We start from the raw sequence: 430,705 nt of genomic DNA, 5'->3' as shown, positions 1-430,705 counted from the left end.
GGCAACCTGTTCCAGTGCCTCAGCACCCTCTGAGTGAAGAATTTCCTCCTAACATCTAACTTAAATCTCTCCTCTTCTAGTTTAAAACCATTTACCCTTGTCCAGTCATTATCTGCCTGAGCAAAAAGTTGCTCTTTATTTTTTTTATAAGCTCTCCTTAAGTATTGACAATTTGCAATGAGGTGTCCCTGGAACCTTCTTTTCTCCTGGCTGAACATCCCCAGCTCTCTCAGCCTTTCTTCATAGGAGAGGTGCTCCAGCCCTCTGATCACTTTCATGGCCACTCCTCTGGACCCAGTCTAACAGCCCCACATCCTTCTTGTGCTGGGGGCCCCAGACCAGGACGCAGCACTCCAGGTGGAGCCTCACAAGGGCAGAGCAGAGGGGGACAATCACCTCCCTCCACCTGCTGCCCACCCCTCTGCTGATGCACCCCAGGACTTCTGGGCTACAAACACGCACTGCTGGCTCATGTCGAGCTTTTTGTCCACCAGAACCCTCAGCTTCTTCTCTGCAGGGCTGCTCTCAGTGAGTTCTTCTCCCAGTCTGTGCTTATGTCTGGGATTGCCCTGCCCCAGGTGCAGCACCTTGCACTTGAACTTGTTGAACCTCATCAGGTTCACGTGGACCCACTTCTCAAGCTTCTATCAAAATCACCCACTTGGTCAGGAGGGAGGTATGTCTCACCCCTCCAGGACACTGCAGGGTAAAGGTGGTCTTGCTGGGAGCTCCACACAGCAACAGGGCTGAGACTCAGGACAGCATGTTCTATCCCTCTCATGTTTTGTATTTTGCATGACATCCTGTCAGTCGGTCATTATGTTCTGGGTGACTATTTCAGCCATAGCATTAATTTTAAACCTCCTGTAAGATGGGACGTGCTTTCAACATGTGCGCCAGTGGGAAAACATTTGTTGGCAGAAAGCAGTTTATGTAAGTATTATTGCTGCCAATGACTTTCTTCTTCATCTGATTTATATTGCAATATCCAAAAGACTCAAGGGCACAATGCTGTGAGAACGTACTCTGTCAGTACTGCCTACATTTCACAGGGGCATGAATAAATAGGTATTTCTTGTTAAGAAGCGGAAAACTATTTCCTCTATCTCAAGTAATTTAAAGTGCTCCTTTAATGCTATGTTCCCAGCCTTCCTTAGTATTTAATACTGTGTTATCAGCACTGTTGTAACACTGATAATTTGACTAGAACGGGGAAAAAAAATGTAGTTTTGCTTTTCTTCTCTCCAGTTATCTCTCAAAATATCGTACTGGCTCAAGCAACAAAGTTAGTGGGATTTACAGAGTAGCTTATTTTTACAAAAGAGAGAAACCGGTTTTGATTAGGTCAGACTAGATTAAGTCAGGTCAGGCTAGGCTAGGTTCGACCAGGCTAGGCTAGGCTGGGTGATGAGGAGCATGGAGACATTTGGGGTTAGAAACTCCTTTCTCAGGCATTGCAGCACTGTTCCTGCTTGGTGCTACACACAGTGACGTCGTGGGTGGGGGAAGAGGGAAGAGGAGGGCTGATCTCCCAGCAAACAGCTGCTGCAGCTGTGAAGAGAAAAAAGGAGAAAGAACAGGAGCAGCCGCGGCGATCTAACCCCTGCAACAGGTAATGTCCCCAGAGCGGAGGTGACTGAGGCACCTCAATGCGAAAAGCAAGGGGAAATAAAGCGGGGTGGGATGCGCCTGTGAGAGAAAAGCACATCTCTGGTGCGGGTTCTCTGCAGCTCTTCTCCTGCTGAGCTTGTAGTCTGTGGCAGGGTGGGACGGGGAAGGAGCAGAAGTTCAGACCAGCGTGAGTTAAAAGGAAACCGTGTCAGCGGAGGGGCTTTTCTGTCAGACCTGCCCTTCAGAAAAAAAAAAAAAAGGGGAAAAAAGGAACGTCGCTCTCTGGTTTCAGCGCGAGGGCTGCTTCCTCATGTGCGGCCAGCCAGCACAGGCTGACGGGCAACAGAGAGCGCGGTCACTGAGGCAGCCAGGGAGCGCGCAGCCTGCACCCCAACACCACCCGGGGACACTCAGTGATGGGGCCACAGCCCGTCGGGACATGCGGCTGCTGCTGAGTAAGGGGAGAAGGGGACATTTGGGAACATCCTCTGATGTGTACAAGACCCGAGTGGCCTGGTGATCCACATAGGCACCTAGGTTTTTCAGCTTGGGGAGGAGGTGGGTAAAGTGAAGCATTTCTGCTAGGCAAGGTTGACCACTGGCATTTTGGTGTGTTTGGTATAAAATCAGTCATAGCAAGCTGTGTGGAGCTGAGAACCAAAATGACAGAGATCATGTCCAGCCTTCTGGGTACCTTTGCTGCTAGTCCCATGCCTGCTTCTTTCATCTGTCAGCAATGCAAGGAGAGTACCAAAGTGTGCAGTGCTCTCGTGATGCCTTCAGTCTGAATGGCATTAAAATCAATTTGGAAGCATCGAAGCAGATCACACTACAAAGAATACAGTCATCAGCAATCCCATTTTGCAAACCAGGTGCTGGGAAGGCTGAGTGAGGTTTGCAAGGCCAGCCAGCCAGCCTGGGGCAGGGCTGTGAACTGAACTGCTGCCTGCAGGCAGCTGCTGGATTTGCTAGTCTGTGTTTTGCCTTCAAGGGTGTTGCAGAGGCAGACTCTGAGAGGTAAACATGCACCCATGCCTGCTGTGAGCCGAGGGAGCAGGAAATGTAATTAAATCCCATCTCTTGTGGCAGTGGCAGTGACCTTTCAAATAGAAGCAGATGGATGAACTTTCTGTTGTGACGCAAAACTGTTAGGACTGGGGAACAGGTTAACCTCAATTTGTTCCTGGCTACCTAGGAAAATGGACCAGCCATAACTCACTGGGGAAGAGAAAGAACATAGGGGACAATTACACTTCCATTTCCTGTGATTACACTGAAATCACCTCTTATTCTCTGCATATGTCTTCACTTCTGTCAAAGGCCTCTCTTTGGTTTTGGGTACATTTTGTGTGGGGATTAACACAGTAGGGTGAAACTCCATTTGGAGATCCGGCCACTCTTTCACACGGTGGTGAGCATCACTGTATGAAAGGTTGGTCCTCTGAGTAATGCTGGCACAACAACAATAAAGAAAAAGTTATTAATTTTTAGGTCACCTCAACCTTTTTGTTCCATCTCCGAACCTGAGAGACCTCCAATCTGATTTAGAGAACAAATTCAGTGATGGATTGCTTTTTCTGTATGAGGAAACAATGTCTGTAGTCAATATGCATTTGTATGCATGCAGCTGTAACCCTGGCCCTTTCAGAAACATGATATAGTACTTTATTCTGTCAAACAAGAAATTTGAAAGCATTTTAATATAATGACAAAGGTATTGAAATTTTGCCCAGAGAAGTTGTAGATGCCCCTTTCCTGGAAGTGTTGAAGGCCAGGTTGGCTGGGGTTTTCTGCAGGCTGGTCTAGGAGGAGATGTTTCACCTCATGGAAGGGGGACTTTGCACTAGATGAACTTTAAGGTCCCTTCCAACCCAAACCATCCTATGATTCTACACTGCCTGTCAGCACATCTCTATACTTCATGGAGAGTTTGGGGTACAACATCATGTGCCTATTTCAGAAGTCACCAGTATGTTTAAAAGATCATGAGTTTTAACATAAAACAGGCTAAACACTAGCATGAACTACAATTACAAGCATTCTCTTCATTACGCTCTGCTTAGCTAAGATTAAGCAGCTTAAGAATTGCAACGATGATAATTTTCTATCCAGCCAATGGAGGAAGGGTTCAGAAAATAAGCCTGAACTGCTGCAAGACAAGTTTTGAGGAAGAAAGACAGATATAACAAACTAGACTCCAGAAGAAGAGAGAAACTATGTACTCAGCTTGCATACAGTGCAAAGCCAACATGACAGCATCTGACCAAAGGGACTGGTGGAGAAGCTGACTGGAAAGACTGAAGAAGATTTTTACAGCTATTCCTATAACTTTCCTACCCATTACAAGCTCCAATAATAAGGCAATATATATCACAACATTTTTTTTTTTTCCTTTTTGCAATGTGTAGTGTCTCGTCTGGTGTTTCGTTGTTGTTTGTTTTTATTGTTACTTTACCACAAGAGAGGAAACATTCAGCAATAGAGTAGATGGAGTTTTGGGTCAATATTTATAGATCACGCTGTATTTTAGTCCAATTCAGCTGTATCATACTTTTTCCAAAAGGAATTTTTATGGATTGTCCCTTTTAGGGTCTTCATATGTCTTCCTGTCATAGTGTCAATGAATATTGACGTCTCTTAGGAGGTAAATTAGCCAACAAACCTTTCTGTGCTTATAGAAGTAATTATATGAATAGCAGTCATCCTGCATAACAGAAAGAGAGGAAGAAAGGCATTTTCTATGACATCCCTAGCATATATTTAAATTAAAAATTTAGATCAGTTTATCTAGGTCAATTTGCAAAAGCACATGATTGTGTTTTATATGGTCTTAGTACAATGCTCGGAATGAAGTATGTACATTTATCTTATTCACATATTTCTAAACACAGAAATTCAATGTGTTTGATAATGTGCAGATACAAATGAAAAATGGTTGGTGGCAGAGACATATCATGCTGACACGTACATGCTGTATGAAGAGACAACTTAAAGAGATCTTACTACTTATCGGGACAGGAAATAATTGGTGAAACACGGGAGATTAATTCTAGTACAAAATTAACAAATTTTTGACTACCATTTTTAAAAATGGTAGACAGTCCTTTTTATAACTGGCGGACATGCAAACCTCTCTCTCCAGAATAAGTGAAAGGAAAATATATGCTTGGGAAAGTGAAATTTTGAAGTTTCTGCAGAACCTACAGAGTTCTGCAGAGAGTCAGATTATCTATTAAAATTAAATCAGAATAGCCATAAAAATTAGTCTGCTTCAACAGAAGGAAATGCACTTTATTAAATACAATTTGAAACATGAATTGTGCAGAAAGACAAATATCTCATTTTAATGTGCATTGGGAAAACCCGTAGAGCAATTTGGTTAAAACGGAAGATCAGATATCCTTCAGGCTGCATTGAATAAAAACAGATCAAAACATGGCTTTCTGTTCCTTTTCCTCACCTGCATTTTTATGAACACTTGCACCTGTACTGTGTGCTGAGGACCTTGCAAATTATTTGTGTTGTACTCTAAGTTGCCTGAAGCAGAAGCTAGGGGCAAGTTTTTGGGGAAAAAAACAGGATTAACATCACCCAGATGCAGAAATCCAAATGCTGGTGCCTGCAAGAGTCCAGGTCCCACAGCAGAGCCATTGTGGCTGTGATCCTGCCCATCCCTCCGGTCCATCAAGGCAGAGCTAAGACCCGAGTGGGACTAGGCTCGAACCCACCACTCAGTGTTGTGTCTTTGCTTGGTTACTCTCTCCTTTGGAGACACAAATTTCACCGTATGGCCACAGATCTTCCCAGTCACTGGTGGAAGCTCAGTAAATTTTTCTGGGCATGCCTTAGGTATACTAATGAAGAGAGCTTTTGATCTGTGAGGGAGAATACTGTTCTGTGACTATTGACAGACACAGCCAGCTCCCATCGATCTGTTTACAATCTAGTTGTTTTGTTTGTTTTGTTTTGTTTTCTGATAAACTAACAAGTCCAACGAGGGTGCAATATCTAGAGATCACAATGTTTGAATGTTGTATTAAATAATACAGCTTGCTTTATCATATTCACCTCCACAGCATTACCATGAACACCTACCTCTTTGTGTATGACTTAATGCAGTTCTGTGGACATTCCTGGATATTTACAAATATGATCATCAGGTTCATGTCATTTGGAAAAGGTAGGATTCCTTCTATATTTTTCTTAAACATTTTAAGAGGCAGTAATACACAGAAACATTAAATCATAGACAAAGTTAGGATTAGGAATAGGGCATGCATAGCTCTGTGTGTCCAATACCAGTGGCTTTAATTTCAATGAGAAAAACACTGTTTCTTTTATTGAAAAGAATGAACAATTTGCTGGTACCTGCATTCTGCCTGTACTGCATCAGAAATGAAGCTCTTGTTTTACTAATGAGCTCTAATATTCAATAGTGTGCCAGCAACTTTAGATTTAGACACAGACCTAAATGTGAGTAGGTCGAGTCATTATGGTGAATATTAGTCTTACTGAAGCCACTAGGAGAGAATATCTTTGTGGTTACTGGATACAATTTTTTATCTCCCCAAACAGGACAACGTATTTCTATTTCTGTTGCTTGGAGTTAAGGCACAAAAGTAGAAAACTAACGACTGGAAATTCAAAATAATTTACAGATGGTGGGAAGTTGAAGGCACATGACATAGCTATCTTGTCATCTCCTTGTCTTAGGAAGTGTCATGGGTATAGATACAGGCAAGAACTGCCACATCTCATCATGTTTTATACCTTCCTCATTCATTTCCTCATATTTAGAAATATCCTAAAGGGATATCCCTAAACCAACTCATCCTGCACAATGGTTGCCAATGCATCAAATACAGGCACCCCCGTGCTTTTCTCAACTTCCTGCCTCTGTGTGAAAGCTGCAAACATACACAGAGTGGGATGCCTTTTCTCCTCCCTAAATCTTTGCTTCTGCTACCTTTCTGCTAAAGTTTGGTACTCTGTGAACTCTTTTTTATTGTCTTCAGGGGCAACAGAGCAAGAGCAAACTGAGCAGCTGGTCTGGACTTTTACTGTATAACTGCCCTCCAATTTTCCTCTTCACTTTTTCTGTAGATTCGTTGGCCGACACGTTTTACTCCATAGGACTTGTGATGCGCCTTTGTCAGTTGTTATCTGTCCTGGAGATCCTGCACATCCTCATTGGCATTGATAAAAGCCGTTTCTTCCCCAGGTTTTTGCAGGTATGTCCGTTTCTCAAGACCCTCCTTCCAAAATGTACACACTTCAGCCATAGTTGGCCCTGGGGACAAGCCCAGGTTGAACTACCCTGCATGGTCCACTTGCACCTTTCCTCAGGGAGCTTGGTCCTGCTAATGGTTTGCTAAGTGCAAGGGTTATATATGAGGGAGCTCTCGCCTCACAACAGAGCTGGCATGGGAAGGAGCTGCTCTTGTACCTCTTTCTGAATGAGACTGAGTAATGAGTGCCCCAACACTGCCATAGGTACAGGGTAAGCAGAGCGCCACAGGTGGCTGGGGCTACGGCCTCTCTGGCCAACATGTCTGCAGCCAGGAGGCAACATGTTCGGAGGCTAGGTTTTACTTGCTAGTTCTTTTCCATGTTGCTTGTTTTTTCCTCACTGACATGTGGATATTTATTTTTAGACAAGCACAAGACAATTTGTTGTGCGGAAGCAAAGACATGCCAGTGGGAAAACCACCAGCACCTCGAACCTCCTGAACTGCTAGAGAGGGAACTGGGTTTGCTGGAGTTCATGGAGAGTGAAAGGAAAAGAATTGGTTAAGAATAAGAAAGAGAAATCAAGGCACAGGAGAATTGATGAGAATTGTCATATTCTTACTGTAGGGTCACACAAACATACATATGCAAATCATGGCAACATGCTCATGCTGCCAGAGGTTTTCAGGGTGTATGTTCAACTGTAGGCAGAAAACCAGCCTCAGGAACAGATGCTACAGCAGAAAACAAGATGATTCTCTGACGTTTTCCTTACCACACTCTTGTTTTCTGTTGGAGTTAAACACAGGTTTGGGTATTTTTATTAATGCATTGGAAAAAGTAAAAATGTTTACTTGAATTTACCTTCAAGCCTTCCCAATCCTTAGTATTTGAATAGTGGTGAAACTGGTGTTGCTCTCAGCGGTCAGAAGGTAGAAGAATAAGAGTAATTAGTTGTGTTTTTAGTTTTCTGGGTAGCCCATTTTTGTCAAATGACATATTACAGGGGTGAAGATGTTCCTCTTTTTAAATCTCCATTAGAAATTGATTGACTAATAGAGATCTCTGTTCTTCACGCTGCTCACCAAGTACAGTATCACATTTGTCAAAATGCAATTAATGTTTTTTCCCTGCTTAAATCTACATACTCTTACACTAATCCGGATTTGAGAAGAAAAAAAAAAAAAGAAGAAAAAAAAAAAAAAGGATCAGATCTAATGTAACCTTTAACAAATGTCATGTCATTTTTTGGAGGGAAGACCAGCCCAATAGGGCTGACAGACCTCAAAGAAGGTTTGTCCTAGCAGAGTTTATACATTTCAAGCCCTGACATGGTCTGTACTTTTTTCTACCTAACCCTTTAGAAGCAGAGATAAGGGAGACCTGCACAAACGCTGCTCTGTACCACCACAAAAATGTTAGATGTGAACTGGATAATCTGAGCAAGAAAATAGTGACCTGTCTGGGCCACTGCAATTACTGCAGTGCTCTCAAGGGAAGCACAGAGAAGCTGGGTCAGGGAAGGATTCAGCACAGCGACTCCCAGCATTTACCTCACAACAAAAACAGCTTTGGATTCTTACTTGGTTATTTCCCTAAGTGTTCTCTCAACACAAAACCAACTGTCTTACCTTTATGTTAGCATCATTTTCATGCTGTCCAAGCAAAATGTACAGGCTTTTGGATATATATTCTGCCTTGTCACACCTTCCTTCGTGCCTCTTGGAAAGAGTATATATCTTTTCAACAACATACTTGGAAAGGATACAGCTTACCTTACCACAGCCTGGTAACTGGACTACTGCAGATAGGGCACTAGCAATAGTTTCGTAGTGGTTGCCCAGTTCTGTGTTCCCATCAGCTTTTCTGCCTTTGGGCTTTAAACCCTTTGATGCTATGTATTATCCCTTGGGCTATGTATATCCATGCACATTCACAGCTAAGTTAATCTCAGAGGTGATCACTAGGAAGAGAGAAGAGGTGACTGGCCATTCCAGGGAAGCACAGGGATGGAGGTAATGTCAGCTTGAATAAAACAAGCTGCAAGCGCTCCCCTCTAACAGTTGATTGTGTCGTAGACACAGTAGCAGAGAGAAGCTGTAAGCACTGTTTGGATGAAGAATTTACTTCATCAGCTTTGAGATACACATTACAGGTAGTGGAAAAGCAAGCTCAGAGGTGTTTTCAGGAAAACCTACTTGGGACAGCCTCATTGAGGAACAGCCTCAGGCCACCAGACTTTTAAGAAGGGTTAGGTAGGCCAAGGCCAAGTCACACCACAGAAGGAAGATAGGTCTCATGCGATGGGTGCTCTGGAGAAAGGGAAGCCAAAGGAGGGGCACAAAGTTGGTGCAAAGGTGTGACTTTCACAGCATTTGCAGCTTGAGTGATTGAGAGGAGGCCAAGGGAAGAGAGTAAGTGTTATGTCATCGCAGTTGCCTAAACAGAGAATAATGAAATTTAGTATTCTGGTCTGAAAGTAAAAGCTGATGGCACTAGTACTTCTGCAAAGGAGAGAGTATTAAAGATGCAAGACTGGTGTTTTTATGAACAAAATCCACAAGCTATATAAGGGTTTCTGATACTAGTTATGATACTGCACAGTCATGGTTATTAAAAAATGGAAGTGAATGTGCCTGCTTCTGCTCTGGCCTCAGCTAGTCTGATCTGTTCTGTTTCGCTTACTTGCTTCAAATGCTCAGGCTGCCTTATGGAAATTTACGCTGTTCGACAGCACTTGCTGTATCCCGTGAGAGACCAGTGCTGGGAGGGGAAGGAAACTCCAGTTTAACACAAAGATCAAGAAGGAATGAAAAATGAAACCATTGTATTTATGCTTGGTGAGGTGTTAGCACATACTTCCTTTTATGAACATGAAAACACTGGACTTCTGTTTTTTCTTTGTTTTTCTTTTTTTTTTTTTTTCTTTTTCCTTTTTTTTTTTTCTTTTTTAAGCAAGAGAGTAGTGGCAGAGAATACCATATTTTCATTTGTTAAAGTGACGGATGATTGATAAAAAAATAAGCTGCAGCTTAGTGGTTCATATACATGTGTATGTAAGCATAGGTATATACACATGCCTGCATGTGTGTGCCTCTAAGGGCATAACACAAAGGGACATTTTCTGGAATCTCCTCCTCTTCGGGTAGCAGCCTGCCACCCCTTGCTGCAAAGCTCCCCAGCCTCTCACTAACAGCTGCAGACGCAGCTCTGATTTCCCTGAGTTGGAGAAGGTGTGAGTGCTATGAAAGAAAAGGTCACAATGTCTTGAGGGGGAATAGGAGTAAGCAAGCAGGCAAGCTCCTAATTTAGATGGAAAGGGGGTGTGATGCCACGATCCATCCTCGTGAAGTCATCACATGTGCACTGGGCAGCCAGGCCTGCGTGCTGCCTAGCGAGTTTGCTTGGGAGCAAGGTCACAGGTGGTGTTCAGTCTCAGTCTCTGTGGCAGCTTAGTGCATCCCACATCTTGTTGGCTGAGACTGCAGTCTAGCAGGAGCAAAAGACCCACAGGGGACCTGCTTTGTGTTCCCTGCTATTGCAGGTGCTTAACCTGCTTTACACAGCCTGATCTCTGACTTAATTGTGTGCAACTAATGCAGCTGATTGCTTGCACCACTGCCCTGTCCATGCAAGAGTCCTGTGGCAGAGGAGATCTGCTGAGCCCCAGATAGGCAGTACTTGCCACCTCTCGTGCATCTGCTTGTGCCTGGGGAGAGAAGGAGCACTGCAGCCTCTCCCTCTCCCAGGCCATGAGCTGGGTCTCCACAGCTGCTCTGTCTCATCAGTCAGTGCTCATGCTTTTGAAACTGCTGAGGGTGGTTACTTGTCTACTGCTCACCCTTGTTTCTCATTGAAATAATGATCAGCTCCCAACCACTTGATCATACAATTTTCTAGCACTTTTGCACCCAGCACCACCTGTTGGGGAGTGAGTGACTGTTTGAAAAATCTGCCAGCTCTCACATCAAAAAAATACACTGGCCTTTTCATTATCATGATATAGCTTTTGTCTCCAAGTGAGACAATTCCCTGAAATATCTGTAACACTAACAGAATTGCAGAATTCTCTCTCCACGGCCCAATCTGAATGTAGAGTCCGTAACAAATTGCCTCCACTGCCAGCGCTGTACCATCTTCAACCAAAATCCTTTTAACTCGGATTCATTATTATTATTATTATTATTATTTCTCTCTAGCACACAATCCCATTCAATACTCACACTACTTTTTACCTTTGTTATGACTTCCCTCTTGTGATGGTTGTCCCACTATGCTTCTCCTATCTCTGTTATAACTGGTTTCTGATCCTGCAGCAAGACTTCCAGTTTCCCCACTTTCTTGCCAGGTTCCTCAGCGTACACAGGCCTTATTAACTTTCACTCTGTTTCCTGGCCTGTCAACACCCTGCCTTCTTAGAAATCACTTCCTGAGTTAGGGACCAAAGGGATCGACTGCACAAGATGACAGACTTGATAGAGAGGTTGCAAAACCATTTCAACTGTTGTGGTCTCTCAGTTCTTTCCAAGATGAGGAACTAGATCTGCAGGGGATGGATATGCTCTCTTTCTGTATGAAAAACTGCATTCACATAATTTTGCTGAATAGTGAAGTGACAGCTGTATGTTTTCGTGTCTGCTTTATCTGACAAATGCGGTTTGCAAAAAAATAAAAATAAAAAAAAATAGTCTGTAGCCAAAACATTCCACACAAAAACTGGTAAACATGATGCAGCAAAACTACTGCACAAACTTGCTAAGAGGCTGATTCCTGTTTTAGTTTAAGGAAGGAGTGACAGGAAGGGGAAAACCAGTGAAGAAGAATGACCACACTTAGAAAAATCACCATGTTAATTGGTTTCCATTTCATGACTTTTCAGAGGCTTGACGTCTTACTCATAACATCATTCCAATCTAAGATGGTTTACGAAAACGTGACTCCATGTGCCAGTTGATATAAAAATAAAAAAAATAAAAATGAAGCCATACTGATGCAAAACAGCTGAAAGTAGGCACATTTCCCCTTTAACACTTTCAAACAGACTGTAAATCAGACTGAACCAGTATGGTTCTGTGATAGTTTCACGGGAGACTCTCAGCAGTACTGAGTACTACAGCTATATTTGTTTTACAGGACAGGGCATGAATATGGATATGAAACTTATCCAAGAAAGCTGCAAAAAGATATACTTGTTTTTAAATTCTTGAGCTCTAGTATTGACTAAATATTTTTTTTTAAGCTAGAGATGCTGCCTTTTAATCTATGTTTCTAGCTTTTATTTGTAAAGGCATACCTTGTGGGTCAGCTAAGGTTCAACCACTAGGAAAATGTAGTTATAACACAAATATTATGGCAGCAACTGTCATAAATGATAAGCTGAAATCCATCAGTTCTGGCCAGGAATAAGGATGGAAGAAAAACAAGAAATTCTACTTTTCTTCCTACCTTCTGCAAATCTTCTGTGAGGGAGATCCCTCAGGATCCAAATCTCCAAGCTAAGGAAAGCAGGGCTGGGATTGTGAGACTACCACTTTCTTACATAATGCTTGCCCAAGAGTCTTCTGCATCCTGTGGCCTCCTAGGCAGCCCCCAGGCAAGGAGGTCAGTGCTGCAGCTTGCCCCACAGGCACTGGGGCACAGCAGGTGTTACCCTTGCTCACAAGAGCAAGACCATTTTAATCTTATTTTAAATTCAGCTGTCTCATCCACAGATTTATTGGGCTACAAACCCAAGTCATCCCCATTGGCAAGCAAACCTCCACCCTTACCATAGTAGATATATCACTACAGGCCTGTCAGTCTCTTCACTTCCTGGTAAAATTTTGGAGAAAATATTTCTGGGAGTTATTGAAAAACCCCTGAAAGACAATGCGGTCACTGGTCACAGCCAGCATGGGTTCACAAGTGGAAAGTCCTATTTAATGAACTTTATTTCCTTTATGACAAGGTTACTCAACTAGTTGACCAAGGGAAGCCAGATGATGTAATCTTTCTGGATTTCAGCAAAGCTTTCATACTGTTTTTCACAGTATCCTACCAGACCAAACATCCAGCATACAGCTACACAAATCCATAGTACGATGGGGTGAACAACTGGCTGTTGGGTGGGACTCAAAGGTTTATAGTAAATGGAGTTACATCAGGCTGGTGGACAGTCACTAGTTGTGATCTGCAGGGCTCCATTTTAGGGACAGTTTTCAATATTTTCATAAGTGACTCGGCTGCAGAACTTGAAGGTACACTATGTAAGGAAGTTTGTAGATGACACTAAATTGGGAGGAGCGGTTGACTCTTGTCAAGGGTAGACCCCTTGCAGAGTAATCTTGACAAATTAGATGGTTGGGCAATCACCACCAATCTGAAGTTTAACAAGAGCAAGTGCCAGATTCTGCATCTGGGAAGGGGCAGCCCTGGTTGTATCTATAGACAGGAGGATGAGAGGTCAGAGAGCAGCTCTGCAGATAAGAATCTGGGTGTTTTGGTCAATGGCAGGTTGAATGTGAGTCAACAGTGTGTCCTGGCAGCCAAAAGGGCCAACCGTAAGCTGAAGTGCATCAGGCATGGTGGCATTGCTAGCCGGTCAAGGGAAGGGATTATCCTGCTCTGCTCTGAGCTCGTGCAGCCCCACCTTGATCTGTCTGCAGTTTTGCGTGTCACAGTATGAGACGGGCATAAAACTATCAGAGAGCCTCCAAAGGAGGGCAAAAGATGGCTATGGGTCTAGAGGGCAAGATGTATGAGGTGCAACTGAGACCCCCTGGTTTGTTCAGCCCCGAGCAGAGCAGGCTGAGGGGAGGCCTCATGGCAGCCTGCAGCTCCCTCACGAGGGGTGTGTAGGGGCAGGTGCTGAGCTCTGCTCTCTGGGGACAGCGACAGGACCTGAGGGACGGCATGGAGCTTGGACAGGGGAGGGTCAGGCTGGGGGTTAGGGAAAGGGTCTGCACCCAGAGGGTGGTCAGGCACTTGGACAGGCTGCCCAGGGCAGTGGTCACAGCACTGAGCCTATGGGAGTTCCAGAAGTGTTTGGACGATGCTCTCAGACACATGGTTGGATTTTTGGGTGGTCTTGTGCACAGCCAGCAGTTGGATTTGATGATCCTTGTGGTTCCTTTCCAATTGAGGATATTCTGTGATTCTGTGATCACACTGCCAAGAGATGAGTGCCCATGGGGTCTTGAACAAAAGGTATGCCAAGAAATGAATGTTCATTGGAGTCTGTGTAAAACAAATCAGATTGACCTGTGTCCTCCTGTTTTGCCAAAATGACACTGAAATGAGAGCTACAGAAGATGGCATGTGAATTCACAATTCTTTTTCCCTTTCAGATCACTGAGAGAATAATTGTTTTATTTGTCGTGATCAACAGTCAGGAAGAAGTTCAAGGGAAATACATTGTGTGTGTTTTATTTTTCCTTTGGAATTTATTAGATGTGGTCAGGTAAGAAGTCAATGGTGAAATTGTGAAGGGAACACGGTTAATTCTTGCAAGCAGAGCCCTGCCCTCCCCCCAGCCCATTTTGCATGCTCATCATTTCATTATATCAAAATTGTCAGAAAAGCACATTATTGATTTTAAAGAAAAAGTTGGACCTCGTAAGCTACCTATTGATTTTTAGAATAATTGCCATATCAAAAAGACAGTGTGATTTTACACAGATCACTGCATTAATATTTCTAGTTCAAAGGATTTGACATTCTTAACAAAAATGTGTAAGGGAATCACAACTATCTCCTGAGGAGCGGTAATTTCCCAAACTGATTTACAATCATATTTTTTTTTAATATTTAAGAGCACATCAGTTTATTTTAACATAATGTGTTTACACAAGACTGACAGCACGGTAAGGCAGCACACGCAGAACTTCTTACTAAGACCAAAAGATTATTCTGGGTTAATTGCACTGTGCTTTTCAAACAGCCAAGGAGCACCTGCTGCAGAGAGTGAGAGTTTTAGTATAGTTGGACATAAATCACACCACAGAGAGAACTCACATGAGGCAAAATAGATAGGAACACAGTCCAGGATTTTTATCCCAAAAGTTTTGTACAATGAAAGGTGTCCAGTCCCTCTCCCTGGTAAAATGTGATGGTGAAAATTCTATCTTGATGATTTTTGCATTGGTACCTGCAGTCAATAACATTTTTCAAATGTTATTTAGGCCTCTGTGGATCTCAGTTTGTAGACTTACAAGGAAGGTGTATGGAGTTAAGAAGTGTTCAAACAAGACACAGCCCTCATGACAGCCGCCATACAGAAGCAAATATCTTTATGTATTACATACCACCTGTTAAAATAGCTCTCTGCTGTTTTGAATACATTATTTTCAGGACTGACTGGGGAATATGGATTTGGGCAGCAGAGGAAATGTGTGTTACAAAAGAGAGCTGAAAAAGGAAAACGACTGTTAGTATTGATAAGAAAGATTTTAAGTCAGCTTCAGATTATTTGTACTACATGTGTCAGTAAATTACTACATCTGAATTATTTCGCTTATCACTCCATTCCATTTCTTTTTGAATTTTATAAAGCTAAAAAAGTAGAACTTAATCTCAAATGAAAACATTCTGTGCAGATATGGAGAGGCCAAAAGTGTAAATAATATTAGCTGTTCAGTCCTGACAATACATAATTATTTTCCATCATTGCTAAAGAACATGGTCCAACATCACAGCAATAACAGTGACTCTTTAATAAGCAAAATACTGTGGTCTGAAGCAGCAAATAAACAATTCAAACAAGAATGCATAAAATAACTCATAGTGAATTAGAAATCATTTCTGGTTTATTTTACAGCATCTGTGCTGAGCCCCAGCAACCAAAGCAACACATGTCTAAAAGTATGCTGGAAATTGTCCCATCTGTCAGCATACTGGTCCTAAAGTATTATAAATTCTTCATTCTTCAGGGACATACATATCCTCTGCATTATGGCTGATGATATACTGAGGGCATATACTGTGAAGCTTCCCATATTTGAGCTTTCTTGCTTATACTATAAACAGTCCAATAAGGTATAGAGAGAGAAAGTACCTGTCTCCTTTTTGTGCTAGGTTGAGATTATTCCTTAAAAACACTAATGAAAAAAATTGAGACAATCTGGAGGTTGTGGAGGGCAAGCCTGAGAGATGGTACGTTTCCAGCCTATCAAACTCCTCTTCTATAATGTGGGAATAATATAATAGTAGTCAAATGAATGAATACATGTACAGAAAGTTTATTTAATTCTGGTTCTATCTGTCAGAAACAGTTCTGGCTAACAGTGGCTTACAAATCTTTTTTTAGATATGTCTAGCATGACCACAGGTCAAAGAGCCTTCCAAATAACCCCCCCCCCCAAAAAAAAAAAAGTGATCAGATAAATTTCTCCAGTATCTGGAAAACCACTAGTTTGTTTGTAGATCATACACGCTCATTAGATCACTTTTGGAGACTGAAATCCTGGTCTCCTAGTGCGCAACACCAACACCCACATTAAAAAAAACAAACAAACAAACAAAAAAAAACTGCATTACATTGGACTGTAGCTGCTTTTTAACCAGTGACTCCTCCTGATGCCTGGAGGAGGGGCAGCTGTTGTGCTATAGAAGAGTGAGTACCTTTTATTATCTCACTGTTTAGCCTCCTCCACCAGTGCTTTAGCCATTTCAGCAGCTGTAAATCAGCATTTTGTCAATCCCAAGCAACAGTCAGACACTATATGCCCCTCTCAGTTGTAACAACCCTATCTGAAATTTGTTTTCTGATGGACTGATGTGAAATCTTGTTCTTTTCTGAGAACACCTTTGGGTCGGAGGGCTGTATTGCTGTCTGACTGCTCTAGGTAGCACCGCAGACAAGGCTTCTGAAACAATGAACCATCAATTTTCAGACCTGAATACCAGCCGACCTGAACAAAATTTCTGCAGATCTGCTCTGAAAGATTCTCAGATGTTCACCTCCACACTCTTCTGCAACTGCCTCAGATTCTTCAATAGTATTTCTTTAAATAGAAAGAAGCTTATAAAGATGCTTATAAATAAACATTCTTTAAATGCTTGTTCCTTCTGAGTCATCTGCTCTTCTGTTGCTGCAGGTACACTTACAACATGTTAGCAAGGACAGGAATATACTACCTACCACTGACGTGGCTGAACTTCTCACTGTGCATCCTGCTCTACCCCCTTTCTGTTCTGGCTAAAGGTGAGGAGATGGCCAGGCTGGATGGGGCTTTGAGCTCCTGGTTTAAGGGTTGGTGTCCCTGGGGATGTTGGAATTGGTGGTGGATCTTTAAGGCCCCTTTCAACCCAAACTGTTCTATGATTCTATAGGAAGGGGACAAACCACTTGCTTCATTAATCTTCTCCAATAAAATGTGATCAGTTTGATTGTCATTTGTGTTTTTAAGATATTTTGTGTTGCCAAAGTACTTATAATTGTTTATGTACTGTCTTATTAACCTCTGTATCACCTATCTCCCTCTTTTCTGTACTTTTTTTTTTTCTCCTTATTTGGGGTTCTGTTTGCTTCTTAACAGTACAGGAAAACACTTATCTTTCTGGATAAACAAAATAGCTCCTTGAAAGACACACAAATTCCCCATTCCAGACTGACCACATTAGCCTACAAATAGCAAAGCTGCCTGTTCCCCCACTGAACCTGACACTAGCAGCTTAGGCCATGCTCAGTTGCTTATCACACACCAGCAAATGTCCCCACTGAGATCAAACTGCCAAGCGTGCAGCTATGGCAGTGGCAGAATTTGTTTTTGAACAGTAAACTTTACTAATTCTAGTGTTAAGAACAATTGGCATCTCAGACCTATGAAACTGAACTCAAGGAGAAAATAGCATGTATATATGCATACAAACAATACGCTAAATTCGGTATATAATAAGGCAATCTGTGCCTTCCAGGTAACTGACTTTTTTACATGAAGCTTTTTGATGATCTTCCACCTCCTTTTGGCTAAAGATTTCCTGTGTTATGTTACAGCATTTGCAATCTACGTATCGCTGCCTTATTTTGAAACTTTTGGGACATACTCCATCAAGCTACCATTACCATTCGCCTTCTCAATCTACTTCCCCTATGTTCTGAAAATGTACCTGCTAGTACTGTTTATAGGTAAGTATCTTATCTTCCAGAAAGCCAACTCGCAGCACAGCTGCAATACTTATAGCAACTAAAAATCAAAATCGAATCAGTCCAGCTCCTTTCAGAAACTCTAAATCTCTCTGTAACATCTACCGAATACTACAGCTTGGTTCATCACCAGCTGGTTTGAATTCTGATATCTTTCAAACACAAATAATTGGTTCTGAAACACGGTGTTTGCATTGGAGGGTTAAAAATAAAATATATATGTATATATATAAAAGTACTTTAATGATCTTGGCCTTACATATACTTACGGAGATGTTTTTAAAATCAATTTCCATTTGGTCACACGCTCATTCTATGCTACCCTTCCTTACTCATTCCTCCCAGCTGGCAATGAAGACTTACATTTATATTAAAACTTCTACAGCCAATTTAACAATCAAAGGGGTGGCAAAGAAAATCCCAAAATTGTGTATAAATAGACTTCTTCTTTTCAACCATATATTGTTGAAAAATTTGAACTATAGCTAACCTTACAGCCAAGCCTTTGTTCTGTCATTGGTTTTAATGCTAACTGGAATAATCTCATCGCTGTAATGATCTGTTATTCAGTTCACACAAGGGACTGTTCAGGGTTGCCAGCCAAAGACTCATACTGTTCCTCCTAAATGAATTAAAGCTGCTGTGGTCTCCCCTCTCTTGTTCTTACATCATTTTGTGTTTTAATTCAGGTATGTGCTTTATCACGCAGAACCTCTTCTCAGAAAGGAAGGCTCACCTAGGCACTGGCAACATCAAAAAGAAAAGAAGCTAAGTTGATATCTTGCTTTGAAATAAGAAATACACTCCCAGTGGGCTGCTGCGTATTATAAGCAAAGAAAAATAAGACAAAGATTTTCAATGCACAACTCCTGTTTGGATGCACATTATCCAGCTGTGTTGAATTTTCAGAAAACAAAGGTCTCTAATGCTCCTACAAAAAGAGCTGCTCTGAATAACTAGATAGTTTTTCAAGTTTTGCCTTCAAATGTCAGGAATTTTTAAAATGAATATATTTTTTCTAACATATATAAGAAAACTCAGGAAAAAAAATTGAAAAGGGTGCCTCGACCCACAATTACACTAACAATACTTGTTTTCCTGTTAATTCTTGCCTCATCAGCAACAGGTATTCTGCAACAACAACAAAATTATTTAATGTGTGATTAGTCTACATTAGGCAAACATATATGTTTATATATAAATAAATATTAAATTGGTTAGAACTGGAATCTCTCAAGGAGCCGAAGCTGGAAACCTGTGAGATTCACCAGCTGATTAGCCCCGAGCATTCACAACAGATCCTTTCACCTCACAAAAAAGACTCTAGAAAATGCAACTAAAGCAAGAAGGCAAGTGACCTTGGTCACTTGAGAAGTTACTCATCGACTGTATGCCCAAGGGGATATTTAAGGGGCATAAACAAAGCTTGTAATCATGTTTCTGACAGACATTAAGAATCTTTTTCCTTGCAAAGATTTTTCTTCCATGCTGAACAGCAAACAGGTGACCAAAAGAAATGTGATCAAGCCAGACTAAATATATGTTGTTCTTTGAAGTGAAGGTCATGACCATCAAAACCCATGTACAAAATTCTGCTTTTTGTAGAAGATGCAGTTTTACTCAAGTGCATTGCCCCTCATACTTCTGTAGGACGATCTGTGAGAACAGGGACAGAATACAGTCTCTTTGAAACTGGGTGTCAAGAACATGGATAACAGCCCAGGGAACTCTGTATAGTAGAAAATAGACCATACTTGCTGCACAAATTGCTCAGAGGTAGACAGGGGCTTTTCTTATGTTTCATTTGTATTGCTTATCATCTGCATTTGAGTTCATGCAGGTGGGGAAGAAAAGTGAAGCTATTTTTAAAAAAAACTTGGATGAAACCTTGGGGGAGAGAGTTAAAAGCAGAAAAAATGCATTCATGTTACGAAGAGGCTGTTGTTACAACTTTCTAAGCCATGCAGCTTAAGAGGGGGTTCAGACTGTTGTAACTGGGAACAACTGGGGCTAGTCCGTATGAGCTAAGCTGTTATGAAAAGTCACCTACTATCGTTTTTATTCAATGTATGTGGCAGACAATGCCTGCAGACTGCTGTGACTACTGGAGTATTTATGAAGCATAAGCAACAGGGTCACACATGCAATAGTTTAATGGGCAACCCCGGATATTTTGAAAGCGCTGCAGACAGAGTTAGTAACTCAGACCTTATTAGACACAGAGGTACTTTCACTTTGCACTTCTGTCAGACCCAAACTGATTCAAGTGTAGACAGTCTGGATAAAGAAGAGCATAAAGCAGCTGAAGAGGATGGCAGCTTTAAAGAAGAGAGCCCAAAGAAGAAAACTTCATAATCAAATGACTATAACACACAAAAGGTGAAACAGAGACACGTTCCCCTCTGGCAATTCAATATAATGCTTTTGGTGTAAAACTGTATAGAATCAACATCCTGTATGAGGAAGCATGACATATATTGTGTTGAGTTTACGTGGCAAGTATTTGGCAGTGGGGAAGCTGCAGGGATGGCTTCTGTGAGAAGAGGCCAGGAGCTGACCCCTTGCCAGACACAAGCAGTTCCAACTGGCTCCAAAACAGAGCCACTGTGGGACAACACCAAGCCTGTTAACAATGCTGGCTGCACCTCTGAAAACATATTTACAAAAGGGTAAAACAAAATGTGCAGCAGCTGTGAGGACGAGGAGTGAGAAAATGTGAGATAAACAACCCTTCAGACATCAAGGTGGGAAAAAGGAAGGGGGAGGAGGTGCTCTAATCATTACAGCAGAGCCTTGCAGTCTGTGAAGACCTTGGTGGAGCAATGCCCCTGCAGTTTGTGGTATACCACATCGGAACAGATCTTTGTGCTACAGCCTGTGGAGGACCCCACAGCAGAGCAGACGGTTACATCCTGAAGATGCAGCCATGGAAAGCCTGTGCTGGAGCAGACTCCCGGCAGGAACTGTAGCTTGAGGGACCCATGCTAGTGCAGACTTTTCTAGATGAACTGTGCCCACGGAAATGATGCGTGCTGGAGCAGTTCTCAACCGCAGCCCATGGGAAGGACCCATGCTGGAGTGGTTTCTGAAGGACTGCGTCACATGGGAGGGACTCCACACTGCAGCAGGGGAAACGTGTGATGTGGAAGACACAGAAGAAACGAAGTGTTGCGGACTGATCACAGCCTCCATTCCCCATCCCTCCTGCACCACTCAGAGGAGTCAGGAATGAAGAAGTAAAGTTGAGCCTGGGAAGAAGAGGGAGGTGGGAGGAAGGTATTTTAGAGCTGTGCCTGTGCTTCTCACTGCCCTGTTTTTATTTGGCAATAAACTGACCTTCTCCCAGTCAAGTTTGTTTGCCCGTGGTTGTAACTGCTAAGGAATCACCTTGTCTTCATCTCTACCCTACCCATGAGATTTCTCACAGTTTTCTCCCTGTCCTCTTGAGGAGGCAAGGTAGGCACCCAGCAGCCAACCAACATTGAGAACCACCACAGATACTCCTACTAAGCCATGGTTATTAGTTTATGATTTATATATACATACATGCATACGTATATCAGGATGCAACACTCCCCCTTTGCATTTATTCTTATAGCTGGCTAAAAGACTGGAAATGTAGAAGGATTTTTCAAGTCACTGTGAGAAGAAACCCCACAGTGACGTTATTTTCAGGAGACTCCCCCACCCTACTTCTTGTGCAGAGCTAACTTGGGGCAGGCCACAAACTCTGCTTTACTTAATTTCTGGAAAATAAAACTCAGGATTGGGCAGGCAAAAAGGTGCCTTAAAAGTTTCCTAACTTAATTTTTGGGAACTTACACCTTTGATCAAAATTTAACTCAGTCTTGATATCCCAGCTCACCTGTATCCCCATTCAAGTCATATATTGGAATTCTGATATTGGAATAAAAATAAGTGCTTTTCTCTCATATGTAAACAGACAAAAAGAACCAACTGCACAGACAAGGTGGAAGGAGCATCACTAAGAAGTGATATATAATTGAAAGTGACTAAACAGTATCCTTCTATTCCTAAAGAGCCTATCACGTATTTCTGCCATTAAAAAAAAAATCATATAAATAATGGTGTAGAAGTAGAATTGTAAGGATTATATGTACAATCATTTATTATTTTTATAAGCCATTATTTATTACTATTTTTGTTTGCCTACAGAATGTCTATACTGGAGTCACAAGAACATGTCCTACTGATCTCTTCATCACCAACTCCCTTTTTGCTGCCTTCTCACATACTGAAAATGCAGTAGCAAACAACTTGTCCACCTCAGTCCTTGAAAGTCAGTCTCCACAGGAACATACTATTTTGAAAGAGATCACTTATAATTATTAATGATAATCATTAATAGGATTTTTATTATCCAGCACCTGCACACAACAGGAAGAATAGTATTTCTGTCACAGCCTATGCACATTCTCGCGAGAAAAGCAGCCCAATGTAACTACAGTGTAGGAGGATTTTTACCTGCTTTGGCAAGGGGGTTGGACCTGATGACCTCTTGGGGTCCCTTCCAACCCCTACAATTCTGTGATTCTCCTTAAGGGCCCAACAGTGAACTTACCTGCCTTTTGGAGGGTTTTACTTCACACTATCTCTAGTTTAGTCCTGTTGGCTGAGCACACAGAGTTATAAGACTATGTTGGAGTAATTACAGTGTATATGCTTTAATTCAGAAGCTTACACACTGGTCCACTAAGCAAACTAAGGCCCAGCACATGGGCATTACCCAGAGATTCCCTTTAAAAAACACACTTTTAATCTGAGCTAAAATGCTAAGACACATGCAGACTCTGATGGGTAGCACTGTAAGTTACTCTGAAACAGCACACTAGAGATGGCACCATTAAAATGTGTTTGGCTTTGTTAGAGGTTACTTTGAAGTCAACAGTAATAAAAATGTCATGCACTGGGATACTGACAACTCCTTCCAGTGAGTCCTTCTATGTGTTCACCTCAAGATTGTCTTCTCTGAATATAGCTGGTTACAGAGCAGGAAATTACCCTCATTATACCGTAATTCAGAAATGGAAACAAGCACTCTGGTGATCCTGCCCACACCCAGTCACTGAAGGCATGGGTTAACAGCCAGCAGCTGTTCCTCACAGCTCACTGCCATGCAATGGTAACCTTGGTAGGTAAGAAATACCAATGAAGAAGTCAGAGGAGAGTTTCTGCTGCACGGGAAGTGTTATCGATCTTGATGTTAAGAAAATTCTTGCAGTGGGGTGTGGCTTCTAGATGTAGGGACATAATGTTAAAATCAGTGATGCTCTCAGTAGTACTGCTTTGGAAGACATTAATCATCAGTGCCCAAGCAATTATTTTCAATTAATTTTTGTTGAGTTTAGTGGGGATGATTATTGAATACAACCCCCCTTTAAGATCTGTCTTAGCAAGACTGCAAAGTGTTAAAGTTCTTTATTCCTTCAGAAAGAGAAGGCTATTAAATAATGAAAATGGCAGGGGCTTCATCTATGGTAAGACAACAAAGATGGAAAAGAGATGTTGTAGTACCTCTTTACCTCTTTTACCTAGAGGAAGAGAAAAGCTCTTCTTACATGCAAAGATGTGCAGACAAGAATGACTTTAAGTGCACAAAAAATTGCAACAACCTTAGAGCTCCCAGTGTCCTAGGAGACACTAGAATCATTGACAAATGGGCTTGACAAAGCAGTTGCAAAACTAACATGCATAGCACCCCTTTCAGAAAGTCTGTTCATGTTATATACCTTCAGTGCATTGTCACTACTGCACAAGGGCATCGTGTTATTACTAAGAAAGGGTTGTCAGTTAACAACTAATGCTCATTCAAGTATTTTGTACTAAAATACGCTTTAATAAATAGGCAACATCCAAACAAATTTTACATTATTTTATTTTTTTCACTTGCTCCTAACAAAGCTTCCATGGTTAAAGGCACAGTCCACTCAAGCTTTTGAGGCTCCCAGGTGTCACTGAAACACTTCAACTGAAACACAAATGAATGTGTGCTTCTCATCTAGATTCAGCACAGCTCAAACCATGCCAGACAGTTTGTAAGAGACCATAACCCCACCAGTGAAAAATAAATTGTTTTTCATCTTATGAGTCTTTGGGAGGAGGAGAAAAGATTAACAATAACAAATAAACAAAAATCAAAAACCTTCTGATAGGAAACATCATTAAAATTGGTCTTCTTGATGACTGAATAATAACAGCATGCTTTCAAGTATGAACAGGTTTCTTTGTTGGGTAGGATATGGCATGCAGCTACCACTGGTAAGCTTTAGTCCACACTGCTTTCTTCTTGAATTCTGCAAGAGATCTCAAGGCTAGAAGCGTAGCTGTGAAGACAAGGACAAACCACATTGATATATGCATCCAGAAAGGATGTGCGAGTACTCTCCCTTTCATTTTGCTAACAGGTACAGATTCACTTCTCCTTTTACGGACTGTTTTCATGACTTTCATTTCCTAGCTTGACAGCTTCTGATGTTACTTCCGCTGTTCACAAGATATACTAGTCTCTACATCCCTCTGAAATCCTCTGAAATGTGATGCTGTATTAGACCTTTCACCTGCTTTATGGCATGTCTTCCACTGAAATAATATCACACCACCATCTGCTAATTAGACTATCACTTTGAAGTGTCACATAGATCAACCAACACTGCAGGAAGCCTGAATTCAATGACAGGTGATCCAAGAGAAGAGATAGGAAGAACTAGGAGGGACAGAAGCAGAAGGTACAAGGTCTATTCTCTGTGCAATTCATTGATTCACAGTGCAATTCACTGATTCTTCAATTTGAAAGGGTCACGCTTTTAGGCAGAACCCAGTTACCAAACCAGTCACATTCTAGTCATCCAGGATGGATTTTCTAGTTTAAAAAAAAAAACAACAAAAAACACAACAGTGGAAGACTCATGGAAAATAAGGATCTGTCTCAAACAGGGCACAGTGACAGTCTACTGTATGTATCTGAATCTTGTGATTATAAAGAAGATTCCCCCAATATCTCTTAGTATTAGTTCTGCTGTTCTGAGTGTGGTGAAGATTAGCAGATACAATAGGGGAATTTTTATCAAAGAGTGACTAGAGACTCTAGATTCTCAAAAGACGGCTAATTGTCCTAGTAATGCAAATAACTTGAACTGGATTTCAAGAAAGCATGTTCAGGTACAACAAATCAGGTGATTCAAAGGAGGTGCCTTGTGCTAACAGAAAGAAGAAAAAGCACACTCCCTTTGCTTGAGAGTATTTGCATTGTCCTCTTAAAATCACTTGCACAGATTATATCACAACCCTATATTTTATGGTGGGCTATGTGGTGCAAGCTAGGATGTTTCTATAATTCAAAATATGCATTTTCCATCTATCTTTATTTCCCTTCTATTCTGTTACTCCTCACACTTGTTAGACCTCTATACTAAGCTGCCACTGTCTGTCTCGTGTCCCTTCCCACAGTTCAGTTGCACCTGAACGAATTTTGTTTTAAATTTTCTATTCTAGTATAGTAGGGTTTACATAAAGTAAAACACAAAAGTATTTTACTTTTAAGGGTAACTTCAAAAGCAATTGATAGATCTATCACTGAAATACACTCATAGGACCAGGTGCACAATTACATTCCTTGGATCTTCAGAAGTAAATCATAGGAGGCAGTAGATGAGACATGAAAGAATTAGAAAAGGTGTTATAGACAGGTGTTACCTGTGAAGGCTGCGTTCAAGACAAAATATGGCTCTCCTATATCTGCTAATATCACGGATTCATCTTAGTCCTTTAATAACTGTTTTTTTGTTTGTTTGTTTTCTCCTCTGGATTCATAGTTATGGAAAAATAAGGACTCAATTAAAAATACTCTACCTTTCAGCAGGTCTGTGGAAGATTTTGATAGTGCTTCCTTAGGACTTTCCACCATATTGATAAGCCAGTCAATAAACTAAAGATAGAAATAAGAAGGATAAAGTGAATTAAAGGAGCCTCTGTATCAAAACATCACACATTCTTTTCACGTTGATAAACGACATCTAATTGCTGCTAAACTTGAATAGTTATCTAATCAGAGGAAGTGGCCAATCAAGGTTCTGCTCAAACTACTCAAAGTGCATCACACCATCAGTGCAATTTCTCCCACTGTTGGATCTGATACACCCTTTGTTTCTTCCCTCTGCCTCAGCAATAATTCTTTGTAACAAAGGTGGCACAGTAGATTTCCTTTCGTCTTGCCAGTTCATGCCTCTAATCTTTCAATATGATCCTTTTGTATCAATCTTTTGTCCAAACGTTTTAAGGCAAATCCTTCAGTACTCTTATTGCCTTTCTCCCACTTTCATCCTCTCATTTTTCATTGTTTTTCTGGCAGTGCATGGTGCCTCCAGAAAAACATGGTATTTCAAATTTATCAGGACGATCTTTAGGGCATAGACTCAAATTCTTCCCTAAAGCTTAGTGAACTTACTCATGAACTTATATATTAACAGCCCAATCCTACATTCTTCCCAGATTCTGAACTCTGATTTCAGTGGGAACTCAGAGCACAGAAGTGTGCAGGAGCCAGTGATTAATGGCTCTGCTCTGCACAAATAGCTGTGAAACTATAGATTCATAGCAATGTTTCCACATATCTCAACCACAAGCAATCTACAGTAGGTTTGCCAAATTAGGCATAAATTTCTACACGTGTTTTTGTCAAATACTTGAAAATAAAATGAAACACTACAAATGGCAAAGACCTTTGCTTGTCTTAAATTGCCACTGTAGTGATGTCCAGATATGGAGAATCCACCTTTTTTGGCGCTTTCAAGGCTAACTTGCTCCCAGCAGCTACCAACTCTCCTCTCTGAGCTGTACCCTCAAAAGTCTGACTCTTGGAATCTTCCTTATTTCTTGCAACTCTCATTTTACTTGAGAAACTGTGTTCCATTTTTTGAGACAAGTCATATCTGATTGCAAGTAAAGAAAAACAAGATCACATATCAAATGCAGCAGATCTAGAGGAAATAACCACTTCACTTAAGACTTGAGCTGGCTGCTACAAACAGGGTATTTTCTGATTCTTGGAAAATGCTTACCACTACATGCAATTTTACCTTCTGCGTTTGTTCTTTCCAAGGCTCTTTTGCTAGCAAGAGGAAAATGCTACTTGGAAGGAGAGTGAGAGTCTCTTGCACAGCAATCTTGTCAGTGGAGTGCTTGCCAATACGATCCTTAGACAATTCTGGTAACACAGTTTGGTGATTCCATGATGACCAGCTGGCACTGAAGCCAAGCAGTAATGGTGCACCATGGTCAGCCCAGGCCACCACAGAAGCTGCAAACAGCCACAGGAGGAAATCTATGAACTAAAGAGGAAAAAGATAAAAAATACACTTTATTAAATGAATTATACAGAAGAAAAAAAAACAACACCAAACACATGTAATCATCAGAAGTAATCATCAGAAAATTTAGCTAAAATTCAAAATGCAAGAACTAAATATTTCTTAATATTTAAATATTAAATATTTCTTAATATTTAAAGAGTTCTTAATATTATCTTCTGCTCTGAAGCAGCATAAGTTTTTTTCCAAGCTCAAAATCAAACTGAAATATCTACAGAAAGACAAGCAAAACCACACTCTTCTAAAGTCATCACTTAGTTTAAGGCTGACCCACATTTCATTTAAAATGGGGAAACATCTTTACTACAACATGACTGTAGAGGGAAATTAGGGGTAGTCACCCATTTGGTGCTACAAATGGTTGGGAAATATTGCAGCAATGCAATGAACTTGGGTTACTTGATGTCCTAAACAGATGACTTAAACAGCTGAAGAGATGTTACAATGAACCATATACCATATACAGCCCTTTTAGAAACAGCAAGTGCAAAATTCTGATCACCTTAGACAGTTCTACTGGAGAATTCAAGCTTTCCTTTAATTGTTCTGAATAAAAAAAGCTTGTAGAGATGGTTTCTTTAGTTGCCTACGGCTTTTCTCACAATTTAGATGCCATGGTTATTTTAAAGTAAGAGTTTAAGTAATGCACATTCACAAAACAAACTGAAAAGAATTTCTCTATGGAAATTACAGTCTTCTAAGATAGTAAAACATGGGGAATCATATGGATTGCTGAGACAGAATGTGAATCACTCCAAAAAAAGCCTTTTTCCTGAAAACTGCTAGTTGTTTTCAAAGCACATACCTCTTTAAGGTCAACATTTTGTATAGGTGTTGACTTGAATGCTAAATTTCTGATGTAGCCCATCAAGTCTAGCAGCCAATCCATTCTTTTCAGCACTCCTAAAAAGAAAAAAAAACGTTGACTTACTTAAAACACTAGGATGTATCATTTTTCCTTAAAAATCAGGTGTAGGAAACCACTGTAGCAACAATGCACTGAGTATGGAGGAACAACAAACACCAATACTATTATCACAATTAATTCATGCTTGCCACTGACAGAAGGCATGGAGGCACTTAAAGAGTAAAAAACCTATGCTTGTAATGCTGGCAACACAATGAGTACACTGAGAAAGGAACATTTAGTGAGATTCATTTCACCTAATTGCAGCCTACACTGCAGACATGACTGCTGCTGAAACCTAAAACGTTGCTGATATTTTTGCCCCAGTACTTCATTCACTGATGTCACTACATCAAACAAGAATGTAGGGAGTGCTGGGAAAATTATTTTACAATGCAGAGAAGATCAGTAAAATACAGTTAAGGCATGAAAATAAAACCAGCCCTCACTCCAAGGATGTTTCATCAATTCAGATTATTCTGTCCAAAATTCATTCTGTCTCTTGCAAAGTAATAACCATCTTTATCTCATCTTTGGTTTTTAGACTACATCACTTCATACACTTCCATCTCCTGCTATTCTTTACATATGTCCTCTTCCATGTTGCCTCCTCTTTTACCCAAAGGAGGCTCGCTTCACTCATTCAAAACTCACAACTGCTTGAAGTTCTTCAACCACAGTTGGCATGTCAGGCACTAGCAATATAATGCTTTAAAGTTGGTCTATAAACAGTCAGCCTAAAGTCTTGCAGCCAACGAAACAGGGAAGCTTCATTCTTTACTCCTCCTGTTCTTGTTTCTTCCTCCTTTATCCTATTGAGTGATTCTGCTACTTCTCTTGTATCAGCTCCAGTGCTTATCAGACCTTCAGGCAAGCTAACCAACTCATTAACCTACCAGATAACTATCTGCTATGGTGGGGAGGAGGAGGAAGGGTAATTTGTTTCCTGTGTTAACTCAGCACAAGGAGCTCAGAAGAGCAAGTCGGTTTGCTTGGCTCAACCACTGTCATTGAAACACACCTCTATCTACTGTGTCTCACACTGATAAGTTAAGATACTAGATTTGAAGGGTAGCAGGGTTGCACTGCTACTTGTCTCTAATATGCTATACATGTTTCTTAAACTGAAAGACCAGAAAGACTAGGAGACATGGATCTAGTCAAAACTCTGGTCTGTGAATCATTTGGCTAAGTTAAATGACTTGTAGCTGATACACGGAACCATAAAGAATTAGAGAAAAATGTTAAAGCAATGTTTGATAGAAGTATTTCAAGAGCTGAAAAATCTGAAGATTAAACAGTTTCTAATCTGAAGAAGTTTGAAAAGAACTGGGTTAGACTACCTTACCATTATTTTAAAAAGATCAGTGCAGTCCCATTGATCTTTGTTTATATTGTTCTTTATTCTTCTTTAAGCATTGCCTTACCTGTGTTTTCATGGCTCACAATACGAGCGTGATAGAAACTGTGCAAGAACATCCATGCAATAGACTCTTTCTGGTAACAGCATGTCAAAGCATAAATCACGGCACTCAAGTTTACCAAAGGCAGTCTGCCTTGAGAAATTAAATACAATTTGGTGAAGATGGCCTTCTCTATATTGTTCTGCAAATGCAATAAAAATACGTTAAATTAAAACATACCTTTCTTGTGGGAACAGTAGGAAATGCCATATTACCCCTTATAAAGATGGGGAAGGAATTCTCTGATTATTCAGCAGGCTCATTCTTCTTTAAGATATTATGGAAGACTGTGCATTACAGAAGACTGCACATACTGTGTTAATTTTACATGCATCTACATAGTAAAGCAAAGTGCAACTCAGTACAGTTTGATTGTTTCCATACTGCTTTAAGTTTTACATTCCCTTCTGAACTGAAATAAGCCATCCTGACAGTTCTGGAGAAATCTTCTTGCAAGACAGATTTCCCACAGTGACAAAAAAAGGCTTTCTTAAACTGCGTTTTAAGTGTGGAAATACAAAATTAAAGAATTTGGGAAATGACAGTTCTGCTTCCCTGACCTCTTTAAATGCTTGATTTATGTCATGGCTATTTGTTTATAATGACCTGCTCTGAAGTCTTTCCACACGGGTCATTTCCTTAGCATCAAGTATTTTTCAGGTGTTAGGAATTCCACTGCTAGTCGATCTGGTGAGCTAGAAGCTGAAAGTTTCCATTGTTTTAATAAGCTATCTTGTCCACCAGGAAACATTTTGTGTGTGAATACAGAGACAGCGTATTAAATCAAGACTGAAAGGCTGTTCAGTTGAAGTATTTGAAATTTTTAATAAAAGCACACATCCAACAGTTCAAGTACAGCTAATCACCAGGATGTATTTACAGTCTGTTTCAAGTAGGCGGTTATGTTAATGCAGGAAGGCTACAGTCTGATGTTTGCACTACTGGACTAAGAATATCTAACATCATTGCTATTCTGGTAACACTCCAGGTCAAAGCTCCCAGGTGGAATCAGTAGTGCTTAAATTACCTTAAAGTTTTAGATATGGACTCTGATCATGTTTACTTCCCTCTGATGCTGCAAAGTAGTGCCCACACCCTCTTATGTGCATGACGCACAAAACTAACAATGCTTTTCAGGAACTAAAACACTCTGGTGAAAAGAAAAATGATAAGGCATGCTTATTTCATGTGATTTGGTGATAAAAGGTCAGGAGAAAAACATCATTACCTTAGAGATCTGGACAATGCGATCAATCTCTGAATCACCCATTTCTGAGATACATTTTGCTACACTGACATACATCTCCAGTTCACCCCTCTGGAAATGGAAAAGTAAATGAATGTTTGGATGCATACTACCAGGTTTCTCCTTCACTAAAACCAGTGAGTCTGGGAACTTTATTAATGATCATGATGACTAAAATGAGGCTACAGACTGGATTAAATATTTATTCTGTTTTACACATTCTGTATATGCTGGAGACTTCAATGCATTTAATAATTAGGGAAAAACGATAGTTTATTTATTTTGAATTGCCATTCCTGGGAGATATTTTCTCTAGCTAAATCATTCTACACATCACTATGAGAAGCTGAATCTTCTGGTGAAAGAGAAACACCTCTGATTGTTCTGTGCTTCTGTTTCAGTAACATTTATTTCAATACTATGTTTTTCCATTACCAAATCATTTAAGATGACAAAATGTACATTAACTTGGTTTCACAACTTGGTCATATTCTAAAGAATATGCAAAAGTAACTTAAATTGATATTATGTAGGAATCTTAACTGCTCTCACCAAATACTTTACATTCTACTTCACATTTCAAATCTGATGGGTCAGTGCAAAAAAATGGGATTTAACATCAGTAAAAATTACTAGTTACAAAGTTCATACACCTCACACTTACTACTTACCTGAATCTCATTTGGTAAGAGCTCATATATTTTCTCAGCAGCCTGGCAAAGGAAGCTCCAGCAATACTGGGCAGGGTTTGGAATTTTCATTGCCTGCATGAGTCCCTGTAAAACACACTGGCAAATTTCTGTTTCTTTTGTGTGGCTCTTCATTTCAAATTGTTGTGTTAGAAACACCTCTGTAAAAGACTGTAGTTTGTCTTCTGCAACATGTTTCATCCACAGGGGCAGAGACACGAGAAGGTATTTCTGGGTTTTCACCTGAAAAGCAAATACAAGCTATGAGGGTCATAAAGTTTGCCATAATTCCCAGATTAAGCATCTTTATTATGTTTAGGTCTTTCTGCTTAGCCTGCATAACTAGATTGATTTCCTCTTCGGTGGTGTTTTACAACATACAAGCAATTTACAAATGGTGAGGTATTACTCATCATTTAACAGACCAAAACAAAGTTTTAAATTGCTTTGAAGTAGCCAGTGTTTTTTTTTTTTTTTTTTTTTTTTTCTCCCATGTGATATAAATCAGTATGTTTCATGGGCTCCAATAATTGTCTCTTGTAAACTAAAATTTTTTCCTAGTTTCAGATTCTAACTGTATACTGGCCTGAATCAACTATTCTTATAAAGCATTAAATTGTAAAAACAAACAAAAAGTCAGCTCAAATACTACTTCAAAAAGTATTCTTAATCTAGTTAAATAATTTTTTTCCATAAATACTACTCATTTTGTCTTCCCTCTTTTCATGAACTGCTTGAATTAAAAAGAATTCAAACATATCAATGTTCTATTTTCCTTAAAAACGGAGGAACTCCCTTTCAATGAACCCTACCTCAGTAAATAACAGGTTTTGTACTGAAAAGAAAATTGTGATTTTGCTGTATGCTGCCTACATAAAGCATATAGACCATGAACCTGGGCCGCTAAGGACAGTATAGTACTCCTAACACCATTAATATTACTGTTTAGTGAGGAAAAAATGAGCAATTATCTTGAGGAAATCAAAAACTAATACACTCTGTGGCTAAGTCCATTTTGTGACCTCAAAACTTCATTGTACTGAGAAACTGGGGCTCAGAAATCAAGTATTTTATTTCTTGCCACCTCATCAAATGTCTATAGCCACCAGCTATTGTATCTGTGTATCTGTGAAGATTAATTAATAAAAAAAATTACAAGATAAAGATACCCCCTTGAAGAACTGGAAAAGATCACAAAAAACTAGAACAGATTTTCTGAGTATTGTCCTGGAGCTACTCCTCAACTAGTATGAAAAGAAAGAGCTGTAGAGCCAAGTGCACTGTGGGATTCAGGGAGTTTTTACAAACCGTATCACGGAACTCATGTTAAACTTCCATAAAAAGAACTGCATTGCAGGGAGTATAAGCTCCAACTTGATTCCACTATAAGTGTGTCTGTTGACTATCTACAAAATTAAGGTAAAGTTTTCTAGAAGTAACACCTTTTACTAGATTAAGAGATTCTGCTGAAGCTTAAAGAAGCAGGTAAGGTTTTTGACAAATAGGTAGCTCTTTTCTACAAGTCTATCAGCTGGTATAAATAAAATAAAAGACAATTGTGCTCCCTACATGCTGTGCTTTCTTATGTCTCTACAATTATCAGAGATGTAGTAGGAAACAAGAGAGGGAAAAAGTCTTAAGTAATCTGAGTACATCTAAATAAAAACAATGCAGAACCTCTTACGTCCATCTTGTATTTCAAGGTCCCACAAGAGCCTCTGAGAGAGACTCAAAGAGCTTCTTCAATAGACTGGAAGTCTATCACCATAAATATCCGCTAAATAATATTTCTGCATAATTCCAAACCCAGAAGTCATTTTCTAGTAAGACATTCTAAACTTCAGTACTATCTGAGCTGAGGTCCCACAGATTTTTCTGACATACATACACTGAGACTGTAGACGAGGGGAGGTGCCACCCACATCCCCAAAAGCATTGCAGCATTTTGAGATGACTGGGCTTGTGTCACAGCCAGTTCAAGGCAGAGATGTTTTACCTCATCACCTAAAATAGAAGAAACATACAAAAATTAGGAAATAGATTAAATTTATTCTCAATTCATAAAATAAAGGAAGATTATTGTTCTACCTGAGCACTATATTAAACTTTGAATATGTAGAGATGCTGCTTATAGTTTTCAACATATAGAGTGTAGAAGTCTCCTCTCCCCAGTCATCTATAAATCCTGAAATATCTTGCTGAGAGTTCACAGAAGTTCACTCAATAAGAAAGATATGGAAATATGAAGAAAATAAGAACTTTAATTATTTTTTTTTTAGCAACAAGTTTTTAATCTATAGATGGAGAAATGAATCAGTTTTCCTTCCTGTTAAATGTAGGAGTAATTAGCATTGGTTTGCGTGCTTATGGTCTTCCATACACTAAATGTTCATATAAAATGTCATAGAACAGTTAGTCACTGTTACTGCTGGTGTTGCTTGCTTGCAGTATTCTTCAAGTTAACGTGGGAAGACCTTACAGTGTATAAAGGCCAGGATGGTTATGAAATCCTTCTTAGCTGTTTCTCTTCAGAGTCCTTGTAATAACTAGTACAGACTGTTCTTAACAGAATAACTAGTCATCTTAAAAGAATAACAAGCCATAAACATGCTGAGGAGGTCTTTTGAACAACAGCATTGCTTTCATGTAGATCATGATTGTTACAGCAACAGAAGAACAAATAATTTAAGTATTATATTGGCATTTAACTCAGACATTATTGCTACTTGTCAGCATAAAACTTAAATAGGTGCTTTGCTAATCAAAACATTCTTTCAATAATGAAAGCAGTTGTCTATATAGCATGACTTTTACACAGTTCAATAACAGTGTATGAGCAAAGCAAATAATTCAAGAATCAAGCATCAGGCTCTTTAACAAGCCATAAACTAGATGTTAAGTCATTTGCAGAACCCTGGAAGGGTGAAATTGTTACAAGATACTTTGGTACCAATTCAAAACTCTCTCACTAGCTTGGACTAATAAATCACAGATCATGATTTAATTATGACTGTTCCCTTCAGAGCGCTATTAAATACCAAATGGATACCATTTAGGTCACATTATATAGTTAATGATCTACAGTTGCAATAAGGTTTATAAGATGGAAAAGCAATCTCTTGTCTTCAGTATGTTTACAGATGAATATATCTTCACAGATTTTTTTTTGAAATATATGTTCATGAATTCTCAAGCATGAATAACAGTGAGCTAAAGAATCTGAGAGAATTGAGTGTATTTTTCACATAAATATTCGTGACATATCTGTCCCAGAATAACTGTGTTAGTTTCATGTATCTAGGTTGACAGGTCATAATACAACTGTTCTGCATTATGCTTTCTAGAACAACATGAATATTGCTCATTAGCACATTGCACACAAAAACCTATTTCTGCATGCATATATAACATGCAGAAGTGCAACTTCCACAGCAATACAGCAGAGCAGTCAAGAAATTACATATAAAAACAGACTACGACGCTGTCTCAACTTAATAAAAACATAGTCACAAAAATGATGTAATGTTTCCTCTGGAATTCCCCCGATTTACAAATGTTAGACTTCCAAGTAAAAAAACAGGAATGAAAAAATTCCCCATGAATTTATGAAGTTTCAGCTATTCATAAGGTTGCACACAAATTTGCATCAGCATGGACTGCACAGGTTAGTATAGAAAATTCTTTCACATTTTTACAAAAGGTTCCACAATCAATTGCAAGGATACAAAATAAAGCAGAAGATCCACCCCAATTACCAGCAAAAGTCTTTAGCATGTTGCCAAGTCTTTCTAGATCTAGCAAGTATTTGTTCCTCATAAGACAGTTCAATACTTAGGGCTTTGAGAAGTGTTTTGAATATGTAAAAAAGTATCAAAAAGAAATAAGATCAACTTTCCATTTTCCAGGCTGTAGAGCACATCAATTCAAAATGCAACAGAGCTTGCCCAGTCCAATTGTAAACAATAAAATAATCTGCAAGGCTAGTAATGACAATTACATAAATCAAGAGAAATAAAATTCAGCAGAATCAAACAAGGGAATACAGAACTTTCCATAGTAGGTGTTCTTTAAAGTAAATGGGTTTGAAGTTCAAAGTCATTTATATCAACTAAAAGTGGCACTGACAGATATCCTCAGTAGAAAAATATCATACAAGCTGTCTAAACCCATACTTCAAAATCAAAGCTACTCTCCTACATGAAGAAAAAGTGTTCCTAGAAGCACAGAAATCAGGGATGTGACAGAAAAAAGGGATATGATTTCCTCTGTTACTCAGTGTAATTTAGTAGACACCCTATTTCAGACTAGTGATAACTCAATGAACTACATAGCAGTTTATACTTGTGATAAAGCTGCCTGCATCTTCCAACACAGACACTAGAGCTGTGCTTAATGGTGAAAATAAGATATAATTAATTTCCAGTTTTGTGATGCACTCTTCTCACTATAATAGTCCAATCCAGTACAGTTCTAGGGAATTGCTCCAAACCTCTTGGTTTTGATCTTCTCTAACCTTTTATTCTATTAAAACAACCTGTGTTTACACACTGATTGAAACTATATGCTTGTGAATATTAGAAATTTGGCCTTCAGTTTATGAAGTTTATGCCAGTAAAGTTATCTTGAGACAAGTACAAGACTTAATAAAAAATTATAAAGCTTACCAAAGTTTAGCCTCATCAATGGTGAAAGAACAGATGCCCAGTTCACAGGTGGATACTGATGACTTTCTCCAACTATTGCAATGGGCGCCAGTGCTACTTTCAACAGCTGAGCTGGAACAGATTCAGGGCCTGCAACAAAATATTCAGTCACAGTCTAAAATTTATACAAATGCAAGCCTCTCAGAAAAAAGTGAATAAAGTTTATCGATTCACACTGCAATGAAGACCAAACTGTAGGAATGAACTAGAGCATCATAAAATTACAGGGGGGAGAAAAAAACAAACACCCTTTTAAAAAGGTATCTGAGAATTAGCTGTCTCTTGTTCGTAATCATCAGCTGTATTTTTAACATTAATAACCTGCCAAAGAAGGCTTTTGTTACTGAGAATCAGAAGCTTTCTGGTTCCTTCCCCCATCCTTGACCAATTTATGAGTTAATAACAAGATATTCCTCATCTAGTAGGGAACTATATTCGCATTTTCTTAGTAAGAGAACGGCCAAATTTACTAATACCATTCTCATGTCCCCTCCTGGAGGTGTAGGCCACAAAAAAATGTCAAACACATGCTAACCTTTACTACATACTGTATTACTTAAAGATGGGCAATTAACTCAGTAAAAGTCCTCCATGAAAGCAAAGCAATCTCTACCTCCAGTAAAAGCAAAATGTGCTTAATAAAAAGCAGTGAGTTCACTTAACTCTGCACAACAGTAACCTTTACTGCTTTACCTCCTTTAAGATTATAATCCAAGACAGCTCTCTTTTGCTAGCACACCTCATATAAGAGGATACTTTCTTCAGGTTCCTTTGTATTATCACACACAGCACTAACCCACTTGAATACCAGACCATTATATAGAATCTTAACCCAGAATTGCTGAAATACAGGACAGAAGAAAGCTTCCCTGATGAAGTATTCCCAAAGAACCATGTTAACACTTAAAGTGATTTGACTTTCATTCTCACGAAGGCTGTAAGTCATCTCACAGACAGAGGAAAGGGGAAAGGGAAAACATCTAAGAAGCCAGAAAAAAAAAATCATCACAGAAAATGATATAATTCTCTTACTCTTTAAAGTGTAATTCAATGTTTTGTTTTAAAAGAGTTCGTGTAGAAAATTTTAGAGATATGACTGCATTAGTGAAGCTCAAATTAGTATCTAGAAAAATTCTCTTAGCAAATAAAAGCAGGATATTAGGCCCACCTTTTAAAGCCATAATACATTTCCTGGACATATAGTATAGTTCGATCCTTCTTACCTTTTTTTCCACTTTCAATGGCAAAGTCAATGGCTGCCCTGATAAAGCTGTTTTCAGGCAAGTAGCTAAAATCTGGAGGAACTGTGAAGACAAAAAGACTCCTTATATACTAAAATGTGCCAGCAGAAGTTTTAACTTCCAGCTCCCATGTAAATTCAAAGGCCAAATTGAGCTTTATTTGAGCCAAGTCTGCATGTGATTCAATGCAATTAGACCAAAAGATTATTGATAGATGCATTGGCCTTTCTGTTCTTAAGGTAAGTTAAATGCCAGCATTGCTGAGAGATGTCAGCGCTAAAAAACAAATTCAATGATCAACTGAAAAGCTGGGGTAAGATGTTCCTCAAAATGCATCAGACACTACAAGTCAGGCTTTAAAATAGCATTTGAAAAGCTTAGTAACCTTAATACAACAAAAAACATTCCGTATCTATCTAACCTCAGGCCCTTGTGTCATATTATACAGAAATAGAAAATCTAAGATTTATTTATTTTTCTGATGAGGACGTTTATTTATACTTCATGTTATTGTTTACCAACTTGATTCACACTGAAGCGAACAGCTTCCAATTCATTAGTTCCCTCCTTTGGTAGTTTATCACTGTTGTAATTCTACTTTTATTTCACCTATTGGATATTGAAACAGCACCAGAAGATAATTACATATTGACTGAATACAAATTTCTGTGTTAATCACAGTAGCTACATAAAAAGGGCACAGTTTTCAACATCAGCTAACTAGAGACCCCTACTAGTAAAATACTTATCTGAAAAATCAGCTTTTTCTTGTTGTTATGGACTAGTTTTTAAGTGTTAGCTTTTTATAAAGTAAGATGTACTTGATTATATCTTAATCTAATAAAACAAGGTACTTGATTACATCTTAACCTTGCACAAGGAGTAATTAATCAGCACTCACGGCATAGACTGCATAATGCAGACAACATACCTGTCAAACGCAATGAAAAACTTCTTTACAATTCATTCTAGGTGTTTTAAACATAATATAAACAGCACCAATAAATGAGGTTGGTCAGAACAACTGAGTAGCTTACTTTGACACTGCAAGTAAAAACAGATTGCCAGGGTGTTGAGGGCATCCTGTTCAGCACAGATTCCTGCTGTATGTTCCAGCCTTCAGGGGCACACAGGACCATGAGGTCTCTGATCCAAAGTCTGTTGTGTCATTTAATAGGGCTACAGTGTCTAGACTGCAAATGTCTGGTGTGTCCCCTGCTATCTTTTTAGTTGGATGTTATTGTTATATGTTCTTTAGGTAGCAATATTAAAGCATCTTACCAGATGCCCTGCTCTGGGTAGAAGACAAACAGGACATATGAAGGTGTCCCAGAAGTCCTGCTGCATTTGTCTGAAGGCCAATCTGCCCTGAAAAACTGATTATCTGTTGAGACAATGAATCAACACTTAGTCAGATTTCTCTATGTTGCCTCAATTAAGCTGGACACAAACATTACATTGTTTCTTTAAACAGTATTGGTCTGTTTGTGCAAGGTGTCAAAATACCCTACTGCATTATCCAAAGAAGAAAAGAAGAGACTACCTCCTTACCTGTGTAAGGGTTCTGATGACTTCATTGAGCATACTTTGAAACTGGGAGGACTGGATGCTCTCAGATTTCAGCTACCAGAAAAGTAAGGATAAAAAAGAGATGTGAATTTTGTAAGGGAAGAAAAACAAAACAGAATGGACACCGAGAAGACAGATCATATTTGCACACGTGCCTTTTTGTGGGGGAATAGAGAAGAGAAGAAAGCCCACACAGCAGTAAACTTATTCCCAGTGACACTGCATGTGAGCCATATGATGGGAAAACAGAACATACTCCATCCTACACTCTGTAATCCATCCCACTTGGTTCACACCCAACACAGCTCAGTATTGTGTAAATAGAATGCTCTGGTAGATGGCCACTCCTGTACGGATTCAGGAAAAATCATTGTATTGTTACCACAAAAGCTGGTTGAAGAAACTCTCAAAGGCTCATTTTTGGAGTTTCAGAAATCAGGCTTTTTTTTTTTTTTCTTCCCAGTGCTGGATGCACTGGGGATAGTTCCTCCTAGAGTGCATACCTGTCTCAGAAACTCCTGAACATACATTGCAGGTGTTACACATGCAAAAGTTTTCCTGCAAAGCATATACATATTCAATACTTTACCCCCAAATCATTTACATAGTATCTGCCCCTTTGGACATGTGCTGTTCAATGGGTCAGTGGTCTTTAGAGGACTTTGAGACCCTCTGCTGGTCATTTTCTTGGTGTCCTCTAGTTGAATTCTCCCTTAATGCATGTGCAGTGTGGGTCACCCCAGACAGTTCAACTCTTTTTTCCAGTTACATGGTCCTAAACCAGTCTTAGTTGGTTTTAACCACAAAGCTCAGCAAGGCCTAAGGCTTCTTATCTATTTGTGCATACACAACGCTCAAGGTTTTCTTATCATTTTTATACATACCAACATTTCAAAGTTGCTCAAGCAAGCATAATTTAAGCACTACAGAGATACAGCAGAGTCTTTGTTCAAGGCATCACTATCTTGCCTTCTTGTCAGATTTCTAGGAGAGCTATAAAAGTATCATCTGCTTGCACGTTCTCACCTGTATCATGCCGCCTTCAGAACCAACCAGTGCAACCAGCCCATTGACAGCTGCCAGACGCTGCATTGTTGGAGAGCCCTGGAAATGTAGTTCAGGATTAATGAATCACTGGGACCACACAGCACTACAGTTGCATCTGTAGCACAACAGATGTTTCACTTAAACAAAAGGGCTTCTCTTTCAACTTAAAAAATCACAATTGTTATCTCTTCTATACCCTCCATCCCAACAACCTTTTCAGGTCAGACTCCAGCATGATGGAAAACTACATTCTATTTCTCGCTGAATAAGAGAAACCTTGCTGAATATGGAGACCTTCTCCCTTCCTCCCCTCCCCCCCCATCTAAAATTATTACACATTTCTTACAAAGCACTTTCTTCTGTAACTGCCTGTATGCCACAAAATATGCCAATGCGATTCAACTCTAAAATACTTTTTGATATTTACCCATCTTACTGTTTAAGTTTAGAGTTTGTTTTCAAAAACACAAATGTTTTAATAATGAGATAAATTAAAATTATTGACACAGAACAGCAAGCAGAGTGAATGGATACATCTTACTCCGCCCATTACTCAGTAATAGCAGCAATGATGAGTGGTGCCTTCAGTCAACCTGGCACTGTTCAGCTACACCTAATACTGTTAATTCAGTCTAAAAACCACATTGCAGTCACTTCATTCCTTCAGTATAGACACAGCAATTACCATAACATAAAAACAGTAAAAATAGTACTGACTATGAAAAATAGTACTGACAATTTATTACTTCTAAAACAACAATTTAGGAGAGTAAATTTAAAACAACTGAGACACTATAGTCACCATTCTGATAGTCCATTTTCTGTTAAGTAGCACCTAGTTTCACAAAGTATCTTGATTTAATAACCTATATTTTACTCCTGGATGTTGTTCCAAGTTAGTAAAAATGTACCAATCTCCAATCACAGAATCACAGAGTGGCTTGGGTTGGAAGGGACTTTAAAGGCCATCTAGTTCTAAAACGTTACCATGGGCAGGGATGCTGCATCCACAACTTCTCTGGGCAACCTGTTCCAGTGCCTCACCACCCTCACAGTGAAGAATTTCCACTCTTTTAGTTTAAAACCATTCCCTCTTGTCCTGTCATTTATCTGACCACATAAAAAGTTGCCCTCTGTCTCTTTAATGAGACTCTTATAAGTATTGAAAGACTGCAGTAAGGTCTCTCCCTGGAGCCTCCTCTTCTTCTGGCTGAATATCCCCAAATCTCTCAGACTTTCTTAATAACAGAAAGATTTCAGAAATCTCCAAGATCTCATGGAAATAAGGACTTCCCATAAAGCAAACAGGTAGAAGCGAAACAGGGCTTTTCTTCTGTAGTGAACAGCCTAACAACATATTTTTGCTTCCAAATATCAATGAAATAGTGTATCCCTATTCGGTCCTAAATTTTCCTAGCACTGGTCCAGTAGAAGTGAGGCAAATTATGCCCCTACTGTTAAAATCCCCCCAAAACCCTAGGATGTAAACGCAAACTCCTTTACCTCTGCAATCAAAGTTTTTATCCAGGCTGGCATTAGTTTGTTACGCAGGTCTTCAGCTTTCCCGTGACCACAAACTGACAAACCGTGAACAATTGTACCTAGAGCTAAAGCAAAAGCGGATGTCTGTAAGGTGAGAAAGACACATATTAAAAAAACAGATCTTCCAAAGAATTCTGTATTCTGTTCAATATTTACTACTGAAATACTGCTTAAGTATTTATTATTCCTTATAGGAGTCACAGACTTACAGAAGTCACATATTTGTCTAGAACTCCAGAGGTTCCTTATTTCAAGTGCTTTCTCCTGTCAAGTGACACGGGATTTTCTGAGATTAGATACTGATCTTTGGCACATAGTTTGCTCTGGAACCTTTACTGTAGAGCACACTTTCAGATACAACAGTGAAAAGGAGCTACTAAAATAGTTTTTGACTTATTTTACAGATGAACGTACTAAACAGATGATTAGTGTAATAGCAGGCTTTAACTCTAAATGTTTTTTCTTTTTCCTTTTTTCCTTTTCTGGCAAACGTTTAAAACAAAAAGCAAACAAACCAACAATGAACAAGTACTGGAATAAAGAGATTATTCTGTGCATTTTTAGAGGGTAACTCTAGAACACTGAGGGATAAAGGAGACACCTGGAAGAAGTTGTGGCTGTGGTTATGATGCACTGTCAGGAAATCAGAAGAGCACAGAAGATATGTTAATCTATCAAGAAAAATTATTTAAAGATAAATGTTACGAAAGACTAGAACAGATGGGATATAGGGACTAAAGACATCGAGAACTCAGAAATACCAACCACCTTCCTTTTAAATGCAATCAAACATATAAAAACATATAAACTCTGAATCTTCACCTGCTGATTGTCTTCCACTAGGGTCCGCAGCTTGTTCATAGCGTCCTCAGCCTCCGCTGCTTCTATGATTCCAACACTGAACGCAGAGACACAGGAACAGGCAACAGAATAGGAAAGTACCTGAAAAAAAAACACATTAGTATATTCTGTTATGTGGTACTATTCAAATTCAGTGCAAAGATTAGACGCCAAAGAACATTTTTCATAGCTTGCAATTCTGCCATAACCTCACTGTGTCCAGCACCAACACATCTCATTTACAAGGTTCACTGAGTAATCCCACAAAATAAAGAAGAAACAAAACAAAGACAGAACAACCAAGCAAAAAACAACAAGGAGGCTTTCTATACTTACTTTCTCAGTGAGGATTTATACTACATGATTACTACCACAGTAAAACCTTATAATGAATTCTTGTACAGGAGCTCAAACAGTATATGCTGCTGCCGCTCCAACATTTGTTATTGTGTGCCTTGGTCACACCTGCTTTTATTTTATTTTTTTTATTTGTACATACTGTTTTTCTGGTGAAATGTTGCACTTTACTATTATTTTGATTTTTTTTTTAATTATTTTGAATATATTGAATTATTTTACAATACGGACTAAATTCTTTGTTGTAAGCAACAAGTTTTATAAATCTGTCTGCTGTTGTCTGTTATGGCTGTTGCCCAGAGGTAGTTTGAAAAGTATCTGGGATAACAGGGCCTGCGGAAGTTAAGACACAAGCCCTTAAACCCTTACAATCAATCAGTGCCAGAAACTCACAAATATCACTCTAGGCTTTGTACCATTTCCTCCTGTAAGCTACTATGAAGTCTACACTCTTCATTTGACAACTCCATAGGCACAAAAAAAGGAATGGTGGTTTTACTGTCTCATCAGAATCATGGGTAATTTGTGTAACAGAAATAAAATTTCAAAATGCCACATATAGCATAATTGAAAAGAAAACTAACTTCTAGGAAATGTAAGATATCACAAAAATATCTTGCATGAACAATGGAACAATACACGGGCATGACAAAAAAGTCATGTCATTTTCAATTTATACTTTCAGAGATTTAAGAAAGATTCTTAGTTCATGCCATTAAGTGAATATACCTAAAGTGTGGAAGTAATTCTGATGTTGTTTCTGTAGGGCAAACTTCTGACCTTCCATGCAAACGTAGTTATTTTTCTCCATGCAAATATCTGATCATTAACTATGTGAGCACTCACAGCACGCTGTGATCCCATCAGAGCTACATTCAGGAAGAGAAGCACATACACGGCGCATGGGCAACTGTTCTACTATGACAACAGCCTTGTGTAAGGAACACAGGTGACACTATTTTTCTGCTCTTTAGCCTTAGATGTGGAAAGAAAAGAAATGAAGTCTGAACTTTCAACAAGGCAGCTGTGTCAACCTCCTTTGTACCAAAGCAAAGCAACAGAACAACAGATGACTACAGAAATTAGAGAGCTCCTGCCTACTGGACAGGGCTGGCAACAATTTGACCTCAAAGCAGTAACGCCCAGGTTTGGCCTGCTCTTGCTGAAGTAGGCCAAATCTACCTCTCAGATAGAGGATTATATGCCAGCCTTTTATAGCTCTGAAAGAGCCTCTAGTGCATTTCGTAAATACAGTAGTATTCATCCTAGGGTGCTGGCCAACTTCTACTGATGTGATTATCTATGCAATGGCTTATATGATTTTAATTGATAAAGGTAAGTTTAGAATCTCATTGCAAACTAATTCATGTTAGTGAACAGCTGCTACATTTCATCCCAGAAGTTTCTTATTACCCAGTTTAAATTCAGTAAAACACTATGAGGTCTCTTGGGAGAGATAAACGATTTCACAGCTCTAAGTCACTTTAATGCACGATCCATAAACTGAACAGGGCTAATCCTTAATACGCATGTAATGCCAAAAGAAGTTAACTCCATAATCTTAGAACCATAGAATGGCTGGGGTTGGAAGGGACTTTAAGTATCATCTAGTTCCAATACCCCTGCCATGGACAGCGCAGGAACACCATGAAGAGCTTTAATAAAGAACAATCTTTCAGAGCAGTACTAAGAAGGATACGAGAAGAATACCACCGACCTCTAACTCTTGCATATGACAGGCGCAGTTTTTTGTTTTGGTTTGGTTGTAAAAAACCTGCTTATCCTGATTCTTGATTTCTGTTGTAAACGTATCCCATTTCATCAGCCTTCCTTCTCAAGTTCTACCTCAGCAACGTTACAGACTCATTCATGCTCAGACCACGCTGAAATAATGAATGTTGCTGTATTAGTCCATGGTCAGCACATGTAAGCTTGCGTCATGTCAAAATGGAAAAAATGAGCTTGTGTGTGATGCCTCATAACGGTGGAGAAGGTCCCTCTTTATTTCTATCCATCTTGTTTATAGCTCCTTATGACAACAGAAAAGAGAGGGAAGAAAACTACATTCCTACTGTTTTAACTGTTTTTTATGTCTGGCTAATGTAAAGTTGGGTACCTCCAACTCACAGTTAAATCGGAAAGCATGCTCAAATTTAGCACAGCTCTGTTTTTTTAAGTCTTCAAAACAGTTATAAAGAGATCAGCAAATGGAACCATAGCAGCTTTCACAAGCTCAAGACTCACATTAGTTTGTGACATCAGCTTTCAAAGTAGGAAGCAGAAAGCATACTGCTGTCTGCTTGCTTGTAGCTATCTTTTAACCTTTTTGGGAAATTTCTTAATGTTTGCACAGCATTACAAGTTATTGATGTTTTTTGGTTTTTATTTATTTATTTATATATTTTTTTAACAGATATAAAAACAGCCTGATAGAAACATAGAATCATCAACATTGGAATAGACCTCTAGAATAGTATGGTCCAACTATTACCCTACTACCAATGTCAGCCACTAAACCATGTCCCTAAGCATCGTGTCCAACCTTTCCTTGAACAACCCCAGGGACAGTGACTCCACCACTTCCCTGGGCAACCCATTCCAGTGCCTGACTGCTCTTTTTGAGAAGAAATGTCTCCTCACTTCCAGCCTGAACCTCCCGTGGTGCAACTTGAGGCCATTCCCTCTAGTCCTATCACTAGTTACCTGCGAGAAGAGGCTGATCCCCAGCTCCCCACACCTTCCTTTCAGGTAGCTGTACAGAGCAATGAGCCTCCTCTTCTCCAGACTAAACAACCCCAGCTCCCTCAGCTGCTCCTCACAGGACTTGTGCTCTTCACCAGGTTTGTAGCCCTTCTCTGGACATGCTCCAGGGCCTCGATGTCCTTCTTGTAGTGAGGGGCCCAAAACTGAACACCGTCCTTGAGGTGTAGGCTCACCAGAGCTGTGTACAGGGTAATGATTACTTCCCTGGTCCTACTGGCTATGCTATTCCTGATACAAGCCAGGATCCTTTTTCTCTGCACTCCTTTCCATAGCTTTGATATTGAGAAAGAAATATTATACATCAGTTATTCCGGTACTACAGGTATAAAACTTCGGTAAAAAGTTGAATTATTAAAGGCAGCCAACAAAGAAAAAGAAAGATTTAAAATCTGTGATAAAACAGATCATACCTCCTGGACCGATCTGCTCTGGTCCTCACTGTTTTCCAGGTATTTGCAGAGTTTTCGCAATGAAGCAGAAACATGCACTCGTGATTCTGTTTGGCTGCTGTAACTCATAAGGGAAAGAACAAGTCCTACTCCCAAAATACATCCGGTGCTTAAAGAGAAGGAAAAAACCCACATTATATATATACACACACACACGTATACGTAATATGTATATTAGCCATACCTTTGCTGCTTTGAACACTTTTTTTCACAACATTAAACTTGAGGGCCCTCTCCCCACCACTCTCTTTCACTTTGCCATCTTGTTTGTGATCTACATAAAATTAACATTTAAGCACGCTTCATCCGCATGTTATCTCAGATTTCCCAACATGTTCTAAGTGTTTCACTGCCAGTCTATCAGGCACTCAGTACTGCTGTCTTGTCATCACCCATCTTTGAATTCATTGTCACTTAGCTCAGTAAGGTAACCTGGCAATGTACAGCACACGACACTATCATGCCACAGAATGAAAGAATTCATGAATAAATCGTGAAATAAAATAAAAGGTTTATATTTTAGGATGAAGCAAAACTGACAATTTTTAAGGCCTAAATCCTATTACTAAGGTCTGTGGAGTTTAACAGTTTTCTGAAGGTACAGTTAAGAAAAGTTTTATGATGGTTTTGATTGAAAATACCTCATATCCAAATCAGTTACTGACCTTGTGAAAAGCTCCACAAAAAGTCAAATGCTCTGCCCAGCAATTTAAAGGAAGATTACTATGCATTTCAAGCTTCATAATAATCTGCTCTTTACTACATCTTTACTCAACATGTAAGCTTCAGCATCTATTAATTACTCCATACTTCTCCAATATTTATTCTTGCAGATACAAGCTAATTCTACCCGGTAACAAATTTATACAAGACGACACATCTGCAATGATCTTGTAGAATTCATCCTTAATATACGAAATAGCAAGACAAGCCAGAAAACGCGACTGCTCTCCATGATTCTCAAAAGCTTTGCACAAGCAAACACTTCAAACAACAGCATTAGGTCAATTTTCACTGCAACATGTTTTTCTTTGGAGAAGAGACAGCTGGCCAATACAGGGGCTGTATGTACTGTTAAGTTTGTTACCTATATGCTGTACTGCTACAATTGGAAACCTAGCTTGGATTTCCCTCCAACCCCCACAACATGAAGGCTGATGTGAGCAAATCCATTCAATATGATCTACATGAATAAAAGGAAAAGTTAACAGTCATGAATGTACTTGCTCGCCGAACTGCACTTGCTTCTATCTGCCTTTACATAAAATATGTTTGGAGAGAAAAATGAGCTGTTATATGGCTTCCGTAATAAATAACTCTGACAAAACCTAGTAGCATAAAGAATTAAGCGTGTAAAAGTAATTCATCATGCATATTTTCCATACATGCTTACATGGAAATATCAGTGTATTTTTTAAACATCCTTATTTCTGTTTCTGTGTAACATACGAGCAGATTAACAGTCCCCTCCCAGATTTCTCAATAATGTCTGAGTGCCTTCCATTTAGAATCAGGAGCAACTGCAGTCCCTAAGGTTCTGCAATCTCAGAAACTCAGTTTCACATAAAAATTGAAGATGCATCATATTAATATACACTTAACCACTTGAAATGATTTGAAATGTTTTTTCTGCTTTAAAAGATTATGACTACCATCATTATTTTCTCCCCTGTGTTGTTGAAGACAATTAGGAGTAGTGGTTTATAAGCAGTCTTCCCACAATGACCTTTTCCAGACAAGAAACTTTCTAGAGTATTTTATGTAACTTAACACAGACTTGACACAGATTCTTACAGATCATAAGTGGACTCCCACCATGCTAAATCACTGTCTCAGGGAAAAACATTCTTATTGCTTAGTATTTATTGAAAACAGGCCTGTTTACATTATTTCTGTCACCACATTAAAAAAAAAAAAGAGAGAGAGAGAGAGAGAGAGAGAGAGAGAATTCTCCTAAATAGAACAGAGAAAATAATATGTATAAACAACATTGCTATCAAGACTGACATGATCAGTGAAGCATGGTTGTATGAGATCCACTCTGCATAGTACACACATTGGTAAGCCTCTTTATTAGCCAAAAAGTCAAGGCAGGATAAAAAAAACAAAACAGAAAAAGCCTCTTTCTGAGTAATGCCCTCCAACATGTGAGATGTCTCACTTAACACCCTGGAGAAGCATATTATTGGGTAGACATGTATGTTTTCTGAAACAATCAGGAGGTATGCCAATTCTCAGAAAATTACTGTAGAGCCTGAGCATCGCCCTGACATTCACAGCCATGTGTGCAACCAGGGTGGGCGAGTGGAAGGCACACAGGGAAGGGCACAGGGTGGGTGGGGGGCTCGCTTTCTGCCAGATGTCAGCGTGACACAGTGTGACACTGCCTGCGACATTGCAGTGGCAGGGCAGGGATGCAGAAACCTTGTCTGCACTGTGGCAGGATGACAAATTGGCCCCAGGAGTCTGTCACCTCTCCCAGAGCCATACTGAACATGACGGAGCAGCCGCAGGAGAGGAAAAGATTAGTGCTGGCATTTAGAAAAAATGGAAATGGTGCCCTCCCTCATTTTTACAACATGAACTCTCAAAAAGCTTGAAATCTATTAAAAAAAAAAAAATCATCACCAATTGAGTACAGGTGAAACACTCACATAAGGTCAATGTACGGCATACGTCCTGCAGTCAGCTGTGCTTATCATCCTGCTGGAGAGGCTCTTGCTTTAGAACAGCAGTTTAAAAGTTGACAAATGCCAAGTTTGGCAAAAGTCTTCCATGTTTACAGCTCTGTCCAGTGGTGTGTGGCAGGAAGCCAGGCATGGGCTGAGGCACAGAGGCTCAGGCTAAAGGTGAGGAGAAGCATTTTCCCCACCAGGACAGCCCAGCCATGGGGTCAGGGCCCAGGCAGGTCGGGCCTCTGTGGCCTCGGGGTTTCATGTCCTCACAGTGTAAAGCCTTGGGTAATGTAGTACAACCCCAAAGCTGAGCCTGTTTCAGGAAGGGATGTGACCTCCCAAGGTCCTTGCCAGACTGCATGACTCCATGATTCTAGGGAAGTATTCAGAACAGGCTATTTCCTTAACATATTGTTATACTCTTCTCTGTAAAATTTAGGAAAAAAAGCTTGAATGAAAACAACGGAGCTGAAAAAAAAATGACAAAGCGTCATCAGTAATGAAAGAAACTCACTTGTACTCCAGACTGGAGTCAAAGCAACACTCCTCCAGCGCATTCAGCGACTTCATTAGAACTAAGTTCATCTGCTGACCAGGTACCTCACTACAAAAACAAAACAAAAAAAAAAGAAAGAAAAAAATCAAAACACAGCTGTGCTCTTCAAATCACATAGGACATTAAATATCCTGATAAGACTGAATAAGCCACTAAATACTGTTCTTTTCTTGCTGTAACAGGTTCTCACACTAGCCTGTAAGCAGTGACTATATGACTGGCCATTTGTGTCACTTTCATATGAACATACTAATGTAATTACGCAAATAATACAAAAACATACTCAGATCTTAATTGGCACCCATTTTTGGTACAATACCCAAAATAGAAATTAAGCACTCTGTCTCCATATAGGTAATTCACATGATGCAAGTGGACACTATCCAGTGTGCAGAACACCACTTAGAAATTGTGAGAATTGTGAGGTGAGAATTGTGAATTATTTTACAATTAAGTTTCCTAGGGCACCTAGTCCTCTTTAAAGACTTAATCAGTCAAATTCCAGGTTGCACATGCGCTGTAGGGTATCATGAAAATTAATCAAACACCCTGAAGAAATGGCAAAATATATAGAACATAACATAGAGGGGGAGAAAAGGCTACTGTAATAAAAGACACCTTGTAAAAAATTTGCGAAACACCTCAAGAATCATTTTTGCCTATGACTTCTGAACACTTTATTCCCTAAACCATAGAAGCTACTTGCAGGAATAAAGTGGTAAGTTATTTGCATGCCTACATTACATGCAGTAATTCTTACCTGACTTTTTCTTCACACAAACGTGAGATGAACATCCCCAAAGCAAGGCCGACATGGATTTGAACAGCTTGAGACTCATCAGCATTTGGCTTCCCAGGTAACCTGGCAGTCAGCATATTCAGGACTTCCTCAACCTTCTCCTTGCATGATACAATGATAACCGGCACCAGGAGAGACAAAGCAACGGCTGCACAGGAACGAGCTATAGCACTAGCAGTATTTTCACCAGAATAGGATTTCTAGAAAAAGATTTTTAAAAGATTTGTTTTTTCCTTTTCCTCTTTGTAAAGGATATAAAACTCATTTCCTGGTAGAAACATTCAGCAACTTGTGAATTTAAAATAAATACCCATACAGCAAATGTCAGCACAGAGGTATTGCAATCTGGCAATAAACATTATTTCATGGCATTGCCAAACATACCTTTTTTCTTTGCCTTACCCTGCAGACTGTTTATATTTATTGTAACTGAATAGGTAATTAAAAGAGTGTAACTGAATATAACTTCTAAGTATAAATGACATTGCAAAATATGAAGTTGTAAACAAAGGATAAAACAGACAAAAACTGGAATTTAATAACTATACTACACATGAGTAAGCTCATCTGCTAAAGTCTTCTGCTTCCATTCTAAAATATTCAGGTGCGTGATCAAAAGGGCAAACAGAAGCCAGCCACAATGTCAAGGTAATTCCATAATTGTAACACATTCAGTGAGCTGGAAAATACACTTCTTTAGAAGCATCATACCTAGAATGAATAAACACGAGATCTTGCAAGATTACCAGCAGAGATGCTTTCTAGAAGACAGATCCCTTACAAAGTTTTTTATTTTATTTCCATTGTAAAAGCTAAAATCTATAGATACGTCTATTTATGAAGCGAAAGACTGATTACAAGTAACAGCCTAATCTACATTTACCTTCTTGAATATGCAGCTCTGAAAAGATAAAAATTCCCATCAGGGTGCAACGTACTCTGTGGGGCCATGATTTCCGTTGTGTGCCTTAGAATTCTACAAGCACAGTATTTTTTGGATGTATTTACTTTTTAAACAGAATGGAGTTTAGAAATGAAATATGAACCACACAGTTCCATCTCACAAATACCTTTTTTAAACAACATTGTTTCCAAAGACAAAAGTCATAAAAAAAAATCAGCAAAAACTGCTAAAGCCAACCAAGTACTTCAATCTTTTTGCATCCAGCCAGTCTAGCATTTATTTAACACTCCATTTGATTTAGTGATTTGACTTTGGAGATACCAACATCTCACTGACTGGACTAAAGGCAGTTCATGAATGCATTTAATAATGTTCAGGTTAGAAAACATCAAGATACTTTAGCTGGCTCGTATTTGTTCTTGTAGGACACATACCCCCCCTCCTGTATCCGCAATACAAAAAATTTCCAATCTGGTCATCTTGACCACAGTCAAGAGTTAGCAATACCTATTCTTTAAAATCTATAACAGGCTTTTAGGAGTATCTCCACGTCCTATTTAAAAACTGCCTGATACTTCTATTGCTTGAGAATTTCAGGCCAGTTATCACACAGCAAGCACTCATGACAATTTGTACTAGTCCTCAGGGGTTCAAGTGGTATTGTAAGATGAGAATCGCTGGCTCTGTAACTATTAGATTTTGAGAAAGTCTAAACTTCAGAGCCCTAAGGCATACTCTCAGAATCACTCAAGAATTTGATATTGTTGTATGAGAAGAGTCTGTTCCTGTTAGAAGGTTGTTTGTAGAACATTCTGTTGTGTTTGTTTGTTTTTTTAAAATTCCTTCATTTATGTGGTATTATCTTCTCATATAATTTTTATTACCTTTGTAATTAGGACAAAAACCCAATGCAAAAGTAACGGAAGGAAAGAAAAAAAAATATTCTATATTACAGCTACTACTGGGCAAACAGAACCAGAGAACTCCAGACTAAGTATTTGAGGTATAAAATGCAGGTATATGCTCCCATCTTTAATACCATAGCACATACCTGGTAGAACCATGGGAAGACTTGTCCTTTAGCCTGATAGCGGCTATTCACAATACTAAAGAGGGTCTCTATAACCATATAAATCCACTGTTGTGTAGGAAGAAAATCAGGTTCGGTCTGCAAAAAAAAAAAACAAACCCAAATGTTCATTGTTATTTTTTCTTAAATCAGGCTTTACCCAAATAGAAGTTCAGCAGCTGATGTTCCACTTATGATCCATCCAGAATGAGATCTTACTATCCCTAGGCACAGAAATTAGCATGATTTGACAACTCTGACCCTCCAGACACTACTTTTGATCAGATTATTCAGTTAAAGAAAATGACAGCTGTCAGAGAGCCTCACAATAAAAGCAGGAAAAGAAAAAAAAACGCAAAACACGTTCCATTAACAACTCTGAATTCTTTAATCTTTTTAGTAAGTTACAGCTTTTATGAATCCTCTTGGCCCAAAATATAAATTTAATGTAGGCACAGAAACTGAGCACGGCTATCTGAGTAACTATAGTTTGGTTGCAAAGTGAAACACTTGCCAAGGATATCTAGACTAAGTATTTTAATCTATTGAAATCTGACAGGAAAACCTAAATTCTGCTAAGGTAGCTACCACACAGAAGCTGATAAAAGGCATTTAAAAACCAAGACTATTTCTCCCCACACAATCTTTTACAGGTTTGGCCAACAATAATAGGTGTTAGAAAACATGCCTTATGCTGCTTCTCACAAGCAAAAAATATCAGCAACCTCAACTCATCCTGTCACAAAAAAATGTGATAATGTAATGCATAGTTCCACTGCTGCTACCAAAAGATGGCACCTTACAGTTACTGTAAATTTATGAGACACTGTGCTGATGCAAAAACAGTGAGTATATTTACTATGCCACCCTAAAACACTCTGCGGTATAAGATTAAAAGGTAAGTAAAGAAACTGGCTGGGCTTCAGTGCTCACTACATTTCTATCTGATCTGTCAAAGCCAGTGTGTTTCTTGTGAGAAGGTGCCTACTTTCTCTGACTGAAATCAAGTTACTTTTGTATGGATCACACAGCAATTACTAGATGACATTCACCGAACAGGATGAAATTAGACCTTCAAAGTGTGAAGGACTTCATAACCACTTACGATCCCCTCAAACACACCTGGTGATATTGCTTCATCACATTCCACTAAGAATTTCTTTCCCAGATTGACTTACCTCAGGCATTCCTTCATTGTCTGAGGAAAGGCTGCTTTCATATTTGGCTACAGCAACTGCAAGACCAGTTAAGGCTAAAATAGAGTTTCCTTTCACCACTGGACTGTCTCTGGACAGAAAAAGACAAAGAACAATCAAGAGGCATGACAGACATGCCAGCAGCAAAATATGTGTCTCAATAAAGGCAAGTTATGCTACAAGTGCAAGCACTTGCTCCTAGCAACTTTACTGGACTGTCTTCTATGTATAACCTATCATACACAAATAAATACACAAGCAAAAGCCTTTTTAGCTGCCACTAAAAGAAGTTCTGCCATCTGGCAGAGCACATGCACTCACAGAAATGCATCAATTGATCTTATCTTGTACCATCTCTAGACAGGATAACACAAAAAGCTCTCCAAGTAGAGGCTGCTAGACAGGCAAGGTGTCACTTCACAGTACACAGTAGCAGAGTTTTAGCACAGAAACCATCACTGCAATCTCAGTTTAAACTTTTTTTTTTTTTTTTTAAACATTCCTATGTTATGAAACAATCATATCGTGGGAAATAACTGGTTTCAAAGAGTAATGACTTTGACTGCAGTGCAAGCCTTTACTTTTTCCTAAAAGGAACTCAAGAAAAATATAACTATATTCAGTTTCATGAAAAGAAAGATGCCCATTTCTCATAATTCCCAGAAAAACATGTCACAATATAATTCTGCTAGAGCCATCTTAGATGTTTTATAATAATAGCATCTGACCGATACAACTGTAGTAGACCACTGATGACAGCCTTACACTAGACTAATACATGGTGTGTTATACTTTCTGCATTAGTCCTGCATTTCTGAAAACTTTCTTGTCTGTTGCTGTAATTACACACTTGCAAATTTAGGCATTTGCTTCCAGATCTAAAGATTTCATTTTCACAATAAAAATATGTTGCAGGTTATTATTATTATTTTTTAAAGACACATATCTCATTGGAATATCATTGACCTTTCCTGCTTCAAACACTAAAAGTATATCATTTCAGATACAAGAACTACAGATAATTACAATCAGATGCTTAGTTAACTTCTTTGAAATCTCCCCCTACCTCTTGCCTTAAGTCATTTCCTAATTTATGCTACAGTCTTTTTTTTTTTGTTGTTGTTATTATCAGCTTCTAAGAGGCTACACTTTGTAACGCACCTCATACTGACAGGAATTTCTGAATCTATACATTCATGAAGGCTGGATGCTGTAAATTTAATGTGGTAAAAAACATCATACTAACAACAAATCCTAGAAATAAAAGGAGCAGTGCCTTGTTCTTTAATGAAAATATGGAACAAATAAAGTATTTTCTTAGAAGAAAGTCAGTAAACAAAAGAAGTTCTTTCTAGAGACATGGCCTATGTACATGAAATCCTTCTCCTGTTACCTAAAGAAAATGTACCACTTCCTCCCAAATCTGCAAAATGCTACCACCTGAATTAGTTTTGCTAATGAACTTTTACAACTAAAATCATAGCTTTCACTCTGAGACACAGAATATATATATTGATTTTTATATGTTTAATTTATTAATAATTGTAAACATATAAGTACTAAGTAATATGATTATTATTTTATTCCTCCTTTATCTCTTGCTGCTACGTTATCTTAACACAGGTATTTATTGAGTAGCTAAAATATCAAACAGATATCCCAGTTTCATCCCTTCTTAGCTGAATCCTTTCAAGATGGGCTGATATGCAAGAAAACTGAGCAGCTAGAAATACCTGAACAATAGTAAGTTAAAAAAGGCAGGAGAGATTAAACCCTTATAGAAAATCTTGATTAAAATATCCAGAGCCTTCAGCTCACAGAAGCATGACAAAGTAACCTTTTCCTCATTTACAAGAATACACTGAAATGAGTTTTCACTGTAACTCTTCCATGGATGACATTTTTATGATTTATAAGCACTTGATGTTCTGAGGAATCACTGCTTTTAATGCTTTTCCTTAACCTGGTGCAAGTGGTCAATTTCAGGCTAACCAAGGGCAAAGCATAAGAAGAAAGCTGCTAGCGGAGAGTGATAGGAGAAAGTCAAGCTACCATACGAAGGAAGGTTAAGGCACGCATTCCTGCCTGAAAGCCACGTGCCAATTCTAATATCAAATTAACAACCTTGTTACAATCTGAAAACATGTAATTACTTGACTTTGTGGGCTTCCAGACACAGGACCTTAACAGAAACTGGGATAGTTTTGAAAGGCTACTGGTACACTACAGACCAGCCAATTTCTATATACACAAAGCAATTTGAGGCAGACAGAGTTTGCTGTTTAAAAAAGAAGAGACTACAGTACCATACAGTCTTTACTCAAAATATTACCCAACAGCCTTTCTAATAGACAAAGGCAGCGGTAAGATGCTCAAATAACAAGGTGAGGATGAGTTCCTTTGTTGAGCAGCAGTCATGTGAAAACATGAAATTGGTAGACAATCTGTTGTGGGAAATATTTTGCATCATCTGCCACAAAACAGAACTCATTCTCATCTGTGACAAATAAGTAGCTCTTACTTTGAAGCACCTTTGATGACATCAGTCAACATATCTCTGACCCTGCAACAGAAACAGCACAAATTTAGACCACATTGTTTTATTACAGCAAGAGTTCAGCTGATTTCCTTTTGTGCCTTACATGTGCCCATTCTAGGTCAACAGTTATCTCAAATTGCTATTAGAAGGCTTCGCACAAATTAATCACAGGTATTAAAATCATAGAAGTGCTCAACTAACACTCAATGTTCCTTCATGCTAATTTGCACTACCAGTGCTTTGTAAATGGCCCTTATTTGGTTTCATACTACTTTTTGCAAAATGCAGATTTATTCAACAGTCATAAATCTATTCTTTGCACTGTTACACATAGGCATCCAAATCACCACACTATGTCTTGGCATAATAAAATGAGAATGTTTTACAATGGACAACTGTAACAATTTATACAACACTTGTCATTCTCCTGGAACCAACTATGGACAGTTATGCTATTAAGGACTGTAGAAAACTGAATCCATTTAAACGAAAGCAAAAGGAGTAGTTGGAATTTTGTACATATGACTGTACTCAATTTATAATAGGCTACTTTCTGTATTTGTTTAGTTTTACATTCACATTCAGACAGAAGCAGAGATGCAGTGAATCTTCTACTTAGTCAGGTTTTGGTGAGGAAAGAGATCTTGTACACCACAACATACAATACCTATCCATAAATCCTGGCCATGACTGTCACCCTACACAAAAGGATACATTCCAATCACAGTTCCATAACACATTATTAGAGGTCTAAAAATGCATGCCTCATAAAACAGATTCATATCCACCGAGATACATGTTACTCAGGCATTAAAAGAAATTCAGTCAGGGTTTCCATCTAAGTATGCTGTTTCAAACCCACTTAGCCTGGAAACACTGACATCAACTTGACAAATATCAACGTAGAATTACATAGTACTTACACAATAAAGCATTAACACTAAAGTCTACACCTTCTGCCCCCTCACTTGCCATTACAAATTGTAAAGAGCAGGCAGGCAATTCCTTACCAGAGCCATGCTGTAAACTGCTTGTACTGTACATCTTCAAGATCCTCTTTTCCCTGCTTTAAGTCCATCTCCAACTTTGCTTGTCTCCCCTGCAGAATCATAGCATAAGTCGTAAGTAGACCTTACATGGCCAATCGATGTTAAGATTTTTTCAGGGAACACTTGGGTAACAATTGTAACCTTTCCCTTGATTGCTACTTTGTAAGTGTCCCCCATTGTTCTTGACATGGGATCCCACTATAATATATAAGAAAATAAAATAAAAAATAAAAGAATTGAGCGAGAAAAGCACCTGCAGATGGCACAAATGGTCACAGATACTGAGAGATTTATGGAAAGAGAAAAGCTTCCTTTGGGAGTGGAGAGTGTACAAGCAGGGAATGAAATAGAGAAGCCTAGCACCTGAAATGGGTCCTGAGAGAAAAAAATTACTTTCTTGATTCACTACTTAAAAAATAATTCCTCATCCTTTTCCTTCTTATAATCTCAGCCTCCTTCTACTACAGTTTATTCTGTACCTCAAAGGAGGTTACGTGGATTCTGGCCACATGTGTTATCTAAACTTATTAAGCAGCTTTGCCTTATGCTCATTCTCAAACCTTGAGACAAATACAGCTCATTTTGTTAGGGTTATCAGTTGCTGCTCTTCAGTTGCTTATTAAGCCTTAAGTGAAAAATAGACACATAAGCTGTGTTTCATAAAAACCTGAGAATAAAAGATTGTCAATCCTCCAAATATAGATGTCACTCAGAAGGTGACTGTCCACTCCCAGAGACTAAAGCGACAGGTATGATACAATGACTATAGAGACAGCTGCAGAAAAATTATGCCCTGCTGTCAGAAGCATAACCTTCAATGAGAAATTCCTTGGCTTTGCAGTATGTTTAAATCTATTGCAATACTCCCAAACAAGTGAACACTGGCTTAATTTCAGGACTAAATCAAGAACTGCAGGATCATCATGAAGCTGAGTTCCCAATCATTCTGAACGTGCAAATTGGCACAAGTGCTTAATCATTTGAGTAGACGTACTAAAGACAGGAGAACTTCCAGATGTCCAAAAGAAAAAAATCCTCAAAAAAAGTACTTTGGTGAACTGTGAAGAGTATGCTTGGATAACCCAGCACAGACTCTACAAACCTCTGCATATGTTTTACTGCATAGCAAAGGAACAGTCAGAGCTTCTGTTTTGCTCAGCACCCTGAGCTGCTCATACTGAAAAACATTGATGTGACCTGGAAACATAAACAGTATGAAACAGTACAAAGGAAGACTTCTATAAGGGAGCAATTTGTCACTAGTTTTTACGTCATTTTTCTACTGAAAAAAAAAAAAAAACAAAAAACAACATTGCTCTATCTACCAGGTCAGATAACCTAATGAAAGAGCAGTTTTAAGGTATTTCCTATACTCCCTATCATTAGATCAGTTGGAAGAATCAAAGATGAGTCCTTACAATATGATAACATTACATGCTGAGTAAGAGAAGTTATATTCAACTAATGATTTCTCAGTAGCTTGTGATCATTTTGTGGTACCATTATTGGAAAATTCCTATCCAAAATAATAGAACAGAAGTCTAGACAAAATTTACCATTCTAAAAAGTCACCTGCAATTGGAACTGACCTTAGTGGTACTTCACATAGGAAAAAGGCTGCAAGAACCAGAACTGTGAGCAGAAATTATACTTGTACAAAGCACCTCAGACTGTGCTGCCTGAAAACTCAATTTTTATTTTCTTTTCATAATTTGCATTAAATACATAAAGCTTTACTTTTAAATTTTTATTACCTGCACTGATGATTGAAGCTCTTGCTGTTAGAAATGAAAATCCATACAGCTTGAATGAACATTAGGATGCACAGTATTTTGTACCTCAGAATTACCTGTAGGACTGCATTGTAGGTTCGACTCATGAATCCTAACCAGGACTGTGGCAGTAGTATAGAGCGATGCCATTCAGAAGGTTGAATGTTAACCTGTGCAACACACGAGAAAGGGTAGAATTGATTACTGCAAGTCTAATGTATACTGAACATATGTTTTCCGACCTGTGGTTTGCAGACAGTATTTTGGTAATGCCCAATGGACAGTATACATGGCTGTATAAAAGAAAAACAGGTAACATATTTTATTCTCCTTCCTGGTTTTACCCACATCAAGTTACTTTGCAACTTCATTACCCAGGTCAGCCAAAACTATTTGCTTCAGATAGATCACTAGATAATTGATCCCAGAGAGAGCACTGGAATTGCACATGACAATAAGCACAACAGTATGGTAGCACTGGTAGACAAAAATGCATACATAACAAGGATAACAGAGCAGTTTATGCTTGTGATCGCTCTTGTAAATCTTAGTTGCTTTAAAAGTTTTAAACAGATGTGAATAATAAATGCATTTAGATGACAACCTAAATACTGGGGAGACTACTGAAAAGGGATCACTATAAATAACTAGGGTTGGTATAATTATGTCCAAGTACATAATTCAAACTTCCTTTAAGGAAAATTATTTTTAAAAAAATAATAAACAAAGGAGTTGTAAAGTTTCTTTCTAGGAAACACCATTTTAGAATTAACTGGAAGAAAACAACACTACCTCAAGGACAGTTTAAATAAATACAGAACAGCTGTCCCTGCCTACCTCCAAATCTCACACAGACATGGCAGTTTCTGCTTCACAAAAAGAGAATGACTCAAACAGTGAGCTGTACAATCTGATGTATGTGCACAGTCCATGGGAACTCAAGGTTGTTCTCTCCAGTAAGTACTATAACAAACAGTGACTTAAAGACATTTTCAGAACATGTTGAAAAACAAAAATGAGTTGGGTGATCTCAATAAGAAACCATTTTCTAGCTACTGATAGCTTATTAACTACAGTAGTAGATTAAACACAATGGGCTACAAATTCAAAGCCACAAAAAACTTTTTCCAGACCTCAGGTATGTGCCATATGCACCTTCTCCACCAGTTTGCGCATCATGGAATTTATAAATCAAACTACATGAATCCACAAAAATGTGCATCAAAACAAATAAATTGGCATAGTCTTTTTTTTTTTTTTCTCACTCCATAACTGTTTTAATTGCAGCAACTTTTTATTAAAATAAAGAAGGAAGGAGTTAAGGTGTTCTCACCTTTTAAATAGCCATGTTTTCAAAGCCACAAAAAAAAAAAGAAAGAAAAAAGCTCTGTAACAGAAGCAATGGTGCTGCAATGTTGTCTCCTTGTATTCTTCATTGGAAATAAAAAATTGATTTTTGTTGATACCACTCAATTATTTCTACTGTCTGCCTCTACCAAGAAGATGAAAAAATGTCATCACAATCATCATCAATCCACTGGAAACGAGTTATTTAACCTCAGCAGTTTCCTGGGTAACAAGTTTTTAATAATGGAAATGCAAACATGTCAGGCTGAGGTGAGATGGGATGGATATATTACAGTAGTCACTGTCTAAGGCCTGCACTTTTCACTTCTAAATTAAAGGAACACACTAGGCTTTCTGAGTTACAGAAAAACTCATCCTGTAGCTATGATCAAACATAGTGCAAAGCCTAAAGCAAAGAACCTTCTGGGATTAAACCTGGCAAGATTACTATTTCTCCTTTTTTTTTTTTTTTTTTTATTCCTCCTGATTTATTATGAAGACTAGCAACTGTTCAACATGTGAAAACACTCCATGTCTCAAGGTATGCAAAAGTCCCCTTTCTCTGCTGTGCTCCAGTGACTTCCTCTGTACACAACAGTCAATCAAGATAAACAAATGAACTTGCCTCACCTGTTAATTATTTTCCTACATCTTTCTCTCTCACTTCCTCTGTTTTATGCCCCTCATGGTCTACATAAAGCAAATAACATTACTTTTTTACATGGATCTTATAACAAAACCCAAAGGACTATGTTAAAGCTCCATGGCTATTGTTACCATGTGAAGTTAAAATAGTTACAAGTAAGCACTAATATTCCTACACAAGTAAATACAATCCAAAATCAACCAAAAGAGAGGACATACTCTACCCCAAAGCCAACAGAAAAACACCCTGCAGAAAAACACATCTCATATTTAAATGCTTCGATAACACTAGTCCTTTTTATTCATGCACTATTTTATTAACACTAGCCAAAATTTTATTCACAGATCCTGTCTCACCTCTGCGTATCAACTTCTTCAGCAAGTTGCTGAGTAGCCCAGGCTCCAGTCAGAATTATTTGTGTTAAGTTCCCACAGAATCTGCAGAAGCATCAATCTCACACTTTGCCTCCAGTCTGAAACTAATTTAGACTTCAGCAAGAAACCAGACAAATCTGAACGTACATCTACGAAATTCATCACATAATCTACACTTGTCCAGCAGATAAAGAACAGGCCTTCAAAACACCTGAGCTGCTCCCATAGGAAAAAGACAGCTTAATGTCTGTTGTTGCATTTAACATGGTCCGATCAGGAATGCATTAGCAGTACATCTTACCTAAAATTTGTAGATGTACTCAATGACCAGTGGAACAGCTGAGCAGCTCTTGATGAATTAACTTTTTTCATTTTATGAACATGGGGAATGAGAGGAAGACAGAAGACACAGTAGCACCACAAAGCAAAGAACACTAAAGTAAAAATCATCTAATACTGAAAATGACTGGACATGATGCTAAAGATTATCACAAACTGTGTTGACACCCCCTTTTTCAGTACAGAATACCAGTTGTTTTTACTTTTCCTCTATCAGTGAACACACAATAATGGCTGCATTAAGCATTGGTTAACTTGGTTGACTAACACTAGGCAAGCATAGACAAAGCTGAACATTAGCAAAATTCAGATTCTTTTTAGAGTGTAATTTATGTGTAAGAAGACAGTGTTGGGGTGGGAAAGGGAAAAATGCTCAGGAGACTTTTGAACCACCTGTAAGTGGTTGTGAAACCCTGCCACACCTGGTCCATGGATGTTCTTAGGAGTCAGTATAGCCATATCAGACTGTCAAGCAGCTTTCAAGGAAGAGTTACAGCCTGATATTTGAAGCAATCAAAAACACTTTGAATTAGGTGATAGTAATCTATTCTTGTTGAACAATGCTTAAAACCTTCAGGACACATCTCCTTGAAAAGACAACACAAGCAGAGACTTTGGTGGCCAAATCCAGGAGAGGGAGCTCTGACAAACCATGGGAGATGCTGCTCCTGTACGTCAGCACTAGTGAACACACATGGCACAAGATGTGGACTCTTCTGCAAGAGTGGAAAGTCATTTCAGACTAAAAAAAGCACTCCCAATAAAAATCAAACATCATGACAAGATCTGGATGAGTTTTCTTTCACAAATCCTTTTGTATTGCCACAAATCTTTGTATATATTGTTCACTTGTTTGGTAATGAGTGTGCCAGCAGAGGGCACACAAAACAAGTTTAGGTAACAGTGAAATAAACCCTGTTTCTATTGTTTCCCTGGGTATCTAGTAAAGATAATACTGCTTAAAGAGCAAACTTCAGGACTTAGAAACTGTGATACCAATATTTATGACCCATTTTAAAATCGTTTATTGTGCAGAAAGAATGGGAATTACAATGCATTCTTTACAACACAATAGGTTCCTACCTAGAAAACCTTATCAATTCAGATAGTCCCTAGGTTCAGATCATCTCTTTAACAAATGTGTGGCTATGGAAATCGTCTTTGAGACATTAATCATGTTAATTAAGTGTCTTGGCATGTATTTAAATGCCCTTCTCACATAGGGGACATATAAAGTGTGGCACCAGTGATTTCATAAATAAGACTAGCATTACATTTCCATATCAATGAAGAAGTGAAGTAGCATCTCTTTGATTCTTAAATTTTGCTCAGAGGGTCTTCGTTAACATACTTCTATGCATACACTTCCAACCACTCTTCCCAGTATTCTTTTGTGTGAAAACACTTGCCTCTCTTCCTTGTCCTTCTCTACACCATGTTATACTGAGGAGAAGCTTCACAAAAACCTGTCAGCAAACTTATTTCCTGAACACTGTTTCATCGCTGTAGGAGACGCATTCAATATTAGCGGAATAATGGAATTATTAATAGTGGAATTCCAATTACTGGAAGCCAGCACAAAGTAGTCCATAATCTGAATTTACGTCCTGTATTGGGTTTACATGGCAAGGGTTTGGTAGCAGAGGAGCTGAAGGGATGTCCCTCAGTGAGAAGAGCCCAGCAGCTGCCCCATGTCAGGTCAGTCAGCTCCAGCTGGCTCTAAAAGGGACCCACTGCTGGCCAGAGCTGAGCCTGTGAGAGAGACTGGTTGGGCCCCTGGGAGAGCAGATTAAAGACGTGGATTAGAAACAAAACAAAACAAACACAAAAATTGCTGCAGAACAGCAGCTGGTAGAGAGGAGTGAGAAAATATGAGAGCTAAACATTACTGCAGACACCAGTCATTGAAGAAGCAGAGCGAAGTAGATCTCTGCGCTGCAGCCCGTGGGTGGAGGAGCCCCCGGTGGAGCAGGTGGATGTGACCTGGAGGAGGCTGCGGCCCATGGAGAGGAGCCCATGCAGGAGCAGAGGGTCTGGGGGCAGCTGTTGCCATAGGGGACCTGTGCTGGAGCAGTTTGCTCCTGGGGACCCTGTGGTACAGAGCCGTGTGGGAGCTGTGCTTGAAGAACTGTTGTCTGTGGGCAGCCCCAGCAGGATCAAATTGGGAAGGACGGCATCCATGGGAGGGACCCCACGTGGAGCAGAGTGACCATGAAGGAGCAGCAGAGATGAAGCGTCAGGGACTGACCACAGCCCCCATTTCCCTGTTCCCCTTCACAAACCAGGGGGAGGAGGTAGAAGAGGGTGGGTAGGGGAAAGGTGTTTTTAGTTTGCTTTTAGTTTCTCAGTGTGCTGCTCAGCTAGTGATAGGTATTAAATTATATTAATCTCCCTAGTCTCTCTCCTTGATTCTGTTTTGCCCATGACAATAATTGGTGAGCAATCTACCTGTCCTCATCTCAACCCTTGAGTCCTCTCTTCCATTACATTTTCTCCTCCTCTTCCTTTGAGGAGGGAGAATGAGAGAGAAGCTATGACAGAGTTCAGCTGCCAGCAGAGTAGAAAGACCACACATCCACTGAAGTACCTAGGCACAGATGAATACACTACAGAGAATTGTGTTCTAGAAAATCCAATTACCATCTTGAAGTGCTTCAGGGACAAGGTTTGAATAAGTCCTCGAATCTCCTGATTACATTAAAATCAAACCAGGAAAGATAGAGAAGGAGCTTTCCACTTCACTGCTTGAAGGTTCACATCATCACAGCACACCTAATGAATGCCCTTAAAATAAAAACTGAGGATGTTTCTTGGAATCATAGAATCCTTTACGTTGAAAAAGACCTCTGAGATCATCATGTCCAACTGTTAACTTAGCACTGCCAAGGCTACCACTAAACCATGGCTATAAGCACCACATCTAAATGTCTTTTAAATAGTCCTAGGGATGGTGACTCAGTTATTTTGCTGGGCAGCCTGCTCGCTCCAACACCTCACAACCATTTCAGTGAAGACATTTTTGTAAAATACTTCCGTTTTTCCCAAACCTCCCCTGGTGCAACTTGAGGCCATTCCCTTTTGTCCTATCACTTGTTGCTTGGGATGGAAGTCTCTTCCAACCTAGATGATTCTGTGTGAAGAAACTGACTGTTATCCCACCACAGCCTTCTTTGAGGTAGTTGTGACAGAGAGATAAGGTCTCCCCCAGCTTTCTTCTCTCTATGCTAGATAACCCCAGCTCCCTCAGCTGCTCCTCATAAGACTTGTTCTGTGAGTATGCACAGTACTTAACATGATCATTTGTTGAGCAGTATTTTAACATTATACAATTCACCAGTAATACTCAACTGTGCAATTGTGCCTACAAGTGTTAATTATTATATATATGTATATAAGTACTTGATTTCCAACACAGAGCAAGCACTTCAATATTGATAAACATACACAGGCAAGACTATCCTCCCCTCTTATGTTAAAAACACTTCACCACTTCAGACTGTCAAAGCCACTATTTACCACATTTGTGTGCCAAAAGCAGGCTGCCTCGTGATTTTTGTATGTAGCATAAACTGTTCTCTTCACCTCTATTAGAGAAATAAAAGCTTTGTAGCTAGCTGAAGGCCTAACAGCTTTATTTCCTTTAATGCAAAACATACATTCATAGAACCATCAAAACACATGGTGCATGGTGTGAACATGTGACTCTTCATCCTCATTCATTTTTGAAAGGTAAGTGAAGCTGTTAAGAGATTATTCCCCAAAATCCTTACAAAGAATTACTCCAAAGGCTGAAACACTTGCAAGTAATTACTGGCTAATCTAGCCCAGGTGACTGTGATAAACCTCAGATTTCTTGCACAGTATGGTCCAGATAGCCTTAAAGAAAACAAAGAAAACACATTACCTAGGTGACTTCTGACCAGTGTGATTACAGTAACTTTAAAAGTCCTTTCAACAAGAGTTTAATAAGCTGTGTTTAATAAGCAATCTAACATCTCCATTTCTGGGGGAATGATGGTCTTCCTCTCTCAGGTCACTAGTGACCGAGAAAGAGAAATACAGATTTCAAATGCACCACCGTCTACTGAACGTATGTTCTGCCTCCCATGAGATACCGGTTCAAAGAACATTAAAAACACCCTTCTGTGTCTCATCCCTCATCTGACCATTCTGACAGATGTTACTGCTGTCTCCAATCCTTCATCTAGGATAACACAGAAAATAGAAACCATCTAGCCCATTAAGGTTTAACCGTAAGTTGCCTCCTTACTGTTATTGCTGATAGATTTGAATGGGAGCTAAAAACAGGTCTGCATTAATTGTATGGTTTACAGACTTTAAAACACACATGAAGAAATTCTTTCCACTGCATACAAATCTTATTTTTTTTTTCCCCACAATCTCATGAATCATACTTTTACACATAACAAATCTCTGAAAATTAAAACAGGTTGCCTCAAGCAGCATCCAGTGTCACAGTATTCAAAAATCTAGGTGCAATAATGACAACTAAGCACACAGAGATCCAGACAGATATGCAACCTGCAGACTCATATTCTGTGAGTTCACATCCAATCAGTGAACAGACACAAACCTAATTATCCCACTATGGTGTTTATACTGATGACTGCTATTCCCTAACTAAGGAAATGACAACTGCTGAGAAATTCCACAGGTTAAATAAGGGGATGTTTGCTATCTCCCAAGCAATTCTCATTTCATAGCATTTACATGCATGTGACAATTTTCTTGGAACTTTATGCTGACTGCAATGCTTTAGAGGCAACTATAAGACCTCTTTTTAATAAAATGCTTTTTTTTTTTTTTAATTTTTTTATTTTGTAGCTTAAAATGCCTCTAACTGTAAGAGAAAAAAAAGTCAGAGCAGTAGCAATGAAATGACATTCCAGTAACTTAAACCTATAAAAAAACCCACAACTGTTTAATGTGCTGTGTTGAAATCTGAAGCAATGACTTCATAGAAACAGTTAATTCCTTTGGCCAGTGCACAAAGCAAAGATTAGGTACTACTGACATAGTCTTTGTAGACCAATGCCACTACTATTAAGCTTTATAATTTAAGCTCTTTGTTTTTACCATTAAAATCTGCTCCCCATAAGAACACTGACAAATAAATTAATACTAAAAAGCATGAAAATCAGTCAGATGAGCTTAGGAATTGACTTCTGTTCTAGTCAGTGATCCAAATACCTTTTACCTGAAAACATTAACTCCATCTGTTTATATGTACAAGGAAACGAAGGAAAGAAAATATTTTTTGTATTTAAAAGGCATGTGATCTGAAAGAACTAAAAATACATTTTAGTTTAAATTTTATATTTAAGAATTATCACCAAAAGGGTACAGTTAAGATTGCTTTAAGATGGTTAGTATTTATGTATTTTAAACAAACTTCAGTTTCTTTTTAGTTTTACTACACCTTGAATAAACTGACTTTCACATGAATATATGATGATGACTCAAGACAGAAATATTACATTAAGTATCTTAAAATCTTACAAACTGTAGTTCACCAAATTCACATAAAATATGCTTTGTCATAACAAATCATTTTAAGGCTGTGTTTCTATGATTCAAAAGATAATTTGCTAGCTCACGAAAGGTCAGTTCTTGCTGAGCTGCTGGAAGTTTTAAATCAGTGCTAGTATATAAACACATCATTTTAATTTTTACCAGAGATTTTAATCGATGTTTTAGTAGGGGAACAGCTGAGTGTTTACAAAACAGTAGTTTATTTGTTGGGGAAGGACATATGACTCACAAGGCTCAAAAAATCCAGTATTCAGAATCAAAAGAACAGCAGAACTGACCTTCACAACACTGTAATTCTGCTTATGTAATGCTTTAATACATGTCTTTTATTATCATATAATTAAATGTCTATTTTTCTCCAGAATATTTGTCACTGAACCCAGGTCCCACTACATGAAGCAACTATTCAGCTGGCAAAGCTTTTATTTTTGGATTCTATGCAAGCCTACACTTCATTCATTACTCATTAATTTGAATCTGCTCCAATGACACTTGTCAATATTCTTGTGGACCTTCCGGGCTGCCCTCCTCTACAGCATGCAAGCAGTTAGAAAACATTCATGAATTTATCTGCATGCTCCTCTCATGGTGAGGGATATCATCTCCAGTTTATGCTTTCATTCTTTAGTAGTAAAGAGGTTAATGCAAAATACATCTATTAAATTTGCATACTTGATTAGATGCCTTAAGATCTCTCATTACTTTTTTTGGGGGGTAGGAAGGGAGGTCTTGGCACCTAAGGTACTTTACAAGCCTGTTGACACTACCTTCATTAAGCAGCACAGGGAGGGATTTCTAAATCACAGTTCATCTGGTGCAGACTGGCTTTTGTCTGCGCACCGTCTAGTCTAAATTTCTACCACAACCCATGTGGTGTCACTGTGGTCCAAAGATACGATTATTAATTTCTGTGTTCTTTTCAGTATGAAGGACCCAAAATGATGAGATGTTGTATCACATCCCTCTGGCAGGGTATAAATTTTATGTATATGCCAGCATGTGCAAGTGTTCAGGTAAGACAGATCTGGAAAACTGACCTAGGCAGAAGAAGCCAAATTCAGCATGGTACACGTGATACTGTATGTCTGAAAACTTCGGGAAAGCTATGTTGCAGACGGTTTTGCTAGAGAAGGAACGGCCTGGTTAGCTCCTAAGAGACGAAGGGATTAAACCAATACAAATGCAATGTGAACAACTAGGAAGCAGCACATGACAGTAAAGCCAGGAGAGAGTCAAGGTAACACATCTCAGCATCAGAACACAGCTCCCGTGTGTTTTCCATCACAGACAAAAGTGCTCAGTCTTTCAGTTTGCAAATAGGTATTTCCCCAAGCCATGTGCACGCAAGCTTCCAACTCAAACCCTACATTATAATTATTATAACACAGTGATTTTTTGTCAGTGGTCCCATGAACATCTTTAAGGAACTCTGCAGCACGTTGGCTCCTGGTTTGTTGTGTGACAGTTGCAGACCAGGATATCAGGACCTAGTGGGGCAAACCTGTGTGGTGGCAGGAGCTGGACTCAATGATCCTTATGGGTCCCTTCCAACTCAGGACATTCTATGATTCTATGATATACAGTTGCCACCTGCAACTCATACCTCATTCATTCCCTCTCTTCCAACTTCTGCATCATATACAACATGAAACAGTTCTTTTTATTACACAGTGCTGGTTCAGTCTCGATACGGGATCCACCCTGTTCTCTTTCATACAAAATAGCCTACCATCAAATAATCTCTAGTTAACAGTATATAGAACAGAGGAAGGGTGAGTCATGGAACTGTTTAAGTTTTTCTATCCATGAAAAATACAACAAGAATTGATATTGCTGTGGGGAGTAGACAAAAGCCTTTAAAATGCCCAGCTATTCACACATTTTCATTTCTGGAGATTCTGCCTAAGATGGAATATAAATTTTATAGGTTTTATTATTATTATTATTATTATTCATCTGTGCTCTCTTGTTTATGTCAGACACATATTTTACACATTGTTATGTATGCCTTGTGAACAGAAAATTCATCCTCAAATGCACATAATTAATCTCTGCAGCAATACAAAATGATCCTATTAACCGAATTCTTTGATTAACTTTAAAAGAACATAATACATTTATACATGTTTTAATAACTCCTCTCACTGGCCTAAAAAGTAGGATTTTTTTTTTTCTAGGTCCTCTTTAATTGCATATTTTGTCTTACTGCTCTGAAATTTTCAAAGATGAACTTTCCATTGAATCCTAGAATGGATTGGATGGTAAGGGACCCCAAAGATCATCTAGTGCCAATGGCCCTGCCATGGATGGGGATGCCACCCACTAGATCAGGCTGCCCAGGACCTTGTCCAACCTGGTTTTGAACACCCCCAGGGAAGGGGCATCCACAACCTCTCAGGGCAACCTGTTCCAGTGACTCAACACCTTCTGAGTGAAGAATTTCCTCCTAACCTCTAATTAAATCTCACATCTTTCAGTTTAAAGCCATTCCCCCTTGTCTTATCACTATCTGCCTGTGCAAAAAGTTGCTCTCCATCTTTTTTAAACCCGTTTTAAGTATTGAAAAGCTGCAATAAGGTCATCCCAGAACCTTCTGTTCTGTAAGGCTGAAGTACTCAACTTTCAAATCAATCATTTAAATACCATAACTAATCTCTCTATAAAAACTGGTTTTAAGCACTTCATTTTCTGTAATGATTAAATGAGCAGATTGCTTCTTGCTCTTTCTCCAAAACCACACACATATTACAGTTTACCAAAGATGATTGCATGGTATCATAATAGGTCAGGGAGTAGCAACATTTAAGAGACAGAATAAAACAGAAAGTCTTAGGGGAAATGTAGATGTCATTTCCCCATGGAGCCCCATCATTGTTCAGACTTTCTGTTCAACTAGAACTGGTTAGACACAACAGGTGTAAGGAAGGTATAAACAGCAATGCAAGGCAGAAAAAGGCAAAGGCCAGCTTTTTGTTGTTCTGATTTTTACAGTAAACACTCAAAAATGCATTTACCTGTTCAATTCAACCATCCTTCACAGCAACTTTTGTTAATTATGATACATTCACAAATGGCATTGCTGTAGTTACTTCTTACTAATTAGCATAAACAAATGAGAGAAGGAGGCATAACACTTCCAAAAAATTGGGGGGGGAGGGGATGGAAATCTAGCACCTTACCTCGTGAATGAGCGCTACCAACATTTGCTGGAAATTGTGTCCCCTGCTAGCCAGAAAGCGATTAATAGGCTTGCCATCTTTGCCGATATGGACTGGAAGATCGTAACACAGCAGCATGCCAGCTTAAAGAGGGAGGGAAGGAAAAAGAAAGCTCAATAAAAAATACTCTTGATATAGTTCAGAAGTTTTACATGTGACAACTGGGAACCCAAAAAGATATAAAACTAAATCGAATCAACAAACTTAAAGCCTAAGTGACATATGTAAACGTATGCAAGCAGCATAAGATGTCACTGTTTCTTAAGGAGATTCACTCTCAGATTCTGATCCAATAAATCATTGGGTTAAAGTGCATATATGTACTTAAATCCAAGAAAGTGGCACCCTACCTGCAAGGCCTGGCGTCATTCCTGGTTGTTTGTTCCTCTCATACATTTTCAGCAAGAAATTTGGAACACCTGCCACAGTCTTCCCCTGGTCTGAGCGTGTGGCAGCTCCTCTCAGGGCAGAATGATACACACCACGGGGCATGTTGGTCATCTCCTGCTTCACAAGTGATGTTGCAAACTCTTCAAATGCTGGATAAAGCACAAAGATGGGATCACAGAGGAAAGGCAACATCAGAGACTGATAACTGGGAAAAAAAACAAACAATGGAAAACCCCAGCTGATGGACATCTATGCTTCAGGGCATGTATGCTTAGATAATCCAGTAATGAAGCTCAAGGTCAAGGAACTGCCACTGCAACTTCAAGAAGCTCTGAATGTCTTATCAGACACTTGGGCAGAGAAGAAAAATAGCCTGAACTACTCTCTGAGCTGATCATTGTTTTCTTTTACTGTTACACTAGTTACACTGGCACAGGTTTGCAGAAGAACAAATGAGAAATTTAAATCATATTTCCCAATCTAGTAATAATTTTTGTCTTTGAAAACAGATTGTTCTTACGGAGATTTAAGAGAAGTGCAATGAAGAGGGTGGATGGAAGTATAGTGTGTCTATGCAAATGGGATACAGAGAGACCATAGCAGTAGATGCTGTTTATTAAATTCTGTGCTCTTAAGCCATTCATTTTATAGTCTAGCTAGGATTGAAGTTTACAGAATTAATATAAAACTACTGCTCATTTGTGAAGTCAATCTGAAGTACTTCTTACAGGCACATGTTAGAGAAAAAGATCTTGTTTCTGTATCTACTGTATAAGCACATGCATACGACATACATGGTGTTAGTACGTAGCAGCTAAGAGCCAGCATTATTCAAGCACCTTGCCAAACTGATATGTTTAGGAGTCTGTTAGTGCTTTTACTATACAACCAAGTTTTAAGGGGATTTATAGTAACTAGGCTTGAAACTTTGGCACACAAGTTCTCAAATGAGATGTAGCCCTGTGTTGACTAGAAACTTGAGAACATAGGAGACAAAACATCATTCAAGTTGTCTTTCTTAGTTCCCAGAAATACCTCTCACAGCTTGAAATAAAGTAGGTTTATACTGGAGCTTCCTTAAATCTCCTACTTTCACCAAGTTACTATATTTTTTGGGAATATTCTTTCCCAAATCAACTTCATAATAGAGTAGTAGTCTAAATCTGACAGGTTTTTATATCATGGCAGGAATGGTACCTCTATCTGTGGATTTTTTTTCTACACATAATGCCAACGTATTTCATACAAAAACCTCACAATGCATTTAGCAAATTTCACTACAGTGATTGAAAAAAAAAAAATAAATCTATGTCCACATTTCTCAATGACATATATTCTTCCAAGAAAACTAAATTTGGTGACAGAAAAACACTATCCACCCACCTATAAATTTATAAGAGCTTTTCTGTTTAGGGCATTTACAGCAATAGAGAAAAACTCTGTAAGAGGCCAACTCATTTCTTTCTCTGTTGTTAAATATCCACATTCACAGAGTCACCCTAAGACAAGGAATACTCACTGTCGTTGTATTGGCATGTATTTGGCATGACTGCACTTGCTAGTCATGCCAAATGACTGAATTGCATTAAAATCAATTCTTTGTGCAAGAGATACAACCCAAGGATCTAGGCTGCCAGACAGAAAAGCACTGAAATATCTGGGTAGATTTCATGAACATCTACATGTGAAGCAAATGACAGGGTATCTTATTTTAAAGTTTGCAATCATTCTGAAGGAAAAAAGATACAACTTTACATAAACAAAATTCTTCACAACTTTCCTGCAGAGATACTCTCTGAATAACAATAATAAAACTAGTTGTTGTTTGAATTTTACATTTTTGTTATACGTTATTTTTTTTTTTTTTTAACTCTCTAACTAACAGGTTTCAATTTTACAAAATTCAAGATGAAAAACTACTGAAATCAAAAATAATCTGTAACAAAGATCATCATATCCATTCCCATCCTTGTGGACTCCAATGCTTTGACACAATACAAAAACTGAAATGACAAATAAGTTTTAAAGGAGTCTGAGGAAGATACTGCTCAAAACTTCATTTTTCAATGCTTCACATAAGCAGACAACTATGGTAAAGTGGAATTGCAGCATGTTCTCACCACTAGCCATAGAAAGTCTACCTTTACTTTGTTTTCTGATTTTTCTCAGCTCTGCTGCATAAACACATCCTGTAGATTTGTAAGCCTGGGCATTTTCCTCACACAGAGCTGGAGAAGTCTCTTAGGAAAAAAAAATCCTGTAATTCAATAATAATGCCAGCAGCAAGATGACCTTCTGCTTGGAGGTCAGTGTTTTAACTGCAGTTACCATATCAGTTAAGTGTTCATCTCTTCAGGAAGAAGTATGTGAAGGATGAAAAAGTTAAAGATTTTCCCTCCCCTTGCAAGGATTAAAGAGGGATGGAGGGAGGAAAAAGTAAAAAGAAGCAATTTAGAGTTTAAGGACTCAGCAAGGAAAAGCAAAAAGAGATCTCTAGAGAAAGCAAGTGCCTTTAGTTTATTTAGTGTACTCTAGGAAGGACTTCAGGGGAAAGTTTGAGAAATAGAGACCTGGAGATTTCCTAGAAAGCACCTAGATCTTTCTGCCTCCAAGCAACAAGATTTCAGTATCATGTCACAGCAAAATTCCACCAGGTATGACAGCATAGATTCAGCACCAATAGAATGAAGACCTAGTGATTCTTGGGATATGGTTTCATAACTTTTCAGAGAGTGAAAATTCACAACCTCTGCCAGTCACTAAAGCTTTTGTTCAGGAACATCAAGTATGTTATGCCAGTCTTCCCTGCAAGCTTCCAGAATTCAATAATTAGGGGATACAGATTATTTCTCTAGGTGAGGTTGCATGTATTCCAGACTTAAACACATAGAGTATTTCATCAACAGCTAGGAACCCTAACTAGAGGAAAACACAACAAAGATTAACTATCTCATTGCAGGATGCAATCACAAACTAATCTCAGGCATTCTAACAGTGAAACAACAATGCCTGTGTGCATGCACCAGTGTCACAATTTTCTAACTGGAAGTAGAAGATAGCATTAACTGTAGTAATTAAGTGAACTTAAATACAAAACCAAACAAAACCCCCACCAATGAACACTACAGGTGATTCAACTGCCTAGGTGTCAAAGTAAGCACATCACCGAAACAACACCCCTTGAAGCATACTTCAGTATAAATATACATAACTAAAATTAAGTTTAGCACAATTATCTTCATTAATTGATTAGTTTTTGTATACTGCACTGTTTTAGTATTATTTGTGCACAGTTAGAAAGCATGTGGTGCTCTTTATACTGGGAAAACTGTTTTATAAAACACTAGGTTTTGTGGGTTTAGTGGTGATTGCTATATTTGTTGTTCTTTTGTTTGTTTTATTTTTCTTCTTCTTCAACATAAAATATAGACTTGAATTTAAAAATGTCGGCATGGTCTTCCCTGCTGAAATTGCACTTGCATGAAGTAACAGCCACTTGGACACTAAAAGCAAATAACAAGCAACTGCCTTTTGCTATAGGACAAAACACTTAAAATAATGATTTTTAAATAACAATGTTTTCTTCCCAACATCAGGACCTCTGACCCACTCTTTTCCTAAGACTGGGTTGCAGGTTTTGATGTTCTTTCAAGTTTTACTTTATATTTTTTCCCTGTAATTTTTCAGATGACAGAAACAAATCAGGCTGCTCTTCAGCATGACATTCCATTATAAGAAAGCCAAAGGCCTGTATAGTCATTGTTGTTACAAATCTGCAAAACAAGCGTAAACACTGAAAATACTATACCTCCTAAAACAGAAGCTGGTGTTAGAAACAACAGTTTGATATATGAAGAACCTGGAACACAAAGGTCCAGCTCCTTCTCCTCTTCCTCTTCATTCATGTCTGTCTCTTCCAGTGGGTTAATTTCTCCTCGTGCCTGAAAGATTAAAAAAATGAAATGTCAGCACAAAACCTCTGAATCGTCATTAATTTTCATGATTCCAAATGTCAAAAATAGCAATTAAATACAAAAAGTTCCTTATTCCATTAATTCACTCAATTTCATTAATTTGAAGCTGAAAGAATTAAATCTTTCCATGTACCTAAATTAAATGCAGAATTGGCTGATAGAAATCACATGGATATGTAAATCCATAATATCTCTAGTAATGAAATTGATCTTGACATTCATGCACTGAAATAGTATTACTAAAATTTAATTTTAATTCTGATTCTTCTAGCAAAGAGAAAAATAATGTTTTATATTGGCACTTCAATATGCACAGAGCGTTTTCAATTTAAAAAGATATTTTTGTGTAAGTTTTGAGAATTTAAAGAACTACAACATATTCACAATGCTTTCAATGAAAATATATTTGTTTTCTAAGAAGTGTAAAGTAGCAGCGTCAATAACACTGAAATACGGACTTAGCATTGCAGCAGCATTAAGAGCTTTCCCTCTATCTTGTGCTCTTCTACACAAAAGCATTCTTCACTTGCAAGGTTTATGCTCAACTCTTCTCGTTGATTTATATAAAGAAAGTATGGCTTTTAATTTTAAAGCTGCTTGTTTTGGCCTTTTCATAATAGGCAGTTACAACTCCCAAACAGAGCCAATCATGTCATAAGGCAGGAAATAAAATCTTACAGAAACATTTACTACATCATAAAGTACCAATGTAGTACCAATCATTGCCCAGTCTATCTTACAAGGTTATTCTAAAAAGGCAGAAAATAATTCACATAGATGACCTTACATGTTCTTCTCCTTCTACTATTTCATTTTGTAAGGTTATTGAGTCAACTGATCAGACGGAAGTTTTGGATTTTAGCAGCTCTCTGCATACTTAAGAAATTGTCCAATAAATAACTTCAATTCCTTCCTGGCTGCCTTTATCAACAACAACAATAAAGTAAAATATCATGCTTTAAAAGTTCAAAACAAACACAGAAAAAGCCTTCATCTTAGTTCCAAAGAAACACATGCGTCTGAAACCGACTTCCCAATTCAGGAATAAGAGAGTACTAAGCACAAGTGAATACTGTTCTACCTATTGCAGTCATAAAAGAGCTCCTTAGTGTCAAGGCTCGATTGCATGTATTATTAGAAGACCATAAAATGGAAATCAGGGTCCAACAAATAACCCACTTAACTACTTAACTACTGAAAGAAGAAAAACTATCTTCTGACTGCCTATCCCTTGCTTAGCCTCCACTTGTGGCTTTCTTCTCTCATAAACCTTAGTTATGCTAATCATATGCAATACCATCCCATTTCACTAGCAGGAGCCCATTTTCTTTCTATGAAGTTCCTTAGGGTTGTCTCTTACAGATGACACATCCTTCTAAGAAAATACACCTCATGTAAGCTGGAAGTGACATGTCTTCACCGCTGAACATACAACATTGCTACCTGTTCAGGAAGATGAAGAATTGTATGTTCTTCAGAGCCAAACGACGAGAGTGCTTTGTAGGCTGAAACTGCTACAATAGCATCCTAGAAAATCAGCAGAAAGAAAATCACAAACATAACATACAGCATTGTTTTACACTGGAAACCACAAACTAAAAGCCTAACCACTGAACACTGAAAAAGAGTAACTGTCCTTTTTTTTTTTTTTTTTTTTTTAGACAGCAGTGCTTTCCTGAGGAACTCTCCAAATTTCTTGCTTACTTTTATATACAAATGCCAAATAGAAAGACCAATGATATAGGCCTCGATATTCCAATTGCTGTACTCCATTACTGTATTTTGCTATACTCCATTACTGTATTAAGTGTAAGTAAGTAGAAGAATGAACCACATTTAAAATACATTTATTTGGTTCTATTAGCCTTAGAGCTACAATGGCCCAGCACTCCCACTGTTATAAAATTGAGTTAGTTATCACAGCTTCAGCTTAACCAAGAGCTTTACCTTGTCATTGATGAAGTCTACCAGGAGAATCAAACTACTTTGGTGTTGTAACTTTTATTGGGAGTTGTGTATCTCAGAACCACCCTACCACTTTTCATGTTCATCAAACTGCTCCAAAAACAGTGTTGAACAGTGGATGACAAGAAGAAAATAAGATTGCTGACACTGATAACCTTTTCTTGACAGAAATGTATAAAACTTAATATTGTTATTAATATTTTCAGTTGTTACCTACCTTGTTTTGTGTGTTTTTCCAAAGGAAGCTGATAACTTGAGCTTTGAATTTCTATAAAAGCAAAAAACCAATGAACTCAGATTTTCTTTAAGCAAATAAGCAGTTGAAATAAAGGCACGTTACCTTACACAATCTGCTGCTTCAACATGTACTGAACTAGGAAAATGCAAGGGGCACAGGTCTGAACTATAAACACACTCACGTGTCCTTACATTCTGGGAAGGGGGAAACATCTGATCAGCCTTACAATGGAATTTCTTACCCAACTCTTCAGATTCTTTAATGCAAGCTAAAATCATGAAACTCTATGGAAATTAATTAGGCAGGGGGTGCAATTTTAAAGATAGTAAAAAAAATAAGCAGGCACTTACAAAACTCATACGCAAAGAGACATGAAAAGAAAAAGAATCACCTAAGACAATGGGTACATACCTCATATTCATTTGTATTCACTGTTAATGAGGGAACCAGGGCAAACAATTCATTCAGTGCTTTTAAAATAAGGGGTCTTGTATCACAACTCAGCTTCGGTGACAGAGCATTCCACGTAGAACGAATGCAAACAACCTGAAGGGAAAGTTGGAGGAATCATTAATAACAGCAACCCCAATCTGCATGGCATAACATTTGCTTCCGGCACTTGCTTTCTTTCTTCCTACTCAGGAATATGAATTAATATAGGTTGCATTAAAAACAAACAAACAAAAAAGAAGCAGCTACAAGCACATTAAAAATTCATTTGTATTAACCATCTCACAATGTATTCACTGATGTCATGCAATAATACTAGATGAAACCTCATCAGATAAAGCAGCTATCCAATAGGAATAAATAAGAGTATTGCAGCAGTACAAATAAGGCTGCAGATGCAGAATCCATATTCATAAACACAACCACTCTACTTGACTTTAGTTAGCTTAGGAGCAGGCTGTCTCTGGAGTTCAACTGGATGGAGGCAGAGGAAGCTATGTTCCTCGGGAGCCCTCCAAAACAAAATGTCCTTAATATTTAAACCCAACCAAATCCCAATAAATGTGTGGAATAGAAAGAAGGAATGTAAAACTGCAGGAATCCAGAAGGCATTGAAAATAAGTCAAACTAAAATAAACACTAATACCATAACTTCATGAGCCCTAAACTAAGCAGTTCATGTATTGAACAACTGACATTAAAGGAAAAATGAACCACAAACATAAGAAAAAATCATTCTGCAAAGAAGACAGAGACAGTAACATACTTTTAACTGTTAACTTAGAAATACTGTGGAACTGGTTGAAAATCATGGAATTTATTTTTATTTTATTATTCTATTAGTTTGGGGTCTTCTAATTTACATTCCAAGTCCTCATCAGACAGTAGCTACCCTTACCCTTTTAAATCTCCCCTTGCAGTCCTATCAGGGGCCAGAAAGTTACTTTGCATTAAATAGAAGGTGATGGATAGATGCCCCTTACATATGTTTCTCCAATCCCAAGGTATTAGTTCATTAAAATAAAAATCATCTACACCAAAATTTGGTCAATGCAGCTAAAACCAAGAGCATCTGCAAACATCCATTCTACAAAGAATCCAATATAAACTGGGAATTCATGCTCTTGCAGTTTTTTCAATTCAGAACACTAATATGGTTATAAGACAAATATACCCTGAAAAGCAAAGTTACTTGTCATTACAGATAATGAAATCCAATACTCAGAGCATCTTGAAGGGTATGGTTTTGAGGCTGATATTTTTCAGCTTAGAAAGCATGGATGAATAAATAAATAAATACATTCTTCTAACAAAAAGATAACACCACACTGAAAGAATTCTACCTTGCTCTTTAATACCTGTAGGGAAAGCTAAGTAATTAAGTTTCAAAACTTAACAGTCCTGGGGGTTAGGTGGCAAAAAAGACCATCAGAAAAGAATTCTAATTCCTATCCAAGATGAAGTGGAAAGTGTTACAGCTATGCTAAGCTAAAACTATGTGAAGTCTTATGGATCTGCTCAACAGATATATAAATATGTATATATCTTTATTACATACTCTTATGTATATATCTTTATTACATAATCTAATAGCTAAAATTTATATCAGATTGAAGAACTTCTTCCCCATCCACATTCTGCACTTGATATGCAACACCAAATTGCTCAACTTTTTTGCCCCAGCCAACTCTGACTTTCATGGCTCACAAGTGCATTGTAAATTACAGTTTCATCAACCCTCTTATTACAGTGTTGTTTCACAGAAAAAAAAAAAAAGGTTCTATTTATCAAGTCGATAAATACTTCATTCTTTTGCAAGGTACTTGGAAGAATATTCTGTAAAGATGCTTCATTTTCCAGGCCTCAATACAAAAAGGCATTCTATTTTCAGCCTAGCTTTAAATACATAAACAGTCTCACTAAATATGAGATCACTTTTTGTGCTTAAGTTTGTGATTTTTCTTACGTACTTTAACAAACTACCTGTAATTCAAAGTCATGAGTCTATATAATGGTTAGCAACTACTTATTAAAGCATTTAAGACACTATGCCTAGAAATTCAGAAATTCACACATTATTAGCATAAAATTTTACAGTAGAGAGAGAGAGATTAAGCTTTTGGATCATAAGAAAGGATTAGGAAACAGGCATTGGAATTTTATTTTCTTAGAGATCTTGGAAGAATGAAAAGGCTTTGATTTCTCCTAACTGTAAAAAGGAATACTGACAGAAAAGACGCAGTTGTACTACATTTCCGCACATAGTATAGGGGGGTCTTTAAGGTCTCTTCCAACCCAAGCCGTTCTGTGATTCTTTGATGATATTGTATGTGGGTGTCCCACATGCACTTCTTCTGATGTAAGTTTTATCAGAAGTTTTTGTTGTTGCCTTTTAAACCATTCATCTATAACTCTTTATTAGGTAAATTTATCTGTAAGACTAATATACACTTGATATGAAAAAAGCAGTCAACAAATCAATGAGCCTGTTTCTGAGAGCTGACAGAGGAGGATGCTGCAGTATCTGGTAACTGAGAACATTCAGGGTGAGGTGTCCAGAACATGTCTATGTGTTAGAATAATTGCTGCCATTAGTGATGTCTTCCATATTCATCCTATCTTACATCAAGCTGAAAGACTAAGTCTTTACTACTACTTAGTTATTCAACACAACTTATTCAATTTACTTAATATAGTGAAGAAAATAATAAGAACACATGCACACTGCTACTGTAATTACAACACAGCAGTAAGACATGATTGGCTCTACTTAGCTTTTCCTGGATATAAAAATAATCTTTACCTGGCTTATCTTTGTCTTTCAGGATCTGTATGATGGTTCAATGAGCAGTCAATACAATATAATGTTTGGCATTTCTAGGCACTAGGAAATGAGCATAAGATATTCAGCCAGTTGTATAGCTCTAGCTGAAGAATTATCCAAAAGATCACAAAGAGAAGTGCCTGTATTCCATAGGAAAACAGACACTATTATGGGTACAAAAAATTGACCATTTTTCCTTGCAATGCTTTTCCAGTTGCCAGTGTTTTCTCTTTGTAAGGAGTAATACATTCTAGTGAAAACTTCAATAATTTCCCTGAAGCATTTGATCAAATCCCACACTGCTCCCTGTGGAGAATTTCACTTTTCAGATGTTGTCATTATGTCTAAAATAATTCTGTCAGAGTTGTTATCTGTTGCTACTATTTATCTTTCAGATTTCAGACAACAACAGTGGAGCAAAAAGGGAAAAGCCACAAAACAAAAACGAAACAAAACCAAAATAAACAAACAAAAACACCCAAACCCGTAAGAACGCAGGGCATATAACCGAAGTCTAAAAGAAAAAAGAAGTATATACTGAGCTTTTTAAAGGGGAAACATTCCAGAACTGCAAATTAAAACTTTTATTTAAACAATCAGTGCAACTGTTATGAAAATTTTTTCCAGATCTATGAAATTAAAACAAAACAATGGAAGACTCAGAGACAAATACAAATCCACCTATATAATGAAATTAAATGACGAGATGTTTATTAACATATTCCATAAAAGCATTGAAAAAGACAGTTTTAGCATTACTCCATATTGAGAAAAACAACATGCTCAATATCACAGCTAATTGCTGAATTAAGCAGTCATTTCACTGTCTGCAAAGAACACTTTAGAGAACAGTTTCAAACACTGGAGATGCCTTTTGAGTTGAACCAATTTATGAATTGAAAACCCATGGGAATATTTCTATGGTAACAAACACTGAAGGCTAGAAACACTTAATCTGATTACATTGCGAGTGAAAACGATGCCTCCCCTTCCCATCTCTTGAAACACACTATTTGCAAGAATGAGAAATATCTCTTCAGTACCCAGAAGAACAGACATGTCTATTAACACAGTAAGTTCTTACTAAACTTATAAGCTATCTTAAACTTTTAACTTGGTAATGAACGCGTTGTCTGGAAACAGAAAATACACCTTGAATTACTATTTAGAAAAACAAATAAATTTGTGTATTAGTGGAGTCTGATTAAAGGATGACTACTAAATGATAAGCTAACAAAGACAGTTTCATTTCATTCTCTCCTAGACTATCACACACATTATCCGCTTTCAGGTAACAGGTAAGAAGACCATTAGAAAGGCAATCTTTCTAACCGAAGATATACATGTATGATAACCATATAACTTTGGAGCTCTCAGTACTTCTGGTAAAAATAGAAAACAGAATGCACTGTGTTTTCCTGTTATATTTAAGTTTTACTTTAAAATGGCAAGCTTACTTCTAGACAAACCACTAAACAGAAACGTATTTACTAGAAGGGTAAAAAATAAAAGCTAAGATTTCCTGATGTCAAAGAGATAAAACGCACTCCTATTTCATGTGACCTACTGCTCTAAAAGTAGCAGATATATAGCAGTAGAAATAATGAGAAGCGAGTTACACAGAGCAAGTTGCCTCTCCTGTTGGGTGGATTATGGACCACAACACTTGTGTAGGAGCAATTCTCAAGGCTGTGGTTGGCACAGCTGATCATTCCACGTGACCACTAGCATGTGACAATTATCTTGCAGCCTATATATTTTCTATCCTGAGGCAGCATCATGTAAGAAGAGGGCTTTTCTCCTTTATTTATTTATTTATTTTTTTGCAGTCAAGACATTTATTCTGCTCAAAACTTATGGCATTTTGAAAAACCAAAGCAGCATTGCTTTCTAACCTAGAAAACACAGTTGTGAATAGGCCTTGTTTAACAGCTTTCTGAACAACTCCATCACCTCTTAGCAACCTTGAGATCACTTACTAGAGTATGCACAAAAGAAAAATGGTACCCCAGTACAATTGTAGTTCTTATTAAAACCAATCTGGTAGGTTCAACAGAAAGACAAACCAGATTGCTCAGCCTGTCATTGTCCCCACATGATCCTCAGGTGGCTATTCCTCAATCATTTGTCTTCCTCTCTTGCTTTTCTGTAAAATCTTACCATTGAATCTGTTTATCCAAATAACAAATATGATGATACCCATGTCAACATATTCTATTCACCGTTTATTGCAGGGCAACCCCACATTTTTCACAATGATTGCCTGAAATTCTCTATCTCCTCCCAACTACAACTAGGACAAAACTTATCCAAATTTTTCCAGAACATGTAACTGCAGCAAAAGCCACCAGACATATCCTCTGTTATTAAGTATCTAAGAGCCAGCTAGAGAAATACCTGCAACTTGCAAAAGTAAAGGTCATACCATTGCTTTACATAACTACAACCCACTATGTTAACAAAAGATAAACCCCTGTTGCCTTCTGAAATTTAAAGACAAATACAATACAGGAATAAATCAAAGTAAATAAACCCATCTTTCTTTTAAACATATTTTGGCCAATATTCCAACATGCCTCCAAAATAAGAGGTTCAGGCTGGATGTTAGGAACAGGTTCTTCACTGTGAGAGTGGTCGGGCACTAGAACAGGCTCCCTGGGAAGTAGTCACAGCAGCAAGTCTGCTGGAGTTAAAGAAGCATTTGGACAGTGCTCTCAGACATAGCGTCTGATCTTTGTGGGTCCCATACAATTGAAGATATTCTATGATTCTATGAAATCAGCTGATATGATGGTGCTGCAGAGGCAGAAGCACTTCTATTAATCCTGAGCATTAACAGCAGAACCACACCTCAGTGTCATTTCCACAAAGAAAGGCTGACTGTGATCATCATATCCAGTCTGTCTACATTTAAATATGAAATGCTTACAATGAAGTTTCAGCTACAAAATGGGAATTCTTGTGGACTACACAGTTTTCCAGTTTCTGCTAAGCATTTAGATCACAGTTTTCCTTAATTTATTTTGTGCATGCAATGAATAGATGAAGTTGAAAACCAAACAGGAGATGTAAAATACAACTTAAAACCACTGATAGTGTTTTAAATTGCACAATTTAAGACAACATTTACTGCAGTTTAAGACAACAATTAGTTTTTATTTACTTATTGTGCATATATGTATTTATATATATTTATTGTCATATTATGTGTTCTGAAGAAAATCAAATTTTCATAAGCTTAGGAAGTTAGTAACTTCTTCACTTAAAACACACTAATGATTTCAGTCTTCCTGAAGATACTCAGTGTCCAGAAAGCTACTTCTATATTCCATTTCTTACAAAGACTGCAAGAGTACTCACTATCCTGTTGCTGAAACCAGAAGACAATGTTAGAATTTTGTTCTAGTCCTAAAACAATAAAAATAATAGTAATAAAAATCAAATGAATTAACAAAATATATACAATAGAAAAGCTCGGGACAGCAAAAATAGGTAGAAAGACGGAAGAAAATGTGCTAACACTGGCTACACTGCACCAGTATGACACAGAAAATGCCAGATCACTGTAGCAAATATTTCCAAGATTAAGATGTTGTGTTTTGGCAGGTGTAGACAGAGGAACTGTGTATAATCATGTAATATAATACAATCATAAGAAGAATCAAGTTTACACTGCCAATGTACTTTTGATACTTCCAGCTTTCAAAAACCAGAATTCACACCAGCAATGAACATACATTGAAACAAATTTTGGTGGCTGACTTGAAAGCAAAGCTGGTAACATGATTTTTATCTAGGAAGTTCAGATGGAAAAAAAAAGAAGCAGAGGCACTTTTAGCAGCAGCAACAGGCAATCAGAAAATCAAATGTATCCTTACAATTGCATATATTCTGACTCTAAGTGTTCAGCAGACCAGCTGGACTCAGCACAGGCCAATAAGGTTTCTAGGCAACTTATTTTATTTGTCCATTAATTGTTATGAAAAACTCCTGCCTATACAGAGAGCTTATTCGGGCACAAAGCAGAGACCCTGGCATCTGCCTTCAACATATATTCTGCACAGGTAAGCCACTGCTGGCTAAAGAGTTCAAATATAAATTAGGTTGTTAACTATGTACAAGGCCAGTGATACAAAGTAAGGAAGATGACAGTGAGACATGAATCAGACCTGGTAAAGACAAACTTTGAGTCCAAGAAGAATGTAATGATTTTCTGATAATATCTCAGTACAGATTCATGTTTTTAAGAATACATTTATGAAGTGTATGCTGTTTAAACAACATCCTGCTTTGTAATTCCTTCTAAATGTCAAACTCAGTCAACATAATTTGTTCTCACATAAGTTTTCAGTTCATTATATTGCTCTGCTGTTTACTTTCTGATCAATAAAACAAATAAATGTCGATTGAGGAAGTAAACAGCAAGAAACCACTTCCACAAAAAGGCTGGGAAGGGGCTTAAAATACTATGCCTAGCATTTTCATTCTTGAATGTTTCTTGGCTTTCATACAGTACTTGACACATGAAACCAATTAGAAGCCAGGATAGATGGCCTCATAGCAAATACACTGACTTCTGTTGAAATCACATTAGGAAAAAAAAATTACCCAGAAACAGGAAATGTGGTCTGGCAAGAACTATGTGTATTTTACATTTTTGATGCGCAAGTCACTGTGTGCTAGTCATTAAAGACCTTTAGTTAGACACACAAAGAAAATTTTAAAAGGGGCTTAGCCCTTCTTGTAAATCATGCAAAAGTAAAGCTAATACTCCCAATGCTATTCATGTAGTGTTATTTACTTTGCATAAAGCCTTTACATTTACACCAAATGATTACTGCAGTCAATGAACTGGAAGGCTATTCTTCCACAACATCTGACCAAAAAAAAATCAATGTTACAGCAAGTTTTACTACAGCATTACTTTTACAAAGAAGCCTTTCTGAGACTCTCAGTACCCTCCTTTGACAAGTCACCCAATGTATATAGTTCCCTCATCAACTATGTCAACACTAAACATAGGAAAATGTAGTTTGTTATACCAGTGCAGAAGTTGACTAAAAATTAGGTGCTCACTAAAACCCTGTGCCTAAGCAGCTGCACATTGAAAAGCTCAAAGAAATAAAATCCCTTTCACATGGCAGAAAGTGAGAAAGTACCAAAACAAAATCCTCTGACTACAACTTGTCGGGTTCCTGCTCTGCAGACTGGAATGTAAATACTCAAAAAAGGATAGACTGCCTTACTTACCCCCAGATGGTTACCCAGTTTACCAAAACACAAGGGAATATACTCTATTAAAGTTTCAGTATCCCAACATGACAGGCCTAGTCTCTCAAAGCATTATATTGTCATGAAGTTAGGGAAACAAAGCAGGCTCAGGATGGCCTGTAAGAATTAGGAAAGGAAAATGTTCAGTGTCCATAAAGTGATTATTCCCTTTCTTCTACTCTGAGTACCATGAGTCGTCTCAGCCTTCCCACTTCTCACCAGTAGTCCAGTACTTCTGTTCTCAAATGATGTTTTTTTAATAGGATGTGATAGTCTACTTGTTATAGAGTAAGCTCCTGGTTCTTTGCAAAAAACAAAGTCTAAATATAATCCAGCTTGGGAAAACACCACCAATACTCAGGCCAGCATTCAAAGAATGTCTATGAGCTTAAGAAAAGCCATACTCCATACCAAAAACAAACACATTAATTACCCTGAACAAGTTGTTTCTCTGTACCTATCGCCTGAAGCTATTTAACTATATTAAATACTAATGTCTATGGACTACTAACCATTTTATATGTTGTTCATGAACTGTTGACGTGATTGCACATGTATAATGTGCTAATGGCTAGCATCTTTTACTGGATCAGCTTCAATGCGGTAAACACTGCACTAAGAGTCAGGAAGCGGATAAACTTAAAATTGCTGTTTGGCAGTGAATGGGTAATCACATATTCCTGCAGGCTATCATTAGTCCCCTAACTCAGACAGCCTGCACAGTCTACAATGTATCCAGAGGGTGATTCTAAGCACGTCTGCATTGCCACGTCTGGGATGTCACTGAAAACAAGGGGTCTTAGATCCTAACTCTGGGGTTCACAGAACCACAGGACAATTTGGGTTGGAAAGGAGGTTTCTAGTCCAATCTCCTGCTTGAAGCAGGGTCAGTATGAGATCAGGCCCAGTTGCTCAAGGTTTTATCCAAATGCAACTCAAAAACCTCCAAGAACAGAGACAGCAGCATGTTCCAATGCTCATCTGTCCTTATCATCACTAATGAATGCATTACATGAAAACAGGAGCCTCCCCATTACAAGTGATTCCTTTCCCTACCAGGTAAGCTATGTGAATAAGAGTCAGAAGGGTAGTCCAGGAAGAAGATAAGAGAAACAAGATGATTTACATACTTTTCAGCCAATCAGAATTATGTGCCAGACAGCTGTTCCTTTTGTTTCTGAAGGAAAAAATGCATGAAAAGGTGTTTTTGACACAAACTGTGATGCTGACTTCAATTCTAACCCAAGCACAGAGGACTGACCTGCTGCAGTGAAAAGTCACAGTATGGTCTCTCAGGAACAGTTAATTAATGCTGGAGGAAAGAAATTCTATTCACCAGAAGAAAAAATCTGTTAGAATTGAATGCGCTCAAAAAATAAAGTCTACTAGGGGAAAAAAAAAATGTTTGCAAGCAAAACATGAAACACAGTGACAAGGCAATTTAATCTTACCTCAGCCTCACAAAGTGCCTGAAGACCCTGTAATACTATAGCAGCAGGTGAAGCTTGATCAGGCTTTGTGCACTCATTTAATACCTGGGAAATAGCAGCCAGCATGTCTGCTCCATGCTGGTATGGCCTAAAGGAAAAAACAAAAACAAAAACAAAAAAACAAACAAAACATGAAGATAATAGGACAGTATTCACGCATACACCCAAATTCTACTGGATATACAAAAAATCATTAAGTATTGGTTCTACAGAAGTAACTACTAAAACAGATTAAAACTGAGAGGAAGAAAAAATACAAGGGAGGAAGTGGTAGAGAGCTCTAAACGTCAGACAGAAGTATATCAGGAAATATCAAGTTTGAAATAAATAAATAAATCACCAAAATGTTAAGTTACAGAACTCTTTTTCCAAGGATGTATTTGAAAATATTATACCATCAAGAAGTTGTCAAGAAATAAAATCTACTGTGTGCTATTAAGGACACTACCCTCTGCTTCTTTCTTGTAGTCCCCTATAGGCACTCACTGCTGTGTATCGTTGCAGATTCTGGCAACAAAAGACTTTGTTTGGCCTGATAAATCATCCTTACATCAGCTAGGAACTTTCTTTTCAAATACATTTTTGCTTCAGCTATTTCTTTGGTCTCTCTCCTTCAGTGACTTCATGGGCTACTTGTTTGTTTCCAGTCTTTTAGTATCCATTCAGTCTCTCAGGGTAAAAAACAAACAAACAAACAAACAACCTTCACCTACTGATTTGGTAGATCCTCTCACCGATTCTGTAAGAACTTTGAGTAAATACCATCTGCTGAGGTGCTTTATATGCATAGAACATTCAGGCTTTCTCTAATTGCTCGCACTTTCTTCCAAGTAATTTCTAACTGCACTATGAACAGTGCTTTTTACCTGAATGTTAATTACAGCATTTACTTGTCAAAGAAAACACTCCAACTGCATTTAAATTCCTCTCTCGATCCCTCATTTTTTTTTTTTTTTTTTTTTTTTACTATTTTTTGGAAAACGTTTGATAAAATTAAACATTAAAACTCCATCTTTATTTTGACTCATTTCAGTTTTCTGTTAGAAGAAAGTGAAAAATAGAACCCAAAAGGTAAGTGACAAACCAAAAAGATGGTATAATGCACATGAAACCAGAAGTAATTGATAATGTGTTTAAAAATAATCTTTACAAAAACTGTAAATTATTACTAAAGACCAACATGCACGGATTGTGACAACTAGAAAGGATCAATATACCATCCAGACAGATTTGTTAAACTGTGTTCTGCAGCCAGTATTATTAGTTCTAAATAAAGACCACCAATTTGCATGTGACAAAAAATTACTTTTCAGAAAAGCACCCAGTCTTTCTTTGAATAGATCAAAAGTCTTAGCTGTTTCTTCCAATAGTTCATTAGTCTTTTTATAATTTGCAGTTGGCATGCTTCAATTTTCTGATCTGGATCAGTATGGGACACTTGTTTTGTTTCAGGATGACATTTGTTTACTGTTAATTTTAAAATTATTTATATGTTTTTTCAATTACTTATTATGAAATCCAAAACTTACTAGCTACCATGATTTTCAATGACTGAGTCAGTGTCTCACCCAACTAGAAAAATATTATCCATAATTAATATAACAAACTAGCTAGAATTAATTAGGCACCTTCTCCAAAAAAAAAACCTTGTTTTTCCTTAAAAAGACAGATAACAAAGATTAATAACTAATTCTTCTACTTACCTCTGCCTACAGATATCTCTTATGCAGGCAGCTTTAGCAATCAGCTTTTCCCACTGAGCATCTTTGTCAACAGCCAAAGAAGGCACATCAGACGTTGCCAAGAACTTCTGTAATTCTGGATAAATTCGATCCTAGAAAAAAATTAATTTTAAAATCATTATTGCACCTTCTAAACTTGATGGCAAGATTTTTGATTGGTAGCACTTTTGCATGACTTTTGATTCCTTTTAATTATTGCATATCATAATTTCCTTTTCTTCGCCATTGAAGTCTAATGCTGCCATGAGATCTGACTGGCCTTTACAGACCAAATCTCTATTGCTACTTCATACACAGGCAAGCGAGCTATTGCCTTTTTATTAAGGTCTTGTTCCAACTGCACGTGATGCAAAACAGAAAGCTATTTCTCAAGGAAAAAAAAACGTTTTCCACTCTGAGACCCACTGAAATGAAAAGCAGATTTCCTGAATGATATACTATTGAAATTTTTCACTGAAACATAATCAATAAAGGCACCACTTCCACCATTTACTTTATAGTGCTGATAATGACACATTAGCGTAAGCTATGCATTAAAATGAATTCCCTTCCCTGGTTAGAGGTATTAAATTTACAATTTACAGTTACATGTATCTTAGTAATGTTACAAGAATTTCCTAACCTGTCTTTCCCATAAAGCGGTCATCATCCGCAAAGTAACAGCTCGAAGCTTCGGTGTGCTACCCAGCGTGTGTATGGTACGTAGAATCTGAGCTACGCAAACCTGAAAGAGATTATTTTTAACCAGAGGTCACTTATTTTTTTTTATGTCCAAGAACAAGGACAAATTTACAAATTGTTAGAACCAAGTATAGGTATACTTAGGTAACTGTCCAACCACAATGTCAGAAAGAAGCTGGAAGTTGTTTTCCAGAGGAGAAAAAAACAAACAAAACCCTCAGTGTGCAATGAAACCAAGAGCACATTTTTAGGGTATTTAAAAATAATAATGATATACTACAGACAATAAAACACATGCATTTCACCGTTTAACACAAATATCATGCCCTATCCAAAATATTAGAAAGTTATGCTGAGGCTTACAAATCAATTATTTTAACCAAAATGAGGATTTCTCAGTCTAAATAACTCATTCCTTTGTAAATAAATGACTGGCTTATTGATACAATTCTTATTTTCCTAACAATTTTTCATTCTGACCTTGTGTACACCCAGTGCAGGCAACGTATACAATATATCCCTGTAAAGTGCAGGCTCCAAAGGTCTTCCCAATTTAAATATCAGAACTGGGATCAGATTTGGGACCTAAAATAAAACAAAAGCAGCAAACAACCTCAAAACTAGGTTTTTGATATTGTGTCTTACATACACAACATAGATTTTGTGAGTACATACTAGAAACTCCTCTATTTTCACATTACTTTTTCTGCCACCACAAAAACGAAAGGAAAATTTCAAAGTTGGTAATTTTATTGGTCTTTCAAGTTATTTCTTCTTAATATGTTATCATCTTGGAAGCACCTTGATATGCATGTTCAGCTGTAACGACTGCAGTAGGCAAGAATACTGACAACTGGCCCTCTCTGGCAAGAAAATCAGGTAAAAATGAATGCAATTATGAATTTGGTATGTTCATCAACAGATCCTAGAGGATATTTTTAAAGGCTCTCATAATCAGCAGGTATTAATTGGCCTCATTTTGGAGATTAGTAATATCCATAAGCTCTAACTTGTTAATCATTGACATAAATCCTCTTCACGTGTCATTTTTTAAAGAAATCCTTTAATGACTGGACAGTATTATTTAAACATACCACATCACAACCAAATGCAAATGCTGCAGGTTTTGTTACCATGTATATTGTGGTGACACCAATGGTCTCCTTCTGAAGTGTAATGATTCTTCAAACATACCAGTCTATTAAGAATTCCTTCCATGTGGGGAATTAAAATACAGAGTAAGATTCAGCTACTTAAAATTGCATATTTACAGCTATTCATACGTCCTCCACTCCTTGAACATAAGAGCATTAATAGCAAGAAGTTCAACATTTCCTCTTCAATTTCCATAATACAGTCATTTTTACTTGAGACTTCTTTAACAGGCATACTGAAAGGAACCTTAAGTGAAAATGGTATACTAACAAGCATAATAGATCACTGAAGAAATTATTTCAAGTGACTTCTGTCATTACAAAGGAATTCTGATGATGCTATCATAACCCTCAAACATATCATAATTCAATGTAATTTACTCCATTTTCCTAATATATGGTAGAAGATTGTCACAGAGCTTTCCCTGAAGTGAAAAGCGGCTTTTTTTAACCATCATTCCTCTTTTAATTTATACCTGTTTTCTGTACTTTCAGACCTGCACAAAAAATTCCACAAGCCTTGTGGTTATATTTGTTTACTTTGTTTTCCGTGTGAAGATTCTAATGTAAAATTAAATCTACTCATGATGGGCTTGTTTTTTTTTCCCCCACTTGATTCCATGGATGCTTAAAAGCAATTACACAGCACTTATTCACACTCTGCCTTATACAATAGTAACGATTTTCACTTAATCACATCAATTAAACTTCCACAGATAAAACTTGTATCAAAACATAATGTCATTCTCAAAAGCACAAAAGCCAAGTAGGAAATTTGATATTTAGCAATGACAAACACACACAGTTATTTTTAATTCTTTCAGCTTTCATAACTTTTCCTTAAATGATAAACGATGTATAGAGTTCTCCATTTCACTTTTGTTGTTTACCTTTGGAGTGGGGCTTACTAATTCCAAGCCTTTCCTCTAGAGTGGTGCTTATTTATTCCAAGCCTTATTTTCCCCTGTAAACTTTAAGTACTGTAACTTTAGAAAACTCAGGAAGTCCAAAGCAGGAGAATAAATGTGTATGAAATACCACACATACAGGGCTGAACTGAAAGACTGAGCAACTGCCAAATCCAGTCTTTAAGGGACCGGATCCCATTTTCAATCCAGTCTATAATTCAGTGATCTTAAATCTCATTTTTTTCCTGGCGAAACTGACCCTATATGTATATAAGTCGTTTATACATACTGTAGGTCAAAACAAACAAACAAACAAACAAACCACATTAATGGGAAATTCCACTACACCATTTTCTCAACATGCATTTTTACACAAGCAGATATTTTCGGAAGATAAAACTTTTCACTGTACAAAGGTCCATCTCAGTCCATGGAAGTCACTAAACTTCTGATAGAGCAAGAATAATAAATTGAAATCCAAGAGCTCAGGGACTTTGCATCCTTCCATCTGCAATTATTAATTCTGAGGTACAGACCAAAAAAATGCCATTTGTCCTTCAAGACAGAACTATTTTTATAGTTGAGCAATTCAAATCTGTACTTCCAGAAATGTAAAAGTTTTGTTCTGGAATCTATAGTTAATTCATAAGAAATTAACTACAATACATTATTTATTCAAGTTTTACAATTACCGCATGGCATTTCTAAATAAAATGAATTCCTTTATTTACCCCAAGATCTCCTGACATTTTTGACTAAGGGACTAGCCTGTCCCCCCCCATTTCCCAAGGTTGTTGTTTACCTTTTGTAGAAGCAGCCATCACCTGCCTAGACAGAAGAGTGGCTCTACTGTTAAGTTTTCAAAGCAAAAAGTCAATAGAGGTAGCTGAGAATTTACAGTAGTATTCATTTCTGCAAACTTCCATACCCAGGAGCATTTTCAGTAAAAGCTTAACAGTGCATTGCTTTTTCTCCCATTTATTCCAAACTGAAAACATCCTGTTAGGTAGTACCTGTCTCCCCTCACCCGACCCTGCTTTTCTTTCAGACCTCTTTTGGACTGAAGGCAAGTGGGGCAGTTTTACAGCTTTTTGAAGATATTAGATTTTTGAGGTTTGTATCTTTCACATAAAAACAATGTCTGAAAAAGAGCAAAAATAGAAATAAGGTAGCAGCAGAGATACAGATGAGGGCAGAATTTGTTGAGCTAAAACTGAGTTATTATTTGTGCTTTATATGCGAAGAGACAACATTCAGTTCTCCAATTATAGACATATAATGACTAGTTTTCTAAATAAAAGCTGTAGGAGCAAGTGTTCTTCCTTTAAAAGGATTAAAGATTCTTATACACAGGAAATGTAAATTACAAATGGGTTAATTAAACTTTCTTCTTAAACATGACAAGACCTGATAGATTTATGGAAACAGCAGACCAAAACCCAATGTATTTCAAAATACATCAATTAATTTTGGGAATTTCAGGTGTAATTAACTGGAAATTACTTGTTTACCTGCCCCTGCATATCTTCTAGTACATATCAATATACAATGTGGTGGTGATAGAGAATAGCATATCTGAATTCACAGAGCTATAAGTGACAAATTTAGCTTTTCATCTGAAGCATCTCTCTGGACTTGTCTTTAGTAAGTTTTTTTGGTTTTGCTTCCTCTGCCTGAAACCTAGATCTATAATAAACATTACCATTACTTTATAGTGAGAGGTCAAACAGATGGGCCACAAGAAACACTGTCACCCACAACAGGTGGTTTTATATCTTAATTCTTCAGTAGTCTGCCCCAACATGAACATTCCCAACCAGACTTCTTAACCAATATTCTCCTTTGATGACCTAATAACCTTGTCTCAGCAGCCTCAATAGCCTAAGACAGTTGTAGACAGAGATAAATTTACTTCTACACTTCCATTAACAGTATAAAAAGTAACACCATCTTCATGACAATTCAAGACAGGGGATGAGACAGGTATTATTCCTTCTGATAACGTGACTTTACATCTGATTTTCACCAGAACAGCTGCCAACTCCTCGCAAGTTGCTCTGAAATCTGTCTGCTTTTCTCAAAAAACTAACTCATTCAGAATAGAGTCATACACAAAAGGGTGAAGGTAAAACAAGAAGTGACATACTTCTAAGCATAACATACATCCCTGTGAAGCAACATAACTTACGGTTCTTTGATGTTATCTTATTTTCCCTGGTATGACAACAAATCTAAACCTCACACTGCTTTCAGACCTAACACATGGGTATACACCACAGAATTCAAAGGAGTGACTCCTTGCAAAATCCATCTCATAGCATCACCTTGGAATAAGGTTTTAATGTAACCTGTAGAAGAGAACTGAGGACTTAGTCTTTACCTCCTCCAAAATTCTCGGAACTACTTTTTTTTTTCTCTGTTTATAGCAAGTCTGTTTTCTTTTTCGTTCCATAGTGTTCTCAGCATAGCTCAGCTGCTGTTTCAGACACAGTTAGCAGCTGGGATCCTTCTCCCCCAGTCTCTGGTGGCTACCCTGAATTTATGCTCCTACCATGTGCCTTAATCAGAATATTCCTCCTAGCTTAAATGTCTTTGAAATGCCTTGTCATACTTTCAAGACTGTCATGTCATAATGTTTTATTAATCCTCCATCAAATTAAGTATTTTTTGTTATTACAATGTTCTTTGAAGTACAACAGCAAGTGGGAGAAGTAAGTAGCTCCAAGCCCATCTGCAAATGGCAGGATTTAATTAAATTTAATTAATTACTTCTAGGCCCACTCAAAATCCAATAAAAACATCCGCGTTGACATTGAAAAATAGAAAATAAAAACTTCTTTCAAAACATGAAATTTAATTCATTGATTTCCCTTCCCACTTCCAAACCAATGATTTGGTTAGCCTAACCTATGCACAACACTGTTGTGTTCTGCACTTGACCCATGCCAAAAGGATAAAAGCAATGCCTAAAAGACAAGGATGTTCACAGGAAGAGAATTAAAACTGATTAAATTAAATAGAACACAAAGTAAGACCTGAGAATCAAAGACTTAACATCTTCAAATCAAGAGCATGTTTTGGCTAAGTCAAATTTTAGGAAGCGGAAGTTTTGCAGAGAAACCAAATAATAAAAGAAGAAAAACAAAAACAAAAACTCGAGGGTAGGAACTTTGGTAGATGTACGTAGGTTTATTTCTGAGCACCTGTTGTAACTTAAGTGTTAAGAAAAAAATAAATCAACCACTGGTTTACTGTTACCTGTATCTTATAAGTAATCTGAGGTAAAATCTTGGTGATAAACATACAGTGGTCATTCCGTACCTCCGGGTGGAACACTAACATTAACTATTATAAGCCCAGAAGTCATCAGTTAGATCACTGTATGCTCTTTCACTGAGATAGACAGTCTTCCATACAACTGCACAATGTGTTAACAGGGAAGAAAAGTCTTCTTATTAACATTAATTTGGATTAACATTATCCAAAACATCTGGCATGCAGCAGAATGCCTGGAATACACTCAACTCTGAGGATAAGAGGGTTTTGTTACATCTTCAAACCATATCCATCCCTGATTAATGCTGTCATTGGTTTGTGGTGGTGCACAGAAAAGCTGTATCAGTAAGAGAGATGTGAGATGGGTCTTCATAATGCTCAACTTTCTTACCTAAGCTACTTCCTATGGATCTCTCCCACCTTCTGCTGACTGACAGTGTCTTACACTACTCCACTGGGTCTTACGCTAGCTTTCTAATCAATAGACCATTTCCTGCACTTTTTTTCAGTTGCAGCAGCAATGGACTATGCAAATGACAATCAGACTGAATGACACACAAAATAAATGACATTCAAAAGAAACATTATTATTAATTTTTAGTTATAAAAGCATTCAAATCCTTTAAAATCAGTATGACCAGGCCTAACTTTCCTCAGCCGTGAGGACAAATTCATTCCAAGTCCTGTGTTCACATTAACTTTCTAGTTACGAAGTTTATTCTACACTAAGTTTAACATGCCAAATTCTCAAGGAATTATTAAGCACTTGCAACTATAAGGACAGTTAATTATTTCTTTAAAGGGATTGTCCTTTAAATGTACCTGTTTGGAAATTTACATTCAAGCTACAAGATCAGGAGAAAAACAAAATATTCCTGGCCAGCAAATGGCTCCTCTCTCACTCAGGTAATGCAAATGCACAAATAATACTGGAACTAATTTCTGTATTACATCTATGCTAAATCAAAGGCTTAACACTCCAAAAAGCCAGCATCAGCTCAGCACATAGAAAGCGGCTCCAAAGCTGGAGAGGCACACTGCCCAGCAGAAGTGCCTCCTCCATCCCACACTCTCCTGGAAGATGTGGACATAAGTAAGGTCAAGCCTCTCATTATCAATCTGACAAAGGGTTTCAAAATTCTGGATTTTGTTATTAGCAATGATTTGTACCTCAAAAATTATGTGCAGGTATGCCAACAGCCCTTTACTTGACTCGTATCAAGTAAGATTAAACATGTCAGACAAAATGTTCCTGTTTATTAACAAGACTTTTTTTTTTTTTTTTTAAAGCTACAGGACAATTTTTCATCTTCAAAAACACAAGCTATGGGAGGCCAGTTGGGAGGGACGATGATTCTTCTCTTCTGTTCGCATTTCCTTACACCTTATGGAAGGGAAATTGTTTCTTATGCCAAAACAAAATAAAAACAATAAAATAAAGTAAAAGACTGAAAATAGTAAATGCTGTGACCAAAAGGAACAACTCATTTCAAACAATGTAATCCAAATACGTATTAGTAATGCTGTCTAACTAAATGTAGGATATCACTTTACTTGATTTAGGCCACACACTCTTTGCTTGAATACCTATTTCGGACGTTTCTTTTGGGTCAATTTTAACATTAAGAGATCGCTCCAGTCCCCTTCCCCACCTCAAAGAGCCAACCAAAAATACACAAAATGTCATAGAATCACAGAATGGCTGAGGCTGGAAGGGACCTCTGAAGATATTCTGGTCCAACCCCCCTGCTGAGCAGGATCACCTAGAGCACATTGTGCAGGATGGCATCCAGGCAGGTTTTGAATATCTCCAGAGGAGACTCCACAGCCTCTCTGGGCAACCTGTGCCAGTGCTCTGCCACCCTCACAGTAAAGAAGTGCCCCCTCATATTCAGCCAGAACCTCCTGTGCTTCAGTTTGTGTCTGTTGCCTCTTGTCACCAAGCACCACTGAAAAGGGTCCACCACTGCAATGTGTTCCTGGTTTTACTTCTAGGAAACACAGGGCTGAACTTTGGAGATGAGGTAGGAATAACCTTGTTTTTCCATTAGGCAAGAGATAGTGAACCAGTTTTTCAGTGGTTCCAGTGACCAGGTTTTCAACAGTGTTCAGCACTCTGGCACTTCTTGCTCCACTGAGCAAAACAAAAATATTGAACAGTACACACATCTGAGGACTGGTTCCTTCACTTCAGTGCACAACTGTAAATAAAATTCTGTTTATAAAGGCTGCAAAATAAACTGATCTCAAAAAACTCAAGCACTTTTTAAGAGAACATAAGCAAGGTTTTCAAAAATTACACATACTCCATTATGATCTTAACCAATGAACTTCAACCACAAAGAACCTGTCCAAAAGCTCAGACTACAACAAGATCATTCCCCAACAGCTACTCCCAAAGTTCACATAATGAGATGTGGAACAACACCATCAGGCATGACTTGAGCAAGCCAAATCTATTTCAACAGATTCTTAAACCAGGTCTCCTGAATAAAGAAGTATTTTGCCTTTTTCTTCCACTCTCACTCCTAAAGATCATGAAATAATGCATCTTTGGATATAGTTCTCTGAAGTATTCATTCCAGCAGTTGAAAGACTGTAAAAGAATGGATGTCCTCTAGAGCCTCATAATCCTCTAATAATGGTAATAGATCTCTTGCTACTATTCACCAATGACCTCTCAGTCAGACGATTTAATTTCTTCTCCTGCAGCATGGCTGGTTTCACACAGAGTGTAATAACAGTTTTTGCACAACAAGAAAATTCATCCGATTAGAAGGACTATATTAAGTCTTTAATGAACAGCATGTGTCAGTGCAGCCTCTGCAGTCATTTGATTTAAGGCAGCCTAAAAGCCCACACAGTACTCTTCATGCATCAGCCTTTTAAAAAGATTTCTGGACTTTCTTGGACAATGTTTCAGATCATTACTCCAAAATGCATCAGCTAAAAATGGATCTAATATAATTGCTCATCACAGAACACAACAAGGTTTTCAAGCTTTTATTAAGTGGTGAAGGACATAACACACTGTACATACACTGAAGTCCTCTGGAAAGGACTTCATGCAAAGGATAAGGAAAAAAATAATAAACAAATCTAGAAAAATGCCTGCCAAACCAGTTATACTAATTATTTTTAAACCTAGCACAGCTTTTGAAATGCTCCATTAATTTATCCCAGTGACTATGGGCTCTTCATAAGAACAATATTCTGTGTGGCAATGGAGATCTTGTTTGTGAACCTGACTTGTAGAGCTGTAGTAAATGTGAAAAGTATATAAAGGATAACATTCTACAAGTGCATTTCCTGTTTCTGACCCTGTCTTATCTGGAAACACAATTCTTCAACTCAGATTTTGCATTGTAGCCTTTCTATTCAGTATTCACAACTATCAGCACTAATTGTCCAAACCACAAAATAACAGAACTTCACTGGCAGCATGCCTTAGCAATTTCACATACTCTGCTGTAGTACAGGAGGTAGTCCATGGTTTGTCTGCAAAGCTCACGCTTTCTCATTTTGCCCTGTGGACATTTTATTTACCTTTCGCAATACTAAACTGTGAGGTCTGTTAGCCTAAGCTTACTTTCTTTACTTTTTCTTTTTACCGACTATCAAAGTAATCAGTTATTCCTCCCATATGTGAGCTCCACTGCTTTCTCCCCCAAATACTTTAACTCCAAAAGAAAGCCAAGCCCTAGATAATTGTTCCTGCCTTAGAGAGAGCACTGCATCTACAATAAACGTGATAACCTTTCATTGCACTGCTGTACTGCACTGTAATCTCTGTGGAGCCATTAAGTAGACTCAGAACTAAAATAACTTGTCAGAGGCATGACAAGCGCCAGGAGATCCCAAGTTCAACTAAGCTAGGCAATAAGTCCCAGTTTTAAAAGCATTAAGATCTTTCACAATAAAGAATATTATTTAGAAGGCAGTAACGCATTAGATAGTGCTAACAGTGGAATATGCAAGTCTCCTTGGCTGTAGTAAGGACTGAGAAGGGAAACATCAACCCAAACACACTATTCTTCTCACTCCGAATTTCTAAAACATTACCCATCCAAACAGCAGCTATAATACTAATTATACTGATTGCTTTATGTGATACTACTAAGAAGACATCTGAATACTTTGCATATTTTGCAGCAAAGTATTTTAAAGTCCAGAGTAATTTAAAAGACTAAAAATTCACCATTTGTAGTCCCTATTAGCAAGTTAAATATTCCCCAGTTAGAGGTGATCAACAGTTTCGGGCTTGTGTTTTGCATTTTAAACAACAATTTCTAATTCACATGGAGTTCTACTGATCATTAGGGAAACAAAAAAATATGATGCAATTGTAAGGGAAAGCTGAAACTGTATCTGGGCAGAAGCTGTTTTTCCCAATGAAGGACTTTCTTACCAGAATGAAAGGCTTCTTAGTTCTGATGTAGACAGACAGGCATCATTAGCTCAAGAGGTTGTATTCATCAATCAATCTTATTTATTGTATTGGTCCACAAAAACTTAGCCTTAAATCAGCACAACATGACAAAGTAAATAAATTCACTAACATCTTGCTATACAACAACTTTTAATCCTGTTCCCTGTATCTGTCAAAAGCTTCTGCAGCTCTGCTGACTTTCATTTGCGTTTGTCTCTAAAACTGTTAATTTACAGTCAGTTGTGCTATCCTGTATTGCTGCAGTGAAATTCAGAGCAGAATCATTCCCAACAGGCACAGCTCAGGCCATGCTGCCCAGGTGTCATATTACTTCTGTCATGTTTTTTCAGCAGGTTAGTGTTTCTTTTAATCACTGCCAAATTACACGCTGAACAACTACATCAAATTGTTAATAACCAAAGCATTATGCCTTTACTCTTTCAGTGTCTTCAATGTGTTACTGACTCATCACAGAACTTGAAGACCTACTGCAGCAAGCCAAGTTTGAGATGGCCTGAAGACAAGAACAGGAAAACCAAAGTAAAAAGCCTGAGCTACCTTGATGGTCTTCACATAGTCAGGCAGTCACAAGAAGAAAACTGGCTTATGAACAGCACTTAGGATCAGAAACAAAGAAAAGTTTCTCAGAATAGGCAGACATATGTCTACTGCAGGTGTTAGAACATGCAGCCAGACTTGCCCACTCTTCTGCTTGACAATAATCAACTCATTTACCAGGCCCAGAGCCTGTATTCCTGCTTATAAAGTATTTAGCAGGCATGGCAAAACAGCCACAGTTGGGGTGTGCTGCTCCCAGTTCTGAATGCATACAGAAAAGAGATTTGCAAGAAGAAACTACATTAAAGATGAGACACAGGTTGCTCTCCACAAGCACTGCTGTGCTTTTACAAGTGCAATTCACTTTGCCTGCTCCTGCCCCTTGAATAAAACTAGGTGCTTCCGAATGAAAGCATGGAAATGAAGTTCTAAAAACTACCTCGCTAAAAAAGTTATGCCAATAAAGCACCAATAAGCTACCTTAAGCTTTGCATTCTCTCCCCCCAAAAAGAGTCTCATGCAGTTACAAAAGAATATGCATCTGAAACAGTGATTTCTGACTGCTGCCTTAGGATCACACTGCCATGGTCATACCACAATTTTTCATTACCTGCAAGTTTTACAGTCTTGGCATTGATTAGCTTCACCTCTTTCCCATCAAACATGTTTTTAAGCAGCATGTAAGAAACAGAAGTGTCATCTTCCAGCAATACAATCTTATTCCTAACCTGCTTGCTCATTAAAAGATTCCTTTCATTTTTCCTAGAGGTGAGACATGAGAAATTGTATCCTTTTATTCTGCCACATTTCCAACTTGCACTTAAACAATATTGTCAATATTTCATGCACCACAAGCTTGTAACCAGCACAGTAAGCTACCTTTTAATAAGGGCTAAAATAGCATAAGATAAGGCAGGCCACAACTAATGTTGGTCAAATAAGTCTTAACTGGCAAAGTCCCTGAAGCCCATTATACCTCATGTAACCCAAAACCCCAGGCCCCTGAAGACTACAGTCATATGTGAAACACTCGTAACAGAAACCTGTTAGCAATGCCTGGAACGGATGAGGGAAGATCAGTGGATATGGTCTTCCTGGACTTCAGTATGGCACACCTCCTTGGACACTGCCTTCTGTAAGATCCCCACAGTCAGGTTGTTGGTGTATGGGCTGGATGAGCGGTGAGGTGGATCAAAAACCTCAGAGGCTGGTGGTCAGCAGAATCAAATCTAGCTGGGAGGCCAGTACTTAGCATTGTACCCCAGGGCTCAATACTGGGTCCAGTCCTATTTAACATCTAAACAGACTCGATGATGGGTCTGAGTGCACCTGCAGTAAGTCTGCAGATGACACAAAACAGAGAGGAGTGGCTGATACACCGGAGGGTTGTGCTGCCATCCAGAGGAACATGGGCAAGCTGGAGAAAGGGTCTGACAGAAACCTCATGGAGTTCAACAAGAAGAGTAAAGTCCTGCACCTGAGGAGAAACCCAAGGCACCAGGACATGCTGGGGGCCAGCCAGGTGCAAAGCAGCTCTGCAGGAAAGGACCCTGGAGTCCTGGTGGACTCCAAGTTCAGCATGAACCAGCACACCACCCCCACCGCAGAGATACCTAATGGTATTTTTGGCTACATCAGGCCAAAGTATGGCCAGCAGGTCAAGAGAGGTGATCCTTGCCCTCTACTGAGCACTGGTGAGACCACACCTGAAGGATTGTGTCCAGTACAGTACTGGAGCCCCCAGCACAAGAGAGACATAGACATACTGGAAAGAGTCCAAGGTGATTAAGGGAAGACCTCTCTTATGAGGAGTGGCTGAGAAGTGACAAAAACTGAAACACAGGAGGTTCTATCTAAATATCAAGAAGCATTTTTCACTGCGAAGTGGACTGAGCACCAGCAGATGTTACCCAGAGAGGTTGTGGAGTCTCTATCCTTTGACATATTCAAAAGACATCTGGACACAGCCCTGAGCTTACTCCTCAAAGTGGCTGTGCTTGAGCAGAGGAGTTGGACCAGACGACCTGCATTGGTCCCTTCCAACCTCAACCATTCTGCAATTCTGTAATGCAGAAAAGCAGAAAAAGTTTTTTTTAGGAACTCTTAGTGCTTATTTCTTCCTACCACAGACCGAGCACTTACGATCCAGTATGTTTTACTAACAACACGCAGCACTGGTATTTTTGTTTAAACAGAGTGGCAAAAAAAACTGTGACAAATGAAAAGGAAACCAAGCATTCCCTGGAGCAGCAAAACCATCTTCAGACGGCCTCTTGCCACAGCTGAGAAAATCTTTTGCTCTAAGAATAGTGCTGTGCAAGCATGCAGGCAAATCAGACTTTTTTTTCCAGACACTTTTTAGTTCTCCTCTGTTGTTTAGCCAAGCTCTGGAAAGAAGAGGTACAAAGCTACAACAGAATAGAAGGATTTAAAATCCATAGTTTTAGATAAAGAATTAATTTATGGGCAAGAAAATAGCAATCTTTATAAGAAAATAAGAAAAGATGGTGAAACGGACAAAGAAAGAATAGAAGAAATATCCACAAAAGAGATAATTACTTCATTTTGTGTATTTCTGCCAGGTGCTTAGCTATGAGGAGTCATTTCTAACTTGCAGTATCTCATCGTTTCCACTGAATCCAGATCTGTAACATCCCATAGCAGCTCCACACATGATTCAAGGAGTATACCAAGCACAATGAACAAATATTTCTGAAAAGAAGAAACAGTCTGGGAACTAGGTCCCGTTCTCATTTTGAATTGTAAATTCAAAATCATAAAATGTGTAACCTTGCAGGTGGTTCTTAAAAAGTTAAATAAATATCAACACTGAGATTCAAGATTTGTATAAACACTATTATTTTGACTCTGTAATCAACTATATGTACACAAAAATGAAATGCTACGTTACTAACGTTAGCTTAATAGCAGCAGCACACACAGGACAAAACAGGAACTACAAAATACAATAAAATGAACAAAGTTCAACACTTCTCTAATTAATTCACATACAACAGGCATTAATATACTCCAACAGTAAATTGACCAGAGACCTTCTTCAGTCTAATTGATGGCTTCTTGTTGTTCGAAGTATGCAACAGCTGTGTTACAGACACTTAAGTTGGTTGCACTTTTCAGTTCAGTTTGCAATTTTCTCTTCACTATTATAGCTGTTGCCAACATGCTACATCCATTGTTTTCTTCCAGACCAAAAAGAAAAGTCAGTGCTATTGAGAGAGGGAGTTAGGAGAATCTTATCAAGTAGAGACAGAGCACTGACAGCATTAAATGAGGATGCTACTTAGCGTCTTTGCTAACTATGGTGCATTGTGCAAATTAATTAAAGCAAGAAGCCTTGGGCCCCTTACCAAGGTCAATCTCCTAGTAAGAGTGTGAGCCTATCTTAAAAAACTGGCAGAAAGTGGTCCTGCAGATGGACAAGAGCGAAGGAGCAACTGAGTCTGCACAGAGACAAGAGGTCAACTAGCGGTGACGAGGAAGAGTCATCAATCTTCATCCCCACGACCCCCAGACGACCACCACCAGGATACACTGCGCAAGCGCGGATGGGAGGAGTTTATGGAAATGATTCCTTGGAACTAATTTTAATACGAAGTGGGGACAGGTTATGCATATGTATAGGTATATTGTGAATCTTCATGCATATGTAACTCTTCACTGCATATAACCAAGGCACGTTGCCACGTCAGGTGCGCACGACTTTGGTGGGACTACCTCCTGTGCTGCCCAGCACTGAATAAACACACCTACTGTACTATCTGACCGTGGAGTCCGCTTTCTGTGGGTCACTATCGCTACAGACACCACAATCAAACACCCTTTTAATGACACTTAAACATTCCTTTTTAAATTTCTCCCTCCAAATGATGAAGTCTACTTCATCAAGCTGTAGTGAGAAACGCCATGAGTTAAACATATTTGGAGGTCACCCATTTCTTGGAAACCCAACTACACTGTAGAACAATGCATCCAAAGGCTTTTTGTCACTTTAGTTAAGATGTAAATAATACAATTTCCTTTCCCCCTAATAATGATCTTACAGTTTGAGTAAACGAACACATTCTACACATTCTTCCATGCCTACATAATGCTCACAGTCCTGATGAGTAATTACACAGCAGAAGGCCACCACTTTTTCCAGACTAAGAAACAGAATTTTTAATCTGTTACTACGTGTCTAAACAGAAGTCAGAATCACTTCTGTCTTGGTTACAGATTGTGTAGAGTTAATTTTCCTCCTAGTAGCTGGTATGGTGCTGTGTTTTGGGTTTAGGATAAATAATAATAATGCTGATAAATAGGATAAATAATAATGCTGATAACACATAGATGTTTTAGTTGCTGCAGAGCAGTGCTCACACAGAGCCAAGGCCTTTCCAGCAACTCATGCTGCCCTGCCAGCGAGGAGGCTGGGAGTGCTCCAGGAGCTGGGGGGACACAGCCAGGACAGGTGGCCCAGGCTGGCCAGAGGGGTGTCCCACACTGTATAATGTCATGCTGAACAATAAACTGGGGTGGCTGGCCAGAGGGTGGGGGGTGGGTGAGGCTGCGTGGGGACAGGCTGGGCATCAGTCAGCAGGTGGTGAGCAATACCACTGGGCATCACTTGCTTGGTATATTCTTTTACTATTTTCATTATTATCTTTCCCTTCCTCTCTGTCCTATTAAACTGTCTTTATCTCAACCCAGAAGCTTTTACCTTTCCTCCCTTCCCCCCTGCAATTCTCTACCCAATCCCACTGGGCAGGGGGTGGGGGTAACACTGAGAGAATGCCTGTGTGGTGCTTACCTGCCTGTTGGGTTAAACCACAACATTCTCACATATAATCCAATAAATAAATAAATAAAACTGTGTTGAAAAGAATGAGGTTAGAGATCATTTAGGCAAACCTGACATCCAGTAAGTCCATGTGTCCTGAGGGGATGCACCCACAAGTAGTGAGGGAGCTGGCTAACATCACTGCTGGGACACTCAATTGTCTTTGAAAGGTCATGACAGTCCGGAGAGATGCCAGAGGACTGGAAGAATACAAATGTCACCCCAGTCTTCAAAAAGGGGCAAGAAGACGGACCCAAGGAACTAAAGGGCAGCCGGCCTCACTCAGTCCCTGAAACTTGGAGTCCATCTTTCGTGCGAGTATCGCCATGGGGGTCGACAATCCCCATAGTTGGTGATAACATCAGGCTAGTGAGGCCATAAAGAATGTAAGTGAGTTATATAAGTGGCTAAATGCTTGCTGTTGCCGGGCAAAGTTGTTAACAAATGAATAGCTACTGGGAAAGTACCACTTGTAGAGCTAATGGTATAAGAAGGGAGGCTGTCCTCAATACAGTTAGTTGAAGTTATTGATCCTTAAAGAAATCCCGGTGTCCGAGTGGTCATTACACCACAGTCTTTAAGCATGTGGAAGACAAGAAGGTGATCAGGAGTGGCCACCACAGATTCACCAAAGGGAAATCATACTTAACATGATTGTCTTCTATGATGGGACAACTGGTCTGGATAGCTGAGGGTAAAGTAGTGGATGTTGTCTACCCAGACTTAAGCAAGGCTTTTGACACTGTCTCCTATGATATCCCCATAGGCAAGCTCAGAAAGCGGCATGCTGGATGAGTGGACCATGAGGTGGCCTGAGAACTGCCTGAATGGCAGGTCTCAGAGGTTTCTGAGCAGTGGCACAGAGCCTAGTTTATGGCCTGTAGATAGCAGGGTGCCCTAAGGGTCAATACTAGGTCCAGAAATATAAGTAGAGAGACATGGAGCTACTGGAGCAAGTCCAGCAAAGGGCTATGTTGTGGTGTAACCCAGCAGGCAGCTCAGCAACACAGCCATTTGTTCACCACCCCACACACCAGTGGGGTGGGGGAGAGAATCACTAGGAGAAAAAAAAAAAAAAAGTAAAATCCCATGGGTTGAGATAAAAACAGTTTAATAGGACAGAAGAGGAAGAGAAATAAATAATAATAATAAATAATGATAATAATGATCAAAGTAAATGATGCACAATGCAGCTGCACACCACCTGCTGACTGATGCCCATCCCCAAGCAGTGGCTCCCTCCAACCACCGGGCCAGCCACCCTACGTTAATTGTTCAACATGATGCCATATGGTATGGGATGGCCCTTTGGGCCAGCTGCCCTGGTTCTGTCCCCTCTCAGCTCCATGTGCACCCCCAGCCTCCTCACTGGCAGAGTGGTATGACAAGCTGAAAAGTCCCTGACTTACTGTAAGCACTATTCTGCAACTAAAACATTGGTGTGTTATCAGCATTATTCTCATCCTAAATCCAAAACACAGCATTGCGCCAGCTACTAGGAGGAAAATCAACTCTACCCCACATGGAACCAGGACAGGCTACTACAACAATTGAAGGACTGGAACATCTCTCATGTGAGAATAGGCTAGGGCTTTTTCAGACGATTCTGCCTGAAGAAGAGAAGGTTTAGGTCGATCCAACCAATATGGGTAAGTATCTGAAGGGAGGGTGTCAAGAACATGGGGCCAGATTCTTCTCAGCGTTGCCCAGTGACAGGACAAGAAGCAATAAGCACAAGCTGAAATACAGGTAGTTCTGTCTGAACATAAGGAAAAAATTCTTTACTGCGAGGGTCACTGAGCACTTGAACAGCTTCCCAGAGACACTGTGGAGCTTCCTTCCCTGGAGATATTCCAAATCTGTCTGGACACAGTCTGGGCTAATGTGCTCTAGGGAACCCTGCTTGAACAGGGAAATTGGACTACATCTCCAGAGATGCCTTCCAACCTCAAGCATTCTGTGACTCTGAAATATAATTAAAATCCACAAAAATCAACTATGACACAGGAATATGATTGTATACAATGCTAGAAATACAATAAAGTTTACAAAATACAAGAAGTTCAATCAAGCTGAGAAAAAAATTCAAGAAATCACATGCTCCCAGATCTGTTTCAATCTACTGCACGTGGAAAACACCCACAAAAGAAAACAACAAAGCAAAGGAGCATTGGACAGAAAATTGAACAGACATATTTAAGAAAGTTAACTGTAGGCAACCCACGAAAGATGGAGATGGCACCGAGTTTAGAAACTTCTCCAGTTTGAGAACTACAGTTATCTCCCAGAGCAGTGTATAATGGTCCATAGTGTTTCAGTACATGTTTAATAGCAAGCACATCCTGGACTGCAATGTAGAATTCAGTACCCTAAGACATCAAGCACACACTCCATAAGCCTTATCTTTTCCCAACTTTTGTGCTACAGATTAGATAGCTATTTGAAACAGAAAGTAATTTTAAAAGTGAAGCAAACTTGTCTTTACAGCATATCTGAGACTTGAAGCAACACTTTTCCCTTCCCCACATTTTTCTATTTCACAAGTTAAGACTGTTGTTTATACACAATGACTCTTCTGCTACATATTACTGTATCTACATTAAAAAGCCAGGTATCTACATTCATCTTTCTAAAATAGGCAAGAAAGTATAAGCATACTGCATAAATCTGGCTTGAATTCACTACTGAAGGAAGGAAGGATGGTACAGACTATGGAGATATTTTTAAAAAGCATGACTGCATACATTATAATGGACATGGCAGTCCTCCAGTAACCACAAAAGGACACAGGGAACAGCAATATGCAATCAACAAAAGCCAGAAATGGTTTAGTAGCCTCTTTTCAACTTTTTTTTTGTGTGTTGTATTTTCATACTAATTAAGTAGTTTCACTAAATAAGCCAGTTGTTTTCCTATGCCTGAAGAACCGATAAACACTACAAAACAGAGAAATAATACATACGTATTTGTGTGTACATGACACACAAAATTTTTCATCTTGAAAAGCCCAAAAAGGACCAGGGGAGTTCTGGTGAGCTTTGGGTTTGTGTACATACACAAGTGTGTACATGTTCATGCGTGCATCTCTAAGGGTACTCCCTACAGGGGAGTCCAGCTGGCTGGGTGCACACACATGCACAGACTTGTGGATGTAGGAGTGGAGGGCAGTCTGTATCAACAACTGCAGCGTAGCTGTGGCCTCAGGGGCTCTTAGGTCCAGATGCCAGCAAATGGGGAGACCGGGATCCAGAGGCCAACCTGCATGTACACAGTGTCTGAGCCCTGCTGCTGCAGACATCCATACTGAACACATATACGCATTCCCACTAGCAGACCTTCAACCTGCACTGTTGAAAAGGGGAGCAGCACGAGGCCACTGGCGCTCTTTGTGTTCATGAGTGCTTTGCATCTCTGTATTATATAAATACAGCCACAGATATGTGATGCACACGTGCTCCATGTGTGCAACACAAACTCAGTCTCACTACTTGCTGGACCTGAGGGCAAGAAATGGTGGCAGCCTTGTCCCCCTCCTGCTGCAGAATCAAGCCCTATCCCTGCAGCAAAATTCAGTAACATTAAGTTTTTACCTGAGAACAATCAGCTTTGGCTACTTCTGTAGCAGTCTGGAGTACATCTCGAAGACTGTCTCCATTTTCTTGTATCAATAGATAAGCCAGCAGGAGGAAAACATGGGCAGGGACTTGAGTTGTAATAGGTAGCAGTGATTTCACTGAAGATAACCAGCCAGTAACTGCAGTCTTCTCTTTCATGAGCTCTACAATCTTCCAGGTGGTGTACAATGAACTGTAAGAGCTGGTTATTGGAAAAAGGAGTTTGCAGGACATCTGAAAACCAGTGAAACACAGAAACAAAACTTTCAATCCAACAGATAAGGTAAAGAAAGAACAAAAAAACAACCAAACAAACAATAACTTAATCAGTTCTGTCATCCAAAGCAAGTATTTTGTTTGAGAATCTCAACTCCATAAATGTAAAGAATAATTCACAATACATTTCTTTACAATCCTTTATGTGAATTCTCCTACTAAGGATGATTGAATGCATTGATAATTCTTTACTTGGGAGATTACCCTTTATTTGGCATCCATCTTTCCTGTAGGTAAATGCACTAAAATGTGTATAATAAAACTGGAGTGCATAAAAACCTTCCATTCCTGATCATGACATGTCCATCACAAAAGTATAAGCTTATAATAACAATATTTACATATTTTAAGGAAATCCTCTTACATTTCATAGCACTCAATAAAATGCCATAATCTCTGGCTGACAAGATAACTTGGAGCTAACAATCTCCTCTTGATAAATTTGCAATCAACAACATAAATTTGTGAAACTGCCATAGATATAGCTACTTAAACTTTATCCAAGGACACAGAGTCGACTAAGAGCATTACTGTCTGTAAGTTATGCTGTTTAGTTGTCTGACTTTATATCTTGGTATCTGAAAACAAGATCAGGCTGTTAAAGTCTTTTTTTCTTTTTATTTTTAAAGCCTGGAAAAACTGCTGAAGTTGTTAGAGCCTGAAATACTATATTGATATTTCCCACCCCTCCTTAGTTCTCATAAGGCTGTGTTACACAATTATACTCTCTCCTTTCTCCTGTTACTTTACCTGTATGGAAAGAAGCTATCACCATATTTTTACTTTAATGGTGCACTTCATTCAAGCAAGATAGGCAGAAAATCTCAAGCTGACAATACTGAAAAGCATACACAAATCCCTTAATGGCAAAAATGCAGTTAAGGTTAGCCATGTCCTAACAAGCTGAACAATTCCCCATTACCACCACTACCAAAAAAAAACTGTGAAGAAAATACACCATAACTGAATTAAGTTCTTAAATACTCTTATTCAGGACAATCCCCAGGTGGCTTCCAAAGTTCTCCTAGAAGGCAGAGACTCCACAACCTCTCTGTAGGCAACATGTGCCAGTGCACAGTCACCTGCACAGTAAAGAAGCACTTACTGATGTTTAGACAAAACCTTCTGTTTGTGCCTATTGCCTCTGAGCCTGTCACTGGGCACCACTGAAATGGGCCTGGCTCTGTCTTCATTGAATCCTCCCTTTAGGTATTGATATACATTAATGAGATCCCCTCTAAGACTCTTCTCCTCTAGGCTAAGAAGTCCCAGTGTCTCAGTCTTTCCCAGAGGAGAGACTCCAGGTGCAGCCTCACTAACTCTGAGTAGAGTAGGAAACGGAAGATGAAACTGGAGTGAGATTTTGGGACAAGGAAATCGGATTTGGTATGTTTTTCTGTCTCCAAGTCATCACATCAACACGCTCCCAACACCAAATAACAGAGGTGTAAATAAGAAAGGAAGCTTAGCTTCTACAGTGGTAAGTATATCTTGATCAAGAAACTTCCTATCACCTATTCTCAGAACAGAGGAAACAGATAGGTAGAGGGACCCACATGAACAAATTAAAAATGAAAACACCAAAATACAACAGCACAGATTAAAATGAGCCAAGATAACCAGCTGGTAAGAAAAAGCATATAAATCAGCAGAATAAGCAAGATTCTGAAAGAGATAAAATAAGTAAAGCTGATATAGTTCTCTACCAAGTCCTGTTAATTAATCAACGGTGCTGGTGAATTCTTTATTCTATATGGTCTCTTAAAAGGAAATAAATTCATGTAATAAATAAAATGATATCTAGCATACACACTTACATTTTACTAGCAGTCTAGTTTTATGTATTATACATAGCTTTGACTGTTTCCATGCAACATATTATATGGATAAGCTAATAGGTGTAGTCTTTACTAGTCAGATAAGCATGATGGAGCAAACTCTTACATGTATCTGCTATCTGTCCCAAAAACCAAACCAAAACAAAAAACAAAGCCCAAACCACAGAGCCTTACCATTTCCTTTCTATCCTTCACACCCTCCTCTTGTAACATTCCCAAAAGATTTATAGCCAGCTGCTGCCTGGTAGCTCCAGAATCATCCTCTTGTAAGCAGTCCCCAACTGATGAAGAAGATAAAATCTGTAGCACAGGCATCACCAAAACAAGGGCTGTGGCTGAGACATTCTGCGTTTCTGAAGAGGAAAGGATCTTGCAGGCTATTAAAAAAATGTGGGGACAAAGAGAAAAAAAGATCAATTAACGAAAAAAATAATAATTTTTACTTTTAAGTATGAAATAAACATTTCCAGGGAACACTCTGATCAAACACAGTAACAGTCTCAAGAATTGAGACTACGTACATAACAGAGTCAAAATGCAAAATATTGTTGGTAAAACGCTATTTAGACACCCATATACTTCTGTTCTTTACTGCAAAATACCTGATGGCAGCAAGAAATACAATAATGGAATGTAGCATAGTCTCTCATTTTTACTGAACTAACTCCATTAAACAAAACTGTTAAGTCAAAAGCTCAAACATCACTAAGACTGCCAAGATTGCTCTCTTCAGATCTGTCAGAAGAAACCAATCATAATGCATGAATCTCAGTTGAGAAGGTCCTGTTGTGGATTTAAAAATCAAACAAACCTCAGGACAGCAGGGAGCTTAGAATACAGTAACATTCATTGGGAAAGTCAGGGAAAAATTATCCTTATTGCCATCACATCAAACGTTACTTTTTAAATCAAGGAAACACGCTACTTAAATAAAAACATTTCACAACTCAATCTAACTTCAGGGGAACGCAGTGCCTATTTTCCAAATTCAAAAGTATATACATAGTCTTCAGAGTGTGGATTCCTCTTTCACTTTACCTAGACTCAGGACAGACTTCTGCTGACTTTCTGGTGTTTGCAGCAGTAGAAATGCTAGCCCAATTATACACTGTTCTGCTGGAAACACCTACAGAGAAAAAGAAAAAGAGGTTCAAGTTATCTTTGTTTTTAGAGGGGATAAATTATAGAAATAAACAGCAAACAAAACTCCTTAAGGAGTTTCTCCATACATTGTAGTGGATGCACAAACAGTGACACAGTGTATGCAATGAAGAATACAAATAGGGTGTTAGAAGTATTTTAATAGAATTACTACAACTTCATAATTTGTTACATCATTCACACCTTTTTAACTCAGTTTAAACCAGTTTTTTTGGTAAAAAGCTAACTTAACACATTACAGCACCAGTTAATTTCTTTCCTCCTGGACGTTTTTAAACAAGAAAAAAAAAAAGCTTTCAAAACAGCACTGGTCACTTGCAGATTAATGTCATGCATCAACATCATGTCTTTGACACAACATTCTTAAAATGTAAGGGTTTTGTTTGTTTATTTGTTTGTTTTTTTTCTTTTTAACCCTCCCTGCCCCCCCAAGCTCTTACCTCTTTTAAAAGCTCAAAGTTGTCCTCTATTAAGGATATCAAAGATGAACATTCTCCTGTTATATTTAAACACACTTCACAGAAGCATATCAGTTGCAGACAAAATTGGGATAACTGGTCTTTCCAAAATGTGGGGTAGCGCAACAGGCTGAGGAACAGCTCTTGCAGAAAAAACAAGGCTTCTGTAACTTGTGGCAAGTCTTTAAGCTGCAAACAGGTAATTAAAAAACACATTCTGGTTTAGTTGCCCTTCCCTATCCATGCAGGATTCCCCCAGCTTTAACATTACTTCTACTAGCTCTACAGTCTTCTCATTGCAAACATTAGTAAGACTTTGAAGATATATCTATGAACTAAATTCCGGAATCTTTGATATACATTACTACAGAATTGACTGATTTAAGGTCCTAAAATAGGATTAGAAACACATGAATGAATAAAAAGGCTTCTTGGTAGCTGATGAGAAAAATCCCATGCTCCTCAAATGCAGTAGCAAATACATCCAATTATTGGGGTTCTATCAGCCAAATAAAACAACCTGTATGGGGATTTCACACAATTATGTTCTTGTAACAGAAATATCCTAGAAATATCCTGCTTTAGGATATTTCCTTGTAATGCAACCAAGATTTAACATACACGTATGTCTCAAAAGAGAAGTGCAGTTGTATTATCTTCCTCCAGAGCACCACATAATTTAACAGTTACAAGAAACGAAAAGCCATACTCAAAGAAGTGGCATATCCCAAAGCACTTGGTGCTATACTTAAAAGCCAAGCAAATAGTTTTCCAGTAACAGGTTGCCTTAAAATGCTAATTCTTCAGATATGCCTATCGCACTTCTACATTTCTGCACTTGGAAGTTCCAGTTCCAAGCAAACCTTGCTATTCTGCTACAAACCCTGAAGCCAGCACTAGGATAACACAGCAGCCTTGCCTATTCTTGATTGTTAGTCCCTCTGAGTAAATTCTGTGAATCATCTGCTCTAACCAGAACCCTCATGCTCACTGAATTCTTCAGCAGAAAAGTCTGCAAGTGACCAAATGTACTTTTGACCAGTGGTTGATATTGTAAGGGAATACAATTAGGAAGCATTTCAGCATATCTACAGTTACAGAATGATAGAATCGTTTAGGTTGGAAAAGACCTTCAAGATCAAGTCCAACCATCAATCTGACCTACTAAGTCCCATCACTAAACTATGGCCCTTAGTGCCACTTCTACACATCTTTTAAGTACCTCCAGGGATGTGGACTCCACCACTTCCCTGGGCAGCCCACTACAGTGCTTGACCACCCTCTCCATCAAGAAACTCTTCCTAATATCTCAGTACAAAGGATTAAGTGAGGCTTGCCTTAAAGGAAGATTAAGAAGAACCTGGGGTTCAGAGAAGAAAGGAGAAGGAATGACAGTACATTAAACATGCTTCTTCAAGCAGTATTTCCCTTTCCATTGTGAAATGATCTCAGGCAAGGCAGAAACATACAATGGATAAAGCTAAAGTATTCACAGAAGTTTTAAAAAATGGAAATTAATGTTAAAAAAAAAAAGGTGGAAGTCCCAATGAGCACAGAGGAAATAAAGGTTCATAACTGAGTTTACAGGTTGTCTTCAGTGCCATTTTGTGGCTAATTTTTACCAAGTCAGAATCTTGGTCATACATTAAGGACACAATGTTTCCCTGAATATCTCGTGGAATAAAGACAAAAAATCAGAAGCATCCCTATGACTAAAAAGGACAGCAAGTACTTGCCATCACAAAGACTAGACCTGAACCATGACAGATGTGTATAATAAAAATTATTTGTCCATGACACGTGTGTATAATACAAGTTATTTATACAATATACATTATTTGTAATACAAATTACATTGTGAGAAGTAGCTACCAGTAAAAAATATACTTTACTAGTAAAATCCCTAGGAGAAAGAAGTTACTATATTTCCTTGTAGCCTATTTAGTTTGACATTATGACTATTTTCAAACCCCCTCTGTATGGCAATAATACCACAACACATCATGTTTACTTGAAACTAAAGATGGTGTTCTAACTGTATTACGGAGTAAAGAAAAAGGTACACTGAGAGAACAAAAAAGCTTGACCAATGTCACAGTAAGGCATGAGGCAAAGCAGAGCTATTAACTTGAATCAATACCCTAGGTCTAAAAGGGACAGAAAAACTGAATCCTAGCTCCAAGCAAATGTCATTGTCAACTAAAAAGTACATTCAAAAGCTTCAGCATATTACAGAGGGACTAAGTTTTGCCTTTAGATCCATTAATCCTTCTGTTACAAAGAGGAACACAGAAATACATAGAAGTACTTAAATCACGCTTCTCATATAGTTTGTTTCATTTTGACACAATTTTTAAGTTAACAGGACAATAAGGTTTTGACAAATAGACTACAATTTAACAATATTCATGGGTATCTCCTACAAGATTACCATATGTTTCCTGAGCAACTAATTGTAAATAGATGTTGTAAGCATCTTGCAAATTGCATCTTAATAGGCAGATTTAAACACCTAAAAAATAATCACTTTCTCCTAGGAACAGACAGTTTATTAGATTTCTCTGCTATCAACAAATGAGGTCTACAGGAAATGGAAGACAGTGCTATATTTGCACACTTGAAAGGCAGTAATAGTACTATCACTGCCCTGATAGTACTCATAAAAGGCAATGTTAGGCAACAACTCTACCTGAAGGTGTGGAATCAAATCATATAGAAGTTGAAGAATCTGGCGTTCCAGCACAGATGGTGCTTCAGTGTGCTTTGGACCACGTGGCTGAAGTAAAATCCTAAGTAATCCCATTCGCAGTTCAGCATTTTCCCGTAACTGAGATGGTTCACAATACAGGTATCTTAGAAATGGAGCCATTATACCAACACAAGAACTTTGTGCCCTGCAGTTCAAAAAATAAGTTTGCCAAGATTGTTTTCTACTATAAACTGAACAACCTACAAAGAAAACCCAAGCAATGTGACATTCCCTGGGTCTGCAGTAATTTACAGGATAGAATTAACAGAAAGGTTCTATGACAAGCATTAATAGTTCTCACCAAAAAAAGTTTGACTTTCTGGCACAAAGAACTTACACAAGGCCACAAACAGCAATTATACAATGAAGTGCATTCAGATAAGACAGTATTTAAGCATGAGTATGACTTGAAATATACTTGCAGATCATGACACACGGCTCTTTTTTTTTCTTTTTTTCTTTTTTTTTTTTTTTTTTAAGTCATCAATTCAAGAAAGTGACTTTCCTTGCTGAATGTCCAAGAGACTATTGTATCATACTGAAGCAGTACTTGGACAACACTATTCAGAAACACCTCAAAATACAAGAAATGATTTCATTTAAAAAGAGCCATCCATTCCTTCCTAGTTGTTTCCTATAGTTGTTAAAGACCATTGGCCAAAAACAGGTGGTTTAACTTACATAGCTTTCTGACAAATAATTTACCATAGAATAAGTCTTCCAGTTTGACCATGTTACAAATACCAGCTCATCTTGACATTATTAGAACAAGCAAATTAAGTTAATGGTCAATACATTAAAAATATACAGAAAATCAAAATTGTTTCAAACAAGACTCAACCCTGATGTAGAGCTTGAACATAACTCCCTAATAAACCCACATCAGTATATTCTCAGTATAGAAGTTTGTCCACAGAAACCTTTATACAAAAAGCAACAAGGGAGTTTAAGGTGTCTGCCAAGTAAGGTTAACTCCTATTTTAATGCCATATAATACACCAGTAACAAATTCACAGTTCATTCCACCAGTCAGACCTCTGACAAGACTCTTCATGAGTCCCAGATTTAGCAGCTGAGTAGAGAAACAAATCTGCAGATAATATTTTAAAGACTCTGATTATTTAAATTGAACAAAACGTTTGTTTTTTTTTAATTATTTATTTATTTTTTTATTTGAGAGTCTCACTGCTGATCACATAGCTAAGGTCTACCAGACATTTAAGAGATTAATGAACTTATTTTACTTGTTTAATCAGAGCAACAGAATACACAAGTTAGTTTCACTGTACCATTGCTGTGCTGGATTTGCACAAGTCTTTGAGAAAACAGGAGGAAAGAGATCCTTTTTATCTGAAATGCATACATATGGCTCTAAAAATCACTAAAAACATTTGCCTGCAAGGCTGCTACAACATTTGGTATCTTACACTGAAGATTTATTGGACAAGTTTCTTGGAGATGAGCATGAAAGAATGTTGAAATTGTTGGTAACTTAGATATTTGTTTCTTGTTAAGACTTTTTATAATATGACTGTGCCGTTGATTTTCAAGAATTATGGACCATTTGTAGAGATCTCATCCATAGGTATGAGATATAAACTCCCATGCTTTCTCTGCATTGTTTGCATGTTTTGCTTATATCTGCATCATCTTCATCTAAGGAATCAAAATCTTGGCAAACATCGATCATTTTTTATCCCTGTAAAACTCCACTTGCCAAAATATGCCGAAGAGCACAGTTTTCAATGGGATTAGTAAAGTGTTTTTCCATTAGTAGCTCAATTACAGTATCCATGGTATCTGGCATATAACAGGGATCCATTTTTTTTTTTTTTACTATTATTCTCTGTAGTATATTATATTCTAATATATTATTTACTATTATGAGACTTTATTTTTACCTCTGCTTACAAAAGCAAGTAATCAAAATTGATTGTTTTCAAGCAAATTTCTCAAAATATTATCAACTTTGCACAAATTTCTCCAAATCCATGAAAAAAAATATTAACACAGAAGAGTTAAGAAATCAAAATTAAAACCTGGATTCTTTATGGATCATCTTATTACTGTGTTGTTCTGATTTTAAACTTTAAATCGTGTCATTACATCTTATAATTATCTGTTTTGAAAGACATTCTTCTTACTGCTTACATACAAACCTTGACCACTGCAGCTACCTTCAAGAAAGAAATATTCTGACTCAATTCAGTTATCTACATTTTTTTTTTTCATTCATTTATTTACCTCTCTGGACACTGTTGGAAAAATACTGTTATCTGTTGCAGTAGAACCGGCCAGCATTCGGGTCTGTTTTCAAGGATGGTGATTAATGGATGAGGACTGTTCCTGAAATACAGAGAAATCATATTTGGGTCTACAATGCAAAACATGAGCGTACAAGGTAACTATGATCAGCATAAAAGTGGCTGCTGAAATAGACAGTTTAGTTCCCTCATATTACCAGCTCCGTTTACCAGCTTTGCTATGACTGTTACACTATCAAATGAGCACATTTTACTGGATGCTTGGGAAACATGAATAAAATGAAGAGTCTATTTGGAAAGCTTTGACCCACTTCTATTTTTGTTTAAAATCAACACCTAAGGATCACTGATTAGTTGTGTTGCCTGACTTGCACTGTTAGCACCACTACGCTCTAGCAGTAGTGTCCAAGCAATACTCACAGAATAATTTCAACCAAGGCGCAACTCATTCCAGTCTTTCAAGCACATGTACAAATATCCAGTGCGTGAAGCCAGAGACCATTTGTCCTGCCAAATACTTTAGACCTGCTCACAACTGACTATCCTTCCCCCCAGTCCTTTTTCAGGGGTAGGGAGAAGAGAACAGCTGGCCACACCAGCAGCCTAGAAATGTGCTCTTTTCTGCCAGCCCTGTGACAATTGTCACACTTGGAAAGGCCACTGAGACCTCAGAGTCACTTGCTCTTCTCAGATCAATCTCTTATCACCAACACTGTCCCCACCTCCAGAGTCCATGACTGAAGGCCACCCACACCCCAAACTGCTAAGCACCCATTGAACAGTGACTACCCTTAAACACCAATTGCTCCCATCAAACAGCGATAGGAGCAGGTGGGAAGAGAAGCTGAGCAGGAGGTGAGGGGAGCCTGAAGTACACTTTTTGTTCTCTAAGAAGCAAAACTAAAGTTATTGTACTACAGCATGTTTGCATGAGAAAGGAAAATGGAGTACTGGAGCCTGAATATTAAATTTCCTGGAGAGATGGCGCACTGGAAAGAAATGCTGACGTGAAACAAATTCATCACTGTCTCCAACACCTTTTTCTGGAGTCACCCACTGTCCTTGCCATGACTTACTCTCTCTCCTGCTTACTATAACCCTTACTCTCACGTGCTTGCTAAGTATCCTCTTTCTCCCCAGTTCCCTCTTCTGCTTCAGCCAACTACAAGCATGGTCCCGTAGACTCTTTTCCGGGATACCAACAGCTTAACAGCATGTATCCGGATACCTCCCTGCTCTCAGAGCTGAAACAACATTCCTAATAGCAAGACAGAAAAGTTGCAAGGGGAAAGTCTTGCTGATTCCCACAGATCTGCTAGACACAAGATTAGAGAGCACAGCTATGGGAATAAATGGAAAGGCAACAGATGCGCATGTACCACATAAGGTTGGCAGACAGAGAGGCACCATAAATCTAGAAACTACAGCTGATGAAGAACATCACCTTCAGCTTAGTTAACAGCACTCCTGTCTGCATGCTCGTCAAATCTGTGCTACTTACTAAGAGACTTGGTATGTATTGATTGAGTGTGTACTGACTGTCTGCAGCACTGAGTTATCTGAGACGCACCAATTTAAGCGGTACATCTCTTCTCAAGAGACTTGGCCTAGACACCAGGCCTTTTAAATAAAACAGTAAGAAGGAACCGAGAGGGAAAAAAATAAAAAGAAAGCACATTCGCACATCTAGCACATACACATCCAAAATATACTAAGGCTCCTTGAAGGTGTTTACAAGCAAACTGATTTTCATGTATGCAAGCTGAAACACTGCACTGGAGAAGCTGTTAGTTTTCTTAATACACTGTTAATTTCACTACCAAGTGATGGAGTCAAATGAGCCTCTTAGAAAAGATTTATAGCAGCATTTGGTTTCGTCATTGTTGTTTTTTAAAAAGTAGTGGAGGCAGGAAGTCCGAGATCTGAAGCAGTCTTTTTGTTACAGAAGACAACAAAAAATAAATTTACACACTCATATTCAACAGTGTTGTGCTACCAACACAAGCATTTGCAGCAGCACCAAACAAATTCAGCTGCAAGTGAAGTGAACTGAGATCTGCAGGAATCCCATTTAAAAAAAAAAAAATGCAGCAATTTTAATAAAATATTTTTAGATTTTGAAGAGAAAGTAAGTTTTGTTCAACTGTTTCTTTCTAGAGCTTCAAAGTACATAGGATCTTTGCGTGCAAATATATAGAAAATCTCGCTTTGATTTAAAAAGCATCTTTTGCTACAGAAGCATATTCACACGGCAAAAAAGTTTCGTAATATGCTTTTAGGCATCAAGAATAAGTATTTTTTTTACTGATAGAGACATGATTGATTAATATGATCTCTGAGACCACCTACAAGGTTGTCATTCCTAAAGACAAATGGAAAATGGAAATGCCTTCCATCACTTTAACTAATCTAAAGGGAGTGTAATTTAAATTACTGTACGTAAATCTCCAAAAAAGAATTCACATCACCAAAGAAAGGTTGAGGTAGGAAATTACCTCTGAAGGCCACCTGGTCCAACACCCCTGCTCAAGCAGGGACACCCAGAGCAGGTTGCCTGGGACCATGTCCAGATGGCTTTTGAAGATCTCCAAGGAGAGAGACACCACAGCCTCTCTGGGCAACCTGTGCCAGTGCTCAGTCACCCACAGACTGAAAAAATGCTTCCTAATGTTCAGAGAGAGCCTCCTGTGTTTCAGTTTGTGTCTGTTGTGTTTTGTTCTGTCACTGGGCACTGCTGAAAAGAGTTTAGATCTGTCTTCATTGCAATCTCCCTGGTAGCTTTCAGCTTACTCAGGCACCTAGCTTAAATCAGTCACTGGAACAATTCATGAAGCACAGAAGATAGTTTTTTTACAGTGAATTCTTCCCTCTGTTCCTCAAATAATTTTTCTTCAAAAAAGGTGTGATTCTCTTCAAGAAAATAAGTAATTTGAAATTACAGGGACTTTCACAAGACTGACCAATGTGATGGACTACATACAGCACGTTCAGAAAACATACTAAGTAAGATCATAAGGATGCATGCATTACAGCTCTGGTATTCATTTGGGAGCTAGAGGTGTCATACTTGCCATATTCATTACCCTAAAATTTGTTTACTTCTATCTGTGGTCTTCAAAGGCCCACCTTCCTTGATTCTGCAAACATTTTAATGAATAGTATTCTACAATCTGTGTACAAAGACTAGAAATACTAAGGTTATTGTCACTTTATAACTTTCCAAGACCACACACAGTATACCGGAAACAAAAAAAAGTAGTTGCCGGTCTACCACTAGAGTCCAGGAAATCATAGACAGGACCATTTTTGACACAGCTAGCTAGAAATAATACAATTCATATCATGCCAGAACCTTGAAAGAGTGCAGCCAAGTATGAGACATACAGAGCGACAACATCTGCTCATTTCACAGAATCACAAAATCGTGGAACAGCTTGGGTTGGAAGGGATCTTAAAGACCACAGAGTTCCAACCCCGCTGCCATGGGCAGAGATATCACCCACTAGACCAGGGCACCTCCCATAGACCGGCTTGCTCAAAGCCCCAGCCAACCTGGCCTTAAACACTTCCAGGAATGGGGTATCTACAGCTTCTCTGGACAAAATTTCAATACCTTTTTCACTACTTTAAGATTTAATTACCTTTCCTAGTGAGAGGAGTGTATCTTTAGATATTTAAGTGCTCCTGCTGAGATCAGTAAAGCCTTTAAAAAGTAGGCACATGACAGGTCAAGTCCAAAATTAAAATGGCTTAGTATCCAGAAAAAAAAAGTAAGCCTTTTGTAGCAAATTTTGTGTGCTCTGATACTAACATAACTGCACTGAACTGGACACTAAAAGAAATCTGTTAAGCTCCACAATGAACAGTGATTAATAATGAAACATCAAAACAAGCAAACCAAGAAAGTTACATTTGGTATTGCTTTTGGCAGTAGGAAAATTAGGTGTGTACCAGGAAATTTATCTTCAGCACAAACTTAAGGATCCCTCACACAACAGTATGAAATGCACATCATTATAATTCTTCTATCCTAACCTATTGCCAGTGGCTTCAGGATAAAGTAAAATGCAACCAGACATAGCTATCCAGCTGTAAATACGCGAGCATCTAGGGAAACAATGAGTTGTCTTATGAAGGGACAACAATAAAACAAAAGTTATTAACTTTTAGGTCACCTCAACCTTTTTGTTCCATCTCTGAACATGAGAGAGCTCCAATCTGATTTGGAGAACAAATTCAGTGACGGATTGCTTTTTCTGTATGAGGAAACAATGTCTGCAGTCAAAACACATTTCTATGCGTGCCGCTGTAACCCTGACCCTTTCAGAAACATGATGTAGTATTTTATTCCATCTAACATGAATTTTGAAAGCATTTTTCTACCTTCTCTATATTTTGATTTCAGAAAGTTTATTACAAGCTGAACATATAGGAAAAACAGCTCTCCAGAATTTTTAAGACAACAAAACCACGCAAAGTGAATTATTAATAATAAGAAAACACTAGTCCATTTAAAAAAAAAAAAAGTCAATGGCTTCCAGCAAAAATGTGTAGCCAAGGTGCTATAAATGTCTGCCATAACCCAACTGGACTGAGGATGCTGACAAACGTTTCTCATAAAAATTGCTCTTCCCTGCCCTTTCACTCCATTCAGCTTGAGGTTGGGTTACTGGACAGGCATATTAATATTCACAGGAAACCAGCGGACAACTTTATGCCAGACCAGAGAGAGAATTAGTCCACTGGGAATGCTCAGTTCTCACCCAAAGTGAGAATGACTTCCAGGCTACTTCTGTTTCTGCTACAGCTGGTCCCCACTTCATCAAAAAAATGCAGACCATCCCATATGTGAATTTAAAAGTCACATCAATTATTTCACACATCCTTACAAAATAGCATATTTGGTTTGGTATTTATCTGCCCTTGGAACACTAGTTATTCAGAAAGACAGCAATACTTATGCAGCTTATGGAAACAATTAGGAACTAAATGATAAATGAGGCTGTTCTCTACCAACTTAACCAGGGTAAAAGGAACATTTCCTGCTTTCTACAACAAGAGAGACAATCCCTTCCCTATTTTCCAAGGTTGATTTGCTTAAGAAAGTGGAGAATCTCAGCCCTAAAGGTACAAAAGCTTCCCGCCCCAAAAACCAGAAAACGTAACCAGACAAAATTCCCCAAGTTGCACAACATTATTTTCCCCCATTTCTTTTCAAGATCTGTTCACAACATTGTATCATCACAAGAAGACGTATTGTAAAAGTAGCTCTATTATCCACAACTAACATTGGCCTTAAAGCCAAATCTATTTTTAGCCCATAATATTGTCTCAACAAACATCCAAGGAAATGAGAACTGCAAACTCCTTCTGAATATACTTCTACTTTTGAATCTTCATTAATGATTTCTGTACAGAATATTTTTGCATAGCTGACAGCATAACACGAGAATAACGTAACAGGATGTTTCTACTGCTGAGTCATTGTACATATTCTCAAATTTCTAAGTTTTAATGACATCTGCACAATAACACTGGTGCAATATACTAGAAACACTATAGCGTATGATAGAATTCAATTGTAACACTTGTTACTTAACAAGTCATTGAATAAGGACATACCTCTTTGTACACAAAAAACCCCCACAAATGTCAGATGTCAAAAATCAGAGCATTTTGACCTACTAGGTATTCAAGACTAAGTCAAACAACTAATGTAATGTTTGTCTTCACTGGAATAAAGCAGAAGCAAAAGGAAAAACAAAACAAAAAAAATGTATTGGCTAAGTCTAAGACATGCAAGTCTGCTGTTGATTTCTAGTTCTCTATTAATTTAAATAACTGTAAACAATTTTGAATTATAAAACTTCACCTTTTCCATGTATACTACCAGCATTTTTGATTTTGCACAGGAAAAAATAAATAATCTTTCTTTGCCCAGCTGGAGAGAGGCTGTTCCTGTATTCCAACCACATCCTACTGCCTTCTTTTTCATACGGAGCCTGGATTAAGCCCCTTTAACTTAGCCTTTTCTGCCATGAGACATAAAAAAAAAAAAAAAGTTTATTTACTACAGAAGAAAAAGTTTTCAAAAGACTTTCATCTCACTAGCCTTCATTACCTGCTTTTTCAATGAAATTTGTTCTTTAGAAGTATGAACTTCGTATAAAGAACTGATGTAACCAGAAAAACAAAGACACACAGGAGTTCAGGAATGCCCATCCTGAATATCCAGCTCTCCAAAAGTGTCTTCCACTTTACCTAAGCAAAATGAAATAGTGAGGATAAGACATGATTCTCCTCTGCCTAACAGTGCGTTTTATACTCGTAAAGCATTACAGCTACAACATGCTATTGTATCTGTTCCCTGAATAAAATAAAATTTGAAAGGCATTCATGACCAAGAGCTTGGATCTTCTCCAGATGAAGAAGACACAAAAGTAGCTGTTAATATCTGCACTGACTCATGGTTTCTCTAGAGCTGGATGAAATCTCCAAGATGTCCCCTCAGGAAGACTGCTACTGCACGACAAGCTGCTTTTTATTAGTAGCTCTCAATGCATTTTGAAATCATTTATTTTTACATGGCAACCACTTTAACAGTAGAAGCAGTTAGTAACCTCACTTTGATAGCAGAAACAAAGCTGGAAAAATAGGTAGAGGAAAGTGGACCCCAGTCTACCTAACATAAAAGGACCATTGGCAACCACCAAGCTACGAAGTATGCAGAAGTCCCAATATTTATTTGTTCTTCTTCTCATACAGCCTTCCTGTTGCCATTGCCCCTCTTGAGCTTCTGGTGGTTGTCTTATCTCTCTACTATCGAACTCCTTAAAACTTTCAACCAAGTATCACAGAATCAGTGAACTGTTTAAGTTAGAAGGGACATCCTGAGATTATCTAGCCAACCCATCTGCAAAGGCACAGTCATCTAGAGAAGGCTTCCCAGAACCCAGAACTTTGATCATCTCTAAGAACAGAGGCTCCACATGCTCCTAAGCAACCTGCTCCAGTGCTTGATCACTTGCAGGGTCAAAAAAACCCAAAAACCAACAGTATTTTCCTGACTTCATAAGGAAACACCTCTGTTATGATTTGTGCAGATTGCCTCTTATCCTGGGCTGTCTAGGTAACTCTTCTTTGTTCCCTTCTATCAGGTATTTATACACATGGATAAAGTCCCCTTGAGCCTTCTCTTCTCCAGACTGAACAGTCCCAGTTCTCTCAGCCCCTCCTTATATGAAAGATGCACCTTCGTGGTCCTTTTTTGGACTATCTCCAATAAGTCTCTATCTTTTTGTCTGCTGACAAGTGAACAGTAGACCCAGCACTCAGATGTCCTTCACCATGGTTGAGCAGAGGGAAGGATCACTTCTGTCAGCCTGCTGGTAACCCTCTTCCTTATGTGTCCCAGGCTGCTATAAGCCTTCTTTGCCGCAAGGGTGCATTGCTTGTTCATGGAAATAAAGAATATGCTGTTCTAAGTTATTCATGAGTTCCTTGGAGGCGATGAGTTCACACAGAACTTTTAACTAAAGCATGTTTTGTTTCAATATTTTGTGAAAAAAAAAAAAGCTCAGATATACTCCATATTTATCCTAACAAGACACTCAGCTATGCCTAAGACCTTAAAGGAATTCCAGAGCCGGGTTAAAAAAAGCAGCAAAGAATCACCTCAGACAACTACACCATGACCATCAGATATTCTCATAAACTTACTTGTTTCATGGAAGCCTTCCCCCTTAATGGTAAAACCGTCTCATTTGTTGCTGCTCACCCAAAGGAATGAATAGACTACTGAAATAACTCTGGTTCTCTGTGTATTAAGGATTTTTACAATATGGGTTAAGGATGTGCACTGACGGCTGTGACAAATTATTCCATTAATAATAGAATTGTATTAATGATTTGTATCATGAGGACTGTTAATTATCAATAACTTTTTTTTGCAAGACATGACCGCTTTATGTCATTGAGTTTTTCTACAGGTGTGAACTTTGAATATTTTCCCCCACAGCTAAGCATTCATGAAGGTTATAAAGGCTGAGCTCAAAAACGAAGCCTTTTTGTCAGATAGGTTGAGTTCTACCCAGTCACCAGTTCTGCGACTCATCCAAGAAATATGTAATACTTTACTTCTTATATACCCACTACTCTATCAAATTTGTTCAGAACTGGTTAGCAGGATCAAAATTACCAAGATAAATACACAAGTAAAAGGACTGAATTCCAGTATTAACATTTGTGGGGTTTGCTTCTGGAAATCAAACAAAAAGTTGTTAGGCACCTAAATAAACCAATGTGAAACTAACCTGATTCCATACAGCTTCTGAACGGCCTCATCTCCTTCTCTTCCCCGTTGTACAGCTTGAATCTGTAGTAATTTCCAAACAGTTTTTACTAAACCATGCACGTTCCTGTTGACAAAAAAGAAATAAATTACTCTCAGGTATGGATCCAAGTTAGTTGATCCTTCTGTAAAAGGAAGAATACAACTGACAGTCAAGAAGCCCTGAATTGTCCTTATGGACCTCCTCACACCTGTCTACACAATTTGGGGCAAGTTGTGTATCCACACATCTTTATTATCTTTTTCACAAAGTGAACAAAATAGCAGAGAAAAGAATTAATGCACCAATTAACACCTTTGATGGTTTATTTCCAGCCAATCTGACAACCACATGTGCTGTCCCCAGCTTCATGGACATTGGTACTTTTAACATGTTAAAACTAAAAAAACAGCTATTCTCTGAATACAAGTACATAGGCAGATATTCAGCATGGAGCACAGAAATTTCCACCATGCCTCTGACCACAAGAGAAATCACCCAAATACCCTACACTGAAATTTACATTCTCATAAAAACCACTTGAGATATCTAGTTTATGCTGACTTTAGATCTCAAGAAAATATTATGTACAACAATTTTATCTCCCTCCGTCTATGTTAAGTACATTTCTGGTGAAAACACAGTAAGTATTTCTGCAAGTTTGATAAGATTTTCCCCATTTTCCAAGGAAAATGTTAATGAAGGTAATAAAGTCCACACAAGGGGGAATAAAAGCTCTCCTGAACGTGCAGTAAGGACCTTAACAATTCTAGAGGTTGGTATAGTTTGGCTGAGCTTGTGAGAACAATCTTCAGAATTTTGTTTTCTTTTTCATAATCAAGTGTTCCACACCTTTCAAGCCATACCACATCAATCCAAACCAATCCCTGTTTGAGAAAATAGAATGGATTCTATAACAAATCACTTATTATAAGATGAAAATGTAGACAGAGAGGAAAAAAGTCATAACTGATTCTTGGACTGTTCATCTAGAAAATGCTATGCAGTTAAAACACCATTCCTTAAAAATCTATTAGATAGATCACTACTCATATCACTAAAACATGTTTATTCCTCCTTTTAGTGGAAGCAAAACGAACAGGAAGAGCTAACACAATATACTACTATAAACGATCACCACCTGACAAAGATGAACAGTTGGTTCTATCATATACGGCAAAATACAGGAGGAAAGGAGAACTGAAAGCTGGAGGTTTTTTTTGGTTTGATTTACTATTTCCCCTCTTTACTTCCTAGCAGGAAAAAAACAGATTTATCTGTAACTCCATCAATGAGTATAACACTGAATGGCCAGCTGGAAACAAGAAGTTTTGCAGAATTCATGCAAGCCTCTGGCAGGACAGACAGAAACCATCACTCTCATGTAACAGATGAACAAACTGAGCTACAGTAACATTAACTGTTTGGCACGGGATGCAGTGCGCTCCATAAATCCTCCCTAAATTATGGATTGATCTGCATACATTCAGACTTTGGAGCGATATCAAAAAAATCTGAACAAATAAGGAATTTACATCAAAGACCACTGAGACTTCATATGACCACTGTTAAAAGACCGGAGTTTGCACACACTGGCTGGACCATCATCATCTCAAAAACATGGGTTAACAACATGTAATCACAAACAAATGCCAAGGTTTGATATTTACAAATACTTTACTGAAGATTCAAAAAACTGAAAATGCAAAGGATCGTATGATTATAAAATCAACACCAAAAATTCACATCAAAGGAAATGGGCAAATATCACTTCTAACTGCCAAATCTTTACTGAATTTAACACCACCTGCAGACAGACTCCTCCATAAGTTGGTAAGGTACAATAGGGAACATCTGGAGATTCCCACAGTAGATATCCCACCAATAAAAGTTTAGATTCATATTCCAGACACAAAGACGTATATGCACTCTTCTGTGCCTTTCATACCCTTGCCAATAGTGCTGGAAAACGCTGACCCCAATCAAAACAGACAGAACGTGCTCCTGTTTTCTTTCTTTCTTCCGAAAATGGATCAGTTACAAAATGTGCCAGTAAGCATTAAAATTACTGGCTGCCATGACACCTGCCTCTTGAAACACTGCAATCCAACCATAGACGAAAATATGAGGTTATGCAGAAATCTGTTGCCAAGCAACCAAGAGAAAGGAGCGGAGCTGGCCTCCAGGTCCCAGCGCACCCAGCCCAACACACGGAGGGGAGGAGGAAGAGGCATCTTTTGGACAGCAACAGGGAGAAAGAGAACGACAATCTCTGAGCCATTTAAAAGAAAATCTGCTGGCATGTCCCCCAGCTCCAACAGAGTAACTATTCAGCACGGAAAATGTAAGAGCAGTAAGAAAACAGGCTTGACTGTTCTGGTATTCCAGTACTGCTGGCTTGAATTCCCTGATGGAGGGTGGGGTGGGGAGACCACAAACGCCTGCTTTAGGCTTTGCATGCCACTCCTGAGCTCAAACAGCACAATGGCATGACATATTGCAAGAATTTTCCTAGGAGCATACATGCTCAGGTGACAAGAACATTCAAAAAACATATATACACAAAAATCCTTCTGACTATTTCTTAAAGATTGCAATAATCCATTATTTCACAGGTTTCTAGTAGAATGACTTGATTTTTTATAATCATCTGTAATTGAATACAGGCCACAGTTTTCCCCTCTGCTACAACAGAAAGGACTGTGATGATTCGTGCGAGCAGAGGACAGCCGTTTTGCTGAATCAAAGCACAGGAAGCCAGAGATCAGTGTGAAAAACAAAGTGAAATCATGCATGTATGTATAAACTCACTTATGCATACATATTTCTGTATTTGATGTATGTGTATATACACAGAAAAGTCTGCATGCATATACATATACACACACACAACATTCCATCAGGTTTAGATTTTAAAGGCATCAGAGGAAACTGCATATTGAGTCTAACCGACAGGTACAACAATGCACCATAGAATAGCTTCTCATTTGTATAATAGTTGATATCTATCATTTGTATGATAGTGTGCACCACATAAAAAGTTAACACAGACAAGCACTGGATGTGTGCCTCTGACAGCACAAATGCCTTTCCTAGCATTCAGAATTTGATACACCTGACCAAACAAAAACCACCATTTATACTAAGCCCCTGCTAAATTCTCCATAACATAAGGAAAGGAAGAAAGAACACGTCAACAGTCTTTGCCAATAAAACATTTACGTAACTCCATCCAGCACTGACAGGTGCTCGGCAGTTGCACGTGCCTTTCTGCTGGCTGCTAATCTCATATACATGTTCTTTTAAAGACACTGTGCACAGAGCAGTGCAAAGCCCCAGAGCAAACCTGGATGAAAGTTTGGCTGGGAATAAGAAGGAGGAAGAGCAGACTAAGACTCTAAAACAGTCAAGAGAATAAAATGCATCAGTACCAAAATGAACCAAGCACAAACCATCAGTTTAATAACTTACTGAGGTTGCAGACATTGCAAAGACTTTGTGATAAACCCTGCTTTGAAGTCCATGGTGGATGTGGTTTGAACTGTGGTAGCTTGAGGAAAGAAATACCAAAAATATACATATAAAGGGTTCATAGGTAATCTACCAGCACTTACCATAGCAACTAACCATTTAAGTTGGTTTATCACATGGAAAAAAATAAGAATGGTGTGGAGGTGGGGCAGAGCCAAGCTCTTTTAACATTTGAACTCTACTTTTATTTTTAAGGTTAGGTCAGACTAAAATATCCTAATTTACACTCATGTTTTTCCTTATGTAAAAATGGTATTAACATGTAACTTCCCCATGTACTGCTGATACTGCAACAACTGTTTGTGGATCAGGATTTTAACATTTTTAGTCCACAAGCCACAGCTAAATTGAAGGAAGAGTTTCATTATGTCACAGCGCTCAGATTCTCACAGTCTATAGCACAGGTGCTTTTGCTTCTTTGTTAACAGTGCAGATTACTCCCTTGACCCCAAACTGAAGGTCCGCTGGAGGACAGTGGTTTACAGAAATTACTCATATTATAAAAATGTACTTACAAAACCTTTCCTAGGAATCCCTAACCAATTACTGTAAACTCAGCACAGTCAGTATCACCACAGCAAGATCCTAGGAGTAATCCAACTTCAAACATTAAGTCACAAGGACAGAAAGAATCTTTTTTTTTTTCCCTAAACACGCGATTTCTTCAGAATTTCACTGCAATTTACTCATGTTTAAACTCACCTTTGGCTCAAACTAATCAAGAGAAATCTCAGCCTAGAGCTGATTCTCTGAGTCTAGAAGGAGTGAAAAACTTATCTTGAATAACATGGTTTCTGCAACCTCTGTGCATAATGCATCATAGGTGTAGCACCAGTTAGAAGCTTTGGCTAAAAATGACACTAGCATTTTCTAGGAAGAGGACAAGAAGGCTTAGGGCAGAAATCCAGTTATCTTCCAAAAGTCAGAAGAGACACTAAGATAGCCCAAAGTCAACTTTATAAAGTTGGGAAAGTTGAGTGAAAACACTTTCCCTAACATTACTTGACTTTCCATTTCTAAGTTTAACACACAGTTCCTTTTAACCCCTGCATTCGGGCTGCATTCTCCCGGTATGTTGGATAGGCCATCTACCTCAGAACTACATGTGAGATGTAGGCATTATATTTGCAGAGTTTTGTAAGAGGAAATAGCTGCAGAGTTAGGTAAAGTGATTTATTCTTTAGTGGACATGGAAACAAAAGCCATCATCCGTAATTCCTACCCAGAACCTAATTGCAGTTCCATGCGAATAATCAGTTATTTGAACAGGCTGATTAGGAAGTTATTCCCTCACCTCTTATCATTATGCAAGTTACTGCCATTTTTCTCCCCATGGTACACACGACAAACCAGCCAATGCCATGACTTCTGAGGTTCTCCAGTTTCAAGTTCAAAGCATTAGCCTAAAGTTCCACCAGTTTCCACTCACATGCACAGGATAGACTACAAATTCTTCCTTCAGAGTCAAACCCACACAGCCACTGCTAAGATGAGAGCAATACAGAAGGGCAGGGCACAGTCAGCCCTCAGTGCCACACCCTTTTTGAAAATACAGTCATTAACAGAGCCACTCCTCTTCCACGGGATTTTCAAGGAAAAAGCACAGACTGACAACAAGTTGACAAAAGGCACAAAATCAAGTAAACGAACACTACCTCGCTGAGGGAATTAGGTTGAGAGCTCCATGAAGAATATACTCAAGCTCAGCATGGTTCTCTGCAACAAGTGCCACCAAGCCCTCGGAGCAGGCTGTTCTCACAGCAACATTCTCACTGCAGCACTTCTCCCAGAGCAAGTTCAGAGCAGGAGTCTGAAATCAGAAGTATGAGATGAGCAATAAAAAGGCTGACACTGATTTCTCTTTTCATTTCAAACACACTTTTAAGTAAAAACCTGCTCAACAGCTTCCCCTGAAGTCTTCGAGATCACAAAGAGAAGCTGGGATACAGATTCTTCACCTGAAAAGGGCATCCCCTGGACAGTTCCGATGTTTCCTATCCAAAACTACCTGTATTCTCAGTATGGGCAGGACTGTCTCAAAAAAAAAAAAAAAAAAGAATAAGGTGGAAGAATTTTTCAGCTGTGCAGGTAAGCTAGCATCAATTTTACTTTCCTTGAAAAAATTAACTTCTAGTTAGAGACATCTCAGGAACTGCTACGCCAAGCAGTGTCTATAACAGGGTGTAGTGCAAACAACTAGAGGCAGGCATGCAAACAGCTATAGAGGTAAGTCGCCTTTATTCACCAAGTGAAACCTCCAGTTCTCTCCATTTGCTAGTAGGGACAAAGATTTGGCAATATCCACTAAACCCACTGTCTGTTTTAATGATAAATTTTCATTTATGAGTTGGTTTACTGACTTTTTGGTTTCCAAATGGAGAAGCAAGGAAAACAAACATTTTTAATCAACTGAATACTGCAAAATCTTTCTAAAAAAAAAAAAAAAAAGAGCATGTAATATTAAGAGGAACCATCTTCTATTTCTTACTGTTTTAGAATGTGTTGCTATGTTTCAGTTCAGTAACCTCAAGGGACAGCAGAGGGGAAGAGTCAGCTTTTAGCTCAAGCCATAATGTCACTTAGGAACATGACAATGCTCAGGAATTTGTAGGAGCTACTGCTGGAGAAACTATGCACCTCAAAAACTCCTTCACATCATAACGAAGCTCCTTTTAGGCTTGGTTTTGGGCCTAGGGGGTGTTGTTAATAGATCAGACTAGAAGGAAAACTCCACAGGCTTTTTTCCTGCTCATTTCTGTACAAATCAGCTTCTGGAGAGGACAAATGGAGGAAATCTTATCTAAGACTCCTAATACTCTCCTATACTGCTGTGTCACCAGCATTTCACATTTCTCTCACTTAACAAGACAGACTCACCATGTTCTCTCAAAGAAAGGTGAGCTTTACTTAGGTAATAGGAAAGAAAACACCGATACAGGCATGCAAAAGGATATGCTTTCTGAAATCCCTATTCTGATGCAAAAAAAAAATAAATAAAATAAATATATATATATATTTTTTATTTTGCATCAGAATAGGGATTTTATATATATATATATATTTTTATATAATATATATATATATATATTTTTTTTTTTTTTACTCAAAAGGCATTATCTCCCCATGTGACAATTCACTTCTGGTAAAGTAAATAAACTTAAACAAAACTCACTTCAGTTGAGCATACCTAAATGTTGCTAGTCAGCAAAATTAAGGCTTCTGCCTTCTGATCCAGAAGACTTCGCCACCACCTGTACGCCCAGACATGTACTGCCAACATACTTCAATTATGGTTTCTTGAAATTACAGAATAGAAATCCGCAGAAAAATGTAAGCACCCATGGACAGAAGATAAAGAAGTGGAAGAATGGCACATACCTGCTGAGATGCCTGCTTGATTTTCCCTGAAGAAACATTTTCTTTCAGTACTGCAGCAATCAGATGACCCACAGCCTAAAACAGGTAAGTAAAACACAAACACGGATGAAACATCATTTTTCACCCCACTAGTAGGAAGAATTTATACTTCTGTTGCCTATGATCATGATTTGAAATACCATACTTATACTAGTATGGAAGATGAAATACATCTTAGAGTTAAATAACCCCCTAATACTGGCATATTTTTTTACCATTACCCTGCAACAGAAGGGAAACAAACTTCCATAGGATCCCACACAGAGACAAGGGCCTCTTTATACAGAACCTTTTACAAGATTAGTATTAGGCACATACTCAGGAATTGCAGGTATTTTAACGCATCAACTGTAACAGACATGTACAGCTACACCACTGCACAGATCTCGGTGTACTCCACAGCACTGACCATTTGTATATCCTTTACTATACAGGGCATTGGAAACAAGAGAACACATGTAAAACACTCATGCAAAGTTCTGTGGCACAGGTTCAACAAAACACTGATGATGAACGTAGCCTTATAACTTAAGCCCTTTACATACCCAACAGCACAACTACCGCCAGAAATGTTTCATTTAGTTTAAACAAGACATTTGGATTTAACTGTATTCCTCATAAAGCTATTCTGTGGTAAAGAAATCATGAACAAGCCTCATTTAAATTTTCAAGTTTCTCCAGGAAAATGTTCTTGAGACCAGGGCTTCAATTCTAACAACAGTACGTTTGTTCATTTGAGCAGTAAGAAAATAAATTTCTCATTCTATTTCAACAGAAGAAATACCTGATTTATTCAAACTGCCTTTAAAATGTAAATATAGACTTAAACCTTAAATAAATTTCAAATGCTTCAGGGTGTTTGGACTTTTGTTTTCTCTCTAATGCTTTATTCTGTCTTGCTTCATAATGATTGATACAGCTACACAGACAAACTTTTCTGAGACAGGCAGAAAGATATATTTTCATAGTAAGCAAATAAAAATGTTGCAGATTATCAATGTACCCAGAATAACAGCTGCATCTGCTCTCCTGTAGCAAGCACTGGTATTTACTTTTGGAAAAAATGTAAACTAGGAAGCCAAGATGAAAAAACAAAAAAAACAAACCACCAGTAACATTTCTGTTTCACTAGTGTACAGAAAGACAAACAAATATTTTAAATGATTCCAGGTTTCTTCTCCTTTCAGGATATATTTACACCTCCTTTAGATGCTAGCTGCTAGCCTGACATGACAAACTCCAAGAGAGCAGATCACATTTCCAGGAACAATGTCACTACAAGCCTTCCTAGACTACAAAGACTGTGCCTTTCAAAGGTTTTGATATGTACTCTGATATATTTGAATATAAATTTTTTTTTTTCTTTTCATTATCCAAGACTCTTACTGTTGTGGAAACGAAATGAGTAAGGGGGACAAAGTCAGATCTTTGTTTTGCTACAGCTATCTGATTGCAAAAGCAACAACACGCTCCCCAGGTAGATTAGATCTTTTCTTAGAGAACTTAAAAAGCAAATCTATTATTTTTAATTCTCCTGCTCATAAGGAACTTCGAAAAATGAATTCACACCTGCATCCTTAAAAAGAATTTAATTACACTGGGGAAAAAAAAAAGTTATTAATAGAGTCTTCTGGAGTAAGCTATACAGAAAAGTCAGAACACAGATTAGCCATTACATCCAGGAACTTGATTTATCAGTAAAAGTTTGTGTCCCAGGAAACTGCTCAAGTCCATCCCTTTGCTGATCTTTTGTCTGTACAGGTTACATGCTTTGCAGAGCAAATGTCTGATGACAGCTGGAAGATTATGGTGTGCTTTTGAGCAGTCAGAGAATAGAAGTGGAAGCTAGAGAAAAGACCAAAGCACATCACAGACTCCTTCATGACAAACAGCTGTAGTAATAAACCAAGAGACATCAGAGAAGAGAGACAAGAGACAGCAATGAAAAAAACAAAAAACTACAAGAAATATCAGTAATACTTACACCAAAGGAAGTTCTGAAAACTGGTTAAAAGATACTGAGTCCTGCTCACCAAGGCTAGACAACATGAACTCATCTGCAGTACAAGACACTTTGCTAGACTAAAGATGAACTCTAGCTTTCAGGAACATACCTTCTTCACTTAATTGCCAATCTGTTTGCAAGTGGACTTCTTTGTCTCTCTTTCAAACTCAATCACTGTAAATCAATGCAACCTCAGCTAAACTGAAAGGGCAGAGGAACCATGTTGCCCAGACTGAATTCACAACTAAATCCATCAAATAATTGGCTGCAAATTTAACCCTGAATTCAAAATAGGAAGAAGCAGAAAATGGGGGAAGCTAGCTCTGATCCTATAGTTAAAGGGAAGCATTTTAAATACTGAAATGAGAAATGACTAAAACTGTAAAGGTCTATTAAAAAAATAGACGTAATAGATCTATTAAGTAATAGACCTAATAACAAAACTTACTACTTTCTTCCTTGCTGCCCACCAAAAATACTATGGTAAACACTTGATTTAAATTAGAAAGTTACAGGTGAATATGGTCAGAAGCCAACAGACAGACCTGAAAATAATGGCATTTTGGTCTGCTGATGACAGAGAAACTGCAGTTATTGAGGACAGACAAGACTGCAGTAATTCAACATCAGTTCTCATCAGAAAGGAGAAAAATATGTCATACAATTACAGAACAGTTTGGGTTGGAAGGGACCTTAAACACCATCTAGTTCCAACCTCCCTGCCATGGGCAGGGATGTCACCCTCTGGATAAGGTTGCCCAGGGCCTCAACCACCTTGGTCTTGAACACCTCCAGGGATGGGACATCCACATCTTCTATGGGGAACCAGTTCCTGTGTCTTATGCTGTGAGTGAAGAATTTCCTCATAAACTCTAATCTAAATCTCCCCTCTTTTAGTTTAAAACCATTCCCCTTGTCCTATCACTCCACTCCCTGACAAAGAGTCCCTCCCCAGCCTTCCTGTAAGCACCCTTTAGGTACTGGAAGGCCACTAGTAAAGTCTTCCCAGAGCCTTCTCTGCTCCAGGCTGAGACACCCAGGACACCTGAGAATAACCTACTTTTACGGTTTTCTGGCCTTGCAGCTAAAAACTCATTCTTACCACCTTTTTAGAGCCAGGCAGCAGGACATGAAACAAAGGTTTCTGCAGACAATTCCATTTATTTAATGTTTAAAAAAAATAAAAATTACCTGTGACTGAATAACTGTATTAGGAAATTCAAACCTCTTCTTGATGTCGTCTGACATTTTGGCTCTGTCATGTGACACTAAATCATACTCTGCAACAGAGATTAAAAAAAATATGTTTGGGACTACGTTTGCTATTTGCCAGAAAATTTGCTTAGGTTTTTGTTTACACGTAACAGCAGGTGTAAGCATTACATCTTTTTCTTCCCCCTAAGTATATCACATTACATTGCTTTAAGGCCTTAAACCCAAGAAATGCTGAATACTTAGTGCTCTCATGTGAAGAATGGGTGATCAATATTTCTTAAAGATGGAGCAAATACGCAGTTCCACATGGTTCCACAGTTTCACATGTGTACTCTGAGAGCATACACTTAAGAATGCCCTCAAGGGCATTAACTTCATTGACTTCATAACGGGACAGCTCAGGAGTGTTCTGTTTCTAATATGATTTAAAATGCAAAAAACTCCGTATATTTTTCAAGTATTTTATGTAAAAACAGAAGTAAACGAACAAAAAAAAACCACCTGTAAGACTTTAAATAGTAACTGTAGTTATGGGCTGGAAGACTTGACAAAAAAAAACTTTCCAAGTTGGAGTACGCAGATACCTGCAAGCACACACGTACCTAAATTGGAGAGAAATCAGAACTCAGTTTACCTTGTTGCACACCATTGACATTGATGAAAAATTGGAAACATTAAAATATTTCAGTTTGTTGTAAACACACCTTCAATAACTTTGAATGGCTTTCTTTAAAAAAAAAAATACAAAAACCTAGCACTTGCTATAAAACTAATTTTAATGCTTTGCAATAAGAACCAAGACAAAATACGCATGCACTATATTCCAATTTCAAGACATGCTATTGGTGCAATGCATTAAAAATGTGGCCACCAATTTTCCGAAAGACTGTATCAAACAATCTGCAAGCATGCAAACACATGATGTGCCACAACAAATTCCATTCACAGCAAAAAATACTGAAAAATAATATTTACCACCTCAACGAATATAAAATTCTTGGCGTTTAAGCAGCTAAAGAAAAAACATCCGAAGTTAAGCTGAAAGGGTTCAGCTGTTTTAGCCTCCCCTTGTATGCCTTGTGCTACAGCTCCCTGACCATCTTGATGACCTCTACTGGACGTAGCCCAGTGTCCTTCTTGTGCTGTGGCACATAAATCTGGATATAGCACTCACAACGCTGTCTCACCAGTACCTGACAGAGAGGAATAATCATGGTCACAGATGTTGCATTCTTACTAACACACTCCGAGATGAGGCCAGCCCTCCTTGCTGCCACGCTGCACTGCTGACTCATGTTCAAGCTGGCATCTGCTAGGACCGACTGCCCCAGGGCCTTTTCTGTAGACCTGCTTCCTCAACAGTCACCCACTGCCTGTGTCAGTGCGTGGGATTGCTCCAATCCAGATGCAAGCCCCTGTACTGCACCATGCTGAACTGATGAATGCTCCTGCCAGCCCACTTCTCCAAACCATCCAGGTCCTTCCCCAAAACAGCCTGCTCACCAGTGCTTTCAATACTCCCTGCAACTTGATGTCCGCCAAAGATCCATGGAGTGCACTCCACCCCCTCGCCCAGACTGTGAGTGGGGATGGTCAGCAGTACTGGGCCCCCCTGATCCTTCAGGGCAGCATCGCTGACAGCCTGCTGCGCTTTGCACCCCTGGGGCCCGGCTGCCTAGCCAGTTAACCACCTAACATTCCCAGGGACTGAAGTGATGCTGACTAGACTATGATTCCCTGGATCCTCCTCCACATCCCCAAAAATGTGTTTCAGGAGCACACTGGGTGATTTTCCCGTAGACTGAAGTGAGGCTGACACGGCCACAGTTCTCCAAGTTGCAGACCTCCCCTAACCTCCGCTCCTTTAATTTTAAAGATTAAGAAGAGAAACTTCACAAGGGCCTCGACCAGCTCTTTTAGGATCATCAAAATGTCCTACTTTCCCTTGGTCAGTTGCTGGCTCTAGCCATTTACAGCTACAGGTAGCACAAGGAAATGCAATCTCAATGTAAAAAGAGGAAAAAAGTCACATCCCCAGTTGAACAATTATTTGCACAGTTTCTGATCAGAATTTTGTAAATGGGAAACTGATGAATCAAAAATAAAGATGCCACCCTGCACACTATTGCAAAACTTAGACAGCAATGCAATTTAAAACCTTGTGTAAAATGCAGGAATCCAGCACATCCAACTCTTAATGGCATTTTTGAAGGGCATATTAGAGACACATAGTATTTAGAGACCTGACAAGCTAGAAATCTACTGCTATCACCATCAACTACAAAGAGAACTTCAAGCATCACAGTAACATCACCATACAACAAAGCACATCTGTCCACTCTGAAAGACACTGTTGAGCAGGCATGGAATTGCTTACAGGCTTAATACTAAGCGGAAGGCCTTTGTTTTTTTTAAGAAACCACCCAGAGAATTAGAAATCATAAAATATATGAAGTCTGTAACATTTAAGTAGTTCAAGTAGCGTGAACAAAAACCACATAATAAAGCTTATTTTTAACAAATTGCTTTATTTTATTCCCCAAGCGTTTTTTTTTATTATTATTTTCATTATTGTTATTATTAATTTTATTTTGCACAGGCACAAAATACAGAAAGTTTTTCATCTCCCATACATACTTAGAATTTCTCTTTGTAACCGGGCTGTTACTTGCATGCTATCACTTCACCCAAGTATAGCATATATACAAAGTGCTATTTTACAGTCCAACTAACCTATGCATATGATTTCACAGTGAATTCACCTCCACAAAAAGAAGCCTTTATTCTTGCTGTGCATTACCTGGAACACCTAATCTCCTTCTCCTGACTTTGCACCCCCATATACATAGATGATGGAAGATGATCACCTGCAGTGTTGTCTTAGTGTCACTGACATCTCACCCTTTTGACAAGAGGCAAGAAGTTGACAGGTTAACCTTTTTAGTAAATTTAGAAATGATCCAAAAAGGAAAATCATAAGGAAGTATGACCCAGTCAAAAAGTAGTGGCTACTACCCTTTGAAAGCTTTGGAAGAGAGGCATTTTTATTATATATATTTGTTAGCATTTGGTAGTTAACCAGACTTAGCAGTTCAAGACTTCAATCAGAAAATGGTTAGGAACTCCTAAGTATGCTCTTGAATCAGGCACACCTTCCCAGCATGACTTTTATTCTCCAAGTATTGTTTCCTGTTTTCCCGTTACAAGGAAACCTTCATAGTAATGTCACAAAATAATTTATGCATTCTGAGAGTGATGATATAACAAGATAAAAAGAAGAACACATTTAGGAGAAGTACAGCTGCTGTAGACAGTAACTGAAGAGCTAAAGGCAGCCAAAATCTTGCTGCAGACACTTCTATCCATGACAAAAAAAGCAACGTCAGCACTACCTAAACCTAGAGTTAATTAAAAATAAGCAGAAAATCACCTCCACTACTGCTGAAAAGCCTTTTTTTCTTAAGCTAATGCCTTGCTTTTTGGCACTGAAGATGTAAGGGCTATCAAGATTAGATCAAGACAGATGCTGTGAAAATAAAGGAGTAAAGCAAGAAGGTAAGGTTTCTTCCATTCTTCAGTTTCCATACTCTTAATTTGCTGAGCACTGGCTATTAATTTAAAAAATCTGAGCAACTGCTTCCTCACTTTTGGGGAAAAATGGTTACTGCCCAGTCTTGCCAGCAGGCCAAGCCACTTTTATAGACAGGACTAAGTATCAGTTCTTCTTGCAACTCTTTCCTCTCCCATGAATGGCATGACTGCCACACAAAAATCCCAACAAGGGGAAAAGCAAAGAAGTGTTTCCTATTTTTATCAGGCTTCTACCACAAAAATAAGGAGGGCCAGGCTCACGACAGTTGACAGGAGTCTCTACGGCCTATCAGAAACAGCCCTGAAAAGCACTTATAACTTTTACCCCAGCCTACAATGTTTGGGTCAATGCTGCTTCTCAAAAACAAACAAACAAACATACAAAAAACTAGCAGAATCTCTTTTAACATTAACAACTCCTGTAGCATTGTTTTTCCCACGTTACAGCTGACACAGATTGTTAGCATTATACAAAACACAACCCTTGCAAAGGAAGCATCGACACCATGAAACAAATCCGTCCATTTCTAGAACAGGTTAAAGGCAAGCAGATCTTTCTCATTTCCCTGTCTCCAGGGAAAAAAAAGAAAAGGAATAATAATAATACAGGAATGCTACGAAAGGGATTAACTACCTTGCAGATTGCTAGAGCAACCCTCTCCTAACATGCTGCACAGGACCATGCCAAAACAGCTGGTCTCAGCTGGGTGGGATACAGTGGCCATAAGTATCCCCCAAACTTTCCCTGGGCAGGTCGGCAGCCTACCTTGCTAAATCGTAACTAATTACATTTTGCTTGTCCTGAGGTGTTTTTTTTTTTTTTCTGTTTGTTTGGCCTAAGTTGTATTTTTCCTACCAGCATTGCTGAAGAGGCACTTTGCACCATCAGCCAGAGAAAACACTCAACACACAGACACACACACACAGAAATGAACTAATGGAAGAAAAAAAAAATACATGTATAGGCAAAGGGACTCCTGCTTTGTTTTCCTAACAGAGAATCACTGAATACCCGAGTTGGAGGGAACCCACAAGGATCACCAGGTCCGGCTCCAGGGTCCCCAGCATCATCAGTACGAAAACCCTAACGCAGCCGAGCCAGAGCAGGGTTACCTTGGCATCGCTCCTTCAGATCTGGCCCATACCGGTTTGGTAGAAGTCCTTACCGCAAGTTAAGCTAAAACTACACAACAAAACGCAGAACGCGGTCACTCACACCACATTTAGTGCGTTTCGCTTGTTTTTAAGGGCTCACACGTGCCACGTCCACAGCACGCGTACACCGCGGGGGAGCCTCTGCCACCGCAAAGCGCTGAGTAAGGGCGGCAGCCCACACGGCTCCGCGCATGGCCCGCGGCCGTGCCCGCAGCGCCCCGGCGCCCCCCCGCTCCGCTCCCCCACCCCGCCCCACCCCGCCTCACCTGGCCCCGGTGCCCGGTGCCCGGTGCCCGGTCCCGGCCAGCTCCCGGCGGCGGGGCCCGGCAGCGTGCGGCGGGGGCAGCCCCGGCGGCCGAGGGCGGCTGCGCGGAGGCCGGCGCCTGCGCCCCGGCTCGGGGTGGCGCCCGCCCCGCCTTAGGGGAGGGAGGTCGGGGCCCCGAGGGGCGGCTCGGGGCGGCTCGGGGCGGCTCGGGGCGTGGGGCTCCCCACGGGGAGGATCGGGGCTGTGGGTGCCTGGATGGGCGGCTGTCCTAGGGCAGCTCCGCGCCCTGTGCAGGCACGGCCCGGCACTGCTCGCGGTTGGGTAAAGCTGTCTTGTTTTCACACAGTGCTGTCACAGAATCGGTAGGGTTGGGAAGACCTCCAAGATCATCCTGTCCAACCATCCCCCTACCAGCAATGTCACCCACTAAACCGTGTCCCTAAGCACCAGGTCCAACCTTTCAATGAACACCCCCAGGGACGGTGACTCCACCACTTCCCTGGGCAACCCCTTCCAATGCCCGACGGCTCTTTCTGAGAAGAAATGTCGTAGTGGGACGGTGCCAAGCAGCCACGACTTCTCACCACCACAACACCTGACCGCCACAATGCCCCACAGCTACCCATGGTGGTGGCACCTCAGGGGCAAGATGGTTTCCCCAGGGAGCTTCCCCAGGGAGCTGTGTCCACAGAGCTCGGTCCCAGGCCCAGGCACTGGCCCACACGGGCACTGTGGGTCCAGGTTTTTGTGAGGGTTGTGGTGGTGTGAGTTCCTGAATTCTGCTGGTCTTGGATCTACCAGGGAGTGTGAATCCTACCAGTCTTCTGGTAGGTTGGTGCCCCATCTATCCAAAGTTAAACACAGGCTTAACTCCAAAGACTTACACAGAAACGATACCTCTCGGGTTGAAATGGATAAGGGAGTTTGTGATACATTCTCTGAACATGGAAATTAACATCTTTATCCGATCTGAAATTACTGCAGAGTGAGTCTCTTCAACCTTCTAAATGGTTTGAGAGGTACAGTGACCAGCATGCTATACAGAAATCAGGAAGATACTGGACAGGAAGAAAACATGATTTCCTGTTTGCTGCATGTTACACACCTCTCTCATTTACAGGCCCTTCCAGACCTCAGAGAGAAGGATGGCTTAGTTTAAGCTCTGCTGTGATGCATTTTGGAAACCCCAGTGTTACTAACAGGTTGAAAGCTCCTCACAGCTAAGACAGCTGAGGGGTTGTATTCTCAATTAAACTATTTAAACACACAAGAGCACTTTATTCCTCAACATGGGAGCAACAGGAAACTTCTGCAAGACATGTCATTAATAACATCAAAACTACTTTATCTGGAGTTATAAGAAAAAGCAAAAATCACAAATGCTTTGAGAAAAGTTATTTTGGAAAGGGCTAGATTATTCTGCAAAGTAACTCAAGGGTACGTACTGCAAATTGGTTTGAGTTGAAGGTAGTGAAATGCCAACAAATATGAAACAAAAGTAAATGTAAATAAGTCTGTTCTATTTTTAAGCAGTTGCTTTGATGGGCATTGCTTAGAATTTTAATTTATTGAGACCAGGTTCACCAATAAAAGCAATACACAGTTTTCCAGGATCCCAAAGATCCTGTCCTACAGAACTAGTGGGAATGCACATACTGATGCTTCAGAACCTAGAAAAAGCCCATATGTCACCCAGAGGACAAAACTATATTTTCCTGTGCTGCCTACATATGTACACACACAACAAAGATCAGTCAGATGCCTTAGATCGTGTAGACTTTTGTTTTGTCTACATGACTTCACAGTAATTTTTTTTTTTTTTTTTTGCAAAAGATGTGTGCAATTATTTGTAGTGTGGCTTTGGGCTTGGTGTACTGAGCCCACAATGGGCTCGCAACTCACCTTGCTACTGAAACTGTCGTACCCCAAGATCACCTGAAAGGTTGTGTAGGCCCTTTCGCAGGGGGTAAATTTCAGTCTGTCTCCAGGTAACCATTAACAATGGCATGAATCAAAAATTGTTCAGTCTCCTCTTCCCATTTTCCCCTTTCTGCCTTGTGCGGAGAGCATCTCACCATTGACCAGTTGGTTCATCATTGTTCTGTTTGCTTAGAATGTGTGATGCTTCAGTTCTCATTTTCTCTGTTTGTTCTCATATCGTGGTTGGACATTCATGGCCCTGATTTATGCCTTCTAGTACTCTGTTGTGCCAGTAGTATAAATGACAACCAGCCCCAAAGCCAGTTAAATTGGTCTATGAAATCACTGAATCTTAAATATGTTTAAAAATCACATTTAATGGTGTTTTGTAAGTAAGTATAAATGGATGTACAACATTCAAGGTGTTGTGTATTCAGGAAGTCTTTATTATTTAGTCAGGCTTGAGAAATAAAATCTGAACAGAGAGTGAAAAGCCTGTACAGTGGACCAAGTAATAATTTTGGACATGGCTAGTTTTCCTTAAAAACAGGAAAAAAGCATAATGGACTTGACTTTCTTGAAGGATTTTAGGCCTTCACTTGTTGACCAGATTAAGTTGTGGGAATTTTAGTGTAGGTTTGCTCCATCACAGTAAGTTTGTCTCGGTGAAAGGGTTGCATTGCCAAGCATTTTCCCTGTAGCAGAGACTGTGAGTAGGGCACTCACGTTTGCTGCCACTGCATGGGGAGCCAAATGGGAGGCAGAGACAGTGTGGGGCTCTTTTTGCCTGTCCGTATGGAACAGCAACAACAGCTTAATAAAATAGTTGTTATAATAACAGAATAAAAGGAGTAATACAGATAGGAAGTAAATCTCACATCCCTTCAGACGATAGAAATTCTGCATTCATGCAGATTCGGACTTAAGATGGATTTTCCTGCAGGGCACTGCACAGATCTCATCTGTGGAGAGGGGTTCCTCCTTTTTGGTTGTTGAAGCTATTATATAGTACTCTTTCAAGAAAACAGCTATGTTCAAAACAATTGTTTGCATGAGAACTTTCTGCTGTGTTTGAGGTAAGGGCAAGGCCATGCAGGAGACAATTGCTGGTACCAACTGGGAGCTGCCTGAAGACTTCTCTGGTACAATGGGCTGGCTGAGGTTGTCCTTTGGCCAGGGGACCTGTGCAGCACAAGGCGGGCCTAAAGGCCATGTTGAACGTGCAGCACAGCACAGGTCTGCACCTCCTGAAGCCAGATGTTATGTGGCTCACCAATGTACAGTGGTTTCTGGTCAGGATCACTGCATTCCACCCCTGAATTCATGAAGAATCGCAGAATGGTTAGGATTGGAAGGGATCTTAAAGATCATCTAAATCCAACCCCCCTGCCATGAGCAGGTAACACCTGTCACATACCCATCACCTTTCCCAACAACGTTGTAAGTAACAGAATGTATAGCAATATGCCACCTTCTTCAACCCAAAATATAAGGCCCAGTAGAGCAGACGTGGCCTCTTCAAGGTCACTAACTCTTCAGATTCAGTCTTCTGCAGTGCTCCCAATACATCTCATCAGGTCCTTGCCTTACATGCTGCTGGGGCAGACAGAGGGTGAGTCCCAACTGCAGTAGGATCCAGTCTTGCAATGGGATTGCAGATGTATTTGGTGTGATCTTCTGTTGCTTTGCTTCCTATTTATTTTACTTACAACTATAAAGATTATTTTTTGTTGGTGTTGCTATGTAGCCTTTTGAGTAACCAGCTTTTCTGTTTTTGAATCTGCCACCTTGCAGAGCTTGCCTAGACTGGTAAATTGTATCTCAGCAGCATATTAATGAAGGAAACTTCTCTGTCCATGTTTCAGCTGTTTTATTCCCAAGAGAGGAGACACTTGGTCTCAGTACAGTACTAAATAAACATCTGCTATTGCCCAAATGAGCACTGGCCAAAATGGTTTTCAATTAGATGAAAATTGCAAATATATCTCTGAAGAGAAAAGGAGTAAATATCTTTTTGATTTATTTTTTGGTGCTGAAAGGTCTAGTTCTGTTTATACTGAGAAGCACCTATCTTTGAGAAGCAGATCACCAGAGTGGCTTCATGCTTGGTTCATGATATCAATAATATCACATTCATTCTCTGGATTCATTAACTCAGTTGCCTAATTCCCAGCACTGTTTCAAAATCCTGAGTTTCCTGTAAGTTAACTGAGGACATTGATGAATCACGGTATTAAATGTAAGAACATACATAACCCAAACACTCTAGCAAAGGGCTTTTGGTATCTCCATCGAGTCATTTCTGGCTTGAGACAAAAGGGATCTATCTAATCCATACGGAGCCATTTACTGTCCTATAGTCTCTATCTATTTTAATACTTTTTTTTTTCTTTTTTTTTTTTTTTTCTATGCTTGGATCTCAGAAGAAGAAACAAAGCAGAAGATCCTTTAATGGACATGCTTAAATTCATGAATAGTGATTTTTATTTGATTTGATTTTTTTGATTGTCTTCCAACTTTCATGTCTTCTGGAGCCTGGCTTTAAACTGAGATATATTTTCTGTAGTTCCTTTCAGTGGCATCCTTAGCGTCCAAGGTCTTCTAATAAGATAAAAGAAATACTTGGGAGTCACTAGAGCAGCATCCGTGCCAGAGTTATAATTGGGTTTGATTCAAAGCTGCTTATACCCACTGCAGACTATGCTGCCAAATCTGCATTTGCTAGTCAGATTTGAAAGAAATTTGACGCCTCTGGGAGGTGTTGCCAACATTGTTTCCTGACAGTCTTAATGTGGCCTATCTGTTATACAAAAAACAGTTAAAATACAGCTCAGGTTGGATTTGGCTCCCAAACAGGATTGCCACCCTTCAGTTCCTGAGACAAGAGATGTCGTGAAAGTCAGTGAATCCATGAAAACTGCCCTGTTCACTGGCCTGGGAGTTCTGTTCCAGGGAGAGAAAGTGCACAGGAGTCCTTGGCTTCAGTTACACTTTTTCTATGATTTTCTGAGTCGTTTTATCAGGGGACAGTCATACCATGAGGGGTGATGTGCCAGCAGCACCCCTCAAGATCTGCCAGAAGGTTCTCTTGGCAGCTTTTTTAATGTGCTGTGAGATCTCCCAGTGAAGGATATTATCCAAATGAAAATCATACAGTCACAACACTGATAATGGCCCCTCATTTCTTGTATCACATTTCATATATGCAAGAAAATAATTCTGTCTTTCAAAAAAAAAAAAAAAAAAAAAAAAAGAGTAAGGAAAGTCCCAGTTTAGAAAGCTTAGAAATCAATACCAGCAAAGCTTGCTATTATTAAAATTTATTTATTTAAAATCTTTTAGGCCTGGTGATAAAATACAGTTTTAGCAAATGGGCCCAATCAGCTAATACTAAGAATAAGGCTGATTTAAAACACATTAAACTTTTAGATGCAGCTGTTTTTACTGCAAACTGTACTCAGTTACGAAGGGCCATCACAACACACACACACAGCTTCCATGGACTTAGATGAAAATTCAGCATGTAGAATGAGGGTAGAATTGAACTGGAAGTTCCTAATTTGTGTCCATCCTCCAGCCTGTTGAGATTAATGAGAGTTGAAAGTGCTTAACACCTGCCAGGGAGTGCTCTTTAGCTCACAAGATTAGGTTTGAAATGCCTTCCAGAACCTTAAAGTTACACCGATAAAAATTGTCTTTGTGGTAGTGCAATCAAGACCTGCAAAAGAGCTTGTATACATATAATCATCTGTCTCTTGTTTTGTTGAAGAGTGATGTAGAAAGTTTGACAATAATTCTGGGCAGAGGCTAATCTCTAACACTGAAGCATTTCAGTTTCCCATTGATTGTAGTGACTGGCTGAGAGTGCCAAGATTTGGGGTATTAAATCCTAAATATGTCAAGATTTTCTCTAAAAAAATAACAAACAAACAAACAAACAACAAAACAAAAAAACAACAACAAAAAAAAGAAAACAAATATAACCTAAATTGCCTTTTATCATCTGGTACTTCTACTGGATTTAGTTCTCATGCTTACATAATGTGAATTGTAATACATATATTTGTAGATTTTAGTTCAGATATGCCTATAAAATGAATGCTGAATTACATATTTCATCCCTTGCTTTTGGTTAGTTGCTCCAAAAACATCTAATAAACCTGCAAGGCAGTTATGCTTATGCGTAGGGGCATATTTCAAGGTCTTGTTGGCAAAGATGTGATACTTCTTAGTTTCACGTGCACTGGGAATTTTTCTTCATGAATCCTGTCATCATTTGATATTGTTCGGGAGTTGAGTGAATGAGCATCTACACCTGACCTACCACTACAGAGTATGTCTATAATTTAGTATATTAAAGATCCAGTTCTTATGTGTCTTCTTCCCCAAGGAAAGGGAGAGGCCCTGACACCTGCTACAAGGTTGCATGGTGAAATTTTCTATCTACTCCACCAGTATTACTTGCCCTTGCCCTTATATTTGAGTAGCATGCCTGAGCATTGCTAAGTCGTTTATCTGGCTGAGCAATCTCCTAGAATTTAAACATTTACTGATTTATTAATCTGGTTTTGGTTTTGAGCACATAAGAATGACAATTGCAGGTAGATTTAAGTGGGTGAGACATGACTGTGGCTAAAACAAAAGGAATCCAAGAAGCTTTTAATACTGTGTAGTTTTCACTTTACATATTTCCTTTCTGCATTTTGTGGTCTCTTATCCTTTAAAAACTCTAATTTGCCTCCAGTGTTACTGTTTGCAGTGTATGGTGGAATCTACAGAGAGTTTGGCCCCAAGGAAATGCACTTGCCATCTTGTAAACTACATTTAAAATATCCTAATTCTGAATTCCTTTTTCAATCAAACTTGCATGGGCTATCCCACTACTAACTTCAATAAATGTCTTCAGTAGAATCACAGAATCAGTAGGGTTGGAAAAGACCTCCAAGATCATCTGGTCCAACCATCCCCCTACCAGCAATGTCACCCACTAAACCATGTCCCTAAGCACCACGTCCAACCTTTCCTTGAACACCCCCAGGGATGGTGATACCACCACCTCCCTGTGCACCCCCTTCCAATGCCTGACTCTCATAACATTCTCACAAACTGGAGATTATGGACCAGATAAGTAGAGACTGAGGCGTACTGAAAGCTGGCTGAACTGCTAAGCTCAAAGGTTTGTGACCTTTTGAAAGACTAGTTGGAGGCCAGTTTGCAGTGGTGTAGACCAGGGGTTGACACTCGGGAGAATACTGCTTAACATTGGCAAGAGTGATTCAGGTAAGCTCAACTACATCCTTAACAATGATTTGTTGGAGCTGACTTTTAGAAAAAACATTTAGTGTCTTTCCAGAAAACTAGAATAGTACTTTGAAGTAAGAATTGGTGTTCCATGTGCATACTTACACAAACATGAAATTAAAACCTCAGTGTTGTTTTTGTAACACGGGTTGATCAAAGTGACAAGATAGCATGTCATCTGGATGCTCATTTGTTGACTATTAATAATTCTGAAGTATCTTCATTTGGACACAAGAATGCAAGTGGGAAATTGAAATCTGAGCAGTGACTTTCAAAAGCATGTAACATCTCTAAACAGCCAAGTGTTTTGAAGATATTTCTGCAAATTCTTGATATCCTCCCTGCCAACTTTTACATTCCCCTAAGTTTCTGAAGTCCCCTTAAGCTGTAATTTTGTAAACATATTTCATGTTATGGGAACACTTTGATCAGCAAGGTGTTCCCGTCTTCTGTGGAAATACAGTCTATATATTCTAATCCCCGTTCCGCAACCGCGATGAAAGATTGCCAGCTGTAGCATACCAAGACATAAGACTGGGGTACAAGTGATGTCAAAACAATAAACCGTTTTCTTCTTTCACATATACAATGCAGCAGAGGAAGACCTGAGAAGGAATGCTGTTAAGGATGTGATTTAGATTGATTTATGCCTTTTAAACATAAAAGTGCCTACTTGAAACAAACAAACAAACAAAACCTTTCTTTTGTTTGTTTGATTGGTTGTTGTTGTTGTTTTTGTTGTTTTTACTTTATCACATTTCAGGCTGCATGAGATTAAAATTACTGGCTTCATCATCCACTTGCCTAAGTCCTGGTAGTGTCCTGGTAACCTTAATTTCATGGACAGCTTACTTCAGAGCCATATGCCTATACAATTCTGCCAATTGCAAATGCACAGAAATTTCAGAAAAGAGGACTGTATTGTATCAGCCACCACAGCCATTTCAGTTATCAGAATAACACTCTGTGATTCTTACCCAACAGCAGCAGAGTCTAGTTATCTCTGCAACCAAGCGTGAAGGTGAAGCACTGAATTTTGAGAAAAAAAGGCTTATTTAACAAAATATGTAAATAATGACTTTTGTTTCTGTGCTCAAAAAGCTCTGCAACTGGATTAGTTTTATGGGTAGCTTCTGAGTTGGGATGAATGGCAATACTTAGAATTCCTGTGATGAGGACAAACCTCTGGGTCAGGTTTTATATGTAGGGCAGAACTGTGAGATAGATCTTGAGATACAGACTTCTTGGGTTCTGTGCAGAGTCACTGCTTCTCTGCTTCCCTGCAGCCAGAGTCAGGAAACAAGAAAGAAGAGGACAGACAATGCAGGTGGTGCCTATGGTGCACAAGGAAGCATGGATCAATTAGGGGATTAAGGTCTCCTTAGTCTTAAGCAAGAGTTTAATTTTAATGTTCCCATTAAAATCCACTGGATTTCACCTGAATTATCAATACAAAGATGAAAACTAAGAGATGGTGTGAGCCTTTCTTGGCAAATTCTGTGAATACTTCTATTTCTTTCTACACAAACAATGGTAATGATATGACAGGCACAAGCAGTGTAAGGGAAGACTAATGGCATGAGTGAATTTTTATACTTCTTTTACTTGGTTGTCAATATTTTTTTTTCTTTTTTTACTGTAAGTTACATTTTTCAGGGAGCTTTTAGAGCAATGTTTCTGACGGCTTACATTTTCTGGGCTTATTGGAGTTACCAGTTCCTCTGTCTCTGTTTGAGACAGCAATCTTGAACCTTCAAGATTTTCTTTAATTATTAACTCAATCACTCGTATTGAAACTATTTCCAGTGTTTCCACTGAGATCCATTATAGTAGTTTAAACACTGCTTGTACCCAAACTTTCCATCTTTTGTTGGCCCTACAAAGTGTCTCTGAAACTTATTCCCACCGAACAGAGACCTTTAGTGCAATAAAATTCTGGAATTTGTCTCCCCTTTCTAGACTCTAAAAGCAGATTATTTATAATCCAACTACTCCCCAAAAGACTTGTGTGCTTTGTGGCATCCATTTTCACAGTTAGTGATGTTCCTTTTTACCCTGTTTTCTCTCAAATATTTCTATTCACAGAGGGATGCAAGTAAATAGTGATCAGTGATGCCCTAGAAAACCATTGCTCTCTCTATTTGTAATGATAATAGTATACATGTGTCACACACACATTTGTATGTACTTGCACCTTGACATGGATAAAACTGACAGTTGTGATCAGTTTAAAATACATTGTAGGGAACGGATAAATGAGGAACAGGTTAAAAAGAGGCAATGGAGTACTGATAGGTGGAAATTGCAGTCGATCAGGACAGCATGCTTTTGCATTTGTATCTTGTGGAGAGCTGGCGAGTTATAACCGAAATTATAAATATATAGAAAAGTATCTGAAATTAAAGTCATATGGTGATGGAAAGTCTTCTGATAGGAAATTCATTGTGCATTGAGGGGTGCCTACGATTAGGAGGAGTGTAAACGGAGTGCAGCTGTTCTAGTGCTAAGGTCTGCTGAATTCAATGGACCACACAGAGCTTATGTGGAAGGCTTTCAGAAATCTGTGTGGCAAATAAGAATGTAGAGGCTGCAGCTCCTCTCTGTCCCCTTCTAGCAGCTGGCAAAGCATTTCCACCCTATCTTAATTCTGCCTTGCTCCCCTCTGTGCCTTCATAAAAATTACGTCCAGCTTTTGTGTAATGCTCTGATTACTAGCTGGTCCCCAACCTGGCTCCCAAACATCCATATGTTGAGCAGTCTTGCTTTAAAACCTCATCATGTGTAGAAATAGCTATTTCTTATCCATATGATTTCTATTTAGATTTCTGATATGTGTCTATCTAGCTTCTAAGACCAGAGCTCTGCAAACAGGCGGAATATATCTCTCAAACTTTGCAATGTTCTTTCAAATTCCACATTTCTCAAACATTCCACAGTTCTCAAACATTTCTTATTGTTCAGCTAGCTGTGAATTATGGTCTCTCTGATCTCCCATGCTACTTCTGTGCAACTTTTGATTATAATTTCTTTTAATCTTTTTTTTTTTTTTTTTTTTTTTTTTTTTTTAGGGCCAACATTTGTCCTCACTGGTTTTAATTGCTTGATCTACTAGAAAACTTTTTTTGTTTTGTTTTGTTTTGTTTTTGTTAGGCATGTCATTTAATCTCTTTTTGTTCCAATTACCCATCCATTAAGTGGGGCTAAAACTGCTTTCTGAGTCACAGTATTGATGTAATGATGAGTTCATTAAAGATGAGGACAACTGAGACCCTATGCTTATGTAAGTACATGTCACTGATACATAATTTTGCTTTTCCTCATTAGTTTGCCTTATGCTAGAGCTTAGTTACAAGAGTATCAGAGAGGTCTATCATTACCATTACTCCAAGGTAATGGTAAGCCATTCTAGTTTCTCACTCACTTTCTGGTGATACTGGCTGCTTCTTGGTTCTGGCCACAGAAGGTGTGAATACAATATACTTGACCTCTCTGATACCCTTGCAACTAAGCTCTAGCATAAGGCAAGTAGTCAGTGCCCAAGACACAATGATCACCTTATGTGTAAACTCCTGTCTTGGGCAATGTTAGCTTACATGCACAGTATAATGGCCAGGACAAGAACCTGATGCAGACTGAGGACAATCACATAAATCCTTTAAATATTTGGTTTATTTCCCGCAAGTAAATCTCCCTTCAGGCAAAGCACTGAGCAAACTGATTTTGCTAAAGCTACTCCTTAATAAGTTCTTTGCATGTATGATCAGACTCTGTCCTGGCTACACCTGTGGAAATCCAGAGGAGGTTCTCTGAACTCATTTGTTACCAAGGCTTAAACTGACTGCAGAATTTGATTGTGTTTCTTTGTATAACAGGAGTATTTCCTGAAGAGGCTACATCATAGTGAGGAAATCAAAAACTAAATACTTCCTTGTAGGTCTCTCAACATGGCTTTCCACTCCAAACACATTTCCTTATGTGTCCCTAGAGACCTTTATTTTATATATATATTTTATATATATAAATATTTATATATATATATATATATATATATATATATATATATATTTTTTTTTACCTTGCTTACTATAATATTGTGCATAGCCAATACTCTCTTTGTACATGTATCCTTTGTCATTACTACCTCCCCCTGAGGTGGCTGGTGGTGAGTTATAAACTATTTTATATTGTTTTCTAAAATACGCAGACATTGCTCTTAAAGGTCTTTCCCATTGACTGGTGGTTTAATATGTTACCAGCTAAAGCGCTTATTTTCTCTTTGATTTGTGAGTAGAAATGGACAAGCCAATAAAACCTCAAAACAGGCGCACGCTTGGCCCAGGCTGCTTGGCGTTTGTCCAGTCTATATAGCTAACTCAGAAAAGAGCCAGCCCAGTGAGAGTATCTTGCCATTAGTTCCTGGCAGCCAGAGTGGCATTACAAAGCAGCTTATACATATCCTTTGTCATATGTGTAAGATCAGCTGTAGGCTCGTTTTAAGTTTTGGCTCTGGTTCAGACTAACATCTTAACATTGCAATCAAAGTATCTGGCTTGGAACAGGACTGGGCTACGATTTTATATATTGTCTGCATAAGGAAATTAAAAGATCTCAAATAAAGAGAAATTCTGACTGACGATATATTTAAAAGGCATTGTGGTTTCCTTTATCGCCACTAATATTAGCTGTTTCAGCTAGTTTTGTTTTTAAAACAAGGCCCATGTAAAAGTCAGTCCATATATTTGAGTCACAGAAAGTGAACTTTGAAAAGTTAATTTTAAACACCTGCGTTTGAAACACTGAAGACAATTAAGTGTGTCCAAGTGGCTTGGGAAACAATTTCATTTTTAGTGACACAAGATATTTCTGGCTTGTTTAAGAAAATAACAGGGAAAGGCCGTGTTCTTTTCAGCCTTGTGTGGAATCAACAAGCGTATAGTTATGAAATGTGGCCCTTGTTAGGTCAATTGCAGTGTTGCATTCACATAGCTACGTGGCTTCCAGAGTTAGCTGTGCACTGAAATGTTTACTCCTTCCTTCTAAGACAGCGAGCTGGGATCACACTTTACAGTCTTCATATAGGGTCTGGTGCCTACTGGGAAGCTTGTAGCTACGTCAGGTGTCTCAGCAGACATAAAATGTACAAGGATTTTTAGCATTGCAGCGACTGATTGCATGAACCTCTAGGTAGTTAAATGCCTTTAAGAACATGACCCAAGTGTCTCCAATTTTCCAAAGGGAAACTGCAGCTGTACAATTATTCCATGGTAAGCCCTTCAATACTAGACAGTACTACTAGAAAATTGCTGTCACCTTTGTAACTCTGTAGTTCTTTGACCCAGAGTCTTTGCACTTTAATATGCACATAATTGCATCCATCTGCCATAATGAGATCAAAGAATGGTTGTTTTAACTGTTCATCCAAAATGAAAAAATGATTGCACCAGTTTGTTGGTTAACCAGCTCAGGATCATTCTTTGATTCTGCTTCTGTCAACTGAGGATTACATTAAAGTGTAAAATTGATACATTTTTAAAATGTCTGTAATGGCATCACAACCCTTTCAGCTTAAATACAAATGCTACTTTTTTTTTTTTTTTTTTTTTTTTTTGGGGGCGGGGGGGAGGGTCTAAAAACCAATATTGCTTCACAACTGACGTGCTAAATAATTCCCTTTATTTCTTCAAATTTGGATCTGAGTCTGCAGGCATTTCTGAGTACACATTAGTCAACTGACTGCCCTCAGATAAAAAGTCAAAAAGAATTAAAGGGTGAATAAAGTCAGGTTGAAGCATTTCCAGTATTACATTGATGTACAACACGGGAAAATGGCCTGTATTGGTTCAGTACTGCTTGTATTGGTTCAGTCCTCTCCTAAGTCAAGAGGAAAATACTTCTGCCCAAATACATAAGAAATAAAAATCAGCAGAGAGAACTCCAAAGGACCATCCAGCTCCATTCATTCCTGTAGAATCCCAAGTTATGGAGTACGGTGTGTGAGTCTCTGACAGAAAATGCACCAAGAGAATACAGAAAAGAGTATTGTCTCACAGGTATCTTAAGAAAGTTAAAAATCCAGCAATCCTGGTTATACAGTGTAGTGGATACTCTTCAGTGTTTGGACACCTTCTCTCTCATTAAACAGGTTCTGATTTCACCAGCTATATTGGAACTCCTGGTAAAAGCCTAATAGGCAGTCTGTTTGCCTACACTGTCATGAAAATTTCTCTCACTCTTTTTAAGTGACATGAAGTTTTTTTGAAATTTTAGTAATCTATACTCTAATTCTGTTAAAACAAAAAAGCCAAAGATGTCATAAAGTAACGAGAGAAGACTGCCATTGAAGTGGTTATATGTAGTTTTATAGTTTTCAAGAAAAATCTGCAGAGATCCAAAAGGCACTCTGGTTTCTTTACTTCAGCATAAAAGCTAGTAGGAGCACAGAGTCACAGACTTTGTGGAGACAGACAACAGTTCTTTCATGTGTCTTATTTGTTCTCTTTGCAGGATATGATGACCTGATGCTGCCAGGTCTAAGGGAATTGCTCCCGTCTTAGAATTGTTATAGTGTGAGGAAAGAAAGAAATCAAATCCTATCTTTTGAGCCTTCTGAGAAAACCAGAGCAAATAAATTTCTGTGTACAGGTATATCTTTTCTAAAAATGGGTTAACGTGGCTTTTAACGTGTGGGACAGTAATCAGCTTTGCAGACCTTTAGAATGGGAAACGATGCTTCCATTTCTACCGTGGATCCTGGCAAGTGAATATACATTCAGGATCAGGCCCACTGTGACTTTTCCTCAAATCTATAGCTGTGGATCATTTGCGCTGTTATACAAAGGGAATCGTCAATCTGAGCAAGCCCAACGCTTGTGTTGACTAATAAGGATTTCCAGAACAAACTTGGGGACAATGATTCAGATCTTAGTGGAAGAAAAAGAGCAAGAAGGAGGTGGACAAGAAGTAGAAAAATTCCAAATGATGTGATAGTTTTCTTTTTGTGTTTGATTTGTTTCATTGTCTGCCTTGGTCCTACTTGACAAAACTATGATGACTCATACACAGAGATTGTCCATATTATTTTTTTACCATAAAAACTAAGTTGAAAAAAAGGGTTTTATTTTTATACAGCACTGTCCCAGTTTTGGCTGGGATAGAGTTAATTTTCTGTTCTGGTTTTACATGGGACAGGGCTAATTTTATGTCCCCGTTTCAGCTGGCACAGAGTTAATTTTCTTCCTAGTAGTTGGTATGGTGCTGTGTTTTGGATTTCGGATGAGAATAACGTTGATAACACACCAATGTTTTGGTTGTTGCAGAGCAGTGCTCACACAGAGCCAAGGACTTTTCAGCTCCTCATGCTGCCCTGCCAGCAAAGAGGCTGGGGGTACACCAGGAGCTGAGGAGCTGGGAGGGGACACAGCCAGGACAGCTGGCCCATATGGACCAAAGGGATATTCCGTACCATATAATGTCATGCTGAACAATAAATGGGGGTGGCTGGCTGGGGAGGGGGGGGAGGACATGCTGCCCAGGGACAGGCTGGGCATTGCTTGGTGTGTGGTGAGCAGCTACACTGTGCATCGTGTGCATTGTAAAAAAAAAAAAAAAAGTAAAAATTCTTTTACTGCTATTATTTTCCTTTTCTCTTCTGTCATATTAAACTGTCTTTCAACTCACAAGCTGTTTTTTCTTTTTTTTGTGTTGTTATTGCTGTTTTTGTTTTTCTATTGTTCTCTCTTCCATCTCACTGGCAGATGAGGGGTGAGTGAATAGCTATGTGGTACTTAGCTGCCTGTAGGTACCCCACAGCAGAACATAATTTATTACACAAAGAAGCCCCGACTTCTGCCGCAGCATAAGAAGCAAATATATTCTTCATGATGTCAAACTATTATGTATATAAGGAAGTCAAAAACAAACAGGCCGTCAAGATCTTTGAAGAGTTGCCCAGGAATGTGGGGAGAGAATGTAAAGGGATTTATTTTGTAGCTAGCAAGATGTATTGAAGACAGAAGTTGATATATAGTGGGATTTTGAACTGCAGTGTCTCCAGCATACATTTCTGTAATAAAATGATGTCTGTACCTGAATATTTTAAGGCAACATTCTGTAGTCCTCAAGTGTTAAAGCTGAGGGTACACAGGGAAAAAAAAAAAAAAAGATTCTTAGGGACGATACTACAGTCACTGAGTATGGAAATCGTTCTGTAGATCTGTTTCCATAACGAATCTGTATCACTGAGCATTCTTCCACTTTCTACTTTACTACTGACAGTTCAACACATTCAACATGTTGAGCATGAACGTGAATATGTTCAATGTTGAGAGGGGAGATTTAGATTAAAGGTTAGGAGGAAATTCTTTACTCAGAGGGTGGTGGGGCATTGAAACAGGTTGCAAAGAGAGATTGTTAATTCCCCCACCCTGAAGTGTTCAAGGTCAGGCTGGATGGGGCTTTGAGCAACCTGGTCTGGTGGGAGGTGTCCCTGCCCATGGCAGGGGGGCTGGGACTGGGTGATCTTTAATGTCCCTTCCGAACCAAACCATTCTGTGATGCTTCTATGATGAAATACACATGGGAATGAAACTACTTTCATATGAAACACTTAATTTTTGATGACTACATTTAAAAACTGCATCGTCTTTATAAAATAAATTATGGTTTGCTTATTACTAATTCAACTGTATTTGTGTTATTTTTAAAGGCAGGAATAAGAAAGCAGAAATATGCATCATGATTGTCACAAAAGTTATTCTATCTGCCACACTGGCAAGGGAGTGGAAGCACCACTTTGACCGCAGAGAACTGCATCTTTCCTGTTTTCCCTGTGAATTCTCAGCTGAGAATGGCAGAGAGGTTAACGTGTTACACAAAGTGAGAATATAGGCATTGGAGTGGAAGAAAGAGGAATGGTGTAGTATTGTCATGACTTGAATATCATGCCCTGTTACTGCTCAAAAGTCATTGGTGCTCCATGTTTATTGTTGGAGTAAGTTCATGCTCTACTCAGCACTGGTGTGGCCTCACCTCAAGTACTGTGTTTAGTGTTGGCCACCACAGTACAAGAAGGACATAAAACTATTAAAGAGTGTTCAAAGGAGGGCAAAAGATGGTGAAAGGTCTGGAGGGCAAGACGTATGAGAAGCAGCTGAGGTCCCTTGGTTTGCTCAGCCCCGAGCAGAGCAGGCTGAGGGAAGGCCTCATGGCGGCCAGCAGCTCCCTCACGAGGGGAGCGGAGGGGCAGGCGCTGAGCTCTGCTCTCTGGGGACAGCGACAGGACCCGAGGGACGGCATGGAGCTGGGACAGGGGAGGGTCAGGCTGTGGGTTAGGGAAAGGGTCTGCACCCAGAGGTGGGTTGGGCACTGGGACAGGCTGCCCAGGGCAGTGGTCACAGCGCTGAGCCTGCTGGATTTCAAGACGTGTTTGGACAATGCTCAGACACAGGGTGTAATTTTTTGGGTAGTCTGGTGTGGAGCCAGGAGTTGGACTCAATAATCCTTGTGGGTCCACTGCAACTTGGGATATTCACTGATTCTATGATTCTAGTTCAGCAATTGCAAGTGCTGGGTGCGGGTTTTTAAATTAAGGATGACACCCTGGGAAGCCCTCATTGTAAATGATGTCATCAAAGTATCATTAAATGCAGGTAGAAATAATTCTGGCAAGCCCCAATTTGGGACATGGTCACAGTGCTGTTTAGCTGTGCTAACAGGACTCCGGGCAGTTCATAAAGCATCAGCATTACCACCAGTGTTCAAACTTTTGGATGGCAGCCTGTTTCGCAGTGTGTCTCAGGGTGTCCTCAGAGCTCTGTTGAGTCACACCTGGCTGCTGATGGCTGCAGGGGTGTGGTGACTGGGTAGGTGCTCTAGGAAGGTGATGCTGCCACTCCCCTGATTTCTCCAGAGGCAGCCGCTGCTCAGTGAACTGTTTGCAAGTAATAGGCTTTAATATCAGGCAGAAAAACAATTGTGTGCTCAACCCTTCTCCATACCGGCATCGAGCTCTACCTAGTTTCAGGCATGCAGCCTTGAAATAACCGGTTTATGCCTTCATGCTGCAGGGGCTGTAAAGGCTCGGTACCCCCTGACTGTACGCCACGGTTTTGGCTGGGAACTAATTTTCTTCAGAGAGGCTCACACGACGCTTTGTTGGGGTTTAGGATGAGCATAACGCTGATAACAGGTTGATGTTTTAGCTGCTGCAGAGCAGCGCTCACACAGCACCAAGGCCTGGGGGCGCACCAGGAGCTGGGAGGGGACACGGGCAGGACAGCTGCCCCAGGCTGGCCAGAGGGGTGCCCTGCACGGGCACGGTGAAGTGTTTTGGGTTCGGGACGAGAAGCGCTGCCACTGCCCAGCACCGGGCGCACGCAGCCCTCGGGCGCCACCTCCCCGCCCGCCCGTGCCTTTAAGGGCGGCGGGAGGCGGGGGGGGCGTGCCCGGGGGGGCGGCTGGCGGCCGGGCGGGCGCTCGCCATTGGCTGCCCGGCGCGGCGCGGCGCCCGCCCCGCTGGGCACGCCGTTATGTCGGTGTGGCGGCGGCGGCGGCCGCCGGCCGGGTGGCGCGGCGCGCATGCGTACTGCCAGCCGGCGGGGCCGGGGGCAGCGCTGCGAGCGGGAGCGGGGCGGGCGCGGAGCGGAGCGGGGCAGGCGGCGGCGGGGCAGGGGCAGGGGCAGGAGGAGCGGGGGCAGGAGCAGGGCGAGGAGGGGCAGCGGCAGCAGCAGGAGGGCGGGGAGGAGGTGGCCGGAGGCCGGCAGCGGGGCGGGGCGGGGCGGGGCGGCAGGCAGACGATGCCCACCGCCGGCCGCGGCCGCCCCCGCCGCTCCCCGTCCCCATGAGCTGACGCCGCGGGGCGGCGGCGGGGGCAGGGGCAGGGGCAGGGGCAGGGGCAGGGGCAGCAGCGAGCGCCCGGCGGGGCCGGCGCCCCGGCATGGCCGGCTCGGTGAGTACCGCGCCGCGCCCCGGCGTGTTCCCGTCCCGTGCTTTTATCCTGTGCTTATCGCCGTTTCTCCTTTATTTTTATTTATTTTTATTTTTTTCATTGTTTTTTTATTTATTTCCCTCTCTCCCCGCGGGGTGCTCGCCGCCCGCCCCGCAGTGCGCCGTCCAGGTGAAGCTGGAGCTGGGGCACCGAGCGCAGGTGAGGAAGAAGCCCACGGTGGAGGGCTTCACCCACGACTGGATGGTGTTCGTCCGGGGGCCCGAGCACAGCAACATCCAGCACTTCGTGGAGAAGGTCGTCTTCCACCTGCACGAGAGCTTCCCCCGCCCCAAGAGAGGTAGGGAACAAAAGCGGGGGGCTCCTCGCCCACCCGGCCGCCCCCCAAACCAGCCGCAGACCCCCCCCCCCCCCCCCCCCCCCCCCCCCCCCCCCCCCCCCCCCCCCCCCCCCCCCCCAAAAAAAAAAAGGGGTCTGCGCCCCCCGCAGGGGTGCCCCTGAGCCTTTTGTCTGGGGTCCCCCGGCGGTGCCCGGGGTGCCGCGGGGAGGTAGCGGTGCAGACAAAAGGAGGAGGACGGGTGCCTCCTTTGTGAGCAGGTTCCTCTCCCTGCTGGGCACCCTGCTGGCTCCCCACGGCTCTGCGGTCCCCACGGCACCTTCAGAGCCCGGGAGCGGGGTCCTCGCTGCCCAGAGCGGTGCAGGGCAGGAGCCGGGCGTGCGGGGGGCAGAGGCAGCACGTTTCCCAGCGCTGGGATGGGAAAGCCGCTCTGCGGCGAGGTAGAGCCGTGCTTTGACTTAATTTTTAACTTAAATTTTTGGCTGGGTTCAAGGGCAGCAAGAGCTGTGACTCTTGATGCGTTTTTACATCAGTTATTGTGGATCTCCAAGAGCGTTTTCCTTGCCTCAACCAGTGCCCTGTAAGAGCAGCAGCGCTTCAGCTGCCGAGATCTTCTGCTCGAGCGTGAGCTGCTATTTCCCTTTTGTCATCGTAAAGCCGAATATGTTTCAAAAAGTCTGTGTAAAAGCCGGATGGGGTTGCACAAATTGTTTTCAGTGGCTTGTAGTACTGTGATATTCCCGGTGAATTAAGTTGCCCAGATGCACAGTGGAGCCTTCCTTTCTTCCCTATTTCCCTGTTTCTTGTGCAGAAAAACGTGACTTCAGGTCAATCTAAATAGTTTGGAAGAAAAACTGAGCTCTGCATAGCCCAAATAGGCGCAGTGGCATTGTCTGTACGTAGTGAATGAACATAGTTATATTGAAGTCGGGGAGAGAAAGTACGTTTAATACTTTGAAGGCTGGTCTCTGTGTAGCGGGTGCTTACAGCACTCTGCTTTTATCACCGACTCTGTATTTATTTATTTATCTACTTGTTTCTGTCTGGCCATGGGGAACATGACTTTGCAGCCCAGAGCTAGGGGTGATTGCTAGGGGCGATGTGGATCTCGCTAGTAAGAATATATTAGGACTTCGGCAAGTGAAGGATGGCATGGTTTGCTCCAGCGAGTGCTTTGTGTCTACAGCTGCTGAAGCTAGTTATGCAGTCATTTAAGCCATTGTTTTAAAGTGTTTGTTTTGGAGTTTTATTTCTGTGCGTCTTTTTCATGATGTGGCAGCTGCTGGGAAAGATGCCAGCTTATATAGCCCGGGAGGGGACTTGTCATTTTGTGATTGCACATGACTGGGATCATAGGAGAATACGGGCTGTTCGGTGGGAGAGGCTGCCGTAGGACGAGATGGTGAGCGCTCTGTTCCCTTCCAGGCTTTGCTCCCCCTCCCTAAAACTGCAGCAAAGAGGAGCTGGGGGGCAGCGTGAGGGACTTCAGGCCCTCGAAATCACGGTGGAAAAGATGAGCATTGTGCTGCTGTGTTTGAGTTATCTAGCACGCTCTCTTGTGTTCAGATGTGTTCAGAGGAATGGCGGTGACGTGCGCCTTGTGAATGGGAACATCTTGTGTGTTTTTCTAACTTACAAATATGGTTAACGTCTTTGCCAGAAATATTCTGGGTTTTCTTAGCTCTCTAAGTCGGGGCTGCTGGTTTGATCTGACCTCAGATGGCCTTCGCTGTAGCGGTGGAAGTGTTGCCTGTTCCGTGGGAGTAGCAGGCTTGCTGGTAGCCGTACCCACTGGTTGGTGTTTGTGTACTGGTTCTCAGTCGCTGTCCCTGAAGTTGCGACATGCTTTATTGCTTTGTTACAAGATAACCCACCACTTGGAGTTACTTGATAAGTTCTCAAACTAATCCTGAGCCTCCCCTTTCATGAGCAGACGTAGGTGTACAATGTTAATGGAAGCTAAGTGTCAGGATAGGGACTGGCTGTAGGACTGAACTTCTCGGTGAGTGATCTGTGTATCTCTGGATTCGTGCTGTGAATGGCTGCTCTGACGTGTGTGCTTGTGAGGAAAAGTTCTAATTCATTAAGTCTGTTTGCAAAACCCTTGGATCAAATTGAGAATAATAAATGAATAGGCTATCATGGGCTCCTAGCATTTATGCTACCAGCTCACTTTATTGCTGGCATAGTCATCCAAACATCGAGGGAGGGGAGGTGAATTATTTTCTGAAGCAGCTTTTCCATGCGCTTGCTTTACTTGTTTATGAGAATAGCTGGGTGAATGTCAGTTTGGCTACAGCTCTGGTTTTGCCTATCTCTTCTGGCTGTACCAGGCAGGGATTTTGGAAATAGTGGATGTTGGTGGTAAGTTTGCAAACAAAGGTGTGTCCCTGTGTTTGTTCTACTAATAGCTGCTGCAGGGCAGGCAGGGTCCTATACACTGAAGTTGCATTATTTTTAAGGTGGGAATGTAGCTGGGAACAGCATTTGAGTTTCCACAGTGCAGAACAGGCTGATTTGTGTGCCCAGTCAAGATGGGAAGGTGATGGTGACTGGTGGGGAACAGAGTGTGTATTATCTACAGCCACTTAATGAACGAGCCTTCTTCACTATCTCACCTTAAAAATTTGAGCTTGGCAGCAGTTTTGTTTTCCGTTGTTTGCCTTGTGATGCTCCAGTTTGTCCTTGCACGAAGGAGCATACAGTCATTCTCCATGGTTCCCTGCACTTTGTCACATCTAATGGCTTGCTTCTGCCATCTGACTTCCATGAGTAGCTTCACTGGGGGGACTGCAGGACTACTTGTCAGAATAAAGAAAGTATATCGTACCCAAGCCCCATTGCGGAGCAGAGTTTTGCAAGGTAAAAGCTCTCTAAGATCATGCAGTCACCAAAAAAAACCCACAAAACCAAACAACAAACAATGAACCAAAAAACAGTTTTCAAGTTTTGCCTGTTTCATGATGCTTAAGTAAATTGGTTAACAGAAGGTATGGAAAATTACTAGGTTTCTAGCTTGATTTCAAATCATGTGTTGCGCTACCTTTTTCCAGTCGTGTGAAGGAAGCTGTGCTGTGTACAGGAGTATAGCACGAAAGCACACCCATGGAACAGGCTTTTGTCACTGAGTTACGGTTCGTTTTGGTCCGTTGCATAAGCGAGCTGCCTCCAAAAGAGGAGCTGTTGCTCTTTATGACAATATATCTTGTTATTTCTGAAGATGCTAAGTGGTTTAGAAAAACTTTATTCCTCTTATGATTGCTGATGCTCTGCAGCAACAGCCTAGCTTGCTATTTGCCTCGCAGCATTTCGGTTGAGTAAGGGAACACATCCCTTGATATCCTCCAGCGGCTCATTTTAAGTGATTATTGGAGACTGCATTGCAGCTGGTGTGGCCTCAGTGGTTAAGTTTCTGTTAATTAGTGGTGCATTTTGACAAATTCTTTTTTTTTTCCTTATTAAAAAGGGGTGGACTAATATTTCTGTGCAAATATCCTAATATAAAAGCGCAGGTTTGGAGAGGAGAAAGTTGTAACTTGAAAAGTGGAAGGGAAGGTGTTGCTTTTCCCCATGGACTTGAGGGGAACAATGGTTACTGCCTCACGTTGTCATATCATGTGTTGTACATCACTAAAACTTCTTGAACTAAGTGATGCAAGTGGAGCTGCTTGTTACACTGCTGGACCAAACTGTAATGTTATTTAGAAAATCCACATTTCCATTACCGTTCCTTTTTTCTAAGGGTTGTCTGCTAGTGCAAAATGAAACTTTGGTGGACCATAACACTTCATAATAGATTTAGCAACTGTAGGAAGTGCCAATGATTGCTTTCCAATAAAAACAGTCTTTCCCTTCTCCCATGATAGCTTTTCCAGTTTTGTTCCCGCAGTTCAACTAGGCAGTTTTTCTGAAAAATCTTCCTTATGAGAGTTAGGAGCTCTCCTCTCCTCAATCTGTCATTTTCTAGGATTTACAGCGAGGAGGAAGAAACTCTGAAAGACGCAGTCGTTCTGCATTTTATTGTTGTTTGTTAATTTTTTTAAGGTGATTTTGTTCTAAAGACCACGGTACTTTGTGGGGTGGGTGGCAAGACGTGAATCTTCTGGAAGGGGAAACATGGTATCGAAAGATGGCAGAATGCATGTGTTTTTCCTTGTGGAAGTGGCTGCCCTGCAAACCCGCAAGCAGACTTAATCTCTGGCATCTCGTGGTACAGGGTGGTACACGCTCGTGTCTCTGACATCCATGGTGTACAGGAATGCAGCTGTAGAGTGGAAACTTTGTAAAAAGCATCCTTCAGTGTGTTTGTAAGGACTTCTTTAGAAAACGTATCTGTAGATAAACCCTAATTTAGTATGCAGAATTATTTTTTTTATGAAGCGGAGACTTCTTTTCAATGTGGAATAAGGGGAAAAGACTCATGGCTTTCTTTTCTGTGTATACTGCCTGGAAAATCAAAAGTGAGAGTCAAATTCTGCTCCTACACACTTGGATTTGTTGTACAGTGTTAGCTGTATCAGTCACTGGACTTGTAATGGACAGGTTGTACGTTGTCAGGATGTAATGAAGCTACTCCACTGGGATGTTTTGTTTTGCTACTTAAAAAGAATGTTTAAAGTGAGACAATTTTAGTTTAGTGACAGCTTATTCCTTTTGTGAAAGTACATCCAATGGTGTATTTTAAACAGTCTCTAGTGTCCCATCTTACAGCTTTAAAAATGCTTCATGAAGCTCCCTGAAAGTATTTATTGAAAATATGCTGGCTAAGGAAATCAATAAAGTACCTTAGATTTAGCTTTAATTAGAAAATACTGATCCGTTTCCCCCGACTATATAGTGGTTTTGTTTTTAAATTTTCTTTTCAATATATTTCACTGTATTAGGATGTATGGAAGAAATGCAAAGAGGATCCTTGATCTTTCCCTCTGTTTGTAGACCTATTCTTAATTTGTTGACCATAATGCAAAAACTGGTTTTAGTAGTTCGTGTTTTATATTGTAAAAGTTGGGAGAAAATGGCCTGTCCATATTATCTTTCTCATGATTCTCACTTAATTTTTTATTCTTTTGGTGATCATCTTCTTTTTTAATATGAAGTATGAAAAGATAGTAGCCATGACCTGCCCCATGTAAAGTCAATGAGAGGCTTAGCTTTCTATCAGTTTTAGTAAATAGAGAGGTGTGAGGATAGAGACCAGCAGCCATCTTCTTATTTAGTGTACAACTTGAGTTTTCCTTTAAGTAGATGGTCAATCTACTGACTGTCAGTAGATTACTGACAGTCTACTTCTGATTGTCAGAAAACAGTTTTCTGTTGGATATTTTAGTAGGGTATTTAGCTACACTTCTAAGAACTTAGGAAGAAGAGAGCTACAATTAACTTATTTTTTTCTCCTCATTTTGTTTTTTACCTAATCTGTCACACCTGGAGGGGTAGGCTATGTAGGAATTTCTTTTTCTATCAGTCCTAGAGATAGTGTTCAAGAGTATCAGGTTCAATACTGTAACTTTAGGGCAGGCATTGCTGATTTAATTTGCGAAGACGTTGTTATGGGCTGTGGATTTGCTTGTCAGTGGATTCCAGTTGCAGCCAGATAGGACTTGGGATGTCTAGTGGGCAGTTTTGTTTGTTTAACAAGAACTCTAGAGATTTAACGTTGCTACTCCTTCAATAAGCAGCTGAAGAGCCGTGAGAATACATAGGTGTTTTCAAATGCAGTTTCTAATTCAGCCCAGTGTAAATCACAAGGGCATTTCTCACTGCTCTTTCTCAGGGGCTGAGAAGAGGTTGGATATAGTGAAGCTATCAAGTTTCATCATTATGTGAGTGCTGTCAGTAAAAGCTGGCAGCTCTGAAAATAAGATGCTACTGGTAGAGGAAAACCTTTTTCTAAAGAACCTTTTTCTAAACCTTTTTCTAAGAAATTTCACTTCTCTGGTATGTCTCTAAACATGATCAAGTTTGAAGATGATGCTTTATTTCGAAGTCAAAGTGTAATAAGGACTTGGGCAGCATACATCTGTTTTATGAGTATACAGCTCCATTCCATATATTTTTGCATCATTTAAGTAATACTAGTTTAAAACTTACTGCGTATATTTGTCAGTCCTTAACAGAATTGGTTTGCTGTCTGGGATGAAATGCATTGCATTCAATTTAAATGAAGTTTAAGATGGAAGTGTGACAATGGGTTCTTATCCCTGCTAAAGGTACTCAGTGATTGTACAGTCTGTAGTACCTCAGTGTAACGGGACACATGAATAACAAGGCTGCTACATCATCCAGCATCACTAAGTTACGCTTTAAAAGATTACTTGCATGTTTTTAATTGTAGATAACTGTGTGTTTTGCATTTATTATCGTTCTCCTCCATGGGATGTGTAGTTCCTGCTGGATTCTTTTTTTTTTTTTTTTGTTCCCATATAGCATGTTTCTACAAGGGAGAATGCTGATTTTTCAGTTCAGATTCTCATTGCACAGTTCTTAAAAATGAGCCTAGGTTACTAGTAAAGGCATACAGCATTTATCTCATGTCATGTTAACTTTATTAACAATGAAATGGTATTCATGGTATTTTTAGTTTTAAGAAGTTGTGGTTAGGGTTTCCTGAAGCTACAGTATTAATTCTGTAACTGAGTCTCCCAGATGTTAAAAAGGTAGGAGACGAAGTACAGTTTCAGGGTCGTCATACACAAGGAATTGGGTAGCTGTAGAGCAGTAGTCATTTGAAAGAAGTGTGGAGAACCAGGTTGTTGTGCATGAGATTAATTCTGTTGCTTCTTTTGTAAGATGGGGGGAAGATCTCAGCATTTTTAAATCAGTAGACAGTTATAAAATTTAGGTGAGAAAATGAAAACAGCTCAGTTTGTTATTTGTATAGCAGTAAAAAAAGTAGCAACTGTTTTTATCCTCAGAAAAAATAGGTGTCTTAAAGATTTTCCTATGTATCTGTTTACTATTATAGATTAGGTGATAGGAACTCCAGATATAATCTGTCAGATTTTGTTAATTTAGTTCATGTTACTTTTGGTGACATTTTTCAAGGTACGAAGGCTGTTCTTGTCACGTTGACATGCAGTGAGATTGGAGGGGTTTGGTTTTTTGTTGTTTTTGGTTTAGGCTTTGGAACGAAATGCTGGAGTGTTCTGTCCTTTGTGTTGGAACCTGTGGAGAAGACTTAAAACTTGATAGCTGCAACCTGGCAGAACTTATTGATAATGCTTGCGATAGCTAAACAGGCTAATTTACAAAGGCTTAATCTGGTCTGCAGGCTGCTGCAGTTTGACGGCATTCATTTTTGTGAGATTCCTATGCTGGTCACCAGTATGTTTGAAACAGTGGAGTTCAGCTCATGTGGGATCATTTTGCAGTGATTGATGGGCACATGAGAACAAAGTGACAATCAAATTCTAGCACTTCTGTACATTTGCCTGAAAATTATGCTTCCTCATCCTGTCGCAAGCCACTTGGCTTCTAATGGAAAATGTTTTTTTTTTTTTTTTTTGCATTTCTGTTGGCTTTTTGCTGTGCTTTCTCATATATAAAAGGGAGGAAGAACAGAGTGGTATTTAAAATATTTGTACTTAAGTCTTTGTGTGAAGAGTTTTTTGTTTTTTTTTTTTAAATGAAATGTCTTCTACTGCCTACCATTAAAGGATACAGCTAAAATATTAATTCTGCAGTTTAGAAAATAATTTAAAAATGTGTATTGCTAGGTAAAACCTGTTTCCTTGTACCTATTTTAAAAGAAAAATAGCAACCTTCTTTCCAGGTTGCTTTTTGTCTTTTTCTTTGTTTTGTTTTTTAAGTGTTAGTGGACAAGTCTCTGCTGCCAGGCAGCCAGTCATGGGAAGAGCTTCTTTCATCAGCCGCCTTGTGATGGTGCTCCCATGCACAGGCTACGGATGCTGACCTGCCTCTGATGCTTGCCAGCAGAGGGGACATCGTGCTCTGGGTCTTGCTGAGGGCTCCTGGGTGGGCAGGTGGTCCCCTCAGAGGAGCACAGGCCTGCCTCTTGGGCTGCTGGAGGAGCTCTGCTTCGACACCTCGCCTGCTGCAGTGTCACACCGGTGGTGGGTTGTGTGCTGCTGCCTTCAGGCTAGGACCTGGTCTGAGTGGTTGGTCCATGCGAATTGCCTGCTTATGGCTTCAGCATCCCACATGTAATTTTATATAAGCAAACGTGTCGGTACAGTAGGATGTGTGCATTTGTTGTGTGGAACTTTGCTCTTGAAGTTAAACACCAAGATAGGTGTTTTCTTGGTGTAAACACCAAGGTAGGTCTTCAGGTGGTTGTGATAACAGAGGTTACAGTGCAAGCTACACTATTACACGTTAAAAAGAAGCAGAACTGAACTGAGAAATATGGGGTGGATTAAACTTTGCTGATTGTTAGGATACTGAGCAGCTTGTTGCATGTCTAAACTTACTATTTGTGGCTGCTTTTCTGAAGCTTATAGAGGAAAAACTCCACCCAACTCAATTAGCTGCATATTATTTTGCCCACTCTGGACAGAAGTAATATGAACATCGCACACCACTTGAAACAAGGGTTGACAGACAAGGTGTTCTCTATTTCTAGGCTCGTAAGGAAAATCAAGGACTTCCTGTGTGTATTTACAGGGAGGTGTTGTTTTACTTCTCATGTGCTAACTTTAAAGGGCAAATAATCCAGAAAGGAATAATGTTGAGATTTAGTTGAGGCAGAACTACTTGATATCATGGGCTGGAAGCCAGCAGTCATTGAGCTCTTCATCCTGTGAGGGAAATAGGGCAGGTCTAAAAGCACTTGTGGTAACTCAGGAGGGCAAAAGTCTTCCTGAGGAATTTTGATTAGTAACTATTCTCCTATTCTCCTTTTAAGCAGGTAAATAGCATTCAAATTACTCTTGAAATTCAATACTGGGGCCAATAATTAACAATAACAAAGATAAAAAAAAAAAAAAAAATCTTTGCACAATTTATCTTACATAATATAAGCTACAGGTGGGTATTTTGCTGAAGTACGCTGTGAAACTGCAGAGTGGCTGTTTGTAAGTGATCACAGCACTGATACTGTGTTTTACTGCAAAGCTGGAGAAGTGGATTGAGTTTGAAATTCCATGTGCTTTCTAAATACAGAGATGCACATGTCCTGATGTTTTTTTGTATGGTTTTCTGTGGCGTGGTGTTGGTTTTTTTTTTTTTTTTTTTTTGCTTGCCTGACTTGGGACACAATACCTTTCTGGATATTCTTGGTGCCTCAAAATGATTTTATGTTAATACAAGAAAGGAAATAAAAAACGGCAAAATATATTGAAGTGTGTGGAGCCATATGAATGGGATAGAAACATAGATCTGAAACCAGTTTCTGTAAGGGGATCTTAATGAAAGTTACTTTGTTAGAACAATTCCAAAATATTTCTTTAGATATCCATAAATGTTTAAAGCTGAACAGCTTTCACTTCTAAAACAAACAGCATGCTCTTGTGATACTGTCAGGCCAACAAAGCAGTATCTTCTCTCTGAGAGGGAAAAATTGGGGAAATAAGCAGACAACAATAAGCACCACTTTATTTTTTGTAGTCAAATACAACACCTGACCCTTTTCAGCCTGCACCTAGCTGATGTCTTTTACGATCCAAAAGCCACACAGGCATTGGAGGCGCTGCTCATGTTTGGGATCTGCACGGCGTGTGCAGGCTCACCAGCATCCCAGCCTCCAGCGGTGGTGTTTTGCCTGTCCCTGCCCGAGTGCTTGCTCCAGTCCCATGGTGTGGGGCTGCAGGGAGTGAGGAGGAGGAAGAGGTGGGCATCCACTGCTGGCGGGTAACCCCACGGGAGACCTGCTCCTGGGTTTTGAGGAAGGGCTTTCGTATGCTTGAAACCTGAGTGCTGAAAGTGCTTAGGCGAGTTGTTGTCTCAGCTGAGCGGCTGACCAGAGGGCGGGTGTGCAGTTGTGCTAGTACCACTGACTGACCCTTCTCTGAGGTCATAAACGACAGCACAAAAACTCAAACCAGACACATTTCCGTCACCTCAGAAAATAACAAGTGATGGCAAGGAATAAAGACAGAATCCAATGATGCCAGTAATATATAATATATATTATAATAATATATCTGGAAAACATATACTTCAGACAAAAGATGTGTTTTGTAGACATACTGTTTTGCTTAGCCTTTCCTTTAAAAATCCAGTTCTGAGGGAAATTTCACTATGCTAGAGGCAGAAAATCTTATGAGATCTGTAGTATGTGAGGGCTCTTGATATGTTTTGATACTGTTCCTGTTAAAGTTGCACCTTTTTTAACTGCAGAATTCTGTTCACATCTGATACAATTCCTGTTTTAAAATTGCTTTTTGGTACTCAAGTTACTATTTCTTTGCCTGTAGATTACTCTTTCCTCTAAAGTGTCTTTTGAAGTGTGTGGTTTTCTGAGTCTGAACCTTGTAAGGTTGCCACTTGTATCTATCAGATGTTCCAAAACAGAAACTACAACTTCTGTATATTTGAGGAGGCTTTTCTTCTTCAGCCTTTCACTTTAGCTCGGGTATTATTCTGATTCTGCAGAGCACTTCTGTGATGTTTTGTCAGCAAAAGATTTTACCCATAATGTGTAATAGGCTCAGTAACTTGTTACAGCTGAGTTAAGAGAAGCAGCAATATAGCTGTACAATTGGATACCCTTGTTGTCTGAAGACTCAATCAAGATACTCTAGGGAGTTTGACTTCTCAGTCTATAAACAACTGTTTTGTTTTGCTTTTGAAGGCTGGTCTTAGTGTGTCCCTTGCTTAATAAAAAAGGCAACTAAAACATGTAAATGTATTCTGTTTCGTGGAATTAACCTCGTTTGTCTGCATTATGTGCGTACGGGGAGGTGGCACTATTACAAGCAGCATTTCTGTTTACTAAGCTAACATCCTTTCTTATCAAGTTACTGGCTTCTATTATTCTTTAGAGCAAGTCTTCCCCATAATGCATGTCCTTTTAATATGGGAAACTACCTACAGCCAACTGTTAGAAACGCCGCAAGATATTTGCGTGTATATTACTGTGAAGTGATTCCATCCGAGTTCTTTGGGTGCCTTTCGCAGCCTTGTGTAAATACGCAAAGACCAGCCCCTGAACATAAATCAAACAAGGTAGCTCGGCAACGCTATAGCTGATCACTCGGCTTCTGCAGGCACTGCTAAGCACTCTGCTGCTGGCTGGGTGGAAACAATGAGAGTTGCCCCATCTGTCATTAAGGCATCCGTCATTAAGCTGGACCCATGCGGGGCAGGTCCTTGTTGCAGAGATGTTCCGTGTGAATCTGGCTATATTGCAGTTCGGTAGCTCAAACTTGGCAGGAGCAGTGACCAAACCGTTTTAGTGGGATGATGAATTTCAGAAACCCATCACAAATGCACACACACGCACACGTCTGACTGAACAGCAGTGCTGGGTGGGTGCTGTACCTGTCTGACAGCCCAAGTTGAGAGGATGTGCTGCACCTACTGTGTTTAAATGCCCCTGTTCTGGGAAACCTGCAAGTATCTGTGGGATATTGCACTTAAACAGTGTTCTTAAAATGGTAGTTGTGAATCGTTTTGGAATTTACTTCAGGCTTTTCTGTTAAAGTTGAGTCATCCCGTGCTGGAAAGTGCAATTTTCACCTACAGAATTCTTTCCAAACAAACTAAATGTCTCCATTGAAGGTACATGAGAATAAAAGTTAATATGTGACAAAAATGAGGTTGTCAAATAAACTGTGGAATGATTTTTGTTTTCATTATCCTTTCCTTTGCCTGGAAACTAAATAGAAACAATCTGGTTTCCATGAAGCAGAACTGCATTAGATTACTTCCTTGAATTTTTAGTACTGTAAAAGCAAAGTTAAACAACTGCTACAGATATTGCAGGTTTTGTAACAAAAGAAGTTTAGTTATACTAGTCTACTAATACTGGCCTGTAGGGATGTTTCCTTAGGGTATTTCTGTGTTAATGGCTGAACTGCAACTTTACAGGAGTTGGAATACTAATAAAGTACTTGTTGACTGACATTTTAAATATATGGTCCAAATTCTCTATTCATTTCAGGTGGAATGTTTAAAAGGTTTTGTTTTCAGTTTTGTGTTTTTATGAATAGCTTAAATCTGGGAATTTGTTGGTTTGTATCTAGACAACTGAAAATTTCATGTTTTGGTTTTAGTTTCCTCCTCTGTGGTCTATCCTGAAGCATAGATAAGGTACTTCTTGATCAAAATCTAATCTCTGGGTTTCGTACATCATCTTAATTATGCTTTTAGTATGTAAATATTAAGATTTAGCTATATAGCTACCATGTACTCTATAAATATGTTCATATGTATTGTAGTGTTAGAAGCTTAACAGCCTATTTTTCTTCTGACTTGAACCATAAGTGTTTTGAAACCTAATGCAGTGATTAGATCAGTGTGTTCGCCTTCAGGCATCCGTAACTTAATCTAAACTCTGCTGAAAATTTCTGGCACATTACTCTTTTGTTTTATTGAATAGTATTATTTTCAAATCTGGCATCTGTATCTTTGTATGAAAAACACTGAAACAAATTAAGACTGCTGTGTGATGGGGCGCTGAAGATACGGCTTACTTTCTTCTCCTCCTCCTGCATTCCCAGTATGGTTATTTTCTTTCAAACAGTTTGTGCAGCCTGTTTTACTTTGTATTAATCTAAAATAACTGGTTTTGAACTGTTTTTCTAAGAAATTGTGTTCACAAAGCCATTGTGGGGCCCACCAGCTTAACTGCAAATTAGGAATACAGTAAGTACAAAATGCCTTCCAACCATGGCCAGGTATATGAGTAAAAGCTTTTGCAACTCTTTTTCTTGACTAAATTGAAAATAGTGGACTTGATAAAAATTAAGCAAAACTCCCGAGAAGTGATCCCGAGAAGTGTGTTTCTTCAGAAGTGTCACGAAAGTATTGGAGGCAAAAATCAGGAAAAGGCATGGGTTAAAGGTTACTCTTCTTGTTTTGACTTTCGCTAGAACTTTATGAAAGAACATTTTCCCTTGCTAGGGAACACCAGGGTTGTGCCTGCTTTTAGAAATTTGGATTAGAAACAAAATTATGGGTTTTGTTAGGATGATGTTAACTTTATGCAGCAACTTTTCTACCTATTCATTGTGTGTGGAGAAAAAATGTGATAAGTATGTTCACACCAGAATGGGTGAGAAGACTGCTTAAATATGAAAATGGGCTTCTGAACTTGCAGTAAGTTTTGTAGATTCAGAGGCAGGTGTAATATGTGTTCGTTCTTTGCCCTCTGCTTTTTCCAGCTGCTTGTGTCTCTGCTTTCAGTAACATAGTGTTAATGTAAACTGTTGAAGTATATTGTCTGTTCTCTGTTTGCTTTAAGTCAGCTTAATATATTGATATGAGCAAACTAGTAATGGCTTTCTTGGTTGGATTAAAGGAATAATCAACTCTGACTGGTATTTATATACTCAAGCAGATGGTTTACAGTTCAGGTCCTATTAAATAGCAACAAGGGATGCTACTTTAGTAAAGCAGAGAACTTTTCTCTATAAATCCAACCAGCAGTTTTAAACTGATCAAGGTGATGCAAAGCTTACAAAAAATATGTGGTATATGGATTTCCTTTGCTGGGGCACAAGAGAATTCAGGCAACTTTCCTTTCAAATATAATTATCCTATTGTTAAGATTTTGGTGTGTTCCTGTTAGAATGCCAAGGAGTTTAAATGTTTTATCTGCCCTCTGTCTTTTTGAAGTTAGATTCCAGTATTGCCCCAAGATGGCTTTGAAGCCCTGCAGGCAAGCTGGGATATCAAAGGGCTACAGGAATTCAGCCATAATTGTTTTATGGCTTGCCAGAAATCAGACCTATTTGTATAGGTAGCACAGAAAATAGCTGTGATTTGACAGTTTGGTGCCATTTATATCCACCATAAAAAAAAAAAAAAAGTTAAAGGGGGTATTTTGGAAACAGGAACTAAGCTGCAAATGGAAACTGTGTCTCTGTTTTCTCAAAGGAACAAAAAGGAAACAGTTTAGGAAACTTTTTATTGGAGCAGAGTCAACAAGGACCCTGTCTACTTCAAGAATATTTAATACTGTACTTGCACTGTGAAATTATGTTTGTTTGCTCCCTTAGTATGAGGTCACATCATCGAAGATGTACAGAATAAAAAGGACTTAATTGCTAAGAAGTCAAAAGGATAAGTTCACGGAGCATGAGTAGGTAGTCCAAGTGACGTCACGTCTGGAAAAATCGGATTAGTTGGGAGTACATGCGTGATGCCCTTGCTGTCTTCTGAAAGTCTCACTCCAAATTGCTATTCAGGTACCGTTCAAGCCTAAGCAGTTAGGCTTGCAGGCTTGAAACTATAGTAGGTTGCTTTTTCAGGTGCCTGGAGAAGACATCTTGGAGATGTGTTAGCAACCTTATTTTGAAAAAACGGGTTAAGAAGCGCTGGGTCTCGGTAAAGGAGATTTTGAGTGTTCTGCTGCTTTCCAATGTGTCAAGCATCCGGTGACAGCTTACTTGTATTTGCCTTGCTTCTCTGTTGACTACACTGAGTACCCTGGTGTTGTGGCAAGCCGCCCAGCAGGCAGCTAAACACTGCACAGCCATTCATTCGATTGGTCCCCTGCTGAGGGATGGGGGAGAGAATTGATAAGAAATGTGGAAGAATTTATGGGTTGAGATAAGAACAACTTAATAAGAAAAGGAGGGGAAGAATCTGCAGCTCATCTGTTTTTATCCTGAAATTTAGGAGTGCATGAGAAGCTTGAAATGGCAATAGATCATGACAAAGCCTCTTGTTTATAGCTCCTTTTTTAATCTGTTACTGCCATGTCATTGTTTTCTGTGCAAGGCTTATAGCAAAAAGGAACATGATTCCTTTTTAAACATCTATAAGACAAGATCTTTGGTAAAAAGTGGATCTGCAGCTTGTGAGCTTATCAACCATGCTGAATTCCTGTATGGCTAATCTTATCATGCTGCAGTTAATGCTCAAGGTAGGCTCTTCCAGAGTAGCTCAGCACCTCCTTATTTAAATATTTTGTCCTTCTGTTTCTCAAGGACGGCAGTTATTAGATAAATATTTTTGTTCTTAGAGCTCTGCTGAGTACAATTATGGGATTCATACAAAGAACAAACAACTTTTTAATAGTGTAGTTTTGTGGTATGCCTTAGATCTGCATGTAGCCTGCTGCCAAACTGGATGGCTGTGCTTGTCTCATGTCTGTGGGATGCCATGGTTTTCCATGTGACAGTGGTGTGAGCTGGGCCCAGACCCTTCATTCAACAGAAAACAACTTCCAGGCCTTTTCTACTGCTTCTGACTCCAAACTCTGTACGAGATGTTTTCTGTTGGGTCCATGAGCTGAAGTGGTTGTAGAGCTACAGAGCCATCCAGTGCAAACGGGAGAGACATGGCTGAGAGGTGGGAGGAAACATAGGATGACTTCTTTCAGTGGCAGCTCTCAGTCAGATGAGGTGAGATACCGCATTTAAAGGAAAACAAAATGCATCCTCAGATTCCTTAAATACTTAGGTATAGCGTTGACACCACAGTTGTATTGCGGTCTTGGCTTTGCAACTTGTGGCTCTGTATGAGGGTCTTTAACTCGCTGTAAAACTACTTACTCGTGGTGAATTCTGTCGGTTGTACATCTTGCAGATCTGGGACATACAGGACACTGCAGTATTAATGTTAAGGTCTGAAAGAAATTGCAGAGGTTGGGGAAAGTTTGCACTGTATCTGAAAGAAGGTTATCTATAAGATCTATGCAAAAGTATTATAGGTAAAGTTAATGGAATGCTTTGCTTTCCACTTGAAAAGGAAGATGTAATATTTTAGAATTTTTTTCATCGATTTCCTGTCTTTCCCATTATTTTCCTGTTGTTTCCCTGAAACTGGCCTATTGTGTTCACTCAGTAGATAAGGAAGGCTTGTAAGAGGAGATCTACCTTGTATTTCCAGGATTTATACAATTCCAAAGAACCATGATTTTTTTTTTTTTTGAATGACCATAAGGTTAGTAGTATACAAGGTGTGAGACACTATTCTGGTAAACTTTGCTGTCCAATGAATTGAGGGGTTTAAAGAGAAGTTGTCTGCAGTGGTCGCTCCAAAGCCAGGATTTGCTTTTCTATCTATCTGTAATATCCATGAGACTCTTTCTGCTGCTTATGTTCCAAGTAACTCCTTGATTTCTTTTTTTTTTTTTTCTTGCTTTGGTTTCTATTGGTTTGTTTTTGTATCGGAGCATTTGAACTGTCTCACTGTTTTCGTAATTGTTAATCTTATATCACCAAATAAATCAATCAGACTATTTCTCTGGTGTTTGGTATTTGCAGGGGTAAAGGATAAGTGGTGTGGTCATGTCTTTTCCTGTACAGCGTTTAATCAAAATGAGCACGCATTTCATTTTCTGTCTCCAGAGACAGAACTCTCCGATGCAAGAGATGAGGATTAGCAGTGACAAGTGATACTTGAAGATAAGCTTCTTACATTGGTGCGCTGTTTTTAAGAGACTGCACTTGGCACAGTGGCACTCTGATAGCAGTGTTCATCAGCTGAATCACTTAACAGTGACACAGATTATGCTGCAGTCAGTCAGTGATGTGGGAGCTGAACTCTGCCTGCCCAAGTCAGAGAATTGTCTCTGCTACAGGTTCAGAATTAGGTAGTCACATACCACATTTTGGCAGAAGATAGACTGTAATTAAAATCTGACTACACCTTTTGATTTGGACTGTGTGTGGTAAGTTTAACTGGATACAAAGTGTTGGACCCGAGGGAATGGCATGAAGCTGGGACAGGGGAAGGTCAGGCTGGGGGTTAGGGAAAGGTTCTGCACCCAGGGGTGGTCAGGCACTGGGACAGGCTGCCCAGGGCAGTGGTCATGGCACTGAGCCTGCTGGAGTTCAAGATGCGTTTGGACAATGCTCTCAGACACAAGGTCTGATTGTTGGGTGGTCCTGAGTGGAGCCAGGAGTTGGATTCAGTGATCCTTGTGGGTCCCTTTCAGCTTGGGATATTCTGATTCTATTCTATTCTGTGACTCTGAAGTTTTTTCTTTAAATATTGGTCTCTTAGGATAAAGAGGCGAGCAATGACTCAAGCTGCTTCTCATAGCTGTGGCAGCAATATACCAAAGTGACAACAGTCTGTGCGAGAGAATTGATCCATACTGAAGTTGAATGAGCTGATCACTTTTTCTGTAGAAATTCATAGCTTGGAAACAGTCCTGACTTCATAAAAGCAATATAACCTTGTTATTTCTAGTAGTGAATGTTTTTACTGCTAATTTATTGCTTCTTACTTCACACAAACAGCCTATGTTTGGTACCTATCTGAAGTTGAGAGGTTCTTTGTTGCTGTAAAGTCTTTGTTTAAAGAAGTAGGTTTCTCAGACTGCATTGCTTGCTTCTACTGCAGATTATCATTTTCCAGATCCAAGAAAGTAAAACAAATTTGTTGGTCCCGAATCTGCAGGACATTAGCGTACTGCTTCTAGTGCTGCTTCCAGCACTTGTTACACCACATCAGACACATCTAATGACTCTTCCATAATACGCGAGCCAAGGAGCAATGTTGTAAGGAATCATAGGGTGTTTTTTATGTTGCTGGCAGTGGTAGGACTTGGATGTGCTAGAGGACTGCAAACACTGTTGCTTCACGCAAAGCTAAGGACTCTTGCCAATTGCTTGGCAAAAGCTGAATCTTCCTGCCAAAATGCAGAGCAGTAGCTGATTACTATATATGCTTCTGTGTCTACTAGTCCAAAAGCCTTTCCTGCATTTCTGCCTGCCTCAGAATGCATGACTTTATGCTCACATAATCTTTTTTTTTTTTTTTTTTCCACAGAAAGATGTGGCCTCGTGGTTTTTGCTTGTTGTCTTATAGATGACACATTTGCAGTTTGGTTGCCTGACTAGCAACAGGAAAAAAAAATCTTGACTTTCTGTTGCAGAGAGCATGTACAAGTGTTGGAGCAGCTTTGTGTTCTGTAAGGCTAGCTGTTACCTTCTGTAAGCATTTTAACAGGTAAAATTATCTGCTGCCTTCTCTTTTGGCTTGCTCACAGGCTACAGGTGTCCGAAAGACAATAATGAGTGATATCATGACAGAGTTGAGCCATGGAGAGGTGTGGCAAAATCAGAATAGGGTCAATGTGCACGTATGAAATGCAGAGGAATACAGATTCAGGTGAGTTAGGGGCTTTTTAAATCATGTGTCTGAAAATCTTGCTCAGGCTTTGTCAGCTGGCTTGCATCTACAAGGATGTGAATAGCACCAGGAAAAAAAAAAATCTGACAATTTTTCAGGAAGCCTATGTTAAGTTATTCCTTTTCTTCATAGGGTACTGCTGGAAATAAATCAGTTGGACTGTTCCGAAAAGAGATGTGTGCAGCGTTTGATACAGCTGAACCCCCTCACCAGGGTCTCAGGCAGGTTAACAGGAGAATGCATGGATCTTGGCTGCCCAAACCATGGGCAGTATGAATAGGATAGCACATGTTAACCTGTCAGTTTTTGCATTTTAAATGTTTGCTGGCTTTTGGAATTGACCAAAATAAGATTATTAAGACCAATATAAATTATTATTAATATTAATTTTATTATATAAGATTATTTTCTTATTAAAATAAGAAAATTGAAGAGGGTTTTTATAGAAGTTCATGTAAGTAAATGCCTAGGGCTTTCTGTTATTTCCCTCTTCGTTCTCTGGAAAGAAGGTTTGCTCTGTCTAGTTGTCAACAGCCAAGTGTCCAGGGAAGGTGTGCGGAAAAGCAATGAGCAAACTCATCAGAGGAGGGAGACTGGAGTTTTAGGGCTCGTACATTTCCTTCTTCTAAGCTAAGTGAAGTTAGTAGAAGTAACTGTGCAAGGACAGGTGGATCTACAGGTGCAGCTCTGCATTAGGAGCATATGGAAAATGCAGAAGCTACTGTGTTTGCCTGCAAGTGTTGCCATTCCTGTGAACCTGGTTCTCCAGGGGTGTTCTGATTTGTCGGGGGAGAAAAGCTTATGCAAAACTTTACAGACTTGAAACCCTAAAGGGGAAAAGATTTAAAAACAAACAAACAAACAAACAAACAAAAAACATCACTCAAAACCCAATTAATGAAAAGCTAAAATGGAGGTTTCCCTGATTTGATCCAACCAGTGACTACTTAGGCCATATCTTTTACCTGCTGAAAAAACATGACCTAATTCTGACATAAACACTCTGTGCCTAGGACAAAGCAGGGAGGTTGGAACCATTCCATGGCAAAGTCGAGTGGTGTAAATTCGCTTATCTTAAGCAAATTTAAGATAAATATCATGAAGGCATGCTAATTATTTATTTATTTTTTTTAAAGAATTGTCGTTTTCATTGTATGTTGTGACTTTGTCAAGTAGATTCTTCTTTTACCCCCTTTTTTTGTTGTTCCGGATAGATGTTATTTCATCTTTTTTACAGTTTTTTTTTTTTTTTTCTCACTTTAAAAGCTTCATGTTTGGGGGGGAGGGAGTACCTGATTTAGTTTGGAAAAAGGTCAAGCCTGTAAACATCTGTGTGTGTTGTCACTGACACTAATTTTACGTAGAGGTCATTGTTAAGCAAGTTGCTCCTATGGTCTATGTAACTAATCCTGCTTTCTGATATATAAGCTTCTCTAAAATGGGAGCCTGACTTACCTTTACTGAGGTTGTGAACTGTAGTGCACAGCGGTTTGAGTACTTCAATATCTGGAGATTATTTTGGAAAAAACCCTCTTCCAACAGCAAATTTAAAAGACCAATGCAGTCGGATTACATTCTACAGATTTTTCACCAATTTCTCAGAATAAATAAAAATATTTGAGATGTATTACTTTTTTGGAAACTTGCATAGATGCACGTAGTTTGCTTTGAAACATAAGGTTTCTTTAATTAAAAAGCCAAAACACCTTACTTCTGGAAATTTCTAGTTTGTGAACATAGTAGTAAAATGCTTCAAGACCTGTGCATGAAATATTTTAAAAGATTTTTTTTTTTATCATTTTCTTTCCCCTTTGCCTTGCTTTAAAAACACTGTTAGGGAGTTTCCTGTATTACTGAATCTGTACAAAATATGTGTAGTAGTGTTGATTAGTGATATAAAGCAGTTTGTTTTTTAATGTAATACTTAAAAATAGTACAGCTTTTTTTTCTCAGCTCTTTTCTACCATTCAAAAACCCTTTAAACTCCTTCCAAAACTTTTTTTTTTTGGTTATCTTCCCCCAAATAGCCTGAATTTAACAGGAGAAGAATAATGTATTTTTGCCAGAATTAGTTAATAGGAAAACTCTGCAACATATTTAATTTTGTATTTGCATTCAACCTTGAACTGCCTGGAAGTTGTTTGGGGATTGTTATGATATAAATATACTTTTTATTACTGAAATATTTGGAGATTTTACTGTTGATTTAGTTAATAGCGTGATTCTTTTATTGGTAAAGGCTTTTCTCAAAACAGATGGCCATTTATTTACTTCAAAATATTTTTGATGTTGATTCAGGCTTTGCGATTTTAATAATGTAACTGAAAAGATATCTATGCTTATTATCTCATGGATATGCAAGTCTAACAAATAGCTGGATTTCCTGGAAGACAACTCTGCCAAGAAAGTCAGGTATCTATGTGTTAAGTGTTAATTTGTGGTATTGATGGCTGAAGGTGCTGGCAGTACGTTATGGATGTAAAGTGTAGTTGCTGACATACCAATACACATACACTAACTCAAAATATATTGAGTGCTGGGTGTTGTTAAGTTTCATTAGATAAAATGTAGTAAGGGTAAAGGAATGTAGCACAGTTTAACAGGGAGAAGCACACAGTAAGGTCAGCACTGAATTTTCAGTTTGCCAATTTTATTACCTCAGGTAACTGTTAACATTTGACCGAAGAAGAAAAATCAAGGAATTGAATGCAAAAATATGAGTGAGCCCTGATGGGATGTGCCAAGGAAGATGGCTCATGTTACTGCTAGGCTACTGTTGATCCTGAGAACTACATGCCAGTCAGCCTCACCTCAACTCTTGAGCACATGATATAGCAAATTGTCCTGTAAATCATTTGCAAAACATAGCAAGGTGATCAGAAGCAGTCAGCATGGATTTATGAAGGAAAGCAATGCTTGACCAGCCTCATACAGCTCTCTCTGATGAGGTGTCTGGTTTTGTGGATGAATGGAAAACCGTGGATGCTGTTTTTCTGGACTTTATCAAGATTTTCAGCTCATCTCATAATGTTTTTGTAGGCAATCTGACAAAGCATAGACGAAGTAAAAAGAGCGATGTGTAATGAAAGCAGGCTGACTACAAGGCTCAGTGCTTGACTGGCAGCACAAAGCCCAGTCAGAATCCAGTCTGAGTGGGGTGCCCCATGCTGTTTAACGTCTTCATGAATGATCTGCACCCACAGTAAGTTTGCAGATGATACAAAACTAGGAGTACAGACTGATATACTAGGGGCCCGTGCTGTCTTCCAGAGGGATGTGGACAGGGTGGTGAATGTCATCAGGAACTGCATGCCATTCAGGACTGGGAAGTGCCAAGACTGGCACTGGAGAGTAATAACCCCATCTACCAGTACGGGCTGAGGAGCTGCTTGTCAGAAAAACCTGCGGGGTGTGGCTGAATTATCAGGTTGACTAGAAGACAGCCAAGTGCCATTGCTGCAAAGCAGACCAACAGCCTCGTTGGCTGCATTAGACAAGTCTTGCTGCTGGATTGAAGTAGGTGATCTTTCCCATCTACTCTGCACTGGAGAGGCACATCTGGCTCCAATTCCAGCCTCTCCCCAGTGCAGGAGAGACATGGGCATGCTGGAGTGAGTCCAGCAAAGGCCATGAAGATGATTAAGGGAATGGAAGATTGGTCATATGAGCATAGGAGGAGAACCTGAGTAAGCTGGGACTGTTCAGCCAGAAGAGAATGCCTGGGGAGGAGATCTTATTCATCTGTACAGACCCAGACTTCTCTCAGTGCTGCACACTGACAGGACAAGACGCAGTTGGGAACACACTGAAATACAGGAAACACCAAACAACAAAATATTTAAATAAATAAATACATAAATCACACACAGATAAGGATCTGCCCTGCAGATAAGGATCTGGTGGTTTTGGTCAGGGCTGGGTGTTAGGAAAGGGTTCTTCACCAAGAGAGTGGTCAGGCACTGGGACAGGCTCCCCAGGGCAGTGGCCACAGCACTGAGCCTTCTGGAGTTCAAGAAGCATTTGGACAATGCTCTCAGACACACAGTCTTGTTTTGGGGTAGTCCTGTGTGGAGGCAGGGGTTGGACTCAGTGATCCTCGTGGGTCCCTTCCAACCTGGGATAATCTGTGATGATTGAAACTCTGGACTAGGTTGCTCAGAGGTTGTGGAGACACCATCCTTTTTGCTGCTTAAATCCTGGCTGGGCTGAGTTCTTGGCAAAACTATTTCGGTTGAGTGATGGAGTGATAGTACTTGAACTGACCAGAACTTAACAAGAGAAGCAGGGAACCTAAAGGTACATCCTAGCCTCACCTCTTCTGTGGTTCTGTGAAGTAGCAGAAGTGGGAATACAGGAGGGGGAAGTGTTTTAATGAATTTCAGTATTTCTGGAAGCTTTAGCTGTGCAGGTTAAAAACTGTGCACATGCACAGGTGTTGGAACATGACTTATCACTTGCCAACTGTCTTCTACTTTGTTCCTCTTTCGTAGGGGAACGTATCGTATACCCAGCTGGGATACTCTAAGGGACTGCATGGTTGAAAGGATAAGATATTTTTTTAATGGGATTTTGCAGTGCTGTACTGCATATATTTATTTTCTCTTGCACCTTGTGCCTTTATTTAGTTCTAGCATTCCTAAGTTTTATAATTCACCATTTCATAGACTTTATTCAGGGTCTTAAAAGCTCCTTTTGAGAAGAGTTATGTAGAAATATAGATCAAATGACCCTTCCACGGTCCTGCAGCAAGTCTGTGGCAAAAATAGGGATTCTTATATAAAAGTAAATTATTAAAGAACAGATAGCATATGCTGGATTCTTTGTGGTATTCTGAAATGTCTGTACCCAGAAAGAGGCTGAATGCAAATAGATGCAAGCTTACTTGCATCTGTCTGTCCTTACCTAAATTAAAATATTTGCTGGAAACCAAATACTGAATGGGAACACCAGATCTGTTGTCAGCTGAGTAGCGCTGGGCAGATTCTCTGTATTTTAGGCCTCAGAAAAGACGCAGATCGAGAAGTTGGATAATTGGTGCCTGAGATGGTAATATAAAGCATCATGCAGCTGCAGCTCAGACCTGCATTGGTAAATGGGCCATGCAGCTGTTTGGCATCCAAAGCAAAAGATTTGGCTCTATTCTGTTTCCATCCCCTTACCTCCCAATATTAGTGTGTTTGAAAAGAAGCCCATGGCAGGTAAAAAATCTTATTCTTAGCTCACTGGTTACCATTGCTGAAGCATGGAAGGGCTAACTATGTCACAAGACTCTTGGTGGTAAGAAAAATATAATTTTGCTAGTAGCTGTTTTTTTCATAACTCAAAGTTAAAGCAGCAGTTCCTTAGCCAGAGCTTTCCTGGAACAACAAACAAAGGACTGACAGTGGAAAGCCAAGTTTATTATAAGCATTTTGGTTTGGTTAAGGAAACTTGGTCAGAGGATTGTTTGACCATTGAAGTTAGCCAGGTCAAAGAAACATGATCATTTTCTACATTTTAGAGCTCCTTACAAGGACAGGTACAGGTAAGGATCCATGCCTGTGGTATAGATGGGATGTGCGACTGTAGAGGCATGCAGCCTTGCTGGATTCTAGTTTGCTTGAGTGCTAAATGCTGTGAAGGTAAGTGTTGTCTGCAAAGCTGATATGCTGTTTCTGTTGCATGTGAGATGTGGCTTGGAAAGAACGTATGGATTTTTCTTTTCGTTGTTCACTCTTCAAATTTTGATTGGAAACTTCAGTTTTTCACTGTGTGTACAAAAGGTTTAGTGTAGATTAGAATGTAAACTCATCTTCTAGAGTTGACAATAGTTTGGGCAAGGATCCACTAGCACTGTATTTTAGAAATTTCACACGCTGATCTTTGTTTATCTATAATATGTTTTCTGTACTATGGTGAATTATTACCTCAGGATGGTGTTTTGCAGGTATTGCTCCTGAGTAATAAATGTTTCTGCTGCTGGTGTTAGGTAGCAGCTGTTCATCAGTTATAATTATTCCAGAATTCCATTGTTCCTGCCTCTGTTGCTAACAGCCTTTATTAACTTTGATTACCGTTAGTTTCTGCTAGAAAGTATGAAGTGCAGGGGTTACTATTGACATTAATGTATCTTTCTTTGAGGAGGAACACTATGAACTTCATTGTGTCCTAAGTATTTTTGAAGTATCACTGTACCTTAGACTGAAGTTTAAACAGGCAAGCATCTATTACCTGTTTTAGCAGCTGGGCAGGATATACAGGATTATCACCACAACTCCAGAATGTTTGATTCTGTGGTTTCCTCTGAAGAAGTGGTATGGCTCTGCTTCCATGTCAACAACAGTGTGAAGAAACATCAGCAATGAATAGAGGGAAAATGTGGTACATGTGGAAGCTGACTAGATTCAGTCAGCATGACACCATTATTGTTTTTTGACAAGTTCACACCTATTTGTGGTTAAAGCACTGTAAAGTTTTCTTAATTTTCACTTGTTTGCTCTCAGATGTCAACATTTCTTACTTAGGAGGAGGAGTGTACCTCATGTAAATGCTTTCTTTTGGCACTTGTCCTGTTTCTTGTTTTGAGCTGTGTTCTGAGCCGCTTGATAAGAAGACAAGGTGTTGCTTGAGGATATTTTACTCAGCTTATGCCAGTTTTGTGTCCAGTAAAATTAAGTACCGTGCTCACAAAAAATACAGTTGATAATTTGCAAGTGATCATTTTCCTTGTTATCTGTTTCTTTGGAATCAGCTACATTACATACACTAAGATAAAGTAAACCAATCCACTGTTCAGTGAACAATGAATTAAAAAAATTTGGGTTTTCAGGCTGAAAACAGCCGAAGATGGGATGGCTCCAGGCACAAGAAACAATAAAGATATTCATCTCTAGTTCAGCTGTACAAGGCTGGTTCAGGTGAGTAGAATCATAGAATCACAGAACGGTTTGGGTTGGAAGCAACCTTAACGACCATCTCATTCCAGCCCCCTAGTGTTATTGGAGGAGTAGCGATTAGAAAACTTAGTAATGATTTAAGAATACTCCTTACACTATAGTCTTGGGTGGTGATTATACCTGGGGAACAGGAAGTTCACCACAGCAGTTGATATGTGATTTCAGCCCTGGATTGTTCCTAACCTGTGTTTGATGCTGCAGTGAACTTCCTCGGGAACAAAAGTATTTCCTTTCTGAAAAAGAGTTTTCCAACCAAAACCAATCTTGAGAAAACAAATCCAACCCCCTTTCACCCTCTTGCCTTGTATTCATAATCCTAGTTTCTGTTTTCTTTTCCTGCCTGTCATGTCTTGGTGATTAACTGTATATGAAAAGATCTCTGCTTTTGAGATTTGCAGAGATCTGAAAGATTAATCCCTGAAGAAGGCAGATGATACTGAATGTTATTAAAGTAAGATCAAAGGACTGAGGAAATGAGCATAGAATTGTATAGAAACCTAAATTTATGCTCGTTAAGTGCAAAATTCTCTGTGTTTGGAAGTAAAGATGAGTAAGCGCCCAACTTTTTACTTTGTTTTCCTGTCTTGGGCAACACCATCCCAGTTATGTGGCAGGGCTGCAGTAAATTAAGGCTTGTCTGAGAGCCTTTCATCTCCTCTTGCTTCTCAGAAATTTCTTCTGACTGCTCAGTCAGTTCCTTGCAGAAAATGATTTAATACAGGAGAATGGGAAGGTTCATTTTGACATTTCATTTCTTCTTCTCTGTCTCTGATTGTTTTAGGTAGATGAACAACATGCACATCAGGGTGTTAAGAGCTTTTGGCCCAAAAGGGGAGGTGAGGGAGGAGCGCAAGTGAATTCAAAGGGAGTACCTCAGTGTCATGTATATAAACACAGGAGCTTTGAACGGATATTTAAATCTGTCCTTGACTACCAAAAGGTAAAAATAATACCTTAGTCATTTGATGTGAGAAATGCTTTTATTAATCTGTACTAAAAACATTGTTTTATATGCTGAGAATCACACAGAATCACAGAATTTCTAGGTTGGAAGAGACCTCAAGATCATCGAGTCTAACCTCTGACCTAACGCTAACAGTCCCCACTAAACCATATCCCTAAGCTCTACATCTAAACGTCTTTTAAAGACTTCCAGGGATGATGACTCCACCACTTCCCTGGGCAGCCCGTTCCAGTGTCTAACAACCCTTTCAGTAAAGAAGTTCTTCCTAACATCCAACCTAAAACTCCCCTGGTGCAACTTAAGCCCATTCCCCCTCGTCCTGTCACCAGGCATGTGGGAGAACAGGCCATCCCCCACCTCACTACAGCCTCCTTTAAGGTACCTGTAGAGAGCAATAAGGTCGCCCCTGAGCCTCCTCTTCTCTAGGCTGAACAAGCCCAGCTCCCTCAGCCGCTCCTCGTAGGACTTGTTCTCCAGGCCCCTCACCAGCTTCGTTGCCCTTCTCTGGACCCGCTCAAGCACCTCGATGTCCTTCTTGTAGCGAGGGGCCCAAAACTGAACACAGTACTCGAGGTGCGGCCTCACCAGAGCCGAGTACAGGGGGATGATCACCTCCCTAGCCCTGCTGGTCACACTGTTTCTTATGCAAGCCAGGATGCCGTTGGCCTTCTTGGCCACCTGAGCACACTGCTGGCTCATATTCAGCCGACTGTCCACCATCACTCCCAGGTCCTTCTCTGCCTGGCAGCTTTCCAACCACTCCTCTCCCAGCCTGTAGCTTTGCTTGGGGTTATTGTGCCCCAGGTGCAGGACCCGGCACTTGGCCTTGTTGAACTTCATGCAGTTGACCTCAGCCCATCGGTGCAGCCTATCCAGATCCTCCTGCAGAGCCTTCCTACCCTCAAGCAGATCGACACACGCACCTAACTTGGTGTCATCTGCGAACTTACTGAGGGTGCACTCAATGCCCTCGTCCAGATCATTGATGAAGACATTAAAGAGGACCGGCCCCAGCACCGAGCCCTGGGGAACGTCACTAGTGACTGGCCTCCAACTGGACTTGGCTCCATTTACCACGACTCTTTGGGCCCGGCTATCCAGCCAGTTTCTAACCCAACGAAGCGTGCGCCAGTCCAAGTCCAGAGCAGGCAGTTTCTTGAGAAGAATGCTGTGGTAGATGGTGTCAAAAACCTTGCTGAAGTCAAGATAGACCACATCCACAGCCTTTCCCTCTCCCACCCAGCGCGTCACTTTGTCATAGAAGGAGATCAGGTTCGTCAAGCAGGATCTGCCTTCCATAAACCCATATGATTGAATTTACTCTGAGCAGACTTTGAAAACCCCAAAACAAATAATCTAACACGTAGCTGAATACAGTACTGGAAATTTTGAGTTAATGCATGGGGAAAAATTGTTGAAAAATTCTTCACATACAAAGAAAGTGAACATTTGTTCTCAAAGTTTTTCTTTAAAATGCTATGTATGTGGCAACATTTAGAGTAGAATACACCTGGTGAAAATTTTGGGACTGTTTTGTATCCCTGGATTGTTTTTTATGAACATTTGGTAGCTACAGCAGTATGGTAACAAAACTTCCAAATTGGCTGTTTTATGATGGTAATGCTGTGCAGTGATGTTGACTTCTTTCAGATTGATAGGATTTTCAGGCTTAATAGTAATTAGATTGTACCATTTTTTTTGAAAGAACTACAAATACTTTTCTTTTGTCTGTCGATGATCCTCATGTCTGTTTTGGATGTGTATTAAAGTCACAGAATCACAGAATTGTAGGGGTTGGAAAGGACCTCGAAAGATCATCGGGTCCAACCCCACTGCTAAAGCAGGTTCCTTAGAGCTGGCTGCCCAGATAGTTGTCCAGACAGGCCTTAAATATCTCCAGAGAAGGAGATTCCACAGCCTCCCTGGGCGGCCTGTCCCAGTGCTCCATCACCCTCACCATGAAGAAGTTCTTTCGCATGTTGGTGTGGAACTTCCTGTGCTCCATCTTGTGGCCATTGCCCCTTGTCCTGTCCCCACAAACCACTGAAAAGGGGTTGGCCAAAAGTCCCCTTTCTTCCTCTTAATGTGACTATCATTCACAACTTTTCCCATTATATTATTTATTTAAAAAAAGCTTATTTATTTATTTATTTTTTTTTTTCTGTTGTGAACTGGCAAGACATGCATACCTAGTGTGGTGGTTTTACTCTAGTGGGCAGCTGAGCTCCACCACCACTGCTCTCACACTCCCCCTCTCCTCAAAGAGGAAGGGGGAGAAAATACAACACAAAGAAGTCGAGGTTTGGGATGAGAAAGGCTTAATTAAAGGGAAAGGGAATGGGGAGAAAAAGGAAAAAAAAAAAACAATAAGGCCACGCGGAAGCACAGAGAGAAGGAAAAAAAATTCTCTACTTCCCATCAACAAGCGATGTTTGGCCATGTCCTGGGAAGCAGGGCCTCAAAATGCATAGTGGTTGTTCAGGAGGAACAGCCCCCTCCTCCACGAGAGCCCCCCTTTTTATTGCTGAGTGTGACATCAGGTGTTATGGAATATCCCTTTGATCAGTTTAGGTCAGCTGTCCTGGCGATGTCCCCTCCCCATCGGTTGCCCACCCCCAGCCTGCTGGCTCTTGGGGGCTTGGAAGGAGTCCTGGTCCTGTGCCAGCACCATGCAGCAGTGGACACAACACTGGAGTGATGCCAGTGCTGCTCCAGCTATGAGTGCAGAGCACAGCCCTGTGTGGGCTGCTGCAGGGAAAGGTGACTCCATCCCAGACAGACCTAACACACCTAGAAAGCATATAGACATGGTAAAACATCTTTGTTTCAGTCAGATGTGCTTAGGAGCTGATATCTGTGTTGTCTTTTTCTTCATAATGGCCTCAGAAGCATGAGTAGTCCTTATTACTTGGCTTTCCATGTTAACATGGATACTGAAACTACTCATCCTACTTTATTTAAAGCAGGATATTTTATTTTAAAATATGGGAGACTCATTCTTCTCTCCCCTTTTATGTTTCTTATCTTAATTCCTGGCAATAATCCATCTGGGGAAACAGTCTTCAAACTCAGTTGAAGAAGCTGAATCCCACTTCCATTAAAGTCAAATGTCAGTTCCACAGATGTGTGGAGCCAGAGCTTAGGTTTTTAAAATGGAAAATATGCTGGAGAGAAAACTGCCTAGAGGATAATGTATTGAAGAACATATAGGCATACTAATTGTAAAACTTCAAAATAATTTGTGCAAAAGGCACAAATGACAAGAATGGGAAGTGTATTTGTTGCTCAGATGTATGTAATACAAATAAAATGGCAGTGCTGTTTTGCACTTAGTGATAGGTAGTAAAGTCACCAATGTAAGCAAGGGTTGAAAAAGATTTGATAATCTTTGCCTTTCTGTTTTAATCTGTCTTGGAATTTATAAGGCAAATCTAGTCTTCCCTGTTTGATAGGGAGACCATATTTGTCAGGGCATTTGGAGGAATTATGGTTCTGGTGAGGTGGTACAAGGTTTTCATAACTGCTAACTTTTAGGTAATTTTACTTTTTTTTTTCTTCTGGTGGAAAGTGAGAGGAATTTGGAGTGTGCAAAGTTTAGTCTGGAAGGCTAGAAAAGTAGAACAGCAGAAGTTAGGGATAGAAATGGGAGTTTGAAAAGAACTGGCACTTACTGGAATCATGAGTGCTAAAAAATGGAGAAAACAGATTGTGGTGATAAATAATCTGTGGTTTCATGGTGCTACTTCTTTCTTGTCTTCACTGCTGTGTCGCAGTTTTGAAAGATAACATTTGGAGATGCGTGGTTTATACCTTTCCAAGTCGGTGCGGTGTTAGTGTTCAGTTTGACAGATGAAGCTGGTAGCGGTGTCTTACAGATGTGTCCTCTTGCAAGAAACAATTTCTGCAAACTTCAGTTGTTCAGGCTAGTGTTTCCATGCTTTGTGGGCTAATATCTTTCCCTGAAAGTAATTCTACTGGATTTTTTCTGAGCAGAGAGGGGGAAAAAGTGTTGAAAACGGACTGCCTGAGTTATGGTGTCTCTCCTGCTGTCTGGGAGGCATACGTTTTTCCATGCATTTGAAGCATGTGCATGAAATCTGGTGGTAGAAGCAATTTTCATCCTGGGGTTCTTTGTTTTTTCCATTCGAAATTCAGAGAATGTCCCACTCTTTCCTCTTGAGAGTCTTCCCCATTTAATCATAAAATAATTTTTTCATCCGTGCATCTGGTTGTAATGTTTCTTCCTTTTTTTGCTTTGCTGTCATGCTTTTATGGCTGGATGGATTTGCAATACAATTCTCTTCCATGCATGAGGAGTTATTCTAACTCATAATTATCTCATGGTTCTAGCAGTAGGCCATATCTGCCATGATGATAGGAACACATTTGTAATTTTATAACATTTTAAACTCTTTGGAGTAAAATACTTCACATGGGCATGAAGCGTATTCAATGGCTTGTACTTTACTGAGTTACATAAACCTAATTGTTTTCTTTTGTACTAGCATGTACTTGGTATAAAAAAGGTTGAACTACTCAAAAGATTTGAAGTTTTCTACTGCAAAGGAAAATGTGGGGAACTGCTATTTCTCTGTTTGAAATGGTGTTCCCTTTTCTGCTATTGTTTTGGGATAACTTGCTAACTTATGACTTGCTTTTAGGTTACTTTAGCAGTAGGATCTGCAAAATCCAACTTCATCTTGTCTTTTCTGTTTTGTGGAGCGTGTTCTGTAATGTCTTCATGATGGAATAACTGTCAAGTACAAGAATCTGTAATCAAGCTGGCAACTTCTTTACCTGTGTAAACAGGTTTCTAGTCGGAGTGGAGGTAAAGCCTCCAGCAGACTTCCTGCCCTAGCAGAAGCTCAGAGACAGTGGGCATTATTCAAGACCAAGAACTGCAGGCTTACGGCATCAGTCCAGAAGAAACCCGAGGTCAGGTGTAAGTTTATTAATAAGAGCGTTGCACTCAATCTTACCTTGTGCTCTGTATGGATCTTCCTGTGAGATTCTGGAGGTGTTAAAAACACAGTAGGTATATTTTAGTATGCTGCCCTCCTAGACTGTATTTATTAAATGATAGAATAATATATAATTTCACTGATAGAGAAAGAGAGGTGCAGGTCAAGCTGCTGTGTGGTTGGCAGTTAATTAGTGTGAAGGTTTCAAGAAGTGATTCTTGGCAGTGCCTGTTAGCACTTTGTCTCCAGAACACTTGAATGAATCTGAGTTCCTTGGAACAAAATTAGAGGTGAGGCATGTAAGTGCTCCAGAGTAGCTGAAATATGTCTGCTGCAAAGAGCCTTACAAGTTGATCATGGATTAAAGAAGGGAGGATATATGTCCCAAGGAAACACAATCATTAGCAAATGGGATTTGAACAGAGCCTGTTAATGAGACAATGGATTCGTACTCTGAAATCCCAGCCACGCTTACACTTACTGGTCTATGCAGGAACACAGAGTGAGCTTGTAAATGGTGGACAGCTGTTCAGAGGTGAGACCAAGGTATTACCACTCATTCCTGAGATGTGCCAACTTGCTGTCGGCAATTTTGAGTACTGACTTGTTACTGTTCTGCCTTCATTGCAGGGCTGTCAGTCTTGTTTTTATGTGGCTTTGTGATGTAAACAGATAGCTTTTTGCCTAGCTAAGAATTTGAATTAATTTTTTATTTGGTGATATGAAATGCAATTAATTGAAAGTTTCAGACAAGAAAGGATTGATGCATTATCTTAAGGCAATAAAAGGAGAGTTTTAAGTTTGTGCTACCTCCTAATAGAATGTGAAAGTCAGGTAGACCAGTACTCTTACGAATAACCTTTACAGAGTAACTTAAAAGGGAAAATCACATTCCCAAATGCTTTTTGTGTTGCCTTTAGAAATAAGCTATTGGTCTCAGAATAGCCAAAGAGAACAGAGTAGGCTTCTCTCCCTCTTCTCCTCCTAGAGAAGCAAAACAATAACAAACAAATGAAAAAGAAAAACAAACAAACAAAACAACAACAAACATACACACAAAAAAATCTGATCACTACCAACAGAAACTTAGCGGATTTGAAGTTCAAGTTTTTGGTGGTCCGTGTTACTACTATAAATTAAGGTAACTTTCTATTTTAATTCAGTTTGACAGGATGTGGAAGGGTGGTCACTTGCATATCTGTCTAATGGTATCCATTTACCTGTTTTCAGTTCTGAATTAACCTTCTCTGTTTTCTGTGTGGACTGCTGTTCATGCAAATTGCAAATCCATGTCTGAAACTTTGACTGATTTCATCCAGCAACTTTGGCTGCCCTATTGTGATCACAGCTTGTAACACTGTAAATTTATTTTAGGTTTGACTTGCCCACTAATAATAAAATGCACAAATCCATAGCCAGTAACACTAAAATTTTAGGTGTGTTCTTCCATGCACTACCACTGCATGTTGTTGTACATGCCTAAGTTTGTCTGAGCTGTCAGACTAAATATGGGGCATTTCAGAAAATGTCGGTTTCTACAAAGTCATCCACAAGACTTCTCCTATCATTGTCTGCCCAGTACCTAACCAAGCAGTTTCAGCCTTTGTTGTGTTTCCTTTCCCTATCTTTGTGCCTGGAGTCAATTGCACGTGGGCTGCCTTGTGTTCACGTCTGCTCTGCCTTCACAGCCTTTCTCCTCGTAGCAAGGCAGTTCTAGCTCTAACGCTTGTGCCATCGTCAATGCCACAACAGAATGCCGCTGTTCTGATGTGCGGGGAGCGCATGAATAGTGAATGCTCTTCTCTAAATAAATATGTGGAGGGCTCCTTTGGCACGCATACAGCTTTTCCAGCCTCTCATCAAGCCTTTTGTCATCAGTATGTTGAGCATGGTGAATACAGCTTTATCTGCTGCTAGATGGTTGCTGTTGGTGAGCTGTTGCTGGCTGTTGGGAGGACAGAAAAGCAGGGAGGCATAGCAGGATCTTGTGATCTACCTTTCCAACTCCATTCCTTGTCTTTGTGATTCTGAAAGTTACTGGCTGTGCTGCTCTGGAGAGAGCATCTCGGTGAGGTTCTCTAAGATCAGGAGTATTTTTTGACTTTTCTGCTTATTTGGGGTAGTTGCAGCAATGGCAGTGATTTCACTTTTCAGCTAAGGTTCTGTGGGGTTCAGCCATGGTAATGCATAACTCTTGAATTTTGCCCATGGAACTCAAGGCATTTCTCAGGCATCTGTATCATGATTTACAGATAGGGAAAGCCTGAGATGTGGTGGCAAACCTTCCCTTGAGACTGGTGGCTGAACCTTGAAGAGGGTGCAGCTCTGCCATGTGCTCAGACCAGGGTCTCTCCACCAGACATGTGATGGGAAGTCTATGATCAGTTCTCCGCTGTGCTTAAATGCTCCTGTAGGATAATAAATCCAGTGTTTGTATGTTTAAATTGCTCAAGGGGAGGGGTTGAACTGTTAAAAACAAGGAAGAAAACTTGTAATCGCAAGAGTTGCAGATCTTGTACTAGTCTTCTAGAGAGGATCACATGCTTCAGTTCTGTGGTTAAAAACAAGCCCAGAGCCCTTCCTGTAGCTCATCCCTTGTATTCCTTTTCCCCTCCTTTCAGCTGTGCCCTTTTGACCACCCAGTTTCCATGAGGCTGGTTGGCTCCCACCCGGAGGGCCCTGTGGGCTGCGTACCCCGGCATCAGCGGGGCTGCTCTGTGGCAAGGGTGCCTGTGGGCGCTTGCACATCGATGCGAAGGAGGAAATTCTTAGCCAGCACATGACCCGTGTCCCTCCTTATAATCTCCTGACTGAAAACTTCCTTCTACTGTTACCGTACTGTTTCTGTCCTTTGTGTTTCCTTTCCAGAAGAAAGCCATCACTTAGCTTTTTTCAATAGTTGAATAGCTGCTCACGATATGGTATGTTATTCTTGGTGCACCAGCAGAGCTCAGCACCGTGATGTGCTCACACAGCGGGGCTGTGCATGTCCCACCTCGCTTTCCCCGTGGGCGAAGAGGGTGCGTGCAGTCCCTGATTGTGCCTCAGCTGCACAACGTGGTACTGCAGTCGTGCTTCCAGCCCTTCAGGTGACATTCCTTTCTTTCCTTCCTCTTCATTTTTTTTTCACACTCCCAACAGTGCCTTTGACAGTCAGATGTCAGGAAAATGTACTGTTTTGTCAAGACATTAAAAGCTGTAGTGCTTCAGGATACATCAGGTTTAGTGACCACATGCAGTATTTCCCTCTGCGTTGCCAGTCCCATAAAAAACTGAGTGATACGTCTTTCAGTGTGCCTGACTGACTGATGTGAATTTACAGCACTGGCTTAGCTTGGTCTGTAGTAACTTTTTTAATCTGAAGTGGGCATGAGGCACTGAGGTCACTTGCCCAAATGAGATTTTGATTAAATGAAGTATTTGAGGTTGTTTCTCCGTTTCTCCTGTACTCCCATATTATCAGTACTGTGTTCATGAACTGCAGCTTACCATTTCAATCTGTCATGCTGTATGCTCAACATTTTGTTCTCGGTACTACTTCAAGTAATAGCATGTGAGGAGCTACTTCATGCTCATTACTTCAAATGTAAGTAGGGATGCTAGCAGTCTTACTCCCACATGCAAACAAATCTGTAAACAGCTTCAAGGAGTTGGCTGCCTTTTCTGACCACCTTTCACACAGTGCAAAGAGGAGTAGGCAGGGCATTTTCTGAAGGGCTTTGAATTGTTCTTTGAACAATGGATGCTTACCGACCTTGACTGTACTAGATCTGGCACTTAATAATAGTCGATTAATTCTAAGCTGCTACAGGAAGTAAATCCTCTAATGCACATTTCTTTCCTATTTTATAGGAGCATAGCAAGTTGCTAATGACCACGTTTCTATGTCTTCTCAGAATGCCTTCTTTTAGCATAACCCAATTGAAGTTGATGTTCTATAATTAATCTTAATCATGCAAAAAGTACTTGTAACGTGACTATTAAATACCTCAGTGTTAATTGTAGACTCCCTGTGCAAGGAATTGCTTAATTTCAGTGGAATATGTTACAGCTGCAGGACTAACATAGTAACTGCTGTCTATCAGATAGCCTTCTTTTTTGGGACCCCTAAAAGGCAAGGTCTAACTTGCATGTTCTTTGCATGCTGTGTATTTCCTTCCTGGACCCAAAATGGAAACCTAAGCTCCATTTCTTGTCTTCAGAAGAGATGATTGTTAACTTTGTGTGGTGTGAACAGTCTTTGCCATTTCAGCCACGTTAAACACAGCTGAGCCCCTCCTCTTCAGCAAGGTAAAAGCACAGCCACTGGTTTTACTACCCAACAGCAACATGTAACTCAAGCTCCACTGAAGTGGTGTAAATGATTGTGTTGGTTCCCAGAGATGAGATGGTATGCTTTCTTTTGTAGTACAGAAAGATGGGAGCTCAACTCGGACCACTGATATGAATGAAAATGTTCCTGTTTAAAGAATTTGTCATCGATAGTGTTTAAAGAAGCTTGTTAAATGAAGGAGCCTGTTTAAGAAGGCTGTTAAATGGATGAAGTAAGGTGTGCCAACATTTATTGCTCCCATTCTCTTGTTTCTTGCAACTGCCAAAATTTGTCTAGAATCATTGAAGATAAGAATCACTGAATCACTAAGAATCACTGAAGCTGAAAAACTTCTGGGAGTTGTGACAACTTCTGAAGATTGAGTGCCTTTGAGGACACTGGAGTTGAAGTAAAGTTGGCAAAGTAAAGCAGGGAAGGTTAAAAATAGAATCACTAGCAATTAATACAATCCAGATTTAAAAAAAAAATAATGTTATTTAATTCCTTTTGTATGTGACATGTATGCCAGGACTTCCCATCCTGTTCATGAGCTGTACCAAAATATAGTATGTTTTTCATGTCATGCTTCTGTGTCTTGTTTCAAGTTTACAGTTTGGTTGCTTTTTTTTTTTTTTTTTTTTGGTGTTTTAACCCTGGCAAAAGCTTAACTTTGCTAACTCTTTTGTTTTACCATGCTAGTTTTTCAGCTTTTTAATGGCAGTTTCTCCAGTGTACAGCTTTTGTTTTTGTTTTTTTCTTTTGCTGCGAGAGGTTCCCTTAACTCAGTGATGTGTTGGCCGATGTGGGGCTGGGCAGTAAACCCAATCAACCCTGAGCCTTTCTGCAGCTCTTGTTTTAACAGGGGTCTTCAGGAGAACAGTGAGTGACATGACTGATTACATCTTGCAGGCTGGCCATAGACCAGCCACCATACACCATAAGCTCTCTGGAATGACAGAACAGGGGTCTGCTGTGCAGTGCTGGCCAAGGAGGTATTCAAAGGCAAGCTGAAAGCCATACTGTAGAGGAAATTAAATCACTGGGCAGGGAGGTGGGACTGGGCTGATTATAGTCATTAATGCCCCTGTAGGGAGAGGCCTATGAGAAATACTACTCAGCAGCTGCAATGTCCCTCATGTGGTGCCAATTAAATAATGCAAATATGAAATTTCAAACAGCTAGTACTTGGACATAACGCAGAGGAGACTGAAGGTTTCTTATGATGCAAAGACTAAACGTAGTGTCCTGGAGAGTGCGGAATGCTTGAACTATTCCCCTCTGTGAAAATGGGTTGTTGAACAATGTTGCCTTTAACAGAAACCTGGAGAATTTGGCATTGATTAAGTAATTATCATTGAGAACTGGGTGCCAGTGACAGGCTTTGATGGGCAGGGTAACTGTGTATTGGTTCTGCTTTGCTTCCCCCTGGTGCTACTGGGTGTTGGTTTGGGAGCAGTATGTTGTTCATTACCAGTCTCTGTTTAATTCCAAACAGTATGATATAAATGCCAAATTTTGTATTGGTTTGTATGTGGATTTTGTTGATTGTTTTGCTACACTCCCTTTAGTGTTCACAGTCTCTGGTAATTCATAAATGATTATGGTAGAGAAAATATTTTTTTCCAGAAGACACATAACTCAGGTACCATGATTTGAGCAAGTAAGTGCTGATTCTGCCCTTGGAATGCCTCCCACCTGTAAGTTTTGAGATAAGTCATTTTAATCATGACCATGTTTCATGTTCAAGACAAAGGTCTATAAGCACTGAGCTGTTAGGCTAGCAAAGATAACTGGAGTAGTCCCCACTTGGCCTTAAACTGTTTAGCTAGCAATTGTGATTGGTTTGTAAACTCTTTATCTGTTTTGTTTTGAGATTAAAATAATGGCATGCGAGTAACATCTGTCTATATTCAGAACAAAAGCTTTGATTGTTTTACCTAACTCACATTTCTATGTGTACTTTGCTGATTTGGTGGGGCTCTGTGATTAGTGGGGCTTTTTAATATTTGAATCTAACAGGGATGTTGTGAAAGATGGAGGTAGTACTAGGCAGAAGAACTGCTAACAATGCCGTAAAATACCATCATCCCTAAGGTAGTGCAGTGTTGAAAGATGTCACGCTCAGCGAAGAAGATGGAGGAAGATGACAGCTGTGGAAATGTGCTGTGTGTTTAAGGAACCAGGTTCTATGCCAGAGAGCAGCTTGTGAGCCCTCTCGGCAGCAGGGTGTATGGGGAGGAATAGAGGTGTCTCACTGCTGCTCCAGGGGGATCCCTTTTCTTTCCCAAACCAGCCAGCTCTGCCCAAGCACCTGGCTGGGCTGGGGATTGCCAGCAGGCTTCTCTCCTGAGGGAAGGTGGAGCGGGTGGGTAGTAAGCATCTCTGTTCCTTGCAGACTTTCCTGTTACTAAGCAGAGTAGCTTCTTGGTGTATAGTCTACTTGTGAGGAGGTGTATTTGTATCTAACCTGATCACTTGCTTTTAAAATGAACTTACTAAAATCCGAACGTGTGGCTATCATATCATTATGAATTGAGTTGCAAGTGAGCTTGTACTGTAGGTTAAAGCACTTTGTCTGAGAAATATGGTGTGCTGGTGTGGGGATGGCAGGGCAGGGAGGGGACATACATTGTTTGTGTTTGTCGTCTTTTGGCCTGTGGAAGGCTAGCTGAGATCGCTGCTGTCCTGTTATGACAAAATTTTTGGTGTAGAGGTGAAGGTGTCTTAAAACTTATGTTAGAGATGGCTGAAACTTTGAGAAAGTCATATCTGCTTTAAAAAAAAAAAAAAAAAAGAACAAAAAATACTCTTTAAAAGTGGTGGCCTTTTTTTTTTTTTTGATTAGGAAACTTCTATTTTTAACCTTCAGGATTCTGAAAGAATGGGGTGTAATTAAATTTAAAGATGACGGTTGTTGCTTTTTAAAGCATTTTTAAACGCTTATTTTTTTTTCTCCCTAAGTTTGTTCTCAGTGCAATAGAATCGATGCATTTTGGAGGAAAAATAAATCCCTTGTTTTTCAATCCTCATTGTCCCAAAACCAGAAAGCTTTTTGAATGGAGGGGAGGAATGGACGGGCAGAGTTCTAGGGGGGAAAACAATGCCACATAAGGACATCAAAACTCACTCTAGAAATATTTCCTAAATGGATACTTCCAAACTAATGCTTCCTCTTGTTTGAGAAGTTCAACTACAAATATTGCCTCTCTGCAACAGGACTATAACAACGAGCGATGCTGTGTGAGGTGTTTGGGGTGCAGAGCTCAATTGAGATGCACGTGCCCAGCTCTGCCTGCTTGGAGCTGTGGAGTCCAGCACCAGCAAGGAGAAGGTCCCATGTTAGCAGCCCTCAGTGCATGTGTTTTGTGGTCACAGGCATCCCTTGGCCTACAGGTTGGTTGAGGGCACAGCAGCTGCTGTTGATAGCCAACGATAGGTGCTTTTTTTCTTCCTGAGCTTCATATGTAGGATCTCCACTTATTCTACATCCTGACAGGCAGGCTGTTCAGAGCTGCACTATACTGTTGAAAAACTTTCCTCCAATTACTGGTGCATGTGATTTAAAATGAGGGACTACGGCTGCATAATACAGACTATAATCTTTATTGTAGACAGGAGTAATTCTGTTCTTTTTTAGCATAGTCTAAGATCAGCCTTGAATAATCTTTTTGATAAGCTATCATGGGAGAGTGTGAAATTCTGTCTTTATTTTCCATTAGATTTCAGTCTTTGCCAGCATCAGAAGCTTACTGTTGTTCCTTGAATTTAAAAATTCTTCCAGTTAAAATTCTTCTATGAAGTAAAGGGCAAAGCTTTCAGAGGAAAGACACAGAGCTTTAAATCAAAGTATGCATTGTTTGGAAGAACAATATGCAGTTCATTTTTTCAGATGTGCAGTTGACCTCTAAAAACTTGGAAATGTGTTTTTTTTTTTTTTGTGTGTAGTTGCTTTGGGTGACTGTGACTTGCTTTGTCTTCAGTCAGATACTGTGCTAGGTGCAGAGTTTGTGAAGACGTTTTTCCAGAGGAGACATTATCAGCTTCAGAAAAGAAGTGAGATGCAGGAATAGATCTACTCTACTAACAATGTAGTAATGTACTGTGAGATATTTTAATATTAAATTCAACTTTGTTTAGCTGTGTACATTTAGAAGATGAGATCAAGCAAAAAAGATTTGAATTTATAATTGATTTTTTTTCAGGAGATAATACTGGTTGCCAATAGAAATTCTTTTTAGCCTCTCTGATGTTAAATGCTGAACAGTTACTAATGCCTCTAACAGCCTGTTTTATGCTTGTTCTATTTAAAATCTGTTGAAAGTGAAATGTCTGGTACTTCTCATATATACATGCTGTTCTTTTTTGCACTACAGTTCCTTAAAACTTATATAGTGTAAGAATACAGTGTATGGTAGTGTATACTGAACAATCAGTTTAGTCAGTTTAACTTAATTAAAACTGAGTAACATTATGAGGTTTCATCATGTTCTCAGAAGTTACTCTCTACGGCAAATATCAGGTATTTGTGTTATGCGACATCTCTATTGCCCATCTGTGTGACACAAGAATATATGCTTAAAAAAAATCACTTTCATTATAGGCAATTGTAATAACTTACATAGGAATTCTCAGCAATTGCTTAGAAATTCAAGTGGAATTCCATGAAGTTGGTATAAAGATTCCCCTCTAAAATTTTAACAGCCCTTTAAGAGAACATGTGAACTGAGCGTTTTTTCGATAACGTTTCTGATCTGATTGAAGGAAGAAAGATGTGTTCTTTGCTGGAGAAAGATAGGGGTATGTGATCTTCCCGCCCCCACCCCATGCATCACCACCAGAGCTCTGTGACCTCAGAGATAGGTCATCTGCCCATCACAGACCTCACATGAACACTTCCATACCACATGGTGCTCCTATGTTTTAACCAACATCTTGAGTGTGGGAAGATATGGCTGGACCTTTAAATCAAGTCCGTGATGATGGATTTCTTCTCATACTCTTAATGACATTTTTTGTGTACAGCCTGTTTAGTTGTGACAGTACTTTGTGGTGGGTGTTCTTTGTCTCCTTCATAGTCCTTCCTATAGGAAACCTGCTCACTTCTGGCAATTAACCTTCTAAAGCAAAACAAAGCAAAAAAAGTAATCGAACTCTTAAGAACATTAAGGAAGAAAACATCCTCTCCAGATTTTTGATCTTCAAACCTTCAGGGAATTTGAATTCAAGGAAACCATAGAACAGACGTTGTAAGTGAATCCCCCTGTAAAGAAGGTTGGTATTTTTGTTTAAAAGAATGAATCTTTTACAGTGTTTCAGCTCAAAATTTGTGGGGACAAAATGTGGGAAGGGCTGGTGTCATTGGGAAATACCAGCTTTGTTGAAGCCGTACCACACTACTGCTTTGGTGATCATTTTTTGATGTCTTTGGGTTGTGGAGTTCTGAGAGAATGAATGTATCAGATGCCAGAATGACATCAATTTCTGGAGACCAAGTTACTCCAAGTCATTTTGCTGTTCTTTCTCTCCTGCTCACCCTTCACCCTCTGTGAAAACATGCTGCTTGGAATTAATAAGCCAACTAACAGAGCTGGGGAAACAAATGAGTGAACTTCAGGAATGCTCTCTTCTTTTGATGTGAATTATGAGGAAAGGCATTATACTAAACTTATCAGATTTCTGATTTTTTTTTTTTGCTAATTTATGCTTACAGCAAGTCAGCATACTTTATGAGGTTCTTGAACCATCATGGCTACAACTGCATGTCTGCAGTACATCTGTTTAAATGAATGTTTACATCACGTGTGTTCCTTAAAAACAAAAACGTGCTGTGCAAAAATAGGAGAAATTATTCTGAGACATGGAAGTACAAATTGTCTTGTAACATATGGGGGTTTGTCATTAGAATTAATGCATATCTTCACATCTACCTTTGTAAATGATATTAGTTGCAATGTCAGGAAAGTGGTGTCCTTGTTAAACTTCTGAGGTAGTCTTAAACAGTTCCTTGGTTGTAATACGCAAAGATATTTTGCAGATGCTAAACAGTATGACCTAAATATGTAAAATATGATAGTACAACAGGTCTGCCTTAGCACAGAGTTCTAAAGGCTGAAGTGGTAACTTCTTCAAAATTAGATGATGTGTATATATAGGGTTTGGAAGGTTCTTCTTTCCCATTGTCTTTTGCTTGACTGACGAATCAGTTTGTCAGCTAGATCAGATAGGTAATAGTGCAATTAATAGATGGAGAACGTAAAATAAAAAGCTGTCTGTGTCTTTACTACTTAAATAATGGATAAAAAAAAAAAAAGGTGATTGACTTCATCTGCTTAACTCTCCAAAGGTCTGCTGGGAAAAATATCATGAGAAATAATGTTCATCAATCAGGAATAGCAGAATGGATAGGAAGTATAGAGCAGAATAATTATAAATGAATTCAGCTAAACCTTGCTAAACTGAAATGATACTAAAATCCTTAAAAATGAAGGTGAACATCAGGCAGAGCAGATTCCTTGAGACAATAAATCCCAGCACTTCTATGCTGGCTCACTCCAGGAAAGTAAATGAGAGTGGAGGGGAGTAAGGAAAAATCAGTAATACTGAATGGTAGCTTCAGCTTAAAAGAAGGGGATTTGCAACTTCACTTGGAGGTGAGGGGCTTGAAACAGCAGGTAGACATTCTAAATATCTTTTATGGGTATTTCTTTATAAGGGAAGTGTCTCTGCTAATTTGTGTAACAGCAGCAGAATAGTGGCTTTCTCTCCTTGGCAAAGTTGAGTGTTTATTGTAGTTTGTTTTACTCCCTCTCTAAATGTAGCTTCTATACTTTCTTCCAGTTTCAGTGTGGAAGAACAAATCACCTTTGAGACAGGTGCTATGAAATTACTGGGGAAGCACCTTGAGTAACAGAAAAGCAAAATCTTCATTTAACAGGAGAAGGCAGGAATAGGGGCAGTCGTAGAAATGAAGTTCGGGGAGAAATTAAAGTAATCTGAAGTCGAAGAAAAGAACTATCACTGTAAAGCATCTTTTTTCATCAGTATGACTTTTCCATACTTTCTGAGAGAGGCAGAGTTTCCTTTGCCTTTCTCCTTCACATTTATTGTGCTTATTTCTAGTTCTTGTGACTGAAAATGAACTGAAGTATCTCCAACACATAGCATAATTCTATATAAAAGCATAACCACCACAATTCTCTAAGTCATATGATTTTCCTAAAATAAATATATTGAGAACGCAGCTTTGAAAGCCCTTGTTATAGAGAATCTGTAGGTGAAAATAATGCCAGTGATGTGTGTAGTCCTCTTAAGAGATTACTGTGGGTGTGTAAATTTGTCCTTAATTTTAGTGATTGCCCTTTAACTGTAAATGATTCTTTTAATATGCAGTTTTGTGCGAAAAATCCTTTTAAAACACTTTTTATTCTGTCCGGCAAGTTTGTGACCACAGAACGTGTCCCCCCCTTGGGATTACTGTGCCCTGTGGACAGGTGGATGGTCTGGGTGGTGGTGAGCAGGGTGAGGGCCAAGTGAGTAGCCAACTCAAAGGCTGAAGGCTGCTTGCTGTATAAAAACCAGTGCATGGAAAGAGGAGCGAGGGCATAAGTTTCTGTAGTAATTTATATGCTGTGTTTTTTCTTCTTAGAGTCAGAAACATGACTTACTAGAGAATAACTAGCTGTCCATCTCTTGCACTGGTCTGGTTAGAAACATTCTCACGTGCTGGGACGTCCAAAATACAAGGCCAGCACATTTTCCCGGCCAGCTTTTCTAAGTGGCTGTGGACAAGCTTTTCAGAAAGCAGTTTTGGAAGGTAGCAATTACACTGCAATAACAAAGGCCCATAAAGCAGTAATAGAGGCCTTTGGGGGATTTAGAATAACAATTTGACATGGTGAAAAGCCTTATTGTTGCTTCAAGAAGACTGAAAATCCTCCAAAAATGTACCAAAACTGATTTACAGAGAGAGAGGAAGAGAGAGAAGTATGTGTTTGTAGTGACCTTGGGACTGAACGCTTGCTTTTGGGATTTGACAGGAATGGTTTGCAGACCAGAGAAATAAAAGTCATGTGTAGTAAGTATACAGTTACATTTGGCTGGAATGAAAGCTGAACTTGAGCTCTTATTTTAAGGTTCTGTGCACTTTTAGACTACAAAAATTGTTTTTGTCATTTGCTTGCCAAAGTTGTTCTCTTCAGTTGCAACAGTGTTCTTAAGCATCTGAAAATACCTTTGGAAGTGAGAGAACAGCCAGACATATACAGTGTTATAACTCTCTGTTGGTATCCTTGGAGTGGTTTTTTGTTAGTTTGTTTCAAGCCCAGTTCCTTTATATGTCTGTGCTAGTAAGCCTTTCCTTGACAGACTGTATACGCGAGAAAGGAAATAATGAGAGGCAGGGGAATGGGTATGTTGTATGTATTGAGGAAGGGTGTTTTTCAGTGTGCTTGTTTACTGGTTTGTGTGGACTGCAGCAAGGGAGAACCTGGAAGAAAGCAGCAGTGCAGTAGCCATGTGTTGGGACATTTCAACACCCAGTGTCTCGTATATGTGCTCAGTCAAACAGGGAATCAGGGTTCTTCAGGCTCTGTTGCTTATTCATTACACGACTCTGTATAAGTTAACTCATTTTCATTCCATTCTGTCTTTCCTAGAGCTGATGGTGCTAGTAGATTAAAACCTCCTTCCCTTCTTCCTTCTCCCCCTACCTCTCCACCATTTGTAGTTTCGACCGGTCACAACTGAAGATGTATCTTTCCTACTCTCCGAGACTTGGTTGTGAACATCTCTTCTTTCTCAGTTTGCTGGCGTATGAGTGCTCAAGTTATGTTCCTGACTTCTCCACCGAAGAGAGGTAGTGATTAAAGGTGATGGGAGCCCGTCTGCATGCTCCCCATACCAAAGAAGTATTGGTGGTTCCTGTTCACCTCATCTCTAAAAGCAGCCATGGATAGGTCTGGGTGGAAAGTTGCTAGGAAATGTCCTTACACAAGAAGTGAGCAAAGAGCTGTGTGTTAGCATGGACAGTGAGGAGACGGGTCATGGCCGAGTTGAGATGGAACTTGACAAATGAGGGAGAGGGTTTGGTTGTGTCCCGTGTTTCCCAGCAAACTCCAGACAATAGGTTAGATTGTTTGCCTGTTTTGTTTCCAATTCGAAGCTTTGCAGTGTCTCTGATGTAATCAGATCTCGGAGCTGGGAAAGACTATAGGAAAACCTGCCTTTTATTCAGAAGTGATGATCGTGTGGGATTGTGTGATCACCTTTTGTTAGATGCTGTAGATAGGACAATATTTATACTAAGATGTGAAAGCAGTTTCTGTTACGGCTATCAAAGACAAAAATTAAAGGTAGATTATAGAAGACAAAGTGTCCCTGGTTTACCTTTTGACTTTTATTTGGGGGCTGGTGCTGTCTTTTGGCAGAAAATCCCTACTGTTAGAACATTTTATTTACGAAAAGTGATACTGAGGTAGCTGCAGTGGTGAAAATATATACAAATATCAAACTGTAAGAAAAGATGAATTATGCCTTGTTCTTCAAGATTTCTGCCAGATACCTTTAGATTTCTGCCAAATATAATAACAGAATATCTCACAGGATGCTGTCAAGTAGAAAGTATTATGCAGTCATGTATAAATCTGATCGGTAGGAGAAACTTGTAAATGAGGACTCATGCCAGAAAGATGTAGAAACAATGAAGAGCTCTGAATGAATTCAAGTTACTAAAAAGAAGGAAGAGACCAATTAAATTACCTTTCCTGATTACTGTAGTACCGAGTGTGTACACTGGTGCAGCGTTCTGACTGACTGCCAGGTACCTGACCTTTTCCCTGGGGGTGTCCAGCTCTCCTAGAGATTGTCACTGATTGCTTGGGGCGTGGGGGAGAGACAGAGAGTGCGTGTGTGTGTTCTGTCTTGTCCTCAGCATAAACAATCACCAGGAGATCTGTGTTAAACTCTTGTAGTGCTGTCATTCAGTTCTGTTTTACAGTCACTGCAAGAAATTGCTAATGCAGTGCTAAGACTGCATAATTACATTTACTAGTGTCTTGTGGTTGTAACTGGGAGCCAAGAGAAGCATTAACTCTAGCTTGTACATCTTTTCTGACAGAAAATAGATTATAAAACAAATAGTAAAATGTTAACTAGAAAAATGAAGAATAGAAAACACCGCACAGATGCAAGACCAGCAGATTAACAACTCTTCCTCCTTCCTGCACACAGTCAGTTGTGCAAATGAGCAAATTGAAAGTGCTGTTAACATAGTTCTGCCTTTTGTTGTTGTTACAGAAGCTTATTTGAACTGAGCTTGTTATAGAGCTTTCAGGAGATAATTTCCTATTTTTTCTTCAATTTAATTGTGTGTTTCTCTTCTGTGTAATGAGATTTTCTTCCTTATTTGGAGACCTTGTGGATGGGAACTATAGTGCCTATCAAACTGGTTTGGACCAAATATGTTGTAAAGGAACAGTGCTTCACTGAGCACCAGTGATTTGCAGAGATGTGTGCTGAAGTTGTTCAAGGCCAGGTTGGATGGGGCTTGGAGCAACCTGATCTGCTGGGAGGCCCATGGCAGGGGGTAGGAACTAGGTGATCTTTAAAGTCCCTTCTAATCCAAACCATTATATGATTCTGTGATGTTGTGAAGGCGAATGAGCACAAAAATTCTGTGCTTACAAAAGCCATGTGATATGTGACTTTAAATTTGACCAGCAGTTACTGATCGTGGCAGTTTATAATTATAAAACAGCTTGGAGCAGAACTATAGCCATGCTGGCTTAAGTTTCACATCACTGGAGACTATGCATGAGAATTTCTTTGGAGCTTCTATTTGTATTAAAAGCTTGTTGAATTAAGACCTGTTTTTTGTTGATGGTTTTGTTTTTGTGTTGCTGTTTTCTTTTTGAAGAGGGTCTTGGATAACATGTTCCTTATGAGGTTTCCACAGGCTGTTGCTGCCCAAACAAAATGGTTTGACATCAGTCTGATTTAATTTCTTACCATCACTGTAGTCTTTGAAAAAAGAGTTTTGATTTAGTAGCCAGTTACCATCAATAGTACTGCGCGTGCATGGTGTTCTGTTACTGATTTGGTGGCACCACTCTGCCTTGGAAGAGCTTCAGAACTGTTAGAGCACCCAGCGGGCAGGATCTTTAAGTAATGGTTCCCTGAATCAACTCATACTGTGATGGAAGAATAGAATGGCTTAGATTTTGGTAAAATGTGTTGAGTGGCCAACCCTTGCATTAGTAACTGGTTCCTGTATTGTTGAGATACTTCTATGTTGTCACTAAATTCTTTTCACAATCTACAAGTTAGAATAGCAATGTCATGAAATAATATCTAAATTAGTATTCATTTGCTACTTCAGCATAAATGTGTTATTGATGTGCTGAGCATTTAAGATGCGTGGTGGAGAGAATGTGTACTTACATGGATGTGACGATGCACATTCCCGTGTGGGCAGATGTCCTCCCCTGTGCAGGCAGTAGCATGTACAAACATGTCTGTAAAAAGAAGTGTTGCAAGAGGTATTTCAACATCAGTTTTACTTTGAAGCTTAAGATGAGATAGTGGAAGTCTGGGGTATTTGTGAGAATGCGTGGGAGAAGCAGGGATAAGGGATGCTTTGATAGAATCATGTTTTTCAAGTGAGCTAGCAGAGAACTCACACCAGTGCTTGTGGCACATAAAAAATGCCCAATTTCCTATAGTAAAATTAAATAATGAGGTACATAGGTAAAGATGCAGAATGGAAAGCAATGAAAGATTGGGAAAGTTGAGAGGAAACTGCTTCCTTTTTTCTCTTTTACCAAGCTGTTGTTCCAGCCTAGAACTGAGGGGAAGAACGAGTCATATACCTTGTCCTTACTGTGTTCTGCATCAGCTGTTTGATCCTTCTAGCAATGTTGATGTCTTGATTGAAAACCGGGTATTTTTGAAAGCCTGTTATAATCACCCAAACGAAGAATGCAGAAGAAATCCTGGCTGTTAGGTAAGGCAGTGTGTGGTACTTTTTGAAGGAAGATGCTGTTTGGTTTGTGATTTTGCTTTGCTTCTCAGATCATTACTCAGTTGTGCTGTTTTTGACACTTAATATTACAGGCTGTAAAAGGCAGCTGCAGTGACCCTCTCACTATTGTTCATGTTGGGTGCAATATGTGGATATTGACGGCAAAATCTCACTTGTTGCAGCTACCCTTGTGACATGATTGCTTTGTCAATACACATTAACTCCCTCAAAGTATGAAACTGTGAAAATAATACCCCTGCAGGTTAGGAATTGTTTTGAATAGCAAGAGAGGTCAGTTGGTCTTGTGTACGAGTGAGTATTCCCTTTATAAAGTAAAGAAGACTAACAGAAAATAATTAGCTGATACTTTAACTTTAATTTGATCTTATTAGCTTTCTGCTTGCAGATTCTGCTTCCCAACACGTTTTTCCTTTCACATCTGTTTACCATATGTTGGTAAGAACCAGTGCTGAGGAAAGTTGTGTCAGGAGGATGTTATCCTGTACAAAGGCAGTTCACCCCGGTAAAGAGTAACCATGTAAAAACCTTGTTTCTCCCTTGAAACCCTTGAACTGCTGTCAGTGACTGCCATCCAGTACTGTAGCTTCTTTAATTTTAGTGGATTTGATTGCAGCAAGCTTTTGCTTGCTTGTCTTTTAATGAAGTGTTTAATAGTAAAGCATATAATTGAAACATCTAATAACATTGCTTAGGATTCTGGCTTCCTCTTTAGGACTCATATCAAAAGACTGAAAGTCTCTTTACTTTTAGAAAAACATGCTTTACCAATTAAGAATATTTGAGCAAATGGCTTTTTAGGAAAACAATTTACTAGTGTAAGACTTGAAAATAAGTTTTGCTTAGGAACGAAATTGTCAATATTTGATACACTGCTCAAATCAGGTAGTAAATCTGTTTAGGAATTCCTAGTGCTGTAACATTTTGAATAAATGGACATGTGACTCAATTATTTCACTCTGTGTAATGTAGTATGTATAAACATACTTTACCGCAATATCTATATTGAGTATGACCTCATTCAATTGCTTCTAATTATCTTGTGATAATTGCAGGTCTCGTGCTGTGACTTAAACACACATTGGATTTGTAGCGTTCTACAGCATAAAATTTCGTGATTCCTTGTCTTTCATTCATTGCTTTAGTAACAAAGCCAATTATATGTGCTGTTCAAAAAACTCCTACTTTAATCGCAAAATGTTTATAGTTTGTTTTTAAAACGATCCCACATTCGAAACCAACCAAACAAAAAAACAAAGCACAGGAAACAAAACAAAATTTATCTTAGTAGGAAAACAGGTATGTTATCTTTTAGTTGAGCTTGGTTCAGATTTGACTCCAAAGTCTAGCAAAATACAAGTCTTCTGTGTGCAGAGCTGTATCTTGAACAGTAGTCAGCAGCCATTACATCTGTTTTCAATTCCAATACTGATTTGATGGATGACTTTGAACAAGGTGTTGTTCCCCCCCTCCTCCCACCAAATCCTCTAAAATTTGATGCTAGTAGTACTAATGATGAATTCCTTGGTTAAATACTTCAAGGTAAACTGTTATTACTGTACTTGCCTTGAGCTTGTTTAGTATTTTCTCTCACTTCCTATTCAGTTGAACAAAATATGATGGGATTCCACACTAACATGATCCTTATAGTGAAACTCTGCTCCTCTGTTTGTTTTAATTGGAGGACCTTTAATCTTTATAAAACAAAAAACATCCATTTCCATCGATCAGTAAGACAATTATGTTTTTTTTTTTTTAGATGGGCTGAAGGACTGTGGGTGCCTCATGCAAAAAAAAACCCAAAAAACAACAACAACAAACAACCCCCCGCTCTCCCCCCCCCCCCCCCCAAAAAAAAAAAAATTTCAAAAATAGTGGACTAATTGTTAAACTTATTCAAGTTTGATAATCAATATAAAAGAAAATAGCAGGGAGTGGGCTATGCATACCAGAAGGAATTAGAAGATGTTGCAAGTTGGCTTAGAATCATAGAATGGTTTGGGTTGGAAGGGACCTTAAGGACCATCTAATTCCAACCCCCCTGCCACGGGCAGGGACACCTCCCACCAGACCAGGCTGCCCAAAGCCCCATCCAGCCTGGCCTTGAGCACCTCCAGGGATGGGGCATCCACAGCTGCTTTGGGCAGCCTGTGCCAGGGCCTCACCACCTTCTGAGTGAAGTTTCCTCCTAACATCTATTTTAAACATCTGTTCTCTTGATTTAAGGCTAAATTCATACTTGTCCTATCACTGCTGTCCAAGTAAAAAGTTGTTCTCTATTAATTAGTATTATTAATTAGTATTAATTACAGTTCATGGTCCTCCGTATGAGGTTATTAATAAATCTAATACTACTCAATTCTAGAGTACTATTTTTGCAAACATTTAACTTATTTTCTAGTTCTTCAATTATAGCTGAGATATTTACAATAGAGTTTTCTGATTCACTCATCCCTAACCAAAGCAAAAACCACCTCGCAAAACTGAAATGCTGGAGAATTTTACTAGAGGATTATCTGAAGTCTTAATTCTACATGGTCTCAAGGAGGCTTTGGCTTTGTGGGTCTTCAATAATAGTTACATTTGGAATTACTGCCTTCAGGGTGCAAGCTCCCTTCCATCCTAGGGGCAACACCTTCCTGGATTTATTGCCACATAGCCACTACCACCCCTTGCCATTCGGGACAGGCCATCTGGTTACAGGATTCTCTTGTTCTGTCTGGAGTGCACTAGGTATATTAGCATTCCCATGGCTACCATATTCAGTACAGCATGGATGATTCCCTACTTCGTGGATACATGTATTTCCATACCCAGGGTCAGAACTATTGCCCCTTGAGTTTTCTATCAATGTTGTTTAAAAGGCACCTTTGATAACACAGTATGTTGTAGCCAGGATTATGTGTAGGGAAACCAACTTCAAAATCTATTCCTTCCCAGGACTGTGTATGATCTGTCACTTTTAAAAATCTAAAGAGCCAGACACAGTTGCTGCTGGAAATAGCAATGAAGAGGACAAGGCCTCTTCAGTCCTTCTAGTCATCTGGGTGCAAATCCAACAATTATTTCAAGATAGAACTTAAGAGATGTTCTGGATTAATTGGAAATGCTGATTTTTCCCTCCATCCTATCACTAATCCATTGAGAATAGGTATTACTAAAATAAACATAAACTACATCATATCTGTGTATATATACACACCCCTCTAATAATTAAGAAATAATTAGGATAAACAATAAACTCTTTCTCTTAAAACATTTTTATTTTTTTTTTTATTTTTATTTTTTTTTTACTTTTGGGTAGGGGTTGCTCAACAATTCCCTGAATCCCCTCCCCTCTGGATTTATTCTTCATTCCCTCTCAGACAGTAGATGTCCTAAATATTTGACTTCTCTTTCTACAAATTTTAATTTACTTTCCAATACTTTCAAGCCGTTTTCTCAGAAAATCAAACAGCTTGTTAGTGGCTTCCTTCACAGCTGTTTTCTCCTGTCCTGACAAAAAAAGATCATCCACATATTGTAACAGTAACACCTTCTCTGGAGGTTGGAATTATTCCAAAATCTGTTCTAGAACTTGCCCAAATAAATCGGTGGCCCTGTAAACCCCTGAGGTAAAACTGTCCACCTGTATTGCTGCTTCCACCCTGTTTCAGAGTCTTTCCACTCAAAGGCAAATATATCTTTGCTCTCAGGGTCTGAGAGCACCCCATTAATAATATCATTATACTAGCCTAACTATTTATGATTTGAATGCCCGATTTCATTATCAAATCCTTTCCCAACAAGTTAGTCCCTGCCTTGGGTACATACAATAATTGCCCAGTGATCATCCTATCCCCTAGTCTCAACTTGGTGTCCCCAAAAAGTGGCACTGTTATCCCAGTCCCTTCTACCCCCATCACATTTAGGGTTTTATTAGTTCATTTAAGCCTTAATACTTTACAGGCCAGTAATGACCTAGCTGCCCCAGTGTATTGGGTTCACATGGCCAGGTTCTGGTAGTGGAGGGGGCTGCAGAGGTAGCCCCTGTGAGAAGAATCCAGCAGCTGCCCCATGTTAGATAAGGGCCAGTTTCAGCCAGCTCCAAAGGGGCCCACCGCTGCCCAGAGCCAAGCCATGAGCAATGCAGTTTAAAAAAGTTTAAATGAGAGCACACCCAAGAAAAGGAAAAAAAAAATCTGCACAACAGCAGCTGGGAGAGCGAGGAGTGAGAAACCTCCCTGCAGCCACCAAGGTCAGTGCAGAGGTGCTCCAGGTGCCAGAGCCGAAGACCCCTCGCAGCCCACAGAGAGGCCCCTGGTGGGGAAGGCAGACCCCCACAGCCTGTGGTGTAGCTGCGACTTCTTCAGGGACAGCGTCACTTGCAGTCCCTGCCTCCCCTCCTGGAGCAGCTGCCGCTGCCTCCGGTGCAATATTAGGGTGTTGCACTCATTGGCTGAGTACTACAGGTTCACAAGCTACTTGACGCTCCTCTATACCATATATGTACAATTTTTCTTTTTTTCTACCCTTTAATTTCTCCTTTCTTATGTTTTGAGAACTTGTGATCTTTTGTTTTCCTTAGAAAATAATTCAGTAAAGAAAGTTACTCACTTGCGTTTGTGTTATTTCAGAGATGCCTGCGTTAGGTATTATTTCACTCTCATTTCACCGAGAGGGTGGTCGCACACTGGAACAGGCTCTCCAGTCACTGCACCGAGCCTGTCTGAGTTTGAGAAGCGTTTGGACTGTGCTCTTCATTACATGGTCTAAACTTTTGGGTAGACCTGTGTGGTGCCAGGAGTTGGACTTGATGATCATCATGGGTCCCTTCCAACTTGGGATATTCTATGATACGCATGTATGGTATTTCACAAAGTGCTGGTCCTCAGTGCAAAGAACTTCGTTTTCATAAGCCACAGATACAAGTCTGATATATTATGAGATAATTAAGGAGAGAAAGAGAGGCTATAGTGTGCTTAGTATGAAATTGGACGGTGGTTACTCCAAACTCAATGGTATATCTGCAGATTAGGAGAAATGATGATGATGTATGTGGTATGTAGAAGATAACAGAGTGCAGCAAATACCAACATGGCAACTCCTGAAGGTGCTATTTGTAGTTTGTCTATGATCCAAACCCACAGAAGTATGCATTTGAGGTACTGTAATACTCTTAAGCGTTCAGCCTATTGTAGACTTCTAATACTGCGTTGAGGAAACCAAAACACATGGAGCACAGTAGAACAGCCTATTTTCACCAGGGGAGAAAATAAATTTCATCAAATTTCCCCAAAGGATTTTATTGATCCTTTCCAAGTAATATTTCTTAGGTAGGTTAAAAAAAAAAAAAAAAAAAGCTTAGTTATCTGATCCTAAAAAGCTTGAGATAGAAGTGTTCTTTCTATAGTTAGTCATGTTACTGATCAGGGGATGAAAAAAAAACAACAAAACTTTTAAGATCAGGGTGACTGTGGGGTCTGGACTCACATAAAAACAGCAGTATAAGACAGGCCAGTGATTTAAATTTTCTCTTGGAGGATATTTGAGTAGCAAAAATAACCAGTGCCCACATACCTTTCTACAGAGGCATATTTTTAGTTGTGGCTTAACTTCAAGGTCCAAGGGGCTAAATGTTTTCTGCAATTTCCTTAATTTACTGCAACAGCCAACTCAGCTAAGGAAAAACATGTGAGTGAAGGAAACTCCCACAGGTGGAATAAGATACTAGCCTCTGGGAATTTCATCGTGGTGCAGATGAGGGGCTCCTGTGGGAAAACTATTTTATATAATAACAGAATAGGATTTGCAAGGTGATCAGAATACAAAATATGAAAGTCAGTTTCAATGTTTCAATCAAACTTGACAAGAGAGATGGAAGCACTGAAGATGTTAAATTTTTCCATGTTTTGTGGAAATTGGTGCCTTGGGAAGGGGAGGATAGACCCCACCAGCAAGTGCTGCCAGCAATGGATAGGCAAGACAAGTTGATACTAGTATTTTCCACTAGGCTTTCCTCCTGACACATCAGCCTGGGTGCACAGTAGCACATGCTAACACCTGTGCACTAATGTGGGATGCAGGTATCTCTAAATGCCATGGAGTTCCTCATGTGTGGATAAACTCTAGATTGGAAGAATTAAAATAATAAAATACCACCTAGATCAATTTAAAATGGTATCAGATTCCCAGTCATAACACTAATCTGAACTATCTCTCTGTAGTTTGGTGGGTGTTGAACTGGCTGGCTCCATTGGTTTTTCTTTTGTAGAGTTCTCAGTGAAAATGTGCAGCAAAAATCTTTGTGCCTGCCTCGTTTGAGCAAATAACATGAAATGAATGGCCTGTCCTAGTTCAAAGCATTAAAGTTTAAAAAAATAAGTGTCTAAGAAATCAGAACTAAGCAACTTCTGTCTCTCTAAGTTATTAAATGAACTGTTTCCCAAGGATAGGAGTATTAGCAAAGCTTGTACAATACATTCCCAAAGATTAATGTTTTCAGTTACTACCTCCGCTTTAGGAGAGAACCGGAATCAAGTTTAGGCTGTGTCCCATGAACTACCAACCACAAGCTGGTGGAACAAGAATATGGAAAACAATCTATGTATAAAAATGATTATTTCAAGGATTTGGGGAGCCCTGGAAGAGGAGGAGAGAGTGAGAGAGGAAAAAAAACAACAACAACAACAAAGCCTAGCCTCATAAGGCCATCTTAATGAAGGTTTAAGTGATCTTGATGAATTGAACAGATTGTTTTGGCATCCTGACATCACATTTCCTACACAATTGTGTATGTTTTCAAAGCATAATATGGATTGGTGGCTGTGAAGTGTTCAGTGTGGTAAGGTAAAAGTTGTCTGAATGCCTAGAAGGGTAGTAGCTTTATTTCTTAAGGTGTTCCTGCAGTAAGGTATAGCTTGCTGGAGTAAAAGAATGAACTCTTGTGCAGCCTTCTGGGAGGGAAGTTGGAGAGGAGAGAGCAGAAAATGTTCAGTATAGCTTAATATGCAAGTGTAAGGCTCTTTTTTCCCTGTATCTTCATGGAAATGATCCATTTAATTAACTGTGGTGATACCATACCCCCAAAGTCTCTGCCAAATGCTTAAGCCACTTGCAGACAAAGATCGGAGGTTTGGTGGTAACCTTCTCTGTATACTGTAAGAGCAGTCGTTAAGGATAGAGAGGTGAAATCTGCATATTTCAGTGGTTATGATGTTTTCATTAGCATATCAAAGGAGTTCTATCACTTGAATTTATCAAGCACGTGTAATTTGCACAGACGAGGAATGGGCTTGACTATAAGGGTTTTTATAAACTGTGTTTTGTAGGTTTGCAGGGGAAGGGAAGTGAAGATGTTAAATACAGAAATATATTAGGCTTGGGGTGTTGTTCAACAGAAATATCAAGAGGTTTTGTGTTGAATAGCATCTTATAGATAAAAGAAAACCTCACAAGTATTACAGCAATTTCAGTTACCCAGAATAATTATGTTACACTGTAGAAAAGCAGGTGTATAATTAACTGTAAGAGCCAGTCATCCAATTTACCGGATTCACATGGAGATTGCTTTGACTTTTAATGTTCATAAGTAGGTTATGGTACTAACTGATAGGTACTTAAAATGGAATTACAGTTTCAAATTGTGCCCTTTTAGCATGTATATGATATGCTTCTCCCTACATTGATTTTCATTTGTTATTACCGTGCTCAGTATAAGAAGTTATGTGAAGTCACCTGGTTTTCTTCATAATGCTCAATTGGATCTTAACCTAATTTTCTTTTAACAAGATTTTTTTTTCCAGTAGGCCACCTGCCTTACATCCATTAATAAATGTAGTGAATAGCACTTATGTGTTGAAAGTAGCTAATTAAGAAGCACAAAAGTCAATATATCTGCCTTAGTAATAAAAAAAAAATAAAATTGTCCAGTTTGAGTGTTCTGTATTTGTCACTTCACAGAAGTTTTTTTCTGTAGTACATTATGTTTACCTATATGCTTCTTCTCCAACTCTTCTGATGTTTTTCTTGGTTCTGAAGCCTTCAGGTAGGAGTAGGTAGTGTCATCATGATTGTATGTTCAAGTTTTGGGCTCCTTTAACTGACTTTACCATGTACATTCTGTGTTACCGGGCAGTACATTTTCTGTGTGCACTTCATTTCTCTAACTGTACAGTGGACATCTTTGCTGGCCTTTATTGTTTCATCTCTTGTGTCTGAAATCTTTAAGCTTACGCTACCTGTGGGAAAGCTTAACAGTGTGTGGTACTCAAAATCATTCTTGGAAAAAAAAAAATGGATCAGATAGGGTCTATCTGTCTTTGTTCTTGGTCTTGACTAAAGCAAATATTTCCTTCAAGGAAAAGGTGCTGTTAATTCCTCTGTTCTCCAAAGTCTACCCTGGAGTAAAAGGAGGTTTCATCATTTGTGCCATCCTAGTAGGAATGTAAACAGCTGGGGGAGAATCAAGATGTTGTGGACCAAAGTACATTTTACCTTGATGCCATTTGCGTACACATGTAAATATTCTCCATAAAGTAACTACCATACATTTTGGAGGGTAGTAGTGACCTCTAAAAACAGAATTTTGGCATTGTATGTTTTCAACATTGTCCTTTCATTGCCCTTCTTAGTCTTTTTAATTACATTTAACCGGGTTTTGCTTGTAGGACCAATAGCAGAGAGATGAGTGCATGTCTTATAAGTTAAAATAGCAGAAAGACTATTTATTTGTTCCCACGGTTGAAAACCGTGTGACTGATCTGATCCATCTACTTCCTGTAGTCTTGGTGTGTCTAAATAGCACTGAATGTTGACGTGCATTACCCTGGTGAACAGCCAAGAAAGCATCTTTAGTTTCTGATGCACATGACTGAAGCTCTGCTATCAGCTGAAATCAGCTCCTGACGACTGGGATGGAAATTTGGTGTTGGAACAATTCCCGTCCCTCACTCACCCTCTCCAGTTCATTGTTCACCTCTGAACCTTGCAGCCCTTTCACAGCTCTCTGGGGCTCATCATGGCATGTGTTACTGGTTTCACGTCTGTTTTTCCTACTCCTGTGTACTAAGAGTCTCCGCGCCCACAACTTTATTATTGTTAGCATTTTCTTTGTAGTATATTTGGTTATGTATGTTGGGAGGTTTTCTTAATGCTCACCCAGCATGAGACCTTGGACAGGCACATTTTTGATACCGTGACCTTCTTACAGAAGAAAAAGGGTTTTTGTTGTTTTCATTTCTTTTTTTTTTTTTTTGAAGATGCTGTAGGAGGCAGTTTGCCCAATGTGTTGTCTAGCATGTGAGTTCTAGCTTAGGTTGAAGGGTAATTTTAAAGAAATGACCAGCAGATGATGAAAAAAATCAGGCAAACTTGCTTTTCTTGTTTGGCCCTCTTTCATGCTTATCTGTGATAAATTAAATAAAGACAACATCTTGAATTTAAAAAACAAATATCACCTGTCTTTAACATAGAAAGCTACTTTTAAAACACCTGTGGTGGAGAGAACTGTTGTCCTTCCAGAAACGTACAGAGAAACGAGTGAGGAAGCTTGATGAGCTTTACTTTGATTTGGGTACATTTCTGTAAGTGCTCCCCTCTCTTTTTATTTCTTAATCTAATAGTGGAATGCATGTATAGTGTGCTTAGGGTGGCCTTTTTTCCAACCAGGAAATCAAATTGGGAACATAACCTAAGGTGCATCTATTCAGACAACTTCCTGGAGCAATCATTCAATTTCTAGTTAAAAAAAACAAACAAACAAACAAAAAAAAGAAGGTAAGAAACCCCTAAAACTTTGAAAATCCTTCATGTACTGTTAGTTATCAATCAAATGTACTATGGGAAGTCATGTTTTGGATAATTGAAGTCTGAGGGAGTATGCTTTGATATAGAAAAGCTGTGAGCAGACTATGCAAGTGTCTGAAGGTGTCTGCAACATCAATTTCCACTTTGAGTAGTGCTTTGAGTAGTACTGTCGTCTAGTCAATGTGTACTCTAATGACAGAATGAATTATAAATGGGAGTTAGTTAAATGGGGAAAAATTTCTTAGGCTGAAGTAAATTACTTCCAGGAGAACATAATTTTGCAGATTTGAATTGCTCCATTTTCATGAAAAGTAAAACATGGCATTTTCTTCATCAAAACTGAAGAAAAGCATAGTCTTTTGTTCATCTGAAGCAATGTTGAGTCATGGCCATGACTGAAACAGTGGTGTGAGATTGTTTTCTGCGTGTATGGATGGTCTCATCACTTGAATTTTTGGTCAAGGTGTTTATGTTGAATTGCTTTTCTCTAAGCTGTTGTTTAGTCACACAAAATACATGGAGAAATAATGCTCTGAAGGAGTACCAAGAGAAGAAATATGTATAGCTATTAGCAAAGGAAAAGAATTGGAGCTGGAGCAGTAGAGTTCACATTCAGAAGGTTAAGGAATGAATTGTAAGAAGAGTTACAAAGTCTTTTTCCTAAGCTGTTATCTTCATTCACATTTTCATTTGTTTAGGCTTTGTTTGGTAGATGTATAGCTCAGTTGGTTTGACAGGAGTGAAAACACAGTTCAGTACAAACCAGTATCATTAATTATTTCCATGTGTTACATTCGGTTTAAGTCCGGAACAGAATAACCTGTGTTGAAATTGTGAATACTTTTTTATGTTTTTGTCAGCCCTGGATTATTTAAACTTCAGAATCATAGCTTAACTCATTTAGTGAAACCGTATAAAATAAGCAAAATAAGCAATGCCTGGTTTCTTTTGAGGGATGAAAATTTTACTTTTTTTTTTTTTTTTTTTTTTTACTGTGAAATGTCTGAGCAACCACATCTCATTTGGCCATTTTTCTATTTCAATCTGTACCGTGTAGTGTGGTCTGTTAGAATTGCTTGGCTTCAAGGTTACAATGAAATAGGGGCTTCTTATTTTTCGTCTCTTTCAGGTAGCCACTTGGACTCCGCAGGTGCTGTTGTGCTTTCAGATTCTCCCTCTCTGTACTGTACACACTCTCTTATGCCATTAGAGCCTGTTTCCCTCTTATGTGCAAGTCTACAACAAGAAATTTTTGTTGTTGAAGTGGAAAAGTATTTTTAATCTATAGTACATAAGCAAGTAAAACATTACTGATGTTTCAGTCGATAGTCTTACAGGTGCTTTTGTGTGTGTATTCTTTTAAAGAAAATGACCTATTTGCAAATGCAGTTTTGTCTATTTGTTTTCCCCTGACGTTTTTAAACCAGTTGAAAGAGTGCAGAACAAATGGCTTTCATGCCGAAGAAAGCTGTTTGCTTTCTTAAAGAAATCCCTAGACAAAATCTATCAAATGTATATTTGGACAGTATTGTCACTTTATTTTTGTTACTGTTTTATAGATTACCAGCATATTAGTAGAACAAATACAGTCTTAGGAATGTAGCATTTTGTAAGGCGATGATTTTCCAGATCTATTTGTTCTCTTCATGCTAGAATTGGCGTTGAACTGAATCAATTACTCAGGATTAGACCGTGTACCACTTTAAAGATTTCCTGCTTTTAAGGTCCGATCTATACTTCTTCCTCTTCCCTTTTCTATTATATGTATGCAGGAAAGTTTGTTAGCTACATGGTGTGTGGGATTGAAGTATTTCAGAAGCAATATAGCTGTGTCTGGTTTTCAGGCGTTAATACCGTGTATTTATTGTAAGCAGAAAAATAAAGGGGGGTGTGTGCTACAGTAGTTAGAAATGGTGTTAACACTTCAATTTTCTTTTTGAAGAAAATCTTTTCTATGATTCTTCTTTACAATGCACTCATCATTAGTCTCAGGTGGCAATCTGTTCTCTTGTTCTCTTCCCTCAAAATGTCAGATAAACAAATAGTATAATTGTTGGGATCATTACCCATGTGCCTACATATACAACATAGGCGTTACTTGCATTCATACACAACTCTTAAACTGTGTTTATGCCCTGGAGTGTACATTTGCATCATATTCATCATAGAATGGGTTTTCACACAGACTTGAAATCTGTGTACTTAGGGGTTATTTTTAGTTTTACAGCTTTGTGTTGGTCTCTTACACAAGTAATGATGAGTGAAAGCCAGAACAATTGGGCACATTCATTTAAACACAGCATAAGTAGTTGTTCCAGCCTTAGCTGTACCCTTCTATAATTCTAAGATCGTATCATATTAATATATCAGTGCTTTGTTTAAATTGGGGTAGTGTGCTTTATCATGTTTTCCCGTCTGCTCATGAATGCTCTTAGCAAAACATGCCCGAAACACTATTTTTATTTCTCTTCTTAGTCCCACTGTGCAATTGCTAAAATAGGTGTAAAATGTGGAGTAGCATTCATGATCTCATATGCAGCTGCTCTGAACAGCATCAGGAAGGCTATCAAGGAAGTGGCAGAAGCAACATTGATAATGTTTTCCAGTATCTTCTAATTCTTTTAATATGAATAAAGAATTATTGTAATTAATACTGAAATACTTTAGTAATAAGTGGCTTCCTGCTGACCTAAGTGAAAATACGTTGCTGTGTCTTCAGGCTTCAAAGGACAATAAAGGGGTATAATGGATATTGTTCCCGTAAGTGTAAAATGCTATTGCAACAGATAATCAGGATGTGCTAACTTCATTGAATGATCGTCTTTCTTAGATTCTAGTTAATGTTATTTCAAACACTTCCTTTGTTTCTCATGAACAGTAACTGGATTGTGCTGTTGCATCCAAATCACCACTGTTTCTCAGTTTTAAATACCTTATTTCATCTACTTTGAAGAGAACTCCTCTCCCACTTGGCTTTTGTTGGAGACTGCTCATTTAGCTTGGGAGATTTTCTAGCCATTCAAAAATCTTTTTGAAGGTTTTGTTACTGGAATTACTCACATCACTTTCTTTTTAATTGTCATGTAAATTGTCACCTAGATTTATGGTGACTATGGATTGTTGCTTGTATGTACATAGCAGAATCTAGCCAGGTAACTCTGTGTGCTATGAGTCAAGAGGAGGAGCTTCTGCACCATTTGGAAAGTTAGAAAGCCTGCAGGTGCCAAAGTATCTTTTGATGTCTGTGGATGCTGGGTCGGTTGGTTGAGAGAAGTGCTCCTCCTTGTGGAAGTCTTGGAAGGGGTGGGACATGACAGTGCAGGTACAATGGCATTTCACAAGGTCCTGTGGGTGATTTTGCTACCAGACAGTGTCGGTCCAGAATCTGATATGTGAGAGGAACATTTTAGTCCTCCCCAACTTGTCTCCCATTTCAGCAAAACTGGGAAATAAGGTTATACTGTTGAAATTAACATGAAAGGAAATTTCCAAGGTAAGGTAGCCCTTGCTTGTCCTCTGGCAGTACAGATTCCATTCTCCTTTATGGTTTGCAGCATCTGTGCAATGAATGGGCTTGCACAGCATTTTGAAATAGTGAAGATATTTTAGGTGTCCTGGTTCATCTCAGTTTGTCAAAAGTGATTGTATTTTTAAAAAGCACACAGTATATGCTGCAGAAAAAAGTCAAGTTAGGACTTCCTAGATCTGTTGAATTTACTGCTTTATCTTTTTTTTTTTTTTTCCTAGGACATGCAGACAGGTAGTATATATGTGATGAGAATCATTAAATTACATAAAAACACCTGTAAATTCTTCTGAATTACTGGGAGCATTGTAAATGCAAAACTGCAAGTTGCTGCACCTGAGCTGGGGGATGTAGGGAGCTCTCTGCTGTGTTTCAGAAACTGGCAGCTGAGTGTTCAAGGTTTATTGCTGCCTTCATGTGCGAAGGGGCAGAATTAAGGGGCGAGTACAGAGTTCTAACTTGGCATTAATTCAACTTTAATATTTAGCCATGTTTAAAAACTTTTTTCAGTCTGGTTTTGAAGGGATTAAGAAACCCTCTCTGCAGGTCTCTTCGCCATGTTTAAAGGCCAGTGCTGAGTTAAGAAGTCCAGTAAGACTTGGATTTGGAAAGCCTTTGGTCATGACAGAAGTTTTTCTGCTTTCCTTCCTCCTGTTTTCTGTATGTTTGATTTCAGTTGATGACAGTATCCAATGGTCAATATGTAGATATTATATACAGAAAATGTCGCTCCATGTCTTCGTTAGGGTTCACTTTGTTTATTGTGCCGTCTGATCCAACTGGTAGAGCAGTGGGGATGTAGGCAGGTTGGTATGTGGGGTAGGGAAGTTAATGAGACTGTAAACACAATGCTGACAGCTTAGTTTTAATTTTCTCTCACATCCCCCCGTACTTTCATTTCAGTGTTGTATATGTCTCATGAAAGACTTGTCAGCATAAGATATTAAGCAAATGGGAACACTTTATTCCTAGTGTGAGCTACTGTTTAGCCCGCATTGAACTCAGTAATTTTTGCTAGCTGCTGTTTGAACCTGCCTGGCAATTTGTTGGTATTAATGACTGAGGTATGCCTGAAGTAAGCTACTCTCCCTTGCCTCGTTTTGTATAGAGTCAAAGCACTGGAGCCCACTATCTGGGAAGATGTGGTAGTAGATACCAAGGTCAAAAAGCTTCTGTAGAAATCACAGCTGAATATTTAAAAACAACTTCTTAGGTCAGGAGAGATTTGGTCCTGCAGTCTGCCTTCATCTGAAAATAAATACCATTCCTTTAAATACCATACCTTTATAGTAAGATGTACCTTAACAAAGATGATAATTTGCAGGGAAGTTGGTTGAAGGGTGAGTGATGTGAGCAAATTATAGGCAAGAATCTATAAAGTACCAGTGCAAAAAACTTACAGTCAAGCCAGTTCTGTGTCAGAAGTCTTCAGTTCCTGCAAGGACCCACATCGGCTATTCTGCTGTGTGTACAAAATATCTGTGAGTTGTAACAGTCAGTTCTGCATGTCCCTGATGTTGTTCTGCCAGCATCCGCATGAAAAGAACTTCTGCTTTCTTTACTCACTCTGTCTGTATTTTTCATCAAGGAATAAACACAATAAAGTGTTTGGTGCTGGAGTAGCAAACAAATCTCTTGTTAAAGCTTTTAAAACTGATGGCTATTACCACAATTTTGTTGTTGTCATTTCCACAGGCCTCAGTGCAGTTACTACTAATAAAAAATGAATCCTTTTGGCTTGGTTTGTGTGTGTTCTTTAGGTGCCAGTTCATGTCTGATGCAACACACGGGAATGCATACATGGAAAACGTAGTGCTTCACTTGTGGAATAAAGAAGCAAAACATCTGAGAGAAGTGAATTAATCCATTTATGCGAGCTGTGGAGAAGGCATATTGCCCTGACAAGTAGGGGACATAGATAATCCAGATCTACAAATCCTGTCCTGGCACGCTGTAATCTTGGGTAATTCATTAAGTTGACATTACCAGAATTTAGTTGTAGAGTGCATTGAATGAGAACTGTGCGCTTGCATCTGTTCGTGCAGAGTGAGCGTAACAAACAATATTACCAGAACAGGTCCTGAGATCTTGTAACAAATCCTTGTTAATAAAATCATGCAGAAGTGATAATAATGTCATTGCAATTTTAATTTAAAGATGCACATTGATATTTGCAGTTGGTCTCTGTAAGGCATGTTCTGGTTGAGGAGCATTTCAAGTATTTTTATCAGCTGCAGATTACTGCAATGGTATGTGTGTGTGGAAAAGCTGGTCAGAGTGAACATAACAGCATAGCCAACGTGTTCCTGCCTGTTCCTATTATTTTAGAAGTGTATTTAATACAGCTAGTACTGTAGCTGAGTGTCTAAATAATCCTGTATCAAGGGAAATTGACAGTGCAGTGTAGGTGAGCACCTGAGGTTTCCGTGTTACTATAAGCCACTACCTGTGCAGTGGCACTCAAACAGATGTACACGTGTGTGCTTCCCTAGCATTGTGGAACAATGGCTTTTCACCTGTCTGAGAACTGCTTCTTGTCCTAGGACAAGTTTAACAGCTTGTGTAGTCTCTCAGTTTCACATAGGTTGGGGCTCCCATGCATTATTTTGCTATACTAATTTGGTGTAATTCTTGCTTTTTCTATAGTTAGAGCCCTGTTTAAGTTCCTCTTCAACCTGAAGGATACCAGCGTTGCTGCTTGTTGTAGTAACATTTGTCTAGAAGTAAAATGAAAGTATGATCAGATGGGATGGACTTAGGAATCTACGCAACACAATTATATAACTTTTATTTCAAAATTGCACCTAAAATTGCCTCAGGGGGCTGGAGTTTGATGTTTAGCAAATGCATTTTCAAATACGTAAGATTGAAGCTTTCCTTTATGGAGGATCTTGAATTCTGACCAAGGTACAACAACAGCATGGTGTTACAAATCTTGCCTTACGCAGGAAACAAAATGTGCTTTTTTTTTTTTTTTTTTCTTTCTTTTTCTGAGAGCATTGGGCCTTCATAAATCTACATATTCGTGCTTTTCCTTTACTTTGCCTGACCCTTATAGTTCTCATGAGAGGAGACACTGTTATAAGTGAACTATGGTTACTCTTATTGCTGGCTGCTTCTTGCTGCATCACAGCAATGATACTCTCTGGAACTATTTTCTCAGTGCAGGAACTACTTTTTTTTTTTACTGGATCTGTAGGAATCTATAGGGCCTTAAGTAACACAGAGACTACCTTGAAGTTGGAACACCTATCCAAAGTATGTAGGAGAGGGGAAGGAAATGCCTTTTCACCATGTAAACTGTTTCCACTGGGCAAGGAGGAGTGGCGGGTGGTGGTGTGTGTGTAGCAGAAACTGACCAGAATTATTAACTCTTACTGATAGCATTATTCAAGAGCCATTGTTTCTCTGGTACTTAGATTTGTGGGTGCCACTTCAGAAGGGTGGAGCAATCACTGGGGAAATGCCTCCCTCCTTCTGGTTGAGGAGGACATTGTCTAGCATGGCAGTGTTTTCTGCTTACCTGGTTGGTCCAGAGTGGCTGCTTTTCTAATGCGCTTTGAGAAGCCTGTTAGAGTTTCTGGGTTCTTCTGTCTTCAGAATCACTCCATCCTAATTTCTGTTGCTGATTGTACTCTGTTGGTCTGAACATGACAAAATTGCTCTTGTTTTTTGTTTTCTTTATCCTAGTGGCTTTTTTCTCTCCTACTATTTTTCTCTCTTCTGTGGGTTACCTGACTCCTGGTACCTATCGCTTTCTCACTCCCCAAACTTTGCTAGGATGGTTGCCTGTTGGTTAACCTACACATGCTGTTATAGGAACCCTGGTTGCTAGGTGTGACAGTTCAACAAAACAAAAAAGAGCTTACACCAGTGGGTATTTGTGCAGACTGTACCAAGGTGCTGCTTCTGCCAGTATGTATAATAGCAGCATCCACAAGAAAGGTGAGAAAATTGTCACAGCCTTCACTGTAGTTGTTGTCTATGCTCATGGAGCTTTGCTCAGTTAGTTAATTCTTTTTTTCCAGGAAGCTTTCAACCACAAGACTGTAGAATTCTATCTTTTCAGAAGCCCGCCTTTTGGTTTGGGAAGGCACACAGAGTAGTTTCCTTGTGCTAGAGGTTTTGTAGCCCATTGCCCAAGTTTCAACAAAGACTGCAAGTATAACAGACTTTATTTTTGGAACTGTAATGTGAAACTTTGACAGGGTACTATTCAGTATTGCTTACAGCTGTGTAAATCTGAAGGAAGAGAGATTTGAGAGAGGAAAAAGAAAAATATTTATGCTGACAGTGTTTTCTGCACCAATTAAGTGCTCAGGAAGAAGTTGATGTGACTTCAAAAAAAAAATTGAAATGTGATTTGTGGCATACTATGTAATGGAGCCTGAAATATCTGTAGCAGCTGATGTATTACAGTTTTTAAAGTTTTTATTTTTCCATCTGGATAAATATCTCATGTTTAATATCTTCTTGTTTTAAGTGGCTTTCAGTCTTCTGTCTTTACATCTATAATGGCATTCAAATAATACCAGGAAGGCTTTCCCCTTAGGGTATCTTCTGAGTGTGAAGGAGGAGCAGGAGGGCTACTCTATCTTTGAAAGCTGTCAGTATGTGTTACTGTAAACTCCTAGTAAACTATGTTTAACTAGGACTATTAAATTGATGTTTTCAGATGCTACAAAGCCTGCGTAAGGGAAGACATGTCAGCATAAGGTGATATACTGTTACTTTGAGGTTCTAAGTTGAAATGTTTAGTTTCTGCCTTAAAAGCTTTGTCTATCTGAAGCTACCTTTCAGTTTTGACCTATCATCTTAACTTTTTTTACAAGATATTTTCAAATCCCACTTTAACTATATGTCCTCTTGTTTCCTGCCAAGAGAAGCAAAATAAGTTCTGTTGCTGGAAGCGTATGGTGTTCAAGAACAACTCTGTAAAGGAGATTATTTTTCCTCCACTTTTATCATCCTTTTCCTTTTCCATTGACTGCGTAAAGTAAGTTGGGTAGTGATAGACAACCGCAGTAGGTGAGCAGGGACTTGGAGTCTTCCTTATTCTTGAAGTCACTGTGTGAGGTTAGTGCTAGCAAAGCAGGAGGAGAATGGTGAGGTAGTAGGAAAAACTTCTGTGTTCGTTGACTTGGAGATTAACCGACCTTGCATGTCCTCAGAAAGCTGACGTGCTGATCGTGCTGTGGAGAATATGGTAGCAGTTATTTTTCTGGATGTTTTGGATAGACCTGGTCATCTTTCTGGGATGACAGAAGGTGCTAAGTGCCCACCCATGACACTTTGCTAAAGAAGAGTAATATTGGTATTTCAGCCTTGTGCAGTTAATTGCAAGACACGCTTCAAATGATGTATATGAATAGTTTAAATTGCACCTGATACAGTGCAGTGAGCAGCTAGAAAGCAATTCTGAAAAGAGCACTCGTACTAGCCAACAATGACCCATGTGGCAGTGTGAAGTTTCCTTCAGGCAGCCAGTACTGAAAGAGCTCGAGCAACTTTCTGAAAAAGTCAGTCCTCGTGTATGAATTGCATCCTTCTATGAGTCTTCAGCAGAGACACTGTCAGTGTCCTGTGGTGTTGCTGAGATGTTATGGCACGTGACTGTAGTTGTGCATATCAGTGCAGCACTGGAAGTGTGTGAGTTTGTGCTGCAGGAGTTAGATGGTTTCTCAAGGTCAGCCTGTCTTTGTATTTGTTACCTGAACATCAGTTCTTTATAAAAGTTGTCATACAGCTGAAGAGGAAGAGAAGGCTTCTTGTTTCAAGCTCTCTAAAGACGTGCTTTTTGTCACCAGCTTGACTTGACAGGCTACTGCCATTTGTCAGAGAGCTCAAGCTGAGTACAATGGGGATTTCATGGAACTAAAAGCCTCTGCATTTAACTGAAACTTGAAGGTAAATGTTATACATTGGACCTGGTAAAACCTTCTGCTATGTAAGATTTCTGAATCCTATAGGGTAAACCTCGGTACTGTTTTAACATAATGAAACAGTTAACCACCCTCAGGGTTCTCAGTACATACTGTAAAGTGATCATGTTTTATTGCACGCTTTCCCACTGCCTGCCCTGACAATACAGATTTTTATTTTATTGCCATTACTTCTAATTTAAGTATTTATTTAAATTAAATTCATTAGAATTAGGCTTTTATTAGTATTAGGTTATGAATGCATGAAGGGCAATCTCTTGCCCTCTACATATGTAAATTTATCAGGATGGAATCCTCCAAATTTTCCATTCTCACAGCAATGGCTTAAAAGCTTGATGCCCAGGTAGAGACCAATAATAAGTCATATCCCTCAGGGGTCGGTACTGGGACTAGTACTGTTTAACATCTTTGTCATCAGTGATGTGGACAGTGGTATTCAGTGCATCCTCAGCAAGTTTGTGCATGACACCAAGCTGTGTGGTATGGTCAAAGTTCTGGAGAGAAGGGATGATGCCATCCAGGTGGAGCTGGATGGGCTTGAGAGGTGAGCCTATGTGAACCTCATAAAGTTTCCAGGACAAGTGCAAAGTGCTGCTGCTGGGTCAGGACAATCCCAAATGTGAATGCAGGTTGGATGGAGAAGGGATTGAGAGCAGCCCTTATGAGAATGACTTGGGCATGTTGGTGAATGAAAAACTAAGCATGAGCTGGCAGTGCAGGCTTACAGCCCAGAAGGCCAACCATTTTCTGGTCTGTGTCACAGGAAGTGTGGCCAGTAGGATATGTGAAAAAATATGTCCTACTATGCGTGTGCAGTTTTCTAATGATGTTTTCAAGGAAGTGTTGTTGCAGATTATTTACTCAAGTTTTGTTTGTTTTCAAATCTTTCTGTTAAATAGATGTTTTTCTCATTTTCAGTGTGTAAGGATCCTCCCTACAAAGTTGAAGAATCTGGGTATGCTGGTTTCATTTTGCCAATTGAGGTTTACTTCAAAAATAAGGTAAGGAATCACTTTTCATTTAAAAGAGAAAAAACAAACAAACAAAATAAAAACTATATGGAAGTCTTTTAAGATGTGTGTTTTAATTCATAAACACAGTTATAATTAATGTTTAAGGATGCATTTGTAACTGCTTTTAATTCAAAATCACTAATGTTTAGAAATATATAACTGTATTTAGTAGATAACTCTCTGAAGTTAGGATTACCTAATAAATTAAAGAAGATGAATTATTCAGTAGTTATTTAGAAAAACACATATTACTCAGAAGTAGACAGGCTTTAAATAATGCTTCAGAAAACTCAAAAGCCACTTTAAAATTTGAAGAAAGGAAGCTGATCTTGATCATGTTGATTTCATAATGAACCCATTGTTCTGTTGTAAGTATTGCTGATCTTTATAATTTGTTCACATTTTTGGTCTTTGATAGAGAATCTTTTAATCGTGTGTCCTAAGTCTTCATAAACATTCTTTTAGCTTATATGTGAACATTGATTCTACTCAACATTACCAGGGGGCATAGTTTAAAACGAAAATTAGTGTCATTCTACAATGCTTGCATTATTTTGATATCTCAAATTTAAGGTCTAAGTAAATACTGCACAGTAAATGCAGTCCTTTAGATAACAAATACAGAGATTTCATTGAATGTACATAATGGGTTCTGTGTTACTCTTAACTTGTTCAGATGAAAAGAATTGGACTTGGGTGGAATTAAAGAAGAGAAAGCTTGCCTGATATTAGACTTAATGAAAAAAATTAATAATTGCAATATTATAGGTTCATTTTGTATATCATGTGTTTTGGTGGACCTAGTATACTTCACATATGCTTCTAAGATACTTACCTAGTTATAACATCATTTTAATCAAGTCATTTTTTTACTACCTTTAATATGTCAAATGCTTGGTGAAAAGCTAAAAAAAAAAACAACAAGAAAACAGATGCATAATAAGACTTTTTGCTGGAACCTGGCTCACGTAATTTGGGTTAGAGTACAACTTTGTTAGCTCTGTGTGCTTTCAGATAGAAGTTCCAGTATTGTCTTTCACAGAAACTCTGTCGAGGTGTAAGGTGTAGATAATTCTGCTAAGGCACTTTCTAAGTTGTAGGTTTTGAAGTTAATTTTGAAATGTTCCCTGTATCAATCTGTGAGGAATAAAGCTCATTCTACCCACCCTATTTGCTGTTGGATAGGGAAATGGAACTGTCTCAAAGTTGACTGGCCTCTTCGGAATGCTTTTTAACTCTGTTTCAGATAGGAAAGCAGTTTGATTCATTACAAAAAATCAGATTTTATTAAAGAAAAGCAAACCCTTCTTTTTAGCTCATCTATTAAAAGCTCACCCCAGACGGACTAAGTCAGAAGACATTGATTCATTGAAGCATCTCTACAGAAAGCTTCCCACCCCACATTTCTTTCTCTGTTTTTCATTCAGACTTTTGATTGCCTTTGACTGTGGAGACCTGAGCGTCTCAGGAGTTCTCTTCAGGAGTTGTTGTTTAGACTGAAATCAAGAGGGCAGCAGTAATTACAACTCAGCTCACCCTCAAGCACCATGTAGAATTAGGAAGTTTGCAAACATCCCCGCCCCTATTTTGGTGTAATGGAATACAACAAGCAGCAGTTGAATTGTGAGTCAGCTAGCTAGTTGTAGCAGCTTACCGTTTCTGGGGCCAGTACAATCCAAAGGAAAAAAGTGGCATAAAATTTGAGCTGGCATTCCTGAGGCAAATTACTGCTTTCTGGTGGCTCAGCTACTCATCTTCCTTCAAGATACTTCCATACTTCCAAATATTCCAGAACTGAAGAATAGGATATAGAAGGAAGAAGAGGAGACAGAACATCATCACTTATTCAAGGTAGAAAACTTTCCTGGTTCATAAGGAACCCTAATGAATGGAGAGGGCAGGGGTACAAGATGCCACGTGGATCAGGGAGAAAATGCACCCCTTCCCAGGACTAAATAGAAACTGGTAGAAAATCTAATAGTCATTTCGCCCTGACAGAAAATGTTCCAAGGCCAAAAGGATTGTGGAAAGAACAAACGATCCTCTGCCAAAAATGTAATCATCATCATCATCATCAGGATATAGTTGTTAGCTGTTGAGATGAAGTCCTTGAAAAAAAGCTTTTAGGTTGAAAGACTTCTACTCTGGAAAACGCAGTCAGTTTAGAATAAGGTTCATAGACTGCACTATACTCTGCCTTCACTGTCAGGACTGTTTTGAAGTAATGGCAGTGCTAAAGGGAGTGCTTTGTTTAGTAAAAGTTTGACTTGAAATTATTGGTTTTGTCCATCTAACTTTCCACAGAGTTCTTTAAAGACTTCAGTTTGTAAATTCTTGTAACTCTGCTTTCATGATAAAGCTGCTGATACCAGCTGATTCCCTATAGCAACATGACCATTTTCTAAGCAGCCTGGGGAGTAAATCGCTTCCAATTTTTTTGCAAGAAATCATGTGTTCGTCTTTAATGATAAGAAATGTCTTCATCCATGGTAGCCTTTGAAAATGGTCGAAGAAGAAAAGAGCCCATATAAGGCAACTACTCTCTTCTGTTTTCAGAAATAAGCTACTGCAGGCCTTTTATCTCAGGTCTCTTTCTGTTGTCTCCACTCCAGGTTTAGAGATGGGATGCTGAGCCCTTGACTGCGCTTGAAAAATTTGACTTTTACAAGATTACTTTTAGAGATTTCTGTACTTCCTGTTCTTGGCATCCTTGGAATCCCGAATCAAAACAACATTTTTTAATGTGATTTTTTAAGCATTTGGTATTTCTGTCACTGAACAGAGCACATTTTGATCAGATACAGTGTGGGTTATATGCTGAGATTTTGCTGTTTCTTCCTCTTCTTGCCTTTTGGCTCCCTTTTTAGTAGCCTTTCCTGAATTTACCCTTTTACTTGTGTTCTGCCTAAAGACTGACATTGGTTTGGTGGCTTCTTTTGCACATCTGGATCCTTGGAGAAAGGGCTATTTAAAGTTGCTTTAAAAGAGCGCTTAAGTTATTATTTATTATTAAATAATAATTATTAATTTATTTCCAAACTTCTGGAACAGAACTTTGTAAATGTATAACACAAATTGTACTTAATATCTTTTCTCTGGTTTTAGCAGTCACTGTAGTGTAGTTTTATTTAGTCACTGTAGTGTCCTTTTTCAGCTGACAATTTCTCAGAACAGTGGAGCATTTTCTTCCAAGATAAATTTGCCTTTCCTGTTCTTTCTCTCTCCATATTGGTACAGGGAACATTCAGCTCCTTTTTTTTTTTTTTTTTTTAACTACCGTGGCAGAGATCTTTAAATGCTTGGAATCTGTGGTGGAATACTTGAATTCTATCTGACCACAATAGTTCAAAGCAAAGAAGTATCATTTATAAACAAACAGATACCATACATGGGAGTTCAAATACAGTTTGCTGCAACAGTCTCATTCTTAGCCTTTTTTCCAACTTTTTGGGATCTAAGGAAGAATTTGCATCTGAAAATTTACTGCAGTGTGGTCTTTACTACAGCTCAGAAATGATTGAGTGATGACTGAGTTAACTAGTGTAAATTGAATCATGTTATACATGTCTTTAGCCTATGCCAGACATGATGTAACACTTTCAACTAAGCCTTGTCAGGACAGCTTGAAGTCCATGCATTTTACCATGTGTTACTGTGGGCTGATAGGAGCTTCTCTGATTTACTGTAGCTCAGCTGATGGGCTGTGTAAGAAGGAATTCTCTCAGAACACAGAATGGTTTAAAACAACTTAATTTAATTTTAATTGACAGTCTTATGTAGCCCTTGTTTTCAATTTAGTTAGTTTTGGTGTTAGATCTTTCTGTCTGGTTATTTTCAACCCTCAGGAAGAACCTAAGAAAGTTCGATTTGACTATGACTTATTCCTGCACCTTGAAGGCCACCCACCTGTAAATCACCTCCGCTGTGAAAAGCTCACATTCAACAACCCGACAGAGGAATTCAGAAGAAAGCTGCTAAAGGCAGGAGGGGTGAGTCCTGCACCCGTGTCAAAAGCAATCACAATAAAGACGTTGCTGCTTATTGCTGGTGCATGATTAGTGTAATAGAGATTGACCTGGCAGTGAAACTAAATGAAGTGTCTTTGTTATTAACTTAGTAAAAGAGCTCAATGCTTGTTTTCAAGTTGAATGGGTGAACAAATGAGAATGTGCCTACCTCAAATACACAATTAGATAGTTGCATCTGATGCCTCTTAACACCCAAGTGATTCATATTTATTTCTGCAAAAGAGAGCTTAGGTTTTTATACATGAAGCATTGCTTGCTTGACACTCCATAGATGAAATACTGAAGGGCTATTTTGATGAGAGTAATAAGAGCATAAAGTTTTTCTCATATACTGAGAAATTATTTTATATAAAGCAGAATGAATTCAGTAGTTGTAGAACAAGTTAGAAACAGTAAGTATCAGTAAACATGCTGCATTTCATATAATATATATTACACAGTCTGAACCAGAAAATTAACCAATACTTGTTCACAATTTTTTAGAATTAGTGTGTACGTAAAAGCCCAAAGGAAGTTAGCCTCTTCAGAGGGAAGAAAGGGTCATACCTTTAGAAACATATTTATATGACATTTTGTCTGTTAGGGCTCTGCTGAATTTCACAAAATGGCAGGATCACTCATTCTGGCAGGAACCACAAGAGGTTCAGCCTGGGCTCAGGCTGGGCTGCTCAGGGCTTCACCCAGCCAGGACACGAAACCCCCAGGCCACAGAGGCCCAACCTGCCTGTGCCCCAGCTCCACAGCCGGGCTGTCCTGGTTAGGAAAAGGCTTCTCCTCGTTTCCAGCCTGAGCCCCTCGTGCCTCAGCCCGTGCCCTGCCTCCCACCCCCCCCACCAGGCACCGCTGGGCAGAGCCCGGCCGCGTCTCCTCTGTCCCTTCCAGCCGCCCCTTCTCCCAGCTGAACCAGCCCCACTCCGCAGCCTCACCTCATAGGGCAAGGCCTCCAGCACCACTGCCTTGGTGCCTCCCATCCTTTCTGCCTGTTTGTGTGTTTTTCCAGTACTCTGGAGCCCAGAAATGGGAGCAGCATCTAGAGCACCAAGCAGAGTGGACAGCTCCTGCTCTCACCTGCCTCTAGGGCCATGTCCTGGTCCCACCACCCCAGGCACTGCTTCTTAGGCACATGGCTGGCTCCAGCTCAGCTCACTGCCATCAGCACCCAGAGCTGTCCTCCAAAGCTTCTCTCCTTCCAAGGCTGTGTGGCTGCAGGACTTGGCATTTGTCCCATGTCTCATGAGAATTTTGTTAACTTGTTCTTCCAGCCTTGAGTGTCAGCTGCTTCCCTTCCCTAGTATGTTGATGAATAGGAGTATGTTCTGTCTCCTCCTGTGGGCCACAAGTAGAGACGTGCAAGCCTACATTTTGTGTACCTACATTAGACCAATGCTTATCTTTATAGTTTTGGGCAGTCAAAAGTATCAAAAATGGTTAGCCCTATTTAATGCTAATACACAACAGTAGGTTCTGGGCTCAAGATAAGAGGGAGCTAGTTTGTGAATATTCTGTCTGCTGAAGAGGATCTTTGAAACAAAGCAAAAGTAAGTAGTAGGTATAGTCTGAAAGACCGTGTTATCCTCTGGAGAAGAGAACTGTTACTACTATAGTGGTATTGAAATGGAAGCATGAGCTGTGCTTTGTGTTTGCATTTATTAGGTGTGAGAGGGTATCAGTGTCTGGATGGCATATTGTCTTTTTAGCATGTTTCCAAATAAAACATCAGGATTGTACTCTGGAAAACTTAATGAGCAACTGCTTTAATATTAATCATAATCAGGTCAGTTGTCAATGAACAAGTTTTACCCACAAGTGTAATAAATCTAAATGTATTCTGACAGGGACTTTGACAGAGTAGGATGAGTAAAAAGGAAAAAAAAAAAAAAGATAACACTAAACATCCCCTTTTATTGTTCATTTTATGTGCCTTCTAATTTTATGTTTCTTGAATTAACAAAGGCAAAAATGCTGCCTAATTGTAAACAATGAAATACAGGATGTTTTAATTGAAGTCTTTTCCTGAATGTATCAGCATTCTTAAAAGGTAATGATGTGAAGTTTTTTTTCTTCTGGAGGAGGCAAACTGTTTTTTTTTTTTATTATTATTATTATTTTTATTTCTCCAATCTGCTTCCAAGAAATGGTTCTCTTTCTTGAAGCTGTCATTCATTCACGCTTCTCTCTTTAGGTTTTCTGACCTAGGGGTATGTCCAACTGACTCAGGAGACATGAACTAATAACATTCTGTCAGTCTCAGTGTTATAGGTCTTCATGAAGGGCTTACATCTCCCAACATTGAAAGGTCCATTATACTTTTATGACATATTGTCCATGGGTTTTGGTTTAGTTGTTGAAAGCTAGCTCTCACTTCTAAGTGTAGGTAGAATAGACAGTTTAATGAATCCATGATACACTAACTTATCTGTAACTACAGTGCTTTAGGCTGAGAAAGGCAATTACAGGAAAATAAAATATAAGAATTTGCAGGTACTTAAGTATCAGTAATTAATACTGCTAGCTTACAACTGCCTCTAAGAAAAAGTAAGAGTAATGAGTCGCTGAATTTTCCTCAACCAGTGACAAGGCAGGCCAAATCAGGTTAATGTCCTTCAAAATGAATGAGGTACTATATTAATGCAAAATGTTGAATGGTAGCTTTAGGAAAAGCACTTGAAGGTGGAGGACTTCTGCTGACATGCTTATAAGTAATAGTGTAAACCACTTAATTTCTGTGCATCTCAAAACCCAGACCCCTCATTAGTTTTGTTCTCCAAGGAAAAGTTGGGAGATACAGTTCAACTGAAGTAGGCTACTAAACATGAATATTTATAGTTTTAAAGAACATTTTTATATAACAAAGACTACATCCTTCTGAAGGAAAAAGTGCAGGCTTTATATAAAATGTTATGTACCCAACACATCATTTAAATGTAAAACAAGGCATAAGTTTTAAGGAAGCAAGCTTAGAAGAACAGCTGTAGTTAGCGTTTACTCTTGGAAGTATTTGGCTTCACTCAGGAGCTGAACCTGGAATTTCTTTGCATGTTGCCTTTTTCAGAATAGTCTTGTCTAAGCATTTTAGTCCTGTCTAAACATTTATTTTTTACTGCAGAATTTTCTTGAGATGTCATTTGGATGTTCATGACTCTGCTCTTCACTCACACCACATACCTCATTGTATCCCAAATGCAAATTAGCAAGGAATATTTGCTACAGCCAATGTTCTTCTGTCTTTCAGAGTAATAGGCTATTTCTTAAAAGAAAAAAAAAAAAAGAGCACAGAGATTGCCAGTGCCTTCTTCTGGTTTCCTTTCACACCTTCTCCATATGTATCCTGTCCATTATGTGCCCAAAGGTCTGACTGGTTCTCTTGCAGCCCACTGAGAGAGTAAGAGTAACGTTTGGATATCCCAGGTAATTAAACTGCACAACTCTGCAGTGTTTCTATATCCACTACTGCTATACTACTACCCACTAAGCCAAGTATGATATTTAGAGTGGTGCCAGTCAGTAAGATAAACTCTGTGAAATATTTCTATCTTAGTGTTATATTTGGTATCACGAGAACTAAAGCATAAATGATCCCTCAGTCTTGATTAGTAGGAGGTTACCAAACTACAGGCTTTCAATGATAGAATTATTAGGGTTGAAAAAGATCTCCAACAAGATCTCCAAGATCATCTGGTCCAACCATCCCCCTATTACCACTGTCAGACACTAAACCATGTCCCTAAGCACCAGGTCCAACCTTTCCTAAAACACCCCCAGAGATGGTGACACCACCACTTACTTCCCTGAGCAACCCCTTCCAATGTCTGACTGCTCTTTCTCAGAAGAACCATCTCCTCATTTCCAACCTGAACCTCCCCTGGCACAACTTGAGGCCATTCCCTCTAGTCCTACCAGTAGTTATCTGCAAAGAGAGGCTGACCTGCAGCTCCCCACACCTTCCTTTCAGGTACCTGTAGAGAGCAATAAGGTCTCCCCTGAGCCTTCTCTTCTCCAGACTAAACAATCTCAGTTCCCTCAGTTGCTCTTCACAGGACTTGTGCTCCAGGCCCTTCACCAGCTTCGTAGCCCTTCTCTGGACATGCTCCAGGGCCTCGATGTCCTTCTTGTAGTGAAGGGCCCAAAGCTGAAAACAGTCCTTGAGGTGCAGCCTCACCAGAGCTGAGTACAAGAGGACGATCACCTCCCTGGCCCTGCTGGCTGCACTGTTCCTGATACAAGCCAGGATACCATTGGCCTTCTTGGCCGCCTGGGCACACTGCTGGCTCATGTTCAGGTGAGCATCAATTAGCATCCCCAGATCCTTTTCCTCTGCACAGCTTTCTAGCCATTCTGCCCCAAGCCTGTAGCATTGCATGGGGTTGTTGTGGCCAAAGTGCAGGACTCAGCACTTAGCCATGTAGAACCTCATCCCATTCCTATTGACCTGTCCTGTCCAGGTCCCTCTGCAGGGCCTTCCTATCCTCTGGCAGAGTGACGCTTCCCCCCAACTTGGTGAAATCTGCAAACTTGCTGAGGATGCACTTAGTTCCCTTGTCTAAATCATCAATGAAGACACAAAAGGGCATGGGCCCCAACACTGCCCCCTGGGCAGCACCACTCATGACCAGAATCTGAGAATTACTTTTTTAGCCTTATGGGAAGATTGGCTTCAGAAAATGTATTTCTGTACTCAGGGAGATAAATAGAAACCTTTGGCTCAATTTTACAGAGGCCATATCCAATTTGCAAAGTCCTTCATCAAGGTTTGCCATCTTCAGAAACATTTTTTACTTAATGAACTTTCCCCTATGCCCTGAGAAGTTTTTATTTATGCTTAGGTCTTTCTCTGCCTTTTACCTACATTCATTTGTTCTCATAAATGTTAACAAAAGTTTATGGAGAAAAAAAATATGGTTTCAAGAGTATACTGAGCAAATTCAGTCAAAATATTCAGTATAATTCTCTGTTCTCTTTCCATATCTACTGTAAATTACATTTCCCTTAGAAAATTTTATTTCCAGAGCAAACTTCAGAAATTCTTGCCTCTACTTTCAAAGCGTAGTACCCAATGATGAGAAACTAATACGTAATATGTTTCTATTTATGAGTCAAGAGGGAAGAAAGACATTAAACAGGGTGCATTTTTTTTAAAAAAAAGGTATCAGAGTAGAAATTCAGGTTTTCTGAAAAAAAAAAATCAAAACCACTGCTTTCTTTTTTTTCCTTTTTTTTTTTCCAAATCTTTTTGTTTTCACTCTGTTAAAGTTTAGAAATATCATTCCAATTACTCCAGAAACCTATGTAAAACATGTTTTAAAACGTGTTCTTTGTCCATATAATGAAGATGAAATCATGGGGATTTCCCTCTTCTTTCCCCTTCCTTTTTATTTGCAATTCTTCAGTGTCAGTTGGAAGAGTTGGCTTTTACCCAGAGCCAACTTCAGGTATAATGCTGCTCGAGGGAAGGGATTATCTTTAAGCTTGTGCTTTTCATAATTAGGTAATTGAGTTTTCTTAAACTATATATTGCTTTAGTTTCAAGCAAATAACTTAAAAGAATTCAAAAAGATTTTCTATTCCCTTTAGGCTGTAGGTTTTTGTTAATGGTATTATCATCATTTTTTGAATAGGAATAATAGTGGTTCAGGGAAATTATGTTTGTTGTTTCTCTTAGTGCTTTCAGTAGTGAATGAACTTGTTCTTCACCATGAAATGATGTGGGGTGGCAGCAGCCCAGGACCACACAAAGAAATTGGCTTATTCTGTATGCCAGACAAGTATAATTGCATTTTCAGTGCTGCAGAAATGTAATGGGCTATTTTGCCTGGAATTCTAACAGATACGTAATAGAACTGACTAAAAGTACGATTAAAATGTTTCAGCAGCGTGTTATGGAGAATTTTATCTACTTGTCTAAGACTGCTGTGTGGAGGTATTCCTGGATTACCAGCTAATTAAATGAAACATGAGGTAGCTTGGTGTGGACTCTTTTGAGGCAAGATTATTCCAGCTGTGATGGCCTTCTTGTATTGGAAAAGTAGGAGACAGATGAGCTTTTTGATAGTGCTTCATTCCCCTGCAGAAACTCTTATGTTCTTTGAGGAGATTGTCTTGATGTGGAACAACTGTGACAGCTCATGAATTTTTTTAACTGTGAGAATCTGTGTAGTATGGTAGGACTGATTAATGCATATCAGGAGTCACAGGATGCATGTTTGCAGAAATTATCAGTAAGAGAAGACCAGCTTCCATCGAACATTTTGAAGCCATTCTTCATGCTTTCTCTACTGGGATCTGAAAAGTGTTGTTTTGGAGTTTTGAAAAAAAAAATGTTTGTTGGATAGCTGGGTACTCCAAGTTGTTTAACATGTTGGTTGATAGCGCTTGTCTTGGTCAGGTCAATTTTTGTAGGGCAACTTGTGAATCAGAGGGCAACTTGTGAATCAGCTTGATGAAGCAGGTAGAATTGTTCCTTCCCAGCATGAATACCTGTTTTACCTACTGTGTTTTGGGAGAATTAACTTTTCCTTTGCCCTTGCCCTTTCAGTTAAAACAACTGGCAGACAAAGGTTTCAATTATTAGTCCAATAGCTGCAAGGTGGCAACGTGGATGTTTGGTGAACTAGAGGCCTGAAAGTACTGGGAGCAGATCTATTTGGATACTTGTCTGCATATAGTGGTTTATGACGTAGTGACGCACATGGCAGAAGGATATTATTTTTCTCTGGAATTTGATAGGAAGAGTGTTTAAAAAAGGAAAAATAACTATCTTGTATTTTTGCCTGTGATGGCAATGAGAATAAAAGATAGTTTATGTACACTCTTCCTTTTGCTCTGTGGTCAGAGATAATAACTCTAGTAGATAATATCAACAAGTTGTTAATATCATATTTGTATGCTCCACTAAGATTTAGCCTTGCATTGTTTTCATTTTTTATTGGACGTGTTATTAGGATGAGATCTTGTTAAACCTTATTTTTGATGTTAACTCTTTCCTATGTTAAGCTAAAACTTTTTTAAGGAATGGCTTACTAACAGTGGTATAGGAAATTTCCTAGTTACAGCATTAAAAAAAAAATAAAATTAAAGTAGTTTTCTCTTGCTCCAATTTATTATCCTGTGTTGAGGAGCTGCCTACACTGATGCTCCAGCTCTGCTTTCATGGAGGAAGTGAGATGGAATGTGTGTCTGACTTGGATTATTAAAATAACTCCCCTCTCAAAACTGTGCGTTAACTGCAGTCTATGGTGCTGCTGGAGTTGATAGTCCTTGGAGCAGGACAAGGAATAACATCAGTGGACATCTCTGTTTTCTCCTGGTTTTGCTCATTCATATCAGGTGGCTGTTCTATTAATCAGTGCTGGCATTGGTCTGTCTTTGTCTTGACCAGTATCCTCTGACCTGTGGTCATCACCTCTCCATATTTAGCAGATTTCAGGCTGGCTTTCTCGGGAGTTGGCTTCACTCACTAACTTTTTATATGTCTTATGAAATAACTTATCTACTCATCAGTACCCTTTTGGATCCTTGAAGTACCCTTTCTTGAGGTAGTCTATGCTGAGGATGCACGGAGCCACTGGGCCAGTCACGATGGGGTGCTTTTGCCACTCATTCCCAGTTAGACTCACTTCAGCTTCCAATACAGTTAGCTCTTGGGATCCCCCCGTCACTCCAGAGATAGAGATGAGTTCTGCCCCTTGGTGGCCTGACGGCATTAGGGTACACTGTGCGCCTGTGTCCACTAAAGCTTTATATTTCTGTGGTTCCGGTGTGCCAGGCCATCGAATCCACACAGTCCAGTAAATCCAGTTGTCCCTCTCCTCTACCTGGCCAGAGGCAGGGCCTCACTAGTCCTGGTTGGAGTATCTATCAATTAATTCTTCCAAATGTGAAGCAGAGGTCTCTTTGTGAAGGTCAGGAGTAATACTAGCCCTTCTACTGCCTCTGGGGGACTGCCCAACTGGAAACAGAAACAGAAATCCTCTTAGAGGCCCCTTTTCTTGCTGCTGTATCTTTCTGCAGCTCATGTACCTGAGCAGCTAGGGCCAAGGTCGGTTCACCGTTCCACTTCCTCATATCTTCCCCGTGGTCATGTAAATAAAACCACAAGGTACCCTGCGGTGTGTGTCCCGGATTGTCCCTTGCTTGAGCCGGAGACTGCTGGCACATAATGGCTGCAAGATTCTCCCGTCTAGGTGAGGAGGAAACTATGTGTTCTTCTAACCGTTGGGACAGTCTCTCCACAGCTGAAATGCAGGCCCATACTGGGGCAGAGAGATTTTCTTCATATTTATGGAGCTGGTTGGACATGTTATCCACAGTTGGCCCCATCCTCTCCTCCCAACCCATTGCTGCCAGTGTGCTGGCATGTGATGAGCGTGCAGCCCATACAAACTTCCACCACATGGATGCTGTGCACTGGACTTCATCAGGGTCTTTAGGTGTCTGGGCATTGTTCAAACCGCTATAAATATCTCCAGCACAGCTAACTACCGTGGGTGCTGGCGACCTTTATCCATAGTGGTCCACTTGCCTACTTGATATACAATATCTTCTTTGTGGGGATACCTTTCTTTCACAGCTGCCAGGAGTCACCTCCAGAGGCTGAGAACCTGTGCCCCTCTCTCCCAATTACTCTATCAATGAGCCTTTCTCTAGAGAGGGATCCTGCTTGGATCCCTCCTGCTTGGCTTCTTTGCCTTCCAGCTCTTGGCTATTGGCCCCAGTGTCCCAGCATCGAAGCAGCCATGTGCTCACCCGGATGACGACTGAAATCCTTTTGTATTTCTCACAACTTGCTCAAGGATAGAGATCGAGTGGTTTCTGACTCATTTATGATTTCGATCTCTTCTTCCTGATGTTGCCATAATGCTGCTGCTTTAGAGCTGCCTGCCTTTTCCTCTTCTCCCTCCTCCTTAGGAGGAGCTTCTTCCCTTACTAAGTGAGATGACATCTGTTTCCATTGTTTTGTCTTGGCTATAGGGGCAACTGACACCATAGTTGGTTGGTCCTCAGGGCTGGTCACAGTGTGTGTTATCTCGTCATTGAATTCAGAAACTTCCCTATCCCCTTGAGGGTGCTGGGCAATGTTAATTGACATTTGATAGGCGTAAGCCAGACCCCAGCAGAGTGCAGCAAGCTGGTGGAGTTCTCTGGTATTGCCAGGATCTGGGCATGCGTCTTTCAAACATTATACCTGTTTTCTTGGATTTTAAACTTGTTCAGGGGTGAAGTTAAGAACCATCAGAGGAGAAAACTGTGACAGGTACCTGCCCATACCCCCCCCCCCCCCATCTTGCCACCCACAACTACTTTGTCTCGGGGCAGGTCCTTGGATGATATTCTTAATAAATTGTTTGACCTTAGGGAGAAAGACAAACACTAGAAGTAGTAATAGGAGGATAACATCTGACCAAGGATATCCAAAATACTCAAAGGCTGCTGCAATTAGCCCACTGGAAGAGAAGAAGGCACCACCCCTGATATTACTCACGGATTGACTGCTAGGGGAGAAAAAGAAGGCGCTGTAATTCTTAATATTTCCAAAAAGATAATCTCCAGGAGACAAGAATGATAACAATGCAGGGCCTGAGTACCAGATGAAACTGAAGGCTGGCATGTTACAGCACAGCATGATAAAGAAACCAAACACAAATTTCAGCATGTTCTCTGATCGGATGTAGAGGAAGAAAGAGAACAGAGAAAGGACTACATACAACATAATCACACAGAAAAATATTAACATAAAACTGAACATTGTGACTAGCAGTATGTTAGTTGTAAATACTTCAACCAATTCTACTGTTACCTCAACCCTCAAGCCCCATGTTGGGCGCCAAAAAGGACTGTGGTGGTTTTACTCGGGTGGGCAGCCGAGCTCCACCACCACTGCTCTCTCACTCCCTCCTCCTCAAAGAGGAAGGGGGAGAAAATACAACACAAAGAGGTCGACGTTTGGGGTGAGAATGGTTTAATTAAAGGGAAAGGGAATAGGGAGAAAAAGAAGAAAAGAAAAAAAAAAACGAAACGATAAGGCCATGCGGAAGCACAGAGAGAAAGGAAAAAAAATTCTCTTTCTATCAACGAGTGATGTTCGGCCTCGTCCTGGGAAGCAGGGCCTCAAAATGCATAGTGGTTGTTCAGGAGGAACAGCCCCCTCCTCCACGAGAGCCCCCCTTTTTATTGCTGAGTGTGGCATCAGGTGTTATGGAATATCCCTTTGGTCAGTTTAGGTCAGCTGTCCTGGCCATGTCCCCTCCCCATCACTTGCCCACCCCCAGCCTGCTGGCTCTTGGGGGCTTGGAAGGAGTCCTGATGCTGTGCCAGCACCATGCAGCAATGGACACAACACTGGAGTGATATCAGTGCTGTTCCAGCTACGAGTGCAGAGCACAGCACTGTGTGGGCTGCTGCAGGGAAAGGTGACTCCATCCCAGACAGACCCAACACAGTTGTGTACTAAAACAGAACTCGTTGTTCAGACTGTATTGTTTCTTGCCTGAATTTCTTTTTCCTCTTTGTATCTAGAAAGATGTACTATCCCAATCTGTTTTTTCTATGCTTCCCTGCATCTCTGTAGTCTCATGCTTTAAAGTTTGCCTTTAATTTTTTAAGTGCTAATTTAATTCCTTGACAGTTTACGTAGAGCATGTTTTATTCAGATACTGTATCCCTTCCAAAGTTTGCAGCCTTGCTAGTGATGGCCATTTTTCCTGTTTTATTCTCAAGTTTGTGTTGAGACTGCCTTTCTATGTACTGCCAAGTTTGATATTGGAAGCCTTGAATAATATGCTACCAGTGAAACTTGCATTGCAAGTGTCTTTTTCAGCCTAGTGTTTAGATTCCCTGACTGTTTTCTTATGTCACTGGTACAGCGTGGCCAAGAACACGGAGAGCTGCCCAGCACTATCAAGTTTCCTTTTGAGAAACCATCTTTGTCATACCATGTAGCTGCTTGTTGGTCTCTTCCAGCATTGCAGTCGTTCATGCCTGATACAACCACTCAGCATTAGAGTCTTTTTGCTACCAACTATTTGTATGACTTAGGACAAGGATGTTTTTTCATCTCCTTCTCTCTTTTAGTGGCTTAGTTGTTTTTTTTTTTTTTTTTTTTTTTTTTTTTTTTTTTTTTTTATGACAGTTTCAGCAGAGAAGGTTTGAGGTTTGGGAAATCTCCGTCAGCTGTGAAGAAGCCATCATACCTTTAACACATTCAGTTCTAACAATGATCCCCTGAAACCCTATCAGGCATTATGTATTGACTAAGCCATATCCTTCATTTCATCAGGCAGTTTTCTCCTGTTTCTCTGTGATCCTTGTGTGATCAGACAGCTTCCACAGCTGCCAGCCACCTTTGTACAGAGCTGTGCACTGTAAAATCCCCACTGCCATGACAGGCAGCCCTAGGGAGTACCAGTGACCAGGGCACAGTGTGTGGGTTTTTTTGGGAGAGTGCGTCTTTGGAGGAAGACTTTCCTTCTGGCCGAGTGGGAGGCTTGAGGTGCCTGAGGTTGCAGTACGGCTTCCCTGCTCTGCAGCTTGAAGAGGAAAGATCCATCACATCAGGTGTGGCTGAATAAGGAGCTGGAACTAATTAAGGCAGCCTGATATGTTCCCCTGTATAACAACCATCGTGACCAAGAAAATGGGACAGGTAATGGTCCCATCTCATAAGGTAATGGACCTTCTGAGATGTACAGAGGCATCCAACCTGACACACCCTAGAGGCTTACTGGGGGCTTGTATCAGGGATGTCACCAAGAGACTACCAAGACTCATACAGTCCACTGACTGTTATCTACTGCTGTTGTTTCACATGGGCATCAACAATAAAGCCAGGAGCAGCCTGTGGAGTGCCAAGGACTACAGAGCCCTGGCAGCAACGTTAAGGGACTCGGGAGCTCAGGCAGATTTTTCATCAGTCCTCCCAGTCAAAGTGAAGAGGGATTGAATGGAAAATCAACAGATAGTTACCGCACTACTGCCACAAACAGGTTCAGCTACTTAGACCATGGGACTCACTTTGAGAAACCTGGTCTGATGGGGCTGATGTGGTCCACATTTTAGAGGAGGGGAAGAACATCTTCAGTCACTGGCTTGCCAAGATGGTGAGCAGGGCTTTCATAGAATATCCCGAGTTGGAAGGGACCCATAAGGATCATCAAGTCCAACTCCTGGCACCGCACAGGCACACAGGTCTGCCCAAAAGTTTAGACTGCATGGCTAAGTGCACAGTCCAATCGCTTTTTAAATTCAGACAGGCTTGGTGCAGTGATGTCTCTGGGGAACCTGTTCCAGTGTGCAACCACCCTCTCGGTGAAGAACCTCTTCCTGATGTCCAGCCTAAACCTCCCCTGCCTCAGTTTAGCACCATTCCTGTGGGTCCTATCACTGGTGTTTACAGAGAATATGTCATCTGCCTCTCCACTCCCCCTCGTGAGGAAGCTGTAGACTGCAATGAGGTCCCCCCTCAGCCTCCTCTTCTCCAGGCTGAACAGGCCCAGTGCCCTCAGCCGCTCCTCGTACATCTTCACCTCTAGGCCCTTCACCATCTTCATTGCCCTCCTCTGGACACTCTCCAACAGTTCAATGTCCTTCTTGTACTGTGGTGCCCAGAACTGCACACAGTACTCGAGGTGAGGTGGCACCAGTGCAGAGCAGAGCGGGACAATCACCTCCCTTGACTGACTAGCGATGCTGTGCTTGATGCACCCCAAGATATGGTTGGCCTTCCCGGCTGCCAGGGCACACTGCTGGCTCATATTCAACTTGCAGTCGACCACAACCCCCAGATCCCTCTCTGCAGGGCTGCTCTCCAGCATCTCGTCTCCTGGTTTGTACATATAGCTAGGGTTGCCCCATCCCAGGTGCAGGACCTGGCACTTGCCTTTGTTAAACTTCATGTGGTTGGTGATCACCCAGCTCTCCAATCTGTCCAGATCTCTCTGCAAGGCCTTTCCACCCTCATCTGAGTCCACAACTCCTCCAAGTTTCATGTCATCAGCAGTTTTGCTCAAAACACCTTCTAGTGCTACATCCAAATCATTTATAAAGACATTGAAGAGGACTGGCCCTAAAATGGAGCCTTGAGGGACCCTACTAGTGACCATTCGCCAGTCAGATGTGACCCCATTTACCTCAACCCTTTGAGCCCTGCCCATCAGCCGATTGTTCACCCATCATATGATGTTTTTGCTAAGTTGTGTGCTGGACATTTTGTCCAGTAGGATCCTATGAGAAACTGTGTCAAAAGCCTTGCTGAAGTCCAAAAAAATCACATCAGCTGGTTTCTCTTGGTGAACTAGATGGGTGATCTTATAAAAGGAAATCAAATTTGTTAGGCAGGACCTCATGAACCCATGTTGGCTGGGACCAATGACTGCATTGTCCCCAAGGTGCGCCTCAGTAACTTCAAGAATCATCATCTCCATAATTTTACCAGGAACTGATGTGAGACTGACAGACCTGTAATTGCTAGGGTCTTCTTTCTTACCCTTCTTGAAAACTGGGACAACATTTGCCACCTTACAGTCTACTGGGACCTCTCCGGATTCCCAAGATCGTTGAAAAGTAATTGAGAGAGGTACCGCTATGACATCAGCCTGCTGGTCAGCATCGATCCCCCCTATCGGAAGGACAGAGGCAAACACAACCTGTACCCCTGATCCTTTGAGTAGTTGCCCCAAAGCCCTAAAGTTCATTTTGATTGCCTCTGACTTCTCGTGGCTACCTCATCATTACCAGCCTGAAAGACCAGTAGTGGGTCATAGTCGGTGGGCCGTACCAGGCACTTGACTTTCTTAGCAAAGTCTCTCACCCAAGCTCCAGGGGGCAACAGACTTCCCTGTGGGTTGGGTCTGTAGGCATATTGGGCCTTCTGTCCCTCTCAAAAGGGAGTCCCCCATGACAATAACCCTTCTGTTTTTCTTGACAGACGATGTAGCAGTGCAGGGGGTAGGTTGCCTTGCCTTAGTCACCGTCTCGAACTGGGACGGGCTTTCGTCTACTTCATTGTTCTGACTGTCATGTTCTAGACCCTCATACCTGTTCCATAAGGGTAGATGGGAACGTGGGGTGGGCAGGGACAGGGCTCGCCTACCACCCCAAACAGGAACCTGCCTTCATTCCCCCCATGGCCTAGGTCCCCTCTTACTGCCTGGTGGGATGCGGGGATTTTTGTCTTCTCTTGTGCTGTGGCAGGCTCCTGAGTCTGTTTCAGAGAGGGTAGAGTACACATCCACCAGTCAATTTCCCTCTCTGACTCCCTTTAAACTAGAGTTGCATGGGGAGGGGAGCCTCAATCCATTCTGCTTCTCCCAGCTGGACACCAGTGTCAGTGGTAGGTGCCCAGAGTCTGGAGAAGGGTCACAGGTCAGCAGGAGAGCACCTGAAGGGCAGCACAAAGGAGTTCCAGCCACTCCAGCCAGTCAGCCTCATCGGGTGCCCAACTCAAATGTCTCCAAGAAAATGCATGTAGCATGGGGAATAAACACGAAAAGGCACATGGAAAATAGGGAAGTGCTTGGTGACAGCCAACATGGCTTCACTAAGGGCAGATTGTGACTGACAAATCTGGTGGCCTATGATGGGGTTACAGGATTAGCAGAAGAGCAACTGACATTATCTACCTGGACTTGTGCAAAGGATATCATTCACACCATGATATCCTTGTCTCTCAATTCGAAAGACATGAATCGGATGGACGGACCACTCGGTGGGTAACGAATTGTATGGATGGTTATATTCAAAGTGTTTTGGTAAGACTTTTTGAAGTATGTTAACAGGAAAAGGAGGACTGGAGCAAACATTGGTCTGATACTTAATGAGGATGGTCACATAACAAATAGGGAGATAGACAAAGCAGAGGTGTTTGGTGCATTTTTTTCGTCTCTTCAACACCAGCGATGGGCTCTGTGACTCCTGCTACCCTGAGTTGGAGGACTCTGACTGTGGGAATGATAAATTCCTTGCTAACCCTGAACTTGTGCGGGATTTGCTGCTCCACCTGGATCTATACAAGTCCATGGGCCCTGATGGGATTCATCTCAGAGTACTCAGAGAGTTGGCTGATGTCATTGTGGGACCTCTCTCAATTATTTTTCAATGGTCTTGGGAATCTGGAGATGTCCCATTTTACTGGAAGCTGGCAAAAGTGGTCCCAGTTTTCAAAAGGGCAAAAAAAATGTGGGCAATTACAGGTCTGTCAGTCTCACTTCAGTGCCTGGTAAAATTATGGAGAAGATTATTCTGGGAGTTATTGAAAAACACAAAGGACAACTCAGTCATTGGTCAATGCCAACATGGGTTCACTAGGGGAAGGTCATGTCTAGCAAACATTATTTTCTTCTATGACAAGATCTCCCAGCTAGTTGACCAAAGGAAGCCAGTCAAGTAATCTTTCTGGATTTCAGTAAAGCTTTTAATACTGTCTCTTACAGTATCCTTCTGGGCAGTCACCACCACTGTGAAGTTCAACAAGAGCAAGTGCCAGATTCTGCACCTGGGAAGGGGCAACCCTGGTTATACATATGGACTGGGGAACGATATGCTGTAGAGCAGCCCCACAGAAAGGGACTTGGTGGTTTTGACCAGCAGCAAGCTGAACATGAGCCAGCAGTGTGCCTTGGTAGCCAGGAGGACCAACCATATCTTGGGGCGCATCAAGCACAGCATTGCTTGCTGGTCAAGGAAAGTGATTGTCCCACTCTGCTCTGTACTGGTGTGGCCTCATCTCAAGTGCTGTGTGCAGTTTTGGGTGCCACATTATAACAAAAATAGTGTCCGAAGTAGGGCAACAAATATTGTAAAGGATGTACAGGAGAAGATGTATGAGGAGCAGCTGAAGTCACTTGGATTGTTAAGCCTGAAGAAGAGAAGACTGATGGGAGACCTTACTATTATTACCTACAACTTCCTCATGAGGGGAGCGGAGGGGAAGGTGCTGAGCTCTGCACCTTCTGACCAGTGATAGGACCTGAGGAAATGCCTTGAAGCTGTAACAGGTGGGGTTCAGGTTAGGTATCAGGAGAAGGTTTTTAACCAAGAGGGTGGTTGGGCACTGGAATAGGATCCCCAGGGCAGCAGTCACGGGACCAAGCCTGCCAGAGTTCAAGAAGTGTTCGGACAGCACTCTCAGGACACATGGTTTGATTTCCTGTTACTTATTTATTTATTGAAGGGTCCTTTGAGGGTGTAGGAGTTGGACTCAGTGATCCTTGTGGATCCCTTTTAACTTGGATTTTCTATGATTCTGCGATTCTAAATTGGAGAGACGTGGGTTTGATGGACAGACTGCTCACTGGATTAAAAATTGACTGGATGATTGCATTCAGAGAGTTGCAGTCAAGATCTTGATATCCAAGTGGAGACCAGTGACAAATGGCATTTCACAGTATATTACATGGTATTGGAAGTGGTGCAATATAACATCTTTGTCAGTGACATGGACAGTGAAATTGAGTGCACCTTCAAGTTTGCCCATATCACCAAGCTGTGCGGTGTGGTCAACGTGCTTGAGAGAAGGGGTGGAGCTGTACGGGCTTGAGAGGTGGGCCTGTGTGAACCTCATGGAGTTCAACAAGACAAGTGCAAGGTGCTGCACTGGGGTCAGGGCAATCCCAAATGTGAATACAGGCTGGCTGGAGAAGGGATTGAGAGCAACCCTTATGAGAAGGACTTGGGTGTGTTGGTGGATGAAAAACTAAGTATAAGCTGGCAATGCAGACTTACAGCCCAGAAGGCCAACCATTTTCTGAGCTGCATCAAAAGCAGCATGGTCAGCAAGTCAAGGGAGATAATTCCCTTCCTCTACTCTGCTCTTCTGAGAAGCCACCTGGAGCACTGTGTTCAGCTCTGAGACCCCCAACATAAGAAGGACATGGACCTGTTAGAGCAAGTCCAGAGGAGGACCACAAAGATGATCAGAGGGCTGGAGCACCTCTCCTATGAAGACAGGCTGAGGGAGTTGGGGTTGTTCAGCATGGAGAAGAGAAGACTGGGCCTTCTAGTTCCTAAGGGGGGTCTACAGGAAAGCAGGAGAGGAACTCTTTGTCAGGGAGTGTAGTAATAGGACAAGGGGTAATGATTTTAAACTAAAAGAGGGAAGATTTAGGTGGAATGGAAATGGAATTCATACACTGGGTTTAAAACATTCAAGAGGAAGTACTTTTTCTGTAAGGAAGAAATTCTTCACTATCTTTAAAAGTCTCTTCCATCCCAAACTTTTCTATGATTTTTTAAAGTTAGCATTAGCATTATTAAAAACAATGACATGGATACAGCTTCTGGTACAGGAATTCCCTAAACCATTGGTTGCTGAGAGGAGGTAGGGAACAAGAAAAGAATAATTCTCCATTATTTGTCCTGTACTTGTATTTTTTCCTGTAACTGTCACTGTTGACCACATCAAAGACATGCTGTGATCTTGGCTTAACCTTTCCTCCGCCTGAATATAGTCAATATTAAGATACATTGCTGAAGGAACAGCAAAACTGTAACTGGATCTTCATACTTTGAGTGCTGGTGAATTCAGGATGTTATTGTATTGCTGTTTAAACTGACTCCTGTAAAACTGAGCTGTTGCCTCTGTCATTTCACCTTGCTTTGCAAATACCAGTACTGTTGTCAGATACTGCTCTGCTAGTACAGAGTAGTTACCAGTTCATCGGGAACTTGTGGAAGTGGTTGAGGAGTTAATACTTTTGCTGGGTTTTGTCCCTAAATTTATTGTTGGAGCAGACAAGCACCCACTGCAAATGGTCTAGGGTGCCTGGCTTATGCTTGGGCTGTGGTATTGTCAGCATACTGGAGTAAACATTTCTGTGGAACTTTAAGCTGGAAGGGAACTTGGCAGTGCAGAAGGGAGGAAGTGAGTAAAAAAGTATAGATAGTGTGGCCTTATTGGAGACCTCTTAGTTTGCTTTTGATGACCTTGAATTCTTGCTGTAGAGTTAATGGCTTCCTTTGGTAAAGTCATTTCCATCTTTTCCTCTTTTTATGTAGCCTTGACTTAACATAGCTGTGTACGTACACACACACACACAGAAAGACACGTGTATAAACAGTATATGCTGCCAGTGTGATAGTGGCAATATGAAAGGAGGGACTTTCTCTGGAAACTCATTGACGTATGCCTGCCATGCTGTGCATTTCTGTTTGCAAGAGTTAATCTTTGGCTAATAGGAGAATGAAGGGCAAGTACCTATTGCCGTAGCTGCTATAGTTCTGTTTGCTGGGCTCTTTCTGTAGTAGTGCCTAAACTGGATATAAAACTGTCTCTTTCCTAAGTTTAGCCAAAATGGAAATTCATTTCATTTCCAAAAAAAATATTTGTAGGCACATTTTGTCCTTTTTTTGGGTAATCTTGGCAAACAAAACTAACATTAAAACATTAAAACTAACATTTTGCAAGAATTTGAGAGTTTTTAATGTTAATATTAACTTCATTCTTTTGAAGGAAGAGAAGACAAGTGATTTTCCCTGAAGTAGGACTTTTTAGTCAGGGCCAGATCCTACTTCTGACAGAAGTCGATATGAAAAGTAGAGATGTGTATTTTATTGTAGGGGCCAAGAAGTGAATTTTACAGAAGATTTTCTTGACCTTTTGTTGTCCATATAGTGCTTATCTGGAATGCTGAACTGAGGTTCTGCTTTATTGCATTCATTTTTGATTGCATTAAACAACATTTTAAATCTATGATTGCCATTTTTTCATGGAATTTATAATGAAATAACAGGCTGCAGGAGTTAATACACTGAAATTTTTGTGGCTTGCAGTTTGAAATGTTCAGGTTTTGTCTTCTAAAATGTATACAGGATATGTTTTTCTTTCTGTGGAACTAGATTTGCCAAACCTGCCTGACCTCAGATGCTAAAGCTGTCTGTCCAAGCTCTGTAGATTTTTCTTTAGAGTCCTCCTGTGTCTAAATGTATAATCTGGCATACCGAGGCTGTTAATGGTCCAAAAAACCCTCTAATACTTGTCTAGAAACTGAGTTACATGAGAAATCCATATACTAGAATAAATAAATAAATAAGTCAGCTTTCTAGGAATATTCAGAAGCATTTCTAAACTGAAATGTTTGTGTATTTTAAAAAGAGAATTTATGTAGTTGTTGAATCTCTGTTACTTTTAATGAGTCAGAAGTTTATGGTTCAGGGAGAAAATGGCAGCTTCTGACCCCAGAAGAAAGATTCTTGGCAGATTTTTTTTGTTTCTTTGGGTTTAATCATCAAGGCAAGGCAGACACTGATCCTCCAGACTGTGTTTCTGCATAACATGCATATGCATCACTCTCTTGCATGAGTGCCTGAGCAGAGCTGCTTTGTGCCAACAAAATACCTGCTTAAACTCCTTAATAATGGGCAACGTTATATCTATTTCTGCTGAAAGATGAATTGGTTTTAATTCAAGCGGTATTTTCTGTGAAGAAGTTGATGGGTTTAAAATACTGCATTAGGTTTAATTTAAAGGAGAACAATCTTATTTAACCACCCATTTGATTTTTTTTTTGAGTAAATAAGGATAGAGACAAATGCATTTGTGCATAATGATAGAGACAAATGCATTTTTCTCTATGTGTTGTACAGCTTAATGGTATACACATGTGGCTACAGATTTTCCTTGTATTTACCACTGACTATTTGTTACTTCTACCTTTCGTTATATTCGGCTGGGCTGAATTCAGCCAAAACACCTGGTAAATTGAGGTTAGAGAGTATCCGTCAGGCTAAATAAAATCATTTACCGTGATTCACAACAGCTAATCTCTGTGGACTTTACTACAAGATGGATGTTGTGTTCTGCCCAGTTGTTTTTCAAGTGTTCTTTGTATGCTCTGGCTTAGGAGTCTGAGAAATGGAAGAGAGGAACTGAGGAGTAAATGTGCTATGTGCCCTGCGTGGAATCTTACTTCACAATGTTTATTGAATGTATTAATATATTTTTTAAATAATACGTTTTAATATGTGAACCTCTGGTCAAGGAAGGAGAAAAAAACGAAGTTGTGACTTAGATTGTCTTCATTCTCCTCCTTAGGATTCTAGCTGCAGTGTTGGAAAGATAACAGTCAATTTACAAGCCAAAAAAAGAAACAATCTTTATTACCTGGACATGTCCCTTACTATTCTCCAGGCTGCCACATGATCTTTTGAATGATGTTGTCTGGACGAGGGAAAGGCTGTGGATGTGGTCTACCTTGACTTCAGCAAGGCTTTTGACACCGTCTCCCACAGCATTCTCCTCAAGAAACTGGCTGCTCTTGGCTTGGACTGGCGCACGCTTCGTTGGGTTAGAAACTGGCTGGATAGCCGGGCCCAAAGAGTTGTGGTGAATGGAGCCAAGTCCAGTTGGAGGCCAGTCACTAGTGGCGTCCCCCAGGGCTCGGTGCTGGGGCCGGTCCTCTTTAACATCTTCATCGATGATCTGGATGACGGCATTGAGTGCACCCTCAGTAAGTTTGCAGATGACACCAAGCTAGGTGCGTGTGTCGATCTGCTCGAGGGTAGGAAGGCTCTGCAGGAGGATCTGGATAGGCTGCGCCGATGGGCTGAGGTCAACTGTATGAAGTTCAACAAGGCCAAGTGCCGGGTCCTGCACCTGGGGCGCAATAACCCCAAGCAGAACTACAGGCTGGGAGAGGAATGGTTGGAGAGCTGCCAGGCAGAGAAGGACCTGGGAGTGATGATGGACAGTCGGCTGAATATGAGCCAGCAGTGTGCTCTGGTGGCCAAGAAGGCCAACGGCATCCTGGCTTGTATCAGAAACACTGTGACCAGCAGGGCTAGGGAGGTGATCGTCCCCCTGTACTCGGCTCTGGTGAGGCCGCACCTCGAGTACTGTGTTCAGTTTTGGGCCCCTCGCTACAAGAAGGACATCGAGGTGCTTGAGCGGGTCCAAAGAAGGGCGACGAAGCTGGTGAGGGGCCTGGAGAGCAAGTCCTACGAGGAGCGGCTGAAGGAGCTGGGCTTGTTCAGCCTAGAGAAGAGGAGGCTCAGGGGTGACCTTATTGCTCTGTATAAGTACATTAAAGGAGGCTGTAGCGAGGTGGGGGTTGGCCTGTTCTCCCATGTGCCTGGTGACAGGACGAGGGGGAATGGGCTAAAGTTACGCCAGGGGAGTTTTAGGTTAGATGTTAGGAAGAATTTCTTTACTGAAAGGGTTGTGAGGCATTGGAACGGGCTGCCCAGGGAGGTGGTGGAGTCACCATCCCTGGAAGTCTTCAAAAGACGTTTAGATGTAGAGCTTAGGGATATGGTTTAGTGGGGACTGTTAGTTTTAGGTCAGAGGTTGGACTCGATGATCTTGAGGTCTCTTCCAACCTAGAAAATTCTGTGATTCTGTGATTCTGTGTCTACAACAAGATTCACGGGAAGCTTTTGTTAAATGAATAAGTGAATAAAAAAATATGAAATTCTGACTTGAAAAAGTTGTAGGTAGTAAATAACAATCTTTCTTGACTTGAATTGACTGGAGAGAGAAAATATCAAGTGTACAAATATATAGCCTAGATTTACCACTTCTGTACTATCCACAGAGTACAACTCTACAATTGGCTCAACTATGTGCAGTGTCTTAGATTTATCTGTTGGTAATTATGAGACTTTAAAATCAAGAGAGGCCACTAGACCCTTGTCATAGCAAAAATGTTGTTTGCTCATCAGCATTCAGTTTACTGTACACTAGGTAAAGCAGAAACTTGAAGGTAGAAGTTGAAGCTGCAGCTCTGCTGCTTTCATAATAAAACCTAAGGCTCTTTGTACGGTGTACGTTTGTAGCAGGTTAACCCTGGGTAAGGATAAAAGTCCAAGCAGCCACTCAGTTACTCATTCCTCCTTCTCAGTAGGCCAGGAGGAAAAGATGGGATATGAAAGCTCATGGGTTGAGAGAAAGAGATTGGTGCTTACAAGTTATTGACATGGACTGCACAGCCTCAACTTGGGGAAAACTGATTTAATTTATTGCTGATTAACGTACATTTGGATAGTGAGAAGTACAGGCAAACATTAAAACAGCACCTTCTCCTTCCTCCCTCCTTCCTGTGCTCAACTTCACTCCTTCATTCTTAACTCCTCTACCTCTTACCACGCCACAAGCAGTATGGGGTGTTCAGTCCATATCAGTTACCTGCTGCTCCTTGCTCCTCACACTTTAGCCCTGACTCAGTGTGGGTCCTGTCTGCAGGCTGCTGTCTTTAAAGAACTGCTTTAGTCCAGGCTCTCCATGTCTTCCAGAGTATATCCACCTGCTCTGGTGTGAAAGTACTCAGTGGGCTATGTGTGGGTATCTGCTCTGGCATGGTCGTCTCCGTGGGCTGCAGGGAAGTAGTGCTCCAGACACCAGAGCAGGTTTCTTCCCTTCTCTGACCTTGGATATTTGCACTGCAATTTCTCACACTTTTTTACCCTTGTCTCCTCAGCCTTCAAACTGTTCTCCCAGAGGCACAACCAGCTTTGCTTTAGGGAATCAGCTGTGTTCTGCTGTGAGGCAGTTGGAGTTTGATGAAACTCATACAGCTCAGCATGGGGCAGCCCCTGGACTCTCACAGAGGTGACCCCTGCCACCAAAACCTTGCTGCCTGTACCCAGTACAGTCTTCAGTTGCATTGTTGTAGTTGAAAGCAAAGGCAGATGCACACACACATTTCTGTATGGGATGTCAGTAGCCTGCAGAACCTTTTAGTGCAGGTGGAATGGACATTCAAAGGTAACAGACATCTCTCAAGACAAGGAAAAGGATGCTAAGGTCTCAGTTGCAATGCAGTGTAAGCAGCTGTATTAGAACATGTTTTGTGTTTTGTTTTGTTTTGTTTTGTTTTGTTTTTTAAGGGGCTTGCACTGTATTTACATATGAATCGAAAGATTTGATTTGTTCATTGAATAGTGGATGGCCATGTGGTAGGCCATTGTCTTGTCTCCTGTTGAGAAGAAACAAATTTATGGTTTGTTGGAGAAATTTTATTCTTGTACTAAAATGATTTACTAGTAACTTAAGCAGGTGAGACTCTCTCTGTGGGTAATGTTTGATTTACATGCTTTTCCTCTCACAACAGATCATGGTAATGTCAGATGGCACATCATTCTCTTCAGGGCAGAGCCTTCATCTCCCCAACCTTCCCAGTAACTCCCTGTCTTTTTCTGAAGTGAAGAAGAAATCATCTCATGGGCCAAAGGTGAGACTTATTTTGATAGAAGATACTTAACAGGGCTTTCTCTGCGAAGTAACTTGAGAAGAAAAACCTTTCTAGGTATCTTTGCAATTTGTGACATTGTTCAGTGGTGACAACATATTAATGTTTCTTCAATATAAACTTACTGTAAGCCACATGCAAATAATGCAGAAAACAGTTATTTGTGAGAGTAGGTGCTACCTGAAGTATTACTTTTCTGTTTTCTGAACATGCATGGTTGTCTTCCTCCTTTTCCAGAAGGAATTATAATTACCTGTTGTAGCATTGGGAGATTCTGGGCATGGAAAAATGATCTACAGAAATATAAAAATATTACAAAATACTATAATAATTATTTCATTTGTCTATTATCTTAAAATGAATGTTTTTAAGGCAACTGTGTGAAGTGAAACCTGGAAGTTGTATTTTTTATAGCATTTTTCATTTTGTTTAAAGTTCAGGGGTTATTCTTTACCAGGTGTTTCAAATATATTGACAAATCAACAGTCTCTAGGACATCAGATTGAAACCCCAATTTAGGATGAGGCAGAAAGATATATTGAATGAACCTGTTGAATAATATGTGGGCCTTTCCTAAACAGCAGGGAACTTCAGTTTGATGTAATGAATTAATCACGTGAGAGAATGAAGAGCACCTTGTTATTAAATGGGAAAGAAATGCAGCACAATTACTTGATTCATGAATGAATTATCTTATATGACCTTTTTATGTTCCATTAAATTTTGTTTTGATTTTTTTTTCATCTTCTCTCAGTTTGAAACACGTTACTTAATCTTGCTGGTGTCTGAGTTTGTGTACTACAAGAGCAATATCCTTTTTTATCAATAACTTTCATGTTCTGCAGCTATAAAAATACTGTCTTCTGGAAAAATGCTAGTTCGACTATCTTGTAAGTTCTTTCAAAAACTGTCAGGTAATGAACTATGGGTATGTCTAAGTGTGTCCATTGATAAAATACATTCTTGTCACAACAGAAAGGATACATAGAGGGGAAAACAAGCTCTTTGACATGCTCCTGCCTACTTTGCTTTGTATCGGAGTGACTCACAATCTGTAATGTAGTTCTTGCAACATTTAAAGAAGATATGGACATGTTGTTTTTGTTTTTCTAGTGAGGAGCTGAGGATTAGAATGTAGGTACTTTGCCATTTCAAAATTGGTGCTTAATGACTAAGAAGCAGGTAACTGTTCATCTGCTTATTCTAGGACATATCTGCCTACATTTGGACACTGAAGATGAGTTGTTTTGCCACCTTACTGTCAGTAATAGGGGTTTTTGTGAGGCTGGATAGCTCTGTAGAGTTCTGTTTCTGAACCACTACTTTGGATTCAACTGTAATGTTGTTTCACCCTTGCATTGCATGCCAAAACAGGCATATTGAGGCTTGGCCTGAAATAAGCAACCCAAACACCTGTAGGAGGACTTCAGTCTGAGTACAGAAATTATAACAAGTCCTGCAATAACTGCTTCTGCTAGTATCTGTACTCTTTGGTAAGTCTTGAATTTGAGTGTAGTTTATTTCACAAGCAAGTGCTAACTGAGATGTCATTTTCTAAGCCCTATAGCAGTTAACTGTTTGGTGACATGCATTGAAGGTGGTTGAGATGAAGAGAGTCTTACATGTTTGCTGCACTCTTCCTTGAAAACAAAGGCTTGAAATCTTTCATTTCCACTGAAGCAAATACCTGCAGTGAGTTTGACCCAGTTTTACAGCCAGAAGATGATTCTGGAGGAGTCAGTATGAGTCAGATGTACATCACAACTTAGCGTTGTATTCAGTGTTTGTACCTGTGGCCAGTGTGACTAGGGAAGTGATTGTCCCTCTCTACTTCACTCTGGTGAGGCTGCACCTTGTATACTGTGTTCAGTTTTGGTCCCCTCACCGAGGCCCTGGAACATGTCCAGCGAAGGGCCATGAAGCTGGTGAAGGGTCTAGAGAACAAGTCTTACAAGGAGTGGCTGAGGGAACTGGGGTTGTTTAGCCTAGAGAAAAGGAGGCTCAGGGGAAGCATTATCACTCTGCAACTGACTCTGAAGAGGTTGTATTGGGGTGGGGATTGGTCTCTTCTCCAAAGCAAAAGCAATATGACAAAGGAAATGGCCTCAAGTTGTGCCAGGAGAGGTTCAGGTTGGATATTAGGAAAAATTACTTCACCGAAAGAGTTCTGCAGCATTGGAATAGGTTCCCCACAGAAGCAGAGTCACTATCACTGAAGGTCTTCAAAAGACATGTAGATGTTGAACACAGGGATGTGGTTTACTGGTAGACTTGGCAGTGCTAGGTTAATGGTTGGACTTGATGATCTTAGAAGACTTTTCTGACCTAAATGATTTTGTGATTATAAAATAGGGATGTTCAGCAGCAGTGCTGGGTATTTGACTTTTTTTTATCTTTTTCTATCTGGTATGCTGTTCAATGCGATATTTAATAGTGAGAAGAGATGCAGAAGATAGGTGTCTTAGTAGTTCCATGTGTAAATAACATACTTTATTATGGGTGTCTGTACTCCAGGGTGTCTGGCCCTGATCATTTTTGGGTTTTCCTTCTACAGCAGTAGTCTTTGATGTGCTTGGTTTGGTTTGGGTTTGTTTTGTGTCTGTGAATACCAAAGTTGAGGTCAAGTTTTAACTCTGAAGGTGGAAAATCAGAATCTAAGGATGTTTGCTTACTCACTTAGCGTCCACAAACTATCACATGGGCTTTACGGTTAAGAGGAAAATTGCAGTTAAGACTGTAAAACCTCTGCAAAGAAGTGGTGGTGTTGGCTTAGCATTCACTTATCAAAAATACAATAGACTGTGAAAGAAGAGAGAACTGACAGTTGGTTTTCTGTTGCATGGTCTTCTGCAATTATGTATTAAAAATAGGAATGTTTTTCTAAAAATATGTTTATGTTTAATTTAATATTGAGTATATTAGTGAGCCCCAGTAGTGAGATTCTAAAACAAAGCTGTAGTTTCAGAGCTGCTGCAGGCTGGCTACTGTGTGTACCTGTGCTGATATTAAGTTGTATTACTCTGCCTATTTGTACAGTGTGAATACTTTATACACAGAATGTGGAATAGCTTGGTAATTATTGTTGGGATGATTATATCTTTGGGAGAGAGATGTATTGTCAGCTGCAATGAAATGAGGTTTACTTTATAAACAAATAAACAAAAGCTCTTATTCCAGTGCCTGACCAGGAAAAAAAAAAAGTGTTTTGTGCTCTCCTTCACCTTTGGGCTTTCTCTGTCTAACCAGTGAGTTTTCTAATTCTCCTACTTCTGATTCTTATGATGTCACTGGTCATAATAGTTCAGTGGGAAGGACAATCAAGTCTTCTGAAGTGTGGAAAGCTTTGTAAATCTGTAAAAAGAATAATAGAATCATAGGTTGGTTTGGGTTGGAAGGGACCCTAAAGATCATCTAGCTGATGCCTCACTGCCATGGGCAGTGACACCTTTCACCAGACCAAGATAGCAGAACCAGCAGCAAGTGAATTCATCTCCAACGAGCAGCTAGCAATTGAAAGAATAGCATAGCATTTATATACCATATAAAGAATGGAATGGAATGGAATGGAATGGAATGGAATGGAATGGAATGGAATGGAATGGAATGGAATGGAATGGAATGGAATGGAATGGAATGGAATGGAATAGAATGGAATAGAATGGAATAGAATGGAATAGAATAGAATAGAATAGAATAGAATAGAATAGAATAGAATAGAATAGAATAGAATAGAATAGAATAGAATAGAATAGAATAGAATAGAATAGAATAGAATAGAATAGAATAGAATGAATACCATAGCATTTATGGAAACTTTCAGCTGTGTGGGTGTTTTCCTCCAAATCAAATAGCGTTTTTAGTCAAATATCAAACACATTTGTATTCAACAGAAATCTGAATTTTTTCATGCTTCTAGATACTTTCCTTATCTTTTTCTTTTAAGAGTGGAAGGCATATACGAGACTGACTCCATGGCTGTGATCTCAGTAGGTGTAACATGTGAACAAATACTGCGTTGTTTTGTTATTTAAATTACAAATGGAAATAACACATGGGTTTGGGATCAATAATCCTAAGTTTGTGGGGTAATACTGCAATATAGTAGACCGGCAAGGCCACTACAGTACTCAGTTTAATCACTTAACTGAATTAAACAATACCTGCCTCCCCTCCAACTGTTTCATTTGTTAATTAGCTTCCCAATGTCTGTCAGCAACTGGCGATGTTTGAAGAGATTTCCAGAGGATATTGCTTATCCCAAGCCCTATTCAAGCACATTGGGAATTATATTATGTAATATGAAGCCACTATCCAGCCATGCAAAATGTACAGAGTTCAACACCTTTTTTTTTGCCCTGTAGTTGCAGAATTGTTTTAATCTGCAATGTGTTACCTGTTGAGCAGCACAGGTAAGATCTTAGATTTTCTGTGTTGGTAAGATCTTAGGTTTTTATCATACTTCAAAAAATATTTATTTTTAAAGGCCTGTCAGTACTGTTCCATGAAAGGAGTTATATATGTTGAAGTACTGTGTGTACATAGTGTTACTTGGATTAAGAAATGAAAACATCTACTGGTATTTTAAAATTTGTTTAATGCTCTGTATTATTCTTTTGATGTTTGTTATGCAATGTATCAAAGTAACACTCGCTTGGATTGCTTCAACTAATATTTGATGAATACACAAATGTAAGCTATGGTATGTAAATATATCACCTGTCAAAAAACCACAATCTCCATTTTGCATATGCAACCTGAGAAACAACTGTTCTATTTGTTGCTCTTGATAGAAACATGTCATTCACTTTTATTTCTTGCAACACTTCTTAAGGTGAGGAGGAAAACAAACATTTAAACACCCCGTTAGGTTTTGTTAACAACAAAATGAGTTCAAAGTCCATTCTGATTTTCAGTAAGATCTATATTGTACATGATCTGAATATTTAGCCCCATTTCATCCTTGCAAACCTTCCACATTCATCATTATGTTGATATAATTTTACTAGTGAGTATATTTGGATTTTTTTTCTGTCTTTCAACGTTTATGTTCCTCATGCTGCTTCCTTGAAGTTCATAGTTGGCATGTGTTAGGGTCATTGCAGAAAATTAGGAAATGAGTGAAGATCTATTTTTTACCTAGAGAATGAATGCAAGCATAAAATCAAGGGCTTGGATGTCTTAATGAGAAAGTAGCTTTCAGACAGCATGGTGTGTATATATGTTGTGGTACTATAAGTATGTCATGTCTCTACTAAGATTTCCATGAAAACATATGTTTCCAAGTTGTAGAAAGAGGAAGGAACCCTGGTTTTAAAATTTAAAAGCCAAGAAAGATCTCCAGTTCTTATTAGCTTTAATACTTCTGCATCCCAGGACCTATTTCGCAGTTGTCATTTGTTGGACAGACACTAAAACAAGTGTCCCCTCATTTCAGGGATCTAAAATATGTCCTAAGGAGACTAATAGGAAACATAAGGACTCATTTTTTAATGGCACGCATTCCCCTCTCCCTGGCAATGCTTACAGCTCTGGTGTGATAGAACAAGATAAAAGCATTAGTAATAGGTCCGATATAAAATATTGAGCTTTTTAAAATTATCATAAATTTTTATCTTTTTTAAGATACCAGGTAAGGAGTTTTGAGTAGAGTAATATATCTTAAGAAATGATTAATGCTTTTCTATTTTTGTTTTTAATTACTGGCCCTGAAAACAGGGAAGTGTCTTACGTTCAGATGTTCAAATGTCATCAGAATGTTGTTTATTGTTGAGGAACATAATGATTTTCATTTACAACTTTGCATTTCAAAGTAATTTATCTTTCATTAGTGTGGAATGTTAGTACAGAGTATATTAATCTAATAGTTGACTGAGGAGATTTAAAAATTAACCCATTGTTATCTGTATGTTTGTGCGTGATACACCTGGCCAGTAAGCACAGAGTTGGAATCCATGCAAAAGTCTTTTAATTAACTAATTAAAAGAATCTGCAGAATTGGTTGCTTGATGATCTTTCACAAAGCAAGCATGCCTCTGACTTGAGGTATCATTGTTTACACACATCTAACTTTTAGTTTAAAAATATAATAATAATAATAATTCTCTTCTCCTCCAACATTTAAAACAGCTTTAATTGAGGGAAGAAAAAAAAAGTTTTAATATATCAATCCAATATTATTTTCTAAGCTGTTTTTTTTTGCCCAGCCTGCTCAACTGCTGAAGAATGAGTATTGTCTTGTAGCTTACAGGTGGAATATTTTTGCTTTCCACCAGCTATATATGGGCTCCTGTGATTAGAGTTGTTAATAAAAGAACTGAGGCTATTGTAAGATCTTGGTCCTATACACCCAAATGACCCTATCCATATAGAATGGGGATTTAATGAACATGGTTCTCATTGCAACCTATGGCAAAAGGGGCCAGGAAGGCCAGAAAGACCGCTAGAATTTAGATCCTGTGCTTTCAACGATGCTGAAAGGAGATAGTCAGATCTTGCGAAGGGTTTGATGTCCCTAGTTGGAGCAGTAAAGTGGGTTGGACAGACAAAAAGAGGGCAAGGTGCTATCATCTGAGGACCTTTACGCTTTCTAGATGTAGTCCATAAAGACTACATCTAGAGCTACGTTTAAGCACTGCCTGCTGGTTTTGCCCAGAAACCCACTGTTCATAAATGGTATGCTTACCTGGAAGGAATTAATGAAATCATGCGGATTACCAATGGTAATATTAAAATGTCTAAACTGCAAAAGGACATAGGTGGTACTCTGTTGTTCCAACCTACACCCAGCAAGCCATCTCCAGTTCAAGAAGTTACCCCTCTGAAGGAAGACAGTGATCTCACTGGGGTGTAGTTCACTGATGAAACATCTCATAGGGAGAAATCTCTTATAGGGAGAATAAATCTGTAGCACTAGAAGTAACCACAGGACAAAGATTAAGTAAAATATTTAATGGTAGTGAACAGGTAGTGAACTTAGAGCAGTTTTATTAGCTGCACATCATGGTGCCAGCTATATTTACAGACTCATATTGCTGTTTTAAGGGAGACACTGAATGAATAGGGCACTGGGCAGTCAATGACTGGCAGGTAAACCTCAGTTTGGCAAACTGATAGTTGGAAACAATTGCTGGAGACAGAAGAACAAAGAGGGCACTACATATTGGCTGGGTGAACGAACACGATCATTGAAACTTGATGGCTGCCCAGTTTAACCAACAGGTAGACAGCCTGACTGACACAAATTAGTGTCTTAAATGATGATCAAGAATGGGAACGCTTACTTGAATGGTTATGTGTTAAATGCGGCCACGCTGGACAAACCGATTTATATTGGGAAGGCATAGTGGAGGATGGCCTGTATCAGTTAAACTGTGAATGAGTCGTGACTGCCTGTTCATAATGTCGTTTATGACTTAACAAAGACCACCTGTGTAAAGTGCCTTCCCTGAATATCTGAGATAAGAAAACATTGTGGCACACCTGGCAGATTGATTATGTTTGCCCACTATGACCCTCAGGGGGTAAAAGATACATATTGGTAGGGGTGGAAGTAATCTCAGGAATTACCATGGCCACAGCTGCTACTGCTGCTGCAAGGGAAAATACAGTCCATAGCCTGAAAAAAATTGTTTAGTACACTTCCCTTTCCAGAGGAGATTCAAAGTGATAATGGATCACACTTTACAGCCAAGCTAGTACTTGGCTGGGCAGAGGAGGAAGGGATCCAGTAGGTATTTTACACCCCATACTACCCCCAAGCCAATGGTATTGCTGAGAGAACAAATGGGTTGGTCAAGCATTTTGCAAAACTTACAAATCTGAATGGTATCTATGACTGTCTAATGCCATCTGTCAGTTAAATAATAGATAGAGCTGAGATGGTTGACTGAAGATGAAAGCTTTTTGCTCTTCTGCCACAACTGTGCTACCAAAAGCAGATGAAAAAACAGGGGAGCATCCTAGAGTAGCTTTTATGCAAGCCAGCCTGTGCTGGTGAAAATGCTTTAGATTGGCGTACAAATGGTACTAACTACACCCAAAAATCCCTATGCATCCAAATCCAGAGATTGCTCAGGAAAGGTGTGCCAGGTTAGCACCCGATGGATCTCACCATTTTTATGACCCTTCTGGTTGAATACAACTTTTCCCTGCTTTTGTGTTCACAGAAATCCTGAGTGAACAGCATGTGTACAGCTGGAAAATGACAGATCAGCAGTTTGAGTTGATTATATTATGCTTTACCCTGGCCTTAACACAATTCATTTTGGTTTAAGGACTCAGAATGGCCATAGTCCCAAGTTTATGTAAAATACACTGGAAGTATGGGACTATGGTCCATAAAAAAAAATTTAAACTTGGCCACTGTGGTTATGCATGGGGCTGAAGTGTATTCCAAACATGAGTGGGACTGGGGTAGAGAAAGATTGCTGCCCCTCCTGAGGGGAGTAGCTAGAGAAGAAATTCCAGTATGGTGTAGAATGATCAATGGATCTACACATGAAAAGTTGCATGAAATATTTTTCAGTGGTCTATTAGGCCCAAGAACAAGGAAGTTTTGTGTTGCTGAAAATTGGGATTGTTGATATAACTGTACTCTAGTAGAACCCACTTCTGTGTCTTTGGCAACAAGGGCGAATAGGACTTACATGTAGGTTTATACTCACCGTGGTCAAAGCACAAGCCCCTTGGGACCATGTACTGCTCAAATACACTGCAAGTACTGGAACACCTCAAAGTAAGGCAGACCTAAATCTCTCCACTTTAGTTTTATGTGGAAACAAAGTATGTTTAAAGGATGAACAGAGTTTGAGCAACTCTCTTTAGATGGCTAGACTCTATGCCATTCCAGGAGAGAAAGTACAAATTGGCTGCAGGGTAATCAAAAGGTCTACTTATAAGCCAACTGGAATTATGATTCTACCAAACCAGAAAAGAACAATGGTGATTGTTATAAAGTAACAACCTAATTTGGATTGCTGGCATAATTTCACCTTTAGCAAACATAATTGAGTACTTGAATTTCTGACTACTAGACAAAATACAAGGAATACCTGTACAACAGGATGGCTGTGGATCCATGCTTAAGCTGGCTATAATGGATACACACTTGGAATTTCCCCCACAATTTTATAAGTTTGTCTGTGGTAGCATTGCAAAACAATTTCACCTTTTCTAAATGAAAATGGGTTATAGAAAATGAGGACAAAGGTCAGCAGATTCCACTTCTAATAGGGAAAAGCGGAGACACCATAATAGGATGCCTAATTGAAAACAGCACTGAATGTGGAATGGCTTCCCAGCTTACTATAGAAGATGCTGGGAGTAAGCTCAAACATGGCTTTGATCACGTACATGCCTCTCCCCATGGATATGAATGTTGGTACACTTTAATTATATCTTGCTCAGTGCTCATAATGTGTTCCTGGACTAATTTTGAGACCCATTCCACCATAGCACTTTAGTTCAAAATCGAAGTTAAACAGCTATTTGTACCAACTCGGCCTCCTGTTGAGCTAACTACTCACATCTTCCACAAGGGTCCTTACTTAATTGAAAACATGGGACAACAATGAGTTCTCTTTAACCCTAGCTGGTCTCTAAAAAGGGTAGAGCTGGCATTGCACATTGGAATCTCAGGAATCAACTCAAAGTTTGCCACCTTTTTGAGAACTGTCCACGCTGGTTGTTTGGCGTGGTTACATGGACATTCTCTGAAATGATCTCGATGCATGCCATGAGATATCACTGAGTTGTTGGGAACAAGATTAGGGATATTAAACAGCATAGATGCTAAGGCCCCAGACATCTGTCTGGATATGGAACAAAACATTCAATAAACTACACCAGCCATTTACTTGACTGTAAGTATATTGCGCTATTTGTGCATCTGTGATTGTGATAATTCAGCATATTGAATGCAACCAGATTTAACAGTGCCAAATTGGGCATCACTCAGAATCTAAACCCAGCCACTCCCAACCCCTCTGATATCTGAGGGCAAGCTGGAATGCAAGGGGGTTTAGGCCCTGCCAAACTTCCTTACCCTTTAATGCAACAGCTCTCCATACACTTAGCACGCATTAGATCTGCTTTTTACATTAATCTATAATGCCTGTATTTGACTCTTGGGACAATCCTTTTTCATGTTCACATCTCTTCAGAGACTTGTGGTTGATTATTTCCTGGAAATTTGTATGCTGGGTTGATGCTTCTGCCCACTGTTAAGGCCTTCTCTTGTTTTGCCTATCATATAGGACTTGCAAATCATCATCCTCTCAGAAACCTGTCTCGTTTAGAGCAGGTGAATTTAAAAATGCAATGGAATATTCAACATAGACAGCAGCAATAAATACAAAGAAGAAGACCCTTTTCCTAGAGGCTTTCCATTAATGAACATTGACTGTGAAATGTTTCATGTCCAATCATGTCCACAATAGCCAGGCTGGACCCACAGTTACCATTTTTTATAAGAGGCTCTGACTAAAGCTGTAGAAGGGATCATGGCTGGGAAGTCAAGCTTTGCCTGAAATGTCATCAGGAGCACGTTTTGCACTGATTCTGAAGTAATTCTGTTAACAATGTATGGTACATATATGAATTTGTGATGGCTTTCTTTCTGCTATTTAATAGTTCTTGATTAACATTTCCTAGGCTATCTTTTTGTTTATCTTAAAATGTATCTTAAAGGCGACATCTCATTCTTAAGAGATAAAAACCTAACCCTTTGAAATACCAACAAGCAGTGATAACTGCTCATGTACAACCACTTTGTAACAGATAAATTGACCAAAATGATCGTTTCTGTATCTATTCCTGCATAGTCATTTGCAGTTTATAGTTTTAACCCTGCAGTTCAAAGTTTTTAATATGAATCCTATGTGCATATTGCTTTTGTCTTTTGGGCTTTAGTGTTTGTTTGTTTTATGTTTTTTGAAGTAAAGTTTTGCATTTCCTTTGCAGGACCCAACTAAGCTTCTGAACACAAATAGCAGTAGCAGCAGTAGTAACAGTTTTTCAAAGCCCCACAAGTTAACAAAGGAGCACAAGGAAAAAACTTCTAAAGACTCGAAAGAACATAAAAGTGCCTTCAAAGAACCTTCCAGGGAACACAACAAATCTTCCAAAGAATCCTTTAAGAAACCCAAAGAAAACAAACCACTAAAAGATGAAAAAATAGTTCCTAAGATGGCCTTCAAGGAACCCAAATCTATGTCCAAGGAGCCAAAATCTGAAAACACTACCATCCTTACCATTACAGGTGGACAGCAGCAAGAAAAGAAGACCCCTACAAAAAGGCCCTCTGTTCTGGACTCTGATGAATCTTCTGCAAAAAAAAGAAAAAAAGTTGTGTCGGAGTCATTATTTAAAAGTTTTTCTAGTGCTCCACCACTGATATTTACTTGTTCAGCTGAGAAAAAACAAACAAAGGATAGATCTCAACTCAAGATGGGGAAAGTCAAAATTGAAAGCGATACACTGGAAAAGAAGACGTCTACTTTACCACCATTTGATGATATTGTAGATCCCAATGATTCTGACATGGAAGAGAACTTGTCTTCTAAATCTGAAGTAAGTGGTGTTTTGTTTTTCATGTGTGTTGAGTGTTTCCAGTCTGTGGGATTGTACACCATACTGTGTTTTCCCCTCCCCTCCTCTTGTCTATTGGCAAATTGTTCAAACTGAAGGATGCTGACTACTGCCAGCTTAAACTTACATGTATTCTGTTTCAGTTGTATTACCTGTTCAAGTCTACTCCATTTATAAATCTGCCAAGCATTATGAATAATGAGCATAGGGGAGACGGCTATAAATAATTATTACTCTTTTGATCTTGTTCTTTTTGAATTTCATGCTTTCTGTGAGTCTGAGAGAAATTGATTTAAATACTTGTATTTCACATGCTAAGGCTTTGTGTTCACGCATTGGATAATAGAGTAAATTCAGGAAAGTACTGCAGTAATGTAGAGTGTTTGTTACCTTTCTGCTGAAAAGTTCAGTTCTCTAAATGATGCTGGTTTTCTGAAGGAGTTCCTAGAATCTTCTCTCTGATGAATAGAATCTATCCAAAAATAATAGGCTTACCCAACAAGAAAGTGTTTTTGTGGAAGTTTGATTTTTGAAAATACTTCTATACCATGCCTACTCATTTGTTTCAAGCAAAATATTATTTTGATGATTTAAATCATTCTCCTAATAGGCTTCCAGGAGCATCTTTCATAGACAGATGAGTAGAGAAGGGAAGACATAGGAAGAGAAGGCTTATTTGGTGCCTTCATTTGTGCTCATTTGTGCTTATGGCTAGAGGTAGTCATCAGGATAGAGAGAAAGTATTCCCAAACATGCTTATTCATCCACTTTCATTTTTCTGCTGTTTGTGTGCCTCCATTACTGCCATCCAACTCATTGTCCTGCTTGCACTCCCTGCAACAAGCAATAAATACCTGAGGTATCAACATGAGGGTTTTACATCATAGAAACTTACGCTAGAGAGAGAAAGTCCTTATTTTATTTCTAAATTGGCCCACTACATATGCAACAGCAGTACAATTTCAAACGTATGTAAAGTGACAGGCTCCTTTCTGTAGCACAGCGCTGGTGAAGTCGTGGTTATGAAGTTGCCTTTAAACCTGAAAATTTTCATACATAACAGCCTAGGCATGAATTGTATTTTAATGTCTTTTAGAAGCTGAATCTTCTGTTTTAAAGTTAAGGCAGTATCCTGCAACTCAGTACCTATTCTCAGTGAAGCTATCCAATTAGCACAGAGTTCGATTTCAGACTTCCTATCCATTGAAATACATGTTGTGTAAATGCACATAAATTTCTACTGGAGCATTAGTTTTTAGTTTTTAGTTTTGTTTGTTTGTTTGTTTGTTGCTTTTTTGTTTTGTTTTGTTTTTGGCTAGTTAATTTTAGAGTTAATTTTCTTCCTAGTAGCTGGTATGATGCTGTGTTTTAGATTTAGGATAAGAATAATACTGATACTCACTAATGTTTTAGTTGTTGCAGAGGGAATTTTACACTTCTTGTGCTGCCCTGCCAGCAAGGACTCTGGGGGTACACAAGGAACTGTGAGGGGACAGAACCAGAACAGCTGGCCCAAACTGGCCAAAGGGATATTCCACATCATACAATGCTATCCTCAACTATAAAACTGGGGGGCTGCTGCTCGAACAGGGGTTGGGGCATCGGTCAGTGTGTGGTGAGCAATTGCATTCTGCATCACTTGCTTTGTACGTTCTATTATTATTATTATCTTCATTATTATTATTATTATTTCCTCTTCCTTTTCTGTCATATTAAAGTGTCTTTCATCTCAACCCATGAGTTTTTACCTTTTTTTTTTTAGATTCTCTCCCCCATTCCACTGTGAGTATATGGGTCTGAGTGAATGGCTGTGTCATGCTTATCTGGCTGCTGGGTTTAAACCACAGCAAAAATAGTTGTGAGGAAAGGGGAGAGATCTTCATTTCAAGGCCTTTGGAGGGTTCTTGCCGTAGCAAATATCTGTTGCTTCTGAATTTTGCTCATTAACTCATTTTTATAGTATTACAGAAACCACTTAAGAAATGGGACAAGGGTAAGCAGTGCTGGCATTGTTTCTGGATTTTTTTTTTTTTTTACATATCACATAGTAGAAGTTTGGATGAACTTGTGCTTCTATTGATTGCATTCACCACAAGCTAAAACATCTTGTAAAAGTAAGATTCTTTCTCTTGCTGGTCAGACCTCAGGACTGAGAGCTGCGGGTAGTCCAGGTTCAGTTCAAGTCACTTTCTAAGAGCCATCTCTTAAAACAGAGGGAGCAGATGATTTCAAAGTGTCTCAAGTCAAACAAGTCAGGTGGAAGGTAAGCTTGGCTTAGCAGGGGTCTTCTTCTAGAGCATGGGCAAAAAGGAAGATATATGGACACTGGAAGCAAGGTGAAGCTAGACAGGGCAACTACAGAGATGCTGTATGCCATTGTAGGGAGAAAATTCATGTGGCAAAAGCTCAGTTACAGTTGAATTTGGCCAGTACTATAGTGGACAACAAAAAGAGCTTTAAGTATGTTATCAGCAAAAGGAGGACAAGAGATGACATTGGTCCATAACTTGATGAGGCTGGTCACCTCACACGTGCAGTCACAGGCAAAGCAGAGACATTTAATGGCTTTGTTGCCTCTGTTTTCAACACTGATGATGGGCCCTGTGTCCCCTGGAGCCCTGAAACTCCCAGCTGACCCTGAACTTGTAGGGGGTTTGCTGCTCCATCTGACTGCGTATACAGGGCCCGATGGGATTCATCCCAGGGTACTGAAGGAGCTGGCTGATGTCATCACAGGACATCTCAATAATTTATCAACAGTCTTGGGAATCTGGAGATGTCCCAGTCAATTGGAAGCCGGCAAGTGTTGTCCCAGTTTTCAAGAAGGGTGAAAAAGAAGACTGTGGTAATTACAAGCCTGTCACCAACTCTTGAGTGCCAGGTAAAATGGAATAGATTGTTCTGTGAGTTACTGAAAAACACTTGAAAGACAATGCAGTCACTGGTCTTAAAAATAAAAGGATTCATGAGGGGAAAGTCCTGTTTAACAAACTCAATTTCCTTTTATGACAAGGTTACCCATCTACTTCACCAAGGGAAGCCAAGGCCTTTCCAGCTCCTCATGCTGCCCTGCCAGGGGGGGACATGGCCAGGACAGCTGGCCCAGGCTGGCCGGAGGGGTGTCCCATATGATGCAATGGTGTGCTTGGCAGTGACAGCTGGGGTAAAGAAGGAGGAAGGGGGGATGTTCAGAGTGATGGAGTTTTGTCTCCACGAGAAACTGTTAGGTGTGACAGACCCTGCTTTCTTGGAAGTGGCTGAGCACGCTGCCTGGGAAGTAGCCAAACAATTCCTTGTCTGGTTTTGCTTGCACACACAGCTTTTCCTTCACCTGGTGAACTAACCTTATTTCAACCCACGAGTCCTCTCACTTTTACCTCTCTGATTCTCTCCCCCATCCCACCCAGGGAGAGTGAGCGAGCGGCTGTGTGGGGCTGAGCTGCCCGCTGGGTGATATCACAACCCAGGATCCAGTACCTGAGAGAAGGAATTTTCCTTCATAAGGTAGTGCACGTCTGCCAGTGGCTTGTCCAGCCTCTGAACTACACCATGCAGCCTGGGATCAAGTATTCAGGCCGGTTAGCGTGCTGTTATTGCCTGGCAGGTGACTGAGGGAGAAAAAGCAGGCACTACCCCGTGATGTCCAGTAGTCAGCACCTGCTCTGAGCTCCTAGTAGACTTACAAAGTTACAGCAGGAAACAAAGCAAATATCATCTCTGCTTAATGATAAACTTTCTGCTCTTTTTAAATAACGTTTCAAAGTATGAGTTAATCACCAGGTGTGGTTGTTTCTCTGTGGTATATCGCATATGCTGCTGTATGGGGCACAGCTGTATATATTCCAGCTCCGGTTTTCTGTTGACTTTGGGTTTTGTCAAATGAAGTGTGTGTCCCAGTTTTGCGTTGTGCAGCTTTGTTGAGTATTGCTTTTCAAATACGTTTGTAACTGGAGTTCAGCATTGCTGATAGACTTGGTGTTCAAAACAGTATGGGTCTTTTTGAGTCACATGAGCTAACAGAGCTATTCAGGAGCTTTAGTTTATTCAGTTAGAAGTGGCCAAGGATTTGTTTTACTGGCTTTGCTGTAGTGTATAAAGTCGAGCAGGGAGTAAAAGCATGCTAGATTTATAGCTTTAATGAGGTGTATGAGTATTAGCAGAGTCCACTTGAAAAACTCCAAAGATTATGTTTTTAAATTCAATAACAGGATGTTTTAGTTGAAGAAAACTGTATGCTTCTTATGTGGGATAGTGTAGCAATGTGATAAAAATAAAATATAAAATGGACTTGACCTTTTTTTTGCTTTCTGATCATGAAATAGAGTTATGATCTCATAATATTTAACTGAGCTGTACACTGGGTGGGGGAGATACAAAGCTTTGGTTCCAAGGTAGGTGTCTTTCACGGCCAGAGCTGCCCCTTCTGAACTGTGGAATCACAGCAGAAGGGATGCTGTCATATTTCTTCCATGTTTGTTACCAATTTTGCAAGGCTGGGTAGGGAGAAAAAAATAGTGCAAAGCTCTAAATGAATCTGTGGTGGCAGAGTGGCACAAAGGAGAGGGAGCTTAGATGTTGCTAATCTCACTACATCACCATGTATGAAAGCAAAGGTTTGTGGATGTTTTAGAGAGTCCATGTAGCTCTATTTTATGTGCTGCTGCCTCCAGACTGATTATGTTGCACACGATGAGTATTGTTTTTTCTTCCTGCAATTACAGCATTGCCATTGGTAGTAACAGCTTTTTGGCATGATGAAGCCTTTTGGGATACAAATTTAGAAATGCATGCTAGCAAATTGTGACAGCTCGAGGGTGAGGCATTTTGGTTTTTAAAAGCATGGTACTTTAGCAAGCCATTTGCCTATAGTAAAAATGCAAAAACTTCTTAGGAAGTCCATTACAGAACAATGAATATATAGCAGTGCTCACATAGACTAGGGTCTTGTATTTAATGAAGTGTTTGCATGTCTTAAAGCAGTCTTAAAGTTGCAACATGAGTACCTTTTTAAAGTAATCCATAAAATACCACTTTGGATCTGGCATAAGATCTATTAATTTGACTATTACAAATGTGCAAGAATATCTGGAAAACCCCCATTGTCTTGTAAAACCTCCAGGTCCTTGTTAGCTGAACACTCCTGCTTTCTGCCAGGGCTGGGAGCCAAAGTAAGATCTCTTTCAGATAATACTTATTTTAAAGTAATAGCAGTGAACAAGAGCTCCATATGGAGTTTTCATATAGTTAACCTATGTTTTCTGGGGAAAATAAATAAATAAATAAGTATGTTAGGTTTGAATTTTGTGTGTGAAATTGGGGCTCTCTTAACATCATTAATGATGTTGAATACTGAGAACAGAAGAGATAAGTTTATACTGATCATGTCCTTAATTTCAGGCTGTGGACTGTGGATTTGCAAGCTGTCATATTCTTAGAGTCTTTACTTTTTACTTGATGCTTTTATCCATTTTTTCTGCCACTATCAACCATTGCTGTGGGCTTGTTTACCTACAGCACTCCAGTGTGGATGAGGTAATTCAGTAATCACAGGCAGGTGATAGATAAAATACTGCACAGACCAAATATACAGTCCAAAATACTTCCAGATCGTACTCTCAGAGAAATGGTGGCCTAATATTGGTCGATCCTCCTTAGAGAAACAGTAGCAGGCACAAGGATGCTGAATGGTCTTCAGCATGTACTATAGTATGAGGCCATTCAACTGCTGTACTGAGCCTGTTTTCATTATCTATTACGATGGAGGTAAAATGTTTATGCTTCACTTGCAAAAGCTTAAGTGCACATTAAACTGCTCTGTATGTGGTGAGATGAATCACTGCAGGATAAGGAAGCAGTGAGACCAAAAGGCAGTTGTGGCAGCAAGTTGGGATGTTGAGCTTTTGTTACTACGGTGTGTTTGGAATTCATTGGCTTACAAAAATACTGCAGATTTAGAAATTAATCGGGAGAAATATTGTGTAGGAATGGTTAAATGTTCAGGTTACGACTGCGATTTTGCAAAAAGAAATATTGCATTCTTGAGTCAAAGTCATGTGTATTGCATTATTTTTTCAATGTTAGGAGGTGTCATATTTAAACACAGAAAACATGTGAATATCATTGTATGTTGTTAGGCTACTGGTTTAGTCTTCAGTATTTGACCGTATTCACAAGAGTGGCTACATCTGTTTCAGTGGAGACCACTCATGTGGATTAACTCAATCATCTGCATAAATGCATTTTTGGACTGGGGCCTTGTTTTCAATACATTTGCCTGCAGCAAGTAAAGATTTCAACAGGGTACGTGCAGTGCCAATACCTTAATTCTTCAGTGACATTGAAGACTGTATGTTTGGACCGGTAAAGTCATGACAGTTTTTCAGTGTTAAGATGATCGTGGCAGAAATGCTATAGATATTTTAATCATGATCATGTGAAATCTCCTCGGTGTAGATTTCATTGCTTTTAAGTTTCTTTATCTGCTTACATCTATTACATTGTGATCTAGTGAAATGGCTTTATATAATTACCATAAAATCCAACACCTGTTAGTTACCAGCTGAAATAGTTTAACTCTGTCTACAACAGTTAGATCTATCTGAGGCTTTTATGCCCTTTTTTAATGCGGAACCACCAAGTTTACAGTTGTTTTCTTTGGCAAAAATGGCATGTACTTTTGAAAGTCTGCTGCCAAGCTCACTGTGAAATTCCTTAGATAATTTTCATAGCATTTCCCATTCAAAAACTTGCAATCTAGAGTGATGACTGATGTGATTTCTCCAGGACAGACCATAAACACACAATGTAATTTTTACATTTTAAAGGCTTAGTAATCCTCTGGAGTGTAATTTTACCAGGGAGAATAAGGGCTGTCTGAACACACTGCTGCTACTGTGGGTGGAGTATCTATCATGGATGTGTAGAATTAATGGCAATTTATTGCCTGCTGATGAGGTGACACCTTTCAGCAGTCCATGCTGTGTAGTCCTGGAGTTGTCCAAGGTGTCTGTGGTTGATTTTGTACCTTGGTGGTGTCTGGGGGGTCTCTTTCTGAATGGGTTAGGGCTGCTTTAGTTGATCATTGTATGCCTGCCTTAAATTGAAGGATGACAGTACCTGTAGACGATTGTTCTGTATGTAAATTGTTCATCCAGTGTCGACATGTGATGTGACCCTGGTATACAAAATAACTCAAAGCAGATGTAATCCAGCCGTGCTATTTCTTGCCCTTTGCATGGCTGCCTGTTCCCACATAGCAATAGCGTCCAGTTTTTCATCTCAAAATCATTTTGTGTTGAGTAGCAGTTACTATTCAGAGAACATGCCTGTAACTAATTCTGCTAATATATTTTGCATTAGATAAAGATAGTCATCCATCACCACAACGGCAACAGAAAAACTGTCATTTACTTGTTTTAAGAAGCATTGGTGTGAATTTGGTTTAACTGAATTGTGTTGTCATTCAGTGGTGCTGTCTTAGTCAGCTTAGTAATTTACCACAGCTGATGTTTTTGTAAAAAAAAAAAAAGTTGTTGCAAGATGGATTTTTCTTCAAACTCATTCCTTTGAACAAATAAACAATTAACTTTAAGTAAAACATTCAGCTATGTTGATAGTAATTCCCATAAAACCTATCTTTTTCTGTTAAAAGCCAAGGTTTGTATCTTCCCTTGAAAATATAAATTATCTGGCCAACTGAAATACTTTGAGGACTTAAGTGAGATGTCAAATGTTCCTGTCCAAGCAGCAACATCTCATACCATTCAAAAATTTGTATTTAACTTTTTATTTTGCTAAAAAAATTGCACGTTAGTGGTGATTTTATCACATTGAAAATGATACTACTTGCATAGATGTGTAGGATAGCAAGACAGAGCTGCATAATTCTAGGGGACTGTATGTAAGTGGGTTTTTTTGTTTGTTTGTTTTGTTTTGTTTTGTTTTTTGATTGTTTGTTTGTTTGTTTTAAATGATCTTGAGACACGTTAGCTGTTTTTGTTGTATGTTTGAATCTCTGTGAAGGAATTGCTTACTCTAAACTAACTGCGCTGCAAGTCACCTGGCAGAAGTGAAGGAAATGATGTTCCATGTTGGAGGAGCTGATGCGTCAGGCAGCAGATTTAGGAGGTAGGGATGGATACATGGAGCAGCGAATCTGTCTGAATCTGCTTAGGAAGTCAGAGAATTTGTATCACAGCCTTGGAGCAATACAAGAGAATGTTTAAAATAGGCTAATACATACCCTGTCACCAGGAGAGCTGTCTTTTCTAGCTGAAATTGACAGGCAGCTCTTCTGGTACCTGAGCACTCTTGAGGGAATATATACCTGCGGATAGTGGATACCAGGAATGGCAGAAACTGAACCAATGGCATTGCCATTCCTTACTCTTATCCGGAGATTACATGTGAGTCTGACCTGTATGCTTTTAATGATTCATATTATCAGCTACAAAAGTGTTGTGTTTTAAAGCATGACAAGAAATGAGTAAATATAAGCTATGATAATTTTAATTTCTTTCATTGTATCCATATCTTTTGTTGCCCAATAATACAGTTTATTTAATACATTGTTGTTTTATTCTATGGATGAAAAGGATGTGGTTTTGAGATGATGCCTATTGTATAGCACCTTCCCTAAGGAGAACAAAATATGAGCGGGCCTGAATATCAACCTAAAAAGATGGTCTGAATAGTCTGAAGCACAGCAGTTCACAGGTTGGAGGCAGGAGACTGCAAAAGGGAAATAGCCACTCGTAGTGTTCTTGTTAACCTAAATTTGCTTTGGCAGAGGACTGTGAGGAATAGATAAAATTTTGCAAGGTAGATGTTACAGTTTTAGCCAAAGAAAACAGCTTGTAGGTGTGATGATTCAACTTGATTTATTTGTGCCATATACTGTCTTTTTGATCCTTTGAACATTGTGAAACTCCAGATTGATTGATAAGGGTTATAATACATGGAAAGAGATCTTAATTTAGCCAGTATTTTTAATACTATAATAACTTCAGTTACCTGTATCAATTACAACTATATTACAACACATTATAATGCTTTGAGTCAAATGTAGTTTAAAAATAAACAGTTATTTCTTTTAGAGATTTTATTTGTTTTTATCCTGTGGTATTAACTTATTACTTCTTATGTAGCAACTGCAAAATTCTACTAACAGAGCACAATGTCAGAAATCTAAGTCTGCAAAGTAAACTTAGTGTTGAGGAGTTTTAAATGAGCATTATTTTTTTTGTATTAATTGGTGGAAATACATTTGTAGGCAAGGATACAGCACACAGATGTCAGCTGTTAATGGTAAAAGACCAGTAAAAATACGTCAATCTGTTCTGTGTTCTCAGAGAATCAGCACTGCACAGTACGATGTGTTTCTAATATGCATAAACTTTTGTGAAAGCCATTACACAACTGCATAATAATATTAGCATAGAGTGAGTGCTTAGGAACCATACTGACAGATGCTTCAAAAATATCTATAGAGAAAAATGTTCTTGTGTCATACTGTTGGCAACCACAGCATTGGCATCTGAAAATTATTGTTCATTCTATGATATTACTAGATGGCTAAAAAATACGAAGCTCTGAAAATGGTTTGCAGGGCTTTAATTTGTTCTAGCACTTGAGATTTTTTAATTACAAAGCTTTTTGTATTTTTCTGTACAGCTTTTTCCTGAAACTGGAGGGTACAGAAACGAAAGCTGTGATTTTAATGTAATTACTTAAATCCCAGGAATCATGTTTGAGCAAACACTAAATGTAACAAACCTCCCTGTAAAAACTGTCAAGGCCAACGCTGCTGTCATGGAAGAGCTGCATTGGTACTCTGTGTGAAATTTTGAGAATAACTGTTGTTTTTTTTTCCGGAATATTGGTTCAGGAGCCAGTGGTCTATAATAGCAAAGATGGTGTGAAAGGACTCTGCTGCAGCAGTTTAGAAGAAAAGCTTTTTTTTTTTTTCTTTTTTTTTCCCTCAGATATTGAGGTCTGTTTTTACTTGATGTGTATGGTTTTCATGGATTTCTGCACACTGAATATTTAGAGTAGGGTTGTGCTGGGAGCACTCCACATAGTTTGAGCTACATAAGAAGAGAGAGGAACTACGGTGAATTTGCGAAGTCTGTGAGTACCTGCTGAGAAGACCCGCTCTTTAATGGTATGGAAATGTACCGTAGTGCAGAATAACATCCATAAAAGAAGTTTTACAAGTAGTCAGACGGTTCTCCAGCTGTTTCTTTGTTAAAAGGAACACATTGATTTCTAATACCAGGACCTTAAATCTGGGAGAATTTAGATGAACAGCCTTCTTATGGCACCAAAGGTGACAACAAACTGTCCTTTCACTCTCCCAGAGTGCAGAACTGAGGCTGCATCAACATCTGCCCTTCTCAGCACTGGTATGTAAAATAAGGCATAGCAGAGAAAACAGGGCAACAGAAGAGAGTTGGGAAGCTTTGACTTCCCATACAGCAGCTGTCAGGGCAGTCCAGAACATCTACCACCTATCTTCTCTTTTTCTATTAGTCCAATTGTAGAACAGAACATGTGGACAGTTGATTGAAAACTATCTCATTGGCTTTAATGCCTAGTCTGAATTTTCTAGCTTTTATCTAGTTCTGAGTTAGACTTTTTTTTTTTTCTTCTCTAAAACCCATTTCTCGCTTTTGTGCCCAGCTTGCTTCTGAGAGCTTTGTGAGTAGAGTGTGTGGAAGTTTTTAAACGAAAACTAAAAGAGTTGTAAAGGCAAACTCCCAGAAAATCAATACCTCAATATTGCATGTTGGCTTAGTTTGGCCTTTCCACATCTACAAGAGTACATAAGCACAGTCATCATTCTCTCTCCACAAGGCTTTTGTACCACTGAGTTTACAACATACAGAAAATTAATTGAAATAGTAATTTACTTAGCATATCTTCATCTTCCCATTTTTTCTTTTGTTTGGATGTTGTTTCTTTAATGCATAATTCAGACTTTTCACACCATACAGAGCTGTTAACTTCTCCTTGTTGTGCTGCTCACACTATATTAAAGCTTCAGAAATACTTATGTCCTTTCACACACTTCTAGGGAAATGTGGTCCAGATTTTAGTTCCAATTTTGAGATGGCAAAGACTTTATGTAAGCCTGTCTTTGACACCAGTGCCTTCACCTTTAGAACAGTGTTCTCATTCTTCTTGGTACAGGGTCAATTTAATTAATAAACAAACTACCAATTGTTAAAAAAAAAATTGTTTGAAACAAGACCGTAAATAATTATGACAGCTAATTGTATCAATAACCTAAGTCACATTTTCTGCCAAATGACTGTTTTAACTGGTAAAAAAATCCTCAAGAAAGTACACATCTGTTTGCATTTGTATTTGTTGTAATTAATAAAAAGTAATCCAGAAACTATACATCCACATGCATTTGCATTTAGGCACATATATTTTTTAAGTGAATAATATGCTAATATCAAAACAGGTTCAGCTGTTATGTAAGCTGTATGTTAGTTTTTGTTGTGAGAGAGAACTTTTTTTTGTTGTGAGAGATAACCGTTTTAGTTCCCCACACCTCTCAAAAATAAATGATATGGCATTTCCTGTTAAAATTTTGCATCTTCTTAGTTTTAAACTACTTTTCTCAATATTTTGTTATTTCTTTAACATTGTAGTTAGGAATATTTTTTTTTCCACTTCTGTAAGAAAGGGATCATTTAATTTAATTTTATTTTTTTGCTCAGTACTTCTGTTCATGCCCCGTCTCTGTGAGCTTGCAGTCTGTAAGCTAACTTTCCCCAGTGGTTAAAAAGGAGCAGTTTTACCCTGCCTTGTAGGTTAATTGCTAATGCAGCTGCTGGAGCCACGATGTGGTGGCACAGAATTTGGCAGGGCGCAGGCTGCTCAGTTCTGATTTTGAGCATTGAGGACGTGGAAGTGGTGTCTTCCCGTGGCAGAGGCAGACATGGTCTCTTGGTGGTTGAGGTGGGGTTGTTCTCTGTGTTCGTTGAGCTACAGATGGGTTGGATTTCTCTCCTGAAAGCCAAAGTGGTGGTTGATGACAGGGCACTTCAGAGCAGAAGTTTTAAGTACAGGACTCCTGTTAGAAGAAGGCTTGTCCTATGGCACACGTTCCTTCCTCCTGAGAAGCTAGCTTCTGGCAAAGTGGAAGTAGAAAAATACCCAACTATAAGTGGTTTTAAGTGGGTAGACTTTTCAGTACAGCACAGGGAAACCTCAGTCTTTAGACTGTTGTGCCTAAAACCAGGAAATATGCAGGCTAGCTGATAGGAAGTGGGATACTACTGCAGCACTTTAATTTTATTTCAGGAAATAATACACTAGGTTCCTTTAATGGTGGTTCAGGGGAAGGTATGAAAAGCCCTCGTCACCCACATGCAGATGTTTTCTGTTTTTCAGTGTAAGGAGCTTTAAATGATGGGGTTTATTTTTTCATTTTGCTACATGACTCCAACCAACCGTGAAGTATTATGCAAACAGCTCTCTTTTATGCCATGTCATAAACGGGTGAGATTACCTGAATTTTGTTTCTAGCTTGAGAATAAATTGTTGTACTACTTAAAGAAAACAAAGAAGAGAGAGCTTGTAATGGACAGAAGGCAAGTGAGCTGATCAAAACAGTACCTTTTCAGGCAAAACCAGAGCTGGGGAGAAGTCCCTTTTCTTGGTGAACAGTTTCAAAACACAGAATCCCTCAGAGAGGAGTAATAAAGCAGCCAGCGTCTCCTGTGCATCAGTGCAAGAGCAGTAAAACGAAATAGACTGAGCACAATAAATTATATCGGGTCATTGCACTAATGAACAGTTTGGGCCCAAATCTCATTAGTTTGTCTGCAGGAAGAGAAAACTAGTAAAACAGGAAAAGGACATATGAGAGAAGGTCTTTGCTGGTCCTGTCTTAGGCTTCTATTGTTGAAGGGCACCCTTTTAGCTAATTTCAGACCCATTAAAAAAATCTACTTGGTGATTAGTAACCAGTGGATAAGAGTAGAAAGCCCAAGTGAATAAAGCCATAAATATCTAAGTCCTTGGGATAACAGCCTGTAAAGCTGTCAAAAAGCATTGCTTAAGTGACAAAAGATAGCCTCTGGTAACAAGGAGCTGTAGTGCTATAGGCACTAATCCATATTCATATATGGAAGGCATATTTTAGTTCCTTCTAAAAGTCAAGTCGTTTCTGTTAATAATGTTTGTTCTTATGTTAAAAGCAGATGTTTGCTCCGTCCTTCGAGTGTGTTTGCACTTCAGGTTTCTCAGAGCAGAAAAAAATGTTTCATTTTCTGCAGTTAACACTTCAAACATTTATGCAAATCTGTATTTCTTGGAATAAATGTTCAGGTAGGGCAGTTTAAGGAAGTAATGGTTCCAAGTGGCATTAAAACCCCCTTTTAAACAAGTAGGGATGACCATTTGTGTTTCATTGGGAGTTTCTTTGGCCTCTTATAGTGCAGTTCCCTCCAATATGCATTCATAACCATCCCTGCTTGTGATCCTTTTTCTTAAGTTAATACTGGGAGAAAGTTTTGAAATGGAGGAATTTCACTGATATTTGCATGCCTTATGCTATGAACAAGATCAGTCCTTTCCCCTTTTTTCTTGTTTTGTTTTTTTAAAATGGCTCAAAAGGAAAATGAAGTTTTACTAGTAAATATCTCTGCAGCTATATGTTTTATTTATTTTTACAGTTTTAGCACTTCTTCAAGTTATTTTAAGTTGAATATGATAGCATAGTGTTTGGATTTTTTTTAAAGGAATGGATTTTGCATAATCTACTGTTGGTATGGACATTAATAAAGGAAAAAATATGTTTAATGGAAATCTGCAGAAACCAGTTGTCAGCTAGTAATTTTGCTGCAGAAAGCAGAAAGTGAGAGATAAGCCAGATGTGTAGGGTAACCTACAGCTGGAAGACTGAAATTAGTTTCCAGAATGGTAATGTCTTTAAAGTTTGCATTGATTTTTGTTCTTTAGCAGTACAGTCTGTATCATGTCATCAGATTTATTTTACAGCTAAAATCAGAAAATCAGTCAGTTAAAAAAGATGGTTTTGCAGAAAATTCAGAACATTTTTTTAGAGAACTGCTTTGCTTTTTTGAAGTAGTGCCAGGCAATGCTGCCATATCTTCAAAAAAGTTCCCATCCTGTGAACCATGTTAGAATTGCACTTGTTAGTCAGAAAGGGATTTTATTGTTCGTTGGGTTGGGTTTCCCTGCAGAAGGTTGGTTCACATGTATCCAGTTTGTATATACCCATACAGTCATGTCCAGAATTTATATTTTGACTGTGTTTGTGAGAACTGTGTTCATTCCAGGAGAGCAGATGTCAGTGGTGTTTTTCTCAAACATTCTGTTGCCCAGATAGGCATCTTTCAGTGTGAGAAAAGGCGGTGAAAGGCCGTAAATCTGCCTGCTCATTATGAAAAGCAACAATAGATTGTTTTATGGAGAAAAGGCAACTGTTGGGCTTACTTACCGATGTGCATGAAAACTCTTAAGTTTTACAATGAATGGATATTACTGCTGTGATTTTTGACAAGGATTTTAGTTCCAGATTAATCTCAAGAGTTACTATACGGGCAAGGAGAGTCAGAGAACTTCCATTAGCCTGGTTAACATGTCACAGTAATGAAGTCATATGAAGTTTAAAGATTAAGCAGGTTTTATTTTCAGTAGTAGATTTTTAGGTCATTGCTACGTAACTTACATTTTCACCAGTCTTTCCATGTGGACGCTTCCTGTTTTGTGTTCTATGTTGGCATTCCCTATATCCACGTACGAGATTTGTTCTTGTCTCATATACACAGCTGTGTGTGCAAGTGCATACCAACAACCCCACACTGAAAGCCACCAACCTTAAGATAACACAAGGAAGTCTGTAGAGGCACGCAATCTGGCAGCAGGAGGCGAGAATTCTCAGTGCAATGCTCATAAGCCATAGGCAGTGTGGGAAAATCTATATAGAATTGAGTCTAGATGAAGTAATAGGCCTTTCTAAGAAATGTTACAGAATTTTAGAGAGAAATATGTACTTTTTAAACAGCATTAGAAAACAGTGCATTATAACTGCTTGATAAATAGTGTAAACTCTGTTTTGGATAGAAAACCAGCCTTGGGATAGAAAACTAAATCTGTGGGTTCAGAATAATTTCCCTGTGTAAAATAATGGAGTCTTTCTGGTTTAGTCCATAGGACCTCACTATGTAAGGAAAATATTGTGATATTAAGAAATTAAGAAGTTACAGCAAAGAAAAATTATTCTAAACACTCATCTTAAAACTTATTTTCTAGGGATGGGGAAAGAAAACTGCTTAGAGTTTTCTGGCATTTAGCTTGATCTTCTCATGTCTTTTCTCTCTATATTTCACTAAATCATTTTTAATTTGGAAAATGTTGCAACCACAGTATGGCAAGGACAGAGTAGCCTTAGGTCCATTCTCTTATAAAGTTATTTAGGCTTACATGTTGAATAGCCTTTCAAACATGGTATCTTCTCGTTGAGAAACTGACTTTAGTAAAGCATGTACATGATATAGTGTACATGTATGTTGAGTGCATAGCAATTTGAATGTTTGCCTTGCTGGCACTTGGAGATCTGAGAGTATTTTCTGTTCAGTAGTTTTCTTCACAGCATGCCTTAAACAGTAGCCGAAAGAGTTGTAGGCAAAAAAAAAATAAAAAATGTTTCTTACAATGTTATTTATTTTCTTTTTTTTTTTCTTTTGAGTCTGAACAGCCCAGTCCTGCGAGTTCCAGCTCCAGTTCCAGCTCCAGTTTTACACCATCTCAAAACAGCAGACAACAAGGTACCCAGGAAGGAAAAGAAATTGAAAGAAATGTGTGAAATGAAGGGGCCAATACAAACAACTGATGGCATCTCGTTATCACATTTCTGCTGACTTTACAGCCTGTTCACTGTTTTGCTTTAGAGACTTTTGCTCAGGTGTTTGCAGATATGACTGTAATGGCAGTATAAAAGGGGAGATGATGTGTGTCTATCTGAGAAAACTGCATGAAGGCTATTTGTCCTAAAGCACCAGATGACATGCCAGTCAATTAACATGCTAAACTCCAAAGAGCTTCTGTTCTTGAGGCTGTCCTTTTGCAGGTTTGGGTCATATGGCACCTATGTGCCATCTGGAGCCCTGCTCAGGCTGGCATTGCTTCCAATGCGAAGTGCATAAATGTGTGTATGAGGATTCCTCCACCCCCCAAGGGATCATGATCTTCCTGTGCTATGGGGAAGTTTTCAGCGCATGCCGGCTTCCCTTTGGAAACATAGGAGGGGAAGAAAATGGTTAGATTTTAAGTTGACATTAAGTTTACATTTTGGTTTTCTGGCCAATAATTATGGTTTATTCAGAACTCAATCAAGAAATGCAATTTTCTTCCCAGGGAGCTTGCCAAAGCAGGTTTTCTATAAATCAGTTGAGATTCATTCTACACAATCTATTAAACTACTTAGTTCCTGCTTGGCAATTTTCCCTGGGTTGTAAGGTTTTACAACTGATACATTCTTAATCAGCTTTTGTTTTGTTCTTTAGATCCGGAAGCATTAAAAAAGTAGCTTTTGACTAATTAATATTGCATCTGTTTTATCCTTTTTTATTCCTCAATGGTAGACTTGCTTTTAAGGTTACGAAAATACATTAGTTACCTCAGGCAGACAGTTTTTACAAAGGTCTATGTATTATACATGCCTGTCCCGCTGCCTTTCTGGAGGTGACTGGTACTGATTTTATAGCATGTTCTGGAAGCATTACTACAGGTGAAAGAAAGCAAGAGTTGAAGTGAACTGTGGTTGATGGCTGATTTCAGGCATTTGATTTCTAACTAAAGTTAAACAAAAACCTATCTTGTTGAAACCACATCTCTGCGCTTATGAAAACCTCATTAGTGGTGTGAGCTGTCATTACAAGCCAACAGATTTGGATAGCTGTTCCTGTATTCCTGTTATGTTACCTTCTTTATGTTGGGCAAAAACATGTTGATGTGGTGTTTTCTTCTGAACAAACTGGATCCATCTATTTCTTCTGGGTCATATATAAGACAAACCACAGACTGTCTTTCAGTTCTTTACCTTCTCAAGCACAAGTGGGAGATTTTCCTTCTGGTGTGAAAAATGTTGAAGTGGTATATACCTCTCCTCTTGTCAAGTAAATAGTGATTCTTGCTCCTTTCTGGGACTTTTTGTTAACTAACAGCATCTGCTGTGCCCAGGTTGTGCATTTGTATGTAATAAGGGATGAAGCATTGGCAATACTGTGGTATATTTGCATTGTATATGTTGTGTTCTGGTCAGAACCCATGCTTTATTTCCTAACTAGATGTTTCCTGCAAGGGCAGTTGCTCTTTTTCCTTTGTCTTCAGGATCAAGCGCTCACTCAAGTGTCAGAACCACCACAAGATGAACTTTCTTCACCTCTTTTCAGATAAACATTGGGCTAACTGAAGTTTTCTCAAGTTCTTTCACCCTCAGGGCTTACTCTGAGTTTTCTGTGTTTCCTTGCCAAGAACATTTTCTCTTGGGCAACTCCTAGTTTTCAGTTTCTCCTGAGCCACTCTGACCCTTTAGGGGAGGACAACTTCTTTAACCTTTAAAAAAACATTGTCATGAAATTTTAAATTAAGTATTAGCAAAGAGCAGAGTACTAACAGTAACATGACTACCAAAAAGGCCTAAAAATTAATGCATTGCGGATTGTTAAGAAGGTCCACTGAAGAAGTCAGCCAGCTTAGTTACAAAACACCTGTTCAGAGTTGCAGACATGGTCTCCCATTCCGTGAAAGCATGTCTGAATGTCAGATTATTGAAGGCTTGTAGGGCTGTCAGCCATGGATGCATGTCAGGAGTCCACGTTCATTTTTCTCCAAGAAGGAAGTATCAGCCTGTTGCGAGCTTGAGATACGGCTGTCTGATTGTACCTGAAGATAGCAACGGAGAAGATAAAATGTCCCTTTGCTGTACTTGGAAAAAGGATGTAGGCAAGGATAACAAGTTATCTTAAACTTGGAAGAGCAGCCTATGTAGAGAGCATGAGGAGAGTGTGCTGTTTTTCATTTTTCTTCTATTTAAAAATAAAATCAAGGATTGAATGACTTGCAACCTACTGCCAGCATAGCTACCATTTTCCATATTTTTGAGTTATGTGCTGATCTTTTATGCAAGATCAGTTATTCATGTCACACTAAATTTCGTTACAAAATTAGTTTGGGGTTGATTTTACCTTCCTTGTCATTGTCCTTTTCTTCGGCTTTTTCATTAAGAGCATGATCATGCTTTCCTTTCATCTATCTTTTTATCTGGTCTTTTCTGTAATTTTTTTCCTGCCTGTACTTTGTGGTGAGGAGACAAATGCATTCTTGTGAGCTGGCTTTGGTCTATGAAGTTGAGCAGAATGTCTCTGCTCTCAGTGCAGACAGAGAAAGACTACTGTTTTCAGTAGGACTGCTAAAGTTGTTAGTATCTTTGCCTAGTAAGGAAACTAGCCTTTCTGGTGTAAAGCTAGACTGTGGAAATACCCACGTATTTATCTCTTTATCTCTCTTAAAATGTGGATTTCTTTTTCATATATCTGTAATTTAATTCTCTTTTCTAACCTTTTACCTCAATTTATTTAGTCCCCTATTTGTTGTTTCTCATTGGCTTGTCTCCCGGGTCAAGAGCAAAGCCTATCAGAAAGAATATTTTGCAAAATGGGCAGATTCTTCCTTCATCCCTGTGCCGATGCTCCTACGAGTGCCCTCTCTCCTCCGTATCAAAGGAAATATGGTCGCTACTCCTATGAAAATCCAAGGAGGGAGCCCTTTCCTGAGAGGAAAGAGTTTGAATGGTTAGATAGTCAGACAGACTCCAACTTAGCATTTGACAATGGCTGAGCATGGTCTGCCTGGTACTAAAGCAGAAGCAGAAAAGGAAACACAAATCAGCTGCTTCTGCAGATCAGCAGTGGTTGTGCAGACAAGAAGTCTGCATAACTCGCCTTTCCTTGTGGCCTGTGCAAGTGTCTGGCCCACCAGAAGTTTGCTGAGTGGCACCATCTTGGCCTGTTGCCACCCAACCTCAAGGGGTGCAAATAGATAAAAGAAACCACAGATCTGAACCTTCCCACCCTGCCCAACTTAGGAAATTTCTTGGGCAGCTTTAGCAATAAATCATTCTCAACAGTGGCTTTGAAGTCACTTGCGCAAAACAGGTCAAAATGCCTGTGACCAGGGCCTTGCCAGGTCTGGGGTAATCCATGGGGCTGCTCTTCCTGTCATGGGAACACCCTCCCTGTTAGGGGTATGGGCAGGCAGAGGTCTATCTTCTCTTTTGGCTGTGACCAAGGAGGCTGTAGCGAGGTGGGGGTTGGTCTGTTCTCCCACGTGCCTGGTGACAGGACGACAGGGAATGGGCTTAAGTTGTGCCAGGGGAGTTTTAGGTTGGATGTTACAAAGAACTTCTTTACCGAAAGGGTTGTTAGGCACTGGAACAGGCTGCCCAGGGAAGTGGTTGAGTCACCATCCCTGGAGGTCTTGGAAAGACATTTAGATGTAGAGCTTAGGGATATGGTTTAGTGGGGACTGTTAGTGTTAGGTCAGAGGTTGGACTCGATGATCTTGAGGTCTCTTCCAACCTAGAAATTCTGTGATTCTGTGACTCTTTCCCATTAGCAAATACAAAGTTCTCGCTTTGGAGAGCACTGAGGCCTACTTCATTAACAGTGGTCCTTGGTGGTTCTTGTGCTGAGGGAATTACAGAAACCTGATAGTAACTGCAGATCTTGCAGCCATCGCTGTTGCTTTTGCTAGCAGTTTTGTATCTCAGATGTGCTGTACTTCAGAATTTAATGCCCTATGGCATCAACTTTGCTTCCTTTGCTCTTCTAAGCTGCTTTTGCCCATTGTTCTTTCAAGCAATGGCAGTTTTCCCAGATATGTTAAACATGTTATTTTTTCTGTAACTGTCTTTTACAGCGAAATTAATTGAGTAAAGTCAAACTAAAATCCTAAACTGAATTTCTTATAGTTTTATGAGCAAGTCAAGCTCCGTGTTTTATATTAATTGTGGAAAAGCGGGTGATATTGTGTGGAATTGATGCATTGTTTACATACAAACATTGGCAAAGTGCTTACTTGACCTGAAATTGACCTTGAAACACAGGGAACAGCTAAATCTAAATGTATCAAAAATGGGAAGACAAAGACTGCCTTGACCAGTACAAGTAACAGTTAGAATGATTTATTAGATGCTGCTTCTCAATACATGAATTAACAAACAAATGTACTATTACCAGTAGGTCCCTGTAGATCTGTACTGGTGTATAATACCCTTTGAGGAAGCAAGAAAAGCTAAAGCCCAGCAAAGTGAAGGAATCTTGCTTCTGATAATAACACAGTAATACTACATTTCTTCTGAATTAGAACATGCACAGAGAATGCTAGTCATGACAGTATTTTACTTCAGCTATGTTCCAGGGGGCCAAACCTGCAAATGCTTGAACACAAGTCACTTCACTGTCCTGAGTAAGTCTATTGAAGCTTACTGCGTTGCTCATGTAAAGACATGATTAATTAATAAGTGCCAGCAGCATAAGCCCCTAATGTGTTACTTCATTTGTTTAATATTTGACACGCCCCTCCCAACACCATGCTGGGAGGGTAGCTTTCCGTAATCTGCAAAGTTGTATGTTTTGCCTTGAACACTGCAAAGTGAACTTCATTTGCGTATTTTATTGTTTCTGTTGTTTCAGGCCCACTGAGGTCTATAATGAAAGATCTGCATTCAGATGATAATGAAGATGAATCAGATGAAGCAGATGAGAATGACAATGATTCTGAATTGGAACGACCTGTAAATACACGAGGAGGAAGCAGGAGTCGCAGGTGAGTGTCTAGTGATTGAAGATAGCCTGGTGGCCAAAAAAAATTTGCTTGTTAACAATGGGGTGAGTTCTAATGTTCTTAAAGAGTAATGAGTAGCAAATGGACAGATAATTCAGACTTATTTTTAAAAGATGTGCATAAAAAAGTGTTTCTCCTAAGAACTATCAGATTTAGCCATTCCCAATATAAACTACTTCTATTCTGAACCACATGGTTATGATGAGCCACATTCATCTGACTTTCCTTGATTTCATGCCATTGTGACTTCAGGGAGCAGTCATAAATACTCACTGGCATAAAAGAGATAAAATTAAGTCCTTTAATTGCCGGATGAGCTATTCCGTACATGGCATCTCATTTTCAAGACCTCTCTGCTTATGAGCTTTAGTTTAGGTTGTTAAATAGGATCATAATCAACAAAGTGGAATTCCAAGCTATTTTTGCACTGCATATAGTAAACAAGAAGTAAAAGTGCAGACAGAAGGTAAAGCAAGTATCAGTCACTACTTTTTAAAAACGGTTCTGCTTCCTAGCTGCATCCTCAAGAGGGCATTCCAAAATTCAACTATTCTTCAGGCAGCTTGAAGCTCTATCTGCATCTTATTGAAGGTTATGGAAAACCTGAAGCACAGACTCCCTCAAACCTTTTTATAGTGAGTTATTTATCTGATCTGAAAGGTTTTGCTTGTTCTACAGTTTGTTAGTGTGTAGCACTGAGTGCCTCTATCAGCAACTGCTTAAATGAGAAGGTGATAGGAAAGTATAAGTGAACATCAGCTGTTTCCCTGGTGCACTTTTGCAGCTGAAATCATGGAGAAAAAGAGCAGGAAGACCAGCAATTTGAGAATTTGTTCATGTCAGTAATTGTGTAAAGGATTCTTAAGATCAACTTGTTTTAAATTTAGAAGTTTTGTTCTAGTTTTTAACAAGGCTAATATTTCTCTCTAATATATCCTCAATTACTTGTTGTTGTTGTTTTGTTTGTTTATTTGTTTGTTTTCTTCCTGTGAGTAAATATTCCCTGTTGATCCTAAGTAAATGAAGGGGGAGACTGACTAGAATATGAGCTTTTTCACGTGGCCTTTCTTGTGATACTAAGTTTTTAAATTTTAGCCAGGAAAAAAAGTGTTATTTATGACAAGAAACAAAGAACTTTTCAGTGAATCAAGCTTTTCCAAGCAGGAAGCACAGCTTTTAGAAAGCTTTCAGAAGAGCGGAAAAGTGTCTCTGAAAAACATGTTCCTCCTTTCACATGGCTAAGACACAGACCCATTGGAAAAACACTAGAAACAGCAGTTAAATTTTCTAAATATTTAATAATTTCTTTAATGTTAGCTGCTGTTAACTAGACAGTGTAATTTCAGCCAAGTGAAGGCAGGCAGTCTTGTTCTCCATGCTACACAGAACTTTTTCCAGATTGCAGCCGTGTTTGGAAGCCTCTGCATTACTGAGCAGCACTTTTCCAAGGGACTTTGATTAATGATAGGTTCCCTAGCAAGGGAGGCCAATTCTTGGTGTCCTTCCTCGAAGTATAAACTTGGTTCACCCATGTAAGAAGCTTTTTGACTCACAGCATAAACTCTTGCCTCTGTTTTTCCATAGGGTTAGTCTGAGTGATGGCAGTGACAGTGACAGCAGTTCAGCTTCCTCACCACTACATCGTGAACCAGCACCACCTTTATTAAAAACCACCAACAACCAGGTAAAGTCAGGATTCATAAATGCAGGCCTGGCATAGGAGCATGGCTTGCAGCTGGGGAACTTATGTAACTAATTACTTAAATTATTCTGATCACTTAAATGAAATTACTTTGAAAATTAACAAAGGGGGTGGGTTGTTGTTTGTTTCTTTGTTTGTTTGTTTTCTTTCAGGAGATGGATAAGTATATGGTTTAGCAAATACTGTAGAGTAAACTATAACTTTTATCAGTATTTTCAGAATATGTCCTTTCCATATGTATTAACTTTGTAAGGTTAATTGCAAGCTGGCTTTATAACATCGGTTTTACAATTCACAAAGTTTTGGGTTTGTGTTAGCAGTAGACACAGTTCAGATTAATAGGCCTTTTCTCAGGAATTTATTCATTATTCCCGTCCCCTTTCCCTCACCAGTGCTTGACTAGAAGATGCAGTATTTTTAACTTCACTAGGAGACATAGGACTTTACTTCACCAGCAGAAAAAAATACTCATTCTATATCAATAAGAGCTAACCTTTTATTATTATTTTTGAGGTTGGAAAGTAAGGTAGTTCTGTTTTTTAGTCGAAAAAAATAAATATCCTATAGATACAAAAAGTTGCAAGGAGAAATCAAAATTAGTTACTTCACCCCAGTCACCAATACAGTAAGGCTCTCTAACTGTAAAAATTAAACATAAAAGTTGATGTTATTTAAGTAGTTGATTGTCATAATTTATAATACACATAATTTTTATTTTATTATTTTTATTATTTTATTTTTTCTTTTATTTCAGGGAGCTATAATTGACTCCCAGCATCATTTGTGTCATGCAGAACACAGTCGTGATATACTGGGTGGCAACTTCATTCACGTTAGTTAAATATTTTGGAGGGAAAACTAGGGAGTAGAGTGTGTGCGTAGCAAAAAAGGAGGTTCCATGACCAGAAAGCTTTCTTATCTACAACAAATTCTGTAGGAATTTAGAATTCCTCTAAAAAAAAACATTTTTTTTAGAGGAATTCTTTCTGGAAATAAACCTTAAAGTTTAAAAGATATAAGTGTAAGAAAAATCAAACATCTATCTGTGCCTTGTTGTTTAATTAATACATTTACTTCTAAAGACAAAATATCATTTTAAGTGAGTCTCAATAAGCAGCAGTTCACTCGGTCACATTTTTCAAGTTTCTTTCCATTTTAGTAACCTAACAAAAGGTCTGCCTTCACATTTAGATGCTCCAAACAATAGCTGTGAGCTAGCTAAAAGTGAATGCCACATTGTTTTCTGGCATTTTTAAAACCGAGCTGCAAATGAAAAATTTAAGGTATAGTAAGTATTACAAGAGTTCAAATTATATGGAGTGTTTCAAGTTTGTGCTTGGTAGCATATTGCTGCTTGCTAGGATGGTGGTTTTGACTGATGAAATCAGGCTTGTGTAGACTAAGTCCATTTATAGATCTAAGGGGCTAAGAACAAGTTAATATTTCTATATCAGCATCCTCAGATGTGATTAGTGCTATATCTCATTTAAACAAGAGTGCTGAAGATGTTCAATTCCACTTACACATCAACAGCCCTGTAAGAAAGCAGCTTTTTCAAATACAGTGTGTCCTTGCTAAGTTTTTTTCTAAAACAAAGAATTTTCTTTGTTTGAAAACAAGAAAAGCATCTAAAAGCTACTGGATCCATGCCTAGAGGCCTGTTTTTTCAAGACAAGACGTTTTCTTCCACTGGCCTACACTGCAATAACCCCAGGGGTGTTGAATCGAAGAACTGGGATTTTTCTTCTGAAAAGTTTCCTGTTTTGCTTTCTGGCCATGCATCACTCTTGGCTAAATAAAACTTTAGGTAAGGTTAACTTAGATCTGCAGTCGTTTTCCTTTGCAGGGAAGTAGCTGCCTGTCTGCTATATTTTCATAGTGCTTGTCACCCTGGGAAACATATATACAATTTAGTCATTTATACCAAAGGAAGTAGAAATTGGAAGCAACTTGGAGAAAGCTGTCAGTGTGGGTTCAGGATAGTCTAGAACACTTGTTTTTGCAGGCCCTTTTTCCATTGTTTTATTTGCAGAGTTTTGTACTGTGCTGTGACTGTCCAGGATGCTTTTGGAAAAATCGGTGCATATTGACATTGGTCAAGAAAATTTTCAAGAAAATGTGAAACAAAATCTCCATGGTCTGATATACATTTTCCTTTGATCACACAATCATGGAACCTTAGAATGGTTTGGATTGGAAGACACATTTACAGATCACCCAGTCCCAGCCCCCCTGCCATGGGCAGGGACACCTCCCACCAGACCAGGTTGCCCAAAGCCCCATCCAGCCTGGCCTTGAGCACCTCCAGGGATGGGGCATCCACAGCTTCTCTGGGCAACCTGTGTCAGTGCCTCACCACCCTCTGTATAAAGAATTTCTTCCTGATATAAATGTACCCCTTTTTAGTTTAAAACCATTCTCACTTTTCCTATCATCCCTGTCAAAGAGTCCCTCTCCTGCTTTTCTTTAGGCCTCCTTTAGGTACTTACTGGAAGGCAGCAATGAAGTCTCCCTGGAGTTTTCTCTTCATGCCGAGCATTCCCAGCTATCTGTCTTTATTCACAGGAAGGGTGCTCCAGCCCTCTGATCATCTTTGTGGCCCTCCTCTGGACTCACTTTAAGAGGTCCAGGTGCTGGGGTCCCCAGAGCTGAATGCAGGACTCTAGGTGCTTTTTAACGAGAGCAGAGTAGAGGTGGAGAATCCCCTCCCTCACCCTGCTGGCCATGCATCTTTTGATGCAGCCCAGGATATGGTTGGCTTTCTGGACTGCAAGTGCACATTGCTGGCTCATGTTGAGCTTCTCATCAACCAACACCCCCAGCTCCTTCTCCTCAGGGCTGATATCAGCACATTTTCTGCCCAGCACATAGTGATGTTTGGGATTGCCCTGGCCCAAGTGCAGGATCTTGCTGGAAAAAATTGATGTTTTTCAGAAGAACTGATGATGTTCCCTGTTGGGAATGATGTGGTGTTTAACTCTACTTTTAGCTTCAAAAAATGTACGTTGTATGTCTAGAAGTTGAAAGAAGAAACAACAATTTTATTTCCCCTAAACACTCCTCATTTGTGTCCTAAAATTTTCATATTAAACAAGGTGTTCTGCTGCTTGTTGACATGCTCTTTTTAATTGTTAATTGCTTCAGTCCTGGATGAAGCGTTCTTGATTCATATATGTTGTAGTAAGTGGCTTTGTATTGTATTGAAAGAAGGGTACCATATAAGCGCAAGACAAATTTCTGTCCAGTAATATTTTTCCTAATTATATCTCATGCGGTCATTTCAAAGACTGTTTCAGAATCTCTGTTTCTCTACAGTAGAAGGAAAGAGACAGCCTTGATTAAAAAACAAAAAACAAACAAACAAAAAAAATATGGGAAAAGTTTACTGATTATGTGTCACTTCAAAGGCACTGGAGGGTACTGGAGGGCATCATTTTGTATCTGCAAAATAAGACCTTTTCTTACCAGCATGTGAAAGATACAGAAAAGTGTTGAGGAGTCTTTAAATGACACTAAAGTAATTCCTCTTAGGATTGGTGATGTTCATATCACCTCATTCCAGCAACTCAGCATTTTCTGCTTTTTTTTGAATAACACGGGCAGGTTATATTAATTAAATAGTGAGAAGCCCAGTTTGATTGTTTTCTCCAGATGTCATATTTCTTGTGGTATTAACAGATAAAAGAATTCTTCTTGTGTAATTTTATGCAATGATGCATTTATTTTTTAATGGATTTTCTTTGTTTTCCAGATTTTAGAAGTGAAAAGTCCAACAAAGCAAAACAAATCTGATAAACAAATTAAGAATGGGGATTGTGATAAGGTAAATGGCAATGAAATAACAGTAAACTAACCTAAAATGTGATATTAATATGTTTGCTGGAAACAATCTTAAAATACTTTTTGTTACAGAGTGAAAACCTCAATCATTATCATATCTTTGCTTTGGGTTCTTTTAAATGCAGATCATTCTCTGTTTTCTTTCTTTTGTTTTTAGAATTGTTTTTTCATTTTTTTTTTTTTTTTTTTTTTGTTTGTTTGTTTGTTTGTTTATTTTTTGGGAAAGGGGGTAATTCTTCTGTGCTATGTAGAAATGTTTTCTGTCTCTTCAATACATGTTGTTGATTTGGCCAATGTCACCAGATGTGAATCTGCCCTGTATTTTCTTATTTTCTTTTTTACCACTTATTTTCTCTACTTTCCACCATGAATTTGCGCTGTGCTTCAGATTTGAAGTGATAGTCTTTGAACAGGAATCTTCACAGCTGTAATCCTAGTCAATAAATCCATTGATGAAAACCCTTTTCCAGAATCCTTTCAAAGGACTGTGTATTAGGAAATGGCAGTGTGATTTAACACTTTAACTAGGATGATGTGGAGCGACAGTTACATTTACCACTTAGAAGGATAATTTTGTTCAAAATTACATCAGCTGGCCACGGATAAGAGCTTTTAAGTCCTTGTGTGAATGAACATAATGTAATTTCCCAGTGTGGACAATCTCCTCTCAAGGTTTATATAGGGCATTATTTCCTTTGCGCTAACATGAGGTAGGAGACCAATGTTGAAGTATCTGTTGCTAGTTTTTCAATGGCCTGATTCATGCACTTTTTTTTTTTTTAATTTTCTAAGCTTGGTGGTGTATTTCTTTGTGTTGAAAAAAACGTTTCTAATGTCTCATGCTAAAGGAGAAAGTTTATACTTTGGAGAAGTGGGAAAGGTTTGATATCCCAAGAAGGAGGAAAGTGGAATTTACCATTGGATTAATCATTCTTGATCTTTCTCCCCTTATGTCTCCTTGTTGACACAGAAAATTAATGATGCAGCTTTAGAGAAAGGGGGATTTGATTGTGAGCCTTTGGTTGCATGTCTTGTGTGGAAAGGTGGGAGATGGTTTTTAAAGATGTTGTTTTGACATCCCAAGTCTGTTACACACCTTTTGCCTCAACTAAGGTGGAGAGACTCTCTTCTACAGCAAAGGACCATCCAATTTCCAAAGGGAAAAGGTGGTTGTCCCGTGAACTCCTGCAGTTCTTTAAATATATATTTTTGTGCAACTGAAAAATATACTTTGAATGAAGTGGAAGGTTCCTACTGATTACTTCTTTTGTATGAATTGGCTTATTCTGTTAGGGTTTTTGTGTTGTCATATCATACTCGCAGGCAAGTCCAGCTATCCAAGATTCTTCTGAATTTCTGCCAGAATAACTTTTAATGGTGGCTTAATACTGTAGCAGTACCTTAAGATTTTCAGTGTCATGAAGTATCTAAGAAAGCCCATAAAAACTTACATTTGGATTGTATTAAACTAAGGAAAGCCAGCCTGTTGAGTGAGAAAATTTAGCTCAAGGAAGATTTAAAATAAAATTTCCTTTTGTATTGTTTTTGAAGAGATCTGAAATTTTTGAAATACACAGCTATGACTTAATTAACAAGTTGTTTATGGGGGGGGGGAATTTGTTTCTAGGCATATCTCGATGAACTAGTAGAGCTCCACAGAAGATTAATGACACTGAGAGAGAGACATGTACTGCAGCAGGTGAGGAGCACTCTCATGAAAAATAACAGTGTGCTCATTGAAGTTGTGAAGTCACTTTTTTTTTCCCTTTCATCTAAATCTCTCTAATCAGGTTTAATATCCTTTAAGCCTGTATAATCCATTTACTGCCCATTACACTTTCAGTGCAGTTTAGGGAATTTTTATATAAGCTTTAGATTGTGTTGCCACACTAAATGATAAAACTTAAGAACAAACAAACAAACAGAAAAATAAGGTCTATGAGATAAGTTCTTCACCAATTTGTCATTATATTTTTCAACAGATTGAATCACTAATAATGAAAACAGGATGGGGGAATATATACAGCAGTGCACCATAACTTGATAAAAATCTCATTGCTTTTTGCTGAAAATGACAGGCATTTTCTCAGAGACAATTAAAATGCTTTCTTTGATGGAATTTAAAGTCAAACTCACTTTGGGGAGAAACACATATGGTTGAGTCTTATGAAATCATGAAAGTAGAAAAATAACAAACTGTACAAATTGAGAAGACTCCAAATGTATTTACATGTTACCCAATAGTAAGAGCTGTCATTCTGTGTTTTGGGTGGCATTGTCAGATACTATTAGATTACAAATTGTGAAGACGAAGCAATAAGCAGTATTAACAAAACAGATGTAATTGTAGAGCAGATGGTTATATTATGTTTTGCACCATTAAGTGCCACTTGTCGACCTGTTATAAAGACGGAAATATGTACCACTTCTAAATGATTGCAATCACTTATCAAATTTCTCAACACTTGGATAAGTGTGTTTAAAATTTTTATTCTGTAAGCCTCAGCATTAATCTGTGAGTGTTTGTTAGTCCAGGCTTAATACTGTGTGTAAAGATCAGAAAAAAACTCGGAGGGCAGTGAAAAGGAAAATCATGGTTATGAATATTCTTAGTTAAAGAGGAATCCTGATGGCAGTGTTAGATTTCATGCTATGAAATACAATGATACATATTTTTTATCCTTAATATTAAATGTAGTGTCGTTTCACAAGTTCACTTTTTCATTAGTACAAATTAGTACTTTTTTTTTTTTTCCACCAAAGCACACTTGCAGAATGGCACATTTTTATCTATATTGGGAAAAAACTGTGCAGGAAAGTAAAAAGTAGGAATTACAGCACCCTGTGCACTTTACATTATTCATTAATTCTTAGAGTTTTCAAATAAAAAGTGTAACTGAAAAGCCACCACACTGTAAATTCATATAATGATAGAATCAATAAGGTTGGACAAGACCTCCAAGATCATCTGGTCCAATCATCCTCTTACCCTTAATGTCACCCACAAAACCATGTCCCTAAGCACCACGTCCAACCTTTCCTTAAACATCCCCAGGGATGGTGACTCTACCACCTCCCTGGGCAACCCATTCCAATGTCTGATTGCTCTTTCTGAGAATAAATGTCTCCTCATTTCCAACCTGAGCCTCCCCTGGCACAATTTGAGGCCATTCCCTCTAGTGCTATCGCTAGTTATCTGCAAGAAGAGGCCGACCTCCAGCTCCCCACAGCTTCCTTTCAGGTAGTTGCAGAGAGTAATAAGGTCTCCCCTTAACCTCCTCATCTCCAGACTAAACACCCCTAGTTCCCTCAGATGCTCCTCACAGGACTTGTGTTCCAGGCCCCTCACCAGCTTTGTAGCCTTGCTCTGGGCACACTCCAGAGCCTCGATGTCCTTCTTGTAGTGAGGGCATCGAGGTGCAGTCTCACCAGAGCAGAGTACAAGGGGATAATCACCTCCCAAGTCCTGCTGGCTACATTTGCTTCCTAAGCAAATATTTCACCAGTTTTCCAAGGCATAATTTGTAATTTGTTTCATTTGACACAGCAGAGCACAGAGATGTCTATGCATATCTAAATATTGGACCATGGCTAGACAGCAATTGGTCTGAAATTACATTTTAAAAAGCAACCTTCCTGACCTCTTTCACTGTAAAGAAATGGTTTACAGCGATAAGGCATCTTCTTCTCTTCTCTCTGTGATTTGCAGTGAAGTAGCAGCGATAGTTATGTCTGAAATGAGATGTTAATGCTGCATGTCCCCTGTGTTCAAATTTGGCTATCTGAAGCTGGGTTCCTAAAATCTGTGGTTTTGGGGTAGATGGTGTTATAATGACCCCTAGAAAGACAACAAGATTTCAGGTAGACTTTGCCTTTTATTTTGAAGTATCAGAAGGTATATCTTCATCTGCTGAAAAACCTCCTTAAAGCCAGCGTACTAGGCAACGCAGGCATAAGGAAGAAATTGGGAGTGTGCAGCACTGCTGAAAATTACATTGCTCATGTCTACAAGGTACTTAAATTCAGATGGCAACTGTCTTCTGAAAATTTTCTGCAAGGGGCAGCTTACAGGTCTGGAAACTATCAAATGGCCTAAAACCCTCCATAAACTGAAAAATGACTATGTCATTAGTTGCACTTCAGCTTCCTTAAACATACACACTCATTTGCTTGTTTAAAGGCAGATAAATAGTTGTACTATGATGGATAATGATGAAACAGAGCTGGAGAGACATTATGTAAACAGAGATGTACATTACAGCAGAAAAGCAAAGCTTACTACAGCAGGAACAAATGAGATATTTTTGTACTTTGCAGCCTGAGTTCTCTGAATAAAACATTTTAATGCTGTGTTTTTAACATTATAACTGTCAGACTTCCTGGCAACTAATCTCAACCTTTTTTTCTTTTTCAAGTATTTCTGAATAGCATGAGGATGTGAATACTAATACTGTAAGTCATGAATTCCTCATTGACAGGCATACAGGCAGATGTTTTTCATTGAGCTGTCTGGGTTTATCTTGATATATTTTTGTACATCCATTAAAACTTTGGGAGTTAATTTCAATCTGGTTTATTATGGTTTCAGTCTGGTGCCCTGACATAGCGGCTGTATTTCTTAAGGGCAGGATAAGGGACATGTTAAAAATATTTATGTTTTCTTTGGTCTAGGGCTTAAAAGCCCAAATCAGAACCTGAACAATAAAAGTGCTTATCAGTTGTTGTTGTTGTTTTTAATGTAGAGTGCTGCTTAAAAATACACGTGGTAACACATTTATGTAATTTTTGTTCTTCAAATCAGACATATTGCTGTGGGGATGGTATTCTTGAGAGGCAGTATTCTTCCACTGTATCTAACACAAGGAAGCATTAGACAGAATTGTTCAGTTCATTCTTCCTGGCCACAGCTCCTGAAAACTTCTTGTACAGCTAGTTATTTATCACACGGTGGATATTCAGGGACTGTCTGTGATTAGGTTTCTAGCTTTAGGAGCTGGATTGACTCCTTATCTTCTCTCTTTGATGAGGCTCAATAGAAATGAGAATGAAAATGAGAATGATAAACAACACATTGAAATTTCCTTCTGATAGCAATCAGTTGTATTCTATTTGAATTTTTCTTTCATATTGGTTGCAGGATAGTAGGAGATGAAAAAGTTACAAAAATCAACAAATCAATAAGTGGACAAATGAAGTATGCAATTTTAGAATAAAAATTCCCATATGGAAAAAAATTAAAGCCAAGAGGCACAGATTTAAATGAAGTGTCAATAAGAGGAGGATCGTTCCTAAGTACTTTCAGAATTCTGGACAGCTGCAAAGCAAATTTAACATAGATTTTGCTTTTATTTTTTTTCCAACCTGTGGAAAGTCGAAAACAGGATGTGATGGGAAAGGGGGATTTTTACTGTAACAGGCATTCCCCTTGTACTATTTCTCATTTCCATTCCATTTAATTCACCCTGGGCTGTGTCATTCCATGCCTGGCAATGTACATGAAGTTATTTCATTATCACCGACATAATCTTTTCTTCTGTGGTCTCAGCAGAAAAAAACATCTGCTTATATAATGCAATGCGGGGAGGGAAATCTTAAAACATTTAGTGTAAATTCATTGTTCTTTTACAAGTTGGTGTATTTCTAGCAGATTTGTCATTTCAAGGTATATTTTGTCAACCATGTGTGAATCACAGAATTGAAGGAGTTGGAAGGGACCTCGAAAGATCGTCAGGTCCAACTCCCCTGCCAAAGCAGGTTCCTCAGAGCAGGCTGCCCAGGTAGGCATCCAGACAGGCCTTAAATATCTCCAGAGAAGGAGACTCCACAGCCTCCCTGGGCAGCCTGTTCCAGTGCTCCGTCACCCTCACCATGAAGAAGTTCTTTTGCATGTTGGCGTGGAACTTCCTGTGCTCCATTTTGTGGCTGTTACCCCTTGTCCTGTCCCTGCAAACCACTGAAAAGAGGTTGGCCAAATCCTTCTGTCCCCCACCCCTCAGGTATTTATACACATTGATGAGATCCCCTCTCAGTCTTCTTTTCTCCAGGCTGAACAGACCCAGGTCTCTCAGCCTTTCCTCATAGGGAAGATGCTCCAGGCCCTGTATCATCTTAGTGGCCCTCTGCTGGACTCTTTCCAGGAGTTCCTTTTTTTGTACCGGGGAGCCCAGAACTGGACACAGTACTCCAGGTGAGGCTTGACCAGTGCAGAGTAGAGGGGGAGGATCACCTCCCTTGACCTGCTGGCCACGCTCCTTTTAATGCACGCCAGGATCCCATTCGCCCTCTTGGCCACCAGGGCATGGTGCTGGCTCATGGTCAACCTGTCGTCCACCAGGACCCCCAGGTCCTTCTCCTCAGAGCTCCTCTCCAGCAGGTCATCCCCCAGCCTGTACTGATAGATGTGGTTGTTCCTTCCCAGGTGCAGGACTCTACACTTGCTCTTATTAAACCTCACTTGGTTTCTTCCTGCCCATCTCTCCAGCCGGGCCAGGTCTCGCTGAATGGCAGCACAGCCTTCTGGTGTGTCAGCCACTCCTCCCAGCATTGTGTCATCGGCGTACTTGCTGAGGGCAGACACTATTCCCTCATCAAGGTCGTCGATGAAGATGTTAAACAAGACCAGATACAGCACCGCTAGTCACAGGTCTCCAGCCAGACTCTGCGCCGCCGATCACCACTCTCTGAGCTCGGCCAGTCAGCCAGTTCTCAACCCACCTTACTGTCCACTCCTCTATCCCACACTTTCTCAGCTTTGCTAGTAGGATGTCATGAGAGACAGTATCGAAAGCCCTGCTAAAGTCAAGGTAGATGACATCCACTGCTCTCCCCTCATCTTCCCAGTTGGTGATGCCATCATAGAAGGCAACGAGGTTGGTCGAGCACGACTTCCCCTTGGTGAATCCATGCTGACTGCTCCTCATAACCTTCTTCTCTTCCAATTACTTGGAGATGGCATCCAGAATGAGCTGTTCCAACACCTTTCCAGGGACAGAGGTGAGACTGACTGGCCTGTTTTTTCCCGGATCCTCCTTCTTGCCTTTCTTGAAGACCAGAGTGACATTGGCTATCCTCCAATCTTCAGGCACCTCTCCTGTTCTCCAGGACCTTTCACAGATGATAGAGAGTGGTTTGACAATCACCCCTGCCAACTCCCTTAGTACACATGGATGCATCCCATCGGGACCCATGGATTTGTGTGTGTTGAGCCACTCAGACGCTCCTTGTCAACAAGGGGGGAGACCTCCACTTCCCAGACTTTTTCTCCCTCCTCCAAGGTCGAGGAGCAAAGACTGAAGCAAAGAAAGGATTCAGTATCTCCGCCTTCTCAGCATCTCCCGTTACCAGGACACCCCCCTCATTGAGCAGGGGACCCACATTATCCCTAGTCTTCCTTTTACTGTTTACGTACTTAAAAAAACCCTTACTATCTTTTATCTCTTTTGCAAGCCTCATCTCTAAGTGGGCTTTAGCCTTCCTTGTCACGTCACTGTAGGCCCTGACAATGCTTCTATACTCCTCCCAAGAGGACAGGCTCTTTTTCCACATTTCATAAACCTTCCTCTTCTTTTTCATCTTATCAATGAGCTCCTTGCTCATCCACACAGGTTTCTTGCCCCCCTTCCCCGATTTCCTACTCTTAGGGATGCACTGATCCTGATCTTGGAAGAAATGCTGTTTAAATGTAGCCCAGCTCTCACATGCACCCTTGCCTTCTAGCAAGCTAGCCCATGAGATACTCCCAAGAGGGTCCTGGAAGAGGTCAAGGTTGGCTCTCCGAAAGTCCAGGGTAGCAATCCGGCTTTTAGCGTTTCTTCTTCCACCAAGTTCCATCTGGAATGGTCGCTGCATCCCAAGCTGCCCCTGATCTTCACATCCCTAACAAGCCCATCCCTGTTGGTAAGGACAAGGTCCAGGAGCACCCCCTGCCTCGTCAGCTCCTCCACCACCTACGTCAGAAAATTGTCTTCAACACATTGTAGGAACCGTTTGGACTGCATGTGCCTGGCCGAGTTGCTTACCCAGCAGATGTCTGGAAAATTGGAGTCCCCCATGACAACCAGCACCCGTGATCATGAGGCTACTACCAGTTGCTTGTAGAAGGCCTCATCGACCTCCTCCTCCTGATCTGGTGAACTGTAGTACACCCCCACAACAGTGTCCCCCATACCAGCCCTTAACTATATCTGATGCCTTTAACAACCTTTCCAGGGATGCAAAGTCCTTTTTAATATTCCTCATTTTTCTAGTTCCTCATTTTCTAGTTGCAGCCTCCTAGGATCCAACCTGAATGAGAACAAGAGGATAGTAATCCTCCGGTTTAATGAGCTATGGCAAAGCCTTACTAGTGTCTCTGACATGTGACCCGGGAAGACAGCACACCTCTCTGGATAGGTTATCTGGGCGACAAGTGGGAGCCTCAGTGCCCCTCATCAAGGAGTCTCCAATCACTAAGACTCTCCGTTCTTTTTTTTTGTCTTTTTTGGCACTGGTTGTGGTGCAGTGCTCCGCCCAGCCCCGATCCCTATGCTCAGTACTTCCCCCAATCTTGACACGCTTCGCAGGGTTGCTTCCTGGGTTCAGACTACTGTCCAGACCCTCAACCTCATCCTTTTCCTGCCTGAGAAGGGAGTTGCCTACAATTACCCTTCTGTCTTTCTTGGTGGAGGCAGTCTTGAGGCATGGAGTCAACTTCATCGCCCTAGGCATCCTCCAGGGTAGACTTTCTACCTCATCCTCACCCACCAGTCTCTCAAGCTCCAAGGCCTCAAACCTGTTGTGTAAGGGCACCTGGGAAGATGGGGCTGGTAGGAAGGGGAGTTGCCTGTGAGGTCGAGCAAGGACCTGTCTCCGTTTCTCCCCAACTCCCAGGTCCCCTCTCTTTGCCCAGCTGTGACAGGGCAGGGGGTCCACCCCCATTTGGGGTGTCTCACCCCAGTACCCCTCCTTCAGGCCTTGCAGGGGGTTGCTCCACCAGTCTATCTCCTGCTCACACTCCCTGATGGCCCTTAACCTCTCCACCTCCTCCTTCAGCTCTGCCACCAGGCGGACCAGGTCATCCAGCACACCCTGCCCATGCCTTTCTGATGCATCCTGCCCTGTTTGCCCATCCTGGTCGCCGTGCCCCCTAGGGGCAGCTTTTGACCGCCAGGTTAGAAGGGGCGCTGCCGGCTCTGCCTACGCCTCATCAGCCTCCCTCGTGAGGGCTGCCAGGCCCTGGCAGCTCCCTCAGCTGCCTCGAGTGGTCTCGAGTGGTCTCGATGCTGGAAAAAAAAGCCCTGCCTGTCCTGATCCCCTGCTCTGCAGAAGGCATCTGCTCCAGAGCTGATTGCCTCGGCAAGAATAGGTATTGGTAAGAATAGGTATATAATCTCAGTAAGAATAGGTATAGAATAGGTATCTCTTTCAGCTGTAGGAAAGGAAATAGAGCAATAAACTCAGTATTAAAGAGCAGTGTTTCAGTGGATGTGTTTCTGGAAGGTCTAGAACTGTGTGGGTTTCAAACTGAAGGTTGCAAATATGACATTGAGCCTATCCAGAGGGCCTTAAAAGAGATGGCTGGAAAGGCAGAGCAGTGTTCTGTCAGTCCATGCCATTACCAAGAGGCCCACTTCAGGATGGGGTGGGTTGCCTTTCCACATGTTCACTTCGAGTATCTGTCTCATGGAATGAAGAAACACATAGGAGATCCATAGTCATAGTGTGTTGGCACTGTGTTAGCCCTGTGACAAATTATGCTTTGGCTTTTCAAGATACTCAAGATACTGTATGGGTATTTTAGGTAGATGCACATCCTAGCACTTACATGTGTGTGGTGTTACTTACTACAGAAACTCAGTGTTGAATATAAGCACTCTTTAAAAATACAGACTACAATTCAGAGTACAGAATGTCAAAACAGTAGAAAGGCACTGCTTGGATGTGTACTGTTGATATCACAGAATCACAGACTGGTTGAGGTTGGAAGGAACTGTTGGAGGTCATCTTGTCACTGCTATAGCAGGGCCATCTAGAGCCAGTTGTACAAGATCATGTCCAGATGACTTTTAAATGTCATAAAGGCCATTGAAGCCAAAACCTCTGTGGACAACTTGTGCCACTATTCAGTCGTCTTCACAGAACAAAAAAAAAGTGTTTTCTCAAGTTCAGAGGGAATCTCCTGTGTTCCAGTTTGTGCCCATTTTCTCTTCTCCTGTCACTTGGCACCACTGAAAAGAGCCTGGCTCCATCTTCTTCACACCCTCCATTGAGGTATTTATATAAATTGGTAAAATCCTTGCTGACCCTGTTTTCCTCCAGGGTGAACAATCCAAGCTCTCTCAGCCATTCTGTGTAGGAGAGGTGCTCCAGTCCCCAATCTTCACAAGAATTCCTAACAGCTCTTCTGCTTCTTGTTTGAATGAAAGCTGTGATTTTAGATTGAGTAATCACCAAAGGAAATGGTCTTACTTTATTAGTATGAGTCTTTCAAGTCTTTCATGTGTGATTTGTTTTTTGTTTGTTTTTTTAATGATTTTTTAAGTCTGTTATTAAAGAAAAAAATGCTAGTACATGAACTAATGATAGATTTGAGAGCTCCTGCGTACATTTTCTTGTTGTTGTTTGATTTAGACTAGATTTTGTAAGGATTTCTTTCTATTGCTTGCAGAAAGGCTTATGTCAGTTATTTTGCTGCCTTGTTTGTCAGCTATGCACACAGTATATAGTCCAGACAGACCTACCTGGTTTGTTTGTTGTTATGGTGTTTCATTGCTGCTGTGTTTGGTTGGGGTTGAGGGATTTTTTGGATTTTGTAGTAAAAGACAGACTTATAAAATATGCAGATTTTCTTTTAACATTTGAAAAATACATTCTCAATGGTAATGTTTTCTGGAACAGCATATGGGTAGGCTGATGTTACAGTTGATGACAGTCTGAAAAAAGACAAGGTACTACAGCCTGGACCATAGTTCTGTGTCAGAAAGACAGTGATAAGGATCGAGGTTCAATTTGCAAGTGTTGGTGAAGTGGGTTTGTTCTATGCTTCTTGTGTGATACTTAGAGGCATGTTAATAGATACAGTGGATGTCTGATACAACTAAAATGTTCAACTGCATTTTTTCTTTCCTTTCAGATAGTAAATCTTATAGAAGAAACTGGACACTTTCATATCACAAATACAACCTTTGACTTTGATCTTTGCTCACTGGACAAAACCACAGTCCGTAAACTACAGAGTTATCTGGAAACATCTGGAACTTCATGAGAATTGAGCATCTGGCTGTATCAAAAACTGTTCTCTAAATGAAACATTCAGAATGATGCAACCGAAATGGGGGGAAAACAAAGCAACACTCTTCAGCTTTATTTTTCCTTAAAGCCAGTCATCATCTCTTGATGAAGGAGAGGAAAAGTGACAAGACTCAGAGGACTGCTCTTCTCAACAAGAAAATGCTCCGGAAGATTTTGCCTGGATAGCCTTGAAAAACAAACACAAAAACAAACAAACAAAAAACCTTGGTCTTAATGAATGTGTATGGTATCATGTATCTCTCTGTGGTGTTCCAGTCCACAAGATGAATGCATGTTCAACACACTGCCTTACTACATTACTGATCTATTTATTACTGCATACATGTATTCCAAAGTCATTGAGTCACTGAATAACACTATCAGATGTTGCAAGTAGTGGAATCCCATGTATGCTCTTTTGATTCAGTCCCATCAAAAGCCTAGTAACCTTATTCATGTTAAATTGTCACTTCTTGCTAACTTTCTGTAGTCACTAAAAACACTACAGTCTTGTTTTCCACTTCTTCACTTCCAAGAATCAAGATACAAAGTGGGGGACCAAACAACGGTCCTATATTTTGTTTCCGCTTTCACAGTGGGCCAGACCACAGCAGGTTGGATTGTAGGTCCTAGGCTCTATCCATTTATTGATCTTGACCATGGTAGAAAATGCACCAAATGGGACATACGACTTGCTGTCTAGCCTTAGTGAATAAACCAGTAGGACTTCTAACAAAAAAAATGTTATGTATACTGTCCTGAATCCAGCATCTTCTGCAGTCTGCATTCTTGTGTCTGTTTTAATGTTATAAAGTTAAATATATATGAGTGAAGGTGTACTGCAGGATCATCATAAAAGAAGAAATACTGGTCCTGTCTTCTAAGAAAATGTTGTAGAAAATTCTTAATTTGGAGCTATTTATTACTATGAGTTTCTGCACTCCTTTGCTGCCAGTGTGTGACTTATACCATAAAACTATTGGCATAACATTTTTGTTTGTTCATGTAGTATATGGTCTGTTTAGCCCGTTTGGTTTGTTTCTTGTTTTTGTTTTGTTGTTTTTTGTTTGTTTGTTTGTTTTACAACTGCTAAATTAAAACTCTTTATTTGAAAAGAAAAAAAAATGGTTGTTATACAGTTACATGTTGGAATAAATACATATATGATATATATGTGTGTGTATACATGCACATATTGACACAAATATATATACACACACATGTACACTTTCCAGATTTTAGAATCTGTTCAATAACCTGCTTGTGCTTCCAGAAGGATTTCTTGACTATCAAAATGAGTATTCTTTCATACTCTCTTTTATTCCTTAAAATTGGAATCCTTGTTTTTGTATGACCCAATGAGAGGACCTGTACTCAGTTTCAGATTGAAGATTGGTGCTGTCATATTGCTGATAGTTTCTTGATGAAATCATTACCTTTCTATTTACCTTCCAAAGTAAAACAAAATCCCCAATGAAAAGAGAAAAGAATTAATACACAAACAAACAAACAAAAAATCATGCTTCTGGATGCAAAACTTTATTCAGGTTTTCCAGTCTTAAAAATATATCTTGTTTCTGGACAGGCCAGTATATGTCATGTATATGCTTTTATGCCACATGTAGTCTGTATATCTAGCGTTGAACAGTAGTGTCTGTATGATATATTGTTTCATGCACACAGTTTGTGCAGCACTGTAAAACTAAATTCCTATTGGGGTTATTTCTTATTCAGATGGTAGATCTTAATACTGTTTCTTTAAGTCCAAAGAAAATTTTACACTTTACTGTTTTTGAGAGGGTGCATTGGGGATTGGGTTGGGGGAATATTTTCATATTTAAAATGTTGTTTGACCACACTCTGCAGGAAGTCCTTCTCAGGCTTCCAAAGAACAAGTGTACTTTTTCAGTAATGTTATGACTCTTATTGACGATTGGCATGAAGCATACTTGAAGCATTATGTTGTTAAGTCCATGTCTTAATGTGCAATTGTTGGAGGGGGATGGGGATCGTTTTAAAGTTACTTTTGGCATAAGACAGGTGATGGTGGGGAGGAGGAAGGGGTGCATGTGAGGGGGATTAACTTCAATTTTTATTGATATTTTATATGAAAATGTTTGGAAATCTAAAAACAACCTTAAAAGCCTTTGGTCTACTAGTGCGTGTTCAACTTCCTATGTTTTAGTTACACAACATACTTGTGGAATTTTGTCAGTTTTGACTTTTCTGACTAAGTTTTATGGTAACAACTCCTTCAGTCTCAGGAGAGGAAAGGATCCCGTGATACTGCTAGTATGAATATTGCACTGCCTTATTAGAAATGGCAAAATGTGTCATTTTACTGTTAAAATACTGGATAATCTTTATTGTTCATTGAGAATGGGGTGGAAGAAAGCAGAAAGTAGGAAAACAGGCATAAAGGAGATGACAGCAGTTGCAGTATCAAATTACTAATGACTTTATTGCAAATCATGGAGCATCCTTAAACTCGTTAATTTTGTAATTCATTAAGGTTGGCAAAGGAAGAAAATAGACTGAAGAGTTGTGTGTATGTGTGCCTGTGTGCATGTTGAGTTTTCCACAAAATTCTGATAGAATAAGAGTTACCAAATGTTGATTTCAGTTTTAAAAATACATTAGCTATTTTCATCTAATTTTGTATACAGAAACAAAATAAATCCTTGTTCAATTGATTTCAAACAGTCATATTTCTCTTAAAGAAATTGTAATAAGATACCCTACCAACATTTTCAACATTTAAAATCATTAATGTTTTGGGACTGGTTAAAGTGTTTCAGCAATAAATGTTTTGGAGTTGTATGTAGCACCAAGCTGTTTAAACAAACTTCTCTATGAGAATTTGGGTTAAAGTGACCAGACAGAAGTTATCAATGAGCTTCAATACCTAAAAAATCTTTTGTTCAGTGCAAATTAGTCACTGCTACTAGAATAGCATTTGTATTAAGGACAATTTTCATTCTTGCCACTAACTCTTCGCCTCAGGAACTGGACATACATTGTAGAGGCAAGTTTTAGTATCTTTCTAGTAGTCTGGATGTACTGAGAGGCTTTACAAGATACTCAGAATCTAAATTTGAAAGATATCTTGGTCCACAGTAAAGAGAGCAAGAAAGGAGAAATGTGTGTACTCTGAGAGTCTTCCAAGGTAAAACAAAACCTGTGCTTTTTCTTCCACAGAGTTTGGGTTTTAAGAAATCATCAATCATTTCTCTTGGTGAAGTTACACTTTTCATTGGTTTGGTTTGTTAGATTAATTCTGTGCTTTTCATTTTGGAAATAGTATATTAACAGTGCATTTGGAGAGTCCCAGTATGTTTCTATTGATGTTTCTTTCAGTCTAGGAGAAGGAAAATTGGGAGTTCTCAGGTTTTGTCAGATCCATTTTACCTCCTTCCCTTTCTCATGGTGAAATAAAGTATGTTCACAATGTGTTTGAAGTCCTTGGAAGCTGTTAAGTATAATTTTAATTTCTTAGAAACTGTATTAGTGTTTTGGGTTCTCTTGAGAGAGATTACTGATTTATAGCCCCATTAGTTTGCAAAATGGATGGGGAAGTTGTAGAGTGGTCTGAAGAGACAACTACCCTGTTCAGTTGTCATATGCATTATCTAACCATTGGAACAGTGACTGGAGTAGGATGTTTGGTTTGCTTCATGCTGTCTTTACTCATACACATCATCTCTTATCTTTTACCAACTGCAGTTTAATAGCTAGCATTCAATCTTTTGTCAAACTCTTGCTTCACCGTATAAGAGGAGTTTGTATTTCTGTATTTGCTAATTGGTCCATTGGTTTCCACAGTTTGGTGCTAAACTGGGAGTGTATCTTGAGCTGCTGTATGATCTTATTTACTCAGGGCTGTTCTGTGTGCTCTGTAGTCCTTGAGAACATATTTTTTGTTTTTATGTATTTTTAATTGGAAAGACAAAAATGCCACTATCTATAACCTAAGTATATATTTTGGTGCTTGTAGTACAATGCACTAAAATTGAGGTTTATTAGTGAAAATTCTGTCAAACCTTCAGCCATAGCTGCAGCTACCAGTAACCACAAAAATAAGCAGTATAAAATACATTCCAAAGTTCAACAAGTGCATGTCTTCTTTTCAGTCTCAGTAGTTTGCTTAATTGTTAAGCAGTATACAGCAGTATATGGCTTACACCAGGAAGCTATTCTGTGTAATGTACTAAGAAGATTTATTGTTGGGCATAAAAGGCTTACAAACAGATGATGGGGACTGCAACTCATATTTCTGCAGTGCTTTTGTGTAGCTTGGGGGTTAATCAGTGCATTAACACAGCTAAAACAATGACATTTACAAGGCCAGCTCTGTGTGAGTGAGCAGATAAATTAACATCAAAGCACGATCATATAAGGGCTTTGCATTTGCTTGAGCAGTGAGAAGTGCCACTGTGACTAGACAGGAAGGAGAAATATTACCAGGGTGAGAACAATACCCTTTCAGGAGGGAAGAGGAAGAAAAAAATAAGAGAGATCCTTTGGTAGCTGAAAGTGATTCTTACGTTAACAAAGAAAATACAGTTTGCTGGGTCAGCGGTTCTTTCTGCTGTAAGATACCATGATGACACAGCTTGCAGAATGTCAGCTTCTTCAGTTCACAGCTGTAGTAACTGTGTTGTTGCTGTCTTGATGGGAGATGTATTGCTGCAAAGTACAAAAATCGAAGCAGTTTTATGGCTTGAAATGCTTGTGTCTGTTTCACATTTGTGTGAACATTACATCTTACATTCTGTTTTACCTCAGCCAGATTGATTTTGCTGCAGTGATAATCTTGCATTTTTCATTCTTCATTTACTTTTAATTTTCCCTGTCTGAAGATTTGAGGCCTGTGAATAGAGGAGACGATGTGTTTTCATTATCATTCAGTGTGATTCTGAGTGGAAGTGTCCCTGTCCAGAATGTTGCATTAAATATGTCATGCGTTTTGCTAAATTCCTTCAGAGAGCTGATGCTATAAAACTGGTCGTACCCGTTTTTGCCCTTCTCTGCACTGAAAGGCATAAATGATTCCATTTTATCATTGCTGACAGGGAGACAGAATTAGAGGGTTGGGTTGTGTTCAGGAAATGGTTTGTGATGCTGTCAGTTACCTGTTTTTAGTAAGACCTAGAGATAAAGCTCATCTCAGAATTAGGGAAGAAAAATCCACTAAAAATATTTTCACTCTGATAATGTTTTGTCCATGTCGTGTTCCCCCTTCCCCCCTATAGCATTCCCTTTTCAAATCCATAAGCAATTCAAGGCCATCAGGGAGACTACATATAAAACTCTACGAAATCAAAGGTATTGAAAAGATAAAACAAATGAGTTGCATTAAAAGCCCGGCCACGCAAGTAATAAGGTCGTAATGCTGATATTGCTTTCAGTGCAGGGCAGGCATTCCTAGCACATGTGGTTTGTGTATCCACGTCTGAGTGGGTGGTCTGGAAAACAGTGCAAAACGCAGCAGGAGGGCTTAGTTTCTGAGCAGTGCAGAGAAGACATTCAAGATAGGCTCAGCCAACGCCACCCAGGCTATCTGAGATAAAGCAGTTTTCTCCATTTTTCTTTAGCAGTTAAGCTTTTATTTTGCTTATTCAACTAAATATTTTCATTCTTTTTTACAGTGCTATTAGTCCCACTCAGGAGTTTCAGGTTTGTTTGGAATAGAGTTAGGCTAGGGGTGGGGTAGTTCTGCTATGGTTACTTTTTGGGGGTCAGGGGATGAGAAGATAGAAGTGGAAGGTGGTAGTTGCTTCTTTAATAAGCGGATAAAATCTTATGAAATATTTTCATTTGCAAACTGCCTTATGCGTGGGAAGAAGTTAATACTGCTTTTATTAGAGTGGCACTTTTTGTTAGCACAGTGGTTAATAAGAAAGTGAAATAAGATGAAGCTCCTGTGAATATGTACACATCTAATATTAGGATGTGACTTGTGAGAACAGGGACCTAGCAGTATTGCTGTAACTACAGCAATCACAGAATGTGTGAATTAGACTATCTTAGCATGAGGTAAGGCATATTTTTGTTTAAGGTACAGAATTATCCTTTGTCACTTGCCTAAGCTCCCTTGGGTACATGCATGCCATCTATGATAAAATGATTTTTTATTAATATTTGCTTGGATTTTTCAGTGCTGAATAGCACTTTCTCTTTGGATTGTTTCAGGTAACAGGAGTAGGTAGCTAGAGTAGGCACTTGCTACTGTTTTGCAACTACAGGACAGAACTCTATGGTGCATTGTTATGAATTAAGTTGAATTGTTTTCTGGATTAGTCATGATGTTGGTTCCTCTGATAATTTTTTATCCTTTACCCTCTGCCTCTGCAGTTATAGAACTTTTTTTTTTTTTTTTTTTTACTTTGGAGAGAGTGAGTTTTCTCATGCAATGTCTTGACAATGCTGTGCATTGGACATCTGTCCAGCCTTTGATGGCCTAAATCCACACTGCATCTACTGCTGTCTTTTTTTTTTTTTTTTCCCCAAAAGAGTTGAAGTAAGATGGTAAGATTGCAGTTTCACAGAATTGTTGTGTTTGGAAGGGGCCTTTGGAGGTCATCTGGTCCAACCCTATGGTTTCTCCATGCAAGTCCCATTGGCTTTGTGCAGACCCTGTGAACAAGCCAGGATGCTGTTGGCCTTCTTGGCCACCTGAGCACACTGCTGGCTCATATTCAGCCGACTATCAGCCACTATTCCTGGGTCCTTCTCTGCCAGGAAGCTTTCCAACCACTCATCTCCCAGCCTGTAGCTCTGCTTGGGGTTGTTGTGCCCCAGGTGCAGGACCCGGCACTTGGCCTTGTTGAACTTCATGCAGTTGACCTCAGCCCATCGGTGCAGCCCATCCAGATCCTCCTGCAAAGCCTTCCTACCCTCGAGCAGATCGACACACGCACCTAGCTTGGTGTCATCTGCAAACTTACTGAGGGTGCACTTGATCCCCTCATCCAGGTCATTGATAAAGATATTAAAAATTTGCTGATTCTAGTATCATTTAGTGCACATACTGTATCATATTCTGAACTAAGAAATTTGGCAAAATACTTTGTGCCATTTCAATACTGGATGTCCCCTTGGAACCTGTGGAAAACTTGGTCATACTTCTTTGTGGGCCACCTTCACTAGGTGCCAGAATTCTCCTTAGCTTGAAGAACTGACCACAGAGAGTTATTCTGGTCTTAAATAAATTGAAGTATTCTTATAACAGAGATTTCTGACAGTCCACTTACAATATTATAGCAGCAGAAAAATCTGTTTCTGGAAGAGATAACTGGATGATGTTCTTCACTCCATGACCTAATCTTTTTTCTTTCTTTTGAACTTTCAAAAAGACACTGTGTACATCAACATAATCTCATTTTGGCGTGGGGTAGATGGCTCTAATTTGGGTTGTCAAACTCATCATGAGTTTGAACTCTGATATCTCAGAATAACCTCACTTTCTTCTACCTGGACCACATATCCTTGAACAGGACGTCCTTGATGGTGCATTTGAAGAGACTAGCACAAGATCTCTTCCAAAGCAATGACGGGACTTCTGATGAACCTTTAGTGAAGTTTGGAAAAGCTTGTTTTACTATAGTTGGTCAGCAATCCTCTTCATCTTTCTTGGCTTCAGTTTTTATAAGGAAATTTCACCCTACAACCTGTGGAATTGTAGGTCAATTTTTTACCAGTACTTTGGGAAAATTTTGACTCAATTAATGTATGGTTCACATAATCTGCTTATACTCTCCATAAGATTTCTAAAAGGACTTCAGTAAAATGTCTTGCCCACTACAAAATGCCTCTCTTTTGGTGGCTAAGATGGTGACATCCCTTAAGATACTGTAGTGTTTGCTCTCGCTTGGTGAGAAAGTCCTTCTAGTAGTCGTCCCCTAGAAGATTAAATAGATAAGTTCAAGGAGTCTTCCAATAGACATGACTTTTTGTGAGAATCAGTTGTCTTTAGATCTCATTCAATCATACATCTGACAAGAGCCTCCTGTTTTAACACGGGTGGTGTCAGTGTACATTCTGGCTTCCACTGCAGAACTCAGTTATACTACAGATGTTGTAAAACTTCTGTATGTCACTTGCTGGATGCTTTCTTTTTCAGTTTAGACAGGATCCAGCTTTTCAGATGTAGGCGAATATTATATTTTTCACCTTCTGCTGGCTTCTTGCAGTGGCAAGAAGGCTTGTATTTCTACAAGATACCACTTTATAGATCAACAGTGTCTAGTGAAATGGAGGTCACAGAATCACAGAGCGGTTGAGGTTGTCGAGGACCTCTGGAGGTTATCTTTTACAATCCTTCTGCTCAAGCACAGTCACCAGGAGCAGGTTGCCCAGTACCATACCCAAGTGACTTTTAAAGATCTTCAAGGAGGAAAACTCCACGACCTCTCTGTGCAATCTGTGGCAGTGCTCCCTTTACCATGCAGTAAAGAAGTATTTGCTGATGCTCAGACAGAACCTCTTGAGTGCCAGTTTATGCCCATTGCCTCTTGTCCTGTCATTTGGCACCATAGAAAAGAATCTGTTTCTATACTCATTGCACCATCCTTTCAGGTATTCATACACACTGATACCATCTCCCCCAGGCCTCATCTTCTCCAGGCTGAAAACCCCCAGCTTGGTGGCATGCTTCATGGGCTGATGTGCCTCCATTGTAATTGTATGGGGATTGGTTTAAAGTAGCTATTGAAACAATGAATGGCACTGCTCTCTTATTTTCCAGGCTTGTGAAAACCAATGTACGTGGTTTGCAGTCTAGTCTGAGATTTGCATGATTCTTTGCAGGATGATGGTTTTAATGGTGGAAATACCAGAACAACCCTTAGGATTCCTACCAAATTTCCACTATATTTAGAAGAGTAGTTCAAGGACAGTGCTGTTGAATAACCATGGATGACTGGACAGTGAGCCTCTCCAACACCAGGGTAAAATTTCAATAGTTACAAAAGGAGAGCAGATACAAAACATAAATGTCCTACTATGATAATTAGTGTTAAAACTTGAGCAAGTATTGATTTTGACAATTTTGACTTTTGTGTGATAGTAACTTTGGATAAAGCTTTTTTTTTTTCTTTTTTTTTTTTTAAAGGGAAAATGAAGAAACAGGAGGAGGTACAACACGGCCCTACCTACATTACCCATTCATCATTACCCATTCATGTAGAAACTATGAATGCACCTTACAGAGTTTGTTAGGAAGACTTTTGGCTAATAGGATTGAAATGGTGATGTTAATAACCATACTGGAAAGGTCCTGAACACTTTATTTCTCTAAGACTTGACAGTTAATTTCTGAAATAACCACAATATTGTAACCTAAGTGGAGCAAAAGGAAGAGAGCATGTTTGCAGAAAAACAAAATGTCAGAACATTTTAAATAGGAAGGGCCCTGAGGAGGCCTCCAGAGCAGGCTCAGCCTGGGCTCAGGCTGGGCTGCTCAGGGCTTCACCCAGCCGGGACACGAAACCCCCAGGCCACAGAGGCCCAACCTGCCTGTTCCCCAGCTCCACAGCCGGGCTGTCCTGGTGGGGAAAGGCTTCTCCTCGTCTCCAGCCTGAGCCCCTCATGCCTCAGCCCGTGCCCTGCCTCCCACCCCCTCACCATACACCCCTGGGCAGAGCCCAGCTGCGTCTCCTCTGTCCCCTCCTGACGGTGCCAGGGCTGCTGCTGGGTGTCCCCACAGCCGCCCCTTCTCCCAGCTGAACCGGCCCTACTCTACAGCCTCACCTCAGAGGGCAAGGTCTCCAGCACCACCACCTTGGTGCCTCCCCTCCTTCCTGCTAGTCTGACTTTATTCGATTGGACTAGATGATCTTTCAAGGTCCCTTCCAATCACTAATATTCTGTGATTCTGTGATTCACAACATGGTCTGAGCACAAAGAAGTGGGAGTCTGGCAGTTCTCAGAGCCATATCCTGCTCATGCCAACCAGGGTGCTGATGGCCCTCCTGCACACTACTGCACCCTGCTCAGTTCACTGCCTGACTATTTCCAAAAAGCTTCTCCCCACATCCAGACTGCATTACTGCAGGGCTCTGCCTTACCAGGGTAAAACTCAGCATTTTCCCTTGCTGAATTTCAGAGTGTCACTGTCATTGCCTTCCTCCCACCCAACTTGGTTGTGCAGCCCTGCCTTCAAAATGTTTGACTACAGGCACCCTAACTCACTGTTGAGGCAGGTGTACAACTCCACCTTAAGGTCAGTGATAAAGCTGTTAAACAGGAGAGATACCAACAGTGACTCAGATGGAGTGCCACCCCTAACTGGTTTCCAGGTAGAGCATAAACTGTTAATCACCAACCTTTAAGCCACATTACCCAACCATTTTTTTTATTTTTTTTTTTTACCTATGTTAGCCGTCTGTCCACCCAGACTTTAATGTCCTAACCTGACTATAAAATACTGCGAGTGAATGGATCGAAAGCTTTGCTAAAGTTGAGGTAAATGACATCCACTGCTCTCCATTTCAGCCTTGGTAAGTACGTGCTGACCATTATCTGTCACCACCACAACCTTCATGTGCTTTGAAGAGGTTTCCAAGAGGACTCTTTACATGATTTTCCCAGGGTCTGAAAAGAAGCTTACTGGCTTGTAGTTCAACAGATCATGCTTCTTGCACTTTCCTGGGGTGGGTACTACATTTGCCTTTCTCTAGTCACTAGGAGATACTCCCTCAAGATACATTACCTGTCAAGATGTTAGGGAATAAAATTGCCAAGGTGTAAGCAAGCTTGCTCAGCACCTTTGTATGCATTGTATTGGGCACACAGGAGATAGGATTTTGCAAGAGATGTCAACTTTGATCCTCATCCAGTCTTAGTAGCTTTTCTGCTCCTTGAACTTTGTCCCTAGCCAGAGAGGACTGGGGGTGAAGTGAAGGCCAAGGTGGTGGTGCTGGGCATCTCAAAGCCTTATCTGCATCTGCAGTCACTAACTAGATTTTGGATTATTAAGACTGGAACGGTTATCAGACTGTACAGCTTCATCATATGTTGGCTGAGCAGGGACTGCTGTGCAGTTTAGAGTAGGAAAATCATCCGACTTTGAACCTAGAAAATTTCTTCTCTAAAATGAGGCAAGGTATGCCAATTACAAGACTTCTCTGGCTCTTCCAAGTGTCAGAGCAGCACAAAGGACCTGGAAGAGAGCTGAGGATCCATCCTTCATCTGAAGACACGTAGAGAAATTCTTTGAAGTTTTTTTTTTTTTTTTTTTTTTTTTTTTTTGTGTGTGTGTGTGTTTTTTGTTAGTTTGCTTTTGTTTATTTTTTATTATTTATTTTTTGCCTCCTGGAATAGGCCATAAAACTGTGTCATGCATAGAATTTTATCAGAAACAACAGCAAGGAGCACAATGATAAAGAAATTCAAGCTAATGAATTACACATTAGGTTTACTTTGCAATTAGTGCTGTGTAGCATAAAGGGTCATGAATGACTGTGGAGCTTTTTCTCAAGAAAGACAGTGAAGAAAAGACACCAGACAAAGTGTTTCTTTGCCTCCAGGAGATCTGGTGAACATATATATCATTTAGTGATCACGTACTTTGATTGCATAATATAATGCTGAAATTCTCCTAATGATTGTTTCCAAAAGTGTGTAGCTGAATTACAGCAGGATGTCTGAATGGTATTTGAGATTGCATTATGGCAGAAAATTATTCCTGGTTCCTTATCCCTAAAATCAGTAACCTTCCCTTAATTCTAAGTGTTCATTTTAGGCTATTTAGACTACATAGTTTTAGTTATTTTAGTACCTAACTTTTATGTGCTAAATTAGATCCTACCTGTCCATTACTATTTGCAGGGCATGACTTTCTCTTTCCAGTAATGAAAAGGTCTGATTTAAGTTTCTAGTTTACTGTCCATTCTGTGCTTAATCTGGGTGCATAAGGTACAGATTTTTGATATGGTCATCCCCTCCTCATTTTTTCTAGTGTGACTTTTGTTCATCTTACCAAAGTAGATTGTCAAGAATAATCCAGGAGGTCTGAAAACATATGTCCAAATTTGACCTCTAAATCACAATTGCAGGAAAAAATGTAACATACTTAGGGAGCACTTGGTAGTAACTGTACTTCAAATTTGACCATAATAAATGATCTTGCCCTTGATCACTAAGAACTCATCCAAAATATGTGCTGAAATAACGAGTTGAAAGGAAATGTGTAGTTGGAAGGAAAAGGAAGAAATGGGATCATTGGAGAAGTGGTGAAACACTTAATTCACACAAATGGAATATGAGGTAGGTCAGAGAGAGGAGAGTAAATAGGTAAGATGTCCATTTGCAGGGTTGGTGCAGGGTGAAGTGTATGGGTATGTGCAAGAAGAAGGGGAAGATGCTTTAGTGGAAGACTTGAACAGTCATAACACTGGAGTTGAAAGCTGATTAATAATTCCCTCTTGAGGTTACTGACTTTGTCTCCTGGAAGGATGGGGAGCACATGGGATGCCCTCATAAAGAGCTGTGACAAGAACAGGGAACACTCTCTTCCCCACTCTCCTGCCTGCAGGCAAACAGGCTGAGAAGAAAGGTACTGTACATCCGCTAAAAGGAAGGAGGAAATGAGCTTTGGTGCTGCCAATTGTTTTCAAGGGGAATACCCAAAGAAAATCCAGAAATCATTAGGGATGGAGAGGAGGGAATTCAGGGTGTTGACAGAAGAGTGTTTTTCATTGAGATGGGGGAGGATGATGCCTTGATACTAGTGTTATAATTTGCTTTCATGTGAAGAAAAAATCAAAAGACTCACGTGAGATAAAGATGTGAACTAAGAAAATGGGACTTTGTATGGCTAATCTTCCAAGAGTATTTTAAAGTTGAAGAATTTTGGGCATAGTTTTGTGGACACTTTCAAAATCCAAATACTGGGGGTATAAGTGTGAACTGAATGTGTAATTTTTTCTAGTGTTAATATAGAGATGAAACAGATGTGGTCCGTATAGTAGAAAATTGAGTCAGTGTAGAGAACTGACAGTATTTCCTCATTTGGTGAGTAATCGCTATATGGAATACATTTCTGAGAAAAGCAATTTTAGCAATCTATTAATGAGATCAGGATATCTTGATTTGTTCCAGGGAAGGAGATCTAGGAAGCAAAGATGCCAAAGAAGTAAGGTGAAGAAGTTCAAAGGTGAGCTTTTAATATATTTCAGAAGGCTTAATATCTTTTCCTGCCCCTAAATTTTAATACACTCTTACCTCTGATTAACCTTTCACCTCTGCTGCTTGGCAGAACAACGGTCCCTTTGTTAAACTCTCAGCTGAGCTACAGATTCATTGTGTCCTACTTAATGATTGCTTAACTTATTGGTAGTCTTCCAGTTTATCTATGTTATTTTTTTTCTTTGTTGAAACAACAGAAACAAAAAATACCATTCAGACCCTTCTGTCTTTTATTTAAACCCTGACTGTTGAAACATGAGAGAAATAATTTCTTCTTAACTGGTCTAACATACTCTGTATTGTACATTAGCTTTAAAAGCAACAAAGTCAGGACTTGCACTCTATTTTCTGAAATGAAGGAAAAGCATGGACTTTCATACCTCACTGTTCTGCAATTTCTGGAAATGCACAGGAGTCATAACCATTTGAAGATTTTTGGCAAAGCCCCCTGTTAAAATTCTCTGTATGATATGAATGATGTTACTGTTTTTTTTTGTTGTTGTTGTTTTTGTTTTGTTTTGTTTTTCAAAAGGGTCCCATGGTCACTGAGACTTTTACTCTATTTTGTCTTTGACATGTATTTTATGTATTTGTCATTATAGTGAATATCCTTCTGTCTTCCCCGAATCATGTACTGCAGTATGTGACCTATAGAATAACAACCATTTGCCTCAGAACTGAATGCAAGTTACCTGTGTACACAAGAACACTGGACCTTGAGCTCAGAGCTCAAGCTATAAAGGTACAACTGTAGGTCTTTATACACATTTGGTGTATAATCTTCACAATAGTGTCAAGTGGGAGGCCTGATAAACTGTGTAGCTGAAGAGTTACGAAGTCAACTAGAATATGCCAATCTTTACTCTTCACCTATCAAAGAATCATAGAATATCCCAAGTTGGAAGGGACCCATAAGGATCATCAAGGCCAACTCCTGGCATCGCACAGGTCTACCCAAAAGTTCAGACCATGTGACTAAGTGCACAGTCCAATTGCTTTTTAAATTCAGACAGGCTTGGTGCAGTGACAACATCCCTGGGGAGCCTGTTCCAGTGTGTGACCACCCTCTCGGTGAAGAACCTCTTCCTGATGTCCAGCCTAAACTTCCCCTGCCTCAGTTTAACACCATTCCTGTGGGTCCTATCACTGGTAATTACAGAGAATAGGTCACCTGCCTCTCCACTCCCCCTCATGAGGAAGCTGTAGACTGTCCCCCCTCAGCCTGCTCTTCTCCAGGCTGAACAGGCCCAGTGCCCTCAGCTGCTCCTCATACGTCTTCCCCTCTAGGCCCTTCACCATCTTCGTAGCCCTCCTCTGGACACTCTCCAACAGTTCAATGTCCTTCTTGTACTGTGGTGCCCAGAACTGCACACAGTGCTTGAGGTGAGGCCGCACCAGTGCAGAGTAGAGCGGGACAATCACCTCCCTCTACCGACTAGCGATGCTGTGCTTGATGCATCCCAGGATATGGTTGGCCTTCTCGGCTGCCAGGGCACACTGCTGGCTCATATTCAACTTGCAGTTGACCACAACCCCCAGATCCCTCTCTGCCGGGCTGCTCTCCAGCATCTCATTGTCCAGTCTGTAAGTATAGCCAGGGTTGCCAAAACTCATTCAATTTGCTACAGTTTCTATGCAGCCTGCATATAGGAGTTGCAATATTAGTCTGAAACTGTATTGAACCTGAAAATATTTAAATTTAGTTTGCTGTTTTGCCTAAAGCCTTAGGGTGTTTGCATTGTTTTGTTCTGTTTTCAAATAAATCTTCTTATTACAGAAAGCCCAAACACTATACTCTGTTAATGATCACTTGAGGCTTTGCAGTTTTATTTCCTTGATATTGCTGAGAACATTAATTGTCGGTTGCATAGAAATAAGTAATTAAAATTTAAATTAATGGTTAATGATGTGATCTCTTTACAGCATCTGAAACTTTCAAGAGATCTTGTTTTGTGTCTAAATTTAACTAAACACTTAAGTTTTTATGGATCTTCAGAGAGACAGAATAGGTGAAATACATTTTACAGGCAAGGTGTTTTGTACAGGCCCTTCAGGTTAAACTGAAGCAGTTATTAAATCACTTATCATCACTTACATCATTTTTACAGTACTTTAGAGATCAAAGTATTATTTGCACATCAGTGTGAGTAAACCTGGCACTCCACAGGTGTCTGAACATCACAGAGAAATTTACCATCTAAGTAGGATATAATTCAGGTAGTTAAATAAATAAAAAAATAATAAAATTTGAGAAGCCCGGGAGTGATTACACTGAATATGTTGTAGGCAATGTGCCAGTTTTAAAAGTGCTGTTATACCAGGAAAAGTTAGCAATGCCAAGCTATTCAACCTGTATGCCATACTTTTGGAAACAAATAGATCAAATGATTGAAACAGAATCAAATATCATTCTCTTTCAATGAGTCTCCATTAGCTCATTGTTCTTTGGCTAGACAGGCCAGGTCTGATTCCAGACAGTGCAATGCCATCACAGACCTTCGTCTGTAAGTGTGACTGCAAAAGAGCATTCACTGAAAAGGCTTGCAAGGTAAATGTTTTCACGTCTGAGATGATTGAAAGCTGAGGATAGTTAGTGATCTTATCATGACGAAATTCAGTTCATCTTTCCTGAATTTTTTTCTTCTCACCTGTCTGAGAAAGATTATCTCACATGTAATCAAAATAATCCCTTTCCTTTTGTACATGGGCAATAGGCTATTCTCACGTCTCATTAGCATGTTTGCTTTAGAGTATGGGATCTGGATGGGTTTTGAAGTCTACAGGGTCCATGATCTGTAAACCCATCATCCATTTACTTCAAGTTTGTATTTAAGGTAAATTTCTGTTCTCTGTTATAAAAAACAAACAAACAGCTATCATGGGAAGGTCTGGGGATTTTTCTCTTTCCCTTATGATGCCGTATGGGACCAAAATCACAGATCATTTCTGTAGTCAACTTCGTTCATTTTTTTAAAAGCATTTTGAAATCATAGGGCTGCAGCTGGTGACCACTTACCACTAAGTAACCAGTCCCACTATGCTAATGGTATGTCCCCTCCTTACTGCAGATATGGTGGAGAGACAAATATCTGCATAGCAGCACTGGTGGGAAGGACGGTTGGAATACAGTGCTGCTTCCACAAAGCTCTCTTTGGCTGTCATCACACTCTGTTTTCAATACTGTTTTTAGTAATGGTAAAGTGGGAATATTCCTTTACCTTACAGGAGATTTCTGAAGCTGTTTGTATTGTTAATTTACAGTCAGTCAGTTCTTTCATTATGGCTTCTCAGTTAATCTGAATGAGTTCAGAGGTATTAAAAAACTGTGTTCAAAAGTGCTACCTAATTCATCAAAAATGCTTCCAGTTCTGCAATAGCCATTGAGCTATTGGATGGGCATCATGGAATGAAACCACATATTGCAACTGTGGAAGTCTTCTGAGCGCTTGCAGCTGCCTGGTGCAAGTGTTGCAAAAGCTGCAAAAAGTCTGAACTCCTATTTAATAATAAAGAAATGCACAAGTCATGTTGTACTTGAGTACTTTTGAAAACTAAATGTGTTGCCAACCCCAGAAGAAAGTTTCTGCTGAAATTCCTTGGAGAGTTGCAAGGTGGGGAGTAAAGAAAAAAAAAAAAAAGAAAAAAAGAAAAAAAACTATTGAAAAAAGTAGAGAACATTCTTCTGTTGGAACCTAGCTTGTGCCTATAAGCCTAGGATTTGTTTGTTTATGGCACTACTGAAACATGAATATAAATCATCTAATATTTGTTTAAGGGATTGCTTTGTGTGTCTACCCTCTCTTGTCCAGAAGTGCTCTCAGCATGATTTCTGAGTTGGTTTGTGATTGAAAATAAGAAGGGATAAATATTTTCCAGAACGTGCATTTCTGGATATGGAAGATATTTGGTGGACACACATTGTGACAGGATGTGTGCATCATGTTCTTCTGTGAAAATCAATAGTAGCATGATACGTAGACACAATTCTTGAAGAAAACAAAGCTTTACAAACACAGCTTGAAAACTACTAAACATTGAAGGTCTTTTCCATCTGTGTACTGTCCAAAAGCACACAGTTCCTCTGGTGCCAATTAATCTAATTGGTTCACTTATTTGAGCAGTGTTTTCAGTGCCACTAAACTCTCTCAGGCCTTGGCACACAATTAAAGAAATAGATGGTTTCAGTAGTTTTTGGAGAGAAAAAAAAAATAAAAATAAGAAAAGGAATGATTAAATCATATTTATCATATTTAAATGTCTTTGTAAAGGAGTTTGAGTAAATGTGTGTAGCATTCATATAGATGCATGTGCAAACATGAGTCTGTTACTGATTTGGAATCTTAAGCATTTTCAAGACTTTTGTCTTTCATTAAAATTTCTTTGAAAAGTTAATCATATTGGCTTTTAAAAGCATTTCAACAAGTTCTCTAGCATGCTTTTTTAAAGTCTTGATTCCTTTTTTTTTTTTTTTTTGATTCATGTCTTTACTGTTAGTCTTGTTCCTGGTTCAAAGACCAGGATGGAAGCTGTCAAGGAGCAGAGTAATAGGTGGAGCAGGTTGTGTGGCTTTGTAGGTCACCTTGGCATTTCCAACTCTCTTTCAGTAGCAGAGGGCTACAGACATAAAATGAACACTAAGGCTTTTAAGCTTACTTCTTTTTTAAATTATTTTTTAAGAAACACATTTGCCTATGGGAGACTGAAAGTAATATACACAAATATGCTGCATTGTACTAGTTATTGAATTTATGCAAAAGAAATGACACTGCCCTCTATTGGCAATGCTAATGCCACTTGAATACAGACCTGAAGGTTGATCAGATCTTGAGGAAACTTTGTTCTTGGATGTCTATGGCCTCCAGCCTGCTCTCTGCTGCGTGAAGGTGCTTCCCCCATACCTGAGAACTCCCTGCCATCAGTGACCACTGGCAGCAGAAACCCAAAGAACTGCTCAGAGAACTAGCGCTACCTCCCAGTCTTCCTCCATGGTGCCTTCATGTCTGTAGCTCTCAAAAGCAGCCAGCTTGCATTGCTGTGGCTGACAATGGTAACCCCATCTAAGGAGTGTTCTTACGTATAAGTTTATGCTTATGCTTCTCTCACTGCATTGCAGGCTCCATGTTCCCTCCATGCTGTCACATGTATCTAATACCAAGCCAAAATTAGGTCATGGGCAAAGGAAATAAAAGATGTAGATACCAGGCTTAAAATGAGATCTCTTGCCTTGGATAGAGGAAGAGTGCTCTCTCATAGTCTGTCTTTGGCAAAGATGTAGAAATTTACTAGTGGCTAATAATTACAGTTCCACTCTTTTAAAGAGCAATAAAATATAATTGCAGTAGGAAACTAGGCGGGTGGTCGGCAGAGTGAAATCTGATTTTAAAAACAAAGGATGCAAAAATAGGCAAGGGTATTAAAGAAAGTTGCCTCAGCTGATCAGCTGATTACATTTTTATTGTCCTCTACCTTTTCTCTACCTTTTTTTACTGGGTAATCTTGTTCTGGCTATTGTATCAACATTTCAATATGTGGAGAACTGGGATAGTTGAAGTTAATGACACAAAGCACATTAATCTGCTTATAGACAGTTTCAATAGTATGAGTAATTCTATGCTAGCAAGTGTCTTAGGATCCTGTGTTATTCCTTTATGCACAAGTGAAGGTTCATGGTTTTATCTTTCCTAAAATAGAATTAGATACCTAGAAGTCAGCAGTTTGTTTATGTTTCTTCAAACTAATGGAACAATGTGGTTTCATTCAATTAAACCTTTTCTTCCAGATATTGCTTCTAAACATCCTTGTGTGTGTTTTTTTGATCTCCATGTAGATGCGTTTATGTTAATGAGATTCAGCCCCACACTGAGGCTCTGGAGTATAAATGTTAAAATAAGCAAAGTAACCACTTGCATGTTACCAGTTGCTGCTGCCTCTGGGGCACTCCTAAAAGCAAGACAGGGCATAGTTTTTCTTTGTATATGTAATGTATTTATAAACTTCCATTATTTCTTGATTGGTTACATGCTGATTTTCACCAAAAGACATTTAAAATAATGTGAGGTGAAGGAGTCTCCCATTTGCTGCATAGATGGGACTAAAAGATTTAATGTGAGAATCACGGAATCACAGAATGGTTTGGGTTGCACAGCACTGTATGGGCTGCTGCAGGGAAAGTTAACATTCCAGCCAGACCCAGTACAGTTGGAAGGGACCTCAAAGACCTTCTTATTCCAACCCCCTGCCATTGCAGGGACACCTCCCACCAGACCAGGCTGCCCAAAGCCCCATCCAGCCCGGCCTTGAACGCCTCCAGGGATGGGGCATCCACAGCTTCTCTGGGCAACCTGTGCTAGTGCCTCACCATCCTCACAGTAAAGAATTCCCTCCTAACCTCTAATCTAAATCTATCCTCTTTTAGTTTAAAACCATTCCTGCTTTTTCTGTCATTACCTGCTTGAGCAAAAAGTTGCTACCCATCTATTTCATAAGCCCCCTTTATGTACTGAAAAGCTACAATAAGGTCACCCCAGAGCCTTTTCTTCTCCAGGCTGAACATCCCCAGCTCTCTCAGCCTTTCTTCATAGGAGAGGTGCTCCAGCCCTCTGATCATCTTTGTGGCCCTGCTCTGGACTTAGTCTAATAGCCTCACATCTTTATTGCGCTGTGGCCCCCAGACCTGGATGCAGCATGCCAGACGGGGCCTCACAAGGGCAGAGAGATCACGGTGAGTACGTGTTTATTATACTACTGCTCATTTTAAATGCTTATGCTACTGAAATCCCCATCATGCTGAAGTCTGACTTAATGAACACCACACTAGAGCATAGTCTTTCTTTTTACTCTCTAGCCACAGTGGTGATTCTCCTGAACCACTAACAATGCAAAGGAATGACCCGTACACTCATTTGGAGAGTGAGAAATATGGCTAAAAGGAGGAAAGAAAAGAAAGTGAGCGTGCTTTTATTTTGCCATCTTAGTTAGTGAACAAAATGGAGAGAGTAAAATGAACAGGGCAAACTTTCCACTTACTTTGTTTCTGCTGTTCTGTATAGAAAGAGCTCTGTGAAGAGCACTGAAATACACAAAGCGCACTAATGAAAAGCAGCTGCCACAGACCGCTCTTGTGTCCAGGAGCTGCTGGGGCCCCGTCTCCGCAGAAGGAGGGGCTGAGGAGTGGCCGATCAGTTTGCAAGGGTCAGGCCCTTGTTGCTGTAAAACCAAACACTGTAACGTTCTCAGGTTCTTGGCAACATCCACCACTGCATGCACCTGCACTGGGCTGGTGGCTGTGCTCAACATCTCACTTCTCATGAATTCCTTTTTCTGTTTTTAAAGGTAAAGCAATCTCTTTTGCTATGGCTCATAGCGTATCTAAATGGATAAAATAGACATCTGTACAGTGAATAACATTGCTCAGATTTTAAATCCTCCTTGACTTATTCTCAGCTACCTCATATTTAATGGAAATTGAGATCACAGACATCTTTATAGTTTTTTTCATAGAATAGTGTAGAGCTGATCTGCCTTTTCTAAACTTCACACTTTTTTTTTTTTTTTTTTGGTATAGTTCCTTGAGGAGTATGTTCATTTTCTTTAATTTATAAAATTTATTGCATCTTTTCAAGAGGAGGGAAGGAGATAGGGATCCTGAAGAACAAATACTAGTCTGGTTTCTGAAAATTTGTTTTTTTTTTGTTTTTTTTTGAAAACAGACCATGAGCCATGGACACAAAGGCACGGGATTTGTGTGCCTGTGTTTTAAATGTCATACATTCAGAGGTAATTCTTGTTTCAGAGTTAAAAGCAAATTTTGTCACATTAGTGGCTCAGATCTAGAGGTGCTTCATGGGTGCCTTAGGAGTCACAAAATGTCGGCTAGATATGGAGGTTGCAGGGTGTGATGCAACAATCAAACTCCGAGATGCTTGGAGTGGAACCCAAGATTCCGATGCTGTCAGAGTTTATGCTATTAAATTTAAATTAGAAGCATTTACAGATCTGGACACCAGTCGTGTAAGGCAGAAGAGCATTGGTCAATAACCCAAACTACAGCTAACCTGGAGTCTGGAGCAGCAGCTGCAACGGTGAATTTGTCTTGCAAAAATCTTCTCTCATGTCTAATGTAAGCCATGAGTCTTACTTCAAGTATTTCCAGAAACATTTCCCTCATTCCTCTGGCAGTTCCCCATGCACAGCCAGCCTTCACAGCCTCCCTGTGGCCATGGACAGAGCCGACATCCTCCAGCAGCTCTCCTCTTTCCTGAGTTGTGTCCCAGGAATGCCAACTTTTTGGAGAAGATTCCTTCTCTCACATCAAGGTCTCAGATGTTACTTGGCCAGGAAGTAAGGCAGAACATTTATGCAGGTGGCGCAATAATTTCAGCCCCATTTCCTTAGGGTTAATAAAAATGCACCATATAAGCTTGTATCAGGCCCTAACAATGCAGAGGTTCCTTAGTTAGTCTCTAGTTTCTTCTGCCTTTTCATCCAATAATTCCATTCATGTCAATTAACTTGTATTCTGCAGACATACAAGGGAAACTTGCTTGAGTTTTTCATAATACTTATCTATTATTTAAGTAGTTCGTTTACTAGAACTTTTACAGTTTTAATAGTCTAACCAAGAATTCTGGAAAAAGCATGAAAGAAGAAACAAGAACTGTTTCATCACTTGTTAGCTGTAAGTGGAATGTCACAGTATTTCTCATGTACGGGTTTCCTGAACCTTATGGTGGGTATTTAACCTATTTTGGAAACAAGATACTGGATTTGTCTGGCAGTGACCTGTAATCTAATGTGGCACATTTTATGTATCAGTGTTGCCAGGAAGACCATGGTATTCAACTGAGGCTGCAAGGAAGTAGTTTGTCTTTCAGAAGTTGAGAGTGCAAAGACCCAGGAGAGGAAAATGGTAAATGACAAATCGTGGAAGAGATGTACCATAGTATGTCCAAGAGCCTTGGATTTAGAAACAGGAGCTAAACACTTTAGATGCACATTGTTGAATTGCTACTTATGTAACCCTAGGCTAACAAATTCATCCACAGAACTGTTTTATAGCTTAGTAAGAAAATTTAGCTGAGACCATCATAGAGTCTAGTATGCCTTGTGAAATAATTGCATATTGAGTATTATATGATACAATTGGACAGTTGCTTGGCATTCATCACTCCCAGCCCACCACAAAGAATCAAAAACCTGTGAGAAACCAACCATGGAAAATATTTACCAAAAAAAGCATGGAATTATATGATTAATAAAAAGTCTGTAAATTGTCTTGGTGCTTCTACTGTATTTGTGTGCATCAAAGCATTTGGTCATAAGCTCAGTGAAACTAGTTGCAGCATTTTGCTGGCTAACTATCACTTTTGGATTGAGTACAAAGCACTGTTCAGCTCAAGGGATAGTTTTCATTACCTCAGTTTTAAACAGCTGCCAGTGGCCATGTAAAGTGTAATACTGTGTTAGAGATAAATATTTGAATATTATTCATGAACTTAGCAAACCTTTGACTTTGCTGTAGTAAATTTTCAGCACCTTTGAAAAACAAGCCTGATAAAGCCGATGTGCCTGAAAAAGAAGCAGACTAAAGATCATGTAGTAGACAGGTAGTGGTGACAACAAAGAGCAAAGCTTGGAACACTCTGGATTGGAGCATGAAGAGCTTCTATGATAACCACTTCTCTTAATATTTGGAAAGTGAACTTACTACCTTCTGATAAATCCATTTCCTGATTGACTTTTTACAAATAAAGAAACTCACAAATATTTCTTGAATTGTGGGAACGGTAGGTATGGTTTATAACTTTTTTTGCTAGGAAACAGCATATAATAAATCAAGATAACTAGGCAGTAGCCTGCTACTGCCAGTTCTTTAAAGACAGCCTTAGGAGAGTGTTTGCCTTGTCACTTAGACAACTTTAGTGCTGCCAGTCATTGAGCTACTACCTCATGCCAAATGGACATTATAATCAAACGTCATTCAAAATGTAATCAAAATTTGGAAGTAAAAGACAACATGCTTCCAAGCCCTTTTCCCTTCCCTTCCCTTCCCTTCCCTTCCCTTCCCTTCCCTTCCCTTCCCTTCCCTTCCCTTCCCTTCCCTTCCCTTCCCTTCCCTTCCCTTCCCTTCCCTTCCCTTCCCTTCCCTTCCCTTCCCTTCCCTTCCCTTCCCTTCCCTTCCCTTCCCTTCCCTTCCCTTCCCTTCCCTTCCCTTCCCTTCCCTTCCCTTCCCTTCCCTTCCCTTCCCTTCCCTTCCCTTCCCTTCCCTTCCCTTCCCTTCCCTTCCCTTCCCTTCCCTTCCCTTCCCTTCCCTTCCCTTCCCTTCCCTTCCCTTCCCTTCCCTTCCCTTCCCTTCCCTTCCCTTCCCTTCCCTTCCCTTCCCTTCCCTTCCCTTCCCTTCCCTTCCCTTCCCTTCCCTTCCCTTCCCATAACCTTTCTTTAAATTCTGATTGGTTTTCTGCAGGAATAATAGAAATAGAAATGAACTCTGTTTCTGTTGTGTACTTATCTTAAATATCTAGCAGACGTTGAACTGCAAGCTCTGGTTTAGAAAATACATCTTAAGCCACACTTCAGTCTTTGATCTGGAATTCAAAGATGATAATGAGGCCCTGGCCATGAAACATCTAAGGGGTGTGTAATAACTTTCTTTTATTTTAGGGTATTAATTAAAGGAAGTTTTTTTTTTTTTTTGGTCATTTTTATAGATTTCTATTTTTTCTATATTCCCTATGTAGTTCGCTACTTTCCAGATGACTTTCCAGATGACCATTTGTGGCTCTAGGACAGATAGACACATTTCACAAGTTTAAAGTTATTCTTATTTCTTCAACACAACAATACCATGTGGTATTTAGAAATGACTCTCACTATTTCAGTTAGCTCCTTTTCCTTAGTTGGATGTCTTGGATGCTCGCTGATGGTTTGTCAGTCCATTTGTAGAACCAGAAGGAGTTATTAAATCATTGATTCTCATCCCCTGATGAATAGGGGATGAAAATTTTATCCAGTTAATCCTGAACTAAATCTAACAGAGAACACAATACAGCATCTGCTAGCAAAGCACAGAGTCATCTTTCAGCTTCAAGCACAGAGTCATCTTTCAGCTTCTTGATTTGTGTTGATCTGTTTAAGAAGGTGAAGATGAAAATAAAGCATTTGCAATGTGCTCTACAAAATATAGATAAGGCTTAGTGATATGATATGGCCTTACTTTATACTAATATAACCTCTTTTAAAAACAAACACAAGCTGATTGATGAAAAAAGTACAAGTGCTAAACCTGGGGATTTTCAGAAAGCCCTTTGATCATTTTGAAATCCTTGTTAATTTACCTCTCAGAGATTTTTCCTGAAAGCTTATCTCTTTTAAAGGTGGTTTAAGAAGCTATGCCATTACCATTTACTTCCTGCCTAGGTGCAGACTGTTGGCTAAAAATGTTTCTAAAAATGGGTGCACTGTATATTGTTTAATTTACTGTGAACACAGTGATTCCTTTGACATGGTTTCAAGAGAGTGGTAACCTGCAAAATACACTGTACTAACTGAATTTCTATTCATAATGTTTAATATGATCATTAGCACTTGGTGCTGCTGCCATGGAGAGAATGCATTAGCCACCATCCAAAGACACGTGCAAATGGTCAGGCATAGTGAGCCACCATACCCTTAGGTATGTCTGAAGATCTTTGCCTACAAAAATCATCTACAAATGTGTGCTTTTCCAGCTGGCAACTTAATGTGGTTCTCTAGTGATACTGGAAATGTCCATATTTAAGTGAACCATGTACCCACAGTGACATTTTTTGACATTTTCTTGTGCAGGATGCCCTCTCTTCCTGGCAGCAGGCCCTGCAAGTCTTCCTTTGGTCATCTTCTGTCACTCATCCAGCCCACACATATTGTGCCCATCAAAACCTTCACTTCTAATACCCTAGATAGTACACTTTAATTCAGTAATAAATTGGATATTTTCCTTTGCATGTGGCAAATATAATAATCATGCAACAACAAACCTCAGAATAGGTTATGTTAAATAACCCCATAGTTTAACCCCAGGCCAAAAAGCAAATGCTGTCTTATTTACTTGTTAGTTTCTCATCATCTGTGTAAGAATACTTTTCCAGTTGCCAAGATGTACAGTGAAACCTAGTCTTCAGCATTATTTGAACCTTTTTGTCAAGTATCAACCTCAGATAATCTGTGTTCTGCCTGCCTTATTTCCCATCATACTTCAACTAGAAATCATATGCCATGCTTCTTCTGTGATGCTGTGCACTGTTCAACTGCTGTATTCCTGTATCCCAGAGCTGGTCACATTGAAATGCTGGATGAAATGACTCAAAAATCCTGAACCATAGCACACTAAGGTTGCTGGTATCTGGACAACAGCAAACGAGCGCGGTTCTTACTAGCTCAACTGTCTCCAGTACCTTAAGAAACAGGAGAAATTGTTAAGGCATTTTGAAACTACTAGACCAGATTGAGTAAATTGTCTACAAACTGGAGATAGTATAAGTGTGAGAGTAAGACGGGTAGGATTAGCATGACGTTGTCAATAGCTGCATCAAGCCTTGTGAGACAGCTCACTACATATCTGTTAGCTGCACAGAGTTCTGGCTAGGGGTGTCTAGTTCTCAGACTGGATATGCCAATGCTAATTTTTCTGTAGCCTACCACTTCCACAGGAGGACTTCTGGGGTTTCAACAGAACTGCAGTGAAGAGAATATTAGATTTAAAAAATACTGTGCTGCCCTACTGTGTTCAAATTGGGATTTAATAAGTAGCACAATTTTTATAATGTCATTTGACTGTAATTGTGTTTTTAAGAAGCTGATATTTTTCAATGAAAAATTTAATCTAGGGGTATTTCTTTTTCTTTCTTTCTTTCTTTCTTTCTTTCTTTCTTTCTTTCTTTCTTTCTTTCTTTCTTTCTTTCTTTCTTTCCTTTCTTTCTTTCTTTCTTCTTCTTCTTCTTCTTTTTTTTTTTTTAAATAAATATGTTACAGTTCAAATAATATCTTTTTCTTTTCTTTTTTTTTTTTTTCTTTACTTAGAAAAATTAAAGTCTGATCTCTTTTTCCCAGTTACCTTATGAAAAACTGGTGATGGTAATGATCACCACTTAAAAAAAAAAAAAAAAAAGACAAAAATGTGACAACTTTCAGCTTCATGGTCTCTGAAATGGTCTTCAGGGCCCATGCTAAAAGTCCTGACTATTCTTTTTAGTTTGATGAGCTTTTTCTAGACTTTCTTTCAAAGTTGCCATTTGATTAAAGATGACATCATTATTTCATCATGATCTTTCTGCAACTCCTTAGAATGATAACAGAGGATGTAGAAATTCAGCAATTTATAAAACGGCTTTGCATTAATTTCAGCTACCCAGCTCTCAGCATTACACTTAGTAACACTCATGACCTATTGCATAATAAACATGAAGAACTGAATAAATGTTTCTAAAGGACTGACAGCAGTCCATTTTAAACAGTCTGGGAACACTATTTGCTTTACTGAAATGAACTGATGAAATTCTAATCATTTCTGACTTAGGCAACAGTTTTCCCCTCCACCACTGTGCCCTGGTTGTATTTCAAGTGGATGAAGCATGCAAGCCAGTCAGCACTTTGGGTCCATAAAAGTGAGAAGGGCTGTAAACTCAGCTCAACTGTACAAGCAAACCTGCTGTCTGGCATCAGTTCCATTTGGTGTGAGAAGGAAATCTGAAACAACTGCAGCCCTCATGGTAAAATATTCACACAGAGAGGGCAGACCTGAATGCCTGGATTCCTTGCTTAGAATCAAAACATTTGAGAGTGTTAACCAGCAGCTTTTCACTTTTGGAAGAGGGATCCTAGCTAACGCATTCATCATAGCACTGTCATGTGACCATTGTAAAAAGTGTTATACATCACATCTGTTAATTTATCAGAAGAATGTTCTTCTCCTTTGTTGCCAGTTTTTTTTGCAGTCACAGCCTCTTGGAGTAGAGGCAGATCACTTGACCTTGATATTGTGTTCCACCTCCTTAATCTGTGAAAAGGACTTGGTAAACATCAGAAGGAAAGGTTATGATAGCTTTGGGAACTTAGGTGTTCATTTCATTCATTGACTATAGGCTGCTTTTGCTTGTCCTTGTCTTCTGGACTGTTGGTGAAGTACATACAAATTTATGCACACTTTTACAAATGCAGGTGCCTGTTAAGCTAAAGTTTCCACTATGATCAGAATAAATTGGAGTTTATAATGTGTTCTGTACCCTCTCTTTGAAATAACCTACAAGCTGTCCATAAGAGAAGCAGATGAAAATGCTTCATCAGTAGGTGATGGTTCTTGGGGTGTTATGCAGCTGAAATCACATTTAATATGCCTGTCTTAATGGGAGCATGAAAATGTTGATGATAATTTTATATATTTTGTGTGTCAGACAGACTTTAACGCTATACTGCATGACCCTCAAATGTCACTAGAAAACAAACAAACAAACAAACAAAAAACAAAAAACACTGGTATGTCTCTTATTTCTGCATTGAGGTACCCTGAGCTTCAAACGTGACCAAGCTGTGCACCTAAAGTTGGTGCACCTTATAAACCAGGTTTCCCCTGTATCAAAGGATGAGAGACTTACACATGTATTATGTATGTATATTACCTTTTACTTCACTGCAGATGGCAAGGATGATCAGACAGATGGTCTTTGAGAATATGGCAATAGCAATGTGGGATATTTTATTTTATTTTATTTTATTTTATTTTATTTTATTTTATTTTATTTTATTTTATTTTATTTTATTTTATTTTATTTTATTTTATTTTATTTTATTTTATTTTATTTTATTTTATTTTATTTTATTTTATTTTATTTTATTTTATTTTATTTTATTTTTTGTTCCTTTCCTCATGTTTCCCAGTAATTTTCTTAACACCAAGTAATCACTGGAGGCCATCTCTGCCACTACCTTGCACAGCTAATCCCAACATTTACAGAATCAGAGAAGAGTCGGCATTGAAAGGGAGTCCAATCCACCCACTCAGACTAGGTTTAACCACAGCAGATTGCTCAGGTCTTTATCTGATGAGATTTTGTGTATCTTCAAGGGTGGAGAATTCACAGCTTTGTGGGGAAACCTGCTCCAGTGCATGGCCACCCCCACCATAACAGAGTGCTTTCTTCTGTTTAACGGGAATTGCCTGTAATGTGTTGCTCCTTTCTCTGTGCATCACTAAGAAGAGTCTGGCTCTTGTCTTTACAGCATTCCTTCAGAAATGTATATGTATGAATAAGATCCCCCTGAGTTTTCTCTCTTCCAGGCTGAACAGTCCCAGTTCTCTGAGCATCTCCTAATATGAGAGATACTCTATTCCCTTCATCATCTTCGTGGCTTTCACTGGACTTGCTCCATTATCTCCATGTCTTCCTTGTTCTGGAGAGCTCATAGTCGTAGCCACTACCCAGATATGTCTCTCCAGTGCTGAGCAGAGCACTGGGGAAAGATTACCTTCTTCAGCCTGCTGGCTAGATTTCAGTACACACCACTGTCCACTTATTCAACCTGAATTTCATTAGCTGGTCTGCACAGATGTTACCAGAGACAGCATCAAAAGTGTAACAAAAGTCAAGGTAGACAACACCCACTACTCTTCCCTATCCTTTGAGCCACTCATCTTGTAGAGGGCTGTCAGGCTGACTAAACATGATTTTCCCCTTGTAATATTGTTCCTTTCAGCATTACAGAGGAGTGTCAACCTCTAGAGATCTGTCTTGAAGTTAATTATTGTATGTGAGAGTGGACTAGTGACTGACACTTGAGTACAGAAAAAGGAACATTTGAAATGATTTGCTATGAGTCATTTGGAAGGTCAATGACAGAAAAGGAGCCAGAATTCAGGTCTTATGACCCAGACTTTTTCAATGCCATCTTTGCTGTTTCCTATAACAAGAAAGGAATCACTAAGGATCACCATATTAAAGAAAAGAAAGAAAGAAAGAAAAAAAAAAAGTAAATATTGTTCTCAGATTTCTTGCCTTTAAATAGTTTTATAGGATTGTTTTTTCCTGTCTTATTTCCATTGCCTTGAATAGAGGAAGTCATCGTTCCTTGTAAGCACCCTTTTGCTCTGCCCCTGCCTTTTTATATATCAAGAAGTATTGGCATGGGGCACCAACTTGGTACCAGGCCAAAAAATGCTAGAAAAATGATAACTCTGAGCCTTCAGCAGTATGTAGGATCCTTTTGAGTCCTCTGCAGCCTCTTGGGCTCAATCTTACTGCTGACTACTGCAGCTGGGTGTAGCAAAGGCAGTAAGCCCACACTGCTGCAGCCTCATGCACTGTGTTGTAGCAATAACTGTGATAGTCGTGTGCCTCTTGTGGGTTGTATGCAGTCTGACTGATGCATTCTTATGGGTACAGGAAATCTAATATGAGTTTTAGGGTAATACTGGTGAGAAGAAAAAAACGTGATTTGTGGAGAAATATTGCAGCAGTTGTATGGAATTTGGCTTTCTCTAACATGTAGAAATATTCTATGCTCTTGTTTCTTTGTTGCTACTGTTTTCCTAGAGAGAGAAGACAACCATCCTTACCCTTCAAGCGTGGTTCCACAGTAGTACCAGCAGCTGAAGTCTTGCATGAGAGCAGGAGCATTAAGCAGAATCTCAGCCAGATCCTACAGAATGATCCTGTGGGCAAGTGGAGAGGAGAAGCTCCATGGGTGTTCAGGCTCAGTAAAAAGGAAAGGTTGTATCACTGATGTATTCAGATTTGAAAATAGTGGATGACTACAGAAAATATGGAAGTAAGTAAATGTCAGCTATGCGTTAATGAGCATGATGGAAACACACTGTGAAGCATGTAGGAGTCGCAACTTAAAAAGACGTTTTCCAAGCTTTCCCAAAAAGCAGTGTCTGAGATAATGTTTCTGGGAAATCAGAGCCATGTCTTTGTAACAGCTGTGGTTAACACTGAGCTCTCTATGAATCTACTTACAAATTTAATGACTTTGCTCTGTAAAGCCAATGGACTTAGTTGGGGTCAACTGAGCAGAATTCAACATACATGGTGTCTGTAATGACACAGCTGAGAAGAGGCAATTAGCTTGGTGCTTCTTTTTACAGTGCCTGGAGGGAAGTGAAAGCTCTACAAATCACCAGTAAAATGTGTATGCATGTTTAGAGACAGTGTTATGGAAAAACAGAATCCAAGAATATAGGGAAGGGAAGGGAAGGGAAGGGAAGGGAAGGGAAGGGAAGGGAAGGGAAGGGAAGGGAAGGGAAGGGAAGGGAAGGGAAGGGAAGGGAAGGGAAGGGAAGGGAAGGGAAGGGAAGGGAAGGGAAGGGAAGGGAAGGGAAGGGAAGGGAAGGGAAGGGAAGGGAAGGGAAGGGAAGGGAAGGGAAGGGAAGGGAAGGGAAGGGAAGGGAAGGGAAGGGAAGGGAAGGGAAGGGAAGGGAAGGGAAGGGAAGGGAAGGGAAGGGAAGGGAAGGGAAGGGAAGGGAAGGGAAGGGAAGGGAAGGGAAGGGAAGGGAAGGAAAGGGAAGGAAAGGGAAGGAAAGGGAAGGAAAGGGAAGGAAAGGGAAGGAAAGGAAAGGAAAGGAAAGGAAAGGAAAGGAAAGGAAAGGAAAGGAAAGGAAAGGAAAGGAAAGGAAAGGAAAGGAAAGGAAAGGAAAGGAAAGGAAAGGAAAGGAAAGGAAAGGAAAGGAAAGGAAAGGAAAGGAAAGGAAAGGAAAGGAAAGGAAAGGAAAGGAAAAATACACTTTAGCATCAACTTTTCATTTGTAGATGATTGGGATGTTTCCAACTAAGAAAAAGCAGAAATCTTAACAAAAGAAAAAAATATATTCATAGGATAAGAAAAAGATTCATTTTATCACAGTGAGCTGTTGAATATTTGATTGCAAATATGTTTTCCAGTGCATTTTGTCCAGGAAATAAGTTAGATTGTTTGTGACTCCTCTCCACCTTTTGCAGAACAGCACTCCACATTTGCTCTTCAGCAATGCTAACCACTCAAAGCAGTGTTTGTATTTCCATAACTGTTTTTCATCACAGAGCAGCGACTACTGAAGGAAGGCACGGTGCTGCTGCCAACAAAAGAGGAAGCCAGCAATTCTGCTCCATCACTGGGAAATCTTAGAAGTGTGCCCTGATGACCTAAAGAAACAGAAATGCCAAGAACCCCAAACATGTATGCCTTGTCATCCTCAGTGAGCAGTGTATTCTAGGGACCCTGGAAAAGACACCAGAAAATGCTGTGACTTGAGGCCCAGACCATGTTTCTGGACAGAGCTATGCTGTGAATATGGGATAGCTGGCTGGGAGCTCTCTCAGGCACTGTGGACTACCTGCTCTCTAGCAAGAATACAGGAGAAGAGAATGAGAATGTGAGTCTTCGCACCTAGCAGGGAAAGGTGCCAAATTGTACTAGCACCTGGAAAGGAGTGTGAAGAGTAAGAAGTACATGATACAGGCAAATCAGATGACTGATGTAAAGAGTGGGAAACTTCAGAGCATTTCCCAGTGCATGCAGGCAATATGCAGCTATTTCTATATGAATTTTTAAAACTGCTGTTCCTACTGATTTTCACAGGCACAGTCAGTTGCCATAGGCAAACGCTGCACATGGCTGACTATTGTGCCTGCTTCTCATCCTCTTGTGCACAACATTGTCAAAACAAAGGTTTTGTGCTTGTTCTCACCCGGGTACTCCCTGCATGCAGTTTCACCCATCCATTAAAATTTGGAGTTGTTTAAAGCGTCTATGCCCGTATGAGTGTCCATGCTACTCCTGATTTGAAAAATAGTCCCACTAAAGAAGGAAAGGGATGGTGATGACCTTTTGCAGTCCTGATAGGATTAGTGGTTGAAATGGTGTCTGCATATATGCCTTCCCGGTGGGATACAAGGAACACAACTGAATAGGAGCCTATGGATACATCCAGCTTTCCTTTTGACCTCTGAATATAGCCACAGCTCAATGTGGTGGTCATTATCATTTCAACATGCTTATAAAGGCAACAAATGTTTGTTATATTATTTGATAGCTGGAAATAAATAGCAGATGTCTTGCATGGCAGTGAGGAGGTGAAGCAATGTTTGCAACTTTCATCTGTGTGTCTCCTGAGGATTTTTGTCATCTTTTTGTTCTTCCTTCCTTGGGAGTGATTTCATGCTCAGTGGGCATAGCGTGGTCATACGTCTGTGCACATGTGATGTTCCTTACCTAGAGGTGGCAGACAGATGGGTCTTCCTTGTGCTACAGAGAAACAACTGAATTCACATCCCATGATGCCTACCAGCCCAAGCAGTTCATGCCACCCTGGCTGTGAAATGACAGTGCCTTTCTTCTGTGCTGCCTTAAATCCTCATTAATTTCCCAAGTGGAAAAGGGAATATATGTGTTTTTCCAAGCTGTTTAATTAACTCTAACCTTTTCACATCTAATAGCTGTAGTGCTCTTTACAAAAATAAAGAAATGAAAGTGGAGGTCAAAGGAGTGTCGCTGAGCATGAGGGGAAATGGACAGTAGTGAAAGCAGAAGAAAGACAGAAGCTAGCTCATCCTGCCTGGCAGGTGGACATGTCCTTGTTGTCAAACAACGAGAAAAATTCAGAGTGATTTGAACATACAGACATTCGTGTTGACATATTTTCCGTTCTTCACCAACCTGCTCTGTGGGAGATTTTTATTACAAGGTGTGATGTTCAACAGCTCTGGACGCCTGGTTTGAGGGCAGTTTATGCTCTAAGACAGGTGCAGCTACCTCTTGGGCTATTTCTCTCTACACTTGTATGGGTATTGCTGCCCTCCTCTCCCACTCACAGTTGTACAATGTGGCAATTACAGCAGATATACATTTGATAAAAAATTATCCCTGTTAAAGGGTTTATAGTTGTTAGTGTTGAAACAATAAAAGCCGGTAGAGTTAGCATCACATGAGCAGGCAAGTGTCTGCAAATTGCAACAAATCCAGTTCTGCAGAGAGGAAAGCCAACCACTAATAACAACTCTATTTTTTTTGAATTCTCTTATCCTGTATGGGGACCTAGCTGTGACTGTGAAATGCATCTATTCACCAGGTGTGTGCAAGGGGAAAATCTAGTCCTACAATGTCTGTGATCAGCACACAAGGTTTCAAGCAAGAAATTAAGATCTGTACACTCTGCTTTGCAGCCTGTTTTGGAGCTGCTCTGGACAAATCCTGCCAATAAGCCTCTCTAGGCTCATGAACCTTCTCTTTTGTTCTTCTCTTTGCTTTTTTAAACACTTCAAGGTTTAAGGTTAAAAAGGTCAAGCCTAAGATTGTCTTACCCTCACTTTTTTCTTTTGAGAATTCTGCATTTATTTATGTCATTAGATTTCTTCAAGCATTTCTACAATGCAGAAATATAAACTGTGCATCTATTTTTCTCTTACCTGTAGTAGCCAGTATGAGATCCATTTGGCAAAGAAGGAAAAAAGTAGCACTAATATATTTTGATGAAGTCTTCATCAAGATTGCTTTTTTCCTTCTGGAGTTTGACACTCAGATGTTGGACTTTCAGTCCAGTGTAACAATAACTGATTGGCTTCATGATGATTATTACTGCCACAAAACTTTGGAAGGATTACTGTTGGCTATGGGAGAGGCATTCCTGACCTGTTTTAATATCATGTGCTGTCTTTGCCATGTTGTTATTTTCAGGGTGCATTTACACAATAATTGAGGGCAGGCCACTGCTGTTGATTTGGGACTGAGGAAGGTTGGTGCTCAGCATTTTTTTTGCTGATGGACTCAGTGTGCTTGGTGTAGCACTGCTCTGTTGGGGAAGGATGCAGCAAGAGCTGGGGAACCATGAGGATGAATGGGTTACAGTCTGTGAGCAATCAGAACCTGTGTAATAATGCAGCCCGGTTAAACATAAGTGAACTCTAAAATGTTACACTATGTTCACAAACGTTTGGTAATGGCAACAACAAGGAAACTTTAGTTATAACAAAGAGAGATGCTGTAACTTACCTAGGATAGCTGTTGCTTATATCAGATCTTTATATCAGTAGTATTAATAGAAAAAAACAAAACAAAACAAAACAAAACAAAACAAAACCTATTTATTCAAGAAAGCTTTCTGTAAAGATGTGTAAGAACTTGATTTTTTTTTTTTTTTCTAATGCAGTATTCTGCTCTTTGTCCTTTCTAATAAAAGCAATGGGCAACATGAATACACCTAGTAGCTGCTGTTCCTGCATAATGCCCATACCGTTTTTGGAGGTGGTACTGTTCAAAAGCAACAGATGCTGAGCTTAATTCTGATAAACTAAATCTTATTTGATATTTAACCTGCTGACAAGGCAATTGCTACACAAGGCACTAGAAGTCTTTAGAACCTGAATTTGAGAGCTATTTGATTGGGAACTCTGTGTGTGCGATTTTGCGTACCTGTGCCAACGCTTTTTGTGTAACTCTGTGGAGTCAAATAGCAATGGGTTTGGAAAGCTCTGCCTGTGGGAATATGTATTTTCAGTCACGTTTTAACACAGCAGTCTCTACTTGTCCTACTACCCACAGGAGCCACCTGCTCAGCTCTGACTGCAAGGACAGCATCCCTCAGAGGTCTTCCCAGCCTCCAAGGTGGAGCAGCAGCTATTGGAGAAATCTGCAGCCCAGTCTCACCACATTAACTTCAGCCTCCTTACCTTACCTTGCTGATGAGGCAGAGCCTTTAACAGACCAGAATGCCAGCACAGGTGCTGGTGTCAGTGTGGAAACTGCCCCTGCGGCCCCCTTCTCGCCTCTGTGCCAACAAAGCCTGCAAGGAAGAGTGAGAGAGCCAGCCTCGGGTGGCTGGGGGGCAGCCAAGCAGCCATCATACTGCTACCCATAGCAATGCTCACATTTATTTGGCTTCCCTTCCTTTCTTTCTTTTCCTTTCTTTCCCTCCCCCCCCCCCCACCCCCCCCTTTTATTCTTTTGTTCTCTCTCTTTTTTTTTTTTTAATCCCACAAAAATGAATTAAATACAAAACTGTCCTCCAGGCTGTAATGAAAGTCCAGACCTGCTCATTTCTACCTCCCCAGTACTGCTGCTCTTTTGTTTAGGTTGTATTTTTTAACAACTTTTTCTCATAACTGGACTTCCTTATTTAATAAACAAAAATAAACAATGACTAGACTGTATGTTTCTCACAGAGTGAAAGGAAAAGTTTTGTAAGCAGCATGAGTCTTGTAAGTGCCTTTGCGATGATAGCCTTATGGTAACAGAATGCAATGACTTTTTTTTTTTTTAATTTGAGAGCTGGATCTCTGCTACAGCAACTGATGTCACTGCATAAGAGATTGGAGTTAGGCTGAGGTGTTGTAGCAGTTTGTTCTTTTCTTTTTTTTTCTTTCTTTTTTCTTTTCTTTTTTTTTTCAGAGGAATATTAGTATTTTGGGAGAAGTACTGTTGAGCTGTAAATAAATAAAATGTTTGTATTGTACACTGGGAAAATGGAAGGGATGATATTATAAATAGGATTTCGTCTCATGAGATTAAAAAAAGATTAGATGTATTAAAACCTGCACACAGTGCTGGACCTCTGTCATTTTAGTCAATGAAGAAAAAAATTACCAAAACCCACAATGTTTTGTGTGAAGTGTGGATCAAAAGAAAAGTTAAACATCTACTCATCTCAGCAAAATAAGTGATTTGTACATATATTGTAACAATAAATGGTCCAGATGATAGTAGTGGATCAACAGTGGGGACCTAATTAGCAAAATTAATGAAGCAAGTAGTGAATGTTTTGGCAGATGATGGAGAGAGATGTTAGATAATGTTTGCTTTTCCTTTTCCTAAACACTGCTTTTAATTAGCGCCAGGATGTTTCCTCTGTAGCCATTTGGAGTGCAGCTTTGGGACAGCTCCTTTGATACAGCACAGCACTTCTGGTGGCTGCTCACTTGTCAGTACTTGGCACTGTGGGGGAAAGATGCAACCTGAGACATTTCCTAACATATGGCTCAAAAAGGAAAAGTTTTGGGGGAGGGGAAGCAACTAGGGATGCGACTGATCAAAAGTATTGTAGTAGGTCTAAAAATACCCTCTGAGATTAAGCTTTCGCCTAGCTGGCACAACCATGTTGCTTTTGACAATCTGGTAAGTGTTTGGAACAGATGAGGAAAACACACTCAGTGCAGCAAAAACCTGGGCTTTTTGAGAGGGTCTGTGCTTGTGCTTCTCTTGCAGTGCCTGAAGGATGGGAGAGAGGGGGGCTTCCCATGCAAAGGGAAAACCATAGCTGCCAACTGCAGGTGTGTGCCTAAAACGCCTCCAGCAGTCACTGGCTGTTGTAACTCATTTTTCACTGCTGATATGATTTTACACAGAAATTGGTACTTTGCAACCTAAATTTGACTTGCCTCTGTGGGGAATCTGTGGATTTAATGTGTTTGCTTACCGGGTCCAAAAAACCCTTAGCTTAAGGTAAGGGGCAGTGCTGGGTTGAGCCAGTTGAAACGCAATAACATATTTGGTTGCACTGTATTTTTATTGAATTATTTTCTTTGCACTTCCAGAGACATTTCTTGGATCAACTCTTTGTGCTTCTTGTTCCCTTCCACCCACTCACAGACCTTCATATAAATGATTTAGTAATTTTTTTTTTCCTAATTAAATCTGTCAAAATACAGCTTATGCAAATTCATTAGCTGAATGTGCTCCATATGCATGAAAATGTATTTAGATGAGTGTATAATGGACACCCAGCTTGCCACCCACACTTCTTTTTTCCCCTAACCACTCACATTTAACCAGCTGCTGGTGTGCTATGCACATGGGGCTTCTGGGCAGCAAAGGTGGTCATTGTGTGAGCGACTGCAGCTGGGGTTTTAAAGAGCTCTCCTTGTCACCTTCAATGCCAACTTTTGAAATGGTTCCTTGCTACCTGAAGTCATTTTGTGTGTGTGTGTATATATATATATATATATATATATATATATATATATATATGTATATATATATATATTTTTTTTTGTTCTGGATGAAGTAAAGTGTTTAGTCCATAAAACACAGGAGAAATAAGGCTGTTGTCCTTTAAAATAAATATGTGTGCAAGTTATGTGGACATGAGTTTCTGTAAAGAAAGAGAGAGTTGGCATTTCTTGCAGGCAAGTGTTCTTGCAGAACTGTTTTTCCAAAACATGTTTTCCAAAATGTGGCAGTCCTACAGAGCCTATTGACTTGAGTTGTACTGGGAGAGTGGTTCTGCTGAAACTCTGGTACACAGTTGGCTTTTAAGGAAGCAGTTCTGTAGATTTATGTGCCAGAAGAGATATTTGCAGAGCCTTTCACCTCAAAATACACCTCAGTTCCTTTGTGTTGATTCAGCAGATCTGGCTCTCTGTGGACCAACAAAAGAGATGCCCACAAAGAGAATGGACCCTGGGCATTTACCTTTAGGTACAGTGATATAAGGTGTTTCCTACAGCAATTATCTAAGCTTCAGCACTGTCAATATGAAAAGATGTAGCATGAAGTGTATCCAAAATAGGCTATGTAGCATGTGTGTCCGAACTGTACAGGAACTGATGGTATCTAATCTAGTCAAATGCCATTGGCTTTTGCACGTTAAGGTGGCTGGATGCAGCCTCCTTGAAAAATCTCCTTAGTTGCCATCAACATGTGTTCACACAAACTGGTGACCAATTTGGCTATGTTCACTTCCCCTGTCTTTAGGACTTCAGAAAAAGTCTTGATGCAGAGATCAACATAGTCTTGTGTAGCTTCTGGTAAAGTAGTAAATGTACCTGCAGTTAGTCAAGCAAATGAAAAGAGGTAATCCAGTCTAGTCTGAAGACAACTTGACCACACTCATCTCCTCACAGAGCAACAAGAGAGAACAGACAGGAGACTGAGGAACAGTACTTATTTTTCTCGCAACTGTATTTAGGCTAACAGACTTGTAAGTTCTGCATTTTCTTTTGATCAGAACAGCAGCCCCTGTACTGGCCTTCTTTTTCCACCCAGCAATGATGAGCAACAGGCCTATCTGGTGGGCAACTTGCATGTCCAGATGAGAATTTATAAGTCCAGTGCCCTGAACACTGAAAAAGAGCAAACACTGGTCAAAAACGTCACCCAATTCATAATGAGTCTCTTCTGGAAGAAATGAAAAAGACAAGGCTTAAGGGCTAAGGGCATGTTTGCAGTATGAAGACGAGTGTTCAGTGTGCTAAACACAGACAAGGCTTTATATAGTCAGACTCTCCTCTTAAAGCTGTTCCACAAGCTTCTTCCCAAACTTTTTTCTTGGCCTGAGTATGTCTTCAATTGGAAAGATTTTAAGAACCAAGGCATGTCCACAAAATATTTCCATTTCTGAGGCCTAATATTTTCCCCATGTGAAACAACCTTTCTTGGTTTGTTCTGTGTTGTCCTGCTTTTCCGAACAATTTTGTTAGCCCTTAAACCTCAAAGGGGCTTGAAAACATCCTGGATCCACCACCGGCAACACAAATGCTCTTGCTGGGCAGTTTAGAAAGATTGAAGTAGGATATTATACATTAGCTGGAGTGACATGAAATGGATGTAAAGGGCAGTGGTTGAGATGGGGGAGGAGAAGGAAATAGCTGCCCAGCCTTTCCGTCTGGTAGGAAACAGAAGACTGCTAAGTTTATGTTTGCTCTTCCCCATGCTGCAGCTGTTTTTTCCTTGGCTTGCTCTGTTTCTTCACTAACCTTGCTCAGACTGCCTTAGAGTGAGTCAGATGAATTTTCCCTCTGTCTCCACTGCTCTCCAAGGCCATCTGTTGAACCTTTTTCAGGTCTTTTTCATTCTGCTCTTGTGCCGCCTTCAGCCAGCACTGGAAGGACCAACAATGACAGGGATTCCCAGGCAGCAGAATAAGGGACAGGGGAGGGAAGACAGGGTGCATTTGTAGTGGCATTTCTATTGGAGATGGGGGTAAGAAGGCAAAATGACAAAGACACAGAAGACTTTCCTGTTGTGACTGTTTTAAAATTTCTGTCCAGTGTGTCTGCTTAAGGATTTATGAAAATTCAAAATAAATAAATAAATAAATAAATAAAAACAAACCAAACAGCCCGAAACCACAACCAAAACAACCAACCAACCAAATAAAAAAACACTCCCTTATACCTTCCACACCCCCAAAATAACATCAAAACAAACAAACAAAACCCATATCTATGTTCAGAATTACCTGCTGGCTGAGAAAGCTCAGCCTAGGGTTCTGGATCCAAACAGACCCTGTAGGTTTCCCTGAACACTTCATGACATAGTTTATATACCCCAGCACTGTTCAAAGTGATGACTGAATGCATGACTGTAAGGACTCTTTAGGGAGGAGCAGTATCTCTGCTTGCAGTATGTAACAGCAAGGCTTTCTTCTTTCTAATGTATCCCAGGGACCCTAAGACTTATCCATGTGAGATCGACTGCTGCCATTCTGCCTGTGCACTGGTATTTGCCAGTAATAGCTGGCTTAAGCAAAAGTATTTGTCATTATGATTTAAATCTCCACTTTGCTTGTTAGTTTGTTTGAATTTCCTAAGGCTTGTTTCTAGCCACTTCAGATTAAAGAGCCACTAAGGGGAAAAAAAAAAAAAAAAAAAAAAAAAGTGAAGAGATTATTATGGATTGATTTCAGCCCTGTTTTTCTGGACTAGTTCCTACCCTTCAGTACACAAATGCCATTTCTCTTCTTTGTCCCACAGCTCTGCCTGTGATTATTCAAGCTGTTGCTTCTTCAGAAAAAAATGTGTAAAATGCACGTACTTCTTCAAAAAGTTCATATCTCTTTCATCATCAAAATGTACTTCTTTCACCTATAAGTGTGCTCATTTAGCTATGACCTAGTCTCTTTTCTCTTATTGTGTTAAACATGGTTTGTTTTCCAAGGGCTACCTGTAGTACATTACTAAATACCTCCTTGTAGTCCATTGTTGAATACCTCCCTGCTGTCATAGGTGGAGAGAAAAAAAACATGATTTCTCTGTTCTTTTGCCTGTGTACTGGAAGCTCCCACTTCAGTGCTAAATTTTTATTACTTCTGTTTGTTCTTCAAAGAAAAGCAACTTCTGATGTCATTATTTGTTACAGATGCTTTCAGCTATCAACTTTTTCAGTTCAAAGCATTGCCTTCTTCTTCTAAACTGACAAAGCAGTGCAGCACTGGGAAATGTTTCCCTATACCTGTTTCTCCAGCTATCTTTCCAGTTTTGTGTTGTGCTTTTTGTCTTCAGCTGCCACTATCTCCATGTGAAAATTCAAGATGCTGAAGCACAGAGATGTGAAAACATTTTACCCAAGGCCTCTTGCCAGGTTGATGGCAGAACATCAACAATACCACAAGAGCTTCCTGAGGACGAGAGCAGTGCTCTCCTCCTGAGTTCATTCAGCTTCTAAGTCTTTTACAAATGGACTCTTTTCTAAGGACCTCTAAAGTCATAGCACAAGTAAACTGAGGCTGGATTTATCTCTGAAACCCACTACATTGCATCAAATAGAGAGCTTCAGAGGGAGACATCTGGGGACATCCTAAATAGGACTGTAGTATACAACACAAAGAACTACTATGTGCAAGACCAAAGTGCCAAAGTACATATATATGTCCCTGTTGTCCAAGGAAATAACATCTTCATGTGCCTAGATGTTTTCAGATGTCCTGAAAGGTCATGCCTAAGAATTTAAAATCTGATCCCCGTGAACTGATCCTGCTTCAGATCTGCGAGCACCTGGCACAGAGAGCTGTTATCTTGTTCAGTAACTATTCATCCCTAAAGGATACAACCAAAAAGCTATTGATGGCTGAATTGTACTTGCTGCTCTCACAGTGATGACAGAGCCTTCGTTTGGTTTAGATATATTTTACCTACATAATGTAATTACTTTGCCTTGTAATTATCTTTACATTGGCATGCATTATTTCTTATTAGTTATCAAGAAGACAAATGCCAGTGCTTGGTACAATGAGCACAACTAGCATGGTAGGAACATGCAGGGCTGACACACACAGCATCATCTGTAGCTTCACTTCCTTCTTTAGAGTGTCTCCAGAAGGACACTGGATTCCTCACAGCAACAGGCATTGTGTCATCAGGTGGACCATAATTAATGGGTCCAAGCCATTTGCTTTTCTAAGAGAACAAATGAGCTATTTGATTTACAATTACAGTGGCCAGCTGGATACAGAAACATCTAGGAAAGGGAGATTTCTGGGATAAAAGACACGGGAACACTCTTCCTTATGGTCTGTGGAGAGAGGGATTAATGGTGGTGTTTCAGAGCAGCTGGCTTGAGAGCAGCCCAGGTTTATAGGCTTCAGGAGGCATGTCACCATAGGTTTTGTTAATGAATCCCAAGCCACAGGAGACAGCAGGCTGAGGTGACCAAAATGGGCTGTGAGAGGTGCCAGGGAATCCCAGGGGTGGTGAAGCAAGCAGGCTGTCTTTGGGGAGGAGGCAGAAGGACTCCCACTGAGTCATTAGCTTTTGCAGAGGGATCACCAAGGAGGAAGCCAGTTAGCACTGTGAATGATTTCTTCTGTGATTGCCTCACAGTTTTAGGTAAATAGTGCTCATGTGTGCATGAATTTAGCAATTTGATAGTGTAAGACCTCTCTTTGCCAGATGAAATCTGGAGAAACTTTGACTTCCCAGAAACTCCCTCCCTCTCACCCCTCTCTCTGAGTGTTGGCTAACGAGACAACAATTGGGAGCTGTGATTTCTTTCTTAGTTTCTTTGCCTAAAGTAGCAGGTACTTCAGATCTATGCACCATCATGTCTCCTTCTGGCCTCCACATCCCTCCTCCACATCTGCTTTTTTTTTTTTTTTTTCCTTTTTTTCTTTTATTACAGTTAAATTTATCCATGTTCCCTTTTGGCCTCAGTCATTCAGCAGTAAAAAGGACCTTTCTTCTCAGCAGTTTCTCACTTTGGAAAATATTTGGCACTGTTCAGGGTACTTCTCGGCTCACCTCCATAACAAACTCATTTGCTTATAGAAGGGAAGAGGCATATGGGAACGTTTGTCTAGTTCTAGTGTACTCTGGCTTTGGACGAATAGAGCCCTTCCAAATCTCTTGAGCAATTTGTCAGATCATCCATCAGCTATTGCTGTGAGCTACCTCTAGCATTAGCTTTGCTCTAGGGGAATGAAATCTGAGGTACACTGAATAAATATTCTTCACGTAGTCCTTTACTACTTCTTGGTCATCAGATGCTTGATAGTAACAGTAGTCTACCAAAGAACAAACATAGGTCAGGTATGCACTTGCAGATCTTTATATAGAAACTGAATTGATTCCAAGACAGAATTTCTTCCAGTTTTGACCTCTTGTGATTGGTTTTCTACCCAGACATCTGTGAACATCTCTCTAGTCATCATGGAAATGCTCAGGACCTGCCTAGACACTGGTGTCCTCCATGTTACAGGATACCTGCATGCTTCCCAGCACACAACTGCTTGAAAGCTTGAAGGAGGAACATAACATCACTATCAAATGCAGTCCCTTGAAATGAGGAGCTGGAGGATGTTGCCAGGGTGGGATGAAGTGCTCCAGCAGAGCAGCAGCCTTAAGCATCACTGTATTAGTGCCTACCTCATGCTACTGCAGTGGGCCTGTGGTGTACTCCAGACCACACTGTTGAGCCTCCATGTGCAAACCATATGAGCAAAGCCACAACTCTGAGGATGAATCACTTGGAGAAACTGTAGAACAATTTCAGGAAATATCTCTTCAGTCTTCCACACAAACCCATCTCAGCCAGGTGTGTGCTGCTGCAGGACCAGCTTTCCTGGAATGGTGTATGAGGCAAGTGGTTGGACCCACCACCAACATAGCCCACTCTGCTGAATTCAGGTGTGTAACACTCTTTATGTGGTTATGCAGACATCAAGAGCTATGCTGTTCAGATTGTAATGGGTGCTGTATGGCCTACAAACGTACTCTCAAGACAGATCTTTAAGTATGTGAAACAAACCACTTGTAAATGGGCTGCAGCTCAAAGCTCTGATTTATGTGCAAATTATTAAAATAATCTCACAGAACAATTACAATGGGGAAGCTGTTGTCTTATAGATGACAGTTCAAAATGGGGAGAGACTGAATTAATATTATTATGCATTAGACACTTCAGTTTATTGCAGATATGTATAACGGCCAGAAATAGCCATACTATTATACCTTGAGGCTGTGGCATGGCACACACTGTGCGGTGCCTTGAAATAACTCTTCAGCTTCAATGCTGCCAATGAATGCAACAGAACACCAACTCAATTCCAAAAATATTGGGCAGTATGTAACCTCGTTTAGGTAAGCAATGCTGCAATATGCTTGTTATAAATTCTGTGCACAGCAGCGGTCATTTCATCATGATTTACAGGTTTGCAAACATGCTTCATGGCTTTAATTGAAGAAAATGGGAATGACTTATGGTGCTACTTCCACATGCCTGGCATGTCAGCATCATGCATTGGCATACCAGCAACTTTTTCAGAGCCTTGCATAGCAGCAGACAGAGACCTGAAGTGCAGTGCAAGTAAATACTTCCCTGCCCTCTCCTGCTGCACTCAGTCAGTGCACAGCATTTTGCTTCTTGTTTGGGACAAACCCTGACCTAAAGGGAAAACATTAATCTTACAGCATGGTGTTCTCACTACACCCTGGGCTCTTCTGAGAAATCCCTGCAGATGCTGAATCTGAAACATCCCTTCTTGGGAGAGAATGCCATAAATATTGCCAAAGATTTGTTGTTGTTGTTGTTGTTGTTGTTTTCCCCAAAAAAAACCTTCAGTAGATAGAGTGGCACCATCAATGTTGGAGAGTCATGGTAAATTAAGAGATGCTATTGGGTGTACAGAAGATATAATTAGAGGTTTTGAGCATGCAACATAGCCCACAGTGCCTACTGTCCTGGGAAACAAACACTGTTTTAAAATAGTTATAGTCCTCCCCCTCACTCAGGTTGGGATAGTGTGTCAATAGTAGTAACATTGAGAGCTCACTCATGCTGGCTATTCTGAGTGTTTTAATATCTGATAAATAAAAGGGTTCAATAGATATTTTGGTGTGTGTGTTATGTTTCCTATGATTAAAATTAATAAAGCCTGTTGCAGAAAGCGATTTGTTTTCACTTGAGCTCCTAATGCTCTAAATGTTGCTGGAATAAAGAAAATCAGATAAAAAAAAAAAAGTAAATTGTAGATCTAGTAAGAAACAATTTTTTTCATGATCAGAAATGCTTGTCACATGATTTGCTGAATAAGAAGTTCTGAAATGCAATCAAGAGCTTGAACAATGCTTGTGACAGTTTAGGTACTGTTCTTTCCCCAGCTCAAACAAATGAAAAGTTAAATGCTTATCTTTGAGGGAGAAAAGTCTGGCCTGTAAAGCCAGCTACTGTACTTGGATAAAGCATAAAATGGGAAAATCATGATCTTTAATGTGACAAAATGTGGTTTATATTTGTTGTTGTGTTGAGACTTTATTACACATTGCTTCTTGCACTTCATTTCAACTTTAGAAGCTGAAGTTTATAAGATAGCCTAAATAAAACTGGCAGGTCAGCCAGACGATTTGATGACAAACCCTTGAAAATTCAGTTTGAGCAAATATTCTCTTTCATGTGTAATAAACAGGATGTTCCCTCATCTAATAACATGGCCATTCCCTGGAAGGGAGCGCTGTATTTCCAGCAAGGTACTACACCTGTGGTGCTTTTTAGGAGTCCTGAATTCAAGGTTTAGTGAAATCTGTGAAAAAAGTGAAGGGAGGAATGGAAGAGTGTCCTGGCCTCCAGTAGCTGAACAACTACAGACATTCTGCAGCAGCCATTTGAAGGCAATATTGACATAATCATGGCATACAAAGTCCTCATCTGCATTTATCACAACGCGACTTAAAGGAAGTCTCTCTGTCACTGTTGCCTTTCTGTAAAGCACAGATGGCTGAATCAAAGTTGGGCCTTATGAAAGTCCTTAAGAAGTGGAGGCTGAGGCAAAACACAAGGAGGACCACCACTATCTCTAGCCTGGTTTTGTGAACAAGGACATGGCTACCTTCTCAGCCCAAGGGGCTGCAAATGACAGGTGTGACGAAGCCACCCGTTTGAACTCCCATTCTCACTCCTGTTGCAGGTTGGAGCTGTGCATTACTCTCTTTGTAGGCTCCAGACATTGTCCACACTTGAGTGACGGAGTGCCGCAGGCTGATTTTGATAGCTTAGCGACATGCATGGAAGGCTCAATAAGGCTGGACACAAGTTGTGTCTGCATATGCAGTGCAGGCATGATGGTGCAGGATAAAGAGGATCTGCTGGGTAGTTCGACTATTTCCATGCAAGTCTCTGAGCATTAAATTTGAGTTGGTGAGGGAAGGTGAGCTACAGTGCATTGTCCATACTGCAGAGCAGAAATCTCACCATCACCTAAATCCGTTTCAACCTACTTATGGGGAAACGAAGCAACCAATTCTGACATTGCCTAACATCTCTGTTGTCAGGGATGAACAGTTAAAATCCCAGAAGTAGGGGTAATATGTTCTCAACAGTAGTCTTGGGAAAGGTATTTCTTGCTTGGAGAAGCTGTGAGGAGACCATGTGAATTATGAGTTGCTTGGACAGCTGAGACCAGATACTTTCATGGCACTACATGAGAAATGATGAGACCTGCAAATTACTTTGCTTCCCTTCAGCATCAGTTCAGCTTCGTGATTCAGCTTAGTCAGGGCCCTCTGCATTCAGGAACAGTACAGTGCCAGGAACTGTGCTGCTGCTAAACAAAATAACCCTCATAAAACACAAGCATTGTTTGAACAGATCAGACTACTGGTTCCTCTATTCCAGCCTCGTCTCGCTCACATTGAGAGAGTGAAACAAAGACGGTGGTGGAAAATAACAGCAAGCAGATATGGACTAAGCTGCTCTGCTCCTTCCCTGCCACTGTATTAGGTCTCATTTTGGCCCTTATTAAATATTGGCTTAAGCTCTAAAATATGTTTTAATATCTCTTGCCAAATAGTTTCCATTGATTATAACTCTCACTGTTAGTATTTCTTTATAAATGCCCACTCTTCTGTTTGAGGATAAATTAGAGTTTTTCTAGGTGATTCCAAAACAAAATTCACATTGATTATCCTAGAAGAAATTTCTTTTTAATTTTTGTACTTTTTTTTTTGGCCAAAATCGCATAGGTGGCTTTGACATAGAAGAAACAATAGCTAGCATTCATGCAAACTTTGCTATTCTGCTCCCCAAATTAGTTTTGAGTCCAAATTATATAAAAATGTAAAAGCAAAGCAGAGGAAAGACAAGTTTTGCTAACACCATAATGCAGATGGGTTTCTGGGTCCTGTTTTTTTTTTTTCTACTCTCAATATGTAACTTATTTCTTTGCTGTTTTCTTTTCCAAACTTCTGAATGTGTCAGGGTTCTTCAAGGCTTTTTAGTTTTCTGTTTGATGGGCTGTTTGTTTGCTTTTTTTTTTTTGTATGTGTGTGTTGTATATATATATATTTTTATTTACAGACTAATTTTGTGCCATTCTGCCAATGTGAAAACTACAGATTATGTAAGGAAAAGGTGATTTTTGGTCATTGTTTTTATTTTCCTCCCTTTCTTTGCCCTGCCAGCGTGTTAGTGGTATGTTATTGTCAGGCAGCATGCTTTCTTCAGCTACATTCAGCTCTCCCATATTTATTTGTGTCTGCAATAGCTCGGCAAAGCTGACAACCTACTTTTTTTTTTTTTTTTTTTTCCCCTTTCTTTCATTCATGTGTGCTTTTCAATCTTTCTTTTCCCCCCAGCTTCCCAACCACACAAGCTGACAAAATCCACCTCTATCCCTACAGTAAACTCATTCTCCCTGCCGATAAACTCCCGTACAGAATTCTGGGTGGCGGCTCTTGACCAGGGTTGCATACAAATTAGCTTGTGGAAAATGGCATCAAGTTAGGTAAAGAACAAAAGCAAACTGACTTCAAAGGGAATGAACCAAGTGGAATCTACAGTTACTATACACCAGGGGTTTAACAGAGACTGTGTTAACAAAAAAAAAAAAAAAAAAAAAAAAAAGAAACCACCTACAAAACAAGCAGTAATCAGACCCTCTCGTCTTTCTTTCTGTGATACATAGAATTGCTTTTAGAACAAATCACGATAAAAAAGTAGCTCTTTGATATGCGTTTGGGCTGAAACTACAGCTAACAGCACTTTGTTCTGCCTGGTATTCTGCAGCAATTCACTGCGAGTCCCCGACACACCATGTCTGGACCAGCTTAGACACACAGAGAAGAAGAGAGTCTCAGCTGGCAAATCTGAATTGGCTGGCTATAAATGAAGTCTGGCTAGCTTCCCATAGATTAGACGCCTCGACATGCTTTCTTTTGCTGTGTTCCTTTTTTTTTTTTTTTTTTTCTTTTTTTTCTTTTTTTTTTTTTCTCCTTCCCTTTTTAGTCGGTCACTGATGTGTGCATCTCCAGCAAAGACACAGTGAACCTGCATGTTCTCATACTTGTTGTCTTTTTCTTTTTTTCCTTTTCTTCCTTTTGGGAGGGTGCAAAAGAGTTTAAAAATAGAGGCGAGGTTAACAAGATTTTTATAAGTCTATTTTTCCCCTCTTTTACTCATATATTCAGCAAATTAAAATAAAAAAAATAACTTATTAAAACCATGTCTGCTCTACTTTATGAGATGCCATGTATTAAAATGTCATTACACTTTAATTAGGTTTGTCCACTTTTTTTTTTTTTTTTTTTAGATTCTTCTCTTCTGAAAGCAAGGTTAGTTTACAGACCAGGATTTAGAGGCAACCACTACTTCTGTGTAGGTCTTGCTGGCTGTCTATAACTAGAGCGACCACGCACAACAAGTCTTCAACTTATTTCAGAAAACAGCAAAGCACTTATTCCCATATATTGAACAGTCTGGGAAGGTGGGGTGGGGGTGGGGGGTGAGAGAGGAAGGGGATAGACTGATAGCTTATACTATAACTATGGAATAGGAACAGAAGGAGTGAGTTTACAGCATGTGCCTCTGCTCTGAAAAAGGCAACCATCCAGCAAGTATGGACTTGAGTGCCTGAGCTATATCATAGTCACTTCATCTTATTTTACTTTTAGGCACTCTCCTGTGTGCAGTGTATGAAGCCAAATTGCTAATATGTTAGTCACAGCTTGTATAAGGTCATTTTAGGGGAACTCTTTTTTTCTCCTCTCTCCCTCACTCTGTACTCCCCCTACAAAACCCATTAAAATAGTTGATTGTCCCTGATTTGTCAGGTGCAAAAGAAAGGAGTTGCATTGCTCATGGAGATGAAAGTAGCGCAGTTGTTTGATGTGGGGCTCTGAGAGGGTTACCCCACTGTCTGCATGAGACACAAATGCAGAACACTGGTCCCAAGACAGGTTTAATATCCACTTTGTGCCCTGCGTGCAGTGAATGACAGTTTTTTAGACTCCTTCTTGTAGCATGGTGATGTAAGAGAGCATATGTGCACTGCAAAAATCCTCTCACAGAAGTATGTAACCACATCCATATAAAATAATTCCCTCTTTGTCCACAGAATGCCTTTTTCAGCTATCCCAGATGAATCTACTAGACCTGGCTTTGGGATACTTGTTAAAGAGTAGAGAGTAAGCAGAGGAAAAAAAGATTAAAGGCAGAATACAATCTGTGTGAAACAGTGGTCCTGACTCTAAAGAAGCAGATGATCTAAGGGAAGGAAGAGCTTCCCTTTAAACAAGAGACTCTGCATGCAATGCAAATGATCCCATATGCAGCTGCCACTGGCAAGCAGCCACCCGCCTACAGAAGAATAAAGTCAAAGCAACAATTCCCCTGAACCCTGAAGCTCAGTGACTTCAAACAAGAGAAAAAGAAAAAGTGACACGTTTTTTTCCAGTGAACTCTTTCCATCTCTAAACTGTATTGATGACCTCATCAGCTACAGCTGTCTACTTGAGGCTAAGCTTCTCTCTGTCCAATGGACCACATCTGGTGCTATCTGTGTATTTGTACCTAGGATAGGAAACATCTGCAGCATGCTTCCTCCAAAAAGAGGGGCTTAAAAACGAACCTCAGTTTTTGCTCATATCAGCCAGCACATGCAAATCCATAAACTTAGTGGGGACTACATACAGAGGGAGATATAACATAGATCCTTCAGGAACTATTGTTCATTAGGCAAATTTTACTGGTGACAAGCTGTGACCATCTCAGCTTTAAATACTTGTATGATTCCTACATTTTGCCACAGTGTTAAGGAGCTTCTCAGTTAACAAGCGAGCTTGACATCTCTACTGACCTCATCTCTCCTATTAAAGATGGTTGAGGGGTCTTGGTAGAGCATCCAGATATTTTATACGTCTGTGGTCTCTATGCATCTCAGAAATGTGACCTGTTGTTTCCTTTGGAGACAGTTTTTTAGATCCACCAGTGTAGTCCAGTTTGCAGTGTCTGTGTACTCCCCAGACAGGATGCCGCAGATGCTTGGAATGAGCTAAGGCCACAGAACCTCTGGTGCTAGGAATGTGACAGGCTTCAGGGGGTCTTGTCTCTACCTTATACCAGTCTGTATTCAAATATGTCATATGAATCTTTCTTGACACTCCAGTGAACCTCTTCAGTGTATAAAGACATTGTTGTGTTCCCATTCAGCTTCATGCAGCTGCTGAACTGTGAAAGTTGGCAGCTGATGTCACTTTGACTGCTGTTCACTGAGTAGTACCTTAAGGTGCATGTACAGGCTTGGGTCATGGTGCTAAGGACATGGCAAATAAATGGGAAGAGTAGTGCCTCCTCCAATAACTTCTGGTGCAAGCCCAAGTTCAGTAAAACACATGTTTCTCTGTGCACTCACATGTGTATCCATGGTGGGGAGGAGGCCACTTGAGCGAGGATTAAAACCACAGTTTAAAGCTAGTTGTAAGCTTTGGTGCTTTGCTGAATCAAAGCGTAGTGACAGACAGGGGAAATAAGGAATGAGAGGGAAAGTGAGAAGCCACGTTGGTAATTCATTATCTGCTTTTGTGCTGTTTCTTGCTAACATGCAGCTAGATGGCATGATTCACGACAGCTACCTGTTAAATTCTTATTTTTTTTTATAGTGTATGAAAATTGATTTAGAGGCACTGCCTAAGGAACAGAAAGCTGTAACAATATGGACTATTCTGGAAAAACACTCCCTATGTAAACAGCTGACAAGGTCAAACCTGGGACTCATGCAAACTGGAGGAGTAAAAATTGACTCCAAAATATACAGGAATGGATAAAACTGGCAGATACAGAGCTGTGGCAGAGGCTTAAGAATGGAAAACACTCCTGTGCTTTGATTCTCCATCTGCTTTGGGAAATGTGCTGCCATCTTCCAGAGAAACTCAAACTTGGGAATTTGCTTTGCAAATGAGTTTTTAAACATTATTACAATAGTTAGTGTATCTACCTGTGAATGCCACCCATTTCTCTGCTCTTGTCTTTCCAAAGGTCTGGGTTTCATATATATCTCAGATGAATGATTAACAGGATAAAAATTAGCAAGATAAAATACAGAGCAAATTGAAAGGAGGCCAGACAATAAATTTGTGGTTCCCTCATCTCAAAATGCTGTCAGCTTACGTGGAAAAGGAGTCTTCAGTTTGTGAGGATGAGGTATAGCAGATCTTGATTTGTTTGCATTTCTTTCATCTCCTGATTCTACAATTCTACAGCATAATGTAAAAACAGAATGGCTGAAAATTGTCACATTAGGTTTTGCTCATGGAAGAAATTATTTTCTCTTAGTTCTCCAGTGTTGTAGGCTGTCTGATAGAACTTTGAGAACACAGAGACAGGAAAACATACAGCCACAACCCCCAAATCTCTCACAGCTACTTCTGCTTAAAAAGAATGGTGGAGTCTTCCTGCTTGGAGATCTTAAAAAACAGCTGGACATGGTCCTTGACAACCTGCTGTAGGTGACCTTGGCTGAGTCGACCTCCAGAGATCCCTTCCAACCTCAACTGTTCTGTGATCCTGTGATTCTGTGAAATGCAGGCACTGATCATCTCTTAGCTTCTGGGTTGCAGTTTTGCTGACAGTCTTCTCTCTGGACATCAACAGGCCCCTGTGGGTATGGTCAAAGGGCTTTCCATTGTCTGTGAGACTATTTCACTGCTCTCCACAAATGGAACTAATGCACTGAGGTCAGGAGGAACAGGGTGCGCTGAATTCATTGAATTGAAAGCAGAGTTTGGCCCAAAAGCAAGACATTTAATTCTGGAATCAATTTCTCTTAATCTTGCCAATTTTTAGATACTACAACTACAAGAGGAAAAGTAGACACCTTGTATAAAGAAAAAATCAATGAGGAGGGCACCATCATCTGTTCTTGAACTATTTATAAATAACCTAAACGATGTAATATGTTAGTCTACATGACAAATAGCTATGGTATATTTTTGCAGTTGAAATCAGCAGAACAGAACTGACTCTAGAAGTGTCTAAACTGTAGAAAATTCTGTAGATTTTCCCTGTATTGCCTTAAACTTTTAGAATTTTCTAGACATATTTGAAGCAGAGGGAAAATAGCAGCTGCTTCTCACCCTAACAAGCAACATGTTATCTATGCCGTCTGTGCTGTAGCTAACATGACCTTTTTTTCAATAATGTAAGAACTACTTAGTTTTGAATTTGTTCAGTACATGTATGTGTTCTTGGGAACATATACACTGCATTGATATTGTGAAAGCTATACTAATGACACTTACCATTTTCTCTCATATCTTTACCTAAAAATCTCTCATAGCTTTTGTCAAAGATTTTTTTTCCACTGGTTCTAGAACCAAGAGGTCAGTTTAAGTCTCTTTAAGGTGAAAATGACTAGCTTCCATTAGAAATGTGTGCTTATAGAGATTTGTGTTTAAAACATACAAACAGAGAAGCTTAATCTGTTTATTAAGAATGATGAGAATCGCTTTTGTCCAAGTGATTCTTGCCAACAGTGCCTCAGTTGATATGTCATTCTGCCCCTTATGCCCCTTTGTCCTCTTAACATTGCCACAAAGAACCTGCTTTCTGGTGTGTCTGTTGATTTTGAGCTATGATTTCAGGTTCAGTATAAGAAATGTATACCACAGGGGCTGTGTTTTCTAGGAGGAACAGATGAGTCTCAAAGACTGTCTGCAGATGTGTGTCTCATCACAAACTGAGACAGCTGCGAGTAAGCTATGTGCTGAGGTGAGATGGAAAATGCAAAACCCAGATCTTTCTATTTCTTTTGATAAGGAAGGATGCAGATTTTGTTTCATCTCCGAAGAATGAACAGAACATTCAGATGTGAACCACATCATTTCTTCCTTACTGATTTTTTTACTGGAATCTTTGGGAAGTGTGGCCTATGTTATCCTGCCTGACAGAGAAAATACAGTGTCAATCAGCTGTATAGGAAGTATCCCTCAATGTCAGCCCTGCCAAGAAGACAACATTCTACAAATAGCAAACACAAATATGTATACAGAACTACATTTACCAGGCCATGATATATTATAGTCTGGTTTCAAACTAGAATTTAAAGTCTGGTTTATTAAGAATGGCAATTATTCATTGAAATTTGAAAATTATATTAATGATGGTGATTTGTTCAAAAGACCAAAGGACTGCTCTTCCACAAGGTGTGTCATATCTCAGTGCTGTCATGATTTGACAAAATGTTCTATAAATATTATTTTCCGTCCTTAGAACTTATGAGTCAAGTCCACAGATTTAGGGCAGACTTTCAATCTAGGTTGTACTATATTCTTCCTTGAAACGTATCTTTGGTTCAAAGCAAAACAAACTGACAGTCTAGTAGGCAATGTAATGGAGTGTGATTTCATACAAGTTCTCTAATTCACAAGAGAGCAAATCACATTTTGTTTCTGAAAAAAATCTCTGAGTTCCTACCTGGATTTGTAATGTCACCATATTATTTATTTATTTATTGTTTATTCTTCTGTTTATCAAGACACATAAATTCAATTTTTCTTTATCCTTCTACAAGTTCACCAGTTCTTGTATGCTACCAGGTAATTGCCTTTTATCTGTCAGTGGAGATGCTCAGGAGGCTACAGAGACAAAAGATGGTAGCACACTGCATTTGGACACTGCAGTGTGGGTTGTCTGTCTGGACTAGTAATGATAAGTACATACACTGCTGGAAAACCTTTTATATGATTGTTTTCCTCCTGGAGCAGTAAAAATATATTTCAACCCCTCTCATTCTAGTTTATGACCTGGTCAGAACAATGGTAGAACTTGCATTGTACACCTCTTTGATCTGGGTACACTCTTAAGAGCTCTAACCACCATCACAGTGAAGAATTCCCTCCTAACACCTAATCTAAGCATCCACGCTTTTAATTTAAAAACATTCCCCCTTGTCCTACATTCTCTGCTCAGCCAGAAAATTTCTCTCTGTTGATACAGCCCAGGATGCAGTTGGCATTCTGGGCTGCAAACACGCACTGCTGGCTCATGTTGAGCTTTTTGCCCACCAGAACCCCCACGTCCTTCTCTTCAGGGCTGCTCTCAGTGAGTTCTCCCAGTTTGTGCTCATGGTTGGGATTGCTCTGACCCAGGTGCAGCACCTGGCACTTGGACTTGTGAAACCTCATCAGGTTCACATGGGCCCACTTCTTAAGCTTCTCCAATAGTGTATAGTGGAATAACAACACTGAAAGAAGTTGGAGTTAAAGCCACAAAGATGATGTTCCCAAAGTGATGACTGGTGACACGTAAGTTAATTTCATTCTCTGCACGAGATCTGGTGCTGCATATACTGTGGTTTAGCACAGCTGCGAGCCATCAGAAGATCTCACAGGAAGCTGCGTGGCTGTGAAATGAATTAACCTGTATCACTGCTGCACAGCAGTGCCTGTGATTAAGCTGTAATTCCTCCCAGATAGTTTTATAGTTCTCCTTTTGCAACCATCACTAATTCTAAGCTGTAGCTCTTCTGACCTTAACCCTCTCCAGACTCATACAAACTCTGCTGGTAGGACTGCCCATTTTGATAGTATTTTAGAGAACTGGACACTTTCTCTTTTTCCTGGACAATCAATTGTTTTTGGAACACAAATTTATGGGAAAACTGATTTTTTAGAAGCATGGGCTTGCATCAGAAAGTGAATAATAGTGTTTAGGAACACCTCACTTGCATTGAAAGCTAAATTCTGCAGCGGCTTTACTTGGGGAGATAAAAGAGGTTTTAGCTTTGGGTGCTAAGGAAACTATGTAGTATTCAAATGCTTTAGAACTCTGGTCAAGCTCTTTGTTAGCTATCCAAAGGAAGTACCGTGCTATGCTAAATATAAAACCTTTAAAAGCTTTTCTTTTTTATGAGATCTTTCAAAATGGATATCTCAAACAGTCCATGAGAATCATAATGTCAAATGAATTTCATGGTAGAGATAGATCTAACATTGCTTTTCAAAGCTCCTCCATAAGCCAACGCTAATGAAAATTTCTGAAATTCTCATGGGAGGCCACTGACTTTTATATTTTTAACTTTTTTTTTTTTTTTTTAATAAATGACTATTTTTTCAGACACTTTTTCCTTGGGATTTTTTTTTTCCTGGATTTCTATGACTGACTGTCTTTGTTGCCAAAGACTCTGAAGCCTGAAACTCTTCATTTTCTTCATAACAATTAATGACATCTTTATTGTTTCTATGAGAGTTTCAATCTTCACAGAATAACTAGGGCCTGAAAGTATAAATATTGTACTTAAAAGTATAAGTCCCAAGTAATGATATATATTTTTAAATAAATTAACTTTAAAATTCAGAATAAATGGGCTATATATTGCAAAATCATCTAGTTTAAGAACTTTATGGACACAGTATTTAGGTTTTCCTGTCTATTCTTGAATCTTCAAAAGCTTGATTAACAGGTGCAATTTTTGTAAACTATACTTTTTTTTTTTTTTTTCTGCTCTCTCTCATTTCTCCTTCTTATTTAATTACACCTCTAAAGGTCAGAAATTTCAGCTGAAGGCAGAAGAAATGGGCTTGATTTGCTAGATGAGGATGTTTGTCTTCTCAATCTATGTAAACTGTGTAATTACTGATAATTTTTAAAAATATGACTGAGCAGAGCTTTCTTTTTTCCAGCAATTATGTTTGTGTCCAGCAAGCCCATGTGGAATTGTGTTACAACATTATATTTAGTGTTAGGCTGTTCAAAATTGTACAGGTAGTTGGACATATGCAGAACACTGTAAGTTCCAGTGACAGCTCTGCATTTCCTTTAAAAACATGGTGGCAAGCAGCTCAGTTTGCTGATTTTAATGGAGGAATAGATCTCAAATGTTTTTCAGCTTCTCTGTACGTGAAGAGGAAATTTTTCTCAGCACTCAAAGGTTTGACTTACGTTCCACACCATTCAGATGAAAAGGATGTCTAAGGGAGTAGCAAGGCTGTAGTACCATTAACATCGGTGTGCAAAGCCTACATTCAGGTGGATGCTGGTTGGTTTGACAAGTGGCTTACAACAGATCTCTGCTCCAAGCAGATCTCTGCTATGTAAGAAAAGTTACATCACTGCTGTCACAGGAAATCCCCTGCATTTTTTTTTTTCATAGAGTAGCCAGTTGTTCATAAAGGTCTGATTATTAATTTTGATCATCATCTAGGAGATCATCCAGTATTTGCACATATTTGATCAAATCCAAACTGCAGGACTCAGTGACATTATTCTTGTCTTCTGAATGAGAAAAATAGTTGCCTTGGCAAGGCAGGCATAGCCACTTTCCAGTGGAGTGGGTCTTGAAACCTGTATATTCTTGAAAAGCTTTCTGATTTATCTTCAGGCAGTTCTTGGCAAATCAGCTATTGTTCATGTTTACTGAAAGGGCCTGTTTACAAGTAATGAGAGGTATTCCTCTGATGCCATGACTCTTCAGACTTTCACGAGACTGCAGTTCATTTAACTAACTCTCAAAAGAAAGATGCTGCTGTCCAGGGTAAGAGAGAAACTTACAAGTTTGCACAGGTAAACCTGTGTGAATAAGAATTAAAAAATTGTGTTGAGGTTACAGCTTGTCTCTTTAAACACTTTCCAAGTGCTAGGAGTAGAACAGTTATAAGAGATGCTGGGAGCTTTGTGAGGAGCTCACCAGAAATAGTAGCTTTTTTCCCAATGGCTTGAAAACCAGGCCATTTAAAGTCATGTGAAGCCTTGTCCAGCTTAACTAAATCCTTGAATCCCAAGTACATAGCACAAATGAGGGAATAGGAGTGTTTATGTTGTACAAACACTAATTAGCTAGGCTAAACAGAGAAGTTTGTCCATAGCAAATTGGTTACCAACTTGTCCTCAAGAATTTGCTGAAGTCCTTGCCTAGATATTTGCAGTAAGAAAGGTCTTTTCACTGATATGAACACACATGGATTATTTGAAAGTTTTTGATATATTTTCAAGTTTTTATTGAAGTGGAAAATTTCAGCTGGATATGAAAAAGTTTTTACTATTTCAGAGTCCAAAGGAAACATTCAGGCAGCTGGCAGCAGAGAAGAAAGACATTCAAATACCTTTCTGGCAATAGGAAACATTAGTCTGCAGCAGTCTCAGTGCAGCCTGGAGACTAGAGTGGAAAACAAAAAGTCCTTTGGTATTCAAGGATTGCAGGAAGCAAGAGAGAGATCAGAGAAGCATGCAGAAATGGTGTACATGAAAGCACCTGAAGATGACAGGAACTGAAAAAATATAGTTAGTTTTGTGAAAATTAGTGAAAGCATACAGGGGTAGCTACATATTATTACAACACTTTCCTGAACTTTTACTCTGCTGTCCTGTTCTAGATAACATGCTGAAAAGAAATACAGTTGAATTCTTCCATCCAAAGATTTCCAGGCTGTAAAATAAGTGTATTTTATCTTGAGGATGAAAACCCTGTAAAGAGAACAGTGTCATTTCATTCCCTGTGTGAAATGCACTAGGGTCACCACAGCCAATCCAAAATGGATCATCTATTGGGAATTTCTTTGTGGGGATTCATTATGGACACTGGGCAGAACCCCGAATTCAAAGTTAATTTTCTGCAGGATGTCTTGAGCCATTGTTCCAGAATTTCTCTTCAGAAGACTTACAGGCAGTGGAGCTAAGATATTGGGTCCCTTTATCATGTAAATAAAATGAAAATGGTTATCCAAACTTATCTTATTAAGCAGTTTTAATGACACTTACATATCACTTTTCTTATAATCATTTTACTTCTCAAAAGGAAAGGACTTCCCCAGAGAACAACTTTCTCTGCAAGACAGGATAGTTTTTAGCTGGCTGTGCTTGGACTTCTATAAGCATCGATATTTAACTTCTTTTCCCTGCCTGGGGTCTTTACATGGACATACTAGCAAGACCAGTTTACAGGAAGCTTCCTCAGGCCTTTATACTGACAAAACTCAAGTGTGCTAAATGAAGGATGAGGTTAGTAGGGTCAAAAAAATCTTTTAAGTTTTCCCTGAAAAGAAATGCATGTGAGACAGAGAATAGATTTGTGAAATCCTAATCCTATGTTCTATGATTTTGACATAATAATTTATCTATTGAGCTCTTTCCATTTTTTATATACACATGAGGACCAAACATTTTCATACTAGAGGAATAAAACTTCTCTTACATTGTAAGAGTTGCATATTCATCTCTTCAGCCAGTTTTCTAGAAAGCTGTACAACACAATCTTTAAATATATCATACAGGAACTCTGAATAACAGCACATATTTTGTTACTTCAACTGAGCTGCCTTTCACTGTCTTACGGAATGATGTCACATTATACCTGGTGTCAGTAACATGAGGATAGTGTTTTAACTGATAAATAACTTGCTAATAATTACTTATATTTTTAAATAATTTTTATCTTCTCTACCTTTTCTGGCAAATTACAGCTTCTTCAGTCTTCATTTTTCCAATTTTATTACTTCAATACCAAACATTCCTTACATTGCCTAAATGTAGCTATCCGTACTTGGTGATGGCCCAGAAAAACAACAGAAAAGAAAAAAAACATTCAAGTGTACCGTTGAGGAGTGAACATGACAGTATACCTGTAGTTCTTTTTTTTTTTTTTTTTTTTTTTTGGCAATCACAGACATAAAAAGGATTTCATTACATAAAAAGGATTTTAATACAGCTAATGTACTTATTTTTAATATGCCTATTTATAGTCATCCAGCAGCAGAGAGTGCGTAGATGGTTGTTTGTTTTCAAACAAAAATTCATTGTTTTAATATTTCTTCTTTCTTTGCATCATCTTTATTGTGTTGTCATCAAACTATTTACTGCCTATAACAATAACAATATTACTGAAGCCTTTCCTGAAATGTGCAGCCATATCTTTATCTAGTCAAACCTTTATTTTCATTATATAAATTTTTGATAATGTACTTTAAAAATGGAAAGTTTTCCATGTCCTGAAAGAGGAATTTATATAATGAATAGAAGGGTGTTTTTTTTTTTTCTATCCATATAGATAATTTCTCTTCAGATTCTTCATGTAATGGACACATTTGTTTAAGTTTTTAATTTATTTTTTTTAAATTTATAAAACTTGTGTACCCACAGTGAATTATGAGATTCATTAGTAAGATGATTCAGGCTTGACTGAAAAATACACAGTCATTTAAACATGCTGTGTTCTTGTTTTTGTAGAAAACCTTCCTGAACATAACTACAAATTATGGAAGTCTGGACTTTTTCTGTCTCCCACTCTTTGAATATCGTGTAGGTGGTTAGTGAATGAAAATTCTGTTTTTCATGCTCTGAAGGTCCAGCAGAAGTAGTTTTCTGTGACCCTTCTCTAATCATTCTGTATTTCTTTTACAGATAGATTTTAGAAACTGGATTATTAATATTATTACCATTATTTGTATGCTGGAAAGCTGTCAAAGCAAATAGGTGCAGGTGCAGTGTAAGTGCATCAACAGGCCCCAGTTGTATTAGGTACCTGATCTGCAGGCGGAATCAGACAGTTAGATCACTGTATGACATTAATTGTGTAAGACATCAACCCCTGTTGTGTCAGTAGAGGGGAGACCCATTACATAAAATTGTTGTCAAAATCAAAAACATGTTCATATGCCTATTGAAGTGTGCCCTGACAGCAAAATAAAGTGATCTAGTAGTCCTACCTTTGAAGTAACCTCCTCTGACAACCAAAGTCTAGGTTTGTTCTGTGAAGTTATTTTCCTGGCCAGATTCTGGAGCAAAACTTGACTCAGCTGCCTTTTCTCATGATGACAATTCTTTAATGAGTACTTCTGTTTTAGCTAGTTGCTCAGTAGTTTTAGGATTTAAGTGGTCACGACTATGCTTTGAGGTTAACTGTAATTTAAGACAAATGGGGAAAGTTCACACCAGTTTTAGTTTGGAACATTTACTTCAGTTGGTTCATCTGGGATCTCAGTCCTTCCATCTGGGATCCTTCACAAAATCTACTGCAAGGATTGCATGAAGTCTGTTTAAGCTCACAAAAAGCTGTGAGTTCATTTAAAATAACACCAAGGACTCCATTTAGGTAGTGTTCAAAATAGAAGGATAAAACTGTAGTAAGAGCCACAGAAGCGTCCTCGTGTATAAAGTCCACCAATCTGCAGGAAAGTAAGACAGAAGATTTTTCAGTGGTTCTTGGATCAACTATATAAATATGTGTTTTTGTTCTCTTTCTCTTTTTTAATACTATATAACTGTTTAATGCTATCTAACTAATAAATGAAAGCAGTCTGAATATATAGTCACTCTGGGTGAGTTATCTATAGAAATCCATCAAATATATTACTGGAACTTGTCAGAATATTTTGACCTTTGAAAATCTGATGCTTGATGTTTAAAGGCACCACCTGAGGCACTGTAATGACCCAATTAGTTCCTTTATTTCCCCATTTTGCAGAATTTTACATACTACAGGTGGCTGGTTCACATTTGTTAGAATAGTGTCAACTCTTTGGTGGTAATGTTTGTGTCAGAATGTTGGCTGATACAAATTTTCAGAACTATTCTGAACTTAATGGACCTGTGTTGCTTTGCAGTAACTTCATACTTATAGTTCTTCGTGTTACATTTAGTGTATAAAGGAGCATCAGATGTCTTCAAATGCACTGAAATATGGGCTCTATTTTCAGCATTTTTCATTAATGAAAAATTAAGTAAATATATTTCTGAAAAGCCTGATGTGAAGCTGAAGAATGTTCCCTGCATTTTAAATACTTCCTTCAAAATTCTGGACATCCAAAACAGCAGGAAACTATGTGTCTGGGGAGAAAAAGATTAAGAAACAATAACAAACCAAATGAAACGATTCCTGGTGGAAAACACAAGGGTAGATGTGGTGGAAACATAAGAGTAGTCTACACCATTGATTTCACTAGGGAGTTGTAAGATACCTCACTGAAGTTTTCTGAACAGCGAATCTCATAACATGAAACCATAATGAATAACCAAAATTATTACATGTGGGGAATAAACGGCATCATGTTTCTCACAGACACCCACTGAAGCAACAATATTTATATGTTAAGGCAGACATACAAGAGGTGTCCAAATTAGCTCTTCCTTAGCATGCTGTCTGTCACTACTAGGAACTGGTGTTTCAAGCTCAAGTGTGGTTTTATTGTTTGTTTTTATAAGTGTGTGCATATATGTGTGTGTTTGCTAGAGAGGTCCCTAGCAATAGTCCATTACTACAACAGAAAACATTAATAGTCTGATTCACATGATTGCCTGCATGCTGCGTTACATCATTAAATCCTTGTATGTTAGTGGTTAGTCTAAATACCACAGTGTTATGGGGAAAGCTAGCATAACCTTTCTGGGAAACCAGATGACTCTGTGCCTATCTGAAGTGCCCATACTCTAATAACCAAAGCCTGGGGAACAAGCATTTAGAAGGAAAATTCTGTCTGCTCATTGGGATCAGAGAGCTGTGATGGGATAGCCCACATGACTGGAGTGCTACAGTGGTAGTGCTTAAGAAAAAGAAGCCAGGAAGAGGAGGTCTAACAAACCCTTTATGTGAAACAGCAACAGGAATGGATAGGCTCTGCCTTGGGGCCAGCAATGAAGAAGCTGAGAGCTTGCCAGAATTCACGAACCCACCAACATCTGAGCTACTCTGTGGTGGGTGGCTCTTACTGACCACCTGACTAGGAAGTATGGTAGCCGAAGCCTTCTGTATCTTCAGACAATTGCAAGAAGCCTCACATTCATTGGACCTGGTCCTCATGAAGGACTTCAGCCACCCTGACATATGATCAAGGAGCAGTGAAGGGAGAACTCTGCCTGACACTCAGCCTTCTCCCTATGTGCTTTTCCACCTCAACAATATATTAGTTATTGTTGCCGTTCCACTTTCCAATTACTTGTGCACTTATATTCACCTATCTTTAATTTATATGGAGTAGCTTCCACAGATGTTACTAGAAATCATTTTTTACTGGCATAGCTATTAGCTCACAAGACCCTTTAGTTGGAGTGTCTGTATGGAAAGTACATTGCCAATGTAAACCAAGCTACAATTCTTCATTCTCATTTCTTTTAAAATGCTGTTCTGTGTTATATGAACCAAATGTAATACATAAACACTTTATTTTTCTTTATTAGAAGTTCTAGGTTTCCAGCTGAGCAGTGTATTTAGATTCCATTCTCTTGTCAGTCTCCAGTGCTTAGATGAGTTTAAAGGTTGGGTATGTGTCTTGTATTGTAAGCCAAATCTCATGCCAGGTTTTCAAAATAAGGATTCTCCCCTGTGCCTTGTCAAAATGAGGATATTGAAATAAAATGTTCAATAAAGACCTTGGCTGGCTTTGCTAGTGTGCTTCATATAATTCTTGTCAGGCCCTGTGACTAAATGTGGAAACTACACCCTCTCAGGTCTCCAACCTGCAAACATACACTTCTGTTTGTGGCACCATCATGTTGTATTATCCGTGTTGTCATTGGAGAAAGATTTCTGCCTGTCCTATTTAGAAGGAAAACAAATAAAACATAAAAATTGACACTTAATAAGGTTTTAAAGTAGGCTGGATTACCACTGTGAGAGGAAAGATTTGCTGAGGAACCAGGTTTCAGCCTATGTAGTTACACTTACATGACATTAGCAGTACTGAAGACTTCTTCCTGTCCAGCTCACGGGAACAGAAGGCCTTACTTGTCTTGCTTTGGTACTTCACTCTTTTGGGTTTCTGTTCCACATAATGAAAGACATAAAAATATTAAAGGTTGACAGAGGGTCTGCATTATTCTGGAACCTTTTATGAAGAAGTGTATTCAGGTTGTTTGTCCCATAAAGTCAGCACTGCAGTCAGAGCTTTGAGAACTGGCCAGGTAGCTACCTGGAGGGCTTAACCCAGCAATCCCAGACGGAGTCAATCTCCCACATCTCCCTTCAGCACAAGCAAAAATACTGATAAAGAAGTTGGAGTACTGTGATAAATAGGATCTCTTTCCACAGGGCTTTCCAAGTTTCTGTGGTTCCCAAGTTCAGGTATAATTTAAACTTGATTCTCTTTTGGATGCTGTGTTTAGTTTTGGTGAGCATACAATGGGCTGGAGACAACGATAACATTAAACGACTTAATATATCTTAAATTAAGCTTGTGACAGATCTCATGTTTGGAGGAAAAGCACCTGGCAGTCATTAAAGTGGTCACCCCTCCATCCTGCTGAACAAAGGATGCAAGGCCAGTTCCCTCTTGTACTGTGGCTCTGCACAAAATCCTGCAAGGCATCTCCTATGACTGTGACGCACAGCCCCCTGGGGAAGTGCTAGCCTCAGAAACTGATGTATACAACACTCTAGCTCAGAGACTCCCAGTCTCCAGTGGTGGAAGACTAAAAAGTCATCAGATAAAGTGCTCTCTCCTGGGCCTGGATTTCCATTGCATTCTCTGAGGAGTACCAGTATGTAACTTTCAGTCACATGCAAACAGTTGAAAAAGCAGTTCTTTCTGGAAATCTCAAGCTAGATATTTTTTTTTTCCTAAAAATCCCTGGTCTGAAGTAAACCAAGCTGTGCCCAGAAGAGTCTAATGGTCGAGCTGAGAATCAGGGCTGTCTTAGAGAAGTCATTAGTAGGCTCCCTGTTCCTGCTCCCTCAGGTTGACAGTCAGGTGGGAAGTGGTTGCTCCCCATTTCATCACAATGGCCCTGTGAGCAGGATGGCATCCTGTGTTGCACTGCCTCCTCTAAGGGGGCCAAACATGAGGAGCCAGTGGTGGGCTTTGATGGGCTCCCAGCCTGCACTATAAGAGGTCCAGGCAGCCAGGAGCAGCTCACAGATATAAGCAACAGAGTTTTCCTGTAGGGGACCTCCAGGAGCCCACTTGCAATCTGTTCTCTTGGTTAGAAAATCGTACTGTCAGTAGGGTGGGGAAGGGTCTTACTGTTTTCAGAATCAGAACATTTTCCACTCACTGAAATGCTACACTACTGTTATTTCTTGGTTTTGTTTCATTTGTTTGCTTTAGAACTTTTTTTTTTTTTTTTTTTTTTTTTTTTTTTTTTTTTCTGCTACAGTTAATGAATATGAAAGAGATTGTATCTGTGTTGATTCATCTGGCCTCTTTTATAAAGTGCTCAAGTCAGATTTAGTAGCTGAAAATGCAGCCGTTTCTCTCAAATACAGATGGTATCATAGCCGATAAGTCCAATTAAGCCTGAACAAGCAGCCCTAGACTACATCTCAGCTAGTTTAAGAATCAATTTTAAAGATTTATAATACCACAGTGGGTACTGTTCTGTATTATCTTGATGTGCAAAGATTTACATATTTCCTAACCTCTTACCATTAATAACATACACACAGAAAATCCCTGTGAGTGATGTAGAAAGCATGCTATGAACAGAGTTCCCAACAGTGCCATTTCTTTCTACATGTAGGGAGAAATAAAGCTGTAGAAACTGGTTTTGCATTTCTATTACACTGTGTTCTGGCATTCATCCAACATGATTGCTTTCACTTTTTTTTTTTTTTTAATTTGTTTTAATATAGTAAACTTCTGGTATAGTGTCCTTAGTATGATGGAGGACAAGAACAGAAATTGCCCATGTTTAGTGTGTACATCTCAGTTTCTTTCTACTGTATGCATCAGGAATATCACTATGTGTGCTTACCTGCTTTTCTGTTCTGGGCAGACTATTTTTCTGACTATGTGCACAAGAAAGCTTTACACTTGCAATCCCAAGAAGCTGAAATTTGGAGAGTTTTAAGCTTTATTTGTGATAAGCAGATGCCTGTATAAAGAAGCACATGTTTCTGCAGGTAGGATAGTCAGGCAGCAAATATTCATGTTGCTTCAAGAAATTCAAGGACTCTCCACAAATCTAAACCTGTCTTTGTTCCCCCACGCCCTCCCGCTGTATGTTTTGCTGTTTGCCCTGTCTGGTCTTCATCACCTCACCACTGAAACATCCTTGAAAGTTGTACACCTTTTGTGGTAACAGCCTGACACATCCTGCTGTTGTCAGCTTTGCACCCAGCTACTTGCCCACACGTCCTCAGAAAAAAAAAACCTTTCCCCCTTATAAAAAAAACAAACAAGCAACAACAACAACAACAACAACAAAACAAACTACTATCTTTATCTCAGCCCCTGTTTACCTGGGTTGCAGGTCCTTTGGGGGCTCATTATGTGTGAGCAACAATTATTTCGGTCAATGTCAGAACAACAGTGGCAACCCAGAGGAAGCAGAGCACAACCTGAACGTTACAGATGTGTTATGTGAGTCCACACACTATACCTGGCTGCTGCTGTAGCAGATACGGCTGTCCTTGTGCAATGGTCTTGGAAAGACTGGCTTGCCAGAGGAGCTGCCCCAGCACAGCCATCAGATATGCACGACTCTCCATCACAGGGAAAACTCGTCTGTGAATTTTGGAGCTCAAGTCTCTGCATGACAAAGAGTTTGGAAAAATAAAATAACTGCTGTTCTCTTTCTCCTTTCCCTCCTTCCCACAAGTGAGCCTCAAAATTTTTTTGAAACTCTTTAAACAATTATTGAAATTGAATGAGGGGGAAAAAGCTTTAATTCTGATTAATTAATTGTGTATGTGTATCTGTTCCTTGGTAGACAGCATAGCTATAACTTTTGCATTAGATTTTTCATAAAAATGCATCCTTTTATTTTCACAGTTTGCTTTTCAAAAACTTTCTGCAAGCAGAAAAGAATGCCTCTGTGACAGAGATGCATTCCTTACTATATCATTAATCAGGACTGTTACACCATCAGAAACCACCCACCAAAGATTTTAAGGGCTCTAAACTCAATTCCACAGGAACACAAAGGAAAAAAGACCCCTCATGCCTCCAGCAGCTTACAGCATATTGGTGAGATGGAGAGTGTCCTGGGAGGATGTGTGGGTCTTCTGCAGCAGAGCAGAGCACTTGGTGCTGGGAGGGTGCTGTGCTCCTAACAGCATGGTAACTGAGATCTTGTGCGGCTTCACCAGGGCTTGTTAGCTCTGCTGCTGATTAGCTCAGCTCAACATCGCATGGGTAGGCTTATGTGGTTTCTGCTGTTGGAGCGGGGTGATGTCTGCTCAACACTGCTCATCTAGTAGTACACAGAGAAAGACATCACTGAAAGCAGATACAGGCACAAGAAAAAGTTTCTCCTTTTCTACCTGAGAAGGGAGACACATTGAAGTCAAACTTGGTTATTATAACAGAGGCAGAAAGGATAGGCTGAGCTATTTTGAAAGTCTACTTTGAGACTAAAGTGCTCTGCCTGAGACCGTGACAGGTTCACTGCCTCTGGCGATCGGCTCTGAGAGGGACTTGTTAGTACACAGCCCCATCAGCAAATTGTACAAACACTTGAGAAAACACGTATATGTTTCCCAGTGCTGTTCAGTACCTTTTTTTTTTTTTTTTTTTTCTTAAATTGCCTTTTCTTCCCCCAACACTATCTAACTCCACCAAAAAATTGTCGTTGCCACTTGCTTTGCAGATTCCTCTATGACCCCAGGACTGGCCCTTACGCACACAAGTGCGTAGGACCTGATGAAATTCCCTGAGTGAAAGGACCTTGGTCTGCAGGTACAGCCATTAGCTATGGCACCTTTCTTTCTCTTCAGGAGTCTGTTTGTGCTGCAGACTTTCCCCTGGAAAATTTATGGTGATGTCACTTAACCACAGACCTTGTGGCCTGGGAATACTTAACAGGAGAGGAGGGAATTGAATAGCTATAATGCAACTCTTAGCCATGATGAGTTGTTTTTCCTTTAATGAGAAGACCAGATAAACAAAATACTTTATTAATATGCAGAGTTAGGGCAGTTTTCCAAGGAAGTGCTCATCAAAGACTGAATGATAATATAAATAGACCTAAGTAGGTCTGAAACCACTTTTCTGGACTTTTCTGGCACAAAATTGTCCCTGCTCTACCCATTGTCTGTCAAAAAGGGCTTTTTTGTTTGTTTGTTTGTTTTTGTTTTTTGGTCTGCTTCTTCCTCATGTAAGCATTATCAATGTGGACATAGCTCCAGAGAATATTCCTGTTCTGCTTGTATGTTTCTAAACATAACCACTGTCTCATCCTGTGAACAACCATAAAAACAAACAACATGCTGGTCACAAACCAAAAAACAGCATTCATTTACATAAAAGAATATGAAGTAAATGACTCTGCAGGCTCATGCAGATATCTTTCATGTTGTGAAGGACAGTACAGTGAGGGATTTCAACCCAGCATGATGTGGGCATGGCAATTCGAGCTTGTCCCTTTGCATTTTAATTCTTTTCTTATTTCTTTATCAATTGTAATCAGGAAAATAAAATGGAAGAATTTGGCGGCTTCATCTAGAGACAAAAGTATGCTTGTCACACTAAGCTGTAACCAATTGCCTATTATAACCAGGCCATGTCTGGTCATGGTTATAAACCTGCTGTGGGCTTCTTTAGAGAAGGCTCTTGACATTACAGCTGCCTGCCAAAATCTGACAGTGACTTCTGATGTGTGTAGTATTCATTCCTAAATAGTTCCAAACCATTCTTAACCATTCCTAAACAGTTCCAAAACATTTAAAACCATTCCAAAATGCTTTGCTAAGTCTCAGTTTGAAACTCAGTTAGAACTTGTTTTCACTGTTGTTTAGTGCAGGCACACAATGTTCACCATCACATCCTATACTTTTAACAACATATTTAGAAAAAAAATGATCATTACCTTGATGCAACTATTTTATTACATATACATGTATGTGATTTCAACATCCTTTGAAGTTTCCCATCAACAGAAATAGTAAGGAAATGGTAAGGAAATAAATGAGGTAGGCTGTTCCTTTTCAAGCTGTTGCTCAGCAGTGTGTACAAGACCTTCAGAGATGCTGTAGGGCAAGATCTGGTTTATGCGTTCCTTGTTCTGTCCACACACTGAACACCTAGTTAACTTGGAGTGAAAGATGCTCTGGTACAGACCAAGAGCATTTGCTGTTAAGTCGTATTAAGTAACACCTACATGATTACAATGGCTTCTTTATCCTCTCAACACTGCCCATCCTGAACTTCTCTTCATGTGTTACTTCTACATGTCCTCTTACAGTCCACATACCTCCCTGATTGCCAGGATGCAAGCAATGAAGAGGAAGGCCTCCTGGCACGTGAGATCAAGTAGACATCAAAGTGATGAGCTGAATTTTTATTATTTTCTATAGCAGGGAATAAGAAACAAAACCACTTTAATTTCCAGAAAAAAAAAAAAAAAAGTTTTTGTAGGTTGAGTGTTTTCCTTTTTCTTTTTCATGAATGCTGTTTGTTGTGAATATTCTGATGGGGTTAAACCCATTTTTTCTTAGTAAACAGAAAGCTACAGAAAGCTATTTTTTTTCTTTTCCATACACTTATCTGTCTTCCCTAAGAATCACACACAGACACACCAAAACAAACATAAGCACACAAACTGCAAACCCTTTCCAAATATTTCTTCACTCAATTAAATTTGTAAACATTATTTTACATTTGTCATATTCAAGCTTCTAAATCAAGATTCTGAGCACAGAAGGAAGAAAATGCTTCTTTTTATAGTGCTGTTGAAGGAAGAGAGGGAGGTGGAGAATAAGATGAAGAAGCTATGGCAGGAATATGAAATTAGAGACCTAAGAACACAAGAAATTGAATGAAAACCTATCCGCTCTTAATTTACATCTTCTGGCAAGTAGCAACCATGAAAGCTATTTTGGGGAAGGATATTCCCTCCATAACTCAAATAACTGGAATCAATCCAGAATGTCTTCCCTTATCCTAAATTCTAAAAACATGCTCTACCCTGCAGGCAGAAGCACCAAGAGAGATTATTTTTCTCCCTTTATTTTATTTTTTTTTCTCCTCCTAAAGGAGAAAAGACAACATTTAATTAGAAAAAAGACAACTCAAAACAAACAAACAAACAAATAAATAAATAAATCTGCCTGATAGCATTCTCTGCAAATCTATGAGCGAATGGGAAAAAAAATGTAGTTGATGAGGCAAGAAACAATTCTGGAACGTTGGTTCTGATTCTGCTGATGTGACATGAATAGATGAAATCAGTGTCCTAACTATAATCCTGACAGTGGATAGCCATACTCGTATGAATGACTTTTCCTGACTAAAACCAAATCATTTTAAAAATGAAGACAGACCCAGTCATTACCTTTGAATAACCAACATCTATTCTTACCCACTGAATAAAATCAGGATAAAGTTAGCAATTAAATGCAAGGGAAAACTCTGTATTACTCTCTCAACATAACAGACCTTTTTAACAGAAATATTCAAGAAATCCTTACTATGAATCCTTACTACTTCGTATTGTGATCTGATCTTAAGTTAGGAAGTCCAAGTGTGAAGTGAAAATTAATCCTTAATAAAAATAAATTGAAAACAGATTGTTATTATTTTTTGTAACTGTTCTGGTGCAGAAAACAATAACAAAAACAAACAAAGAAAGAAACAGAAACAGCTTTACTTGATGCCTTGCTTGAAATATGTGAACAGCAAAAGGAGTACCAGACAAAAAAATGGTCACCTCACAAACAAGGACACAGGCAAAGCAGAGACTTTTAATGCCTTCTTTGCCTCTGTATTCAAGACTGATTATGGGCTTCAGGACCCTGATTGCCCTGAACTGGAGGACTGTGAGGGTGGGAATGATAACCTCAGCTAACCCTAAAATTGTGCAGTATTTGCTGCTCCACCTGTATCCATACAAATCCATGGGTCCAGATGAGATTCATTCCCGGGTGATCATAGAGCTGGCTGATGACCTCTCTCAATTATTTTTCAATGTTCTTGGGAATCTGGAGAGGTCCCAGTTGACTGGAAGCTGGCAAATATTATGCCAATTTTCAAGAAGGCAAAGTAAGAAGACCCTGGCAAGTACAGGCCTGTCAGTCTCATATCTGTGCCTGGTAAAATTATGGAGAAGATGATTCTTGAAGTTATTGAAACACACCTGGGTGAGACAATACAGTCACAGGTCACAGCCAACATGGGTTCATGAGGGGTGGGTCCTGTTTAACAATTTTAACTTCCTTTTTTGATAAGATCACCCATCTAATTGATCAGGGGAAGCCAGTTGATGTAATTTTTTGGATTTCAGTAAAGCTTTTGATATGATTTCTCATAGGATCCTACTTGACAAAATGTCCAGCATACAGCTAGATAAAAACATCATACAAAGAGTGAACAATTGTCTGATGAGTAGGGTTCAAAGGGTTAAGGTAAAAGGGGTCACATCAGACTGTTGGCTGGTATCCAGTGGGGTCCCCCAGGGCTTCATTTTAGGGCCAGTTCTTTTCAACGGTTTCATAAATGATTTGGATGTAGGACTAGAAGATGTTTTGAGTAAATTTGCTGTTGATACTAAACAGGGATGAGGTGTTGACTCTGTTGAGGGTGGAAAGGCCTTGCAGAGAGGTCTGGACAGATTGGAGAGTTGGGCAATCCCCAATCACATGACCTTTAACAAGAGCAACTGCCGGGTCCTGCACCTGGGACGAGGCAATCTTGGCTATACATACAGACTGGGGGACAATATGCTGGAGTGCAGTCCCGCAGAGAGGGATCTGAGGGTTTTGGTCAATAGCAAGCTGAATATGAGCCAGCAGTGTGCCTTGACAGCTGCAAGGGCCAACTGTATCCTGGGGTGCACGAAACACAGCATTGCTACTCAGTTGAGGGAAGGGATTGTCCCGCTCTACTCTACTCTGGTGCAGCCTCACCTCAAGCACTGTGTGTAGTTTTGGGCACCACAGTACAAAAAGGAAGTTAAACTGTTGTAGAGAAGGGCTTCCAGATAAGCACTTCAAGAGAAGGGCTACAAAGATGTTGAAGGGCCTGGGGGAAGACATACGAGGAACAGCTGAGGTCGCTTTGTCTGCTCAGCCTGGAAAAGAGGAGGCAGAGGGGAGGAGACCTCAGACGTCATCACAATCATAGAATCATAGAACCATAGAATCATAGAATATCCTGAGTTGGAAGGGACCCATAAGGATCATCAAGGCCAACTCCTGGCACCGCACAGGTCTACCCAAAAGTTTAGACCATGTGGCTAAGTGCACAGTCCAATCATTTTTTTAAATTCAGCCAGGCTTGGTGCAGTGACAACGTCCCTGGGGAGCCTGTTCCAGTGTGCAACCACCCTCCTGGTGAAGAACCTCTTTCTGATGTCTAGCTTAAACTTCCCCTGCCTCAGCTTAATATCGTTTCCATGGGTCCTATCACTGGTGTTTACAGAGTTGTTGGTCCTTAAAAGACGTTTAGATGTAAAGCTCAGTGATATGGTTTAGTGTAGGACTTGTTAGTGTTAGGTCAGAGGTTGGACTCGATGACCTAGAGGTCTCTTCCAACTTAGAAATTCTGTGATTCTGTGATTCTGTGAGAGTAGGTCACCTGCCTCTCTACCCCCCCTTGTGAGGATGCTGTAGACTACAATGAGCTCCCCCCTCAGCCTCCTCTTCTTCAGGCAGAACAGGCCCAGTGCCCTCAGCCACTCTGTACATCTTCCCTTCTAGGCCCTTCGCCATCTTTGTCGCCCTCCTCTGGACTCTCTCCAACAGTTTAATGTCCTTTTTGTACTGTGGTGCCCAGAACTGCACACAGTACTCGAGGTGAGGCTGCACCAGTGCAGAGTAGAGTGGGACAATCACCTCCCTCAACCAACTACCAATGCTGTGCTTGATGCACCCCAGGATATGGTTAACCCTCCTGGCTGCCAAGGCTGGCTGATGTTCAACTTGCTGTCAACCACAACCCCCAGAGATCATGATTTACAGCTTCCTCACAAGGGCGAGTGGAGGGAGGTGCCGATCTCTTCTCTCTGGTGACCAGTGAAAGGACCTGAGTCAAGCTGTGACAGGGGAGGTTCAGGCTGGATATCAGGAAGAGGTTCTTCACCAAGAGGGTTGTCGTGCATTGGAAGAGGCTCCCTGGGGCATAGTCACAGCACCATGCCTCTGGGACTTTAAGAAGCGTTTGGTCTGTCAGTCATATGGTCTGAATTCTGATTTTTGGGTAACCTGAGTGGAGCCGGGAGTTGGACTCAATGATTCTTGTGGGTCCCTTCCAACTTGGTATATTCTATTATTCTAGGATTCTATGGTGTTTCATTGAAAATAAATAGTACATGAAGCTTCTTACATATGTACTTGCCACAGCATTAAAACATAAATGAGATCAAATTTGAAATAAAATGAAAGGGATAAATATAACTGGATTACACTAGACTTTTTTCTGTTAAAATAAAATAAAAACAAGGTTAAAGTGATATCAATGGTTCATGGCACCCTTCATTTCACATAGTTTTTATACAAAATCAATGTCATTAAATTTCACAAACATGACAAACAAAACTAGCTAAAAATCACTTTTACAAGAGCTTATCTCAGTTCTCAGTTTCTTCCCTCCCCCCACCACCCCTCTTTCTCTGTCCAGTGTATTCAGTTGCATTTCACATACTGGCAAGCAATAATGAATTTTTTATTAATTTCAGATTGCTAAATGAGCATTTGTCACTTTATGTGTTAGTGACTGACAACATCTGATGCAATATAAAAACATCCTTGACATTAGCAAAATGTCATGCTAACTATATGTTGTCCACAGTGTACTGTGTTTTGCTTTCCCATAACAGCATCAGATGGGGCCATTTAGTCACCATTAAATTTCTGTAGCTTGAGATCTCTTCTGAAGATGGGCACCTTGATGTAGTGATAATTGCTTTTTTTTTCTGGTTTTGTTTTTTTTTTCAGATGCATATAGTTGTTATGAATTGATGTAGAGGTAATAATGACCCCTTCAATGTTAAAAAAAAAGGAGAAAAAAAAATGGAACCAGATCTTTGCTGTAGCACATCACTAACGTTCCACTGCAGGTTCAGAATTACTGGGGCACACTTGATCATGTCAAATGTATGAGGAGTATCATGGCACTCAACCCCATGCTTTAATGACTCTTCTAGATCGTCTCTTGGAAATACTTCAGATTCTTTGTATTGACATAACACTCAACAAAAAATGATCTGTCTACTAAGAAGCAGGAATTTCAAAGGAGTAGTTGCTTGTATTAACTTTGTTTATGGTTTGTCTCAAAAGCACAATTGCCTCTATTTTATTACATGCAATTCAGGTGGGAGAAAAAACACTACTTGCAAGAAAGTGCAACACCAATTTTGGAAAATCAAAAACAAAGACAAAAACCTATCCCATAGTCTTTTAAAACCCATTTTAATAGCTGTATTAAAAAAAATAGACTTCTCTGCAGAAGGTCTTATGTTAGGACACATTTTGTCTGATACATGAAGAATAGCATAACACAATATTAACATCATGGTGTAACTCACAAAAGCGCTGTGATACTTGAGGGAAAAATGTAAATTTCCTTTTTCTGGAAAACTGGATTTCATAAACTCCAAACCTTTTTTCAACCAACACAACCATGGTTTTATTGGGAAATGTGACTGAAAATCCCAAGATTTGGAATGGAAGACATCTTTATAAGTTAGGAAGAATAGCTGTGCACTGGCCTCATGGTGGGCTGACAGTGGAAAGCATAATGGATGGGACTGTTACAATGAATTATACTTCCTTTCACACATCCTTGTTGGTCTGGGCTAGAATTATATTCAGGTAAGTTACAATACACAGAAGGAGGAGACATCATTAGATCTCTTACATCTGGTAGGCAATTAAAATTAGTGTAATATATTGAGCCTGAAGCTGTCAAAATCAGACTTACATCTTAAAGGGTTGACCAAATACATGGTTAAGATGGGAAACAGAGCTTCCGTTAGTATCAGGGACTGATGTGCTGCCAGTATTTTGACAGTATTGGCTCTAATCTGTGCTGAAATGATTTAACATGTTTCCTGTGGATGACTGGGGAATCTCTTAACTTGTTTGCCCTTTGAAACAAGGGTGGTCTCTTAGGGACAAGGAAGGAGACCTTGCCTCTTAGCAAACTTCTAGAAAGGAAGTTTGATTGGCAATGTCTTTACTCTTGAAAACTAGCGCTAAACCCACATGGCTTGGAATGGGCAGGGGAGAGTAACCCCAGCTGGGGAACAGAAAGGAAGGGACTGGCACTGAGAATCTGGGACTTCTCTTGCAGTTTGGGTAGTTCTGTCAGTTAACAAATGCTTGATTTGAGTGTGAGTTTACAGGAGTCTTGGATGAAATAAATTTGTGATGGGTAATGCATAAGCATATGCAAATTCAGAGAAACTCCATTTGGTTAGCTGGAAAAGGGCAGTTGCAGTGCTGTGGGTGTCACCTGAGGAGCTGGGATTGCTACACCTATTGCCATACATGGAGAAGGGGCATTCTGCCCACAGAGAACCTCTCTCTGTCTCTTACTGTGCATCCTCAGCCATAAGGGCTGCTAGTTCTCTGGCTTATTGCTCTCTTCCTGCTGTCAGCAGGTAGGGATATGCACATCATAGTGAAGGCCCACATAGGACTGAGATACAGCCCTCAACTTTGTCTTCTGTATGCCAGCTGGGTGAAGTCCGTCATCTTCACATGAGACAGAAGTCTGGGTTGGCCAGCTCAAAATGTTCCTGTTTATTCTTCTTAGGAATAACCTTTCTAGATTTTGCCTCAAGAGCTAGGCAAATGATGAGTTAAAGATATCTATATCTGGGACACTTTGTACCTGACATCCTAAGAAGTCAGCCTACTTTAAAATCACACTGTCTCAGCAAGATATTTGTCATTAGACAGCCTGGTAATGAAATGTTTGTGTTTCAAGTTTCCTATCTGTTATCACCGCTGAGGTCAAGTTCTACCTTTATGTCCTTGCACCCTCAAGAAATATATGTGGAGAAATCTTTCCTGACACTCACAGGGGCATTTTGATGGTGCAAAGGTTTGGTGCTCACCCCCTTGTTAGCAAAAAAATCCCTTGTAGAGTATAAATAATACATTTCTTAAGAAGAGATCTGAAACATTTTAACAGCAAGTGATAATTCTTACATTAGTTGGCAGCTTTTAAGAAAAATGATGTGTGCTTGCAGCCCCATCATCTGTTCTGGGGACAGTGAAAGGATGTTTGTTCTTGTAACTGAAGTGCTGTGTTGTTTGGAGATACGGGTTCAAAGGACTTTCTCTGTGACCTTGAGAAACCACTTGCCTCCTCCTTTCCTCACTTCCATTCTGTAGACAGCTTGCAGACTGTATTTTTGACAAAAGTGTATTACTGTTTTCTAAAGGACTCTTTTTTTTTTTTTTTTTTTCTTTCTTTTCCAAAGTACAATTAGATTGTTTAAGATCCAACGTTCACCAGAAAGCTTTCTGAGGTGCTGGTTTCATCAGTTCTTTCTGATGAGAGAATAATAGACAGAGGGACCTGAATCAAACACTTGATATTTTCTATCTGAAAATGCAATTTTCTTTACCCCTGTATTCCACAAAAGAATTTGAAAGATTTTACTTTTATGCCAATTAGGCTTTTGAAACTTGGTGCCTGAGTTATCAGAACAAAATTATCATCCTCTCAAACATTCTTAAAATGGTATTTTATCCCACTTAGTCTGCCTTGATAATCTGGAATGGGAGCTCTTCTCTGTAAAACAATTCTGTCTTTTACCCTGGCCCAGATTCTGACAGTCAGCATTATTGTTTCCACATATCTTCCAGTAATTCCATTTTCTTCAACTTTATTCTTACTTGAAGGGTCAGAGTTCAACATGACTGAAAATGTTTAGAAATTAATTTCTGCTGTGCTTATAAAGCAGGTCCGTTAAGAGTCTGAAGATAGTATTGTAATAAACACCACAATATTTTAAGTGCCTGAACAGAATTTGGCTTTAAACCTGCTTGCTTTTCTCTGAAGCTGGTAACTGTATTTTTGTACTTGTTCAAGATTATTTTTATTCATGTTCAAGACTGCATTGTTATTTCCCAACAGTTCTTCCTTTCTCTGTATGTTTACAAAACATACAGTCATTATGCTAGGTCTACTTCAGTGCTTCTCTTTAAATGTCAGTAAAATAAGATAAAAATTAAAAACAGATTTCTGGAAAAAAAAATCGTACCAGTGTGCCTACATTGAGAGGAGTATTTCTAAAGATGCAACATCTGTAAAGAATGCAAAGGAAGAGGAAGCAATAGAAGCCATATGGTTTACATTTGGCATTTGAATAAAAGATGGTATTGTGAGATAGATAATGGCTTTGCCTTCTGATTTTTAATAGAATACTAGGAGGGAAAAACTGCCAGAAGTTTTCATCTAAGACAATCTGCAGAGTAGATAGACATTCTCTCAATCCTCCTTGCTTTATGTGGTACAGGTGCATGGCTACACGGCAAAACAGAAACAATGTAAGTGAAATAATTTCTCTCTATTGTAGCCTGTTACAAGGCTGAAAAAACTGAAAAGGATTTTGCAATGCAAGATATATTATGATTTGCCAAAAGTGGTTTGGATAGTAAGGGCTTTTCTTCACTGGAAGTTTCTTGTGGAAGAAAAAATATGGAGTTTTTCCACGTTGGTCATTCATATCCAAACATATTTTCAAAACTATATGTTTTGTTCTGTTTCCAGAAACTGTTTTGCAAAAGTGGCTACTAAAATAAAGTACCTGAAATTTGTTCATGTCTCTGTTGTGCAGATGAAAAAATAAAACGGCACATTCAGAGACTTGTTTAAGGAAGAGATCTGTGGTGTTCTTGTTACTCTCACTGGTGAAGTAATTTTTCTGAAAGGTCCTGTTCCATGGAATATACATTTGATCAAATATCACTTCTCATCAAAACAGATGAGAAGTGATATTTGCCTGTGTTTCTGGAATATCCACTGTAGGTTCTGTGCAAACCATGGTGTTTAAATCATGCAAAAATCATTTTTCTTTCTCTTTCTCTCTCTCTCTCTCTCTCTCTCTCTCTCTTTTTTTTTTTTTTCCCTTAGTGGAAGTGTTTTCAGTTTACTGCAGGACAGCACTTACATGCCATGCATGAAAACATTATTATCAGCTTATGTTCAGGGTTGCTGAAGGTTTGAAAAATTTATGTCCAAAGTCTAAAAAAACAAAAAGTCAGGACATGAAAATGGACAAGTAGCTCTTCTGGATAATGGACTCCTCCTGTGTTGAAACAGGACATGTGAGCAGGGTTTGAGATTGTCCTAAAACTATATACAGATAAAGCAAAATCTCTTGAAATATCAGGGTGGGCTCTCAACTGGTATAAAGCTTATGTGCTAGCTGACAATCTGGCCAACTGCATTTTTATGTTCGTGTGTGGTCAGGATGTGCTTTGAAATTATATATGCCATTAATTGGCTGCAGTTGGAGGTGCTCTGCTCAGCACCTTTAAAAATCAGATCACTTTTTTTTGATGCCTAAGTATAACATTGACTGTCTGAAGCACCTGGGATTTCACAAATCTTCTCAATTGCTTGAAATCATAAATATAGCTCAGATTTTGTGTATACTGCCATCAGTGAAGATGATGCTTTATACAGCACAGCTACTACCTAGAACCTTCATCATTTGCTGAACACAGAGTATGGGTGAAAATATTACTGATGCATTCGTCACCAAATTTTTCTATTAACACGTAAATGCTTCTTCTCTGATCACTTTCAGTGACTGCATTTCCAGTGTCAATTTTTGGACAATGTTACTTGGTCTGAACCATACTTCAAATCTAGTGTACTACACTGTTGATGAGTATTGGAATTAGGGTGATCTCCATGTGTGAAATTTTTGAAAAGTGCAGTCTAGACATGTAAAATTCTTATCCTGTGTAACAGGCTTAGAAGAGCAACCTTTCTGTTGGAGTAGAGTTTAAGGAAGTGTCAGGCTCTTTTTTTTTTCTTTTTTTTTTTCTGAGGCCTCTTACTAACAACAGATTATAATAGCTGTAATTAAATCCATTTGTGTAGGGTCCAGAAATCACAAGATGATTTTCATTTGTCAGTGAAACAGCTTGCACTGGAAAGTGTAACCACTGTATTCATAGATCCATATGGAGGGAGGGACCTTAAAAGTAATAACACAAAGATGAGCTACTGTTTGGAACATACTCAGATCTGTTACCAGGGGTATTTGGAGTGGGAAGTTTGCTTCCCATGTGCCTCACCCTGCCTATCTGTGGCCTACACACTAGAGGAAAGCTTGTTGAGAAAATCCCTTATGTACTGTGCAGGAGGTGGCCTCAGAGCAGTAAGAGTCAAAATTCCCCAAGAATGGTTGCTGGCCCTCAGTCTGGGACCCAGCTGGTGGCTACAAAATTTCAGTGGAAATGAAGAATCAGTAAATACAAACACAATCAAAATAAATATAAATAAATAAGACTGTAAGTCTATGTTCTTCTTCAGTCTACTTAAGTGTTTATGATGCTGTGTAGGGACCAACACATTTCAAACAGGGTGGTCAGGCTGTGAGTGCCCTGAGGGGTTGCATTCAAGGGAGGGATGTGAGGACAGAGGTGGAGAAGATTAACACTAGCTCTTATGGGTAGCTAGGACACAAGTTTGTGAATTCAGCAGGCTTCCAGGCTGAATGGGCAGACAATTTTGTTGGTAGTACTTGGGGATGAAAGGGAGAATCCTTTAGCTTTGTTTCTGGAAGGGCATATAGGACACAGGGGCTGGATGGAGAAAGCTGGTGACAGAGCAGCAGACACTGCTGGGAGCTGGGCTTAACTCTGGGGACAAGTACAAGCCTGCCTCAGCCAAATGTGACTCTGAGGCTTATGCAGTACCCTCCTTGCCTTTTCTCTTCACCTCTCGGGAGGGGTGGAAAGAAGGCCAGGTGGCAAGACCACTGCTTCTGTGCAGAAACTGCTTTTCATCCCTGACTCCTGCAAAGAGATCATGATGTCAGAGATTCAGAGAAAAAATCCATTGAAGGAGAAGCACACATAGCACAGTTCCTCCTTAACCAAAGGGATCCATGTGCCTGAGGCTCTTGCTTACAGCACTGAGGTGCCTGGGCATAACCATCAGCCTTGTGAGTGCTCAGGCTGCACTCCCAGAGCATATGCCAGCAATGCCTTGAGATGCCAATGACAAATGAAGCCTGGTCTCACATCTACACCATTGGCTGGTGAACAGAACAAAAACAATCTATAAAAATCCTCTGTGATGCAATGGGGAATTGCCACAGCTCAGCCTGAAGTCCTTCAGTGTGGGACTTGGCAGTGACATTTATACAAACAGATTTGGGACCCCATACACCATAGAAGTTGCTTTTGTATAACTCTGACAGTTTAATAAAGCTGAGTTTTGCTTCCCATTGTAACACCATTTCTGCCAGAGGGATGATTGGATACTCATTATCAAGAAAATCAGGCTGGAGGTTCATTGTTACAGGGTTAACAGGTAACCAAGAAAGAAAGGAAATTACTTCTGCATCACAGAAGATATTTGAATAATGTCCTTCTCCTTAAGGAATACAACCACCCATTACTGCGTGTGAACAAAAACCTTCCCAATCAAAGGGGAGATAATGACAGTCTGAGCTACTCAATGCTCAGTTCTCAATAGAGTCCAAATTAGTGAGCACCAATTTATTTGATGCCTTAATGCACAGCAAGATGCTGCTAAATGAATAATTGCTAAAGTAACAATCACAAGCATCATCTTTTGTGGAAGATTAATCTCCTTTCTTCACAAGTCTCTGCAAGTATGAGTTTAATAATCATCTGGACGGGTACCATACTATCATAAAGCCATCAACATATTCCCAAATTACACTTAAAATGATTCCTAGACTTGAACGAATTACAATTTTGCTGTTAATGCATCTATAATCCTACATTAGAGAAGGAGTAATATCAAGAGCAGCCTAAAGCTCTGTAAATTCTTCTGCTAAGAAAGTTTCCATCCTGTTTTTTCTGCTGTAGTTTCCCAGAAGTGTCATGATTTATGCTCTGTATCCCTCTACTGCAATTCTTATTTGTAAGCGAATTGACAGTAGTTGTTTGGTGGCAGCCTCTCGCTTACTCCCTTTATAAACTTTCTTCTTTTGGTTACCAGTCATTAGCTGCAGTTCTGCATGGTCACATCATATTAACTGGGTCCGCTAGCTTGTTGCTAAGGGTGACACATGAAGGAATTGATGGGTACAGGGTTAATGTTGGCATTGGTTGAAAACAGTGAAACCGGGAATACACTGCGTTTTAGGGCATTCTTGATTGTATACAAATCTCCTCAAATTTAACCAAAGTTTCACTGACATTAGCAAACTTGCTCTGACTTCAGATGTTCCTGTGGACTTGGCCTACTAATGATGACTCCCACCCAACATTTGCTTTTACACTGACAGAACATCAGAAAGGTAAAAGATGACCAGGAGGACAAAATGGAAATAGATTCAGCTCTTGGTCCTGGCCTCCTTCTGCCACTCCTTCCCACCCTCTTTCTCTTTTCCTTCTTTCCTATCTTGAATGTGTAGAGATCTCCAGCACCCATTCTCTTTCCTGGGTTACACTTCTTGAAGAAGAGTGAAGTGCAAGGCAAGGGAAGGATATACACTGAAACCTGAATTATGTTGTCAAGCAGAGCTTTCATTGCTGACAGAAAGAAGGTTGCAGACTTTTGCTTGGAATGTGTCTTGGCTCCAGCACTCAGCTGCAGCTTTGGGGAAACGTCACTGAGAAAACACCTATGTAAATGCAAGTGAACACTGGCAGAGAGGTGAGCAAGCCCATTTCAATCAGTTCTAGTCAGTTTGACTTTTCTTGCTTGTGACTACCACAAGTGACTTTCTTTCCTGTTCAGGGGTTTCTCCCTGAGTGTCCCCTGTCTGCTGGTCATTCCATCTGTGTTTTGTATATCTGCTACATATACACAATGATGACAAGATAAATTGCAACACAATTGGTACATTCTCAAACCATATGACAGATAGTTCCTCACGGAGTGGATTTGCTGTACAGTACACCTGATATTAAGCAACAGCCATTCACAGCTCCCTCATAATAAACTAGTTAGTTGCAGTACTGCTGATAGCACATGACAGGAACAGAGTGCTTGAAAAACTTACAAAACATAGGCCACTTTATGGATTCATTTTTCTTTCTGTGTGAGGTGAATGTAAAAGAAGTCCTGGGGAGAGCTCTGCTTAAGCTCAATTTGTAAGATACACATCAAACACATAGGATTGGACTGTGCCTGTGTCTACACAGAACTCAGAGGGACAACTTCAGTCCTTATAAGACTAACTTTGCTTCTTCTTCTGTAAGAGGCATGAATAGAAAAATGTTACAGATATTAGTGCAAGCTAGCAGTATAAACAACCACTCATAGTATATAGATGACTTGCATTGCCTTTGCTGTATTGTTCCTAGACATCTTAACCAGATTAATGTAAAACAACGTGCTTCTATTCTTTCTTCAGTCATACATTTATTTATTTATTTAATCATTTCTTTTTTATTTCAATGCAGCCTTAAAGTTGTGTCTCTCATATTTGGAGAGCCACACTAGAACCTAGGTTTTATTTTCAGCTGTGTCACAGGCTGGTGTTGTGATTTGGGACATATTACTGAATCCCTCTGTCTCTACTTCTGTGACTGGGAGAATGCTAAAAATATTTCCCTTATTTTTGCAGTAACCTAAGGAAAATGTCTGTGAGATGCTCAGAACATAGTTTGAGTGTGCATACAAATAAAATACAAATGTTGCACCAGTATAATATTACAGAAATATAGATTCTGAACAAAATTTCCTGTGAGAGTACGCATCAGAGTAACAATGACAAGTTGGTCCATTGATGCAGTTAGTCCAAGCACTGCTGAAGGAAGTTGACAGCTAAATAAAGTCGCATAGGTTAATTCTGAATTTGAAATAATTTTCCTAAGTGTACGAATCATGTTAAATCTCATTTATTAAGACAGGCACCTTGAACAGCTTCTATGTGCAAAAAGCTCTGTAGCTGATATTCTTCTTTAGCTATTTCAGTTAGTCTAATAAAAAATGCTATCTTTTGTCTGTAAACCATGCCTCTCCATGATAGATGGTATTCTAGAAAACATGCAGAATGGATTCCAGTGACCTATGTTGTGTCAGATTGCTTTGAAGAATCAAGGGACTCTCACAAGCAAGAATATTGCACAAAATCTTTTTGCAAGACAAATTCTGTGGATGATGGGAATAAGTTTCATTAAAATAAATAACATCCATGGTCACAAGATAAAAATCAAACAGCTTCAGGGCCACAGTATGAGTGAAGATTTTGGGTTTTGAGGCCCACAAGCTGGAAAAAGGCTTCTTTCATTTATTTATTTATTTAGTGATACCAGTTAACCTAACAAAACACTGACCCAAAAACCTTAAAACCTTGTTTTGCATTTTTCTTTAGATCATTAGGGCTCCAACACAACTGTCACTGAGTTTTATTGTCATTAGTGATTAAACACTAAGGCTTCAGCCTATCAGTTCAATATTTAATGTACTGGTTTTGTGTGATGCAGTGAGAAATTGTAGTAAGTGCAATAGGTGAGAAGGACGTTTATTAGCAACACTATATCACACTGCTCTCAACAACGTTTCTAAATAAAATACTGAACTAGAGTATCCCACCTGCCCTGATCTGACCTGCTGGTTGGACTACTCAAAGTCTGAGTCAGCTGAAGCGTAATGCAGCAGACTGATGAAGAGCAACAGTCATTTGGTGGGATGGATTCTTTCAGGACAAAGTAACTGGGGCAGAAATCTAGATGGTTGCACACTCTTTTGAACACAAGCCTGTCCTCCCAGGGTGGAAAGTGCTTCCCATCGCAGAGGCTGGCTTAAACAAAAGAGAGTGGTTTACACATGCAGCCCATCATCCAAGCTGAGACTTCAATTAAGTCCTTAACACCATATTGTCGAATATATTGCAGAGCTGCCAAGTCAGAGGTCACAAAAAAAACAAGAACAGGAGGTTGTAAAGAGATTTCAGTTCAGGCATGATCACCTCTAGTGCCATCATTATCTGACAGTAGAAAGTTCTTTTATGAAAGTTGTAACAAGATAACAAGATGCACCTCTTTTTTTTTTTTTTTTTTTTTTTTTTGGTTCTTGTTGAAAGAGTAGGGTAAAACCTAAAGTTCCCATATCATCAAAGACTGTACAATGTAATAATTAAATTACAAGCTTGTGTGTGTTTTTGTGATGGTTTATGGCACCGCCATGATTTCTTATCTGCCTATCTCCTTAAAAGTTTGTCTAAGTTATCACTTCTACCTGGTTATTAGCTTTATATTGTTCTTTTTTAAGCATCTCACACTGGTTCCCCTTGAAGAAAGCAAATGTAGGAGTTGGACACTGTGCTGGTCTGTATATGAATACAGATATATAGTTTGGTAAGGTGGTGTATGCTTTTGCATTTATGTAAAACCAAACTCTTCCAAGGATGATGCAAAGCCTCCAAGTGTAGAGCTGCTGAAGATGTCATTTCTATTAGCAGCTGTTAAACATGGGAAGTACGCTTTAAAGGCACAGTGTGAATGTTTTCTAGAATACAATCAGGAAGAATATTTGGTCCTAGCATATATAAATGCTCTTATGAGGATCAGCATGCACATACTGAAATATTGCTGTCATCTGACGCCCAAAATAAGTAATTAAATCTGTGTGAAGTTCAAATCTGGTTTATCTAGACATCACTACTGTTCTGAATATTTTCGTCACTATCTATGTGCCTACAAAATCATGCAAGTCTAGCTTAGGTAAAGTGTTGTATTAGTTGCACTCACACAGAAATGTTGTCTATTCTCACTAAAACTCACAGCTCCTTTTTCATGACTCAATCCGTCTGGAGCTTTTCTGCAGTCATGTTGATTTCTTTCAGTATTATTATGTGAGAAGCTTAGTCAAAGCTAATTCAATTAGATCATTCTAAAAAATACTCAAAACTTATTTTGTGAAGTCACTTAGTAAGGGACTTGTTGCCAAAAGAAAAAGATAAAAAAAATTACCTTATTTCTAGCATGTAAATATGATCACTTTATTTAAAGAAAACTCAGGTGAACCAAGACAATTCAGCTTAAAATTGGATCACTGTAAACTTATATTCATCAAGAGAATAAACAAAAGCTTCATCCTGTTCATCCCTTTGTTCTCACTTACATTGTTTGCATCTGAAAACCCGTCTTCTCTGCTTCTCCAAGAAACTTGCCTAACAAAGAAGGAAATCAAATGTTTACTTTCCAGATGCAGGATAGAAGCTATTTATGGTTCTTAAATTTCTAAAACGATTTAGAATCATCAAAACATAGAATCATTATAGATGGAAAATACCTCCAAGATTATCTGGTCCAAATATCCCCCTACCACCAATGTCACCCACTAAACCATGTCCCTAAGCACCACGTCCAAACTTTCCTTGAACGCCCCCAGGGATGGTGATTCCAACATTTCCCTGGACAACGCTGACTGCTCCTTCTGAGAAGAAATGTCTCCTAATTTCCAACCTAACCACCTCCCCCCGCCCCCGGTTGCAAATTGAGGCCATTTCCTCTAGTCCTATCACTAATTATCTGCAAGAAAAGGCTGACCACCAGCTCCCCACACGTTCCTCCCCTGAGGTCTCCCCTGAGCCTCCTCTTCTCCAGACTAAAGAAAAATGCTGTCCAAACCTACAGTGGAGCTGCTCCATGTAACTAGTTTAACTTAAAAATCCTTCAGTTTAGCAATATCTATGTGGGCAAACTGGAATGAAATGTAAACATTTCAGTGACCCGAAAGTCTGCCCCTTGGGGAATGTCATCAGCAACCACCACATTCATATAGTTATCTTCTTCTTTCAAGTGTTCTTTCCATGACTTGCCAGCTGTATGAATGTACCTTTGTAGTTATGTTACATACTTGGTACCATCCTGCTTTTATGGGTTCCCTAATGATTTTTTCTTTTTTATGGCATTCTAAAACTCATATTGTGAATTCTTGCTCTGATTATTGTCAATATTAACCTTATTGAAGTTATCTGACACTTGATTATAATATTGTCTTGTGAATGCTTTTTCTGCTTGAACATATATTAAAAAATGACATCTTCATCCAAATGTTGGAATACCAGACTCATCAACCATCAACAGGCCTCAGGAAAAACAATATCTCTCCTTAGGAATTCTACATTCCTTATGCTATGAGCATCATGTGAGCATAGTATTGACTTCAGAAGTACACCATTAATGAATATAAACTACCCACATGACTAAAGGTTTGTGGGTCTGGGTCCTCAGTATGGGGATGGCATTTGTAAATCCGTTCTGCAAGTCTCCCAGTACTATATTGAATTAATTACCATGATGATGTTTTTGAAGAAAGCCGAAGTCCTTGGGGTAAGTGCTGCTCTTTTTAAACATGGGTTTGGTGGGAAATCCTTTGCCAAATCATGGTGTCAGTTATGTATAAAGATGTTTGTACCCCTTCTGTTACCAGGCTTATAAGAATTTAAGAACTATCTTTCTCTTCTGTTGCATCCTATATCACTTAGATACAGGCTGATATCTTATATTCTGGCATTGTATAATAACCAGAGATGTAATTCCCTGGAACATGGATTGTATCGTTGCATAAGATTCAGCTTTGTAGGAACAAATCCAACAAGTTTTCTTTTTCTATATTTAAGGTTTATTTTTGGATTGAACACAACTCTTTTAGCGTTGTGTGTGTGTGTGTGTGTGTGTGTGTGTGTGTCCTGTGGTATACATTTCTGTGAGGGGTGTGTGTTCTTGACAAAGCACACAGACTTTTGTGAATTTTGTTTAACCTCACTTCGTGGAGTTATAAACTCTGGCACTCTCAAAAATATTTATTCTAAAGCCAAGAGCTAACTGTTTTTGAAATATCAGTAGAGGCACCAGTGATACCTCTTCTTCTGAGAAGGAAGGAAAATATACATAGGTTGACAGAATTTCCTCAAACTGTGCTTTTCTAAAGTATGTGATTGTAGAGAGAACAGTTGGCAGGTCAAGTGTCATAGCAAGTCTGTCAGTTGTTTGGCAGTTGAATACTTCAGAAGAAATATGTATGCACTTTAAACAAACTTCTTGATTTGCTTTTTCCTCCTTTTATGTTCTCTTTCCTTCTCATCTTACAAAACTTCTTATTCACTCCCCAGAAAAAGCCTTTTTTATGAAGGTGCACTAGAAAGCAGATACATTTTTTATTTTTTTTTTTAAAGCTGCCAGCACCTGCAGTTCCAAAACAAGAGTTGAGAGATCTAAGGAAAATAGCAGTGGAAACACTCCTGGATGCCCAGAAACAATTTAACATTGAATTATCTTGTTTGTCTTAAACTTACTTGGGGAAAGTTGGCCGCCTCTTCTAACTTTTATTCCTCCTCAGGACAGCACTCTGTCCACCTGTAACTCATGCTTTATCTTTTCTGTAGACAGTTTATTTTTATTTTTATTTTTATTATTTTTATTTTTATTTTTATTTTTATTTTTATTTTTATTTTTATTTTTATTTATTTTATTTTTATTTATTTTATTTATATATATTTTTTTTATTCCCTGTTTCTTACAGGAGGCATGCCTGTAAGGTGTTTTTTCCTCCCTCAAGTTCGTTTGCAGTTCGTTTCCAGCTGGGAACATCAGCCTGAGAGACACTGAAAGTTCACTTTATAGCGCCTTCAGCGGTCTCAAAAGACATGGCAGTCACTGTTGTCACGATTGCCTGTAGTGAGATATTGCTTTTCATTCTCCTTCTGGTCTCCTGGTGGTAATGTGTTAATCTGCAAAAGGATCTTTGCTCTGCATACATTCATCAACCGATTTACGGCAGATAGTCAAGCTGAGCTATCATACACATATGCTGGGTTTCTGTGACATAATTAATATTTATATATATATGTAAATATTATATATATACATATATAAAATAAAATAATAACGAAAATTTAAAAAACTATGTGACATAAATATTGCCAGATGAGAGCTGAGTGATGTGCACAGACAGATTTATGCATGAACTTATGGCTTGGTTGGAAGAATTCATCTCAAATCTGGTTGTAGCTTTAAATTTTCTTATTTTCTGTCATGACCGGCCTGGTACCCTTGAGGTGCAATGCATTGTGATCTTACATTGATGAGAGATAATTGTGACTTTTACTTAAAGCCTGAGATACACAATCAGTGTGACCTTCCTATGGTCCTTAAAGTAATGAAAAAATAAGTTTCCATCATTTCTTTGGAAAGATTTACCTAAGTCCTCAATATTTTGGCAATATCGGGATATGTTATGTCTTGTCTTTCTCTAGGAATAGTTTTCTTAAGGAAGAATGCACAAGGATTGCTGAACCTGCATGAACTCAGGGACAAACTAGCCTCAAAATAGGACATAGGTATGATAGATGCTGAGACATACTCTGATGAAAAAGTAAATCACTCAGATAGAGATTCAGGGATTTGCACCGGTTTTCTAGTCTTCATTATGCACTGCACTTGAAACAAATGGAACAAAGCAGAAAGCAAATGTGTCCAAAACAACTGTCATAGAATCATAGAATAGAATCATAGAACATCCTGAGTTGGAAGGGACCCTTAAGGATCATCAAGTCCAACTCTTGACACCGCACAGGTCTACCCAAGTTCAGGCCATGTGACTAAGTGCACAGTCCAATCTCTTCTTAAATTCAGTCAGGCTCGGTGCAGTGACCACTTCCCTGGGGAGCCTGTTCCAGTGTGCAACCACTCTCTCTGTGAAGAACCCCTTCCTGATGTCCAGCCTAAACTTCCCCTGCCTTAGCTTAACTCCGTTCCCGCGGGTCCTGTCGCTGGTGTTAATGGAGAAAAGGTCTCCTGCCTCTCGACACCCCCTTACGAGGAAGTTGTAGACTGCGATGAGGTCTCCCCTCAGCCTCCTCTTCTCCAGGCTGAACAGGCCCAGTGCCCTCAGCCGTTCCTCGTACGTCTTCCCCTCCAGGCCTTTCACCATCTTCGTAGCCCTCCTCTGGACACTCTCCAACAGTTTCATGTCCTTTTTATACTGTGGTGCCCAGAACTGCACACAGTACTCGAGGTGAGGCCGCACCAGCACAGAGTAGAGCGGGACAATCACCTCCCTTGACCTACTAGCGATGCTGTGCTTGATGCACCCCAGGACACGGTTGGCCCTCCTGGCTGCCAGGGCACACTGCCGGCTCATATTCAACTTGCTGTCTACCACGACCCCCAGATCCCTCTCTTCTAGGCTGCTCTCCAGTGTCTCATCGCCCAGTCTGTACGTGCAGCCAGGGTTTCCCCGTCCCAGGTGCAGGACCCGGCACTTGCTCTTATTGAACTTCATGCGGTTGGCGATCGCCCAGCTCTCCAACCTATCCAGATCCCTCTGCAAGGCCTTTCCACCCTCAACAGAGTCCACAACTCCTCCAAGTTTGGTGTCATCAGCAAACTTGCTCAAAATGCCTTCTATTCCTACATCCAGATCGCTTATAAAGATATTGAAAAGTACCGGCCCTAAAATGGAGCCTTGAGGGACCCCACTGGTGACCGCCCGCCAGCCTGACGCAGCCCCATTTACCATAACCCTTTGGGCCCTGCCCGTTAGCCAATTGCTCACCCATCGTATGATGTTTTTATTTAGCTGTATGGTGGACATTTTGTCCAGTAGGATCCTATGGGAAACCGTGTCAAAAGCCTTGCTGAAGTCCAAAAAAATCACATCCGCTGGTTTCCCTTGGTCCACCATATGGGTGATCTTATCATAAAAGGAAATCAGGTTAGTTAGGCAGGACCTACCCTTCACAAACCCATGCTGGCTGGGACCAATGACTGCATTGTCCCCCAGGTGCGCCTCAATACGTTCGAGAACCATCTTCTCCATGATTTTACCAGGCACTGACGTGAGACTGACAGGCCTGTAATTGCTAGGGTCTTCTTTCTGACCCTTCTTGAAAATCGGCACAACATTTGCCAGCTTCCAGTCTACTGGGACCTCTCCAGACTCCCAGGATCGTTGAAAAATAATTGAGAGAGGTTCCGCGATGACGTCCGCCAGCTCCTTCAGCACCCGGGGATGAATCCCATCTGGACCCATGGACTTGTAGGGATCCAGGTGGAGTAGCAGATCCCGCACACGTTCAGGGTCGGTTGGGAGTTTGTCATCCCCACCGTCCCGGTCCTCCAGCTCGGGGCACCCTGGGTCCCGAAGCCCATCATCGGCATTGAAGACAGAGGCAAAGAAGGCGTTAAGCGTCTCTGCTTTGCCTATGTCATTGTCTGTGAGAAGACCTTCCCTGTCAAGGAGCGGCCCTATGTATTCTTTAGTTCTCCTTTTTCCATTCACATATCTGAAAAAACCCTTTTTATTTTCTCTCACAGACACAGCCAGCTTCAACTCTAGGTGTGCTTTAGCCACACGAATTTTCTTCCTACAAACACGAACAGCATCCCTGTATTCTTTCCATGTCACCCAGCCCTCCTTCCAGTAGCGAAACACTCTCTGTTTCCGCCTAATCTCCATTAGAATGTTCCTGGTCAGCCACGCCGGCCTCCTGCCCCGCCTGCCTGACTTGCGATATTTAGGAATTGCCTGATCTTGTGCTTCTAGGAGGCATCGCTTAAAGAGTGACCAGCACTGGTGGACATCAAGGCCTTCAAGAGCAGCTTCCCAGGGGACCTTGCTGACTAGTTCCCCGAGCAGCCTGAAGTCCGCCTTCCCCATATCTAGGGATGAGGTTTTGGTGGCACTTTTCCTTCTGTCACCGTAAATTTTGAACTCAACCACTTCATGGTCACTATGACCGAGGCGGCCACCAATCACCACATCTCCCACCAGACCCTCTCTGTTTTCTAGCAACAGGTCTAGGAGGGCACCTCTCCTAGTTGGCTCCGTTAGCACCTGCACCAAGAAGTTATCATCTAGGTGCTTCATGAACCTCCTGGACTTGCTCGTGTCAGCCGTGTGGCACTCCCAGTTTAACTGTATAACTGTCAGTATAACTGTCATTATAACTTTCCGTACAACCTGTTCTAAAAAGTAATACACCAGATTTTTTATTTTATTTTATTTTATTTTATTTTATTTTATTTTATTTTATTTTATTTTATTTTATTTTATTTTATTTTATTTTATTTTATTTTATTTTATTTTATTTATTTATTTATTTATTTATTTATTTATTTTTCTACAGTGTCCCTATGTGTAAAGCTCTGTGTATTTTAAAAGTGTGCAGACTTACCTGTGAAAGTCTTCGGTTATCATTTCCTTAAGCGGGTCACAATCCACTCTGGAAAATGGTTTTGAAAGCATACACTTTATATTAGGGACAAGAAGCATTCTTGTGAAGTCTGTGTGTGCATGTTCACATACACAAAAGCACGTACCATCAACACACATGCACAAACAATTCTAGGCATATCCATACCACCCTGCATCTGCTTTCAAGACCTGACAGGAGTGTGTTTGTTGGAACGGCATGAAAACATCCTGATAGAGCACAGAGTGTATCCGTCATCTCAGTGCTCACACTGGCATAACACTGTGTTAGGTAGGGCCTGCTCTGCAAATTCTTATCTTCTTCAAAGGCTGCTCTTTCAATAGCACAGCAACACAGTTCTTCATATGAGAAAAGCCTATAGTTAACGTTCCTTTCAGTGGCTCCCAATTCCAACACAATGGTATTGCACTGGTTCTTCCATACATTGTATTTGTCCCAGTTAAAATAAGCATGGGCATGAGTATTTATTTCAAATTGATATTGAAAACACATGCATGGCTAAGAACAATTGAACTTTAAACTAAATTTTCCTGTGGCAAGACTCAACTATTTCATATTTCTAAATTTTATTTTTTCACCACTAGACATCAAAAACACTTTTTTTTTTTTTTTTTTTTGTCCTGTTTGTTATTATACTAGTAAATTATCTGGAGCTCTCTGCATGTGATTATTCTCTTGCTGACTTTGGAGGATGCCAGAGATGACAGTGATAAAGTCAGAAGAACTACAACTACAGTACAAAATCAAGTGTTTATTTTCTTGCTTTTTTTACCTGCCACAGTACAGTTTAAGTCTTGAAACACTGCAATTAGGTGTACTTATTCCTAAATACAAACAGTACCAAAAGCAGCACTTCACATCTCCCAGTCTTATACACTTAATTAGGTTTATACTAGAAAGAAAACAAAACATCTGAAGCTCTTAGAAAATTCCTTGCCTTCCTGCTCTCAGCTAGACATATTTTTGGAACAAAGACTAATTCTTAAGTTTTAACATTTTGTTAGAAATTGATGTAACTCCACTGCAAGAAAGAAATAATGTATTAGCATGCTGGGAGATAGCCATTTAGTCAACAGGAAAAATACATAGCTTTAGGCCAGTTTTGACTTTGTGTCTCTTTTCCTTTCACTTTTGCTGTATGTATATATGACGGATTATACACCATTGCCTGGCTCCTGTAGGTCTGCTTTATGGCTTCTAGGACGGTAATTAATTGCTAACTTTTCAGGTTACAGGAAAGTCGAGGAAGGTTTGCAGGTTACTTTAGGACTTTAAACCTTTCAATAGAAATAGAGAATTCACTGATAACCTTCAGAACTTTCTCCAAATACGCTATGCATGCTTGCTACGTGCCTAAGTGATGATAGTAAGAGGAGAGAGTGAATATCTACTTACTCCTTGAAACTGTCTTGTTCCTTCCTTTTTAATTTTACTGCTTTTTTTAAATATATGTATTAATATATATTATTTATTTATTATTTTATTTTATTTTATTGTTTGTTTTAATGGCAAGAGAGATGACAAGGACAGTACAGACCGACACATTTTATTGTTTTGCACATCTCGACCCAACATCTGAAATCCAGAGAAAAGGCCTCAGAGTGCTTGGAAAAAGGCTATGAGGAATGGCTGTGAATGTTGACTTTCAGTTCACTTGCTGTATTATTCTCAGCCATGTACACTGGAAAGAAAATGCCCACATCTGCGCATGTCAAATTGATCTCCACTTGTGGTAGCTGCAATTTGCATTGCAGAGCCTACATGTCCTCAAAACTGTCCTCAAAACTGTTTTAAAACTGAGTACAGATTTCAGGTACAGTTATTTTACGGAGTGGCTTACCCTTGCTTACTTCAGCAGTAAATCATTTTTTACACAGGCATATAGGAAAACAAAGCTGGTACTCTCTTGCTCTAACTCCTAGTGCCTGTCTCCTGTGTCTGTGTTATGGGGAACATACTTACTAGTCTCAGAAGGATATTTTAAGGCAAAACTCATACTTGCACTGTTCTCCAGAGTATTCTCTAAAGATGTGGTCATGTGCACTTTAAAATTAACAGTAATGTCCTTGTCACCTGAGAGACAAGCTGGAATAAGACGGTGGGAGCAGAAAGAGATAATTTTTTATTGTCCAGACACAGCATGACTGCAGGAAGAAAGAGCTCTCTCATTGGTTTTCAACAGAACAATATTTTATTTGCATTTTTTAATACGGAAAGTGAACTTCTTGCAGAGGTGCATGTAGGCATATTTCAACTAGCCAATCTACCATTTTGTAAGAAAAAAAAAAAGAGACCATTAAAGGATTTTGAATGTGAAGACAGTAAAAGAAAAAGTAAAATAAAATAAAATTGTAACAGGAAAAAAGATCACTCAAAAAACAAAGCTGCAGCAACAAAACAAAACAAAACAAAAACAAACAAACAAACAAACAAACAAACAAAACAACCAGCATTTAAGTTTGCTCTTGCACATTCACTAATGGTATTTGTATGCTCTGTCTTCTGCAAGCAGTTGAGCCTATGCCCACCTGCAAAACAGCTGTGAGGAGGTCAGCCTCAGCTTAGGTCTGGGCAAAATACTGTTCCAATGCCAAGTTCAGGGAGGCCAATTCCTACCTTTTGGAACTGCAGCAACAAACTGAGGGGGGAATCTTTTTTCTCTTCCAGTCTCACCTTATCAGAGAAACATTTCTCTCTCGGTTTTCCATTACGCTTTTCTTCTTCTTCTGAAGATCAAGCTACTAAATTCCACTCTTTTTCTTTTATTATTTTTTTGTCATTGTTGCTTGTTTGTTGTTGTTTTGTTTTTTTTTTTTTTTTAATTTTGTTTTTGATTTTCAGCTACTGATTGGGCTGAATATTTGTAATAACATGGGCTGAGAAATCGCAAAGATAGCTGTGTAAGAATAAACAGATATTTTTGTCTTGGTTGTTGATTAATCATATAGTTATGTCAATATGCAGCAATAGGATATCACTCTGTAGGTGCTAAAATCAGAAGAAAGAGTTAACATTTTCCCTTCTCTCACTTGTGAATCTCTAGTTTTCAATGTTTTTCATTGTTTATTTAAGACAAGATTTTTCTTCCTGAATCTGGGATTTATTTTCTACTGATTCTAGAGGAAAGAAGGAAAGACTCCTTACATATTTATATACTTCATTCAATAAACAATTCAGCTTTCACTTTGGAGATGCAAGTTCACTGCAATCAGAAAGTTGTACGTCTCTTTCTGCTCTTTTTGTTTCAGAGGTGGGATAATAATGGCAGACTATCTCCCACAGTAAGAAAAGAAAAGAAAAAAAAAGTCCTTAAACCCCTGTCCAGTGCCCAGAAGTTAATGAAATCCAAAGACTACAATTATTCACATAATTTTAATTGAACCACATTGTTCTCAGTCAAGTTTTTCTGTTTCTGTTTACCTCACCTTTGTAAAGCCATGTATTCTATTGTGTTCTGCCAACCATGCAGTGCAAAGTGTCTGGAAAGCAGCCAGTCATCACCTGCAGAGCTTTTATCCTAATCCCACTACCTGTGCTTGGGCCCAGTGCAGGAGTGAGTTGTGGTAGTGCAGCCAATGTCACCCATATCCTCTTATATACAGGTGCAGTTACCACGTGAGAGCTGCTTTGCACCATGCCAGGTACTGGAAAATATCATATAACAGGTGGCACAGGGGCGGCAATTTCCCAGCTGAAGCACAAAATGAAATGGAGTAAGGCTGCATCTAATGAATCAAGTATTTTGGAGGTAGAGAGCTGGCTTTTAATATGTGCCAAGGAATCAGGCCATACAAGAAGCCTTTCGGGAAATGAGGAAGCTTTTGTATTTTTTCACCTCTTTTTATCTCTTCTCTTAATTGGTATTCTGAATTGGATGGGTGAAAATTCAGATCTATGAGTCTTTTCCATGAAGAGGATGTTCTTAAAGAAAAAACTTTCTCTTTTAGAAGAACCATTCCCCGTTGATTTTCTGTTTCAATTTTCCTGGGGTCCCTAGCAACCCACAGAGTGGCTAATCAGAAAACTAGAGCCTGCAACCCGTTTTCTTACTTGCAGGGTGCCAGGATTCAGTGATCTCAGAAGTCCTGTCAGCCTCTCCTCAGACATAGCCCACCAGGTGGGTTGCTGGGGGCCTGGGAGCATAGAAAGACATGCTTTGAAAAGAAAAGTGACATTGACTTCCAGCACCAGACAATGAACAAATAGCTACAATGAAAATAGTGAGAAGATTTTCATACAGATTCTTGTCTATTGCCACATATCTTTAGTAACGGCAATGCTATCTTTTCCTGAGAGTGAAACACAATACACTGCAGCTTTGTTCAGACTCGATACCATAGACTTTCTTTGTTTCACTAGAACAGATGTTTCAAAGTGTTTTAAACCACTGGGCTGCTGCCAATCCTCAGCATATTTTTTTTGTCTTCCAATACACCTTTATCAAATTTTTAATTGAAAGCTGTTTAATATACATCTGAAAACAGCTCACCGTGATCTTAGACCAGTGTTTTAGTGGAAATATTGAACAGGAAAGCACTGACCTCTGTGAATATCTGCATTGAAATGCTTTTGGTAAAGAACAATAAGCAGCAGGGAGACAAGTGATTTGCATCACTGTCCCACTTATCCTTTGTAGAAGAGGCAGACTGGATCACAGCTTGCTCTGTGTAACTGTCATAGTGATAGCTGATTAACCTAGTAAGTCAATACATATATTTTCTGATTTACATGAGTGCAAAAATACCATTGACCATTGACAATATGTGTTCCATGAGTTACTCTAAAATCTGACCCCAGAATTATCTAGGACAATGATGAAATTTGAATGTGATAGAGAGCTGTTACAAACACCTTTTTAATGATTTTGCCCAAGAAAGACATGTATCTAGCAATGGGGTGACATTACAGAAAGGCAGTGCCTTTAGAGCCTGTCTGCACTGTTTCATGTTTTTTGAGAATATGGAAGAGTTCAGAGTTGGTCAATGGTCTACCACAGGTAGTTAAAATCAAGAGCTAAATAGGAGCTTTTCTTTGCAGATGTCTGAAGTCATTTGTGAAGAGTGAAATATGAGAAGGCGTGGCATTTAAGATGTTACTATCAACAAGGACTGTGTTCCCAAGTCATTAGAAGTAAATCCTACCAACACATGCTCTGAATTGCTGAAAGAAAAGTGTCTACCTTATGTGTTGGAGTTGTCTGAGATGTATTTTAAATGGGAATGTTCAAAGACTGGCAGTAAAAGCAAGCAGTGCTAGTTGCATAGTGTGGTTTGCCAAGTTTGCAGGGAAACTCCCAGCGCATGTTACAGCAAATGCCATCCAGATAATTCATCACTGGCTGGATCCTAGGCACAACTAGTGTAACATTATTTTAAGTCTGTAATGCCATTTGAAGGAGCTAAAGTGGCCAGTCTGTTTGCTGCTCTTTGTTCTTGTGTAGAATGTCTATGTTAATTGTAAGAAATAGGCAAATTTATACCATAAAGAAACAGAGTTCAGGGTTGGTATATTTATATACAATCCCTGCCATTCTTAATTTGTCTTTTCAGCTTCTGCCACTGTGCATTCTTTTCGCTTTCCACTGGCGCAGACAGAAGACACAAATTTGCCAGCCAGTTAGAGAAATATGCACTGCCTTTATTCTCCATGCAGGCCTATGTGAAGTGCAAGTATGACGTGTTCCTGCTTTTCTGACAAAATGAACAGTCTGAAAGCAGTTTAAAGGAGTAAATCAAGAAACAAAATAAAAAAACAACCCCCAAGCCCTGATGGCTCCCTCAGGTGGACTAAGTGGCCTGAAAGAGGAAGGGGAAGGGGAAGGGGAAGGGGAAGGGGAAGGGGAAGGGGAAGGGGAAGGGGAAGGGGAAGGGGAAGGGGAAGGGGAAGGGGAAGGGGAAGGGGAAGGGGAAGGGGAAGGGGAAGGGGAGAAGGAGAAGGAGAAGGAGAAGGAGAAGGAGAAGGAGAAGGAGAAGGAGAAGGAGAAGGAGAAGGAGAAGGAGAAGGAGAAGGAGAAGGAGAAGGAGAAGGAGAAGGAGAAGGAGAAGGAGAAGGAGAAGGAGAAGGAGAAGGAGAAGGAGAAGGAGAAGGAGAAGGAAAAAAAATGCATATCGAAAAAGTAGAAAAAAATAGAAAAGCAATATAAAATGTTAAGAAAAAAAAAATAAAACCAAGCAGATGCACAATATCAAATAACCAGTGGAAGTCTTCTCACTTAATTACTTTACCTTCATCTCTTATTTTATTTATCATGCTAATTTTCTGTTGATATTTTCTCAATGCTTCATTTGAAACTAATAGTAAAACAGGTCTGTCTCATGTTTTCCAGTGTGTTGTCATCTGTAGTGTTTCATGAAGACTAGCACTGTTCAGCATTGCTGTGGTTATATTTTTTCCAGTGACTAATATTTTAACTTAGTTACAGGTTAAGGTAACTGTTTGGTCTCAGTTGTATACTGTCTATATACATAATATCTGTTAGTTATAACCTCACAGGTGCTTTTATATAAAGTAAACAAGAACAGCCTTACTATCCTGACAGAGAAAATGAATGAAGGGTAAACAGGTAATTATAATTTGGAATAACAAATGCTGATAATTTTTATGCTTCGTGACTATTACAGTTCACCTCCAGCCCACCTCATTAGCCCTCTGCTCCCATAGTAACATCCTCTGGAGTAGTGAAAGAATTAAGGGAAAATGTAAAGGGAAAAATTAAAACCAGAGAAAACTATACTTTATGCCTTTATCTGTGTTAATTTGACTTTTTTTTTTTTTTTTCTTTTTTTTTTTTTTTCCTGTGGAACTACCAAAGTTATCAAATGATTTGATTTCTGAACCACTAATCTTTGTTTTACATTTGGTGTGCCTTCCTTCTCAGAATTTGAGAATCAGGTACACTTTGACATTTTGACTTGCATCAGGTAAAAATGCCATACAGTGTGCTTTGCTCCTCCTGACAGGTATTTTCCTTATGTAAGATTGCATGATGAGTGTTTTCAGTGAGAAGTTGATTTCACCCAATTTTTGTCATAGTTGCTGTTATAAGAGAATCTTGTACAATACTGTTTTTTGTTAGTGTTTTCTCTGAAGAACCTCCTTACTTGCAGCCTATGATGCCTTAGACAAGCATTGCACTTGATCGTACGTTTGTTGCAATCAAGAGAGAAGAACATAGTTAGAACATCTACTGACCAGAACTGATTGTACTGGAGCTGTTTACCATTGACTTCACTCAGAGGAGGATGATGCCAAGGAACTCCAGCATATGCTTTGCAAGTGTTTCTTTGGATGCCTAGAACTTTTGTTAGGTTGCTCTTGGCAGAAAGTAAGATGAAAGGGAAACAAACATTTCAACAAGGAGATTAAACAAAGTGTTTTAAAATATATATATTCACAAATAAAGAAATACTTCATAATGACCTCCTAGGACACTACTAGATATGACCTGCAATTGTGGTTAAGGCATACAAAGCATGGCTCAGCAACTGACCTCAGAAGGCAGCTCCACCAGTTTTTGACAAAGAATTGCTTGCTCACGGGCAGCTGCATCAATGCTGATCCAGGTAGGTACTGATAGTCTGTCTTTTTGCACCATGAATCTCCCAGCACTGCATTTCTCATCCTCTGGCATATTTTCCAGTGCTTCATTTGCCATCCCTGTGATTGCTGCCTTGCCTAAGAGGAACATTTCAGGACAGTTACATTCACAGGTTACCAAAAAATGGCTGTGACTGTTGGTGAGGAGATGTACTGGGGCATAAGAAACAAAGGGAGCAGAAGCTAAGAAAGACAAAACATCAGATTAGGAGAGGCATACTGAATATGTCAAGATGTTGGCCAAAATCATTTTTCTACACACTATCGTCTCTAGGTCTTCTGTTCCTGTCTATCCATGTATAGCTACAAACCTTGTTTTTAGCTACATGTTGGCTCTGGCCCAGTTTTTTCTTCTTAATAGTCTTGCTCATGCTTTTTAGAAACTGGTTAAGGCAATTACAATGATTAAATAATCATGTGCAAACATTTCCCTCATAGTAAAAGCCTGCCATACCTCACTCTCCGTGCCCTTGTTTCTACCTACTCCTGCCTCTAAGTAGTGATCAAAACCACTGCACTGCTTTACTGTTGTGATGATCCAGGGCAGTTCATCTTTCCACAGCCTTCTGTGAAGACCCATCCTTATCCAGTCTTTCATTAAGTGGATTACCCAAAAGCATGGTGAGTAAAACAAGGTTTGGAGCACAAAAGCTTCTAGGGCTGTTCTGTCCCCAGACCCACAGAGGTTGGAGGCAGGGGCCAGCTCAGATATTCCCAGCACCTCTGGAGCTGCTGTTGGACCACATGAAACCAGTTCAAGGATTATCCAAAGATCCCTCACACCTATATTCATGTTGGGTTCCTCAGCATGTTTCCTCTCTGAATAATAATGTGAGACCAGATTTGTTTCCGCTTCCTTCATAACAGCATATGAGCCATCCCTTAACTGTAGTAGATTATCTTTCTGCTTGAACCCACCAGGATAATGTTGATTAAAGTTTATACCTAAAGAGAGTTTTCAACTTACGTGTGACAAAGCACATCACCATGCAAGACAGAGAGTTCCAGTCAAAAAAGAAAACTGTGGCAAAGAGAGATGATGTATCTCATTTCACTGTCTGTGAAGGTGACCATATCTCCTGCATCATATTCTAGAATGGATATGTCACATACTTTCAGTTTGCTTTGGACAGAGACTCCCACTCTGTGCTTCAGTGTAGGTCTGATCCCAATGCACCTGGAAATTGATGGAGAAGCCTCCCATTGATTTCAAGGGCCTTCGAACAAGTCAGAGCAGGCAAAAGAAACCTACCATATGCGCAGCTGTAGCTCATTTCATCAGGAAAGACAGGTTGTATTGGAGAGTGGGGTTTGTTTCTGACAGATAGTATCAACACTACAGCAATGTTTATTTTTCTATGTCAGTATAGATCTTTTTATTCCATGCTGAGAATGAAGTGGGCACTATCTGATGGCTAATTCAAACCCTATGGTTTTCCATTGCTTTTATATTGGATGGAATACAGGTAGCTGAGCACAGCTTATTTTATGTCCCCATAGGGCCTGCTTACAACAGGCAGTTGATTTAAGCTTTGTCTTGAAGTCTTTCTCCTGAGTTTACAGAGACAAAATAATTCATCTTTGTGGGATACTGTCTCAAGAAATTAAGATCATTGCTCTTGTTCAGTGGTGACAAATTGTGACTGAATTTAATTAAAACCTGAGACACCAAATGCATTTTCACTGTAGTCAAAGGACTGAATTCATCTGAGTGTGAGAGAGTTCCTGGCTGTTAGACTGTCACAGTATTCCTTTTACACCTGTATATGTACAAGACAATAGCAGAGACAAAACAGACTTCAAAATGTCTTCTATTGTCTTTCCTGTGGTTGTGAAAGACGCAGGTATTTTAGCAATGCCTGTGCTGACGTTACAATTTAATCCTTGAAAAAGGAGGGCACCCCCACCACACACATACTGATAAGGTATAATTAGCTCGTTACTCGCTGCAGAAAGGTATCTCTGGGACTAGGAACTTTGGTAGGATCCCAGAAGAGGATTAAAGGTTTTGGTGTATAATGAGAAAGCCTCCAGTTCCAGAAGATAGGAAATACATGTATGTATTTGTGTGTTAAGAGAGAGATAGTAATCCCCCTGCTTTCACTGACAAATGTTAGAAGAAAATGTTACCTATGAACACATCATGCTCCAAAGTGATTTCTATCTCCCTCCAGGATAGCCACCGTCAATTGCAATCAGAAAGTGTATATAGGAGAATAGACAAAAAGTGTAGTCCTCTATTATGTTTAGCATAAGAAGTAAGAAAAAACTATGACTGTAATAAAATGAATAAGATGAAGTGAGATGAAAGCTTTGTTATTTAGCACTGTGCTAGTTGTGGCTAAATTAAACAGACAAAGCTTGCAGTTCATCTCAGACTCAGACAAGTTCCTTACAGGAAATCACAAAGCAGATATGACGACTGAGACAAAATCAAGCCCAATAAACCCAAGTCTCTAGAGAAGAGACACAATTACAGGAGACTGCTTTGTGTGCACTTTGAGGGTAAGTGATGTGCAGTTCCCCATAGTGATATAGTGAAAGAAGAAATTGAGGCAGAAGAGGCTGAGGAAGGAGATTAATGTAAAATGAAACAGAAGTAAGGATGGTGCAAATGTGACCATGACAAGAATATCTTGTAATGAATGCATGCATGGAGCCAGAGGATGTGTGACCAACCAAGCAAGGATGAACTTGAGAGCTGAGTTCACAGAATCACAGAATCACAGAATTTCTAGGTTATTTCTATCTGTTAAACAATAAGCCTCAGGTCAAAGTTAGGAAGAAGATTCTTTTCCAGTACCACTAGGTGGAGGAAGTGGAGTCCTTCACTCCCCCAGTTATCGTATTGTCATGTCAAGTCTCCCTTGTAATATTGCAGTGCCAACCAAACGGCTGAATTCCTGTGGGCTTCTCACTCAGTGTCTTCACTTCTGAAACAGCAGTTGTTGGCAGCTCAGATTTTCTCCCTACTTTTAAATTGTGGAATTTAAGTAAAAGTATAGTTCTTAAAAAGTGTGCAAGTAGCCGTATTCTCTTTATAGTGTCTGTTCTGGCTCAGTTTTACTTGCTTCTATTTATCTTTATGGAGCTGAGAGTCTCCAGCTGAGAATGGCTTATCTCTGACTCCTGTGAGCTTTACTCAGTCTGCCTGTGAGCTATATGTGACTAATGTCTTCAGGATTAGACCTTTGAAGGAGAAACCTCTTTGCATCAGATGGTATTAGTACAACAAGATAAGCATGTCAAAAATGTGCTTGGAAATTTTTATTTTCTCTTGTAAAGTATTGGACATGAAAATATCCTGGCACCACTCTTAGAACATCAGGCCTGCATCATGGAGATGTCTGCCAGTGTAACTGGATCAACAAAGGGGTCTGTTCAGGACAGCTGTACACTAATAGATCCTCTACTTGTCAAGACATGACCAAGCTTTGTTCTTGTATTAAGAAGTCTGAAGAAAGCATCTCATAAGTGATCTCTACAAGTTAGGATAAATTTTGTGCAGGAATCCATGTTTATTCTTTCCTAGTTTGGAAGCTTTTATGAAGTAGACATTGGTCAGTCAATGCAGCAATATTAATATACTGTAATATAGCCAATATAGTAAATTTCTGGTTTATCATTGTGGATGGGACATAATAACAGCTAAGAACCTTCCTGCAAGGAGGAATTCCCCAGACGTACACATCTGTTTAGATTACATCTTTCCCATATACGACCACCAGTTGATTTAACCTTTTGTATCTCAATGCCAGTAAAGTGAAATATGTACCTTACCCTTACTTTTGTTCTCTGAAGTATTTATTATACAACGTTAGTCACTGTGGGTTACTCACTATATATCAAATTGTTACTACACAGCTCCCAGAGCAAACATTATTCTTTGAACTGTCCTAAAAAGATATATCAATTGTCTAAGAATGCAATTACTACAGAATTCTCTTGCCTGTGTATTTAACATGGGAAAAAAATCATCCCTAAGACAACCACAGGCAGACCACAGTCAACAGATGAAAAACTGACCATGGCTTTTCAAATAAAAATCACTCCCTGATCTGATCTGATTCTCAGGTTACAGATATAACCACAGTTAGAATGGTTCCTAAGAGCTCTGGTTGCACCAAATGGCAGCTTGACATCTAAAGATGGTGAGGGTAATTGCATCCTGATTTAGGACCGGTAATTTAGTTCTTACATATTATTATTATTATTGTTGTTGTTGTTGTTGTTGTTGCTATTACCATCTAATTTTGCCTTCAGCTGTCTACCTCTAGGTTAGAGGTCTACCTCTAATCTCATTCAAATCCCTACTGCAACTAATTGAACCCCTCTGTTGCTGGCAGTAGATTACAGGTCTGGTTATATGTTATAAATGTAATTTCTGTGGTCGTGGAAGAGCAGTGCCATTACTGTTAAACAAAGCTGGTAGAAAAGCACCGTTTAAAAGCAAAGGTTTCCTGTCTGACACCAGCAAAGATCAAGAATATGGAATATGAATTCCCAGTTAGAAAGTAACTGGAAAAGACCTGAGGGGTTGGGGTTTTTCTTTCTGCCTGAAAATTAAGAGTGGTAATAATGAAATTAGTATAAATTGTTTTCTAAATAAAGCACAAATGTTTTTAATTGTGTTATAGCATAAGCTATATAATCTGATTCACAACAACTGGTTTTGCATGATATATCTTGGTATGTAATTTTCAAAACATCAGGAAAGGTGGTTTATGATTAGGTAGTTTAAAAATAAACTAACTCATGTTAGTTTTGGTGTACCAGCTAGGCAGATAGGCAGGATATCACATTCTCTGCATGCCAATGGAAAATTCTAAAGGCTGGATAATTTGGAATGTGAAAAGGCAGTGCATTAACTAGCAACCATTGAAGTTGATGAGAATTTTGCTCTAAGTTCACGGGAAAGAAAAAATATCACTCAGTATAAGCTTAACATTTCTATCTTCAGTGCCTTTAAGAGCTAAGAGGAACATGGACAGCAATTAGAAAACACCATTTTATTTTACATTTGTCTGTTAGAAGGGCTGGAGGCCGTTAGCAAAGTTGATATCCCTGATAATTGTATACTCTGAGCCTTCTAGGAGCAGAGAGGGTTGGTAGAATGACTGTGGCAGTAGTGAGGGCTCTACTCCTGCTCTGTGATCAGATGCTTATATGCAGAATGCTTATATGCAAATGATCCTTATATGCAAATGAGCTCACTAGAGCTCATTTGTGGATTTCAATAGGACTCAAATGCCCTCTTCCTCAGATTCAAGCCCTAGTCTCTCCACCCCCCTTGCATAATGCAATTTAGTGCATAGTCTTGCTGTGATTCTATTTAATTGCTGAATTTAAGGAGAGATTTCTCAAAATTATGATGAACTGCTAATAGATGAATTCAGAGAACTTTAGCAAAATTGTTAAGTTCTAGTAGCCGGGAATATGGTCCCTTATCTCCAAATATAACTGATGTCTTTCTTTCAGTATAGGCATCACTACAAAGTACTAATATCAGAAAATGTTTCTGTTTTGTTTTAATAGTTTAGTCCAAAAAGTGTCTTAGTTCCTTTTCTTTCAAAAAGGAGCTTATTTCAGTCTTTATTAATGTACCCAAATTTCATCTTTTAATGAGTCTGTGGGTAATTTTGATTACTTCAGCTGATGCCTGGTCAAATATGTTTGGTTGTCTCAGTAAAATGATAGTACTTTTTGCCAGACAATCACAGTAAGATGGGTTATTTGTTATTACTACTATTCCTCCCATATTTTAGTACAGAATCTTTCAATTATCTGCATTAAGAGGAATATCCTTAGCCCTGGAAAAAATTCTTCGCAGGAACATTTATGGTAGCTACTACCATTGCACACTTCTTTACATAATTCTCCCCACTTCAGGTGCCAGTCTTGAGTAAGATGTAGCCCACACCCATCTGCTTGCCTGGCATAATCCGCAGTTTGGAGTGCAGAAGAGCCAAGATTTTAATTTTGCCTGTGATGGTGATCAAAGCTTTCTGAAAATTAGGGTTAGGAAAAGTAGCCAATTTTATTTCTGTTCATTGCCAGAGTTCTGGGAGCGAGGGGTTACTTCAGGAAGTCATCTTGGACTCACCTTCAGAGAAAACTCAAGGGTTTTTAAGCATCTTCAAAATGTTCTTCACTACATTCCTTACTCTTTTGCATTCATGAAATAACCATTTAAACCTCCATTACAGATTGCTGCTGGGGACTTAACTAGAACTGAAGTTGAATTTAAAATTCAGACAAACTCTCCTTAGATTGTGGAGAAAGAGGCAAGAGCTCAACATGGCCAACAGTTATAGGAAGAAAGATAGGAGCTCCAGCTCAACCATGGAACCTAGTGAGGAGGGGTATTGTTTTTTTGAGCTACTAATTGGCTTTCTGCAATTGCTGCAGCAACATTTTCATGTCTGTGGAATCTGGCCCCTCTGTCAGAAAACAGAAGCACTTCACTGACAATTGTCCCTGCCTCACTGTATCCAGACAGATGCCCTTGTTCTGGTCCTGCTTCTGCAGAGTATGTAGAACGCAGCTACCATCTTTGAGTGTCTGTTTCTGCTATGCAACCTAAAATCCTGCAAAATTTTTTAGGACTTTTCAGATGAGCTCACTAGTTTTGGAAAAGGCATGCCTGATATCTGAGGAGGAAGATGCTAAAACAGGGTTGATGTACATGTATGTACAGTTGACATATGTATGATGTAATATCTGCTGTGCGCAGAAGTTGGTGGAGCATTTATGGTTCCATTCAAACAGGGTGAAACACTAAAGAAAAAGTGAATGTATTTGGAGTTCAAGGAAATTTGTCAGACCAGCAAATTTGCCGAATGCCTTTGTTAAGGACCATATTAAATCACACTGAGGTATGGAAATCTTTTGTGATATATATTAGTGCAATATATATCCCATTGACTGAGGGAAATTCATGAGAGTTTTTCTGCATGCAGAGCAGAACTATTTGTCTGTCTCTCTCCATGTCCTATCACCATATTAGCAATACAAGAGAGCCTAGAATGATGCAATGTATCTGATAAAAGAAAAGGTTTAATTGTTGCACTGTACATCATCATTTTTTCTGGTATAACTTTATAATTTTCAGTAGGGATTGTCTGGGTGCATTTGTGGTAGTCAAAGCAAGTTGGAACTATTAAACCACAATTTTCAATGGATTTCAGCCCTATCTCCTTGTTCCATGCTTCTTACACTAAGTTTATCTCCTTTGCAGGCTTCCTTAGACTCCACTGGTCTTGTTTCTCCCATTACAGCCAGTTCCTTTGCTCTTGTACTACATGTTGAATGCTGAGTTAAAGTGTACTGACAGGCTTGGCCAGTGTAACGCACTTCAGCTTTTCCCTCAGTAAAGGCATTAATTAATTTCTTTCTAATTTTTCCAGCTGCTGATCTTCATGATATTAACAAATACTTCATATTCCTGAAAATTCTTATCCCTCAATAACATGGGCCAATGGACTCATAAGGGGAAGAAAGCATGACTGTATACACCTAATTTTTGAACAAAACGTGATTGAAAAAGGACATTTTTCAGCAACCAAATGTTAAGCGATGTTAAGTGTTTACCAAGCCTTAGATAGATTCCTAGGTACTATACTCTAATTTTATATCCTTAGAAGATACATATATAAGTATATAACTCAAATCACCTAAAAAGTTAAATAACACCAATGGTTTTACCACTATTTCATAATTACTACTACCTTTGGCATCCAACAATTTTGGTGCATTCCATGTTTTTCTAAACACTCATTACCTGTTTTAATGTGGGAAAGGGTGCTGTAAAACACTCCATTTCTGTTAAACACCTGTCACCTCCCTTTACCTGCCCAAATTATGATTTCCCCCCACACACTCCTTGCAGCAGAGAAAAGAAATACTGACAATTAGGTAATGAGAAGAAATTACTATTTGGCACCATATATACAGTGAAAAGCTCCTGTGTGAAATGAGATGAAACTTTTCAATATGGTACTAGAAAAAATAGTGTTGTCTATAATTCTGTAGTATTATTACAAGTGATTGCAGCCCTCAGGTGTAGTCATTTAGTAATTTTTTCTATAAGGGATCAAAGAATTTCAGAGTACACACCATGTTCCTTTTGACCAGTGGTGGGAAGAAGTCAGTAGAAATTATGGAAAATTAACTACACTTTCATAACTAATACTACAGTTCTGAAAATGTTGTAAAATACCCGTTTTTGATCTTTTTTCTCCCTTCCATTTTTCTCAGCTTTAGGACTGTAAATTAAATAGATACTTACTTGTTTATGTAGTACTAAAGTTATCAAGTCAGGATGAGAGACAAAATAATGCAGGTGAGCTTCCTACTGTTACATATCTGGTTTTAGAAAAAGCATCTGTAAGGCAGTGGTATCTACTGTCAGGCAAGTTGGAACTTCATGGCCTAGAGTACCTGCATTTCCTCTGTGGTAAGTTTATATCAAAACTTTCTTCTCATATCTGTGTATCTTGTGCAAGGTGAGAAAGTCTAACAGTCTTGGATTTAAATATCTCGGAAGGTTTTTGCCATTTTTCTCTTTTCAGACCTTGCCTTGAGAACATCATCTTTCTTCTTTTTATCCCCTCTCATATCTCTTCCTATTCATATGTGATTCTCCTTCCTTGTCTAGATCTCAGTCAACCATAGCATGGCCAGCTGGTTTTATCCTTGCTGCAAACAATGATACCAGACTGCTTAACAATATCTTGCCAATTCCAGCCATAGTTCCCTGTGTCAGCTTTGTTGGTTTTAAGTTGTCATCCACTTTTCTTCACATATCTAAACACTGTCTTTATTGAGGATTAAGATCTGTGAATGAGTGGGGATGGGGGAAGTGGAAGGAGGATATCATTCTGGGTCTAAGGGGAATCAACATTGTCTTTTTGAAAAAGTCTGTCTGCTTCCCAGACTGACCATCTGGGACACTGTGTGGCACTACATAAAGTACAAAGACAAAACAGAAAAACAGGGAAAAGTAATTAGATTAGAGAAAGAATAACTTTGCAAGGAACTGTTGTTCAATGAACTTCACTGAACAGAGGAAATGATGTATATAGTTTTGAAGACAGTGGAAAAGAAGGACACTTACAGAACTAAACTCCTATCAGTAAACAAATACTCCCTTTAATGGTAACTCTACCTTTCTAATTACTGCTGTATTTTAAAGCACTTTTCAATGGCCATGAGGTTAAGAAGAAGAAAAACACAGACAGCAGTGAAAAAACGCTGAATATCAATCTGCAAACTCCTGGCAAACCTTAACGCTTGGATGAAGGTAGTCATTTAAGAACATCAGGATTTTCTTAGATTTCTGGTCTGGTGTTTATCATGGCTGTGAGTTGATGGCAGACTCACAGGATGGGTTGACTGAGACACTCAAGTTTCAGTCCATGTGGAATTCTGCATTCTACATTTGTAAAGCAGCTGTACAATGTATTTGCTTCTTCAAGTGACAATGAAATCCTTCCATTTCCAGCACTAATCCAAGAGGATATTCAACAGCAACTTCTGAAGTTAAACATTTAATGCCTGCAGGAACTAACCAGTTTACTCCCATGGTTTTCAAAGGAATGTTGCTGAGGAGCTGTCTAATCCATTGAAGTTGCAAGGCGGTGTTTCTTCAGTCATAAGGGAAGTTTCTGAGCATACAAAGGAAAAAGACAACATTATGTAAAATAGGTTTTTAAAGTTCTGGGCATACTGATGAAAAAACTCACATAGGACCCTGAAAATAATTAACTCCCAAGTTCTGCAATTACTAGTGTCAAATAAATGACTTTAAGGAACGTAGGCAAACTCAAAAGTTTGCTTGGAAGTGCATTCTTGGTTACAAAAGTAAGCTTGCTTTAATGTGTACAAAAGGTCATAGAATCAGAATCATTAAGGTTGGAAAAGACCTCCAAGATCATCTGGTCCAACTATCCCTCTACCACCAATGTCACCCACAAAACCATATCCCTAAGCACTACATCCAATCTTTCCATGAACACCCCAACGGATGGTGACTCAACCACTTCTCTGGGCAACCCGTTGCAATGCCTGACTGCTCTTTCTGAGAAGAAATGTCTCATTATCTGACACAAGACTTTTATCAAGATAGAGCTATGCCAAAGAAATGTAATATTTTAGGTAGATATTTAAAAAATACCTACTGATAATATAAAGTTTACTGCCATTAACTCAATTAATCCCTGAAACTGCTGTTTCTTACTCTTTTCTCTGGATAAATCTATCAAGCTTAAGAAGAAGATTAGTTAGGGTTTTGGTCCCCACAGCTCTACTGGGAAGATTGTTCTGGGCTTGTTAATCTGATGATTAGGAATATTGTAATTCCCAGATGACATTTATTCATGACTAGTTCATGGCATTTCTTTTCCCTGGGCTAACACTATTCTCTAGAAATAGCTCTTCTACTCCTCCTCAGACAAAGTATAGGGCAGTTTCATCACTCCCAGCCTTTCTCTGATATTCTTGCCTCATTCTGCTGTAGCCTTCTTCTCCTAACATTTCCAAGTCTGAGTTCCTCTTTCATGAATGTAACAGACCTCTATAACACATGGAAGTCTAGATAAGGTTTCATACCTTTAAATCATTTCTTGATGAACAATGCATTTGCAACACAACAAACATACAACACAACACAACAAATATACAAAATGATATTTTGTTATAGAATTTGTGAATGCCAGAGGACAAATGGGTAGTTAACATCTGGAGAAGCAGTGCAGGAGGAGGCCCAGTGTGCAGACACAGCATTTGAATGCAGAACCAAGAGAAGGTACTTTGGTGAGAATAGGAAGTGCCAGCAACTGATGTAGCTCTCTTTTGTAATACTTAAAGGACGGACATACCTTGACTATATCAAGTGTGGGCTCAGAGGCTGCAAGTTGTCAATGTTCTTGAAGATATTAATTCTTGCTTAGGACTACAATGTTTGTCTTAACTATAAATAAATTTGTAAATGATGGGCTGTGGTAATTTAGTACAGTAGTTTGGATTCCCCTTCTTCACCCCTCTCTTCCCTCCCACTCTCCTCCACTTACCTATGTATCAACAGAGGAGACATCTGCCTCATGGCGAGGAGGCATATTGGTGGTAGTAGCAACAACAGTACTGCTTAGGTCTGGTTTTCATCCACTCAGTATTGATGGAAAATCCCTCCCCAGTTTTATCATTCTGTGTTTACTAAAATCCACTCCCTCTCTCCATCTCTTTTCCAGTTTTCACCATACCCTCTTGGTATTTTCACCCTGCCTGTTCTGTGTTTTGCCCTAATTTTTCATTCCTTCCTTCTCTTTGTCCTTTTTTACTGCAATTCAACCCAAGGAGAGTAGGAACTCAGAAACATTTGAACCTAAGTCTGTCTTTAAGATGTCTGGTTTGTATGTAGCTTTTCAAAATTAAACAAAGCAAGCTCGTCTATCCTCAAGTACAATTACCAGCCAGAATAATTAGACCAATTTTCATAAAGTGTTGGCATCAGCAATGTGCCTGCAGGGTTTGAAAGTAAATCGTTCTCCACACAAATTGGTTAGCAGGGAAGGAAACTCACAGGTCACAGGTTCTTTGTGTCAGCTGTGTCAGCCTGGGAGCAGAGTCACACTGCACAGCATGGAGTGGAGAGAAATGCCCTGGGGGGGGGGGGGGGGGGGGGGGGAGGAAGACCATCTCTGAGCAGAGGAACTGATCTGTTTAGAAAGCTCAGTCAGAGAAGAGACAGCTTGCTTCCTCCTGAGCTCCTCCAATGTGTATCTCACCAGAACTTCCCAGGTGTGTATGGCAGGTCAGATCATGCCAGGTAAGCCTGCTGACTGGCAAGCTGCCCCACAGACAAATGTTTTCCTTGCACACCTGGATATCAAAAACTAGTGACCTGTAGCAAAACTAATTGTTATGTGTCGGTGTACTAAAGGGTAGACTATGCATTTTTGAGGCCCTTGTTCCTCTTTCAACATGTGGGGTTTTTTTTTGTTTGTTTGTTTTTAGGACATCAATATGTTGACCAGGCTCTTCACCAGATTTTGTCAGAAAAGTTATCATGGTAAACACACAAAGAATCTCAGAATTTTGGCTTCTGTAGCTAACATTGCTGAAGTCTGATTACTTGGTAAAATCCAGCATTAAATGTCTCTTTAAGTGAATATATTTCCCTACACACAAATTATAGATATAGCTGTCAAAGGCATTTTAAAAAACGTGTTTCAAGTTGTGCCAATTTTTATTTCTCAAGTGAATTTTCTTCATTGTATCATGTTACCCCTACTGACTTTTTCCAATCAAGGAGAGGAAATTTCATCCCTTAAAATGTCTAAATGTCATCTGTTTGCTGATAGCTACCTCACTCAGAAATTTAATTTTGAAAAAGAAATGGCTCAATATACTTAAAAAAAAAAAAAAAAAAAGACAGTGCTTTTTCTTGCGGTAACATTATTACCAAATAAGAAAGTTACTTAGTTAAGGAGACTAAATATATATCCTGAAAAGTACGTAAGACTTTGGGGGATCTGAGGATTGATATTTTCCATGTGAATATGCAACTTTATTGCATAAAACATAAAAGTAAATGTTGTGCAAAGTTGGGCCATTGAAGCTCAAATATTATTTCATGCCTTTATCTTACATTTAACTACATGAATTTAACTACACTCATTTAACTTACACTGTTACAAAACTGAAGATGGAGAAATTTCAGATGAGAGCACATAAAAGCAGAAAAGGTCCAGTTATTGGAACCTTATGGAAAACAGATAATCAAACAAACAAACAAAAAATGCACCAAAGGGCATCTCCACTCTTTGAGATTAGCTATGAAAACCATTCAAACTCACCAGGCTTAGAAACACTTCAGAGTTTTAAAACATACAGGTTTATGAATTTTGTATTTTGTGAGATGATCAAATATCCCATTTGATGCTAGTTGGTTTAGGATCATTGAAACAGAGCTATAATTAAAATAGGAAGACTTTGAAGAGATTGTAAGTATGTTAGCTATTTCTAGACTTTACTTAGATAATAGTCTTCCTTTGGGACAGGACAGCAATAAGAAAGCCGTTTCTAGCAAGAAGCAGGTTCTTGTATTAGGTTCCCGTAGAGGTTTAGGTTTGCCCCAAGCATCAGTCCAGTCATCCCAAACCACAAAACTGGCATCTTTCTTTTGTTCCTTTGCCCTACCCTTCCCTCCCTTCCCTTTTCCATGACATAAAGGCCACAGCTTTTCTTCTGATAACAACAAAATTCAGTATTTCCTACATCACTAGGTAGCCTGGAGTATTCCAGTTTCTTAACTACCTATAAAACGACTTATAAAATGTCGTATTTCAGATAGCTTTACTGAGGAGTTTTTTTTTGTTGTTGTTGTTGTTTTATTTTGTTTTCTTTTAATCAACCATATAAGTTTGCCCTTCACCTTCTAATTGACATCTATTAATCAAGCTGACTACAGGTCCCACTATTTCTCTGCTAGCAATACTAACTGGAATTCAGGAAGCAGAATTGTATTTCACAAATAAAGATCAGCTATAACAGACAGCTCAGTTAGGGCTGGATTTATTTATTTATTATTTATCTGCTAAATTGCTGAAAACTAGTATGAGAAATATTGAACTTTTTTGTTCCTGTCCTCAAACAATAATGAGTGGCAAGGTGCCATACTTTTATCACTATCCATGGGGTACACCAGATTCTTCAAGTGTGTGAGAGAACTTCTACTTCCTCTCTCGATCATCTTTCAATTTCCCTGTGCTGTTAGTATGAATTTTCATCCTTAGAATCTATCCATAACTGTTTTCATTTGTTTTTATTTCAGAGAGGGATCAATTATAAAATGTCTTTTTAAGGATTTACTGTGAGAGTGTTAGACACCCCATAGAAAGGAATCTGTTAATATTTGACCATGAAGCTGATGAGTATCTAACTTATTATTATTTAAAATGTGCTTATTAGGATAACTTCTTTGTTTAAGAATTGCAATACCAGTTGTGAAATCTTACACATTTTACAACTCTGTTTTTGACAGTTATATTTAAAAATATAAACCTCAAATAAAACTGTGATGGGGCTTAATGATGAACTGTGTTTTAGAGGAAATTGCATAGCTAAGAAGATAGGCAATACTGACACAGAGATTTGTATTTGTAGGTTTGAATCCACCGTACAAAAGTTTCTGTCTTTTGATGCCTATAAAATTCCCTACGTGAAAGTTGTTTGATCTCAGTTCCATTCCCAGTGGACAAATATGTTTATCACAAAGAACAGTACAATTTCCACTGATTGGTGCTTTGTTAGTAGTTTCAGAAGGCTGAGCAGACTCTGAATGGACTTAAATGTTCTCTCCAGACCAGCGTTAAAGTGAATTAAAACTGTGGAAACAAAGCCATTATTTCTGTTTGTATTTGGTGCATTGGTAAAGGTAAATGCTGAGCCTATAAATTGAAAAGCTTTTATAAACCTGCTGAAACTATATACAAATGAGAGGAAAACATGATTTTCATTTTTTGCTACTGCAGAAACCCATTCTTCATTCTTTATTCAGAAAATTACAATATATTTCAGAAATATTTAGAAATCTTAGTAATATCTATCTGAACTTCATCTTTGCAATGAGGAAAGAAAGAATTCTGAAGAGGTCTGAACCTGTGAAATTATTTTAAATGTACCTAAATCAGTAGCTTTGCTTGCACATGATTTGTAATAAATTCCCATGCTATATCATTTGGCTTGATTGTCTAAGACAACTTGTATGTGTTACACAATAACTAAAAAAAGGTTTAAGGTAGTTCAGTGATTAAACCTCTGTGCTGGGACTCAAGAAACCTCAGGCTGAGGGCTTGCTGCATGATAAAACTTTGTGCAAGATGCTTGATGAGACAGTTATGGTGGGATTCATGCTGCCTTATTGATCTGTTTGAAATATTCAGTCTGAGTGAGCTGTCTCAGCTCACTCAGCTGTATGAGTGAGAAGCACTTCTACGGTACAAAAGCCTCCTATCCTTTGGATGAATTGCTACCCAAAAATGCCTGTGCCTCTTTCATTGAAGTAGGACTACCTAAATTTTGAACAGCTGAAGTGAGGTGAATCCTACCTTTAATTCTGTCTGAGTCAGCTACCAGCTGAGAATAAGAGTGCTTTGATCACTCATATGAGCTAAGAAGAAATATGTCAAATATACCAAAATGAGCCACATAGCTAGGGCAGGCTGAGAATGACCACCTAAGTACAAAGGTGTTGGACAAAGTGATGTACTTGTGCACAATATGAAACAATGTCAAATAATTATTCATTGCTCTTGGGATCCCAGCTCCCACAGTAAAGTATGTAAGTGTTTCCTACAGAACTGGACTGTAAGTCACAGACATTGTGGTACATACCCCAATGGTCTCTGCAAGGGGAGAGATCAGTCTCCAGATTGCCTAGGGTCCCTTAATATACTAAATTCACAAGGGAAAGTCTTCCACAGACTAAACAAAACCCTGTAAAATGCATAAAAATTACAGGTCAAAATTAGCATATTTCACCTGATCCATGCACTGTAGGCAATTTGGGGGGCTCTAAGTATAGAGATGATGGGCAAACCAGCAGCTGTCTGACATCCACATTGTTTGTGAATGAAGGCATCAGAGGTGATATCGGATTGTCTTTCTCAGGCATCTCTAGAAAGCACAGCAAGTATCACTTGGTTTGCAACAGAAACGTTAGTGATTGCCAGTGCATCTGGTCTCTTTTAAGCAGATGAGGTACCGTCCTCTGCTGGTAAAAGGAGGCAATTATTTATTTATTTATTTATTTCTTTTACGCAACACAATGCAATGAAGAGCAGGAACCTCATTTCCCCTGTTACTAGTAGTTTCTACATAAGCTTATGCTGAGGTAGCTGAATAGAATAGCTTTTCATAGTTGATTTTTGAAATAAAATGCAAGCAATAAGGTGTGTGTGTGTGGGGGGGGGGGGGGGAAGAGAGGGAGAGAAGAGACGAATATCCAAATGCGATGATATGGGAGATAGTATTTGTATCAGAGTAGACACAATAAGGGTTACCTATGTGTAGCATGCCATCAGGAACTTGTTTTTATGCTTTGTTTCTTTTGCAAATGTGCTTGCATTGTTCAAAGTCAGACGGGGTTTTTGAGATACCTAATGTCTGCTCTTGTGATATAAAAGAACTTGTGCTTGTCTTTTCTTTGTTTATATTTCTCCCTAAGATGAACCATTGTGGAAATCAGCTGGGCAAATGCAAATCTGTACTGCTGTCCTGGTGCACAGCTGGGTGAGATACTGTTTTTTTTTATTTTCTATCTCAAAGCATGAATTGGTCTCTCAAACCCACGTGTAATGTTCTTATTTCCTCAACTGTTCACATCAGCGAGGCTGCAGTTTCTCATTGGTTAATTAGCAGCAGGAGACAAGTACTTCCTTGGGCTTATTTTGGCAGAAAAATAATAATAATAATAATAATAATAATAATAATAATAATAATAATAATAATAATAATAATAATAATAATGTATTAGTCTTTATGTATTTATCATCAAAGTAGCTGTCATATGTAATTGTATGGTTGTATGGTGTGCATACAGCATCATAACTGTGTATTGGAAATGTAGCCTCATATATATATATATATTACTATTTTTTGTAAGCAGAAAAAAAATAGTTCATTAAAAATATAAAGCTAGGGCATTGTTTAACATCCATGTCACAGTATTCAGAAATAACACTATTACATGGGAAAACAAACAAACAAACAAAAAGAAAACCACTATACCCACGTTCAACTATACCCACTTGTCAAAGATAAATTATGGAACATTCAGATCTTGTGATGCAGTATGAGGTGGTTGGACAAGCTTTGTACATATCAGGACTATGTAGAGATGTGAGATTTTTATTGTATCTCTTCCTTATGTTTGCAGAAAAAAAAAATCCTTATTATTAGTATTGTTCAGGCTGAAAATACATCTTACAAAGTCTGAATCTACACTGGTTGTGGAAAAATGCCCATGCTTTATAGAGATCTTGGGTTGCAGTCACAGGTAAATGCAAACAGACTTTGACAATGTTAAATTCCTTTCATTCTACATTTGCATTGGAACTTGTACTTACCTGTTTCTATCCTTGAATGTAAAACACTGCTCTGAAATTAAAGTTATGCTGAGCTGTGATGACAGAGAAACAGCAACAAAATGCAATGTGGGACATTTTAAATATGTTTGTTACAGTAGATCATTAAATTGCATTCTGTCTGGTTACTGTCATTCCCAGAGAATGGGTGAACTGTTCGTTTCTTGATTTTTCCAGTGTTCAAAAGTTACTTCCTAAAAAGATGTACCAATCTCCAAGCTTCAAATCCTGACATTATTGTGCTGACTGCATTTTTCAATTTGTTAGGTGGCAGCATTTGAGAGATGCATCTTGAAGCCCAAAACCCTTTTTACATTGAATTTAACATCATGATTATTCTTGGTAGGGACAGAAACAATTTAGAGTCAAAGATGTGTGACAAATTTTATTTTATTTATTTATTATGTGAAGATCACTAGATGTAGTGGGCTCCTCATTTTAAAATCACAGATGGATTCTATATCAGGGATGGCACAAGCTAAAATAACACAACAACTGTGTTGATTCTCCCAACACAAGCTTCAACTCCCTTTACAAGAAGCATAATCCTTGATATGAGAAGCTTTGAGAAATCTCATAAACAGATGATAGGATCTTGAAAGAACTTAACACTTATGAAGCCTTAACAGTACAAATTGTGTGCCAACTCTGTGTTAGCAAGACTGTCCTAAAATTGCTTAATGACACCATGGCACGGTATATGAGGGTCCAGGTCTGAACAGAACAACTTTTGTTACTCAAAGCTCAGATTTAGGTTTTCCTGTCTTGGATGTCTGCTTTCTAGTTTGACACATAGCAGTCAATTCTTAGTCTTGAGAGAAATAGGTGGCATTAAGGCATCATCTATCTCCTACCAGAATAGACAATTAAAAATAGATGAGGTGCACTGTCTGCAAGAGTGCTTCTTTCTATCTACCTTTCAACTCAAGTAGCTGCAGCTGAGTGTCTCAAATGGAGATGTCTGCCATAAAATGTGTATGTTTGTTTAAGTTAATCCCACCCAGGGAAACTAGGTTACTATCATCTACAAGTTGAACGGAACAGAAGGAAAGTGTAAATGTCTTGAAGACAGGGAGCTAAGGATATTCCCAGAACAGAGTCCCTTTAATTGAAATTCATGCAAATATTTCAACACTCTGAAGAGCAATATGAATGGGACATAATGAATGATTTTGGTCAAAACATCACAGACTTACTGCTGTGCCTCATTCTGTGTATCTTTATTCCTGAAGAAAGGCTTCCTTCCATCTTTTCTTGTACAAAAGGAAAAATATTCTGTCACCTATTGAGAGAAATTGGAAGCAAAGCTCTTCTGACCTTGCTTTGGAATTTACTAGCACATGTACACTCTACTCAACAAAAGGTTTAGCTGGTGTTGTTGTGATTCTTTAAGTCAAAGAAGAATAGCTGAAGGAAAGGGTATTGAACTGTATGACTGCCTTTTCCCAAAATACGGTTCTTCGTTACATCATAAGTATTGATCATAATTTCACAACTGTAAATGATATTGCAAAAGCTGATGGGAAACTAGGCCAAGATATGCTGTGTCATTCTGCTTGTAGTTTCTCTGTAATACATATATTTGTGTCTAGGACATTTATCATTCTAAAATATTTTATTCATAAGATGCTACAAATGTGAAGAGCTATTTCTGTATTGCTTACACTGCTGACCCTGATTATATATTCTGACCCTGATTATATATTCTTTTATTTTTTTCTTGCTTGCAACTCCCTGCTCACATCTCCTTTCAAAGACTTAATGACCTATCAACAGAAAATGATCTTGTGGGTTATTTAGTCTAGATAAATACATGTAAATTAACCAGTATTCCATGGTGTTGGGGGAAAGCCTTCTCTTGGAGAAGACAAGAACATCCCCACTTGTCTCTCTGAAAAGAAGTTTGGTAAGTCAGCAAACTATTTTAGTTTTGATGTAGCTTCCTTCCCTCAGTGCTTCAAAAGTAGGCTGAAGTTGTACTTGGAGCCAGTGGTGTCCAAATAGTCACACCCCTGTGTGTTGCACATAGCCCCAGTGTCAGGAGAAAAGAAAATATCAGCCATCTTCAAATGGTCCTGATTTTACCCACAAAAAGCCTGTGAGAACTATCTTAACCAAATGAGCACTGTGTGCATATGCACTTTCCCTTTGCTTCAAAACTCCTTAGTTTTGTCTCCCAACAAGACCTTGAAAACTACAGATTTTTTTAAATGTTGCAAGTATTCCATCTGTCATTCTGTGGTTTACCCTTTCTCTCTAATTATTCCCTCATTCTTGTTGCAACTCAGCAGCCTTTGTTTCACCTTGTCACATGCATTTCATACCGTTATATGACTGATAGCACATAGGTAATATGTGCTATGAAGCAGTAGGTACTGGTCCCTCTATGTGTTGAGAAATAACTAAAAGCAGCAAAAGAAAAATTACAAGTTAATATATTCAGCAAATATAAAAAGGATTGAATGTTTCTTTGTAAGAACATGCTGCTGTTATTACTGAAGTGATGGAAACTTTACATTTACAATGCCAGATTCCTTAAAAAAAGAGATTGATGTACACAGATAAACATAAATCAATGCAGCAATTATTATTATTATTATTATTATTATTATTATTATTATTATTATTATTATTATTATTATTATTATTATTATTATTATTATTATTATAGATCCTGGAAAATATCCTGAGCAGGTCTCAAGATTTGCTGGATGCTTCTTTGTTTGATAGTGATTAGAAAGATGTTTTTGCATAGGATTGCAGGACTGGTTCAAGAGTAGGTACTGACTTAGATGTTCTTTAAGGACATCATAGGGATCAAAGGAAATCTGTAGCTATCAAAATACAGGGCAATGCCTGGCAGGATTAAATTGTTTGGGAATGTGAGTCATTCTGAGTTCAATTTACTTTTCTGCGCATGGCTTGAGTCAGCTTTCAGAACATCTCTTGATTTTTCTCTCAGGCTCAGTTTCACTGTGAAGAATGCCAACTAAACTGTTTTGACAGCTAGTACCTCAGGATATATGAAAGAAAGTGCACACTCCAAAACACAGTCAAAAAAGTCAGAAAGAGGCTATCCATCTCCAGACATGCAAAGCATTTCTGTTTTCACTGCACTGTTTCAATATGTCTGTTATTACATTTATAAACTGATTTGACATATACAGTAATATTTCATATATAGGAAAAGAGAGGGATAATTTATTCCATGTATACCCAACTCTGATACTGGGTTTCATGGTCTGTCTTACTGTATTGTTACAGACACCAAAACCCTAAAAGAGAGTCACAGAGAATTTTATGACAGGAATAGTCTTTATGAAGTGTAGAGAATGACTTAAGCTGGATTACATAGCTCATAAAATAGTACATCTATTCCTAAGCAGAGTCAGAATATGAATATTTATCTGGGCCTGTGCCCAACTTTGGCTTGCAAGCAGAGAGCAAGAAACATCTGGAGAGGAGAGTTGGTGGGAGTTTTCATCACAGTGTCAGTGATAAACTGCCTCTTCTGAAGGTGCTACATCAAAATAGATGGTGACAAAAGAGGAATGGGGGCAGAAGAGAAGGCTGAAAGAAAGCTTTAGCTTTTGCCTTGGTGGATCAGTTGTGGTCTAAGCATTAATTTCAAGCACCCTTTTATGTGTCCCTGCAGTAAAATAAAACCTGGGTGGGCAAAATTCTTCCTCCATTGAGGAAACATTATAGCCTCTTTAGGTTTTTATGAGACTTAATATTCTGTTCCCATTTACAAGACTGGCATTTTATCTTTCCTCCTGCACAGGCAGAACACATCCAGTTTCTAAGTCTTCCCTCCCTCACCTTTGAAAATTTATAGGGGCTTTCAGGCAGGCTTGCCTGAATGCCATTGACCTCTGTGGCCTGTGTTATTGACCAGAACACAGAATCTTCTGCCCACATAATATATGCTTTTTTATATCCATGAAAGAGAAGGAAATTACTCTTACAATGACCAGGACCACATTAAAACCTGGAGCTCTTTTCCCATTTTCCCTTACTGGGCTTTGCAAGAAGATAACATAAGGGATCAATATGCTCATAAAGAAGCACTTTGAACTACTTGATTAGATGGTCATTGTTTTCTTGAAGATCTGCTTAAATAATACCATTGGAAGTGTAGGTTACTTGTATATTACTATACTGAATAATGCTCTTCAAGAAGCGTATCATAAAAACATACTGTATGCAGCAGTAACATGCAGATCACCCAAAAAGCCTTTTTCAAGGCAAGTTTTGCTGTGCTGGTTTTCTAAAACAATTTTGAAATAGATAGAACCTTACATGCAATACAACCTTTTCAGGACCACCAGATAAAATGCCACCAGGCAGCTTCCATGTTCCCTTTCCCAAGGATTCACACACATCCTTCAGATTGGACAGAGCTGTCATCACCTGGTGACTTCAAGGAGCAGCTCTCAGTCAGTTTCAGGTTACATTTATGAAATCAGTACAGCTGAGAAGGGAAAACAACATGGATAGGCTAGTGATATGCATGCTGGTAGTTCTAAGCAATCAGCATAAAAGAATGGAAGAAAGTTATCAATGAATATATTACTTCAAAAATATATTTTAAAAATTTATTTGCTAATATAACAGATAGCTGGCTAGGTTGTGTGTCTTAATGACAAAGCAATATTTAAAATAGTGAAAATAATAATTTAAAAGTGCAAAAAAGCAAGAAAGCAACAACAAAAACAAACAAACAAACAATGAAATCATGCAAATATTTGTGCTGTCATAGCAAATTTTGAAGGATGTAGGTGAGAATAGTTTAAAATTCTGAAGCTGCTGAATCATTATTAACATGACAATAATTTTCAAGTAATGTGAAATACACACATGTTAGTCTTCTTAACACGTAATAAGTATATTTGGACAGAGATTGGTGTGCCCATATTTCTATACTCATGTACATGCATTTAAATGTCTGTTTCCATTAGCAATTTATTCCAAAATCTCTCTTAAATCTCTGGTTTTGCAACATCTTAAAAGAGGTGGGAGAGAGTCAGACCCTGCTTTTCAATATTTTTAGGGATTTCTGTATTTATGTTAAAAAATAAAAAAAAAAGGAGGTTTAATTATCTCTGTATGCATAAAGAATAACCAGACATAGAATGATAGTTGATATATATACAGTGGTAAAACCACAAACAAATAAACAAACAAAAAAATAGCCTTGTTTAAAGAACACAATTTTCCAGTTACTTTCACAGTCAAGTTGATAGCAAAGCAGTGGAGATTTAGAAGAAAATGTAGCATGTTTTTTTTATTATTATTATTTTTATTATTTTATTATTATTATTATTTATATTTTTATTTACAAAGTTGAAAGCATTATTAATAATCATATCAGCAATAAGGACAATCTGTCTTTGTGGTCCCAGCTGCATAAACAGCAAGACACGTGTGAACTGATAAAGGTGGGCACAATGGGTGTGGCACGCAATACCTCCTTTTGTTATTCCATCCCATGGTTTCAGGTTCATGTCTATAAATGCATCGAGGGGTTGTGCAGCTCACTGCAACTTTTTCCCTCTTCCTCTTTCCTGAAGAAGCCACTGCTCGTTAGACATTTTAACAGCCCACTCTCCAGCCACCATGGCTGCTCACGACTTTAACTGCTGGATCACACATCTCCTGTGAAAGCCCGTTTTATGCGTGTTTGTGTTAGCCTTGACACTTTCCCTGCAGACATCTGAGGAGAGTTATCTAAAGGGGTTCTGGCAGACAGAGTCTAGTGGCCTTACAGCACTTGGATGGCTCACAACAGGAAGATATTCACAAGTGCCTGTAAGGTAACAGGAGCTTTTTACCCTTCCTCCAGCAGAGATAAGGGGAGAGCCACACAGTACCTAGCATGTGATTCAAGTCAACCACAGCTTTAAGTGCATAACAAGCGTGGTCCTTAACTTGATTACAGCTGCTCTAATCAGCAAAGCCGTTAACCTTTGCACTTTAGTCTAGCCTCGTCTGCATACCTCTGGGTAGCCCAGACCTGCTTTATGAGCCTTTCCAAAGGCGGCACGTTGTAATCGGTGTGCCTGCATCCCTCGGGCTCCGTGGGAGGAGATGGCACAGACGTGCTAACGGCAGCCACGGCACCCAGCTATTTTGGGGACAGGAGAGTTTGAGGCACATACCTCTGCCTCACTCCCTTCTCACGCAGCAAACCTGGCGCTGGAGCGTCTTAGCTGGCATTAACAGCTCAGCTTCTTATCCTGCCTTCTCCTTTTGTCCAGAATAGCCTGCTCTGCGGCTGACCGTCCTGCAGAGAAAGCAGCAGAAACACAGAGCTCCTCTACTTCTTTGTGTGTCTCCACTGCACTGTGTTATAGGCATGCTTCCTAGCAGGGTGCACAAAAAGACATGACCAGCATGAGTACCATGCCCTTTTGCATCTGATATGCTGGTTCTGTGCTATCAAGACCAAGGTCGGTAAACATCTCTTGCACTAGGAGAGGAATTCAGTACAGATCTGCATAATCCCAGAGCAGTCTGTGGTACTGGGACACCAGGGTGCAACTGCACACTACCACTGCATATGTGTGCTATGCATTAGCTTGTGTCTCAGTGAATAAACAAACAAACAAACAAAAACAGACAAACAAAAAGAAACAAAAACAAAACAACAAAACAAAACAAAACAAAACAAAAAAAAAAAAAACAGTGTTAGGACACCTGTAGGGCTGAGTCCTTGGCTTGTGGTGGAGTTAATTTCTTAACCTCCACGTAGCAGCTCTGGAAGTTTAGCCTGCCATTCACACACCTGGAAATTTTTTTTGTGTGTCTTAGATGTGCAGAATCACATTTCTGGAGCCCCTTAAAAGGGAAAACATCTATTAGACAAAAATTCCTGGAGGACGACAGCATGGAGAAGGGAGGAGAGTTTTGAAGTGCTTGTAGTAAACTTTCTTTAATGTCTCTTTCTGCTTTATCTTTTGCCAGGTGCTGAGTGAAAAGCTCTGAACTAAATTACCTTTTAAATCAGTCAGGATGTACATTTGTTTGGTTATAGACTCTCAGACAACATAAATGCTCCTTCCCTTTCCTTTCCACTCCTCCCTCAAATGTGCTGAGTCTTCTCTAAACAGAGGATAAGACATGGAGCAGGAAAGTCACATACAACAATTGCTCTGATATCTGGGATAGTCTTGACATTCCTTTAATCCAAAGCTCAAGAAATAAAAGTTTCTTAATATCTTTCACTCTGAATTCAAAACAGTGAACTATATGCCTTGCCTGTACTGGTATTATCTTTATACAAAGCAGTCCGTTTTGGTGTAAGATGTCTAATTCTCTGACGATCAATATTCAGTGCAGAAAGTTACTGGATTAAGCATGAAAATGATATTACCCTAAATATATTTAATTTATTTATCAATTGGACTAAGTGCATTTGCATAGGTAATGGAGTGAGGGCCAGAGTTATCACACCACGCGGGTTTGACTACCTATGTGTAATTCATTGTTGTATAAATACTTCATCATTTTTACTTTGTTAATTCTCCCTCTTTTTTGCATGACTAAGACAAATGCATTTTGGAGTTTGGAAGGTTGATCCTGGGCATAAGAGATTATGTTTTAGTTTCAGAAGAGATAAGTTTCAACTCCCTAATTTATCCCTGCACCCATAGAGCCTGCAAAACATTTTTTTCCATTCCCAGGCCAGATGCAGATCACAAATGTTACAAACTCCAGCAGAAGTACCTCCTTCTGGTACTCTGCACACAGTGTGTGCCTTATGTTCACTGTCGGTGCTTCCTTGGCTACATTAGGGCTCACAGCTCTTTGGCAGCATGGTCTCCTTCAAAAAAACTTATTTCACTCAAGGGAATTCAGTGAAAAGACTGAAGACCCAAAGATACACAGGAAGTGTTATCACTTCTTCATTCATATCTCTGTCCTTTTTATTACTGTATTTGTTTGGGAAAGAAAGATACCCTTCTTCCACTCTACCCCCTATCTTTTTTTTATTATTATTATTTTTTTAATCTACTGCAAGATTAAAATACTGAAAAATTATTATCATCATTGTGAATTTATTGGTAGTTGAAATTATGATTCTAGATATGACATGTGAAGTAGTCATGACTTTGCACAAGGTGTTAAGGCAGCTTCATTGTCTAAGTCATCTCCTTTCTGAGTGGCAGCTCTAATGAAACTAGGGAATAATTCCATAAGATTTAAAAGAGGAAGCTAATATTTTCCATTATCAAATGTTTCTCAAGGAAGAGTAGAGGAGGGCAGGTCTTGCTGTTTGGATATTGTTATAATGGCTGTCCTTAAAATCCCCAATTTTGTACATATGACTGTAGGAATGAGATGTTTTCCTTGCAGTTAGCAACAGGCTATGGATGTTAAATTGCTTTGAAAAATCTTAATTATGTAGTACAGCACTTACACCTTGACTTAATATTAAGCAGGTTACAGAAGCTAAAAGTAAGACATGTAACTTTCTTCTCTTGACTTACAGTTCAAGGAAATGTGTCATCATCATCCCTCTCTCCCCCTTCCCCATTTTAGAGGTCTGTTTTTTGTTTGTTTGTTTGTTTGTATGTTTTTGAACAGAATATTATTATTATAGATGATGTTTCTTAAAAAGAAGTAAATGAGTGAATGTAAATGAAACTACCTTAGTAGAGGTAGATTGCCAGGTGCCTTGGTCCTTGCCAAGAAGACAAAGGACCATCCCTGGAAGTGGCCACTGCTTACAGGGAAATGGTTTCAATTTGGGCACAGAAAAACTTCTCAGAACTGTGGTATTTAATTTAAAGACAAAAAATTACCATAACTAGAAAGAAGCTTTGTATAACAGTAGTAAAACAAATAATTCTTGTGTACTTCACCATGCATACAATTTTCTGCCAGATATAGTGAGCCAGTGTGTATAATGTAGGCTTTGTAGCCTGCTACACCTGAAGTGATGTTGCAACAGAGTATCAATGGGCTCAAATCATAGAAATATTATCCCAGAAAATAGCTCTTTTGTATGTTTGTTTGTTTGTTTGTTTGTTTGTTTGTTTTCCTCTTCATATTTCAACATAGAAACCATTGGCAAAAGGAGTGAAATTAGGTGATCTTCAAAGTCTCTCCCAACCCAAACCATTCCATAATTATATCACCTATGACTGTGAAAAGCCCACCTGTGTTCGATGTTTCTCCTACACTTATTTGTGAAATGAATGCTTTAAACTGTTTTTGCACCTTCCACATTTTTACGTTTTTTAGACAGGTTTCAGTGTTGGAAGCATCTGATGCCCCACCCCCCTGTGCCTCTTGCTATTTTTTCCTAGACCAAAATATCTTTCCATAAAGAGATTAATGTCATTTGTTTCATACACTTTGTTTCACTCAGACCTAATGAAATTTCTGGTATGGCCTGGTCCCCCATCTCAAAAATGGTACAGTAGAACTAAGAAAAGAAAAACAAAGTGTAGCAGGGTTGGTCCTAGGTATTTTAGGTATGATGGTTTTCACACATGGGAAAGTAGGGTTTCCCATCAAGGAAAGCATTAGGGTGATTCACTTTATAAAGGGTGCTGAAGGGAGTATAAAAGGAGAGAAAAAAGGAAGTGTATCTGTATTAGCTATCACGGATGAAAGAGCTTGTTTAATGTCTCTCCTGACAGGGAGTATCAAAAGAAAATAGGAAATAATAGCTTGAGAAAACAGCATACAACCAAATAAACTTTCCTCAGACTGTAATGGAAATTAAAAGTTTATTCATGGCAGGGAAAAGAAGCTAAAGCACAGAGGGCTTTGAAATGCCAATATGCCCCATCAAGTTCAGAGGTTGGTAAGCCCAAAATCTGTGAAGTACGAGTGAGCAATCTGGAAAAGTTGTATTACGTGCTTGCTTTATTATATTCTTCTTGAGACATCTGCTATTGGTTACAGCTGGAAACAGAATTACAAAACTGGCTAGACCTTTGATCTAATGTGATAATGGCCATTCTTATTTTCCTTATGGTCCCCATATGCTGCCAGAACATCTGGTCAGTTGGGTATCTGCTAGATTCATTTTAGGAAGCCAGGAAAAATCTGGCTAATATATTGCTTTTATTACCAAGGCTACTAGGCTTTACATACAAACCAGTGCATTGTTTTTGAAGCAGCTTTTTGTAAGGCAGTACACTTCTTGCTTATTCTATTTGAGTGGAGGTGCTTCAGTGGAGGGGTGGATGTACACAGATAGAATGCTGTGGGAGCTGTGTGCAGGATGCCCCAAGCTCCTCACTGCTTTTCACAGTTTGTTAGGGCAAGTGGACAGCCACCTAGCTGTTGTGAGTGGGAGCAATGCCTTCACCACCAAAAAAGGATTCCAACCACTAATGAAGTACAATATTGTATTTGCATTCATTACACATAGCTTCCAGGTGGGACAGTTGAGGCAGCTTCTCATTTTTACTGACTACCTCAACCACTGGCTAGAGAATGAACAATCATTAGCAGAATTCAGTGCCAAACAACTGAAAATTTCAGAAATCTGGCCAATCTGCCATGAAAAATTCTAAAGGTCAGTTACATTTTCTATGAATAAACACATTAAAAATAAACCAAAACAAACAATAAAAGAACCACAATCAATCGAAACAGCTTGAAGTAGCTTCCCAGTCACAAGCCCTGGTTCTCATGGGGGACTTCAACCACCCTGATATCTGCTGGAAAGACCACGTAGCTAGGTACAAATTGTCTTGGAGATTCCTGCAGTGCATTGATGACAACTTTTTGACACAGGTGGTGGAGAGGCCAACAAGAAGAGGTGTGCTGCTGGACCTTGTATTAACAAATGAGGAAAGATTACTTGGAGATGTGAGGGTTGGGGGCAGCATTGGACCATGATATGGTGGAGTTCAGGATCTAGTGAGGAAGGAGCAGGGTGTAAAGTAGGATTTTGACACTGCACTTCAGGAGAGCAAACTTTGGCCTCTTCAGCGACCTACTTTGAAGAATTCCAGAAGTTAGGGCCCCAGAAGGAAAGGGGTTCCAAGACAGCTGATCAGTATTCAAGCATCACTTCCTCCAAGCTCAAGATTGGTGCATCCCTATGAGTAAGAAGACAAGAAAAGAGGGCAGGAGACCTGCATGGATAAGCAGGGAACTCCTGGCAAAGCTTAGTCAGAAGAAGGAAGTTTACATCATCATCACTGATGATTTGACATCATCAGTGTATGCAGGGATTCGACAATGAAGGTCAAGTCCAATTTGGAATTAGATCTGGCAAGAAGCATCAAGGACAACAAGAAGGGCTTCTTTAAATACATCAGTGAAAAAAGCGAGACTGAGGAAAATGTCAGCCCACTGCTGAATAGGGTGGGTTCCCTGATGACAAAGGATATGGAGAAGGCAGAGCTGTTGAATGCTTTTTTTGCTTCAGTCTTTACTCCTAAGATCAGCCCTCAAGAATCTCAGACCCTGGAGACAAGAAAGGGAGTCCTGAGAAAGGAGGACTGTCTCTTGGTCAAAGAGCATTGGGTCAGAGATCATCTAAGCAAACATGACATCCACAAATCCATGGGCCCCAAAAGAATGCACCATGGGTGCTGAAGAAGCTGACTGATGTTATTGCTAGGCCACTCTCCATCATCTTTGAAAGGTCATGGAGAACAGAAAAGGTGCCTGAGGACTGAAAGAAAGCCAGTGTCACTCTAGTCTTCAAAAAGGGCAAGAAAGAGGACCCAGGCAACTACAGGCCAGTCAGTCTCACCTCCATCTCTGTAAAGGCATTGGAACAGCTCATCCTGGATGTCATCTCCAAGCATGTGGAGGGTAAGAAGGTGATCAGGAGTGGTCAGCATGGATTCACCAAGGGGAAATCATGTTTGACCTTCTATGATGAGAAGACTAGCTGGGTAGATGAGGGGAGAGTGGTGCACGTGGGCTACCTTGACTTTAGCAAGGCTTTTGACACTATCTTCCATAACATCCTCATAGATAAGCTGAGCAAGTGCAGCCTAGATGAGTGGACAGTGAGGTGGATTGATACTTGGCTGGGTGGCAGAGCTCAGAGGGTTGTGCTTATTGGTGCAGAGTCTAGCTGGAGGCTGGTCGCTAGTAGTGTCCCCCAGAGCTCAGTACTGGGTCCATTGTTGTTCAACTTATTTATCAGAGATGTGGATGATGTAATGGAACGCACCCTCAGCAAATTTGCTGACAACACAAAGCTGGGAGGAGTGGCTGATACCACAGAGGGCTGTGCTGCCATTCAGAGGGACCTTGACAGGCTGGAGGGCTAGGCCAAGGGGAACCTCATGAAGTTCCACAAGGGCAAGTGCAGTGTCCTGCACCTAGGGAGGAATAACCCCAAACACCACCACAGAAGCAGTATCACACTGAACCTAGGGCAAAAGAAAATGCCTGTTGGCCTGAGAAATGGCAGCCCTGGAGCCGTACCACAGGGTACAGTCCTTCAGGAGCAGACTGCTCCAGCATGGACTGCCCTCCATAAAGCAGCACAGGAAGCTTCTCAGATAAAAGGAGCTCTGTTCGGGGTAAAAATCAGGCTAGTTTTATGCCATTTATACCTCTTACCAGCAAGAAGGCATAGGACAAGGGGGAAAGGTCTTAAAATAAAAGAGGATAGACTAGGCTTTAGGAGGAAATTCTTCACTGGAGAAGGGTGGCGAAGCACTGGGACAGGTTGCCAAGAGAAGCTGTGGATGCCCCATCCCTGGAGGTGTTCAAGGCCAGGCTAGATGGGGCCTTGGCCTACCTGATCTAGTGAGTGACATAGTGAGTGACATCCCTGCCTATTGCAGAGGGGTTGACGTTAAATGATCTTTAAGGTCCCTTCCAACCCAAGCCATTTTTGGAGGCCCGTAGCTAGTTGTGTCCCCCAGGGGTCAGTACTGAGTCCAGTCTTGTTCAACTTACTCCTCAACTGCCTGGATGATGAAATGCATCATCAGCAAGTTTGCTAACAACACAAAGCTGGGAGGAGTGGCTGATACCACAGAGGGCTGTGCTGCCATTCAGAGGGACCTTGACAGGCTGGAGGGCTAGGCCAAGGGGAACCTCATGAAGTTCAACAAGGGCAAGTGCAGGGTCCTGCACCTAGGGAGGAATAACCCCCAGCACCACAACAGGCTGGGGACTGGCCTGCTGGAGAGCATCTCTGCAGGGAGCGACCTGGGAGTCCTGGTGGACAGCAGGCTTACCATGAGCCAGTAATGTGCCCTAGTGGCCAAGAAGGCCAACAGTATTCTGGGGTGAGTTC

General features: G+C 39.5%; 3 protein-coding genes and 1 long non-coding RNA gene across 11 annotated transcripts; 2 read left to right on the top strand and 2 right to left on the bottom strand.

Moving 5' to 3' along the window:
* Positions 1-1,469: 1,469 nt before the first annotated feature.
* On the top strand, positions 1,470-21,312 carry HACD4 (3-hydroxyacyl-CoA dehydratase 4). Its single transcript, XM_068665961.1, has 7 exons — positions 1,470-1,612; positions 5,688-5,791; positions 6,715-6,842; positions 14,166-14,278; positions 16,914-17,020; positions 17,813-17,944; positions 18,652-21,312. Exons 2-7 carry the CDS (start codon positions 5,695-5,697, stop codon positions 18,732-18,734), a joined length of 660 nt encoding a protein of 219 aa, XP_068522062.1. The 5' UTR covers positions 1,470-1,612; positions 5,688-5,694; the 3' UTR covers positions 18,735-21,312.
* Positions 21,313-23,840: 2,528 nt separating this feature from the next.
* Positions 23,841-140,098, bottom strand: FOCAD (focadhesin). Of its 2 annotated transcripts, XM_068665959.1 has the most exons (45): positions 139,953-140,098; positions 135,750-135,850; positions 135,225-135,313; positions 131,990-132,064; positions 130,267-130,421; positions 125,063-125,167; positions 116,731-116,832; positions 114,427-114,631; positions 111,720-111,926; positions 111,157-111,244; positions 110,293-110,495; positions 107,981-108,238; positions 89,706-89,810; positions 89,167-89,268; positions 88,506-88,636; positions 86,764-86,890; positions 77,179-77,313; positions 76,747-76,797; positions 76,008-76,091; positions 74,399-74,531; positions 70,551-70,739; positions 70,162-70,283; positions 58,801-58,893; positions 56,913-57,001; positions 55,885-55,926; positions 53,346-53,454; positions 52,150-52,266; positions 50,156-50,394; positions 49,354-49,443; positions 46,126-46,273; positions 42,578-42,697; positions 41,717-41,839; positions 40,193-40,270; positions 39,149-39,220; positions 38,879-38,981; positions 37,580-37,660; positions 36,318-36,446; positions 33,542-33,657; positions 31,636-31,896; positions 30,947-31,036; positions 29,683-29,860; positions 28,154-28,251; positions 27,058-27,309; positions 25,832-25,907; positions 23,841-24,306 (listed from the first exon to the last, which is right to left on the bottom strand). In XM_068665959.1, exons 3-45 carry the CDS (start codon positions 135,279-135,281, stop codon positions 24,233-24,235), a joined length of 5,412 nt encoding a protein of 1,803 aa, XP_068522060.1. In that variant the 5' UTR covers positions 135,282-135,313; positions 135,750-135,850; positions 139,953-140,098; the 3' UTR covers positions 23,841-24,232. The 2 variants fall into 2 exon arrangements, with proteins under 2 accessions (XP_068522060.1, XP_068522061.1); XM_068665960.1 differs by lacking the exon at positions 130,267-130,421 and having other exon boundaries at positions 139,953-140,097.
* An 18,115-nt stretch (positions 140,099-158,213) lies between these two features.
* On the top strand, positions 158,214-305,619 carry MLLT3 (MLLT3 super elongation complex subunit). 7 transcript variants are annotated; one of them, XM_068666929.1, is made up of 12 exons: positions 158,218-158,425; positions 158,582-158,762; positions 226,348-226,430; positions 230,288-230,431; positions 253,504-253,623; positions 264,601-265,209; positions 280,958-281,036; positions 285,966-286,098; positions 287,701-287,800; positions 291,570-291,641; positions 293,286-293,357; positions 296,074-296,113. In XM_068666929.1, the coding sequence occupies exons 1-12, from the start codon at positions 158,414-158,416 to the stop codon at positions 296,080-296,082; spliced, it is 1,614 nt and encodes a 537-aa protein (XP_068523030.1). In that variant the 5' UTR covers positions 158,218-158,413; the 3' UTR covers positions 296,083-296,113. The 7 variants fall into 7 exon arrangements, with proteins under 7 accessions (XP_068523031.1, XP_068523030.1, XP_068523029.1 ...); XM_068666927.1 differs by lacking the exon at positions 296,074-296,113 and adding an exon at positions 302,769-305,619 and having other exon boundaries at positions 158,222-158,425; XM_068666930.1 differs by lacking the exons at positions 230,288-230,431; positions 296,074-296,113 and adding an exon at positions 302,769-305,619 and having other exon boundaries at positions 158,214-158,425.
* Positions 305,620-407,118: 101,499 nt separating this feature from the next.
* On the bottom strand, positions 407,119-411,974 carry LOC137848306 (uncharacterized). Its single transcript, XR_011091268.1, has 3 exons — positions 411,394-411,974; positions 411,202-411,293; positions 407,119-409,989 (listed from the first exon to the last, which is right to left on the bottom strand). It is a non-coding gene; the product is annotated as an uncharacterized lncRNA (long non-coding RNA).
* Between the last annotated feature and the right edge of the window lie 18,731 nt (positions 411,975-430,705).

The sequence above is a fragment of the Anas acuta genome, chromosome Z, assembly GCF_963932015.1.
Source record: "Anas acuta chromosome Z, bAnaAcu1.1, whole genome shotgun sequence".
NCBI lineage: Eukaryota > Metazoa > Chordata > Aves > Anseriformes > Anatidae > Anas > Anas acuta.
The sequence above is the reverse complement of the archived record's forward strand: the minus strand, read 5'-3'. Positions and strand labels throughout refer to the sequence as shown.

Bases quoted from the DNA above. Each gene is read 5' to 3' on its own strand.
- HACD4 (XM_068665961.1), top strand. From the start codon at position 5,695: ATGAACACCTACCTCTTTGTGTATGACTTAATGCAGTTCTGTGGACAT. The intron at 5,792-6,714 runs GTAGGATTCCTT...CTTTTTCTGTAG, and splicing joins GTTCATGTCATTTGGAAAAG to ATTCGTTGGCCGACACGTTT. The intron at 17,945-18,651 runs GTAAGTATCTTA...GTTTTAATTCAG, and splicing joins CCTGCTAGTACTGTTTATAG to GTATGTGCTTTATCACGCAG.
- FOCAD (XM_068665959.1), bottom strand. From the start codon at position 135,281: ATGTCAGACGACATCAAGAAGAGGTTTGAATTTCCTAATACAGTTATT. The intron at 110,496-111,156 runs GTAAAGTGAAAG...TTTTTTTAATAG, and splicing joins GAAGTCTGTCCTGAGTCTAG to CCTGCAAGATCCTTTCCTCT. The intron at 58,894-70,161 runs GTAAGGTGCTAG...TGTGTTGCACAG, and splicing joins TGGTAGCGCTCATTCACGAG to GTTAACATTCAACCTTCTGA.
- MLLT3 (XM_068666927.1), top strand. The intron at 230,432-253,503 runs GTGAGTCCTGCA...CTCTCACAACAG, and splicing joins AGCTGCTAAAGGCAGGAGGG to ATCATGGTAATGTCAGATGG. The intron at 265,210-280,957 runs GTAAGTGGTGTT...TTTTCTTTTGAG, and splicing joins ACTTGTCTTCTAAATCTGAA to TCTGAACAGCCCAGTCCTGC.